The sequence below is a fragment of the Thrips palmi genome, unplaced genomic scaffold (genome assembly GCF_012932325.1).
Source record: "Thrips palmi isolate BJ-2018 unplaced genomic scaffold, TpBJ-2018v1 HiC_scaffold_8, whole genome shotgun sequence".
NCBI lineage: Eukaryota > Metazoa > Arthropoda > Insecta > Thysanoptera > Thripidae > Thrips > Thrips palmi.
In genome coordinates, this window is record NW_023144635.1 from 8,429,460 (window position 1) to 8,902,325 (window position 472,866).

Here is a 472,866-nt window from a genome sequence, read left to right on the forward strand (position 1 = left end):
GTTGCCTTATTTTTCAGCAGCATTGACTGCAAACAAGTTCCGACCACTTTTGCGTCAAAAAGTGTTCATCAGTAAAATTTCAAATTAAAAACAGTGTTATCTGTCCGCTTCACAGCGGAAGCACAAGCCGCCAGCGCCGTGTTTTGTTTAGCCCGGGGCCTCAACTTCCGACCACTGCTGCTGCCGCTGCTGCCGCTGCGTCGTTGTTTGTTTTCCCACGGCGGCGGCCACGTGGAGCTGACGGCCGGTGGCCGGGCGGCTCCCTGTCGCACTAACCTCTGCCAAAAAGTCCGGCGAGGGCTCGACTCGCTTCGCTCTCCGCTTGCCGACGTCCTGAATCGAAACCGGATGAGATTCCCAGTGAGCCGACTCGTGTTTTGTCTAACCCGGCCGCCCGGTTCTTCGTTTGGTGGTGTCACCTGGTCGTCAGAGCCTCCCTTACTTCTGCGCCGCCCTCCCCACCACGCCCCGCCTTGCCGCAAGGGAGGGGGCGTGCTGGCGCGCTGGCGGCGCGGCGTCCCCACCCCGCCGCCCCGCCTCAGTCAGGCCCCAGCCGCTACCCCGCTCGGACGTACGCCCCGCGCCGTCCACCACAGCGTCCTGCCACTGCGACCACGATATCGACTCGGCCGTGCGACGACGACGTGGCTGCGACTCCCTGCTAGCCTGCTGTCCTTGCTCCACCGCCTTCCCGACGAACGCCGCCGTGACGGTAGAGGCGGCCACCAGGACGCCGACGACGACGACGAGGCTCGGCGTGGAGGCGCCACGCGCGGAACGCGAAAAGCAACAAGTGCAGTGCTGGACGGCCGCGACACGGCGTCGCTCGACGAACTGAAGGTGAGTGAGGCCGCCGTCGTGTCCGAAAGAACGTCCAGTCCCCCGTGCTCCCTGCTCGTGGAGGCGTCCGAGTCCAAACGGCCCGAACGGCCGTGACGTCACGCGGGGCTTGCCGTCGACGTCCATTACCAAGCGTATCGCCTTTCGCCGGTATTCGCAAACACCGTGTGAGTGTGAGCCCCGCCGCCCTAAAGCAACATTCCGCTGAGTCTGTGCGTCTGTGTGAGTGAGGGGCGGCTCTGGGCGGCAGCCTGCAGCGCCGCCGCTCCCGGACGAGCCCACTAACTTGTGTTCAATTTGGATAACTGCCCGGGCGCTAGGCTACGCTAGGCTGCTCGTCGCGGCTAAGAGCTTTAGTCGCCGTACGTCTTGGCGGTAAATGGCGGCATGGCGTTCCGAGACTTGCACAGTTAATTGCAGGTTGTGCTGCCCGCCCCAACGCCGACAACGTCCTCTCCGTTGTTGCAAGCCGCGCGCGCGGCTCGTCCATCACGAGGACCTCCTCCACCTCCGCCACGTCAATATCGCATCTGCGGACGCCGTCCTGACGGTTTTACGATGCCGGCGTCCTCGTCCTGCTGCAGGACGCGGCCGAGGCGGCCCGACCGCGGCCCGGCCCGGCCCGCCGCCGAGGGGACGCGCGCTTTTTTCGGCACTCTAAAAGATTGCCTCTCCTCTGGATTGGACGCGTAGCGCGCGGCTTGTTGTATGCACCGCCAGACCTAACCAAACCGCATCGGCGCGGTGGTGCCTGGGTGGCGGGGCGGCGCCGCGGTGCAGTTGTCAGCACGCCGCGGCACTGCTGGCCGGCGAGTGCCTCTGATGTGGCGAGCTAACGAGACTGTGTGCGTGCGTGTGTGATGAGATTGTTTGCCGATGCGGGAATGGAACGGCCGGGGCGTGGGGATGCAATGACACGCGGCGCGGCATGTGCTTGGCTGTGCTCTCCGCACCCCCGTCCCGAACCACGTCCGCGAGGCCGCCGACAACACTGTCCGCCGGGAGGCGAGGAATCTCGCCCATCCGCGTCTCAACTGTCGCTCGGAGTTAGTCCAACTCGCCGGGCACCTTGTCGTCCCCGGCGCCGTGCCTTTGAATCGCCGCATCGCCGCGCACTGCCGTGTGCGCTGTCAGCCCGCGCGACGGGGCGTGGCGGGGCGGGGCGGGGCGTGGCGGGGGCGGTTGGTACACAGGCGCCGCTGGCGCGAGCCGTCGCGCCTGTCAGTGGCGTCATCGAGGCCCTGCAGGCCGTGCAGACCGTCGTGTTGCAGATTTGGCCAGTGTAAGTCGCTGCCATTGGCGTGGCGTGCATGGCGGCGTCTGGCGGCCCTTGATTTACCGCGTCGACAACAGCCAGCCCTGCCCTGCCGCCGCCAGCTCGGCCGGGGCGGCCCGGTGCAGCTGCAGGTGCGGATGCTCGCGACAGCCGAGAAGCCACCCCGGCCCGAATTTAGCGCGCGTCGTCGTCGGGGTGCCGGTATATTTGCTAGTCGAGTAGCGCCTGCCGCCTGCTGCAGCACGCCGAGTGCGAGTCCCAGGCCATCAATAATGTCGCCGTGTGCGACGCGGCACGGCGCGGCACGCTGCGGCAGTGGCAGCAGTCGTGTCCAATATTCAGCACGGCAGCATCAGGACGCCGACAGGGCCACGCCGGCGGCTGTCAGGCCAGGCCTGCAGACTGGTTCCGAGAAAGTGGTCTCTCTCTCGGACTCACAGGGCGCCCCTTTGGGGTGCGAGAGAGACAGGTGGGCGGGAACGGCCTCTCGGCATCAGCCCGCAAGCGGCGGCTCGGCAACTCCCACACCTGATGCTCCGTCCTCGGCGAGCCGCAGATGTCGTCGTCGTCGTTTTCCTCCTGCAGGGCCTCCGCTCGCTGGCCCTCTGGCCCTCTGGCCCTTTGGCCCTTTGGCCCTCTGGCCCTCTGGCCCTCTGGCCCTTTGGCCCTTTGGCCCTTTGGCCCTCTGGCCCTTTGGCCCTTTGGCCCTTTGGCCCTCTGGCCCTTTGGCCCGTCCTGCCGTCTGCGGGGCTTCGCCGAGGCGGCAGGGCACAGGGCGTCGCATTGTCGCCTCCCGGCTCATTGAGGTCCGAGACCTGGCGGAGTCCTGGCGGAGTGGGCCGGCCTGCTGGCTAACTATGTGACTTGAACCGTGACAGTTGGCACGCGTGACACCTTCTCACCCCCACCTGCGCCTATCGCGCTCACGCACCCAATTAGCGGTCCACTTGCCGTCAAGCTCCCAGCGCCCCACTAAATCTCCATAGCCCGGCGACGACAGCTCGCGACGCCCCGCCCCACCGCGCGGCCCGCGGCCTGCAGCCGGCCTAACCGCCATCCGTTGCATTATTAAAACTTTTTCGGCGACGAATTGGCCAAACATTATACGAAGATGATTCTCCTTATGCCGCGGCCCCGCCGCCCCGGCGCGCGCCGCCGATGCGAAACTGCCGTTTTACTGCCCCGGAGGTGCGGCGCCGAGGGCCCAGAGGGCGGTCTCATAGAATATTTGGCGACACTAATGAAATTCAGCCGTTAATAATAAACTCGCGGCACTTGGCTTCGGGTATCGAGGCGAGGCGAAGCGAGACGACGCGCGCGCCGCGTCCGCGAGGCGGCCCGCCACACGCTCCATGAACTCCCCTCCTCCCTCGGTGAGCAACTTTTCAACGAGCTTGTCGACTCCCAGGCCGGCCGCCGTTTTTATTTCGCTTCATTTTTTCTCGGCGAAGTGCGGCGGCGGCGTTTTTAAACATAAACAGTTATCCCGCGGGGAGCGCGGCTGTGCCAGGCCGATTCCGGACAGCGCTGGCTCCGTCTCTCTCGCGCCTGCGGAACGCTCCGAGTGCGAGGGAGACAGAGAAACTAGCGTTTGAGCGCTGCGGGGGCTGTGGGCGTATCATTCTCTGCAGTCCTGGACGTGTTGCTGGCGGCGTGGCGGCCCGCATGCCACTGTGCTGTGGCTGCTCTGGCTGCTTTGCCTCGCACTGTAAAAAAAAATCGCGAATCCTCAGGTCCTTGGGGTACGTTTTTTGTTCCGAAGGGTCTGATTTTTCACTACTTGAACCCGGGGTCAAACAAATTTTGACCCATGGGTCAGATCGTAATGGCCACGGACCCGAGATGGACCTTTTTCGCACCCACTTGATGCAACATTTTGTGTGCCGTGGACTCGGAATTGACAAACCCTTCATGTCGCTTTTTTCTACGGCCCATGACGCACCCTTGTCAAACCCATGTGAACTAAAACTCGGCCCCTAGGATCGTACAATTCGCGTGGCTCGTGGGTAGATAAATCACAGACCCCCTCCGCGCGGCTTCTCTGTGGCCCATCGCGGAGTTTTACAGACCCATGGGTCACAATCTTCCCTGTCGTGTAGGAGTGGGGGGAGGAGGGACGGAGCGGGAAGGGGCGGGGCGGGCGGCGGGCGGGGCCAGGTAGTCGGGCGCGGTCACTGCACTTATGCATCTTTTGTCCCTCCTCCAGACGCGCGCTCAAGTAGTCGAGTGGTAAGGCGATGGCACTGTGATCGGGGGGCCCGGGTTCAATTCCGGGTCGCTGCTGATGCAGGGGGACCGGAGCAAGTCACTCGGAGAAGGGGCAAGTGAAAGGCGACGGGAAAGGTGAGAGGAAGAAGGCAGCAACAGCCAAGCCGTGAAAATTAGGGGAGTGAATCGATCGCGCGGATCGAAAAATATTTTCGTTAATTTTGTCGTGCCGTTCAAGTTCTTTTTTTTTGACCCGCGGGTGAGCATTTTCCTAACTATTGGTCCTAATTATTGACAGACCCTTGCCCGTCCATCCGCCGACCCCGGCTCGGCGTATACCTGGCACACGCGGCAGGCTACTTCCCCCACCCCTCCCCGCTGCTCCTCCGGCGCGGCCGCACCGTTTTCAGAACCCATGGGTCTGAATCTTCCCCGGCGCGCGGAAGCAGAAGTGCCACCCAATGGGTCTCAATTTTGTCGACCCGTGCTTGGAAAGTGTGCTGCCAGACCCATGGGTCCGAGAATTGTTCGTCTTCTTTTTTACAGTGCGCCGGCTTGCCCGGCTTGCCACCGCGTAAATGTTTACACGCAGCTTTCGCCCGAGTCCATGTGCGAGTCTGCGAGTTCCTCTGGCCGCGCGAACGCCCAACGCCCCGCGGCAAGACGCGTCAAAAGAAGTAGCCCCATTCGACTGGGACGCCCGGCCCTCGGCCTGGCCCGACTGTTTTGCGTGCCTGGCTAGTATTTTCCTTTGGTCAACATGAGTTTACAACGCATCACGAGGGGGAAAAAATAGAGGATGCGAGGCTGGTATTTGAACCCGGAACCGCCGAGCCGCAGTCGGTACCGCAACCGTCTGCGCCACCGAGGTGGCCGACGTTTTGCAGTGGACTTGAAAGAGTGTGCAGGCGCTTGATCGGTGGGATGACCCGCGCACCCTCCTGCAGCCCTTCAAGGCCTTCAAGGCGCGGTCCTCCTGGGCGCCGCCCTTGTCGAGCTTCACCACCCGCCCCGCCCCGCCCCGCCCCGCCCCACCGCACCCCCTTCCCGACCGGACGACGGCCGGACTCTGCAAGGCTCGTCACGTTCAAAACGAATAAATACGTCAACAGTGAAACCCTTTTTTCTCTCTCCCTCGGCGAAGACGGTCGAGGAGCAGGAGAGAGGGAGAGAGACGGGCGGACAGTCTGAGACAGTCGGACGCAAACTCGGGGGAAGGGCTGTAAATCTCTCGCCTTCTAATGGAGTGCTGCTGGACAGCGTTTGCTTGCCTGGCTTGCCTGCAGGCTGGTTCCGAACAGCGGTTCCCTCATTCTGGCGTCTCTCTCGCACCCCTACGGGACCGGGCCGCCACACGAGTGCAAGAGAGACAGAGCGACCAAAGCGCGCCCTTCGGAATGAGTCTGTTGGGTATTGCTGGCTCTGGTGCATCCCAGTCGCGCCTCCGCTTCGGCCGCCCGGCCGTTCCTTCCGAGGGTAGTCGGGCGGGGCGGGGCGGGGCGGGCCGCTGGGAGCCATCAATCACTCGCGTCTTAATTCCGCGCCCGGATGTAAACCTGATTGCGTTCTCCGTCTGGTCTGGCCGCCCAAGCCAAGGCCCAAGCCACCCCTTCCGGGCGCACTCCGCCACTGTGATTCATTTTTACAGCCGTCCAAGAAACACGTAACGGGCCGCCCCTCCCTCGCCACTTGGAGCGCCCTGGGCCCGCCGCTCGGGGCGTGGACTGTCTAATTGGGTATCGCATTTCGGGAGTAACGATGTGCGCCTCGTGTGTGCCGTGTGGGGGGTGGTGGGGGGTGGGGTCGAAACCGCAGCAGGGTGTGCATGCGCGTCTGTGTGAGGGGGCGAGTGCGGGTGTGTGAGTGTGTTGTGTGTTGTGGTAAAGCGTGTCGATGGCCAGGTCAGCCTCACCCCGTGAGAAATTGGTGCGCCCGCCCCCACACAGACACACACACACACATACAATCACACAGACGTAGGCAGCGCGCCGACGTCCGCCCCCACACTCACACGTGCACCCACCCCGCCCCTCCCGAGAGTCTGTGTCTGTGTGTTTATTGCAAGAAGTAGAGTGTCTATTTTTGCGCGCGCTTTCTATTCAGCCGGCCGCTTCCCACTTTTCCGCGTCGAGGTGCGAGTGTGCCGGCCGGTGTCGGCGTGTGTGGGCGGCAGGTGACTGTCCTCCCCGGCCAGGCTGTTCCGTCCCTCTCGCTCTCACGGGGCGCGGGCCGGCCGGTCCTGGTGCGAGAGGGAGACAGAGCTCCGTTCGGAGGTAGGAATCAGCGCGCTGGCAGGCAGGCAGGCAGGTGGTGGCCGGGTGATTATCACCGTAGGTTGTCACTCGCGTTCCCCGGGGAAGTGCTTCTTAACTAGACCACATAGGATGTTGAAATTTGTTTTGAGCTCGCCCCTTGGGGTCCTTTACCACCCCCAATCTTGAGTTTTGAGCTGCCACTTCTGAATCGGCCTTAATAATATCGAGAAGTGGTCAAAAAGTGAACTCCGTCCACTTCCCCCGCACCAAGTCGATTTCGAAAAGTGGTGTTTAACAACCTCCTGCGAGATGAAAGCAGACTTTCTTCTGACCAACATGAAAGAAAAAGTATGTGGGGTCACATCATCGGCCACGGTGACTTTCTGAAAGCAACAAGCGTGAAACAGCACGTCATCAAAATTGTTCCCCCAGTTTTCATGTGAACTCCGTCCACAGTGCTTATTTAGGCACCAAAATCGCTAAAATAGCTTTAATAACACGACCCGACTCGGGAATTGTGCATCTTTCAGTTCTCCATCCGCCACCACCAAAATCAGCTGGCTGGTGTTGCGCGAAGGGAGTCCAAGTGGAATTTAGTCTTCGATTTCGCTGCGTATGTTTTTTAAAACGAACTCCGTCCACCCCCTTTTCTCGAAAACCAATGTTCCAAAAGTGCCCCGATTTCTTCAAAAGTTAGGTTTTAGTGGCCCCTTTGATAAGCGCTTGGTCGGAAGAATCGTATCTCAGCCTAGCGACCAGTGCGTGGCGAGATACAGTGGTTGTAAACGGTACAAGAAATGAACTCCGTCCACCCCTTTTCAAACTGCATATTTCAGCATAAAAATCAGGTTGTCCCGTAACAAGATTGATCAGAATGAATTGTGTCGTCACTTAAATGCACTTAATAGGCACCACAGTTCCTCAGACCTGCATTTAAATCGTTTTTTTTAAAAGGGGAAATGGCGAACATAACCTCAAATTGCCGTACGGCGCATGGCACCCATACACCTATGGTTGCCGGTTTGCCCGGCGCTTCTCTCTGTTCTGTTCAGCGCTGTGCTGTGCACTTAGCTGGGGATCATTTTACTTTCTTCCACTTCTGTTTTGACCACTCTTTGGCATAATCTACGACCGTTACCTAGCCTTAGAACTTGAAAAAAACAGCAATTTGAAATTTGATTATGAATTATTAATTTCTTCCAATCTTTTTTGGGCTGTCATTTCTAAACCCGTGGGCCGATTTCGCGGAGGCTTCGTATTTTTATCCTTCTAGTAGTCCCATATCGCCTCCGTGCAAAAAGAAATTTTTTCGGGAACCTTTTATTTCAAAAGTATCCTCGGGCTAAAATGACAACCTACGCTGATAATCACCCGGCCGGCACGTGTACCGCACCGCGGTGTTTACACTGGCGTCCCGCCGCGCCGCACGTCCGGCTGCCAGCCCCGTCTGCCCCGCCAGCCCCGCCAGCCCCGCCAGCCCCGCCAGCCCGCACTGCGGCACGCCCTCCCCCCCCCCCCTCCCCCTCCCCCGCTCCGGCCGCGGGTACTTGCCCCCTGGCGGAAAGAAGCTAGACGAGGGTGCTTGGCGCGCCGCTGGGCCGCCGCTGGAAGTCTGAGAAGGGTGTGTCCGCGTGCGGTGCGGGGCCCAGGGCCGTGTAACTACACTGCGGCCCGCCGCCCGCCGCATGGAAACCCGAGCCCCGTGCGGGGGCCTGGTGGCGGCGCTGGGCCCTGACAGTGCTCCGGGCTCGTGGGGGTCGTCACGGAGAGCACCCCGCCGCCACCAAGACCCCCGCCGCCACTAGCTCGCTGACACGTGAATGCCCTGCGCTGTCGGTAGGGAAGCAGGCAAGGACCGACGAACCATCGCCTCTTTTGAGTCTAGCAGCGCCCGAAAGGCAGACGATCATTTGTGGTCCAGCCATTAATCGCAATCGCAGGCGCCTGGCGGGTAGGCCACGCCGCGACAGCCGCGTCGTCGCGTTGCCTACCTCGCAGGCTGGAGCCACTGGAGCCGCGTCCAGTGCTTGCAGTGCTCCAGTCGCGCAGTCCGTCCGACACGCCGTTCAGTTTATCGACCCGCATAAGCGGCAGCGAGGGGCGTGTTTTTTATTTCCGTTAAAAATTCAGGGGCGCGAGTCGCGCTGCCGGCCGATAACGCGTTTATTGACGCCGTAAACAACACTCTTGAGGCGGCCAGCCTATCTCCCGCGCCGCGAATCATATGCAAATGCAAAGTGGCAAAGCGGCAGGGCGCGGAAATCGCCCACACGGCCACACGGCCACACGGCACTTCGCGGGGCCACCCGCCTAACGAAGCCCTTATTTGTTTGTTTGTTTTGGTTGTTGTTGTTGCTTTGCAGTGTAAACTAGCGCGGGAAATAATTACGAGTTGGCCCCGGGGACCCCTGCACTGGATAGTGGCGGCCCGGCGCGGCGCCCTGCAAGGCGAGCTGCTCGGGTGCCTCTCAAGTAGCAAACTCGGAACAAAACACACGCAAAAAAAAGGCCAAAAAAGGGGCAAGGAGGGATTTTACCTGGCGCTCTTTAATTATTTTAATGAGTGGGAACGCCTCGGAACGCCTCGGAACGCCTCGGAACGCCCTGGCGGTGAAGGAATCTGCCCGAGGCGGTGTCCTGGCGCCTCGTCCCTCGTTCCGTTCCGCCTGCAGTGTTGTTCTGCTGCTGTATAATTCCACGGTTCTACAAGGTTCGTGCCGTGGCGCGCCGCGCCGTGCCGCGCCGCGCCTTCACGGCTCCCCGGTGGCCATTCCCGAGTAGTTTAGAGGAATGCGGAAACAATTTTATTTGGTGTTGCCCAGCCCAGCCCATCCCGGCCGCGCCGTTCACTTGGGGCCGCGTTGGGAATTCGGCGGCGGGAAGGAGGAATGGATGACTGCTTTTTAAAAGCCGCATCCCTTGCCGCCAGTGGAATTATGCGTGTTTCTTGAAACAATTCTTGGTGCAGTGTTGGCGCTCGTTTTGCGCGGTGCTTCCTGGTGGCGGCCGTCACAGCACCGCGGAGTTGCCGGGTAATGGAGACCGTGTCGCGGTGTAGGCCCGCCCGGGGCCCAATCGAAGCTGACGAGACGGACGGCCGCGGCCGGGACGTCGGCGACGACGGCGGGGCGAAATCCGACCGCGCGAGTCACCGCCAGCACCGCCTTGTAGACATCTAATTATCTTCTCTTTGTCTTTTTCCGACACGGCCGCCGAGGACGGCGCGGAGATCCGGCCGCCCCGCCCCGAGCAGGCAGAGCCAGGCGCGCTGGAGGAGGAAGGGGTGGGGGAGGGGAGGGGAGGGGAGGGGAAAGAGCCCCGGGGTGGTTGCTCGCGGCATCTGTCGGACTCCCTTTGATATCCCGGGCACTGCCGGCACGGGGATGGCCCTCTTTGGTCGTGATGAAGGAGAGCAGCAGCGCGGCCACGGCCTCGGCCGCCGCGGTGCGCGCGGACAACGACGCCGTCAAGGAGGACAGGAGCTCCAAGCTTCGGGCGCAGCCAAGGAGGCCGCGACTTCGGCCAGGCGTCGCGCGGGGGATGAGCACCGCCAGGCCGGCTCGCGTGGCTCTATCGGCGCGGATGCGCTGTGTGTGTGTGTGCGTGTCGCGACTGTCCGTGTCCGTGAGCGCGCGTGTGTGGCCAGGCATGACGCTCGCGCCCCCCGTGTGTACGCCAGCAGAGAGGGATATGGAAGGGGTGCATTGCAAACCAAACGGCGAACCGAACCGCCACGAACGAGCGACATGTGCGCACAAGTCACCCCCACACACAGACACACACACACAAGCGCGGCCCCCTGATGGTAACTGAATAGGTTCGTAATGTCCGCGCCGCGCGCCCCCGCGCTGGACCCGGCACTGCTGCTGCTCGTGCCGCCAAAGGGGTTCCGCCCCGCCCCGCCCCGCCCCGCCCCGCCCCGCCCCGCCCCGAGGGGGACGCGCGGCCCCCGTGGGGCTCCACCAGGCTCCCCCGCAATAACAATGGCCGTAACGAGCGATTGCCGCTCATTGCGGGGGTGTGGCGGGGCGGGGCGGGGCGGGGCGGCCAGAAAGGCCCCTTGTTAGTGGGGCAGTTGGGGCTGTTAGCTGTTAGGAGCACGGCAATGCGTCGCCACTGGTCACCATTGCCTCGGCGGCGCGGTGTGACGGCCAAAGGCCAAAGGCCGAAGGGCGGTGCACTCGACAAGCCGGCCAGCAAATCGGTTTGTGTGTTTTACCGCCGAGGGCCGCCGTGCCGTGCCGCCGAGCCGAGGGCTTGCGGGTCCGAACGGCCGGCCCTGGAGGGGAAGGGGGAGGGGGAAGGCTCGCCTTTTGTGAGGATTCTAATGATGAGGCAAGGTTGTAGGTAAGGGCTGCGCAGCCCAGCCCAAGCCCAGGCCGAGCCGGGCCAGCCTCTCGGTGTGCTTTTGATTATTCGGATTCCGCTTCGGGACCCTCATCTCCCGGCGACGCGGCGACGCCGAGGCGTGGCGGGAATTCCTGCACCGCGGGGTGGAGTGGAGTGGAATGCCGTGAGTTTTTGTCGTTTTTGAGCCTTCTTTTTGGGCGAGGGCGCTCATGGACTGCAGTGCCTGCTGCCGGGATGGCGGTGGCATAGCAGCCCAATGAGTGCATTTCGCGCCTCGACGCCCTGACTGCAGTTCGGCCCGTCACATCTGCCGGACGCTGCCGCCATGTCCAGAACGAGGCCCTTCTGGTGCTTCTGGGCAGCGCGGCCCGCGTCGCGTGTAGTTTTGATGCCGCGCGAGTGCACCGCGGCGCCATGTGCGACAGCAGGCCGAGTCCGAAAGAGTGCTGCTTTCGTCGTGCGGCAGAGAGACAGAGTGAAGGAGTACGAGTGCAGAGTGCAGCGGAGTGGGTTCGGCTTCGCTGCTTTTCTTCGGCCCGCGGCGTTGCGACGCCCCGACGCGCCGCTTCGGCTTGCTTGTTGTGTCGCTTTCAATGCGGCGATATCTTTCCGATCGCGTCGCTATTTCGGTCCGGCCAGCGCCAGAGGGGCGGGGCCGGGTGCAGCGCGCAGCTAGACGGCCAGACACCGCCTCGGACTGACTTACGGTGTGCTGCAGGGGGATGCAGCCTGCAGCTGAAGGCTGACTTCGAGGCAAGCCAGCCCGCGCTCTGTCTCTCTCGCTCTCTTATGGCGTTGCTTGCCGGTGCGAGAGAGACAGAAAGCGACGATCTGCAGGCGGAGGCCGGTAGGCAGCGCCCCGCCGAGCCGTAACAGCCCGCTGGCGGCACATCCACACATTATGCCCCCGACTGTGCTGCCGACTCACCTCTAGCATGCATAATGCACTGAGCGAGCAGCTCACGCACACCACGCGGGCCCTGGCACGCGCTCTCACACACTGTTACAATCACGCACCACGCCGGGCCACGCCCCCCGCAAGATGCAGGCCGCCGGGGCGCGCGCTGCCCTGCCGCTGCAGACTTGGGCCCGCGCCAAAGAATGCCGTCATCCTCCACCCCGTCCTGCCCCTCGCCCCCCAGGACCGCCGCTGCCAGGGCCCCGCCAGGACCCCGTGCCATCCGCGCGTGACACGGCGACTGGTCAATCCATCCGACTTCACCTGGGCTGGCTGCCTGCCTGGCTGACTGCCTGCCTGCCTGGCCGCCTGGCCGCGCTGGCGGCTGACTGGTCTTCATCGCCGCGCGATTTCTCATACCGGCCGTACTCCGTCACCTTCCGCGCCATTTATAACGCGGTGACAATGAAGCACCCCTTTCATTTTTACTCTTTTTTTTTCGCCTTCCGGCCTTTTTGCGCGCGTATCCGCGTGTGCGGCGATGAGTCTGCGGGTTGCTTTATCTGCCGTGTGCGGGAAGTGTGTTATTGTGCGCGGCTGACGGGCATCGCTGGCATCGCCGCGGCCCGTCACGTGTCGGTGGGTAAATTGCGCGTGGGTCGCGCGACGCCATGCCATGCCATGCCACGGCCACGCCGCGTCCCCCGGGGGGACCCTGGCGCTGACGGACAGGGGGCGGGACGCGTCGGGTTGTCCCGGAGGTGAAGCCGGTGGAGCCGGTGAAAGTGGTGCCGTGTTGTTTGCTTTGACCGTAGAGAATCCCCGTGCGGCGACGGCTGATTGATTGCGAGATGCTTTGGGAAGATCCTCTGTCTCTGTCTATCTTACGCTGCACTTTTATTGCCGCTTTGTTGCTGTTGTTGATTTCAGGCTCGGACCCAAAAGGCCCCAGCGGATAAGACCGCAAAAGGCCCCCGATCGAGATTCGACCATTTTTTGACCAACTTGGTCGGAAAATCGTTGCGGTCAAAGCCAAAATCGTTGTGGTCAACGTCTTCCCGATACAGGGCATGAAAGAGTAGGGTCTTCAGAGTACGAGGACGTCGAGGGAGGCCTTTTACGGCGGCTAGATCGGACACAGTGGCCACCCAAAATCAGCAAAATCAGCAAATTTCCGAGATTCGACCACTTTTTGACCAACTTGGTCGGAAAATCGTTGCGGTCAAAGCCAAAATCGTTGTGGTCAACGTCTTCCCTATAAAGGGCATGAAAGAGTAGGGTCTTAAGAATACTAGGACGTCGAGGGAGGCCTTATACGGCGACTAGATTGGACACAGTGGCCACCCAAAGTCAGCAAAATCAGCAAATTTCCGAGATTCGACCACTTTTTGACCAACTTGGTGGGAAAATCGTTGCGGTCAAAGCCTAAATCGTTGTGGTCAACGTCTTCCCGATACAGGGTATGAAAGAGTAGGGTCTTAAGAGTACGAGGACGTCGAGGGAGGCCTTTTACGGCGACTAGATCGGACGCAGTGGCCGCCCAAAATCAGCGAAAACGGCTACTTTCGGAGATTTAGTCACTCTTTGACCAACTTTGTGACGTGACTGGTCCCAAACCCGAAGGCCCCGGCAGATTTTTCTGCCTGTCTGCTCTGCCCTGGCCAGCCCGAGCCTGGTTGATTTGCAGCCGCGAGGCCGAAACAAAACGAGGGTCGCGGCTCGGCCGCGCGGAAAATGATTGTTGCGCGGCATTGTTTGTCCGCTAACAACCAACCGGTCCGCCTATTTTTCGCGTCGGTGTTGCTGTCTCACTCTCTCTCCCTCTCTCTCTCTTTATCAGCGGACGATTGGGCCGCCGAAATGCGCGGCGCGTCCGACGACTGGTCGCGCTGCACGGCGTAAAGCGTTTAGGGAGGGAGGCATGCGAGGGGCGTTTCCCCACTCTGTCTCTCTCGCACTCATGGACCGCTCCGTGGCCGTTGTGGGGTGCGAGGAAGACGCAGTGATGATACTCCGTGTGGACTCCGTTGGCCTCCGCCGGCTTGGCCTAGAAGGCTCCCTGCTTGGCTACGCTTTCGCGCTTTGGCGGGTCTTTGTTTCCAGCCCGCAAACACACTGGAAACACACGGCCCGGCCCGGCCGCCTTGTTTGCCTGCTTGCCTCGCTGCAGTGCGTGTTCCTGCTCTTCCTCCCCGCCTGCGGCTCCGCGCTCCGCTTCCGCCGGCCGGCCGCGCGCCCGGCAAGCAGGCACCACGCCGACCTCCGCGCGCCGCGGGCGGGCCCGCCTCGCAGGCGCTCTCCAAGGCGTGCCGCGGGCCGCGCTTGCCCCACTCCAGGACAGGCAGCCGGGCCGGCCGGGCCGCAGGGAGCCTCGCGGGGTGGGGGTGTAAATTTAGACCTTTCCGTCTGGAAGGCGGCCACTGGGCAGGAGGGGAGGGCGAGGGGTGACCTTGGGGGAGCACCCTCCGAGTCCGTGTGTCCGGCTGTCCGCCGGGCGGGGCGCTGCGGACCAGAGCGCCGCGAGAACAAAGAGTTCGGTGCGAGGGAGACTCTCGGGCGCGGACGAGCTGGAACTCGAAGACAGATAGAGAGGAAGAGAGAGACGGCAGGGCGGAGGGGCGGGGCGGAGGTAAAGCCGGGAGGGAGTTAAGAGTTGGATAAGTTATTACCGCGAAGGCTGTAGGGCTGTAGGGCCGTAAAGCAGGCGGATTTACAGTGGGAGTCACGGCCAGGCTGTATGCCTTATGCCGCGGCGGGGCGGCGCGACGCGGCGCGACGCGCTGCGAGCAAATTCCTTGACGCGTGACTCAACTTATCGGCACCGAGGGGCGTGCGGCGGGGCGGGGAAAGACTTAGCCGCGCCGAGCATCCGGCTACAAATTAACACAAGCGGCCAACGGGGTGTGACAGCGGTTCCGCACCGGGCGGGTGGCCCGGAGGACGCCCTGGAGGACGCCCTGCACGCAGGCTCATTCCGAGCGGCGCTTCTGTCCCTCTCGCACCCCTACGGAAGGGCTGCGAGAGGGAGAGAGAGTGCTTCGGGTGGCGGGTCGGTGGGCGGGCCACCGCACACCACCACATGGGCCACGTCGCTGCAGCCCCCCCCCCCCCGGCCCCAGCGGGCTGCAGGACGAAAGCCAGAGCCAGACCCCGCCGGAGTCTGAAACTAAGCCGGTGGCTAAGCCGGTCCCGGCCCGTCCCCGGAGCGGCGGGTGGCGCGGCGGTCGCGGCTGAACGCGTCCACGCGACCCTCCTCCCCACCCCACCACTGCGGCCCCCTGGATTACCGCTATTCGTGCCAAGCAGAGCCCCGCACAGCCCCGCACAGCCCCCCACGCACGCGACAATTTGCACGGAGGGACGGTGTCTTTGGAACTCCGGACGGCGTCGCGAGACTCCCTCGCATCCGCACGGGACGGCCCCACTGGAAGATAAAAATTTTATTGGAGTTCATTTTGATTTATTGATTTTTCAGGGTTTACATGATAACGCTTAAACCGCCTCCACAGGAAAATCCTTCTTCTGGGACACTGTTGTTTATTTTTTCCCAAGTGACAGCGAGTCCGGAATAAAGCCGTGAGGCCGAAACAGATTTTCCGCCGATCAGGGAGTCTGAAGACACCGAGGTACCGAGGTGTAAGACACGCTGACCCTATTCCCCAATTAAACTCGGCGGCTCAGAGCGAGCGGCGCTGCGCAATCCCTTTAACGGAATCCCATTACACCGCTATCTGTGCCCCCCACCTGGCCGTCAGGCCGTCGGCGGGGAGGGGGGGGGGGGGGCGGCGCACCCGTTTTTGACGCCGCGCTCATTTGTCCGCTGATTTATGCATGTATTAGCATTAAAAGGGCCGAACGTGTTATCTTTTCGAGCACGGGGCCGGGCGGGGCTGGCCGGGCCGGCAGGCCAGTGCCTCGGGCCGAGGCCAGAGCGGCGAGGCGTGGCCGCGCGGCGTCATAGGTGGAGGGCACACCCTCGCGCCCTGCTCCCCCTGCTCCCTAAGCGATGTAATCACACACACACACACACACACACGCACGCACGCACACACACGCGCACACACACACGGCGTGCCGTGCCGTCGTCGTGTACACAAGCGCCCTATTTGCATATGGCGCGGCCTGCTGGAAATGCAACGAATGCAGCGAATGCAGTGAATGCCGCAACAAAAGCCGAGTCATTCCGCGCGGCGTGTTTGGCAATCGGACTCGCCAGCGAAGCCTCCCCCGGCCGCGCCGTGCCACGCCGTGCCGCGCCCCAGGGCCTTCGGCGAGCGGCTGGGGTTCGCTGTCTCGCTTCGCTTCCGCCGACGGGATGTGGCTGGGACTGGGACTGGGATCCACGCGGCGCTCTTTAGTCAATACATACCGTGTCTGTTCCGGAGCCGGCGGGGCGGGGCGGGCCCTGTTACGTGACCCGCGGCGCGCTGCTTAGCCCGGCCCTCGAGACCTTCCCCTTCCCCCTCCACCCGTCCCGGGCCCGGCCGTAAAACACGACGATCTCCATGAAGGGGACCTCAACGACGCCCCGACGCCCCGCTACTCCCACGTGCCGGCGTGTCCAACAGCCCCCAGGGGGCCCGGGGCCCTCATACGGCGCGCTCTCTTATTCAAAGACGGTGCGAGCACCGGGCCGCCGACCCCACCCGACCGGCCGGCCGGCCCGCTGCCGAGCTACTAGACGTACTCGCCCTGCGCCGTCAGCGTTGTTTGGAAGGTCAGCCCTTCTGTCTGAACGCGCTGATCCGTCCTGTTTGCGGCGGTGCGACCTGGTCTTTCGCCCAGAAGGTCACGCTGTCGCTGTCACGCGGCGATGACCGGCCTCTCGCTTCCACGGCTCCTTTCCCGCTTCACCCCTCCCTCCCTCCGCCAGGCACTGCATTAAGGTCTCATTGAGCGGGTCCGCCCATGCGTCGCCGTCGGGCCGTGGGGCCGTCACTCGCGACGCCGCCGCGCCGCCACGCCGCGCCGCTCCGTGATAACAGTGCCGGTAACGACGGCCTGACGACGCCGTGAACGTCATGAACGTCGCCACCATGAATATGTGATGGCAGCGCCGCCACCTCGTCCGCCACGGCGATGCGGCGATGCGATGGCACGGCGAATTACCGCCGACGGCGGCCTCGGCCTCCACGGCCTCCACGGCGCAGCGCAGCAGGCCGATTCGCGCGCACCCAATTTGCAGTCCTGTTCCGGCAGGCTGATCCCCAACAGCGCCCCGTCGCTGTCTCGCTCGCACCCACGGGACGCCCCACGAGTGCGAGAGAGACGGAGACTGGGCATCTGCCTGCAGCCTGCAGGTGGCGGGGGTCGAGCGCAAAGCCTTCGCCAACTTGGGAGGCCCCGCCTGGGGGCCGCCAGCCGTGCTGTGCTTCGCTTTGCTTTATGTCCTCGGGGATGGCGCGCGGCTTAGCGCCGTCCCCGGCCGTCCCCGCGCGGCCGTGACGACGCCGACGACGACATTGTCTTCGCCTCGCGCGCCTCCGCGCCTCGCGGGACGAGAATGGCGTCATCCGAAAATTAAATTCTGAGACTCACGCCGAACAGCCTCACCACAGTGGGTCTAAACGGTCGAAAGTGCGAGGAAAATGTTATTGTTGAAGTCGACTCAGTTGGGTTAAAAGATCACCAGCGTGACCTTACATTCTTCTGGCCAAGAGCATTTTCCCGCCGCAAGAGCATTTCTGCTAGCGTAGAGCATTTTCCGCCGCTGCTCCTGAACTTGGCCGGGCTTGTCGCTACACGGCGTGTGCGTGTTAACAGATTTGTTTAGACGCGCAGCGCAGCGCAACGCAGCGCAACCGGCGTAAACTAAGTTCGCGAGCGCGCGAGGCAAGGCGGGGCCGCAGATTTGACTTTTACAGTCCGGATGCAGAGGCGGGGCGGCCCCGCCACGCCTCACCCTGCCACGCCCCGCCTCGCCCCGCCAGGCCACGCCACGCAACGGATCCCCACGGCGGCGTTAACGGCGTGCTTCCCTCGACGAGGGGGGCCTCGTCGGCGACATGCCGCGCGCGCCCCGCTAAGCCTAGCATAGTGCGTGCCCGTGTACTGCAGGGCGCGCCGTGCCTGTGAGAGTGTGTGTGTGAGAGAGTGAAAGGGGAGGTCGCAGGGGAGGGTCAAGTGCTACACCGCCACCACGCCCTTCCGATGGCGCGTGACAGTCTCTCACCACCACCAGCCCTGGACAGTGTCCGCTGCGTGAGTGTGTGGGGGGTGGGGGTTGAAAAGCGAGAGGGCGTGGGCTTTTGGAAAGCTCTTAATCTTCCTTTTTTATGAGGACAACAACGGTGCTGCTTCACCCCGGGCGCGGCCTGGGGCCTCGCGGCCCCACCAGGCGCGGCCAGGCCCGGCCAGCACAACAACACCATCAAACAGCTCGTCGCCCTTCCAGCAGCAGCGCCCCGCCCGTGTCGCCCCGCCCCGCCCCGCCCCGCCCCGCCCCGCCTGCACGACATGAAGACACCGCCGCCCCCGCAGCCTGCACGTCATTAGCCATGTGCGCGTTGGCGCGGCGCGGCGCCTCGGTTGGCAGCCCTGCGCGGCGGTCCCGGCGGTCCCGGCCACCACGATTAATCAAGCACTAAGCATCCCCGCGCTCGTCCTGCTCGCCGTCGCCGTGGTGTGCCCGCCGTGCATGTGCCCTGGGGAACGCTCTCGCCTCGCCGCGGTGTCCGAGAGTCCTAGGCTGCTCCCGGTTCCTGGTTCGCGGCGAGCCACTGCCCCGCCGACCGCAGCGCCCACCGCGGCCACGCCGAGAAACAACAGTCATCACTCATTGCGGCCCCGCCGCGATTCGAGCGCGTTGTTGTTGGTTTTGTTGCTGTTGTTGGGAGTCGGCGAGGGAGTGCCAGGCTCGCCGGCACCACTGACCCACTGTCCGCCGGGCTGGGGGAAGAGAGGGACCGGCCGGCGATTCCGAACAGTCCGCTGCTGTCTCCGTCACACTCTCACGGCGTTCCGCATGGGTGCGAGAGAGACAGAGCGATGGAGCACTGTGCGCGCGGGGCCCGTGGAAAACACGAGGGAAAGCAAGAAGAGAATCAGGCTGGGCCCGGCCGGCTCGCCGTCGACTCATATCTTGGCAGCGCCGTTTTTCTCAATGAACAAGGAGGAAATCGTGCGTGCGGCGTAGTGGGAGAGGGGGGGGGGAGGGGAGTCGGGCAACCAGCGCTCATTCAATTTGGGTCATTTCACCCTTACTTCTTACTAGGGCCCGGGGCCAGCAGCGCTCAGTTGTTTCCCATCCTGGAGTTGAAGGGGCGCCCGCCCCGCCCCGCCCCGCCCCGCCCGCCGGGGGCCTCGGGTCCGCGCGCACCGCGCACGTCAGGACGCCCAAGTTGCCGGCGACGCGGGGTGGGTGGGTGCCGAGCGGGGACACCGTACTCGGAAGCGGGTACGGCTGATGGCGTTCGGCCGACTCGTTCGTCGGGGAGGCGGTGCAGCTTCGCGTGGCGGGGCGGAGCGCCAGTCCCGATGGGGCGCGCGTCTCCGGGCCGCCGGAATGCTGGTTATGCGGGGCGGGGCGGGGCGGGGCGGGGCGGGGCGTTCCCCGCAATAGCCGGCCTGGCCCCACCACTTGACTTCCGGCCTCATATCATCCAGCTGGGTCGGCCCGAGACGCGCGGCGACGACGGCGGGGCTGCGGCCGACGGCGTGGTGGTGGTGGTGGTGGTGGTGGCCTCGCAGTGCCGTGGCCGAGGCATCCATCAGCAGTAACGGCTTTATAACGCGAGATAGACAGCCGGAGTCCGGCCTGGCGGCGCCGCAGCAGGCCGAGCAGGCTCCAGGCGGCGGCGTCGGGCCCGTCAGCGAAATGGAAAACAATTTAGGACTCTGGCGGCAGGACGGAGGGCGCCACCATTAACCCTTCGGGCCTCGCCGGGCCTCGCCCTTTGCCCTTTGGCTTGCGGATTAATCCCCGCGGCACTGTGAAGCTAGATCCCCTCGCTGGCGGCGGGGCGCGGCGGCACAAGGGGGGCAACACCGGGGGCTGCCGTCGTGGGGCGACCGCGCGGCACGTTTAGAATTAGCCATCTTATTGGCAGGCCACGTCGAAGCTCCGCCGGGCCGTGGCGAGCCGGGCCGCCACGGCCGCACCTCTTTGACGCCTTGGTCCGCGGCCAACTAGACGGCGACGCGTACGGCCGTCAGCGGCGCGGCGCGCCAGGTGGTCCTGACGTCGTCCTGACGTCGTCCTGACGGGCAGCGGAAGGCCGAGCTGTTTTGGCGCGTCGAGGAGGAAGCGCTCATCGCGGGGCGGGAAGCACACCGTGTTTTGGTTTCAAGCCGCCCGGACGCTGGGCCGCCGAACGGACACGGACACCTTGGTGGGGACGCGGCGAGCCCGGGGTGGGGCGCGGGGCGCGGCCGCCAAGTTGGTGGTTGCCGTCTGCGGTCGGACTGCAGCTGTCTCTCTCGCACTCATTACGCGGTTATCCACAGAGTGCGAGAGGGAGAGAGAGAGAATGACGGAGTCCTGTGCAGAGCTGGTGTCGCCGTAATTGCTTGCCGACGGACGAGGCATCTCGCTCAGCGCCCGCCTCCTCCCCCTCGCGCTCCCCGACCCGGGTGTCGTCCCCTGGCAAATTAGCGCGTCACAGATTCATGTACTCGCTGATTGTGCGCGGTGGACGGGCGCCGCAGACCGATTCCGAGAGTCCTTTTCCTCGCTCTGTCTGTGTCGCACTCCCCGAGGTCTCCGCCATCCGCGCGAGAGAGAGACGGAGCGACGGAAACGGAGTCTCGGAATCAATCTCCTGTGTGGTCCCAGCAATTTTTCATCCCCTTTGGCGCGGAACGAGAGCAGAGGTTCCCTCGGTCTCTCACTGCGAGGTCCCGGCCTTGCCGCCTTGCCCTGGGTCCCGGGCCGTGCGGGGCGGGGCGGGGCGGGGCGGGGCGGGGCGGGCCGACTCCTCGAGCGTCCCCGTCCTATCCTTTCCTTTCTCCCGGTCCAACTTTCGTCCTGCGCTTCCACTTGGAAACACAGCCCGCCTCGCTCGGCTCAGCGCTGCAGGCGGCGGGGCCAAAGTTCGGCGCCGCTTTAAAAGTCAGTGAATGATAACCGAAGAAAGTGTACACACAATCTAATGGCCGCGAAACGGAACGAAATGAATTGAATTGAATTGCATAATGGCAGGGACGTCTCGCTTTGCATTCTGCTGCGGGTTCGCGTCCGCGGGTTTCTTGTTTCTTCGCACTGGGGCGGCGGCGGGGCGGCCGAGCATCGCCAGCCGTTTAGTGGGAGCCGAGGCAACCGGCCTGTGCCTGGCGGCCTCCGCCACGGGGGGCTTGTCCTGCTCGCAGGCGGGGCGCTGCTGCTGCAGGTTTAATTTGCCGGGTCGACGGTTCGGTCCTGCGGCCCTTCGTCCTGCGGTCTCGTTTCCGCAATTGCACCCCTTTTCTTCCCTTCCAAACAAACGCAAGGCCGGGAAGCGAAACGCACGCCGTTTTTGAAAGAGGCAGCGCCCCTCTCTCCCCTTCCTTCCTTCGTTCTTTTCCTCCTTTCCATTCGTTTTGTTATTGTTTTCGCGGTGGATGACGGACGGGCGGCGTGTTCTACCGGCCTCACTCGGCCAAGGCCGAGCCACCGCCGCCTGCCGCCGCCGAGACGCACTCGATGGGCTTGTCGGCCCGACAGCCTATTTATCTATGCGCGCCGCGCGCCGTCAGACGAAAATAATGCCCGATACTACAAGCAGACCGGCTGCCAGGCCGACTCGACCAGCGGCGATCCTAGACCAGCACATCGTAGACCGAGTCGCAGACCCCCTCCCTCCTTTCGAAATGAAAACGAAGTGGGTGATTCGCTCGCACGACCTACATCGTTTGACATCAGACAAAAGAGATGATGGGTGGTATCTGTTGACGTCGCTCCCACCGGGAGTCGAACCACGGGCTCAACGGTGATCTGCGTCTTAACCAACTGAGCTACCGCGACAGTAATGCGCTTGACGCGCCCCGAGGCCTGGGCTTGTTGTGTCTCGCCGGCATTCCGAGGGCCATCAATGCCTGCCGGGATGGCCGGGATTTAGAGCGCCGCGAACTCGATACGGCGGTAAGTGTCGCCCCGCGGGGGAAACAAATATTAAAAAATATAAAATAAAAAGAACGGAAGAAGGGGCTTGCCATTACGTGACAGCGAGCGATGTGCGGCGATGTGTCGGCGTGGCATTTACATGATATTGTCCCGGCAAGTCGGGCAGTGAGGCGTCGCCGGGGATTTACGAGCAGATAAAGGAGCTGTCATTGAAAACGTCTGGGCGGGGTGGGGTGGGGGTGGGGCGCCGTGGCGATCTCGTGCAAACGATAATCCCTCCAATGTCCCTTTCATAATTTAGGCGGCAACATGACTCTCTCGCCGCGGCCGGCGTCCGTCTCCGCCGAAGACGCATCGCGCTCCTCGCCGTTTCTCAACCGCCATTCGGCCATTCGGCGCACGCTACCTGCCCGTCCCTGCAGCGCCGCCAGCGCCGCGGCCGCCAGCAACGAATAAAACATGATTTGCGGAGAGCAGCGACGGTTTGCCTCTTTCTGACTGAAGCAATTTTCGCCTCCCTCACTGCATGATCGAGTGACGACGACGTGGCGCCGGGCTCCGAGCACGGCCACCGCGGGCCGCCCCGTGAGTGCGAGAGAGACAGCGCGCGCGCCTCGCGGCAGACGGCGTGACGCGCCGTGACGCGGCCCGTGACACGCGGCGTGACGGAGCGTGACAGCGGGGCGTGGCAGGGCTCGACTGCGTGTTCTCCTCGCCGCCTCGACGAAGTGCGTGCTGCCCTACACAGTGTTGCCCCCTTCCTGTTCCAGCTGAACGAGTTCTGCGACCGTGGCGCGCCCGGGCCCGGGCTGGCTATGAAGATGAGCAAGGTGGGCAACCAGACCAACTCGCAGGACCCGCAGGCCGTCAACTCGCGGGTCTTCGTGGGCAACCTCAACACCTTCCAGTGCTCCAAGGCCGAGGTGGAGCGCATGTTCCAGCGCTACGGCCGCATCGCAGGTAAGCGCGCCTCACTGTGCTGAGTGAAAGTGTCGAGTGTGAAACTGTCGTGGAGTAACCGAGCCGTCTGCCCGCAGGCATCTCCATGCACAAGGGCTACGCCTTCGTGCAGTTCGCCAACCCACTGGACGCCCGCAGCGCGTGCCTGGGCGAGGACAACCGCGTGGTGCTGGGACAGACTCTGGGTGAGCATTGCCGGCGTGGGGCCGCCGTCGTCCTTTTCAGTCTCTCTCTTTCTCTCTCTCTCTAAACACTTTTGCTTCTCCCCGCTGCCTGCCCTGCAGTCGCCGAACGAACCGCCAACTTGAATTATTTTTGTTTTCGAGTCCGCGTTGCGTTTCGTCCCGACGTGCCTTATCGGGCGGCAAGGCACCCAACAGGCGTTAGAGAAAGAGGGGCGGCGTCCACGCGGGGCGGGCGACCTGCAGTGCGTGCAGCGCGTTGTTCCCGCTTCGCCAGGCATCGCCGGGCATCGCCCACCGGGATATAAATACGGACAGGTACATTCCGCGGCCCCGTCCCGCCCTCCTGCACCAGACGCGACGCGCTGCCGGGGGAACGGCGTCGCGATCGCAGGGCCGCCGCTTTTGTTTTCACGTTTCATTTTTATTTATTTTTCACAACCAAAATGCCTTTTTTTTTCAATTTGGTTGTTTTGTGTACTATCATTTATTTTTATTTTCAATCTTCAAGTTTTTTTAATGTTTGGCACCATGTCAAACACCCTCCTCACCGCCGCGCCCCCCCGTGAGATGCGCGCGTCGTAGCGAAGGACCGGTTCACACACACACACACACACACTTACACACGCGAGCACGCGGTTCCACGCCGGCGGTGTCACGCGTCAGGCTCGTAGACAGGTGTGCGGAACAGGTGACGATCTGGGCGGGCGTCGCTGCAAAGCGCTGCAAAGCCGTGAAGCGCTCCGCAAAGCGCTCCGCAAAGCGCGGAATGCCGCCAATTTGGAAGCGCGAGACGCGGCGCCACTACACTGTGCGCTGCGTGCGCTGCGTCCCGCCGCGCGGCGAGGCGCTATTACAGCTTTACAACTGGGGCTTCCCCGGCTTAAGCCGGCCGGCGCGCTGCTGCTTTGCCGAGCGTTGCCGCTCCTTTCGGCTCTCGGCTCCTTTTCAGTCGGCCGTCGCTGCACTGCAACCACTTGCGCGGCTTCCGTCGGCTGCAGCGCCGGAGGAGAGGACGGGAAAGCTCAAAGCAAACTGCCCGCCGTTCTCGTGTTGTTTTTTCTCGGTTTCATCGGCCGCGCGGAAAGTGGATGGCGCGCGAAATTTGGCGCGGCTTGCCGGGCAGACCGAGCAGGCAGGCAGACAGGCGAGTCACGCCACCGCCGTCCCGCCGGGCCTTCCCTCCACCGCCCCGCCCTGCCCCGCCGAGCTGGCAGCCACGCGCCACGCTCTATTCATTTTCTCGGATGAGGTGTGCACGCCACGCCAGGCCAGGCTTCGGGCTACGCCCTTTTTTGTCCGTCAGCCTGCAGGTTACGGCACATAAATATCCGGGATGGCACCGAGGGAGCAGGGGGAGGGGGGGGGGGGGCGAAAGGGCGGCCGGGTCCCCGAGCGCCGCGAGCCCTCGGCGTCCTCGGCGTGCAGCGCAGGCTGGTTAAGAGCAGCGCGCTGTCCCTGTCGCACCCACACGCGACGCCGTCCAGCCCGTGAGTGCGAGCGAGAGAGTCAGCGCGACGAACGCGCCGCTCGGAAGCGGCCTGCCAGGCAGCCTAGAGTGCTCATCGCTCAGGGGACGCGGACGAACATCGCGGCGGATGACGGGACGACTCCGCGCCGTGTTCGTCCGTTTGTAGCTCGCGTAGCTCGCGGCCAAACAGCTTAGCGCGGCGGGGGCCACGGCCGCACCAATGCGTGCCGCTCGCGCACGAGTCCGACGAGGCCGTGGACGTCGTGGAGCAGGACGTCCGCTGTCCGCGTGCAGGCCGCCTGGACCGCCCCCAGGACGGGCACGCTTTTAAAGGAAACGGATGGACGTGACGCACGTCGCGCGCGGCCAGGGGCGGCCAGGAGTGGCCAGGGGTGCCGCGGGCGGGGCGCGCGAGATCCTGGACAGGTGCGCGTCGCGTAGTCCGCGCGGTGCAGTCCGAGTCCTCGGGGACCCGGTCGCTTTGTTCGACCCTCGTTTGTTCGACTTGGCCAAAATTCAGCTGCCCGCGAATCGGGGGAAAATTTTGTCCGACACCGCCCTGATTCTCGCGGATGCAGGCAGTGTCTTTCACCTGGTCTAGCCGGTCTGGCCTGGACTGGACCTGGACTAGCACTCCCGCAGGACGTCCAAACGTCCGCGGTGCGGTGGGGCCGGGCGGGGCGGAGGGGGCGGAGGGGTCACAGAGCACGGCGCCGCCTCTCGCAAATCCGAAGACCGATACTTGGCGCCTAATGGTCCGTGTTAATTAGAATTGTTAGGCGCTGGGCCGCCCCGCCCCTCCCCGCCCTCGGCGTGTAGAACACGGACTGCGCGACTTCACACGCCGTTCCCACAGAGATGTTCCTCGGGGCGGAAAGAGCTCGCCGAGGCAGAGGGTGGCGGGGGCACTGCCACGGCACTGCCACGGCAAGGACGCGCACACTAGTAACTGGTAATTTGGGGTCGCCAAGTTGACGGCGGGGCCCCGCGGGGGGCGGGACCCAAAATTGTGGGCACAGCCGAACCGCGGCGCTCGCGCGGAAAGGGGTTGCCGCCGCGCCGTGCCCTGCCAGGTCGCCGTCAGCCTGCCGGCCGAACCGCAATCCGGCGCCGATCTTGCGCAAACACTTCAAGTGTCTGGCCGCGGCGGGGCCTTCCCAGGCTTGGCCCACTTCAAGGACCACACCGGCCGGCCTGACGTGCTGCCCCGCGCTGCCGGGTGGATATTGGGGTAAACAGTGCAGGCGCGCCGCGGCGTGGACTCCGGACTGCAGGCGGCGTCGCTCTGTCTCCCTCGCACCCCCACGATACCCTGGGTACTGCGAGAGAGACAGAGCGATGAGGTGGTGCTGGCGGTGTAACCGGGACGCCGGGACCGGCCTGTCATCGGCGGAGTACCTGGTTGAGGCGGTGGGAGGGGGCGGCTGGCGGTCGCGCTGGCGGCGACAGGGACATGGCGGCCGCCCTGCCCCGCTCTGCAGCGTGTCGCTGCCAGCGCGCCGCCCGCCCCGCCGCGCCCCGACTATTTACTGGCCAAGTTTTTTGAAAGCGATCCAGCTCGGCCTGCCTGGCCTGCCTGGCCGGTGCGGCGGGAAGCTCGCGGCCCGAAAGGCCCGAAATGAGGGAAACAAGAAAACAGCTCCAAGACCATAACGGCCTAACGGGCCGGGTAGTCGGCGTCGCCCCGGCGAGGCGAGGCACTGATCCTCTGCCGCCCGGCTGGCGCGGCAGGGCCAGTGACGCCGTGTTAGTTTAGTGTCTTGGAAGAGACCGGCTCGGCGCGGCGGCGGGGTGCTCAGCCAAACCGATGGGGAAAACTTTGGCAGAAGAACTCGAAGCCAGTCGCTGCTCTGGAAGGCCCGGCCCGGCCGCTGGAGGCACTGGAAGGACTGGGCATATTCCGGCGGTTGACAAATCCGGGAGGCGCGGGGAAGCGCCGGCAGCTGCTGCACGGCCTGCAGCTGTCTCTCTCGCACTCGTGGGGCGCCCCGGAAAGACAAAAGCGAAGGTACGGGAGGCGGAATCAGTCTGCTGGGAGGGCGACGGCGGTGGCGCTGCGTGGCGGCGGTCGTAAACACTCGTCAGCGAGAACGCGAACACCATTACGGGGCTCTCTGCCTAATTACGGCCGGGCCTTCTGCTGACGGGGACGCGGCGCGACGCGGCGGACACGCCCTGCACGCCCTGCACGCGGGCAGCGCGCCGAGGTTGCCGCGTCCAAGGCGGGCCCGCATTGATCCCCTCGCTGCTACACTGCTACACCACGCGTGACCGGAAACCGGAAGTGAGCAGTCACGATTCTGGGGCGGCGGAAGGCGGAACTCCGCCGGCCGGAACTTTGCCGGGCGGCCTTGCTAAGTGTCGGAATCTTTCCAATCAGGGCCGGAAATGACGGAGGCTCCCTCCACCGCTCCGCCGCCTCTCCAGAGTTCGCACGCCGCCTTCATGAAGCGGCCCGCGCCCACCGCGCCCCGCAACCTGCAGCACGTGCAGAAGGCCGTCGAGAGGGTGGCGCGACCGGCCTCCGAACAACCTCACTTCAGTTTTGGTTTTTGTCGTTCCCGCTGTCTTCTTTTTGCCCCTCATGGTTCATGTCCGGATACCCCAGATTTTTTTGGCGGTCCCGGTCGGTGCTCTCACCTCGCCTCCACGGTTTGGTTTTGACTGAGACGACGAGGCACTCATTGTGTTGTGTGTGTTTCCAGACGTGAACATGGTTGCTGACCCCAAGCCTCATCAGACTGGTAGGAAAAGGCAAAATGTCGCCAAAACTGGAAATGACTGGTGAGTTGCCGTTTTGATTTTTGGCCATATTTTTTTTGTTTTGAATATGCACATACTGCATATTGTCTTTTTTTCTTGCCTGATGTGTTAATTTTTTGCACTTTTTTTTTGAAACCAGTCAGTTCCCTTCTATGTTTTTAGTGTAGTCGCTTTTTTCCTTGTGTCCTGTTGATTTTTTTCTGTCATGTTTCCCTGGACCAGTCGCGGCAGCGCAGTCCGACATTTTGCCAGACATTTTTCTCTGGTTGTCGACGCGCGGCCGCGGCTGCGTTTCGTCCTTTTTAAAACCCTTTTTAATTCTTGAGTCGCCCGTGTCAATGCGGTGCGACTGCCGCGATGACAAGGTGTGACTTTCTTGGACGAATCGGTCGAAATTTGAACCGATTTCGTTCACATTCTTTGCGCGCTGCAGCGCTCTTTTTTTTTCTTCAAGTGAGCGGCGGCTTGTTGCAAACCTTTGTGTCTCTCTCCGTGTTTGCATCGCGGCCGCCGCGACCCGAGACGTTTCCTTGATTTGGCCGTGTTGGTAGTAGTTACCATAATTTAGTGGCACACAGCACCCAGTGTACGTAGTACTAACTCGTCCACGATTGCACCACAGTTTCTTAAGTACTTTCTCTTTGCACTAACGCACTCCTCTGCATTTTGTTTGCACCTTGCACCACTTATCTTGTCCACAGTCTTCTTTTTTTTTCACGATAACAATTATCCCAAAGTTCCGGCATTTGATTACTGAATTCGTTACACTGTGAGCGGTATCCTTTTTTTCCTGTCTCCATAAATCTGCGGACGGGGAGTTAAATCCGCTCCGTCCCGCGTCGCCGCGTCGCCGGGCCGCCGCTCGGGGACCTCTTTTCCTCTTTTCCTCGTTCGCGTGCATCATCAGCGGTGCGTTCGGCTCTTCGGGGAGCTGTTCATACCCATTGCCGGCGAAGCGCGCCGCTTGAAAAGTTGCCGGAGCGGTTATAATTCAGCATTTCACAGTAACTCCGGCGCGCGCCCCACCCCACCCCACCGGGGGGAGAGGGGGTGGGGGACGCGTGCGGCGGCGCTAAGCGGGTCTGAGCCGCGCCGCGCCGCGCCGGGGCCCACCCCACCCACATGGAGCGGGCGACCCTTAGCAGCAGGTCGCCATGGATACCCCTAGGGGCCGCAGCGCCGCATCGCAGTGCACCAGAAGATCGGGGTTGGATAAGGGCCTTGGCGGACGGCCTCGGCGACGACTGGCTCGCGTTGCACGCCGCCAAGGCCCTCGCCGTCTCGGCCGTCTTCGCGGACGTGCCGGGAGGGCTGCTGCATGCTGCGCGCGGCTCCACGGCCGAATTCAAGGAACACTGGAGAAAACACTGCCGCCACACCGCCGTCGCGGCAGGCACGGCGAGCGCCCGGGCAGTAGGCAATCCCCGCGTCCGCGCGCACGGGTGTGTTGACGTTGCCTACGCTCCAGGCGCGCAGCCCGGGGGGCGACTCCCAAATCAAAGCGCTTCTACTTGAGCAGAGGCTGGAAAATGAATCGTCCTATGCCACCACCGTGGCCGAACGGTGTAGCGAGGCGTTCGTCTCGGCAGGCCGTCCTCCAAAACGCCGCCAAGTAGCTAAGGCGGCAGTAAGTGGGGGCCCTGGTGGTGCTCACCGGGGCGCGGCCGTCGGGGCCGTCGGGGCCGGCACCCCTCGGGGGCCCCAGGCGACCCCTTTGCCGCCCCGCGGGGGGCGTGCTGCCCCGTGCTGCCCCGTCCTTTATCCACCCCGATCGCCCTGCGACCCCTCCGTCCGGCCCGGCCGGCCGACTCCGAGCGGGAGGTTCCGTCAGCCTGTCTCTGTCGCACCCACACGGGACGCCCCACGAGTGCACGAGACAGAGACAGACTCGGAGTCCGTCTGCTCTGGCGCCGGCCGGGCCGTGCCGCCGGTCACTTCGTCCTCCCAGAGCCAGGGCCCCGCCGGCGCTGCCCCGAGCCAGCCAGCTGCCCGATTCCGACTGGTGCTGTCTCTCTCGCACCCGGACGGGCCTACGGGACGCGCCACGAGTGCGAGCGAGACAGGGCGACGACGCCGGCCCCCCAGGAGCGCGGCGCTCTCATTCTGCCCTAAGTGGATTATGGGACATCAATTTCCAGCGTCAACAAGGCCAGAATTACCTTGGCGTAATTGGCCAGACTTTATTTACCCGGCTGGCCGAGGCTGGCACTACACTGGGATGGGATGGGATTAGAATCGAGTTTACTAGACGCGCTCCTCTCGCGCTGTCTCCGTCTCCGGGGGCACCCGTGGCGGCAGCGACAACAACGCGTTGTTTTGACATGTTGTTGTTGTTTGGAACGGGCGTGATATGCTTTCCGCGGATGAGGGCGTTGTCCTGCGGGAGGATCACTGCTGCGCTTTTGTTGGGTCCCGGCTTTGTTTTTGCTGTTGTTGTTTTTTGGGCGTGACGACGCGCCAGCGCCGCTCGCTGACACAGGCGGAGCGTGCCGAAACGCGTTCTGCTGAAAGGGGGGGGGGTCAGCGGGGGCCTCGTTGGGGCGAAAAGGCGCGCGGACTCGGTCGTGATCCGGTTTCGGGTCGGCGCGCGTGGAGGTCTCAAACTCTGCCTCTGGGATGGAACGCCGGGCGGGGCGGGGCGGCTCGGAGAACACGCCATTAGAATCCATTAGTCCCGTACGTACGTGTACCGCCTGATCCAACGGGGGCAGCCTCACTCACACATGCACACACACACACACGCGCGCGCGCGCGCGGTGGAGGTAAACACCGACACGGCGCCACAAAATGGAGGCGCCAAAATAAAAGGCTCTCTCTGTCTCTCTCTCCGGGTGCTGCTGGGTGGCGGGGTGACAACAATGCGAGCGTCGTGCGTCCCGCTCTCTCTCTCTCTCTCTCTCTCTCTCTCTCTCTCTCTCTCTCTCTCTCTCTCTCTCTCTCTCTCTCTCTCTCTCTCTCTCTCTCTCTCTCTCTCTCGGAAGGTTGTTGCTTCGCGCCGTGCTTTCGCATCCATAGGCCGGGGAGAAGCGGAAGATAAATGCACGCCCGGTTCCTTCCGCTGACAGGGTCCTTTTTCCTGTTTTGGCGGGAAAATTAGCCGAGTGCAACAACCAGCGTCCAGACTCAGACTCCTCTTCGGTCTGCGGGCCCGTGGCTTGTTTCCTTTTCCTTCACGCTCGCCCTTCCATGCCCCTCCCTCTGGTCATGGCAGTGTCCCTACCGTGCCATTAATGACCGCCGCTCAGGCCGGGGCGGCGGGGCCACTGCGGAGTCACGGCGGGCAAGCGACGGCAAGCGATGAAGCGGCAGTGCCGGAGGTCGGCCCACTCGATATTCCACCCCCACCCCCTCTTTTTCATTTCGGCGTCACACACACACACACACACACGGCCGTCGACGCCGCTTAATCTTAACGCTGGCCGGCGTCCGGGGGGCGCGTGCTTTGGGTACGGCGCGGCCGCGGCGCGGGACTCACTCAGAAAAATGACGTCAATAATTAATTTAGTGCTTAATGACATGGCGCGTCGCACGGCGGGGACGCGGGTTCGCGCCGCGGCCGTGGCCGCGCTGCCGGACGGGACCGGACCGGACGGGAATATATAGTGCTTCATGACAGCGGCTAACAAGACTCGACTCCGCGCGCCGCCGGCGGCGTGATTGATCGCAGGCCGGGGAGTACTCGCCGAAAAAACAACAACAACAAGGGGAAGGCGGAAGGGACGCGCGATTTGGCGCCTCGCGTTTGTGCGCTCGCTTTCGCGCGATGAAAACAAAAACAAGGAAAATGGACCTGATTTTTTTTGTTTTGCACATCCCCACGGTGGCGGTAACGGTGCTATCCGGGAAGTGGGACGCCCCCGGCCGGCCGGGCAGACTGATTCCGAACGGTGGCGCCGTCTCTCTCCCACTCGCGGGGCGTCGCGGAGGGGCGAGAGAGACAGCGACGAAGACTGCCGGGCCCCGGTCGGGCCAGACCGCGTGCACCTGACACTGAGAAATTTCAGCGCCGCCCTGCCACTCCGCGCCGTGGCGTGCCGTGCCGTGCCGCCGGCAGTCGGCCGTTCCGCTTCGGCACTGCGCTCCGCTTCATGTGTCACTTGTGGCTGCACGCTGGTGGCCCGGGTGGGCCGCCTCCCCTCGGCGCCCCCGAGTTGAGCCCCGCCACGCCTCACCACGCCCGGCCACGCCCCGCCACGCCCCGCCACGCCCCGCGCGAGCGACAGCCGCGGCTATTCCCACGTCTAAGTTACGCCATGGAGACCTGGAAAGAATAAATGGCGAGAAAGGCCCGAGTCGATCTCTACTCCTGCGAGGCCTGCTGCCTGGCGGGGCTGGCGGGGCTGGCGGGGCGCCGCTCCTCGCCGAGGTGGTGGAAGTCCCGGGGGAGCCGTTGGCGGCCGTCGGCGTCGCAGTCAATAACGTCGCCGCGTCTGGAAACGCGCCGCCAGCAGCGTTAAGTATGCCTCTCAATTTAAAATAAAATTGAAATTTTCGCGAAATATTGACTGAGTTGTGCTGGGATGTGAGTGGTGCTTCCCGCGAGCAACATAAAATTATGAAGCTAGTTTCCTCGGACGACGTTTAGAAAACGACAGATGCACCGGGTATCGAACTCTAGTCTTCCAGTCTCAGTGACTGACGCCTCTACGCTCTCGGCCAAGGTGGCCTGGATCGGTGTTTTCGCCCGCCGGACCGTCGGCGCTGCGCTGGCGGGTCGTCTTTGCATTGTCGGGCTCCGATCGGGTGGCTCGGGCTCCTCCGTCCGCGCGGCTGCCCGGCTGGGCTGCCCCGCGCTGCGCCGCGCTCCATGAAGTGCACTCCGATGGCTCCGCTCCTCTCCGGGGGCAGCTCGAGCAGCTTGGAGTGGATCAAGTTGGCAGCAACAGCGGCAGCTGGTTTGCACGCCGCACGGCCCGTTGATCAGAAAACTGTTGGTGTGGAATGGAACTCGGGGCCCCCCTCCACGCTCCGCCCCTGAGCCCTTGGCTGGCGGCTCGGCTGCCAGCTCCCCGCCGAATTCAATGGCATAATCCTGGCGGAGGCCCTCCTTGAACGGCTGGGGGAGCCGCCGATATCGAGGAGCCGCAGGCAGGCAGCGCCAGACAGGCAGCGCCAGACAGGCAGCGCCAGACGGGGCTGGAGGAGGCACGAGGTATTTAAGACAGTCGCCGCCCCACCCGGCCCCACCCACTCACTCCCCGCCCCGCGCCCCCACACGGCGCCACCCGCATGGCCGCATGGCGTCCGTGGAATGTCCCACCCCAGCCTCCGGTCTTGCCTCCGGTCGCCCCGACGACGGCCACGTCCTCATCTCGATTCTCAAGGCGACCGCCGCCCCCACCCCGCCGACCGCGCGGCGTCGATGTGGGAGACACTGGCCAGCGGGGCCGCCGGTCTGTCTCTCTCGCACCCGCGCCTCGGTGCGACAGAGAGAACTCGGAATGATTCTGCAGCGCCGGGCCGCCGCCTCGCTGGAGCCCCTCTCGCGCCGCTTGTTGTTGGCGGTGGCGGCCCCTCCCCCTCCACGGCCTCGCCGCGGCATTCTGGGCACACTTTTCCGTCATATTCCGGCCGTGTGGTCGCGCCTGCGCGCCAGCGCGCCTCGCCCTTATTGTCCCAAAGCAATGCGGCGCACCCCGCCGGCGCAGCGGTTCCGACCCGAGAGTGCGAGAGAGACAGACGGAAGCCCCCGCCCGAGAGTGTGAGAGAGACGGACAGAAGCCCCGTTCGGAATCAGACAATGGCGGCGCGCTGCAGAGTCCGTCGTAGATGATTGAATAATAGAGGGCGTCCCCGGGGCTCCCCGAGCGCGCAGGTGCGCAACAGGCGGCCGGCCACCGCCGCGACGGCCTTGCCTGCCTTGACGGATGTGTGCCCCTCAATTTGGCTGCGGCTGTCACTCGTGTTGTGCTCCAGGGCCTGCTTGTGCTCCGCGCTGGCGACGGCGCGCTGGCCTGCGGCCCGGGGGTGGTGGGGCAAGCGGCGTGGCGGTGGCTGCTGGTCGCAGTTCCGCGTGGCTTTGCGTACGCAACAAGTGCCGTGCCGCTGCGTGGAGCGCCCCGGATTTGCATGGCCACGCCGCCACGCCTCGGGCAGCGGGGGAAAAGGAAACCGCCGAAGCTGTTTACAAGTTGCAGTTTTTAAGCGTCGGGTTTATTTGCCCCTGCCGTGGATTCCACACGCCGGTTACGGGTTAGTCCTGCCGGCGGTGATGGGGAAAAATGGCCTTCCGCTGGCTTGCTTGTCGCGGTGCTGCTGCCTGGTTCCGCACTGCGCCGTCGGCGCTCTGTCTCTCTCGCACTCGTGGGGCGTTCCGTTGGGGTGCGAGAGGGACCCCGCCCTTCGGAATCGCGCTGCCGCGGTGGAGACCGCGACCGTGTACTCCAATCGAGGCGACGCGTTTCGTCGCTCTGTCTCCCTAGTCTCGCACCTACACGGAGCGACCCGTGGGTGCGAGCGAGACAGAGCGGTTGCTCGGAATCAGCCCGCTGCCCGACTCGGCGGACTCGGCCCCGCTCGGCCCGGCCCCTCAGGAATAACTCTCGGGAGCGACGAGCTGCGAGGAGTCAGGTCTCCCCTTTATCTTCGCCCAACTCCACCCCCCCCCCCCCCCTTCTCCATCCCTTCCCCGCCCCTGCCGGTCCTGCCGGTCCGAATGTCAAGCATCGTGCCCATCCATCGCGTCAGGCAGAACGGCAGCACCGCGGCAGCACCGCGCCGTGCACATTAATTTCATTGAAAGCCGCGCCTCGCCGCACCCAGAGAGCCACTGGCTCTGGCTCTGGCGGCGCCTCGTCGCCGTGTCGTCCCGTCCCGTCCGCCTGACGTATTCGCGACGCCCCGGACGCCGCGCCTTGGCGCCTCCGGGATCCATTGAGCCGCGTCGTATTGATTCCCTCCTTTCTGCATCCTTCTGCGGTGGCGCTGAGCCCGCCACGCCACGCCCCGCCACGCCCCGCCACGCCACGGGGATTTCGCGGCCACCACTGAATAAGAGAAAGGCGGTAGGAAAGTGGGGAGGACGAGGGCCAGGTGGGAAATGAAAAAGGAGGAGGAGAAGGAGAGAGGGAAGGAGGCATTCCTCTGGGAGACGACGCGCGGCTCGCTGTGCGTGGCCAGGCGTAGCTGTGCGCAAGGCCGCGAGGGCGTGCGTACGTGCTGGCGAGGGGCAGGGCGGGCAGGGCGAGCAGTACGCGGTACGGCGCTGCACTCCGTCAGTGCTGTTCGTTCATCCGGCCTGATGCAGCCACCGCCTCGCGCTGCCTCCACCCTCGGGGCCTTGGGGGCAGTGGTGCGCCCTGTGCGAGTGTATTCTCCTGCTCAGCCCCACGGCCTCACGTCTTACTGCCACCGCCTCCACCATCCGCTGCCTTTGTGGGACTCTTCCTCGCACACCGGAACGGCAACGTGCGCCCGCGTGCGCCACACTCACTCACACACACACACACACACACACACACTTACGTCCGCACACAAACGTGGAAGTAGCGCGCCCCGGGCTGATGCCAGTTTTACGACCAGAGGCACTCGGATTTCAGATTTGCCGCGCGCCTTCACACGCGCCCCGCCCCGCCCCCACACTGTTCCATGAAATTATTCCACCTCCTTTCATGAGAGGCCCTGCTGCTGGCCCTGCTGCTGGTCCTACCGGTGTGGCGCCAGGCCGGCCGCCGCGCAGGCCTGCGACGCGCTGCGACGGGCTGCGACGCCACGCGGTGCCGGCGTTTTATCAGGCCGTTTTATGCAAGGCTTTTTACGGACGCCATATCCCGGCGTCGTCGCCGCGCCCCTCCTCGTCCGGGCGATGCGTGCGACACTCGTACTTAGCGACGGCCTCCTCGGCGTGCAGCAGCACCCCTGGCTTTACGCCCACGACGCCGTGATTGCCGCCATGACGGCCGTGACGGCCGCCCGGGCGACGCCGGGGCCACGGCGGCGGCGCATCACCTTTAGGGCCTTCAGGGCCGCGCCGGTCGCCACTCCGGCCGATTTGAAAGGTCGCCGCCGAGCCGCGCGCCTGGAAAGTAGGCAGCGTGCGCACGGCCGTGCGCTGGAGAAATCCGAAAAACCGAATCCTATTATCGGTGGCTGGGAAAATCGATTCCCATTGACCGTTGCGCCGTCGTCGGCCAGTGGCCCGGCGCGGAGGGCCGGGCAGACCGCGCCCTTTTGGCGCCCTTTGGTGTGGCCGGGCCGCGGGGCGGGCGGGGCGGGGCGGGGCGGGGCGCCCTTGAGGGCGGGGCCCAAGAGGCGCGGAGGCGCTGCAGTCGGCGGCGAACTTCACACCCGCGGGAATGCAGGGCCGCCGCGCCGCCGCGATGCTCCTCCGGAATGCGGGGGCTCCGCCCCGTCCTCGGCGTCCTCGGCGTCCCCATCCTCCTCGGCGTCCTCATCCGCCGCTGTCCAGGAATGCCGTGCGGTTGATGAGTCATTCCCCCCGCCGACGTGGCGCCGCGCTGCGCGGCAGGGGCGGGCAGGGGCGGGGGAGGGTCGCAAATGAGAAAACAAATGAAGGAGCGACGGGGCCTCGGCGCGGGGGCGTGTCGGGGCGTGGCGTGGCTGGGGCCGCCTCGGCCGCGGAATCAGGGCGCCGTCAACGCGATGCTCTCATAAATGGGATGGTTATTAACAACTCCGTCTCGCCTCGTTGTGTGCGTCGCGCTTGTAGGTTGGCGTGGTGGTAATGGTGCAGCCAGTGCGACGGCCACGCAGGCCTTGGAGGTCCGGAGGTTCAAACTGCCGCCCAGGCCCAGCGCCGCATATGTCGTCCCGACCTTGCATGAGAAAACTTTTTCCTTTGCCTTCTTTCTCGTCTTGCGAAAAATTCTTCCCCCTCTGCTTTCATTCTAGTTATTGGTTGTCACTAAACTGTGTTTCCTTGCAGCCGACGCGTTTCTCAATCCTCGACTAACTGAGTGTTTTCTTCTTTTCCAGGGAATACTACTACGATAGGTGAGTGTGCTTCCTTCCTTCCTCCCTCATGTCGTCCCTTACGGTGTCCCATCCCTTTGTCCCTCTGCAGCGCTCTGCACCCCCGTTTTGTTTTTACGAGAAAGATCGTCCTCCGGAAATGGGCAAAGTGCGTCTCCGTGCGCACCGCGCCGCGCACGCCGGCTTCGGCTCGCGCTAACATAGTGCCTCCGGATGGCACGGCCGGGCCACGGCCGCCCACTGCGCCCGCCGCCACCGCCCGCCGCGGAAATTAAATCACTTTTTCCCCTCTTCCTCTTCGAGTCCCTATTTCCGGTGGCGTTGTCTCTACGGCGCCGCGATCCGAGAATCCGAGAAGCCGACACCGCCGCGGGCAAGAGCACGACGAGCATGAGCGCGGCTGGAGACAATATTGAAACCGCGCGCGCCCTGCCGCCCTGCTGCAGGCTGATTCCGCACCGAGCTTTCTTTCGTCGCTCTGTCTGTGCCGCACGTCCGTCGGGGTGCGAGCGAGAGAGAGAGAGAGGTTACATGGAAGGACTCTCTGTCAGCCAGGCAGTCTCGCTCCTCTGCCAGTGTCCCGGCCGCGTCGCACACTTGACTTGGCGGCTCGAGCGCGGAAGCGCGGCGGGCAATCCGAGCAGCGAATCCGGATCCGAACCCGGAGGCGCGGGCTGCGCTACATGACCGGGCGGCGCTCAAATTCGCGCTCCTGTGTGTGTGTGCGCGCGCGTCTTAATCTGATTACGTGGCGCGATTCGTCGCTCGCTCGTCTCGCGGCACTTGGGCGTTCCGTACACCTGCGTGGCGCCGCGCTGCTGCGGCACCCCGCCCCGCCCCGCCCCGCCCCGGCCCGGCCGGGCCGCACTGCGTGTGGAAACTCATTACGCAACTTGTTGTGGCGCGCGGCGCTCTGGAGGCTCCAGCGGCTCCAGCGGGCGGCCTGCCTCGCCACTTAGGCCGGATCGCAGCTCATCCAATCATGGCGGAGCAGGGCGAGGCGGACGGGGAGGACGCTTCTTCTCCGCGGACCCGCTCGGCTCGGCTCGGCTCGGCGTGCTTCGTTCCGCGGCTCGGCCGCCAGGGGGCGCCACCGCCGCTCAATCCGCGTCGTCGGCGACGTCTTCGATGCGTGCGGTATCTGGCGGAAAACAGCCCCCTCCCCGCGGGACGTCCTTGACGCGTAATCAGCTCTCGGCAATTCCTTCCGGCCCGTCGCCTGGAAATTAATAAGCTCCCAACTTTGCCGTCTCCGTCTCCGTCTCGGCGATGCCGCGATGGCGATGCCTGGTGATGCTGACGCCGCGTCTCGCTGCCCCCCCCCCCCCAAAGGGAGCTAGGTGACGTACAGCGCAGGGATGTGCGACTGGCCGGGGCGCGCCTACAAGGCCAGGCACGGCATGGCGGGGCACGGCCCGATGGGAATCACGGAAGCCAGAAGGCGGGGCACTCCCCTATGCTATACAGCTCTCGTAAACAATAAAATTACTTCATCCCGCGCCCAAGACCCGGGGGAAGGGGCGGGCGGGGGGAGGATCACGACGGAACGACCCCCCTGCTCCCTCCCCTCTCGGGTGCCGCCCCTAGCGTGTGTGCACTGCACCGTGGCGGCCGCGCCACGCCGCGCCACCGCCCGGCGCATACGGCAGCGTGCTCTGCGTGTGTTGTGCACACAGTGTCAAACTTTGGCTAAAATTCCCCTGGAGATATGACACGCAAAACGACACTTGGTTAAGAGATAGGGGGCGGCGGAGCGAGGGGGTGGTGGGGCAGTGGGGCATTCCATTAGGCTGACAATGAGGAGGGGGCGACCCTGGCCGTGTGTGTGTGTGTGTGTGTGTGTCTGTGTGTTTACACGTTTGCGTGCGCGGTGTCTCGAAAATACGCGCCCTGTACGTACTCACACACACCACACACGCACACACACGCATCAACACGCCCGTGCGGCCGACGGGCACGTAAAGGGGGGCGACCGGCTGGCGTGTGTGCGTGCGTCCCTCCTAGGGAAGGGGCGCCGTCTTTGCACCGCGATGCCTCGGCCTTGCAAATAGCCGTGCTGCAGGGGGTGCGGACGCGTACGTGACAGGCGACAATTAACTGCGATGGGAGTAAAAGGGCGAAACGCAAGATTGTCTCTCCTTTCCCCGTCTGGCTCGGCCTGCCTGCCTGCCTGCTTGCCGGGGGTGCGACGGCGACGTGCATCAGACATGACAACGTACAAGGTGCACACAGGCCTGCTCGCTGCGCTGCCTGCCTTCGGCTGCCTTGCAGTCCCATCGTGATTTGTCAACATCAGTGGCACCGGGTCCTCCGTGTCTGCCCGCCTGTCTGTCTGTCTGCCCGCCCGTCCGTTCGCCCTTCTATTTTCTGGGATGACAGGGCCGCCTTTCACCTCCGGCGAGGCGGGCGAGGCGGGCGAAGGGGAGACGGATGACATTTGCGCGGCGAAATGCAGAAAACGCCGCGAGTAAAGTGTCGGCGTGGCGTGGCGTGGCGGCAGGGCGGGAATTTTTGTCTCGCTGATATGTGAGTGGCGTGACACGCTTTTTCTTCCCTTCTCTTTTCTTCCCTCCCGTCGTGCGAATCTGAACACGGAGCCGCGTGCAACACGGTGCCGGCCACATTTTACGTTTTCGGCGGGGAGGAAAAAGTCGACGCGCGCCTCAATTTTATTAGATTCCCATTGACGACCTTGTTGATGACCCGCGTGCCGGGAGTGCCGTTGTGGGCTGGGATGGAGGCGGTATTTTATTCCCCGTGTCCCCGCCAGGCCTCCCCCTCCCCTCCCCCAGAGTCGTGGCTCCCGACGGATGCCTGATGGAGTGCGTGGTTGCTTGCAGCTACTACTCCACCGCGCCCTTCGCCGCCGTGGCGCAGAGGCTGGCGCCGCCCCTCAAGAGGCCCAGGCTGATCGCGGCGCCCAGCAGATCGGCCAGCAAGAAGCAGGCGCAGCAGCAACAGCAGCAGCAACAACAACAACAGCAGCAGCAACAAACGGCGCAGCAGCAGCAGCAACAACAACAACAGGTGCAGCAGCAGGTCCAGCAAGCGCAGCAACAACAACATTCGCCGCAGCAACAGCCACCGACGACGACGACGCCGACCACCGTGAGCGCGGCTGACCTCTCGCAGCTCAAGACGTACAGTAAGTGGCCACAGTGGGCAATGCACGCAGAAAAGAGCTCGGGTTCTCTAAAAGACCGAAACGGCGTTTCTGCCGCCGAACGTTGACTTTGACTAACCTTCCCCCGTGTCTCGGCAGGCAACCCCGACGTGCTCATCTGCGGCAACTGCAGGGAGCTGTTCACCGACCTGGGCGAGTTGATCGAGCACCGGAAGTCGCACTGCAAGCTGAGGTTCGCGTGCAAGTGCAGGCCCATCGCGGCGCCCCAGAACGGTGAGCGGAGCGGAGCAGAGGAGAGCGGTCCGACAACTTGGCGCCAACTTAGTCCACTTTCAACTTGGAGCGGCCGGATTTGTTTTCCGCTGTAGAGGGAACACGAACGCTCTGCCCAGCCTTCGAACTGGGGGCTTGGCAGGGCAGTCGTTGTTAGGTTTCTCCTACTTTCGTTAAAAAAAGGAGAAGCTAAAGATTTCACGTGTGTTTGAGGTGGTGAACCAGCAGCCCGATCGTGTGCGCGTCTATGCTGTGTGTGTAATGCTCCTCTGCTGCCCCCATGCAGGCTGTGACGGCGGCTCGGCGGTGTCGCTACTGTGCGTGTCGTGCAAGGCGTCCTTCTCCTCGGCCTGGGACCTGATGGTGCACGTCCAGGCCGCGCACATGCTCAACATCTACGAGCTGGGCTCGCCCGACCTGCCCTCCGGCGCCGTCATGGGCGGCATGGCGTCGGCCAGCGTGCCTGGCGCCGCCTCGCCCGAGATGGGCGTGCAGGTGCAAGTGCAGGGCCACCACCACGTCGCCTTCTCGCACGCGCAGGTGAGGCTTTGCGCTTGATCCTTTTTCCAAGTAGTGTCTGCCGTTTGGCGTGACGGACACCCCGCGGCAGGAGGCGCCACCGCCCCCTTTTTCCTCTACTTTGCTTCACCTGTCGTCCCGACGCCGACGTCCCGACGGCCTGGCCCGGGCAGGCCGAGGCAGCCCGGGGCCCCGCCCTTAGGTTCCGGCTCGCGTGGCGGCCTCCCCCTCCGCCAACCCCCTGGCCCGCCCTGGCCCCGCCGCCGCGGGAATTGTTATTATCATCATGGAAGGCGGCGGAAGGACCGCCGTAATAGCTTCTCGTACCTCTTTGCCCTGACGTATTGCGGGACGGCGTCCATGGCGTTCGGCCCGGCTCGGCCGCGCCGCCCTCGTCATCGCCGTGATCCCTCCTGACGTGACAGACGGACGGCCCGCCAAGTTTCTAGCCGTGGCAGCTGACTGATGCCTCGACTGGCTGTGTCCCTGTGTCTGCAGGCGCTGGCTTCCTGTTCCGCCGTGCTGAGCGACGAGCACTCCGACGTGAGCGCGGCCGCCGTGCTGACCAACGGCTGGCACAAGGAGAACGGCACCCCCGCCATGGTGTGAGGGCCGCCGAGGACGCCGCCGAGGACGCCGTCGAGGACGCCGGAGGCTACCTTCGAGACTTCCCTCTACACCACCTCCACCGCGACACTCACTCTCGGGGCGCTGCTGACATACCATTGGCTACGTATTTATCATAACTTAGGGTACATATCAAGTAAGAACACGTCAAGTGTGACCACAAACGCCATATCATTCATTTAATTATGTTCCATACTTAGTGGAAGCATTGAGGATTATATTAATAATTAAAGTTTGTCTATATATATTTTTGTCAGAAATGTTATAGGTTTATTGCGTTGTAAATTCTTTGTTCTTCTTGGAAGAAAATGAAGACTTGTCGCCCTTGTTTTTAGTAAGGTATTCTTGTGTCATAAGGTGGCACACCTTAATCTTTTCTTTTGTTGATATGTAAAGTTCTCCGTTGTCTCAATATTATATATTTACTTGTTACTTCCATATTGTTTGCGTTATTGTTGGTAATTTTTCAAATTTTTGGGAATTTGCTGTGTTAGATTGTCCGGGCTGTAAGCCAGGCTTTGCGTTACGGACTTTACTCATTGTGCCTATATAGAATCGCATCTTGTATTGATCTAGAAAAATCAACTTTAGAGCCCATCGAATAGATGCTCACAACATTCATCCTTGTTTTCGGAGCGAACTGCTGAAGCGCAAACTTTGAGAATAGTTCCTTTGTCTAGTCATCAAACCACTTTTAACGAAGTAAAACGTGTGATATGTAGATTAAGCTGCACAATTTTCGTTACTAAAGTTCTACCAGGATAAAATTTTTAAATTATTTATAGCTTTATGATGTTGATATAGTTAAAATGTATTGTTTATGTTGCTTTCTTTTCTTTTTGCGTGAACACCTTTCATTTGTAAATGGAATCATGAAATACATAGAAAGTTTGTTAAATCTCGTTCGTTTTTGAACCGTGCGACCACCCTACTGTAAAACACAGGGGCTGGACGTTGCCGTGCCGTCGGGGTGCATGCACGCCAACAAAGACTCGGGCGGGACTCATCAGGCTGGGCATTGTGGGCCTTATCGGCTGCGGGCAGCACGGACGGGGCTGGCAGCCAGGCAGCCACAGGCAGCAGACTGTCCAAGTCAGGCAGGCCGAGGACGGCGAGGACGGGCATGAGGCAGGATCGCCCGCGGGGATAGTCTGCGCCGGTGAGGCGAGCGAGCGCATTGCACCTGCTGGCGAACAACAACAACAAAAACACCTACACTGGAGAACACCGCCCTGCGAGGAATTCCCGCTCGATCACAACATTTCCCTTCGAGCTGTAGTTGTTTTCGCCGTTTGGGGGACTTTCTTTCACAGTGTGCACCTACGCCGGGGGTTGAGAAGGGGCCGCGCTTTAGATAGAGTGAGGAGCTGGAAAAAGACTCGAGGGGAAAAGGAGAAAAGAAAAGAAGAGAGAAAGTGAGCCTTGGCGTACCACTAGTGGAGCGGACCTGTCCCGAGCCTGGCGCGGACAGGCCCCGTCCCCTCCCCCTCCCTTCGCCCCGCTCCACTTTGACAATTAGCCCCCCTCCCTCCTTCCGGCTTGGCCAGGCCGCCAGGCTTGGCTCCCCGCTGTGCTGTCAACCTTCGGCAGCGAAGGAGCCACGGCAAAGTTGCATCCAACTTGTAGCGGTGCAGCCACAATATTGTAAGAGACTTTGCAAGGCGCAAGGCCAGGCGGCGAAGAGGGTCCGAAGGGCCAGGCCGCCGAAACGCCATTACTGAGTTTGGCTCGTCGGAACGAGGAACGGAACGAGTCGAACGGCGCTGCGTGCTGCGCAGTGCTGCGCGCCACTGCCGGCTGGGCGGAGGGCCAACAAGAAGGGGATGGCCACGCCACCGCGCGCCGACTGCACCTCCAACCTGCGTGTTAATCCCCCCGTTAAAAGGCGCGTCGGCCGTGGGGGTCCCGCGCCCCGTCGGCTCGCCGTGGACTGGTGGAGTGCGGGGTCCCCTGGGAGGCTCCCAGCTGTTTGCCGGCGGCGGGGGCGTGCGGCGGCGCCTCCACGACGCCAACCCCTCACTGCGCCCCGCCCCGCCCCGCCCCGCGTTGCACCCCGTGCTCGTCGTCACGGCAAGCGGCAGTCAGTCAGCCGGCAGGCCGACGCTGATTCCGGGCAGTGCTTTCGTCGCTCTGTCTCTCTCGCACTCACGCGCCGTCCCGCGGGGGTGCGAGAGGGACAGAGCGACGGGGCACCGTTCGGAATCAGTCCGGCAGGCAGGCAGCCGGCCCCGCCCCCGCAGTTAGCGGGCAGCTCCCGGGCGGAAATAGGCGCATCGGGGAGGGCTGGAGGGAGGCACGCGAGGGCGCGGCGGGCACCCCGCAGGGGGGGGCACCTCCTCAGGGTCATTACACACCTGGATGAGTCACCGCCGTCAAAGACTATAGCCACTTTGCGCCCCCCTCACCGATTCAATACACCGAGGGAAGAAAGAAGTGAGATGAAGAATTGATACGGCAAGTAATTTCCCTCCCTCTCCCCGGCATTGCCGGCATTGTGTCCCCGAATTGGCCGTCCCATTGATAAGTCGCTCCCCCCCCCCCCTCCGCCTCGGTGGAGTGCAAACGGCAGCGATTAAGTCACTTTGCCGCGGAATTCGGGCAAAAAAGGCCAGTGCGTGGCGGCGGCGGCCTCTTTTTGCGTCGTTCCTCGTTCGCAGCCCATCAGCATAGGAGGCACGCCGGCACGGCACGGCCCGGCCTCGGCCGGACACGCGGGGCTGGGACGGCCGGGACGGAGGGGCGCCGGCCGCTCCATCATCGCCGCCTGACGGGCCGGCCTCGGCCACGCCAAGAAGTGCCTCTCCGCGACCACGCGGCCGTCGAAGACACTCTAATTTGTCGGAAAAGGTGTCGCCGGGGGCAAGGGGCCTCCAAGGGGCGAGGCGGGGGATTAGCAGAATTAATTATCAGTCAGGGTCCTCGAAGGGCGGGCGGAGTGGCACGGAGGGCCGCGCCGAGGGACTCGACGGCCTCATGCCGGAAGGTGGAGTCGTATTTGCCGAGCGGCTCGGCGGCCGCGTCGAGTTTACAGACCACAAGCACGGCGAAGCACGGCGAAGTACTGCCCCATTGTGCGCCCGGTCGGCACTTGAGCCAACCAAGACCGCGGCTGGGCAAACGCATCGGACCACCGCCCCGTGATGCCCGTCTTGAGCTCAGAAAGGGGGTCCGACCGCGTAGCCGAGCGGCATGGGCGTTGATTCACAACGCCGGAGTTCTGCGTTCGAGCCCCGACAACCCTTCCCTGTTTTTTCGTGCCGTCGGCGTCTTCGACGGGGACCTGGCCTGTCCGGCGGTGCGTACGGCTTTATTTCCCCAAGCACGCCCCTCGGCTGTCCCCGTCACTCCGTCTCCCTCGCACTGACAAGCGGGCCGCCCCGAGAGAGCGAGAGAGACCGCAACGGGACTGCAGACGTGCCTCGTTGCCGCGTTTGAGGCGCTCCACTGTAATGAGAGGGCTGCGGGTGACGCGAGGCTGAGTCCTTGGCTGAGGCTGAGGCCCTCGACGGCGTCGCGCGGCACCGCGCCGATTTGTTTGCTTCTGACCCTTCACTCTTCGCCCCAGCCCGTCGGCGTTTTGCGTGCCGTGCCGTGGCGAGCAGCGCGTCCCGGGTGGGTGGGTCCGCTCCAGTCCGCTCCGGCTCCCTCGTGGCGTGGCGGCGTGGCCGCGCGGCGCCGGCCGGACAGCCCGGACAGCGTGCGGACAGGGCGCGGACGCGCGGCGGTAAGTGCCTTGAGGGAAAACAGAGTGGAATTTTATTCATGAAGATATTCCCTCTTTCGCCGGCCGGGGTTGCAACACACTTCTTCATCTCGCACGCCGCCGTCCGAGGCCCCCCCCCCCTCCTTTCCGGTGAGGCGTCAGGGTGCTCGGCCGGCTCCACGGCCCGACCCACGCTCGCCTGCTCGCCCTGCCCTGTTCGGGCTGTTTCGCTGTTTGGATCACGTTCGCCGGCGTTACAAGATTGCTCCCAGGATTTTGTGGAGGCTGGCCGCCCCGCCCGCCGCCCCCCGCCCCGCCCCGCCCCGCCCCGCCCGCCCGCCCCCCCGCGGGCCGCCACTCCGCTGGGCCAGAGCAAGGCAGAGCCACTCCCTCGGCCCTGCCGGCCCCGCCCGGTACAAATCATGGACACAAACAATGAAAAGGGTGGCTGCAGAGCGATTCCGAAGACAGTCTTTGGACGCTCTGTCTCTCTCACCCCTATTCCCCTGCCTGTCCGGAGAGCGCGAGAGAGACAGAGCGACGTTCGGAACCAGCCCACTGGTGCTGGAGCCCGCCAGCGAAAACATAACACAAAATCCGGGAAAAGGAAAGCATACATAATTTCCAGCGGGCATAAAAATCAAAAATAAATGGAGCTTGCTCCGTGTCTTCGCCCTTGCACTCCGCAATTACTAAAAGAAGGGGGAGGCTGCGCCCGGCTTTGCCCGGCCGCTCCGTGTTCCGTGTTTCCGCGCGAACTCCAATTACTCCATTAGCCAATGAAGATGGATAATTAAAGAGCGGCATGCAAGATGCACGCCGCGGGTCTGTGGGCCGTCTTGGCTCGGCCAGTACTACCACTACACCGCTCTCCCTGCCGTAACAAAATTTCACGGTGCTTCTGCTGTTGTCGATAATTTTTTTTGTATAGGACCTATAGGATACTATAGGTTACGTTTCTATAACGTTTCCTTCTTTCGCGTTTCTCTGACATCTCTGATCTCTCTGCCCTGCTGCAGTGGCCCCGGACAAATCGGTTTACGTGTAAGGGACCCTCCTCTCCTCCCTCGCCGCTTGCGACGCCGCGACGGCGTGCTGCGCCGCCTCCGCCAAGCCTCCGCCCTCCAGGACCTCCACGAGGCTACACAAGTCACGACGTGATCATGGACCTGTTTACAAGGCGGTGATATCTGCGGCCTCTGGCTGCCTGTGGCGGCGCCCTGCCGAAGCCCCGAAGCAGCAGCAGCAAGCAGCCTGGCCTCGTAAATCACGCGATTCGCACGCTGCCGCCGCGCGGGCCCAGCCTGGCCCAGCCCGGCCGCTCTCCGGTGAGACCACTTGCTAAAAATTTGATAGGATAAGGGAAAGGGTGAAAAACGGTCGGGGCGCGAGCAAGTCGGGCCAGGCAGGGGAGGGGGAGGTGGCAGTGCAGGGCATTGTCGTGCCGGAGAAGGAGGGGAAGGGGAGGGGGCAAAAAAGAAATGCTTCCCAATTCATGACGTTGGAATCACTTTGGCCGTCTTCTGAAAGGGTTTCTGCGGCGAGGAGCCGGGCGGGGCGGGGCGGGGCGAGGTGCCCTAAGTGGCGCGGCCTTTCGCCTTGCCGTGTTTCGCTGCCAGGGTGGCCGGGGCTGCAGCCGGATTCCGCGAGGAGCGGTTTCGTCGCTCTGTCTCTCTCGCACGTCTGCGGGACACCCCATGAGAGCGAGAGAGACGGAGCGATGAACCCACTCTTCACGGAATCGGGCTGCTGCCGCCAACAATGCGCGGCCTCACTCTTTGATAAGGTGATTCAGGAGCGGGGCGAGGAGCGCGCGCGGCGCGGCTCGGGGCGAGGAGCGCGCGCGGCGCGGCTCGGGGCCAGGCCGCTCCGAGACCCCCGTGACTGCGCACGGTGCCGCGGAACGGCGCGGAGGGTAGCGGAGGGCCGCCCCGATACATGCCAGAAGTAATTCTCATTTAATAACTTTATATCCGACAAGACTAGAGACGGATAGCCGAGCCGCCTCGCGTGCCCGGTCCGAATCAAGGGGGCGGAAGGCGACATTTTTCCCCGATGAGTTTGGCGGGGCGGGGCGGCGTAACAGGGGCGGGGCACGCCACATCGGGACATGACCCGGGCCTTCGCCATCACTGCGTGGGCACCGCGCTCGCTGCGTCTTCACCGCGATGGATTCGCCGCGCAACCGCCACTCCTGCCGCCATCCGTTCGCCGCGACGACGTCAAGGGTTCATTTGTCGCGAGGCTGCCGCGGGGACGACGACGACGACGGGGCGGGGCGGGGCGGGGGGGCGGGGCGGGGCGGGGCGGGCGGGCGGCCGCGTCTGCAGCGCATCGCGTGCCTGGCGCCAACTTACCAGCAGCAGTAGCGATATTAAACGTCCCCCTTCCTCCCCCAGTAGGCCAGGCCGCCAGGCCGCCAGGCCCAGTAGTGCCTGGCGGGGCGAGGCGTGTCATTTTGTTACAGTCTTGCTGGCGTCTCCCATGGCAATGGCTGCGGAATTGCAGCCCGTTATGCTGAGAGCGCGGTTCATCGGATGTAAGTGAGTGCCTCCCGCCCCCACCCCGCCCCCACTCCGCCCCCGCCCCGCCCCGCCCCCGGGGGCCGGCAGGCCTGGCAACGTGAGGCAATTGGCGCGCGGGCGGCGCCACCTGCCTGGAAAACAACATTATTAGAAAGCTAACGCGTGGTGCATTTTCCCACGGCCTCGGCGCCGCCCCGCCCCGCCCCGCCCCGCCCCGGCCCGGCCCGGCGCACAGGAACGCCACGGTTAAACTTTACGCCGGTGCATCCCTCCCCGACTTGCCTCCTGCCACCTTAATTTTGTTTTTGTTTTTCACCTCCACCTGGAATCTTGTTTTTTCTGTCGGGACTTCGCGCCGCCTGTGTTTCTCTGGCCCGTTCCACTCAGTAATACACGTCGGAGTGAATTTATTTCGATTGTCTTTTCGTAGAGCTTCGCGCCACGCTTCTCCTCGGCCTGGAACGATACGGCCAGCGCGCTGAGACACACGCGGCACACGTGGCCAGAAGGGGGTCCACCCACGCACGCACTCACACACACACCTGCGGACTATGCCGCTGCCGTGCCAAAAGTTTTCCAATAGCAAAGAGCAGTAGAAGTTGCAAGGGCCACATAGAACTCTCTATATGATAATGCGTGGTACGGTGTACAGCCCGGGCCAGCGACCCGCAGTAAAAAGGGAGAACAGTTGACAGTCCAGGTGACACGGGCAAAGGATTTTTTCAGAGAATAGGGTGCGAAAAAAAAGTTGGTGAATTGGGATTTGAACCCACCATCAACGGCACGGGGTATCGGTGTGCGAACCAATTCTGCCACCGAGTCACGTATGATAAGGCATGATTGCTACCTGCGGGTACCAGCAGTTTGGTTTCCTTGGAACATTGGTTCAGTAAATAATTGGCTCCTTCTCGGCCTGTTGCTCGTTGCAGAGGGGCTGCGGGCTAGGTTAGGTTAGGTTAGGTGTTACCGCTCAAACTGGCCTCGCGCGCGGACGAGGTTCCGCGAGGAGTCGCCGCGAGATGGCGCTGCGCGCGCCGAGCCGCCGCACGCTCGCGGTGGCGACCTAGGTTAGCGTAGTAACTAGTTTGTAAGCAAGACTTTCTATGAACGCTTTCTGATCGCTACAGACTGTTATAGACTCGGGACGCCCCGTGAGTACGACAGAGATAGAACGAAGCGTCACGTATGACCGGCATGGTGCCGCACTGCTCGTTGTCGGTGATTACCCGGGACGAGGTGCCCGACGGCGGGGCAGACAGAAGTAGGCCGCGCTGTGCTGCGCTGAGCTTCACTCTTTACCGATCGGCGCCGCCATTTGTCTGTCTCTGTCGCGCTCGCTATCAGACAGATGCTGCACACGGTCGTTGCGGCCACTCTGTGGGGCGGCACGGCAGCGCGTTGCCGCGTGGCGCGTCTCTCGCGTGACGACGGAAATATAACGGGGGAGGGGCGAGGGGGGCACGGCGTGTTTTTGCGCGGGGGGCGGATGTCTCGAGGTAAGGCACGTGAAAGTCACTGCAGTCATGAATCATTCATCGGCCTCCCGCCACTCGGCGCCACGCCGCGCCACGCCACGCCCTGCGGACCCCCCGGGGTGCGCCGCGCTGCTGCCTGCCAGCATGGCGCAGCATGCCCCGGCAGGGGGCGAAGCGCGAAGCGGTACGACCAGCGCGCCGCGCCGCGCTGCGCCCTGGAAGCCAGCAAGCCAGGAAACAGATCGACTGTCCCTAATAGAGCGCCGCCCGAGCGGTAGTGGCTCGGCGTTTCGCTGAAACGAGCAAAAAAGTGCGAAAGAAGGAAGCGAGCCGCGGCCCGGAGTCCTCGAGAAAGAAGAAGCCATGCCGTCCTCGAGCTCAAGCTCTCTGCTCTCTGCGGATTTACTGGCGAGCTGTTCGCCCCCCTCTTCCGTCTCTCTCTCCCTCTCTTTCGGCACACGTGCGCGGAATCGCAGCGTGGCTGTTGTCGGCCGGGACGGGCGGGCGACCTCCTCGGCGGCGTCCTCGACGGCGTCCTCCTCGACGGCGTCCTCCTTGCCGGCGTCCACCTCGGCGGCGACCTCCTTCGCACACTCGTGTTCACCCTTATCTGTTTCCTGGAGACTAGGCAGCCCCTCGGCGCACCCTGCTGGCTCTGCCCAGCTGCATGTCCCTGTGAGGCCGTGCATCAGCCAATGAGGTGTGCTCAAAGCCCCTTGTTGCGGGGCGGCGTCGGGGGCGGCGGGGGCGGCGGGGGCACGCTGGCTGACCCTCGTCTTGCTGGTGGCCGATCGGGGCGTGGCCTTTATTGGCCCCCGAGGACGGCCAAAGGGGTGGCGTGGGTGGCGGGGGAGGGGAAGGGGGCGCCGCCGAAAACAGCGGCTAATCACTGCGATATGGCCCCATGCCGGCCATGGCCGCCTAGAGGAGCGTCGCCGCCGAGAAGGCAGCCTATTACGCCGGCAACCGGGCCCTTGGCGCCCTTGGCAGCGGTAGCCCTCGCCAGCCGTTTGATGTGGGTTTGGACTCGCAGAGGCCGCCGCTGACCAGCCCAGCCCAGCCCAGCCCAGCCCCCAGTGGGGCCCCCTGCCCACCCCACACACGACTGGAACGGAGCCCTGTGTGCGGTTGGCACGGGGTGCACGGGTCGGCAGGCCGCCGCTTGGCCGCCGGCAGGCAGACCCTTCGGATAAGGACACCAGCTGGTGCCCTGCTGGCCCTACTTGCCCCGGGCCAGCGAAACTCATTTACCGTGGCCGGGAATCGGCCGTAGAGAGGTATACGACGGGGGCCTCCTTCGTGGAGCCCGGGAAGGCGTCACATCGAACTCGCCATATCGACAATCGACGTGGTGTTTTTGCATGGTGTAGACGTGTATGTTTTGGAAGTAAACTGCCGCAAAGTCAAAGTCATTACTTTGACTTTGTTCGTCGCCACGCCGCGCTGCGAATACACACCGGCCATCCCCATCACAGCCGTCCGTCCGTCGCCCGGCCGAGCGAGTGCGCCTGCCTGGCTGCCTGGATGGCCTGGATGGACGAGCAGAGCGTGGCCGTGAACGCGTTCCGGGCCGCCGCGTTCCATTCGTTCCATCGGCGCCATCCGGGCCGCCTCATTGCGAGGCCCTCGCTCCGTCCTCGGCCACGGGGTGCGATGTGCGTTCGGCCCGAAAAACGCGCGCCGCTTTCGGTGCCGCTTTTGAGGGACGTCATTGCGGCTCCGGCGTCAAGGCAGTGGGAGCCCCTGCGGAGTCCGGGGTAGGCCGGCCCGTCGGGCACGGCCGCGCGGCGGCACGGCAGCGCCCGGACGCCGGGCGCTGGAGGCTGCTGGAGGCTGCTGGAGGCTGCTGGAGGCTGCTGGAGGCTGCTGGAGGCTGCTGGAGGCTGCTGGAGGCTGCTGGAGGCTGCTGGAGGCTGCTGGAGGCTGCTGGAGGCTGCTGGAGGCTGCTGGAGGCTGCTGGAGGCTGCTGGAGGCTGCTGGAGGCTGCTGGAGGCTGCTGGAGAGACTCCAGTCCGGCGGGCACGGCGCCGGAACGGCCTCGCATCGAATGAGCGCTCATCACCCCCACCCCTTCCCCCTCAACACGCTCGTTTTATGTGGGCCGGCGTCGCCCAGCACCGCGCGGTCCGGGAGGTCCGGGAGGTCGGGCCGCGACTTTATGGGATCATACATTTTTATGTTTTTAATGGACAGTGTCTGTCTCCCCGGTCGCCGCGGCACCGACCCCAACAAACACAGCAAGCTGCCGTTCGCAGAGATTCCCTGTTTCGTGTTTTAGTGTTGACTAATGTGTGGAATCAGCTGACAGTAAAAGGAGCGCCGTTTCGGCGCAGGGTGGAGCGAACGCCCTCTCCGTTCAGTAAGGCGCTGGTACCGCCAGCACGGCCCCGACGGCCCCGACGGCCCCGCCGCACACACCGAGGCACGCACGCACAGTGTGCACACACACAGAGGCACCGTGATGTTGTTTGCCGGAATCAATACTTAACAACATAAAGCCGATGGCGGATTGGAAAGTTTGCTGGTTCTGCCGGCGCGCGGCCGCCGCTACGACCACGGCAACCCTCCGCCCCGCCCCGCCGAAGAGGTTCCCGAGGTCCGCGGAGAAAAGCAAGTCAAGTGGCTGGTTTCCTCCCTTTCACCGCGCGGTCCCCGCGGACGACCCTTTGTGGGGCCACGGCCGGGCCCACACGCGAAAGTGAAGGCCGGGGGTGGGGGTAATGACGTATACAGGAGTCCATCTCCTGGAGTCCTGGAATCCGTCCTCTGGAGTCCAGGAGGCTGCCCTCTCCAGACGTAAAAAATATCTTCTCCCCCCCCTTGGAGTCGGCTTTGGCAGTACAGAACTGAAGGTATGGTCCTCCGAGGTCCCGGTGTGTGGCTTCTGGAGTCCAGAAATCTGGCCTCTCAAGTCCAGAAATCTGGCTGGGGCTGGGAGTCCTGCTACGGCTTGGCTCTGGCCGGAAAAAAAAACAGCAAACCGAGGCTGGCTGTTCTTTGGGGCGCGCTGCTGCAAGTTGCTGTAAATAGTAATGAAGTGGGGAGGCGGCGTGGCGTCGGCCCACTGGAAAACTGGGGAACATCTGGCGGATGGGAGTGCGGGCCGCGCCGCGCCGCGCCGTGCGGTGTGGCGTCCCGGGGGCCTCCCGCCGGCCACCTCGCCCTGCCGGCCTGCCGGGGCCCCGCCGGACGACAAAGCGTGCGGCCGGCTAGTGAACCAACCTCATGACCCTCATGGATATTTATTGCCCCGAGACTCCGAGACCGGGTACACACGCCGCTCCGGCTCGGCGCGGCGCGGCTCGGCTCGGGCCGGCTTACTGGTCGGCTCGGCTCGGTCTTGATCCCTGGAGGAGGCGGGCCCCGTGTCCAGTAGGTCCAGTGCTGCCACCTGTCGGAGGGATCGGAGCGACGGCAGCCAGAAGGCGGGGCGTGGGCCGCGAGGGCCGCGCTCGCTGACGTCATTCAAATGCTCGATCAGGTGGCGCGGGTAGGCGTGCAGGGGAGTCAGGAAGAGCACCGCGTCAGGCAGCAGCACCCGCAGGGACTCGGGGCTTCCCTCGCGGCGCGCACACTGGAGGCAGTGCTGCCATGCTGATCCACTGGGGCTGGCCCGCGGGGCCCGCGCTGCAAAAAGCACCTGCAGCTGTAGCGCTGTTTGCCGTGGCGTGGCGTAGCGGCCGCGGTGGCCAGGCGAATCTGTCGAGAGGGGCTTTGTCATAAAGCAGCCAGCAGAAAGACGGGCCAGATCAAACGCGGAGGAGCGAGCGAGACGCGAGACTGAAAGAGAAATCTTGCCTCTGTGATAGATCCATCCCTAACGGGGGCCTAAGCCCCTGGGGGCAGGGGGAGGGGGGCTGAGGCAAGGGAAGGGGAGAGGGGGGTGTTCTCTGAACTCTGACAGGGATGAGGTGCAGACAAAAGGAGTCGATTCCGACAAAAACATTCCCTGCAAAATATACAGCGGCAGCCCACGAGGAAACGGACGGTGCTGTGGAGGGAGGAGGGGGAGGGGGAAGTGAATTATTGTATTACTGTGTAGCCGGTCGCGGGGGATTTACCGGGCCAATTTCCACGGCAGAGGGAAACAAGAGGAAAATTGAAAAGAGGCAAAATCGGTATAGAAATGGTTTTTGATCAAAACACGCAGAAAATAAATCATGGGTAATTTCCGGGGCGCTGCGGGGAGCTGGGTGGCGGGAAGGTCGATGCCGTACCTCGATACGGGGAATGGCCGCTCCGAGAGCGGAGAGGACGGAGAGGACGAGGAGGAGGAAGGTGTGAGAAAGGGGTTGGGGGCGTTTGGCCGCGCGCCACGGCGGCACGACCAATCACATGACGAGGAGCCCACGGCCTGCAGGGCCTGCAGGGCCTCGACGGGGCGCTCGCTCTATGAGTGCGAGAGAGACGGAGCGACGCAAGCAGTGCTTGGAGTCAGTCCGCTGGCGCGGCGGCCGTCCTCCCGCCCTTCTTCAAGGCATGCAGAGGTAAGAGCCTCCCCACGTACGACTGGCCGCCGCCGCCGCCTCGATCCCGTAAGCGGATCGCCTTGGTCTCGCCGGCAGTGCAGCAGCCAGGCAGCAGCCCACCCTGTTGCTGCCGCCCACCGCCTCCGTCCCGAATCTCCTGAATCTCCGAAAGTAGCCGTTTTCGCTAATTTTGGGCGGCCACTGCGTCCGATCTAGTTGCGGCCAACGGCCTACCTCGACGCCCTAGTATTCTTAAGACCCTACTCTTTCATGCCCTGCATCGGGAAGACGTTGACCACAATGATTTTGGCTTTGACCGCAACGATTTTCCGACCAAGTTGGTCAAAAAGTGGCCGAATCTCGGAAATTTGCTGATTTTGCTGACTTTGGGTGGCCACTGTGTCCAATCTAGTCGCCGTAAAAGGCCTCCCTCGACGTCCTAGTATTCTTAAGACCCTATTCTTTCATGCCCTGTATCGGAAAGACGTTGACCACAACGATTTTGGCTTTGACCGCAACGATTTTCCGACCAAGTTGGTCAAAAAGTGGCCGAATCTCGGAAATTTGCTGATTTTGCTGACTTTGGGTGGCCACTGTGTCCAATCTAGTCGCCGTAAAAGGCCTCCCTCGACGTCCTAGTATTCTTAAGACCCTACTCTTTCATGCCCTGTATCGGAAAGACGTTGACCACAACGATTTTGGCTTTGACCGCAACGATTTTCCGACCAAGTTGGTCAAAAAGTGGCCGAATCTCGGAAATTTGCTGATTTTGCTGACTTTGGGCGCCCACTATGTCCAATGTAGTTGCCGTAAAAGGCTTCGCTCGACGCCCTAGCATTCTTAAGACCCTACTCTTTCATGCCCTGTATCGGAAAGGCTATTGACCGCAACTAGTTTGGGAGTGGTAGCCTCACAAAGTTGGTCATGAAGGGTGAAAACATGATGATGATCGGGGGCCTTTTGCGGTCTTATCCGCTGGGGCCTTTTTGGGGGCCAGTCCGAGCCTGCCGCAGATCAATCCTCGCCTCTGCAGTGTACCCGTTGTCCGTTCCGCTCCGCATTCGCCTCCGTCGACATAACTCAATCCCTGCCGACTTTGCTTACCGGTGCGTTATTGGTCCCGGGCCGCGCTGTGTTTGTGGCCAATAAGGCCCGCAACTTACCGCCATAACTAACGCCCCCCCCCCCAACTCGACGCGGTAAATCCGAATCCCGGCGCCGCCATCGATCACCCTTATTGACGCGGCTGGCACACTGCACGCGGCCGGTGCGCGACTTGTCGCCGACTTTGCCGCTTGTCCGCCTTTTCGTTTGTGTTCCGTTTCCGTTTTAGAGCGCGCAGGGTTCCTCTCGCAGGGCGGCCCCCTAGTTGCCGTTGCCGCCGCGCTCCGGTCAAGGATGGCGGTGGCGCTGCGGTCGCACCGCCTCGCCTCCACCGCGGCCGACCTAATCAGGTGAGTGAACCGGCTGGCGGCTTTGTGCTCGCAGGCCGACTCCGGACGCTGCTTTCGCCGCTCCGTCTCTCTCGCACTCAAGGGGCGTCTGGTGAAGGGGTGCGAGGGAGACGGAGCGACGGAGCACGGCTCGGCATCCACCCGCCGTGCTTGTAGTTGCCTCGAGATTCCCCCGACCGTGCGCCGCCGCTCCGCGCTCCGCCACCAGCGACACAATAAGCGCAAGTTGGTCCTCGCGAGGTGTCGAGGGTCTCGGATACAGGTGTAGCGGTGGCGGTGGCCCGACCCTTCCCGGCGGGCCGACCCCGGCAGGACTTCTTTCGCCGTGACACCCCGAGAGGCCACGGCCGCCCCGGCAGCCCCCAGTCCCAGGCAAATGGTCCCCGGGAATGCCTGCGAGCAGCGTCCTGCACTCTGCGGTCGCCCCCCCCCCCTCCTTTCCCCCGACCGACGGCCAACTCGGGCCACACGCTTCGTTTCGCCCAATCCCCTGTGTCTAGCAGCACTAAAGATCGTCCGAACCAGGAACCACCTGCCGGGGAATGGGGTGCAGCGCTACCGGCCCAAAGTCTCGCATCGGTTTTCGCGTTTTCGCACTCGGATTTACCGTGGTGATGGTTATTTCCTCTTTCCTGCCCCCCCCTTTCGACAGACATTTGTTTCTTTCCAGATGGCCGTTTGGCGACGGTCTATTTGCGTTCGGTTTGACTCGGTTGAAGTAATATCGCTGTTTGCTCCGACTGTCCTCTTTCTGTACCAAAAAAAAAGGGGGATAAAATTAAAAACTCGGTGAGGTGGGGAAAAAAGGCTTGCGGTTTATTGGCAGAAGTGTGGCACTGCCGCGGCCTCTCTAAATATGTTCCGTTGCGGTGCGTTCCACGAGACCGATCGGCTTCAAAGCTTCTTTTATTGTCACGTGGCGCGGAGTGGGGCGGGGCGGGGCGGGGCGGGGCGGCCCAGCGGGGCGTGCTCTGTGCAGGCCGGACATGCCGCCGGTAAGCAGAGGGGCGTGTCATGCCAGATTGGCGAGGGGCACGTCATCGAAGCGTGGCCGCGGGTCGAGAGAAAAAAAGACAACAAAAAAACATGGTTTCGTCGAGCCTGAAGCGCGTTTGGGCCGAATTAAAGGAGGTCCGCCAAATTGTTTGCACAGTGTCGCCAGCCATCGCGGCCGGGCAAACGGTCGAGTGGTGTGTCTATGTGTGTGAGTGAGGGTGTGTGAGTGTGTCCATTGCACGCGTGCACGTGCATAGGCTGGGCCGAGGGCTTGCTGCTGGAGTTGCAGAGTGTAGTCGTGCATGCGAGCAGGTGACCGGACCGAAATAAGGGGGAGGGGGAGTCCATGTGTGCGCTCCCTTCATCCTCCTCCCCCCCCCCCCCTCTCTCTCTCTCTCTCTCTCTCTCTCTCTCTAACAGCAGGCCGTGCCGGCACCCAGCTACATAATTTACTGAAATAACACGATACAAATGATGCGACTGCGCGCCGCTTCCAGCAAGCCAGCCAGCATCCCCGGCAATACAACAAACCGCACCACACCGTACACCGTGTGCTTGCTCTCGCCCCCTGGCGGCGTGGCGTGGCGTGTGGGGCGGGGCGTGGCAGGGCGTGGCGGGGCGAGGGCGAAATGAGTAATTGCAGAGGTGAGATCCACCCGATGTTCGCAGCAGCTTCCCCGCCGTATGCACTGTCGTACTTCCGTTCGGAAACAACCACGGCGTTCCCCTCTTGGTCCTCCTCCCTGCCGTTTTCCTGTTTGTTCTGTTTTTTTTTTTTTTTTTTTTCAGGGCAGTCGCTGAGGGAGTGGAGTCTTTCCCAGCCGAGAGGCAACGAGTTGTTTCTCTATTTCATGGTGGTATGACCCTCAGACGCTGAGTAGGATTCCGTATCAATGGTGGTCTAGCCCGTAATGGGAATGGTAATGTAGCTGTGCAGTCCCGCCGACAGGGCTGCACCGGGACTGCCTACCCTGCCTCCGCAAGGGGCCATAACGCCTGGCAGGTAGGCAGTGCCGGTGCAGCCCTGTCGGCGGGACTGCGCAGCTTCACGGCGTCCGTCGGCCCGCGAACACGAAAGAAAAATGTTGGAAAATAGATTTTCTCCGTTCCGTTTGCCGACAGAAAGAATGTGTTGTCCTCCCTCCCTCCGCAGCGATTCGGGGCGCTTCCATCCAGCGAGTGCGGAGCGGCGCGCGGAGCGGACTGGCACACTGCGTTCGGTGTTCGTTTGCGCCGCTTTGGCCCCGGGGCTGCTGGCTGCGCTGCCCAGCCACCCATGGCGTGGCGGGGCGCGGCGGCGCGTTGATTTGACCCCTCTCTGGCGGCAAAACGGGAAGTGTCCCCCGGGGCCGCGCCAAACGGACCCGCGCTATGAACGGACTCATTCTCCTTTTCACTGCGAGAGGCGGGGCTGGCGGGGCTGGCAGCCATCAGAGGGTGCGGGTTGATGGCCGCGCGGCTGGAAAACACCAAAACACCTTTCTCGACAGAATGACCGGAAGTCATCAACGGGCCGGAATGTGTCGCGCGATGTTATGCCCGGCTCGCCACGGCCCGGCTGGTCCCGGCTGGGCCGCGCGGACTTTCCATTTCCTGACCCGCTAGATGGCGCTGCTCTGCTGGTGCTGCTGCTGGAGGCTAAACTCGCTAACTCCGGAAAGGGTCTCCTCGCTCTGTCTCTCTCGCACTCGTGGGGCGCGCCGTAGGGGTGTGAGAGAGACAGAGCGACCGAACGCTGTTCGGAACGAGCCGTCTGCTCTTCATCCCGCCGCCGGCCGTGACGACTTGGCGTCGCGTAGCGCCGCGCGGTCCATGGCGAGCCACTTTGCACTTTGCATTCGCGCGGCGCGAAAATTGCGTCCCGGCTGCAGGGCTTTGGCTTGCGGTGGGCCTAGCCTGGCCTGGCGCAGCCTGGCGCCTCGGCACTGCCTGGAAAACGTAAACAAGGCCAACAAAAACACCTGGTGGTGGCGCAGCAGGGCGGAGACGGAGACTCTCTCTCTCTCCCTCCCCGTCACGTAACGAGCTGCCGCCGCGCCGCACTGCCGCGACGTTGTGTACCTCAGGCTCTTGCCTGCTCGTCCCGCGTCGTGCATGCGGAGATAGGGGCAGGCCAGGGTGGCGGCAGTGGCAGCCTCATTCCGAGCGGGAGGTCTCTCCTTCTCTCTCCAACTGAGAGGGCGTGCTGCTTCGGTGCGAGAGAGGCAGGCCGGCGGGACGCTCCACTCGGAATCAGCCTGCAGGGTGTCGCCCTTGTTTGGCCCCGGCAGGTTGGCGCCCCAGGGGCAGTCAGGGGGCGGTCAGGCCAGCAACAGTGGCACGGCAGCCACGGCAGCAGCAGGCTCCGGAGAGGCGTTTCGTCGCTCTGTCTCTGTCGCACTCATAGAGGCGCCGTGGTCGCGCGAGAGAGACAGCGACGAAACGACCCTCGGCGATCGCTCCGTAGCAGCAGCACAGCAGCACCCTCCTCATCTGAGAAACTCGAGCCCCCCGCCCCGCCATCCCCGAGGGCCTGGTCGGCGGGGCGGACCGGCGGGGTGACACTGTGTGGACACTGGACAGCTCAGCACACCGTATAAATTGATTCACGGACGCAAAACTCCGATGGGACGACCCTCAGCTAGGCCGGCGAGGGAAGAGAAAAGGCTGCTGGGAGGCGAGCGAGCGAGAGGGATGGGTACAGGGAGCTGGGCTGCGAGTGAGAGAGTGAGAGAGAGGCAGACAGGGGCCGTAGGAGGAAAGCGATAAGGGCGCAACTCCATCCGGTGGTCCGCACTGCAGCGCGCCGCGCCACCGCGCCACGCCGAGGGGGAGGGGGGGAGGCGGAAGGGGGTTGTTTGTGTTTGCTGTTGTGGCCCGGGACTTTGCGCGGCACCGCATCAAATTACCGTGCCAAAGGACACGGGGGCGGAGGGGGAGGGGGCCTTGGTCACCTCTAGCATGGAGCAGTCCAAAGAGCGAGCCACAAGCGGGGCAAGACTTTCTGGGCATTAGACAAGAGCCGTCTTCTCTTCTTCTGTGCATAGCGAGCTCTCCAGCAGGACGATTCCGCACTGTGATTCTTCCCACTCTCTCTCTCTCTCTCTCTCTCTCTCCCACACTGAAAGAGGCGAGAGAAGGAGAGCGCGAGTGAAAGCGCTGCTCGTAATCTTTCAGCCCTCAGGACCCCTCGATCTTTCTCCGGTTGCAAGTGGCATTCCCCCCCGGGGAAATAAATGTACTGCCCACTTTCCTGGCGTTCTGCTACATGCCCATTTTGGCTTGATGAACTCAATTCGACTCAATTCTCAGATGTCATGTAAGATTCGCTGCCCTGCATGAAAGCGTCATCTCGGTCGGCTTGTTTAATCTTTGGGAGAATGCTCATAGTAATGTGCAAGGTACTGTAATGAATAGAATGGGAGATTAAGAGACGTGCATTCATTAAGATTAAATAAGGATCATGATTTATTGCAGGAAAAAATATCAGATAAGATGAGAATCATTTTTGGAGTACAGGTATACATTCAAAAGGTACATTCAAAATGTCGATAAAATATACAAATCTATCTACAACTTCATAGAAAACAAAAACAACATAAAAGCAGGTCTACAGTGATGTACATTTTTTGACAAACTTTACATATTTGACAAAGTATATGAAATGTACAATAATTTCAAAACTAAAACTGAAATAAAATTTGATCACAGAATTTGCAAATTTTGATTTCAGACCCAATAGGCACAATAATCATAAGAGGAACCAAGTTGGTTGGTCACATAAATCCTTTGTATTTTAAAACTTAAATTATTTAAAAGAGCAACATACTTCACCACACAGATTCCTCAGTACTTTTACAACGGTTAAGACATCACAGCAAATGATAGCAAATTGAGAAACAACAGTTGAGGACATGCAGATAAAATTTATACACAAAATGCCTTTTTCCAGTCTCTTGTAAAGAAGCAGAAAAAGTAAGGTGACCCTGGGACACATTAACAAACATTCTACAAATGCTATTGCTGCATGCCCGATACTAAACAAGAAAGAACATAGGATCCATAAACACCGATGACAACAAGTGTTTGTGGAAGATTACAAATGAAACTCGTCCACCCAAAATATAATAGGTTACCAAATTCATAACCCAAGAATTGGACCCATAAAAGAACTTGTGATTTGATAACATCTAAAGCACTATTGTCAACAGGCAAGAAAAGGTGGATTTTGTCATTGAAAAAAAAGAAGAGTTTGTAACTCTCAATTCATGGATAAAATTTAAATTAAAATATTCACACAAAATGGAAGTATCAGAGGTACTGTTCATCCTTCATTCCACCAAATGGCACTTATCTTCATGAGTGAGATCACCAAGTAGTGCTGTTGTGGTAGCTCAATCAATGGTTGTTGCCGTTTGCATCAATCCCGCTAAGTAAGATGTCTCCATTCTCTTTCATTGTGCTGTTCCACTTGCGCTTGTGTTGATCCAGACCAAAGCCCTCATCATAATTTCCTTTAGAAATAAATAACTGCTTGAAGTGTGGAATACAATACAATTTCCCATTGTTCAACGTGTAGCTCTCCATTCTGAAACAGTAAGATGAGAGGAATAAACAAAATGAAACATATATTTATGTCACGAAAACAAGAGGCAGAAAAACAATAGTACCTCAAAATACAGCTACACTGCATACAACGGAAACATCCCTTGTGGAATAGTTTGCCGCCAGTTTCTACTTTCTCAAGAGGGTAGACCTTCTTCTCACAGGAGTCACAGAATTCAGCACATGATGTTTGGATTTCCTGCAAGAAAAAAATAAAAATATGATTCAGCACTAGAAACATAAAGGTTTTAATTCTGAAAAATATTTTATGCAGGATTGTTGCTCCTTAGTTTTATAATAGTATGTGGGAAAAGAGAAGGCTACACTTTTTTGACCCAAGGTGAAATGTGAGCTGTAAATTTTATTCAGTTGAGTAGTAGTGCTGGTACTAGTATTTTGAACTTGACATATGAGGTTGCAAGAGCTTGCAAATATTAAAAACGAATTCTGCCACAAATTATAACCAATTTAATACTATGGGAAATATGACAAATCAATTCATCCTTCTTTTGATTAAGAAGTGTAAGGAAAGTACAATCATCACAAACAGTAGCACAATAACAAAATCACATTGTTTAAGCAGTACATGTAACAGTAGCATGAAGAAGTTAGGCTGAAACATATGTAACACAAAATCATTGTCTCTAGACGAAGTGTGGAAAACCCACATCTACAAGAAGTAATTTACATCAGTTCCGATTTTTATCGAAGCAAAATGAAGTACTATGGTGTAGATAACTAGGGATAGCATGCTTTTAGCGATGGGCATGAACGTGACAAACTTGAAAAGCCTGCGAATTGGCACTAATCCTTGCTATCCCACAGTCAATGGTACAGAGGTGTCAAAGGTTTCTCTCTTCATGGAGTGACATTCAGATATCTAATACTGTGTTACAAGTACACATTTTACTTTTAGGGCCTTTCCACTCTTTACAAGAGCTAAATTTCTACAGTGAGCACTCAATCTATTGCTAGACCCAATTGCACTAGGGTATTTCCGCAGTGAATATGTAATTGAAATAGCATGTAGGCCCAGTTAATAACAGAATGACATGAGATAACACGAACTGCATATTACGGAGTTAATCTTACAGTTACAGATACATGTAGAGAAAAAAATCCAGTCCATATCCATAAATATAAGAATTTCTTACCACAATAATAGATTGAGTCTTTGACACATTGATTTAAAATAAAGCTCCTCTGATCTTCTACAGTTGCTAATAATCAATAAAATGAAATCCACCATGTGCACAGTAACCAGCAGGTACTGGGCTAAAATAACATGTCAACTGTATACAAGTTTTCAAGAAGTTAAAAGTACAGAAATAATTACAGGACACAAGTGACAAAACAAAAACATTTGCTAAAATTAAAGGATTATCAACATTAATAAATCATTGAAACAAAAATAATCTTCTAAGATATTCATGCAGACAGATGAATGAAGATTCAGATCTTCTTTATTTTGTCTGACATCACAATAAATATACTTCTGATGAATAAAATTCAGCTCCATTCACTGTAACACACAAAAGCACAATGGTTTTAGACAGGAAACACTTTTAGTCCTTAAGACAGAATTTTATGCTGAAGACACAGCAATATTGTAATTGTTAAAATGAGAACAAATTTAAAAACAATTAGAATGTCATGCACTTACCTAAGAAACAACTGAGTCAAGAAAATAAAAATTCATGCTGGAAACAATCTTCAAATCAACTCAAAATCATGCAGTTAAAATTGAATGTAATAAGTTTCTTAAGGCAGAACAAAACAAATCAAAACAAAACACTTTCAGACATGCTGTCACAAATCTAAGGGGACCTCGCCTGTCCAACCAAATGAATTCAGAACTTGTTAGCAGATTAAAGTAGGATTTTGACAGAACTGAACAAAATGGATAGTTGGCAAAACTTTTCAAAACAAAATGCAACAAAACCAAACAAAAATCATCAAGAAATAAAAAACACACACACTGGATCAAAATGGTGAGTAGAGAGCAAAGCAATGTCTACAGTATAAACACTAAGGAGCAACAATTGTTTGTAAGCTTGCACATCAAGGAGCTATGTGACGACAAATCCACTCACCACAAATCTGTTCACTTTTGGTCTTGGTTTTTCTTTTGGTGCTTCTGCTTCGTTTCGCAAGGACTCGAAACGGGCCCGGAGGGACTTAGTTGACTCAATACTTTCATGTTCAGATTCCAGGAGAGTTGGGTTGATATTTCCACCTCCAGAATTGATATTGTTTTCTTGTTCTTCCCAATGTTCAAATTTGGCACGTAAAGTCTTTGCTTTAGCAGCTGCCTTGGCCTAGGGTTACAAAATTAAGATGTAAGAAACAAAATTATTTGCGCAGGCAGCCTCTAAGTTCAAATGACTTACAGCTTGAAGGAATTCGTCCTCTGCCTTCACTGAAGAGCGAATAACTCCATCACTCTCATCCTCGTCTCCTTCCTCATCATCTTCGTCATCATCTTCATCCGAACGGTCATCTTCAGAACTGTCAGACTCTGGTTTGTAGTCTGGAGGTGGAGTAAAGCACTTAAGAGGCTTAGGACCTACAAAGAAGTAAAAACACAACAGATGTGAAAAGTTTTAACTCTGTGATAAATTAGTAATAGTGTACAGAAGAAATTATAACCCACCATCAGGAACATCGTCTCTTTGTGCTTTTTCTTCCATTTGACGGAAGATAGAAAGCATCTTTGATGTTGTCATACTGTGCTGGAGTTCATCTCCCTCAATTGAATCATCAGCACGAACCACATCTGGATCACGGTACACTTCTCGTTCGGGGGACTCGGTCTAAACAAGAAAACACAAAAATTCAGAACTGGGAAATCAAATTAAGAACAAAGCAAAGCTTTAAAACCATGTTTGCAAGTATAATAGCATTGAATGGAAAGATTTTAGGGTCACCAAAGCAAGGAGTGCAATGACACACACAAACATCAAAGTACAGTATATCCAAAATTGATCACAAATTTGGTACGCATCAGGAGAATTACAGGAAAGCAACACCACTGCTGTTTAAATTAGCCATATAGACAGGTAATGAAGCAATTATTTGAGGGTCAGTAGTGAAATGTCAAGTGCAAAGGGAAAATGTAAAACACTCGAGAGAGGTAGCCACAGAAAAGACACCACAACAAAAAAACACACACACAACAGTAATTGACCTTCACTTGGCCCTCTCGTGGTGGTGTGATTCGGAAAGCCTTTTTCTGTTTTTCTGGTGCTTTGTATGTTTCAAAGAACTTAAATTTGGAAGATATATCAGCAGTTTCAACCTGTACATCTTCAATTTTATCTGAAGCCTTAACAACTTCACTAGAACTTTGGTTTGTCAGAACCTGGGCGAGAAATAAACAATGAAATATTGTTTCCAAAATGCAAATTGAGTTTCTAAACCCCCAAGACTTGTAAAGATGTAGATGGTGGATCCTGTTCATACCTCTCTCTTCTTATTTCCATCTTTGGCAGCAGGTCGAGAGGGAGTGGTTTGCTGCGCTGTTTTGGCAGCGGATGCATCCAGTTCCATGAAATGAGACCTGGATTTTTTCGAAATACCTACAACAAGTTTTTGGAATTAAATACCATTCAAAAACGTAGAAAGTACCGATATCAAAAGGGACATTGTGTCAACTTACCAGCTTCAAACACACCGAGGTCTTCATCCTTGATCTTTCTATCACCATCTTCCCCTTCTTCCCCATCAGAGACCAAGGTTTCTCCACGCTCAAACTTCTCCTTGATGGATTTAGCCTTTTCTGAGCGCACTTCGGCTCCTCTTCGGGCGGCAGGCTGTTCACTTTCCTTCACAGCTTGTTCATACATCTCCTTCATCTTTCCTTGTTTTCCCTGCACAAAATTTTTTTTTTCAGACACTTTAAATTAAATAACACATTTCAGAGTTGAAAGTAATAACCTGATTTTCACAATTAGCATAAGCACAGTTCCGAAACACAGGGAAAAGGCATCGGATAAGCAGACGCCACATTACAATAAATTTAGAGTTTCAGACATTACTGAATTATTGTATAGTCATAACCATGGAAACATGGCAACAATGTGGACCACCCAACTGAACAACTTACCATAAACAAACGAGATCTGATGGTCTGAATTTCTTGTCTGCGTTCCTCCCTTCGTTCCTCTTTCTTTGCAGTAGAGCCAGTTTCCCAACGGCTTTTAACATCCTCCATTTTACTGAAGCTCATGGGCCTCTCCCTTGTAGCTCGTCTGGACTTGACAATGTCTCCATCTTCCTCCTCTGAAGTGGGCAAAGAAAAGATATTTTCAGTTTCTTCACTTTTACAGTGAGTAAGTGCATCCTGAACCCAATTACTGTTGGTGCTCATAATCATTACAAAACAATTAACAAGAAAACATAAAATTATGGTTAGACCTTCAAATAAAAACACAAAGTTAATTAATGATTAGTGAGAGATAGAATGCAGTGAACAAATGGCAAGTTAAAATGACAAGGAGGTTGAGTTTGTCAATACTGCACAATCGTAATACTGGTACGTCATGGGAAGCCCTAAATTATTTCAAGTTAAAAGCAAAAGCACACACTCACCACCCTCACCATCATCCTCCTCCTCTTCACTTGAAGTCGAGCTCTCTTCATAAGGAATACCATTTAGGGACTCATCTGTCACTCCAATATCCATACCTTTAGCCTGAAATCTAAAGTACAACATTTATTAAAAATAACAATCACTAAAAACATGCTTTACACAAGAAGTGCAAACCAAGATGAGTTAAAAATTTCCTTACTTGGCCAGCTTGCTCAATATGCTAGGCGAACGCTTGACATTTACATTGCTTGGAGATTTCTCCACTTCCAAAGACCTATCGTCTGTTTTCTCAAACACTTGGAAGCGAGACTTGACATTCAAGCTTGATAGTTCTTCTAGGCCGAGATCAGGCTTATCAGATGCTGCAAACAAAAAGATGGACTTAGAGACAGGTAAACAATGGATGTGGACGTATTAATTTACACATATGAAATCTTTTATAAAAACAGAACACTGCAGTATTTTCAAAGAGTTAGAGATTAAGCAACAACGAATATTTAAGAATAAAAACAGAGAATAGAGACTAAAAGACTGTTAGAGTTTGCACTCTAGCTTTATTCGGAAACTTGCATGGAAAGTGCAGACCAAAAGAAAGCTGAAGGACTAGCTCATGCATATTTATTAAGTTATTATCTGCAACGGATTCAGGGAGATGGCGTGAAATGTTAAGACAAGAAACAATTTTTTGCAGATTACAAAGTGAGGAATATGCTCTGAAATGTGGGAGTTAATTACAAGTCGAAAACTGAAGTGCACACAAATTTCAGTCCACACATGTAACATGTGGAAGATTTAAAACGGCTGCAAGCTGTGCCCAAGTTGAAGTTGCAATTAATTGTGCACACACAAGCCAATCTACCTCTGACAACATCTGGCGGCAGTTCCACAGGTTGATTTTCCCGGATGATAAGCTCAGGTTTTCTGCGTCGAACTAGACAACCACACAAGTGAGATGTCGACACCAAGTTCATTTATTTAATTTGTAGGACTACAAAATTTCCACTAATGCATAATAGTGATGACTTGTATTCTTTTGAAGAACACTGTGGCTCATGCATATAATAGTTCATTTCTAATCAACCTAGATAGAAACCTATATTTTTTTTTTAAGTCTTATACATAATGGCTACTTACTTGGCTCAGGACTATCTTCCACAACAGCCTTTGGCTTGAAGAGCTCACGGAAATGAGGTTTGCAGTAAATATCGCCTTCGTTGCTACTGTAGATGTCAACACTAGAGAAAAAGATCAAAGCAGTTTGAGGTGGGTGTTGACTGAACTAAAAACAATAAATGTGAAGAACGTCATGAGAAATATCCCTTACGTTAATTGCTTACTGCATTCTTTGCAACGGAAACAATTTTTGTGCCACACAGATTTCTCTGCTTTGATCTGTTCCATTACAAACACTTGCTTCCCACAAGCCTTGCAATTGGTTTGTGCTTCAGGAGATGTGCTGGATGCCTAAAACCGGAATAAAATGTATTTCAGTAACACTATGGGCTCTATAAAATTACCAGTTAACAGCAGAGTAAGTAATATACCTCATTAAATTGTTTCTGGACCTTAGAAGCATCCACTGATCGTACATGAAGCACTGTCTTTTTGCTCAGCTGGTCAAATTTGCTGAAGCTTGATTTCTGAAACACACAATTAGCCATCGATTAAAAATTAAGCTGATTCAGAAATAAAGAGTTAATGACTTGGTGTAATACAGAGTTTCTAAACTACTCTGAAAAGTTGCAAAACCTTGCAAAACTTCTTCATAAAAATAACAAAAAGATGCTTTAATTTAAAAAAATTATGGAAGAAAAGACTCTTAAGTACAGTACTAACACCAAGCACAGAGTTGCAAGAGAAATACTGTAGAACTTACCGGTAATTTGGAGCTACAGGAGTTACTTCATCATTAAAAATCTTTAAACTTACCAAAACCGGAGACAGCAAAATTTCAGAGTTGAAAAAACTTTGTCTACTGTCAGACACTGGTGGTTCGTTGAGGTTAATGAGACTGCAATAGCTCGCTCGCTGCATGCATAAAGCAAGCCACATGCCAAGTTAGGTTTTTGTCATAATTGAAGACCATGCCAGTTAGTTAGTATCAGACTTGTACAGAAAACTAGAACCAAGCAACTTAACAAAAAATACTTCAACTGACAAGACTTGCATAAGAAATCCCTTTCAAAGAAATTAACAATATCCACAAATAGTAAGTAAAAATAAAATATAGACATAGACCAAAGAATAAATATTACGAATTTCATGACAGATGTTCAGATGCACAATGACAGTGAGAAATACATACACATTGAAAATTTGAGGTGAAAAGAAACTTACCAATGCCTTAACAGAGACACCTGTGTGGATGGGTTTCCGTGAGCATGATGTATTGTTAATATCTGGTCGATATAGATCTCTTGAAAGACGTCGCAAATCACCAAGAGAGCGCGCTTTCTGCATGTGTGTATAACACGACATAAAAGAAAATGGCACACCAAGATACATATAAGCACAGCAAGAAAAAAACAGTCATGCTTAAAAAGGGAAAAACTGCCAAGATACATCAATAAGGAGAATATAAAACTGACAATTGTGAGTGAATATGCAACAGAATACAAACTTCTAAAAAGCAATTCCAATGATTTTTTTTTTAACAATTACACTTCTGGCTGAATTGATTTTGATCTTTTAGAGCCCAACAGTGAAGTGTTAAAAGGAAAATTATTTCAATGATTCCTTTCTTTTGGAACTTACAAGTTAAACTATGATATTTCAAATACTTTTGATAGTGATTTAGTGCATGTGCTTTAAAATAGTACATCAGTGGAATACTGCAATGAAGGAGGGTGCGTGCGAGACCACTTTTCAAAAGAGGTTTGAACTGAAGGACCAACAGATCATAACACATGCGGAGTTAAGGATAGTTCCACTTTCAATAAAGGATGCACACCAAAAGGTAGTGTAGTTCACATTATATTTAACATGCATTATAGGCTCAGTCATGCTCAATTTCTCAGAAAACAAGTCTTTGTAAAACTAATAATTTTAGTAAACATGCGCATGCAAATTTAAAAAAAAAAGTCTAAAGAAAATAAAATTGATAAAGACGGGAAGAATATCTTATGGTGAAAGACTTGTACAACCTGAAGGAGTGTAGACGGAGTGCTGAAGTGCTGGTGTTGATCGTAGTGTAGTGAGGGTCGCAAGCATACTTTAAGAACTATGAAATAAACACACTATAAGAATTCTCTTAACTTACCCCTTCACTGCTAATATCTTCCTCTGGCGTAAATTCAACTCCATTTTCAGAATTCTCACAATTCCTCAAATCTCCAAAACTGCGCCTCTGTTAGCATGCACATGGGAGCAAAAGCATTAGAGTTAGTTTTAGCTGTGATTGGTTTATCAAGAGTTAGACAAGGAAGGTTGCACAGTTACATAGATGTCCATAGAAAATTGTGATTGCAAGCAACACTACAAAACTACAACAAATATCATGCAAGGTTTGAAGTGCGTATGCAAATTAAAAAAAAAAAAAAAAAAAAACAAATAAAAATTTAAGAGTGCAATATTCAACAGTTAATTAAGGCTTAAAAGCAAAGTAGTGTTAATTTCAAGGCATGGCATTAAATGCTTGCACTTGATCATATAAAATTGAAGACTTAACATGAAAATGTAATGGCTGGGATCGTTAGTTGATAAAAGCATTCAATACGGGCTTCAATAGCCACCAGTGCTGAATACCAATCCCCTTACCAGATCCCTTATGGAGATGCCAGTTGCTATTGTCTCCTTTGTGTCAGGTGAGCGAGTACCATTACACTCTTTTATAGCCTCACTACAGTATGTCTGTTTCTGAATTCCCAAAAACAAAACACAAAAGGTTAACACAAATTGATTAGAGCAAAGAGCATGCTGTGATGTGATCTTTTTCTTCAAATGTAATGATATATAGAACTTAATAATACAAAATCAACACATAGTTGGGTGGCAAAAGCAGCATTAAAATTTTGTGAATGACTGTCTTTAATGAAAATTAGCTTTCAATCAGGAGACTACAGTGATCTCTTGTTTTAATGGGGAATGAAATTTAGCTGAAATAAATTGGTATCTTTTGTTGTTTTGTTGGTTCTTGCTTATTTAAAATGAAGGTTATTTTAAAGTTATACCAAGACTGCACTTTTACTTACAAGGTTCTTGATAGGTCCACAGTAAATGATGTCATGATCAATATCCTTAAGATCTTTTACCACATCTTTGGAGATCTCAGTTTTAGTAAGGCTCGCGTAAGCAGATTTCTACACAACATACCAATAACAACAGAATAAGTATATCGACTCAAAAGCAGTTTATTATGAAGCATTTACTGCATATTCTCAAACAAATATAGAAATTAAAACCAGATTAGCAAAGAGTATTACAATACAAAACTGGAAGATGAATTTAGATACAACCACAAAGAAGCAAACTATTATGTCTTATCTAAGTGCAAGCAGTACATGTCCGCACAACTTGACTTAATTAATAAAACAAACCAGAGACAAGGAAGGAACCCTTTTGGTAAAAATGACTTACTTGACTTCTTTGACAATCAGAAGTACTGGATTTTTTGATTTTTTGGAGCACTTTAAAGGTTACCCAGGATCCCATCAGTACCACAGCCAGGGCTGCATAGCTATTTAGTTTTCCCATTGAAGAAGGCAATAAATGTATTTATGTCCATTGATCAAATATTTTTAAAAAAATGAGTAGAATATGATTGATTTGTTCCACCCACCAACCATACTAGATTAGGATAGGCAGGTATGGCAGGACATATCTTAGAGATAAGATATGGAAAGTCTATGTTCCACACTGGATGCTGATAGATAAAATAACCCAGCCAGTCATGCAAAATTTTCCTTCTTTGCTAACATTAAGACCAAAGCTACCCAAATTTTCTAGCAGGGAGATAACTGGTGCAGTGGGACCAACTTCAGGTTTAAGAGGGTAGAAAATGTTAAAAATGCCCTACTGGTTTTTGAAAGTTTATGGAATCCCCCAGTTTACTTACCAAGTCCTTCACACACACATTTGACAAGTCATCTTCTACCACAGAATGATCAGCATAGCCATTGCTGTGGGGAATGATGGCACCATTTACGGTGCTCACCACCTCAAATTTATTGTCACTGTGTCCATTTAATCCATGCCCATTTGTAAGCTACACCAATCCCATAACACAGCAAATACGCACATGTAAAAGAGAGACAAAAAAAAACACTCAAATACCGCAGAAACCAGGGTAAAATTAAATAAAATACAAAACAATAAAAAAATCAAATGCATTATACTTCATGCGAACGAGGCAAAACAAAAACAGCAACACTTCCACCACTCACCTCAATTCTACAAAAGACACCAAAATATGGGAAATCTTCAACATGAAGGGAATTGCATATTGCAAGTGACTGTCAATTGTTCCATGCAATTTTATTATGGGTATAATTAACCCATCTTAGAAATCAGTATTAGGTGGTAGACTGAGAGTCACTTCCAAATGCCCCAACAAACATGAATGACCCATGAAGAGAAGATCAATTCAATTACTTACCACAGATATGTTTTCTTTTTCATCTGATTTCTTGCTCTTCCTGCTTTTCTTCTTGGTTGATTCAGTTCCATCTGTCTTTTTCTTCTTGGAAACCGTTTTCTTTTCAGAGGTCTCTGATACTGATTCAGTCTGTGAACAAAAAATACCAGAATGATTATAATTTTGTCACAAGAGGCAATACAAGATAGACATTTATCAGAAATATGGAAGTCATATTTATGTCATAGAAATTTGGAAGATAAATAAAGACTTTGCACTTTCAAAGACACCTGTTGCTCGGTAATCATGTGCAAGACAAAAATAAAATTAGAAGACTGGAATGATTGACGTAAAATTACATCAAGTCATTTGCTATCATTAAAATTAATCTAATATCTACCTTATCACAATAAAATTTAACAAAATGTCTTAAAGGTAAAACCCAATCTTTACAGCAAAGTTGTAAAATAAAGGAAACTGAAGATTTGGCATGCTTTAGACACCACACTTATGTTGCAGCTTTTTCAAAACCATGCAAACAGGAAAGGAATGCTCGTGACAATCTCACAAAAAGAAGCGATCAGAGCAAACGGTTCACTACATCAGTCCCAAAACACTGAGCTGTCAATGTCAGCTTGACGTCAGCGGCCGGTTTAGGTTAGGTCGTCTATAACAACAAAAAGGTTAAAACAAACTCACGTCCAGGTCAGGGCTGGCCCTGTTCTCGGGCTGAGGCGCTACCTCGTCCTGGACCTGGCCGTTGGTGCCGGCCGTGCCGGCGAGCAGGTCCGTGTCGTTGACGGCCTCCTCCACCGTGCTCCAGGTCTCGAAGCCCTCTTCGAAGCCAGCGGGGTCGGGGCCGGGGCCGGAGGGCACTGCACTCAACACACTGCTATCCATGCTGTTATCCTCGCTCAACACACTGGCGTCGCGGTTAGCGTCAACACACAGGTCGGGACTGGGGCTGGGGACGTGGTCGGGGCTCTCCAGGGGCTGCAGCAGCAGGCCGCCGTCGTCGTCCTGGAGCTTGGACTTGTCGGACTCCTCGGCGTCTTGTTGCTCCTGCTCCTGCGCGTGAGGCGGAGGCGCGGCGGTGGCGGCAGCTGACAGGCCGTCGCCCGAGCAGGGCGAACAAGGCCCGGGGGCGAGGAGGGAGCCGAGGGGAGTCGTGGAGCGTCCTTCCCCCTCCCGCGCTTCGCCCGCCTCGTCCTCGCCCGGCTGCTGCTCCGAGCTGGTGCCGGCGGTACCCGTACCGGCCGTACCCGTCGGCCCGGTGTCCGTGGGGCCGAGTACCAGTCCGACGCCGCTGCCGCTGCCGCCGCCGGCGGAGCCAGGGGCGGCACCAGGGCCGCAGCCCGGGGGGCTGTCGGGCCGCAGGGGGTCAAGGTCCAGCAGCGACCCGGTGCGCTCCTGGCTGCGGTCCGACGCCAGCGAGATGTCCTCGGCGAGCGTCGCCTCGTCGGCTTCCTCCTCGGTGTCCTGCTCAGCCTGCTCCAGCACAGCGTCGCCCAGGCCGGGCCGCGCAGCCTGGCCGTCGGGGACGTTGGCGGAGAAGTCACTGTCGGCGGGGCCGTCGCTGCCCAGCTCGCTGGCCATGTCCAGGTCGTCCAGCTCCTCCCCCTCGCCGCTGCACAGGGGCGCCGCGTTGCTGGACAGCGACTTGGACAGCGACAGGCTCTCGTCGCCGTCGGTCTCGGCGTGGGCGTTGTCGTTATCGTTGTCGTCGGTCAGGTCCGTGTGGCTGCGCTCCCGGTCCAGGAAGTCCGACACGAGGTTCCCGTTGACCACGCCGTTGACGCCGTTGACGCCGTTTACGTAATCGGGCCGCCTCTCCACGCTGTTGACCTCCTCCGACTCGTCGCCATCCTCGCTCAGGTCGAGCAGGAGGCCGTCCTGGTTGCTGTCGTTGGCCGCCTTGCCCGACGATATCCTCAGCGCCAGCTCGGAGTCGATGAGGTCCTGCAGGCTGAGGTCGTCCGAGGACGGGGTGGACGCAGGGTGGAGGCCAAGCAGGTCGTTATTTGTGTTAACCTCAGCGGAAAAGGAAAAGTTATCCACGACGCCGTTCAAGGGGTCGGGGTCCGAGCTAAAAGCGTCACACTGGTTGCTGTTGGCCGTGCTGCCGGTGGTGCCGTTGGGGCAGCTACTTACAACCTGCTGCACGCCCTTCACCACCCCGGCCATCTTGGAGCCGCCCGCCGAAGCCTGCAACAAGGAGGGAGGGAGTCAGACACTGGCAGAGCGGAGGAATGCGATGACCGGCGCGAAGAACAAACGCAGCTGCATATTGGAAGTAAAGAAGGCGTGCGGAAAAGGCACACCAACCAAGCAGCCCCCCCCCCCCCCCCCCCCAGCCCCGAACGGCCAAACTGCACGGCAGACGGCAGCACGTTTTCCCTTTCACTGCCATCCACCGCTACCGTTCTAATTAAAGGCAATTGAAAAAGCACCGCCTTTGCACAGAAACAATAGGCGCGCCTCCACGCTCAGACTCCAGCCCGCCAAGCCCGCAGCGCGACGTTTTTCCGGCAGACTGATTCCAAACGACGCCTCTCGCGCCTGCAGGGCTGCACGGGCGCGAGCGAGACGGAGCGACGAGAGCCCTCTCCGGAATCGGCCAGCCAGCAGACGACGGGCGCGAGCAAGCCGCTGACGAACCGCTGCACCGAGTCAGCCCAAGCCATTAGCGCCCTGCCAGGAGATTCCCAGTTGAGATGCGCCACTCGGAGCGCAGCGGCGGCAGCGCGGCGCGCCCAGGGCAGTGGAGTGGCAGAGCAGCGCCGCGTCGAGGCAATGGACAGCCTCCGCGTCCAGCTGCGCGTCCAGCGCGTCCTCAGTAACGGCACCGCCAAACGGCCACGCGACACGGCCTGCCAAATAACACGTTGTGCAACACGCATTCCGGGAGCGCGCTCCACGCCGCATTCCAGGACGAGGGACTACACTGTGTGCTGCGCGCGGCCACGCGGTGTCACTCACGGGACTTCCCCCTGCGAGCGGCAGAGCAGCAGACAGTCGCAACGCCAGGGCGGAGTAGGGGTCGGTCGCCCATCAGGTCATCAGAGCGATTCCGGACACTGTTAGGAGCGAGCCTCAAGCGGCACGCTGCTTCCTCAATTAGGCCCTCGGCGTCGAGGGGCGGGAGGGGCGGGAGGGGCGGAGGGCGAAACCACCGGGCCGCGCGAGTACGCGGAGCTCGTTCGGCCCGGAACCGCGACAGCCGCAGCTCCGCGGCCGCGCCAAGACGGTCGCGAGGCTCATGATCGCCGGAATGATCGCCACATGTCCCGGCGGCCCGCCGCGCCGCGGCCACGTGTGCGACACGTGAGGACAACGCGGAGAAAGGCCGCCGAACAGCATCCATCCAGACGAGCGGAGAAAAAACGGAGGGAAAAAGGATGAGGGGGGCGAGGTGAAACAGCAGCCTTGTGTGCAGTCCTCCTGGACACTCCAGGACGCAGACGCAACGCCAGCGGGACGCTCCGGGATCGCTGCAGCGGGGTCAATAAAACCAGCAACGAGAACGGGTTCCCTCTGGAAAGGTACGCGGATGCACATGGACACCACCACACCGGCAGGACCGGGAGGACGGCTTGCTTGGCTCGGCTCGGCTCTCGCCCGGAAAAATAAGGTACCGAAAGGGACGGAGAAGGTCCTGCTCCCTGCCAGCATCAAGAGATCACATCCGCGTGGACATGGCACCATTTTTCTTCTTCTTTTCCGCTTCCGAGAATTCAAAACATGTCACACCACCTCTCCCGATCCCGAGGGGCAAGGCGGGACCAGGCTGCCTCCGCGCACCCACTAAACATGTCCCCGCCGAAATTACTTTCTCCTCATGGCCCCTCGCCTCAACTTATCAAGTCCTGCGGCCCACGGCGCCCACCCCACCCCGCCCCGCCGCCGCGTTGACACCGCGCACCAAGCACCTCGACGACGAGAAAGCGGGCGCCGCGGCGGCATCCTGGTCGAGGTCCCCGTCAGCGCGGTCAACACCGTCAGCACAGCAGTCAACACGACACAAGCCCTGCCAAATACCGCCGACTGATTTTCCGCAACAATGGCAAGTGCTTGTGCTCGAAGGGTTGCCTAGGGTCCGGGCGCTGGCGCACCCAGCCGTGAGAAAAGGGAGGGGGGGACGACTTCACCACGGACACGGCGTGACACCGCCTAGAAGATGACGAGAGGCACGCGGGGCAAAGGATGGGGCATGTTTTGTTTCTCGCTGCCGCCTTGCCTCGAGGGCCTAAATGGAACGGGGCGACAACATTCTTCCTGATCGGCTCGTCGGGGCAGGGGAGGGGGGCGGGGCAGGGCAGGGCGCGCCACTCTGGCCACTAGATTAGCTGCCATCCTTCTTCTCGCACTCAGACAAGCGCCAGGCGCCCCGGGGGCGTGGCGGGGACGTCGGAGACCCCGGAGACACAGACACACGATGGCAGGTGGATCGGACCAGAACGCTATTTCCACACCCTTATCCCCGACGAAAACCGATCGCCGCGCGGCGACCCTTCCTTCCCTGTCGGCGCCTCCCACGACCCCCCCCCCCCTCGGTCCGCATTCCGTCAAATTCTCCCCGGCGTTGGTTGGAGCCCCGCCAAATAGAACATAATAAGTCTCAGGTCAGGTGACCCGGCACCCGGCGTGCCGCCGTGTGAATGCGGAATCAATCCACATCTTTCCCCCACGGCGGGGCCGCCGAACTCTCGCTCTGCGGCATCGGCGGCACCTCGCCCGGCACACGTTTTTCCTCGGTTTCTGCCGGTTTCTGCAACGATAGTCCGTCACAGTACCGTTCAGCGGCCGCCAGGCACGCAGGGCCCAGAGTGGGATCTCGCGTGTGTTGCTAAGTGGACAGATGGCCTACCCACCAGGCGTTTCAATCTGCTTCAGCTCGTTTCATTCCAGCCCCGCCCCCTCCCTCCCGGTCCGCGTGGCACTGCGTGGCACCCGGTGCCAGAGTGCCAGCCCGGCCCGGCGGCGCGGCGGCCGCTTGCTCTTGTTTTGCACGCCGCTGTGCATTCCTGGGGCGTGGGGCGCAAAGGCACGGCGGCCACGACGGCCCAAGTATTTTTAGTCGCGGCGCGCGCTGCCCGCTGCGCACCACCCTGCCGGCGCCGTGCCCCGCAGGCCGTTTCCGAACAGTCGCACTGACTCTCTCGCACCCCTAGAGACGAGCGGCCGACTGCGAGAGAGACGGAATCGCTCTGCCGCCGGCCGCGCCTGACTCACGCCGCTCCCGCCCCGAACATCATCACCCTGATGAAAATGAAGGATAACGTTTGGAGCCTGGAAGCTTGAACGAAGCGTGAGCTAAGCATGAACGAAGAGGTAGTGCTCCGCTTACGCTCCAATCTCTTCGTTTATGCTTCCTTCCTGGCAGGGGAAGCCTAAACGGAGGTGGTTTCTCCTTCGTTTACGCTCCGTGCCTGACCGCTTCGTTTCCTCTTCGATACCACTCCGTTCAAGCTTCCCTCCTGTCAGGGCAAGCTTAAACGAAGGTGGCGTTTTCTTCGTTTCCGCTCCGAGGCTGACATCTTCACTTACGCTCCGATACCACTCCGTTCATGCTTCCTTTCGACCGGGGAAGCTTAAACGAAGGGAGCGCTCTCCTTCGTTTACGCTTCGTGGGCTGACCTCTTCGTCAACTCTCCAATACCTCCTCGTTTACGCTTCCGGCGACACTTAGAGAAAATTGCAATGAGTTGGCTCTGAGGCTGAACCATGTTGCAGCCGTACCCCCTCCAGTGACCCCAGCCGGGGGTGGGCCCGGAGAACACTCTCGCTCAGATAGTCAGGTGCTGTGTAAGGCATGCTCCTCAGACATCCTCCGTGGCGCAGTTGGCAGCGTCTTCAGCTTTGAGGTGCACCGAGGCGGCGTCGTGGGTTCAAAACTTCTACAAGCATCACTTTCGGCGCTTCCCGCGCGTGGATGAGTCAAACGAGGCACCAGGCTCGGAGAATCATCAGGAGGTAGCCTCGCCGGTCTGTTCCCTTTTACCCATTGCCACTCCGGTTATGCTTCGTTCAAGCTTCGTTTATGCTCCGATGGTCTCGAAGCCTTATGCTTCGTTCAAGCTTCGTTTATGCTCCGATGGTCTCGAAGCCTTATCCTTCGTTTAAGCTCCGCCGAAACAAGCGTTTACTTTCGTCCTTCGTTTATGCTTCGTTTTACCTCCCCGTTCATCCTTCGTTTACGCTCCGTTTTCATCAGGGCAACTTCATTATAATCCCCGCCCGGCGGCCGGCCAGCGCGGCGGGGCTGCCCCGTCCCCGTCGTCCGCTGTGGCCGGCAGTGCCGCGGTACCTGAACGCGGGGGCGAGGGGCACGGACAGGTGAGAGCGGAAAGCCCGGCGGGGCGGCCGGTCACCACCCTCGCCGAGCTGGTGCACTCTACCACGGCCACGCCGCCACGCCCGTCGCGACACCCCAGCGTGCCCTGCAGCCTGCGGCGTCCGTTCTACGGCTGCAGAGTCGGTCGCCTGACGGACACCCGAGGAACACCCACCGCGCCGCCAAGAGACCTAAACGCATCCGCGTGCACTACGGGACGGAGCCAACGACAGCGCGCCCGAGCGTGCGTGCGTGACGGAGGCGCGGGCGGCGCGGCCACGGCGGCGCGCACCGCGGCGACAACAAGCAAGAAGCCCAGCAGGCCGCAGTAATGAGCAGGCCGCGCAAAAAAGAGGCAGCCCGGCCGGAAGGCCGAACGGAGCGACGGAACCGCAGACAGCGAATTTGCCTGCTTCCCGCGACGCCGCGGGGCCGCCTCGGGGGCCGCGCAGAAGAGCGACTGGACCGCTGCAGCGCTGCGCAGGAAATGGCAATTTGTCAAACAGGTCGGCGACCCCTCGAACCGAGCCGGGCTGGGTTGGGTTGGCCGGGGCCGGGCGCAACGCAACACGCAGCGCGGCTAGCGCGCCCTCTCGCACTCCGACCGCCACGGCCGGCCACGACGCGCCAAAGCAACAACAATCCGACCTAAGCACTAATGACGCACAGTGCGAGGTAGCAGTATCTTTCTCGTTTTATGCGGCTCATTTCTTTTCCACACACGGGGGGCGGGGCCCCGCGGGGGGACGGCGTCTTGGACGGCGTGGCCGTGAAAGCGTGTGAGTTATGGTGATGAATCAGGGGGCCGTCCGTCAGGCGTCTAGGCCCGACAAGGGGAGGAAGGACTGCCCGACGTGCCCAGTTGAACGTCCTGCGCGAATCCACCTCGTCCCAGCCGTCCAGCCCCATCGAAAAAAATGAAATCATAAAAAGAGAATCCCGCATTAATCTAATCCCCACGGACGGCTAATGTCCAACTATTTCCCTGCCGAGCGACACTGCAGCCCTGCCGTGCCGTGCCGCCACACCGCGACATAAAGTTGTCACTCTTTATTTACTGTTTTGAAAGCCAGTTTGGTTCTTAATGGCCGCCTCGCCCCGCCCCACCAGGTTGTTCACCCGAAACTTGTCCTAGTCCATCGCCGCGACGCGCCGCGACGCCTCGCGATGGCACCCAAACGACGCCGCCGGCCTCGTCAAGACGGCCGCCAAGACGCCCACAAGGCGCGCGCGACGCGGGAGCAGGCCGACGAGTGGTGGGCCTCCTCCTCCACGGGGATGGCGCCGACGCCGGCCGACGCCGACGACGAGGAAACGGCCCCATCGCATCTGTCCGCGGGGACGCCGGCGACGCACCCGACAGGCATCCGGCCGAGGGAGTAGTACACTGTAGGCTGTGGACGGCGGACGAGAACAAACCGCGGCGACGGCCAATCGCACTTCGGCGCTCTGATTGGCCCGCGCGGCCACGCCGGACGGCCTTTTGGAGGGCGCGGCCGCGGCCACTGCCACTTTCACTCATGACGTCACAGAGTGTGGCCGGCCGGCCGTGGCCCGAAGAAAGGGCGGGCTAATCACTAGGCCCTTCGCCGCGGGCGTGCGGGGCGTGCGGGGCGTGCGGGCCCTCCGCCGCGCCCGACGATCAATCGCTTCCAATAACTCCATCTTCGCCTGCCGCCTCGCGCGCCTCGCCTGGCGGTCTCATTCCAGACAGAGCTTTTGTCGCTCTGCCTCTCTCGCACTCCCAGGGCGCCCCCCAGGGGTGCGAGAGAGGCAGAGCGACAAAAGCTCCGATCGGAATCAGTCTTGAGAGTGACTCATCGGGATTGGGATTCACTGCGTCCGTCCCGGTCCGTCCCGGTCCGTCCCGGTCCGTCCCGGTCCGTCCCGGTCCGTCCCGGTGTCGATCCGCCCGCCAGTCTCCCCCCTGTCGCCGGCCGCCCACATCCGCCAACCACACTGCCTTATCGACTGGGTCATGGGAGGCAGATAGGCGGCCATCATCGCCGGCGTCGCCCACATTCCCAAAGGAAATGACGCCGCTATCGGTACGGCGAGGCGACAGATAGGTTTCCTCGACGACCGCGCGCCACGGTCAATACCCCACGCGGCGGAGTTTTTCCATCAGTGCGAAGAAAGGGGCCCGGCCGGTTACGATAACGATACTCCGCGCGCAAGGGAACGCATGCGGCAGAGTCACCTGGAAAGGGAGTATCGCCGCTGGGATCATTTTTTTTCGCGACTGATACGGGTCCGGTTTTGGCAGTCTCTGGCGCGCGGGGTAGCGCCGCGTCTTTCGCCGGTGGCCACTGGGCCGGGGCCTCTCTTCGCCTCTCCTCCGCGGCAAGCCAATGGCCCGCCTTTCACCGCCCTTCTCCCCCGGCCCCTCTCTCCCTCTCTCTCACACTCGAGCGTGAAGCCGCTTGTTAATTAGGCTGGCCGGCCGGCCGGCCGCCACTTGGTTTCAAAGTAAGTGAATGTGGACCGCGAGGCCGCGAGGCCCTTGCCCTTCGCACCGCCGGCCCGCCGGATCCAGCGTGGACTCGTGGGCCCTGGACTTCCCGCCGGGTCCACACGCTGATAGGGAGGCCCCACCTGGCTCGGCAAGGCGCGGCGGTGCACTGCCATGGCCCCGACAAGCCAACGGCAGCCAACGGTACACGGGAAACACGAAAAGAAATGAAAACGCGGCGCACACATTAGTAACTGTCTCAAGGGCGCCGCGCCGGCCGCGCCACGGAACGGAATGGGATGGAATGGGGGCTACACTGGGCTACACGGACAGAGCCGTTCGGAACAAGAGGAGCACAGCGGAAGAGGCAACCGGTTCCAGAATGGATGCTTCCGCCCGCAGAGGCAGCGCGGCAGCGCGGCGTCGCAGGGCATTCGTCGGCATTCGCGGGGCCCCGCCGGGATTATCAAATGAAAATATGGCGCTGCGCTGCAGCGCTGCGCGGTGGCGGACCGGCCGACGGACCCACCACGACGACGAGGCGGCCGGGCACCCCGAAAGGGATAAGTCGGGGCAGGGCCAGGCAGGGCCAGGCCGTGCCCTTTCGAAGCCCGGCGGCTCAGAGGGCCCAGAGGACCTCAAAGGACCCCAGAGGACCGGCAGGACGAGCCACGCGGCCCAAATCACGCTCGGGATGAGCTGCCTGCCGCGCGCTGCCTCTGGCCCGTAACTCGATACAGCCGCCGCGGTGCGGGCTGCGGCAATGGCTGCGGCCCTGCGGGGCCATTCTGAACAGTTCTTTCGTCTCTCCCGCGCCCCCGCGGAGCGCCCCAGGAGTGCGAGAGAGACAGAGCGACCGCTGTTCGGATAGGGCCGTCCGTCCGGCCCGTCGGGAGGTCCTCGAACCCTCACCGGGGACGCCCTGTGTCCTGCTGCACCCGTTCTACAAAAAGCGGCGGCGGGGCGTCAACCAACACCCCTTGACGGCGAGCCCCTCGACGAGGTGGCGAGCGCCATCGCGAGACAAAGACGGAACCGCCATCGACCCGAATGATGCACGGAGGCCGCGCCGCGCAGACAGGGCCCGCCGCAAAGGTTAGCGCGAGCAGACAGGCGGGCCGAGATGACGCCGAGGGCGGGGCGGGGCGGGGCGTGGTCAGCGGGCCGTGAATACAAATTCCATCTGGGGCGACGAAGGGCGGGCAGCGGCCGCTTCCTCGTCGCGGTGCCGCGACCAGCACCGCGACCATGACGGCGCTCTTCAAGTCGGGCTGCGTGACCCGACCTTGGTCAAGGCGTACGTGGGCCCCGCGGATGGCGCGCTGCCGCCACTGCCGTCCGGCTCGCTGCTCCAGACCTTGCCCGTCCCCGGCGGCACCGCATGGGGCACCATATCGGGAGGCATGACGCAGCCGTGACGCCACTCACTCGGCCAGGGCACCAGGGCGGCACCAGGGCGGCACCAGGGCGGCACCAGGGCGGCACCAGGGCGGCACCAGGGCGGCACCAGGGCGGCACCAGGGCGGCACCAGGGCGGCACCAGGGCGGCACCAGGGCGGCACCAGGGCGGCACCAGGGCGGCACCAGGGCGGCACCAGGGCGGCACCAGGGCGGCACCAGGGCGGCACCAGGGCGGCAGCAGCGCGGTGCAGCCAAATCGCGCATTATTCCCACATGCGGCGATAAGCGCTGCAGCGCGCAGTTTCCCTTTTCGGCAGGACTTTCACCGCGGGGGTGCGGGCGGGGCGGGGCGGGGCGGGGCGGACACGCTCTGCTTCAGCATCAATATCTACAAGCAGCCCGGCCCGGCTCGGCTCGGCCCGGTTGGAGATGCGCATTGTTTTTATTTCCCTGAGCGTAACCGCGAAATTCCGCCGCCGCTGCCTTTGTCAATTGTGCAAAGAGGCGGTCATAATGAGGGCGGGGCGACTTGCAGTGCCGATGATAACGCGTGCCGCCGGGAACGGCCGGCCTGCATCGGGCTGGCGGCTATTTCGGGTCTCCGTCATAGACAAGGCCGAGCCGTGAGGAAGGTCGGGGCGCGTCTGACCACCACACTGCCGCCACCACCGCCACCCCACACCCCGGCCCGACCTGACCACCATGTATACGCTTTAATTTTTAGAACTACATCTCATCACGTCAAGAACTTCACACCGAAAAATCATAATACACAGAAGGGCGTTCGGGGTCATCATCACACAAATAAACTTCGGAGGAAAACATTAGAATAGCGCTCTGTGCCCCTCGGCCAGTAACGCGCCGCCAGAATTTCAAACGAAAGGCACTACAACAACGGAATCGAAACAAACAGCATTATTAAGCTTTCCCCACCCGCCGCACAGCCGCGCCGTGCCTTGTGGGGCTCCTAGCCTTATTAACTTTCCGAGCAGGTGATATAACCCGGTTCACTTTTTCACCTTGGCGGTTATGGTTGGTGGCGCGGCCTAGCGGGCTGGAGGAAAAGCCGAGTGAAAGAAAGAAAGAAGCCCCCGAAAACGCATTATTCCCCGCAAGCTTCACGCCAGGCCGCGCAGGCCGCGGGGAGGGGGAGGGGGAAGGGGAGAGCACCACACCTCCACCGCGCGTCGCGGGAAGAGGCCGCGCTGGTAGCGCCGATCGGGGCGGACCGGCCAGCCAATCACAGTCGCTTCCAGGTCGACGCCGAAGGGGAGCGTCCTCGCCGTCCTCGGAAGGCAGCGGCCGTGCCGTCGGCGCCGAGGCGCGCCGAGGCGGCCCAGAGCCTTGCCCGGGGCGGTGTGGCGCGATGAACACCAAAACGGGCCGGACCGCCCGGGCCACTCACACACACACACACACTTTGCGTGGCATCGGCAAGCAGAAGAAAGCAGCACGGGTGAGCACACTGGCGTCAGAGCGTCCGCGAGCTGGGTGCTCCTCTCGGCCAGCCTCGCGTGCCGCCGCCCGCGCTAGCAAGGGACTTCCCTCTCAGAGGATGGCCGGCACCACGACAACGACCGCCACGTCGGGGAAGTCCCTCGGGGGAAGTCGCCATCCAGCCCTGCCGGCCGCCACGAGGCTGCCACCACCACGACGCGGTCCTCCGCCGCCTCCACCGCGACGACGAGGTCCTCGTCCTCCACCTGCCGGCAGGCCTCGCGCTCCATAAAGCCACACACTTTCATCGCGGCCAAAATGCCTGTAATTTGCCAGAGTAAGCGCGGCGCCAGGCCAGGCCATCACCCACAAGTGTGGCGGAGAAACCAAGCGGCCATTAGAGCGCCGCGGAGCCGCGCAGCGCGCAGCTTGCACACGCCGAGCGAGGCGGGATGACTCCAAAACGCCAAACGGATTAACTTTCGACGCATTTTTCCGCCCCGGACGGCGACGCCACATTGAATAATGGAGGACGGATGTGAGGCGGCCGTCCACTTTCGCGACGACAGGTGTGCGGTGGGTCTCGCTCGCACCCGAACCGCGCCACATCAGTGCGAGAGAGACACTGCGAATAGCCGCTGATCGGCCCCGCCCCGCCGCCATGCAGGGCGCCGGCTTGCCAAAACTGCGGTCAGGAGAGCGATCTGTCTCTCTCTCTCGCACTGCTGGGACGTACCGCAGGGTTGCGAGAGGGACAGCGAACCAGCTCGCAGGACAAAGCGGAGCCGGTGGGCCGCGGCCGCCAAGGGCGTAACGCGGCCTGGAGGGCCTGGAGGGTCCAGAGGCCAGCGCGGCATTCCCAGCGGTGCTGCTTACACCTTTCACTTCGGGATCATCAGCTTTCCTATTCGATAGCGGCCAAGACCGTGCCGACCGTACCGACCGCGGCGTGGCCGGGCGAAACAATACAGTCCCGTAGCGGCGACAAGCAGCCAGTAGTCTCATTCCGAACAGTGCCCCGTCGCTCCGGTCTCTCTCTCTTTCCAGCCGGGGCGGCCCGAGTGCGAGAGAGACAGAGCAGAATCAGAGTACGGAGCACCGGCAGCCCAAGCACCGCACCGAGGGGATTCATTACAAAAACATTCCCCCGCATGCCGGGCCATGGCGGGGCATGCCGACGTGCACCGGCCGGCCGCACCATCATGCACCGCGTAAAAGTCATAATTATCGCGTCAGCCAACAAAAGACGCGCCGCGCCACGCCGGGGAGGGCCGCCACCACACGCGTGATTAGCGGCAGCATTAGTTTCTCATACCGACAATCATCTCATTCCTCGCGGCGCCCCGCCCCGCCCCGCCCCGCGCGCATCGCGAACCAGGCCGCCGCCGTCTGCACAAGCCATCAAGCCGCCATCAAAGATGAGCCATGAAGCGATTAAATCGCGAGGCACACACAGGGAGTCGCATCGAGGAGTACACACACACACACATTCCTCATGACACACACACACACACACACACACACACACACACACACACACACACACACACACACACACACACACACACACACACACACACACACACACACACACACACACACACACACACACACACACACACACACACACACACACACACACACACACACACAAACAAACATCAAAGCGGCGGCAGCTGCGGTGCCACAGAAGAGCCACGCTTTCTCCATAAGCAATAAGACACATACTAATCGCTGGCCGGGCCTGGCGGGGCCTGGCGGGGCCTGGCTGGGCCCCGGACAGGACGACGGACAGCCAGGCGGCACCGCAGCCAGGCTGCCGCGGTCGCCACAAGTAGAGGCACTGCAAGGCACTCGGCCGACAAGCGGACAAGGACGCCCTGCAGCGCACCGGCGCGGCGGCGTGTCGCGGAAGGAAGCAGGCCGCCGACCGCCGCGAGCAGAGCAGGTGGAGGGAAGGCCGCGGACACGCCGCGGACACGGACGACATCGACCGGGCTGGACCACCAGATGGCGCCGCGCGCCGCCACCGTGTCGGGTGTGTCGGCCGTGCAGTGCAGCGCCAGCCTGCTTCCGAACAGAGCGGCTCTGTCTCTCTCGCACCCCTACGGGACGGGACGCCCAGCGAGCGCAAGAGAGACAGCGGCGACGTGACTGCTCGGAAGCAGCCTGCAGCAGCCTGTGGCCCGGGGCGCCAGTGGCCTCTACACTACAAGGATAAGCGCTGGGGATGGACATGTGCTGCTGGAACGCAGCCACGGTCGCGGCCACCACCGCGCCGTCGTCGTGGCCTCCCCTTATTAGAGTCGCGGATTAGCGAATAATTGGCGCGGCCCCGGCGCCTCCCATGGGAGAGCAACGGCAGGTCTCTTTCTCTCTCGCACTCATGGGGCGGGCCCTAGAGCCGGAGAGATGGCGCCCACAAAAACCGCCAGCCCGGGCCGCGTGGGAGCACCGGCAGTGAAGACGGCGAAGACGGTGAAGACCGCGGGGAACGAGCCGCGGCAGCGATTCGAACGGCGCGAGCGGAGCCGCGGGGCGGGGCGGGGCGGGGCGGGGCGGGGCGGACACTACCCCCGGCCAGTAACGGCGCGTCCTCATCACCATGCATGGCTGTACAGTGGAGTGCGTTATTAGCGGCAGTACAGCGCAATTGCAGCGTGGTGGACGCCGGCCCGGCCTGGGCCCGGGGCGCGGCGCGGCGGGCGCATCACTGTCGCGCGCCCCACCGCACCGCCCTGCCCGCCAGCAGCACTGCAGCAGCCAGCAAAAAGCCGCGGCCGGTATTCGAACGGAGGCGAAACGAACCCACCAGACCGCTAGACGAGTCAGTCACTGTGGTCCACGGTCCGCGGGGTCGAGTGTGCTATGCTGCTGTGCTGCCATGCACGCCTTGTTCCATACCCATCGCGGTCAAAGCCCCGCCGCGCCGCGCCGCTGGCTGCTGGCCCTGCTGGCATGCTGGGCTGGCGCTGGCGGCCAGGATGCATGCCAGGCGCCGGCCCGCCCGGCCCGTCCGGCCCGGACATCGCCATCCCATTCGGACCGATATTAGAGCCCAAACTACGTGACTCGATTCGCGGGGCGCACGCCGGCGCACGCGCTCCAGCAACACGGCCGGAGGCACGCCTCCGCCACGAAGCACCACGACGCCGGACGCGCGTGACTTCCAGAGGAGCCGACGCCGCCGTGCGGGCCGCGAGCCGCCAGGGCAGCCGACAGACTTCTCCTCGGTGAGTAGGCAAAAACGGAGCGGGCGATTCCCTGACCCCGCTCACCCCTGCAGGGCCTCGTCGGCCCGGGCATTCCTCCAGGCCCTCCTTCGCCTCCTCCAGCGCGCCCTGCTGCTGGCCGCCGCTAGCCGCTCCAGTGGCCGCGGCCGCGGGGCACGACCGCGCCAACACAAATCATTGCCTTGACGTGGAGCTTCCCTCACGCCAATCAGCGCGCGCGCACGCAGCACGCCGACGCCGTGCCCGCGTCCGCCGATGTCTGATGACGGCGCTCGAAATGTGGAAAGCCACGGCGTCGAAAAGCGAAGCGCGCGCCCCACCGGCCCGCTGGCCTCGGCCACGGCCACCACCGGGAGGGGAAGTCGCTACTGCCGCGCTCAGCAGACGGCCGGGGCGGATAAGCTGCCTCGGCGACAAAAGAAAGGTGCGTTTCGTGTTTATCATTTTTTTTCGTGGATCTGAAAAAGAGGCACACTACACCGCGCAGTGCGGGGCGCGGGACGCGGGTGGGACGGGCCACCATGGGGCCACCCGATACCCCGGCGAGACAATGGCGGCCCGGCCCTAACAGTGCACCTGCCCGCGGCCGCCGCGCCTAGGGTCGCACCTCAGGTGTGCTTTATAGTGGCAGTGTTGGCGAGCCGCGGCGAGGTGAGGCATGCAGCCGAAATTTGACACCCGCCGAGACTGCAGCGCCGCGCCCCGACGCCCCCCCCCCCTCCCCTCCCCGGCGTGCCGACCGCCCTGCCGGCCTGGGGACCCCGGGGGACGGGGACAGTCACAGCGACGCCGCCGGTCGGTTCAATTCATTTCGTGATGAGCAATGCGCAGTCACGGAGTCACGCCTCGGAAGAAACGGAACGGACCCTCCGGCCCGGCCTGGCCCCCGCGGTGCCCTGCCCTGCCCTGGGGTCGTCGTGCTCCCCGACGCGTCGCCATATCGCCGACTCGACCTCCTTCTTCTTCATCCGAGACTGCGAGACGGCGACGCCAACAAAAGGACTCGCCGTAAATCGCGCGCCCGGAGGATTCCGCGCGGCGAAGGCGAAACGCGTCAAACCCCGGCGACGCCAAGCGACGCCAGGAGGAGCATTCCTCGCGTTTCCTCGCCGCGTTGCTGCGCGCTACGCGTCGCTCTGCGCCGTACTGCCAGCGCGGCCGATTCAAAAGGGTACTTAGGGGCTCCAAGGCGGCGGGCGGAAAAACGCAAAGCCTCTTACCGCCGCCACGCCGCTGCCAGGGCTTGCTCCGCGTAGCTCCGCGCGGCGCGGTATTCTTAGACATCCGTATTGATACGGGAAAGCCGCCCACCCCACCCGGCCCCGCCCACCCGCCGCCGCGCGCACTCTTCCTACAAAGCCAAGACAAATAACAAATAACCAAACGAGAAAGTGAAAAAAGTTAAATGAAGAGACAGAGAGGGTAGCTGAACATGTGGCCAGCTAAAGTCTGTGCATCGTCAGCAGGGTGACACGCAGAGGCAACCCCGCGGCCAACAGTGAAAAATGACGTCATAATTTGGTGCTTCGTACAGCAGTGGCCTGACCAGACGGTCGTTTGGTTGTTACAGATGAGGCTTGTCACGGCGGCGCGGCGGGGCGGTGCTTCTTGGTGCTGCTGCGGAGCAACACGGCGGGCGAGCCTCTCCAGTCCACCGAGGGGGACTTCCCCTCACTAATAGACCACGGCCACCTTGGGGGCCGCCCGCCACAAGTCAAACACACAGTCACAGCGCAGAACTTACCTCTCACAACAAAAACAAATAATGAGATCCCAAACGTGCGCCAAGTCCAAAGGGGGCGGCCGAAGCAACTATCACTGGACGCACCACACAATTCTTGACGTGCACAACATCCACGGCGATCACTGCACTGCGCGCACTCACTACCGCACCACGACCACCACGACGGGGCTCTCGGAGACGTGCCGGAGCGTGGCGGCCTGGCGGGGCGCGGGACTCTGGGGGAACACACTTGCGCGCCGCTCCACACAACTGAACGCTACGCCGGCTGACAGCAGACTGTCAGACAGAGCCCGAGCCAGACCGAGCGAGCGAGCGGCGGCTGCGGGCTGCGGCAGCCAGGCGCAGCGCCAGCGCGGAGAGAGAAAGAGAGAGAGCACGGCCCAGAGGCTGCCAGAGGCCCAGCGCGGCGCGGCCGGCCAACGGAGCAAAGCCCGCCCGCAGCAGCACAGCGCAGCAGCACGTCGAGAGAAGTCCTTCTCCCTCGCACCGACGGCACTGTCGTCCTGCCGGCCCAGGCCCAGGACCAGGGGGCCGACCTGGCCGGGACCTGGCGGCAATGGGGAGCACCACCGCCGCGAAGAAAAGCGGCACAGGTGTCACCAAAGACACGCGCGTCCAAGAAGAGGCCTCCGTCGTGGATGCGCCCCGCGGGGTGCGGGATGCCGCCAGTGCCCCGGACGTCGGCGGCGGCGTCGCTTGCGCCTTGAGCTCCGCACCGAGGCCCCCCTCCCCCCGGCCGGGCAAAAGCCAGGCAAAGCAAGGCACCAAGCCAAGCGTGGAGCGGGCGGGCGTTGCGGGGCGGACGGCACGGCGAGTACGCCGGGGGCCGCAATGAACATGCCATTGAGGAGGGAGTAACGAAGCGACTTTCTTTGGGACGCCACTCCGCCGTCGTCGCCGTCGTCGCCGTCGCCGTCACCCTTGGCAGCGCGTGCCGGCCGGTCACGTCCACGGGGAGGATGTCGTCAATGAGAGCGCAGCGCAGCCCGCGGCATCCTCTCCGTACTGCCAGCACTGCCAGCACTGCCAGCCCCACTTCCGGCGGCCGCATCGGCCGCGTGGGGAGCTGGCCAAATCGCTGGCCAGATGGTGGTCGTCATGACCGGCATGACGGAGGGGAGGCCCGCCGAAGTGGAGCGGCGGCGGCCGGTCACCCCTTCGGCCGCGTCGCGGCTCCGCTGTGCTCTCCGCCTTTTGCGAAAGGAGGGCGAGGCGAGGCCAACAAGGCCCAGGCCAACGTGGCCGCGCCACCAGCGAACAGAGCCAAACAATGGGGTGTCTGAGGCCACTGCCTCGGCACGGGGGGCAGGGGTAGCACACCACCCCCCGCCCCACACCTGTGAAATATCCGCGCCCCTTCCGAGGTGCACCGTCTCGAGCCCCTGGCCGTTCGGCATTCCAACGGCTGGACTGAGTCCACGGCGCTCACGAAAATAGCACGTCAGGGGGAATGACCGTCGCCAAAGAGGCCGGGGCGACGCGCAGCGCGCAAGCCTGGCCCTCGGCCTGGCCGCTGCGGGGCTGCGGGCGTGGCGCCAGGGGTTGCATTCCCGGGTCGAACGGCCGAACGGCAGCGAGACAGCGAGGTCCGCCAACATCGTTGACCAGTGACGCCGATGATGGAGCTAGCTCAGTGGTTCTCAACCTTAGGGTCGCGACCCCAAGCGGGGTCGCGAAATTTTTTTAAGGGGTCGCGGCGATGCTGGGGTCGTGTTTTAGGCCGATTTTAAGCAGCCACTGCGTCTGATCCGAGGCGGGCATTTTGCTCCCTCAACGGGCAATCGGTCTTTGGACCTTCCTTTAGCATGCCTTTGTTACGGAGTGCAATTATCAGTCTTAGTTTGAGAGCAGTATTGTCTCAAAGTTGGCCGAAACGCTCAGAAATGTCTATGAAAAATCGTGTTTTGGGCCGATTTTAAGCAGCCACTGCGTCTGATCCGAGGCGGGCATTTTGCTCCCTCAACGGGCAGTTGGTCTTTGGACCTTCCTTTAGCATGCCTTTGTTACGGAGTGCAATTATCAGTCTTAGTTTGGGAGCAGTATTGTCTCAAAGTTGGCCGAAACGCTCAGAAATGTCTATGAAAAATCGTGTTTTAGGCCGATTTTAAGCAGCCACTGCGTCTGATCCGAGGCGGGCATTTTGCTCCCTCAACGGGCAATCGGTCTTTGGACCTTCCTTTAGCATGCCTTTGTTACGGAGTGCAATTATCAGTCTTAGTTTGGGAGCAGTATTGTCTCAAAGTTGGCCGAAACGCTCAGAAATGTCTATGAAAAATCGTGTTTGGGCCGATTTTAAGCAGCCACTGCGTCTGATCCGAGGCGGGCATTTTGCTCCCTCAACGGGCAATGGTCTTTGGACCTTCCTTTAGCATGCCTTGTTACGGAGTGCGATTGTCAGTCTTAGTTGGGAGCAGTATTGTCTCAAAGTCGATCAAAACGGTCGCAAGTGGCTCTTGAAAATCGTTGTGACTATTTTGGTCAACTTTGAGACAATACTGCTCCCAAACTAAGACTGATAATCGCACTCCGTAACAAAGGCATGCTAAAGGAAGGTCCAAAGACCAATTGCCCGTTGAGGGAGCAAAATGCCCGCCTCGGATCAGACGCAGTGGCTGCTTAAATTCGGCCCAAAACACGATTTTTCATAGACATTTCTGAGCGTTTCGGCCAACTTTGAGACAATACGGCTCTCAAACTAAGACTGATAATTGCACTCCGTAACAAAGGCATGCTAAAGGAAGGTCCAAAGACCAACTGCCCGTTGAGGGAGCAAAATGCCCGCCTCGGATCAGACGCAGTGGCTGCTTAAAATCGGCCTAAAACACGATTTTTCATAGACATTTCTGAGCGTTTCGGCCAACTTTGAGACAATACTGCTCTCAAACTAAGACTGATAATTGCACTCCGTAACAAAGGCATGCTAAAGGAAGGTCCAAAGACCAACTGCCCGTTGAGGGAGCAAAATGCCCGCCTCGGATCAGACGCAGTGGCTGCTTAAAATCGGCCCAAAACACGATTTTTCATAGACATTTCTGAGCGTTTCGGCCAACTTTGAGACAATACTGCTCTCAAACTAAGACTGATAATTGCACTCCGTAACAAAGGCATGCTAAAGGAAGGTCCAAAGACCAACTGCCCGTTGAGGGAGCAAAATGCCCGCCTCGGATCAGACGCAGTGGCTGCTTAAAATCAGCCCAAAACACGATTTTTCATAGACATTTCTGAGCGTTTTGGCCAACTTTGAGACAATACTGCTCCCAAACTAAGACTGATAATTGCAATCCGTAACAAAGGCATGCTAAAGGAAGGTCCAAAGACCAGTTGCCCGTTGAGGGAGCAAAATGCCCGCCTCGGATCAGACGCCGTGGTATGTTAAAGGAGGGGTCCCGTGGGGTCGCGAAATTTTTCCTGGGGGTCGCGGAAATTTTTGGCTTCAAATTTGGGGTCGCGAGCCGAGAAAGGTTGAGAACCGCTGAGCTAGCTGGAGTGCGCCGACCGAACCGCCGGGGCCGCGTCGACTGTTTTGCATTTGCATCGGCAAGGCCGGTGGCCGTCGCAGTGCGTCGCAGTCGCAGCGGGATGCGTCACCCGACAGCACTCACACACTGCTTGCCACGCCACCACTCAGACCGTATACGTGACTCGCGAAAAAAACGAAGGAACGAGCAGCCCAGTCTTGTTTACTTCCTTGGCCGCCTTGCGTGCGGTTTTGCGTGCGACCCTGCCCTACACTGCCCTACACGAAGTGCACGAAGCAGGACGGGCATCAGTGCGCATCAGAAAGCACTCCGTCTTCGTACATCATTCTGGCAATTATTCAAGGCGGCACGTTTCACCGGCAAGCCCCGCGAAGCAGCGGCGGCTCCCTCTCTCCCTTCCCCTTCTTTGTTTTCCTTTCTTCCTCCTCTCCTTCGTCCTCCCCGTGCCTCTGACGTCGTCCTCCCCACCCACAACACTCTGCACGCCGCACCGCTCGCCGGCCGTTTCAAAAATAGGCGACATGAGCTGGCCCTGGCCCGCTCGCCATAAAACTGTGGCATTTATTGCGAGGACGGAAAGGAGATAATATTTAAGAGCCATCGACAACCTCGGGCTGAGCTGAGGCCTCGGGATGCGGCGGCAGGGGCGGGCCGGCGCCATTGTTGGGCCCCGCTATGGGCCCCGTGGGCAAACTTTCCTGACGACGGCTGGCCGGCCGGCCGGCGGCGACGGCGCAGTCGGCCTGGACCAGCCCGCCGTCCAGGTCCTTCCAGGTCCTCCCAGGTCCTTCCAGGAGGCTTTGGTCCTGGAGAACTGGAACGGCGCGCCGTCACGCCGCGACAGGGCGCTGCGCTGCGGCCATCTCCACCGCGTCGTGTCACCGCCACGGTGCCTCGCCGCGCCGGTGCAGCACGCCGTGCACGCCATGCACGTCCCCGTCGTCAGGCTCGGCGGCGCAGCGCGCAGCTCGGCGGCTGCACCGTGACCCGGCCGCCACGGCACCGTCACGTCACGGGCACGTCACGAGTGCGTCACAGCCTGAGCGGCTCAGAGCCAAAACGCAGCCTCGTACTTCCCGGTGCGCTGGGCGTGCTGGGCGACCCCGAGCGCGCCGCTTTCTGGGGCCCGTCCAACGCGGCCGCGGCCAGCACGGAGGAGCTCGGCGAGCAAGGCGAGCACAACACGCTGCTGGCCGATTCGGGACAGCGCTTTCGTCGCTCTGTCTCTCTCGCACTGCCGTCGGAATGAGCCTGCCGCTGCAAATGCCAAGGCGCGGCGCCGCCTCGCCACCGGGCCCTCGCGACATTTGGGCATCGGGCGTGTCCCGCGAGTGTAGAGGCGGTGCCGGTGCCGCGCCGCCGCGCCCGCGAGACGCTAGAGAGGCTAGAGAGACTCCCGGCCGGGCAACATTAATAGGGGCCGCATTAGAATGCGGCAATCGCGGCGCGTGGGCAGACCGGGCAGACCAGGCAGGCGGGCCGCGAACAACGCCGCGGTGATCCTCGTTTTTTGGCACATGTTGGACGGGCTGCGTCGCGTCATCGCGTCACCGGCCGGAAACTAACCGAGAGGGAGAGAGAAAGGGCGCGACGCCGCGGCCGCCGATCGAGGTGGACAAAAGTCTTGCCGCGACGATCGCGCATCGCGCCTAAAAATAGCGCTTCTTCTTCTCCGTCGCGTGATGAGCAGGCGGCAGGGCGGCAGGGCGGCAGGCAGCGCCGAGGGGTGACGGAGACACACAAACAGATTTACGGCGAGCGGCCCATCCTCATCCTGGAGACAAATTGTCACTAACGAGGCGGAAGTGGAAGTGGGTTTCGAGACGGTATCGCCATCGCCGCATCGCCTGCAGGGCGCGAGAGCGAGCGGAGCGGCAGTGGCGGTGCAGGCCGGGACGCTCCGCTTCACCAAGGCCGTGCGGCAGGCAGGAGGGACAGGAGGCACCAGCAACCCGGCCACCGGTTCCCATTCCGTCCCCTACACCCGTCTTCCCTGACAGCGGCACAGCGGCACAGCGCACCGCGGCGGGGGTGTCGGGGTGCCTCTCTCGCAGGAAATTCGCGTCCGCCGCGCGGCCGTCGGCAAGGGCTTGCGCGCCGCGCGGTGCGGCGGGTGCGGGTGCGGCGGGGAGGTGCGTGTCAGACGATATGGCCGATGTGGGCCCAGCCCCGTCCCCCGCCCCGTTTTAAAATTAGCCCGCCGTGCTCGCGCGCTCGCGGCACCGCCGTGGCTCCGCTGCCCTCGGCGGGGCGGTGGCCATCGGCTAGCCAGCTAGCCAGCGGTATGCCGTTGCTGTGGCCGCCCCGAACGCCGAACCGGCCGCCCGCCCGCGCACCGCGCATGCCGAGTGCCGCGGGTACGTAGCCCAGATACACCGGCTGCCGTGCCAACGCGTCGCCGCCACCGGTCAGTCTGGCCCATGGCCGCCGATGGCAGCGCGCGGTGCCCCTCCGGTATCTCCTCTCCGGAGTCGGTGATGCAAACCGCGACCACAATGCTTCGGGCTTCGGGGATGCAGACTCGCCCATAGGCGATGACCTCATCGGGTGGCGGGAGGGGGCGCCGCCAGCACGCCGTCAAGCCGCGCACGTCCACGTCGATCCGCGCGTTGCAATAACGTCCGCAACGCGTTGCGGCGTGTAACGCTGTGTGTTGCATGTCCAGCAGTGTTTGGGCTGCCGGCCGGCCGCCGCTGCCGCGCGGAAAGTGTTTGTTTACAAACTGGCGATGCGCGCCATGCGCGGTGGCGATGCACATGCACGTCGAGGCGAAGGCTGCACGCCGCCGACGCTCCGCCACTCCGCCACCGCGGCTTGCGACCCCGGCCGGCCAGGAAGAAGGCCTTGCCGCCTTCACCTTCCCTCGCGGCGGAACGTGCTATGAGAAATTCGTGCGCCGCGCCGCTCGGGGGCTCAGCAGCAGGTCTCGGGCCCCGGAGCCGAGGGCCCCCGTGGGGTGGGTCATTTTTCGCGGCGCACGGTGGTGGCCTGGTGGTGGCGGCTGCTGGTGGCGGCGCTGGCCGTCACGATTTTTCGTCCCGCCGCGCGCCGTAATCGCTATCCATTACCGCCTTGCACATTCTGCAGGTAAAAGCGTTTTCGGGTGGAGGGGAGGGGGAAGGGGGAACAAGAGCGGAAGTGTCAGCGGCGGAAACGTGCAGCGTGCAGTGCGCGGGGCCAGGCGGGGCGCAGCACAGCAGCCTGGCGGGCCTGGCGGGCCTGGCGGGTCGGGCGCATTGTGTGTAAGTTTCTCTCCACCTGTAAGCGCGCTGCCGCGGCGCTGCCACCGTGTGTGGGAGGAGGAGGAGGCCGCCGTCGTGAAAGGTACGGGACCGCCGGCGGGATGCTGACGGCGCACGACGGCGGCCCGGTGCCCCGCGGAGCGGCGAGCGCCCCGCCGCGGTCCGCGCCGAAACGCGCTGCGTCTCGACGGCGGAGTCCCTACCGCAACGACAATGAAGACGTCCACGCCGCCGTCCTGCTTGTGCGGGTCGGGGCGGGGAAGTCTCGGGGACTCGGCCGCGGCGACACGCACAATTGGCGGCCACGACGGCAACCCCACCGCCGGGTCCTTATGAAACGGCCGCTTATCGGTTTCGCCTTCCCATTCAACCGCCACATTGCAGCGGCACAGCGGCGCTGGCGCGGCCCGGCTTGGCCCGGCACGCACGCTGACTCAACGGCTGTCACTTTCCTCACTGGCGGTATTGACGAATTTCTCATCCGCGGGCCCCCCAGCTCACCGGCCCCCGCGAGGTGCAGTCGGTCCTTGCGCTGCTGCCTCGACTCCTTCTCCTCCTCCTTCGTTTGCGGAGAAAGTCAAAACGCTTGCTATGCATACAGCGACGCATCGCGGCACCTCAGGTGGAACCGAACACAGACACACACACGCACACACACACACGAGCGCGAACTAAACTCGGAGGCGATGAATCGTCCGACCGTGGAGTAATCACGGGGAGATCATCTTGAACATGCAAGCGCGTGTACTTCGGGAACCTGCCGGGAGGGGCGCTTTAATCCGCATTACTAGACAGCGCTTGATCGGCACTCGGCAAAACAGCGAGCCTCGCCGTGGGCAGGGCGGGCAGGGCAGTGTTTAGCGGCCGTCAGGACCGTCGGGCAGCACAATGGCGGAGCAGCCAGCCAGCCTGCTCGCCTCCCGTATTAATACTGCGCCATGACCCTCACCCGATTGGCGTGCGAACGTCCACCGTCCCGAGGGAAGCGGGAAGCGAGACACCGAGACAGGTGAGGTGACTCGGACAGCGCCGCGCCGCGGCAAGCCAAGCCGCCGCCACCGGCATTGACACACTGACATCAACAGCCCCTTTAAACGTCGCCGCGCAGGTGTGAGTGTGCGCGTGTGTGTGAGTGTTTCCGTGTGCCCGAGGCGTGTGTGTGAGAGAGGGAGAGAGCAGCACCTCGTGAATACGGGGGTTGTCCGCTCTTCCTTGAGCCGGGCCCAACCCGGCCGGGCCGGGCCGGCTGGCCGACGGCTGGCCGGCCGGCCGTTGTGCGAAATGCACGCGGCCTTCGCTCATGCTCCGCTCTTCGCCGTTCCGTTCCCGTTTGAGGCGCCGGGCGGCAGCAGGGCGGCAGGCACAAAGGAGCAGTGCTTGCAGGTGTGTGAGTGTGTGTGTGGGACGGGTCGGGCCGCGCCACTCCCGCGCAAACGAAATGCTCCACGACCACCGCAGTGAAAGTGGAAGCTGCACGGTCCGCACATCCTCGGGAGGCCCGGGCCCCTAGCAGGGCCTAGGGGCGGGCCGATACAAAGAAAGCTGATTACGAGACGGTGGCGGCGGGGCGTGGCGGGACGGGGCGGGGCGGGGCGGGCGGGCTAAACACCTCTTGTCTGCGGTCAAACCAAACGACCGCGCCGTGCCTACCCGCCGAACAGTGTCTGGCGGCGGCCAGCTCGGGTAGCCGACGACGCATGCCGCCGGGTAGTCAAGCACTAGTCAAGCACGTCGCGGACAATCGCATTCCCGCGCCGACCTTGAGGCGCGACCCGCCCCCCGCCCCACGTGCACCCCGTTACGTCACGCTGCAATCGAGCCCCGCAGCGCAGCGAACGCGCAACGCACCGGCCGGTGTCGTCGCCGCTGCCTTGGCTGGCCACCTTGGCTTGGCTGGAGACGCCCGGCAGGTAGGCACGCCAGCGCGCCCCGACGCACGCCTGCGTTCGGGTTGCCTATGCCGCTCCGGTACGGCGCTCCGACGGTGGAAGGGCGCGGACGGCCTGCCTGACCCTAATCCCCCGTGGCCTGGCCAGCCCGGCCTGGTGCGTCGCGGGCCAGCCAGGGGCCGCAGTGCGTGGCGAGTGGCGCGTCGCCCCCGTGGCCCCGTCCCGACAGCCCCTACCAACCCCCACTGTGCCCGAGGCCTCGCTCCTCGCGCACCATCCCCAAAACTACTTTTACTCATTCACCATCTGATTGCCTCACTCATTCGCACCCACCCACCATCCCTCGCATTTCCTCGCTCACCTTCTCTTTACCTTGATCGGTGTGCCTTTCCCCTGCTTTACCTCATTTACCTCGCTCACCATCTCCCGCTGCCTCACTCGCCGTTCGTCACCGCTAAGCCCTCGCACAACGAAACGGTCGATAGAGCACGGCAACACAAGCTGACAGAAGCCATACTCAAAAGGCAGGGCCTAACCAGAGGGCTGCCACTCTGGGACTCTAGGCGTGGCATGTTCCTGTCTATCTGGCTCTCTGAGTGTGTCTGTGTGTGTGTTTTCCTGTCTATGTGTGCGCGTGTGCGTGTGTTGCCCCGATGCGATGCGTCTCTGTCTCCGTGACAGCGAGCAGGCGCGGTTGGTTTGAAATGGGGGAAACGCAGCGGATGCGGCGCGACGGCGCGGCGCGGCACGGCACGGCACGGCACGGCCCATTGGACTGCACCAACGAGCTCGACCCAGAGCCAAGTCGAGCCGACAACATGGTTATTCCGCGCGGTTCGATTCGACTCCGAGTCTCTTTGTTTTGGCACGTGACGGCCGAGCACCGGCGGTACATGGCCTCCGCCGGGGTGGCGCGGCGCGGCGGCGCGGTGCACCTGCACGACCAGGGAGGGTCACGGAGAAACAGGTGTCGCCGTGTACCTGGTGTCGCGGGCACGAAGCGAGCGCCGTCGCCGTGCACGTGCTGGCCGACCACAAAGCGTTTCCCCTCGAGTACTTAGCGTTCACCGGGGAAAAGCCAAGTGCAGGCCGGGCTACGCGGCTACGCCGTCGGCTGGGTGCGCTGTCGACGGCGAGGTGACACGGGCGGCGCTGCCCCTCGTTAAAGGGCGGCCGCGGTGCGGGAGGGTGGCGGCGGTGGAGGAGGGTGGGAGCGCGTCGCCTGGCTGGGGCGCGAGCCAACTGGGGCACGCAGGATGGGATGCGCAAGGCCTCTGTTGGCTGCCTGCTGCCTGCCTCGCCGCGCGCCCAGGTGCTCACCCACACCGCCGCCGCCCCCGCCGTCCCCGCGGCCCGAAGCAGTGCGAGGCCTAGGACAGCGCGCCCCGAGTCCTAGAGGACACTACCGGGTCGGCGACCTGCCCTATACCCCGGCAGAGCTAAAGCCAGTTAGAAATTCAGGAAGCCAGCGGATGGCGCCAAGCAGGCGCGCTTACCCCGCGGCGTTCGTTGCTCGGGGAGGTGCATGGCGCCGAGGAGTCCGAAATGCAACACGAACTCACTCCCCCACGTCGTAGACGCGGCGGGCGAACCAAAAAAAATTGTCTCTGATGACGGGAAATTGAGACCGCGGCTCACCGTCACTGCACTGCACGCGACATCTGCGTTCGCCCCCACGCCTCCCACCCTGTCCCCATCACTGTTTACCCATTTTTCCTGTCCCCCGCGCCGCTGTCTCCGCCGCAGTCTGCCAGTCCGCCAATTCAAACAGTGTCGGCGCGGCAGCCGCTTTAGCTTCCAGCGCTTTAGTCCTTGCTCCAGTGTCGGCCCGGCCTGGCCGGCCCCCTCTAGGCCCGCTAGCCCGGCATAATGACATCATCGCGCCTCCGTGAATCACTCTGCAGCGGGCTGATTCGGAACAGTGCTTCGTCGCGCTGTCTCCCTCGCACTCATGGTCCGTCCCGCGGGAGTGCGACAGCGACGAACACTGTTCGGAATCGCTCTGCAGGCCGTGGCAGCATGGCGCCGCCGAGCCAGCGCGCCACCAGCTCGCTCTGAAAGCTTTTTCCAAATTCGCCGCAGAAGCCGCCGGCCGCGGCCACGGCGCGCCGCGCAGATGACTGCTGTACGAGATGCAGGGCAGCAAGAGCTAGCCGCGGGCCTGCAAACACGGCCCGGCCGAGGCGGCTGCCCTCGCGGTCATGCTTGACCTCGTTGTGTACACGACCCAGGCAGTGAAAGGGGTGGCGCATTTCTCAAACACACACGCCGAGCGGAGGCCGTCGAGGCGGCCGAGGCTCGCCGGAGCAGCATCCTGGGGCAGATGGGCAGGCTGAAGGCTGCAGGCTGGGGCACACACGACCTGACCCGGCAAACATTGCACCAAGTTTTGACGTCCCGCGGCACGAAATGGGAAACTGCGGTCCACGTCGCATTTCGGTGGGTGGCCGTCTCCCAGTACCGCGGACGGGTCCACTATGGATGTTACCTCCAACCACCACGTACCGCGGCCGCCAGCCTCGCGCCAGCGAACGTTGACACCGCCACTATAAAGGTGAGAGGGGGGGGGGACCCTCTCTCCGCCACGCTCCGCCACGCAGTTCGCGGGATGCCGCACACAACACCCACTACACTACGCGGGCCACATTGCACGCCAGTAATACTGTACCGCGGCGCGGCGCGGCGTGGCCACCCAGCCGCGAGCCGCGAGCCCCGCCGGCCGGCCGGACGGGACGACCAGCGGAACTAATTATCATTACCGGAATGTGACACCGCGGGGCTGCGCGGGGCGGCGCGGGGCGAGGCAGGCGAAGGAGCGACGCGGCACGTGACGCCAAGCGCCGAGCACCAAGCGCCTCGGACGCCGCAAAGTTTCCTCAACCTGCCAAATGGCGGAGACTCTCATTTCCTGTCCGGGACACGCGCGGAACGCGACATGTCGCGACGACGCCAAAGGACACGGCCAGGTCAGGTCGGCCACGACGGCGACGCGCGCGCCGGTCGAGTTCCCACACCGAAAAGCACGCGTCGTCGCGTGTGGCGTCGTGTGTTGCGACACGCGGACAACGTCGGACAACCCCCTGCGGGCCGCTACCTGGTATGACAGAACCGCGTGGGGCTGCGTGGGGCTGCGCGAGGCAGCGAGGGGCCGTCCAGACGGCGGCCGGCCGGAGCCCCGTGTGAGTACACGCTAGAAAGCAGTGATACCGACACCTGCTGTCACAATGGAACTGGTTCCGATACACACGGCCCTAACTAGCACACACGACCACTTGTTCACGTGTCCGAGACAGAGAGAAAAGTGCCTCTAGTGGCTTTTATTGCCCGAACACATCGGGGCGCGGCGCGCACGCCGACCCAGAATGGAAATCCCATCCTTAACGCCTCAATGCTTTCCCACAATTCATTTCGCAAGTCGTGCAGAAAGGGCGCGGTACTCGGCGAGGCGCTCGGCGAGGCGCCTGCTCGAACAGCACCCACTGCCCCGGCCGCCCGGCACCCACACGCGACCGGGGGGTATTTCGTCCGGAAGAGGCTCAATTTTACAGAACATGGGCGATTTTGGCCGAGGGCTGTGAACGAAAAAAAATTCCAATTTTCCGATTAGCCGCCTTAGTTTGGGAGCGGTATTGCAGCAAAGTTTGTCGAAACGATGACAAATGTGTAGAAATCGTCGTTTGGGCTGACTTTAGGCAGCCACTGCATCTAATCTAAGGTGGCTAATCGTTCTCCCTCAACGGGTGGGTACTCTTTGGGACTTACTTTAGAACACCTTTGTTACGGGGTGCGATTATCCGACTTAGTTTGGGAGCGGTATTGCAGCAAAATTTGTCAAAACGATGACAAATGTGTAGAAATCGTCGTTTGGGCTGACTTTAGGCAGCCACTGCGTCTAATCTAAGGCGCGAAATCGTTCTCCCTCAACGGGTGGGTACTCTTTGGGACTTGCTTTAGAACACCTTTGTTACGGAGTGCGATTAGCCGCCTTAGTTTGGGAGCGGTATTGCAGCAAAGTTAAGAATGTAACGTTCGGCGGACCATTGTTAGATGCTGTTGTGAGGCTGAGTCAGTTGTTTGAGGCTTGGGTTCTGAGATCTCGGCTTCGTACGCGTCGGGCTACGCGACGCTCTGCACGCGTCCGACGCCAAGCCGAGTCCTGACGCCGCGTTGACGCTACGCTATTTCGGCCAGAGCCATAACTCATCCGCACGCGCCCACCGCCAGTGCCGCCAGTACGCCGTAGTTGGCCGTACCGCGAATCGGCAGCCAGAGCCACACACACACAGACACACACAGACACACACACGCACACCACTACGAAGGCACGCTACGTTAAACACAACGGGCGGCACATTATTATCTGTTCCGAGCAGGTGCATTTCCACGCGAGCCCGGCCTGGGGCCGCAAAACGGAAAACGGAACGCACCGCACACCGCAGCACGGCGACGTCGCGACGCCGCGACGCTGCAGTGAGTCACGCCAGTCACACCACCGGGGCACCCACTCCACCCACTCACTCACACCAGTGTCTCACACCAGTGTCTCACACCAGTGTCTCACACCAACGACGCACCAGCAAATGTGGGGCACGGCCGGCGCGGCAGGCACGCCAAATGCTTGACGTGCTTGACGACGAGCTGGGTGGACTCTGCACTGCACTGTAATGCACCCCGGCCGGGTGCCGGCAGACAGGCTCACCGACACGCTGCAAGGGCAAGCTGCCTTCCGTACCTGCCCGGATCTCTTCGGACGTCAACTCCGGGCCGGAACCTGCATCCACGTCTCCAGTATGAGAAACCGCGTCTGCAGGTGAGAGCATTTCGATGAAATATGACGCCAGTCTCTCATTCGCAGACTCGATTTCTCACACTGGATGCGACGACAGTTCCAGGTTCCCGGTCTGCAGGCCCTCGTAAAGGCCGTTTAAGAGTCCCACTTTTTTCCCTCGCGGAGTATCGCTCGCCGAGGTGGCCGGTCAGCCGCTTCCGCCACAAAACGCCGATTACGCGTCTCTTCAGGTCTTCGATGGTACCTGTGTCTGCGTCGGCGCGCCGAGGAGGCGCGCATGCAACAGGCATTTCCGCTGTGCTGCGACAACAGGGGGGAAAGAAGGGGGCAGGTACCAGCCGCGGCGGCACGGGGCGGTCAGCAGACTCGCCGAGCCGAAAGCTCAACCGCATCTGCTAAAGACGCGACGGGGATACAGGAGCGGAGCCGAGACCGGAGCCGAGACCGGAGACCAGGAGGCCTGCGGTCGCGGAGTCGCGGACCGGTGTGCGCGGAACGGCGAGAGTTGGAGAAAAGTCGGCAAAAAAATGTCACGCCGCGGACACCCATCACGCGGCGTTGTCCAATTCTATTTCGAATTGTGTTTTCTTTTTGTTTTCGCACAGGCGGGCCGTCGGCGTGGCGTGGCGCGTCCGCGGCGCAGAGCGATTAGTCATCAGGAGCCCCGCCGCGTCTCTGTTTCAATATTTTGGTCCTCCACTCTCTCGCTCTCTCCATCGCGCAGGCGAGCAGCGAAGAGGCAGAGGAGTGTGTAAAACGCAAAACGCAAAACCAAGACGCGTGCGGGACGTGACTCCCGCACCGTGCGACCCACCGAGGTTTTTAAGCGCCTCGGAAGGGATTTGGCGATGCATTGCTGCGACGGGGCGAAGCGAAGCCTATGACCAGCCTTAGCTGCGTTTGATTACCTCTGGTCTGCCTTTGGCCTGCCTTTGGCTTCCCTCGGCCGTTTCCACGTCTGCCGTGGCCCTGCCGTCGCCCTGCCTGGCGGCCGTCCATCCCGGCCGTCCCTCGACTCTGGTGGACTAATGGCCGCGAGTTGGACCGGATAATGGACCTCTTACTGCGATCGGCGGCACGGCGGCGTGGCGGCACGGCGTCGGCGTCGCACGGCGGCACCTCCTCCTCTCCCCCAAGACCCACGACCGAGCCGAGAGGGCCGTCGCCGTGGCGCAGTACATCATCGTGCTGCCAGTTCCGCACCACGCCCAGCCCGGCCCGGCGCAGAAGCGACGGCGACAACAACAACACGGCCCTTTCGCCGCGCGAGTAGGCCAGCGCGTAGGGCAGGGCGTAGGGCAGCCCGTCGGGCGCGGCGTAGGGCAGGGCGTAGGGCACGCTATGGCGTGGGGCACGGAGGGCACGGCGGCTGAGATGAAGATGATGCCGCGCAATCCCCAGGTGAAAGGTTCAGGGTGAATCGTGTGGGATAATGGCTTGCTTATTCAGCCCCCCCCCCTTTCTTTCCCCCTTTACCCGCCCCCACCGCACGCACCGCGCCGCGCATTACTCCGGGGGGCTTTACGACTTGGAGGAGCGCAGCGCGGCGCAGCGCGGAGTGCGGAGACTCCGGGAGCGGAGATTGCACCCAGAAGTAAAGTAGGCGCGGCAATCTAGCGGCGCGGGGACGCGTGCACCGCGTCGTGCTCCGCGCCATGACCGCCATGCCCGCGCCATGACGGCGAGGGGGCCGAGGGGGCGGCCCTAAAGGACGACGGCGTGCTCGAGGGGCTCTAGCCGAGGCCTGGCGGCGGCCGCGTCCTCCGTGTCCTGGGAACCCTCAGCCTCGCGCATGACGTGCAGGGGGTGTACGTCCCCGGAACGACGACGACCACCCTCGCCGTGCCTTTGACCCCACGCACGCCGCCAGCCCGACGAGCACCAGGAGGGTGCAGGGAGACGAGGCAGACGAGCCGCCGCCGTGCTGCGGTGCTGCAGTGCAGGCAGCAAGGCAGCGCCGCCCCCTCTTCCTCGTACGGCATAACGAGCTGCTTGTCGTGGCGCGGAGTGGCGCAAGTGCAGCAAGTGCAGTCACGGCACGGCCAGCACGCCGAGGCGCGGCGAGGAGATACTCAGGAGTATCGCATCACAGCGCCGGCGGCGGCGGCGTCAGGCAGCGGCGTGCTGCCAGGAATCTCACTCGAGCCTCAACGAGTCTCAAACGAGCCAACGAGCCCCGCCTGGCCGTGGCTACGCCGCTGGGCCGCTGCCCCGCTGCCGATGCGCGCGCCGGGATGGCACGGCGGCGCGGCCAGCGGCCCAGCGGCCCAGCGGCCACGGCGCGGTGGTGGAATGGGGGAATTTACATGAGCCAAGCCGTGCGGCCGGTGGGCCGGCACGTAGCGGCCTGGCCCCGCGCCCCGCGCCCCGCCCACCCCTCGGCGGACGGCCAGAAAACATTTTTCGAAACACTTTGCGACAGGGAGGGACGCGCAGCAAAACGACACCGAGTCACTCTGGCGGCGGAGTGGTGGAATGGCGCGATGGCGGCAGAGGAAAGCGAAAAAGCAGCAAAGCAGCCGCCTTTCCGCGGTCGATGGACATGGCCACGCCGGCCACGCCCCGCGCCCGCGGGACGCCATCAAGTCCCTGCAGCACGACGGCAGCCTGGGCAGCCTGGGCAGCCGCGGCGGACGGACAATGACGCTCTCGGATCGCGTCACTGCGGCGGCCCCGCGTCGGTAGCCGTGGGGCTGGAATCGGTGCGCAGGTCGCAAGCAAAATAAATGATTTACGAGTCGCGCGCCACTGAGCGTTACGCGTGCTTTCCCAGCTTGGAGACGGGCCAGCAGCAACAGCAGCAGGATTAGAAGCTGCACCGCCCCGCCCGCCTCGCCCCGCCCCCCGCGGCCATCAGGCGGGTACGGCGCGATGCAGGTGGCGGGGCGCGAAGGGGTGGCGCGCCGCGACGACGCTGTGGTGCCGACTACGGTGGCCACATCCCAGTCGCCCCGAAGGTAGGCAAAGGGGAACTTCCCTGCGCTTGAAACGCGTAGGCGTCGCCGCCATGGTCTCTGACGCCTTCAGGGCCTCATCCCTGGACCGTCTGCGCGATGCTGCGCCGCGGCGCTCGAATGGCTCGGCCGGCGTAGCCTATCCGCCATCGAGCAGAAAAAGACGGCGAAGCAGCGCCCCACCCCTTTCCCTCCTTTCTCCTCTTCCTCCCCGGGGCATGCCAGGGCAAGGAACACAGGGCCTCGCTGTTCCCGAATAGTTTGACCTTCTCGCTTTGAGTCGGAAAGCGCCAATCTTTGAACGTCGCGGGGCGATCGCTGGGAGCGTGTTGCACCGAGGCCGCGAAGCTGGCCGGCCTCGGCCACGGCTTGCTCGGCCGTCTGCGAAATGCAGAAGGCCAAGTCGGGGAGGGGCTGGGCGTTGACGCCCCGGCCGTGCAGGCCGTGCAGGCCGTGCACCGCTGGAACAGGTTGGACAGGTTCACACAAAGCGACAGAATTTAGTTTTTTACTTGGTTCGAGAGGACATGCAGCAGCAGGTTGCAAGGGCATGCAGCGCGGCGCGGCCAGTGTTTGGTCTGCGCGGCCGGGCCGGCTGCAGGCTGCCTCCGGGAGGACGGCGCGGAGGACGCGGGGGAAAACACCGCCAGCGAGATCGGAAAGCAAGCAGGCCGGCAGGCATTGGGCGCACGGCACTCATTCACACCCAGGACGAACACGCAGTGCAGTACAATGTTGCGAGAGCGGCTCGGCTCGGCACGGAGGCAGGGCGAGGCCAGCCGGGCACGTCCGCCGTCCAGGACGCCGTCCAGGACGGCAGACAGACATCGACGGCGCGGACGGCATCGCAGCGCTTCATGGAATACCGTATTCGCATCTGCAGATGGCGCGGGGACGGCGAGGACGGCGAGGACATCGACTGCAATGAGCAAGCAATGCAGCCCCGGGGACAGAGGACAGAGTGCGGGGAGGCGGGGCGGAGGTCCATCCGGTCGGTGCAACAATGCCGCCTTGCCCGCCGCCACACGCGATGCCGCGATGACGGGACGGGCGGACGCGACGCGAGGCACTGTAAGGGCAAGGTGGCAGGTTCGAACGACGGCAGCGCCGGTTCCGACCGAAGCCTTTGCGCGCTTTGCGGCGCGACGCGCATGCCTGAACCGGGGCGGGGCGGGCGGGGCCTCCAGGGAAGAGCAATGCAGCGGGCAGCAAGGCACAGGGCAGTGTCTCGTTACCGAACCGGAACAGCTGTTGAAGCGGGGCCACAGGCCACGAGGCCGGCTGTCCGGCATGGCCGCCTCGGACCACGCAGAGCGCGCAGTGCGCCAGTCGACATATCCTCACGTCTCCAATTCGCCGGCATACCGCGCGGAAAACTCATTACCCCGTTCAGGCTCCACGCAGTACTCCGTCTCTCTCCGGGACGCCCCGTGCGTGCGGGAGAGACAGAGTGACGAAAACCCTGTTCGAAATGAGCCGGCTGCCCAGCATCCCCCTGAACGGGATCATCCCGATCTGCATGAGTCATCTGCAGCGCGTCACGGTGGTCACGGTCGCCTCCCCGCTCAGCTGCGCTATGAAAGTGCACCGCGCCGCGCACCGCGCACCGCGGGCCGGCTGCTCAACCGCCAGAAAAAAGTGTGGTCATCCCGAAGGGGGCAGGCACCTCGCCGGGGTCACGAGCCCTACGCCGAGCCAGCCGAGCCCCAAGCCAACGCCCCCCCCCCTTTTTACAGACAGACAGACGGACAGAAAGGCGGACACGCACAGGGGTACTTGTAGCCGTCGAGGTGGCCGCGGGTACTCTTTGCACGCTGCATCCTCACATCGTTCCGTCTCTCTCGCACCGCCACGCTACGCCCCGTGAGTGCGAGGCGGACACAGCGACGAAAGCGCACCGTTCGGAGTCAGCCTGCGGGTACAGTAAATCACCGGCGCGGGATGAGTCTGGCCGGCATCGGGCCGTGGTGGCCGTGGTGGCCGTTGCCATTGCAGCTCCCATCGTCCGGCTGTCACTTTTCACGACCAGAGAGTCTCGCCAGCCCGCCAACACAGCCCGCCAGGCAACAGCGAGACCCGGCGAGACCGCAGCAGCCGCGCACTGCAGCGCTATGCAAAGTGAACGAACTGGGCAAACGCACGTGCGGCGTGGTCGGCGTGCGGCGAGGCTCGGGCGAGGTGGAAGTGGGTTTGGTGTTTGGTGCGGCGGCGAGCAGAGCCAGGCCATGCAGGGCCCAAGGCGGCCAAAGGTGTGAAGCTGGCTGGCATTGCTATCGACAGCACACAAGAAACGAAGATAAACAAGTCGGTGGCCGAGGCCGGCCGAAGCGCGGGGCACGCGCCAAAACAAAACCCCTAAAAAAGGGGAACCGCTTCGGGCGGCGTTTGAACCCGCGTGCTTTGCTTCCAGACTCAGTCGATCGGGATGAGAGCGGCACGTGGGGGGTGGCGGCGGGCGGCAGGGAGGAAGCACGATGGGGAGGGCCCTTTGCCCCCGCAGCCCCCGCAGCCCTAGGGCTCGGCCGCTCGGCCCTGCAGGAAAGGGAGGGCTGCAGGGCTGCTGGGAGGCCTGCTTCAGGCTGACTCCGAAGAGCCGCTTTGTCGCTCCGTCTCTGTCGCACTCACGGGGCGTCCCGTATGGACGCGAGAGAGACAGGGGACGAATCGCTCGGCGGGAGTGGCAGGAGGCAGGGGGTGGCGGCGGCGGTGCGGGGCCGAGCCGAGCCGCTCCCGAGGGCCATGCGCCATGCGCCATGCGCCATGCGTCGCGTCCCCTCGCCTCCCTCCGCGAGTCCCTCTGCGAAGCCCTTCCCTTTCACCCTCCGGCCCACTCGACTGCTCCAGCGTGCTGGCGTGCTCCAGCCCCAGCAGCCCGTCACACCAACACCCCATAGCCGCCTCCCCGCAGCCCCGCACCTAGCGGGCCTTGCAGGACTTGGGGGTGGCGGCGTCCATTCAATACTGTACCGCGCGGTGGGCTTGGGGCTCGCTTGCAGCCCCGCCCGCCCCGCCTCCCCCTCCGCACAAAGAAAGGCAGGATAGCGACCCCCTCTCCCTTCCCCTGCAAAGGTATTGGCAATTCCCCGACGGAAAAAAATTTGGGCAGTGTACAGCGGCGTCACCTGGACGAACGGCACCTGCACCCCGAGATGCAGATGATTACGGACGCAACCACGCCCCGATCGGAGCCGGAGTCGGCACGGGATGATCGGCGAGGTGATGACAGCCGACCGCCTCCCCTGGAACCGGGTGGCAGGGCTGCAGGGATCGGCGGCGGCGACGTTGCGAACTTACCTTTGTCTCGTGCGAGCAGGGGTTGCAGTGCAGGACTCTCGACTTCCCACAGACGACTCAAGCGAGGGCAAGTAGACACCTCTCCTGCAGCTGGGCCGGCAGCGGCTGCTCGACGTCCCGGACCCCTCGAAGGCGGCCCGACAGGGGCGGCTTGCTCCGCGGTGCCTCGCGGTGCCTCGCCGTCAGTCTCCTCCCTTTTCACTCGGCTGCGAAAGCCTGCCCGCGCGCCCAGCCCGCTCCGTCACGCCAGGATGTGCCAAAGCCGTCTGCTCCCTGCTCCTAGACGGGGCCCAAACACGAACACGTACTGCGCACGCACACGCCGACAGCACGCAGCACGCAGCACCAAAGCAGGACCAGAATGCCGCCCCTCTTCGGCTCGGCGCACCGGGCACCGGGCGAGCCGCGACACCGAGCCGGACGCCCCCACGCCCCCTCGCGGCGCGCCGGGGAAGCTCCAAGGAACGACCCGTTCTCGCGAGGCGCTTCGAGTTTCGCGCGGTGCGGCCGCGCGCTCGAGAGCACTCCGATAGCTCGACAATCCCTTTCGATGGTGCGACATTTCTCCCGCCTGCTGCAGCTGTAATCGGGGGTTAACCCTAGAGAGGTACGTTGTGTCTGTGTATTTTGAGCGCTATTGTCACATCTTTCATTCATTTGACAAACTGTTCTGGTTCGCTGGCAAGTTTAGCCTGGAATTTTCATTCCATTGATTGAACCCTCTGATAGTTCTTTGCCTTCTATTTGGGAGGCGACTCGCGATCGATAAAATCACGATAAAGTTCGGCCAATGCAGCAGTAGTTGGTCTCTCAGTGACGTGCGGACTGTGCTGTAGTCGTTAACGCCTTTTGTCACGCTGCAGGATAGACTTTGATACATTTTTATTGCTTTCGTTCTAAATCCATTTTGGTGTCCCTGTAGGTAAAGTGCCCAGCCACCGAGTTTTTTTTTGCCAACTCTGTAAATTTAATTTATCCACCGTGGAGGACCCGAAGATGGACAGGCGACGTCTCTCGTAAGTACAACCGGCCACCCATTCCCCTGTTTTCCAATAATCTAGTGTTTGCTTTCGCCCCTACTTGCGTGAAACATTCAACAACATATTGACCCATTGTCTGGTTCGTTAAGGTTAGTCCCAGTCGTCCAGGGGCGAGGGCCAGCATTTCTCTCCCTGTTCAATTTTTCAACTTTCTTTCAATGAATTCATCCTTTCTATCCATATTGATATTTATAATTGTTCTTGAGTGATCTTACTCATCTTAGCAATTGTTCCATGAATGATATTGCGTTTACCTGTATTCTTTCCCCTCCCTGTGACTGACATTTGAACTGTCATTTTGGAGCTGTCATTCAGTTTTTCCTGAGTTATGTTTACAGTTTTAGGGTTTTTCATTTGTTGTTGTTTTCTGATTAAAATTATTTATCATTTTAATGGTTGCCTGTGTGTGATTCAATGAAGTTAATGTTGTCATGCCCCATTATGTAATACCAAACCAATCCACTGGAAGTCTCTATTAAAATTGAGATTGTTGTAAGAATTCCTCTTTAATTATATCTTAATGTTGCGTTATGTATCACTCCATGCCATCTTTTAATGTTTTTAGGACGTCTGGAGACACTCTTTACCAAACTTTGGGTTTGACGAAAACAGCAACAACAGAAGATATAAAAAAGACTTATCGCCGATTGGCTCTGAAATACCACCCAGATAAAAATCCTAACAATCCTGATGCTGCAGAACGAGTAAGATTTTCCCTAGTAACTTCTGTTACATCTACTTTTACTGTCGCTATATAATAATCTTGTTTTTTAATTATTTTTTTTATGTTTTTTCCTCAATAGTTTAAAGAAGTTAATCGAGCCCACAGTATTCTCAGTGATCTGACCAAAAGAAATATTTATGACAACTATGGCTCTCTTGGTCTTTACATAGCAGAACAGTTTGGTGAAGAAAATGTAAATCCTTATTTCCTTGTCACTTCTGGCTGGTGTAAGGTTAGTGTCATTTTTCTTTACTAGGAGGTATTCTACCTGGCTCTCTGGTTGAACTATAATCAAACATATTTGGCTATAAATGGTTTCTTGTTTTCATTTTAGTTCCTTTTCATCTTCTGTGGTGTTATCACGGGATGTTATTGCTGCTGCTGCCTATGTTGTTGCTGCAACTTCTGTTGTGGCAAATGTAAACCACGACCACCTGAAGAATCTGGTGACTACCACACTCTTAATGTAAGTGACATGTACAAAAATGCTAATTTACCCCTGTTTTTTATTGGATCATGAGTGGATCATGTTTTCCTGGTAGCATGGTGACTGCAAATCTTCAATGTTTTTGTTTGTTTTGAGTAAATTTCTAACTAAAAGAAAATTAAGTTGAAAGTAACAGATCTCTTTACTGGTGAACTTAACTAATTTATTCAACCATCTGATTGTTACATTTTTTAAATAGCTAGGACTGAAGAGGTTCTTTTGCTCTTTTGCCTTTGCATTACTCTTTTCCATTGTCCCTGCCCATCTAGGCTGTCGTCAAGGTTTTGGAATAGCAGAGTTTGTTTTTTATTTCATAATCTCTGGTACCACCAGTACCTGTTAGCATAAATGTAATGCTTTAACTCCTCTTTATTCACCATTTAATCTGCAATGAATGATCAGTGGTTTAGTTTCATGTCCCTTCATAGTCTTGTAGCAATTATAAACTGATGTGACTATTTTCATCCCTTATCCTGTACAAGCTGTGTGACTAAATTTATGTACTGGTAGGTTTATTTTTGTGTGGAGACCAAGTTATGTTGTACTTCAGTGAGCCAATCTTTTATCCTAGATCATTTATTTCCTTACACTGGGGCAAAAGTTTCTCATGCGAGACCAAACTTTAGAGTAGTGTATCACTTATTTGTACCAAGTATCTTGGTCTAGTCTTTCATAACCATGTGCCTTGCATGCGTATGAAACAGTAGACTTTGCATGATGACATTCCAAGCATGCTTTATAGGCTTTCAATCTCTGATTCGTGCTTCTTTTTATTTGCTTTTCCTCTTTGACATTATAAGTGCTGTGCAAACCCTTGTAAATGTCATTATTTCAATCTATTGATAATGCTTTTAAAAGAATGAGATAAACTGTGAGTGTCAGTCTTTCGTCAGGTGACAACCCTTCCATAAATTTTCTTTTCTTGGGAAGCATCAACAAGAGTTGACGGTTTTATAACCTTTGACAGGAATAGAGCTGCTCCATGGTGTGCATTGAAATTACCTCTGGTGGTGTGGGGCTTGCACTCTCTTTATACTTTTGGGGAATGGTCACTGCAATCCAAATAGCAATTTAAGTGTGAGCTTGTCTCTTGGTAACAATCTGAGTCAGCTTGTGAAGCTATCTTCTTTTCTTTCCTGATTTTTCTCCCTTTTTAATTTGGTGACAATATCCTCAAGCTTTCTGTGGCCCTAAACTAGGGCATTAAACCTGCCTATTATCCTACATCTTTGGTGATGTTGGCTGCATGGGGTGCTTTGACACTGGAAAGAGGAAGTCTTCAGAAAATGCTTTTGGATGTGAAAATGGTATCTGATAAATTGGCTAAATCAGTGACAGCTGACATGTACACAAATATGGCTCACATGTAGTATATATGATAGTATTTCTTGCATCAGGCTAGGTTGGGTGGAAGGTGATCTGGTAAGATGGCCATAGGCCCTAGAGTAAATATAATTCAAAGCATTTGCAGGATTGAAGCATGTGTCAATCTGGCTAATATTATTTTCATGACAAAGTAAAAGGTTTGTACACTTAGTACAACACAGCTTGGTCTTCATAAGTATAAAATTACCTTTCAAGAGGGGTTTGCACAGCACCTTTCTTTTTTTATCTCACGCCAGCCCCCAACGTTTCTGCCCTTTTTCGTTAGCACTGAGTTGGCCTTTGGCTCTTTTTTGTAGAGAAACCAGAATGGCGCAGAAGGTGCTGTGATATCAGAGCAGCCACGCTCCAGGCGGAATCAGGTTGGTACCTAAGTGGGAATTAGCATTCACAACATGTTGTCACAAATTTCAATCAAAGGTATACTTTCAAGAAAATTATTATTGGCGCCTGGTAAGTATGTAAGAGCCTCAGCCCAACATTTAACAGTGGCCTTTTTTTGTTGATTGTTTTAAAAATATTTTCTTGAATATTTTATTAACAGTACACTTTTTTTTAACTCAACTATCAATTTTACATGCATATACTGTTTTTAAGTAACTTATCTTTTAGGTTTTCAACTTTTGCACTTATCCTAGTATGATTTGCTATTCTTGTATTTGTATTAGTAAATTATCTCCTAATCCACCAGTGTTACCATCTTCTTTTAGTTGCATGTTAGTTTGTCCTTGCACACACAACTGCATTGGACTTGCCAAGACACGTGGAATGTCTGTAGTTTACTTTACTACACTTAGTTCTCATTAGTACACCATTATATCAAAACTCCAATTTTATCTGCCATGCGTGGATGCATTCTTGACTGCCAAGATATGTCCATTTATTTGTTCACTTAAAATGTCAGTATCAGTGGCATAGTAAGCCTTTGGAGGAGAATTTGCCGCACTTTATGGCCTCCTTACATATGTTTGTTGTGGTGGTAGCTTAACTTCATGGAGGGTTTTACTCACACACAGCCCCTCTTCGCTACCTCACTGGTCAATATTATAACAGCCAAAATGTAACAACAACACACCTATTAGTTATGTTAATGTTATTTATTTTTGGCTCCTTTAGGAGGATGATGAAGACGATGCTGGTCCATCCTCTGTCTCGACGCAACCTACATCCATGGCCATGCCAATGCCCATGCCAATGCCAGCCCCAGGTGATCCGGCTCTATCCTCTGTCAACGAGAGCACGTCTCTCAACGTCGGCGATAAGAAAGTCTACACTCCAGGTATCCAATAACATTTTTCATTTATATTAGTGGTAGTATTAGTACAGCTGAAGCGTCTTGTAAACAATAAATTGACAAAGCATCAGGCTCTGATACTTGTTGAATGTTCACTGCATGTGTTACTCTTGAAACAGGAATGGGGGGAAGTTCAATTTATTCAGCAGGCACAAGCGACACCTCTTAAGTGGCAAAAAGAACTGCGCTGAAAAATTTCCCCTATCTCTTGGGGTGAGTTAATCTTCCCCTACCCCCCCTTCATAATCAATCTAAATCCACATTTTATTAAAGAGGCATGGAACTCCTTCTGCTATATGCCTTCTTCTTACATCCTCATGCAATTTCTTTTGGGAACTGGTCTTGCTTATGTCTGCTAACCTTTTCCAGCTTGACCAATGTTAATGCTTCCAGTGCGCACCTTTCTGCCAAGCATTTGCCTCTTTATTTTGTTCTTGTAATTTTGATAATTCTTTTTCGTTTGTTCTATAGGTTCAGTGGAATAAGAGCAGTGGTTTTGCGGAGCCAAACTTTCAGCAGAGGCCTTATGAGGAACGAATAAGGCGCTGGTTGACGTCATTATACCTTAGCTATCAATATTCAACTTTAGTTATTGAAATTGTAATCTTAAGAATTTGAGTTACAACAGGTAGAGTCAGTTTATGAAGCTGGTTTTCTCAACCATAAATATTTTTGATCCAACTATTCAATTGCCAGATGTCATACCAGATTTCTTGATGATACATATGTAACAATTATTCGTATAATTTTTATTAAAATTTCAATTTGTATGGGTGTAACTTTATGATATGAGCACATCATTGTTAGAGTGCCTTGAAGCACAAAGCAGGACAAGTGGATGCTGGATTCTAAAACTATTGTCTCAGCCGAATTTAATTGTAAATTTGTAACTCGCAATTGTTACTGAATCTTGTTCTGTGTCTGCAAAGTGCATACATTTATGTTCTGTCCAGTAAGATTACCTTCCTTTCCCTGTATATTGTTGAGCTGCTTCTACTGCATATGCCATTTAAAGTTGGATTATGCCTTTTTTACTGATATACATTGTTGCAGCAGTCCATGTGACACTTTACAAAGTTTAAAAAACCTGTTATCCACAACTTGTATATAAGACATTTCACACATGTGTCATACTTGTACATGTGCTTTCCCATGTATTAGTTTTTCTAGCTTTTTGATTACTCCCTTGTGGGAACCCAGTGCCGAGTGGCATAGCTTCGAAAGGTGATTCAGATCCCATTCCATTTGTAAGTGTTGATCCATCTTTATGACGGATTGGTTTTACCACATTGATTTTCCTCAATTTTACTTCAAGATGTACTAAGCTCAAGAGCCCCTCTTTTCAAATTTAGCTGAAATATTTTGTGTGTTTGAGAACATACTTATTTTATTGGCTTGTTTACTTCTATCTAAACATGTTATTTATGCCACTTCTTCCTCTCTGAAATTGCTTGAAGCATTCTAAGTTGTCACCACTTAATTGCCTACTTTGGAACATGCATAAATTTCCTCTTTTGCTTGACAAGTTGAGCTCAAGCATTTGTCCACAAATAAAGCCAGTGCCTTATTTCTTATGGTGTATTCACAGCATTGTTTTAAAATACTGTTTTGTCTGCTATTTGATGATTCTATTGACTTATAATCCTACTGTAAATTATTTGTTCATTAGTACCAAGACACCTGCGTTTGTGGCTCTGTATGTAGAGCATCTTTGCCTCGATCAGAATTATTTCACAACGTGACGACTCTATGAGAGAGCATCCCAATTTTGCAAATACTTCACTATCACATCCACAGTCATTTAAGTACACAGCTTTTGTTTACTAGTCATTGAAGTCATTGGGATATAATAAGTAACTTGATTTTATTTCCTTTTCCCAGTTTTGCTATTTATTTTGATGTCCAATTGAATTAGATTTGTTTTGTGTGTTCTCTACATCTACATTACATGGGTTAGTCAAATGTTTATGGTCTATAAAGTAAACTATTGCATCGAATTTAAGATTTAGGTGGGTGATGTACCTGATGAGGATAATTTTTAGTTATGTATGAACTTGAAGGGGACATTTTACTTCATGAAATGTGAAGCTATTTTACTTTTTGGAAATATTTTCAGTTCTGTAACTTTGGAGGAAAGTATGTGGATATTTCAGAAATTTCTTAAATGTCAATGTGAGATCTTTTACAATCATTCAATCAAAAAGTTTTATCTTGCACACCAAATGTGTGAAATTTGATGCACTTGGTGCAATTTTTCACTGAATCATTCCTGTGGCATTCTATTAATAAAACAGTTAACCATAATTTGGCCTATGCACTTCTTTCTTGCCCTGTGTTTGGTTCTTGTGAACATTTCGTTTTGTGGTAGTTAGGGTCTTCAAGACAAGTTATTTATACAGTTCAATGTGCTGAGTTCTTAGTTCATGTTCTGGACATTTTGAAGTGTCACTGTCCTTGAACTTTATTGTTTTGACTCTTCCTCTTCCCATGCTTAAATGCAACTCATTCTCATACTTAAGCATTCACCTGTGATAGTTCACTTGTTGTTTGTTTAACCTACAGCATTCAATTGAGTGAGGTAGATTGTTTTTATTATAGTTTTGTTGTGAAGAAAGTGTTAACAGTATTTTGAAAATGTTGGTGTTATTCATCCTTGTTGCATCATAGATTCTTGTTCTCCCTTTGTAAGCATATCTGAAAATGGTGTAGACCAGAGTGTTGGAATTCTTTGGGGTGTAGTCCAATTAGCCATGAAGTTGTAATCCATTTAAAATGGAGCCTCTATTTTCCTCACTAAATTGTTACTTGATGTATGTCATTCATTGTTTCTTGTTGTGGTGTGGAGTCTGATTTTGTGGTTCAGCTTTGCACTGAATATATGGACTGTTACATGAGGATAACTTGTTTTTAACCAATCAGATACATGAGGCATTTTGAAAAATTTATCTATGATGATGACCTGAAAACACAAGCCAACTCATTTCTCAATTGTTGTTTTTCAAACAAATCTCCTCTAAAATTATTCAAGAACATGGATTGAATGCAAGTCATAAATTCATTTGCATAAGGTCTTGTCGGTGTTCTTGAATACTGTGTATGGTACCCTCATATTTGTCTGTCATTCAACTTAGTCAGAAATAAATGTGCCATAAAACGACTGTTGAAGCTCAAGAATTTTAAAAACGAAAATATTATGTGTAATTGCTGCTGTAGTTAGATTAGACCCAGGATCCAGGCTAGATGAAGACCACTTCAAGTTAATTAACACCGCCTTAATGCAAATTAAGAAGAAAAGACAAATTTAAATATTTTGTATTTTTATGTGAATTTTGTTGAAATTGCACTAGCTTCTTAGGCCAACATGTCACTTTCCATACTGTTTCCATACAGAACAGACTATCTCGTGTGTTGTTTGCAAGGCTTATTAACACACTGTACCAAAAACTCTACTTGTATATTCAATTTCAACATCTTTGTGGGGAAAAGCACATTTGTCATTGAACTGTTTGATGAATAAACGGACTCTCTAAATACTGTTGCAATTTTTTTTTTTTTCACTTTTTTCCTCACCGCTTAGTCACATTGAATCCGCCAAGAACAGCAGCTAGTCGACCTCCTCGATGGTGGGGCCCTTGTCGTCCGAGCCCGAGCCTGACGGCCGCGCGCCCCCGCCGCCACCCTCGCCGAAGCGCTTGAAGAGGGGCTCGCACAGCTTCTGCAGCTGCCGGTGACGGCTGGCCAGAAAGCTGGGGTCCGGGTCGTTCGTGGACTCCATCCAGGAGATGGTCTCGTGGCACGACGCGGCGATGACGCTCAACTCGACGTCCGCGCACCCGGAGATCTCGTCCAGCATGGCGCGCACGGTGAAGCAGAAGGCCTCCAGGGCGTTCTTCGCCACCACCTTCTGGCGGTGCTGGTCGTCCTGGGGGAGGGGGCGAGTGTTACGAGCGAAGGACAAGGTGGGAGATGTGCTGCCGCAGAGACGCACACACCTGCTGACGGAACTTCTCCGACTCCCTGAGCATGCGCTCGATGTCCTGCTTGGAGAGCCTGCCCGTGTCGTTGGTGATGGTGATCTTGTTCTCCTTGCCGGACGACTTCTCCACGGCGGTGACGCTGAGGATGCCGTTGGCGTCCACGTCGAAGGTGACCTGGATCTGCGGCACGCCTCGCCCCATGGCGGGGATGTGCGACAGCTCGAACTTGCCCAGGAGGTTGTTGTCCTTCGTCATGGGCCGCTCCCCCTCGTAGACCTCCCAGGGGGGCAAAGTTAAATGGGGCCGGGGGCGTTGGACGCGCGCCCTTTGGAACAGGCTGGCGCTTTACCTGGATCAGGACCTTGGGCTGGTTGTCGGCGTACGTGCTGAAGACCTGCGTCTGGTGCGTCGGCACGGTGGTGCCCCTCTTGATGATGGGGTACATGACGCCGCCGGCCGTCTCGATGCCGAGCGACAGCGGCGTCACGTCGAGCAGCAGCAGGTCCTGCACGGCCTCGCTCTTGTCGCCCTGTGCGGCGCGGGACGCGACGATTAGGAACCCATGGCGTCGGTGGCTGGGTGAGATGGAACCAGGCCTACCTGCAGGATGGCGCACTGCACGGCAGCGCCGTACGCGACCGCCTCGTCCGGGTTGATGGACTGGTTGAGCTCCTTGCCGCCGAACAGGTCCTTGAGCATGCGCTGGATGCGCGGGATGCGCGTGGAGCCGCCCACCAGCACCACGTCGTGCACGCTCGTCTTGTCTGCAGTCAGCGAGTCACGACCAGGATGAGGTGGTGGTCACCATGATAGGAGAGCCCTTCCAGCGTGCCACCATGGTGCCACCACCCCTGACTGACCGATGCCTGCGTCCCGCAGGGCCGCCTCCACGGGCTCCAGGGTGGCCTTGAACAGGTCGGCGTTGAGCTCCTCGAAGCGCGCCCGCGTGATGGTGGTGTAGAGGTCAATGCCCTCGAACAGCGAGTCGACCTGCGCACGCCCACAGCCCCCGACAGTGCATCCTGTCCCCGTCGCGTCGGGGTGGAGCGCCTGCGAAGCGGTGCATCGGCAAGCCCGCAACGCACGCGCGCCGCGCGGCGGCCCACCCCGCAGGCGGCAAACGAACCTCGATGGTGGCCTGCGTGGAGGACGACAGCGTGCGTTTGGCGCGCTCGCAGGCCGTGCGCAGGCGGCGCAGGGCGCGCTTGTTGCCCGACATGTCCTTCTTGTACTTGCGCCGGAACTCGTTGCAGAAGTGCTCCACCATGCGCGAGTCGAAGTCCTCGCCGCCGAGGTGCGTGTGCCCCGACGTCGCCTTCACCTCGAAGATGCCCCCCGCGATGGTGAGCACCGACACGTCGAAGGTGCCGCCGCCCAGGTCGAAGATGAGCACGTTCCTCTCCTCGGGGCCCAACTGCGAGTGAGGCCGAGGGTCGCGGGTTCAAACACCTCAACACTATTGTTATGCTTGTTACGATTTTGGCTTTCGCTCGGCACTCGCCTTGTGGTCGAGGCCGTAGGCGATGGCGGCGGCCGTGGGCTCGTTGAGGATGCGCAGCACGTTGAGCGCCGCGATGCAGCCCGCGTCCTTGGTGGCCTGGCGCTGCGCGTCGCTGAAGTAGGCCGGCACCGTCACCACCGCGGCCTGCACGGGCTGGCCCAGGTAGTTGGACGCCGTCTCCTTCATCTTGGTCAGCACCATGGAGGACACCTCCTCGGGCGCGAACAGCCGCGTGTCGCCCTTGTACTGCACCTGTACTGCAACGCGCGCTGCCATGACACGCCCCGCCCCACCCCTAAGTCCCACCCCGCCCCGCCCCGGACCTTGATCTTGGGCTTGCCGCCGTCGTTGACCACGGAGAACGGCCACAGCTTGAGGTCGTCCTGCACGGCGGCCTCGTCGAAGCGCCGCCCGATCAGCCGCTTGGCGTCTGCATGTTTAAACACCGGGGGCGGAAACGAGCTTATTTATTTACTGCAGTGTACTCGACTCCGGCACGTCCGGCACGTGTGTCTCATCGACCGCTGCGAGTATCGACTTGGACTAGCAGAGTAGGCCGCACGAAGCGGCGGGCCGGCCTGCACACGGATTCATCGCCTCATCAAAAAGTGAGGGAGGGCGCGGGTGCGGCTGTCGGCCACTGCAAGGCTGACGCCGCAGTGAAGGGTGCCGCCGGCGGTGCGGCCTTGCAGCGGCCTTGGCCGTGACCCTGAGCGCTGCGCACGTGCAGGGGTGCGTCCCCGTCACCACCACCACCACGCACTCGACGGCGGAGAGAGCAAACGCCACGATCGCGTGCGGTGTGCGCTGGGGGTGGACGACGACGACGACGCGTCGACACCTGGGTGCGTGTGAGCGTACTGCACAGTGCGCACGCCACGAGGGTGTGGCCGCCGCGACGCGCGGTATGAATGTCTTGGCTCGTGGCGCGGCGCGGCGCGGCGTGCCTTGCCGTGCCTCACACGAGGACATCGCCCCATTGGAAATTAATCGAGGCCTCGTCAGGGAATCATGGACATGGCGTTGTTCGCTGTTGTGCCGCACACGCTACGCCGCTACGCCCCCAACTACGCCGTGGCCCCGACCCCGACCGCCAGGCCGCCAGGACAGGTCACCCCTTGATAAACAGTATCGCCGCCACTCGGGGAACCGAGGACGGGGGACTCGAAACGAACTGAATCATGAATGGGTGCCACCCCGCTCGGCGACGAACCGAAGATGGTGTTGCTGGGGTTCATGGCGCACTGGTTCTTGGCCGAGTCCCCGATGAGCCGCTCCGAGTCGGTGAACGCCACGTAGGACGGCGTCGTCCTGTTGCCCTGGTCGTTGGCGACGATCTCCACCTGCAGGGAGCGGAGCACGCCGTCAAGTAATGCATGGGGGAAGCCCGGGGGCACCAGCCGTCCTTCACTTTACAGTGCGTAGTACTCGCGGCCTCGGCCTTCGCCCCGGACATGAATTTGTGACTCGCACCGACCTTGCCGTGCTGGAAGACGCCGACGCAGGAGTAGGTGGTGCCCAGGTCAATGCCCACGGCGGGACCGCTGCCGTTGGCGCCGCCGCCGCCGCTCGGCCCGCGGGCACCGCCTCCCCCCGCCCCCCGCGGCGGCCCCCGCGCCGCACCGCGAGCCGCCGCTGCAGCGCTGCTCCGCGACGCGCTGCCGCCCTGCCTCATGTCCATGCTGCGGCGCGACGCGACGCGACGCAAGCGTTACCTCATTGATGCGCGGCGGGGCGCGACGCGGCCGCGAGACACATTTCTCCGACAAGACCACCACTGGCCTGTTGAGTCGAGTACCTGGTGCGTAGGCGCGTCCGGGGCGCGGTGCTGCCAGTGTCAGGGCGCGAACAGGTGGCTGTGGCGCGTCAGGACCGTCAGGACGAGCATGTCGTGCACCCAGCGCCGCTCCTCGTCCCCGCTGCCGCCGTGCACGACGTGTTACTGCATACGCGTTGCTGATTCCCTTTTCTCGTGTGTCAAAACGGTTTTGTGTTTTCCATTTTTTTGTGCTTTCTTTTCTTTTTGTGTGCTTTGGTGGGTCCTTGGGTGCGCCGATGCGCCGCCCGCTGGGACGGGGCGTGGCGTGGCGCGGCGCTGCCCGGCAACCCGGTGCACGCGAATTGTTGGCGCCGGACAGGAAGCACGGGGAAGCCCCAAGCCCGAGCCCAAGCCCCACTGCCGTAATGTCGCCCTGGGGACGTCAGCAAGCCCCTGGAGGCCGCCACGAACCCCCACGGGGCAGGCAGAGGAAGGCGCTTGTGGAGAGTTACTTGCCCCCCGGCCCGGGTACAAGACCCCTCCAGTGAGTTAATTCCGACGAGTTTCCGCTTTACAATCACTGGCGGGTACAAAAATGTATTGTGGCAAGAACAGGGGCTTCCGCTGCGGTCTACAGCACGGTGACCACGGAGGGCTCCGTGGTGTACTTGTGCGCCGCTGGAGTCTGGCTGGAGGACGCGGCCGGCGGCGGCGTCTTGGTGGACGCCCATGCTGCCGCCTGCCCCTTCTTGAGCACGGACTTGGAGGTAAGCAGCGGGCTCCAGCGCGCGAACAGCTCCTGCGACACGGCCCACGCGTCTCCTGCGGCACAGGGATACACTGTCAGACGTGCACTCAAGGACAAATGACAGGGAACCGCAGGGCACCGCGGCAAGTCCACCCACCCGACGGCTTGGTGGGGAAGTCCGCGCGGTCCAGGGTGAAGGGCTCCTCCACGTTGACGAAGATGTCGTGCGACACCGCGGTCTGGTTGAAGGCCCGTCCCTCCGCCAGCGCGCGGTCCAGCGCGTCCAGGAAGCGCTGCCAGCGCGGCCGGTAGTAGTGGCTCACCAGTCCTGGAACAGCAACGGCCGGGCCGCGGTTCGAATCCCGGTGTTTTTAATTTCGGCCGTTCGTGGCGGCGCCGCCTACCTGCCCACTGCTTGGCCGCGTAGTCCTTGATCTCTCCCCGCGGGCCCCACAGCGTCAGCTGGTTCCGCGCGTTCCACTCGTACACCGCCTCTTCCTGAAAGGAAAAGGAGCGAGTGGCCAGGATAATTAACGACCGCCAGCGATTTGATGCCACCTGCACTGTAGAGAGCCTCGCAGGCAACTCGGTGACATCAGCGCGCTCTCATTGGTCGGTTGAGCCCGGCGAGCGCTGTGATTGGCTCAGCCAATGCGTCTCGAATCGTCACCTCTCTCCCTGCGAGGCGCTGGCGGCCTTACCAGCTCGGTGGTGGCGCGCTGCCGGGCGTTCCGCAGCCACGGCCCCAACATGAAGAGCTGGTCGGTGGACAGCACGCGCTCCAAGTCGGAGAAGACCTCCATCATCTGCGCGGACCACTTCCTGCGCAGCGAGGACCACTCCGTCAACACCTTGGCGACGCCTTGGCGAGGCCGCTCGGTGACCGCCGACTCCAGCCAGTGACTCACCGGAGTGCGTCCAGGCGTCGCTTGTTGAACGCCATGACGGCCTGCTTGTACACGGCGGCGGCGGCCAGCTGCAGGCCCTGGCGCGCCAGGTCCACCACGTCGTGGCGGTAGTTGGCGTTGGCGCGCACGGCGCGCGCCGACCCCGCCGCCAGCAGCTTCTGCCACGCGTCGCGCACCGCCTCCACGCTGTACCACACCTGCAAGGACGGACGCAGTCGTCGGCGCTCGCCGGCAGGCGTTGCCTGGAGGGTGGCCGCCGTGCCCGCCGCCGTGCCCGCCGCCCTCACTCGGCGCGCAGGGCGTCAGGGTCACGGCCACCCCGCAGCACGCCGAGCGCGCCCACGCCGAGAACACGAAGCATGCGGCATGCGAGTGCAGTGCAGTGCCATTCCTCACCCTCGTGGCATTCCCTGGACAAGCATAAAAAGCGAGCCGAATAGCAGAGTGCATGGCAGTGAGTTTGAAACGGTGGAGAAAAGCCGTAACGCGCAACGCGCCGCAGCCCACCAACAACCCCCTGGCCGCAGCGCCGAGCCGCACTCGGCTAGAGAGACCCTAATTACTGTCTGGGAAATTAGAGAGGGAGAGAGAGAGAGAGTCATGCCAGCGGTCTGTTCGGAAGCAGGAAATGAGATTGCAGCGCAGTGCCGTGGTGTTGGTGCCCCCCCCCCTCCCCCGACATCGAGTGGCGCCCTCGCAGCCTTGCACCCTTGGCGGCGCTACCGCTGCAGGCTGCAGGTGATTCTTGGCTGATCGATACATGTCACGCCGTAGTCGTAGTGCCACGGAGTGCATGCAGCCGGCCCGCCCGGCCACGCCAGGGTCTGGCCGGCCTTCACCCCCTCCCTTCCTTTTGCCTTCTCGGCCCCAGTGCCCTGCACCGCCTGCAACGCAGTCGTGACACCCACCCCGGGGACGGGGACCTTAGGGTCCTTATGGCGTAGTTGCAATCCTTGCTGCTCAATTTCTCATGAGCGGCCCGCTCCGGATTGGATTGGCGACTGCCATTATCAGCACCCGTGGGCTGAGGTCACGCTCGCGGGCCCAGCAAATGTGTGTGTCTGTGTGTGTGTGCGCGCAGACACTGACATGTGAGTGGAAGGAAGCAGAAGAGGACAGGCGAGAGGGGCTGGCGGCTGGTGGGGCTGGTGGGGATTGAACCCGGGACAGCACGAGAGTACTTACGGGCTCCTCCAGGACGAGTGACGGCGCCAGCGTGAGGACGAAGCGGCCGTGGTGGCTGTAGAGAGGGTCCTCGTTGGAGTACACGCTGTCCTGCGAGACACGAGCCGAGCATGCGGACGGTACAGTCTACGCGCTTCTACACAACGCTTGCTCTACAACTACACACTCAAATGCAGCTCGCGGCGCGGTCGGCTCGGATCCTAGAGGTAGAAGCCCAACAACAAACACAATCAATCGATGTTTTCATGAAAAGATCAGCGTGCACGCGGTCCTACAGGTGCCTATGAGTGTTTGCGTGGCGGAAATTTGAGGAACATTGTCACTCCGTCTCTCTTGCATCCCTCCGGGGCGCCCCACGAGTGCGAGGGAGACGGAGAGACGAAAGCACGACCTCGCCTCGCGCCCGTTACCTAATCAATGTACCACGACCCCGAACAGCGAACAGCTACGCCCTCATGCGCCAAACGCATGCCACGTAAAGTCGGGGACAGTACCACTGGCTTGAGCCGCAGGGTGGGGTGCTTCACGACGATGTACTTGCCGTGGTTCTTCCACGTCTCGCGGAACGTGTACACGCTGTCCTGCAAAAGACTGGCACGAGTCAGAGCGAAATCGAAGGCACAGTAGTGTCCACGCACCAACCAGCAGGAGCCAGCCGATCAAAATTTTTTAAAAAATTAATTTTTTTGCGAGCGTCTTTCTGTAATTTACTAAGTGACTCTTGGCGTTCGAGCTCCTCGGACACTCGGGCGCGGATTGTCCCGAATCTTCCTTATCCGGCTGGCAGAATGGCAGATTAGCGTGACCCTGAGACGGTATAGAACTACCTTGAGCAGTTGCCAGCTCTCGTCGGCCGCGGCGTTGGACGCGCCGTACCGCCTGGTCGCGTAGCGGGAGAACCTGCAACCCAAATCCTGCTTTGTCAAGTCGCCCCACTAGGAAGCCGGCTCGTCAGGACGTCAGGGTGGGCGAGGCCGGCGGGCCGGGGCGGCCCCTCCTAGTCATCCTTTGGCTGTTTAATGAGTCACAGTGTTTGCCGCGTCGTCGCGGGTTATCAAATGTGTGGCTTATCGTGTGTCTCGTGACTCGTATCTGCAGTGCCGTGTGTGCGAGAGAGACCCTCGCGTCTCCCTTTCCTGTCAACGCGCGCCGAACCCCACCCGAGAAACCAGTGCTATCAGTGAGGCAAAGACTGGCCAGATGATACTCCCCGTCCCAGTGACTTTCAGAGCCACCCTTTCGCGCTGGCTCCGCGCGGGGTATTGGCAATTACTCATTTTGTCCTGGCACTCGGCACTCACCAGTCGGTGAGGTTGGCCGGCTCGGCGCGCCAGGCCAACTCGTTGGCGAAGTCGTACATGACGTAGTTCTGGCCGGTGCCCTCCATCGTCAGCCCCGTGCCCACCATGGTGCTGTTGGGCATGGCGCGGGCCTCGAACACGTTCTGGAACGAAATGGAGGAGGGACGGTATGGAACGAAAAACCAAGTGTGGCAGCAGCCTTGGCGCCTTGGCGCCTTGGCCCGCCCCGCGCCCGATAACGCCCCGGTGGGCTGACAAGGGCGTCGACGAGGACGGGCCGGCCGCTCTGTCTCTCTCGCACCCTCACGGGGCGCCACGTGAGTGCGAGAGAGGCAGCGGCGAAAGCGCTGTTCGGAGTAAGCCCACCGCTGCCGTGGCGGTGTGGCCGGATGTGTGCTGAGCTCACCCTGTTGACGTTGTTGACGGCGCCGTACAGCCCCAGGGTGCCGCCGAAGTTGTGCAGCATGCACCAGATGAAGGGCTGGCCGTAGTACGACTGCAAGCGCAAGTACTGGGGGTGCAGCTCGGCCATCAGGTCCAGCACCAGCATCCGGCCCTGCCAAACACGTCATTTCAATTTCGAATCACAGTTTGGCACGGCGAGAACCCCGTGCTCTTTCCGTCTCCGCGAGCTCACCGTCGGCACGGAGGTTAGCAGCGCCTTGGCCCTCGAGTCGGTCCAGAATGGAGCGTCGTGGACGAAGAGCCAGTTTTGGATCATCCTGGAACGCGGAGTATCAATAAGGGCTGCCCAAGTAGTCGCAGGTTCAAATCCTCGCTCGAATGTCATTTTACCACACGGCTTTGGGGTCGACCTCCACGAGGGAGTCGAAGATGGCCTTGCCGACCTGCGCCAGGTACTCGGGCCGGCCGTCCGCCGGCTGCATCTCGTTAAAGGTGTCGCTGTTGTAGACGTGGTCGGTGCCGAACTCGGCGATCAGCTGCAAACAAAGTTGCATCAGGCCTCGCCGCCACCGCGCCACCTCGCCAATTCGCACCTGGGAGGTGCCAAGCAGCCCAGAGCCAAGCAGCGGCTGTCTCTCTCGCACCCTTAAGGGACGCCCCGCGAGAGCGAGAGAGACACAGTGGGGCGGCGGTCGGCGTCCTCGTGTCGTGTCCTTCCCCAGGGCCGCAGAAGCCGCGTTGCAAACTAGTTACTCGAAAGGGGCAAAACTATCTTGGAAATTTCTATTTAGTTGAAAATACTAGCTGCCGATTGCAGCCGAGACTCACCTCCCGCATGAACAGCGTGCCCACCCTCTTGAAGACGGGGTCGGTGGGGTCCAGCAGGAGGGGGCTGCAGCAGAGCACCGCGTCAAGCAGATACAAATCACTTTGAGACAAGTTTCCAAGTTCCCAAGTGTGGCACGGCCGGGGCCAAGCCAAACTGGCCGCTTACCAGCAGTACTCGTCGGGGAAACGGTTCCACCTCTGCAGCGGGGTGGTGGACGAGTTGGGGAACAGCCTGGGCGAATGAAGCAAAGCCCGTGTTAGTTTTGGCGCGCGGTGCAGTTCGACCGGGTTCGACGCGATTTGGGACCCGGTTCGGGAAGCGGTAACCACTGACCTCTGGAAGCCCCGCGGGACGTGGCCGGCGAAGGCGGGCAGCACGGCCACCATGCCCAGCTCCCGCATGCGCGCCAGGATGCGGTGCTGCAGCACGCGCGAGTGCGAGTGCCAGGAGGGGCGCAGAGGCCCGGCCCATCCCCGCACGTTGCCCATCCGCTGCCTGCACAACAAGGCCCAGCTCAAAATCTGAAAAGGCGCACGACGAGACTCAAGAACTGCTGACGGCGGTACTCGAACCCGGACCATGCAAGGAAGGCGGGCCCCGTGAAGTGGCGGTCCACGTCGCCCTGGTCCAGGCCGAGCTGGAGGTAGACGCGCTCCCAGACGGCCTCCTGGCCGGTGAAGGCGAGCGCCATGTTGATGCCGTTGAGCGCCATCCAGTCCAGCTCGCGCTGCCAGCGCGCCCAGTCCCACCACACGAACGAGTAGCTGGTCGTGCACACATTCTGGTAGTAGCGGTACCTGCGCAGAGGAACAACGCCCTGGTCACCCTAGTCCAGGGTCGGCGGATTTCAAAGCCGGCCGAAGGACTGACGGACTGACTGACCTATCGACCGAGGTGACGGTGATGTTGACGTCGGGCAGCGGGTCTGGCAGGTTGAGCTGGTCGTAGTCCCACGACACCTGGCAGGCGCACACCTGCGTCAGGTAGTGGTGCAGCCCCCAGGCCGCCGCCACGCCGCTCGAGGCCGTGATGTTGACGCGCCCGGCCTGCTTCACCACCTGCAGCACCACCGCGCCGTTATTGCGTCGCTGGCTCCGGGCGACACACGGCAACACGCGGCCCGCCCATCCGTCCGGCGGACAAAACAGCCGCATTCGCCCGGGGAAATGGGAAAGCCAATGCTGTTTTGTTGTTTTTTGCCTGGCGGTGTATGTCGCCTTGTGACATTGAAGCGGGCCGTCGGCAATGTCAAAGGAAGAAAGAGTCGGGGATCGATCGGACAGGGTTGGGCCGTGGGGCCCGGCCGGTGGGGCCAGGCCGTCCCATGCATTATCCAGGGCGGGGCCGCGGGGCCGGCCGACTCGAGGGCTCGACCGGCCGCCTGCGGACAAGGAGAAGGCAACCCGCGCGGCGCGCGCGGCCGGCGGGCAGGCCTACCCACCCGGCTGGAGAGCCCCCCCCCCCTCCCCGCCCCGCCACGCCACGCGCCGTGACGCGGCTCCAGCAGGAAATAGGAACCCAAGAAAATTGGCAACCGTGCGGCTTATGGCTTATCGCGCCCGGGCCAGCTCGAACGCGATCTCCACTCTTCCTGCTTGCGTCGCGGCGTCCGGTTGAAGGTGCTTGGACCTGGCCGTGCTCCACGCCGACACCGAGACCCTCACCTTGAAGGTGTCGCGCAGCGGCGGCCCCAGGCCGGGCTGCACGTCCAGGGCGAAGAGGTGCCAGTGGGCGGGCAGCAGCCGCTGCAGCAGCGCGTTGACGGCGAGGCGCTGCTCGGAGGCGGAGGCCCGGCTGCGCGCCGCGTCGAACAGGTGGCGCGCGTGCGGCGGCGCGTGCTGCAGGTGGTCCTCGTCCTGCTCGGCGCGCTCCACGTGCGCTGCAACCAGAGGAGCGCGGATTGAGGCCGTGGCAGTGAAAGCCCATCACGCGCGTGCTCATCGCGGCGGGGAAGCGGCCTTCGAAGACGAAGACGAGACGAGGGCCGCCGCCACGCGTCTCATTGATTTACTCATTCGGCCGCCGCGCTCCGCTTCGCTTTCCGCTCCGCTTTTCCGCGAGTCCCGCGAGAGCGTGCGGCGGTTTGCGGTTCCCAGCCGCTCTGCCCGGCAGGCCGGCAGGCACTCGGTTCGGTCGGTATTCCCCGACGCAGTGCAACTGTCGCGCAAACGCGCGCCTGGCGTGTGTTCCGTGTGTTCGCTCGCAGCAGCCCGCTGGCGGTGTGCTCACGCCGAACTAAATGTAGCGCCGGTGGAAGCGGCTGGAAACGTGAGAGCGCTGAATGTTGTTGCATCTTCCGCATCGCCGCCGGGCAATGTATTCTAAAATCACGGGCAGCCGACTGACCATGGAAGCTAAATAATTGTCGCAGCGGGAACACGCGACGCGCGTGCAGCTGATGCGGGCAATAATCCGAATCGGAGCGTGCGCTGCGTGTGGTGGGAATGGTGGGAAGCGGGACGGCGCCACCATGGGGCCACCATGGGGCCACCATGGGGCCACCATGGGGCCACCATGGGGCCACGGCGCGGACGGGCTGGCTGACACGGACAATACTTTGGCCCGTAGGCCGATCTTCGGGGAAACGGCAACTGGATCGGAGTCCCGGTCTGCATCCGCGCCGCGGCGGTAATGCCCCACAACAAGGACAAGAACAAGGACAAGAAACAATAGGCCGCGCCATTCTCGCTGCCGGGCCATGCGGCCATGCGTGCCGCCGATAAGGGGTGCGAAATGACAGCGTTAGTCGCCGGGGGGGGACGAAAATAAACTGCTATTGCTTCCCCCGCCTCCCCCTCTAGGCCCTGCACGACCTTGCCCCTGACACCCCTGCGGCCCTGCGGCCCTGCGGCCCTGCGGCCCTTCGGGTAGCGTGGGCGGGGTGCGGCACATGCAAACCCAATTTCATTCCGACACGGCAGTGCCAGCGCCAGCGCCGCGATTTCGATTGCTTACTTTGGCCGCCCCGCTCGTCGCTTTTTTTTTGTTTTCGTCCTTCGTGCAGCGTGTCCTTCGTGTCCTTCGTCCTCGCGGCGACCGCGACTTGAATTTGCCGCCAAATCAATACCCCGCCGCCGTTCAAATTTAGCCTCCCCTCTCCCTGCCCCTTCCGCCGGGTCGCGTTTCCGGTTGGAGCAGGTCGCGGCTCGCAGTGCCGTGGCTGTGCCGTGGCTGTGCCGTGGCTGCACCTCGGCCCGCTGCAGTGCTGGCTTGCATGGCGTGCGCCGGGCCGAGGTTTATCTCTTATCGGCCGGTGTCGTGTGGAGCTTTGGAGGTGTGGAGCAGGGAGTTCCCTTCCCCGCCTGCGTCACCGCGTCGCCGCGTGGATGGGACGGGACGGGGATGGGCCGCTAGCCACCCCTCCGCCGTCAGGGCGAGCATCGCCTCCGCCGGCTCGAGTGCTGGGCTAACACGGCGAAGGGGGCGCGGATCTTGAAGGAGGCGGCGCCGCCGTGCTGGCGAGACTGCCGAGCGATCCCGAAGAATCGTTTCGTCGCTCTGTCTCTCTCGCACCCCTCGCCCAATGAGTGCGACAGAGACAGAGCGCGGGTTCAGTCTGCAGGTCGCTCACTGCCGCGCGTGGTGCGACGGTGCGACCTTCCTCTCGTCGCCGGGCTGGCTGGCTGGCTCGCTCGCTGGCTGGCCAGGCTTCGCGCTTCTCGCCGCGAAAAACCGCTCTCATCGGGTTGGCATCCGGCATCCAGCCGGTTTGACAACGCCGTGTCGCACCGCCTCGCGAGACACCGCGCCGCGCCGCGCCGTGTCGTGCCGGTACAGCACGTCGCTTGTGCTCGCGTTGCCACGCGAAATGTATTTCCGGAGATGAGCCGCCAAGCTCCGCTCCGCCCACGAGCGCAGCGTCGTGTTCCTCCGGCCGCTGCCTTGCCGCCTGCGAACCGCCGGGTAGGCAACACTGCACGACTCGCCGGTTCGACGGGCAGGCCTGACCGCCAGGCGTCTCGGTCCACGCTAAAGTAGCGCCGCGGAGCGGCCTGCTCGTCACTCGCCGGCCCGGTTTGCGGGTTCGAATCCCGGAGGCGGCGGTGGGACGCTCTTTTCCAGCGTGGGTATTGTTCAGCAGGGCCTCGTCTGTAAACACCGCGGTGCGCCTGCCCTGGCTGGCCCTGCCCTGCCCGCCCTGCCCTGCCCTGGCCCTGCCCTGGCCCTGCCCTGCCCTGGCCCTGCCCTGCCCTGGCCCTGCCCTGGCCTGGCCCTGCCAGCCGTGCTGGGACGCTATCGATCCTCGCGCGGCAGGCCGTGCAGGCCGTGGAGTGGAGGGCCCGGGGCAGGGCGCGGCAGGTGAGGGCAGGGCAGGGGGTGGCGCGCCGACCGAGCTGCCGCGCCGAGGGCTGAGGGCCGCGTGCTGGCCGTGCTGCCCGTCGGGCTGTGCGGGCGGCGTGGAGGAAAGCGTGGAAAGCCCGCCGACTGCATGCTCCTTACTACCGCCACCCAAATGGATTTGTATTTTCGTGACGGAATTGAGAGGTTCCGGGCCAGGCGGAGTCACGCAAGTGCTGGACGTCCGCTCCGGTGGGAAGACTCGGCATTTGAACCCACCGCACCTGCCGTGGACGCGGTCGCAGCTCGCAATCGCAGCCGCAGTCCGCGCCACTGCGAGTTAATGGGCTGCCCGCCCCGCCCCGCCCCGCCCCGCCCCGCCCCGCTCACTCCGGAAGCACAAGATCGATACGTCCATTGCCCATCCGCGGCCACGCGGCCGGCCGCGTCAGCGCGGCCAGCACTTTGACGCGGCGCCGCGTGTGGGCGTGCCGCGTGCAGCGCGTGCCACCGCGTGCCTCACTTGCAGGCGGGTCTGGCCGTCCCCGTCCCCACACAATGGGCTGCGTTTACGCGACCGTCGCGATTGTGCGCTGGGCCGCCGTCCACGTCCGCGGGGCGGGGCGGGGTGGCGGGTGGCGGCCCTCGAGGCGCGTGCCCTGGTCATGGTCATGCCTGCATGAATGCGGTACCGCGGTACCGCGGTACGGGTGCGGGCTGGGCTGCCCGGGGCTCGATGAGCTAGCGCGCCCAGCCAGGCAGCCAGGCCGGCGCGGAAGGCAGCGAAGGCCGCCCGGTCCGCCCCACCATGCTGCAGGCCCCACCCAGTACCGATCCCAGCGCGGCGAGGCGCGGCGTGGCCAATAAATAAAATGAGCGCGCGCGACGGCGGGTGCGGCCTGCGCGGCCCGGCCCGGCCGTCTAGCGCTCAAATGGGCTTGTGGCTCGGCTTGTGGCCTGGGCTCTCGGACGGCCAGCCCGCCGCGGCGCCCTGCCATAACAAGCCGGCCGTGCCCGGCACTCGACACGGCAGGCGCCACGCGGCGGGCACCTTGGCCGCCCTGTGACCCGGCCGACCAGTGGAGGCTGCACTGGAGCCCCGCGACGGGCCCCGCGACGGGCCCCGCTCCGTTTTGGGCGCTGAGTCACCGGGCCCGGCCCGGCCCATCCCGGCCCGGCGCGCAAATGGTCCAAGCCGTGCGTCGCGGGCATGGGCGCTGGGCGCGGCGGCGCGTGCTGCGACGGCGGTCTGCCCATAACGTCAGACCCGCAGCAAGTTGCCGCAGGGCCCTTGGGAATGGGTGGAGTGCACTTTCGTTTTCGTGCACCCGTGCTGCAGGCTGCACGGGGCCGACAGGTCCGCGCGCCGCGGCGGGCGCGCGACCAGGGGACGAGGGGAGGGGGGGGGAGGGGGGAACGACGGGAAGCCCTAGCGGGGGAGGTGGACGCCCTTGCCGCCCTTGCGCGCCCAGGCCACCCTCTCCGCACCGCCATGGCGCGCCACCCACCGCACTTTTTCCGCGCAGACGCCCCACGCCACCCTCGGCCGTGTTTACATCGCGGCCATGTGAGCGCGCGCTGCGGCGCCCAAGAGCACCGGGCTGTGGCGCTTGAAGCGCTTGAAGCGTCACACGTCCTTTAGGGTATTCGGCGATTGAGCAAGGGACGAAGGACGGCAGGGCGATGCCTTGTCGCGCCCTCATCAAAGATACAGCTCCACCAGGTCAACCACCTCACGAAGTAGGGGCTGTGGCGATGGGGTGGGGGTGAGGATCGTCGCGTAGGACTCTGGCGTGCATTTTGGCACGCCGTTCAACGGACACCGAGTATCCCCGGGCGGGGCTGCACTGCGTGGCCCACGCGGTCTGTGAAGTGGCGGTCACTTTGAAAATTCCCGCGCCGTCATTGGATCCTCGAGCCTCGCCCATGGCGCCTCAGCTGCCGGCAACTCGCGCCGATCAAAGGTCAACCAGATCCGGCATGCCGGCCTATGTCGGCCCATGCCGGCGCGGCCATGCCGGCCGGCCGTCCCCACATCGGCACCGCCATGGGGCCCAACGGCCCAACCATGTCTGCAGCACTCGTCTGCACTCGGCTCGCCACGGCCCGGCGCGGTCCCCGCTGCGGAGTGGAATTTAAAAACAGTGGACTGATTCCGATAGACGCTTTTCGCCGCTCTGTCTCTCTCGCACTCACGGGTGCGTCCCTCATAGGTGTAGGGGGGAGTGAGACAAGGCGACGAAAACGACTATCGGAATTAGTCTGCAGCCATTGGCGATGGCGGTGGCCATTCGGTTCGAGGGTTGCTGCTCTAAGCCCGGCCGGCCCAGCCGGATGCCACAGCTTGCGTCACCAGATAAGATTACAGTTGGCACAGTACCTACTTCAAATCAGCTTCGGCGGACAGGGCGCCGCTCAAGAGGCGAACCATCCGAGAGGATGACGACGTAACGCCTAGGGAGGGTACCTACCGCCCTGGAGTTCCGCGGCCGCCGCCGCCAGGAACGCGATGCAGATGACCGCGAGCACCGCCGGGCGCCGCCGACGGGCCCCGCCAACGAGGGCCATGTCGTCCTGGACACAGATCAAACTCCGGAAATGACAGTCATACGCGCACCGCTTACGCCCCTTCTCCACGTACCTTGGTCCGCAAGCAGGACGGGCCAGACACTGCACGGGCAGGGGAAAGGCAGGGCACTGAGCGGGACCAGGGAGGGACAGCCACAGCGCTGCAGCTCGGCAGCAGGCACACACCACTCCAGCAAACAAACTCAGACTCGGACCTCTCGACCTCACCCCAGGCCGGGCTGGCGGGAAGAGACGCCGCTGCTGGGGATGTGATGCTGTGCGCTGTGCGCCGCGACGGAGGCCCCGTGCGTGGTCAGCGGGGTCAGTGGGAGGGCACGGGGTGTGGGCCTCGGCGGCCACGGCGGCGGCCCCGCGGGCGGAGGGCGCGTCCTGCATGGCTCTGCACCGTGCGCAGCGTCCCTCAAGCTGGAGCCCATCGTGGTGTCGACGACCTCAGGCAGCAGGCACACTCTAGGTGCTTGTGCTTGGTGGTGCTGACCCCCGGGCACGGGTGGGTCTGTTGCAGGAAGACCCAGCTCCAGGCGATAGGCATTCGACTCCAGCCGATTGCAGTGCGGTGGCTTGCAAGGCTTGCAGACGGTCCCTGCCAGCCTCCCCCTCGGGCTAAAGCACTCTCACACGCTTGCGCGACACCTCCGCGAGAGCGACAGAGACGGCGCAGCGACCAAAAACGGTTCACTGATCCTAGATGCTCTCGGCCTTCACGCGCAGAGCTAGAGTGCCGTGGTGCGTGGGCGGCCGCGAGACGCACGAGGCGACGCGGTGCCGTTGCCGCTGCGGCGCGGCGTTTCGAAATCGCGCGCCACGGCCACGGCCCGGTCGCTGCCGGTCGCTGGGTGCCGCGCGAGGCGCGAGAGGGCGCTGCGAGCTTGTGGAACGGGCCCGCAGAGCACGTCTGCTGCTGCTGAGTAAACATCCATGTGGCAGTGAATTCGATCAAGTCTGCTATGGCAGTAATGGATTCCTCTATGTGACAAAATGGCAAACAAAACCCGTCGTATGCAAAGTGTACTTATTTCTCGTGTGTATTGTTTGAAAAAATAACGGTACTATATGTCAACCATCAACGAATATGCCAACAAAAGTGTCCAAAAAGGTCGCAGGGATGATAATAAGAAGTAGGAAGACAATACTAAAGGACGGAGTAATGACGGTGAGTTGTTGTTCTTTCTGGCCTCCTGCGTTGCTTTCATTAAGTTAGCACTTTACCTGGTTAGAGCTTTCTAGTGCGATGCAGTCCCTTGGCGTGGCACGAATTTTCCTAACCTAAGTTGTCGTGGTTGTGCGATAGGCGTTGTGTCTGCTTCCATGTTGACCAGAAGCCTATCGGCTGCAGTGTCCTTATCACTCTTAACTTGGCTTTATTTTCGTTTTACGCGTGTAAACTATGATGTCAGTGGTATTTACGTTGACAGATATTTTCTGGGGGCAGTGTATTGGTTACGCAGAGCTGTTTGTTTTGCTGCTAGGCCTTTCATCTGGGATGGTTTTGTGCCCCTGACCCCCCTGGTGGTGTGTGGGATTTTGTCCACATGTCAGTATTGATAACAGCAGCTCAAGTGCCCTTTCCTTTGGAACCGAGGCGTCCCTCTTGTCTTGAACAAACGCCCCGAAATTATAACATTGAATTTTGCTCTGCATTTGCGGGAATTGCTTTTATCATTGTCTTATTTTTCTGTGTCTGTGGGGGGTACAATGTATGACTCATCTCACTTCAGACTTTTGAATGTTTGTATAGAGATTATTCCATTTTATCCTAAAAGTGACTTGTTAACTTATGATATTGAATCTAATTGTTATAACAACAATTTTTGTACATTTCTCTACGGGTTCATTAATCACATAACCCCATATTGTACTTTTTATTTTTTCTTGGGCTTTAAACATATGCTGCAAAATACATTTTTATTTTTTGCCCAAAAAACATTTATTTTTTTTTTACTTGTGTTTGTGAGTCGTGTAAGTTGTGATAATTATTTAGGATTAATTAGGACTAATTTTTTGTACTGTACTTAATTAAATCTTTCTGTTCTGTTAAAAAAAAGTCAAATGTGCTCTTACAATTGTTCTAGTGGCACTAAACATTGGGTCTGTTCATAATTTTTTGTGTCTTTCTTTTTTCTCATTCAATAAAGGACGGCTCCTGAATTTTTGTTTGGTTAAAAATGGCAACTGCACTTATAATGTTACCGTGCTGACTGTGGTGCCTTTTGCCAGCGTGCCAAGCTTTCCAGAGCATGGTCCCAAGTTTACAAACACAAGACTCTTGGTGGGGGACAGGGCCGAGCCGTTTGCCAACAGCAGCCGAGTCTTCAAAAATAGCACCATTTGGCCTACCCCCCGTGGTGGTGGCGGGCAGAAGGTCTTGTATCAAAAATCTTTTTGGCACCTTCATCGCCCTTACGAGCCACCTGAACGCCCAGCGCTCTGCGAAGGTGTTCTTCCAAGCTGGGGCTAGCTGTGGGGATTTTTTCTTCCCCGCTTTGGGGTGAAGGTTTTCCCTCATCCCGCCTCGGCTACGCGGCCTAGAGGCCTAGAGCGGCCTAGAGGCCCGGCCCTGCCGCGGGCAGCTTACTTATCACCGGTCGCAGCGTCGCAGTCGTGTCCGGTCGCTGTTGTTTCGAGTGGCGTGGGCCCGCGCCCGCGGCGACCGCTTTCTTTGTCCCTCCCTCCCGCCACGCGCTACGCTGCGCTTCGCCGAGAGAGAGAGAAACAACGCGGGGCTTTACCCGGGCTGCATAGCTTCACCTTGTCCGTCCCCGTCCGTCCCGCGGCGCACGAAGAGTCTCGCTACGCCGTGGTCCGCCCACTGGGCGCCACCTGGACGCCACCTGGACACACATCGGATTGAACTTCGGAAAGGAAGAAAGATAAGCGAGGGCGTTTGTGAACGAAGAGCCCTTTGTTCGTGGCAGCGACTTGCCCTACTGCTACTCCGCCTGGCGTGCGTGCGGCGCGTGCGGCGCGTGCGGCGCGTGCGGCGCGTGCGGCGGTCACCCACTCGCACTTGGTGTGCTGCACGAGGGGGCGCGTAGAGGCGGCGCTGTCGGTCAAGCCATGTCAAGCCACTCTCTCACGCGACGCTCGGCGACGTCAGCCTTCCCCCTGCTGCCTCCGCGGCGGCCACGACCGCCACGGCGACGGCGTGACAGCCTCCGTCCCGTCCAAGTTCAAGTTCGTCGTTACGCGGCCGCCGGGGCGTTACGTCTGTCCGCGTCCCGTTTTTCTGGTCCGGTGAGGTGAGGCAGGCCGGGACGGCACGCCACGCCACGCCACAAGACGAGACAGCCGGCTTGACCACGCGGTGCCCTGCCTTGGCCGTCGCCGCCGGTCGCTGCCGCGACACTGGTCGCGGTCCTCGCAACGCAGTGTCACTGGCCGGCTCGCCGCCGTCACCACGCACCGGCCCTAGCCAGCGCCATCCGGACCAACGAGGCCCTGCCGCCTGCCGGCGACGCTTCCGCTGGACGAGGCCCTGGCGAGGCCGGCGAGGCCCCCGCCCCCGCCGAACTCTTTCGCGCCCTGGGCAGGCCCTGGCGAGGCCCTGGCCCTGTTCGGCGTGGCCCAGCTCCCCAGTCCCCAGTCGCCCCGGCCTTGGCCAGCGGATCGCATCGCATCGCGTGCTGTCAATCCCAATCCCCGCCCAGCCCGAGCGGCCCGAGCCCTTCCACGCCGTGCGCGTCGTGCGCAGCGAGCACCCATTCTCTCCCGCCGAGTCAGAGTCCGCCGAGGGCTCACGGCTGCTCGGCTGCCCGGCTGCCCGGCCCAACCTTTCCAAAATTACGCCCCATGGGCCGCGGGCCGCGCTGCGCCGCCGCGCTGTCTGGCGACGCGCCAAGTCGCCAAGTGAAGGGAGGGCACTGCTTCGCTTGCCGCGTGCTGCGCCTCTCCGCGCGGCGCGGCGCGTCGCTGCGTTGCGGTGCATCTGGCCGCGGGGACGCCGTCAGCCAGTCCGATTCCGAGGAGCGCGCTCTGTCTCGTGTCCCCACGGTGCGCCCCATGAGCGCGAGAGCGACGGAGCGACGATAGCACCACTCGCAATGGCTCCCCGTTCCACCGTGTTCCACTCCGCCGCGAGGTTCGCTCTTCGCTCGCAGCTTTGCCTTGATTGAAGCGCGGCGCTGCGTTCCGAGTTCCGTGCTCGTGGGCATGCCTCTGCCTCTGCCTTTTGCCTTGCCGGGGCTCGGCGGCGATGCGGCGATGCGGGCGATGCAAGGTGACGATTGGTCCGCGCCGCTCAAAATAACCGCAGCCGCAGCATATCGTTTGGGCCGGGCGGTAGGCCGCGGCCGCAGGGCCAGGGCCGCCGGGCCGGGCCGACTGATGAATGATTTGTGAAGCTTCCAACAGATCGGCGGGTAGCGGGGCGGGCGGCAGTTTGACCGCGTAACCCCTTTCTCCTTTCCCCTTTCCCCGCGCGGCGCGCAAGTCGGGCAAGCCGGGCCGCCGTGGCTCCACGCGGCACGCGGCAGCACGCAGCGTGTGCGTGGCCAGGACTTCCCCGCCGCACCGTGGCGGTCGCAGAGGATGAGGATTGAGGATTCCCCTCGCCTAATGACGTCGTTCGTTCAACCACTTGATTCTTTTCTGGGGGAGGGTAGGTTAGGCGGGCCGGCCGACGAGTGGCCTGCAGCCTGCAGCTGCCTGCAGTCGGCGGCGTGCTGCCGTGCTGCATCCGTGCCCTTGACCTCTGCGGCCCCTCACGCCTACAGGGCGTTGCGCGGCGCGGCGCGGCGTTGCGTTTTGTTGTGTTGGCCGGCGTAGGGCCGCTCTCGTCCTTTTGCTTGATGTGTGGATGCCAGTGAATGTCTTCCTGTAATGGGAACCAGTCTGTTGACTACACATTGGCGTGGAGGGGGGCATAGCGGGGCGAAGGGGAAGGAGAGCGGCGCAGTGGGGGGGGGGGGGGGGAGGGGGAGGAGGAGGGGGGCGTTGTGTGTGCCCGACGCCCGACTCGACCGGCTAGCGGCTGCTAGACTCAAAGCGCTCAGTTTGTTGGACTCGCTCGGCAACTCGGCACGGTCTGGCCGGTCTTGAGGGCGCACGCCTTGGCGCTCGCCTTGCCGCTGGTCGCGATCCTGGCTGCCTTTGCCGATCTGGCGCAGGCGTCGTCGTGCCTGGTCTTGCCCGCCGCGCTTGGATGGGCGGAGTGATGCCTGCACGGGGCTTGGCAGTGTGTGATTCATGTACCTAGGGTGCTGGCCGTGCTGGCGTGAGGGGAAGACGCCCGAGAAACAGTGATGGTGATGTGTGTCCAGTGCAACCAGAATATCATCGGCAGTATGTGGTGTTGTGTGCGCCAGTGTAGTGTTTCATGACTGTGATAAAAGACTTAAGTGAAATCTTCATTCCTGAAATAACAACACTTCGGTTATGGACTGTGCATTATGACTAATGTGGAACTGAGTACGATTAGTTTAGAAGTTACAAGTAGTACAAGCCCCTGTCAAGATGACATCGAGTCAAATCAATTTACTAGTCTCACACCCTCAAGTGTCCTTGCGAATGAAGCGGCTGTTGCATCGTCATCGGAAGCGCCTGAAAATGAGGACAGCCCATCATCCAGGCGTACAAGCAGTACCTTCACTAGTACAGTATGCAGCATACAGGCCGGTGTACAACTGGGCGTTACTGAGGGCTTACCTAATTCAAACTTCGAGAGCAGTCACCACACACCCCGTCAACAAATTGCTGTTCCGAGTACCACGGCAAAACCTCAAGATAAAAAGCAACGCAACACATGCCAACGAATATGGAAGCATCTCAAGGTTCATGTCCAATGGGAAATAAGAGGGGAAAATGGAAGGAAAAGGGGTGGGAAAGCAAAACTTACTTGTGTTGAAATAATTTAACACTAATGAAAATTTTGGTTTTGGACAAGGTCTATTTGTGAATTTGCTGTGTTCGTGTAAGGAACGCCATAGGACTGCGTCTGGTTAGATGTAAGGCTCTAACTAATAATTTCACTGCTCTTTACAAACATAGACGCTTTTCAGTCTTTTGCATGTGAGAGTAAAATTTAATGACATCACCCAATAGATATATGCGCTCTTAGGACCAAGTTGTCTGCATTTAATAGCTTGTCCTCAGTCAGGTATGTCAATGGCGAAATCTGGTGGAACATAAGATGAGACCTTTCCAACAAGAAGTTCTTTCATATTGCATGTTATGTAGCTGTTGTAACCCTTTTGCTTCTTATAGATATTTTTTTGACATAGTTCATTCAATACTGAATAATATGAGCTATGGTGCTTTTTGATGGGTGCTCTGTTGTTTTGTTGATCTGGCTGTACCACTAGTTTTGAGAGGAAGTTAGCTTGCAATAAGTTGACTTAAGTTTTGTTTTTATCATTTACCTTTAAATTGTGTAATGTAGATTATTTCTTGGAGAACAATTGATGTTCATAGTAATCTTACATTATTTGCCTCAAAAATTAATGAAACGTGAAGTGTTAGTTGATTGTTTTTCAATCTTTAACTTATTTTTAAATTGCTTGTTCACAGACCTCAGGTATCGGGGAGCCCAGCGTGTACCACGCCTTGGTTGTCATTTTCTTGGAATTCTTTGCATGGGGCCTTCTAACTATGCCCGTTATTTCGGTAAGATGAGATTCTGTTCTGAACCAGTCAAAAAAGTAACGGATTATATTGGTTTCTGGATAATTAATTCCTTTCATTTCATAGGTGCTGAAAGAGACATTCCCAGAACATACATTCTTGATGAATGGTCTCATCATGGGCATAAAGGTTTGTTTGTTTCTTTGATTTCTTCAAGGTTTAGATTCAGATACTTCTTTTGACATTTTAATGTTGACAGTGCCTTTTTACAAAGGGTGTTCTGTAACTGCTTTTGTTTTGTTTTCAGGGTATATTATCCTTCCTAAGTGCACCACTGATTGGGGCCTTATCAGATGTGTGGGGACGCAAGTTCTTTCTTCTAGTCACAGTGTTCTTTACATGTGTACCAATTCCACTTATGTCCATTAATCATTGGTAAGCAGCATTTCATTTTAAAGTCAAGAGTTTTTTGTCTTGTGCAGAATACATGATTGTAATACAAATCTTTTAAACCATTACAACCTTTGCTTGCTCATTTCCATTATGATGTTTAACAATATCTATTTGTGTTTAAGGTGGTTTTTTGCCATGATCAGCATTTCTGGAGTATTTGCTGTTACCTTCTCAGTTGTATTTGCCTATGTCGCTGATGTCACTGAAGAAAATGAGCGAAGTTTAGCATATGGCTTGGTAAATTATGATTCTTTCATATTAATTGTACGCTATTTTCATTGAAACAAAACAAGGAACTATTTTTAATTTGTGTTGTTTACTTTAGGTATCTGCAACATTTGCCGCGAGCTTGGTCATAAGCCCTGCTCTTGGGGCATACATGATGAATGCCTATGGCGAGAATCTTGTTGTAGCTGTTGCCACGGCAATTGCCTTGCTTGATGTTTTCATCATTCTTGTGGCTGTACCAGAATCTTTACCAGAAAAAGTGCGCCCATCATCTTGGGGAGCACCAATATCTTGGGAACAAGCGGATCCTTTTGCTGTAAGTTAAATTTACATCTTTTGTCATCATCAAATTTATATTCAAGTGTTTTACTTTGTTTTTTTCTCTGTTTTCTATTTTTTGCCTTGTATTTTAGGCACTACGCAAAGTTGGAAAGGACCACACAATTCTTATGTTGTGCACTACTGTCTTCTTATCTTATCTACCTGAAGCCGGACAGTACTCCTGTATTTTCGTGTATTTAAAATTGGTATGCTATAATTTTTTTTTGTTTCAATTCAAAATTAATTGATACCTTATTTCATCGACTTTTTAACAAAATGATATCATACTAAACAAATTCTTACCTCCCTAGGTTATGGATTTCAATGAGGTCATGGTGGCTGTGTTCATTGCAACCATTGGTTTGCTCTCTGTTGGTGCTCAAATGATTTTAGGAGTTCTCATGAAACAGCTCGGCTCCAAGCATACCATCATGGTTGGACTGCTGTTTGAAATGCTACAATTAATGTGGTTTGGATTTGGGTCTCAAATGTGGTAAGTTTTTCTTTAGGCATAAATTTGATTTATGTTCTTGCCAATGCCTTGCATCCTCCATGTACATTTACAATTTTGCATTTGTCTCTTCTCTACAGGATGATGTGGGCTGCTGGCGTTCTGGCCTCAGTTTCCAGCATAACTTACCCTGCCATTAGCGCCTTCGTGTCTATGCACTCAGATGCTGACAATCAAGGTATTGTTCATATTCCTGTCAAGTTCCTTTAAAATCCAAGCAAATACCAAAGACATTTAAATGACGCTTGATTTCAGGTTTGGTCCAAGGGATGGTGACTGGAATGCGTGGTCTTTGCAATGGTCTAGGCCCTGCCATGTTTGGTGTAATATTTTACCTCTTCCACGTTGACCTTAATGATGATGGGAAGCACCGTGATGAATCTAGGACCACTCATATTCTTGACAATGCCACTGCTGGTCATGCAGATAACTTTCCTCAGGTAATTACTGTTCTTCATGTAAGGACTGTCCTTTATCTAACTTTATTTTTAAATAGTCTTCCTTGGCTGTTCTCTTGCTTTGGGGTAATATGTGTCAGGAGATTAAGTTTTCGTATGAAAAAGTCATGTCTCAATTTTTCTGTTGTTGCTTCCGTATCAGGAGCCTGTGTGGGCTATCATTAGTCAGGTAGGTGGTTTCATTGACAATAGGACTCTTATTTCTTTTGTTATATCGAATGTCATTCATTTTTATACCTGAGTAATTTGTTCAACCCCATACCAATATTTTGCAATACTGATACTGTAAAGTCTCCTTGTTTCTTTTCCTTCTGTTTCTCAGGTATTCTATATGCTAGGTACACTTTCTTGTTTGTGCGTATTGTAAACATTTTTAATGAAATTTTATCTGTTGTAGTTGATCCCTGGGCCTCCTTTCGTGTTTGGTGCTCTACTTGTCATTTGTGCGCTTTTGGTTGCGGCTTTTATACCTGAGAGTGGCAGTGTGGCAAACAATTTCCGCTCCGGCTCTCGGAGACAGTCTGGTATGTATCTCGTTATACACTTTTTTTCTTTTTGGTGTTTATTTATTTTAGTGAACTCATTGCTATGTTGTGAACTTATTCTCCCAGGGCTTTCCATGGAAGTCCATTATGAAGTGGAACGCAGCAAGAGGCACAATGGTCTCAGTCCTCTTTCTCCACTTGTTGACAACTCTGCACTCCATTGTGCCCTTTAAAGTGGGAATCGTTTTGCTAGTTTGTCTCTAGCCAACTGAAACCCAGGAGGGTCGTCATGCTTTATTTGGGAACTTTAAATCACAATTATGTGGCTATGCAGCAGTCAAAGTGAATATTTGTTCTAGGGCCTACTGCACTATAAGCATACAAAATTATCTGCAGTTCAAGAGTGGAGACTGTCCAAATTGCCTTCTCCTTATCCTCAAGTGGCTCAACATCAAGATACCAAATTTAATTTCCACCTCACCGTAATTATCAAGGTGCCTGACTAATAAATTACTAAAAGTTTCTTTAACCAAATGTTAAGTAGTTGTTATGGTTTTCTGTTGTTATTAATGTAGAAGCATTCCACCCAAATCATACTATTGCATGTGAAATCAGACATTGGAGGACGTGTGGAAAATATCATCTCCCTTTACCGTTATTTTAAAATTTATAATTCGTTTGGTTTTTTGTAATAGAAGAGACTTATTCTGATTACTATTCATATATTTACTGCTCTTGGTCAGTTTGATATATTGATGTTTAATGTTGCTGTGTTAGGTGTGAGCTTGTGTGTTTTAGTCATGTGGATGCACATCTCAAACCTACTTGCCATTGTAAGAAGTCAACCAGTCCTTTGAGAACTCGTGGCTGATCTCCGTCCTGCTGCGTTTCTCAGGTTAATTTCAACTGTGCCTTTCATCATTGCACGTTGTTGTATTTTGTAGTGTGAGGTCTAGTACTGTAATTGATTTGACCCACAATTGTAATTTAAGCTGGCTTTCGTGTGAGAGGAAGTATGTTAATAATATTTAATATAATCTATTATCTGTTAAAAGGTTGGTCTGTGATTTGATTTGTCTTATATTCTAGTGTATGTTTTGATGTAAAGCTTCTTTTGTTTCTTAGAAGAATCACACAGGGATACAAAGACACTATGGATTGTCTATCCTAGGCTTCATAATTCCTGTATGTTGACTTTATATTCTCCCGCCTTAACTTAACTGTATTTCTAGATATTCTTATTAATGTCTAAGATTCAAAAGGAAAAAAAAAGTACTACAGGCTTTTCTTTTAGAGCAAAGCATTGCTTGAATTTAGGTCTTTGTGAAAGTGTCAAATTGTTAAAATCTTGGTGTATTTAGTAGTGTCTAGACTATGAAATGTGTGAATGTGATGTGTGTCTGTATGTGTGTTTGAACAACATGCTGTAGCTCATATATTCAGCAAGATTAATGATTAGAAATGACACGGTGTTATTTCATTTCTTATATTGATATTAGTTCAGTGCCTATTTATTTTAATCATGTTGATATCAGTAGCTCTCAAATAGTTTCAATTCCAACAGGCTTGGCTTTTTTAAGAAACAAAATTGTGTATGGTGGGCTTTGACACTGTGTACAATTTCACTTTTGACTGAAACTACCTCTTTATTGTTTAGAAGCCTTTTCCATTGATGGTAGCTTTTCTTGGATAATCACACAATGCATAGCTGCAGCATCTGTACAGACTGATGACCTAAATTTCTTTGTGAACGCTCATTGCCCGGTGATCTCGTATAGCTTACTTGTTCCAGTTCAGTCTGCTTTAGTCTACCACAGTTCTTGGAGTTTTCAGAGTAATGAGTTCCATCTAAGGCCTGATTTGCTTTTCTCTAATGTAGTCTTTGTGAGGTCACTGTAGCGTTTAACAATTTTATTTTGTGATGAAGTTAAGCTGATAACTGGTTCAGTTTTTGTGTCCATCATAACAGTGAGAGTTTTAAATTCATTTAATGGCCCCTTCTTATCTAAATGACGATTAGGTGGTGATTGCACCTATATTGACACCTATTGGTGCAGTGTCATGTTTAAAATCATCCCTACCTCTCTTTTCTATTATTGTTTCTAGTTCATGGTCAAAAATACTTGCTTTTGCTCTCTAGATTATGAATTGGAAAAGCGTGAGTTGCTTTCCTAAGGGACCACATCACTAAAGTTATCATTATTTCAGTGGTGGAGCTCATACAGTTTTCTCAAGGCAAACCTAACTTAACTACAGTGGACTTGGTCTTTTGAAAATCTCTGATGAAGGAAGTTTCTCTCTTTTTTCTTTTTGCCTGTGCCCATGACAAGATTTGAGGAGATATGGAAAAGGATTCCACCTTACTCCCTCTTTCTCTCCATTAAACTGTCTCACACCTAAAAACAATGTTTCTGTTTCAATTACTGTCTTTTGTGGATTTTCCAAAATGTCACTGAATCAATATGTGGTTGCTTGCATTGCACCTTTATGTGAAAACTGTGTTATATTTTGGTGTTTGTGTGTGTGTTTGTGAGCCTGCCTGTGTGTGTGAGTGTGTGTGTCTGTTGAGAGCACATCATTTTGTCTTGACAGTTCTCATTGACTGAAACTATTCTAAGATTTTTATCTTCTGACTCCCTGATGTATGAGCAATCCCAAATATAACGAGTTTATGTAATTCTTACCTCCTCTTATTTCCTTTTGAAGTTTTTATTTATTGAGGGTATCTTTTAAATGCCAAAGAGTGATAATCAGATTGAACTACTGCTGATCAGAGGATGTGTAACTTCACTATATTATAACCTCAACAAATTTCTGGGCCTGATTGTGCACTAATGTGGTATCTATCTTGATTCTTTTGTTTTGTGGTTATTAATAAATTTGACATTCATAAAAATGAGATGTTACATTTTGGTTGGGGTGGGACTATCCCTGGCCTAGGCTTTTGGTTTTTAAGTCTGACTCTTGTCTCTTTAAATGTATCTGCATACAAACTTCATCGTCAAATGTCAAGGTTAAGAGAGTTTGTTCATGGATGGTCTAGGTCTCCCCCCACCCCAATTTTTTTCTTCTTTAGAACTTGTACTGTCCCTCTCTTTCATTTGAGTACATGATTTTACATCGTCTCATATTGTGAATGCACTTTTACTGGCACGTAAGTGCTCCTTTGTGTACGTGTGTGCGTGTGTGTGCAAGTGGACATGTAGGTAGGTCTGTACTGTGAATATTGTTAAATATGTGAATGTCTCTGTTGTATATTGTGCTGTGGAGGATGGCTTCTTCTTGGAAGCGTTGTGATTTTGTCATTCTTGTAGTGATATGTTTGTGATTCCCTTCCTTGTCATTGTCATTTGGGCAGCCCTTAAAAAAATATTCAAATTTGTCATTTTGCAAAAGTATAAAAAATTAACCTATTATTCTGTCTACTTCAAAATGAGTTAACTTTCCAGTCTTTTATGAAAGAGGGTCTGTATAAAAAAGGAGTAAAGAGAGTTCTAAAGGAGTCTAGTGGAAGCAATTTGAATTTGGAATACTGTGTGTGTCTGTGTGTGAGTGTGTGTATGTTTATTAAAATGTGCACAACTAGATCAGCTGTAGATAAAAATGCATTTGGACTTTGTATAAAAATTATTGTCTTTTCAATATCAGAGGAAAAACAAATTTCTCCAAGCATGAAAACTGGCTTTGAAATTTTACTGCATGGACATTCCAATTTCATTTTTTTTTTAAACTGTTGATTTATCCTTTTTACAAGGTCATATTTCTAGAATTTTGGCATTGTAAAGTTGTCTGATCACTCAGTGTTTTTGCTTTTGTTCATACTGTTTGCTATTTTAGTTTTCTTACTGTTAACATTTCCAGTGAGCGAGTTCATTCTAAATAGGAGCAATTCAATTGTAACTGCCATATCTTTTTGTTGTCCCAATGTCCTCTTAGGCTGAAAATTATTTTGGTGTGCTACAGGCATGAATTTTCCTCGTAAATAGTTTTACAACTGTACAGTAAATTAAAAATGCTGGTTTGGTAAAGAAAGTTGTTTTAACGTGATATCAAGAAGAAAGTTTCTTTGGTACATCAGGCGAGGAGTATTGCTTCAAAGTGTTACAATTACTTACATTATGGAACAGTATTTATTTGAATAGGTGGCTTTAAACATGTTTTAGTGGAGAAATTAGATGTAATTAGAACAGTCAACAAACACTTATTGCAAACATGTTTGTTGCCTTTCTTCCGATTGTTTGATTACATATAGAGTATTAAGAGGCCTTTAACATTTGGAAGCATTTTCTTTGCTGTCTTTATTTTTGTATACTGAGTGCGGCCCAAATAAACAAGTTGTTCTCGTAATGGCTTTTTCTTCTAGCAGCTGATGCATCATAAGATGCAAGCGTGGTTTGTGCGGATACTGTTATTTAGTAATGTGTAGGTCAGTATGTAAATAGGAAAAAAGTAAATGTGATAGATGTTGTTTTCTTCTCTGTTGGTTAGGTTAACTTACGGAACTGAATATCTTGGATCAGCTGTTCTCTATCTTATCAAAATTTTGCCCATTCCTCTCTAATTTAATTTTTCTGTGTCCATATCTGGAGCATCTAATTATGTCATTGTCAATTTACAGACCTCTTAATGTACTTCTTGAAAAACAGTCAATACTCGTTAGCAATTTTCGTCTCAATCCTAGTTACATCCCTTTTTTGTTAAATCATGATTGTAAATATGTCTTGACAAGTAAATATTTTGGGTCACATGTATGTTTTCCTTGTGTGTGTTTTATTATTAAGTAACTGGCATTAATGAAGTACTCTTTGGCGGTCGCACTGTGCTGGTTTGACCTTTCTCATAGAGTTCTTTTTCTGTTTCATTTCCTTTTTTTTCTTTTTTTTTTGGGGGGGGGGAGGGGAAGAGAAAGAGAAGTAAACTTATTATTTGGGCCCTGTTTCAACAACTCTTTGTTAATCCAAGTAATTGTTACTGCTGTGTACATCAGTGCATGACACAAATCCATTTGAGCATGATGTGCCTAATAATCACTGCCACAGCAATTATTTAACAAAATGCTAGGCTTGATTAAAATGTGCACAATCATATCTCACAGCTTTGTTGTGATAGTATTATCTTGTTAAAATCAGGAAAGTATTTGTTTCCCATCTTTATTTCATTATTTTTACAATTGTTGTGACAAAAATAGGTAACTATGGAGTAGAAACTACTGTTGCATTTAATGGCAGAAAAGGATAGGAAAATGGTTTGTGCGGAAAGTGAGATCAGCGTTGGGGAAGTTCTTTTGTATTTTTCGGTCCTTTACAAACATATTTTTCTGCCACTGTACAAAGTACATAATGTTGCTGTGAACTAGTGTTGAGTTGTGACGAGAGTAAAGACACTTTATTTGTGAATTGGATTTGAAGTTTTTCTCCTCCTCCTTTCTGCGCCTCCCTGAAAGAAACATTAACTAGGACTTGTTAGGGGTTAAGTAGGCCTCTAGTCAGGATTGATTAGTTGTTAATTGAAATACGTCTCATGAGCCCAGTTGCCAACCTTTCTGAGCGCTCTAGTCCAAGAATGTGGATTGCTTGAGGCAGGCAGAATAGGGCGCCAAGCGCTAAGTGCTTAGACAGTTGGTTAAGACGTAAATTTCAATGCTTGAAAAAAAAAATCGTTTGTGAGGTCCTTTATGCAGCAGATTACACAGGCTGACGTCTTTACGCTCTCAGCTGCAGTTTGTAGCAGGTGAAGCAGAAGCAGTTCAAACAATACCGACCGGTTGAGACATGTCAGGCAATTGCAGTAGGTTTGTAAGGAAAATGAAAACATAGGTATACAAAAGTTAAAATTTATTTCTTGCCTGACAAGCTTAATTGCAGTATTTCCACTATCACATTTACACATAAAATATAAATCCAAATTCCATGTTTCTCTAGGATTATTTATGATTACATGATTACAAATGCTACAGGTATGTACAACTGACTTTCCATAAAAGTACATGACAAAACAAAGTTGACTTAAAGTTGGTTTTCTTGTTTGTTTAAATCAGTCAAGTCTTTCACAATGGGTCTGCTCAAATCTGAGACCATTTTCAATTAAGTACAATAATCAGTGCATAAATTGATTGCTGCATTCTTGACACAACACAAGGTCAGTTAATTTCATATATTATTACAAATTTATTATTACTGTAGTTATTTACTAACAAAGCTGAAACAAAGACTTTGGAAACACAGCAGTATATTTAAATATATATATTTTTTTAAAATGTATTTACATATACAGTATCTATGTACAATTTGCACATGTATCCACAAATGTCAGGCAGAAATATCTAAGTTGATTGATCAGAACAAATATGCATACATTTTCATAAGAGAACTAGGGAAAACACAAACTAAGAAACCCTGACTTCTTTTGTCATCTTAAAACTAAGTGGGAGCATTTACAATGAAATGATGCAGCACAGAACTGAATCAAGTATTTAATTAAGTCAATGATAGGATGATCCACAGCACAGGGACCAAGAATCTAGGATTTAGAATTCTACAGGATTCCTTTAGAAGCAGGCAGGAATAAAATCTTTACAGTCAAATATCGGTTGTATCAAGAAAACAGAATAGTTTTCTTAGGTTCACTTGTGGCTTTAAAGGTGCACTGTGCACTCACGCTCTATGATGCCTTAGAGACGAAGCGCAGTGAGCCGAATCAGGACGCAACTAACAAGGCCTCTCGTCCAATCAGAGGCCATTCTTTTGATGCCTTCGTCTGCTTCTGATGCGTCCGGTCCGGATCCGACCCACTAGGCTACGCCACCTGGGCATCAACGAGCTTGAATGCACCTACAGTGAAAAGGCATCAGAAATGATTAGCAACAGCTCACACAAATTAATTGCAATAATTGAAGTGATTTCCCGTATAAAATGAGAGAAACAAGCTCTATGAAAACATGAAAACAAGTATAAGGATTCAGAATCAAACAAAACATAAACAAAGTAAAATTGTAGATCATTCCAAATCTTAAAAGAAGAAAACAAGCAAAGGTGCCTAAGCAGTATATACATATTAACATATACAGAACTGGAGCAAAAAGTAATTATTATAGTTTTTTTTAAATGTGTAAAAAGACAATGAAGAAAAAAAAAACTAATTGATACCTACTTTGAAAATTGTACAATAGAATATTAGGCTAAATCACAGATCAAGCATAATCTTCACCCAGACAGAATTTGAACTGGATAAGGTACCCACATGCATTGTCCTGCATTTTGGTTTCTTTCTCAAATCACACTCCAACTTAAGAGAACACTTTCATGACTTATAACACATCACTCACAGTAAAGTGAGCAAGAAATTGCAAATCTTTGTTTAAAAACAAAATAATCTATAAGCTTCATAAAAAAAAGACATTGCAATAAAGACAAGGTTTAAAAGCATGGCATTGCAAGTCCTTCCCTATCATTGCGGAAACAGGTATGAACAATGACTCTACAGGGTATTGATTTTGTGTATGGAGTTTAAGTGAAAACAATGAAGGACTGGTAACAAATCTATCTGGCATCATCACAAAACAAAAACAAAGATTAAATTGGAATTGATTCAAATGTTTGAAGCAAAGGAGTAAAACTGGGTTTCAAAAAACACCAATATACAATCAATGACTGTAGCAATTCTCACTTTAAAGACGAGCAAAATGCTAGAAAAAATAAGAAATGTCTGACAAAACAAATAGTCAGAATACAACTTGAAGTATACTTTCTGAAACACTTCCAACTGCACATATTTTTGGCCACCACTAAAAGAAATCTAAAACCATAAATCTCCTTCTTCAGCTTCATCCACTTCTTTAGGCTCTTGAACATAACGAGATTCTTCATGGTTATCATCATCTGATTCACTCACAGCCAAATCATCGTGGATTTCTGTCGGTATTTGTTCGCAAGAAACTCCTGGGTCCCTCAAGTCCAAATGTAAGTCATCTACAGGAACTGGTACAGCAGCTGGTGCTCTTCCCAACGATAAGAATTCTGATGGGTCGTAGTTGGGGTCCAAATCCAACCCTTCTTCTAGAAAAACACAGTGTACAGTTGAGAAGACGGTATCTTTCAGGAAAAAGCAAGGCAAACACAGTATTTCAGAGATTTTCATTTTACATACCTTGATCATGATGAGTTAGTTGGTGAATCTTAAATGCATCCATTCCATCGCCTTCAACACTTCCATCGGGGACGTTTTCAGGTGGATAGTAACCCATTGTTCCAAGTTGAACCATTGCCTCTGCTACTTGTTGGCTGTCATCATCCAACTCATTCACAACATGAGAGTCTAAGTGATTGGCATTGGTTAGTTCAACATATTCCATTTCTTCTTCTTCAGATGAGAAATGAAGATCTGCAACACAAATTATATTAATGCACTGGTAAACTAAAATTATAACAAAATAGAAGCAGACTAAGCATACCTTCTTCAAGAAGTTCTTTCTTAGTGACTCTAGGTGCACCAGTTTCTTCACCATCTACGTCTACATACTCAAATTCATCCAACTCATGTTTGACAGAGGAGTTGGCTTGACTCTGAAAATAAAAAGGTTAAAAATAAAAACTTTGAAAGCAGAGAAAATTTTTTACTCTCATAATTTTAAATAATGAAAAATCCATACCTCAGAAAGATGATGGTCAATGGTATAATTTTCATCAGGATGTTCAAGATCATTTTCAGTATCCTGCTCATGATCACCAGGCCAAGTTCCCACAGAATCTACATCTGCTTGTTCCAAAGCACGTTCTTGAACCAAACTTATATTTTTTTCCAGCTGGTCCAGATGATCTCCATAGTCATTTAGTTGAGAAACAACAGTATTATATATTGCCTCTGCCTTTTTAGTATAAACTGATTCTTTTCCATTGTACGTAACACAGTTCTGCAGTATCTGTTCAATATCTTTCTGAAAGTCTAGTCTGTTATGATATTTTTGGGCTAGGGAAACAAAAAAAAATTTGAATTATAATGTGATTTCCAGCTTAAACTAAAAAATGTACATTTATGGTGAACATACCAGCAACTTTTTTACTGATTTGTTCAAGGTCCATGGGATTCTTTATTTTGTTGTAGTAGTCTTTAACCTGTTTTTTGTTTACAGGTTTCAAGAATGGCCAAGATTCTGACATTGACTTAATTTTGTCATTCAGAATACTGTTCAAAATAAATGTCAATGCGACCTAGAACAAACAAAATATTAAACAAACCCAATAAATTAGAAATAGTGAGCAATGATGAAAATGGAAAATGCAATGTAATACTCACTTGGTCATTATCATCCAGTAGAGGGTTAATAGCTTTTTCGAGCCTCATCAGTCTTTCCTCTTTTTCTCCTATCCGTTCAACACACAAGGCCATCATCCGCTTTGCAGCAATAGTTAATGAGCTCTTTGCACCTGGAAGTTTTATAAAAATATAACAATAATCCTCTTGAATGAAGAATAGAAATTACCAAATATGTAAACAATGCCATTACCATTATAAATACTACAATTTTCGACTATTTGATTGACATCTGCCAAGAACTCTTCTCTACTTTGGTACTTTTTAGCACGCAAATTTTCTCGAATAGTTTGCAGATCCATGGGGCGATTCACAATTGCAAGATAATCAGGAACATTCTGAAATAGTAAATGAAAGTTAAGAATGTTACATAAAAAAATCACCTTTTTCATTCTCTTTAACAGCCCAGTTTGTCAACCAAACATTTGGTCACACCTAGAAATACAGAAAATTCTAAGGCTAAAAATTCTTAGGCTATAACGCTAATTTACAACGCAAAAAGACTCTCCTAAAACATAGCAAATTGAAAAATGGTATGAACTGACCTTTGTATTAACAGGGAAAATAAAAGGCTGAACATCAGGGAGATCACGCATTTCATTCAGAATTTCCTCCAGAATAGTGGAAAGAGTCACAACAGGGTCAGTGCGTGCCCGATTTGCTGGTCTTTGGTGTTTCTTCAAGTAATCACAGTGGAGCTCTCCACCAGCTCTCTTGCGCTTTCTGTTAACAGCATCTTTGGGTACCTTTAGAACTAGAGAGCGTCTCTTGATCTCCTCTGCGTGCTAAAGTTGTGAACAAAAAACTTATCTTTTAGTAAACGAATGGTAAGAAGAACTCCGTGACAATAACATTTTTAAAAGCATGTATGAAACTCATACATCCAGAGCACTGACCTTAATCAGTTTCCCACTGAGTTTCAGTTTTGTGCCTTCAACATTAACTAAATCTTGGTCATCTGCACTGAACTGACGCTCAAATTCTTCATCTTCTTGTTCCTCTGTCAAAGCCACATTGAGGGAAGTTGGTCCACCAAGACCCGATGAAGAGTACAGGGGACATGCTTTGTTAGTGCGCATGTGACCGACCTAAGAAAAAGAGACCCAACCTAAATTACAATCCAAGGAAAAATTATAACAGTTTTACAAGACAAGAAGAGAATCTACCTTTCCACAGGCACCACACTTCAGCTTCAAGTCGGGTTTAAGCCGAGGCTGCTTCTTCCTCTTTGGTGAAATGTGATCCCCGAAGGGACGTTTGTGTCGATCCCGATCCCGGTCTCTGTCACGCTCCAGTCGATTCCTGATCCGGTCCATGTCGGGGTGGTAGTCTCGGTCCCGCTCACGACTGCGGTCCCGCTCCTTCTCGAGCCTATCCCTATCCCTGTCCCTATCTCTGTCTCTGTCTCGCTCCATGTCCCTGCCACGCTCACGTTCGATATCCATGCTCATGCGGCGAGGCGACGGCGGAGAAAGCGTGTGCATTTTACTGAATCCCATGGCACTGAGAGATGTGTCAGAGCCACCACCAGCTGAAAACAATGTGCAAGTAATAATCGAATTAAAACTCGGTACAGCGAACAACAAAATAAACATGTCCCAATCAAAGCTTAAAACTCACCGAGTAATTTCTCTCTCTCTTGATTCCTTTTAATTCTTCTCAGTTGCTCTTGAATTCTACGTTTCTCTCTTTTCATTTCTTCCTTCTGAGCTTCGTCTAACGTAGCAAACTGTTTGATGAAAGCTTCGTCCTTAGTCTCTCTAATTTTCAGATAGGTATCAATTACCTGAGATTTACGGACAAATTCAACCCTTGAGTATTCTTTCCCATCTGCATCCCGGAAGGTGCGGTTAATCTTTAAAACTCGGCCTATAATCAAATGCAAGTAAATTAATCAACCTAAGAAAAAGATTTACAAAAAACAGGCAACAAAAACAAAAAACAAAAATTACCAGGTTGAGACCCGAAGTTAGATAAGGAGTGACTATCATCATCATCTTTTTTCTTGTCTTTGCCTTTTCGAGGATCCTGACTGTCTGCCTCCATAATCATCTTTCTCAACTCTTGTCGCTCCTGTTCTTCACGCTCCAAAGATAGCTGATAGAAATGATTAAAAACATTCCCATCAGAAAATGGAATAATAACGACACTAATTTTATTTTCTTGAGCAAAATGCTGCTAAGGAAAATTGAAATTTACCTGGGTAGATGTTTTTTTATTGGAAAGAAGGTTTTCCAAGTTTTTACCCATTTCTTCCACATCAGAGCTGTCCTCATCAGAACTTTCACCTTCATCAGTGGAAAGGATTTCACTTGATGCGAGTACTCTATTTTGAAGTTCAAATATTCTCTGGCATTCTTCTTTGTACCTGTAAAGACAAATATTATTTTTTTTTTATTTCCATACAGGACTTAGGAGGCCCAATACAACACTTCAGAACTGATTAATGCACCTTTCTTGATGTTCAGCTATTGAAAATCTATTTCCTCGGGAAAACTTATCCATTCCTTCTTCTCCAGCTTTGGCTTTCTCAGTAGACAATGTTCTTACCACATCAATAACTTCCCATCGAGACAATTTTTTGATCTAAATCACCCAAAACATGGCTTATTAGGACAGAACAAAAATGAAAAGAGTTCAACAAAATTAGTTTGAAACATACTTCATCTTCAGGAACACCAAATTTTCTTAGCAAAGCTTTGGCATTGTTCAGGGACAATCTACGTAAATCAGCATCTGTTCCGGTGACTGTTCGTTTGGGTTGCGATTCTTGTTCCTCTTTACTTTGCTGCGAATGAAAAAAAAAATTTACAATGATTAGCTTTTGAAAAGTCTACAAACTGAAGTAAATGAAGAAATACTTACTGTGGGCTTGTTCGGAACCCGAACATAAGAGAATCCTTCACCACAACCTGTCGGATCAGCAGGTCCTGTCAACTGCAGCAAGCACTTTCCCTTCATGGCCTGAATGTAAGCACGGGTAGTATTCCATGGGGCAACTTTGATCTCATCATCCATTTTGAGCTGCATTTCCTCATCATCATCATCTTGTTGAACAAAGATAGACTTCTCACCATATCCAGCATCCTTAATGAAGACAAGACAATATTTGAGTTTAATAATTAACCAGTACCAAAATAGACAGCTGTCTGTTGAAAATATCAACCCACCTTCAGACGCTGCTCTGCGGCTATCATGCTGAAGTAAGCACAACACTGTTCAGGTGACACCATAGCTCTAATTTCTTCTTCAGTTGGTAGACGGAAATCTGGTTTGATTACCCACCAGTTTGAATCCATTCCTACATTTAAACAATTGAAGCCAATGAGTTGAAATTCAATGCTTATACTCAGTAAATTAATTAAAATAAAAGAAAACTTCAAGAAATTTGCAATTGAAACAGACCTGTTCTTTTAAAATCTGCACATAATTTTAAACGTTTCCGTATGCTACTTTCTGAATGAGATGGGAATGCCTTTTTAATATCATCCATTTTGATACGGCGTAAAGGATCTCTACTTTTCCAGAATAATCTATAGATGAATACCTGTAAAATCCCAAAATCAAAAGTGGTTCTATGGTGCACAACAAGACAATTTTAACATGACGTCCAAATGTGAATAAATACCTGAAGGAAATCTCTTATAAAATTATTTGCTCTCTTGGAGTTGGGACCAGGAACTTCATAAAGGGGACATTCTTGTCCAGCAGTAAACAGTGCTTCAGCTTCTCGTATGTAATAGCTATGCCTTGTTCTGATGACTAAAAAGTCACACTCGGGCACTTTGTGTTCATAAATTGGAGCACGATACAGATTGTTTTCTACTACTTGAACACATTGTCCAGGAGAAAGTATACCCAAGAAGGGAGAAGTGTGAGCATATGCTATTTCACCATACCGGAATGGAGGAGGTCCTTGGTCTTTTCCTGCTTTTCGCTTGTAATAGTTCTTTATTTTTGTACACATGCCAACCTAAAAGCAACAAAACATCATATGCTTGGATAATTACCCAAAAATGATACTACGCTGGAATACAAATGCAGCTTTCAAACAAACAAAAATGATAATTTTGTAAAATAAATACTGAACTTACCTGATTGGTAAGTGGTGGATGCTCTTCACAAAATTCAACCAGTATCAATTGCCCATCCTTGCCAGAGAGGTCTTCTGGTGTGCGCATGAAGAAGACATCACCACCACCAGAAGCAATACGCTCTTGCTCCCTTTGCTGAATAGGGACAAAAAATTACACAATTACAAGTTTTGGTCAATGAACATTCAGATAGTCAAATACCAGAAAATAACTACCTTGGCCTTCTTCTTGATGATCTTAGCCAAAGGATGAACTGGATGGCGGATAGGTTGGGACAATGGTCCACGAGAATAACGCTTCATAGGGGGCCGGTGGAAATTTCTCAGTTTAACTTCACCCATAAACGTTTGGACAAATGGCACACGTAATTCAACCACAGGAATAGAATGCTGGATTAATTTCCCACCAACAGGTTTCAGGCGTACTATAGATTCTGATGATTTGGCCATATAGTAACTAATAATTAAGAAAAGTACACTCATTAGTGTAAGAGAAAACAGTTTGAATTCATTTTCTGTGATGTTCAGGGGCATAATGTGACGTACCTATCATTGGACACATTGAAAGGATCTCGGTCAGGAGACTTTGGTGGAGGTGCTGGTGAATCTTCTTCCATAACATTTATAATTCCTGCTTTACCCAACAAAATCTTTGAATTCTTAACATGGGGATGTGGAATTTTGACTTTCACAGGAGTTGCAGAATTAGCCCGCTGCTGAGCTGGATCAACATCCTCCGGTATACCCAAAATTATGTTTTCATCATTAGGATCAAGCGTGACAATTTTTGGTTTTGGAATCTTGGTCATATTCTCTGCATCCCAAATAATCTGAAATCCAAAAATTAAAAAAAAAAAATTATCAAGAGAAAGAAAATGCTTGCTTTTCCTTACTCAACTCTTCAAAAGGAGGATGGGACAAAACTTGTTACCAATCTTCAAAGATTACCTCATCTTCCCACGTGCCATAAACTAGTTCATCATTTTCCACAGGGAAAATAGAATACCAAGTGTCATCTTGAGGATCATCTTGTCTTTGTGGTGTAACTGGCCCCTGTACACCAGGCTTTCCAGCTCTAATTAAGGCAGGAAAGCAAATGAGTAAGTAAATCTCAAAACCATATTATGTTTTTAATTTTTTTTAAGCACAAGAGTTTTAACTGCAAGGGGTGATATTTACCCAGGTTTAGCTGATTTTGCACCCATTTGGGTGGGATGGCGACTGGGAGCACCCATGATTGGAGTAACACCCTTTCCTGGTTGACTAAACGCTTGAGCAGCTGTGCGATTGCCGCCACTTGGCAACCAACCAGCAGCAACATTTTTGGAGTTCAGCTTCTGTGTGACCTACAGAGAAAGGTTGTTAAAAAGTATTGCAAAAATTATTAATAAATTAAATTAAGAAATTACCTTATGTTTTATGTCATCACCATTCCATACAACATCATCTTCCCAATGCAACTGTGAGACCATTAGAAATGAGTCATCAGGAAATGGATTTTCTTTCTTGTCTTCATTATCATTCTGCGAAGGTAGATACAAGATAATTAAGGCTGCTTTATACCACTGATGCAAACAAATTTTTTGAAGGAGAACATTACCTTCTCCATGAGACGAAAGCCATAGTTGAAACCTTCTCCTGTTTCAGGGACATCCAACATGTCATACCAAAAATTAGCAGGACCAAACCTCCAGTCGGCGACACGTGGACCCATGTCATTGTTTTCCCCTTGCTCTTGTTTGCCTTCTTGCGTATCATCTTGAACAGGCTTCAACAATTTCTCCTATGTAGACAGAGGATTGCATAAATATATCAAAACTATTGCAACAAAATAATAAGCATTTTCTATTGAATTTCTTTTTGTATGTTATTAACGACAATAAAAGGTAACCAAATATGTACCTCATCATCAGAACGACATTGACTAGGATCTGGTTCTGGTGCATAATTGAAGTCCCATCCCGACTTCTGACGAGGTCTCTCAGAATCAGAACCTGAGTCTGAATGATCCACATGGTCTCGTTTATGTTTCTTTTTTCGTCGCCGCTTGCGAACACTTCTCCATATTTGGGGTAAACTACTTGGCTTGCCAGGGCCAAAAAGGCGAGAAAATCTCAGAACCTGATGGAATGAAAAAATAAATGATCAGTGTTTTAACAAAGTCAAGGAATGCATAAAATTTTGAATTTTTGTATCGTGCTGTGGTGCTAACCTTGTCTATTCTAAAATCTGGAAATATCTCTGTTACATTGATACCAGCATATTTTGAAGGCAGCATTGATGCCAGAGGGGTCTCTCGCTTTTTTGCCAATGTTTCTTCACTTTCATCTTCACCATCTGACTTCTTCTCACTAGGTATGGGAGGTGGAGGCATTAGGTCATTGTCTTCTCTCGCACCAGTTCCTTCATCATCAGCATCATAATCTAATGCAGCTGGTTTATCCTTTTTATCACCACTTTCAGGGAGGTTGGGGACCGTGGGTAGGTTCGAGAGGTCTGGGGCATCAGGGGCATCGGAGGTTTTGGTGGCATTGGGGGTTTTGGGGGCATCTGAGGCATTGGAGGTATCGGGGACATTGGAGACATCAGAGGTATTGGTGGTATTGGGGATATTGGAGGTATTGGGCACATCGGAGACATCGGAAGTATTGGTGGTATTGGGAACATCGGAGGCATTGGGGATATTGGGGACATCGGAGGCACTGGGGGCATTGGGGACATCGGAGGCATTGGGGATATTGGGGACGTCGGGGGATTTTGAGGCATCGGGCATGTTGGGGGCATCAGGGGAATTTGAGGCATTGGGAACATCAGACACATCCATTTCAGCAGATTCTGAAGGTGGAGTGGGGTGTTTGAAGTCTGCGTCTTCATTTTCACCAATAATAGGCTTTTTATCAGTTTCTATAGGAACAAGGGGAGCATATGTTGGTGAATGACCAGGTGAAGAGTCTTCAGCACTATCATTCTTGATGTCCAAAACTGGTGCTGGAGTAGCACCAGGAGACAAAACCGATGGAGGGGTAATGGGAGCTGCAGAAAGTGCAGAATCTGGATCTTCTTTAGGTGATGATGAAATGGGATCAGGTGTTTCTGGGACCATTGGATCAACAGGAAACGCTGATGATGCCTCCTCTTTCACCAACTCTGAATCCTGAGGAAGAGGGTGATTCAGGGGAACGTCGTTAGAGGAACAGCCGATTGGCAATGCAGCGTCTGGCACAACAGGCTCCACAGTCTCTCCTAGGGTTGGCTCTCCCTCTTCTTTCACAGTTGGTGCTAGATTCTCAGTAACCACTGGATTATTATGTTCAACTGAGGGGGACTTTGCCGTATCTCCTTGAACATTTAGAGGTGCTGTTGTTGCCTCAGAAGGCGTAGAGTCGTTTTCATCATTTTCATTAATTTCTTGAGTAGCTAAGTTAGAATTGCTGGGGCTTGAGGCATTAAGGGAGCTAGTATGGGAAGAAACTCCATTTGTATCACCATTGATAGGAAAATGTTCTTCATCAGCGACTTCATTCATATCAGAAAAGTCCAGAGCACTTGGTGATTTTATATTGTAGTCCGCTAAATCAAATAAAACAATGTTTCAAAAATAAAGTTTGAATGAAGTATTTACATAAACCAAAAGACGTTCAAAACTTACTACTATCCTGAGCTGATGACCGTCTTCTCGAATTAATTCTACCCGGTGAATGAATACTACTACTATCAGAGTCGTCATCACTTCTGGCATATCTACTGCTATTAGCATCTTCTGGAGTTTTATTTGAATCATCATCTTCCAGTAAGCCAGACAGTTGAGATTGAAGACATAGTTGACTGAGGGATGCAAGGTGTTGCTTTTCATCATTGCTGAAGATACCATCTTCCAACTCTCCAGATTCATCTATGTTTCCAAACAGTGCTCCGACAAGGAGAGAGCTTGGCCCACTATGTCCGCCATCTCTGTCATCGTCACTGTCTGCCATGTTTACCTGCACAAGGAAGATGTTCAAAGTTGTATACACTGTGTCGAAATGAGCACACTATTTTAAAGCACACATCACATACACAACTGTGAAAAAGATTACAAGGCTCCTTCCTTTTTTTAATTGTAGCTATAGCGAACTATAGTTACGACAGAAAACTATACACAACTACTGACTTTTGCAAACAAGTAACGTACAATGAAAATAAACAACAGAATGTAGAATTCAACAACAAGGAATCGAAAAAGCCTTTGGTAAAATAGGTAAATACATGAAATAAAAGGAGGCTGAGACAAGGAGCAAGGACAAAAATACATAATATAACCTATAACCAAATCTTCAGTAACCTTTACCCCTTTCCCTCCAAGGAAGTTGATACAAATTTATAAAAACCTGCATAGACGGATTTATGCGAGTTTGAACCACACTGAGAGAAAATATGGTTGTAATTAATCCACACTTTACAACAACTTAATAGTTTCATTATTTATCATATCAATAAGCAGTAGAATTAGTTGCTGTTTGAATAAACAATCACTAAAATCAAGTACAGAGAGACAAGTTTACTCACTGACTTGCTACCGCCGTTCCAGGAAATAAAAGTACATATTTAAAGAGAATTGAAGATAAAGCAGAACATATAAATCTCTTTCAAATTGGTGAAATGTCAATCAAAACACGGCGGAGCCGCTCGCCAACAGCCAGTCAGAAACCATATCGGATACGCTGCCCGGGGGAAATAGGGAAGCATGATGACGTCATAGATTGAAACACCAACTTAGATATGTTGACATCCTCCGTCTGTCTCTTTCGTTTTCAACTGAACGGAGAAAGATAAAAGCGAAGGACCAGATGAAAATTTATCTTATTGTGGAGTGAAAAGTTAACTCACTGTTTGTTTCCAAAGGAAACGGTAGGCTGATGACGCATGACAGTGGCCTTGATCTAGGGACATAAACGTTTGTCTGGTTGCATGCTTGGACCTTCAGACCTGCGGTTTGAAAGGAAAACCGGTACCAGGGTCAGTCCGTCTTGCAGCAGCTATTTAATTTTCTTTCTGTGTGCTGCTGGTCTCAAATAGAGATCGTCCAGTGAGATTCGACTCATAGGTAATGTTATGCATGTTCTGAAAACTTCCAGTGCAAGGGTACCGTTCGACTTTGTTTACATTCATTCTTCCTTCTCAGGTCCCCCGGCCTTTGTGGCAACGGTTAGAGATGATTCTTTTATTACCATTTAGACATTTTATGTCTTACATTTCCTTTTTTTGATTTCGCTATTGTGACTCCCATTTAACACTGACCTCATAAATGCCTCGTTTTCGGTTGCTAGTTTTGCCATTCACATTGTCAAAATGTCATTTGCAGACCACTTATGACTGCTGATGTTTTTGTTACAGGCATTATTTCCTGTGAATCATGATCCGCGGCAGTGGCAAGGAGAACAAAGCCGTGTTGCCGTCCCAACAACGACCTAAACAGGTCCATGTCATCAAGAGGTAAGTGTTGCAGCGAAGCTCAAGTTATGTTCCATGTTGGTTACAACTGATGATTTCGTGTTTGTTTTAGTTCGGGTTTCATTGCTGCCTCCAAAATTCCAGCTACTAAGCCTAAAGCATCTGTTCCAACTTCTAAACCTGAATCAAAGCAATTGCCTGGGACAGAGAAGGTCCAAATGAAACCAACTCAACCGGTAGCAAAGCCAGTGTCTTCTATTTCAACTGGTTCAACTCACAAGACAGCTACTGGGCTAGTTTCTTCTCAACAGCAAGCGAAAGGATATCAGATTACAACTCAAGCTCCTGCTCATATAAATGTTCAAAGTTCTAATAGTGGTCAAAGTTCCTGTCTGAAGACAGATGTAGTCTCTTCGTCTTCTTCTGGAAAAGCCACAGACCCTAAGCAAGAAGTGCCTTCTCTCCAAGAGTGAGCAATGCTAATTCAATTTGTTAGACCTTTTATCATTGAGCATAATTATTGTGTACGACTCAGGTTTGTTAATTTTGCAGGGGCGAAAGCAAGGCATCAAAATCATGTGGACAGAAAGATATGCCTGACAACAAGAAATCTGGCCAGAAGAATGACAAGCAGTAAGTTATTTTACCCTTCTTTTGGTATATTTTCATTGTCAACACAATGCTTTCATTTATTTTGTGATTTTAGGCGGACTTTCACACTCTCAGATTTTGACATTGGCAAAGCCCTGGGCAAAGGAAAGTTTGGCAACGTCTATCTAGCACGAGAAAAAACTTCCAAGTTTATTATAGCCTTGAAGGTTCTTTTTAAGTCACAATTGCAGAAGGCAAATGTTGAGCACCAGTTGCGCAGAGAAATAGAAATTCAATCACATCTAAGGTAAATCTTCTGTAATTGATGATTTATCACATACATTATGCAGATATTCATAGTATATATTTTGGTCTGCACATCTCTAACTGTTTTACCTTTGCAGGCATCCTAATATCTTACGTTTATATGGTTATTTCCATGACGAACAGAGAGTTTATCTTATCCTGGAATATGCTCCGAATGGGGAGCTTTTCAGAGCCCTGCAGACACAGCCTTTGAAAAGATTTGATGAGTTGAGGTAATTGTTGCTGTGAGAACATGGATGTCTGATTCTTAGGTATATATTCATTCTCTTAATGCACTTAAATTTTCAGAGCTGCTGCTTACATTCAACAGCTAGCTGACGCTTTGCACTACTGCCATAGCAAAAAGGTTATTCATCGTGATATCAAACCAGAAAACCTTCTTCTAGGTGCAAAGGGTGAACTAAAGATTGCAGATTTTGGGTGGTCTGTTCATGCTCCCAGCTCAAGGTTGGTTGTTAACTGATAGTCTTTTTAGGTGACCTCACATCTTCCTGTTGGAAGTTGTAATAAATTGTGTCTGTTTTGTTCAGGAGAGACACTCTATGTGGTACGTTGGACTACTTGCCTCCAGAAATGGTACAGGGTCGTCCACATGATCACAAAGTTGACTTATGGAGCTTGGGTGTTCTTTGTTACGAATTCCTTGTTGGCAAGCCACCATTTGAGGCAGAAACCTATGAGGAAACCTATGCACGAATCTCCAGAGCCCAGTACTCATTCCCTGATCATGTTTCCAGCAGTGCCAGAGATTTAATTACAAAGGTGAGACTCTTCATTCATCCTGCATTGTTTATGCCATTCGCGTTCTATTATGTTTACCAGTAAATTTTATAAACATCTTTTCATTTTTTTTACAGCTTTTGCAGCTAAATCCAAACAATAGATTATCTCTTGAAGGGGTTTTAGACCATCCTTGGATCAAGGAAAGTGCAAGTCTTCGCAAAAAGATACAAGAAAGCAACTGCCAATCTAAGGGTCAGCCCAATGGGAATGGGAAGCCAATTGCAGCTAAACCAGAACCAGCTGTTTCCAATTAACTCCTCATTAAGTCCTAGTGTAACTTTATAATGGAAGTATTTTACCCTTTCCTTTTGTTAAGGGCTCATGTTGTTTTTTATATATGAAATTGTTTTTGACTTGACATCATGTTGCCATTGTTTTTTCTCTCAAATAGAGAAGCTTGATGTGATGTTGTATTATTTTTCAATGTGTATTTTGTATGTACACATTGTGCTCAGATCGGGAGAAGTTTGGTGATTTCTATTTTTAACATGCTTTTGAAAAAGAGAGAATGTTAGTTTAATCACTGCCAAGTTACATGTAGTTATGTAAATATTAATTTCCAACTTTAGCGATCATGGATGATCCATGCAGTTTCAAATAGATCATCTCCCTTTTTTTACAAACCCCTATTGTATGTAGAAAGCTGATGAAACTTTGTTGTGCAGTTGTCCACACAAATTTAATGTTTTAAAATAACTGTCTTGAAAATGAGTATCTGTGTTATAGTAAAACCTTTTAATTAACTTTGAATGTGTGTAAATTGTAAAAAAAGAATGGAAAATGCTAATGTACTGAGTTGAGTTCATAGACCACAGATTAAAAACAAAAAATGCAATAATTCATTTTTATTAACATTTTATTAAAATATATAATCAAGCACACAACAAAGGTAATAAGCAACATGTTAATTTAAAGCTCTAAAAGTTCATACTTACAGGAGTCATTGTACCATACAAGTACTACAATCCTTAACGCCACGCATTGATCAATTCTTAGTATAATAGTACATAGTCATGGCAAGAATGGAATGAAGCAAATGAAATAAATGTCTTAGGGCAATAGACCCGAGGCTCATTACATCAAGGTTAACATGAATGCAATGCATCCATTCAAAAATACTGATTTTGTCAAGTACTGAAAAGACAGGCTCAGTAGCTGCCTGCCACACATGTTGCCTCTTTGGCATACTAAATAAAGAGAAGGCAGTTGCACCAAGAAAGTGCACACATGAGAAAACTTAACCATATAACAAACAAACAGAAATAAAACATTTAAAAGAGAGTGTTATGTAAACAACAACAAAGACTTTTGTCATAGAAAGGAAACTTGAATGGAATTCAATGCAAAAGAAACAAAATAGTAAAAAACGAGGAAGGTTTCCAGCCCTATAAATGCATTTCCCACAGAGCAAACTGGTGTCCGTATGGTTAACAGTTGAAACATGCGTAGAGATCATAATAATTGATCTGACTTAATATTAACTGTGAACTTATGTCCAGAGTGAGGTTGGCATCATTCCAGTGACAGTACTTGGATTTGGTGTTAGAACCTCATTAGCTAAAAACTCAAGTGGCAATTTTACAAGATGCCCCTGCAAATTAAAAAAAATTAAGATGAAAGTTCATTTTACTAACAAATTCAGTCCACTAGAGGTTCCTTACATACCTTGATTCCTTCAAGTTTCTTCATAGCTGCTACTGGATCAGAGTGGGAAAGAGGTATTTCTTCTTGATATTTCTTCAATGATGCAAAGCTATTAGCTTGATTTGATGGAATACAATGGAATACCTGCAAATTAAAGATATTTTAAATTAAAATACATGGTTTCTTCAACTCTACCCCAGCAGCACTCAACATTGAAACGTGCTTGAAAGGTAATGCATTTTGTGCGCATTTTATGTTGCTTTTAATGCACATTGCGCTCATAATGTGCGCCCAAAAAGCATTACCTTTTACTTGCATTTCAATGCAAAACACTACTGGGGAGGTACAAAATGAAGTTGTAACATTTATTACCTCCTCATAGATGGCAGTATTTTCAACAGCAGTCTGCAGCCAAACCTCACGGTAGAAGAAATCACTTGCAGGATCACTTATATTTACATTTCTATCCGAATCCAGCAACCCAAGGTGTTCACTGAACAAATGACGTCGCAATGATCCTGCATAGCGCCCAGAAACATAATCTTCATGGGCCATAGTACATGGATCAAAGTCTCTATCCTTTAAGAGATAAAAATAATTACTAAAAAAACATATATGACTGCAGTTTGGGAATACACTTGAGTTGCAACAAACCTGAATGTAAACAGCGATTTCTGAGTCCCTTTTCCCAACTAAACTACGATCATTGATGTTTGCGGATCCACAAATTACAATTGCATCATCAGCTATCAAAAGCTTTGAATGAACATAAATAAGTTCAGTTACCTGGAAAACAGTTTTTCGTCACTTTTTATTAAGATTTCATCAAGATGAAGGAGTGCGTTTTTACCAGTTGGCTGGATGGTTATGGGCCAGGAGTACTTACCATACCACCTTGCAAAATGGAATGGTTTCGTAGCCCAAAGAATGAGATATACTCTTCAGTGTCTCTTATACCAGCATCCTTCAGCCGTTGCACCAATGAGTCCTTTCCTCTAATGCACACAAAAAGCATGATAAAAAAGTGAAAATATATTGAAAAAAAAGCAAAAGGACTATGGTAGTTACCTGCAGATAGAGGAGTAATTCCAATGTGTGATAGCATGAAGAGCAGTTCCAGTGCTCTGGCCCACCTCCCCTTCAAATCCAGGAAGAAGAGGCATAACAACAAACACACGAAAAATGCTTCCTTCTCTGATAAAAATAAAAAATAAAAATATGGATGTGTCAGGAACATTGAATTTTTGTTTTTCTACACCAGAACAGACATTTCACTTACTTATAAGCCCTTAGAATCCTTTTGAACAGGGCATCACCCACTTGATTTCGCACAACAGATGCAGCATTGGTACCCTGAGTTATAAAAAATTGATTTTCTATATAAACATAGTGCTTTGCTTTGTTTATGACATCTACATATGCTTCATGAATGCTCTGCTCAACTAGCTCAGAGTCCAAAAATCCTGCACTCCAGCTGCTCACACTTCGAAGAACCTAGAAAACAATACAATGAGTTGCCAAATTTTGAGGACACAACAAGAAGAAGTTGCCAGTGGTTCTGACAATTACCTGGCAATCAACATTATATAATGAAGATCCATCAAAAGGCTTCACATGTGGATTCAATCTCAAATCTTGATATGATTTTGGAAGCAGACAGGGATACATGTGGTTTAGCTTTGCTTTCTCCGTCTGAAATACATTGGGCTAAAAAATGTGCCTTTGACAAAATTAAGTTGGCCACTTGTCACCCTACTTACCTTAACTGCATTCCACCTTTGAATAAAATGCCTCGCAACATCTCTGGCAGCTGCACCTAGCACAAGGGCACCAATGTCATGCCATGGCATTCGAGGTGTGGTTGATCGATCAATAAAGTCTACAAAAAACACAAAAAAAAAAAAGTTTGCACATATTACATAACTGATGTAGGATTACAAAAATCAAGAAATTTATAGAATGTACCTTGATAGGGTAGATCCAAATTGTTAAAATCCTTAACTATAAAGTTTACATAATCTTTTCCAATCCATAATTTTGCTGATCCGCTCAGTCCATCAATAAAAGAATTACCATTGGTCTTCGTTTTTATTCCTTTCTTTTTTTCAGGTCTGAAAAGGAAGTTGAAATGGAATCTTTTCTCATCACCAAGACTTAATCAATTTCAATCTTTAATTGTATTACAACAATTCAGAACTTACTGAGGTTCAACATACACTGGTTTTTCAGCACCTATAAAATCTGAATTAAAGTTTACATTAGTCTGCTTTTGGATGCCATGAGTGTAAGATACTGAATGATCATTTGAATTTGTAGCTAGGTCTGTACTAGCAGTAAATCCTGCATTGTCATCACCAACATGAAACTTATTTAAAATGTCTTTTCCACGAGTTTTCATCTGCAAAATTACATTGTTATGGATGACTTCATGCATTTCACATTATTATCAAATGAGAAAAATTGCCTCACCTTTACTAAGATATTCTTTCTTTGCATCTCCGGGGTGTTTCTTTTTATGTTTTCAGGAACTTGAGAGGCCATAACAAGGTCCTCTTCTGTAAGAATTGGCATCTGTTGCTCTTGTTGCGGTAAAACATCTGGATTAGAATATCCATCATCTGCTTTATTGCTTGGGAACATAAAGTGACAATTTTCAATAAGAAAATGGCTGGACTTCATTTTTAAATTATTTCATACTGTATTTTTGTTATCAGAGCATACTTAGCAGTGGCATTGATTAAGCCAGCACCCACAGCATTTGCAGACGCAGCCAGAGACATAAGGGGTTGAACATTTCCACTGGGTCTGCTTGATGTTTGGCTGCTTCGAAACCCACAACTATTTCTTGAATTTTGTGATATGCTTCCCAAATCAACCAGTCTGGTAAAAAGACAAGATGTGAGTTAAATAAAAATACAATCATAAGGAACTGCAGAACATATCCAGATAGACTACCATTAAAGAAGATTAAATTGCAAGGGATAAAACATTTTTCGTAGGGTGGAGAAGAGATGCAGAAGTAGCATATGCACTCACGGATGCATTGTTTAAAATTGACTTACACATTAAAACAATATACAAGGTAATGATAGGTTGAATTCTGTGCAGGTGGGGATATACGGTGGTTAAGCTGATATTACACTTACCACACATCTCTGTACAGTCCCAATATAAGGAATGTGTGCTTTCCAGAAAAAGAGAGACATTATTGTAGAGAGGCTTTCATTTGAAATTCATGTCAGTATGTGTTTTCCTTAAAATTTTCCCAAACATATAAATATGTTTTCATCTTGCACTGATTTAGTTCAGTTTACATAGCAAATGTATATCATGTTTAAGTTGAATTGCACTCAAAGAGTTTAAATGTTCAAATTAAATAGAAGAGAGATGAGAGACACAACCACAGAAGGTCTCAGTAAGAAGAGCCTTGGAAGCATGGTGACACTTTGCTTTGACTGCAGCCATGCTTACCTATGGTGATGATCATCCCATCTTCCATAGCACAGATCTATGCCTCCAACAAAGGCATATGTTTGGTCAACCACTACAATCTTCTCATGATGAGCCCACAAAAATACCCCAGCTTTAGCATGATCAGGATGTCTGAGAACCTGTGGGAATAATAAACATTATAGTGATCATCATTAAAGTCATCTTAGCTTTTAGTTTAATACATGAGCAGAACTTTGACAACCTTGATGTTTTCAGAATGCCCTTTGACAAGGCACTGTTTGCTGTAGTAACTATTGATACCAAGGGCATATTGTACCTCTTTGTACAACAATACAAAAATTTTCACCCCTTGAGCCTAAACAAAATACACATCAAAAACAAATTAAAACTAATTTAAAAAAAAAAACTTGGATTACAGATGCAGAATTTCAATGTATATTTACTGCTTTACGCTGAATAATTTTATCCAATCTCCAGTGTTCTCCATCAATAGCTGGTCTTTTCATATATATTTCTGGACTTAGCCACCAATCAGCAATGAAGATTTCCTCTTTAGCACTTTCCATTGCATCAGCAACAGCTGCCATGTAAGAGGATCCATCAACAAACCATGAGGCTTGAGTGTCCATACGCACAGGGGCAAAGGAACCCATTCGATTCCGTTGGATGAACTCATGAGCTGTTGCAGTTCATGCAAATAAAGAAAATACAATAAACAATAAAAGGAAGGCATAGTTGAAAAAATATATTGTTAATTGTTTGCACACCTTGGTTGTAAGAAATGTCTCGAAGAAAGGCCATCCATTCCTTACTTTCTCTCCTTGTATCACATTTAATAGCAACTTGTCTGAAACATAAGAAAAAACTAGTTTTAAAAAAAGGTCAAATGATTAAGTTTGCAGGTGAGGAAGCACAAGTATACCTGCTATGTGTAATGACAACCAATCCTCGGTGAAGTCCTGAGGTATATACCCCGGACGAAACTTCAAAACCAGAGTCAATGAGAATAACAGATCGTACTCTACCATCTTTAGGACTGATATAACATAAAAAAGTATCCTTGCATACCAACCAACGGTTCCGCCACCTCCCACAAATATCAGTACACAAGTAACTGCACCTGTTGGGCAAAATGCAAGCATTTACAGAAATTTATGCAAAATAGCTTGGGTGAAGAAAACAATTATCTTGAACAAATTGTTACCTGACACAAATGACAGAATCAAGCAGCCCACAGCAGTTGCATCCTGCTCTTCCTGGTTGGGTACTACCTGTCCTTTTCTTGATCAGTGATTCTTTACCTTTAACACCCAACTCTTTAACAAATGAGAGAGAACTCACCTCCAAAAAGTTAGCCTAAAATATTTCAAAAAATAAAATTTTAAAAATGTTATTTAGAACTGCAACACAAAGAAGAAAAAAATATTTTGGTTTTACTGTTTCATGGTGATTACGATAGATATTGATTCTGAGAAGGTTCCGTAAGTACTCGGTGAGCTCAGATATTCTTCTCTCAACTTGGTCATATCTCAGCAAAGCATCTGGCTTGCTAGGGAACCTATAGAAGGAAATTGTTACACAGATAGACTTGATTTACGTCGGAACAATTTATTAAATGTGAAAGTGAAATGTGTATAACACAGTTTACCTTGGCAGAGAGCTTTTAGATTTTCCCCTATTTCGCCCTTGGTAATCATGTTTGAAACTTGCTCTTCTCTCTTTGTGAGTTTTAGAAGGAAAGGGAATTTTCAAAGAAGTCCTAGACAGAAAAAAAATTAGATTACAAAACCCATATGCTTTCAGATAAGAACTTGATTGATTAATTGTAAACAAACCTGAAAATTTTTAACTGATTATGTAAGTGATGGAAATGCTTATACCGCTTTTGAACAGTCCAAGTAAAATCACCATGTTGAAATTGTATGGTATACCTAAAAATGAGATTCCAGTAATTTTTTGAGAAGTTCAAAAATTGAGCAGGTGATTGAGGAAGTGAGGAAACTTACAAGTTGGGATTTAAAAGATGTGTCGTCACAGTTCTTTCATTATTGATAATATCCACAGCTATTTCCTTGCCAGGAATGAAAACCATTCGCTGAGGTGACTTAAATTTCAATGGAGTGTCATACAAAGACTGAAAAGGCAAAGCCTGCAAAGCTAAAATTTGAACTGATTTATGATTTCATGTCCCCAATGATGTACGAGGAAATTGCGGGATAGCTGTTAGAACTTACAAGAACTTGTGTCAACTCCATCAGATGCTGTAACTGTCACTTCACCTCCATCAGGTGATGTCATCAACGATTCCTCAGGTATGGCCAAATCCTCATCGTAGTCAGAATCGCCATCCCCTTCACCCTTACGTTCAGTCGGTTCTTCCATTCCAGTCTATACAACAGATAAAATTACCACCACAATTTACAAAACAAATTTAATGGTGATTAATTTGGTTTCCAAGTCACGGCTGAATTTATCAACCATTGCATGGAACAACCTGTTGCAGTGCTTGTCTTGTTAAGATAAAAAAAAAACAAAAAAAAACCCTTGTTCAACCTTAGAGCGCACACACCATTAATAGACGTGAGAAAAGTTTCCCTTTGCCGCAAATGCAGCACACCTTGACTCTCTTTATTTGCGGCAAAAATAGAACACCATGGCCTTAATAAGGCATGATCTCATCAGCTGAGCTCATCTCCATTGAAATTTTTCCTTCCAAATTTCCCTGCGAAATTACTTGAAATAAATTTATACGAACATCCTTATCACTGACACTAAGATAACACAGGTGAATCATTCTGACATGGAAGTCATATTTGACAACAATTGTGAACCTTAAACATAGCATTCCTCTAATGAGATAAAGAAAATGCTTACTTGGCAAGAACGTCGCCTTGGAACTACCTAGTGACAATGCTCATCAAAAGGTTGAAAACGAAACGGCTAGGTAAACGGTGACAAGTTGACGTACCCTTCTAAAATGTTCAACAAGTTCTTCTCGAGGGTTTTGTGTCGGATTGTACACGCGCCAGACGCGCCCCACTTCCACCTCCACATCCCCCGCCCCCCGCCCCGCTCTTCCCCTCCCTCCAACCCCCACCCTCCCCCTTCCCCTACGACCTGATTGATTGTTTCAAAGAATCGAGAAGGCAGTGTGTTTGGCCTTGGCAGATTTGTTCAAAAAGTGTGGACGAATAATACCGCGAAGCGAAGGCCAAAAGTGTGGACGAATAATACCGCGAAGCGAAGGCCAAAGTGCCGATCCCGGAATCAAAAATGCGAGCAGTGATTCCATGGGCGGAGGGTGAACTGCAAACGTTGGCGGCTGATCCTCATTCAAGAGTATTTTCAGACCTGAGGAAAATAACAGTCGTGCTGCAGCCATTTCATCTTCAAGATTTGAAGACCGCCGTTCGGGATCTGTTGAATGCGAGCGTGAATTGTTACGACAAGTCGTAAGTGTCTCTTGAAGTTACCCTTTAACATGCCACCAATCGTAGCCTTGGCGTTGGCCAATTATTTACTATAATTTATATTTCTGCTGGGTTTTCTGTGTTCGTAATACTTGATGTGGCAACCAATGTAAGAGGTTAGGTTTCCCATTGTGCACCACGTTTCTTCATGTTTATACCACTCTTCCAGCATATCAAAACTTGAATGCCACCCTGCTGCTTGCCCATTTTCGGATACATATATATTATGTATTTGAGCAAAGCGTATGCCATTTGTCTTTGAGAGGAGAATTATGGCTTTAAAGGGTTTGTCAAGGAGACGTCATATACGAATACTCTCGAGGCTCCTTTCGTTATTTTTTTCATGATAGCTGCAAGCTATCAAGCTAATGTCAGCTGTTTAGGTGTCAGATACTAAAATTTCGCCAAAAACTATTTTTATGTATCACCCTTATGTTGTATGTTGACCAGATCACTGTTCTCAAGGAAGAGGAGCCGCTCATTTTGTTTGAGTAGTATCAAAAACTGTACTGTCTTTTACTTTTGTTAACAGGTTGGATGGCATCTTTTTGGGCTATGACAAGTTGAAAGTTCTTAGCAAATCAGCCTCCGTTTCTGCTGAAAGCAGTGGGGTTGCCATTGAAATTCAAGCAAACTTCTATTCTTTTCGTCCTGAAATTGGCTGTGTTTTGAAAGGTGCGTGTGGCAGTTCTTGAAGTTGCAGTACTTTTGTTACATGTTTATTGAAGTTTCACATTCTTTTGCAGGCATAGTTAACAAAATCAGCAATGACCATGTTGGTATTTTAGTTTACCAGCGGTTCAACATTTCATGCCCCCGACCAGGATCAGATGCTAAATCAGCAAAGTGGATTGGTAACAAAGTTGTAATGCACCAAGAAGTCATCTTTAAACTGAAAGAGAAGAATTTCAGCGGTAAACTTCCTTTCTTTAAAGGAAAAATAATGGATATCGGGTAAGTTTTGAGTTGTTGGCTTTTCCACTGATTCATCTGCTTATGTGTTAAGCATTAATGTAAAGTGTGGGTTTACTTTTCAGGAATGTTGTCACTGGATTGAATGAGCAAGACAAAAAACCTAAGAAGAAGTCGAAGGAAATTGTACCTGATGAATCTAATTCAACTGAAACTTCTAGTCAAGTTACTAAGAAGAGCCGCAAGCACAAGCTGGATCAGTCAAATGAAAATATAGAAGTAAAAGCTAAAAAATCCAAAAAGGAGGTCGAGACTTTGAAAAGACCGGTAGAGAAGGATGCTGATGTTTCTGTTGCTGCATCAGAGTTATCTTCATCTAAAAAGAAAAAGAAGAAGGTTAGCATAGGCTCAGTAGATGAAACAGATTTCATTCCAAGATTTTCATTAGATGTCAGCCAATTGCCTGAGGATTTGCCTCCCCCAAATGCAGATTCTACTCATTTTGATTTAACTAAGAACCTTTCTGTAAGCTTGAAACAGGACAAAAAGAAGAAAAAAGCTAAAAGTTCTGATTTAACAGCAATCGGAGAGGAATCAGCCGATGGATCTAAAGTTAATTCTAAACTTACTGATAAGAGTCAACAACCAAGTGAAGAAAAGCCCAAGAAGAAATCGAAGACCAGCATTCAAGAACCTAGTCCTTCTGCTAGTGAAGATGCTCATTCAGTTAAGACACCCAAGAAAAAGAACTTAAAAGAGACAGTTGAATTGAATTTACTGCCCTCTAGTTCTAAGAAAATTTCCAAGCAAGCAGAGGCTACTGCTAAAATTGTTGAGTCCCCTTCTGTGAAAGATAAAAAATCCAAAACAGCAAAAAGTGTTAACGATTCTCAGCTGAGTGCTGTACCTCAAAATGATACCCACCATAGCAAAGGAAGCATTAGTATTGAAGTAAAGAACCCACTTTCACCATTGAAAGACAAGAAAAAGTCTAAAGAGGATAAAACTTCACCAACCAAGGAAAAGAAGTCAAAAAGAGAGAAGTCTCCTAGTAAAGAAAAGATGAAGGAAATTTCAAGTTGTAGCCTGACATCAGAAGACCTTTTTCCTCCTGGGCAGAGGTCATTTAGAGCATCACCCAAGAAACAATTTTCTCCCCGTAAAGATAGCATAGCTCATTCTCCGGAACTTGAATACTTTTCTGTGAGTAGGAGTATGATGGACTCTGAGCTAGGTACTAGAAGTAGTGGGGGACAGGTTCGTTTGATGTTTGGAAGTCTGGAAGGCAAGATTCCTGGTCCTCCTGAAAGCCCCATCAAGTCCTCAGCTGCCAAGAAGGTGGATAGTGACAGTGATTCAGACCCCCCACCACCCAAAAAGTTGGCCAGCCCCATCAAGTCCTCAGCTCCCAAGAAGGTAGAAAGTGACAGTGATTCAGACCCCCCACCACCCAAAAAGTTGACCAGCCCCATCAAGTCCTCAGCTGCCAAGAAGGTGGATAGTGACAGTGATTCAGATTCTACACCTCCCAAAAAGTTGGTTATTTCATCAAAATCTAAAGACTCCAGTGATTCGTCTGATGCAGAAAATGGGCTGGCTGCTGTTCGAGCGAAGATGGCGCCACGGAAACTGTCTGAAGATGATTCTGATAACAGTGATTTTGAGACTGCGGTCCAAAACAGACTTCTTCTGTCTATGGGTGTTATGCAATCCCCTTTCAAAACTGCCACACCAATTGTGAATCATGGCTCTTCTGAATCAGAAAGTGATGGGAGTTCAGATGAAGACAGGTTGCCTCGCAAGGTCGCAAATATGAATAGTGCTAAAACTGAGCATGTTCCTAAAGGTACACAGAATCAAACCAAAGGACAAGAAAGTGATAGTGATGATGATTTGGATGCAATAAGAGCTGCCATGCTGAAAGTAGCAGAAAACAAACAGACTAAGAACAAACCCAGTAAAAGCAAGCCATCCAAGTTGGCTCCTAATGCTGCCTGTTCTAAAATGTCCAGTCCTGAGAAAAAATCAATATTGAAGAAAAGTGAGAATGTTTCTCAGAAGAATTCCAAACCAAATGATGAAAGTGACAGTGACATAGATGTTATCAAATCTGCTATGGTGAAGGTTAAGGAGATGGCATCAAGTGAGTCCTCTCTTCCCAAAGCCACACGGGGGAAGAAGTTAAAATCTGAGAATCAGGATGTGCCAGCCAAAAAGTCCAAGGCTGCTTCTGCAGAGAAATCCAAGTTGAAGCTTGATAATAAGATTTCAACAAATGTTTCCCAGGAATCTTCCAAAGATCTGAAGAACAAACCTGACACTGATGATTCAGACAACGATGAGGTACTGAAGACTGCCATGCAAACCTTGGCTCCAGTTAGCAAAAAGGAGAAATCGAAGGCAACCCCTGTCAAGAAATCTCAACTGAAGTCTAGTGAAAGTATTTTAACAAGTGTTTTCAAAGTGAACACACCTGACTCAGATGATTCTGATGATGGCGAAAATGAAATAATGAAGGCTGCTGTCCAGGCAGCGCTTAAAACCAAACTTGATCAAAAGTCCAAACGTGAAAATGCGAATGCTTTAATTAAGAAGACTAAGGCAGCTCCTGCTGAAAAAACTAAGCCGAAGCATAGTACTAAGACTGATTTGAAGAACATACCTGACAAAGATGATTCAGATGATAAAGTTAAAAATCAGGCATTGAAGGCAGCTATACAAAGCTTGTCTCCAGATCGCAAAAAGGAGAAATTAAAGGTATCCCCTGTCAAGAAATCTCAACTGAAGTCGTGTGAAAGCATTTCAACAAGTGTTTCCAAAGTGACTTCTAAGGGTCCGAAGATCACACCCGACTCAGATGATTCTGATGACGGCGAAAATGAAATAATGAAGGCTGCCATCCAGGCAGCACTTAAAGCCAAACTCGAGCAAAAGTCCAAACGTGAAAATGCAAATGCTTTAATTAAGAAGACTAAGGCAGCTCCTGCTGAGAAAACTAAACTGAAGCATAGTTCTAAGACTGACTCTAAGAACATACCTGACAATGATGATTCAGATGATGATGCTGAAAATCAGGTGTTGAAGGCTGCCATGCAAAATTTGACTTCAGTTAAGAAGGGGAAAGATAAGACTGCGAAAGGAAAGAAGATACTTAACAAGAGTGAACCTGAGCCTTCTGAAAAATCAAGTTTGCCTCGTGTTTCAAATATTAGTGGCATATCCGATGATTCTGACTCTGGCCCAGATGATGTTAACACTACACGCAGTATTGAGGAAATGAGGCAGAGACAATCTGCAGCCAAAGCAGTGAAACCAGCCAAGAACCGGAAGAATTCTGACGGTGAAAAGTCATTGATGGTCAACAGTTCAAAATCTAGTTCAAAGAAGAACAAACCAAATGATAAGTCAGCTTTGGCTGACATGCAAAGTGATTCTAAAAAAGGCAAAACTTCTAAAGGAAATACTAGTAAAAGGATACCTAATAGTGAAAAGAATCAGAAACCTAGGGGTAAGAAAAAAGCAGGATCAGATGATGAAATATCCAATGTGATGCAAAGATTATTGAAAAAAGCTCAATTGGGCAAGTTGTAGACGACTTACCCCTCCAGCTTGAATTCCCTTCCGCCCCCTCCCCAAATCACTATTTTACTGAATTTTTGAGTACAAATATTTCAAGTGAGTAGAGAATTTTATTTTTGACGCGTATGTTGAATATCATTGGTGTGTTTTTCATTGCAAATCCAGTAATTGTTATTTTTGTGCATAAGGTTACATCTTCTGTTAAAGTGTCATATTGTTGTGTTACATTTGGAGACAACTATGCATCTCCAATTTTTTTTTTAAATATATTTTTGTAATGAAGTGCAATATACTGTGTCATTTATGTTATGTATTATATGTTTTGTTTGTTTTGCCTTCTTGCATTGTGACAAATTGCACAGATAGATTCATCAATTTTATTGCTAAGTTCATGGTATTGTTGACTGACTAATTAGGTTTTATGTTCTATGGTTTGGGAGATCTCAGATTGCTACGAAATGAATTCCTGCTGTTTCATGGCACACACGCAAATTGTATTTTTCGTGATTGTTCTTTATGAAAATGTTCAAATGTAAAGGAAGTAAAGAGCAGCGTGCACTTTAATTATATTCTTTCTTTGATTTTTTTCTGCTTTCCTACAAAAAACAGCCGCCCTCAAACATTTTAGAATCTTTCCCACTAGCATGAGAGGTTGTAGGGCAACAGGGTATTAGAAGACAACTCAGGGACTTAAACCCATTGAAAGAATGTACATATTTTAATTAAATGAGCAAAGCAATGAAAAAAAAAACAGACTTTGAACCACATTACTTCGTGTTCCTAGGAATGGAATGCAGTTTATTGGAACTGGCTGCACTTGGCAAGTCTTGGGTCGAGTCGACGCGCTGGACCTCATGGGAGGGGCCAGGGTAGACCGGAGAAGTCGACTGGTCCGCCCAGCCCCGCGTCGGCCTCCAGGAGGCTCATGATGACGGCCATGGCCGCCTCGTCGTTGCCGTCGTTGGACGCGCCCTGGCCCGGGGACTCTGGCATGACGGGGCCCATCATCTCCAGCATGTCGTCCTCGTTGGCGAGGCCGGACAAGCCTAAAACACACACACAGCCTTCTACCGAGCGTCACGGGCTGCTGCTGGACTTGGGGTGGTTGGGGCCCGGTTGGGGCTAGGCCCGACTCGAGCCCTCGTTTCTTTCCGGGTATCTGACGGGCTTTAAAACCAAGGTTGGTCACGGCCAAGGCCATGAAAGGTGGGGTGGTTGTGTTCGATTGCTACGTACCTGGGTCGGGCGTGGCGAGGCTGGACAGCGTCACGTTGTTCCTGATGGAGGAGTAGGCCGACGGGTCCACGGTGCTCGCCGAGTGCGCGATGTTGACACCGTGCTGCCGCACGTCGTGCCGCACGTCGTGCCGCATGGCCGTCTCCGTGGTCGCGTCCTGGCCGCTGGTGCTGCCGTTGCTGCCGGCCGGGAGGGAGGGGCTGACCTGGCTGGCGGGGCTGGCCGGCAGGGGCAGCGGGGACTGCAACGCAGTGCAACCGACACGGTGTAAGTGAGGCCAGTGACGTCAGGCACCCCACGACCCCTCGCGGGTCAACTGCAAAGCCCTGCAAAGCCCACCTGTAGCGTCTTGATGTCCTTGGCTTCGTGCTGGGGGCTGGCGAGAGGGTCCTGCCCTGAGCCGGGCCCCGGGCCGGAGCCAGGCGGCCGCCCGGTGTCGGACGCCATGCTCGGGGACTGCTTGCTCTGCAACAGCGGGCGGCGGGGCGGGGCGTGCATGAGAGCGACGTGAGACGCGAGCACCGTGGTGCCGTCCTTGGCCTTGCCGAGCCTTACCTCCGCGGGGCTGCACTCCTGGTGCGCGGGCGACGGCGTGCTGTTGGACGACGAGTCCCCGTTGCCGCGGAGTCGCTGCGAGTCGAGCGCGTCGTCCGCGATCTTGCGCCCGATCTTGCTGGCCTCCACGTGCGACGAGATGATCCTCTGGATGTCTCGCTGCAGGTTCACGTCCCTGACGCCGGCTGTGGGGGCACGAACCAGGCGAAGCTCTGAGTGTGTTTCGTCGTTCTGTCCCTCTCTCGCCGATAGGAAACGCCCCATGAGTGCGAGAGAGACAGAGGAACGGCAGCATAAGCAACACCCTGCACGTTAGGCAACCCGATCGTCTCGAGGGCGAAGCGGGCTTGCCTACCCTGCGCAAAGCAGGCGCTCAACGCGACTTAAGTGACGCACGCGGCAGTGACAGTGACGCACGGCGGAGCAATGTACCACACACACACACACTTACGCTGCGAGAATAAATCGTAGCCCGCCTGGAAGCGCGACGTGCCGCTGAGTTTGTGCCTGGACGCCGTCATGTCCATGTGCCTGCCGTCCGTCCTGCGGTCACGTCGAAGAGAGCGTCATTAGTGCCTCGGCTCGTCTCGATTTGCCACACGGCAAAAGAAAAACCAAAAAGAGAAACAGTGCGGGTGTACTCACATGATCACAGAATTTTTTGCTATTAAATACTCTACATCTTTGGTCCACGGGTTTTTAAACGCCTTCCACTCACTTTGTATGCTAATGTAGGATCCTTCCTTACTTCTAAACCAGTACACCTGCGCGCAGGGAAACATCCATGAGACAACCGGCCAAAAGTGAAGATCTGAGTGGACATTTGGGACGGCGGGCGGTACCTTGGTGGTGACCACGTCGGTGGCGTTGAGCGCCGCCTTGTGGGACTCGGCCAGGTGCGGCACGTCCTCGGGGTGGTAGTACTCGTACATGGAGGTGCCCAGCAGCTCCTGCGGCAGGAAGCCCAGCGCCAGCGTGGCCCTGCAAGCAAGCAGCACGCCGTTGAGCGGTAGGGCGGCAGGGTCGGCAGGACGACGTCAAGCGCAGCCTACTCACCGCTGGTCCACGAAGAGGAACTTGCCGTCCATGGCGTGGCGCGAGGTGAACTGCAGCGGCCGGGTGTTGGGCGGCCTGCGCCCGGGCCGCGGCCTCGGGGGCGGCGAGAGGATGGGCTGCAGGCGGCCCACCGCCACGAGGCACGACAGGCACGCGCCGCCCGCCCCCGCGCCGCCCTCGCCCTCCACCAGCTCGGACTCCTCCAGGCCCATCTTCTCCGGGGCCCACGACTTGAGGTAGCCGGTGCACTGGATCACGCTGTACTTGCGCTCTGGGAAAGAAAAGGCGGCACGTCAGGGGTGAGGGCGCTTGGGTGCTTCTGAAAGGAACTGGCGCCGAGAAGGCAGTGTCCGCCGACCTGCGCTGTGAGGCTTCTTCCTCCGGGAGCACGACGTGGTGTCGGCCTCCTCCTTGACGTGCGTGGGCAGCTTGCGCTTCATGCGGCAGAAGAAGGAGCGGCGCGCGCCGGGGCACAGCCGCGACCCCACGGCGGGCATGTCCGTGCGCACCGGCAGCATCGCTGCGAGGCAAGGCCAGGCCGGCCAGCGGTCAGTCGGAGGGAGACAGACAAACAACCTCAGCTCCACGCCACTGTCACTTACTTTTGGCGTCGATGAGTCTCTCCCTGGGACTGAGGTCCGAGGCCGACAGCTGCTCCTTCACCTTGGCCACATCCTTGGGGTGCAGGATGTCGAACCAGCTCTGGCCGAGGAGGTCGCCCTGTAACCGGCCAGACAGTGAGGGCTAGCTGCGCGTGCGGGCCGGAGCGCGGAGCACCGCATGGGGTCCGAGAGCCTGCACGGCTGCACCCACCTGTGAGAAGTTGAGCACCTGCGAGACGGACTCGGAGACGAAGAGGATCCTGCCGCGGTCACATCCCACTACAAAGAGAAAGCCTTCAGCTGTCTGGAACAGAGCGCACAGCGTGGTCATAGGGCCCCATTCCCTGCCGGCATGCCCAGGGTTGCCCAGGGTTGCCCAGGGTTGCCCAGGGTTGCCCAGGGTTGCCCAGGGTTGCCGGGCCAGGTTGTGGCTACTGCATGTGGCCATTCCGAGCCGACGCGACGGCAGCGCTTATTTTGGTATACTCAGCAAAGGATACATAAAGCGAACCCCGTCCCGAGAATAACCCTGTTGAGCAGCACCCGGGACGGGGGGAGAGGGGAAGGGGTGGAGTGGATATCCACCACCCCTTTGTCTCTGCTTGTTATGTTCATCTGCGAGTCCGCGAGGCCAAGTAGGGCGAAATAATAGAGTTTCTGGGAACTGAAGCACGCGAAGCACGCCCTGCCCCTGAGCCCCCGTTCCCTCCCCAGCACAACGACATGGCTTCGTCCGCTTTAAGTTTTTGACTTTGGTTTGCTTTTGGGGTGGCGTACCTGCAGGATGAGGTGCTTGAGCTCCTGGTCCGACAGGAAGGCGGGCTTGTAGTGGCCCTCCGTGTACGAGTGCACGGCGCCGCGGATGGTCTTGAGGTGCTGCACGGCCATGCGCAGCACGGTCAGCTTGTCCAGCTTGCGCGACATGGCGTGGCACATGGGCACCATGGCGGACAGCTCGGTGATGTACGTGTTCATCTTGTCTCGCCGCCGCTTCTCGATCTCGCTGTGGTTCTGCCTGCAAGTCAGACGCACCCGTCAAGTTGCAGTGTCGCTCGCTTCCGCAGTGCCGGCCTTGGGCAGGGCAGGGCCTTGGGCAGGGGGTTGATCGGGGCGGCCGGGAGGGAGGCCGCGGTGCGGCCGTGGGGTGGGGCGGGGAAGGGGTTGATTTAAGAGCCGGGCGACCACGCCGAGGCCGACAGGCCGACACCAGGAAGGCGGCGTCGGGTCGGCGTGGCAGGGCGAGGCCTTGGGGTGTAGGGCTTCCCTGCCCGGCCTGCCAGCCTGCCAGTGACGTCACCAGGTGAGCGGGCTAGCACTGCCAGCCGCAGAGCCGCGCATACTCACTTCTTGTCGTCCGTCCGACACGACTTGCCGTCCTCCGTGTCGTCATCGAAGTCGCTGCCGTCGCTGTCAACAAGAACGCCACAATTACAGCACTCTGCCTGCCTAGCCGGCCCGGCGGCCTGGCCGTGTCATCCCTTTGTGTCGTAACGCAGCAGCGCGGGCAGAGAGAGGGAGCACAGACAAATAGGGGCCGCGGACAGCCGCGGACAGCGGGAACAGTGAGGGAAAGAGAGAGAGAATGGGGGAAGAATGGCGGCGCGGCAGGGCGCGGCAGGGCGGCAGGGCGGCCGGAGCGGCCGAGCCCCTGCAGCGTAGGCAACGCGTCTGCCAGCAGCACTCGGCTGTGCGCGCGCGGCCTACCCTGCAAGGCGCCATGCCCCAGCGCACGCCGCCCGCCAGCGCCTGTAGTCCTCTCTCTCTCCAGCTGGTGCCGCCAGAACGGCCAGGATACTCACTGGTACGACCCCTTGCGCTTCTTGGACAGGTTCCGCGTCGAGTCCACCTGGGGCGGCAGCTCCATGGCGTGGTCCATGACGTGGTCCATGCCCGCCTGGTGCGGCCCGCACTGACCCAGGGCGCCCAGGCTGGGCCCGGGGCCCGGACCGAGGCCGTCCAGGTCGTCGTCGAGGCCGCTGCCGCAGCCGCCGCCAGTCCGGGGGCCCCCCAGGTACATGGAGGTGTGGGCGGAGCACGAACTTCTGGAACATAACACAACATATGCAGCGTGGCGTCTGCGGCGCGGGGAGGGGGAGGGGAGGGAGGAGGGCTGGTAGCGCGTAGCGCCTCGGAACCGTTTTGTCCCTGCTGCTTGAATATGGAGAGCGAGGCGAGGGCCGGCCGACGAGACACGCCGCGACGTTGTCGGGTTCCTTGCGTTTAAATCTCTGGCAGCATCGGGCCGGGGGCGGCGGGGAAGGCAGCCTACGCCGCCTCGCTGCAGCCCGCCGCTGCCCGCTGCACTCTGCATGCACGGGCCACGCGGCAGGTATGGGGGCGCTGAGGGTCACAGCGGGCTGGCCGATAAGCCAAGCCGACGTGGAGGCCCCGAGGACGGGTGCCCTGCGACATTGCTCGGCGTTCGGCGCACAAGCGGACCCAGTCCCAGGTCCACTTACTCGTTGGCCACGCTGGAGGTGGCCTCCACGTTGGTGGCGGTGGTGGTGAGCTCGTAGTACACATTGTGCTGCGGCTGGAGCTGCTGCAACTGCTGCAGCTGCTGGAGGTGCGCCGGCTTGAGCTGCTCCAGCGGCAGGTACTCGTCGCGGTCGTCCTCCAGCTCCAGCAGCTCCGAGTAGCCGCCGTCGTCCTGGGAGTGGCCGGCGTCGCCGACGTGCGACATGTGCCCTCCGTGGCCGCCCTGCGAGGGCGCCGTGTTGCCGAAGTTGCGCGCCACCATGACGGACACGGTCTAGCAGCGCGCGCCCCGCGCACGGCCCACGCACACGCCTAACGCACGGCGCGGTCCTCGGAGGCCGCTAGCGCCACCGCCTCCCCGGCGCCGCCGCCGCGACGTGAGCGCATCGCCGAGCTGAGCAGAAAGGCCCGGGTGATGCGAGGACGCCGACGGACGGCGCTGTTTTTGGGGAGGGTCACCCCTCCCCCCCCCCCTCTTTGCGTCTAGCCCGCCGCCCCTGCCAGCGCCAGCGCCATGACTACATGGGTTACGTAAGGCCCTCAAAGGCTTGCTCAAAGGGCCGGTCTGCCGGTCTCGGAACCCCGCGGCCGGCAAGGGACCAAGGGGACGGGGTGGCTGTGCCGCTGTGCCAGGGGCGGCCTGGGCGCGCGGGGGTGGCGCGGCGGCGGTCTGGACCAGGACCTGGGTCTTGTTGGCGATGATGCGCGCCGCCAGGGCGTGGCGTGGGGGCGTGGGAGCTCAGAAAAAGTGGAGAGACCGAAACCGACTCCCTCAACCCAAACTTGCGCGCGGTGCGCCCCCGCCGAGTCCCCTGGCCCAGCTGGCGTTATCAGCGAAATGGGATCCGGGCCATTCTGGCCACACCGACGGGGAGCATCGCGAGGAGAGCGGCGGGAACGTTATGTATTTCCCGAGCAGCACCGCGACGCCTAAAGCGTATTGCGTAACTAACGAGTCAGGCCGAACGGGGCAGCCAGGAGCAGCATGGAGCGAGTTTTATTACGAACACTTGTTATAGAAAGACAACAAAAGTGACCTTCCTCTGCCCTGCCACGCGCAAAAACGCACCCCCACGAGGTCCCTGGGAACTAACTGGCTGCTGGGTAAGGACCGGCACGCACGCAGTTCGCACTGAGAGACCCAAGAGTCAAGAGACCGGGCAATTCAGTTTTCCCTGCAGGCCTGCAGGCCCATCACAATACTGAACCACCAGGGCCAAAAAAAAACAAACCGCGGTGCTCCGCGGGACTACACGGAACTAACTATCCAGCGCTACGCGGTGCCAGCGCGACCAGCTTTATGTACATGTTGAATGCGCGGGTGTTGCGCGTGGGCCGCGGAGTGCGCCGCCAAACCGAACCCAACCGGCTGGGAATCGAACCCGCGGCCCGCCGCTGGCCGCGTACGAGGCTCAAGGGGTGCACGGGGTGGGTCGCGCGTCGCGAGGCGCTGGGCTTGGCGGCCCGACTGGCGGAGCGGTGTGACCACCTGAGGAGCCACAGCAAGGGACTCTGCGCCCGTCCGCCCGCCCGACCCCGCCCCGCCCCGCCCCCCAGCCCCCAGCGCCGCCTCCCCTGCGCGTGCGCGCGCGCCGGCCGGGCAAAGGCGGCAAAGGGGTGCCGACGGCGAGGCGGTGCCGCGGCGAGGCTGCACAGGTGCACTGGAGGCACACTGGCGTGCCGACTGGAAGAAACCTAATTAGGTTCCATTAGCTCGCCACCGTTTCCCCGCAGAAACCTCAAATCTCACCCCGACTCCCGCCGCTGTGGATGCGGGCTTCCCCTAGTGGCCTCCGAGCCTCTCGGGTTCGCGTTCCTCACCACTTCTAGTGGACAGGAGCGCGAAGTTGCCCCGCGGTTCACGCCCTGGACACGGCCCCGCTGGACTGCCCATCTCTACCCCGTCGTCAAGGTGCAAAAGGACGTCGCGGTGTTCGTATTTCCGCTTCCCAGAATCGTCACCGCCTCCGCCAAAGCCGAAGCCGAAGCCTCGGCGCGGTGCTCGGCGGGGCCTTGCCGCCTGCCGCTGGGGCCGCGGGGCGAAACGCGAGACGGGGCCGCCCGTGACGCAAGGCGGCGAGGCGGCGAGGCGGCGGAGGCGGCCCGGGTCCAGGACAACCAGGACCAGGACGACGAACAGCGAGTACTTACACTGCTCCGCGGCCGTTGCAGCTCCAGGCGTCGCTGCTGCTGGAAGGTCGGCCCCGTCGGCGTCCAGAGTCCCCGGAGTCCCCGGAGTCCCCCGAGTCGCTCGAGTGCCCCGACGACGCGGCCCCCCGTCCGCGGCCCGCAGGCCCCGCGGCCATGCCGGGGCCGGGCTGGCCGGGCGCGGCGCCGGACGGGGACTCGCCGCAGCACTGCAACAGAGGCATCTTCGTCGATTGGCCCGGATACACGGACAACTCCAAAGGGAGTGTTTGCTGAGGGAACGGCTTCGCGCCGTCAGCAAACCATTCCCTCATTCCGAAAAAAAGAACAACAACAACGACATAAAAACAACAGAGAAACAATGTCGTCGATGTGCTCAGAAATGATGAGATAAGGAGGGATGGTGCAGCTACTTCCTCGAAATAATTTGCACGTCGAAATAAACCGGGGCACAAATGAGGGAAAAACAGACGACGGCGCGACGGGGATGGCCAGGGACGGCAGAGGCGGGGTGCGGCGGGGCGCGGCGTAATGAGATCGGTGATTGGGTGCAACCTGATCTGTGATTGGCCGCCTCGCCGCCAGGCAGCGCCACGCGGAGCCGAGCGGAGCGGAGCGCCAGCGTCGGAAGAGCAACACGACCTTTGAGAAGGGCAATGGCAATCCCCCTCCTCCTAGACTCCCACCTGCACCTCCTGGAGCGGCTCGTCTGTCGCATGTGTTACAACGCATTAGCTCGACAGGCGAGTTGTGGTTGGTCATCAACTGCAGTACCCGAAAAGTAAGAACAACGCGAGAGACGCGGCGGCAGCGCGGCAGCTCCATGCTGATAAGCAGCGCCGAGTGCAATGAGCGGTGGCCAGCCGGCCGGCCGGTGGTGGTGGTGGTGGAGGCAGTGGTGGTGGAGGCGGTGGTAGTGGCGCACGACCCGGGGCGCGGCAAGAGAGGTGAGAGAGGCGAGAGAGGCTAGAGCGCTTCTTCAAGGCCGCCGTCGTCTTCCCACAAGTCGGGATTCCCCTGGATTCCCCTGGATTCCCCTCGCGTCCCCCGCGTTCACGTGTGTCGCGCGATTTGCCACCGCAGTTTGTTGTCCACGACGGATTGACACGAAGCGAGCCGGCGCGCAGTCACGGCCAGCTCGTCCAAGTCACGAGACCAGCTCTTCGCCTTCGCGGCTTCGCCTCGCTGAGGCGTTCGGCCCCGAGTCCAGAAGTTGATTGGGAGGGGAGGGGGAGGGGGGTGCGTCTGGACCAACCCCTGCCTTACGTCACGGCGCAAACAGACGGCGTGGCGCCGCATGGAGCCCAGTTTCCAAGTGTTTGCGACTGCCGGTGTGCCGTGCGCACGGGGTGCGCTGTGGTCTGCCGACGGGCAAGGAGGATGTGTTGCGGACGCTCGGCCTCAGCCGTGCATCCCCTCCACGCCACGCTCGCGTTTCACCCCCCAATGGTTTGCGTTGGCTCTGTTTTCATCCCCGCGTGCGGCCCCATTCTGATTCTGACATTCGCACGATCCACCCCACAGCAAAAAAAAAAGGGTCAGCTCATAAGCATGAAAGCAGATGATACGTTTCATTTCATACGGTGTCCGTCACGTTAATTTTCATCTAGCCAAAAATTATTCCTTAGAAAGAGGATCTGAAAAATACTCTGAGGTGCTCTGTGGAATACCAAAAATATAACCTAACATCAAAAGCAGTCTGCACGACATCAAAAACACTCCACGAGACATCACATGCCGTGTAGTGGTGCGGGCAGGGTGCGGGCCTGCGGCTTGCCGGGACTAACCTCATGGGGCCGCCTGGGCGTCAGGTTTAAAGTTGCCACCACAATTTTGGCGGCGGCGTTGCGGAGAGGCGGCCCTGGTGGCTGCCCTCTGCCGCGGTGTCTTGGCGCTGGTACGCCGGCTGCACGAGAAGCAGACCCCTCGGGCCGAGGGGGGAGGCGCGCGGCGAGGCGCGTGGCGACGATCGAGTCGTCAGCCGGTGTGCAGCGAGGGCTGGTGGCTCTCCTCCCGCGGCACGCGTCGCACGCTTGGCGGGCAGCAGGGCGGGACGGCCAGGGCGGCACACCGTGAGGACGTCATCGCCCACGGCAACCTGGCGAGGACAAATCAGAACGGAGTGGCGTTAGTCAAGCAGGCCCGCTGTCGCTAGAGCAGGCAGGTGGCCTTGCGGGCCGCCACCAGCACACTGATTGCTGTCGGCACCTTGTCTCTCTCGCACTCGTGGGGCACTAGACAGAGGGACCGAACGCTGTGCGGAATCAGTCTGCAGGGAGTCTTGTTATGCTGATGAGGTGCCTAATGATCGCGGGGACGCAGGCAGGCAGGCAGGCTGGCAGGCAGGCAGCGGGGCGAAAAGCGCGCGAAAAAGAAAGAGATAGACGCGGATCGCCTCCTGGGCCCCGCCACGTCCCGCCACGCCCCGCCATTGATCGGAGGCTTCCCGTCCAGCTGGTAGGGACCCTACTGCTCGACCCTATTCCCTTTTCTCCAGCGATTTATGAAGCAAGCCCTTTGTGTTTGCACTCCCCGTGCAGCCCTTGCCGGCCCTCACCGGGCCTCACCTGGAGCCCTTAACTCACGCTCCGTTTGCCCGCCACATGCGGCCCCGGCCCTGCCCGGCCCTGCCCGTCCAGGCTGACGGGTACGACGGGGTGGCGCAGGCGGCGGCCGAGCGGTCCCCGACGGGGCCTCGGGCCTCGGCGCTAATGAGAGAAACTGTAATGGGTAAGAAGCCATACCGAGTCCATTCGGCGCTCGAGCCGTCGTGGCTTTGCGTGGCTTGGCTGGCTTGGCTGGCTTGGTGGAGCGGACCGCCCCTCCGTCGCTTTGCCGCTACGACGTCGCCGCCGTGGAGGCGGGGAGATTTTACGAGAACGTTAAATACGTGGGCGACAGGGCGCCGCGTAGTCCCGCCGAAGAAGAGGGAAGGGCTGCGGACCGGCCCGGTGGCGCTCGGAGGCAGCGCTGTCCCGGTCTGCTGGACGAGTGCGGAGCGCTGCTCTTGTCCTCCTCGGCCGGAATGCACCAGAACGTCATGCGAAAGCATGGGGAAGCGGCGTCGGCGGACGGAAGCGAGATTACCGAAAGTCTTTGACAAACACGCGCACCACGACCACGCCGCGCCACGCCACGCCACGCCCAGTTGCAGCGTCGCAGCAGCAGCGGCCCCAGGCCCCACTGAGACGCATCGGAAAGATCCCGAACGGAGCATCTCGGGCAGTCGGCCACGGCGAGGGGCAACAGGGGCGGCCTGGGGAGCGGACGCGGCGCGGCGTGCACACCCCGTGCAGCGCGTCGTGTGCAGACTGCAGGCACACTGCTGGCAGACTCGCGTGCCGCCCGGCTTCGTCCATTGCCCTGCCGGCCTGCCGGCCTATCGCACCCATACGGACGCATAAACACGTACACACTCTCACACTCGCGTGCACACAAACGCGCTCGCTCACGCACACACATACAGGGCAGTCGTCATTCAACAGTTCGCTTACACGCGTCCATTTTCGGAGCTGGCCTGCATATCATTAGGCGAGGTAGGGACCTTCTCGTTGGCGCCTGTGACCCGGCCCGGCCCGGCCGCCCTGCCCGGCTGTCTGCCCGCGCGTCTGTTTGTCCGCTGCTCGGCGCCTTCACGGAACGCACCAGAACTCTCTCCGTCTTTCTCCTCCTCCGCGTGGACGACGCGGCCTGCGGCACGCACGCACCGCGCCGGCCGCCCCGCCCTGTGCCGCGGGTGGCCTACCCGCCCCGTCTGTTGTTCGCACAGTTCGCCCTGGGCTGCCCTGGACGCTGTTGGGCAACCGGTGTCACTCTGACTCCACGCCCTGGCGGCCCGGGCGCATTTGTTGTAGTCCGCGCGTTTTCGCTGATTCCTCGTCACGGTTCGTCACAATGCGGCCAAACGTTGCCCCGGGTGGCGCTGATAAGCGTCACGGCCGACGACCCTCAATGATCAAAGAAGCCAGCCGGTTACGTAATGGCACTGCGAACGGCTGTCCCCATGGGGGCCACGCCGCCCCCATGTCACCGCTCTGTCACCCTCGCGCTCGTTGGGCGTCCCGTATCGGTGCGAGAGAGACCGATTTGAAGATGCGTCGTGGGTTGGCGACGCCACTGGATTGCCTGCCCGGGGCTCCGCGCGGCCCCGCTTGCAGCGCGTTGTGGCGGGCGCCGCCTTTTCAAGGTTAGGTTAGGTTACCTCCACGCAATTTGGGGTCGAAATTCGAGCGAGTCCTTCCGATAAGCCCCCCAGGCGGCTCCCCCGACCCGCGAGGCTGAGATGCCGACTGGCGCCTGGCTGTGAGTGCGAGAGGGAGAAACTCCCGCCCGACGTCAGTCTGCCGCCCAGCACGAGGTCCTCGGCGTGCTCGTCTCGTTGTCATGCACCGGCAGCGTTATCGGCCGTCTCCATCGAGGGACTCTCAGTCAGCGTGGAAACCCCACCGTCAATACCCCGCGCGCAAGTCAAGGAGGTGCGCGAAGGCCGAAGGGTTAGCTTGGAGAGCGGCCCTCGCGCGGGGAGTAGCGACGGCGCCACTTTCTTGCGAAGCCAATCACAAGTAACGCCCCGCATTTAGCTTTTAATGAGCTGGCCAAATGAGGCGGTACAGGCCGCGCCCAAATTGAGATTTCGGCCACGTTACGCAAGGCGGCGTGGCGTGCTTCTGGCCGGAGCTGTACTGGGGCCTGGGGCTTTGGAAGGCTACTGGAAAATTCCAGGCGGCCCGTCCTATGGCATGGGTGCAGGATGTCTAGTTGCCGGCCGAACCAGGCCGAACCAGTCGGCCGGCCGGCGGATCGGCGGCACACTGCTGCGCTGCGTGGCCGACTGGACCGACTCGACGGAGGCGGCTAGAGTCTGGCAGAATCGCCTGGAAGCGGTCAACGGCAGCGCGAGCAGCGAGCTAGCAGCGAGCTAGCAGCGGGGTGGACGAGGAAGGCATGATGGATGCTGAGGCCCGGGGCCCGGGGCTTGGGGCCCGTGGCTTGGGGCGTGGGGCTTGGGGCTTGGCCCGGGACAGATCGGATCGGCCATCGGCCGCGGGTCTCGGTCGAGCCGCTTGACTTTCATGTTCATGCTGGCTTCGGCGTCATCCACCCGGCAGCCGTCTGAATCCGAACACTGCTTCGTCGCTCTGTCTCTCTCGCACCCCTACGGACCGCCCCTGCGAGAGAGACAAAGCGACGAAAGCAGTGCTCGGAATCAGACGGTAGGTCGAATCCGAACAGTGTCATCGCCGCTCTGTCTCTCCCGCACTCACGCGACGTCTCTCAGTGGTGTGTGAGAGAGACAGGGCGACCAAGCGCAGTTCGGAATCAAACTGCCGTTGACGTCATGGCGCTGGGGTGCCAAGGGCTGAAGGGAAGGGCAGGGCGCGGAAGGGAGGGGGAAGGGAGAACACGGCGCAGCACGGCGCCTCGGTGCAGTGACCCAGAGAAACGCAGTGCTCACCGAGTCTGAGTGTCAGCCATTGCGACTGAGTCGCGAGCGTCGCGCGCCGCGCACCGCGGCCACACTAGGCCAAACTGGAATGCCGCCATGTTTTTATTCCGATTCCGCTGGCCCGGCAAGTTTGGGACCGGTCGCGTGGCGCGGCGCGGCAGCGTGGCGCGGTGCTGCGCGGTGCCTCGCGGGCCTCGCACCTCGTCGGCCCGGCACCGCGGACTTGCACCGAGCGTGTGGCGCGGCGCGGCGGCGCGGCGTGCGACAGCCTTGTCGGTGCTCCGCGAGCGGCGAGTCGCCATGAGAGCCATGAGAGTCGCCATGAGTCGCCCGGAAGCTCGGTCTGCGCGGCTAGAGCGGCTAGGACGGCGAGAGCGCGGCGCGCGGGCACAGAGAGGGGGAAGCACCACCACGTTGGTGGCTGCCGGCCTGGCTGCCGGCCTGGCTGCCGGCCTGGCTGTCCGGCCGCTGCCTGCCAGCTCCGGCGGGGCGTTATCTGGCGGCTGATCGTGGCTGCTTCGTGTTACGCAATCGGCTGACGCGCTGACGCGGCCGTGTCATGCGCTGCCGATGTCGCTGATGGCGGTGGCCGCCCCGTCCTGGGCCGCCCTGGGCCCTGCGCTGCACGTCGAGCTGCCCCAGTACGACAACGACGTCAGCGAGGTGCGCGCGGCCGAGCGGGCGTCCGCTGAAAGCAACGGAAGGCTATCAACCGCCAGAGCTAGGTGTCGCTCTGTCTTTGTCGCACCACCTACCCGAGGCAGCCTTTTAGTGCGAGAGAGACAGAGTGACGGCAGCGGTGACGGAATCAGTCGGCAGGACTTCCCTCCCTCCTTCCCCCCTCCCCGTCAGTGCAAAACCTTCCACTTCCCACAGCCGTTGACCCTAGCGTTGACGATACACACCAGCACACAGTGCGCCTTGTTTGATCCGCAAACTTTGAAGTGCGACACACACACACACACACACTCACGCGCGTCCGTGCGACACACTCACGCGCGTCCGTGCGAGTGTGTGCTGGTGCGGGGCCGCACGCACTATCGCGCCGGTTGGACCGGTGAGGCAGGAAGCGCGGGGAAAACCGTCGTCCAAACTGATGTGATCTTAGGAAGCCACTTTGGCGAGGAGCTTACGCGCGGCCCGCGGGGCTTTGATAGGCCATGTTTGGGTCGTTGTTTTGCACGGGTGCCGAGCGGTGCCGAGCGAGGCGTGAGGACAATCATGGAATAATCCGAGCATTTCGGCATTTAGCGGCGCGGCGGCGCGGCGGCGTCACGTGCACGCCGAGAAAGATCCCGTGACCATGGACTTCCTGGGAACTAGTTTCTCACGTGACCCGCCACACTGCCCAAATAAGTCCTTTACAAATAAAAAGTAAAACGGGGGGGGGGGGGGGGGAATATTTTCGAGCAATTGAATCACAAGGTCAAGACGTTTAAAAGAGTAGGAAAGCGGACGACTCAAACACCAATTTGCTGTGGTGCTGGGCGGCTCTTAGATACGGCGGGCGCGGGGTCGAAGTCGAGGCCTCAATGAGCCATACAACAACACGCCAAGGTACCGAGACAAGCGGGACCGGCGGGGACCGGTGGGGACCCCACCCCAGGCTGGCCGCCGCGGCGCCGGGCCGTCCTCGCCCCCAGCGTGGAGCATTATCATTCCCTGTCCGAACCGGTGAGGCTGACGACGCTGACGAGGCTGATGGAGATGATGGGGCGAGCCGCCAGCCTCCGATATCAAACAAAACGGCGTGCGCGGCGTGCGGCCCGTGCTCCGCCAGGTACGCGTCAACAACACATCGGCGTGGACTTCCCCGGTCTGTTTGCCCATCGCCTCCCCGCAGTGCTTTACGTGCAGGCAGGGGCAGCGCCAGGCAGCGCAGACAATGCCTCGCAGCTGGATGAGCGCACCGCTAACGACAACACGTCCTCGTTGTTTGTCCTGGCCCTTCCCGGCCACGCCAGGTAAATACCGCCAAACCGCCGCGCCGGACAGAAAGAGCGCCAAAACTGCATCCCGGGGCGCTGCTGCTGCTGCTCGAAACTCGCCGCTTCGATGCTCACTGCGGTTTCGGTCGTTTTTCCGCTCCGTTCCCAGGCGTGTTGTGAGGCAGAGACGATGGTGCTCCCATCCGTTGCATCACGGCCGGCCCGGCTAGATAAGCCAGATTCCCGTAAGCGCGGCCAGGCGCGCGCATCGCTCCGGACAAACATTGATTTGCAAATAACGCGCTCCACTATCCCGCCATTTAGCTCCAATTGACTTTGGCCTTTTGAAGCGCTGAGACTGTGTGTGTGTGTATGTGTGTTAACAAGACAATAACCGGGTGGCTCGGCGCACACGGAGGCGCGGCCCATGGCCCGGCCGGCGCCTTGCAAGTTGCAACCAAATGCGGCCTCGTTTCCTCACAATTCTAGTGAACCATCCCGTAACCATCCCGTGGCGGGAGTTCCCTCCTTAACGTCGAGATTCGATCGCTCTGAGAGTCGTCAAGGACAAGGTCGGACAGCACTCGAGGCTCGCCCTGGCTCGCCCATCCTCAGCCTCCCAAAGCTCGCTCCCCACTGTACTAGAGCTTGGCGGAGTGCCAGTGCCAGACCTACACCGGTCGACAGAGCGTCAGAGCGAGGAAGAGGAGACTCCAGGCGCGCCTCCGGGCCCAGCCCTGCCTTCCACACTCGAAACTCCGTACCAGTTGTGTTTATCTTTGTGAAGTCACTTTCCGATAGCGTTCTGGCGATGCAGGTCGTGCGACCCATCCCAAGAAGAAGCCCCGTGCCGTGCCGTGCCGGGTCAGGTAGTCGAGTCGGGGAAAGGAAAGGACTGTTATGTAAAGCGGGGCTGTCATTCCCTCATTCCCCGGACCTTATCAAGCGGCCGGCCGGGCCCTTGCTGCGCGTAGCTGCGCCCTCTTCTTCCAGTGGTATGCCTGTCTGCCAGGCGGGGGGCGGGGGCGTCACTCCCCTAAAGAAATGCAAAAAGTAGAACTTCGCCTCTAAATAGTAGGCAACTTTGCCACATCGCCTTTCTGAACTCGTCTCTGGTTCCGCCCTTGCTGTTGACTGGGCCAGAGCCCTTGCCACACTGGGCCACCGTGCAACGCCGAGGCGGCCGGAGGGACAGAGGCCGAGGGAGGGGAGTTAAGCCCGCTATTCAGGTTTCACCTGGGCGTGTTCGGGCCGCCTAGGTCCGCCCAGCCCAGGGCTGCCCAGGGCCCCTCTCTTCCCTTCCACTCACTGCCACTGCTGGCACACTGTACCACACTGGCCACATCCAACTGGACGCCGAGGGTCTTGGACCGCTCGGGACCCGCCGCCGGGCCCCGCCGTAGCGCTGGCTCCTCTTGGAGGGCCAGGCGGCGGCCCCGTGCGGCCGAGACGAGCAGCGCAGCACTGCCAATGCCATTGGACAGTCCGACGACACTGACAAGCACTGCGATGAATAACGAAGCTAGGGCCCCATCCCAGCGACCACCAAATGGGGCCCGGCTAGACAGCCGCGTTAACGTGCCGTCTAGCTGCAGCACTCTCGCGCCGCGAACCACTAGAACTTCCCTCCGCGGCTAGTGGAAGTCTACCTCCCCTCCCCACTGATTCCCCACACCACTGTAGTCGCTGTCTCTTTCGCACTTAGGAGGGCGTCCCATGCAGGTGCGAGAGAGACAGAGAGACGATGCGCTGTGCGGAATCAGTGTACTTGGCGACTTGCTTACCAGCTGTGCGGATGACGGTCACCGCGCTGTTGATGCTCGATGTGGTAATCCCAAAAGTGTGTCCACTCGACGTCAAGCGCACTGCACTGCGACTCACTCACTACCTTCTCACTGCACTTCACCGGCAGCGCCGGCAATGCCCGCGGCTGGGCTGTCACCGTCAGTCACCGCATTCCCGAGGCGCCGACCATGCCGACGCTCTTGGTCGCGTCGTCCGCGGCCCGCGCGGCCTTGTGGCTGGTGGCGCGCCAAGCCTGGCGAAGCCGCGAAGCCGCGCAGTCAGCGTTTGGCGGTTCGAAACGCGGCAGGACGCAGGACGCGGCGCGGGCCGCTGGTCAGTACAGAACACGACACACGACACTCGATTGGCGTGACGGGGAGCGCGGCAGCGGCAGCGCGCCGGCGGATTCACGAGACTGCCTCTGGCGCGGGCTGCGCGGGCATGCCGCCACTTCGACAGCAGAAGATACCACTGACTGACGGGGAACCAGCTGGGAACCCGGTGCCCGTCGTAGAGCCCGCCGGCCCGGGCCTGCTGCCTGCTGACTACGAGGAGGCGCCGTAGTAGAGGCCCGGGCCCCACGCCGCGCCGCGCCACGCCGCGGCCACGGCGACGAGCTAGGCGACGGGCGGGGAAGGGCGCGGCGGCAGCGGGGCAAACACACACACACACACTCACACTCAGTCGGCTTCGAGGCCGCGTCCGAGACCGTGGCGCGGTCTTCGTCTATCACACGGCGGCTAGACAAGGGGCGTCGGCCGCGTGGTTGCGACGCGGAGCTCCCCCGAAACCAGCTTGGCTAATAGCTAGGCCTAGGCCTGCAAGTCCAAGTCGAGCCGGTCGGGCCGGGCCGGGCCTCGTAGTCGTGGAGGCCGCCGTGGCACGGCGCGCTCTGGCTCTGCTCGCAGTGTGGCGAGGCGAGGCGAGACACCAGCGACAGCCGAGAGGCTTAGGCCGACCCGGAGCGCTGCCGTGTGCAAGGGGTTGCCGCCCTCGCCCCTGAGCCCTGGCCACCCTGGCTGCCCTGGCTGCCCTGGCTGGTCGGCCGGACTGCAACTTCAACGCCCCGTGCGGGCTTCCCTTCCCACTTCCCCTCCCCGCGCGTAAGCTGTTGTTAATTTCGACAGACAGCACAGCCACTAGTTCTGCTATTTTCTTTTGTGAGGCACTTATAGAGTGCTTCCGAAAAAGTGATGCTTCTAGCCTTCTATTCTGCCAGCTACTTTCTTGACATCCTTCCCTCTGGGTAGAGCCGACAAGAAAATCATTGTATAGAGGTAGGGCAGGGAATGTTTTCTTAATGTAAGCTACAACACTAGATCTAATGATATATATTATTTTAAAGTCTTAAGTTGATTATAAATATTGCATGAATTTACTTTATTTAGACATGATAAAAAAAGGAATTGAGTCCTAGGCTTGCAGTACTGGTCTGTTGTGCTTTGCATCGAGTTCTTCATTGGTTGTAGAGTAGCCTGTACCACCCTAGAAAGTAAAAAAGAAAACATCTAGTTAAGAACACTGAGAATAAATACTGCAGAGAAACAAAACATTATAGAAGCAAACTGAGTTTGGCATACTTACTCTTTGGAGTGGAATTATGTCTTTCTCTGTTAACTTTTCACTGGTGAGTGGGTGAATCCAATCTTTCTTAATGATCTTTTCGACACATTCCATTGTCACTACATCTCCCCTTGGAAAATAATTCACAAGTAAGCAGAAAGTAGATTTAAATGAAAAGATGAAAAAGAAGCAAGAGTTAGATGTACTTACGTAGTTCGGAGTACAGCACATGGAACAGAGTTGCTAAGAATGTCATGAGTAACAGCACACATGTAACGGTTTTCTTTCACAATTAATGATTTCTTATCATCTGGGTCTTTTACTTCAGTAAACTTGACATCGATTAAATCTTTTATCTTGAGTGGCTTATTACTCATTGGACAGTAAATTGTCTTGTCCTAAAAAGGAAAAACATGGTTTAGTCAAAGAATATAATGGCAACAATTTCCCTTCTGAATTGAATCAGACTTACTGGTTTGGGAAGAGCTGATTTTTTACTATGTGGCGTCATTGAAGGAATCCAAAAGCTAGGAAGTTGCTTGGAGCGGCCATCAGCCATGTTAGACACAGATGGCTTGTCTGTTGTAGCTGTTGTTAAAATAAATTGATGAAATATTCCATAGGAAACTGAAAGATGAAAAATAGCAAAGCAGAGGACAAGAACTTTGAACTTACTGGGCTTAAATGCGTTGATAGGTGTGCTGACAATATTTTTCTCAGTTTTCAAGAATTTGTGCAATTGCGACGACTTTTCAGCAGCAGCAAGCTCTGCTAGCTCATTCTGGAAATACATACAGTAATTAGTGAAGGGTTTTATGATACATTTATTCAAAGTAATGGAAGGTAATGGTACTTTAAAAATAGTTACCTCTTCCTTCCTCTTCTGTTTCTCATACTCTTTCATTTTGCGGCTTACTTCATTTTTCTTAGTTATAACGTATTCCAAGATAGCTTCTTTGTCAAACAAGTAGCCTTCTTGCCTATGTTCAAAAGAAATAGTATGAATAAGTTACAGTGGAAAGAATTAATTTGACACGTACGAAACCAAATGTAAGGAATGAAACACTAACGAAATGACAGGATTTCTGCAAGGTTGAAGGGTTAGGCAACAGCAGTCAAAGCTTTTAATGGAATCCTTGCCCAGTCGCTGTCGCTCCGTTCCGTAACCTGACGCCTCAGCATCCTTCTTTTTCTCATGATAAGTGTAAACTGCTCCAGCAGTGCAGTTACGAGCGTGTCGTGTCATTTTTTGATGTTTCGAACTAGGACACTCGCATTTGCAGAAACAAACAAAATCAAAACACAAACAAAAACATGCATGCGCCTTCTCGATTAGTGTGTAGGATGACCAACCTTCTGAATTCGTAACCCGTGGCGCCATCTTCAGGCCCCTCGAGTCTCTTAAAGGCTGCAGAACTTACTCGCAAGCCCCGAAGATGGCGCCACGGGTGCGGTTATTCCCTGTCACAGCCAACATAACACCACGGCGCCCTTAAAATCATTGTTGTTGGTAAAACTTATGCTATTTGGAGCGGTGAAAAATTTTCTTTTCTTTGACAGCCTTCAGAAGTGCTTTAGGCAAATTTAAATGATTACCTCAGTCATTTTTTGGAACCGTTACAACAAAATGATTGCTCGTGAAGTTGGCAGCGGGCTGGGCTATGATCGGTGGAAGCTCTAATACAAATATTTTAGCGCGACAACGAGCAGAACAGATGGACAGCGACTCAGATAGTTGGTGGTGCGGCATCAAGGCATGTGCGCCACAGCGAGCCCCCGTGCTGGGTAGGCAGGCCCGCACGGCGCACGGCGCGCTGCAGGACCAGGAAGACGTGGTCTTGCCGCCCAGCCCCGTTCACCCTGGTTCGCCCCATTCCCTCGGGGCTGCGGCTGGACCTGTTATGGAAATCGGACTCGGCCCGGGGGTGCAAGTCCAAGTCCAGGCCCCGGACCCCCGGCCCGGACTCGCTGGGCGCGAGGCGGCGAGGCGGCGAGGCGGCGCAAGGGAAGGGCGGGTCGGTCTGGCCGCTTCTTGGCGCCTCTTGGTCTTAGTGCTGGGTCCGCCCGGAAACTGCACCTTTCTGTCTTTGGGATGGTGGGGCGGCCGGGTCTTTGCGGCCGGGCGACCCAACTAGGAGCGCGCTGCCGGGCTGCCGGGCTGCCAGGTGGGGGCGGAAGGCGCAAAGTAGGCTGACCAGACCACGGCCATGGCCATGCCAGGGCCCGGCCGGCGCCTTGGACCTTGCTGGGCTTTGGTGGGCTGCGGAGTGCGGTCGCGGTTGGTCCCGTTGGGAGGCGGGGCGGGCGGGGCGCTGTGGCCACCGCGTAGCGAGAGGTAAAGTGGCCGACGGCAGCCACTTCCCCAGCAAGCCCAGCAAGCTTGCGGGGCTTCTTGAGGGCCTCGTTGGCCGGGATTGCCTCGGCGGCAGCATTGTCGCGCGCGGCACGGATCCGCCATGGCTCCGCGGGGAGCGTGGCGACGGACTTGATGTCAGCGAAAGAAGCCAGCAGGCTGTTACGGTCACCCCAGCCGTGCCAGGCCGTGCCAGGCCGGGGCTAATGGGGCGCACCTTACTTTGTAATTTGGCCTCACAGCGCCTCAGTCTCGCAGGACAAAGGGGCCCCGGAGAGTCGGCCAGCGGCGCCAGCGGCGCCAGCACTGGCAAGTGAACCCCGGCCGCAGTCCGCCCCAGGTCCGCCCCCGGCAGCGCCGCCACTCCGCCACCGTCGTCCGCCCCGCCAGGCGCCGTCAGGGAAGCCGTCAGGCAGGGCGGAAGAGCGAGGCGGCCTTCATAAACACCAAGGCCACACCGCGGCCGCGCGACAGGGCCTTGCTGTTGCCGCGGCCGCAGCGCGCCGTCGTGTTGTCTGCATCCCGGAGCTGATGATCCTCTCCTCTCGACCCGCGTAACGCTCCACCCCGCCCCGCCCCGCCTTCAGCCCCGCCGGCAGCCACACGTTATTAAATTCCGCACCCCTGCCTCGCCGTGCCTCCCCCTCCCCTCGCGTCGCTGCAGGACTCGATTGGGGCCACCGCATCGCCGCATCGCCGCATCGGCATACCGAGTACGCCAGTGCTGGTGCGAAGGCTGGCCAAGGCTGGCTTGGAATGTGGAGCCGCCTAATCACGCCGGGCTATATGAGCACTGAGCGGCAGCGAGCCATCGCCGCGCGGTCAGACGGACTTCCTTCTTCGGGCTCCGGACTGCGGACTTGGACTGCGGACTATGCGCTTCGGGCACACACTGGCACACACGCGCGGACCCTGAATGCGGGACGGGCTGCCTCGCCCTCGCCACCACCGCATACTTCACCCCGCCCGCCTCTCCACGCGCCACGCGCACGACGGCGTGAATGCGGCGGCCATGGCATGGCACGGCACGGCACGGCACGGCACGGCAGCCCATCCCGGGGCGGCGAGGCGTCGCGGCCGAGGCGCGCGTGGCGCGTGGTAGAGGCAAAGGCACGCAAAGTTGTGGGATTGTTGGCCAAGTTCTTTGTTGCTCTCGTTTAATACGGTCACTTGGCTTGTTGCGAAACTCCATCAAATGGCTGAGCCGAGTCGTGGTGGGGGCGCGGGACGCGCGGGGCGCAGGGGAGCTAGGTCAGTGCGAGGCCCTGGCAGGCTGATGCCGGTCTCTCTCACTCGTGAGAGAGACAGAGAGAGAGAGAACTTTTCGGAAGGGAGCTCCGGGCAGGCCGGCCCGGCATCCGTTTCATCGCACTGCGAAGGGAGAGGCGCGCACCGTCCTCTCCTCTAGCAGAGCAAGCGGCGAAGCGCTGCCAATGAGTAACAAGGTCTATTGGCTGCGATGGTCCTGGAACCGTTTCCGGCAGACTGCCCCCGGGCCTCCGCGCTGCCGGCCTTGAGCACGCCTCAAACATGCCTCCATCACTTCATCGAGTCTCCAGGGAGAGCGAAAAAAGGGACTTGTTCTTTCAGCGCAATCTCAATTCTCAGAATGCTAAGGTTGCTCTATGATCACAGTGTTCCTCGAGCCACCCTCCAGGGTTCTTCCAGCAGCCTCCAGCGAGCCCTCCAGCCTTCCAGCATCGGCAGTTTGCGGGCCGGCGGGGCGTTTTCACTGCTCTTCGCGGCTCTTCGTTCCGGCCACCGCCTTGCGATCAAAAAATAACGACCTCCATCAACATTCTCCTCCTTTTCCATAAAGTCGGTCACCGCCGCCGCCATCCCGCTTCATCTCGAAGCAGTATAAGCACCACTACCACGGGGGCTGGGACTGCTGGGCGCTGGCCAGCACCCACACTGTGCTTTCGTCGCTGTCTCCGTCGCACTCATGGGGCGAGCCACACGAAGCGCTTTGGGGGTCACTCCGCGGGGTAAAAAGAGGAATAGGTTGAACCCGCGCTCACATCCGGTGTGGCCACACGAATTGGCGAGCTTTTCCACGACGCACTCGTGTTGAAACGGGTTGCGACCGCTGCCTGCCCACTAGGCAATGCCACGGCGGTGCTCGCGAGGTTGCCTAGGAGGCAGACATCCTTGCTCACGTATCCGCGTGCTCGCTGGCGCCGACAAGACAAGGGTGGCGACGCACTGGAGGACGTGGGAGAGCAACGGAGAGCAACAGATGCGGAGAGGCGCGCCGAATCACTCGGCGAAGTGCCCCACGGGCCGTGCTGGCCGTGCTGGCCGTGCTGGCGGCGCCGGCCGTGCGCCCCACGGCAGGACAAGACCAGGTAGAAACAGGTGTGGCGACGGGGAGGAGGGAAGAAGGGGGGAGAGGCAGCAGGAAATTACGGGCCGTCGTGTCGGAAATGACTGCAGCAGTATTTGTAGGGGCGGGGAGAGAAAGGGGGGGGGGAGGGGCTGAGGTGAGAGAAGGCGATGAAGACCGCGAGGATGGCGAGGCGATGGCACTCTCGTGGGAAAGGCCAGGAGCTTTGAATATGAGGACAGACGGTATTTGGTTCCTTTACTGGATTTCATACTGATCTACTTAGAGGTGTTTCCACTGTGGAGGTACCACCGCGTGGCCCCCATGCTCGCACACCGGTACACCGAGTCCCACGCCGCGCTGGGACTGGTTCGGACTTCGATCCTGGCAACGTGGGTCTGTAGTCTGGTAACGAGAGCGGACTGGCGGGGTGCGGGGCGGGGCGGGGCGGGGCGGGGCGGTCCCTCGCAGGGTCATTTGAATCCCCGCGCGCCGCGTCCACGGCGAGGGCTTCCGGTGGGGCTGCTCTGGGGCCGCGGGTGCGCCGAGTCGTGGCTTTGCGGGGGGCGGGGGAAGGGAGTGAGGAGTGAGGACCGAACGCATGGCGGCATGGCGGCGGCTGCGGGCAGGCCTGCCTTTACCCACGGTAAATCTGTGGACTTTGCAGGCGGCGGTGGCGGCCCGGTGCGGTGCGGCGGAGCGATGTGGTGTGGGGTCCCGAGGGATGCACGCCCTGCGGCCCCAACGGCCCCCACGGCCCCGCAACAACCGGCAACCACAGGGGCCGCGGCGGGCCGTGGCGGTGGCGGCGCGGACTCTCTTGAGCAAGTGCAAGTGTCCGCTGAAGCGAGTGAAGCTGCACCTTTCCGCTAGCTGTCGAGTGAGTCGCCCCCTCCGCCCCGCCCCCTGCCGCCCCCGCCGCCCCCGCCGCCCCCAGCAAGAATGAATAAACTTACCGCCGTAAACAATGAAGTCTCGCGCTCTAAACGTGTTTCCGTGTTTCGCGGTTTTCCACGGCGTCGACGGATCGCCGCGCGTATAACTTTACCACCGACGAGTGTATGGAGCCAGTCGTCAGCGCAGCGCGGCGGCGAGGAGAGGAGGGCCGAGAAAGCCGGGAAAGTGGAGCGGCCCTTGGAAATTAATTTGGATGAGTTAAAACTGCGGGAAAGCCCTGGAGCACCGCCGTTGGCTCTTCGGTACTCTTCGGTCCTCCCTCCTCTCGGCCTCCACGCCGTCCAGCGGTCGTGGCGGGTGCGTTCGGATTGCTATCGGTAGCTGGCGGCGCCGGCGGCCGGCCGGCTGTGGCTGTGCAAGTCGTGTGTCGTGTCCGGTAATTGGACCCGCTTCGTTTCGCAGAAGGCCTGGAGCTGCTTCCGTCACGGCCCTGCGGTGTGGCCGCTGCCTTTGATGTGAGCGAGCTCGTCCTGCCGGCCTGACCACGGGACATCGGGAGGGGAGCTTCCGCCGTCTTGAAGCCCAACGTTGTTAACTTGGCGTCCACTCAATAGGCTGTCCCGCTGGTTCCGCTGGCTCGGAAAGAGGGGCCGTGCGCACTTCCGGCCCCGGCCTGCAGGTGGACGTAACTAGTCGTAACTTCCGCTGCCCCTGTTCCCCGCAGGCTGGACCGCAGGCCGGGGGACGGAAGTTGTGCACTTCCTCTTTCCCAAGCCGCGGAGTGGCCCATTCACCGACCAATCCACGCGGTGAAAACTTTGCCTTGTCGCCGTGGTTGCACGCATGACGTCATTCAAAACAGAAACGCACGCCGAGAGGACTTTCACTGAACAAAATGCTCGCGGATTTCTCTCTGGTCGAAAGTCGGGATCATTCCGTCGGCCCGATCAGCCGAAGCCAGTCCCCACCCTGCTTTATAGCGGGCTAGCCCCCCCCTCCCTCTTTCCCTTTTCACCCCGTTTCCCGATTTGGTTCGTGCTGTCGAAATCACCCCCGGCCGCGCACCACGCAACCCGCCCGGCCCTGCCCGGCGTATCTACACATCTACAGATCTCCATCTTACAACTCTTAATACTCTCCCCCCTTTTTTCACCTCGCCGCGTTCCACTTTTTTTTTCTCCCTCTCCCTTCGATTACGTTGTCCAACACGTGCTTTCCATTCCGGAAAGGAAATGGAGGTCGGGCCGGAGGGGGCTGTGCCCAGGCCGAGCCCAGGCCTTGCGCGCCAGGAAATGGATTAACCTTCCCGTCGAGGCAGTGCTGGACCACGCACTGGTTGTCCTGCCAGGAGCGAGGCCCACACAAAGGGCGGGCCAATGGACGCACGCCCGGCCCCGCACTGGGTCACCTTGGCCCCCTTGATAATCAGCCCCCCGCGGGGCCCCCGCCGCCCCCACCCCAGGGCCCCAGGGCCCCAGGGCCGCAGGGCCCCAGGCCGCGCAAACAGAAAAGACTCATCTTTTTGGTTTCGCCGCTGTGTGCTGCGTATTTTTGCCAACATTCGCGAGAGGGGTCGAGAGATGACCCCGAAGATGCCACGGCTTTTTCCTGTTTGCCGGGTAAACAGCGAAACCTTGAGTTTTTGTCCCATGCGCGGCCAGGCACGGCCAGGCACGGCCAGCACCCAGGCTGGTCCACAATTAAAGGAGTTTAATGAGGAGTGTTTCTTCTCGTGTGCTGTTGTTTGTCTGTTCGTTTGTGTTTGTTTGTTTTTTAATTTCTCTTTCATGTCCCCTTTTCCAACTAGCTCCTCTTCGCCATCACCCTTTTTTTCCGACTTGCTTTTCGCGCGAGCGCGTTTTTTCAACTTTTGAAGCAGGTTTCCTTGTGAATGGAGAGGCTATTTCAATCAAACACGATGGTGCGCTCAATGTCCTAAGATTTATTTCTGACTAGAATGCTTCAAAATTTTGTACACTGTAAATATTCTCTGATAGATCAATCTTATTATAGTAAGTTTAGTAGTTTCCTAAAAACCAGTATCACAATGTGTTATGTACAAAGACGAATACCCCAGCTTCGCTTAAGATAAAATGACACAAAACTCTTGGTCCATTATCTGATATTAAATTTTAATCCGTTGAACGCGGCGGGCGTTCTGCTTGAATCGTTACACACATATTTATTGAAGAAAGGAATGCCTACCAAAACAAAGACGCGGTGGGGCCGCTCGTCACCAAGTTAGCAAAAGTTTGTGCGTGACCTACACTGGAACAATGGTGATCGATCAAAACCCCAACAGGCACGCCGAAATCCTGCTCTTGTGTTCTTCTAAACTAGAATAGAAAAAGAAAGCTAATGCAAGCAGTAATTCCAACAGATGCATGATATGCAATTTTTCACAGAATTGTGAACATGGCCTATGAAGTTATCGGTTGTCTAGTTAAATGCTCTCAAACTGCAAGCCAAGGGAGTGAAACAGTAGCACACAATTGGAATCGGGAAAGCCTAGAAAACTCTGATGACACAACACAGGTAGGAAACAAACAGGCAAACTGAAAGATTTTGAGTAGCCTTCGCTATTTCTCTTGCCATTAAATGTCATATTTACAGCGCGTTATTCAATTAGGAAAAATACACTTAAATTTCTATCACTCACTATATTGTGAACGTTTCGACCACAAATAAAATCTTTAAAAATTTTTCTGCGTCTTTCCTTTTGCTCAAAACTGCTAACAAAACAAAGCCTAATTCAATTCAAATTATCATGGAAATATTGAAAAGTTCACGAACGACACTCAACTAGTTGCACACATAATAATCAAAATAAACACTTTTCCAGCGACCGAAGGACCGAGTCTCGCTCTTCGGCTCCACTGACACACTGACAGTCTGAGATCCTGGGTGGGCCTGCACTGCATGGCGCCATTCACGACACGGTAGTCCTGTGGACGCGGTGCAGGATGCGTATCCTGGCGATGCCCTTGGTGGTGGTCTCGGGGTGCGCGGCGCACGGGCTGCACTCGCACTTGGTGATCCACTGCACGGCGAAGGTGGCCGTGGTCTTGGCGCGCGGGTGCTTGGTGTGGTGGCGCTTGCGCGGCGGGCTGAACACGCTCCAGAGGCGGCCCTGGCTGCCCTTGGAGAAGCGGTGGCCCTCCTCGTTCTCGCCCTCCACGTCCTCCTCCTCGTCCACGTCCTGGTCCAGGTCCTGGTCGTCGTCCTCGGCCTCCTCGTCCGGGTCCTGGACACAGAAACGCCGTCAGAACGATCCTTTCGCACTGCGTTGCTCACCTTCGAACTGCGCTGCTCACCGCGTCCACGAGGTTGTCTCGCACCAGCACGGTGCTGGCGGGGTGCGGCGTGGTGACGGCGGTGTTCTCCTCCACCCACATGTCGACGCCCAGCTCGGCGACGGCCTCCGGGTCCGCCGGGGCCTCGCCGTCACACTCGAACTCCACCTGGGGGATTGAAACTAGTGAGCACGGCGCCGCAGAGGGCGATTCCGCGTCGCCTCCAACTTGGCGGCTTGGCGGCGCCACGGCAGCCGAAGCAGCCACGGCAGCCACGGCCAGACGCCGCCCGCGGAACGGGCGCAGGCAGCCTGCCGCGCACGCGTGCGGCCGGCTTGCCCACCCTGCTTCTCGCAGGCGCTATGCCCGTGCTGGCCGGGCCTGCACACTGCACCTGTACCGTACCTTGATGCTGGACGACAGCCTGGGCGCGCAGCACAGCCCGCGCTCCTGGCACGCCCCGCAGTGCTTGGGGTGGAAGCGCCGCTTGGAGAGGCAGCGGCCGAGCCGCAGGCGCACGGGCCTGGGGGCGCGCAGCGTCGCCTTGCAGTTGTGGCCCCGCTGCGGAACGGAGAACGGAGGAGCGGTTAGCCGTTAGCCACTGCCGGCTGATTCCGAACAGAGCTCTGTCGCTCCGTCTCTCTCGCGGCCCTGCAGGCCCCGCGAGTGCGAGAGAGACGGAGCATGCAGTACGTACCCGGATCTTGGCGTGCGGCGGGCGCCGCTCTTCCTGGGGCTGCACGCACGGCCGCAGCTGGCACGGCCGCGTCTGGTTCAGTGGCGCGCAGCCCGGGTTCTGGTTGGACACGCGCACGGACAGCCCCGTGCCGCACGTCCGGGAGCACGGCGACCACGCCAGCGCCAGGTGGGGGCACTGCGGGGGCCGCTCCACTGCAAAACGATACAGACAGACATTGGCAAAAGATGGACACACGGGGAAAGCCGCGAGGCTGGTAGTCGAACCCACGAACCTGCGTCGCTGTCGCACATCCACTCGCGGCAGCACTGGCCGGGCAGCTCCACGAGGCGTGGGTGCGGGCACGAGAAGCCCCGCGGCGAGATGCTCTCCTGGGGGCACAGGCTGGCGCACGCGTAGGTGCCGTTCTGGAAAGGAGGAGCAGAAGCAGGGCGTTCAGACAGGCTGCCGCTACACTTTTAATTAACAGGCCTGACCCTTTCTCCCCCGTCAAAGTATCTCCTCGCTGTTGGCCTCGCCGTCACTGCCGCCCCGCACTTCCCGTCCAAACTTTGGCCCGCCGCGCCGCCACCGCCACCACCACGCCGCCCCGACGACGCGACAGGACTGGTTTGCGGCCGCGGTGTCGGTGCATTCCTCGGGGCGCGGATTAAGATTAAAGACGTCATGTCGCTGTCATCTCGAACTAAGCCGTCCCCCACCCCCTCCGCGCCACTCAAGGCGGGGCGAATCCGCAGATCCACCCTCCCACCAGGCCGGGCCAGGCCAGGCCAGCCAAAAGCCCAAAGGCGCGCCAGCCCTGCGGCGCAGCGCGCACCGCCCCAATGGCCGCCATTTGTCTCGCTGGGCCGGATGTTTATTAGCAGGCGGGGCGGGGTGGGGTGGGGCGGGGTGGGGCGGGGCGGGGTGGGATTGAGAGGCCGCCAGAGTGATGGAGGAAAGGTCCAAAGGTCAACGCAGACCGTGTTCTCGCCTCGACTGGGAGCGCTGCGTGTGTGCGTGTGTGAGCGCGCGCAGACGCCTGCTCATGTGTGCGTGTGTGTGTGTGTGTGCGTGGCGGTGGGGGCCGTGAGCGGGACGTGATACATGGAGTAGCAACTCTGCGGGGCTTCACACACGCCACCCAGGGCAAGGCCGTTGCGGCCGTTGGCGGCGTGTTCACGTGCCGTGTCCGTGCCGTGTCCGTGGCGTGTCCGTGGCGTGTCCCTGTCCGTGCCGTGCCGTGCGGCGTGTTCAGGTCTCATCCCTCTGACATCTGGTAAACGCTGTGTTCGTCGACACGCGCGCCGCCGCCGCGCCACTGGGTCGCTTTAGAGCGGTGCTGCACGTCAGGTGGGGCGAGGGCAAGTAGTTGCACCCGCCCCGCCCAGCCCCACTCCACCCGGTTCAATTTGCCATTCACCACAGGGCACGACGGGCACCGCAGGGCCGCGACGCAGCGAGAGCCCTGCTCCAGCTCGTCTAGTACCTACCCGTCGGGGCCAATTATGTAATTACGGATCTCAGACTGGAGCGCCCTTTCCGCTGCCCGCCCCGCCCCGCCCCGCCCCGCCCCGCCTTGCCGCTGGTCCGGCCCTAATCACCCCGTGCTGCTTTGCAAATTCATCTCGGCGCGCGACCTCGTCCTCGTCTCCGACTGTATAATTCATAAACAACAAGGGTGGCTGCCGAGGAGAAAAAGAAAAACAAAAACAAGAAGAAAACGAGGCGAGGAAGACGACGGCCCATATGAATGGCGGCTGAGCAGCAGGGCCCGGCCGGAGCGGAGTGACTTTCTGGCCGGCCGAGCCAGCCGGAAGTTAAACTGCCACACATACACACACAGAGGAAGACGCGCAACGGCACTGGAGGAGAGGCACTGGAGAGGCACTGCATGCGTGACGCAGTCCAGCAGCCAGTCCGGCCTGTCCGGCCTGAGAGAGGTGCGGCGCCCCCTCCCTCCGTGCGACACGCCCCTGGACCGGCCGGCCAGGCCCGCAACGCCACTCAGCTCGCTGATGGCGGGGCGGCCGACTAAATAAAATATCAGAGGCAGAGTGGCCGACAGTTTTGTTCAGTTTGCTCTGAATCCTCCGAATCCTCGAGCTCTCTGGGGCCATTAACGAGTGTGGTGGGGAAGCTATGGCAGTGGCGTGGCAAGGGCAAGCGTGGGCGTAAGTCGCGCCGCGTCACGGTCCCAGAATAGACACGCCAGCCGCCCGGTTCCACGAATCCGACAGCCTTCTCTCTCGCACTCGGGGGCGGCGGGACTCACCTGACACGTGCATTGAGTGCGGCAGTCCAGCATGAAGGTCTCGCCATTGTCGTAGGTCTCGTTCTCCACGTAGCAGGGCCTGCCCTTGATGGCTGCAACAGACGAAGAAACCACAGGGCAGTCAGCACCTTTACAGGACTCACAGCGCGCCAAGTGCCAAGTCACACCGAAGCCGGCACGGCTGCGTCTCTGTGCGTCTACCTCGGTGTACCTGGCCCGCTCCCCTTTGGCCGACTTTGAGGCGACTCTCGCCCCGACAGCCGGGCCGCCGAGCCGCCAGGCCCCTTCCCGCGCACTCCCAGCCCCAGCCGGTCCCAAAGCCCCAGGAGGGGCCCACTTCATTGTCATGGGGGTCTTCCTGCACCCCCCCCCCCGGCCTTTAGATGTGCGCCCCTTCCCCTTCCCTGCTGGTGGTGATCGGGTGATCAGGGCTCTGATTCATGGCTCGTCACGGCCGGGCGGCACTGTCCCACACTGTACGTCCTGCCGTGGCCCCGCCAAGGCCCCGCCGCCGACGTCGCCTTCCCCGGCGTCCCGGCCCCTTTGGGCCAGCGCTGCAGGCCGAGGACGCCGAGGCCGCCCCGCGCCCCGCCCCAGGCCTGATCCCCTATTCATGATGCACCGTGCCTCGTGCCGTGGTTGGGGGCCGCCAGGGCCGCCAGGCCGCTCTCCAGGTTAAGAAGGCATTTAGGCCCTACGAGCGGCAGCCCCGCGGCAGCCCCGTCGGGACCGCCAAAGGGTTGCCGCGTCCTTGAGGGGACTCTTCAAGGAACAACTCGACGACCGTGCGCGGCGGCCCAACCCCAACCCCAACCCCAACCAACCCCAACCCAACCCTAACCCCAACGCGTCGCCGGGCAGGGCCTGGCAGGGCCCGTCCGACATGTGTACCAATTTCTCACACTCCGTCTCTCTATACGGATGGATGCGGCTCTTGGGGACCTGGGACTCCAGGCCGGAGGGCCCGGGGAGCGCCGCGCCACGCCACCTCGGGATGAAAAATACATGAAGCGACGGTCATGGCGCCACGCCGCGCCGCTGCGGCTTGCAAAGTTTCCCGGAGAACGAGACCCGAGACGCTTTGGCCACAAATATATTGATTCCGTTTCGAAAGGGGGGACGTCCTGACCAGGCTTATGCTCTTTGACGGGCGGCCCGCTGGGGACCGCCGCCTCCACTCGGGAAATTACATTGCGGGGTCGTCGCTGCAGCCGGCGGCAGTGGCAGCAGTGGCGCGGTAGCGGTGCGACTTGTCATACGAGCCATATCTGCCTCCAGTGTGTTTTGCCTCGGCGCTGCCGGAATGCGAGTGGCGGGGCGGGGCGGGGCGGGCGGGGCGGGGCGGGGCGGGGCGGGGCGGGGCGGGGCGGGGCGGGGCGCTCTGACGGCGCTGACCAGACGGCGCCCCGGTTCTTCTCATTCTCCACGACCCGGGCGGGCCGGGCCGCCCAGCGCCACCGCAACCACTTTGTCAGGCATGCCAGGCGTGTTTCTTCTTGTTCCAGAGGCCGCCCCGCCGCCCCCGGAGTCGCCCGGAGCGCGCGCCAGTCTGGCGGGGCGGCAGCGCGGTGGAGCACACAGGCCACCAGCCACCGCCTGCTCGCCAAAGTGGAAACCCCGCCGCCACGCCGCCACGCCGCCACCTAGGCTAGCCTGCGGCCGCTCCGGCCAAGCCAGTGTCGAAACGAGACGGCGAGGAGGGGCGCCGGAAATATGGCAACACACGTCCACGTAATGAAATTCGCGGGGATAAATGAAAGGAACTTGGAGGGGTGGGTGCCGCCGTGCTGCAGTGCTCCATCATTCGGCTAATAGCGGCTATAATGCCACAGGTTGGCTGGGCCACATCTAAGAGGCCGTGCCGTGCCGGGCCGCGGCGCGCGGGCCTTCCCCCCCTCCCCCTCCCCCGCCACGGCAAACTGCCACGCATTCCTCACGCTGGGGCAATTAATAACCGGCAGGCAGGCGGGCAGGGCAGGCATCGGCCGCGGCCCGCGTCGCAAAGCCTTTTCAATTAGTTGTCGCGTCTGGCGAACGGAGCCCCGGACTGCGGGCTCTGTCGTCTCTCTTTCTCTGGACTCGAGCGGCGTTGCGTTGCGGAGGGGCGCGAGAGAGAAAGGAAGCCGCCGGTCGGGCTGGAGCGTCGGCCCGTCCGGTTGCGGTCGCCATTAGCAAACGTCCAAACACGGTCTGTTGTCTCACTCGCACCCACGGCCCGGCCCGGCCCGGCGGCCTACAGTGTGGCGCACGCACCGCGTGGGCTGACAAGGCCCGCCGAGCAGGGCAGCAGGGCGCTGCACGGGTCGCTCTGTCTCACTCGCACTCACGTGACGCCCCACTCCGTCGACAGAGGCAGCGCGACGAAAGCGCTGTCCGGAATCAGACTACAGGGAGGCCGTGTCTCGACGAGCTGCAGGACCAGCATAACCGCCAGAAGATCAATAGGCCCAAGATAAGGCGGGTAAAAAAAATACGGCAGGGCGTGTCCGCGTGGGAATGGCGCAGAGGGAGAGTAGAAAAAGGAAAAGAAACTCTGCGACATTCATCCATCCAGCCAGCCAGCCTTATCTGTCGAGGAATTAAGGTGGACCTGAGCCGAGGGAGGCGACGACCTTAATTCACGTTCGTTCCTTATGAAACACGGCGACGGCCACCAAAGTGGGCAGAGGGAGAGAGACAGCGAGAGGGGGGAGGGGGCGGAGGAAAAGACTGATGGTTTGTCCGTACGAGGCGAGAGCAAACGAAATGGGGGAGGGACACGGTACAGAAAGAGGGGCTTCATGAGCCGCTCCGCTGCTGCGCCAGCGTCGCCACAGTCCGTACCGGCGGACAGACGCGGCGGCGGGGCCAGGGCGGGGCGGCGCGGCGGGCAGCGCAAGCCCCTATTTGCGGTAAACATACACAGTGTATTGACTCTCTGGCGAGGCCGAATGGTAAATACCTTCCTCCCCGCCGCCGTGCTCGCGGCTGCCGATGGCGGTACACTGCCAAGCGGCGGAGCGGCGGAACGGCACGCAGCCTCCTGGCTCGCTTGGAGGCGGGGAAGATGCGACGCGGTGCGCGGCCAATGCACTGCAGCGCACAAAGGGGGCAATCGTTCACCCCCCCCCCCACACACACACACACAGGCCGCGCCACTTCACGCCCCGCCGAGCGTGGAAGAGACTTATGAGGACCGCAAGTCAACAGGGGACCGGGGGACAGGGGCACCGCCCCGCCGGCCCAGTCTGGCCCGGCCTCGCCCGGCCCCACAGCGACCCGAAGGGCCGAAGAGGGGTCTGAGCCACTGCACACCGCGTACCCACCGCACTCGTACAAACGAAGACGCGCACACACGCTCATGCATCACACACACGCACACACACTGGCACAGAGTCGCATTCACACACCCCCATGCCGCATATGTACTCCGGGCTCGAGATTTTCCGGGCGGATGGCGGAAAAAAAATTAATTACTTTTCTTTGATGTCGCTCGCGGATATGGGAATGATGCCGGCGCGTCGTAAAAATAATAAATGCTCCGCCCTGCGCCACGCCACGCCGCACCGCGCCACATCTGTGCCGCCAGGCCCGCGGCTGTATGAATGTCCCGCACACAGATACAGCGTACAGCGGGCAGCACGCAGCGCCACGACAGACGTACACATGGCACTTCGTTTCTTTTATTAGACTCACAGTGCGGTGGCGGCGGGCTGGGAGCGTCCCGGCCTCGGTCCCGGCCGTCCCCGCGGCGCGACTGTCGGCGATATGGGCCTCCGCGGACTGCACAGTAGAGACCTAGAGACTGACGGAGAAGCGCGGGCGCCGTCGCGCGCTGGCGGCCATTTTGTCTGGCCCGGCCCAGAGGGGAGCGGGGAGGGGACAGGGAGCGGAGCGGAGAGCGGTGCGGTAAGGTGGGGCGAGGCGGAGCGCAGCAGACAACCGGAACAGTTTTTCGGCCACAGCTCGAAAACCGTTCAAGTTAGAGTGGTACAGTAAGCGAGCCGATTGTAGCTTGTACAGAGACCTACAATCGGCTCGCTTACTATACCCCTCTATCTAGAACGGTTTGGAAGCTGTGACCGAAAAACCTTCTCTAGCCGTTAAGTGCGTGCGCCGCCATTTTGTCTGGAATATGAGACAGCTCTCCGGCCGCGCGCGAGGAGTATGAGAAACTGTTGGTGCGCTTATCGGCGCCCGCGCTTCTCCGTCAGTCTCTAGGTCTCTACTGCACAGCGCGCGCCGCCCGGCACGCCGCCCGGCACGCCGCCCGGCACGCCGCCCGGCACGCCGCCCGGCACGCCGCCCGGCACGCCGCCCGGCACGCCGCCCGGCACGCCGCCCGGCACGCCGCCCGGCACGCCGCCCGGCACGCCGCCCGGCACGCCGCCCGGCACGCCGCCCGGCACGCCGCCCGGCACGCCGCCCGGCACGCCGCCCGGCACGCCGCCCGGCACGCCGCCCGGCACGCCGCCCGGCACGCCGCCCGGCACGCCGCCCGGCACGCCGCCCGGCACGCCGCCCGGCACGCCGCCCGGCACGCCGCCCGGCACGCCGCCCGGCACGCCGCCCGGCACGCCGCCCGGCACGCCGCCCGGCACGCCGCCCGGCACGCCGCCGGCACGCCGCACGCCGCCCGGCACGCCGCCCGGCACGCCGCCCGGCACGCCGCCCGGCACGCCGCCCGGCACGCCGCCGCACGCCGCCCGGCACGCCGCCCGGCACGCCGCCCGGCACGCCGCCCGGCACGCCGCCCGGCACGCCGCCCGGCACGCCGCCCGGCACGCCGCCCGGCACGCCGCCCGGCACGCCGCCCGGCACGCCGCCCGGCACGCCCGCCGCCACGCCGCCCGGCACGCCGCCCCGGCCCGCACGCCGCCCGGCACGCCGCCCGGCACGCCGCCCGGCACGCCGCCCGGCACGCCGCCCGGCACGCCGCCCGGCCGCCGCCCGGCACGCCGCCCGGCACGCCGCCCCGGCACGCCGCCCGGCACGCCGCCCGGCCACGCCGCCCGGCACGCCGCCCGGCACGCCGCCCGCCGCCACGCCGCCCGGCACGCCGCCCGGCACGCCGCCCGGCACGCCGCCCGGCACGCCGCCCGGCACGCCGCCCGGCACCCGCGCCCACGCCGCCCGGCACGCCGCCCGGCACGCCGCCCGGCACGCCGCCCGGCACGCCGCCCGGCACGCCGCCCGGCACGCCGCCCGGCACGCCGCCCGCACGCCGCCCGGCACGCCGCCCGGCACGCCGCCCGGCACGCCGCCCGGCACGCCGCCCGGCACGCCGCCCGGCACGCCGCCCGGCACGCCGCCCGGCACGCCGCCCGCACGCCGCCCGGCACGCCGCCCGGCACGCCGCCCGGCACGCGCCGGCCCGGGGACGCCGCCCGGCACGCCGCCCGGCACGCCGCCCGGCACGCCGCCCGGCACGCCGCCCGGCACGCCGCCCGGCACGCCGCCCGGCACGCCGCCCGGCACGCCGCCCGGCACGCCGCCCGGCACGCCGCCCGGCACGCCGCCCGGCACGCCGCCCGGCACGCCGCCCGGCACGCCGCCCGGCACGCCGCCCGGCACGCCGCCCGGCACGCCGCCCGGCACGCCGCCCGGCACGCCGCCCGGCACGCCGCCCGGCACGCCGCCCGGCACGCCGCCCGGCACGCCGCCCGGCACGCCGCCCGGCACGCCGCCCGGCACGCCGCCCGGCACGCCGCCCGGCACGCCGCCCGGCACGCCGCCCGGCACGCCGCCCGGCACGCCGCCCGGCACGCCGCCCGGCACGCCGCCCGGCACGCCGCCCGGCACGCCGCCCGGCACGCCGCCCGGCCCCCACGCCGCCCGGCACGCCGCCCGGCACGCCGCCCGGCACGCCGCCCGGCACCCGCCACGCCGCCCGGCACGCCGCCCGGCACGCCGCCCGGCACGCCGCCCGGCACGCCCCCCGCCGCCGCCGCACGCCGCCCGGCACGCCGCCCGGCACGCCGCCCGGCACGCCGCCCGGCACGCCGCCCGGCACGCCGCCCGGCACGCCGCCCGGCACGCCGCCCGGCACGCCGGCCCCGGGCACGCCGCCCGGCACGCCGCCCGGCACGCCGCCCGGCACGCCGCCCGGCACGCCGCCCGGCACGCCGCCCGGCACGCCGCCCGGCACGCCGCCCGGCACGCCGCCCGGCACGCCGCCCGGCACGCCGCCCGGCACGCCGCCCGGCACGCCGCCCGGCACGGCGTCTTGCTGGCCCCGGCTTTATCCCGAAATGAGGGGCTGCGGGTGACGCGGCGCGGCGCGGCCGTGGGAAAGCAAGGCCCCGGGCGGCTCGGCGGCCGACTGCCCGCTCCGCCCGCTCTGCATAAAACGCCGCTCCTCGGCCGCGCCGTCCCGGCAGTGCCGGCAGTGCCGCCCGCCCGTTCGTTTTATTCGCGTTGTTGTGTATGCGTGGACGCATCCATCCAATATGCACGAGGCCTGGACGGCCCGGACGGCCTGCCCGGCATCTCGGCGTTATTTTCGCTCCGCCGAAAAGCGCTTCATCAGCGCGGACGGCGGACGTCGGATCGGGGCTCCACTCCCAGAGGTCGATGGTCCGGGCCGTCGCGGCGACGCGGCTTTTTAATTGGCTAAGTTTGGCGGCACGGAGCCCGGCCATGGCCCGGCGGAACCGCGCTGACAGAATTGGAAAGTCTTTGAGACGTCCGGGGCGGCCAGGGCGGCCAGGTCAGGGCAGGGCCAGGTGGGGGGCCGCCTCTGCACCGACCTGGACGCGGCGGGGCGGGCGGCAAGCGCGGGGCACTGCGCTGCGCAGCTGGACCAGAGTGCAGGCTTTCAATCCCCTCCGAGAACTGCTTAGCCGAAATCGATAGCCATGCCGAAAAATTATTCATGGTAAGGTAAGAAAATGGGTCAAAAAACATCTCGCGGTTTTCATAATTCGCACTCCTCCTGCGTGTACCGCGGGCTCTTGGCAGAGTTCTCCGCGCGCCAGTTCAGTTCCAACAACAGCAACATCAGCAGCATCAACAGAGGCAGCACACGTGCGTAAGCTGCAATAGCAATATTCGTTTATATGAGCCGGAGATACAGCCCGGGGGCGCCATGCATGCAGATGAAGCGGGGCGGGGCGGGGCGGGGCGGGGCGTACCCTCAGCGACACGCCGGCCGCCCTGGGCTGCGCGCTGCGCGATATGAGTCCGCTCGCTGAGTGATACGCCGCCAGGTGGCCCCTCCGCCTCGCCCCGCCGTGCGGCAGGCCGGCAGGTCGAGCAATTAAAGTCCCCGTCAAACAGAAGCCGTCCAACAACACGACGCCGCACCTGCGAGGCGCCCTGCACCGGGGCAAGGCATTCGGCCGACGCGTGACGGTGAGCCCCTTCGGCCTAAAGTGTTTCAATTGGAGTCTGGAGCCCCCCGCCCCGGAGTGCCCCGGAGGGCCCCAGGCATATGCAAATACGATGCGCGGCTGGCTGCCACTTCGCCGGCAAGCATGGCAATTCACTTTTTCCCGCTCCTTCCTTCGGAGGGCCCCGCGGCGCCGAGACGCGCCGCGCGACGTGAGCGAAGCACGCGGAGCGAAAGCGTAGCGCGGCAAGTTAAACAGTGGCGCTGCAACAGGTGCACTGCACTGCAATACCTGCGGGCGCGGCGCGGCTCGCGGTGTGTCGGCGGCAACCCCTCACTCCGCTTTCACTCCGTCGAGGCAAAGCCGGTAAAGCCAGCGCCGCGCCACTACACACTACAGGGACCACGGCGCGACAACGGAGGGTGTATCGCTTGTCCGTGGCTGACCCACTGCCAGTACCCGCACACAACCTGGTCCACCGACCCTGCTGGACAGAACGGAGGTCGTACAACAAAACAGTTCAGACAAAAGAAGTGAAGAAATTATTTTTCGGCCGATGAAATTTGGCCCGGTCGGCGCGCGGTGCGCGGCGAGCGCCCGACGACGAGGCGATGCCTGCCCGCCGGACAGCGCTGCGCGGCGCGTGGCCTACCCCGGCGCTGTCGGGCGCTCGCCGCTCGCCGTCAGTCTCAGCGAGGGCTGCGCTTGCTGCCGTGCCGCCTCACAATGTCCCTGTCATCGGGAACAGAACCCCGATTCGACTCAAGGCGGTTTGCCGACGGCCAGTGCGTTTCGCGGAGGGCATGCGGGCGAGGAAGGGAGGAGGCGGGGAGGCCGCCGCTGTCCGTCCGGCCGCGTGTCCGCAGCAACGCCAGCGACCGACCAATTGCACGCAAGATGGATGGAGTGGCCTGTGGCGCCACTGCGCAGTGGACAGATGAACAGCCGGCGGGCGGACAGCAGACAGACAGACAGACCGGCTCGATGAAAAACGGACAGCAGGCAGAGCAGCAAGCAGTGGCCGCCAGGCCGCCTGGCCCTATGTTGATTCCGAACAGTGCCCGCCTTCTGTCTCTCTCGCACCAGGGCGCACCACGCAAGGCCGCGAGAGAGACAGAGCGACGGGGCCACCGTTCGCGATCGGCCTGCCTTCGCCCCGCGGCCCTTCGGCTGTCCGGTGGAAGTGAACTCGATTGATGAATAGCCGCGTCCTCTCGATGGAAAAATTTAGCGCAGTAGTCGCGTCTCAAGGCCGTGGTGTGGCAGTCAGCGGACTGCAAGGCGAGGGGGCAGGGAGAGGGGCAGGGAGAGGGGCTGACAAGAAAGGATGGGCCGGCGTAGCGCCAGTAAACCCTGCCGGGACCACCAGGACGGCGGCGAGGCGAGGCGAGGCGAGGCGAGGCGAGGCGAGGCGAGCCCCAGGCCCCCGAGTCCAGACTCTCCAGACGGCACGTAGCCTCGTAGCCTCTAGCCTCGTCTCGCTGCAGTTTGGCACGGTGACAGAGAGAGGCTTACTCCCCGTTTGTGCGATACAGCCCCTCCGCCACCCCGACCAATCCGGAACCCGCCCCGCCCAGCCCCGCCGCGCCCGGATTTACGACGCAATCCCTGTCAAAATTGGTTTTCCTTATCGAGAAGTGCTGCAGGGCGGACCTGAGCAACGCACCGGCGACGCGCAGGCCTATGTGTGCCTCTCAGGACAGTCAACAGGCAAAAAACTAAGACAAGTTGCACAAGTTTTTTTCTAAGCCAGAGTCTGCTTTTCTGACGAAACTTTAAAAAGTTTGGGTCATAAAAAGGGGGGTGGGGGTGGCTGCGCTGCAATTCAACAAAAACTAAGCTGACTGAAAAATAAATTTTAAAAATCGTGTGGGATTAAGAAACCAGTACGGATTTCGCAGCACTAGTGCCGCCTGGTTGCCTGCATCGCTGGCGGCCTGCCCAACAGGAACAGGCCGCAGGGGGCAGGGGGCGCGCAGACGCCGAGTGCTCGCGATCCGCGTGGACGGGGCGCTGCCGGCTGACTCCGAAAGAGTGGCGCTCTGTCTCTCCCGCACTCACAGGGCGTCCCGTCGGAGTGCGAGAGAGACAGAGCGACTGCGTAAGTTACTCACCTCTGCAGGTGCCGGTGGGCGCGCTGCCGGCGTACTGGCACACCACGCCGCGGGCCTCGTCGCAGAGCCGGGCGCCGTCGCAGGGGTCGCCGCGCTGGCCCGCACACAGCAGGCAGCAGCCGCAGCCGTCGCGCACCAGCCCCACGCCGGGCCGGCAGGCGGGCGGCTCCGGGGGGCAGCGGCACGGGTACGCGCAGTGGGCGCGCAGCTGCAGCAGAGGGAGAGAGAGAGAGCACTTGAAGCAGCGGAAACAAAAGCAACAACAGGGTAGAGAGACCAAATGAGCGGACACTGCTGTCGGCGGCTTTCGGCATGTGTTGCGAGCCGAAGCATTTTTCGGCTGCCGAAGATACCCGAACTCGTCACCGAACGCTCGTTGAAACCTCTGTTTCCGGATCGACACCCGCTTTTTTCGGAAGCAGTCCAATAGAGACCCCCGCCTCACCCCTCGCCCAGCAGCTGTCACAAACCATCCCGACAGGTGCTGCCCTCTGGTAGTCAAAGGTTCAATCTAGCGGCTGTCGTTCGGCTCCGAGCGACCCGTCGGCCGCTCTTCGGGTCGCTTCGGCGTCCGAGCCTGGCGAGCTTTGCCGTGTCCGCCCGCCCGGCTCGGCACGAAACGGAGCCGAACGAGCCGAAGCTCGCACCTTCGTTTGTTTCCGGACAAACGGACAGCCAAGTCCGCTCGTTTGGTCTCTCTACAACAGGGTAAACATCAACAAGGACGCACTCGCAAGACTTTGCTCTCGCCGCAAGCCCCGCAAGCCAGCCGTGCGACTCGGCGTCACTCGCCCACCCCACACTACCCCACACGGGGCCCGAGGCCGCCCGAGGCCGCCCGAGGCGCACTATATTTTCTGTTCTTCCTTTTCTTTGCTTTGCCCGCCCCGCGCCGCGCCGTGTGCTTGTCGATGGCAAAGTACACCGGCCTGGACGCACCGCGCGGCCTGCTCAGTGCTCGCGAGGTGGGTCGGGTGGCGGCGTTTGTGCCTGTTGTGAGCACGGCTCCCTCTTCAGGGCCGGCTCTCCAGGGCCGGCTCTCCACCGATCGAGAGATAAGGGGCCGAGAAAGAAGCGAGCCGGGCCGGGCCGGGCCGGGCCCCTCCCCGGCCTCGGGCAGCTACTCAATAATATTCATGAGCCAGCAAGTATCGTTTGGAAGCCGTGCTGCGCCGTGCTGCCTCCTTGTCCGCTTGGCCGGCATTGTCGGTCCTCCGCGCCGCCGCCTCCTCCCACGAAGTCAGCCTCACGGACGGGCCCTCGACTCGACCCGCGCCCAATCGGGAATCGGGACGCCACCAATACGTCATCGACGACATCGTCGTGCTCTCCAAGCTTCTCGTCAGGGTGGCGGCGCGACGGGGCGCTGGCGGCCGCGTCGTCGACGACACATCATTTAGCGATTGCCCATTGTTTGGTCCCGTCTGGCCTAACGAGGTCGGCGCTCCTTGGCCGCGCCTGTCTGTGTGTGTGCTTTAGTGTGTGTGTGTTTGTGTTTGTGTGTGTTTGCGCGGGTCGCCGTGCCGCGTGTCTGCTGCCAGGGACAAGGAAAGGCGATAAAGGCTGGCAGGCGCTGCCCGGCGCTGCCAGGTGAACGGCGAGGCCCGGAGGCCCGGCCCACGGTCCGCGGACCTCCCCTCCGCCACGCCCGGTCCAGCAGACTGAGTGGGGGCGGTGTCTCCCTCGCACCCACGTCGCGTCCGGGTGCGAGCGAGACAGGCTGGCACACTGTGGCACAGGTGCGCCCCGTCTCGGCCGTCCCGACTCGAGGCACGGACGCCGCTCCCAATGGGGCGGATCCAGTTCAGCGGGGTGAGGGGTGAGGGGGGGGGGTCGCTTTAGCGTCATTACACAGACGTTCGTCCTATTGGCGATCTGATGGCCGCCATCAGCAGCAAGATTACACGTGAACGGAAGGCACGCCACGGTACGCTACGGCACGGCACGGCGCGGCACGGCATAGCACGGCAGCCACCATTTGGCCCGGGCCGCATTCGCATTACCGTCATCCCACTAGCCCAGCGGTTCTCAACCTTTTTCCAAAATACGGCAATCAAAAAACCGTATACGGCAAACAAAAAACAAAAAAAAAAAACTGTATACGGCAAACAAAAAACCGTATGCGGCAAATCAAAAACCGGACGAGGCAGACCAAAAGCCGTATAGGGCAAACAAAAAACCGTATGCGGCAAATCAAAAACCGGACGAGGCAGACCAAAAGCCGTATAGGGCAAACAAAAAACCGTATGCGGCAAATCAAAAACCGGACGAGGCAGACCAAAAGCCGTATACGGCAAACAAAAAACCGTATGCGGCAAATCAAAAACCGGACGAGGCAGACCAAAAGCCGTATACGGCAAACAAAAAACCGTATGCGGCAAATCAAAAACCGGACGAGGCAGACCAAAAGCCGTATAGGGCAAACAAGAAACCGTATGCGGCAAATCAAAAACCGGACGAGGCAGACCAAAAGCCGTATAGGGCAAACAAAAAACCGTATGCGGCAAATCAAAAACCGGACGAGGCAGACCAAAAGCCGTATAGGGCAAACAAAAAACCGTATGCGGCAAATCAAAAACCGGACGAGGCAGACCAAAAGCCGTATAGGGCAAACAAAAAACCGTATGCGGCAAATCAAAAACCGGACGAGGCAGACCAAAAGCCGTATAGGGCAAACAAAAAACCGTATGCGGCAAATCAAAAACCGGACGAGGCAGACCAAAAGCCGTATAGGGCAAACAAAAAACCGTATGCGGCAAATCAAAAACCGGACGAGGCAGACCAAAAGCCGTATAGGGCAAACAAAAAACCGTATGCGGCAAATCAAAAACCGGACGAGGCAGACCAAAAGCCGTATAGGGCAAACAAAAAACCGTATGCGGCAAATCAAAAACCGGACGAGGCAGACCAAAAGCCGTATAGGGCAAACAAAAAACCGTATGCGGCAAATCAAAAACCGGACGAGGCAGACCAAAAGCCGTATAGGGCAAACAAAAAACCGTATGCGGCAAATCAAAAACCGGACGAGGCAGACCAAAAGCCGTATAGGGCAAACAAAAAACCGTATGAAGCAAATCAAAAACTGGACGAGGCAGACCAAAAGCCGTATAGGGCAAACAAAAAACCGTATGCGGCAAATCAAAAACCGGACGAGGCAGACCAAAAGCCGTATACGGCAAACAAAAAACCGTATGCGGCAAATCAAAAACCGGACGAGGCAGACCAAAAGCCGTATAGGGCAAACAAAAAACCGTATGCGGCAAATCAAAAACCGGACGAGGCAGACCAAAAGCCGTATAGGGCAAACAAAAAACCGTATGCGGCAAATCAAAAACCGGACGAGGCAGACCAAAAGCCGTATAGGGCAAACAAAAAACCGTATGCGGCAAATCAAAAACCGGACGAGGCAGACCAAAAGCCGTATAGGGCAAACAAAAAACCGTATGCGGCAAATCAAAAACCGGACGAGGCAGACCAAAAGCCGTATACGGCAAACAAAAAACCGTATGCGGCAAATCAAAAACCGGACGAGGCAGACCAAAAGCCGTATACGGCAAACAAAAAACCGTATGCGGCAAATCAAAAACCGGACGAGGCAGACCAAAAGCCGTATAGGGCAAACAAAAAACCGTATGCGGCAAATCAAAAACCGGACGAGGCAGACCAAAAGCCGTATAGGGCAAACAAAAAACCGTATGCGGCAAATCAAAAACCGGACGAGGCAGACCAAAAGCCGTATGGGGCAAACACAAAACCGTATGCGGCAAATCAAAAACCGGACGAGGCAGACCAAAAGCCGTATAGGGCAAACAAAAAACCGTATGCGGCAAATCAAAAACCGGACGAGGCAGACCAAAAGCCGTATAGGGCAAACAAAAAACCGTATGCGGCAAATCAAAAACCGGACGAGGCAGACCAAAAGCCGTATAGGGCAAACAAAAAACCGTATGCGGCAAATCAAAAACCGGACGAGGCAGACCAAAAGCCGTATACGGCAAACAAGAAACCGTATGCGGCAAATCAAAAACCGGACGAGGCAGACCAAAAGCCGTATAGGGCAAACAAAAAACCGTATGCGGCAAATCAAAAACCGGACGAGGCAGACCAAAAGCCGTATAGGGCAAACAAAAAACCGTATGCGGCAAATCAAAAACCGGACGAGGCAGACCAAAAGCCGTATAGGGCAAACAAAAAACCGTATGCGGCAAATCAAAAACCGGACGAGGCAGACCAAAAGCCGTATAGGGCAAACAAAAAACCGTATGCGGCAAATCAAAAACCGGACGAGGCAGACCAAAAGCCGTATAGGGCAAACAAAAAACCGTATGCGGCAAATCAAAAACCGGACGAGGCAGACCAAAAGCCGTATAGGGCAAACAAAAAACCGTATGCGGCAAATCAAAAACCGGACGAGGCAGACCAAAAGCCGTATAGGGCAAACAAAAAACCGTATGCGGCAAATCAAAAACCGGACGAGGCAGACCAAAAGCCGTATAGGGCAAACAAAAAACCGTATGCGGCAAATCAAAAACCGGACGAGGCAGACCAAAAGCCGTATAGGGCAAACAAAAAACCGTATGCGGCAAATCAAAAACCGGACGAGGCAGACCAAAAGCCGTATAGGGCAAACAAAAAACCGTATGCGGCAAATCAAAAACCGGACGAGGCAGACCAAAAGCCGTATACGGCAAACAAAAAACCGTATGCGGTAAATCAAAAACCGGACGAGGCAGACCAAAAGCCGTATAGGGCAAACAAAAAACCGTATGCGGCAAATCAAAAACCGGACGAGGCAGACCAAAAGCCGTATAGGGCAAACAAAAAACCGTATGCGGCAAATCAAAAACCGGACGAGGCAGACCAAAAGCCGTATAGGGCAAACAAAAAACCGTATGCGGCAAATCAAAAACCGTATACGGCAAACTAAAAACCGTATACGGCAAATCAAAAACCGTATACGGCAAAGTGACAAGCCGTCGTGGCGGGGCCGCATGTTTAGAACATAATGCTGCTCTCGGCTGCTCTGCTCTGAACTAGAGTGTGTGCGTGTGATTGGTCCTGCAGTACCCCCTCCGCCTCCCCTTCCCAGCCCCCGGCAGCATGGTGGCCGCGCGGCGGCCTGGTGAAAAGGAACAACAGTTTCACAACTCGGCGGCCGGATCCCGCGGCCCCAAATTGGTTCCACGCCGCGCCAGCACGCCGGTCCCGAGCAGTGCTTTAGCATGCTTTAGTCGCTCAGTGTCTCTCGCGTCCCCGCGGCATGGCCTGCGAGTGCGAGAGAGACAGCCTGCTGCGTATCAAACTGCCGTTGCGCGCCGTTATTCTGCGTGAAAAATTGCAATAAATCACCATAATTGTGCGAAAGTTTCGTGTTTGGGCGATGCTGCTGCCGGCGGCGGCGGCATTCCCTCGGGGCGCTCCGCCCACCCCGCCCCGCCCCGCCCCGCCCAGGTCGTCATCGAAGCGTCGGATTAATAATGACGACAGCCGATAACGACAGGGCCTCATCGGCCTGGTCGGACTGCCGGACCCGCGGCCCCCAAATTGTTCCCCGCCGCGCCCAGCAGGGCCTCCCGGCCCTGAACATGCCTTGCCCCGCTCCCGGCCCTCTGGGCGTCCCGCGGCATGGCAATGCGAGTGCTGCCGCCGCTGCGTCTCTACCACTCCCGGGTTGCGCCGCCGCTGCGTGAGGAAATGGGCAATCCTGTCCTTTGTCGGAAATTTGGGTGTTTGGGCGGTTTGGCGCTGCTTGGCGGCGGCGGGCTTGCCTCTTGGGGGGCTTGGCCTGCTTGCGCGGCCGCCCTTGGCGTCATCGGCGCGGCTTGATACTGCTTGGCCGCTTGGCGCTGGGCCGCTTGGCCTGGGGGCTGCTTGGCGCCGGCCCCTGCCGCTCTTGGCGCAAACTTGGCGCGGCTGGCGCGTTGCGCCTTTCGCCTTGGCCTGCTTGGCGCTGCTTGGCGCGCTTGGCCTGCTTGGCGCTCTCGGCGCGCGGCGCGGCTTGGCCTGCGCCTGCTGCGCGCTTCGCTCTTGGCGCTGCTTGGCGCGCGGCGCGGCTTCGCTGCCTTGGCCGGCCCCTTGCCGGCTTGCGCTTGGCGCTGCTTGGCGCTGCTTGGCGCTGCTTGGCGCGGCTTGGCGCGGCTGGCGCGCCTTGGCGCTGCTTGGCGCTGCTTCGCGGCTTGGCGCTGCTTGGCGCGGCTTGGCGCGGCTTGGCGCGGCTTGGCGCTGCTTGGCGCTGCGGCGCGTTTGGGCGGGTTTGGGCGCGGCTTGCGCGGCTTGGCGCTGCTTGGCGCGGCTTGGCGCGCTTGGCGCGGCTTGGCGCGGCTTGGCGCGGCCGAGGAGAGGCCGGACCAGCTGCGTCCGGCCGCCTCGACTCAACTTGGGGCGACAGGACCAGACAGGAAGACCAACTGGCGCTGCGGCGCGCTGCGGGCTGCGACTGCCTCTCTCGCTCGCCCGCCTCAGGACTGCAAGGAGGTGTGGCTCACTGTTTGGGCCGAGGCAGAGGCCGGCCGGTCAAAACAGCTCCAGACGAGTCGACGTCTTCAACAAGACTTCGGCGGCAGCATCGCCACTCGTCCCAACAGGCACGAGTCAGACTAGCGCTTCAAACCCCAAGTCCCCTGTCCTCCACGGCGCGGCGCAGCGGGAAGGCGTGCAAACAGAGGCCCTCGAAGCGGAAGCGACCCGCCCTGTGTGTTCAGAACACTCCAATGTGCAAAGGTAGCCCCGGCGGAAACGTTTCTGCGTGCGGAGACATTTTTTATTTTTTCGTGTAGGAGGCGCCTTTCCTTTCCATTCTCTTTGACGTGTAGCCAAATATTCCCCCCGGTGCGCGCGGGCCGTCCCCGTCCTGCCGTCCTGCCCGGCCATCTCGTTACCCCGGCCTCGGCAAGCCCTGGCCGAGCCCGCCGAGCCCCGCCGAGCCCCGGCCCTGCATTCATCCCATTCAAGGGCTCGGACTTTGGGACTTTATTTCTCCCCTTCGTCGTCCGGGCCCCGGCCCCCGGCCGGCCGGCCCCTTTGTGTGTCGTAACAGCTGCGTCAGGATAACCCTTGCCAGCCCGGATTGGTGGTCTTCACCGTTCGTACGCCCCTGTCCCAAAAAACACATGTCCCAGGGCGCGTCGCCCAGGCGGGCCGGGCCGGGTGGATATTGAAGGCGACAAGCAGGAGCGCCATGGCGGCGAAGGCCCCGCCGCCCCGCCGCCGCCCCGCGCCCCGCAGAGGAACAAAAACGTCATTACCGCGATCGCCTTTCGAGTCTTTTCTTTATTTTTATTTCCTCTCCAGAATTCCGCTACGCTCGGCGCAGCCTCTTCGCCGACACTCCGCTGCTGGCAACGGAGAGCCCCCTTCCCCTCCCCGTCGCCGTGCTACGCCAATAATAATTGCGGCCAGCCTATTGGCTGCGCGGCTGGCTGGCTGCTGGCTGGCTGGCTGGCTGGCTGGCTGGTGGCGGGGCTCCAATTCGCGGTCCTTGTACTGATCATTTCACGGGTCGCTGAGATTAATTGGCGGCCGCCGCTCCACTAGAAGCGCAAAGTACCCCAGGACGGAGGCCACGCGGCGTGCGGACCGTGCAGACGCTGCAGCTCAGCGGCTCAGCAGCTCTCGATGGCCCGGTCTGGCCCAGCCCAGCCCGGTCCGAGGCCTGGTCAAGACGTTTGGAGCAGTTTGGCGGCGGTGGTCCGGACGGCCTCGGGCACGGCCTCGAGCACGGCCTCAAGAACAACCTCAACGAGCCGCCGCCTGCCCGGTGCTGCCCCACAACTGGAGCGGAGGCAGTTACGGGGAAAGGGGAGGGGGCAGGAGCGCTTGGAGGACGCAGGACAGAGTTGGAAATAGGGAGGAAACACACACTCACACAGGCACATGCACGCGGTACGCTCACCTACACAAAAGCGCAGGGGGCGCGTGCACACACACACACACACGCAGTCGGAACATGTGTCGGCGCTCGCAGGACATGAGCGTTTGGGGAGCCAACTGAGCGGGGTGTGCGGCCTGGGAGGGAGAATGTAGATTCATAGAGGGCCCCCTGCCAGTGAAACTAAAAAAAGGAAAGAAATAAGAGAGGGACGCTTTTCCGAGTCCGAGTGAGGGCTCTCTCTCACGCACACGATTAAATTCCAGTTTGAGCTTCGGACGGGGAATAAAACGAGCTGCCGGTGGGAATGAGCCGCGGCACCGCCTACACTGCCAGGAACTGCTAGGAGCCCAAAGACTCCACTTTTGTCGTCCTTTTTTTTTCTGTTTTCTAGAACAGCGCGGCAAGGGTGTCGTATATTCGCGGCGCCCAGAAACGGCAGCGGACTGGCGACGACTGTCACTGCGTCGCCCTAACAAGGAAACGGCCACGAGATAATAACGACGCTCTGGTTTCGATGCCGCCCGCGCCCCGCGCCCCGAGCCCCGAGCGGAGCCCCAGGCCGCACCACACCGCCAGCGGCCCTCCAGGCGCCGCCCACGCCCAGCAAGACAGATTCGGCGGCAACTTTTCGAGCGTCCTTCTGTCTGTCTGTCTGTCTGTCTGTCTGTCTGTCTATCTGTCTGTCTGTCTGTCTGCCTGCCTGTCTGTCTGTCGGCCCGTCCGTCTGTCTGTCTGTCTGTCTGCCTGCTGCCCGTCCGTGTGTGGCGCACAGCATGGCGTTGATGAGGTGCGCGGGGAGTACTGCGGCTTTTACGGCGAGTGTGCCTAAGTGCGGCACAATGCAAGAGGCGCTCCGCGAGCTCGGCTCGCTCGGCGTGCTCGGCGTTTAGAGTGCGTGGCGCTTAAAGTACGCCGCGCTAGAGCAGCGCTAGAGCAGCGCGCACCGCCAAGTGCTGGACCGCGCAGTCCAATTCTCTGGAGTAAGGCGCTCTCCCTCTCTCTCGCTCTTCCACGCGCGAGCGCCAACCACGCACCACGCGCCATCAGCGGGGAGGCCGCTCTCACTCCGCATACACACACGCACCTTCGCCGTCCGACGGGCAGACAGGCGGACAGACAGACAGACAGACAGACAGACAGACAGACAGACAGACAGACAGACAGACAGACAGACAGACAGACAGACAGACAGACAGACAGACAGACAGACAGACAGACAGACACCGCGTCCCTTATCGGCATGCCGAGGTGGCACACGTGTGATTTCACGCGCACATGCTCATCTCCGCGTCGCTCCTTCTGGCCGCGCCGAGTGCGCGGTCTGGTGCGCGGGGCGCGCAGTGCGCGGCCCAGTGAGCCGCGGCCGCCGCGTTTCCGCCTTTCCGCGGCTGAACCGCCGGCGGGGCGGGGAACCGGGGAATGCTGGCCTGGCGCGGCCTGGCGCGGACCTAGCGGGGAATGCCCGCCCCGCTCCGCCCCGCCCCGAGCACGGAAGGCACGGAGGGGCGGCCGGAGGACTCATTTGTCACCACAAATCACACGCGGGCTGACGCGAGCCGCCGCGTGTCCGAGGCTGCGTCCAGGGCGCCCCCCCCCCCCTCACATACACACACACACGCCGGCCGCCACGATGAGATAAATATTGCGCCGTCGGGGTGGAGCCCGGTGCGCGGGTCGCCGTCCGTCCGTCTGCCGAGCCGCGCGCGTTAAAATGTGGACGACGGCGTCGTCGCGTTCGGTCCGCCCCGCCCCGCCGGGGACGGCGCCGTGCCAGCGGTCGCAATGCGTCGCCCTTGGCAGCGCTGCGGAGGACTGCGAGGACTGCAAGGCGACGCGAATTATTGACGATGGTCAGGGACCGCGATGAATGATTGACGGCTCCAAGTTCAGGGAGAGGGTGGCCCCGGCCCCCCGGCGTCTGGCGTGCGTCACGCGCTCGGTGGGGGGGACGGGCGCGACGGTGCCTGACGAATGACTGCGCTATGGCTGCGCATTGCGGCGGGAGGACCAGGCCGGCAGCAGTGCGCAATCGATGAGCACCGAGCACTCCGCTTACGAGGGGACGGCGTCGGCGACGTCCTCCAGGTCCGCGCCGCACGGCCCAACGGCTGCACCGAGCGCGCGTCCCGGCCGCCCCGGCCCCGGCGCCGGCCCAATCTTTTCGGGGGGCTATTCTTCACCGTTCGGGGCGACGGACAACTTTTAATGACACCCAAGTTGCTCTCGGGAGAGAGGAGCGGCGCCGGGAAGGGACGGAGGCGAGTGCATTTCGGCGCGCGGACGCCGCTGCCGCTTCGAATCTGCATGCAATCACTTGGAATCGGGAGGTCGCGGCTCGGGCCGCCCCGCCCGGACCGTCCGGGCCGAGCAGCCACCAGGACCAGGCTGATTCCAAACGCAGGGTCCCGCCCCCGAATCCCCAATCCCCATCCTTTGCACTGTCTTTCTCGCGTCCATCGGCGAGCTCCATGAGTGCGAGAGAGAAATACTCCGTTCAGAATCTTCAGAATTGACTGGCGCATCACTGTCAACTTGTGTACACGCTGACGCGCGCTGACGCTGGAATCGGGGCGGCGGCGGTGCAGGGCTACCACCATTACGCATAAACGCAGCGCCCGGCGCAGAATGCATTGTTCGGTAACGACCCCCACCCCCTTCCGCCTTCCCACTGGACTTCCTTACTCCCCGCATCCACACCCCTACTGCCGCAGCAGGGAGCTACTGCTTCATCACTGTCTTATCGTCCGCGTGGGTTTCGATTTCCCCTCCGCCGGCCCTCCTTTTCCCGATAGCTCATTCGCCTCGTTTCCCCCTTCTGCTGCTACTTACCTCGGGCTGGGAGTGCAGCGCCTCCTCGAGGTTGGCGTCGTCCGGACCCTGGGGCTGGCCGAGCCCCGCCAGGCCACGGCTCAGCAGCAGGAGCATCAGCGGCCCCAGCACCATCCTGCGGACAAGGAGAACGGCCGTGTAGCGGAGTGGCCATAAGCCCATGCCTGTGTGTGTGTGTGTGCGCGCGTTCGCGTGTGTGTGTGTGGCGGTGAAGGGCGGAGCGGAGTGGGGAGGCAGGGCTGCCAACAGACGCGCGGCCGGCAGCACTACAACGCCACAATTGTCATCGCGGCGACACGCGGGCTGCGCAAGCGGCGGGATTAACGCGGCATGCGACCTGTCAGCGAATGTTGGCGAATATGATTGAGGCGGTAATTCGCTCGGCACGGCTGGCAAACAGAGCGGCGAAGCGGCGAAGCACAGCACAGTGGCACAGCATTTGCATTCATAGTGGCATTCGCGTTCTTGACGGGCGAGCCGCCGAGCCGGCAGCCCTTCGAGAGGCGATTGGGTAATGCGGATGGAAGGACCGGGCGGCGCTCACCCACTCACCCACTCACTCACTCTCACTCACACACACTGACTCTCACTCACACACACGCGCGACAGGCGCGCGCACAGAGACAGTCCCGCTTTCACACAGCGCGCCCGTCAATGTCATTCCAAAGAAATCTCGTTTTCCCCGTTGTTTTTTTCTGTTTTATTTGCCGCGCTTTCGCTCCGCCGTGCTTATTCATCCATTTTCTGCACGCATTAATGACCCGTCACGCCGAGCGCGCCGAGCACGCGGCGACAGTGTAGCGACGGGAAAGAAAAAACAATTGAAAGGATCGTGGCTGATGGCATGCGACGCCACCGCGGTGCCACCCCGCCCCACCGCGCCTCCGCCGTTTCGGCGCTCGGATGCAGAACAGAGCGACGACCTACTTCACTTCACCCCGCCCGGCCCCGCCCCGCCGCGACGCGCTGCTTCCACTCTGTTTTGCATCGCGGGTGCAGTTTGCGCGCAGTGTCGCCACCCCAGCCCGCACACGCGACGTGGCTTTGGCGACTGCATTTGCTCCAAGTCGGTTGGCGACACTGCCGCCGGAGTCCGGGCCGGGCGAAGGAAGAGTGCCCCCGCCCCGCCCCGCCCCGCCCCCCTGGGCCCGGCGCCCGGCCCGGCATGGCCCTGGCGGCGCCCCTCGCCTCGCAGGGCCGGGGCGCCAGCATGCGGTGCGCGGTACGCAAATCGCTGGAGCACTGTAGGACTGGAGGCCACAGGGAGCCGTTGGCGGCCCGGAGATGCTGCTGGAGTCTGTACTGGAGGACGCACCTCGGGACGAGGCGGAAACAAAAGACTGCGTGGAGTCAACGGGCCGACGTCTCCAGCGCCATTTCTCTCTCTATCTGCTACGGGGCGCTCCGAGAGAGAGAGAGAGAGACAGAGCGGAAACAGGCTGCAGAGCAAGACAACGGAGGCCTCGCCGCATTTCCGGCGCCCCAAGTCTCGGTGCGCGACACGACGGCGCGCCTGCGGGAGACGGCCTCCGCGAGACAGTACACTGCATTGCGGCGGGGCGGGGCGGGGCGGGGCGGGGCGGGGCGACATTGGACGTCGCGCCGCTGGCGGGCTGGGCTGCCTGCCTGTCGTTCCGCAGATTGTTTGGCCTCCGCAAATATATTCCCGCGGTGCCGGGCTGCGGCGCTGCGGCGCTGCGGCGGGGGGAAGCCTTGTGTGGAGTGCCGGAGTGCTCGGCGGCGAGGGCCTCCTCCACCTGGCGGGCCGGCCAGCCAGCCAGCCCGCCCGTGTGGCCAACAAGACAAATTTCCGCTTCGAAAAGGAGATTGCTCCCACTGCAGGCCGACGGGGCCGACAGGGCGGACAGGGCTGCCCGAGGGGCTGCCACTGGCACAGCTGCCGCTTTCTTCGAGCTCGGAAAAAAGGACGCGCGGAAGACGGGCCGGCCCGTTTGGCGGTGTACTGTACAGTCGTGTCGTGCACACGCAGCCGAGACACGCCCCCGCCGCCCTCGCTGCCCCCGGGGTGCCTCTCGCTCAGCCAATTCGATTAGGCCGGCCTGGCCACGCCGAGGCCCACGCGGGCGGGCAGGGCGAGGCCAGGGCGAGGCCGCCACGCCCGTTAAGTGGGCCGTGCAGATGAGTCGGCCCCTCCACCACCACCTCGGGGGCCTCGCCGGCCTCCTCGCCGGCCTGCACGTGGACCGTCTGCTGGACATCGACAGGACACAGCGATACCATCGTGAAGCCGATGCCTCCTGACTGTTTGGGACACTCGGCTATCCGGCCCCACGACCTGAAAGGATGCCCCTCTGGGCCGAGACGGGTGCTTGAGCCATTCCCGCAGAGGTTCCGAAAGCGGGGAGCCTCTCCAGGACATTGCTGTGGGCAGGGTGTCAGGGCCTTCAAGAGGCGTTCAGAGGTTCATTACGAGGGGCGGTGAACTAGCGTGGGGCCGCCTCGTACGTTTGGGGAGGGGAGGGGGAGGCGGTGGCATCGTCTGGCCTACTCTGTAGTTTGCCGCTAATTGGCTGTCTGCTTGTCGGCCCGACTCGGCCGCACCCAGGGCGCCCTGGCACTGCGCGCACTGGGCTGCTGTCACACACGACGCCACGGTCATGAGTGTCCCGCGCCTGCTGGGCCTGCTGGGCCTGCTGGGCCTGCTCGGCCGTGGTCACGAGATAATGGCAATGAAGCGGCAACCCTTCGGGCCTTCGGCTCGGCCACCTCTTGCCCGGTAGAACGGCAACGCGGCAACGTAGCGTCGCTGTTTCGCAGCAAAATAAACATCGCCTCTCTCTTTGCCCCCGAGGCAAGGTGCCCCGAGGCCTCGAGACCCTCGCCGAGCCCCACGGCGCCTGGCTGACTCGCGCGGATTCTTGCGGTGACCGCCCCGCCGCCTCCCCCGGGGTGGCTGGCTGGCTGGCTGTGCTGCCCGTTGAGCGAGAAAACTGGCCACATAATTGAGTTTTTGCCGGCGACTTGCCCGCCTTGTCGGAGATGGCGTCCGCTGCCCCACCCGTTACCTCCATTTCCAGCCGGGGCTTCTCCCCCCCCCCTTTCCCAATTTCCCGAGGAAGCCTTCCTCCGCTTGCCGTTCGTTCTCCGAAATCCAAGTCGCCGCTCGGGGCCATCCAATCCAAAACGTGCCGTAACGACACCCAGTCCGTCTTTTTGCGACAGACTCTTGAGAGAAGCGGGCCCGGTCGCCGAGGCGCGGAGACGCGCGGCAGAGACAGGCCACAACAAATGTTTAACCGAGGGGGCGGTGCGTTGAGTGACGCGGGGCATGCTGCTGGGAGCGTGCTGGAAGGCGGCGGCGCGCCGCTCGCTGGGAGCCCGTCGGACAGCTGCTTGCGCGCTTGCGGCCGCAGTAAACTTTCCGGGTGCAACAAACGGCCATCTCGGCGGCACGCGGCGCCACGCGGCGCCACGTCCTTGTCCTCTCTGTTGATCGTCCCCGTCCTGCTCCTCGCTGCCAACTTCCGGCCACATTTTGGAGCACGGCTTTGTGGGGCCGGAGGGGCGGCAGTGGTCGCCAGTCGCCACAAAGGGCACAGTGTACTCGCGACGGGCCGCGTCGTGGTGACACCGGTCGGTGGGTCCTTCCCACACTCACGAAGTGCCGCGTGTGTGCGAGAGAGACAGAGCGACGATACACTGTGCGGATCGCTTTGCAGCGCGCCGCGATCGAAACGTTTACTAAATGAAGGGACGAGGGGATTGCGAGGAAAATGAAAGAAACGGAGCACGCCGGAGCAGCGCGTGTCTGACTCTGCCTCTTTCTCTCTTCCCCACCCCCTCTTCCCTCTCGGACTGCACCGCTCAGCGCGGCTCAGCGTGGCCAAGGAAAACGAAGCCAATGCGGCGATGCAGAAAAGAAGCCCGAACGCGTGGCGCTGGCGCGCTGCGAGGGTCCAGGACGGCATCGGCACGCCCGCGAGGACACCCTCCCTCTCCAATTCCCCTATCCGCACACGCCCCAGCAGCCAATGGGGTCGCGCGCTGCTCGGGCCGCGCCGCCGACCGGGCTTGATTGAAAATCTTTCTCTAATCAGTCTGGCGCCGTCTTCCTTGATGAGGTTCTGGTGTTCTCCGCCAGGCTCCACTTTTCAGTCCTCGGGGACCAGTCTAGGGTCGGCACCGTGGCCGGGCGGTGCGGCCGTGCAGTGGCGTGACTAGGACAGCCGCAGGCGCCGCCTTGGCCGAGGCCGCGCCAGGGGTTCGGGTTCGCGACCCGGCCGCGGCGGATGATAAAGCAGTGCCAACTGCCAACTTATCGCACCTCGGGGCCCCGCCTCGCCTGGGCCCTGCGGCCGCATCCGCCGCCCGCGTCACCCGACAGCCGAGACTGCCTGATAAAATATCCAGCGGCCGATGGAGCGACCGTTAAACGGACGCTAAACGGCGCTCGACGGCGCTAGACGGCCGGGGAACGGCCGGATAACGGGTGGGCGGGGCCCAGGCGGGGCAGACGGGCTGGCGGGGACCGAGGACCCCCCGGGCCACTTGCTATTCAGGCGGAGTAGGGCCGAGTGAAAACGGGAAACAAAACCCCGCCAGCCGAGCCGCCGAGCCAGCCATACCGAGGCCGAGACCGTGGACGCCCTGCCCCGCCCCGCCCCGCCGCGTAATTGCATAATTGCAGGCCTCGCCGGCTTGCCGGGTCACGATTGCACGATTGCGGCATTGCCGCCGTTTGACGGGGCAACGGGACAACGGGACGCCGCCTCCGTACGCGGCCCAGCAGCGGTCGCGGCAGACTGGCACGTTCAGACCGCAAGTCCTAAATTGAACATAAAACACATGGGTATGGCCGGATTCCTCGTTCCAAGGGGGATCCGCAGTGGGACCATCACATGGCTCGGTCTCTCTCGCTCACGCAGGTACAGGTAAGCCAAGAGGTGCGAGAGCGACGAAATGAACAGGTTTGAATTGGCCCCGTGTACACTGAGGTGCTACGCTCGCCGCGCTGCAGAACGGAAGGCAGAACAAGAAGGCCGTTATTGGCGTCACTCAGGGCTATCCTATCCTGTCCTATCCTATCCGGGGGTGGCGGTGAGCAATGGTCGCGACGTGCGCCAAATCCTCCACGCCGAGCGACGCAGCGCGGGGCAGCGCGACCAGTCGAAATTGCCCCACCCCCTCCTCGCCCTGCTGACCAGGCTTATTGCGCTGCGGAGGTACTCCCCTCCCCCTCCCCCTCACCCACGCGTTGTTTCGATGCAGATTCGGCCAACTTACAGGGGACGCGCATCAGCGCGTGCCGCGGGGAAGACGCGCTGCTCCTTCTTGTTGCGGACCAGCGCGCATTGCCGCCAGCGGGCCAGCAGGTGGGGCGGGGCGGGGCGGAGCGATAGCAACTTTACGAGAGGTGTGCCGGAGAGCGAGATGCACTTGGACCCTACCGGGGCCGTGCACAAACTCCGTACCCATCAGTGTTGCCACCTCAGTAGGCACCTCGCGAGTCGGAATAGGGTTGCCAACCTCAGCGCCCTCGCTACACTAGCCAAATTCAAGTTGTCCAGTGGGCAGACTGCGCGCGGACCGGGCGGACTGATAGCTTGGCTGGCGGCCAGCCCCTTTCCACGCCACGGCGTCGCGGGAGTCTTTGCCTGCTTATGTGGCGACACTGAAACCAATCCCAGCGGGCGGCCCCCGGCCCCGTCCTCGAGGCCCTCATGGCGAGCCCCAAGGTCAGCCAGGACACGAGGAGATTGCGGGGGGCCTGGCCCGGCCCGGCCCGGCCTCGCGGTCTCGGATGGGCACGCAGTTCATTTGACGACCCCCGATGCAGCGGCGCGGGAGGCCGACGGAGACGAAGGACTTGAAGAGGGAGCCAGTAAATCTCAGTGCCAACTTGCCGGACAGGAGTCTTCGCCGAGTTGGCGGAACAGCACGCGGACGGGCGGGGCTTACTCGCGCGCCTTGCGCGGCCTTGCGCGCCTTGCGCCACCCCGTGGTCCGTGGTATGAGGGAGTGAGATCAAATTGGTTTTCAGGTCAGAGCGCTCCGCCCTCCATTCCGCCCCGCCCGCTCCATCCCACGGCATCCGTTAATAGCTCAGCCCTATATCTGCAGCGGCCCGGCCCGGCCTCGGCATCATCCAGCAGGATTCAATTCGGTTCGATTTGGTTCCTGGATGGGCAGCCCGGCAACCGCGAGGGCCGACGCCGGCCGATGGCTCGGCGCCGCGCCAGGCCTGCGCCAGGCCACGCCAAGCAGCCCGTCAAAGTGCCCGGCCCGGACAAGACTTTGCTTTTAGGTAGCCGCTCGCTTAGCTAGGCACACCACCTCAGCCCCGCCCTGCCCGCCCCGCCCCGGCGCGGATCTGGAATCGAGTGGCCGTGCGGGGCGCGGGGCTGACAGGCGGGGCAGTGCAGGGACAAGTCGGTGCGGTGGAGTGGAGGGCCTCGCAGAGACAACCGCCACTCTGTTCGCAGTGCCCCACGAAGAGGGCTTCCCTGCAGGGCGGCCTTCCCGGCTCCACCCGGTGTGGGGCCCGGGGCGCCAGGGCGGCGTTCGGAGCATTCCGTTCCGGCTGCCGAGACGGCGGCGGGTCAGGGGTCACGCCGTCAGGCCGTCAGGCCGGAGGGGCCGGCCATCCGTTCCGCCGCCGAGTGCATCGCCGGGGCGCCTTGCCTCTCGCTCGCACGCGCGCCGACGGAGACAGATGGAGGATCGGGGCCGTACCGGGCCGTACCGGGCCGTACCGGGCCAGCGCTCCAGCAGCCCCCTCGGGGCCCCTGGGGGAAAGGAAGGGGAGGGGGGAAGAGCGGGCATTTTGCGGCCCAATCGACCACCATCGTCGCGGTTCGCTGCAGCCGATACTAGCGCCGCGCGGTGTGGCGGGGCGGGGCGGGGCGGGGCGGGGCGTGCTCGATGAGGAAGCGCCGGGACCGTAAATGCGATTGTGGCAGCACCACCGATAGATCTTGCTTCAGGCCGTCCCCAGTCCGGCGTGGACCCTCTCCGAGTCCGGCGCGGCGCGGCGCGGCCGGCGGAGTTCGTGGCTCGGAGCGCCAAGCGCCGTGCGAGGTAGGCCGGCCCGCCACTCGGCCGCGCCCGCGCGTTGCCTACCCGGCAGTCCGCAGGCTGACGCCACTGCGCCACTGCGAGGCTTTCGCTGCGCTACGCCGGCACGCAAATATTTCTCTTAAGCGCCAAGATGAATCGTCACCATTTCTCACATTAAAATAAGAAGTGCGGGCCGTGGAGCGTCGCGGCCAGACCGCCCAGACCGAGCAGGCGGCCGTGCCACGCCACGCCGCGCCACGCCACGCCGCGAGAAATGGAGAGGAAAGACGGCGCTAAATGAAATTCAGGGGATTGCCCCGCCCGGCCATGGCCTGGCCCCGCTGGCCCGCACGCCGTCGCTGTATGTACTTATGTAATTTCTTATTTGCAGAGCCGGGCGGGCCCAGGCCCAGGCAGCCAGCCCACCCAGCCTAGCCCAGCCCGGGGCAATACGTTGCCGAATTAAGCGAATATAAAACGGCGGCTGCCGGGGGAGCGCGGGGGCGGCGGGGGGCTTTTATGACCGCTTTTTGCTATCTGTTGCCCTGCAGCGTCTCAGGATGGGATTACACCGCCGGATGCGCGCATGCGCCGCGGCCCGAGTGGTGTGCATGCGAGGCGAGCGCGTGTCGAGTTTGATCCTGCTGCTGCCGGTATGTTTGTGTGTGTGTGCGTGTGTGTTTGATTGCTGTAAAAGCAGTGCGCGAAATCTGGGCGGCCGATATATTCGCCCGCTCGCGGATCAAAGCCCAACGCGAACGAAACGCCACGGCCAACCACGGGAAGCGCGAATGTGCTGGGAAACCAATTTCAGCACCGGCCGGGGCCGCACTACGGCGTGTAGGTGTGTGTGTGGTGTGAGTGTGGTTTTTGTGATGTATGCATCAGGTTAGGGGCGCAGCGCACTGCAGCCTTCCCGCCGTGCAATCGACGCACGCCGCTGTCCGTCATTTCAATGCTGATCATCGCGCACCAGGACCGCGCACTCGTTGTAGGCGGCGAGATGTATTCCGCGGCCCACAAACCGCCACACACCGCAACACACCGGCAGGCACGCGGCGACCGAACGCCAGGAACGCAACCAATTCTCCTCCCGGTCGGTTTTACAGCGCGCGCGTGACGCCGGCCGCGCCGTGGAGGCCGAGGCCGTGACGCTGGCCAGACCTCGTTACATTCCCCGGCCGGACGTGCGGCCCGGTGCGGCCGGCTGCCACTGGCCAAGAAGGGGGCGGGGTCGTCGCCGGGGTCGCCGGGGGCAGTCTAGCTGGGGGCGGCCAAGCCGGGGGCCGTGGAGTGTTATTATCAGGCCTGCAGGGGATCGGCGAGAGCACGGCGCCGCATGGCCGCAATGATGTACAGAATAATCTGGTTTGTGCCCCCACCCTGTGGCGCACGCACACACAGACAGACAGACAGACACACACACACACACACACACACAACACGCACGCACACACACACACACACACACACGCAGAGACGGCCGACCCATCGGGACGTCCCCCATTTCTGGCGCCGGGACAGCTTATTGCTGCCGCCGAGGCGCGCTGAGGGAGGGGCAGTATGTATATGCGGCTCGGGGTCCAAAGGCGGGGCCGACCGAGCAGCCAGCCAGCCAGCCAGCCTGCCGCGGGGGCCTCCAGGCACGGCCGGGCTGTGCGGCTGTGCAAGGGTCATAAGTCTAGACTGTCGCAGCTCATGATGTGGCGGATGGGAGCGCCGCCGCCATGGGCACTCCGAGCCGCTCCAGGCCGCGCCGCGCCACGCCACGCCGCGCTAGGCCGCTGGGGCGGAAAGGATGCCATCTGCGGGGAGTGGGGGTAATCACCTGTCAGGGTAATGGTATCGTCAAGGTGGGCGCGGGCGGGGCCGGCCGTAAATCGCCATTATTGGAGACGCACACGTGACACGGGCCGGACACGCGCACGACACTTGGGGACGCAATTATCACTGACACGCTGTCGGCTGCCATTGCTGCCAACATTGACAGCGACCCACCCCACCCACAGTGGCCTGCACTCCGTGTGGACGTTCCTTTGGCAAGCCTTTGCTAACTAAGAGAGAGAGAGAGCGATTTCACGCCTTCGTTTGGGAGCAGTATTGCCGCAAAGTTGGTCGCAGAGCAGAGAATGTTGGGTTCTGTGGTATTTGGCTTAGCATTGTGTCTGTCGTTTGCTACCAACTTCTGTGCTTTAAATCGGTGTCAATGATTCAAAGCGTGTCAGCGGTCTTCAAACGAATGGCAAGTGACGTGTCCTTCCTGCCTTACCTCGGTCACCTTGCCATACGGTGGTCAGCGGCTCCTGCAACAACAGAAAAGGCCACAGTTTACGTTTACGATCTGCTGTTCTCGGGCAGTGGCCGCACCGACCGCACTACCCGCCTGAGAGCCTGCGTGACTTAGAGAGCAGGAGCAGGAGGAGGGGGGGGGACGGGGGGCATCCCCAGGACGCTCCATGTCTCAACTCCTCTATCCTCTTTCCCCCTAACGACGTCCTGACTGTTTGGCGGGCGCAAAGAGCACCTCACCCCAGCTCGACGGCCCGTCCCCGCCCCGCCCGCCCCGCCCCGCCCCGCCCCGCCCCGCCCCGCCCCGCCCCGCCCCGCCCTGCCGCGCGCCTTTCAGCATAATGTACCAACTTGATTCCGGCGCCGCGTACGTGGCGGGGCTGGTGGGGCTGGCGGGACAACAATCTCTTAAGCGGTCCTCCAGGATGAGGACATGCAAAATGTACGCCACCATCACACGCGAGTGCACTGCGCGCATTCTGATTCCGAGGGGGTGGGGGTGGGGGTGTAAGTTCCGCCGCCAGCCCCGCCAGCTAGTTACGGCGCTAACGAGCTCACCGCTGTCTCGAGCTCAGTCCGGAGACGGCGAGGCGGCCGCTTTAAAAATGCACCTTCTTCGCGCGCCCCGCTGTGCCGTGCCGCGCCGTGCCGCGCCGTGGCGGCGCCGACCGGGTTCCAGGCGGGCCCGAGGGGTGGCGCCAGCGCCGCGCGCCGTCAAGACCCTCCGGGCCCTCGCCCTGCCCTGGCCTGCCCTCAAGACGCGCGGCAGAGCAAGCGAGCAGGCAAGAGCCGGACGGGCAACTTTATGAAGCTGGGGAGTGAAACGTCGCTGAGATGGTTTGTGCAGCGGGAAATGGAGAATAACACGGCCCTGCTGGATTCAGGTTCTGGGTCGGGTGGCTCTCCGTCGCCAGGCCCCTCGGGCCCCCGGGCCCCGGGGACGCGGGGACGCGGGGTCAAGGATGTGGCCCTCGGTGCGGGTGTACGGCCGGCCGGAGAGAGGCTGAAAATCATCCTCGTAAACCTCTCAATCTCGTCAGCTCCCTCCCGTCCCACCTATAACTCCCCCCGCCCCCTCCCCCTAGCCGGCAGCCAGCACGCCAGCGTCCCCCAATTCTTTGCCAGCCTTGCCAGCGCATCCGTCCCGTTGTTTCCGCCCTCGCCCAGCTTTATCGATATCCCCCCCTCCCTCTCCGCTGCAGCCTCCGCGGTTTCCCCGCCTTTATCTCCTGGCATTAATAAATACCGATAAAATAATGATTCCATTTTCGCAGCGATCGCCCCGCCCGGCCGGCGAGCTCTATTGTGGCGCTTGGTGGCCTTGCTGGCCTTGCCCGCCCCGAGGCCCGCCCCTCGCCAGGATGCACTCTCCTGGCCCCGCGCGCCGAGCTCTGCGGGCTGAATCCGGACAGTCAGTTGCTTTCGTCGCGCTGTCTCTCTCGCGCTCGTGGGGCGTGTGTGAGGGTGCGAGAGAGGCAGCGCGACGAGGCTGTCGAAACAAACGCGGTGCCCGCGCTTCAATCCCTTAATGGGCCCATTACGCGGCTCTCCATGCCGTGCCACGCCGTGCCACGCCGTGCAACGCCGTGCCAGCCGGGCGAATAAATCCCAGGAATACGTGCGCGGCTGCGCGGTGCAGGCCGTGCACATTCCACGTAACACGCCATTCAGCCGCCAGGCCGCCACTGCGCGCGTTCGCGTGGCGCAGCATACGAATTGGCTGCCCCGGCCCGAACAGCGCTACGTAACAGGTGAGGCTAGGCCTGGCGAGGCGGGCGGACAGGCGGGCAGACAGACCGGCCGGACGAGCAGTAAAGCCGCGGCCGTATTTATAGCGACTCAACAAGGGATTCGTCCGGCCGGCCCGGCGCGCATTACAGTGCAGGGCCGCGCATTATCGCGTGGCCACTGCCAAACGCGTGCACGTCCCCGTCGACCGGTGCGCGGCGGGGACGCTGAGGACGGCGAGGACGGCGAGGACGTGCGCGACGTGCTATCGCTCGCCCACCGCGGTGCCCGGCGCGCTGCTGGCCATGGGGGGTGGAGGGGCGGGGCCGCGAACCAGCTGCATTTCCATATGAATGACCTCGAACAATAGTTGACCGGCAGCGCTGGCGCGGGGCGTGGCCGGGCGGCGTTGCGGGCGGCGAGGGGCGCACACGAGGCGAACGACGGCGAACGCGACCGGGCCGGACTGGCCGGACTTGGCTCCAGCGCGGCCTTGGCTTGGCTCACGCTCGGCCGGGCCATGCCCGTGGCCGGGCTGGACGGGGGAAATTATTTTTCTCTCCGCTGCGCGGCTGCGCTCTGCGCGAGGCGTGGAGTGCCACGGACGCGAACACCGGGGGCTGTACCGCACCGCAGGCCGGGGGAGGGGGAGAGGTGGGGGGCGTTTCATGGCTGGAGTGTGGGGCTTTGTGTGACCCCGCCAACACCAGCCGGCACGGCGTGGCACGGCGTGGCACGGCGCGGCATGGCGACAAGGGCAAGGACACAAGGGCGGCGCTACTATTGGCAGAGAGTTTGATGTGGCCGATCTCTGCTCCGGCGTGATGGTCCCGCTCCCGCTCCCCTCCCCACCCCGGGCAGGGGCAGGCCAACGAGTCCGAGATACGCGCGGAGGCCACAGCGGTTTACGGTTCGTCCTCAGAGAGGACCTTCCCCGCCTTCCGAGCGGCGCGGCGCGTTTGTTCCACACGCGGCCTTCTGTATCCTCCATGTTCCGGGGGTGGGGCCCGGCCGTGGCGCCCCTGCACATCATAAGGGCAGGCGGAAAGAAAAGGGAGAAAGAAACCACAGGGTGGCCCGAGTGGATACGAACCACAGTGGTGGGCGATACAATCTTGCCGAGCACACACACGCACGCTCACACACACACCGACACGCCGAGCTCCCCTCCGTTGGCAGCGCTGTGTGGGCGTGGGCGCACCACCCGCAGCCCCGCGCGACTTTGACGCGAGAAAGTTTGGCGCGCCGTAAAGGGACCAAATTACGGTATTGCGTTCGGTCGGAATCGGAATGACGCGCTGCTTCGGATGTTCCGCGGCCCCTCGCCGCGGACGCGTACAAGGAGAGGCGCCAGCAGCGTCAGCAGCGGCAGCAGTCGGCCCGGAGCTGTCGCGCGAGACACCCGAGTGACAGCGCCGTGTCGGGCTTTGACAGCACGTGACACTGGCGTGACGGCCGAGTGACGCGGCCTGACGGCGCGACAGCGGCGGGGCTCGGCCTCAGGGCCTCAGCTGCAGTCGATGCGCATGCCGTGGGGGCCTCGGTGGGGCCCTTGGTGGGCCCGTGGGGGGAATGAGGGTGCCAGGCCGGGTCGGCGGGTCTGATCCAGTCGCGTCACCGCCGGTTTATTCTCTGATTTCCCGTTGACGTCTCCGCGGCGGCGGCACCCGGGTCCCGGACAGGCTTGGCTTGTACTCCCAACCGTAGCGTGGAATCTTGAGACGCCAAAGTTTTCAAAAGGTAGAAAAAGACCACGCGTCGAAATAACGGCGATTGTGAAGCTTTTGCGCTGCAGCCTGTTTCGTCATTTCCGCTTGTTACCGCTCCGCCCCGCCCTCTGGCAGGTGGTGTGGAGCGCTATCCTGGCTGGCAATATTTCTCCCATTCTTTTCCCTGGCAAAGCCGAAGCCGCGCCAGACAACAGGTGCGGCCCGTAAACGGGAGCGTTTGGCGTTGGCGCTTGGCGTTTGGCGCGGTTCGCGGCGTGGCGTGGTGCGGCATGGCGTGGCGCCTCGGACATAACACGCGTGCACGCGCGCACGGCCGACGCGGCCGCGCCTAGCCCCGCCCACACGTGCTTGGCCGCAGAAGCCGCAGCCACTCCAGCCAGGTCCCTGCAGACCGATTCCGAGCGGGAGGCCTTCTCTCTGTCTCTCTCGCACTCAAGGGGCGCACCACCTGGCTGCGAGAGAGACAGGCCCCCGCTGAGAATCAGCCTCTGGCAGGGATTACTGCCTGCCATTAGTCCGACCGGGTCCGGCCCTGCTGCTGCTGCGTGGTGTGGATGTAATCGATTTTTTTTTTGCGGACAAAGTCGTCGTGGATAATTTGTACTCCCCTGGCCCTCCCCTAGCACTCTCCCGGCCGCCTCGCCCCGGCACTCCAGGCTCCACGCCGTGCTCTCCATGCGCGCCTAGCCGCACGGTTGGCAGCCGACGCCACGCACTTTTGCACACGTCTACCTCACCTCCACACCACTTTGGCAGTGGGGGGAACGGGAGGGACGGTAAGTGCAATGCATTATGTATGGCCGTAAGCAGGGGCCGTGGCGCCAAGTTCTCGCCGCTGATACAGTCCACTCGTCATGCCCCGCACCACGCCGCCACCGCGCCGCCACCGCGGCGGGCCTCCCCGACAAGCACGGAACACGCAGCAAAGGCTTCTGCTTGGGTGCCTGCACTGCCTGCAGCCGCGCGACAGGGCGTGGAGCTGAACGTAGACGCCAGACTTCGGAACCGGAGTATTGAACCGGGAACTTGAAGCCAGGAATGTAGAACCTCAAACTTGAAACCTCCTATGAAAAATACTTGGCGCGACTTACTCAAACCTGAAGCCTGGCCGAAATCAAGTATTGGATCTGGAGGGCTCGAACCTGGTCATTTGAGACTGTCGCGGCGTAGTTGAGCCTGGAGTTCTCCAGTACTCCCGCCTGGGTGCTGGAGTCTGGAACCGGAGCCCGGAGGGGCCGGCAAAAACCTGTCCACTCGGCGTCACGTTTCAAGTGCGGCGGAAAAGAGGAGGGGACGAGGAGGGGACGGTGTAGGGCGGCGGTTCATTAAGGACTCGCGTTGCGTCGGGGCGACCGGGCTGGGCCGGCTGGGCTGCACGGCGGGGCGGCCGCCGAAAACGCGCTCAACGGAAGCGCGAGAGCCCAAAAGCCGCAAGCCCAAAAAGCCCAAAGCCTCGCTGAAAGCCCATTGAAAGCCGTTTGGTGAAAGTACCACCAACATCATCAGAGCCCCGTGCCGACCAACTCGCGGTTTGACGCCGCGGTCGACGAGAGTGTGCCAGGGTGCGGGTCGCGGAAGTAACGGGTCGGCGGCGCCATCCGCACCCTGGCCCTGACTTCTTGACGGTACGGCGCCGTGCCCGCTGCCCACCAAGCAGTGCCGCAGCGAGACGGAAACCCTCTTGGCTGCGGCCCTCCCCTCCCCTCCCCTCCTCGCACTCGAGCAGCGGGGGAGGCAGTCGCCATGCACTGGCATGCACTTCTACTTGGCGCGCTCGCCGAAGGCCCCAAAGGCCCGTCAAGGCGGCCGCCTCGGCCACTGTCATGCGGGTGCTGCAGCAGCTCGCCGCCCTCGACGAGGAGTCGCGAGTCGTGCCGTGGGCGGCCGCTGCTCCCCGTCGTCCCGGCCGTGGCGCGGTCGGGCCGGCAACGGAATCGGATGTCTCACTCGGCGGCCACTCGGGGACCGCGGGGGACCGCCGCCAAACGGCGCTTGCCGCTACACCGCGAGTGTTTGCCGGAATTCGATTCGCCCTGGAATTCGATTCCAGTTGTTCTTGTCCAGGCGGGTGGAGGTGTGGGTGGGGCAGCCACCGCCACGAGGTGCGGATTACTTAACGCCCCATGGCTTATGCCCCCATGGCTGCGGTCTCGAATGCAGACGTCCTCGGGGCGGTATGGGGGTGGGGGTGGGCGGGTCCCGGAGGCGGGCGGGGAAAGAGTGGCGACGACTGGCAGCAGCGCAATGCGACCCTCGTTACTTACCACCGCCTTGCCTCGGCCTTGGACGGAGGGGTGGGGCAGTCCGCAGCAAGTTAACCACGAGTTAGCAGCCCGCCTCGACTTGACGCCACCGGTCCAAATAAAGAACCGGAAATGCTGGTTTCTGCTCCGGCCGGCCTCAGACGGCCTCGACTCTCGGCATGCCGCGGCACCGGCTGCCTTTCCCTCTTCCCGCCGGCCCTGCCAGCGCGCGCCACTCCACCTTGAGGAGGGCGAGGCGAAGACAAAAGGGCTGCAGGGAGGAAAGGGCTTCGGGGAGGATGAGGGAGGGCCGCAGGGCCGCAGGGCCTCGCCACGGGCCGGGCGTCCCTTCCCACGCGCGTGCCGAGCCAGCTAGCCAGGACAGCCAGGCCTGCCCCACTGGCCTGGACTGGAGCAGGCCCACGGACGGGCCGGACGGGCCGGACGGGCTGCTGGCTGCGCGGAGGAAATGTAGTGGAATAACTGAAAGGCAGCCAGCCGCCCTTCCCGCCTCCCCCGGACGCCGCGCCACGCCGCGCCACACCATCGGTGAGGCCGGGCCGGGCGGCGTGCTTCACAGCCATCTGGGATATCGGCTAGTGCAGATGGGTCCAGCTGTCAGCGCGGCACGGCGCGCGGCGCGGAGGTCAGGTCCCCGATTTCGGATTTCGGTCGCCGGCAGTGACAGTTTAATCGCGGGCCCGGCTGCCCCCCCCCCCTTTTCTCCCTTCCCAGGGCGCCCCACATCGGCGCGCGGCGGGTCCGTTGTTTGCATAGCCAGGATATCGGAATTCCAGATTATTTTTTTGCCCTTTCTGTTCATCCCCCTTTTCGTCGCTGTGGAGCGCCGCGCGGTGTGAGGCGGCGGCGAGGAACCTGCGAAACGCGTGGCCACGCGCTTCCACCCTTCGCAAAGTGGCGGCGGAGTCTTGCAGCCCTGTAGCCCTGCACTGCAGCCACTAGCATCGGCCAGGTCGACCTCGCCGTCGAGGCCGTCGAGGCCCCCGGGGCCGCCGCGCAACTCGTTGCCGTGGAAGGCGCGCACGTCGGCCCGATTGATGGGAGCGAGGTGGTGTGCCACGCCCCGCCCCACCCCGCCGAGGCCGAAGGGCAGCCGTCCGTCGGAGCAGCACTAGCAGCAGTCTGGCGGGCTGGCGGCCCTGACAGCCCGTCCGTAAGCCTTCCCGGCCGGAGCGGCAACCCGCAGCCACGTGAGCCCGCCACGCCACTCCACCACACTGGCGGAATAAAGTCCCGCGCTATACCGCGAACGCCGCCGCAAATTAGCCCGGCCGTCAGCAGTGCGACTGTCCGTCCGCCGCAGCCCCGCAGCGCCGCAGTGCCGCACATATATCTCTCACTTTACGCCCACACGCCCCTCGGCCCCACCCCCTCCCCGACCCTCGTTCGGGGCAAGGCCAATTACCGCCATCGACAGACCTCATTTCCGGGCCCACGCGGGGACACCTCGCTTGCTCGCCTGCTTGCGCCGCCACTACAAGACCGAGGCCGGCAGCACCGGCAGGACCGCCACCGCCCCGGGCGACCTGCCCTGCCGCATCCTCGCGAACGGCGGACGGGGCCGGGCCGGGCTGCCCAAGGCGGGGCTCCAGAGTCCACCACCAGGGGGCAGCACTGCCCCCCCCCCTCATCTTTTTCTCGACCGCCTCGCCGAGGACAGAAGTAGATTAACGATATTAAATTTGCTGAGGGAAAAGCGCGGGATTGCTCGGCGAGATAGCAGCGCTGCGGCCCGCGGACGCCGTCCTGGCGACCTGTCACGGACACTGTCCGAAACCAAAACCAGCCGTGTCTCTCTCGCACTCGTAAAGTCCCGAGTGTCTCTCGCGCACGCATAAGAGTCGCGCCTTGAGTGCAAGAGAGAGAGAGAGAGAGAGAGAGAGAGAGAGAGAGAGAGAGAGAGAGAGAGAGAGAGAGAGAGAGAGAGAGAGAGAGAGAGAGAGAGAAAGAGAGAGCTCTGCCGCCTCGGTCCTCGGCGGCGTGCCTTGTCGCCTTGCCTCCTCCCGCTTAGCAAGCCGTCTCTGCGTCTCGGACACCTCGCTCCGCCGACTTCCGCCCCCCCCCCTCCCCCCTCCGGGCGTCCCCGCTTCCCCGCTTTCCCGGCGGCCACATGTAGTTTACGGGGAATCGGGGCACTCAGCCGACGGCTGATTATCGCGCTTAGACATCGGCGCTGCTGCTGCTGATAGACTCCCCTCGCGCCCCTCGCCCGCCTTCGCCTTCCTCGAGGCCCCGGCGTCGTCGTCGACGTCGTCGCACGCACCCCGTTGAATTGGCTGAGCGACGACAGGGATCGAGCAGCCGCCGAGGAGCCCCTAGAGGGTGGCGGTGGGGAGAGGGGAGGGGCAAAGGGCGCCATTACGGTCCCCACTCAATCACGTCGCCGGCCAAGGGGGCCTGCTTCGCCTGCCTCGCCCGCCTCGGGGCGAGTGAATGCCGCCGGTCGCCCTCAGGTGGCCGAAGTGCCCGTGAAAGCGGCATTGACGTGTTCGCCGTGCGCGCGCGCGTGCGTGTGTGTGTAGGTGAGTGTGCTGGCGCTGGCGTGATGTGAAACTTACATGACGAAAACTTGGTCCGCTCGCTGCCGGCGACGAGCCTGGCGGCGCCGGGCATCTCCTGCAACAGAAAGGCGCCGTGTTGGAAAGCCAGCCTCGAACCTTGAACCTTGTCGAGTCCGCCACACCGCACGGCCATGGCCACACGCAGCGCGCGGCGCAACACCCGCGGGTCAGCATGCAGGACGACGAGGGAGCACTCTCGTTGAATATCATGTCCGGTCATTTTCTTGTTTTCTTTTTTTCGCGTTAACACCAACACTTTGGAGCGCGCCGTTTGCTCTCCACGCGCTATATCGCACTGTTTGACTGCCTGATTGTGCCCGACATGGACGGGCCCAACTGCGCACAAGCACACACACACACACCAAGGCACACAGAGCAATGGCATGGCACAATCAGGCCGCCGTGTGTTCGATTCATTTGCGAGTGGCCGTCGTCGACAAAACACGCGGCCCGTCCCCCCTTGGGGCCGGGGGCGGCCGGGGGCGGCCGGGGGCGGCCGGGGGCGGCCGGGGGCGGCGTTGTGCATTGTGGCCACCGGAGTGGTCCCCCCTCCCCCTTCCCGATGGGGGTCGCGGCGTACAAACACGGAATCAAATCGGCTGATGGAATGACTCGCATCACGCCACGGCTATTTAAAAGCTCCAGCGGCAGGGGCGCCACCTGCTGGTCAACGAGGAATAACGCCCCACCCCGCCACCCCCACCCCGCCCGCCGCGCGGACCACCGCACTATTTACCTTCGAGAATGGGTTCGGACAGGTCTATATCCGCGTCTCGCTCCGCGCCGCACCGATGTTTGGCTTGGCTCTGCTCGACCAAATCCATGCCGTGGCCTACATGTGCACGTTTGCACGCCGCTCCAGGTCTCCAAAAAGGGACGGGGAGGGGGGGGGGGGTCTGCAGCGGATCGAAATGTATATTTGTGAAGTTGCTGCAGGCTGCATCGTCGTGGTTGACGGACGCCCGGCGGACGCCAAAAGCCGTGCCAAGGCAGGGCGACGTGAAGCGGAGAAAGCGGTGAAGCGGAGAAAGCGGTGAAGCGGAGAAAGCGGTGAAGCGGAGAAAGCGGTGAAGCGGAGAAAGCGGTGAAGCGGTGAAAGCGGTGAAGCGGAGAAAGCGGTGAAGCGGAGAAAGCGGTGAAGCGGAGAAAGCGGTGAAGCGGAGAAAGCGGTGAAGCGGTGAAGCGGCGCGGCGAATGAGCCCCACTCGCCACTTCACACAACTTCGGTGCCACTCCGTGTGTGGCGCGCACTGACGTAGCCGCCGAGCGCGCTGTATGCCGCTATACAAATGAAGAACGTGCGGGAAAAAAGAAAAAAAAGGAGGGAGAGGAAAAAAAAGAAGGTTGGCACTTGCCGTGGAAAATATGTCCTTGGAGTTGTGCGTGCCAACATAATTCACACTCCTTTATTATATATTCACATGCATTGCACACACATGCTTTCGGTGGCACTTTTTTTTTTGCGGGCAGTTGTTGTGGGTAAGCTTATAGAAGTGTGTGGGTCTGAAAATCGAGAAATAATTCCCCCGGCGAGGGAATGGCTGTCAAATCAGAGTGGGCCTTGCAGGCGCGGCGAGTGGGCACGTGCCCAGAAACAGAAATACAATCTTCATTCGTCCTGGCCGGCCCGGCGCCTGGTCAGGCTGAGAACAACGGGGCATTCTCCCGTTGGATGGAATCCATCAGCAACTGCGGCCCTCTGCAGTGCCCCCCCCCCTCCCCCTCTCTGCACGAGCCAATTCAGCCGTTTGAATGGCCGCCCCGCAGCGGCGCTTCAGGCGCAGAATGAAAATCTTTCCGAAACGTCAAGTGTCCCTTTTATTTCACGGCAGAGAAACTCAATCTCCACCTGGCGAGCAGTGGGGCGGCGTGGCGTGGCGTGGCGGCCGGCTCATCAACTTCTATAAAACGTCCCTTTCCAAACAGGGAAAATATTGTTATTGCGTCCGCCGCGTGCCTCCGCGCGACGACGGCGCGTTTACGACCCATTGTACCTGCAGACTGATACCGAAGGGCCGCTCTGTCGCCCTGTCTCTGTCGCACCCACAGAGCGTCCCGCGGGGGTGCGAGAGAGACTCTCTGGGGCGCGCCCTTCGGCAGGCTCCGCGAGGTGCCGCAGCACGGCGATGGCGTTGGCGGCCTGCAGGGCCTGCAGGGCCTGCACGCTCTAACGAGCAAATGCGAGGCGGGGCCGCGGCCAGGGTGCCGAGGCTCGGCCAGCGCGGCCAACGCAAACACCGAGCACGCCGAACCTGGCCGAACGCGCCGCTAACTGGCGGGCTGGCGGGCTGGCGGGCCCTCCTCCGGCGTCCCCGGGGACGTCCCAGGGGCTGCGCTGAGCTGGACAAGCCACCGGGGTGCCGGCCCGTCTGCTCGCCTCCGCCTGCCCGCCGCTCGCTCGGCCACAGGTGCGGCTCGGGGAACGGCAATCGGCAAAATCCGTCCCGCAGGTGCGCCAAACCCGCCAAACTCGCCAAACCCGAAGTGAGGGCGGCGCTCCGACCTTTTTGCCGACGGCTCGCTCTGAAACGCCAATCAGCGCGCAGCGGGGAGGGGAGAGAAGGTGGTCCCATTGTCGGTGTCCATACCGCGTGAACGACCAGCCTGACGGGGGCCACGCTCGGAATGATAAAATCACGATTTCGAATTTAGACGCGGAGTCGAAACGGAGTGGGCTCATGCGTCAAGACTGTAACGCTCTCCGTTTACATTTTTTGTTGTGTTTTTGTTGTTGTTTGGCGGTTTTACTGTTGGTCCGTCCAGCCATCAATGACACAGCGCGCCTGCCAACGGCCGCGTAGGCACTCCGCGCGCACCCGTGCGCCCGCGCTGCCTACCCCGCATTACCATTGCCATTAAGGGCTAGACCACACATGATCGTATGCCCAAGCCGGGCGTCCCGCGGGAATCTACACTCTGGCTGGGCCGAAGGGAGTCATCATTTTCCTTGCTTCGGCTTGAGGCATGAACGGTGGAGGGGTCAAAGCCTGGTCGAGTGGAAAGGGGGGGAGGGGGGGGCACGCAGCATGTTGGCAAACAAACACGCAAGTGGCGTGCGCGTGACGCCGCGTGACGCGCTGCCCGTTCCGCCCCTTTCCAGGCTTTCCAGGCACACAACGGGATAAAGCCCTTTTTTCGCGAGGCGGGGCGGGCCACGCCCGGTCCGGTCCAACCCGGCTGTCCAAACAGCGGCCAGGGCACGGGGTGGTCCAGCACATTGCAATTTGTGAAATGGCTGTGTAAATAGAGCATCAATTTCTCTGTTTTTTTTTTTATATTGAACGCCGCGCTTTTATGAGGCTTTTCCTCCGCCCGCAGGCACGCGCGAATGTGTGAGAGAGCGAGAGAGAGAAAGAGAGCGGGGCGAATGGGCAACAAACATTTGGTATGTGTAACGAATTTCGAGTTAATTGTTATTTATGTCGGTAACTCGTCGCGCTGGCGGATGCGTATATCCGCTTGTTTGATGACTTGTTTCGTTCGTCACTCCGTGAAAGGAGAAGGGGTAGCGGAGCGCTAGGTCCATCACTGCTACTCGGGTCCCGCCCCGCAGCCAGAGCTGACACGTCCCAAGTCCCTTCGGATCGGTGTCCGTCGGTCCGTCGGTGTCGGGGAGTGAATCGAATCCTACTTGTCCTCCACAGCCGCAGGGCGGCAGGCTCTGGCAGCACACCGCATCTCCATCGTCCTAATTACGCCCCCTCGGTGCACCGAGACCGACCGAGACCGAGGGGGACTAGGGAGCGTTGTCGAACCGCCGAGTGGACTGGCGGGGCCCTCCGCCCACCCCGCCCCACCCCGCCCCACCCCGCCCCACCCCGCCCCACCCCGCCCCACCCCGCCCCACCCCGCCTCGCCGCAGGACTGCGCCGGGCGACCGGCCCGACAAACCCGCCACGTTATAGAGTCCGCAGGATGACGCAGACGAGGCCCTCCCGCACACACACACACACACTCTCACACTCACACACACACTCACTCACACACACTCACACACACACACACACACACACACACGAGCGCACCCCGTCGTCCTTCAGATGTGGTGCGGCGAGCTGGAAGCCACCGCCAGGATACTTCCCGGCACGGCCATGGCACGGCCAGGCGGGGCCAGGCAGGGCGCGCCACGCCGCGTCTACCTCCGATGAATACAGCCAGTGGCAACAGACACTGTACAGACACTGTACAGACGGCAGCTCCCTCGCCCCACTTTCTGCCTCCCTTTATCTTCAGTCGTCTCCCTCGCACTGCAATACGTCCGCGGCGGGGTAATGATGCCGCCAAACCGCCGCCGCCGCCTCCCTTCTCTCTCTCTCCCACGTGCACTCCACGCCACGCACTCCCCACTCCACGCACTCATTTCCTCTCGTGCCGCCGACACGCAACTTTGCGACTCTTCCTCTCGAAACAGGGAAATCCGGCCGGTCGGGGGGAAGGACCTGAGCCAAAAGAGAGGGTCGACGAGCTCCAATTCGCCCTAAATGTGATTGATCACAGCGACAAAGTGACGGGGGGGCGGTTTTCGGGTTGCCGAATCAGCTTTGACGAATCACGTGACACCTCGCAAAATGATTCGAACCGACTCCTCAAATGGTGTGGGGTGGGGCGCTAATTTGTTTATCTTGATAGCAACATCATGTGGGGATGGGGGTTGGTTCATTGATAAGAGAGGGTGGATAATTCGCTCGTTTTAATTTGAGCGCCACCGATTCGGCGAATCGCGCGCATAATTTGTTGCCCCGCTGGAAAGGCCGCGGCGGCCCTTCCCTTCCCACTCGGCGGTGCAGGTGAGCGGGCCGCGCGCTCCAGCCAATCGGCCAATCCGAGCGACGCTGGCGGTGACCGCGCGGCCCGGCCGCCAAGCCCCAGGCGGGGCAGCACACTGGTTCCGAGAGTCGCTCCTCCCTCCCGCACCTTTCTGCACGCGTCGTGAGTGCGAGGGAGACAGAGCGACGAAAGTGACTCTCGGAAGCAGTCCGCTGCTCTGCAGGGCAGGGCAGGGCAGCCCGCCGAGATTAAAGCGGGGCGAGGAGCACTGCGAGCTGGCCGTGCTGGCCGGCCAGAAGGACGGAGGACGGCCTGGACTGGAATGCTCAACTGGTAGGATTTAGACGTAGTTGGGCTTGTGGCGAGGAATGCAATGATGTGGAGCCCTCCCCCTTCCCCTCCTGGTTCCGCCGCGGCCCTGGGGATGTGGGCCAGGCCAAGCCAGGCCAGGGCCAAGCCAGGCGGCGCGACGCGACCGAGCGCGCCCTTCGAACAACACCGCGCCACCGCGCCCTCTCGACCGAACTCCTCGGAAGTCCTCCCTCCCTCCCTGCTCCCCGTGCATCCTCTTCAATTATTCCGTCTGCATCCCCACCCCCTCCCCCGACGCCTTCCTCGGCGCGCCCCGCCGCGTCGTCACCGCGGAGGGCGTCGAGCCCGGCCGGCACGTACCGCCGGGGCACCGCCGGGGCACGCCTCACTTACTTGACCTAAAGGGCAAAAAACGTCGCTGCCTCCCCCACCCACCCGCCATGTCGCCCGTTTATTACGTCCGGGTTTTTTCCAGCGCTTTTCATCCTAGAGTCCAGGCGGCCATGGCGGGGCGGCGCAGCGAACGTCCCCGGCAGACAGATTCCGAACTGTGCCTCGTCGCTCCGTCTCTCTCGCACTCCTCACAGGGCGTCCCATGAGGGCGACAGAGACATCGACGTAGCACTGTGCCAGATCACGCTCCGCAGCGCCGTCCTGGAAATCCCTGGAGGTCTTCCGCTCCAGGGGGCTTCTGGAGGGGCTAATAGGGGGCGATAAGGCGGGGGAGTGACGGTGGCGATCGGGAAGGTGGCAACCCTAGCCGTCGTCGCGGCCGAGGAGGCGAGGTGGCAACCCTAGCCGACGTCGCGGCGGTCGCGGCCACGACGGCCTGATGCTGCAGGCGGCGCGTAAAGTTTGCGCCGAGAGTGTACATGCAGCGCGTCAGCACGTCCAGCCGCGGAGGCGAGGCGGCGAGGCGAGAGCGGAGAGCGCGGCCTTCGCTGTCTGACGCGAAGCTGGCGAAGCGCTCGCGGCGCAACGGGAAACGCGAAATTCAAACTCCCGGTGGTGTAACAACAACAGCAGCGACGGGATGGTGGGGCGGGGCGGGGCGCGGCCACACAGAGAGCGACACAGCGACACGCCGAAAGCGAGGCTGACGTACCCCTTTCATGCGATTTTCGTTTGTCTTTCCCCTTAGCCTGCCCGCATAACACCTCTAATGTGTTTGCTTGGCGTTTGCGCGCGGCCGTGTGAGTGTGTGTGTGTGTGGGGGGGGGGGGCATCGCGGTGTGTGTAGAGGTGAGTGTGCATGAGTGTGTGTTTGCGGGCGTGCACTGTTGCGCGAGTGTGTGAGAGAGAGTGCGCGTTCGTGGCAGTGCGCATGCGCGAGTTTGAGCGCTGAAGCCGTTTGCTCTTTTCCATCGCTGCCCCCGCGGCGGGGCCCTGGCGGGGCCCACGCGTGCGATCCCGGAGGGAATTCGAATTTCGAGTGACTGCTGGTGCTGGACTTGGGGGAGCCGCGCGCAGAACGCGCCAAACCGAAGGAGTGCTGTCCGCAGATCATAGCCCGCATCGGCACGAAATACCTCGAGAAGAACCGAAGCGACTGAAGCGCTCCGCGGTCCCCGATGGACGCCACGGATGCCGCGACCCGAAAGTCCCGGAAGCAGCGGCGGCAGCGGCCCCGACTAGCACGCTGGCCCTGGCCTTCCTCGTGATTTACAAATTTGGAGCAGCTTTTTATTCATCCGCCCGCCTCCCCTTGCCCGGCCTGCCCGGCTCGCCTCCCCGAGTGGCCGGATGGCCGCCATGCCGATTACCCATTTAATTGGCCGGCAGCGGGGCGGGGTGGGGCTGCACAGTCGTTAGCCGCGTCAGCGGGCCTCTCACTCGCACTCGCAGGGCACAGGGCTTCGCGTAAGCGAGCGAGGGAAACAGAGCGCTCGGAACGGCAACCGGGCGGTCCGAGGGCCGCGGGGGCCTCTGGCTGGACTCTGGAGGCACCTGCCTGGCCTGCCTGCGAGCGGCCGGCCGGGACCACGCCAAGCACCGACCGAAGTGTCATGGTGCCGCGGTTTCCATCACAACGCCAAACAAACAAAAACGAAAAAAACGAAAGCAAAGACGGCGGCAGCGGAGGAAAAACCGCCACCCTCATTTCGCCCCTTAAGATGAATGTTTATTCCAGCAGGGTCGAACATAAGAAAAGGAGGGGGAGGTAATTCGAGTGCGCTACAAATGATGCCCCCCGCCATTTGGGCGGCCGTCTCTCTCCCTCTCTCTCCGTCCCTTTCCCCTTTCCCTCGCCACGCGCTCGTCAGCAGTCCGTTGGTGCCCACATGGACCCCAAATAAAAATGAATACGTCAGGGAGACGGCGGCAACCCAGCCCGCCCACCCCGGCCCACGCCCCGGCCGCTCCGGCGCTGTCGCGGACGTGATGTTTAATGCACGGGAATGCAGACCGCCAGCACGGCCAGAGCAGCGCGGTCAAGACTTTGTCGCGCTTCTTGAGGAGGGTCGGCCAGCGCGAAAACGGCGTGTCCGATCAACAACAGTTTTGTTCCGGCGTCCCCACCTCACAAAAAAGTCTTTCATATGTGGGGCGATGGTGCGGTGGCGGTGAGATAATAAAAAAGTGCCTTTTTGAGCATGCCGCTCGCTGTCTCTCATGCACTCCTGGAGGATCAGCCGGCTGCCGCGCGCCGACCAGAGACGAGGCATGGTGAGGAGGGAGGCACGCCGGATCCAGCGACGGATGGCACAAATATTGTTTTTCTCTTTCCTGCCTTCTGTCGTTCAGCTTCCAATGCCATGCACTGCGTGTGTGTGTGTGTGTGTGCGTGTACGCAGTGCAGGGCGTTTCTGTGTGTAGGGATGTGTGTGTGTGTGTGTGTGTGCGTGCGTGTGTGTGTGTTTGCGTACGCCCGAGGTGCGTGTCGTCCTCACGCCACCACACGTTTAGATTTTCATTGCGAGATATCGTTGTGTCGATACCTCCTAGCAACAGACACGTACTTCGGAGACGCTTCTCAAAACTCACGTACTTTCAGCAGCTTGTGCAACAAACACGCAGTTTCGCCATTTCTAGTCAAAAAGCACGCAGTTTGCGCATTTTCGTCCTCGGGGGCACGGAAATACATTTTGGGTAACTTTCATGGTTGTGCTAGTGAGGTGCAGTCACTAAGTCACCATTGATAACCTGGAAACGGTTTCAGGAACGATCTGTCGTTAAATATAGGCCCACCTTTAACCTCCAAACTTCCTGTAATATTTCAATGCAGATCACTCCTGAAACCGTTTTGAGGTTATTAATGGTGACTTAGTGACTGTACCTCACTAGCCCAACCATGAAAAATACCTAAAATGCATTTCCGTGCCCGCCAGGACGAAAATGCGGAAACTGCGTGCTTTTTGACTAGAAATGGCGAAACTGCGTGTTTGTTGCACAAGCTGCCGAAAGTACGTGAGTTTTGAGAAGCGTGCCCGAATTACGTGTCTGTTGCTAGGAGGTATCGGTGTACCCCCTGCGGTCCTGCGGTGCACGCGAAGTGGAGATCACGGCGGCGTCGCCATCTCTCCCCCCCCCCCCTCTCCATGTCGCTGTCCGCGTTCCACGTTCGTCCCTGCCTCTGTTCTTCCCCTTCGGCACTTTTATTTATTCCCCTTCCCCGGCCTTGCCTCCGCCATGCCTGCGGCTGCCCCCGCAGACTGATTCCGAGAGTCGTTTTCGTCGCTCTGTCTCTCTCACGCTCAATGGGCGTGCTGTGCAGGTGCGAGAGAGACAGAGCGACGAGAACGGCTCTCGGAATCAGTCTGGCGGCCGCCCCGGGCCTCGCCGCCGCCACTCTCATTGACGTCAGGGAGAGTCACAAAGCCCCCGCAGCATGCGCATCCCGAGCGCTCTCTCTCGCACTCGCGGGGGTGCTCCGCGCTGCTCCGCGGGGTCGCGAGAGAGACAGCGACGCCGCGCCGTTTTCCGAATTCGCCCGCGGAGGTTCGCGCGCCGCGCCACCGCGTCTCGCAACGCTCGGCAAACACAGAAAAAAGGGATCGAGGCGGGGAGGAGGGACGCGGTGACAGGTCGGCACGCCTGGGGTCGCGGGGCCGTCGCGGACTTAGAGAGTTGGGGGATGTGACGCGGTTACGGCGCCACCCGCACCGCGACCCCGAGCCACCCCGAGCCGCTCCAAGACAACGACACACATGCAATCCCTGGCGACGCCCCACCGACGCCCCACCGACGCCCCACCCCAGCCCACAAAGCCTTTTGGCGGCAACAGTGTTGACGCTCCCCGGGCGCCGCCGTGTCCGCGCCTCAAACAAACGCACACACCTACACACACACGCACGCACGCGCGCACACACGCACACACACACACACTTTTCCACACGCGGTGGCGCCAAGAATAGACGTGTTCGACGCGGTGTTGATCGCGACCTGCATACGTCTCGTCGGCGTCCTGGCTCTGCCTACGCTGCCTGACGCTGCCTGACACATGCCACACGGCGCCCTCGGCGGCCCCAGCCCTCCAAGCCGCCAGCCCGCCAAGCCGCCTAGGGACGCGGAACAGGGGCTGTGGGGTGGGGGGTGGGGGAGCTGGGAGTCTCCAACAGAGGCCTATCAACTCTCGACACCTGCCATGACCCGAGCCAGGAGCAGGTGCACCGGGGCCGCCACGCCGCACCGCAACGCGCCTGCCTGCCGGCGAACCGGTCGATGGCTGACGTGCCGTGACGTGCCGTGACGCGCCGTGACGAGCCGTGACGAGCAGCGTAGTGACGTGGCCATGCCATGCCCAGGCCGTGATGAAAGCGGCCGGATTAGCTGGCAAATACCGGAAGCGGATTGCGCGCCAAATTCAAACGACTGCGTTTAACGCGCCCCGTTTGCGGGCGGGGCGGGGCGGGGCGGTGCATCACTGCGGGGCTGCGGCGGTAGTTATGCGATCCCATTCAGCGGGCCTATCGTGCCGTGAGACACGGCGCACAAAGGAGTGCCTGATGAAAGCAGAGTCATCACCAGCCCTCCCCTGCCCTCCCCTCCGTCGTGCGGCTTCCCAACAGGCGGCCGCCACGCTGCTAGGGAAACCCTTTTCGGTGGGCGCAGAGGCCGGCGGCACGGCGACTCGGAGCGGCTAGAGCCCTGGCGGGCCGAGCAGCCCCAGAAGGCTGGGGTCGAAACCAGTTGACATACCAGTTGACGTACCCCTATTACTCCAGGAAAATTGATAGAAATATCACAAGTATTCTTCATGAAAACTCCGTTTTGACCCGGTTAGCTGCTAATATTTCCATGAAATTTCTATGAAAAATTTTCGCACAGAAATATGGGCCGGTCAGCTGCGAGGCAGGACAACTCCGGGTCAACTGATTCACCCCGCATGGCAGCCGCATGGCAGCCGCATGGCAGCCGGCCCAGAAGAGCGGTGATCCCTTTGCCACTAGCAGCCCTAAAAGTGGGGGAGGGGAAACGCGTGAGTGGCGGGGAAAGCGGGAAAGCGAGCAGGCCTCGCAAAGTGGGTCACGTCAAAGTTGCATTCGCGTAGGCCTCGGCGATGCAACTGCGGCGATGCAGTTTTAACGCGAGCAGGAACTTGCTTTCTGTGGCCTCCATAATCCATGATGCGGCCGGCAATGCCGGCAATGCTGGCAAGAACGGGAGGCGGGGCACACGGTCTGCATCAATTTGCTCGGGGAGCCCGCACCACCGGACCCGGGTTAAACCGTCGCCGGGAAACGTTCTGTGGATCTGCAAGTGCTAGTGATCCTTGCGCTCCTGGCCCCATTCCGTCTGCAGAGGAAAGATTACGTCGACTTTGCGCTGCTCTGCGTCCCATGCTGTCCTCGGCGTCCTCGGCGTCCAGACCCTGGGCCGAAATGGCGGTCGCCAAGCGCGTGCCGCGCGCACAAGCCCGGCCTGGAGCCCCAGCAGCACCGCCACCCCACCGGTAAGGAAAAACGTCCCCAAAAGAAAAACAGCGCCTTTTCATAATTGATTGGTGCTGTGCGGCGCGAAATACGAACGCCCTGATGACGCCGCCTTCTTTTTTGGAACACAGTTTCGAGTTTTCTCCTTCTCCCCCCTGTTCTCGCCCTCCGCTGCAAAGTTGGGCGGCGAGTTTGGTGGATGAGTAAATGAATGGGCAGTGAACCCAACGTGTCGAGAGTATTCTGTCTTCCCTGCCGCTCGCGGCGGTGGCGAGGGGAGGGGTGGGGGAGGGGGTTAAAAACGCGCGTCCGCGTCCTGGCCGCGGCGTCTGCGCTGCGCTGTCCCCGGAACCATTAAGGGGCGTGGCGGACAAGCCGGAAGTGGCCGGAGGCGGTGGGGGCGGCAGGCCGCTTTTTGCCTAGCCACTAATTAGTCCGCGGATTAGAACGGTTCCGGGCGCGGCGCCGCGACGCTGTCCAGACCAAGGTCCAGACCGTCCAGACCGTCCAGACAGACGGCCTCCTCTGCCTCCGCCTCCGGACTCCGGACCCGTCGAGCCGTGCCGAGCCGTGCCGAGCCGTGCCGAGCCGGACCGGGCCGTTTTTGCCGCGCCGCGCTACAAACACGACGGTCGCTGTTAGCAAAGTGCCTCGGGCAGCACGCGGACCCCCCTCCCCCTCTCCTTGACCACCGTCCGGACCAGGCTGCTGGAGGCTGCGGGAGGCTGCTGGAGGCCGCGGCCACACAACGGGAACTGCAGCGACATGGCAGCAAGCAGCTCGCGGCTGTTTTGTCAGTGTGTTTAGTGCGGGGCAAGAATAACGCGCACTTCCGGAGAGGGGGGGGGGACTTCCGGCGAGATTTCGACATCAAAGGCAGCACAGTGTTCTTGTGCACGTCCGTCGCAAGGAACCCGCTCGCCCGCAGTGTACACAGCGTTCGCCGGCGTCTCGTCCCCTGCTGGCAGTGTAGCGGGCCGGGCCGGGCCGGGCGAGTAAGACAATCACAGGCGCCTCATAAAAGGACGCGGCGCGTTCTCATCCCCTTGAAATCCTCTTTACACCCCGCCTCCCTTCCCCTCCCTTCCCCTCCGCCACAAACAAGGTTGCCCCCTCCCTTTCCACTCCCTTTCTCCGCCCCCGCCCCATTATTGCCTCGCGTCACCGTCATTAGGCGTGAAAATACAACTTCCAATCTTATCCCGGGTCGGGCCGTGCCGTGACGAGCCCTGCCGTGCCGTGCCGTGCCGCGCCCTGTTTGGCCTGCCTTCGCCCAGTCACGGCATCTATCGTGATGAAAGCTGATCGAAACTTGTTCGAGCAGAAAAGGAGGCCGAACAAGTTGACGGGGAGTGCAATATCGCAGCGGCCAGACAATGGCTGTGATTGATTACACTAACCGCGACGCTATCCGGATTTTTTGTCGTTGTTTCTTTTTTGTCAATTTATTTCCCCGACTAATGGCGAAACAAATTCCCCTCGTGATAAGCAGCGTCATCATATCTGCGGCCATGAGTCTGCCGGGCGCTGCCGGGCGGTGAGGGACGGCCCGCAAGTTTCGCGTCCGGGCTGGATTGGCTGGATCCTCTCCAAGAAGGTCTCGATAAGCCACTTTATGGAGTTTGCCGTCGGGCCGAGGAGGCCGATGCCGCCAGCGCGGCCTCGCCGGCCTCACAGCCCCGCACTGCCCTCGCTCGCCTCGGAAGCAAATGAAGCAGAGACACTACATCAGGCGGCCCAATAAATTGGAGGTTAGCAGGTTTACGTTTCCGGGGAAGGAAAATATAGCAACGGCACGGCGGGGCTAGGCGGGGCGGGCCTGCGTAACTCAGCGGCGGCGACACGCTGAGTCCGGCACATCTCGGACGACGACCGCTTTGCGTGTGTGTGTTTTTTTTTCTTCTGCGCAAAGGGCCAGAAGGAAAACAAATAGTGGCCATGGAAGTCGTTGGAAAAAAACAAACCTTTCCCATCAAAACGTTTGAAAATTGCGGTCTTTTTAATTCACTTCAAAAGTCAAGCAGAAACGGTTGTACCGACTCCACGCCCTGAAAGCACGCAGCCAAAGGAACACCACGCGCAATGATTAAAAACTGTTTGGGACTGGCTGCTGCCGATAACGAGGGCAGGAGTGACAGAGAATGCGGGGAGCCGGGGAGCGGAAAGGCACGCGGATGTGTTTTGTAGTCGAACTGAAAGTTGCCTCTGCAGCGCCTTTGAAGCTTTGAAGCCCGCCAACTTTGGCCGGGTGAGCGAGTGAGTGAGGGAGCTGCGAGGGCAGGGGCCGCAGGGGAAACTCGCCGTCGGCTTTCCGATGATGCGTGCAGGCGGCGATGCCGTTTCGCAGAGTGCTGCACGTACGCGGTGCGTCCCGGTGTTCAACTTCGAACCTCGCCACTGTCGGCTCCAAAACCAAAGCCCCCTCCTGGTCGGATGGCTGGCACGCCGGCTGCGTCGGACGAGGGGATGTCAGTCAGGCCGTCTGTTTGTCTGTCCGTCCGGCCGCGCGAAAGGCGAATGGTGTAACAAGCCGATGTTATAGCAGCAGCTTTGCACTGCTGTGTCGTGTCGCCGACTATCACTGCCACAGTTGTGGGCGCGGCGCGGGGAGGGGGAGGGGGCGGTATTGTTCTCCCTGCCCTGCCCGCCCTGCCCCGCATCGGAATGGCAAAGTTTGGCCGCTGGAGTTCCCGGCTCCCAGCAGCAGCAGCACAGCGGCTGCACAACAGCAGCACACAGCGAGCCACCGGCACCGACGTCGCCACACGACCACCTCACGCCTCGGGAGGCCCTTCCGGCCGCCTGCTGGGCTGCCAGCATGGCCTGGCCGGCCCTGCCCTGGTCACGAAATGACGGCGCAGCGGCGCAGCCCGCCCGCCAGCCACCCCGAAATTGCGCTGCCTTGGCTGCCTCGGCGTGTTTCGCATCGCGCCATCCCCACCATCCCGCTCGGACGCGCGGCCACCACCGGCCGGACAAACAACAAGAAACAACTCCTGTTCCCCCCACCCCTCCCCTCCCCCTGCCTTCGATACCAGCTCATTACTCCTCGTATGGCCGGCCGGCCGGCGGGCAGACGAATGAGCCCGGAATGGCCCGGGGTCCGACCGCGCCGCGTTTGGCGGGGCACATAACTGCAGTCACAAATTCCCGGCCCGGCCCGCCCCTTCCGCAATATCATCAACAGCAACAACAACAACAACAACAACAACAACAACAACAAGCGCAACGGCAGAGCGCGAATCGCGGCGCCGTTTCTGCGCCATTAGTGTCGCAGGCAACGAATTAATCTGAAGCGAAACACGGTAAACGAATTTCCCGGATTCCGAATCGCCCGACAATGTCGATTTCTCTCGGGAAGAGGCGACGACTCGAACTCGGTGCGCGAACGCCGACGACAGCCGTGTGGCGACTCGGTCTCGACAGCCGCGAGTGACGCGGCCTCACGCCACCTGGGCAGTGGCTGGCAGTCTAGCAGTGGCCCGCCGTCCCGTTGGGCGGGGCCCGGGGCGAGGCGCAGTCCTTTGAACACTTGGAAATGAGAGAACTTGGCGCGGCCCTGCTTGGCTAGGCGCGGCGCGCTGCGCTGCGAGACTGCGAGGCGCGCTCCCTCGACGGCAGGCAGGCAGAGGACAGCGCGACGCGACGCGACGCGACGCCCGCCTTTGGATCAAGTTTCGCGTCCCCGCCACGCCACGCCACGCCCCACGATCGGGCCGCCGTCGTCGCCGGCAGCTTTAGTGCCCTGCGCGCCCTGCCCCGAGAGGAGGTTACTGGTGCATCGAATTTCAGCCGCTCCCCGAAGTGAACCGCCACCGAGGCCGCCTCCGCCGTGCCCTCCACGGCCGCCTGCATTCGCAGAAAGACGCGGGGTACACTGATACTGTTGAACGGCCCGCGGCACCGCTCGGCGTCCAGACGGATCGGCGGAACGGGTACCTCTCACCTCGCGCCACGAGTGGAAATGGGAGCAGCCCCATTTGACATCCTTACAAGTCGGTGGAGAAATGCAAACACGGGTTTCTCGGGTGAGTACGCAACGAAGGCATCGTTTTGTCACCGCTCAAACTGGCCTCGCGCGCGGACGAGGTTCCGCGAGTCGCCGCGAGATGGCGCTGCGCGCGCCGAGCCGCCACACGCTCGCGGTGGCGACCTAGGTTAGCGTAGTAAGTAGTTTGTAGGCAAGTTATTGAAAAGGTGATGTCTATACTTCTAGTTGCATAAGCCCTGATTACCTATGATAGTACAGATCGATCGCCTGCATCAGCATTTTGGCTGACTTATCGGATCTCGGCGAGCGTCTACACGGCTGTGCCCTCTCATTGGCACGGAACCCTAGGGTTCAGTTTAGAAGGGTAGCTTTCGGCTCTTGGAAGTCTGTCTATCTCCATCTCTGTTTGTCTGTCTATCCCATTTGGCGCCCCGCTGCCGAGGTTATCTTTAATCAGTGCACCAGTTCCAGCAGTGCCTCGGCGCGCAGTGCCTTCGCAGTGCCGATCCACGGCCGGCCCCTTGCCGACGTCGTTCCCGACGGTCGGAAGTCGAAAGGCGCACCATGCTGTTGTGCAGACTCATTTGCTGGAAACAATGAGGACGGCGATGGGTTCCTGGAGTCGTTTTGGCATGGTGGCGCGGGGCCCGGCGGGGCGGCAGCGACCGGCAAGCAGCAGCGCAGCAGCGAGCCCCTTGACTCCGACAATTAGCCGATTGCGGTGCCGTGATGCCGTGATCGCAGCCAGGCACAGCCCGCCCGTGCCGTTCCATTAATAACAATTATTATTCGCCAGTTAAATGGGCTCCCGTGCCGCTGCTTGCCTCGCTCATTCCGAACGGCGCTTCCGCCGCTCTGCGCTCCATCTCTCTCGCTCTGCTGGGCCGTCCCGACGGGCCGTCCCGACGGGCCGCGGGGGTGCGAGAGAGACAGACAGACCGCTGGGCCGGGTCACTTCGCCCGCTTCGCCTGCTCCGCCTCGACACCGCGGCCCTTTCGTGCGTCCCCGACAAATAACTAATGTTCCTCCGGGAAAAAAAGGGAACAAGAGTTATTCCGCTCTCTATTTCTCTCTCTCTCCCTCTCTCTCTCTCTATCTCCCGGCCGGCCCCGATTCTATCCTCTTGTTGGACGCGGAGGATTGAAGCACTCCGCGATTGGGACCGACATAAATTCATGTTTCCGAGATAGCGCGGCCAGAAAGCCTATCGCTCCGTCTCTCTCGCACCGCCACGGCACGCCCCTCGAGTGTGAGAGAGACGCAATGACTGTCGCTGCAGGCTCTCCATGGCCGTCGACGTGGCGTCCTCGGGAGCCTCGGCTCGCCTCCAGCTTTGGCTTGACGTATTTTACGCTGTCCCCGTTTTCCCTCTGCCATCTCCCCAGGCAGATCGCGCGCGCCACATTCCAGGTGGACCCGTCGCACAGTGGGCCAGAAGACCGGTGGAGGCGGCCAAAACTCGAGACGCGTTTTGAGCTCCAGAGTCGCTAAATGGGACTCGAACAGAATGTGTGATCCCATCAATGCAGGCTCGGACTGGCCCCCAAAAGGCCCCGGCAGATAAGACCGCAAAAGGCCCCCGATCATCATTGTTTTTACCCTTCATGACCAACTTTGTGAGGCTACCGCTCCCACACTAGTTGCGGTCAATAGCCTTCCCGTACAGGACATGAAAGACTAGGGTCTTAAGAATACTAGGACGTTGAGGGAGGCCTTTTATGGCAACTAGATTGGACACAGTGGCCACCCAAAGTCAGCAAAATCAGCAAATTTCCGATATTCGACTACTTTTTGACCAACTTGGTCGGAAAATCATTGCGGTCAAAGGCAAAATCGTTGTGGTCAACGTCTTCCCTATACAGGACATGAAAGACTAGGGTCTTAAGAATACTAGGACGTTGAGGGAGGCCTTTTACGGCAACTAGATTGGACACAGTGGCCGCCCAAAGTCAGCAAAATCAGCAAATTTCCGAGATTCGACCACTTTTTGACCAACTTTGGTCCCAAAATCGTTGCGGTCAAAGGCAAAATCGTTGTGGTCAACGTCTTCCCGATACAGGGCATGAAAGAGTAGGGTCTTAAGAATACTAGGACGTCGAGGGAGGCCTTTTACGGCAACTAGATTGGACACAGTGGCCACCCAAAGTCAGCAAAATCAGCAAATTTCCGATATTCGACTACTTTTTGACCAACTTGGTCGGAAAATCATTGCGGTCAAAGGCAAAATCGTTGTGGTCAACGTCTTCCCTATACAGGGCATGAAAGAGTAGGGTCTTGAGAATACTAGGACGTTGAGGGAGGCCTTTTACGGCAACTAGATTGGACACAGTGGCCGCCCAAAGTCAGCAAAATCAGCAAATTTCCGAGATTCGACCACTTTTTGACCAACTTTGGTCCCAAAATCGTTGCGGTCAAAGGCAAAATCGTTGTGGTCAACGTCTTCCCGATACAGGGCATGAAAGAGTAGGGTCTTAAGAATACTAGGACGTCGAGGGAGGCCTTTTACGGCAACTAGATTGGACACAGTGGCCACCCAAAGTCCGCAAAATCAGCAAAGTTCCGAGGTTCGACCACTGTTTGACCAACTTTGGTCCCAAAATCGTTGCGGTCAAAGGCAAAATCGTTGTGGTCAACGTCTTCCCGATACAGGGCATGAAAGAGTAGGGTCTTAAGAATACTAGTGCGTCGAGGGAGGCCGTTGGCCGCAACTAGATCGAAGCAGTGGCCGCTCAAATTCAGCGAAAACGGCTACTTTCGGAGATTTAATCACTTTTTGACCAACTTCGTGACGTTACTGGTCACAAATCCAAAGGCCCCGGCAGATTTTTCTGCCTGTCTGCCCTGGCCAGTCCGAGCCTGCATCAATGGGTTCCTCGTTCAAAGAGCAATCCATTGGTGGGGTCACACATTCGTTTCGAGTCCCATTTAGCGACGCTGGAGCTCGAAACGCGTCTCCAATTTTGGCCGTTTCTACGGTCTTCTGGCCCACCATGCGTCGTGCCGTGTAGCAGTGCCGTGCCGCCGTGCCCCGCGGTGCTGCCGACGCTTCGCCGCGTCGCCGCGTCCCCGTCGTCCCTCACCATCACGGCCTCCGCGGAGGCGGCGGTGGCGGCCAATGGCGGCGGGGCCGCGCGAGGAGCGCCAGGCGCGAATCGAGGCGCGGGGCCACTTTGCGAAGCTGTGCGAATGTCGGGGTGATGGACGGTGTGGGCGCGAACAAGGCGAGAAGGTTCCCAGGTGTGTCTGTCTGTGTGTGTGTGTCTGTGGGCGTGAGGGCGTACGGGCGTGTCGTTTGTGTAGGCGCACGTGTGTGCGTGGTGGTGTGTGTGACTCGCCATAACGAGAAAGTGAAAGCGAAGATCACAGAGCCAAGGTGGGCGGGGGGTGGGGGGCTGAGGCCGTGGCTGCCATTATTGCTGCGGCAGGCTGATTCCAAACAGTGCCTTCTCGACGCTCCGTCTCTCTTTCGCACTCGAGGAACGTACTCATGGGGATGAGAGAGAGAGAGAGAGAGAGAGAGAGAGAGAGAGAGAGAGAGAGACGGAGCGTCGAAGTGTTGAGACCGACTGCTTGGCCCTGCCTCGGAGTGTGTTTGAAGGAGGCTGCCTGCGCGCCACGCCGCGTCATTAGGTTGTTATCAGTCTCCCTTCCCCTTCCACTTCCGCAAGTAGTTGGTGGCTGTACCGACAGCCAAAGGAGCGCGAAGCAAAAAGAGACAACAAAAACAGAAATATACGCCACCCCCACCGTCGCTAGTGACGCGTGCGCGGGATGCAAGTCCGTTTCATGGTTGGCGACCGCGCAGTGGAGGTTGAAGGGACTGCAAGGGACTGCAAGGGACTGCAAGGGACGCCGAGGAAAGGCAAAAAGAAACATGAAGACGTCCGAGGAAGGGGCATACTACTAACAGGCTGGTTGGGACAGAGACGCACACACTTGCACGCGCACGCGCGCACACACACACACACCTCGAGGCAGGCCTTCAGGGGCTGCTCCGCCTAATTAGTCCACACTTTAGCCGGATTACGAATTCTTGCTCGGAGTGCAACTCGAGCACACACGCCCTTACACACACAGGCACACCCAAGTCTTCCGTGTGTGTGTGAGCGTGTGTGTGGCAGGGGGTTGTTACAGCGACGGACGTGGGCGGCAGGTGAGCCGGGCCCGGCACGGCAGGCACGGCGGGCACGGTGTAGTGCCGCGGCCAGCCCGACGTGCTTCGTGACGTGCGCTGCAGCGCGCCGCCAGCAAGCTTCACACGATCCCCCAGGATCCAGCTTCCTCCAGCCGCTCCAGCGTGGGAGAGAGAGGGATGCCGCGGTCGTGCATGGTGACGGTGTGGGTGGGGCGTTGTGCAGCGCGAACATGGCAGTTACCGGGCCGGAGCGGCATTCCATCATCCGTCGAGCCAAGGCAGTGCACCAGCCAGCGAGGCGCCTCGCACCGCGAGGATAGGCAAGCCACGCGCAGCCACGCACAGCCCTGCCCCGCGGGATGCCTACCCGCCGCTTCGCGGGCGCCGAGGCCGCCGAGGTGGCCGCCGAGGTGGAGGCGTGAAGGCCTCACTCGTCCGGCCAGGTGGGCGTGGCCGGGCAACGGGGAGGGGGAGGCTTTTAAATAGGCGTTAAATTAAGACGCGGCCGTGAAGAATGGAGGCCGGGAGCGCGGCCTTGAGCCCGGCCTTGAGCGCGGCGCGGGGGAACTAGCGGAAACGGAAAACTCGTTCATCCGGCAAGTTGTCCCGCGGCTCGGTATGAAAGGCACACAGCCCCGGGGCTGGTAATTACACCTTGCTCCCCCCTCCCCCAACCCCTGGAGGCTCGCGGAGCCCCCCAGCCACATCCGTAGTTCTGACTCCAAACAAACTTGCCCTCCGATTTGCCCCCTGACCGGGCAGCCCTCGGGGCAGCCCGAGCACCGCGACGGCCGAGCACCTCGGCTCGGCCCGCGGGCTGAGCGTCTCCCTCGCACTCGTGCGGCGCTGCGGCGAGTGCGAGAGAGACAAGGCGACCGTTCGGATTCAGGCTGCAGGACGGCCACGCCATGATCGATCGAGTTGCGGGAGTCCCGCGCGGTCCCGCGTCGTGCACTCGCAGTGCCCCGCCGTTACCTCCGTCGGGAAGAAAGAAACACACACGGCTGGGAGGCGCACCGCACCGCGCGGCACCGTGGCGGCGGCACCGGAAGGGTGGGGGGAACAATATTGGGCGCCGGGCAGCGTGTCCGGCGTGCCCGGCTGATCCCTTTTCAGCCCGTAATGGCGTCTAATGGATTGCCGGGCCTTGCGGTGCTCGCCGGGCCTGCCAGACTCATTCCGAGAGTCCTTCCCCTCGCGTTGTCTCTCTCGCACCCATGGGGCGTGCCGGAAAGGGTCGAGAGAGGCAGAGTGACTCTCGGAATCGGTCTGCAGGGCTCTGCGGTCACGGCGCGGCCAGGGCGACGACCCAGGAGGGAGGGTGACAAGGAGGTAGTCGGGTACTCCGGGAGATGAGGAAAGAGGGGGTCGCCGACAAGGTGGTTTGCGGGTCCGCCACCAAAATCGCGGCGGGGAAATCTCGGTCCACAAAGAAGGTTAGTTCAGGTAGTTTCAAAATATGTCCGCAGGTCACAACGACGGGGGTCGCCGAGGAGTGGCGCTGCGATCGCGGAGGACGAAGTGTCGTCCGCTATTGATGCGGCGATGCGGCGATGCTGCGAGGAAGGAATAACGCCCCGCTGATAAGGCGCCGCCTCGGGCACCGCACCGCGCCACGCCGCGCCACGCCGCGCGCAGAGGACGCCAGAAGGAACGGGAAAAAGTAGTGCTCGTCTGTCGCCACGTCCGCGGGGCTCGGCGGGGCTCGGCGATACGACGAGTGGCGAGGAGGCGGGATGGGATAGGATGGGATGGGGCCGCGATAAAGACGTTGTCTCTTTTTTTGCCCCCTTCTTTCTTTTGTGTCCTTCCTCCCTGAGAAGAAGCAGTATAGTGCAAATGCAGCACGACAAGAGGGGCGGCGCGAGGCGAGCAAGGCGGCGTGCAGGTAGGCGCGTCCTGCACGTCCTCCGGGTGGACGGCTTCCACGCGATGACGGTCCGGCTCCAGCACGGCCTCCAGCACGGCCTCCAGCACGGCCTCCAGCACGGCCTCCAGCACGGCCTCTGGGCGAACCCTTCCGCAGGGCTGCCGAATTGGTGCCCATTCCCCAGGCGTTCCATCATGCCGGGCCGCCGGGTCGGGCCGCCATTCAACGAGACTGCCCCTGCCGGCGAATCCGTGCGGCCGTTGCGTTGAGGTGTGGGCTGCCGGCGTGCCTACCTGAGCCCGCCCCGCCCCGCCCCGGGCGCATCATGGTCTTTGCGGGGCGGCGCCCTTTGAGCCCCCGCCCCTTCCGCCAGCCCGATGCAACTCTTATCGTCGGGCCGCTGAAAGGAAGGGGTGCACCAAGTCGTAATCAAAGAGCGGCGCGCGCACTGCCGCCACGACTTGGCCGCCGCTTCGGCTCCGCTTCGGCCCCGCTTCGGCCCCGCTTCGGCCCCGCTGCATACTCGCCATATTTTACCCCGACAAAGGTGCGAACCGACAGGCGCGCCGTTTTGTTTTTGTTGGCGGGGAAGCGGGAAGCAGTAGTCGATGAATCACCGGCCGCGGCGCGCTCACGCCAAGGACGCGGCCGTCCTCGCTCGCTAGGTAATCAGACCTCTCCGGGCCCTTCCTGGGCCCTTCGCAGCAGCAGGGACAGTGTGGACCTTTCCCTTCGCAGGGCCCTTCGTTTTACCTTGGTCCAATTAGCATCTCGCCGCCCTGCCGCGCCCTGCCGCGCCCTGCCGGCTGAGCGGCCTCGGCCCTTAAGTCCGCCGGGGCCTGGCCCGCCTGGCCGGGACGCTGCAGCAATGGGTGGAGGTGCCACCCCGACAGACTGACGCCCTGACGCCCAGCACGGCCTGCTCGGCCCACACAGGCCGCGCAGCCAGAGGCAGGTCCAGAGGCAGGTCCACTGGGAGCCTGACGATTTGCCTGCAGGGCTACAGTGGCACTCCTTTCCGCCTGCCCTCGGGCGGGCTTGTCTAAGGGCCCACGGCTGGAGCTGGGCCCTTTTCCCGCCGCACCTCGCCCCCCCCCCCTCTGGATCCGCCCCTCTACCGCGCCGTGCCGCCTGCTCTGATTTTTCCCTGCCGCTGCTCAAATATTCCCCATCCGGCCGAATCTACGAATCTCTCTCCAACTCGACAACTTGCTCCGAGGACTCGCGCTTGTTCTCGACGTCTTCCTCCGCGCGAGAGCCCCAAGAGCCTCCCCCTGCCGACGCGGCGACGCCCCCCTCGCCGCCAAACTAAGACAGCCGCCATTACCGTGAAACCTGAATAATTGTCTGCTAGCGGTGCGGCTCGGCACGTCGCGACGCGCCACGCCACTGCGTGTTAGGCTGCAGCGTGTGCGTGCCTCCTCCAGGCCGCTCCAGCCCGCTCCAGCCCGCTCAGGCGTATCGGGTGCCGCCACCTGCCGGCTCCGCCGCCGTTCTCCGCGTCGCTTCCACACGACCAAAAATAAACCCGTTGTTCGTCTTCACTTCGGCGGGCAAGTGCTTTCAGAAAACGATAATAGGGTTAGAGGCAATTCTTCTTCCTTTCTTCATTTCTTTTCTTTTCGTCAAGTTTTTAAAGCAGATTTTGTTTATGTTTACTTCGTTCCAACCTCTGAACCTTTTGATTGAGTTTCTTGGTCGTGCGCACAAGTTTATTCCGACGCCAGCGGAGCGCGCCGCACGAAATGTCGCGCGCGACAAGTCGAACTTTTCCATCGGTCAGCGCGTTTCGTAAAAATACGGGAGCCGTACGGGCTGCTGCGATTCGGTTCACCCCATCGATCTGGCCGCGTCTCCTCACAGGTCCAAAGTGATTAACGGCGAGGCCGGCCGGGCCGTCTCCTCGGCCTGCCTCGGCCGGCGGCAAAGCCCGGAGTTAAAATGCAACTAAGCGCGGTGCGACCCGCAAGGTGTTCCATAATCCACAGCGCCGCCCCGTCCTCTCCCTCTTCCAACTTTAAAGGGCAGCGGCAAGCAGTCCCGGGCCCCCCGGGCCGGCCGCGCTAGTGGCGACCATTAAAACGATTAAAGCGGGAACAAACAGCGATGGAATAAGAAAACAGGAGGGTCTTGGGCTTGGCGCGGCGCGGCGGCGGGGCAGGGCGGGGCGGCAAGTGGCGGGCGCGTCCGAGAGAGGGCGCCACTGTCGCCGCCGCCCGGAATCGTTCCACGTTCCTCGTTCCTCGTTCCTAGTTCCTCCTCCTTCGTCTTCGTTCCCGCTCCTCCCGCGCGCAAGTTTGATCCCTGTCGTTCTTCGGCACAGGAGCGGGCCGCCGCCGGGGCCTGTTGCGCCGGTGCGATTCCCGAACCCCGAACCTCTATCTTTCTCTCTCCCTCTCTCTCGCTCCCTCGACACCTTGATGTACGGCCTGCGCCCAGGCTAGCCCCGGCCCGCCCAGCTAGCCCAGCCTGGTGGCCGAGTAGAGCACTACTTGCTAATCGCTCCGTCGGCTTCAGCGTGCTTCAGCGCCTCTGCCATGGCCTGGGCTGGGCGAGTCGCGCAGTTACCCGCCTCTGTCCGGTCCGGCCGTCGAGCGCAGCGACGCAGCGAGGCAACGCAGCGCACGGAATCCGCTAGATGGGTGTTCGTGTTCTCGCTTTCCAAGCACCAGTTTCGCGCCAGCAGAAAGCCCGCCTCGTGCGCGCGTGTGTGTGACGCTGTGTCTGTGAGTGTGCGCGCTGGCGGCTCACCGGGTAATCCTCACTGCGTGGGCGTCGCGCAGTTTCCCCGCCATGGCCGAGACCCTGGCCGCTAGCACCGCTAGTCGGGTCCCCGTCATGTCAAGGGCTGAGCTGACTCTGCTCAGGGAGTCCAAACTTTGCGCAGGGCCGCGTCCCCCGGGTCGGGGCGGCCCGGCGGACACCGGAGTCCTTTATCGCGGGGAGTATCTCCGTGCGGGTGGGCTGGCTGGCTGGGCGGCTTGCTGGCCGGCTGGCTGGCTCATCGGGTGAGCCATGTGATTGATGAGCCACGCCTGCAGGTCGGTTCCGAAAAGTACTTTGGTTGCTCTGTCTCGCGCGCACCCCGTGAGTGCGAGAGAGACGGCGGCTCGTTCGGACTCGGCCCGGACCCACGCCCGCGGGGAGCGCGGTGGCGCGACCTGAGATTCTTCACGCGAGACGACAAAAGACTCGCCCCCAATTTCAGTCGATACGTTCGGACGTGCCGGGCGGGCAGAAGGCCTCCGAGCGGTGCGGTTCCGTCGCTCCGTCTCTCTCGCACCCGTGGCGGGGTTGCGAGGGAGGGAGCGCGACGAACGCGCCGCTCGGAGTCGGCCTGCAGGCCGTCACGAGATCAAGAAGATTCCCGCGTCCTTTCGGTGGAAAGGGAAAAGTAGAATTCCCGGCGCCTTGCCGCGCCGGAGATGGCGCGAGCGAGTCGCCTGATTGTCAGAGCCAATATGGACAGGGAGTGTCGAAAGCGAGGCGGGCGCCCTGATTGTGCCTGATGCCGTCCGGGAAATTTAAATCAGGACGGACGCCCTGGCCGCCCTGGCCGTCCAGGGGGTCTGCGTCACCACGGCGTCACCACGCCCGACCACGCCACTGCCGCCACCACTGGCCCGAGGTGCCCGAGGGGGCGAGTTCCATCTCTGCAGCCATCTCTCTGAAAATATTTGGCGAGACGTTTACAAAGGGCGAGTTTGCGGGAAGGCGGAGGGGTCGGCCGCTGGTGCTCGCCTCGCCGTGCGCCGTGCGCGCGGACGGACACTATGGCTGGCAGCAACTCAAACAACTACTGAATTTCTCATAACGCTGTCGCCTGCCGAGCGGTTCGCCCCGCCGCTCCGTCTCTGTCGCACTCACGGGGCGTGCCGCAGTGTGCCGCAGCGTCGCGCGGGCCCCGTGGGGGTGCGAGAGAGACAGAGCGTCGCGCTGGTCGCGGCAGGTGCGCGTCGCTGTCACTGTCGCCGCCTCGGCCGGCAGCGGGCGGTAACGGAGGACGCGGAGCCCAGACATGCAGTGACGTGGCGGCCTCGCCTGCCTCGCCCATCGACCCATCATCGAGGGCAGCCGAGCGCTTCAGAAGAGTCGTTTGGTCGCTCTCTCTCTCTCTCGCACTCACGGAGCGTCCACTGGCGGAGCGAGAGAGGCAGGGCGACGGAGCTCTTGTTCGGCGATCGCGATAAGCAGCCAGCACGCTCGGCCGACACGGCATTGTGCTGGAAGTGATTTTCGGCCCAAGCGAAGAAAAATGGAGCTCGCGTCGCGGAGCCCAAAAACATAAAAAAATACATTTTTTTAAATTTTGACTTACGGAGGGTTAATAACAGAAAGCAATCATGTCGCTATGAAACTCCAGTTCCTGACAAAGAGCGCGCTGATTCGGCTCTTGACGAGAAATTTTAAGTCGCAGACTTCTTTTATGATTCCTCTTCAAAATGGAAGTGACAGCGAAAACGGCCCTTTTGCCTAGAGCGTTCTCAGTCGTTTAAAACTGGACGGCCTCCTTCCCGCCTGCCTCGCCCGCCTCGCGTGCCTCGACGGACTGCACACTGTACAATGGACGCGGCACAAAGGAGGCGTGACCGGCGGGGTGGCCGAACGGAGGGAAGCGGGAGTGGGCAGCGCCGGCAGCGGACTGTTTGAGGAAAAAACTGGCGCTCTGTCAATGCTGTCAATTTGTTTGGCGGGCGGGCCCAAGGGCTGGCCCAAAAGCTGGCCCAAGGGCTGGCCCAAGGGCTGGCCCAAGGGCTGGCCCAAGGGCTGGCCCAAGGGCTGGCCCAAGGGCTGGCCCAAGGGCTGGCCGTGCCGCCGCGCGCTCGCTGCCTGGCGCGTCCTGCCGCTGCCTCACTCACCTGCCGACCCGCCGCTCCCTTTCTCGACTTTCAAACTTGGCCGTCCGTCTATGCCGCGCCGCCGCGCCGCCGCGCCACACAGGCCTCTCTGATCTCGGCAAACTTCTTGTCCGGGGCGGGCCGGGGCAGGCCGGGGTCGAGGGGCGTCTGTGATAATGGCAATCGGGGCGGAACGAGCCGAACCAGACGAACCAGAGGTGAGGCGGAGCCAAGTTGGCCAATCGCACGACGAAAAACAGAGCCAAGTTGGAGAGGAATACCACCCCGGCCCGGCCCGGCCCGGTCGGCAGGCCATTCCCAGTCAAGGTCACTTAATCTTTTCAATCAGCAAGCGAGCGACCGCGCGGCAACAAAAGAGCAGCCAGAGATAGGGGAAATTATTTGCACACGATTGCGCGCGAGGGAGAGAGAGAGCCGCTGCCCCTAAACAAGTACGGCAGCACCGCCCGCCGGCCCGGCCGGCTCGGCGACCGCGACGCCCCGCACACCTCCTGCACCTGTCCGTCGACGGCATGAAAGAGGCATGAGGCAATTTTCCAGACGGCCATCTCGTCCCTCAGGACCACCCACCCCGCCCCACCCCGCCCCCGTAACCGACAAGTTAGGCCGCTTGCCGCGCGAGGTTGCTTCCTCAAGCAGCAGGGGCGGCTGGGGGCGCCTCGTCAAATAATTCGGCGCCAAAAATGCATGAGGCTGACGCGCGAGGCTGCCTGCCTGCCTGCCTGCCTGCCTGGCGCGCATCCTCGACCGGTCTCGGACAAAAAGCGCGTTTTGCATACTGTGTTTGCCGGCGTGTTGTTGCACCGGGCCCGGCCGCATCAGCATATGTAAACCCCGCGAGGCCCGGCAGGGAGGCCCGGCAGACTGATTTCGCCCAAGCGTTACTTCGCTCCGTCTCTCTCGCGCCGAGACGGAGCGCCCCGTGAGAGCGAGAGAGAGAGAGAGCCCCCGACGCGGCGCTGGCGCTCCGGGTTTGCTCTGCGACAACTGCATCGCCCTGCTCCGCGCCGCCGAGGCCCAGACAGCCCGGCCCAGACGCCCAGACTTGGCGCGCGCGACTAACTTTCGGCTCGGCATCGAGACGCCGAGACGCGTAAGTGACAAAGTCCGAAGTTAGCATGAGCGAACTTCGGCGAACAATGTCTTTGCTTCGCTCCCACAAAAGGCATCATCCCGCGCGCATTGTCCGACTGACAAGCGCGGCGTCCGCGTGCGTGCGCGTGCGTCGCAGTGGCGTGACTTAAGGCCGTGCGCGCGCGTGTGCGTGCGGTGCGGCCCGACTAGGCCGTGTCTAAATAGGGAAAGTTTGGAGCGGGAGTCTGGCAAGCCTGGCAAGCCTGGCGGGGCACACGCGGTCGGTGCGGATAGTCCACATACTACGTGTTTCGTACCTCCGTCCTCGTCGCTCCTTACGGACTGCCAGTGAGAGCGAGAGAGACGGGAGGCTAATGCGGACGCTTACGTGCGCCCACGCCGTGACTCCGCCGACATGAGCTATTGCCGTAACCCGCGGTAAGGCCCGGCCAAAGGGACGAGCTAAACGGGCCTTTTTGTCTGTCAAAGCGCAGCGCCGCCTACCGATTTTAAACTCATTTTTATTTGTTTGTTTTAGTTTGTGTGATGTGAAGAATACAAATGGCGGTAAGGGAATTCTTAAACAAATTTATGACTCCACCAATACTTCTTTTGTAAAACTTATGAAGTGGAAGTTTTAGTATAAAACCGCCAGTCTAGATCATTTATTCTCGATTAAAGGAATGCCCGACCTGGCGCCTAACCCTGATTTACTGTTTTATCGAACCGCCACAGGTACTGTTATTTTTTTGGAGAGGGTGTGTGTACACTGCACAGGCCGTGGCCCGTCCGACTGGACCTGTTTGTCTGCGAAGGCGGATTGTAAACCGATGAATGATTCATGTCCGGGGGACTGGCAGCCCGGGCTGGACAGAAGGGAGGAGCGAATGGATGGCAGGGCGGGCGGGGCAGGGAGGCCAAGGCAGTGCTGCGTAAGCATGGAGGCTGGATGCGTGAGCCTCGGACAAATGGCGCGTGAGGGAAAAGGTGGAGGGCCAGGGCAGGCGGGCCAGGCAGGGCAGGCAGGCCAGGGGATACAGTGTAGTAGCCGGACACGGTGCGCCCGCACCGCGGTGCTCGGCAGGCCCAGCCGGCAGCGGCACGAACCTTTCGACATTTCGATTGTTTCGCCGATTGTTCTCTCTTCCCCCTCTTTTCCCAGTGTAGCCCGGCCAGGCCCGGCACACGCGCAGCCGCCATGCTGCCGCCAACCACCCACTGCCCCTTTCGCTTCCTAACTTTCGCCGCGCGTCGGCGAAACACAAAACTCTTTCGAAACGGAAGGTTCGTGGAGCAGCCGCCCGTCGCGGCTCGGCGGCGCGGCTCGGCTCGGCCTGACAATGAGGGATTGTTACATGCATAATGTGGTACCTTATTGGGCGGGCCGCCCTCCACTCGGGAACTCCTGGCGTCGAGAAAAAGACCGACGGGCCGCCGCAGGTGGTGTTCGAACCCAGGACTTGGCGGTGCCAGTCCGTTTTTGTTCTCCTGGCCGTCGGGCTGCGCGGCGCTGCGAGGGTAGTGGAGAACGGAGCCATTGTAGTGTAGCGGCAGCAACGGTCAGGCCTGCCAGGGCCTGCCGTGCCGCCCTGGGCGTACTTCGGCCTCCGGGCCTTCGGGATGTTGCGGCCCAAGGCCGACTCCCGCTCGCCCCGGCCGCAGCGCTAAGCAGACTAACAAGTAGCCCGACAGGCCTAATTTCAAGAGACCATTGTTCTTCCACAATGGGAGGGGAGGGTGTGGGGGCGGCGCAGGTGGCCAGCGCGGCGCACTGGCCGGGCGGCCGGCCCCGCCTCCCTGGAGGCCCCGATCAACAGCCCGATACAGCGCTACAGCGGGGTGCTGCGGTGCTGCGGTGCCGCGCTGCGGGCTGCCAGTGCAACAAATCGCGCGCCTGGAAGAGGCCGGCGACGTTTCGTTCCGGTTCCGGTGCGGCCGGGCCACCGGAACCGGAGAGGGGGTGGAGGAGCCCTGGGAATGCGGGGCCCTGGAGGCTCCCCGCCAGCCCTCTAGCCCGCACCAGCCGCCGTCGCTCAAGCCCAATCCTCTTGCACGCCCCCTACCCCCTGCCCCTCTCTTGTTGCTCCTGACGCCGCCGCCGCGCCCAGCGCGGCCCAGGCAGGCAGGCAGGCAGGCAGGCACACTCAGGCACAGCCAGGCAGGCAGGCACAGCGCCGTCAATACCCTCTCTTCCATTCTATTTCGCGAAAGCAATTTACATCTGCTTTCCAGGGCGCTCTTTTCCAGGGGATCTCGCAATTCAGCGCCTAGAGGAAGAGCGAAGCCTGCCTGCCTGACTGCCTGCCGCTCTGCCAATCGCATTAGACGGCGCGCTGCAGCAGGGCCGGCCGGGCCGGGCAGCGTTAGGCTGGGCCGACGCACGACCGCGGGCAGCCGCACGTTGCCCGCTGTAGCGGTGTGGGAGAGACAGCACGACGGACGCGTGCCAGTGCAGCCACCTCGGAGCGTCTTGTCCGCTTCAAGCACAAAAAATCCCTTCGCCGGCCAAGAAGTGCCCGGCAGCCACCGCGCCGATGCATCGGACCGATCAGAGGGCCGTTTGCAGTCGAGGCGTTTGCATCACAAAGGCCGTGCCGTGCCAGGGTAACGTGTTGCTTATGCAGCCCCGGCGGCCCTGGCCCAGTGGCCCGGCCTACCGCTCCAATCCCGGCCCTCCCCTCCCCTCCCCTCCCCGCCCCGCCCCGCCCTTTACGCTAGACGGCGTGGCGCGTCTTCCCCGCTTGAATGAGTTATAAGGCCCCGCCTGGCTCCACCAGCTCCGCCGTGCCGGGACGGGATTGTGTTCACATCCCGAAATGAAATTAGGCCATTGAATTGGCGAGGGGGTGGGGTGGGGCGGCCGCCACGCCCGCCTTCAGTCCGCGCCGTCCCGTGTCACTGTTAATTTATTTGTCCGCGCCACTCGGCGTCACGCCGCGCGCGGGGGGAGGGGGGAGGCTAAGTGACAGTGACGACGACGATGACGCCGTTCCCGCCGCGGGGATTGGCGGCGTGCTGTGGCGGTCAGAGTTTGCCACGCTCGGTGCGCAAAGTGATTTCCCGCCCGAGACATTCGCGACCGATCGTGGGGATTTCCGCCCACGTCGTGTGGCAACTCTGCGTTCCAGGACGAGGTGGCCGAGCGCCTGCGATACACTGGCTAGGCCATCCGGCGGCGTGCGTGCGGAGCGGGCTGCCTACCCGCCGCGCCGCAGGCGGCGTCGCCGGGCAGAGCGGCAGAGCGGCAGAGCGAGCCCTGCTTGAAGCGAGAGCGGAGTCGGGCCGCCTGCTTTCATCAAGTCTTAAGCCGAGGGCCGAGGGGCGAGGGCGCGGCCAGCCGGCTCACCTCGGTGCAGGCCGAAAGCAGGCCGAGGCTGCGGAGGCTAGGCCGGAGGGTCAGCAGCGGCGATGGGGCGCCGAAAGCCGCAGGGGAGGGGGCAGGCGGCGGGGGCTTCGAAATCCGCTGGCTTAGGTGTCCGACCACGGGGTAGTACAAGGCTAATCCTTTTCAGCTTACTTCACCCGCAACTGCGGCCCGAAGGCCCGAGCCCCGGACGGACCGCCAGCCCCGGCCAACCCGACGACGGCGTGCCTGAGGGCGCTCCTCCGCGATGACGGGCCGCTGAAGCGTTCTTCGCGCTGTCTCGCTCGCACTCACGGCCCGTTCCGCGGCGGTGCGAGAGAGACAGCGCGATGAATGAGTCCACTGGCAGTGCTTTTCAGACGCGGGCTCCGCATTGCTCCGCATTGCTCCGCATTTGGCGCTGCTCCGGCATTGAGCACGGCGCGTGCGGACTGTCGCCTCGCCTCGACGCCGGGACGGCCTTCGTGACGCTCTCGGCCCTCGGCCCCAGCACGCACGCCAGAGTCCCCTCTTTTCATGCCGTTTTTCCTGAACCAACAAATATTTTCTGCGAGCCCGGGAAGCGCCCCCGGTCTCACCGCCTTCCTCTTAAAAAAAAAAAAGAATATGGAAATATCTTGAGTCCATAAACATTGTTTCCCCAATCGCAAGAATCGAGCGGAATCAAGTAAGGATCGAGACTTTCCCCGGGTGTGCGTCCCAGATAATTGTCGCGGCATGCAGCTAGCTCTGCTCGCTCCGCCTGCTCGTCCGGGCGATTAAATTTCCCTAACAAAGACCAAGACCGCCACGGTGTGTGCCGTAAGCTCGCAAAGTTGTGTAAGTGCATCTCTGGCGCTGCGCTGCGCCGCGCTGCAGACCGGTTTCGCGCTTGCCTCTGCAATGCGGCCCGCCCCGCACTCGGCCCCGCAGCCCCGCCACGCCGGCCCTCCCGCGAATTCTCTGAATGGATTCCTTCGTCTGCATTACTCATTTGAAAAGCACTGCCGGGCGTACACTCGTACAGGCCCGGCTAAAGAGTCCCACCCGGCCCGCGCTCACGCTTTTTGTGCTCTATCTCTCTCCGCCCCGCGCGCCCCGCGCCAACAGCGTTTTTCACGGTTTTTCACACAGCATGGCTTCTTCGCACGGATGGCTCTCAGCGAAATGCACAGTGGGGGAAAACCCGCGTCCCCGCGTCGGCAGGCGCGTTGGCGGGCACTCAGTTTTACTAGAGATGGCGCCGCGCCCGGAGGGAGGGGGAGGGGGGCGCGCTCCGCGACTCGTGACATGTTTGGAGAGAGCATTTACGGAGCGGCGGCGGCGGCCGGATGCATCGGCAGGGACGCCGCCTTGCCGCGACCTCCGAAAAACCGCCGTCGGCCGTGATGTTTTTTTTTACCGCCTTATCAAGAAAACGGCAAAGGGCACCGCTACTCCGCGCGCGCGTACTTCTTCGCCCGGGCAAACATGAAGGGCAGCAGGGCCGCCAGGGCTGGCTTTGTGCCTGTCAGTCTGTCGACTCCAATTAATTTATATTCCTTTGCAAGGACAGGGCGGTCTTTGCTTGCAGCAAATGACGAAAAAAAGGCGCGGGGACAGACCGTGCTCCCGACTGCTGCACACTGCAAGGCTGCCAAGGGGGAGGGGGAGGGGGCGTCGAGTGGGAGGGGCGGTCCGTGGCGCGCCGGGCCGCGACGCTGTGGCGAGGGAGATAAGGTGGAGATGCAAGTGAGGGGGAGGGGCCGACCAGGGAAATCCTCTGAATGTCACGTCTTTTAGGCCACTCGAAAAAAAATGATTTGAATAAGAGTAAGTGCTGTCTGGAGAGCGGCGGCGGCGCCTCGGTCGTCTCGGCCGCCGCGTGCTGCCGTGCTGAATGGGACGCGGCCGTGGATGCGGCCCGGCTCGGCCCGCCTCGGCCCGCGCGCTCGAAAGCGTGTCCTGTTTGGGATTAGCGCCACCAGGCCGCGCCACGCTGCCAGGCAAATACAGAGAATAAATAAATTATGGGCGTGACACTCCACCGTGGCAGCAAGGCGGCAAGACAGCGGCACTGGTGGCGGCGGCGGGGGATCCTACATTCCACCTGTGCGAAATAATGTGCCGGAAATGAATACCTGGAGGCACCTTGGGGGGGGGGGGGCCTCACTCCGGCTGAGCCAGCGCGCCGGGGAGACGGTCGAGGCGGTCGAGACACCCGGCGAGGTCTCTTCGCCCCGCCACCGCCACAGCCACCGCCACAGCCACTGGGCGCGGGCACGGACAGTGCGGACGGTACGGACGGTACCCAATTCCAGCTTACAGCGTGCTGGCGGTGCTGGCATTCCCTCCGCGAGACCGGGCGAGCAGGGTGAGCAGGCTCCGCAGGCTGCCCTTTGTTCGAGTCGTGGGTATCGCAGCGCCAGTGCTTCATCTCCCCCCCCCCTTCCCCTTTCCAACCCCTCCCTCTTTTCCTCCGCCGTCACGCCCAATCTGGATGTAGATCTCCATGCGTGTGGCGCTGGAGGACTGGATCATGAGCCACTAATGTGCCCTCCGCCTCCTCCTCCCGGATGTTGAAAAGTTTAAGAGCTCGGTGGAAGCGCGCGGCAACTGCTAAACTAGTCTACCAGTCTCGTCCGCGTCCTCCACGTCCTCGACGTCCTCCCCGAGACCTGCCGAGACGGCACCGCGGATGGTGCGCACCAACGCCGCTTCGACACTAATCAGTACTCCAGGAACTCTGGCCGGTGTACACGGGCAAAGCGCGCGCGCACACACACACACACTCACTCGTGAATGTGCGAGGCAAAATAAGTGACCCGTCAGCGCTCCGCACGCGAGAGACCCCCTCGACGCCAAGCCCCGCCAGGCCCCGCCGACGGGCGAGAGCGGCGAGAGGCACCGACCATTCCCGATGGCCCCCATTATATCCGCCGCAACCGGTAAGCCGGTAAGCCCGTATGGGGAGGCGATCGACCCAAAACCGATATTGACGTCGATTCGACGTCAACCGGTTTTCATCCCTCGCACCGGAGTGGATGGGGAGGAGGCGGTCCGGTGCTGATTAATATACACTGCAAAGAAGGGGTCTAAATGGTTTCCATTTTTTGGAAAGTTATGTTTTGGCGTGACTGGTCCGTCCACCGTTGAATGGCCGTCTGGGGGAGGCCTCGCCGGCGGCAAGACGGGCAAGGCGAGAGCGAAGGCCGTGGAGCGGCCAGCCGGCCAGCCGGCGGCCCAAGGAGCGATTCAGTTAACAGCATTAGGGGCGGCGATGAATCGAACCAAACTACTCTGCCGACTCAGGCTGAGGACCGGTCGACGAGGGCGTGGCGGGGCGTGGCGGGGCGGGGCGCGGCGCGGATGGGTGCTCTGGGTCGCCGCTTTATCTGGAGAGCCATAACTAACTACGCCTCGGGGACGCCCTGGTGCCCTGGGACACCCTGGGACGCCAGGCCTGGCGATGGAGGGGCGCGGCGAGGGCGCGGCGAGGACGCGTGGGGCCGGCCGACGGGGTGCTCGTCCGCGACGCGGGAACCGGACTTACTCCCAAAACTAGGTTTTAAAAAAATGAAAAAGGGGAGAGAAGAAGAAATTCCGGCAGTATTCGAACCCAGGACGCCGGCCGGAGCTGTGAGGAAATGAGGCGGTGACCATCATGACGCCGGGGCAATGCCGGGGCCAGTCCCAGTGCGGTGCAGTGCCTGCTTTCAAAGGCAGCAGTGGGCTGGACGCCTGGACCGCGGCATTGTGTGGCAGGGCAGGGGAGGGGAGGGGTGGCTACAGACAAGTGCATTATCTGGCCTCTGCACCCTCGCCTCGCTACGCCTCGCCCCCGCCGTCACGGGTCTCCCCGCCCCCGTGCCGCTGCCGCCGTGCCCCTCGCTGGCCTCACGCCAGCCCGCCAGCCCCAGACATGCTGCAGCAACGCCTCGGCAACGCCACACCAGGCCGGCGATGATGTCCTCGGAGTCTGAGTGTCTGCGGTATCGCGGTTCGAAACAGGGCGAGGGAGGCAAGCCGGCCCGGCGGGGGCGGGACGGGGAAGACCAGGCCGACGCGTCGGTGACCTGTGAGCAGCTGCGAGGCAGTCGGCGCTACAAGACAACACCCGCAAAGCGGCACGGTTGGGGCACAAGCCAATGACAACGACTATCCTAGCTTGCTGAGACTGGCGGGCCAGTTGCCGATGACACATGCAGTGACTCCGCTGAGATCATCACTCGATTCCGAGTCCATCCGGATGGAGCCTGGCTGTCCCGGTCTGTCTGTCACCGCTGTCCAGGCCGTCGTCCTTCGTCCTCCACTCACCCGGTGGCTGTCCCGAGTGCGACGGTGCCTACGGCGGTCCTGGAGGAGCGTGCCTCGCCGGGCGTGCAGCCGGCGTCGTGGTGGAGATCGCGGCGCAGCGCAGCCCCGCGGGGGGTGGCGGCCCGTCGCTACGTCGCAACGTCGGCGCGGTGAGCGAGTCGCGGCGGTCGGGTCGGGTCGGGCGTGCGCCGGGCTGGCTCGTCCTGCTGAGCGGCTGCGTCGGCGCGGACTGCGGAACCAGCCGCACTGGCACGGCAGCACGGCACGGGGGCTGGGGCTCCGGTCGGGGCGCCGCGCAGCGCGCAGCCAGGCTGGTTGCGGGTTGAGGCGCCGCGCGGCAGGGGGCGCCACGCGCTCCGGGCTGGCGACGCCGAAGCGAGCGTAGCGACGCGCGGAGCATGTCTTTCTTCTGGTCTCTCTGGCTGCCTCGAGAACGAGAACCACCCGTCACTCTTTTGGCTGGACGTACGACGTACGTGGCTGTAGGATGTAGCGCCCGCCAACAGACAGCGAACGCGAGGCACGCGTGTTCGGCGGGCCGGCCTACCTCTGACTTGACGGGCGCCAGACCCGCGGCCGTAGGCGGCCAGGCCCGGTAAGGCCAAGGGAAGTGCCCGGGAGGAGGCCGGGCGAGCGGCTGGTAGGACTCAACGAACCGGGTTCAATCAAAATGCCATTCGTCTCTTACAAAACGAAATGAGGAAAGCAGAATGTTCTCAATGATTAAATCGCATCTTTTATTGTAATCCAAAATAAATTCATTTTAAAAACAAAGGCAGAGAAGAAACTTAACAAAAACAACAACATTGTATTATGCAATGCAATACCATGTTCCATTGTAACAAATGTAGTACTTGAGCGCTTAAGACAGAAGTGGTGCTCCATGACCATTTGAGCAGTGTAAATACTATCTCAAAGCAAGGGAAGAAACCCATGGGAAACAGTGATGTGGTTGTATGTGAATGAGCAAGCTTAAAACTACTCAGACTGTGGACTCTTTTGCCATAAAAACGAATAAATACAAAAATATATCGTTAATACTAGGGCAATCACAATATTTCAAACAGACTTGGAAAGTCTTTACACAATTTGTTTAAAAATAATAAATGTGACTTATTCGTGTTTTAATTGAACAAATCTACATAGAGGTCATGATTTCTTGCTTCTTTGATAATAAAAATAAAATAAAAATAGTATTTTCTGTTATCTGACAAAATACAATGAAGAGGTCTAATGGACGAACTTTTGTACTGTGGCAAAATTGCCTTTGCCAAATCCTTGTAAAACACGCAGATACAGATGAAGTAAACGGTATTTGAACCAATCAGACCTACAGGAGCATGAGAAATATTAATTATGGTAAAATAGTTTTTGGTACAGTATTTGGTTTTTGGTAAGATTTTATGTTTTTATTTCTTACCATAAGCGTATTTCAAAGTATGTCCGGTCTTTCAGAGCCCTGACACTTCCAATGAAACCTTGGCCAGCAAATGCACCTTTAGTGGCACTTCTTGCCATTAAGGTGTACCGGTCTACAGGATCACCATGGTCTTTGGTGATAGCTCGGATGGTATTAATATTCCTGGAAATTGAAAACAAAAACAACTGTTATGTAAATGTGTGCTGCAGAAGACAAGAACATATAAATGTGGATTTATACATTGTCTCAAATTTTCAGATAAATATTTACAATTTTTTTTTTTTTTTTTAAGTAACTACATTTGGCCTATGCATGTTCTTCAGATTGTTCTAATGTAATGTAATATACCATGGGGTGCATACCATGCAGATTTTTTTCACACAGAAAGTTGTTAAAAATTTTGTCTCAGTAACACACCTGATCACAAGCAGTAGAGTGGATGGCATCTGCCGCAATGCAACTATAACTTTGTCAAATCTTTCCTGTGCCATTCGCGCCATGTACTGCATGTCCTCCGAGCTCAAGCTAGTCTTAATAGCGTATTTGTGCAATTTCAGAGGTCTTTGTGTGAGAATCTCAGCAAACATTTCATGGTCTGTGAAACATTTGCACAAGTAAGGTCATTTTTTAAGTCAAGAAGTTCTTTTACCATTTTGGAAACATAGGGTTGGTTAGAACTATAAAACCAGTTCCTAACTCATTGGTGTGGAGTGGCAATGATAGAAAAACAGTGTTGTACTTGTGCAAATTAAAGTATTGAACAATACTAGTGCTTCTACGGTATGTTAGGTGATTATGAATGAGCGCAAACAAAAATTAGTAATATCTCTACTTGAGCACTTTAGAACCCACTATATGTGCACAAGCAAAGGCAGACAAACTTTTACTCAAAACATGCATTTAAATACAGTCAGATAATTTTTTTAAATACCTAATGGTTAAAATGAGACGAGGAGGGAAATTATGAAAAGTATTCAATGCAGCATCATGAACCAACTCCATGTTCTTCAATATCTTCTGCTTCTCATCTTCGCTCATTTTAGACAAGGCTTGAATAGCTTTCTGGTGACCCTCGAATTGGTTAATAAAATTAAATGATTCATATTCTTCCTCCCCTTCTGGTTCCACAAACCGCCCACATATCGCCATGCAGAAGAGGCGGTAATGTTCTGAAATCATTGACCCATTACCCTTTGACTTAGACACCACCCATAAGAGAAAAATACCAACCCTATATATACCAGAATGGCACAAGAACTTGATTAAATAATTAACACTGAGCAAGTCAGATGTAGTTTGAAAAAAAATAGACAATTCTTACCATGGACACCTAACTCATGTGAGTACTTCCTCATATCTTTGTGGTTGCAGAGTACAATTGCTTTCCATAGATGGGAAAGATTTGTTCGTACATTTGTTGGCAGCTTTTCATACAAACCATGATCTAACAGAACAAGCTCCGCATTCTTATTTTTAGACCACCTAACAAGAACTGAAAAATATAAATTAAGAATAACATTCTGTATATACCTAGTACAGGGGATTTAAAAAGTGACCAATCAAGGCGCATTTCATACCATTGCCTGGATGCGGGTCAGCATGAATGAAACCTGTGTGAAATATTTGTTCTGCAAAGGCAGATATCAATTTTTGATCAATGTCAGCTAATGAAAATCCGTTTTCTTTCAAGGCTTTCACATCACTGACTTTGATTCCATCAATAAATTCAGTAACAAGGATCCTCTAAACAAAAAAAAAAGAAGATAATTTGATAAAATATTTTTAAAGTGATACTACTGACATTTTAATACACTAAAAGACAACAGGTGCCTCACCTTTGTAGTCAGATCCCACTCTACTTTAGGCACATACACATACGAAAACTTGCCAAGTTCCTGAGCGCACCTCTCTGCATTTTTGGCCTCATTGATAAAATCCAGTTCCTGTTCCAAAGTTTCTTGAATTTCCTATAGACAGAGAGAAATATGTGCATAGTTGGCTTCTGATTAATGTTTTAAGTATCAGCAATTCACTGACCTGTAGGACCCAATGAAAATTAAATTTGGGATGCATCCATGCAGCAAATGCAAGAAGGAGGTCAACTGTGGCAAGATCTCCTGAAAATCTATCTTGTAGATCAATGTACTGAGCTTTCACTGCTACATTTTTGCCATCTTTGGTCGTAGCTTTAAAAACCTGGGCACAAGTAGAAAATTTGTGAAAGAAAAAGACAAAGAGGAGGTCCCTTTGTGAAAATTTTTAAGAGATTTACTTGCCTGAGCAAGACTGGCAGCTGCTATTGGTTCTGCTTCAAAGGTTTCAAACACCTCTTCAGGACTAACTCCATATTCCTCTTGAAAGAGGTCATCAATTTCATTTTTCTTTCTCTTAAGACACTGGTCTTGTAGCACCTAAAATTATTATTTATGATTATAATTAACTTAACATAAAATGATGAATTGGACTCCAGAAAGCTATTGTTTTCTGGCATACTTTTAAGGTCTCCAAGTATTCAGGGGGCAGAATATGATTGAGAGACACCAGACCCTGGCCAGCCTTGATGTATAAGCCTCCATTTTTCAAACAGCCATGCAAGATGCTGTTTGCTGCACGCTGATGAGCAGCACTCATTGCCAACTCATATTCCATTGTCCCATCTTCCAGCCCAAGCAAGGACCACCAATAATCAAGAGAGACCTGAATGCCTATCCTGGATGTCCTGAGTATTGTCATAAAAAGATAATGAGACATCTAACTTTCAAACATAAGCCGTGAAGTGAGATTTTAGTCGGGTTACCTTATGAAGCGTCCAATACCACCAATTGACACCTGAACAAGACGTTTTTCTCTAGGATTCAGAGTTGAGTAATAGGCACCACAGCCAGCAGCAGTGATGCCTACGAACAAGAGAGCTCCTCGTTTCCTACCTCGTGGAGGTATTTGTTGTTGAATTGTTTCTTTGGTATGTTGGGAGTGTGCTCTCAAACACTGCCATGAAGGTGAGGTTGTTCTTGAACTCCAAGTTTTCCCACGAGTCAAAACTAAATGACGCAAGCGGGACATTGTGACCTTTGGCCTGAAATCAAAGAGATGAAAATGTGCAGAACACAGAACGGTCTAATTAGCCGATGAGTAAATAGAACAGCTGTTGGATGTTCCAAAACCTTAATGGAGAGGTCTTTAACTTTCCCTCCAGGAATGTAAACAGAGAAGGGAGGTTAGGACAATTTCGTCAGTTGCTCAAAATAAAGGGATCTCAGTTCTCAATGATACACGAACCTGCCTCGAACGTCAGTGGAATACGAAAGTAGCTCTCTCTCCCCAGACGTAAAATAGCAACAAAGTCATTCGCATAAACTTACTTCAACAAACCGTACTTCACTTCAATGACATAACAATTACTTTCTGCTTTGACAGCCGGAAAGTATGACAAATTTCGAGGTAGGGCCTTAAAAGAAATGGAAAAGTGGAGGGGGAAAGCCAAACTTGACTAGTCACATGAATTAACTTCATAACTTCGTATTCCGCTTTTATTTATTGAAGCTCTGGTCTCATCTAAAGCTGAATAAATCTTTGAAGCTAGTGGTGGAAAACGAGAACATTGGCGTTGGCACTTCCCTTGGCTGCAGGGAGAAACCCCCGGAACCAGTGACGTTTTCTCCCTGCAGTTAAACCCAGCCAAAGTCCCCCTCCCCCTCCCCGCCGCCCCCCTTCCCCTTCCCTCGCATTGGAGCAGAGCAGTAGCTTTTTCGTCAGTAACCACCAGGCTGCTGGCTGTAAACAGGACCTATATTTAATTTGAGTTTCAAGTAGCTCAGCTCTGAACCTCCTTAGTTTGTTTCAATTTGTATATCCTTGTAGCAACATTTTCATCCCCTTAAGCTATGAAGCGAGTTATTTTGTTCAAAAATGGCACGGATACGGATGGAAAGGTAATTCATGTAACACATATTTCAATGATTATTTGTCTAATTTTAAGCTTAAGAGAAATAAGTAATTATATTGCATGGTCAAAACATTATTTCATTGATGGGAGCATTTTCAATAATAACTTATGTGCTCACTATATCTTATCTAGGTTAGAATTTGTCTCAAGATTACCTCATATTACAAGTAAAGGAATTACCAGAAACATGAATTCTGCTGTGACCTTTCTAAGAAAACTTGACACTGTTCTGTTTTTGCATATTTATTACACTCTTTTTCTTTGTACTGTTGCAGACATTGATTGTGTTTGTTTTTTATTTATTTCTATCCCATCTGATCCTTTTTTTTTTCTTCAGGTATTCCTTGTTACACACTCTTTGGAAGAACTGCTCACAGCTGCAAGTCAAAAGTTTAATATGAACGCCAAGCGTTTGTTTACCCCTCAAGGTGGGGAGTTGGATGACCTAAAGCTTATAAGGTAATTTGTTCTTGAACATTCGTCCTTTAGAGGGGTTGGTGTCAAGTGCAAACAAAACATTTAAATAATCGATTGTCTGAATTTTCAGAGATGATGATGTATTATATGTGTCTGCTGGAGAGAGGTTTATTCCTGTTGAACCATCTGCAAGTGCCAGAAAGGCAGGGGCTGTGGTTCCAGTTGGGTCCTCTAGCACAGCTTCATCCTCAAAGGATTGGGTTACTCTTAATGTGGGTGGCAAATATTTCACCACATCAAGGAGCACTCTCATAGCAAAGGAGCCTCTTAGTATGCTTGCAAGGTACCCCCTTCAAATTTATATATGGTTTGTCTATTTACATTCAAGACTTCTTCACTAACACTTCCAATTTTGTCTTGTGATATCCTAGGATGTTCGCTGAAGGTGAAAATGGATATCTGATGACCCCAAGTAATGTTGACCATAAAGGAGCCTATTTGATTGACCGAAGCCCCACCTACTTTGAGCCCATCCTTAATTATCTAAGAAATGGGCGGCTAATTTTTGATACCTATGTTAACCCTGAAGGTGGGTTTCTCATGTAAATTGCTTTTGATCGAAATTAGCTTGCCAAATCTAAACCAAAAACAATTGTATTTTTCAGGAGTACTGGAAGAAGCACGTTTTTTTGGCTTGGAGTCATTAGTACCCCAACTTGAAGCTATGATTGCAACCAACCAACGGTCAAGAGACACGTTGCCTTTAAGTCGCAGGGATGTTATCAATGCTCTTGTTTGCACTCCTGTGACAGCAGAATTACGATTCCAAGGAGTAAATTTGGCTGGATCTGATCTTTCACGGCTGGACCTTAGATACATAAATTTTAAGGTACACTCATTGAGTCTTTCTGTATATTTTCTGTATATGTGTTCTTTCTCATCAAATTTTTATTATATAATCATTTGATTTTTTTTTTGATTTTTTTTTACAGTTTGCATGTTTACATGGATGCCGCTTGGTGGGCACAAACTTAAGCTGGTGCTGTTTAGAACGAGCCGATCTTTCACATTGTCAACTAGAGGGTGCCCATCTTGTGGGTGTTAAAATGTTATGTGCTAATTTGGAAGGTGCAAATCTACGTGGGTGCAATTTTGAGGATCCCTCTGGGGGCCGTGCAAACATGGAAGGTAAAACTTTGTTATTTATATACCTCTGTGTTATTATTTGCCAATAAAACTGGTTGCTTGAATTCAAACATTTTTTTGTAGGTGTGAACCTTAAAGGTGCCAACCTAGAAGGCAGTAATATGGCTGGTGTAAACCTCAGGGTTGCCACTTTAAAGAATGCCAATTTGCAAAACTGTGATTTAAGAGCTGCAGTTCTTGCTGGGGCTGATCTTGAGGTGAGTAAGGATTGAAACTGTGGTAAATTTTGATATTTTATGAGAATAAATTCATCAAGTTTATTAAACTGTCTGTGATTTCAGAATTGTGATTTATCTGGAAGTGATTTAAATGAAGCAAATCTTAGAGGAGCAAATTTGAAAGGAGCCGCCTTTGAACTTATGCTCACTCCACTGCATATGTCACAGGCAATACGTTAAAGTTTTTGCTAACTCTATCTTAATGATGGAGCTTAAGATGGACTGATCAAAGCACATGGCTCACTTCCTTTTCTCATTCTTTCTGTCATGAACTGGTTCATCCAAGCTTTCAGCACACACAAATTGTTATGAACTAATTATTTACATTTACTGTCTGTGCAAAGGAAGCTCAGAGGTAATTTTTGTAAAAATGATCATAACAGTTTTCATTTTTTATGCTTTTTGCTGTAAGACAATGTTAGTATTGGAGTGTATAGTCTTGCTTGTTTTGAGCTGCTAATGTCATCCATAGTGTGGCTCAGCAAAATGTGTTTGATGTAGTGAAATGTTCATATCAACGGATGATGGCACATGTAATGTGTACTGAAGGGGAGGTATATTGGAGATAAACTTCATCAGTATGTTCATATGCACCACCATGGCCAAATATATATTTTCAGGAAAGCTAGAATTTGCTTGTTTTTAACTGCTTTCTCATGTTTACTTTATCAACTTTTCTTTTAGTCTAATTTTTGAATGTTACTAGAAGGACAGTTCTGTGTTACATAATCCAGGCTTACATCAGTGTGCTGCTGTAGTGTTACTTTATCTTTCAGACATGCAATTAGTATGACTTCTACTATGCGTAGACATTTATGATTTCTCTTTAGGTTACCCACATAGTACCTTTTATACATACATTTTCTTAGCTTTTGTTCTTATCATTTGAACTGTTGATAGATTTTTTTGTGAAAGTATTGTGCCAAGCTTGCGTGACTGTATTGTTTATATCATCTTTTAAGTATTACATTACCACTTTAGGTGGGCTAAACTACTACTTTATGGTCTATTTTGAAGCAGCTTTTATTGCGTGATTTGTGTGAATTGACTTCCTCTAATGACACCAGAGGGTGCTAGATTGAGAATATTGTCTTATTTTTTAAGGGATCTGTGATTTTTTGGGATGGGTGTTCTATGATGTGCAAATACATTCATAACCAATGTAGAACCATGAGACTGTTAGCAGTACTGGCATAGAAAAAGAAAAATTAGAGAATATAATACCATGATCTGGCAGTTCGTTCAGTGTAGCTGGAACCATGTCCTGTTAGAGAATGTACTACCATCATCTAGCAGGAGGTTTTAGGGAAGTACGAACCACTTCTTGTTAGAAGTCTACTCAAAGTGGATTTTTTGCTTCATTCTCTATCATTTATCTACTTTTTTGTGCTGTCCAGCATAGGATTTTCAGCTGAAGATTTATGAGCAATATTTCTATATCAACTAACTACTGCTGTGATGTTCTGCTTGAGGCTAACTGCTTTACTCCTTGTATTTCTTGTAAATTAGAGAACCTTGTTGTAGACGTTCTTGTGCTTTGAAAAGAACTGCAGTTTTATTGCTGTGCGGCTTGTAAGCACAACTCGAGTTGCCTCAAAACACACAATTAACATAATTAAGTTCTTATGAAATTTTAGCATAATACATCTAGTTGTACCTCTGACTCTGAAGACATTTCAGGCCTTTATTAGCGTGTACTTTATGTGAGCTCCTTAAGAACTAGTGTATGTTTTTATTTCCCATTCATTACTGCTTTGAGTCTTCCAACTACTTTGCTTTGAACATTCCCATGTGGTCTCTAGCATTCCTTCCATGTTCTGAGGATACCTGTGGCTAACGTCTTCTAGCTCATCGAGCGCTCTATTAAAGAAATGTACAGGAATTTTGTTATTCTTTTGTACACCAGCAAGTGTGGTAAATTACAGGAGGAGCAGACAGAATTTTTGTGCATTAGCAGAGAGGTCGCAGGTATGGCCAGCCTTAACAGAGACTTAAATTTTGATAGGTAATATTATTCAACTTAGTCTGATTATCATGTTACATGAATATGCATTCATTCTATATATATATATATATATTAGATGTTATAATAGTTGTATGTTTATTTTTCCTGTTTTTTTATTACTATTCTACAGGGTTTATTGTTGCGATTTTTTGTTTTTTTCTAAGATGATCAAGTTTAAAACTCAATCTCAAATTCTGAATTTATTAAAAATGTGTTAATACTGCCGTTGTTTTGTGACTTCATTTGTGACATGCACGTGTCTGGGTGAAAAATGTCCAGCAAGAAAAAAATACAACCTATGAATAACATAAAGTAGGTTTATTCTGACACTGAGTGTGAAAATATATTCAGATGAGAACAGCTTAGATGAATTAATTGAGATTTGTACATTGGATTCTATCAAATTCCAGATTTACACAAGCATTGCTTAATCAAAGTATGTACAACACAGAAAAGTACTATATTCCAGTTCAAGCCAAACAAACATCTTTCAGGGACTCTTGCTTGTATTTTTCACTGTTCAAAATGGAACACAGAAAGGGTTAACTTGGGTCAACTTGAACAGATAAGTTATTAAGTAATACAAGACTGTATTTGGAGTAAGTTACTACGTTGGGAAGTCAGTAGTTCCCTTGGCCAAAACCATAAGTGTACCATCAGAGAAATCTACTAAATCATTTAGGGCACATAAAACCTGATTGAAGCCATGGAAACAGTAATTTCATGAGAAGTAACCATCGCTCTGAGTCTTAGAGCAATTATCTGGAGTACTAAGCAAAGACAAAACCAGGGAAAGGGGAAGAGAGGGGAGGGGGGTCAGAACATGAAAATAAGCCAATAAGTCATTTATGGAGATAACTATGGTCACTAACATATCATTAAACTGAATACATCAGTACAAACTTTACAGCAAATCAGGTACAACACACACCAGCAAAAAGAAAAGCTTCTCAAAGAATTGGCTTATGACCCAACATGATAACTTTATGACCATTCAAGCTTTAAACAAGTTTGTTTATTTGGGGAAAGAAGAAGGCAGAGGACCTACCAAGGGTCTAAGTTGCAAGTGTCTGACTTAAATTAAAACATAAAACATTGTGGATACAAGGAAAAGTCTGGACGAGCCCCTTCCTTTCAAAAGTAAACTTAAACCAAAATGCACACTCCAAAGAGTAAGAATTTTGTGCTGAAATGAGTCCGGACAAACACCTGCTAACAGTGTACGGTAATGACAATTTTAAAAAGAAAGGGAGAGTGAGTAAATTGTCAACCAACTGCATCAGTATAACTTGATGGGACCCTAAACCAGACTCTGCAAATCTAAAACTTATTAAAACTGCATACAGCCAACTTTTAAACTGAAAATACGGGATTGACCGTGGGCTTCAGCATTGAGCACCACATTTGAAAAATTAATAAATTAAAGCATGATAGGGAATTGAGAAAAAATTTCTCTATACAGTAAACATTGACATTTTGTTCAAAAATGGTGGCAAAAATGTCACTTCAGAATAATGAGGCACATATTGCATATTCAAAATAAGATCTTCTTGTACAGTAGCTGTATACACGTCAGGATGATGTTTGAAACATTTAACAATACTGATGCACAAAAATACAGGGAAACCAGGAAACCGGTTTCAAATTTTAACACATGCTACTAATTTAATTAGGAAAACAACAATTAACATTGGTAACACCTACATACATAGTTGATAAATAATTCTCCTGTATATGCACTGTGATACATGAACAGGTTCATACCTTGTAAATGATGTGACATATTTTAAGGACACTTGACAACAAGATGACAGCTAGAGTCACAATTCAGCTAGAAGGTATTACAAATTTATCATTGTATTTGGATTATTGACATATGCATGATTGTCACTTGAATTTAATGTCAAATGTCAAATGTAAGCCCCAATCAAAAGGGCAAAGTTAGTAGTAGACAAAAAAAGAATTGCAGGTAGATAGATTAATTACTCTGCATTTACTATGCTTCCTTTTAAGATCGCCATATCACAGTGATTTACTCTAACAATGACCTTCAAATAACAGGAATTTATTAAAAAACATAAAAACTTCAAAGGGTTGTAACAACTCTTAACATACAGAGTTTACTGCACAAATTAATGTAAACTTAAGATTCTCTTTCAAAATGATAAGACAAGCAATTGTTGAGAGCTTTCTTCAGCAAATTGAAACCACGAATGCTCTGAGGATAAGCAAAAGTGGAATAAAATTAAGAAATGAAGGTGAGACATACCTAGGTTTATATTGCATTCATTAGTTACACACTGAAAAATAAGAGAACAGTGCTCAATTTTAACATAGCAAAATACAAGCACAAGGATAACCTGAAAGCATAATAAATGAGTGCAAAAATGGCACTCTAGCTTTCAAACTAAGGTAGAATCTTGACTAAAACATAGCTAGGAAATCTAGTGAATTAAAATGCACTACATGAAGAGGAAAATGAAACGATAACGACTGTATTACATACAAATTCTTATTACTATCACAGGGCTTCTCTGCTCACCTATACAAAGTTATAGGTATGAGAATCAGGTATGAAAAAAAAATAATTAACCTTCAGATTGAGTGTTAACTGTCACAGGAAGAGAGTTACACTATAAACGCCAAATTAGGCAAAATTCAATGTCAATTTACCCATACAATCTGCATCAATCCATTGTCATGTTATCCACAGAGCAAGACAGTTGAGGCACAGGGAAGTAGATGATAACAACAATACAAATGGAAATCCTTAATGTTTCATCCATAAGTGTCCGCATGTCCTGGGTTGTCCATGGGAAAATGATGATGATTCCTGCACCAACATATCCACAGAGAACACATTTAACAGAAAAAGATGGAGAAATATAGAAAGGAAGAAAGAATTGATGAGACTGTCTTCAGGTGTTAGCCTGAGTGAAATGATGACCTGAGTCAATTATGGTTCACTCCAGAGAGGTACTAGGACCCACTTGATTACGCTCCTTGCGAAGAGAGCGTAGTAAGGAGCGGCGCTGTGGTTCTGGAACATCTTCGAAGACCGTGTGTATTCTACGGCAATGCTCACAGCCACCACAGGCCGCAAGGTCATGCTACAATTCCATTTCAAGCACTGACCAAAGGGCTAAAGGGAGCCCTGTATGTTTTTTTTTTTCATTACGCACCTCATTAGCAAAGACATCATGACGCTCAGTCTTCTTCCATAGATAGTAAAATTGGACTAACTCTCCAACCGAACGAGTGCGCACTTTGTTCTGTTGGATCATATGAAAGTCTTTTCCATAAGTGCGTAGACCATTTTCAAAGTTGCGGCACTCTTCATCGGACCAAAGGCTCATAGTATCAGTGGCAGCAACAACATTCATTTGGCGTCTTCTTAAGGCTTCCTCAACATTAAAACCACACTGGAGGAGGAGGAAGAGGGCCTGTTCATCATCACGGGTTATTTGGCTGTTTGAACCACCACCCACTCCCGGTACCTTTTTCAGAAAGGTCACAACTGCATCTTCTGATAAAGCATTAGGCTCCCATAAAATCTTATCCTCATTTTCATAAGGAAGGGCATCATCATAGCGGCACAGGCCTTCTGGAATAAGTGCTTGATAATCTGAGCCAATCATGATGGTCTTCCTCCATTCATCTTCCTCCGGCTGGTAATCATGATCATCCCCATCTTTGTCTTGTAGCCTAGGATATCTTAGTAATCTTGCTGTAGTTCCAGGTTTTTCACCTTCCTCATCTGAAGCAAACACAATGTAGTTAGAATACAGCATACATTAGAGTACAGGCTAAAGAAGTCAGTGGGAAATGCTGCTGCAGAGTACTTACTTCGTTGAGGAGCTTCAACCTCCGCTGGTATTTCACTGTAAAGTTGATTAAGTTCAGAATCCTCCGGAGATTCATCATCCTCATCCTCTTCAAAGTCTTCCTCCTCTTCTTCAACAGAATCAGGTCTTTTCCCATTGTCACCGTATCCATACATTTTCATTAATTCCTCGATGGGCATCTCACTCTCTCGTTGCAGCTCTGACACTTCATTCTGAGTGTCAGCAGCCTGTTCCAAGGCTTCCTCCTCATCCAAGGTCCTCTCATCATCGAAGTCATTAACCATCATATCAACTGGAGGATCAAATTCTTCATCTCGACTTCGGTCCACCTCAGAGGAGGGTCCATCTTCTGTGAGTTGAGCATCCATTTTAAGTCACCTGAAATTACATAATTGTGATCAATGCAACACATGTATGGTTTCCAACAATACCAACTTAGTCCAATAAATTATACAACTTGATAAGACAGAAAACTTTGTTAAATTTCCACTGAAGATCCGATGGATACAATTTAGGATTTAGGATTCCCAGAAGACAAAGCAATGATCGAAACCCACTTACTTCAAGAATTTAGAGGGGATATTCCACTATCAAATAAGAACAAAATTGAATCAAAACAAATAAGGTTGTTGAATGAAAACAAGCCGAGAATAATATTTAGGCTATGTCTACTAAGTCGCCTAGTCTCTGTTGTTTGAACTTACCAACTTATTTAGTGGTTTTCGACCATAGTCCAAAATAAGAAATTGCCTCAAAATAAAATCACCCGAGCTCGAGGCATAGATAGCAGAATTTGGGAGCAATTACGGCAAAAAGTAGCAAACTTGAAAAGGGACGCTGAACGAGACCCGACGCCAAAAGCTAGCCAAAGCAAAACAGGTTCGCCGTCGAATGTTTTCTTCAAAATGGCGGAGGACTCGAGTAATCGATGACCCGCGTTTCCGGGCGCGTTTTGAAATGACTCGGTGGTTGAACAAGAACGCAAAGGTGCCAGGAATGCGTGGCATTTCGGAACAGTCACTGGATTTGCGAGATCACCCGAAGCATGTAGAAACATTTTTTTCTTTTTCCTTTTAAAGACCGTGAGGTTGATGGTTGCTGGTCCGCCGTGTGGTGCTTTTCTGTGGTGGCACGCGAAGCGCGATGTGCTCCAAATGTTGTATCTCGCTACTTGGCCAGCACAAACAATAAAGTTCAATCATTGCATAAAGTAAACAAATATTTTTATTTTTTAGGATCCAGTTTAACAATTAAATTTTGATGAAGTAATGTCAGGAAGGGACAAACCCTATTCGTCAGCCAAGAGTCAGCAGTGGAAGTTTTTCTTCCTCCTTTTATAAAAACTCTGATTTATTGAGAGACAGAATCACTTTTATAAAGGTAGAATTACACATGGCAGTGTTGACCACTCCGCCCAGTAAAAGAAAAACACATACATTTTACAAAAATTATGTAACAAAAACAAACTGAGTCTACAATACTGATTAAATTAATTAATTCATCTCTTATCACCTCCTCCCCTTGGCCTCGGTCCTCCTCGTCCTCGAGCGTTTCCTTTCACAGGTGATTTTCTTCCACTTGATTCAGTTGAGCTTGCTGTAAATCGAGCCCCAGATTTAGATGGTTGAGACGAATTTTGAGTTGTTGTCGCTGGTGCGTGTGCAGATGTTGATGCGCCACCCGAATTTCTGCCTAAAGGAGGGCCATTATTTGAGTTATTTACACCATTATTTACTCCAGACCCCGAATTTTTGTTCAAATTTTGATTTTGAGCAGCTATTTGAGCTGCTAGCGTTGGATTTGGTTCACTCATGTTTGGCTGTTCACTAAATAACATACAGTACTCTCCAATTTTTTGTATGTCACCAGCTTTACTGCAGTACAAAGTCAAACAGGACCGCCACATTGATGCATAACCTTTAGTGAGCCTGATAATGTCTCCAGGCTGAACATACTGCCCTGGCTCATCCCAAACAGATATGTTTACACATCCAGTTGGGTCTGCTACTTTGCACGAACGAACTTCTCTGTTTTCTTTGGTTGTTGTTGGAGGCCCTACTTCTAACACAATTAATGTCATGTTCAAATTCTTCAAGCCATGACGTAAATCTTTAATTTGCTGTTCTTTTTTGTCCTTCATGAGCTGTTGGTCCATGTTGTTCGTTTAAGAAGGTATTGTCTTCTCACAAGTTGTGTTGCAGTCTAAATTGTAGTTGGCATGTTCCTGGCAGAAACATGAAGCCTGTAAAGTTAATAGAACATATTTAATTCGTTCGACTAGGCTAAAATCATACAGGAAGACAGGCCATTTGGCAATAGAAACTTTCTCTTCTCCCCACACTCACAGTAGTACCGGCCCCTAACCTCAAAAAGTAGGTGTTTCCCGCATCATACGTGTCTAACAAACCAAAATATCTGTGCCTTACCTTGTCGTATGATTGGTGAACTAAACTAGCATTTAATTAAGAGTTATCAGGTATTCCTGAATTCAGACACTACAATTGTCTTTCAAAATATTTGTTCTAATCGAGCTAAGGCTGAGGTGTTGACAGTACTTAAGATGGTACACCTGTTCCGTCGTGCCGTTCCGTCCGTTCAAGTTCGAACAAAACTTGCACTGTCACAACCTTGCACACAAAAAGCTGAAAAAAACGCTATTTTATTTTATTTTATTTTATTTTATTTTATTTTATTTCAAACGGACAATTTTTCAACGTTCAGTCAAATCTTTGAATTATTTGTTATTGCCGATAAATTTTCGTCATATTGGCACCAGTGCAGAGAAGGGGGGGTGGGGAAGGAGGAAACGAAGGGAAGGGAAGGGCAGGGAAGGGGGATCAAAACAAATATATACCCCATTTTCCCTTATTCCCATTTTGTGAACACGTGCTTCGTGATGGTACAGTGCCTCCCAGTTTTGCTTCAACTTTGACTTGGGTCGTCCACTTCCAAAATGCCCGGCGCAATGGTATGTTTTGCTTCTCATATCCCCAGTTTAGGATTTCCCCTGTTATTACCTATTATGTCTCTTACAGAAGAGGCAGTTGCCTTTTCCTGGCAAAAATGAAGCTAGTAATCAAGACAAAGATTTTTCATCGTCAGTTAAGAAGAAAAATCATAGCACTCCTACAAGAAAGACAGCAAATGATGTATCTTGTAGAACTCGTCGTTTCAAGAATGGCACTAAAGCTTTAAGGGAGATAAGATCATTGCAGAGGTCTACCCGTCTTCTTATACCAAAAGCAAGTTTTTCCAGACTTGTACGTGAAATCATCAATCAGTTTTCTTGTCAAGGTCTCAGGTATGATGACTATTCTAAACATTTCTTTTGGCTGTTCAACTGTAACTAATCAACTAATTTTGAAAAATTATTTTTTGATTTAGGATCCAGCCTCAAGCTTTAGAAGCTCTGCAGGAAGCTGCTGAAATGTACATGGTTCAATTTTTTGAAGATTCACTTCTCTGCACTCTGCACGCTAAACGAGTGACTCTACGGGTACAGGATTGCCATCTCATGCGGCGTCTAAGGGGCCCCTCTGAAGTCGGAAACTTGTAACCAACTCATGATTATTCCTTAAGTTGTAATTAAACTGTGATACTAATTACATTTGTGTTCCTTCATAGATTTTGTTATAATAATAATTTAGTGTTGGTTGTTGGATTTGTAATTGTTTGTTTATTTCAGTTTTAGATCTTGTCAATGTTTGTTTTCCAATAAAAGATTGTCTATCACCATCACAGTCTGGATTTTGGACATCCCGCTGTTTGACCTTAATGCCCCCTCCCCTCTCTCCCTTTTCCCTCACGTCCTCTCTTCCCTTCCCTTCCCCTCCCCTCCCCTTCTCCTCTGCTCCTCTGCTATCCTGCCTAAACCTGAACCCACCCCAACCTTCAGCCTCGCCAGCATATGTTTCAGCCCCGACCCCGTTCCTATTCATTTCACTGTCACATTCAACGGCATTGAACAGTCTCTTTTCACTACAGGTAATTGTTTCTACTATATCTCCTCTGGATATGGTTTCCCGTACCCAGGGCAGAAATTTTCTCACGGACTTGTGAAAGCAACTTGCTTCCAAGTCTAACCTCAATTTTGTACGAAAAAGGACATGAATTTTATCCAACCAAACGTTCTTATTTTAAACATTAAAGTGTTATAGCCCCTTTAATGTCTGGTCGTCAGATATAATTTCTTTATCATCTAAACTTTTTATTGCAACCCCCAATTACTATGATGATATATTTGTGAAGAATTGTTTCAGTTTATCAAATAATCATTTATTGTGAATCCAGTTGAAGCCCTTTCTTTATTTGGATGTGTTCAAGTAATTAATTTATGTCTTCTTAAAATTCTAGAGCCATGGACCACAGCCACCATAGTCACTCCGACCATATGGAGGATCACTCAGGACATCACGTTCATGCGGATACCCCAATGGCCGATGCTGCCATTAATGATCATAGTGCTCACTTTTCCATGGGTGGTCACAGTATGACATTCCACTTTGGATATCAGGAAAAAATTTTGTTCGACTGCTGGCAAACCACCAGCCCTACTACTCTGTTCGCCTCTTGCCTGGGTATTGTTATCCTATCTGCACTGTATGAAGGTCTGAAATACTTTCGTGAATATTTGTTTTGGAAAAGCTACAACAATAATGTTCAGTACCGAGCTGTGGAAATCCCTGCTGGTAACAAAAATGTTGTTAGGGATGATCAGGTTGTAACCATGGTGGGTGAAGTGATAACGAAACAACCTATGAGTATGTTCAGTCGAATGCATGCATTACAAACTCTTCTTCATATCATTCAACTTACAATCTCATACCTATTGATGCTTGTGTTTATGACTTTCAATGTTTGGTTGTGTCTATCTGTAGTGTTCGGTGCTGCTTTGGGATATTTTATGTTCGGCTGGAAGAAACCTGTTGTTGTGGATGTCACAGAGCACTGTCATTAATTTTCAAATTAAGTTGTAATTTAGAGGGGGAGTTGCTCAGATTCTGGCATTCCAAGAATCATGTGAGTTCTTTGAGAAAAATTTCCAGGCCATCAAGTAGTGTGTTTTTGTGCATGCTTAGCACTGTATGTTTGAGAAATCTGAAGTGAATAATTTCTGCCACCATGACTAAACACCGAGGTGCGCATCTTTATTTTCTCTTGTGAATATGATTTGATCATGAGTTATTGAGCTAGAGTGTAAAGGATTCCAAATGTGAATATGCTATTTTCTCATGGCTCATCATCCATAAAATTCTTGTTGCTCTCTCAAGTTATGTTCTCCATTACAGTGCCAACAATCAGTGCTCCAAAAAGCACAAATGCTGAAAACAAGAGGCTGAAGATCTGAGAAACTTAGTAGTTTGGTCAAATATGATCTGTGTATTTCCATGTATTCAGTATTTTAAGTTCCATGTATCTTATCAAATTTTATCTCATATATTAAATTATTTTCTGTGTGTACCACTGTCAAATTGGTCATTATCAACTTTTTGGTATAGCTTTAATTACTGTACTGTTAGAAGCTTTCATTTTGTGGTTCTGAGTCTCTTTTCTTGTGATTTTAATGCAATTTGTTGATTAGGTGTTGAACACTGAACCTAAAATTGCAAAATCTTAATGATGTATTTCTGTTGCCATGACTAACCACATCAGGTATACTTCTTTTTTTCCTGTTGAAGATCACAAATTTAGTTTTCCAAATTCTATGGGGTTGTGGAATATAAACTGAATGAAATGTAGTTACCATTATTCTAAAAAGTAAGTAAGAAATATGTCTGTAGACACTGTTTGTACGTAATAAGTTGTAGAAGCCGAAAAAATTCGGTCTCTACTGAATCTGGTAAGATGTATTTTGTTCAAAAGGAAAACAGGGGCATTTGTGTGAAAGTGCAACAGCTTTTTCATTTAAATTCCTGTTTTCTGTTTCTTTAGGTTATTGTGGGGCCAACATATCATTTATGCTCTTATTGGAGTAAAATATCTTACAGGGTAATCTTTGTTATTAGATTAAAATGATTATGCTCTGTTATGTACATTTAGGACAAAAGGAAAGCTGTGGTTGGTGTGGAAGTTTTAAAATTAATAAATGAGCCTTTTTGATCATTTGTTTTTGTTTGTAAAGTGCACTGTTTTTGATGATGATGATGATCATTATTATTATTATTATTATTTGGAAACACTGCCTGCCACAGATCTTCCTTTGGTGTTACATATGTAAAATGAGTCTTTTATGCCACAAATGACATGTTATATGATAAGCTGTCTGATGGCTTAGAAATGCAACTGGTATTTGTGATTGACTTCTTTCAAATACTATCGCTTTTTATATTCCTTCTAAGTGGTTTTTATGGTGCTTCATTCTTTAAGAGTAAGAGTACGTAGTTTTAGAATTTCTCTAACTGGGCCATCAATTGATATCCACTGTCCTGTCCACATGATTTTGCTCTTTGTAAGTTGAATATGTCTTTCTTTACTTTGAGGCCAATATAAAGACAATATCTTTCCTCTTCTGTCCACAAAAAGAGTTCATTATATTTTTGCCTCTTGATCTGATATGTATTGCGTTACATCAAATACAGAAAATAAAATATTTTCTTCCATTTCTGTTTTGTGTTTCTTTTTGATGTACCTGTTAGCTTTAACTTGACAAAATTCAGGGATTTGGAAGAGTGGTGTAAGAGGTGTGGGGAAGGTAGTCATCACAAGAAGAGAATCTCAGTAAAATGCGCGGTTCAAGTTCGATTGAACCGCCAAATTAAACTGGCCGGCTTTGTTCTCGCTTGGCGTGCGCCGCGCTTCGCACCGCACCCACGGTCCCAGCCCTCCGCGCCCCCCGCAGCCCCGCGCAGCGCCGCGCCGCCGCAACGGCAGGGGACGGGACGCGAGGGAGCGGGCTTCGAGGGGGGACGGCGTGGACCTGGGGCGGGGCAGGTGGGCAGGGCGGGCGGTGCCGTGCCGGGTCGCTCCCGTTCTGCTCGGACTCTTGCCACTGACAGTCCAAGTCGAGTGCGTGGACCAGAGCGGACGCGGTCCAAGGCAGACGCGAGGCGCGGGTCAAGCCAGCGAATCGAGAGGCGAGCTCGTCGAGCGCAAGCGGAGAAGCCCTGCCAGACAAGTGTCAGGGGTCTCCTTTGCGGCGTGTACTCACTCGCAGTCTCCGTGACGAAGACGAAGCCCCCGCGAACAGCCCAAAGCTCCCCGCCAGCCCGGAGAGCAGTGCTGGAGGCTGGTCCTCGGTCCTTCCCCGGCGCGGCGCTGCTGCTGCTATGTTGCGAGTTGGCGAGGCTCTGCTGACACATCGCGCGCGTGCGGCTCGCTCTTCATCGACTCCAGCAGGATCGGCCTGGACTGCCGTCGGCTGGCCGTCTCGTTAAGGGCGACCCGGCGCCACCCTACCCGGCCCGCCAGCACGGCCAGCACCCCCAGTCCAGGTGAGTAGCGTGCGGCGGCGGCCCGGCCCTGCACTGGTTGCTCGCCGGTTCAGGAGTAGTCAGCCTCAAAAGGAGTGACTCCGTGCGCCCGAGCACTGACTTTGTCCACCACGAAAAACGCATTGAGAGCATCTTGTGACCGATGAGTACAAGCGATCCGGAATCGCGGCGGGAGGGAATGGGGGACTCGCGGTGACTCACGGACAACAATGCGAACGACACTCGGCCGCCGAACGACAAAAGAGCATCGCGTAGAGGGTGAAGCGGGGCGAAGCAGGGCGAAGCTAGGGTGAAGTGGGGTGAAGCATGGCGAAGCTAGGGTGAAGTGGGGCGAAGCATGGTGAAGCTGAATCTGGACGAAGCCAAGCCCGCCAAGCCGGTTCAGCCTCAGCCCTCGGCCGGTGTAGCAGGAAGCGCAGGCGGGAATCCCCATGTGCAGGACTTGCTTTTGTTGCAGTCCGCCGCCTGGCTGCGGCTGCGCCGGGCTGCGCGCTGCGCCTGGCATGACAGTGAGGTCACTGCATCCCCGTGGTGCTGCTCGCTCGCACGGCTCGCACTCCAACAGGCTCATTCCGAGCGCCGATCTCGCCGCTCTGTCCCTCTCGCACTCACGGGGCCAAGAGAGCGAGAGAGACTGCGACGAGACGAAAGCAGTGCTCGGCTTCGGCCAGCCGATGCCTGACCAGTGCCAAACCAGTGCAGACAACTTTTTGCCCATCCTTATCCCACTGCTACACTGGCATGCGCAGTCTCCCTTGCTTCTGTACGTGATTATTTGTTTGGCGTCTGTGCACAGTGAAGGAGTGTACAGTTATGAAAATTGTAGGCTGTAGGGGTGGGAGTGCCTCCTGGACCTCTAAAACAGCGCCGGTTTCGAACCGAAATGATAGTAGGGTGGGCGAAAGTAGTCACCTTATCTGGCTGGCCGGCAACCAGCACTAAATGTTTCGCAGTGAGATTGAGTCCCTTCGGCTAGATTAGCGAGAGCAAAAAGCTTTCCTGTTTACTAATAACAACACCGCCAAAAGGTCAAAACCTCATCTCATCATGCAAACGATCGCCGGACTCGCTGTTCTACGCGACTCTGACTGATGATGTGTGACTTGATGTCTTGAAGCGGGCCCGGTGCATTCCGGACTCCATGCTGGTAGATGTGCATCTTGAAGCGGGCCCGGTAACCGCATTCATGGGTTGATGAGGTGCTGCACTGGGATGGGCGAGTGAGACGGATGAGAAAGACAACTTGATTCGTTAATTGTACGAGCTGGTCGCATAGTGCCTGCGCATAGTGCCTGCGCATAGTGCCTGCGCAGTGCCGCCGCTCGGCCTTCGTGTCCTTGGCCTGCCTAGGCCCGTCTGATCCAAGGACGAGGCTGGACCCTCAAGGTCCGAGGAAGTGGATGGCAGCAGACAGGGCCTCGCCTCGCGGGGGAAGGACCTGCACCTGGAGCGACCGCCGCGCGTCCATCCACGGGATTACCTAACATGCGCACACACACGCACAAACACACACACGCGCGCGCGCGCGCGCGCAAGAATGCATCGCTGGCTACAGTGGCGGAGCAAGGACCGCGTGAAGGGATCGAGAGGGAGCGAGAGGGAGGTGCACACGGCGAGAGTGGAAAAACCCCGGCACACAACCAGACGGGGCTTCCTCGACGAGGCGATGATGATGATGATGCGCGTCGGCGACGGTCGGCGACGCGGTGGTGACCCGCAGGTGAAGCCCCCGCCACCGAGCCAGCCACGCCGCGCCACGCCGCCGCGCAGCAGCCAGGCTCTGCACGCGCTCTGTCTGCTGTCTCTCTCGCAGAAACCACTGTTGTGAATCCGTCGGCTGCTTATTGCGGTTCGCCATCATGACCGTCATGACCGTCATGATGGCGGTGATGGCGTCGTTAAGGCGACGCTCGTCACTCCGCGGCAGCGCGCTCCACCAGCTCCGCCGTGGCGGCCTGCATCCTCGGGGGGTGCAGGACTCGCAGGACGCGTCGGCGTCAGCGGCGGCGTGGCGTTTCCTCGTGGCCTTCGCCTTGCCGCTCGCCGCCCAAGTCCCGCACCCCGCACCTCGCGAATGCGAGTGTGACATCACCCCAGCCGACCCCAGCGGGCCACAGCGGCCATAGCGGGGCCATCGGCGTGGACGCGGACGCGCGATTGGTGCCATTGGCGGACCGCTTGGTCGTTTCGGGGCGGTGTGCGGCCCGGCCGAAACTCCACCGCGGTTTGGTGTGCCGCCTCTGCCTGGCGGCCTGGCGGTCCACTGCCTGCTGCCGCTGGCCCTGATCTTGCCGCCCGGTCGGTGTGTCGCCGCGTCGCCGCGTCGCCGCGTCGCCGCGTCCTTGTGACCGCGGCCCCCGTCGCAATCTGGCGTCCGTCCCGCTGTTCGGCGACCGGCTTTGGTCCCCGTATGAGACAACTGATTCCGGGCAACGTGTCGCCGCTGTCTCTCTCGCACCCCCGCGGGGCAGGACACGCCATGGGTGCGCGAGAGAGACAGGGCGCTGGGCCGAATGGGCCGAATGGGCCGAATGGCAGACAGGGGCGGCCACGCGTCCGCACTGCGCACACCTCGTGGCGCCCGGCGCGCCTTGCTTCGCCTTGCTTGGTGCTTTGTCTGTCGGAGTCGAAACCGGTCCGAGTCCAGCGGTCCGGCGGCCCAGCTCGTCCCTCGAGATTCGAGTCGCCGAGGGAGTACCTTCTCCGCAATGTGCGGGGCGTACCTGTTGTTGCTGTGGGCCCAAACATGCCCCGAAAAAAGAGGGGGGGCAGAGTAACAGTAATTTGTTGATGGGGGCGGGCAAGAGGCGCGAATTTGGCCTGCCGGCCTGACGGCCTGCCGGGCGTCGCGCTCTGGGTTGGTCTTGTAGATCCGTTCTCTGGGGGCCCTTGGGGGCGTGTTGGAGCCCTCCGCCGAGCCCTGCCCTAGCGCCTGCGAAGTGCTGGATGCCGCTCCGCACGACAGCTCCGCGTTGCGGGCGGGCCTACCCCAACATCCGCAGGCGCTCGCTCCTCGCTCCGGTCCCCACTAGAGAGACCAAATGAGCGGACACTGCTGTCGGCGGCTTTCGGCATGTGTTGCGAGCCGAAGCATTTTTCGGCTGCCGAAGATACCCGAACTCGTCACCGAACGCTCGTTGAAACCTCTGTTTCCGGATCGACACCCGCTTTTTTCGGAAGCAGTCCAATAGAGACCCCCGCCTCACCCCTCGCCCAGCAGCTGTCACAAACCATCCCGACAGGTGCTGCCCTCTGGTAGTCAAAGGTTCAATCTAGCGGCTGTCGTTCGGCTCCGAGCGACCCGTCGGCCGCTCTTCGGGTCGCTTCGGCGTCCGAGCCTGGCGAGCTTTGCCGTGTCCGCCCGCCCGGCTCGGCACGAAACGGAGCCGAACGAGCCGAAGCTCGCACCTTCGTTTGTTTCCGGACAAACGGACAGCCAAGTCCGCTCGTTTGGTCTCTCTAGTCCCCACCAAGACCCTCTCCTCCCCGCGACGCGTCGTTGTTTTGTTGGGAGATTCTTCTATCGGACCAGACGCGGACCAGACCACCGCCAGGTGCAAAGGTCTCATGAGAAAGTGCGAGTCGCGGTGCGAGGTCACTGGAACATTCGCGTGGAATATGCCCGCGGCCTGGTGTGTTTACCAGTCGCGCTGGTTCGCTGGTTTGCGCCGGTTTGTTGTTTTGGCGGTTAGGCCGTGTCGGGCTCGGTCACTGAAGGGAGAAGACCACTCCTGCTTCGGAAACAGCCTCAGCCATAATAAGCCGTATTAACGTTGCGTATTCTAGTATTTTCGACATCAACAACAACAACGCTCGTTTATTTTTATCCCGCTCGCAAGAAGACGCGTCCTTTTTTCTTCTTTTCTTCTTTCCTTCTTTCTAGGCCCTCATCAAAAGTTTCTGTACGATTCCATCCCAATTATGCGCACCGAAATTATTCTACCTTCGGGAGCACACGCTCGAAATGGCACGTTTTCGTTTTCACTGAGAGGCCAGCTCCCCAAAGATGAGCCTCTTCCTCGCCGTGTTCCGGGTTTCGCTCCAAGTCAAACACAGTCCCGGAATAATTAGTAAGGGAAGCAAACGATGTACTCTCAAGAGCGCGTGAGACACACTCGCGGACAGTGCGCCGTGCCATTCGGCGGGTTCGGTATGTTTTCCGTGTGGTCCTGTCCACGCGACAAGACACTTGGCGCGGCCGGTTCCGAGGCGAGGCATCCGACGCGATGACGGAGTATCGAGTCCAAGCAACAAACCGCCACAAAGTTGCACGCGCGTTCCTCTCCGCCAGCTCCGCTTTGCTCTTATAATTCACCTGCCATCCCGGCGTCCCGGGTTAACCGGTAGCGGCAGATTGATTGCGCTCCGCGCCTCGTTCGCCGACGTGTCTCTCTCGCACTGGTGTGGCGTTGCGGAGGGGTGCGAGAGGGACAGAGCGAGGCGAACCGCCGATTCGGGAGCGGCCCGCTGATGGTGGGCCCCTGTAGTGCGCGAAACCCACAGCATTTTGCTCGGCGCCACGGTGCCCGTCCCGCCCACGCTGCATCTAAATGGCGCAGCCTGCCTGCCTGCCTGCCTGCCTGCCTGCCTGCCTGCCTGCCTGCCTGCCTGCCCTGCCTGCCTGCCTGCCTGGCTGCGGTCACCGCGAGCACCAGAAGGTGACGGGACGGCTTCCTGCGCAGCGGGCCAGAACGGCAGACCGGCCGTCGCCTGGAGTTTTGTTGTCGCCCGGCGGGTGTCCTCCACTCCTTCCGCGCGATTCCAGACAATCTTTGCTTGGGCCTGAAAAGCAGACGAGGAGTATCGCCGAAGCGTTCCAGCACTGGCACACTGGCAGCCCGGAAGCGACAACGGCAACGGCCGAGGGAGAAGACCAGTGAACCACCTTCGGGCCAAGCCTTGCGAAGCCTGGCAGAGCCAAGCCCAGCCCGATGGCGGCCGATGGCGGCCACGGGGACCATCGCGATCTGCGGGCAGCGCCGGGCAGCGCCGGGCAGCGCACCGCGCAATTGCTTTTCTCATTGCCGGCCAGAGTCTCCGCTCGCGGTTTCGTCTTCCAGTTGGCTGCCGTTCGCGTCCTGCTGAGTGAGAAAGATGTCCTGCCATATCGGTCGCGCACTCTGTCGCACTAGACATGAGGTAATTAGGTGGCGGTTGTAAAGCTTGAGCACACCGTCGTCGCTCCGTCTCCCTCGCACTCGTGCGGCGGCCCGTAGAGGTGCGAGAGAGACGGCGTGCGGGATCGGAAAGGCCGGCGTGTAATTGGCGCGTGCTCGGCGGGAAATCGCGTGTCTCTGTCGCGCCGTCGCATCGCGGACCAATCATCGCGCAGCGGCAGGCCCATTCCGCACGGCGCGTCGTCACTGCGTCTCCCTCGCTCCTCTGCGGGACACCCCACCCCACTGCGAGTGCGAAAGAGACAGAGCGCCGACAGCAAATGTGCGGAATCAGCGAGCAGTGCGACAACGAGCTGCCGCATAGCCACGGAGTCTCGGCGGTCTCGGCGGTCTCGGCCCTCGCCGGCTTCACTTACTTCACCTCCTGCCTCCCGTCTCCTCGTCACTGCAAAACAATTGTCGCTACTCCCCCCCCCTCCCACCTCCTCCTCCCAGTCTCAGACCAATTAGCCGCGGCTTCCAGGAGGTAGGCAGCCATTCAAGCAATCGCTCCTCCTCTGTTTTCACGCGATAACTAGGCTGGGCTGGGTGTGTTGTGGGTGGTCTGACGCAGTCTCAAATGGCCGCGTGGATTGCGGAACGGGAGCGATCCCTTACCAAGAGGCCGAAGGCGCGTTTCCGAACAAATATAGCCCGCTGCCAAGTTTGTGTTCCAATCATGCCAGACAGAGAGAGACAGACAGAGAGAAGAGGAAATGGCGCGGACCATTGGCCGCTCCGCGGCGCGGCGGTGTGATGTGGAGCAGGGAAGTGGTACAGGCCTGCTGCTGAGCTGCTGGACGCTGGCTGGACGCTGCAGGGCGAGGTGGGGGAAGGGAGGGAAGGTTCTACAACCGGACCGAAACCGGCAGGCCGGCAGGGCCCCGAGCACCAAGCACCATGCCCCTTCCCTTCACCGGCAACCCGCCTGCCTCGGCCTGCCGCAACACTGCGCGGGTGGGTCGGTGTGGAGCAGTCGAAAACGTGGGTCCTCTGCGTCGCCGTGCTCGGCCTCCTCCGCGGGGCGCAGCGTTGCGCGGCATCACGCTGCTGTTGCTGCTGAAAAAAAAAACGGCGCGGCTGTTTCGCGGAGGCGCCGCGCCAAAGTCGGACGGCGCAGCCTTCGCCGCCTTCGCACAGTGGGCCAGAAGATTCGCACAGTGGGCCAGAAGACCGCAGGATGCGGCCAAAACCCCAAAACTCTAGACGCGTTTTGAGCTCCAGATTCGCTGAATGGGGCTCGAACCGAACGTGTGACCCCACCAATGGATTGCTCGTTCGGAGAGCAATCTATTGGTGGGGTCACACGCTCGATTCGAGTCCTAGTTAGCGACTCTGGAGCTCAAAACGAGCCTAGAATTTTGGCCGCCTCCACCGGTCTTCTGGCCCACTGTGCTTCGCCGCGGGCTGGTCCAGGACGCGGACGCCGGGGCAGCGGGCGCGGGCAGCGGGCCCCTCCTTCCTCCCGAGAGTCCGTGAGTCCGCGGGCACTCGGCGCGTGTTGACATCAATGTATCTGGTGCGGTGGCGGTGGCGCAAGCCGCTGGATGGGCTCTGTCTGTCTTTCTCACACTCATTGAGCGCCGCCCCCCGCCCCCTCCCAGCGCCTCGCCTTCCAGCCGGGCGGGCCGGCAGGCCGGTAGCTGGTTCCCCCGGCTGTCCGATTCCGAGCACCGCTTTCGTCGCTGTCTCTCTCGCGCCCTTACGGGCCGTTCCGGGCCGCCCCACGAGTGCGAGAGAGACAGCGAGAGCGCAGCTCGGAATCGGCCTGCTGGTTCCTCCGCGCCACCGCCGCCGCGCATGCCGCTCAGCTGGACCGCGGACAGCGCATCAGCGTCAGCGCGGCCTCTCTGGACAGCTCTGGGCGCGGCCGCGGCCTGAAGCTGATTCCGAGTTGGAGGTCTCTCTCTCTCTCGCACTCATGGGGCGCTCCATACCGGTGGGAGAGAGATAGACCGACGGGCACACTGTGCGGAATCAGGCCTGCCTTCGGCACCTTCGGCCTGCCTGCAGGGCGGTTGCCGGCGGTTGCGCAACGCGCCACCCCCACGCCGCTGCGGCGCTGCACGCGGAGGGCGTATGGCGTATGCAGCGGGACAATACGCGACACCGACACACACCGACACGCACACATATTCACGTTCGAAAATTGGGTCAGGCCGCTGGCGGGCTGGGGCTGGTTCGCAACGACGGGCTGAGTCCACCGGCGCGGTTCCTGATGGCTACCGGCAACCTTGAGGCGCTGCGGGGCGGGGCGGGGCGGGGCGGGGCGGGGCGGGCAGAGGGTGGACTTGACACCGGAGGCTGCGCGGTGCTGCGCGGTGCTGCGCGGTGTGGTGCAGCCCTCGGCCGTTGCGGCAACAAACCGCGCCGCGATGCCGCGATTCGGAAAGCGCTCCCACCCAGCGTACCAGACGGCCCCAAGAACACGGCGTGGTCCGAGACCTCGGCCCCGTCCGCGTCCCGGATGCGGCGAGGCGGCGGCCAGCCAAACCACGACCAAGATATTCGGTCAACTCGCTTGTCTGCGGACAAGTCATGACTTCTCGCCTCACCACCTCGACTTTGCCGCAGGCTTCACCATGGCCGTGGACGACATCGATACGGTGGACCCCTGGAGTCCAGGCTACGTCACCCCGGCGTCGACGCCGTCGCCCAGCGGCTCGTGGTCGCGGGGTAGTCCCGGCGGCCCCGGCGGCGCGCGCCTCGGCGATGACGGCAAGGAGGCCGTGCTCATGTTCCCGATGGGCGCCGTGGCGCGTGCGGGCGCCGACGTGGCCGTCAGCGTGCGCCAGGGCCACCACACCTACGTCAACTACAGCCTCAACGACATTCTCACCGGCAAGCCGTCGTCGCACCAAGTGCTCAGCGACTTCAACATGACGGTGCGCCAGGGCAGCATGTGAGTACTTCAAAGGGCAGCATGTGAGTACTTCAAAGGGCAACTTGAATCCCCTACTCCGCACAACCCACGCCCTGACCGTCGGATGGGACTATGTCCGGGTGAATCATCCGGTTTGTCTGCCAGTGGCACGTCGCGGACACACCACTAAATCGGCCTGACGATGCGGACCTGAGGGGGAAAACCCAGTGTGAGAGGCTTGGGTGTCCTGTTAGTTGTCCTCCTTTATCTCAGCACGTGGATGGCCAGGTGTCTGCAACGTGCCCGTGACTTGAAGCTTCAAAATGAACTAGTCAATTAGTCAAGATGAGACAGCTGAGACAGTCTGGGGCAGCGGTTCTCAACCTTTCTCGGCTCGCGACCCCAAATTTGTAGCCAAAAATTTCCGCGACCCCCAGGAAAAGTTTCACGACCCCACGGGACCCCTCCTTTAGCATGCCACTGCGTCTGATCCGGCGGGCATTTTGCTCCCTCAACGGGCAATTGGTCTTTGGACTTTCCTTTAGCATGCCTCTGTTACGGAGTGCGATTATCAGTCTTAGTTTGGGGGCAGTATTGTCTCAAAGTTGGCCAAAACGCTCAAAAATGTCTTTGAAAAATCATGTTTTGGGTCGATTTTAAGCAGCCACTGCGTCTGATCCGAGCCGGGCATTTTGCTCCCTCAACGGGCAAATGGTCTTTGGACTTTCCTTTAGCATGCCTCTGTTACGGAGTGCGATTATCAGTCTTAGTTTGGGGGCAGTATTGTCTCAAAGTTGGCCAAAACGCTCAAAAATGTCTTTGAAAAATCATGTTTTGGGTCGATTTTAAGCAGCCACTGCGTCTGATCCGAGCCGGGCATTTTGCTCCCTCAACGGGCAATTGTTCTTTGGACCTTCCTTTAGCATGCCTCTGTTACGGAATGCGATTATCAGTCTTAGTTTGGGAGCAGTATTGTCTCAAAGTTGACCAAAACAGTCACAACGGTTTTTCAAAGACATTTCTGAGCGTTTCGGCCAACTTTGAGACAATACTGCTCCCAAACTAAGACTGATAATCACACTCCGTAACAAAGGCATGCTAAAGGAAGGTCCAAAGACCAATTGCCCGTTGAAGGAGGACGAAATACCGCCTCGGGTCAGACGCAGTGGCTGCTTAAAATCGGCCCAAAACACGATCTTTCAAAGACATTTCTGACCGTTTTGGTAAACTTTGAGACAATACTGCTCCCAAACTAAGACTGATAATCACACTCCGTAACAAAGGCATGCTAAAGGAAGGTTCAAAGACCAATTGCCCGTTGAGGGAGCAAAATGCCCGCCTCGGATCAGACGCAGTGGCTGCTTAAAATCGGCCCAAAACACGACCCCAGCTACCTCGCCGCGACCCCTTAAAATTTTTTCGCGACCCCACTTGGGGTCGCGACCCTAAGGTTGAGAACCACTGGTCTGGGGGCCCATACACACTATGGGAAGGGTGAAAAATACATTCACTCTGTAGTTTTCGGAACGACTGTCAATATTTGCATAGACTATCAAAACTTTCTTTCTCTTTCTCTTCTTATTTCTCCGCGCGGATTGTTTTTTTTTATCTCCGGTGTGGTAAACACCGCAGTTGGCAAGCAACTCACGAAAGAAATCAAACACGACGACCAAATCATTGGCTTATGCGGAAACTTAGCGATCCGCCTGTCTGGGCTCACATTTAAAACACGACAACAATAAACGGGAGACAAAACGGTTCCAGTACGGTCGCCGGCCAGCATTTATCCTCGGAAGGGAAATGCCATCTGAATGACTTGCAACCTTTGACCCGCGCGATGTGCATCGCAGATACGCGCTGCTGGGCGCGAGCGGCTGCGGCAAGACCACCGTGCTGCGCGCCATGGTGGGCCAGCACAAGCTCACCTCCGGCTCGGTGAGCGTGTTCGGCAAGGAGCCGCGCACGCCGGGCATCGGCATCCCCGGGCCCTCCCTCGGCTACATGCCCCAGGTAAGCCACCCGGCGGCCTGGCCGTCCTGGCGGACCGGACCCCAAGGTCACGACCATTCGGATTCCGTGTCAACTTTCTGACGCCGGCAGCCCAGCCGCCACTATGGTTGCTTCACCGCCTGTCTGAATGAATTGCCGCAGGAACTCGCTGTGCCCGACGGCTTCACCATCCGAGAGACGCTCAACTACTTCGGCTGGCTGGCCGGGATGTCCAACGCCAGCATCGAGAAGCAGAGGGCCATTCTGCTCAAGCTGCTCGACCTGCCCAGCGAGCACCGGCTGGTGTGCAACCTGAGGTGCGCCCAGCCCCGCCCCGCCCCGCCAGCCTCACGTCTCGAGCCCCATGAGTGCTCGGCCGTTCGGCGCAGGCGTTCCCACGCGCCCCGCTCCTGACTCATTTTCGCAAATGCCTCGGTGTTTTTCCTTTCCAGTGGCGGTCAGCAGAGGCGCGTCTCCCTGGCCGTGGCGCTGCTCCACCAACCACCTCTGCTCATCCTGGACGAGCCTACCGTCGGCGTGGACTCCATCGTCCGACAGAGGTTGGTCCCCGAGGGCGTTCCCCTAGCGGCCGTTCGCATCGGTAAAGATCGGTGACAATCATTTTATTTTGATTGGCTGATCGGGCTTGGTGTTTTCATTTCTCTCACACATTTTGAATTCATCGAAGCGAAAACCTGCTCCTCATTCGATTGCGGACATGCGGGTGTTCGGTTTGGGCATTGCCGGCATTTCCAGCACCTACCTGACCTTTTGCCTTTGGCCTTCGGCAGCATTTGGGACCACCTCCTGCACCTGACGGCGTGCGGTCGGACCACCGTCATCATCACCACGCACTACATCGAGGAGGCGCGGCAGGCGCACGTGGTGAGTTGAGCGCGCGAGAGGCGGCCGAGCGCCTGTCCCTGCAACCTGCCCGTCGCGCCGGGCCCGGCCGCCGAAGCCAGGCCGCCGCCCGCAGGCGCTGTGGGGCAACCCGCCGCGCAGAGCGCAGCGCGGAGCAACGGCCGTGGGGGCCGTGGGGGCTCTGGGCCGCCTTCGCGCAGCACGGCGGGTTGCTTCACGACCGGCAGCCCAGGGCCCCGGCTGCCCTGGCTCTGGTGCAACGCGAGTGTAGCGCGCCGTTCGAACAGTAGCCAGGCGTAAAACAGTATGCCTCTGGAAAAAAGTTTGGTCGCGTTTATACGAGCCCTCTCAGCCACGGCGTACACGTGAACACTCTGCCCACAGGTGGGGCTGATGCGGCGCGGGGCGCTGCTGGCCGAGGACACGCCCGACCACCTCCTGGCCGCCCTGTCCTGCTCCACCCTGGAGGACGTGCTGCTCAAGCTGTGCCTCGCCCAGGACTCCAACGACCCCGACGGCGACCATTTCCAGAGGGTGAGTGCGGGGCTGAAGCGACGCGCGTCCAGCGATGCAATTATCATTCAAATCCAAAAGCTGGCGCCAACTACTTTTTTGTTTTGACAAGCAACTTTTCTCGTACTGACGGCTCGCTCCCGACAGGCACTCAAGGCCAGCGGCACGCGCATGGCGCACGAGGTGGACGCCCCCAGGGACGGCTCCGAGGACGACCCCAAGGCCGCGAAGGACGGCGCGGCGCAGGACGCGGAGGAGGGCATCAGGGCCGCCAAGGTGGAGATGCGGACGTCCCGGAGCGGCAGCAGGATGAAGGCCTTGCTGTGGAAGAACGTGATGTGGTTGTGGCGGCACAAAATGTGAGTCCTGCTGCGGTGGTGTGTCGTGCTCCCTTCTTTGAAGCGCCCGCTGACCTCGCCTCGCTCCTCTGCTCTGCAGCATCGCGCTCGCATTCACCTTCCTGCCGGCCTTCATCGCCCTGGTGTACAACGGCGGCGTGGGCGGCACTCCGCGCGACCTGCACCTGGCCGTCGTGAACCACGAGGTGGACTGCGGGGCCTGGCCGGGGCTGAGCCGCTTGAACTGCAGCGCGCCCAGGGGGCTGAGCTGCATCTTCGTGGACGAGATGAAGGCGTCGTCCTTGCGGCCGGTGAGTCCCCCGCCTCCCCGCCCCGCCCGTGTCCGCCAGTCGGCACGCCAGTCCTCGCGCGCCTCGCGCTTTTCCGGGTCCCGTCATTTCACGCGACGCGCGACGCGTGGCTCTTGATTCCAATTTCACCTTGAACCAGGTCGTGTTCCCCGAGGAGGACGCAGCCGCCAGCGCCGTGGTCAAGGGCCGCATGTGGGGCGTGGTGCACTTCGCCAGCAACTTCTCGGACTCGTTGGTGGAGCGCGCGGCCATGACCATCAACTTGGAGAACACTCCGGACATGGCGGAGCTCGCGCGCGTCAACAGCATCCTGGAGGCCTCTGCGCTCAACGTCAAGCTGGACATGTCACGTGAGTCAATGCCGGAACATGCGTACTAATAGTCATTCAACGGTGGTCCTAAAAACATTCCATTTCTGTAACAGTTCAAACGATTGGGCACCTGCTGCAGCAGAGGCTGAGCTCCGTCACCGCGAAGGCCCTCGAGGCGTTCAACAACCAGTGCAACCTCAACGCCCACATGATCCGGCCGCCCCTGCAGGTAAAGGCCCAAGGCTACCACGGCCATGAGCGACGCTCCGTTCCTCGGACCTACAAACCGAAAATCTCGCTCCAAATGTCAGCCACTCCTCCGACTAATAGGCGTTCCTTTTCCCTCCCTTCCCTAGTTCCACAACGAGCTGCGCGTCACGGACGAAGACCCCACGTTCCTGGACACCTCGCTGTCCGGGCTCATTCTCAGGTGAGTCGCGAGTCTACGATCTCGCTTCGGCTTGGCTTGGCTCTGACATGAACCTTCACTGGTCCGACACGCGGACTCGCCCTCCTGTCGTGTTGCAGCATCGTGTTCATGTTCGGCTTCACGACCACCATGTCCGCCCTGCTGCCGGAGAAGACGGACAAGCTGCTGGAGCGGTCGCTGGTTTACGGTACAGTCCCCCGGATTATTCAAATCCCGCTCGGAAGAGGCCGACGCGACGCACCCGTTGGTAACCGAATTTGGCTCGCTTCGTGTTGCAGGCGTCCACATGGGCGAGGTGCTGCTGGCGCAGTTCGCGGCACAGCTCCTCATGATAGCCGCACAGATCACCCTCGTGCTGGTCGTGTGCTTCGCCCTGTTCGCCAACCCCCTGATGGGGCCCGCCCTGACCTACGCGCTGCTGTGCCTGGCGCAGGGCGTTTGCGGCATGTGGTACGGTGAGTAGCTGCACCAATCAGGCGGGGCGCCTACCGGGTAGGCAACCCACGTGGCCCGTGGCCGAGTGGCAGAAGGGTTGCCTGCCCACAGGCGCCTCGCAGATCACGAAGCCTCGACTTCCGTGCCGTGCTCACGTTTTGACTGTAACTTTCCTCCACCTTTTCTTTTAGGTCTGCTGACGGCCGTCATTTTCGACTCCACCACAGCCGCCTCTTTAATGGGTGTGGGCACATACTTCACATTGATGTTTTTGAGCAGTAAGTTGTGTGTATAAAAGTTTCTTCCCACAAAGTCCTCTTCCAGGCTTCCAGTCTCAGTTTTCTCACTGTTACTTTTCCATAGGTATGCTGTGGCCTCTGGAGGGGATGTACCTACTGCTGAAACCCATTGCAACTATTTTGCCCATGACCACCGCAACGTTGTCCTTGCGGAACATAGCTTTAAGAGCGTGGGGTCTGTATCACCCCGGTGTTTATATAGGCTTCCTCGCCACCATTTCCTGGACATTAGTATTTATACTTTTAACATTTATTACAATAAAAGTAAGATTTTAAATGTAAATAAAGGCTTTTTCCTGTTATGCATTTGAAATATGTAAAAAAAGGCTGAGGATCATCACAACTGAGAACACACTAGCAATTTATATTAAATGATGAATTTAATTTTTATAAATATTTCAACTCCCACTCACAAACAAACAATCAATAGATATAACATTAATTCTTTTAGCTTGCTTGGTGAGTTTTAGACACATCACAATGTGGTAAAAGAACAAGGCAACAAGCTTCCCAAAAAACAGAATAAACTATAGACATACCTGACCACAAGTATCACAGTAAACTCATCAAGCAAACCAAACCGATTGATTGTACAATTAACAGCATTAAAAGACAGCATCTGAAAGTTAGATTCTTGCATCTTTGCAAATCAGTCAAATACAACTTTTAAAAATGATTATGAAGATAAAAATAGTTAGCTTGATTAAAGGAAGATCAATCTCTTTTACACTCAACAGAAGGACTGTCAGTTCGACGAGGTGCTTTGAAGTCTTGACGCAAGGACCGCCGAGGTTGATTAATGAATATAGGTGATATTGGAACAGAATCTCCATATCTCTCAAGACTGGCCAACCTTCTTTCAACAGCTGGTGAAAGGATATTGCTAGCAGACGGACTTTTTAGCTGTTCTTCCATTGATAACTTGCGCTGGCCTTGAACAGATACTAAGGAAGAGTTTTCATTTGGTGCATTTACTTTGACACCATTTCTTTCAACTAATTTTGAGACTGATGATTTCGAGTCAGGAGTTTTAGAGCCAGCTGCAGGAGACATCTTTCGAGAAAGTAAGTCATCAAGTTTATCTTCACACTCTTGGCAGAAAGTTTTCAAATCCTGCAAGAGATTAAAAAATAATAATTTGATATCATGATAAATATGAATGCTGATAATGATGGAAAAGCACACATACAGCTGACACAGAGCAACGCAATTCTTGTTGAGCAGTTTTCAAATATTGCTGTTTAGGATTTGTTGTGAAAAAAGACAGTTCACTTGCATACACACAAGGGACAGCTTTCACAAAAGGGTTTCCTCTGCGTTGCAAATTGGAAGCAGCAATAAATGAACGACACACTATCAGATCGTCCATTCCAAATTCCTAAGAAAACAAACCAAAATAAGCATTATGGATATTCAGTAAAATTAGCCCACAAACAATGGCATTACACATACCTTCATACCCCCCCAAAACATAATTCCAACAATATTCTGGTGACTGTCACTGAGATAAGCTGTTTGAAAATGGGAAGGGTTTTCTGCAGTTTGAGGGGCAGGACTGATTCTGATGACAATACCAACAATATCAACTTCTCCAAAGCGGGGTACAAAGCCATGTAATGACAATGATGTAAAAGGAGTCACACATCGAATTAGATTGGAATTGATTTCTGCAGTGTTATCAAAATTATAGCGAGTTGATCTGTTTGCAGATAGCTGCAACTCTCCACACCTGAACAGTAATGAAAAGAAATGAATTAAACCTATTCTAAAACACTCAACACAAAGAAATAGTTACATTACAGTACCTCACACCATTTGCAACAGCACTAAAAATAGACAATTTATGTCCTTCTTTAAACATTGAAGTCATATCTTCAGAGGGCCTCCAGACAGAAAGAATAGCACCACTTTGATTGCCATTGACTTCATCAAAAAGACGCACCTATGGAAAAGCATGATAGGTAAACTATGTTTCTCTACACCCAAAAAATATAATTTCTTTAAGAGGGACTTTACCTTTAAAATGGGAGTAACTTGTCTCTCTTGGTTGGCATCGTCAGATAGCCGTGAACGGACTCGTGACTCCAACTCGCCACGCAATTCATCTTGCCTGGCCCTTTGGTAGTTAGATAGAATTTGCTTTTGCTCCTCTGTTAATAGACTCTAAAATTTATGTAAAATGTAAAAAACAAGAAGGAACAAGAAATTATTTGATTTGTCATCTTTGATGACAACGATTGTCTGTGGTAATGGTGCATTGAAAATTTTACCTGAACACTAAGAGGGTCGGATGCATTTTCTAAAATATCAGACAAGTCTTCACCAGATGTGAGGGTTGCAACATGTTTCAATGCAAATTTCTTAGCAGAACATTTCTGTTTAGTCTGCTCTTGCTGCAGTTCAGCTTGCACCTGGCTGTAAACTTTATCTGCCAACTGCTCTCGTTTCTTATCACATTTAGCCACTTCTTTTGATTCAGCACGCTGGGACCTCACAACTGCCAAAAATTTAATGAAGTTTAGAAAAACTATGACTTTGTTGCTACTGCTTTACAAGAAGAATCATAAAATCTAAAAAGTTCATACCAGTTTTCTCTGCTGTTTTCTCCATAAAGACAAGAGGATAAACTCTAGCAACATAAACTGTAACACAGCTCACTAGACCACCTGAGCTGAGAATAGAACCTAAAGGCACATTGATTGGACCTGGATTATGTTGAAAGCCCAACTTGGCATACCAACGAGCCCGTCTTGTAGAATTACTACATAGTTTCAGTCTAACATCATCTCGTACCTGAAAATGAGAGCACGGTAAATTTATTAGAGTATTTTATCATGTGTACTTTTTCACATAAAAATACCAAAGAAGAAAATGTCTTCATTACCTGGAGAGGAAAACATCCTTCGGAGCAGTTCATAAGTTCTGCATTGTGCATTATGAGCTTGGTACCAATTTTAATTGTACCTTTCTTCACTCTGTACTGCATATCCTGATCAACTGATGCTATAACACTATACCATCCATCTGTAAGCTCTAATTCTAGCCCGGAAGATGCATCATCCCTCTAATAAAAGACAATATTTTTAATAATTAGAACTGATTTTGAACTACCTCAAAAGACACACCAAGCAAATAATAAAATGAAACAGAACATACGTTCAATATTTGAGAAACACACAACACCATACGCTTAGCTGCAGAGTCATCATGCTCAAAAATACGTCGCAGAGCAGGCCTTTCACAGCGGTCAATCTCTCTATCATAGCGATATTTTAACTGCAGCATCAGAACATCAGGAGAAAAGCACCTGCAGTGACAGAGAGGTAAAAGAAACAAGTCAGGTACAGTAAATCCATTGTCTAAACAAACACAGTAACAATTTGCTCAGCTTACTGTCGTCCAAGTTGGTCAGGAAAGTGACACTCTAAAGATGCCAACTTCCAAACAAGCCAACGATAATGGTTCTTAAACCATCCAGATGGCACTAAAGAAGGATCGACTCCCGGACTGGCAAGGAAAGCCCGTTGGAATTCCTCTAAACCCATGAAACCTTGAGCATCAAGTACAAGAAGGGCTCCATCTCCGACAGGAATGCCAGCTACATTTTCTCGGCACACATCTTCACTGCACAAACCAGAAAGAATGTTTGTGAAAACAAAGAAGAGTGAATTGATCTCCTATCTCTAACTGTTATAAAATGTATTGGGGCAATACCTGTAATACTCCCATGCGGAAAAACGAAAACTTGCAGCATTGGCAGGTGTGATATATATTGATGAAGACCTGACTCCAGCTGACAATAACTGTAAATAATAATTTAATAAGAAGCATAAAATCCATGATGCCTTACTAATTGTAACAGAAATTTTTTGAGCAGGAGCAATACACTTACCTCACTGTGAGAACAACTAGCAGGGGTTCCCATTGCAGACATTTTCATTAACTTCCTGCAGGATTTCTCATTAATTTTCCGAGACAACCAGCCTCCTATACAAGGTCGGAGAAGTTCACCTTTGTGCTCGGCATAATTGTCTACAACCTGCTTCTGCTCCTCTGCAGCTCGTCTTCGCATTTCAGCAACTTCTGGTCGCAGGTCTCTGGGATTTGATTTTTCTTGTCCAGGTGTAGACAAGAACACATGGGAAATATAAAGATTTGTTGATGGCTTCATTCGCTTTGCCTCTGGAGGGTTCTGCAATGGGCTGGATGGAGATCGTTTTGTTTGCTCTTTGCTGTCATTTTTATAGGGAGTCTTGAATCCCGATGATTGGGTGGTAAGACTCTTTGTCAAGGCTTTCCTTATCAATGGATTTTGATGAGATGGTCTTGAAAGAGGAGTAGATCTTTGATCAGGTGTTACACTAGAAGACTCATTACATTCAATATGAGATGGCACATTAGAATTGATCTTAGCATTGGGGGTGTTGAGTTTGGCTGGAGACAGATCAGACTCAGAAGAAAACAATTTGCGAGATGGTGGCAATTTGGAACTTAATTTGATGTCATTTGTATTTGCCTCGCCAGTTGCATTGTTAAAACTGGACCTATCTAAAACTTTTGAACTTTCAACAACAGCATCAGGAGTAGGACACAGTGATGCTAAGCTACTTGAAGAGACTGTGGATGGAAGAGATAAACGAGTTCTATGATGATCCTGTGACGATGCAGACAGATTTCCCAGGTTGGTGATGTTCTTGAGCTGGTGTTAGTGGAGAGGCTAAGTCTGCCTCTTCGACATCTTTTACGGGATCCATTATTACTCCTACTTAAAATGGGACTTGATGGTTCACTTGCATTGCGTTTATTTTCAGGAACTGAGGAAACAATAGGTTTCAAACCACTTGAACGGTCAGTTACCATTGAAGGACTTGTGCTTATTGAGGGCCTGGAAAATTCAGATACATCAACACACCGAGTCAAATCAAAGCCGTCATCAGCCAAAATAGCAGCGGTGCTTTCAGTTATTTCCTGGGTAAGACTGGGTTTTTGCATTTCATGGTAAACTGGGTTGTTTTTTGAAATAGAAGAGTGGAGGAAATTGTTTTCCTTATTAGCACTTTCTCCTGAGGTTGAACTACCTGCCACTGGCTTTTTAGCAGAACTGGATTTTGCACTGGTTTCAAAAGACTCAGAAGGCAGGTCATCGAACAAATTTCTTGCTCTATTTAGGGCCTCTTTTGATATCTGAACTGCCTGTCCTCCTGCTGTTGAAAACCCTGCCATATCAACTGATAGCTTCTTGGCAGTGCTCGATTTTACATCACTGTTGGGAGGCTCAGATGGTAGGTCATCAAATAAGTTCCTTGCTTTATTTAGAGCCGCCTTAGATATTTGGATTGCACTTCCTCCTGCTGTAGAGAAACCTGCCATGTCAACAGATGACTTCTTAGTGGTACTTAGTTTTGCATCATCACTTGAAGACTCAGAAGGCAGGTCATCAAAGAAGTTCTTTGCTTTATTTAAAGCTTCTTCAGATATTTGAACTGCCTTTCCTCCTGCTGTTGAAAACCCTGCCATTTTAACCATTGGCTTTTCAGAAGCATGGGATTTTGCATCAATGGCTAAAGACTCAGATGGAAGGTCATCAAATAAATTTCTTGCTCTATTTAAGGCCTCACTTGATACCTGAACTGCTCGTCCTCCTGCTGTTGAAAAACCAGCCATATCAGCAGATGACCTTTTAGTAACACTGGCATTTGCATCAGTAACTAAAGACTCAGAGGGTACGTCATCAAATAAGTTCTTTGCTCTATTTAAAGCCTCCTTCGATATCTGGACTGCACTTCCTCCTGCTGTGGAGAAACCTGTCATTTCAACAGATGGAGTCTTGGCAATATTAGATTTTGCGCCTCTGCTTGAAGGCTCAGCAGGCAGATCATCAAACAAGGTCTTAGCTTTATTTAAAGCCTCCTCAGATATCTGGACCGCACTTCCTCCGGCCGTAGAGAAACCTGTCATTGCAACACATGGATTCTTAGCAGTTTTAGATTTTGCGCCTCTGCTTGAAGGTTCAGAAGGCAGATCATCAAACAAGGTCCTTGCTTTAGTTAAAGCTTCCTTAGATATCTGGACTGCACTTCCTCCGGCTGTATAGAAACCTGGCATGTCTACAGGGGAGTCACTAGCAGTACTAGGTTTTGGGTCATTGCTTGAGGACTCAGAGGGCAGGTCATCAAACAAATTTCTGGCTTTATTCAAAGCTTCTTCTGAAACCCGGAGAGTCTTCCCTCCCGCTGTTGAGAAACCTACCAAATCAATCGATGACCTCTTGACCATGACATTATTGCTTGAAGACGCGGAAGGAAGGACAGGGATCAATTCATTTGAAATATCTTCAAAAATATTTTTTACTGTTTTCATTGCCTCTTCTGACACTGCTTTTCCACTTGCTTTTGAGAAACCTCCATTTTCTGTCTCTATGTCCATATTGGGAAGAACAGGTGTTTGGGCCTTACTTGTTGGTATTACTCCATGCTTGCTAACACTTCCCAGAGATCTTCGTACTTTGCGCACACCTGCTTTTGACTGTAATCCTGTAGGATTCCTTGGAATGGCATCATACATATTTTTCACTTTACTCAGCTCTTCATGGGAAGATGAGGCTGATTTACTACCTGCAGCAGCAACAGGTGTTTGGGCCTTATTTGTTGATTGAGCACTGGGCTTGCTAAAACTTCCAAGGGATCTACGTTGTTTAGGCGCACAGGTTCTTAATTCTAGTTTTGAATCAGCCTCTGATAAATCGTCAAACAGATTCTTTGCCTGCTCCATAGCCTTTTCTGTTACATCAACCTTTTTCCCAGAAGCTGTTGAAAAACCATAAGCTGTTGTCAATTCCTCCACAGTATGGCCAGAAACATTTTCTGGCTGGTTTACATCATTGTGTGGTACAGTTGAATCAGTTTTGCTAGGAAAACTAATTTTTATATCTTTGTTGGCAAGAGAACTTTTTAAACCATTTGTAGAAAATTCCACTGAACTTTTTTTACAAGATTCTGTCTCAAAGTCAGCAGGAAGATTATCAAACAGGTTCTTCACCTTATCCAGAGCATTTTTAGAAACATTTATTGTCCCCCCAGATGCTGTAGAAAATCCCATTTCAGATCTATTCATGAAGGGAGGATCTTTTGGTTTAGAAGAATTGAATATCAAGTTATTCACAACATTCATTGCTTCTTGGGATATATTCACTAATGGTTTATCAATAGTTTCAGTCTTAGCCTCACTCACACAGGGAAAATCTTCTTGAAACTTATTGCTGGGTAGTAAATTGTTTGTGTTCTGATTAGAAGAGGAAGGAGAGTCAGCAATGCCCAGACAGGATTTCTTCATGGGAACAATGAAACTGCCTATGTTAGGAACTTTCTCAAAACGCCTCTTTCTACTAATGGAAACATCATTAGTACTTTGGATCCTATGTATCTCCTCATTTTGTTCGCATTGGCCTTCACTTTTATCAAAATGCTCATTGCACTTTTCACCCACTGGATTTTTGTTGGACATCAAATTTTCATCAGAGCTGGTAGAGGCTGATTCAGGTGCTAATAGCAACTTCTCAGCCCGGGCAAGGTTTTCATCTGACACATAAATGTTTTTGCCACCAGCAGTTGAAAATCCTTCTCTCTCTTGTATTGGGCTGTTCTGAGACTTCTTGGAACTTGTAGGACAGATGAGGCTATCCTTCTTTGAGGACTTTGGAGAGGATATGGTCTCTGTATCATGCCATGGGTTAAAGTCTTCTCCATCACTGACTAACTGTAAGAGCTGTTTGATTTCTTCTGCAGCCACATCATCACTAAGATTGGTCTCAGTAGATTGCGCTTTACTAGCTTCAGGGACATTTGAAGTGATGGGTGATGTTTTAGGAGCATTGATCTTATCTGTTGGTCTGGTGTCCACAGCCTCCATGCAATCCTTTAATAGACTTAATCCTTTAGAGAGGGCTTCCTCAGACAGTTCGACCTGCTTTCCACTTCCTGTCTGAAACCCTTGGCAAGGTGAAAGTATTGAAGTCATGACTGATGGGGGTCCATTTTCTTCCAATGCAGGTACGGAGGACTCATTTCCCTCAATTCCAATGGAGCCTTCCTGAAGATCTTTGCTTATTTCCTCTTGCAGTTGAGAGAATACTACTAGATCTCCACTTGCCTTCACAGATTTAGATTTGACTGTCACTGCAGCAGTAGTCTCAAGTACAATGACTGAGTTCAGGATTTCCTTCATTAGTGTCTTGGGTTCACTTGTATTCAAAGCTTCAACTATTTTATGTCCAACATTTTGGTCAGCAGAATAACAAAACTTTTTCATTTTAGAGACTGATGTTTTGATTGACTGCACTTTTGTGATAGGCTGTAAATTATCTGAAAATATTGAGGTGTTCATTGCAGCCAAATGTTCCATGAATGAGTCATCTGGGATACAATGACCATTATCATTGTCCTTCTCCTGGTTAGAGCTTTGATCCTTTTCTTTGAGTTTAGCTTCTGGAATCTTAAATGTTCCTGTACAATGATTTGTATCACTTAAGTTCGATGAAAATAAAAGACGTTTTCTTTTGGTCTCAGACTGTTTTTCAGGAGTGGAGGGAGGAGCCTGGTCAATCAGCTCCTGGGCTTGACATACTTTTTCTAATGCAGTGACAGAAATATCTTGAAGAAACGATTCACCATTATTGAGGTCATGTTTATGAGGAGTCACTAAATTATTAAGTTCATCAGCATGCGTCTCTTTCTTGTGTCCTGCATGTGGGGTTGATTCAGCAATTTTAGAATCCTGCGCTTTGCCAGCAGGCAACATGTCAACGAGACATTCCTCTTCGTTCTCGAATAAATCTTCTTCCTCTTTCTCATCCCGTGAAGATTTGGAAAATTCACTACTGCCTGAGAGAATGGGTGATCCTGCTACTTCTTCCAGGCAGATTTTTCGAGGTTTGTGGTCAGGAGTGGCGTAACAGCTGTCCTCAGCAGCAATACTTGTTGCAAGAGGACTCTCTACAGGCACAGAAGATACCAGAGAATTTTTTCTTCTCCTGTAATTGGGTGTTTCACTAGCCATCTGTCCTTTCAAGGCAACAAAGCCTTCTGCATCCGAGCTCATATTCCATGAATCTGCAGTATCATTCGCGTCAGGTAAAAACAATGCTCGGGGTTTGACCTACAGCAAAAAATTATTTGTAGAATACAAAGAGGAAACAAATTTAGCCAAACAAAAGCAACTGAATGAAATGAAAAAATCTACTAACAATGAAATCATCACTAGGTAATAAAACCTTGCGTTCCTCAGTATTTAGATTGGACCACGAAGTGTTGCTTGCTTGGTTTGCTGAAGGCGTTACCATGGACCAAGATAAATCTGAGTGTTCAGGCCCATTAAATAGCGCATTTAGAGCACTGGGGTTAATTCCTTGCTCATCGCAGGTTGGCGAAGCAAAAATGTCATCATCTGATTGAGCATCATTGAAAGGAGAGATGCTCTTAAAAGGTATGCAAACAGGTACTGGTGTTTTTGGTGCAACAAAGTCAGACTGAAAGTCTTGAGAAAGCAACAGACTTTCAACTGGTGTACATGGCGGCACTCTGTGAGAAAAAAAAGATAATTATTCAAAATGAACATGGCAAAATGACACTTACTTAATTGAAACAAACAAACTTACTTCCAACTCTCTACAGAAGGATCAAGAGGTATGGACAAGTGGTCTTTTTGGAAGGTTGATCCAGATCTTCCTGAAATTATATCTATGCTGTAGATAAAAGACACGATGAAAGAACGAAAAAAAAACAAATTTGAGCATACTTACGTATTCTACCTTTGCGGCGTCCAGCTTGACTGGAATTAACACCAGAACTTGAGCAGCTAAGAATGGGGCTGGTTTGGTTCTCTCTGAATCTATTCTCGGCATCTACACTACAACTCTGAACCTCCTGTGTGCCAACTCCATTGGAATCTTCATCATCCAAAAACGGGTCTATATCCTCTTCCATTTTTTCCCATAAATGATTCAGCTAAAACAGGACAGGTAAAGTTGGAGATCATCTCAACAAGTGGAAACTGTGGAAACATGTGTTGTGGTCACTGAACAGTCCCAAAAACCAAGAGTAACGGTAAGTGGTAATAATAAATAATTTCCGAAAGATTAAAAAAGAAGGAAATGGAAATGAAATTTACTTGTTATGTCATGTACAGAGATGACACAAAAGGCAAGTGGAAAATATATCGAGTTAGCTTCTTTAACCTGCACACAAGTCGGTACATTCTTTGAAATACGTACAGATCATAGGTTTAGAAGAAAACATAATTAAAAAATCAAAGAAAACAGTCGCACACGGATAACAATCAGCACACGGATCGACAATCATGCCAGCGAAAACATACCTAATTTGATGGAAGGAAATGTAGAAAATGTAGCATTGTTTTCGCTGGGAATTTTTCGTACTGGCGCCAACTTGAATTACACAACAGCAGCGCCCTCTGGATTGTTGTTGTTGTTGTTATTATTGGTTGTTTTCATCAACATCAACATCAAGAGTGCCGGTTTCCCGGCTCAATTTGACTTTAGATCATTCTTCACTCGTCTTCTGTGGTTTAAGTCCAACCTTAAGCAGCCCTGCAGGGAAAACGATAGAGTTTCTTCATTTTCCTCCGAAAATATGACGTCAGTAACGACAAATCCCTCTACTCTTCTGCCATTGGGTATGTGTGTGCATGTTTGCCTTTCGTTAAACCACGTTTCAAATCACGCAAAGATGCAATCTATTTTTTGACATTGTATCATATGTCATCTTTATTCCTCTGTAATTTTCTTCGCTCAACATTCCACTCTTGTCCTAGTGCTCCTTTATTCCATAGTTCCTCCTAACCTCTTCTGTGGTCCTTGTCATGTGTTTTGTATACTGTGAATGACTCGTCTTTAAACTTTATTTACCTTTTCAGAGTTGGTGGATAAGTGTATTGGATCTCGCATTCACATCATTATGAAGAATGATAAAGAAATCGTGGGAACACTTCTGGGATTCGACGACTTTGTTAATATGCTTTTAGAGGACGTAACAGAGTATGAAGCAACCCCGGAGGGAAGAAGAATAACAAAGTTAGATAACATCCTTCTAAATGGCAACAATATTACCATGGTATGTTTGGGTTGACTAGTTCATCTAAGTTTTATTTTGCTTAGAGTATCTATCTGAATTCTTTTCTTTTTCAGCTTGTGCCAGGTGGAGAAATGCCAGATTCATAACTTTTTTTCTTCAACTGAGATATCTGGTCAATTTTTTTTCCTGTACAGTAATTCAAGATAAGGTTTTGTTCACTTTTGGGAAGTTGTCCTGCTGGCAATTCAATTTGATCCTTAGTTTCAATAAACTTTTTCTGGTCAAAGTTGATGTTTTGGACAATGAATACCACTTTGTAACAGTTATAAAATTTATTGCTTGATATTTTAAATGAAGTAAATTAAATCAGTCTGACAAAATAAAAGTGCATTGGCAGTGACATTATCATAGACAATACAAGTAAAATTTTTCTTTGTTCCTAATTCATTTGCTAGTTATGTACAGATATTTCATTACACTATCCCTACAGAATATGATGTGACTAGTGAGTTAAACATTATTGAAGTATCACAGAATAATTTTACTTAAGACAAACTTTCAATCTATCTTGAAAAAGGCAAAGCGCACTTACACAACCCATGAATGCTCTGGCTTACCATTAGTGTATTCAAGATGCAACTCGTTTGTTACCTCCTCAATTGTTGGACGACATTCTGCAGACTGTGACCAACATCTCTTAACTAGGGAGAGATATCGCCCATCTTCAGGACAGAGGATTTCAGGTAGTTCAGGACGATATTCGGCAGCAACAACCTGAAGGAACCGTAAAATGGGATGCATTTTGTTCCCAGTGCATGAAAATTAACATAAGGTAACACGCAGTATCAATGAATCTACCTTGTAGATGACAGTATGACCCCGCAACTCTTTGTAGGGAGTTTCTCCGGACATAAGTTGCCACATGGTTATCCCCAGAGAGTAGACATCTGCAGCTGCTGTGGGTTTGTTTCCTTGTAATATTTCAGGTGCAACATAGCCTACTGTTCCCTAAACACACAGAAAAAGGAAAGATCCAGTACAAGAAACAATAGTAAAAGCATGATGATGAAGATAGTAATTAAATGATGTTCTCACCTGCAGAGAGAATTCCACCTTTTCAAACGTGGAAGAGCAGCCAAAATCACATAATTTGCAAGTGTCCGTGAAGATATCAACTAGAACATTTTGGGGCTTCACATCAAGGTGCAGTATTCTTTGCTTGTGGCAGTAGGCAAGAGCAGTACCTATTTGCATACTATACCTAAAATTCAACATAAAGCAAAAAGACTACATACATGCCGCAAAAAAGTAACAATTTTGACTGTTTACCTGTCCTACTGTTTACCATAAGTTTCATTCCCAATGCAACACTGAAACTTATGACAAATTAAAGAAGTTAATTTTAACTTACCTAAACCTCAGGTTGACCTTATCTCTTAAGTAACCAAGATCTACAAACTTTTGAAGGGAGTACCCACAAATTCTCTCCATGATGACTATTCCAGCAATCTTATCTTCAGATGGAGTCACTTTCAAAACGGATACAATATTTGGGTGATGAAAAGTTAGGCAATTCATCTCATTTTTAACTTGCCTACATGCCTCTGGAGTTGATGGAACAATTTTGACTGCCACTTTCTGACCTGCGCAGGGAAAAATTAGATAAGCAACCTCAAATTGGAGTGTCATAATGTGGATAGGCTTGTTCAGAACACACCTTTGTACTTTGCTTCCAATACGGTACCAAAAGTACCTTTCCCCAAGATGTGCAAGCCACTTCGTTTCTGGCTGAAAATTTTGATCAATTCAGCTCTATCAGGAGTGTCAGCGGATGGTTCAAAGTGGCAACATTTATCCACTCGACTGACAGGGGAAACAATGAGCTGGACAGAATCTATAAAGTGATCACTCTCAAAGGGTGAAGGGCTACTTCCTCCATCACTCCATGGTAGTTTCCGAGCACTCTTGCTTTTTCTTGATACAGAAGAGGCATATGCTGGGCGAGGTTTGCTAAAGCACAAATCAGAAATTGCAGGTATCCCAAGACCGATTAACATTCAAATAAGTAAAGAGTACAAACCTAGTGTTAGAGTACGGTGATAGAACATTGCTGACATTGCTCACGAAAGGACTCAGAGAATTCTTCTTAGGCACAGAAGCAACTGAGTGGGGACTCCAGTCAAGATCGCCTTTAATAGCTGCATTTAAAGCACGATTGACCTTTGGAGATTTAAAGGCACTGCCTAGGTTCCTCGGGCTGACAACTTTCCTCATTGACGCTGAAGCCATGCTTGACATTTTCTCTCCTCAACACCTGTTTCGATCGGACCACCGTCGTGAGGTGCGCTCAGCTGAGGAATGACATTTGAATGATTGGGGGGAGGGGGGGTTACCAGACTTTGGAAAGATAGAACCGGAAGTGCAGCGGTGGCTTGAAAAGTATGACAAATTTTGCGCTCAAAGATTGCCTGCGATGACATACATTTCTTTGGCTAATCTTTTGTTTGTATTCATTACTAATTATGATTGAACCGACCAGCTGGAATTTTGGTCTTAATTAGCTATGGTCCTGCTGCTCACTTTCTTGCTGAGCTGAGTATATCGATATATCGACATTCATAGTCGATGTCAACATTCGATAGTCTCCTTATGTTTATTTTTTAAGGTACTTGCTTTACCTTTGAAATTAACATTTTCCTCACTCTTCTTGTCTTGGTCGCAACATAATACGACTTTTTGACCTTTGACAACCGTTATTGCCGTAAGTGCTTGAAAATTCACTTAATTTCGTAAAAAATCCATCACACTTTTCATTGAACATAGTTTTTTCCTGGATCTTAGGTTAAAAGCACCTACTGTCTTGTCAGTTGAAGTTTAAGGCAACTATCCTCAGAAGCTTGTTTTTGGTCTTTATTTCTTCATTGACTTTTCTCTTTATTTTCTCACAGGCTGAAGACCAATTCAAATTCACTACCAAAACAATATTTTCCTTATGTTTCAATGATTTTTTGCAGGCCTTCACAATGGGCAGCAGCAGTGCCAGTGAACTGTCTGAATTGAGACGTGATGTGATGCTTCTTGAGGTATGTTGGAGACCAATTTTTCGGCCCTTCTTGAAAGTATCTGATCTGCACAAGTAGTCATTCTCGTTCTTGCATCCAGGTTGAAAAGCTATTGTATGAAACTGAGAAGTTGAAGGAAGAACGAGACAACATGAGGCAGGAAAAAGAAATGCTGGAGCTGGAGCATCAAGTTCTACTGCGTGAGAGGGAGAGACTGGAGAAAGAAATAGCCAAGCAGAATCTCAGCGGAGGTGGATCTGCAACTCGTCCTTCTACATCCGACCGAGGCCCATAAATTATTCAGTTCCGACATGTTTCATTATTTTGTCTGTGATTTTTAACATTTAGTTATAATGCCTGTATTAGATTTCGACAGGATTATTCCAATTTTCTGCTCAAAACTTGAAGCTTTTTCTCCCTATACCCTTTATGACTGATTCTTGGAGACTCAATTTGCTTCAAAACCTCAGCGCTTCACATCACTACATAACAAACTTGAACATTTGCTTTATGGAAACATTCCTTTATTCAGTATGTTTCCTGTTATGTGGTGATGTGATGTGATTCAAGGTAGAGGCATTCATTATTTCAAAGTTGCTTTTGATCCTTGTGGGCCTTGGTTTCTTATTGCTTACAGATTAATCAAATAAGAATCATTCTGAGAAGTTTCTTTTTCTGAGCAGTAATGTGGTGTCATTGTAATTTCTCAAACAATTTCATTTTAAATTAATAATTTGTTCTCTCTTTGCTGAGAGATGTGTTATTGTTTATGACTGGGTAATGATGTGCTACCTTTCCCTTTTGTGTTCCTTCAATGGTAAACTGGTTACAGTGAATAACGTGAAATATTAATTTTGAACGTGGGTCACAAATTTATAATTTTTGTGGACACCTATAGTACTAACATTCTTAGATGTTCAGAGGAAGGCTATTCAGTTATCTGATTGAAAGTCCTGCATTGTCCATCTTTATTTTAACATCAATGTCATCACACTAAAATGTTTCCTTTATTGTTGTATCTTGTATATGAGTTGGATGATAAAAACCTCGTGTGGATCTTCTCCTTTTTTTATTTAGCCTCTGTCACACCAAATCTAGCCAAAGTTTCTTCCTCAAAAGAAGGCTTTGTTTCACTGTTGTTTTCCAATAGAAAGATAGGGGATAGTTACAAGAAAAAGCAATTATTTGGCTTGTACAGTAATTTTTTTTTTTTAAGAGTCAAGAACACATTCATCTCAAGAAATGCCTTTCTAGTATAAATTAATAATTTTTCCATTTAGGTCTAATTGTCATGTCCATCTTGAAAACAGTGTTACTAAGTAGCCTAGTATTTTACATATTTACAACTGATTTCTATCTGGCCACAGGTAAAATTATGTTTGGCCATTTTCCACCTCTTTTCATTCTTTGTCACAACCATAACATGTAACAGTCACACCTTCCAATGAATTTTCTCATGTCAAGCGTTTCCTTCCTATTTACTCTCATGTTTATGTATACATATCATTTTCTAGACTAACTAAAACATAAATTGAGACTTACCATCCTCGGTATTATGGTTTGTACATATCACACTACTTAAGAAAACAAATGGTCAGTAAATTAAAATACTGTTCCTTCCATCGGTTAAAAATTTAGTGCCACTTCACCTGAATCCATGGGTTTTTGCCCCTCAATTCTAGTTTATTGCAGTCTCAATCTGGGTCTAGCTTAAGACAAATTAAAATTTACAACCAAAGATATCACACATATACTTGTACCTAAAATTAAGGGATTCATATATGATATTCTAGGCTACAGAGCTTCAAGCTCTGAATAAATACAATTGATGATCCACCTTAAATAGTTTTAGCCTTAAAATATACTGACTATAGTGCCAAGGCTTTAATTCAGCCATGATTCAAAGCTTACTTGCAAATATCATGTAAGACTGGTTGTGACTCACAGCTAACAATTTCCAAAGATTTGACAACTTTTCAATACAGTAAAAAATCTATCTATGAACTAGTTGATGCCATGTGGAAACAATTTATTTCAACATGTCTTGGTCTGAAGATTCTTACTGACTATGTGAATGAATTGAGCAGTTTCATGTGAGCTTACCTACTTACGGTATTTTAGAATTATCATACACAAAGTTATAAGTGCTGCTGCCCATACTGCGGTCACGAGAAAGCCTACATAAACCTCTGGTTTACTCAGACTCCATCCTCTGAGCATAATGTTTCGGAGTGATGTGGTTGACAATGTTGTTGGGAGGAATAGAGCAACCCAGCGAAGGAGAAGTGGCATTCCTTCTATGGGCCAAATGACACCTAGAAATAGTTTCAATTAGGACACTTGCTAATTTTCCATGAGTCATAACATAGCCTTACTACAAGAAAAGTTACACTTACCACTCAATAGAATGATTGGGTAGAAACTACCAAGAGACATGAAATTGGCACTTGTCACCGTTTCACACGACACAGATACAAAAAATCCTGTTGAAGAAGATCCATTTTATTATTTTCTCAACAAATCAATTTTATAACTATAAGAGGCATATACATACCGAAGCACATTCCCGTCATCCCCGTGAGGAAGGTGAGGGATATAACGTCGCCCATGTAGCCTACACAGGGCACCTTGAACACGAGGAACATCATGATGAGCGCCAGGGCGGCCTGGATGCCCATGAGCACCCCCTGCGTCACCACGTGGGCCAAAAGCGACTCCCAAGCCGTCACACCTGCAAGTCACAGACAGACTGGTCAGGAGAGGCGCAAAATACAAGTGGACGCGCCAATTGCGTTGGTGACAATACTGGCAATGTCCTCACCTGCCACCAGGCTCCTATCCCAGAGGCCCTCCTGCCGCTCTGTGATCATCACCGTTGCGGTAAGGCCGGTCGTCAAGAAGAATATCATTCTGAAATTCAGTAGAAAAGGGGTGCGTGACTGAAAAGCGAACGTACTTACTTCAGAAGACTTAAGGCGAATATGGGGTGGGTCCTCATCCGCGGTGGGATGTAGCGCCTGTGAAATGCGAGGTAGGCCAGCCCGCCATACAGCTAGCCTCGCGTGGTGGCCTACCCGGCGCCGTGCCAGCTCGCCGCCTGCGGGACGCAGGGTAGGCCAGCCCGCCAGACAGCTAGCCTCGCGTGGTGGCCTACCCCGCCTCCATCAGGCGCTCTTCTTACGTGAGAATGATGCCGGGGGCGGCGAACACGGCGAAGTTGGGGTTGTCCACGCCGTATACAGGATCTTCGAAGTGCACAGGGATCTCCCCTATCTTGGGGTTGGCGTGGCAGCGTCCCAGCAGGTCCCTGGAGAAGGCGTGATACGAGTCCACGATGCTCTTGGTCATGATGGTGCCCAGCTGGCGGTTGGACATGTCCAGCCAAATGGGGATCTCGCCCTGCTCCACCTCGTCCTCCGACAGCTCCGAGCCGTACAGGCGTCGCGCCTCCAGGTACTCGGTGAAGTTGGGGCTGAAGTAGAGCACGCCAATCGAGTCGCCGGCCTTGGTCGCGCTCAGCGCCTCTTCCCTCTCCTTGTAGTACACCTGGAAGGGTGGAGGGATCGCAAAGAGGTCAAGAGGTAACGCTTGGGACTCGGAAGCTCCGCGCGCTGTGCGCCACCAACCTGGTTGGCCATGTTGTGGTCGAGGTAGTCGAGGAACGCGCACGACAGCATGCGCACCGAGCAGTTGCCCACGGGCTGGCCGTAGTCGTCGTCCGTGCCGCCACTGTACGTCGAGCCCGGGGCGCCAAACGCCGCGCGGTACTGGTCGCAGCTGGTCAGGTTCATGGCGTACAGCTCCTCGTTCACGACGCTCAGCTGCAGGCCCTGGGGGTCGCCGCCGATGGCCGTGAAGAACACGCCCACCTCCAGCACCGGGAAGATGAAGATGAAGCCCAGGGCGCTGCAAACAGACGCGAGTTTTCGTGCGGTCACGCAATTGAACATTTGAACGACGGCGAGGCTACTCCTTGTCGGAGTCGGCCACTCACCCCAGATGTCTGAGGATGCGCAGGAAACTCTTGACGAGCAGGGCCTTGACGTGGCCCTTGAACATGGCGGAGAAAGGCGGACTCGGTCGGACGGGCACGTCGTGGACGCCGCCGAGGCCGCCGCCGTTGCAGGCGGCCGACTTGCCCTGGAACACGAGCCAACAAGCGGTAAATTGCGCGCGACAACGCAGTGCCGAAATGAAGTGACCAGCGGTGCGGTGCTTACGTTGGCGCGGAGCTTCTGCAGGGCGAGCGCGTCGTGGCCGTTGGGCGACGAGTTGAGGTCGCCGTTGGAGCCGTGGGCCTGGTGCAGCGCCTCCGTCGAGCTGGCCGACAGCGGCAGCGTGCCGGCGCCCTGGTCCACCGAGAGCGTCTCCACCGAGCCCTGGTCCACGGTGCCCGGGTCATCGTGGCCCTGGTCGACCGGCCCTTGGTTCGAGCTGAGGATGAGGAACACCTCCTCGAGCGTCTCGGAGCCGTAGCGGCCCAGCAGCCGGCTGGGGGAGTCCTCGGCCAGCAGGCGGCCCGCGCGCATCAGTCCTATCTGCAAGGGAGAGCTTGTGAGTCACGGCCTGTGAGGCGACGGTGGGGCGTTCCAAGCTTCCGCACCACGCCCTGGACTCTGCACGCCTCACCGTGTGCGCCTGCTTGGCCTCCTCGATGTAGTGCGTGGTGATGATGACGGTCTTGTGGTCGTCGCGGGTGATGGTGACGAGGTAATCCCAGATACTGCGGAGGGAACAATGACTGGTGAGCTGACGGCGAGGTGAAAAGACAACTGCAGGCACTGCGTGCACTGCGTGCGTGACGGGGATACTTACGCCTGGCGCAGGATGGGGTCCAGGCCCACGGTCGGCTCGTCCAGGATCAGGAGCTCCGGGTCGTGCACCAGGGCGGCGGCGAAGGACACCCGCCTCTGTTGGCCACCACTGCGTAAAGCCGAAAGGAACGTCAAACGCCAGACCGGAGCGAGGGTGGCAGACACGTTGTTGGGGCGCGGCAGTGCGGCGGGCCTACCTGAGCAGCTTGACGAACTTGTTCAAGGGCGGCAGGTCGAGCAGCTGCTGCAGGAACACGATGCGCTCCCCGATGGCGTCGTCGCTCATGCCGAACAGCCAGCCGAAGTAGAGCAGCGTCTCGCGGACGGTGAGCTCGCCGACCAGGGCCACGTCCTGGGGCATGTAGCCGATGCGGGGGCCGGGCACGCCACTGCCGGGCTCGCCCGGACGGCCGCCCAGCACCCACACGGAGCCGGCGTCCAGGCGCCGGCGCCCCACCGTGCAGGACAGCAGCGTCGTCTTGCCGCAGCCCGACGCGCCCAGGAGCCCGTAGCTGCGGACACAAGAAGACTGTCACCACACTCCGTGGAAATGGAACACTATTCTTAAAGGAGGGAGCATTTTTCTCGATCCTCATCCATCTTTTCCGGTCCTTCCGATTCCTCTAAAGTCCCAAGCGCGGCACAACCTTACTAGTCCCGAAACTTGAATTCACCGGTAAAGCCCGGATAGAAACAGATACAAATAAAAATAGAAATAGGTCTAGGGACGAGGGGCTTGGCGGGCGCGCAAACTCCGCTTGGCCAACCACGGCAAGGTGCGGGCAGGCTCAGCCAAGGCTCGCATCCTTGGACGCGCTTGGCGTGACTTGGCTGCCGGATCATCGGAGGTGCTCGCTTTGAGTCTGTGTCTGTGTGTCTACGTGCGTGCCTGTGAGTGTGTGTGTGTGTGGGGGGGGGGGTCGCTGTTTGGGATCGCGCACCACGTGCCGAGATGCAGTGGTATTGGTATTGTAGGTCTGAAGAAAGAGGCGCAGTTACCTCACACAGCCATGCAGCCATGCACCTGGAAGCTGAATCCCACCGCCGCCAGTCGCAACTCCCCCCCCCCCTCCTCTCGCCACGAGTGACACAGTTGCAACAGCCGCCGCTCCTTTCCCAAGAAACTGACTCCTCGGTTGTTAGTCAAACTTTATATTTTTCGCTGGGGGTTTGATTTGAACAGAGGAGCCTCTGCGAAGCACACAAAGCACTGTAAGAGGAAAAGGGGGGAGGGGGTGGGGGCGGTTAGCCGAAGTGAGACGCACGCACGCCCTGGGGAGCGTTTCCTTGGAAACAGACCGCCAAAAAGGCGAAGCGGCAAAGCGGCGTTCGCCCGCCTGGCGACATCGCGAGACTGCGCGACGCGAGGCGACGCGACGCGGCGTGCCCTTCTGGAGGCAGAGGCCCGCCATTCCATTCCGACTCGCATTTCGATGTTTCGGGAAACGTCTCGGCCGGTGACGCAAGCCGATTGGCCGCGTGAGACACCAAGCCGCGCATTGTTCGGCGGTCCCATTCCGAACGGAGACTTCGTCGCGATGTCTCTCTCGCACCCCGAGGGAAGGGCGGACGAGTGCGAGAGAGAAACATCGCGACGAAAACGCCGTTCGGAACAATCCTGCCAACGCGTAATCGGGCGTAATAGTGGTCGCGCAGCCTTGGCTTGCCTATGGCTTGCCTTCGGACGGCTTACCTCGGCCTCGGCGCATCTCGCTCGGCCGGGACACGGCGGGACGCACGCCACGAAGTGCACGAAGTGACGCCAAGTGCTCTGTTCAGACCAAGTCCGACAGTTGGCGGCGACCATCTCCTATTACATTGCGTCCACCACGTGCCGACCCCACCCTGCCCCGCCCCGCCCCGCCCCACCCCGCCACCAGGTAATAAGGCTTTACAGGCGCAAAGGCGCACTCCATCCACTGCGCGTCATCCAGGTGCGGCGCGGGGAGCGGAGAGGGACGGGGTGGGGGGACTGAGAGTGAAAGTAACCCGTCCGCTCCGCGCTCCGCGGGGGACGGGGCCTGGCGGGGCCCTGGCCGGCCCGGACACCTCCACGCCCAGTGCCTGCCCGACCCAGACCCTCCAGTCCAGGTCCTTGCGTGGCCACCGTGGCCGCCGTGGCCGCCCGCCCTGCAGCCCGTGGCCGTGGCGACTCCCGGGACTCCAGGGCACTCCAGGCCCGACACATGCTCCAGCGCGTCCAGGCTCTCGAAAATATCACCTTGAAAGAGCACCTGTTCTACGATAGCATTTAGCGTGCCGTCTGCTCGCGCATGTGTCAGCGATCAAAAAACAAGCCAATCATCCAAATGCATTTGCATCCCACCTTCGACCCAACTAGGAGTCGTTTGCAGATCGCATCATTGCCCAACAGCTGCCGAAGCCTTTGCTGCAACTATTTATCGGCCGCGTTACAAGATGGCTTTTTGCCATCGCGGCGCATCGTGGTCTCTGTCCCACCCGCAGCCGGTGCGGTATTGTAGTGGGAGGGCAACTTTCGTTCGCAGTCGCGGATTCGATTCCCCCTCCCTCTCTTTTCGCGGCTGGCACGCGGCCTGGACTGCGTCACTGTCATCTGCCGGCCGGGGCGCGCGGCGCGGGGCGCGGGGGCAGCGGGGCAGCGGGGCACCCGCGTGACGTAAGGGCCTCTGCCTGGAGGAAGACAAGACTGTCACTTGCTAACCCCGCGTCCCCGCGACGGCGTGACGCCCGACAGTGTGCGTTCGCTGCGCAGCGCGCATCGGGAGCGGCAGTTCACAGTGCACAGGCAAAAGCGTGAGCCGACACTGCAGTCACTGTAAAAAAAAAACAATTCTGAAGGTGTGACGCATGCCCATTTTGCAAATTCCAAGCATTTGCTTATCTAAAGATAGCCTGCCTAATGGCTGTTCGGTCTCCTGGACTGCCGATTCTGCCTCGCTGCCACCTGTTTTCGCGCTCATCCGCTCATTGCTTTCAAAATTTAAATTCAACTGCAGGCGGGAAAGAGTAATTGTTCCGCGGCTGAATGGCTGGAAGGCCTGGAAGGCGGCCCGCGCAAACAGCCCGCGATTAAATTCGACAAGCGTGAGAGAGTTTTTTGCGCTAAACTGTTTAACGCGAAGCCACGCGTCTGACAGTCCGCCACAAGTATTTTTTTCGGCTCCACTCTGCTGGATAATGCACTGCCAGAAAAACTTCGCGACTATGGCCTTGTAGAGATTTTATTCTGGTTTCCCGGCTTAAATATATGTACTACTTGTAGTATCACATTATTGTGCCAAAAATTATTGTTACTTTCAGCAACATTGATAACCGATACAATAGCAAACTATGACGACCACAGTTATAATTCCCGAGTTACTTACATGGATCCCTTCTGCACCGTCATGTCCAGGCGCTCCAGCACGTTGAGGACCTTCTTGCCGCTGCCATACGCCTTGCTCGCGCCCCGCACGCACACGGCGTAGCTAGGGCTCATGGACTCCATGGCTGCCAAGCTGCGAAAGACAAAGGAATAACGTCACCGACCGCTCCACAGAGGACAAAAGAAGACACGAGTCCTTACCAAAGCCCACCCACCCAGTCGTCTCTAGGGCCAACGGCGCTTGGCTTCAAACGCGAGCCGTCCGTGCATTTAAAATCATCGCGAGAAAATCAACAAAAAGAACGACACTCTTTGTCGACGACGTTCAGGCCGCAGATTGGACTGACAATCGCATATTATTTGCGGCCATATTTGGAGAAGCAATAAATTGCATTGTAAGGAGGTAGAAAGGCTTTTCCACCTTCCCACTGGGTCTCCACACCACCACACTGTACCGCTCGAAGCGGTGACAATTCGCAGCGCAAGCAGCAGCAGCAGCGACTTCGCGAAGAGCAGCGAGACGGGGACGGGGGTGCCAAATTCTGCGTAGAGTTGGCGATCGGTTCTCAATGACGCACTGCGGCACCTCAAGGAACCTCAAGGCACCTCAAGGCACGTCCTGAGGGAGTGTGTCTCGTTAAGTAGGTGGGCACACTCCGGGCCGAGGGCAGCTAGAGGACGGCAAGCCACGCCACGCCACGCCACGCCACGCCACGCCACGCCACGCCAGTCGATGTGCCACATTTGTCTATCTCATTTCCGCACCGCCTCAAACCAAACCCAGAGTACATGGCGTGTGTTTTCGGAAGCGCGACTTGGTCTTGGGGCCGTTTTCAGAGTCCACGACCATGACGTTGGCAAGTTTCTACACCCCCTAGCCCTCCCCCCCCCCCCCCCCCCGGCCCGCTCGGCAGCATTTCTGTGGTTTTCGGCCCACTTTGGTGTGGTCATCGCGCGGAATACAGCAACTCCGCGGGACGGGGAGGGGGAATCATTTTCTCTCTGCGTCGCACGCTTATAATCTCACCAAGTATTTTGAGCGTATGTAAGGTTATCTATTTAAGGCCAAATATTAGGTTTTCAGAGTGCGGTGCAATCTAACACCATCATTTTCGTTTCCAGCATGCAATAAGGGTTTTCGGAGGAGGGCGAAATTTGTACGCCCCAACAAACGCGAAAAGCGCACGGTGGTGTCACTTCGATGTGATTGTGACCATCAATCAAGGTCAAAACCGAGTCAGTTCGTAGCAACTCGTTTGAACGTCACGGACTGTCATTATTGACCATTTTGTGACCTCCCTCGTGGTAGGCACCATCCTTGAATCTAAAGCCACGCAAGTGTCCCGGCGTTCGCTGCATGAGCGCGCGCTGCCCGCCCTGCCCGCCCCCTTTCGGACCGTCGGGACAGTTCGGACAGCTGTATGGGTTGCACGCGACCACCGCTGCAACTCGGCCCGAGCTCGAAATAGCAGCATTAAGCCGCGACCGCCAGGCCGCCAGGCCGCCAGGCCATTCGGAGGAAATTTGGCTCGTCGCGACGGTCGTCGCTGTGGCTCGCGACCCCGCGCTCGCGCACAGCGGCAGTGCTGCCCGCGCAGCGCGCACGCACGCGACAGCCCGGTAGCGCGGCCAGGTCGCCGTCAGCTCGCTCTGTCGCTGGCAGTCCTTCGGCACTTTCCGGCAGCGCGAGGGAGACAGAGCGTGGAATCCCTCGGCAGAAGGTCCCCGATGATCCCCGATTGTCCCCGATGGTGCCCGTGAGCGTGAGGTCGACGCGAAGGGCGTTTTCGGCAGCGCCGAGGAGCCCCAGGGCCGCTTCGCTTGCTTCGCTTGCTTCGCTCGCGCTCCCACAACGTCTTGAGGCTCCCACGGCCGCGCTGCCGCCTCCATACTGCCGCGTACTGCCGCGGTGCCCCGGGCTTGGCCCCGGGTGCCGGTAAGGGACCGGTCGCGTGGCGCCTGGCTGCCAGTGGCTGGAGAAGGCAGGAAACAACACCAAAGACAGCAAAAACAACAGAAACGCGTCTTCGCTTCAGCGGCCCGACCTGGCCCGGGCCGCCTGCTTGAGGTTCAGCACACGCCTCGCGTGTTTCGCCTTGCATTGCCCTGGCAATGCCTGGCGTTGCCTCGCTGTGACTTTGGCACGAGGTCTAGCCGGTCTAGCTGGTGCTGGCTCGCTCCTCTGCCTCACTTTGGACGCGCCATTTTGCGCAAACGACCTAGCGTTCCATCACTCCTTTCCGCGACGTTTTCGCCCAAGAATTTTTCGTCCTTCGACCAGCTGTGTTTCTACCTGCTGCCATGCACTTCGATATCTCGTTGTTTTCATTTTCGGAAAGCTCACCCAAGCCGTGGCCGTGCGCTTCGGCACCGCCTGCTGGCGCTGCTGGCGCTGCTGGCCAGACGGCCCACTCGCTAAAGAGGAGTGCAAACCGACGAGTATGACCGTTACTGGACAATGTGCAAATACGTGTCCGTGTGTGCGTGTGTCAGTGTGAGCGCGCGCGAATGTGTTGTATGCGCCGGCTATTCCTGAGTACTCAGCTTTGGCATGGCACATCACTCCTTCTCTGTAAACCCAAGCCAATGCATTCGTAAAGATTAAAGCTCCTCCAGCAGCGGCGCGTACACTGCCTTCTCATCGCCGCGTCTTCGTGCCGCCAAATTTAAGCGCCTTTCAAAGTCAACAGGTTGTAATCTATTCTCTGCGACCGCGCCTTCTTCAGGCGGAAAAAGGCTGCTCCGCTCCGCCGTGGCCCCGCACGGCCCCGCACGGCCCCGCACGGCCATTGCGCGGCATTGTGCAGTGGCGCGGCGCGTCGGCGTGGCGGCCGCCTCATCTTTTTCTATTTCTCTTGGAAGTGAGATCCACGCTCTGCTCCTGCCGCCCCGGCGGTTTGCGCGCCACAGCCGTCAAAATTAAGTATTACTTTGTCGACTCGCGACGCGTGCCGCTGCCGCGCTGCCGGCACTCCAGCCTCTCCAAGCCTCCAAGTCGCTTCGGCTGCTACGGCGGGGGAGGCTCCGTCACTCCGGGCGGCGCCGTCCGCGTCCTCGTCGGCGGCGTCCTCATCACGACGCTGCGTATCGTCCTCGTCGACCCCGGCCCGGCCGCCACACTCAGGCGGGGCTCTGGAGCTGGAGGCGTCACGACGGGGCCGCCCTCCGCCAGAGGTCGCCAAGGGCAGGCAGGCCTAGCAAGTCTGTCTCTCTCGCACTCATAGGGCGCCCCGCCGGGGTGCGAGAGAGACAGAGCGACGAAGCGGAGGCCTCCTCATCCCGGCCGTGCTTTCAACCCGTAATCACCCAGGCTCGCCCAGGGCCCACCGAGCAAAGCGCAGGGCGACGCAGGGCGAGGGCGGGCACGCCGAAGAGGACCAACCTTCCCGGAATGTCGCCTCCAGCTTGCGCACGGCGCACACCTAGCCGCACCTAGCGCTGCGCAGCGCCTTCGGCCATCGCTTCTACGACGTTTGAAACCGATCCACTATCCAGCGCCGAGTAGTCGCGTTTAGCAGGCGTCCAAGCCAGTTCTACGCTTCCGCGGACCAGTGTGGACCAGTTTACTACGGTACCCGCGGGTCACCTTCCAGGCCGACGCCGGGCTCTGGACGCCCCCCCCCCCTTCTTTCTCTCTCTTTCGTTTCTTCCAGCATGTTAAATGCGAAGGCCCGCTCAAAGCTCTCCGACCGGAAGTTGAACGCCAAAGACAGCCAAGGTGTGTTTGAGGAGCCGCACATCCCAGCGAGAGGGAGGGAGGGAGAGAAAGAAAGAAGGGGGAGGGGGGAAGACGAGCCAGTCCAACCAGCGGCGCGCAAACACTACTCAGAGTCAACGCCGTCCACGCGGCCGGCGCGGACCTCTTTTTATTTTGGCGCGGTCACGGACTCGCGGACCGGCGGACCGCGGAGACGGAGGCGCCCCGCCCTGCCCTGCCCTCACTGCCAGCCTCGTGGTTACCTCGCGGCGGCCCGGCGCGCTGTGTCAACCGACAGCCAAAAGCCCGCCGCTCCGGCATAACCATTCATTTGGACGCCCCTCCCCCCTCCCCTTTCCATCCCGCTGCCATCGAGGCAGTGGAGGCAGCGGGCCGTTCAACTCCGGACTGGATTACAACCTAGCCGCGTGGTGGGCCCGTTCGCAAGAGGCCTCTGCCAGTTTCGTTTAAAATCGCAACTCCCGAAAGACGGCGAGCAAAATGTTGTCCAAAGGCTTTGGCGACAAAATTGAGGCCGGCCATGCCGAAGTCATACTACAGTCACAGGCAACCCCAAAAGTTTTAAGAAAATCGCCGCCCTAACCTCGCGGTTCGACGCCATGAGAACCTCACGGGCACACGAAAGGTAAAGTGCCCCGGCGCCCTTGGCGGAGAGCAGAGGGAAGTCCCGCTCGCTCCTCACCGCCGCTTCCCGCGACGACACGCGAGGAGCAAGACTTAGTTCGGTGGTTCGGCTGTGGCGGCGATAAACCATCTCCGTTCTCACGACTGCCATGCCGGTCCCGGGGCGAGGCTGGGCAAGGCCCCGGGCCGACTTGAAGCGAGGCGCGGTGAGGCGAGGCGACAAGAAGCGCACTCAGAGCAGAGCCTCAGTACCGCGGAAGCATGGAAACACGCGCGTCGTGCGAGGCCGCTCTATTTTCTGCCTGTTTCTGCCCTTTGCGGCGTCATGGCTGCACTGCACACGACTTGCCGCGCGCGGCGCAGTTTTCGGTCCGGGGATTCGGAGTGCGACCGCAAAGAAAATGCAATCTAGTCGGACTCCCCAAGCCGCAAGCGGCCGCAAGCCACTTGGCGAGCTCGGGCAGCTCAGCTTGGGGTGCATAGTGCACGTCGCAGTCGTTTTCTTCGTCGCTCTGTCCCTCTCGCACTCACGGGGTGTTCCGTATATGTGCGAGAGAGACAGACCCACTAAAACGACTTGTTGGCTTGCTGACTGGACCGTGATGCGCTTCTTGTTGTCGCCGTGCTCAAGGTTCTCGTCGTTCTCGCGGTGCTGCCATTGGGCTGCCGCCCGCCCGGACGCGAGTCGCGGAGAAAGCAGCTGCCATAACACGTGTCAACGCGTGTCGCGCCTTGCCCCCCCTCTTTTTACCAGCGACCAATTCTGTCGGAATGACTCCGTGGTGTGTGCGCGGAAAAGAATTGCACGGCGATGCAGTGCAGTGCGCGTGCACGGGTCGCGGCGGGGGGCGCAAGTGCAGCGTGTGGGGCGCGCGAAAGTCAGACCCCCCCCCCCTTTCCTCCCCTGGTCTTCCCCTCCCCTCCCCTCCCGCCGCGCACAGCTTTCTCCGCCACTGATAAGCCCACTGGCCGTCGGCCGCTGACGGCGCGCAGCGTCCTGGTCGGTCCTGGTGCACGGCGTCGGGGACGTCAAGGACCGCGAGCAGGTGGCAGCCGGTCGCGCCGCGCCGTCCGCGGCCTCGGTTCAAGTTCATCCCCCGCGCGCCGCGGCGGCCCTAGGCCTCGGTCTGGACCCCGGCAGTGCTGGGCAGGACTCACACCAGCCTCTGTTTGCCGCCGGGCTCACCTTCACAACGTCGCCGTCCTTTCAGGTGATCCTGGTGGTGCTCGCCCTGCAGCTCCCGCGGCGCAGGACGTGGTTCGACGACGGTGGCGCGGTGGCGCGTTGCGGTCCGGGCCGCCAACTGTTGGGAAAGCCTGCGCGGCTTCCTGTTACCGCATCGTTTCGCCGGCCAGTCTGCAGTGTGCCAGTCTGGCAGGCCCGCCGTCTGCTGGACGTATCCTGGGCGTATCCTGTGTGGCCCTGTCGCACCTCTCGCACCTCGCACTCACTGGCCGCGCACACAGGGGTCGGCTGCTGTCACTGGCACTGTCACTGGCTCTGGCTGCGCGTGGGCGTCGCGTCCGGGACCACGACGACGCCGGCCTCTGGCGGCGTGCTCGCGGCTGCGTAGGGCAGGGCGCGGGGCGACGCGGGGCGACGCGGCACTGCGGACACTTTGGAGAACTGGACGCGGCGCTGCGCGACGCGACGCGGGCTCCGCTAAGCTCCGCGGAGTGGTGCGGTGTGGCCGCGGTGGCGTGGTCGCCGCGCCTCGGGGGGCTCGCGGGGCTCCGGGAAGGGGGCTGGCCAGGCAGCTACACTGCGAGGCGCGGCGGGGCGCGGCGGGGCGCGGCGGGGCGTTCCTCTACTCCTTCTCCGAGTCTTCGGTCGGAGGTTCGGCGTCCGCCGGAGAGGAGCGATACGGGGGTATAGCCCCTGCCCCCCCCTCCCTGAAGCAACCCTTCCCCTTCCTCGGCCGCGCGCGGCGTGGCGCGGCGTGGCGCGGAGAGAGGGGGAAAGAGAGAGTCGTCAAAACAAGGAGCCGCTTTAGCGCAGCTGCAGGTGCGGGGTATCACCGTCGTCAAATAAAAGCGTCACTTTTCCACTCGGCCATCTGTCAAGACTGTGGGAACGGAGAGCGGGGGCATAGCGTGGCGGTGCGACTCGGTGATCGCGTGCCGCTTCATCAGGCCTCAACCACGGGGCATGGAGCTGGGAGCCGTCGGGGAGCGAACCGATGTCCTGCGTGTCTTGAGGCAGAGGCATTGGCAACGAGGACCCTTGTACTTCCCTCGTTGTGACAGCGCGGCGCACGGTTCGCCTCGGCCCGGCCAGGCCTGGGCCTGCCTGGGCCAGGCACGGCGAGACTCCTTGGCTTCTCTCGGTGCCCGCGTGACGTAACGCCGTAACGGCGCCGTCCTGGAGGGGAGGCAGACGCACGGGCAAACAGGCGGCGAGACGGACCGACGCGGACCGACGGACAGAGAGACAGGCGGACACGCACGGAATGCTGGGCGATGCAGGGCGATCCGGTCCACCGGGGACCTGGTGCGCGCTGTGCGCGCTGTGCGCCTGCACGGCCTGCACGGCCGAAGATGTCGATGTCACACACCAACAGGGAGGCATGCCCGCCATGCGGCGGACTGACGGACGGGCTCGCACGGCTCGGCCGCCACTTGTTTCCGTTCCGCTGGTTTCGCAGCTCCTTCAAATTGGGACCAATAGCACAGCCGCACGCGATGTGAAGTGAAGTGATCCACTTTGACTCGGTGCAATTGCATAACCGGCTCGCTGGGCCTGGCGGCGCCTGGCGGCCTGGTGCCGCCTGTACCACTGCAGACCGTCCATGTCCAGGACATTGTCCATCCACCGTCGATGGTCTCGGATTCGACGGCCCCGTCCACGGGCTGGACTGTCCTCCGCTCTACCAACTCCACCACGCCGTTTAACCGGGCAGGCAGCGTCCTTCCGGTGACAAACACCTGCATCCCGCCCCCCTCTTCGCCGTCCCGGATCCGATCTTCGTGGTTCGGAGTGGCTCACCGCACAAAGCGCACTACACGCCAGGACGGACGAAAAGCGCAGGCGCGGGACTCGAGTGTGTTCAAGGAGATGAGGACGTGCTCACGGCCGTTCCGCGCCTTGCGCAGCGAAGCAGCGTGGCGCGCACGGGGTGTTTCGGCACGCCGCCGTGACGCCGCGCCAGTCCGGTCCGCCCAGCCCAGCCCGCCCCGATCGCCACTTTCATTCTGCCGGCCCCCTCCCCCTCCCCTTCCTTTCCCATATCCTTGCCGCGGCCCGTGCGAGCACCGAGGCGAGCTGGGCGGGAACGGCAAAAGGCGCTCCTAATCACTCTCCCTTTCAAAACAAAGCGGTGCGGTGCTGGCCGGCTGGCCGCCTCCGCCGAGGTCCCCGCCGTGTCCATCCACGTCGCCCTCCAACATAAACATGAACCAGGGGAGTCGTCGGCATGCCGCCGTGGTGCGGGGCACTGCGGGGGCGGGGAAACCCAGTGCACAGCGTGCCGGCTCGTGTCGCATAGCAACGCACCACTCCAGGAGAGTGATTCCGAACAGAGCTCTGTCTCTCTCGCGTCCCTACGGCATGGCTGCCCCATGAGGGCGACAGAGACGGGACGACGGCGGCACGAAGCCAAACCAGAAGGTGCCCGCCCTCCGCGGCTGGCTTGGCATGGCTCCACGGCAGGCACGGCCAGTGCACTGTCAGGAGTCTGGCTGCACTGTTTCGCTTCGCCCTGCTTCGCTTTGGCCGTGCCGCGGGCGCGCCGTGCCCCTGCCAGACTGGCGAGGGAGCAGGAAGCTGAAGCTGGCAGCCGGACCAGCTGGACAAGACTAAACGCCTGGGCTCGTCCGACCCGTCCAGTGTCCAGAGGAAAAGGGCAGAAAGGACTCGGGATTTCAGCGCTGACTTTACGGACTCCGCGATGACTTGGCGTTTTTTGATTCCGGAAAGTGGCTTCATCGCTGTGTTTCATACATGCGGCATGTATTCAGCGATTCATCGCAGTCGTTCGGCAAGGGGGGCATCACTTGTTGGAGCACTACGCCATAGCGCCTGTCAAGTCGAGGGTAGGCCAACCCGCCGCACACATGGGTTTGGCGGGGTGCCTACCTCCACCACCATTACCATTACGGGCTAGACCACAACTGACCGTATGCCGTTTCGGGCCCGACACACACAGGTCACTGAAATTGATGCTCTTTCGGCTCTTTGATTTGCGGTGGGGTCACGCTACCTGTCTCCAGGACAGCATCATGCTGATTTTATTCCCTGTCCAAAAAATAAAGTAATTTTAACAAATACAAATTTCATATATTTCAAAACTATAACATAACACGATAGAAAAGAAATGCTCAATGAGACAGTATCACAAATTTTAAAGCAAGGGATTATCACTATCTAATGAATAGTGACACTTTGGTTGGTCAGATAGTACAGAGGGTAAAAAGAGAAAATGAAGAGAAGAGGCGTAAAACAGTCCAGAAATGGTGGAAGGTTTGCCTTACGCTGTGTCTTTGACAATAGACAAAGAGCGAATGGAACCAAGCTTTTCAAAGATAATAGACCGAAACTGAGGTTCTGGAATGAGGGACGGAGACACTTGACGAGAGGTATTTTCTGGTTCACATAATTTTCCACTCTTGCTGTATGATACTCCAGGGCCACTTGGAACCAAAAAAGTAAAACAACGAGTCGTATTCCCATGGTAATCAACCTGTGCCCTTACTAAAGCCTGCAAAGAGTAGGTCATAAAATTGTCAGAGTATGTTTATGCATCTGCACAACCAAATATACAAGATATTGATAACACCACCTGCAAGGTAGGCTGAATATAATCTATTCTTTTGTCATAAAAAACAGGAAACTCTTCCATAATTTTTTTGTGACTTGTAGATATTTCTTTAATGGCAGCAGCCAGGTTTTGTTTCTCTCTTTCAAGTTTTACAATGGTGTTAGGCATTTTATCACCTCGTTCTTCCAGTTTCTTTACCTATGAAAGTATATCACCTCTTATTATTAATCACACCAAAAATTAAAAACTAAGCACTGCAAACAGATACACCATCAAACATACACACCCTTGCTGCAATATTTTTCCATTCTTGTATTAATCTTTCATGAGCATGGAGTGTGTTTGCTAGACCACAAAACTCATCACCAAATTTCTTAAGAGGTTCCAAAAATGTTCGTTGGGTTACACGAGACAATTCAGCTGTTCCATCACTTTGCTGAAACAGGTATTGAAATGATCATCACATGTTTATTGAATTTGGAGAAAAATTAAGAAATTTACTCATACCTTTACTGTAACACTATGGTAGTCTTCTACAAGTTTACGAAGGTCTGCGTTTTCATGACATAGTGAACTGGAACTCAAATCTGATGTCAGTTTCATCTCAGCTTTGTCAGCATTTGACACAGCCTCTAGGTATTTCTTCATAAATTTTTGGAGCTGACGGGTGCTATCTTCCACACTGTAAGAGGCCACAACAAAAACAGGGATTAATGGATGAACCAAACAAGGCTTCGTACAAACAAACTTTGTTTGTTCACCTTTGCAAATAACGACACAATATATCCAGGTTCCTGTCATCTTCTTGTGTTATAGCAGGATAAGCTGAAGAAGGACGGGTATTCAGGTGTGTCTTCTTCAAAGGATTCCTGAAAGGTTGAAATAGGGACAGATTACATGGTGAAATTGGTGGGTGTTCCCTGCTCTGTGTCAGGATGTTATAAACATAACCTTATCTTACCAGGTCATTGTATTAACGTGGAGATACTGATTAATAGCAGTAGCAATGTTACGGTAAGAAAAAAATTGATTCTACCGATACACTCCGGACGTAATTGGCTTCATTAGAGTTTTTTTTTTGGAACAAAAGGCTCATTAGTTTTTGACAGTTGACAAGTCGAGGTCGCTGCTTGGCTGCTTCCTGTCATCTGGAGTGGAGTCGCGCGCCTAGAGTCGCGAGAGCGAGAAAGCCCGCTCTGCTCTGATTGGCCGGGCCGACCAAGTTGTCCCACCCGGTTGCCTATGCGCTAGGCCGCACCTTCTCTCGTCTCGTTCAGCGTGGTTCAGGGTTTGAGCCACTGTATAATGATGCACGTAATCATTCTGTATGATTACATGCAGATTACACTGTGATCACGGCAGATCGAGAAAATGCTGCCTACTTGGCAAGAATTATACCTCGGAAAACTTGCGAAGTGAGGAAGTTGGCAGCTTTGCTTTGAGCATGCCTCCAGTAAAGTATGAAAATATTATGTTGAAAATCCAATTTTCTTGGCGTTTTCTTCTTACGCTTTCTTGACTTTTAAGCAATCGACGAGGGTTTAACAGGAAAATGAAGTGATTTATCAGCATACGAATGAGTGATAAAAGGTTGACAGTACTTGCGTAGCGAAATCAACTATGCTACAATATCGGGTCATCTCTACCAGACTTCTCACGCCAAAAACAACAAGAACAAGACTCGGTTGCGAACAAAAACAAAAACAGTAGCGAGCGAGTCTAAACATGTTTTGAACAGAACGGTTGCTCCTAAGGCTCTTAACTTGTGTGTAGTCATCGCTTATGAACATACTGCAAAGTGCTATCGAATTGTGTTAGTTAGAATAAATCTCTTACTCTTCCTGCTAGGAAATCCGTTTGACCGCGATAGAAGCGAGACATACCTTGGTTACACACCTTTGCCCTTATGGTTCCTTGTATCAAACTTCTAGCTATTTGTTGAATTCATTAAATCTTTTTGCAGAAAATCATTTATATTTGCTTTAATACTTTGATGCACCTTCACATGACACTCTTTTTCATGTGAATTATCTGGCCACTTATTCAATCCTTCTTGTCTTTAAACCGTTGTTACCTACTTCTGTTTCTTTTAGTCTTGGTTGTTCCATAATTGAACCAGGATGAGAGCTTATTTTGACTGGTCAAAGTCAGATTTTTCATCGTCAGTTCTGACGTTTTACCAGGAATCGGGATCCTAGTGAGATCGTTCGAAGGCTCATAACTGTCTGTTGTGGTTATATTCTTAGAATTTTCGTTGTGCCGTAACATGGTTTGAAAGTTGTCTAATGGTTGAAGACACTTATCCGCCCCTCTAACAACTTTTGTGAATGTATGTTTCAGAACTATGCCGTCTCAAGAGTTTCACATGAGCACCTTTTCGCTGCTGGTACTTGTTGCTCTGTGCTCCTGTCGGCCTGTTGTTGGTTCTTCACTCCTAGAATGGATGGGTATCAGCAGCTGGTCAAACCCTAATGAAAAGGAAGTAGCTGTTCAGGATGGTGTTCCACTTCTGAAAGTCCCATTTGAGGAAGCTACACCAGAAGATAAATTTTTGAGAGAAGCAGAAAAGTTGGTTGGCCTCAAAACATCGGCGCTTGACACTTGCCAACACAAGGTACCTTATTGTTCCTAAAGTGTTGTATTTGATAAAGTAAGTGAATTAAATTTGCATCATTTTCTTTTGGGTTAGGTTGTTATGAAAATTCAGTCATCATGCGCCTCTATATCTGAAGAGGAACTTGCCAAACTAAGTGTTAACCTATTAAATTGTCAGTCAGCTGTTGAAGGAAGGCAACAGTTCCCATGTACTGAGAAAATGGTAAAGCTCTTGCATCGTAAATATATCTTACATCTTTTTGTCTCATCATCTCATTAACTAAGTTGCTTTGTATCTCTTCAGTCATTGCGTGACTGTACAAATAAGATGGACTCAGATATGTGGAATACATATCACTTGATGAATAATCGTGCCCGGGCAGTCTGTTATGCAGCCAGACATCAACAGTTTCGAGCCCTCTCAGAAATGACAGTAAACAGGCTTATGAGGACTGCAAATGAGCAGCTTCACACAATGGATTTGTTAAGAGTAAGTTTTTGTATTGCTATTATGCTATTGTATAATTGCTGTTGTTTTCTGTCTTTCCTCTCAAGTTATGTTTTGTTTTTCAGGATGGTCAAACCAAACTTGAAACTCTCACTTCTGGTACATTAGAATCAGTGTCCAAGGGCCATCAAACATTGCTTGCAGAGCAAGAAAAACTTAAAACTTCTCAGCAGAGTGTTCATGATTTTGTTGCTCTAAACCTTCGAGAGTTGACAAAAGAAAAAGCACTAATTGCTGCTGGCCATAGAGAATTGTCTCTCATGACAAAAGAGGTGAAATCCAAGCTAGGTCAGTTTAACACTAATTAAATTTCAATCAACAAAGCTGCTAATTTTGACTGACATGTAGAAAAATCGCAGGATATGTAATGTATGGTGTTTCTTAATTTATAGATGAAGCGAGCAGTCAGCTCTCTACTCAAGCTAATGCAAATCAGAAAAATCATTTGCAAGTTTTAGCTGATTTGGAAAACCTACAGCGGAAGGCATTTGACATTTGGGATCAAGTTGATGCCAGCACAAAGAAAATTCTGGACCAACATGCTGAAGCGGCTGATGACTTTGAAAAAATGCTCCAAAACATAGCTAAAATAAATGCTTCTGTTGAGTACTTGATGAAAACAGTTGACAGAACTCGTTCTGAAATAGATGAGAGGCTTGGTTGGATTATCAAGTTTATCACTGAATCAGGTAATTTTAAATGAGAGCTGTCATTTTCAATCTTCTTTTAATGCAGGACCTGTTCCAAAATCTTGCCAATTCTGTATTGTTATTGTAGGAGACCAGCTAGAATGGATTCAGCAGTGCTTGGCCCATGGATTGTATCTTGTTCTGGGAATGATTGCAACTTCTTTCATTCAAGCTCCACCTGCTGTTCGTTGTGCTCTGATTCTCATTGTTCCTCTAAATCTTGCTTTGACATCTCAAGAAGGTGCCAAAGGAGCCCTTGATTTTCCAGGAATTACCCTCTTACTAATTTTGTTTACTGGAGGTAAGAAAATTAAGTCCATTATTTATTAGATCATACCTTGGAAAGAATTGCAGGTATTTTGCAAAGTAATAGCAGGTGAATACTAATATGACTCTTCTTGTTTGTCCAGTAAATTGGTTCCTTACTTCACTCCATGAGTGGTTTGTTCTGGAAGGTTACATTTCAAGACGTACTCCTGTAATGTACCATCCCTCTCTTCCAAACGGTGTTGGAGTAAATGCACCAGTAAATGGTCAAGCAGTGACTCCTGAGGCTGGAAGTACAAATATTGCAAGTTCTCCTGATTTTCTATCGACTTGCTGGTCAAGTCTTGGGATTTTCTACAATTATTCTAAACGTATGTGTTGTATTCATGAAGACCTTGCCTGTTTTATGGCATGGACAGTGTGATTTTAAAAATATAATTTGTAATTTTTAGGGAAAGTATCTGAGAGTACTGGAAAAGTAATGTCACTATTTAGCCTCTCTGGTGGGCAGGTCCCAGCAGGTGAACAGACAAATGTCCGTAATGCTTCCAAGGATGAAGTCGATGATGGGAACAATAGTGAGGATGAAGGCTCAGTTGAACAAGAAATAAGAATTTCGGTGAGAAACTATATTTAAGTTAATACATGCATGTCTGAAAAACAACTACAATGTAATTTTTTCTTTAACTTAAATTTTTGAATAATTTTAGGCTCAGAGATTGCTTTCAAATCCTCCAAGAATGTACAACGCGTCTGTGCTAAGATCAGATACACCAGTCAGTAGCCGCAGTTCTCTCAGGTAAGGAACTTGATAACCTAGTTTGCACAATGTGTACTAAAATTCATTATTTTGAAAATTTTTCAAAATTCTATCTTTTTACAGTCAAACACCTTCTAGGTCTGGTACTCCAAGAAATCCATGTATTGGGTACACCAGAGATGGGCGACCATGCCGTAATTCAGCTATGCCAGATTCTCAAACATGTCGGCTTCATCTGTCATCTCCAGCCAGAGGCTGAGATGTGATTTTTAACTGGATGTTACAGGCAGTTTCTTCTTTCTCTAGAAAACCTCTGTCACTATGTCTACCTTACATCATACTTCGTTCAAAAACCTATTTTGGTGCTGAAAACCTTTCTTTTTTATCAATTTATGAAAGGATAACTGTATATAATAATTTTAAGCTGATATGCATTGGTTTGTATCTTAAGTCTTGTGATTTAAACCTGTTTGTTTTTATTGTTAATCTAATCAGGGGCGCTGCGCCCTCTTACTTTTAACGTGGTGTATGTTTTAACTTAATACTTCTCAGGTTGTAGGTGTTGTGTGGTGATTTTATTAGTAGTGGGCATTTAACTTAAGAGGGTTTCTGTTGTCATAAACTGTGTTTGCTATTTTTGTGTAGAATTCTATTTTTATGACTTCATGGAAGTGCAATTTCACTTATTAACAACTTGTGGTTAACTGTAAGATTTTTTAATTTATATTTTGTATGTACTGTAAGATCCTGTAGAATGGTGTTTCAAACTCGTGCCTTTTGATCCTAAGCTCTCTTTAGTGTAGGGAAGTGTTGGGTCAGTTTCTCATGTTATTTGGATGACGTCAAGTGTCTATTCCTTTGCATGTTTTCTAGTCACAATTTTGTTTTGAGAGTTGGACCCATCAAAGCGTCATGGGCTGAAACTTCAAATTTTCTGGATTATAAATAACTGAAAGCAATTTTAAAGGTACAGTAGTTCTTTTCATTTATGTTATTAATTCTACAGAAAAACATAACTACTTTAGATATGTAAAATGAATGTTGCTGTGACAATTTATTCTTGTGCTATCTTTTGATGCTGGCATTTAAATTTGGCACATATTGCCTTATTTCTGTATCTTGCGCTGCATTATGAATGTTTGAAACAACATTTTGATGATGACATGCATACTGCCTCAACTCTACCGCATGTTTGAAATCATTTGTTGAATTTTTTATTTATGCCTCCTCTTCCTCCCCTGCTTTTCTTGTTGATTTTCTGCTTGCTTAAAGGCGCGCCTTGTTTGACAGTTTTATACACATCTTTTCAGAGTGGAGTAGAGTTTGTTGCTAATGAACTTATTTATTTTTGGTAATTGTTATCAGTGAATCCCTTTGTGCATTTTTTTAAGTACCCCCTCTTATGAACATTTACCTTGTTAGTTACCTGTAGGAGACATGAAGTGGTTTCAGCTATTATGACTTTTACTTAGTTTTTAGTACGTATGCTGAAGCAATGTTAGTGGAAAAGATATTTCAAAAACAGTGCTATGTGACAACTCCGTTACCTCTCCTGTTTTATTTATACTTTAGAATGATGTGGCATCATTTGGTTGTTCCTTTTCATCATCTCTCAATAGATCTCATCTACCAAGTTTGCTACAAACATTTTGAATAATTTTGTATGGAGTTTATTTTAAGACAACGACCAGGACCTAGCCAGTTGTTGTAAGTACTTTGAAGGAGTTTATTTCAAGACAACCACCAGGACTTTACCAGTTGTATGTTACCTAAGAGTCACAAACTATGCTCCATTATTTATCACAATTGTACAAACCCTCAAATTCAATGAGACTAGAATAAAAAATTCAAAATAAAGAAATTCCCAATCAATCAACTGTTTATGCTTTCCCCATTAAATTTTCTTCCTTTCTATTCTTTCTCATCCAGGAGCTAGGGGGTAACCGGAAGAGTGAGGGTAGACCATCCATACGGCTTTGAGTTGGCGAGTGGTCAAGTACATTGTTCAACATGTTGTTTTAACAATTTCTCTTGCGTCAAAAATTTAATTTGGGTTGGTGGAGGATGGGCAGCTCCATCTGCAAGCATGAGAACCTCTGCTTGAACCCAAAGCCAAGCCTGTGTGATGTGTAGTGGTCCTTTGGGACATGATGCACAAAAAAATATTGAGGATAGAAGATTTGTATATCACATCCAACATGTAACAACACATGTTTTTATTTAGAACGTTGATATCCTTACAACGGATAATGCGTTTTTTTGTACATATGTAGCAATATACATTACAGCACAGAGTGTGGGTGACTTGATGTGGTTGTATTTATAAGAACGTAACATGAAAGCCACTTCATGTCATTACTAATCTTTTGTTACCAATGGAAAAAATCCCAAATAATGATGCAGAAAGGGGAAAAACACAAGTCAGATCGTAATAATGAGGATGAATAATGAGCTGGAAGGCTTTCCTAATGAACAATGAACATTTTTACTTGGGTCTTTGTATTAACTGTGTCAAATGTCTGAGAATTACAACAAAATAACAAATAGCCTTGAAATACGCTTTTACGTGACAAAATTATCCATTCATAATTTTCAATAAATGAGGAAAATAGTATTTTATACACCTTTCTTTATAATTTCATAATCTAACATTAGCTTTTCAATAATCTTTTTTTACAAAATAGTGGCTCTGAGTGCCAACAACAAATATATTTCTTCTATGATTTATACAAAGCTATTTTAAGAGTCACTGGAAAATAGACATAATGAATGAGTCGTTAATCCGGCAAACGGTTCATTCGAACTTTACATCTCTATATAACAGCCTAATCATACACTTGGGTTTGGCAGTGAACACAATGAAATTTAAGTAAACTTTAGTACCATTAAGAGCATAGAGTCTGTAGTACTAGCAGCCATGAGACTAGTAGTACTACAGCCACCACATAAAAACTACATCCACACATTTGCTTTCTATACATTATTAAATAGCCTTCAAAACGAAATTGTAACAGTAGTACAGCCTCTTTGAAACAAGAACAGCTACAAGTGAATAAAAAGAAAATTAGTTTCATCAATTTTACATAAAACTACAATCGTAATTCGTTGGAGCTTCTTAGGCAAAACATGTGATCCATTCCTGGGTCCTTCACAGCGCTCATTTGTACTGGTTCCTTGTGTGCGCAAGGGTCTATGCCCTCAGTACAAAACTCAAACCTAATAATACAAATCTCAGTTTTCCCGCTAAGCTACATTCTTGAGCATTGAGAGTAGGAGTAGCACCCCTACCTATCCTCCACTTCACACATCACAACATTTCAAAAATACTACAAAAAAAAAATCAACAAAAAAATACAACAGCCTCAACTCCATGCTCATAAGGCCAATCTGGTCCATCAGGTCAAAACACTCCAAAAACTCCAAAAGAGAAACTTTCAAAAGTGGCAGTAGTGACATCATTACTGTAAACCATAAAAGAGGCCGTCTCACAAATTATGGACAAAGGGGGAAAAATTTGCAAGAAATCAGCCATTGCGCAATGTTTATGGAAGTTATAACGGTGATTTGACTTAACCAGTGCTCAATATGTGAGGAAAAAACTTATATAGCCAATAATATCAGTTGTACTTCAAGTCACTCAAGCTGAGATGCTGAGTCTGCATCAACACATCATAGTCATGTCCTGGTCATAATGTGGAAGAAACACAATGAATACAATATGTACAGTGTGGGTTCTGGGACTATCACAACGCCCAACCGGCTGGTAACACATGTAAGCACACCACAAGCAAAAGTTTGATCCCTCCTGCTCTCCTTTTGTGATGTGTATACACAACACCTCTACGCTATAGTACATTGCAGGGATAAACAATGTAGCTCCAACACTCTTGTGTTGCTCTACAAAACTATACATCTTTTAGTATTTAATTCCATCACCATGCCCAATTTTGTTCTATAAGAAGTTAACTACAATAACAAAAATAGACAAGTTAGCTCTTCATATATGTTTCAGATACATTAGTCAAGGAAGATTCCCGCACCCGCACCGGCACACGGCAGCAACTCTTGAGGGAAATGATAGAAAAAGCCAAAATCAAGCAAAAGAATGGAATGTAAAAAAGAAAAAATAAATAAAATTTCTGAATGACTGAATTTTGAAGACTATAAAGGAAGCATGAGAAAAGCAAAAAATGCAGCTACATACAAGACAATATTAAAAAATTAAATTAACTATTATGAATAGGAGTGTCCTGAAAATGTTTGGTAAACAAGCATCAAGCACCCCTAAAATTACACAATGTGAGGTACACACAGGGCATACAGTATGTACAGACTGTACATCAAATTGTACACCATAAGTGTGCGGGACGGTCGCCGGAATGTGTAGGTACAACACAAAATGTGCCAAAATTAATTAACAATAATAACATGAAGTGAAGAAGTGAACCGTCCTGAGGTAGTAACGCCTACCATCTCTTTCCAGTTTTGTACTTTTTTGAAGGCAACTAGTTCTCTCAATATAAAGAATTACAGGATCTAGAAGGTATTCGATTTATATTCATAAAAAAATAAAACAAATATATATTATTGAGTAACTTAAACCAGTATTCAATCCTCTATCAACAAAAATATTGGTCACTCTTCTTAAATTTCAACATGATTTTTACAGAGGTATTTCACAAGACATGGACACAACCAACTGACTAATGAAGGTAATAACAGCTTCAGCAACAAAAACAAACCAATAAATAGAAATTTTTCTGTGTTGTCAACTCCACTTAACAAATAGGACGTCATACCAATCTATTTTAAACATATTGCACATAATCCATAGCTTTTCTTAAATAGCTTAATAACTTGTTCCTTTGGGAAGAAAAGAAAAAAAAAACACAACAGAAAACATGCCTTAATAATTTTACAATATTTCACAGTAAGTGCAAGGATAATGTATAGATATCTTTTTACAAAATAGAATAATATACTAATTTATTTATATTATGCACTATGATAAGCTGTACAGAGGTAACAAACATGCGTGGGCCAGGAGCCGCACTGTGTTAGGTACATTGGCAACGTCCAAAACTGTTTCAAGGACGCATACGTGATGTTTACACGAAGACAGCACATGCCATACACCATGGATCGGAGATCACTTCATTTATAAAAATAAAACAATAAAAACATTCCCAAGATATTGCTAGACCATCCTGAATGTGTGGTGGTTTTTTTCTTCAAATTGATGACTTCTTGACACTTCTTGACGGGGTGGAAAGTAGTCGACTTCGGTGTTGGTGACACGGTCAATATGCTCCTCTCTCCTTGGTGTTGGGGTTGAGAAGTGTGGCAGGATTGGAGGGCCCAGCCCTCACAAGCTCATGCCACTACGACTCTATCAAACAAAAGACAAAAACAAACCAGAAACAATATTAGGAAAGATATTGGGAGACTGGTAAAAGTTCAACCTCAATTTTTGGTGCACATCAAGGCCTTACCATGGCAGTGCACTCTCTTCTCACGCTGGGTGGGCAAATGGTAACATTTGGTGCTACTTGCGCTTTGCATGCAGCATTTCCATCAATAGAGTTTGAGTAGGTGCTCCTCCTGAACAGTGCTTTTGATAGAGGTGATCTTCTCCTCGGGCAGCCATCTCATGAATATCGGGCAGGAGCATGAGCAGTCTGTTGAATTTATCCTGCACACACACATAAAACAAAATCAATCCACTACCCTAGAGAAAAAATTAATTAACCATGAGCTCATCAAATGACACTTTTTTTTGTTGCCTCAAAAATGTTTCTTTACCATAGAGGCTTAGGTAAGTAAAACAAAAGGAAGGAAAAGCCACTAGTTTCTCAATGCCTTCAATTGAGTACATATTCAAAATGTAAAAGCTCTGCGGCCTGAACCAGCTTCATTTTGACCAGCTCCTAGATGGTCAAAGACCATACCCAAGTAAGAACAAGAACCTTTCCAGCAGAGATCTTTGTAGCGAAGAAGCCAAATGTTATTTTAACATTCAATACTCACAGTTTATGCGAATCTTCCAAGACGGCATTATTTTTTAAGAGAAAAAAAAAAAATTCAAGGCACCTTGCACATCTTAAAATATTCATTTTGAAACTTTACCTCAACAAGAGCTCAATGAATCAAAGATAGAAGAATAGATACAGACACTGAAGTGTAAGGTACTATTTTACCCGCCCTTCAAAAGGAAAAAAAAAGGATCAAACCAAAAAGTCTGTCTCTACATACTGGCTTTTGCATCTAATTAAAAAAGATAGGATATTTTCCTGGTATGAGGTGCTTAAATATGAATTAGAAGAGGGGAAGAGGAAATGAAAATTTGTGTGTGGAAGGGAAAAAATTCCAAGTTTAAAAAAAATGATAGAGGAGATGATGTGCATGGACACTCCCTGGAGAACGATATCTCCCAAGAGGGAGAGCGGCAACGGCAGGTAAGCAGTACGCAGGGTCTCAGTGCGAGACTGGACACACGTGCGAACCTGCAAACACAGCCAAGCACAACATACCACAGAAGCACAAGCAATTACTCCCAATCACATTAGATTTGTAGCATTTCAGAACAGACCAAACTGTAAACACTCATAAGTTAAATTGGATTCTGTACACAGAAATCGATCTCAATACTTGTGTAGACAGTTGGACATGTTTTTCAAGTCATTATACTACATTTTTATGAAGTACAAAGAATTATGGATAATGCACACTCTTAAGATAAGTTCGGTTTGGATACAGTCAAATGCTTGGAAATTTACTTTGATGAATTGAGACACATGTTCAACTTCATTAATATTGCATAATAAAACTATCCATAGTCCAGCATATTTAATAGCTCACAAACAGTTCTAATAATGTGAACAATATTCTTCTGAAATAATACTATTGTTTTGGCTGTGTGAAAATGCAATATGCCAAAGCTGACTGAGTTATTGGAGAAACTAATGGTTTATGCTGGGAAAGGAATTGAAATGTATTTGTCTCCTAGGAGACAACATAGGGTATAATACTGTAAGAGCACTCCAGACTAAATTTATGGTCACACTAATTTTAAAAGCTCAACAAGAATTTGTTAGTCAAACTAATTTATTTTTGCAGGAGTCAAGATGCAGAGGAGGGGGTCTCTAAAATCTAATACTTGTTCTTGCAGAATGAATGATATGATAAATGGATGACCAGAGATAAATGAAAATGAGTGAAGAAAGTAATTGAAAAAAGTTTCAAAATGCAGTTTATCTCACCAGTGTAAGTATGGTAAGCATCATTCATGGAACGCCATGAAATCTAGTCAGCAATGGCAGAGATTTTGAACCTCAAAAGTTTCTGACTAAAAAAAGTAGGTCTAACTAAAAATCAATAGCTATTTTCCCCTCAAACACAAACAAAATCTACAGAGTAAATCCTAAATTTTAACATGATATAAATGTGCAGCACATAGTTTGAAAAACTAGTGTCACCAATACAGACCTGGATTTGTGGATAATTCAGGGAAGTGTAGTCGTGCAGTGCAGTTTTCACCTGGTTGTGGCCTTCCTGCACGTGCTTTCGATTCATTATTCCCCTGACATCTGTTACGACACAATAAGAAATCATATGAATTGGAATGTAAAAAAGGAATATTGCTGTTTTAATTTTCCATGATGCTGCGTATCTAATGAATCCAAGAGGACATGAACCACATGCAACACCAATACAAATTGGGTCGGGCTCAGACTGCCCAGATGCAGACACAGACGCAGACGAAAGAGTCGACATGTCCAGTACCAGGATTGAGCAGCAGCAGGAACTTGAGACAGATGTAATCCGAGACATCGAATTTGAGGAGTGCGAACTGATGGGCCAACGCTCCGAACTGGTCGGCGAGGGATGCGACACCCAACAGGCCTAGGCACAGCAGGTCGAACTTTTGTCCGTTGGGGAGCGTCGTCTCATCTGGCAGCTGGTTGTGAAGCCGTTGGTGTAGATGATCTAGTACCAGCATATCCGACCACGAGTATTGGAGGAGCTTCATCTGATCGTCCACCTGCGATAAGAGAATTCCAAAATGAACTTGCCTGCTTGCACCATGTCACATTAAGAAGCAGAAGGAGCGCGTGGAAAGTAAAATTAAGTCAAATTTTTCTCTTAGCAACTATACATATAACGTCATCCCTGTCAAAGTGACATAGCATTGGACATGAGTACATTTCTTTCGACCCTCCGTGCCCTCCAATGCGCACATTTCGAGTAGCCGTGCGCGACGCTGGCGTTCTCCCCGCGGGCCAAGCTGGCCCCTCCCCCTCCTGGCAGGCTTTCGGGCCGAACCGGGCCGAACCGACTGCAGCGCAGCGTAGCGCAGCGCGCCTCCATTGCGCGGTGTTACGATGTTACGCCCGGCCGTGACCCACTTTGGTCCTGGCGGTGCTGGCGGCGCTGGCGTGGGCCGTCCGATGCGATGCGCGTGGCGCGGCGTGGCGCGGCGTGGCGCAGCGAGGCGTGGCGCAGCACCATGGCGCCACGTTGTTTGTCCGCCTCCCCCACCGGAATCGCACCCACCCCACCGCGGCCACCCCAAGGGCCCCTCGCTGGACGCGCAGGGGGTGGGGGCGAGGCGAGGCAGCACTTTCGCTCTCGTTGAAACGACCGTCACAGCGCGGAAGGCGGGCAGAGCGGCAGAGCAGGGGCATTGGGGGAGGCCCGCTGCGACCTTGGCAACCGCCCCCTAGCGCCCCGCCCCCGGCGCCCCGCCCTGCGTGTGCCACAGTGTGCCACCCCCCGCCTCGGCCCCACCCACACCGCCCCCCGCCCCCAAGGTCACACGCCCCCCCGCAGGGACGGCCAGCACAGCCCGCAGGCCCGGCCCTCGCCTGCCCGGCGCGGCCCTGCGCGGCCCTGCGCCCTAGAAAACGGCCTAGGCAAGCCCCAGGCAACCCTAGAGGGAGGGGGAGGGGCGGCGCCAGGCCAGCAGTCTGATTCGTCGCTCTCTTTCCGTGATGCCCCATGAGTGTGAGAGAGGTCGAGCGTGAACCAGGCCCGTCCCAGCCGCGCCAATCTTGAAGCGCGCGTCAGACCGAGCCCTTGAGGAAAGCCCTGCCCGGAATCCGAGCGCCTTGGACTCCGCACCGTCGCCCAATCGAGTAATCGGAAAATCGAGGCCGACAAAGTCGAGGCAGTGACAAATAATGGAACAACGACTCGCGTAGTACTCAGGAGGAAAACGGGTCGCGCGGCGAGGCAGGCAAGGCAAGCAAGGCGCGCCAAGGCAACACCGCGGAGGCAGGCCGGGCAGGCCGGGCAGGGCAGGTGGAAAGGAGGTCGCGGAGGAGGGGAGGAGGCGGTGAGGCAATGCCGAGTAATATTCGCTGCTGCCCCCTCCCCTCCCCTCCCTCCGCGGACCGTGCCGCAACGCGTTCTCTGGGCCCCATGGCCCCATGGCGAGGGAGGGGGCACTTTCGCTCTCCGTCCGCGGCGTCCGCGGCGTCCTAGACCTAGGCCGCGTTCCCCGTCCCCCTCCCCTCGCGGTTTCCTTCCCTTGCCTCTCTTCCCCGCGCGGAGCAGCGAGGCAGCGGAGCAGCGTGGCGCGAATCCGGCCGTGTCGCGTCGCGTCTGAGGCGCGGGGGACACGACCACAGTGCCCCACAGTGTCCCAGAGTGTCCCACACTGTTCCACAGTGAATCGATAGCGCGACGCGGCGTGGCGAGGAGCAGCCGCCCACTGTCCGGTGGAAATGCAAATGTAGGGCGGAGCTTGGCCGAGCTGGGCCCAGCACACTGATTCCGAGAGTCGCTTTCGTCGCTCTGGCTCTCTCGCACGAGAATGACAGAGCGTGGCCCAGTGTAGTGGTTTTCTCAGAACAATGTCCTGAGCCTCCAGGCCTGCCCTCCGGGACCGCCTGCCACAGTCCATCCTCCTTTGACGCCTGGAGGCAGGCAACACGCTTGCCACGCGCGCGTACACACCCCGCGTTCGGCAGGCGCTTCGCTCCACTGCGCCCCGCCCCGCCCCACCAGCGTTGCGACAGGTTTGTATGTACAATGCGGACTCGCCGCTCCGCGCGCAGCCGCCCGCTTCGTTCGCATGGACTTACCACTTACCTGGCAAGTACCCTACAAAAAATAGAGACACAAGGAAAAGAGAGCCATGTCACTCTGACGGGATGACGCTTTATTTTGCAACCCTGCGAAGCCAAGCCGCGCGGCTTGGCGTGGCCGCAGCCGCAGCCCCCAGCAGCCCCCTGCCCCCACTTCACTTGACGTTACTCGCACAGCTTGACTCGGAGAACTTGGCGCACTCGGAGGAACACAACACTGTGGTGCATACCTTGAGGTCCTTGAAGAAGCACGAATTTCTCGCCCAGTCTACTTGCGAGAAGAGGTTCTGGTCCAACACTTTGCACATGAGTTCAAATAAGTCCACCTCGCACTGGTTGTACGTCTGGTTCTGCAGCAGCCCGAACAGTGAGTTCTGCCACTCCCGGTCATCCACCGACTGCACCAGGTCCCTCATCATGGGCGTCATCTTGCTGGTGGTCGGCGACGTGGAGCCCATAAGCCCGTCCAGCAGGTCTCTTGAGGGCGTGCCGCCGCCGCCGCCGCCTCCGCCACCGCCTCCGCCCGTGCCGCCCCCCGTGCTCCCGCCCCACAACTTGTGGTCCGAGTTGGCCGCCAGGTTGGTGGCCGTGGAGGCGGGGGTGGAGGAGGGGGCGGTGGTGGGGGCGGCGAGCTGCAGGCCGGGAGGGCCCGAGACGCCGCCGGACGCCGAGGCCGACGCCTGGCCCAGCGCCACGGCGATGGGGCTGGGCGACGAGTCGGGCGACGAGGTGAGGGACGACACTTGGGGGATCTGGATCTCCTGCTTGATGTGCAGCGACGCGAAGGACTGCGCCGCCGACTGGCTCGGGTAGGGCAGCTCGGACAGCCCCTGGCTGCTCTGGCCGCTCTGGCTGAGGTTGCTGTGGCCGCTGTGCGCGCTGTGGCCGCTGTGGCCGCGGATGGTCTGCACCGCGATCTGCCGCTGTCGCATCATCTGCAGCTTCCTCGCCCGGTCCCGCTTGTACATGGGGCCGAACTTGTTCCTGCCGCCGCGCATCCGGTCCGCCCGCACCGCTGCAACACACAAAGACAGGCACGTTAGTCGAGGCGTCCAACGCGTCCAACGGGGCGGTCCAGGAACCACATCGCTTCTCCTTTTCAAGGGTCCGTTAGATCCCGAGTGGCCACGACGTGGTTTGAGGACCACCGAACATGGTTCATATCCCCAGTCCAGTCCGGGTCACAAAACACAAAGCGCGCTGACGACGGCGCCGGAACAAGAGATTGCACGGAAATAAAAATGGGAAATAATAAAAGGGGCGAGGGAACGGCCGGGAACATGAATCAAGTGGGTAATTGGGGAGGGCGGGGCGCCAGCAGTAGGCCACCAGCCCCGCCCGGGCCGCGGGCCGCCGGGCCGCGTGACCTTGGCGGCACGCGGCGGGCCTTGGCGCCACCCCCACCCCGCGTCCTTGGGGGCCCCGGGGGCCTCGGGGGCGTGCCCAGTCAGCGTCCCCGCCGCCGCCACCACCACCACCCCGCCGCAGTGGAGACGAGCAGCAAATAAAGAAGGGCGGTTGGGCCGCCATCTCTTCCGCCCCCTTCGCCCTGACGACCACCCCGACGGCCACCCCGACGTCCCGCGCGGCCTCAGGACCAGGGCGCGCCACGTCGCCATGCCTCGGCCCTGGGCCCACGCCGGCCTCAAGATCCGCCTTCCGAAGACAGCGAGATTGCGATTCTACTCCCGCTTCCGCATTAACCCCCGCCCCCTGCCCCAGCGGCCCCACGCGGCCCCAGTGGCGTGGGGCGGGGGTGTGCGGCGGCCAGCCCGGCGCCACCGCAGCGCCGGCTATCCCTTCCAGGGTGGAGGCAGCCAGCCAGGCAGGCAGCCAGCCGGGCACCCGCCCCCGCGAGGCTCGCAGCAGACTGCGAGGAACATGGCCTTCTCCTCCACCACCGAGGGGCGCGAGGGGCGCGAGGGGCGCGAGGGGCGCGGCAGCGGGGCGTGGTCCTGACGGCGCCCGGTCCATTCCATTCCGCTCCATTCCCCATCCCTCGGCCTACCCCAGCCAGCGAGCCAGCACTACCAACTTCCTGCTGCTGCGAGCCACTCGCCACTCAGCGCTCCCCGCCGAGTCACTAGTTGTGGTGGAGCCGGACGCCCGTAAGTCCATGCCCCTCTCCCCGGAAAATAAAAAGAGCCGAAAACAGTACAGGGCAAGTCACTATAAAAGTCCGTTCATTGTAGCGTCGCACTCTGTTCGGACGGCTCGGACCGACGGCGCGGTGCGGCTCGGCGCGGACAGGTGTGCTGCTACGCCCGGCCACGGCACAGCCACAGCGCTAGCGCACGCTAACGCCGCGCCGCGTGGACCACAGTCACTTCTCAAGGCCACGCTGCTCTGCCCCCTCTCTTTCTAGGAGCGCCCCGCCCCACCCCGCCCCGCCGCGCCTCGTCTAGGCCCGGCGAGTGAGTCAACATTCTGCGTTGCCGACTTGCCGACGCACGAAGCGGCCGGCCGGGCGGAGCCTTTTCAATGGAAGGGGCACAATTGGGCTCGAGAAGAAAAGCAGACGCAACTATTTTGGTTGTGTAGTGTGCCTCGCATTGCCATTTCGGCAGGCAGTGCCACTGCTAGTGCTGAGCGTGTCTCCAGCCCTTGAGTCCCCAACGCAGGACGCTAGGTGGCCGGGCGGGTCGCGGCCGGCTGCCTTGGAGGCTGCCGGCTTGAGGCTTCGTGGCTTTGCGGCTGGGCGCTGCCTGGGCGCTGCCGGCCCCGTGTTCGTTAGCCAATGCCGGGCTGACCCGGGCGCACCCTGTCAAAGCCTCCGCCAAGCACAGGGCCCTGACGGTGTGGACGGCAACGGCCGATCGGAGTGGCGGAGTGGCCCTTGATGAACAGGCCTCATCAAGCCAAGAGCCCAGAGAGATTCCGGACGGCGTGACGACGCTGTCCCTCTCTCTCTCTCTCTCTCTCTCTCTCTCTCTCTCTCTCTCTCTCTCTCTCTCTCTCTCTCTCTCTCTCTCTCTCTCTCTCTCTCTCTCTCTCTCTCTCTCTCTCTCTCTCTCTCTCCCTCGCAACCCCACGGCGCGCCGCATGAGTGAGCGAGAAGGCGACCGCTGCGTTCGGACTCGCCCACTGCCCCCTCGTTGTGCTGGCTCTCCATGGACACGGCGCTGTGCTGTGTTGGCTCGGCGCTCCGCCACCAATCTCAGAGTACTCTAGTTCAAAGTTCCGCGCGCCACGTTTCGGCGGTGTGGTGCGGACTTGCTGACCGCTCCTCCTGGCTCCGCGCTCTTGTCCGCGCTCCGCAGCGCCGCCTACCTGCGCGTGGCGGCCGGCCAAGGAACCTCGCCGCCGCGTACCGCGTAGTACCGGCTTGTTTTGATCCTCTCGCGGAAACGAAACGGGTGAACGAACGACGCCGCGGCGTGCTCGGCTCGGCTGGCTCGGGCCGCGGAGCGAGGAGCGAGGAGCGCGAATCACGCCATGCAGGAGGAGGAAGCAGAAGCCGTGGCAGACGCGCCAAAATAGACGAAACAGTCCGGCCGCTCGGAGCGGCTCGGAGCGGCGCGGAGCCGGGGACCCAAAATGAACAAAAATGCGCCGCCGCCGCTCCCGGCTCCTCACTCCCCCTTTCCACCACGACTCGCCCGATGAGTTTTTGTTCTTCCCACGTCACGGCCGTGACGCGGCGGCGCGGCGGCACGGCGGCACGGCGCGCCCGAGCGTGCTGGGACTGCTGGGCTGCGGGGCCGCGCCGTGGGGGAGCGCGGCGAGGGGGCGGGGGATAAAGTTGCTGGTCATTAAATCGTGCCTGCGCACCGCGCCGCACCGCGCCGCACCGACTGCGCCGATGGCTCCGCTCGCTCGCCGCGCAGGACATGACGCTCTAGTCCGACTTGGACACGCGCAGAAGTAGACGCAAACGGGGGACGCGTTTGATTACGCGGACCATCGCAACAACAAACTAACTGGCCACGGGGAAGGGGGGGGGGAGGAGGAGGCTTGGAACTAATCAAAAGCCGCGCCAGGGCCCCGCGGCCCCCCTCCACCCCGTCCCTCCCCTGCCGGCCCTGCCCTACGTGAGTCCCGCGGGCCCCGCCGCGTACCCCGCCGCGTAGGCCGCCGACCGGGACGACGGGCAGGGAAGGGCCCCTGGGCGGACGGGACGGAGGGCCCGCGGCCCAAACAAGGATAAAAGTCGTCTACAATTACGCGTGAAGCGAGGTGCCCCCTCCCCCTTTCTCCACGGGACTGCTATTACGGCCTCCAAATTGACGGACGGCACAATGAGCGCGCCGAGATGAATCTCCCCGAACCCCGGGCCGAACTCCGAACCCCAAACCTCGAACCTCGACGCGGCGTCAGAATAACGACCGGGGAAACGACGCCAACGCCAGTGCTGCGCTGCTGGCTGCTCGAATCACAGTGGAGGGGCGGACTTGACGGCGAGTGGCTCCGCAGTGTCGGGGCCGGAGTCCGTGTGGGAGGGGAGCCACTGGAGCCGGCGGCCGGCGTGCGCAACGAGACGTGGCGCGGTGAGAGTGTGGCGGTGCGGCGGCCATCAGATACAGATGCACTTTGCACTTGATCTTGATTACTTTCTTCCGGTGCCGCCCCCCTCTCTCCAGGCCGGGCCGCGAGGCCTGGATGATTCCCGATGCCTCACCGCACTGCCACACTGCCGCACCGAGCACCGGACTCATCGAAGCGGATGCACCGCGGCGATCCCGAACCGGGACGGGAGCCGCGCCGGCCGCGCCTCCACTGTCAGCCCGGCTGTCAGCCACTCCAGCCCGCCGAGCTGGAGCCTCCAGTGGGGCGGACGCGACGCGCTTCTCCTGAACCCAGGGTACTTGAAACGGCCACTGCCATGCCTGAGCGCTCTAGTACACTGCAAACTGTCCACCGTTGGACGTGTTGCCCACCCGCCAGGGGCTTTACGTAAGGGCCTCCTGCAGGGGGGTCTCCCGGACCATCCCGGACGCCCGCCGTGTGACAGCGTGACAGTGTGGCGGCGCGCATGACGGCCGGACGCGGCCGGACAGTCCGTTTGTCACGTCCGTGCGTGCCTTTTGCATACGCTCAGCGTTACCTAACCGCCGCTGTGGCCGCTACGGTCGCCGCGCGGGACGGCCGGGACGGGTGCAGCGGGCAGCACTGCGTGCGGGCCGTGCTCCACCGAGTCCCTGCGCGAGCACGCGCGGCAGTAGGGCTGCACGACGGACTGTCTGTCTCTGTCGCACCCCACCGGGGCTCGCCTTGAGTGCGAGTGAGACAGAGCGACGACACTGCCGCCGGGCACGTGTCGCCGGGCCGGCCGGCCGGGCTGGAGCTGGAAGGGCCCGCGGCAGCCAGGGGCAGCCCGGGGCTCGTCTTGGCTCGCCTTGGCTCGCCTTGCCTTGCTCCGCGGAGCCGGTCGGCCGACCCAGTCCCCAGTCCGCCTAGCCTACATCACGCCTTACATCACCACCGCCGCGCCGCTGGAGAGAGCGGCCGCGAGTCCTTGACCTTCCTTCCCTTCCACCCCGCGCGGCCTGCGAGTAGTACCTGTTCTAGGCCCGCGGCGCGGCGGCGTGGCGCGGCGTCGGGGAGGGGGAGGCGGCGGTGCATCCGGCGCATCGCCTGGCCGGCCTGGCCGCCTTCGTGACGAGGCGGCGCGGTGAGGCACGCGGCGGGCAAGGCAGCAAGGAAGCCAAGGGGCGAAGGGACGGCGCTGGAAATGGGAAAATGACGTCCCAGGCGACACTCCCAAACACAGCGACGGAAAGAGGACGTGCCGGTCTTGCGGCGTTTGTCCAGCGATTCCGCTGCATGCTCTCTCTCTCTCTCGCACTCATGAAGTTGCCGTGGGCGCGCGAGAGAGACAGGCGGGGCGTTCCACGTCAAACCATCATGGTCCAAAACGTACTTGCTCAGATCCGGCCCCCAATTTTTTATCTGGTAGTGTACCACCCAAGGACCACTCTCACAAATTTTTTTGAAAAAAAAATCAAAACTTTGGCCACAGTGATTTTTTGAAACTTCAAAAAAAAAAAATTTTTTTTTTTTTCAGTTTTTTAAAAATTGTGTATCTAGGCGCTCAAATGGGTTGAAAACAGTAAAGAGCAACATAAAATAGTGAAAAAAAAAATTGGGACCCCCAGCCTTTACCAGAAACAAAGTTTACGATAAAAAAAAACACGGTTTCTTGAATTCCCAAAATACGCCGTCTCACTTTTGGACCATATTGGCATCAAAGAACCCCTATGAGGTACTCTAACTGTCACCAAAAAATTAGGGACGGCAATCCATAAACACCAGAGATATTGTCAAAAAACTCTCAAAGTTATCGAAGGTTATCGAAGATTTTTCCCCCAAAATTGTCAAAATGGGACCTATATTGGTTCCGCTGAGGCACTGTGCATTGAAATACTATCCAATTGTCTGTCCTAACACCATGGAAGATGTGAGAGAGGTGAAGGTCAGCATTACAAGAGTTTTGGAAACACACAGCAATAAGTTTTGTCAATTATAATTGCCAAACATTGTAATTTTGCTTATTTGGTTGACTATGCTTTGAATGTTGGCGCCCTATGGCACTGTAGTTGACCAACATTATTTGGGTTGGTAATACTGCTTATGTTGTTGTTGTTGTTGTTGTTGTTTGTTGTTTATGTGTTGGCCAGGTTATGGTTCTACTATCAACAAGTTGTAGAGAGGTGCTGAGCTAAAATGTGTTCCATTGGTGAATTCTTTGGAGGAGAGTGTGCAGATGACTTGAAACGTATTGCTGATTTCACCCCAGAAGAAGTCAAGCTTCTGAAACTTAGAAGTGGATCCAAAAGAATCAAGAGTGTATGTGCCAACCATGAGATAGTTTTGCTAAAACTTTATGAGAAGAAACATACAAAATGCTGCAACCCTTTACCCAATAAACATTTATCTGGGCCTGTGCAAGGCACTGTTGTAATTAGTCTCTCCCTGTATCGAAAGGCCAAAGGAACTTTTACCCTAATCCCAGGAAAGAAGCTCTGCAAATCGTGCAACACACTTATTTTGCAAGTTGTGAGTGAGAACGATGAAAATGTTACTCCAGAGTCATCTCAAAGTGCTTCTGTACCAGAAGTGGATGAAGTTGTGAATCCAACTCAATCTGCTCCTGTTCAACAAGATGTTCTCCAGGGAGCGGCAGGTGGCAGTCTTCCAAAGTTGCGTCCCCGTCCCATTCAGCAGCCTGCTGGGGGAGCTGGTCAACAAGAGAGTGATAGCCCCACTAGTAGCCAAGGTGCGGATCCTGCTGAAGGCTCTGTTAATTCAGCAGGTTACATGCCACCTGCTCGTGTTAGTGCAGCGCTTTCTAAAGTACCTCCTAACTTTGATATACTGAACAATGCATTAACAGCCATGGGAGCCGCACCTATTGAAAGGAAAAAACTACTATTTCAAGCAAATTATGGCAGAGACAAGTTAAATGAAATAAGAAATTTCATAAAAGACTTATTGATGGAATGTGCCCCATCATCAATCCCCAGTCTTTCTAGAGTTCCAGTTGAAGACTGTGTCGAAGTTGTGAATGATTTTAATTCTATGATAAACCAGCTAAAAGAAAAATTTCGGTTCCTCGAGAAGAGCAGTGAGAGGGTTGTATTACTTTCAGTTTTGCCACCGACATGGTCTGTACAGAAAATTGAAACAGAGTTTGGAGAACTAGGAGCATCCAATTTTATTATAAGGAAAACCAAAGATCTTGTGAAGTCAAAGGGGATTTTAGTCAGCCCCAACCCAAAACTAGGAAAGTCCCTTCCACTGGACACAGTGCTGAAAGTAAAGAATTTTATGAATTAGATGAAATATCCAGCAAGCAGATGCCTGGCTGTAAGGATTATGTCACTGTTAAGATTGACAATGTCAAGCAACAAGTGCAGAAGAGACTTTTATTAGATGACTTGTCTACATTGTATTCTGAGTACTTAAAAATGCATGGAGAAAGTAATCCTGTATCATTTTCAAAGTTTGCTGAACTTCGCCCCAAACATTGTGTTTTGGCTGGCTCTGCTGGCACCCATAGTGTTTGCGTGTGCATATACCATGAAAATGTTAACCTCATGGTAGAAGGAATTGGCCTCAAAAAATTGTCAAACGGTATGTTATCCCTTTATAAAACATGTTAATTTGCATACATTTTCTTTCAATAATTTTTTTTTCTTTTTTGTTTACCCATGTAGGTACTTTGTCCGACTTCAAGGATTGTTTCCGAGAGATGCTTTGTAAAGTTCCAGAGGGGGAAGATTGGAAAGACTGCTGCTATTTACTGGAATGTGATCACTGCCCAAAGAAAGATTTTATTCTTAGAAAGCTACGCCGCCTTTTGGATGAAGCTCTGATAGATACTGTAACATACAACAGCTGGATGAAGGTTGAGGGCCGCTTCTATCTACAGACCCTTGTGAAACCAGCGGAAGAGTTTCTTGAAGTTTTTGTCAAAGCTCTCACTGACTTGCTTCCTCACCACCTGGTCACTAAGAGGCAATCTCACCATTTTCAGAAAGTGAAGAACAATCTAAAGCCAGGTGAGGTGTGCGTTATTTCTGACTTTGCTGAGAATTATTCTTGTATCATGCAGAATGAAATTCAAGGCTACCACTGGAACAACGAGCAAGTAACTCTACACCCATTTGTGGCTTATTACAAACCAGAAGAGGGTGACCCAAAAGTTATCAGTTATGTTGCTCTATCTGACCATTTAAAGCATTCCACAGCTACTTTCTATGCATACCAGACCAAATTTATAAAACATTTAAAAGAAGAGTTGAGCAAACAGGGCATCACACTGACAAAAATTCATTACTTTTCTGATGGTGCCCGGTCCCAGTACAAGAATAAGTTCAATCTGAAAAATATGCTTCATCATGCAGAAGATTTTGGTGTCAAAATTGAATGGCACTATTTTGCCAGCTGTCATGGCAAAGGTGCTTGTGATGGTGTTGGAGGGTTAGTGAAAAGATGTGCAGCGAAGGCAAGCCTTCAAGGTAAACTGATTCGGAATGCTGAAGAAATGCACAAGTGGGCATCTGATAAAATGACTACTATTGTTACTGAACTCTCAACCAAAGAAGGAAGTAGAAAGTGTTATTGTACAGCAACAAACCCGCTTCAAACAGGCCCAAGCACTGCCAGGAATATCCCTGATTCATGCAGTTTTGCCACAATCTACTTCAAGTGCATTGGTTAAACGCTTTTCATTGTCCGATTCAGCAACTTTGAAAACCTTTGACATCCAGCCAAGTACCAGAGAAAAAGTTCCCTGGGAAACTTTGTTGGGATATGTTACAGTTGCAAGAAGTGACTCTGACAAATGGTGGCTTGCAAAGATTGATTCAAAAAATGAAGAATGTAAAACTCTAGACATCACCTTCCTCCACCCAGCTGGCAGGGCCAGATCCTACCGATTCCAACAGGTGCCCGACAAAGGAGTTATTCCATGGAATGATGCGCTTACCAATGTGGTACCCACAATCAAGAAAGTTCATACACTGTCACAGCAAGAGAAAATTCTTGCAGATAAGGAACTAAAATTGTACAAAAGTAAGGATATTTTTCTGTCTTATTTTTCATGTTACTTTCTTTTAATGTCTTTAGCTCACTCTTAATATTTTTGTTATAGATGTTGACCTTGCAACTGCTGGAGACATAGAAGAAGAAAATGAAGATGATCCGGATGAAGTCCCCACCAATGAATGAGCTTTTGGTTATTTTTTGCATTTGGTTATTATTATTAAAAAACTTATTGCTGTGTATTTCCAAAACTCTTGTAATGCTGACCTTCACCTCTCTCACATCTTCCATGGTGTTAGGACAGACAATTGGATAGTATTTCAATGCACAGTGCCTCAGCGGAACCAATATAGGTCCCATTTTGACAATTTTGGGGGAAAAATCTTCGATAACCTTCGATAACTTTGAGAGTTTTTTGACAATATCTCTGGTGTTTATGGATTGCCGTCCCTAATTTTTTGGTGACAGTTAGAGTACCTCATAGGGGTTCTTTGATGCCAATATGGTCCAAAAGTGAGACGGCGTATTTTGGGAATTCAAGAAACCGTGTTTTTTTTTATCGTAAACTTTGTTTCTGGTAAAGGCTGGGGGTCCCAATTTTTTTTTTCACTATTTTATGTTGCTCTTTACTGTTTTCAACCCATTTGAGCGCCTAGATACACAATTTTTAAAAAACTGAAAAAAAAAAAAAATTTTTTTTTTTGAAGTTTCAAAAAATCACTGTGGCCAAAGTTTTGATTTTTTTTTCAAAAAAATTTGTGAGAGTGGTCCTTGGGTGGTACACTACCAGATAAAAATGGGGCGGATCTGAGCAAGTACGTTTTGGACCATGATGTTTGACGTGGAACGCCCCAGGCCGAGAATCGCCGGCAGGCCCAGGCTCCAGGCCCGCCCTAGCCGCCTAGCCTCGCCGTGCCTGGCCGTGCCGCGTGTTTCCAGAAACAATTAGCCTAATGGAGGCGCCGGGCGGGGCGGGGCCACGGCCAAGACCAGGCAGGCCGAGGGGGGCGAAAGGGAACGGCTCCGGAGCCGCTCCGGGGCCCCGGCTCCAGGCGCTCCTAGGACTCGTGACGACGCCAGGCTGGGCTTCCAGAGGGCTCTACGGGCATTACATCCGCGGCGCCGCGACCTTGGCGTGCCTCTTTATCGGGGAGAAAGTTTCGAGGGGAGAGGGAGCCGCCGCCGCCGAGCCGCCGAGCCGCGCCACCCTCAACCCGGCTGGAATGCCGCCGCCCCGCCGCGCCGCCGGCCGGGTGGCTGCGCAACCCAGCCCACCCCATCCGCCAGCGCCCCCTCGCCACCGCGGGGAGCCCTTGCAATGAAACAAGCCCTCGGGCAGACTGGGAACCGAGCACTGTACTGTAGTGTACTGTGCAAGTTGTGCGGGAAAGGCCGACTCGGAGTGCTTCCGCTGCGACGCGCGAAGTTCCGTTCGCCGTCATGCTGGCCATGGCGATGGCGGCGGCGGTGCACTGCTGCATTTCCTCGCAGCGCGAATCGTCGCCCTGCGTGGCGGTGATCTCCGCGGCGTGGCGTGGCGTGGCGAAACACGGGCCGCGGCTTGGCTTGCGACACGGCGGGCCCTTGCCTCATCGCAGCCAGAGTGCGGCCAGTGCGGCCAGTGCGGGTGGGACCCCAGTGGGACGGGCCGGAACGAGTTTGGCAGAGCACACACAGTGGGCCCGGCAGGCAGCTCTGCAGTGCAGACTGATCCCGAACTTCTTTCTCTACCGCACTCGCGAGTGGCGTTCCATGCGGGTGCGAGCGAGAGGGACCGCCGAGCCGCGGCGACACGCGCCGACGGAGTAATCTAAGTTTGCGCGCCAAATTCCGAGGCGAGGCGGCGGATTGAAAGCAGCACGACCGAATGGCCGAGTGGCCGAATACAGTGCACAAGGCGGACAGGAGTACAGGAGTACACTATCTTATCGACCGCGTGAATAAATGGCACAGCCGGGCACAGCGGCCGCCGATAAGCAGATGCAGGCGGGCGGGGCGGGGCGGGGCGGGGCTGGGCAGGGCGGGGCCCTTCAAGGCCGATTCCCGGAAAAATACGCGAGAATACGCGCTGACAACCTGGCAGAAGCAGCTACGGCAAAAACAGCTCGCACAGTCGCTCTGTCTCTCTCGCGCCTATACGCGACGCGCCGTGAGTGCGAGAGGGACAGAGCGACGGAGGCGACTCTCGCAATCAGTCTGCAGGGGGACAGTCGAAGCCAAGCGGAGCGGAACGCAATAGAGGACTTTTGGACGGGTACCGGAGCGAGAGGCCCTGCACCGCCTGCACCGCACAGGGCTCAAAGGGTCGCCGTAACCGCTTTCTAAAAGCCCTGCACGGCCCTGCACGGCCACGCCCCGGCCTCGACGGGGACCTGGACAGGGACCGGCAAAGGGCTTCGGGCTGGGCTGGCTAACGGCCGTCCGAACACTCGGACTGTGGAGCCAGCCCAAGCCAGCCCGGCCCGAGCGGCATGAATGAGAGTCATCAGGATGGGTAAACACCGCCCGGGACCAAAAAGAAGAGCATCACACAAGCTTCTCTGGGCCTGGAGCCTGGCTGGAGCCTGGCTGGAGCCTGGCTGGAGCCTGGACGCGGCTGGAGAAAGCCGGGACGACCGGGCCAGCGCGGCCAGCACCGACGAAAAACGCCTGGAGGGTAGGCAACGCCGATGCACGTCTGCGCTGCGGGTCTGCCTGCCTTCCAGGCGCTCAGTCTCTCTCGCACCCAAGCGGAGCGTCCCATGAGTGCAAGCGAGACAGAGTGAGCGCAGTTCGGAGTCGCTCTGCAGCGGATCGCGTGGCGAGCAGGCCGGTCCCGCACAACCGCGTCGTCGCTCTGTCTCTCTCGCACCCGTGCGACCTCCCAAATCGGAGCGAGAGACGCAGCGCCAGCAGGCTCGGTGTCACGCCGGCCTTATCACAGAATTAGACCGCACGCAGTGTGGCGGCGCGGCGCGGCGGCCAGGAATACGCGCCCCCTCCACCGCGTACCTGAGGCCCCGCCGCGCGCCGCCACCGCGGCCCCGCTCCGTGCAGAACCCGCCGCGCCTCGCCGCGCGCCGCGGAGCACCTCAACCAGGTCACTGTCAAGGCTATTGCGTAATGTGCCGCGGCGTGCAGCGCCGCCGCGCCCCGCTGGATCCATAGACTTGTAACACAACTCCCCCCCCCCTCGCCATTGCAACCCTAGCGTGCAATGTGCCCCCCTCCTCGCCCCGCCATTTCTCTCTCCTTTCTCCTCCTCGTTCTCGCGATAGGGACGCGACGTCGCCGCACGCGAGGGGCCGAGGAGGGGGCAGGCAGCCAGTAGTGCACGGCGGCAGCGTCGCGCGCAGCGCGCAGCGCGTCGCCGTGGCGATAAAAACTCTCATCATTTCGGTCGCGGTCTTTTCCTTGTTGGCGCTGTGGTTGATGGCGGTGGCGTCTACACTCGCACGCTGTTGTTGTTGTTTGTGGTGTTTTTGTTCCCGCCGGCTGGTGCCTCGCCGCCCATACCGAGGCACGTCGTTTTACAATAATTTTCAGCTCGACGACTGGCGGGGCGGGGCGGCTCGCCACGGCCCGGGCGGCCGGCTAATAAATAACGGAATCCGAATTGGCGCGTTTTGTGTTTTACGTCCGCCTCGCTCGCGCTGTGCTCGCGCTTCCCGCTCCTCGCCTCGTCTGTCTTTGTCTTCTCGTTCCCCGCCCGGACGGCGGTCTGGTCCCGGTCTGGTCCGCACCGCGCGCTCCAAGTCGCTGAAAGGCCTCAGCGTCCCCGACGCACGCGCCGCTCGGCCGTTCGGCGGCAAGAGAGACAGAGCGACTCGTTGACGGCGAGCCCACATGGTTTTGCCCACATAAAAAGGCGAGCCGGGCCGGGCCGTCAACACGCAACGCCCCGCCACGGCTACGCGGCTACGCTAACGCCGCACCGGCCACACATTACAGGTTTCGATACAGGCGGGCCGGGCGGGCCGGGCCCGGCGCACAATGGCAACACTTGGCGCCAGACTTGGCGGCGCCGGCCGGAGCCAGCACAAGCAGAACAAGGGGCACAAGCAGCACAACACAGTGCGACCAGAACGGCCCCCTGAGAGGCTTGAGCGGCGCCGAAGCCTCGCAACCGCGACCGTCGCTGAATCGCTTCTGTTTCGAGCATTGGCCAACAGTCCGCCGTGGCGCCCCACCGTAAATATAATATGGCCAGCGCGACGTCACGTGACTGTACGATGCGGGACTAGTTCGTTTTCCATGCGATATGCAGCCGATATCGTTTTGTGATACCCATCAGTCGATGCCGTGCGGTCCTTGTGGACAGGCGCATCTGTCTTTGAAACCCCTGGTAGCCTGCCTCCCAGGGCGGTGCCTGAGGCTGCCTTAGACATGTCCAGGCCGGGGCGGTCTGGGGCGGCGAGCCGCTTTGGCCGGCCGATGCAGCCGGCAGAGAGGCCTGCGCTCGACTGGCCGTGGTGGCCGTCGGCCCGGCTGGCTGACTCGCTGCAGGCCGCGCCGGGCTCGCGGGCTGCCGGGACGGCGGGGCGGCCGGCGACGCGAAGTAGGGCGAGGTCGCGCTGACAGGGGGCGAGGCGGGGCGAGGGATGGGAGGGGCGAGGCGGTGATATGGGACGGGGGCAGGGGCAGGAGAGGGGCCGCGTGGAGAACGTTGGTGGGCCGCCAGGGGCTGAGGGAAATACAGTGTGTACATGTGTGCGTGTGTGCAGCGAGGGAAGGACTCGGCCACAAAGTGTGTGTGGGCCGCGCCAGTGTATATGCTTGGAGGGCACACACACAAACACAGGCCGACACACAGACACACAGACCATGCGCACCAAAGCAACACATCCTTTCCAACATCCCCGCAGATGCACCGGCGCACTGTAGGGCGGCCCGGGGCTTCGGCGTGTCCACCACGGGCATGTCGTGCGATTTGGGTCAACGGTCCGAGCGCCCGCCGCGCGCAGAACGGCCTTTAGTAACCCTGCCCCTCTCGCACTCAGGAGGCGGGCGCTCCGCGCATGGGTGCGAGAGAGACAGAGCGACGGGCCGCACGGGGTATTCTCGGCCCGGTCATTCATTGATAATTGTCAGGGCGCCGAGCGCGAGCCGCATTCGGCGCGTGCATTCGCCAGCGGCACCGCGGCCACGACGGACATCGAGGCGGCAGGCGCGTTCGTCGATACACAGCGCAGGCCGCTTGCATCCCTCAAGTTCTTATTTTTAACCAAAGGCCGTGGCCCCTGGCCGCCTGGCCGCCGCCGGGGAGCACGCAATGACAGTCCTGTGTCCGCGGCCGGAGCGCGGAGCGCGGTGCGCGGCCAGAGCGCGGACTTGCCCGTCCGGCTCGGCGGGCAGCAGGCAGGCAAGCCCGTCCGTCCCGTCCCGTCCGGCCGCTCCGGCGGAATTCCTTTCCGTTTCGTTTGGCACGTCACCGCTTGCAAGTTGTTAGCTCACCGCGCGGCGTGGCGGCGTGGCGGCGCGGGCCGGAGCAGTCAGGCAGGCAACCTCCTCGCAACCGGCTCCCCGCCCCGCCGGCCGTGCCCCACGCCGCCGCGCCGCCCCCTCCACGCCGCCTCGCCTCGCCTCGCCTCGCCGCCACGCCGGTCCGCACGCACATCGCGGTGGCCATTCAAGACTCAAGGGCGGTGCTACTACGGCGGCACGGGGTTCGAGCCTCGGCACTGCACTCGATTCCGCCGCAGCCTCTCTCTCTCTCCCTCTCGCTCGCACCCGTGCGCAACGCTCTGTGGGTGCGACGGAGGCAGCATGCTGCCCAGCTGAGCTCGCTCATTATGACGACCAAGACGGATGAACCCGCTCGCGCCAAAACGACGCGCCGCCTGCCGCCGCCGCCGGCGTGTCAGAGGGCGCCACCAGCGCGGCGCCGACGTGCACGCCGCAGCAAGCCGCGGCTATTCTTAGCCGTCAGCTCGCCAAGAAGCTAAATTGCCACGCACGGCTGATTTCAATAGATCGGCGGCGTGGCCGGCCGGTCCAGCTCACAGTGTAGTGTGCCCACACTCCTACACGCTCACACACACTCACACACGCACGAACAGGAACAGGTTCTCGTTCCTATCGACGCGGCCGCACCGCCGCGCCACACAATCAGGCGGGCGCTATCCTCGTCATTATTACGGGCAGTGAGTCGCCGTTTCGTTGCTCTTTCTCTGTCTGTCTGCATGCCCATCCGTTTGTCTCTCTCTCGCCGGGCCGGACCGCCCGGCGCGCGGACGCCGCGACGTTGACTGCCGCAACTTTCTTGCCAAAATTTATGCCCACGCTGCGCGACTCCGCGGGGCTACCACAAGCGGACCCGCGATAAGCCTTAAGATAACGCCGCGATAGCCTGGGACACACGCACACACACAAACACACACAGAAAGACGCAAATACACCATCGCGCGCGCGCAGGTGTTTATTCTAGAGTACACGCTTACTACATTGAGTGGGCGGCCCGTAAAAAATAAAATTATAACACGAGCAGGCCCGTTGCTGCCTTATCGGGCTGTAAGTAAGTAGACAGCGCGGGGCGGCGCGGCGCGTCACGGCACGGACCCACATTAGCACAACCGGACCGCCGCGCCGTGCCACGCTGTGGCGCGTCACGTGCGCGTTGACGTTTAGGACAGTGATGTAACGCCAGGGCGGCTGTCCTGCGGCTGGGGCTGGGGCTGAGGCGTCCGGTTGCAGACTTCCCTGCGCCAGCCCCGCCAGCCCCGCCAGCCCCGACTCCTCCAGCACAGCGCCCTGCCGCCGCGCACTGGGTCACCGTGCCAGCCCGGCCCGGACCATGGCCGAGGCCAGGCCGTGGCCAGGCCCACGCCGGACACCCGACACCGCCCGCCGGAGGACCGCGACGGCGGCACGGCGGCCGACGCAAAACGACGACGATGACGCCGTGCTCCGCGGCGGGGGCGGGGACCACCAAAGGGCCGGGTGAAGGGGACAGCCGGCAACGCCGCCGGGGGCAGCAGACTAAGAGTCGCTTTCTTCGCTCTGTCTTTCTCGCACTCGTGCGACGGAGAGAGCGCGCGCGACGAACACGGCTCGGAGTCAGTGTGCTGGGGGCCCGTCTGCGGCCCGTCTCTGCAGTACACAACACAACACAGGCGGGCCCCCAAGCCCTGCCCTGCCGGGCCCTGCCCAGCGAGAACGCAGTGCAGGGAGCTGAGCGCACGTCGGAGTGGCCGCCGAGTCCTTGATACGGCGACACTCGATTCCAAAGTTGCACGCCGACGGCGACCCAACCAACCGGTGCCAATGGCAACATCGGGAAACGTCGGTCAGCGAGTCCCCGTGGCCTAGGCGAGCCTAGGCTGGCTGGTAGTGCAGGACTCGGGCGCCAGTCCTATTACCGTGGCGCCCCACCCCGCCACGCCCCGCCACGCCGCGCCACGCCGGCCGCCCTACTCGCTGTCGCTGCCAGGCTCGACGCGACCTTGCCCTCGTAACGGAATGGGGCCGCGACGTAAGGGCCGCGCGCCGCGCCTGGCCGCGTAGCCGCGCCGGGCGGACACTCTCGACGAGCACGGCGCGCGCCGGGGCGTGGCGGGGCAGCCTCGCCGGCATGTCCGGTGCATCCTCTCGGTGTAGGGTGTCCACTCGTCCTCCACCTGCCCCCCCTGGGGCCCTGGGCCTGGGCAGACGGCGCGTCGTGACTCCGTGACTCAGTGTCTGACTCACGTCGGCGACGACGACGCCGCAGTCTGATCCAGCGCGACGCGCTGCCCCGCCGGCCGGCCGGCCGATCAGGAGTCTTCTCAAGGAGGACGATACGACCTGGAAGCACGGCCACGGCACGGCACAGCCGCCGAAACCTGGCTCATCGTTTGTCTCCGAATTCGCATCCGCCTTTCTCCGGGACTCCGGGACGGAGAGCCGAGCGCACAATCGCAGAGGGGAGCCGAGGCGTAAGGCGCAAGCGGCGCAAGGCTGGGGTTGAGCCCCAGGTCCCCGTTGGGCCGCCGGGCCGCCGGGCCGCCCGCTCAGAACCGGACCTTCTCGGAAAGTATAAGGTATTGTTAGCCCGGGCCGGGCGAGCCAGCAGGCCGATTCCAAACAGAATGCCCTCTCTCTCTGTCTCTCTCTCGCTCGCTCACGGGCCGTCCTGTAGGCGGTGCGAGAGAGACAGCGAAGGAGCGAGCACAGAGAGGCCGCGGATTGCCGCGCGTGACGGTCGGACGTTTGTATCCCTACGTCCGTCGCGTCCGCTTAGCCCTTATCGAGCGAGGCACGGCGTTCAGAGTCCTCGGCCCTCGGCGACGCGGGGCCGGGCATGCATGCGCAAGACGCGTCGCACGCCGCACGCCCTGGACGACGTGCGGCAGCGAGCGGCGGCAGTGGGCCAGCGCCGAGGACCGCCTGCAAATGGGCAACATCCGGACTAGACGGCCTGGGCCACAGGGCCTGGGCCACAGGGCCTGGGCTGGGCCTGCTGGGCCTCCCCGCCGTCGCGTGCGCCAAGTCGCGTGCGCTGCGTCCGCGGCGTCCAGGCCGTCCAGGGCACCGGCGTGATGCGTGCGGCGGACAGGCCGACGGACGGACGGAGCCCAGGCACGTCCAAGTTCGCGGAACCGAAACAGAGATGACATCGCCGGCTAACGTACAGTGGAGTGGAGCGAGCCTGCAGTGGCTGCACCGGGACCTGGGGCCCAGTGCCTGAGGTACCACACGGAGATTCTGGCCCGACCGGCCTGCTCGGCGGCCGAGGGCCCAACAGAGTGCTGTGCATGTTGCATCGCTCCATGAGTGCGGCACGACACGGCACGACGCGGCACGACACGGCGCTTGAACCCACGACAGGCTGAGCGCGCCAAGCGCCATGTTCGCACCGAGGCAATCATCATCCTGGGAATAATTTGAGCGCCGCTCTGGCGATGGATGTGACAGCAGCAGCTCATTCCCCGAGCCGAGCCAAACCGCGCAGCCCCAGCAGCCAGCCAGCCAGCACATGCCGCGGACTTGCAGTGCGGCGGCGCCAGCGCGCCAGCATCGCGTCATTTGCAGTTTGCACGCCCACGATGACGCCGCCACGCCGCGCCACTCCAGCAACGCCAGCAACGCCGAGACCTTCAACCCCCTCCCCGTGGAGCCCCTCCCCGAGGAGCCCCTGCCCCTGCCGCTCACCTCCCACTGCTGCCCCCTCCTGTTTCGACACCGCCGAGCAGACAGAGCAGACAGCCGGCCAGACGGTTGCTCGCCCGGTCCTTTTGCTTCTTGCCTTCTTTGCAACTCGTTTCGGTTTCGATTTCGTTATACGGTCATGTCGTTTTCCTTTTTTCCCTTTCATCCTCCTCCTCCTCCTTCTTCTTCGTTTGCCGTTTTATTTATTTTTTTATTTTTCTGCGCGCCTCCTCGCCGTAGTTATTGCTGGTTCGGGGACTTGGACTCGGTCCTCGCTATACGTCCCGTTTCTGTTCGTGGAGTTTTTTGCGTCTGGCCGCGGCACAAACACACACACACACGCGCGCGCGCGCGCGCTGGCTCACGCACGTGGCGGCCCGCGTTTCGCACCCTTTGAGGGCCCCTGCGGACCACTTTCGGAGGCCCTCGTGGGGTCGCTTTGGGGGCCGTTCGGGGGCCCTTCTGCGTCGCGGGGGATGCGAGTGATGCGAGCGATGAGGCCATTCGAGGGCCAGACGGGCCGGACGGGGAAACGGCCTCTCGCCGTCTCTCTCGCACCCACGGGACGCCTCATGAGTGCGACGGAGACAGGAGACGGAGTGACGGCATGGGTGCACGCCACGCGTCGCCGCCATAAGCAATGCCGGTGGGAACGCGGCGACAATGCCGTCGCCGTCGTCACCGAGTCCGAGTCCCCGCCGGCGAGTACGGCGGCGAGGTACGGCGGCGAGGCCCACTGGCGGCACTTGGACTGCGGCGGCGCTTTCACCCAAACCGGCGACAACGGGGGGCTCTGTGGCACTCCGGGGCCACACGCCCCCACGCCGGCCCCCTCGGTACGGCGCCCACACACACGGCGACGGCGCGACAACCAAATTACGAGCATCGAACGTAAATAACCCCATCCGAGACAAATGGGATTGGGATCGCACGGCGCGCCACGGCGGCGCTGCTTGCACCCCGCCGCCCGGCGCCGCGCCGTGTCGGGAGTCACGCGAACGCCCAAAAATGCGGAATTTGATTACGGCCGCCGCGTGCGCCGCGTGCCACATTTGCAGAGAGGCGGTGCCGCTCCGCCGCTCCGCCGCAACTCGGCCCCAGTATTTGCAAACGGCAGACTTGCAGGCGGCCGGGCCGGTCGGGCGGTGCGCGCTGCGGGAACCACCCAAAATCCGACCCAGTTTTCGGGAGGTTCGGCTCGGCCGAGCCCGTGGCGGCGTGGCGGCGTGGCGGCGGGGCGCTGTTGCGTTTGTCCGTCTGCCTGCCTCTGTGTGAGTGTGTGCTGAATGATGCACGTGATGCGCGCGCTTACCGTGACGAGGCACTGCAGCGGACGAGTGTGTGCACACACACACACTCACACACACACACGCGCGCGCGCGAATATCCCACACTCACACAGACGAACGCGGACGAGGGAAGGGGTACGAACATAAACACAAAAATGTACTCGTATACAGCCAAACCTACAAACCAGCCCTGCCAGCCAGTTGCGCGCGCGCACACACAGACAGGCAGACAGACGGACCCACACACACAGAGCCGCGCGTCGCCGTCCGCAACGCGAATTGACACGCGAGTCCCGCTTACGCTGTGCAACACAGTCCCATACTAGTACAGCCAGGCCGCCTCAGGCCGCCTCTGGCTGCCTCGCCCAACACAGTAACACAGTCCGTGGGATTCGGCGATAACTTTGTGTACTTGGCCGCGCACACACACAGACGCGCCGATTGCACACACAGGCCGACAGACACACTCACACACGCTCGACGCGGAGCGGTCAAGACAGTCGCACGCAGAACGCAGCCCTTTTCCACACTGGTGCGATATGGCAGTGGCGCTGCATAGGCTGATTCCGACCGGCGTCTTCCTCGCTGTCTCTCTCGCACTCAGGGCTGTCGCGAGCGCGAGAGAGACGGGTCGAGAATCAGCCTGTACACTGTACTGTGCCACGCGTCGCCCTCCTGGTGCCGCCCTTCCCCGCGGCGCCCCTGCAGGACGAAGGACCGAAGGACCGAAGGGCCGGTGGGTCCGGAAGCACACAAAGAGGCGCGATCTGGTGAGGCGGGGCGGCGGGGCGAGGGGGTGGTGAAGGGAGAAGGGCCGGCGAAGGGGCGGCGACGCAGGCCCAGCGAAGGGCGGTGGCGGCGCGCGGCGACGCGAGGGGCTCCGTCGGGGAGCTGCGGCCTGTCAGGCCAGGCCCGTCCTGTCGGCGTGCCGCGGGCTTGCTGGGCGCCGGTCGGTCAGCTCCACGCGCTCCCCGCCCTGCCCATTGTCACGTCGTGTTGGAACGAGTCCGCGGACCGGCACACTGGCACCGGACCGGCGGCGTGGCGGCGGCGCCACCTGTCCAAACACTCTGCCCCGGCAGCAGCGACCTTGACATGTGCCGAATTCTCCAAAGACGCGCGGCCGCGGCCCGCAGCGACGCCCCGCCGCGACGCCGCCCTGCCACGCCCCGCCACGCCCCGCCACTCCGGCGCCAGACAGCGATATAACAATCAGCGCATGTGGCGCCGCGCTCGCACACACACATGGAGAATGTAATGACTTGGCGAACTTGATTGAGAACTACTCCGCGACACTCGCAGGCGGCGAGGCGGCCCCCCCCGGCCTGCCCCCCGTCCTGCCCCCCGTCCTGCCCCCCGGCCTGCCCCCGGGCCTGCCCCCCGGCCTGCCCCCCGGCTTGCGCTCGGCGCGATGCGACGCCCACTCGCGACGGATAAGCCGGACGCGGCAAGGCGGCACGCTCGGCGCGGCGCGGCGCAGCGCGTGGAGTGCGAGAGTTGGCGGAGTTGGCAGAGTTGCTGGAGTTCCCCGTCCGCCAAACGCTGGAACGGTCTGGAGCGGCCGGCGAGCGCGTGGCGTGGCGCGCAGTGCCAACACAACACCAACAATAACTGGGAGCCGTCATGATGACGGGTACGGCAAGCAGTCCGCGGCGACGCGACAGTGCTGCCACCTGCCCGTCATGGTCATGAGGGGCGACGACGGCGACGTCAGTGAGCAGGGCGACGTCGTCGTCTCGGTCGAGGGCAGCCCTGCTCGCCGCGCAGAGCGCGGTGACGACTGCGACTCACGCACCGGCACAAGCTAGGCCCCAGCGAGAACAGCCGCAGCCTGGTGCATCCGAGGCCGGCGCCATGGAGTGGAGCAGGGAGCAGCCTGGCCGCGTAAACAACCCGCGAGCCTGCGCCACGCCTGCGCCAAGCCTTCGCCTCGCCTGCGTCAAGCCTGCGCCCAAGTGCGCCTCCGCCGCCCACCCCATCCCCATCCCAGCCCGGCCGGCCAGGCCAACTACGCCGCAGAACTACCCCTTCTGGGCCCCCGCCTCGGCGGGCACGCGAGGCGACGCGAGGCGCCGGGGGTGTGGGCACTGTGTGGGCACTGTGTGGGCCCGTGCGCCCCGTGCGCCCTGCACTGTATTACTGGGGGCTGGCACTGACGGAACCGTCGCCCCCATTCGAGAGAGATTCACAGTGTCTCTAAATCTCTCGACTCGCATCCGGGCGCTCGGACTTCCCCCGCGAGACTCGAGTGGACGGTCAAGACACGCACACTCACACACACACTCACTCACACACAGGAGCGTCGAAACGTTACGATATTTCTGTTTATGGATGCCGTATCTTAGCATCTGAGCGGGACTTGCAGAGTCTCACGCACACTTTGAAAATACTATCACACTGTTTATTAGTACGAATGGAACTTTAAACTTGAGTCTCTCGCCGTTCGGGGCGCGCTAAATGGGCACGGAAATATCGTAACGTGACGCCCCAACACGGCCAGGCCCTGCGGAAACAGGGACCGCGGCATTGGATATCCGGCTCGAAGCGCTCCAAGCGGAGCTTCGAGCCAGCGCCCCGGCATGCCCTGGCCCAGTGGCGTGGTGGCCCAGTGGCGCGGTGGCCACGGCGCTGAGCGCGCTGAGGCCCGAGTTGGGGTCCGGCCCTCCTTCCCGCCGCGCCACCTACCTTTAGCGAACGCGGTAATCCACAGGGCGTTGCTCATAAATTTGGCGCGTGCGGCAAGGGCGGGTTGAACCCCAATCCGGGGCCGGGCAGGGCAAGCACGGGGGCGTGTGGCCACGTGTGGCACGACCAGCACTCACACACGGGTGATTCCGTACGTAGGGGCCGTTTTAGCCACCTTAGAAAGTCACGTAATCAATCTTGCTTGTTCGGCCTGAATTTTGCCTAGATGGCGTCAACAGGACACCAGGACGACACTCTAAACGTGGGCGAGCTACAAGTTGACTTTCGTTTTCTCCCCCTATAAAATATGACGAAATTTACTGAAAATATGACGGAAATTACGCTCGATGGAAATTACAAACAGATGTTTCTACCTCACTACAAATGCCCATCGCCTCAGAAATATGCTATAAGTTTGGCACACTAGTCCGACGTCAAGACACGCCTTTTTACGTGTAGTATGACTTTCTAAACCCAATAGGAGAGGGGCGAGAGGGGCATACGGAAATTACATCAATTGTTACAACCCACCGTTTTCGCACACAACTTCCACTCGCACACTCACCCCCCTTACTTTTTCGCCACCGGGATTCGTTCATAGGGTAAACAGACCGTGCTGATTCTAAATACGGCGGTGGTTTTCAGCAGGGAGCACTCCTAGTAGTTTTTATGGTGGTTACTTTGAAACTACTAAGTCAAAAGTCGGAGTACGGTGGACATTTTGTACGCGTTCTGAAAGGACACTTCCAATCAATATACGATCTTAAAATTCAAGCAAGATAGTCACTATACGTTAGAGATTTGATGGGTGTGTGTGAAATTCGAGGATTAGAGTGGAACAAATGGTTACAGAGCCGCAAAGTTGGTGCAAGGTGCGAATGGACATGACGGAACTTACAAAATCGACCCTTTTGGCCCCCCTCCCGCGTCACATGTTGGCTTTGAAAGTCCATATACAAAGGGAACAAGCTAGTCTGGTGCCAAACAAGATTCTTAAGTGCATAAATGGGCTGCACTCGAATAAATTTGCCCTGGGGAGGGTGTGGACACGAAAACGCCCTCTTCGCGCGGAATCACCCACACGCACACACTCTCACAGACACACTGACCGATCTCGAGTCAGCCCGGCCGACTGTACACTGTCGGCTGCACAGGCAAGTACACAAGCACACAACACCATGGATGAACACTACACTGTAAGTACACTGCGTTGGAGGGCTGGTGGCGTGGAGACGGCGCGAGGTAGCTTCTTCCCACGGGTACATACCCCAGTCCTTCGTCCTTCCAGCGGGACAAAAACAAAAAGCATTCCCCCAGATCAGTTTCTTTGGCGCATGTGGCCTTCCCTCGCACGGCGTCGCAATTCCAACGGCCCCCTCTTTTTTTGGGAGGTTGGTACCGCCTCACGGCCCCTTCGAACGCACTCGCTCGCTCCCCCTTTCTTGTCCGCGTCCGCAAAACACATTAAAAACGCCAAACACGGGGAAAGAAAAAGGGGGCGTGACCGCGGCGCGAAAACAACAACAACGAGAAGGAAGGACGTGAGCCCCGGAGACTAAACACCCAGGACCCCGAGGTACCCGCCGGCCGGTGCCGTGCCCACCACGGTGCCCTCCACGGTGCCCACCAGCCCCGGGCCACGTGGGCCAAGGCGTGGTGGCCGGGCCGTGGTGGCCGGGCCCACACCAGCCCACTCACAACCACCGACCCGACCCGACCCGTGGCCCGGCGTGTGTGTGCGTGCCTGCATGTGACTACAGTCTGTCTCAGGTCGGAACGAGCCTGGCGAGGTTCACTTGCCTCCTCAGCAACTGCAGCAACACCTCTGAAATGAAAAGGGACAGACCCTTCGCAGCGGGGGTTCGGCACAGGCCGCTGCCACCCTCAATAGCAGGTAGCCGCACTACCGCTGCAACGACGCGACCGTCTCCAGGCTCGTTCCGACCTGAGACAGACTGTACATGCGTCCACGTGTGTGTGTGTGTGTACGAGTGTGTGTGTGTTTGAGTGTGTACAGTACACCGGGCAGGCCGGGCAGCAGGGCCGAGCGGAGCACAGATGTGCCCCAGTTCTCAAATCTGATGAGTTGCACGCATTGCGCGCTGTTATGCCGGCCGGCGCGCACGGCCTGAGTACACACACACACACGCGCGCACTCTAGACCTCGTGATACTGACCAGGCCCACGGGGGTCTCGCGGTGGAAAGGGCACAAAGGCCGATTTAAACTTGGCGGATCACCAAGGACTAGCAACGCGCGGGGTATTGACGGAAATGTGAGGCGGTAGGCGCGTGGTACCTCGAGCCGAGCCGAGCCGAGCCGAGCCGAGCCGGCCTGCCTGATAGCTGCACCCTTATCGCCGTCCTGGGCGTCCCTCGGCGTCCCTCGGCGTCCCTGGCCGCCCCGCCGAAAGCCTCCCTCCCCTTCCCCGCCGTCTCCACGCCCAGCCAGGCCAGCCAGGCCGTTTGGTGTTTGGTTCTGGACTCGACTTACCTTCGAGCTTCATGCCGACCTCGAGGCACTTCTGGAAGCGGCAGAACGGGCAGCGCTTCCGCTGCGTCTTGTCGATGTGGCACGACCGGTCCGCCACGCACGTGTACACCTTCTTGTTCTGCACGGTGCGCTTGAAGAAGCCCTTGCACGACTCGCAAGTGAGCAGGCCGTAGTGGTAGCCAGACACCTTGTCCCCGCACACCGGGCACAGCTCCTCGATGCCCTCCTTGGTGTCGGGCAGGTCGGGCCGCACGGCGCTGGCCGGGTAGTCTGCGCCGGGGAACAGACAGGCGTCCAGGTTACTCATGAGCATGGAGCCGTGGCCCTGGTGGTGCTGCTGGTGGTGCTGCTGCTGCTGGTGGTGCTGCTGCTGCTGCTGGTGCTGCTGCTGGGGCTGCGTCTGCCAGCCGGTCAGCGGCGGCGACCCGTACAGCGACGGCGGCGCCAGGCTGGACGGCGTGAGCGCGGCGGTCACCCCGGACCCGCCGCCCCCGCCGCCGCCACCGCCACCGCCCTGGGTGCCGCCTCCGCCGGCACCGGGGCTGAGGTTGAACGGGCTCATGTTGAGGGAGAGCAGGGCACTATGGTGCTCCATGTCTAATAACATAGTTCCACACGGGGAGGGGTGAGCACTGCTTTGGGGAGGTTGTCAAGTGGCTCAGGTCGTGGACTTTGGACTGAGGAACCTAGAGCCAGGTACGGGGTGCGCCGTGACGCGGGGCATGGCGTCGCCGGGGACGGCCGGGGGGACGGGCCGGGGGGTCGCACTGCACTGCACTGCACTGGCACGGCGAGTAATCCAGAGTAATCCAGAGTAATCCACACAGTAATCCAGAGGCGTCGCACTGCACACACTCAATGCACTACACTGTTATCCCTTGCTCTCTCCGAGCACGCCGTGCACTCGCGGGTCCGGTCGCGGCGGTGGGTGTCGCATGTTAATCCAGAGAGTTAATCCAGAGTGGCTCGGAGGGTGGCACGGGGTGGCGCGGCCGGCGCCGGCACTGACACCAGGGCGACACGACACTAGACACTAGCGCACCGCGCACACAGCCGCGGCGACGCGACGCGACGCGACGCGGCACACGAGACGCGACGAGACGACGAGCCGCAGCGAGACGACGTGCTGCAGCGGGACGCACGACGTACGACGTGCCGACGTGCCGCTGTGGGCTGAGGTACACTAGCTACTGAGCGCGGCCGCGCGGCCAGCCCGCCGGAGCGCGAGGGGGAGGGGGAGTGGGGGCCGCGGCGCGGGGGGCGGCGCGGGGGGCGGGGTGGGGCGGCAGGTCCTGCGGCGCGGTGGGGGCGCGGTGGGCGCGCGGCGAGGGAGGGGCGGCGGAGGGCCCGGCCGCGGGGAAGGGGGGAAGGCCTAACTTCACACACACATACCCACGAAAAAATACTCGCCCGAAAGGAAAAAAGTACCCCACGGGTCCCATAGAACTGAGTAATAGTTGAGGCAACGTGGGCAGCGGGGCGTGGAGGGGAGTAGTGGGGGCACCCGCCCCCTCCCCCGCCCCCCCCGTCGCGGCGCGCGTGGAGTGAGGGAGAGAGGGGGCACGGCGAGAGAAGGGGGGCCCGAACGCAGCCGAACGCAGCCGAACGGAGCCGAGCGCACCCGAAGCTGTGATACAATGGAAAATGATTAGAACGATGTAATAAGTGAAAGTGAGCGGCGCGCCGCCAGCCCGGGCCGGGCGGCCGGGCGGCCGATGGAAAAGGGGCAGGGGCAGGCAGGGGCGTACCTGGCTTGGATCTACCTGGGCCTGCCGAGGCTGGGGCGCTGCGGCCGCAGAGGCCCAAAGCCGGCCAACGCGACGGATAGGCTAACAGCGGCAACCGGGCACCGGCAGGGCCTAGCGGGGGCTGCGGGGGCACCGCGCCTTGGCGGGGCGTGGCGGGGCGTGGCGGGGCGTGGCGGCGGTCCATCATAGACACCGCTGCTGCGTTGCCAGTCAACCCTATCGGATACCGGCCGTTCCGGCGCTGTCCCGGCCATGGAGGCGCGACAGCCCGTGGCAGCCCTTGTCCATGGAGGCCCTGCGCGTCCAGCGGCCCTGCGTCCAGCACGCGTTGCGCCAGGGGGCCGTTTTGCCACCAAGGTCACCGCGACGTCCTCCTGCAGGCAACTCCAGGCAACTCCAGGCGGCCTAGCGGAGGGCCGCAAGTTCAAAGCTCAGGTCGGCGTCGGTGTCGGCGGCGGGTCAGGGGGCTTTTGACGCGATTGCGGCAGCTGCGTCATCTGTGGCAGCTGTCGGGCGGCCAGCTGTGCGACGCCGGGCGTGCGGCGTGCCGCGTGCGGCGCCCACCTCGGCGAATCGGATCGGATCACCTCGGATCGGTGGCTGACTGCCTGACCCACTTTCCCACAACACAAACCAGGTCTATGTTAGAGTCACACGAGCACACCGGCCCGGGCCCGGGCGGTTCGGCCGTCCTTTGGGCCGTCCCTGCTGGCCCCGCCGGCCCGCACGGGGCTCATGGCGTCGGCCAGCCGCGGCGGCGTTGGCGGTGTTGGCGTCGGCTTCCCCAGCGCAGCCCCGCGCTGCAGCGCCTTGCAGCCACGCATGTCGGCTAGTCGTGGTGGCCACCCCCTTCGCCGCACCCTCGGCGACGCCCAGACGGCGTGCTGGCGCAGGGCGCGCAGGGCCTCCAGGGGCCCCGCGGGGGGCGGGGTGAGGCGGGCGGGGGAAGGGGTTCCCGAGGGTGCAGCAGGGCGGGGAGGGGCCCCGCGGGGGGCTGCCTGCCTTGCCTGCCTTGCCTCGTGGCCGCACCGCACCGCCTAGGACTGCCTCACTCCTGGGACCCGCGCCGTGCCGTGGCGAGTCGCAAGCGAGAGTGGTCCAAGGGAGGGGGAAGGGAGGGGGGCGGTGGCGCGGCGGCGGCGGGTGGGGGAGCGGCGGCGCGGGCGCGGGGCGGGGAGCGGCGGCAGGGCGCCCCGTCCTACTGACCCACTTAGACACTATTCAATCCCAACGAATGGTCGCCTGTCTGTCTATCTGTCGACCGGGCCGTCTGTCCGTTCGCCCGTCCGGCCGGCGTGTCTGTCCGTCCGTGCTGGCCGTGGTGCCGAGGCAGCAAGGCTGGCCGGGGCGGCCGGCCGGTGCCGTAACGTTGCGTCGCGTTATGCTCCGCGTTACACCGCGTTGCCTCGCGTTGCCACGGCGTTGCCGGATCGCAGCCTTTCTCCGGCATGCAAAGCCAAGCGAGCCAAGCCATCGGCTGCCATTGGCTGCCATGCCAACCGCGCAAACGCAAACAGTGGAGGCGGAGCGGGGCGGAGCGACAATCCCGATTCGCGACTCGCGGACCGAGCGACCGAGCCCCGGGCCTGCCCCAGTCCAAACGCCCGTCCAGTGTAGTCCTGTGATTTGTGCAGGGATAATCAAAACAAAAGCAAATATACGCAGACCTGTAAGCAAAAATAAATAAAATGAACACACATAAAATGAAGCTTAAACAATTTCTGTAAATTTAATGCAAAATTTTCAAGTAAAATGACAGCAGGAACGTAGCATCAGGCGTGGCTGAAACAAAAATAATAAATCACGGAGAAGACAAATAACGAATAAAAATCACTCGAGCTGGAAACGCGGACAAGGCGTCACAGCAACCCTTCATCGCACAGTGAGGCAACAAGGGGGCTGTTGATAGCACAATCCGTCCGTCCCTGGTGCACATCGGTGCCAGCCCTGTTGTTGTTGTTGCTCCTGTTGTTGCTGCTGCTGTTTTAGTTGGATGATTTACGACAGAAAGCTTCTCCTTTGACACGAAAAAGAAGCAGTGCACTCCGTGCCTGCACCCTGGGCGCTGGAAACAGCGCGATAGATGTCGTCGTGCCCCCTCTCTTTCTTTCTCTCCCCGCGGCAATCCGCTTTGCCCCCCTGAGCCCTGAGCCCCCTGGCGTCCAGACCGAACGCTGGACACACGGCGCGTGGGACGTCGAGGCGAAAATCCCCGTCAACGACGCAGAAGACGATCGTCGCCCACTGTGTCCAACCAACTCAAGATTTTCATGTACACTGATTATATTTAGAGTATGATAACATGTGATTTCTTTTGATTATTTTATTATTTATCACTGATTATAGGAGGTTATTATGTTGATTATTGGGAAATATTGGGGATTATTTGAGCGCCGACCTCGGAAAGCTGTTAAAGTGTCGGAAATTCTATATTGGTGACTTTGGGCAGCCACTGCGTCAAATTTAGTTGCGGTCATAGGCCTTCCTCGACGCCTTACTGTTCTAAGGACCCTACTCTTTCACGCCCCGCCTCGGGAAGGCTTTGACCGCTGATAGTTTGGGAGCAGTGGTCTCGCAAAATGGTCAAAAAGTGAATGAATTTCAGAAAATCACCGTTTTTGCTGACTTTGAGCGGTCACTGCATCCAATTTAGTTGCGGTCAAAGGCCTCCCTCGACGCCTTACTGTTCTGAAGACCCTACTCTTTTATGCCCCGCCTCGTGAAGGCTTTGACCGCTGATAGTTTGGGAGCAGTGGTCTCGCAAAATGGTCAAAAAGTGAATGAATTTCAGAAAATCACCGTTTTTGCTGACTTTGAGCGGTCACTGCATCCAATTTAGTTGCGGTCAAAGGCCTCCCTCGACGCCTTACTGTTCTGAAGACCCTACTCTTTTATGCCCCGCCTCGGGAAGGCTTTGACCGCTGATAGTTTGGGAGCAGTGGTCTCGCAAAAATGGTCAAAAGTGATTGAATCCCCGAAAGTATGATTCATTGGATGATGTTGATTATTTCACTGATTATCTTGAGTTGGGTACCCCTTGAATGTGTCCCTCTCTCTCTCTCTCTCTCTCTCTCTCTCTCTCTCTCTCTCTCTCTCTCTCTCTCGCACTCACAGGGGCGTCCCGCAGAGAGAGAGAGAGAGAGAGACGGGCAGGACTAACGGGACGCGCGCAAAATGCTTCACTTCGTCATAAAGGCACCGCCAAAAAGAGAGCAGCGAGCGATCTGCATTTTATTTTCGGCACGGCGAAACAAAACCAAAACATTCCCGGGGCGAGACTAATCTGCAGCGCTTGTCGCAGCGCTGCATTGTTTGCACACACGCGGCGGGGACACACTGCGGGGACGGCTTGCCGGACGGCGGGGCAAAGGCTCCTTTTATGTCCAGAAAACTTTGGACGCGCTGCTGTGCTGCTCCACTGACCGGACGGACAATGTCGAGGCGCATGCCTACCGTCGTCTACCTGCACCACTCCGCAGCAGAGCGCAGCAGAGCGGCGAGCAGCCCCCGATAACGGTGTAGTAGTGACACAGTGCAAGTGGATGCAGTTGTCCAGTCAATTAGCCAAAGCCGACGACGCGTCGCGTCGCCCCGCGTCGCCCTTCCCCCGAATCCGCCCCGTTTTCCCCCGAATGCACAACTCGTAAATTGCGGTTCGAGTGCGCGAGCGACGCGCGGGGCTCCGCGGCGCGGACGCGAGTGCCAAGTCCCGCACGTCGTTTCGTTCGATGTCCGACCGCCAGCCCCGGCCCGCCGTTGGTGTTATGTGTCTTTATAATTTACCGTCACACACCGAGAGGCGGTAACAGTGCAGTGGCGCGGCGGCCCACGTGCCCCTAAAGAACGCGTTGTCGTTCCTGCGACGCGGCGACGCGGCGACGACGCCCTTTGCGTCAGGGACGGTGTCACCGCGTCACGCTACAGCTTCCCGCCCGATCGGGGTCCGGGGCCGGCGTCTTGGAGTTTGGCTGGCCAGCGCCGCCAGCGCGCTTCCCTCTCAAACGAGACGAACCCAAAGCGAGGGACGGCAAAGGGAGAGAGAGGCCAAAGGCTCGGCCGGCAGGGCGAGGCAGAACGGCAGGGGCGAGGCAGAACGGCAAAGGGACGATACTGTACAAAACTGTGCTGACCCAGATACCACGGTCCAGCCCAAGTGAGCCAGAGGGCCCCAAAGGGCCCCGAAAGCCCCGACCGAAGGGACCGAAGGGACGCGTGCATTGTAATGCACTTTACAGGTATGAAATACGGCGCGTGTCGTAAAAGAGACTGCCCGACGGAAATGAGAAAGGAGAGGCAAAGGTGAGCCCCCACGCCCCCTCCTCCTCGCTGCCTCCTTTTCTTTTGTCTCATTTTGACTTTTTTTTTTTCGAGTACCCCCCGAAGTACCCGTAGCGGTCGTAAGGAACCGCGTCAGTCGCCAAAATAAACGCACCGCCTTTTCATGACGCACATCGCGAGGGATAGTAGTGGGCCGGTAATAACTAACTCGATTTTCTAGTTGGCTTTTATTGTGTCGCCGCGGAGTGTTTGGCCGGCAGCTGGCGCGAAGCACGGCGAGATGCGTGGGCCCAACGTCCCGACGGCCCAGCCAGCCAACGACGCGCGACGTACATGGCGCGGCGGCAAGGCGGCGACTCCCGTGCAGCATGCGGTGCAGCGGTGTCGAAACCAAAACAAATAACAACAAGGCGCTCCAGGGAAACGAAAACGAGCCTCGCATGACGACGCGCGACGCGGGACGCGGCGGTGGGCGGCTGGCTGGACTGAGGAGTGTCGACTTGCCGAAATCCGATTCGAGGTTTTCGCAAACGCGGAGCTCCGCCTCGACACCGAGCGCAGGGCCATCCTGCACGTGGCGGCGTGGCCAACGCCCGCCGTCTGGGGCTGGAAATGGGGTGTCTGATAATCCCCCCCCCCCCCACGCGCCCCGGATGACTGGATGACGCCTGCATAATCGGAGATGGACGTACTGCTTTCTCCGGCGTGTCACCGCGGGCAGGCCGAGCGCGCCACGCCACTGCCACCGCCCAATGGGAAATGGGAAATACACGCAGGCACGCCTGGAATGGTCGCGCTCAGCACGCCACTGCCGCACTGCGACGCACTGCACTGCGCGCGCCGTCCAGTGTGGTCGCGTTGCGGATGTCGTCCCTCGCGTCTCGCGCTGATATCACCACCAAGGCGACCTCCCCCCCTCCCCCTCCCCGCACCGCCCCTCGAGTTTCCGCGTCGCTGCACTTCTCATCTTTCGCCGCGTACCCCAGAATAACAACAGCAGCAGCAGCGGCGCGCCCTACACGTGTGCGCCGCGTCACTTTCTCCCGCGCGACACACACACACACACACACACACACACACACACACACACACACACACACACACACACGTGTCACTCACGCGTGACATCACCGGGATAACCATACCCGAGGCCCCGAAAAAGCGCGTGCGAGGTCCGGCCGCCGAGGCCGGGGTATACCTATATCAGGTCCGTGATGTGACACGTATCGCACGCCGTCACGCCACACCGGCGCGCGTGGCGTGTCACGCATGACGGCGCTCGTCACGCGGCGCGTCACGCACACGTCACGTGATGAAAGACTTTCGGCGGAGAGGACGGGCAAGATTAATGGGCGCGTTAATCCGCGGGGGCTGTGCCTGGCTCTGGGTTCGCGCTGCTTGTTCGAAGGGTGGGGTTTGAAATGAGGCGGGTCGTGTCGGGGAAGAATGTGAGGGCCGAACCAGGGGCTGACCGGGCTGGCTGGCATGCCGGGCCGGGGTGTTGCATGTCCAATTTCTCATCCCCCACCGCCGCCACGGCTCGGCCACGGCGCCGCGGTTATGGCCTTTACGGCCCGGGCGCACGAAATTCAGCGGCCCTCGGCCACGCCGCCGGGCTGAACGAAGGCTGACGCCAAGGCTGGAGTGCCCGAAGGCCCGAAGCGGGTCGTAGCGCCCCACCCCGGCGAGGCGAGGCGTGCACCTGAGGGCTGCCCTGCCCGGCGTCGCCACGGCGTCGCGCAGACGGCCACCTTATCTGCCGTTATCGGCCTGTCGGGGCGGCGGGGCCGGGGCGGGGCCAGGCCGGGGTGGCGGGGACACCGCCATCACTCCCAGCAGGCCGTCCGGAGCTATCGGCGCACCCTGACGCCCTGCACGCCCTGCACGCCCTGCACCCTCTGGGCCTGGGCCCGCCGGCTTGTCGCGGCACGGCCCGGCCCGTCTGGCTGCGTGGCGCAGCGCAGCACGCATCATCATACACTTCCAGGCTTCACTCCCCAACTCGACGATTAGAAATGAAAGAAATGCAAGCGGCAGAGGCGCGGCGTCCGCGCAAGCCCCATACACTGCAAGCTGCTTGTCCCCGCGCGACGCGGCCAGCCCGGCCAGCCCCGGCCGCAATGCCGTATTGTATGTATCTGGGTCAACGTTTAATCGCAAAGGCCGGCCAGCCTTACTGTACCGCTGTAGATGGGAACAAGAGATTCCCATACGCCCCCGCCCCGCGCCACCCCGCTCCGCCCGCACCCCTAGGCCCGGCGAGGGGTTGCTGCAGGTCAGGGATGAGGGGGTGGGTGGGCCGCCCCGCGCCGCCCCCGCCGCCCCGTCTGACCTACTTCGGTAATTGCCCAAGGTTGGCTGATGTGTGGGACGACGGTACGATTCCCACAGTATACGATTCGGGAACCCTATCATTTTTTCGGCCGCTTTCGCCACGTGGGGGTTGAAGAGGGCCGAAAGGAAAATGGGGATGCATTTCGCGGCACGGCTCTGTCTCTCTCGCACTCATGGGGCATCCCTGCGGACGAGAGTGAGCCTGCTGTGCTGCTGTCCGACGAATAGCCAAATGAAGAGTGACAGTACGCGGCATGACATGGCGAGGCCGCATTCAGATCGCCTCTTTTTCCCTTTTCCCTCCCCGCACTTCGCTCTTCCTCTCTCTCTCTCTCTCTCCACTCCCCCTGCTCCATCGCTTTCCCCCAAATACGTAGGGCGGATACAGGTCACCAGACCGAAAAGAGAGAGTGAGAATGACAATGCGCTCAAAAAGTGAGTTGAAAATAAAATAAAATTGGAGACAGAAGTGCAAGGAGAGCAAACCGACACAAAAAAGCGAATGAAATGGCCGATGTCTTGGCGCAGTCATGACTGTGTCATGACTCATGCGAGACTCTTTTCTTTTCGGGGCCTTGCTGCTGGATTGGCTGGATTGGCTAGCGGGCTCGGCGTAGCGCGCGTCGCGCCGCGCAAACGCCGAATCTACATTGCAAAACCCAAATACAGTGCAGAGCAGCGCGGCGGAGGGGGAGGGCCACCGTCTCAAATATGCCAAATGTGACCTGAAAAGCCGAGGGACGCCTCAGGTCGACAGACAGACGGACGGACGGACAGAGAGACGCGCAGACACTCGGGCAACGGTGCCGAGCGGCTCACCACCCGAAAGCCTTGACTTGAGGGCTGGCTGGGTTTATGGTTTTGGCAATGCAGCATCCGCGGACAGAGTGCCCCCTCCCCCCCCCCCTCGCCCCCGCCGGCCCACGGCACCCACGGCCGGCCCGCTAGACGGCGATCTTATTTACTGCTTACTTTGTGCCTGACGAGACAGCCGCCTCCCCCTCCCCCCGCTTTTACCTTTGCCAGTCGCCGCCCCGTCAAAATTATACACAGCAGCCGAAAACGGTGCAGAGCGGTGGCCGTCTTCCTATCTATTTACAGTATACACACCGGTGCTCCGCGCTCCGTTGTCGTCGTCGTCCCTTCACTCCCATATACAGTAATACGGTATAATTGGTGACCCACAAAAACTATCATGAATAATCCGATTCCCGAGCGAAGCACAGCGCAGCGCGTCGGCAGGCAGAGCGAACGGCTACACTGCCGATTGTTGTTGATTATCCATACGGGTCAGTTGCCAATCGGCGTGTCGCAATATTCAGATCAATTTCACGGGAGACTTGTCCTTTACTGAACGGGAACTTTAATTTTGATATTCAATTTATTTTAATTTTTAACGCCGTAATTAACAGAGAGATGCACTCCGCCTTCTGAAAATCGGCCGTTTCTTGTAAGACACGCGGACCGAATTCTTCCGCTCGTGTAAACGAAAACTGTCCGGTGGTATCTGTGAACCCTTCCCGACCGGAGAGCCTTGGCGATAAGGCAGGGGTGCAGTTGGGCGGCGCTGCTCACTGCCGTGTTCCCCGTAAAAGCGGACCATTTCCTGGAAACGGTTCTGCTGCAGCGGCTTGCGTCGGGGAAGGACCGAGGCAAAAACCGACGGTAGCTGAACCCAAACAACAAATCCAATCCGCCCACCGGCCCGACCGACACCACACACGGTGTGCTTCTTCTTGCCAATGACGAACGCCAACAAACCGAAACCGGAGATATACGTACCGGAAAAACGGAGAAGAAACGTAATCAAACCCGTAGTGCCTACACCTCATCGCAAATTTTACCAGGAATTTCGAAAAATGACTCCGTTGGGTCGAAAAGTTTTAAAAAGTGACCGAAAGCGGTGCCATAAACATTCCAGAACTCCGAGGTGCAATCACAGCAATAACCATAAGGGGCGTGCCCAACGCCGCGACAGTGTACTAACGGGGCTGCGACCGTGTAACAGGTGGGGGTTTATTGGGTATTCCAGACCGTTTACTGGCATTTTTTTTCTCGGCCAGAATCATCGGTGCCCAGCCCCGCGGGCAATCGGAAATCAAATTCGGAAGCGTTCTTGCCCGCGCCTCTCTCCACCGCGGCGCGTGGAGCGTGGAGGCCCAGCCAGTGCTGGCCAGCACTGCCCAGCCAGCGCGCCGAGACCAAGACGGGGTGCCGCGGCCGTCAGCAGGCCGTCAGCGCCGCGTCAGCAAACCGCCATTTCGGTCACGCAGTGTCACGCACGCACGCAGCCAGCGCCATCGGGCATCATCGGGGATCATCGGGAATCGCCGGAAAGGCTCCCACGTGGCTCTCCAAGCCCTCACAGCTCAGAGGCCAACTCACGCAACTCATCCAAACCGACTGCTGGCCCATTTGACGCTGTAAGTTTGGGGAAGAATCGCACAAACAATCATAGAATCACCAGTCAGCAACTCAAACGGAGGAATTTCCGTCCACATTTTGAACCAATTTTCACCGACACGACGCTTAGTACTCGCCCACAATGAGACTACATGAAATGAGAGCGGGCGGTGGCGGGCCACACAACCCACGGCGGTACCCTGGTGCAGTCCGACCGTGATGCAACCCGATTCGTGGAAACGGGACGTCGTGCTGGTCCTTGTCAGGCGGGGCACAGTGGGCCAGAAGGCCGGTGGAGGCGGCCAAAACTCCAGACGCAGAGTCGCTAAACAGGCCTCGAGCCGAACGTGTGACCCCACCAATGGATTCCTCGTTCGGAGAGCAATCCACTGGTGGGGTCACATGTTCGGTTCGAGACCCATTTAGCGACTCTGGAGCTCAAAGCGCGTCTAGGTTTTGTCCGCCTCCTCCGGCCTTCTGGCCCACTGTGCGGGGCGAAGGGCCTGGCCGCGCGGACGAGATTATGCCGGAGAGAATTTCGAAGCATCTTTAAATACAAGGTATGTATTCGAACGGTCAGTACGTATGGCCGCGTCATGGTGGGGCCGGAGATCATATCATCCCGTCGGGTCCAGTACCGGAGGGAAAAGAGGGGGGGGGGGGGGCGAAACGCTCGGAACGGTATACTATACTGTAAGGTCTCATCGTCCTGGACACGGAATGGACACCTCGCCGGGCACAGCGAGGGCCTGTCCTGTTCGTGAACGTACAGCAAGGCAACAACACAAGCTTCCTAACAGCTGGAACAACAGGGCGCCGGGGCTGAAAACAAATAGGGTACACATGCCGTTCAAATTAACAGCGACCACCGCAAAACCACACAGAGCACTATATTTAAATCTAGCAGCTGTGAAAGGACAAACAAACACAATAAAAAACAAGGACGCGCCTGGCGCTTTTTGTAACCGGGGAAGGACCGCACCCCAAATGCATGTACAGTATACACACCTTGATTAGACTGCGTCCCCGCATCGCTCTCGGAAAACTCTGCAACAAAAACAAAAGATGAACTAGTGGGGCTTATTTGGCGGCGCTGGAGGGGCTGGAAGGGCTGGAAGGGCGTAACGAAGAGGCGCAACAGGCTGATTGGCAGCTCAAAAGTAAAATATAATTAGCCGAGGCGACGCACAAGAGTAAAAGAAGCCCTTCGAAGGGAGGCCAGAGATAAATCAGAGGAGAGAGTCTCTCCACGTGGAGGCATCCGGCCCGGGGGAGGGGAAAGGGGGGGGGGGCTGCGGTCGTCCGCTCCAGGCCCACCGAAGCCCTGCTCCGCGGGGCCCTTCCAGGACCCCTTCCAGGACCCCTCGGAAAAAAGAAGGGACGTGCTCCAAACGGTCCAAAGGGCCGGCGGGGCGGGCTGCGTCCAGGGCCGCGTCCAGGGCCGCGTCCGAGAACAAGGGAACGGGAACGAAAACCGTTTGAGGGAGGAGGCGAGGCGGACTTTCTCCGGGATGACCGCCTCCAGAGAGGTCCCAGAGGGCCCCAAGCATTTCCCCGAGTGCGTTCGGTCACGGCTAGGCTTTCCGCCGATGGAAACGTCAGGGGGTGAGGCCCGGCTTTGATTAGACTCAGTCTGAGAGGCCGCCAAAAGTCAGCAAAAAACACGATTTCTACTTATTTGTCACAGTTTTAATCAATTTTAATATACCACAATTTTTTATACCACAAATTCGGACGTTTCACTAGTTTTTGGCCTAATGAGTGATGCCAGTAGTATTCCAGGCATTCCAAAATATTCATATTCTCTGTACACAAAAATAGCGATTACTCCCTGGGGCGGCCAGTGAGACCAGCAAAGCCCGTACTAAACGTGAACGCCTTGCTCCCACGGCCCTGCACGCGGCGGACCAGGCAGCCATCCTTGTCCATCTCCTCGCCCCTCGCTCCTACACCGGCAGTAAAAGCACCGCCGTCGAAATGAGGTCACCGGGGGTAAAAAATTCAAAACTTAAAACACCAAAGTAAGAGCAGGGCGCGCGGCGGAGGCGCGCGGGGCGGGGGTGTGCGTCCGCTGCCTGGCTGGCGGGTCCCTTGGCGGCGCCCAGATGCGCCCATGCGAACCTGGTCGCGGAGGGCGGTCTCGGCGTGCGGGCGCGCAGCTACACGCTGGGCGTGCTGCGGTGTACCAGCGTCCGGTTATCACACATCTGTCAACCGGACGAGCGCACGGCCGCAGCGCGCCGAGCTGACTGCGCTAGCTGCGGCAGCAGCGGCAGCTTTCTCTGCGTTGCACCCAAATCCAATCCAGCAGCCACCCAATTTTCGGAATTGAAGTCCGAGTGGCGTCGGGGAATAATTACAGTGTCATTGAAATGAAACGGACGCACAGCAGGTTGGGCTCTTTCCCCACGGCCGCGCGCCTCGACGCGGAGAGCGTGCTGAGGTGCCGAGCGTGGCACGGCGAGCGTGACGCCCGCGGAGCCGCGGCGGAGCCTACACTCTAAATGTAGGGTGTCCAGAAACTGGGCGCCTTTGTCGCCTGCCCCACTTTTTAGGGTGCCAAATGTCGGCCAGTTTCTGGGCACCTTTGTCGCCTAGTCTCGGGGTGGACAAACCATTAAGGAACCTGCCTTCACCCATGGCTCAGCAGCGACTAAGGTACCAAAGGTGCCCAGAATCTGGGCACCTTAGTCGCCCAGGAACTAGACACCTGTGCATGCTCTACCATGGGAGAGGGCCGGTTACTGCATGATTAGTCCACCCCGAGACTGGGCGACAAAGGTGCCCAGAAACTGGGCGACATTTGGCACCCTGAAAAGTGGGGCAGGCGACAAAGGCACCCAGTTTCTGGGCACCCCATAATTAGAGTGTATCCAGGCCCATTCAGCCGGCTCTTCGCCTGTCAATGCGCACAATCCGCGGGACCATCACGATGCGTGAGCCAAGCGGCGAAGCAGCGCTGTATGTGTGTGCAACACCTGGTTGCGCGCGGTTCGCGGTTCGATCCCCGCCAGCCCGCCACCGTTTTCGCGCGCTCGGCGGCGAGCAGCGAGTCGAGCAGCCCCGCGGGACTCGGCCGCCCTTCACCACCCTTCACGCCGCTTCACGCGTCCTCGCCGCAGCCTAGCTCACCGGCCAGCACTCCGTGCCGTGCCGTGCCGTGCCACGCCGTGCCCACCGCGCCGCGGCCGGGCCGCCTGCATTCCAGGCTAGGTGCTGCGCAGTGCCGCGTCCATCTTTGTATCCCAGCCGGACTAGCCGGGCAGCCGGGCCCGGCAGGTAATGCTGGTAATTTGACTGTGGCTGTGAGTTGCCATGGAGGCTGCCATGGAGGCTGCCACGCCAGTCCTTACTCATGGCTGAGGCTCCCCCGGGCCTCAGCCTCAGTGGCCGCGTGGATGCTCCGGACCGAAAGCACGGCAGGATCACCGGACGCCATGCTGCACCCCGCCATGTCCATCAACAAGGCACACTATCGGATGGCTGCGGTCTGAGAGTTCTAGAGCTTAGTGGGCTAGAGCTGGTGGCCAGAGGGTACCCGGAGCCCGCACCGTCCACCGCACTGCTGGAAGAGCTCCAGCTCCAGGATGAGAGGCCTGCCCTGCCGCCCACCGCCCCTCTGCAGCACTGCGTTGGCAATCGTCACTGGAACCGCTGGAACACGAAGCTCGGCAGCTCGGCGGGCTCCGCGCCCGAAGACCGCCGAAGAGCCGAAACGCACGCACACAGAGGCGCACAGACAGTCACAGACAGTCACACACGACGGGGCGGGGCGGCGGGGCGCGCCCGGCGGTGGCGGAGGCACAGAGCACTTTCTCTTGTTTCCCAACCCGGTCGGACACATGTGACGGCGAAGAGCGGCCAAGAGCACACACACTCAGAGGCCATCCGTGTGCACCACACACACACACACACACGCACACACACGCATACGGCACGCGTGAGCACTATAAGCACTAAGAAAGGACACGCGTGACAAAGGGCCCCACCCCAGCCATTCGGAGGACACACATACGCGGGCACTTGCACACACACTTACGCAGGGAGGCGTTTGCCCGCCGCGGGTCCCGCGCGGGGACAGGTGAACAGAACATCGCACTCACTCGGCGCGCGTCTGTCTGTCTGTCTGTCTGTCTGTCTGTCTGTCTGTCTGTCTGTCTGTCCGTCCGTCCGTCGGTCTGCCTGTTTGTTCGTGTGTCGCACCGCGCGGTGGTGACTTGGCATTTCGAAGCGATTCCAGCCATCGCGACACTCCATCTGATTGGCCGACGAATAATCCCAGCGCGGATCAAGGACTTGCGTGCTGGGCTGGGCTGTGTTCCGAACAGCATGTCGCTCTGTCTCTCTCGCACCGTTACGGCACTTGCCACGAGTGCGAGAGAGACGGCGCTCGCTGGCGCCAATTAGGCGGCCGCGGAGACGAATCCTTGACCCCCGCGGTCCGGACCTAGGCCGTCCGGACCCAGGCCGTCTGGGCCGCGAGTGCGAGAGAGACGGAAACACGGGGCGCGCTGTTTCTCTCTGGTTGGGCAATGCGCCCCAGCCGAGGCCCCAGCCGCCCCGCACTCATGGCGTTATTTACACTACGGCGATTTAACGAACCGCAATCGCCGCCCAATCGCCTCGCCATTCAGCGCGTTTCCATCTAGCTTCGGCACAGCGCGGTGGGGGGGGGGGGGGGGAAGGGGACAAGGTAGGCAAAAAGCCGCACACTGTAGGCAGAAAGTGCCACTTTGCCCCCTTTCTCCTCTCGCTTATTCGGACCGGGTCTGGATCCGCCACTGGGCATGTGTGAGTAATGTATGCAGGTTTGCTCGCGCGCGCGCGTCTGTGTGTGTGCGCGCGTGTGTGTGTTCGTGTTCGCCGGTGGGATGCAACGCTTAGCAGTGGAGGCCGCGGGCCTCAAAGCATTGCGACGTGTCGCAACAACCCTCCCACCCCCACCGGTCCTGGCTCCTGGAGCCCCCCCTTCCCCTCGCTCCGCCAACTGGACAGTCAAGGTCGCAACGCTGGGTGCCGCGCGGCGAGGCGGCGGCAAGAAAAACACCAAACGAAAGAAAAGAAAGCAAAGAAAGATTTCATTTTGTACGCAAAGGATTTTAAGCGGATATTTTTTCTGAAATCGTGGCGCTTGCGCGCGCGACGCGGGGCGTGTGTGTTTTTGCACTCGCCCAGTGCAGGCGTCGAAAGGAAAGAGGCAAAAGCGGAGGAAAATGGCGAGGACTGCGTGACTGCAGCACTGCAAACACCGCAAGCAGACGACACAAGTCGTGCCTGTGTGCACTCAACGAGGCGGGCAGGCAAGCGGGGCAGGCGCCCCTCCGCAGGTGCAGCAGCGCCAGCAGCGCCGCGTGCGGACAACACGCGTGCGCTTTGGAAATGTCACGACGCGACGCCATTCATCTCTCTCTCTCTCTCTCTCTCTGAAGGCGCGCGGGGGTGCACTTGCCATTATTTGCCGATGGCGGCGTGGTTTGACTCTTTGACTAGCTAAGGAGCCCCACAGCTGCGCCAGGCTGCGCCAATAGCCTCGTACAGCCCGGCACAGCGAATAACGCGCACACACGACACTACACTGCTGACGGCAAAAAAACAAAAACAGAGGAAAGGCCGACTTGGACCGTACGAAACCAAAACAAGCCCGCGGGCACTGTACTATACTCGCGACGGAGGCGCCCATGCAAATAAACACCCAGATTTGCGGGGCGTAAAAAAAAAAATTAAACAGTGACGGTATTCGAACCGCGAACCACGCCCTCGTGCGGGCCCGCCGTAAATCACGGCGCGTTTTTACTATCGGAATGAAAACGGCGAGCAACGCCCTCGCCACGCCACGCCCGGTGCGGTCAGCCCTGTGTGTGCGCGTGAGTGTGCGTGAGTGTGCGTGCGCACCTCAATCCTGGCGCGGCCGCACCGGTTCGCAAGTGGGCTAACAACAAACGGCAAAAGCAACAATGGCTGTGACAGTATGAATGGCCCATGGTGGGCCCATGGCGTCCATGGCGATGGCGGCACTGCACTGGCAGGGCACTGCACTGCAGCATTGCCGCAGCGAGCAGCCGCGCGTTGCAGCAGACGACGCACGGCGCCGCCCTGCCCGGTCCACCGCACTGAATGTGTGCGTGTGTGTGATTGGCCGCGTGGAGCCGCTAATAGAGAGCTCTGTCGGTGACACCGCCCCGCCACGCCCCATTCGGCAGACTGGAGGACGCGACGCACCCGAGCGCCGCCCACGCACAGTGCACACACACTGCACACACAGCCGGCGGGGTGCGGCGGTGGACCAAATAAACAAATCAGCGACGGTCTGCTCCGCGCACGCAGCGAGGCGGCCGGCACGCACCGCGACACACGCAGTGTTATCAATAAGCGGTCCGCGTGTGCCGTGCGGGGCGGGGCGGGGCGGGGCGGGGCGGGGCGGGGCGGGGCGGGGCGGGGCGAGGTGCGGCGGGCTCCCCGCGCTGCTCCGGGCACGCAGTCCTGGTTGTGAAAGGCCCCCCAACCCCCCACTGCGCCAGGCTGCGCCAGGCTGCGCCACACTCAGCCAAACATTTGGCCAGGACTTGCAGGGATTGCAGCGAGTCGGGCGGCTGGAGAAGGGGGGGGGGGGGCATGTGCTCGAACAACTCATGACAACGGCTGAAACGGCTCGCGGACAACAATGGCCCGGGCAGGCGTGACGCCGGCGTCGGGCCGTAAGGGATCCTGGCATGGCACAGCCAAGCCGTGGCACGGCGAGCCGACGTGTCCTTGGGCCGCGCCGCCGCGCCGCCGCGCCGCCGCGCTCCAAGAAGGGCCTGCCGTGGCGCCTGGAGCCTCGACAGCCTGAAGGTGTCCGAAAAGGAAAAGGGAACGTGGAGCCCCGGAGGGTGGCAGCCCGTGCCACCCCCAAACCCCCACCCTCCAGCACACTGCCGCCGCCCCGTCTTGATAAACAAAGCAAAGCCCTGAAACTCATTAACAGCGAGGCAAGGTGTGTATAGTTACTTGGGGCAGTTCGCCCCACTCCGTCCCCTCCGCCTCTGCAAATCGGCGCCAGAGCATTCCGAGGCCCCGAACGCACTGAACGACCACACCAGCCAACGCGCGCAGCGGCAAAGCAGCGCGCAAAAGGGGAGGACGGGACGGGACAAGTCCGAGAAGAACATGCGTGACCGACCGGCGCGCTCTCGCCGTGTGCCGCGCCGGCTGGGCCCCGCAGTTTGCTCAGCCAGTTACTGCCCGTTACGCAACAATAAGGTCGGCGTGTATAATTGCAATCGCCGCTTGGCTGCCTGGCACACTGGCACTGCCTGGCTGCTCGGCACCGTTCTCATATCGCCACGCCGTGCCACGCCGTGCCACGTCGCTTTGTTCGGCCGTTCGCTCTTTCGGCTTCGGCCCGCCAGGACCGCCAGATCGGCCGCGTGTCTCCCGCGTCCCGCGCACGCAATGCCGCCGTCAGCCGCGTCGCTCCGTCTCTCTCGCTCCCCTGCGGGACGCCCCGCGAGTGCGACAGAGACACGAGGAGATTACTTTCGGAACGCGTTCTCGGAGACTTCAAGCATGGTGCCTGCGTGCCCGCCTGGGCCCGGCCTCACAAAGTTCAAATGAGTTGGCGCCGCGCGGCAGTCTCAGCGACTCCAGACTCTACAATGTTCGCGACAAGCGCGACGACGACGACGACGTGACGTGCCACATTTCCTCTTTATCAAAAAGAAGGCATTGAAAATCAAAACAATTTTAATTCGACGCGACGTCGCAGCCCGAAACTTGGCAGGGAGGGGGGGGGGACGTGAATGTCACAACAGCGTCGCGAGAGGAGTGGGGGAAGGGGGTGGGCGGGCCCCTTCGCTGCGCCGCGGCCTGGGTCGGGCTACCAGTCTCCAGGTTGGCACATGACCAGGACTAACGAGATTTCTCAGTTTGGGTAAATATGGGGTGGTGGGTGGTTTGGGCGGCCATAAATTCAGAAGATTGGAGAAGTTGGAAAACTGTCTCCCTAACGCAAAACAAAAACATAGAAAACCGTAAAAATTACCCGTGAACCCGCGCGCGCGCCGTAGCAAATTTTTCTTTTGTTACCAGGGCGGCCCCGTCGCGCCAAGGGGCGGCTGCAGGGGGTGACTTTGCGTGACTCAAGTGTTGCCACTGCTCAATGCTCCTGACCTGGATGACAACAATCTGGTGCCGCGACGGCGCTGTGCCGCGCGGGGCGGCGGGGCGCAACCTTGAGCCCCTCTCCATCGCGATCATTACCAGCATGACCAGCTCGGCCGGCACTCCCCCGCCCCGCCCCGCCCCGCCACAGGCACGCGAGGTGGGGGTCAGGAAGGGGAGGAAGGAGGAGAGCCGCCGTGGCCGCGCCGCGACTCACTCCATGTTTGCAAAGGAGCTCAAGTGCAGTGGGTTTGTGGGTCAGGGAGACGCGACAGCGGGGCGGGGCGGGGCGGGCAAGTCGGCGGGCAAGCGTAACGCCATGTAACGCGACGGTTACTCGTCGGAAACGCGGCGGCAGTATGACGTGGCGACGTGGTGTCTGCGATTTTTTCGTCACGGCGCATTGGACTATGTTTGCTCCACGCACCGTTTCGTCGCACCCTTGTTTCTGTCGCAGCCGCACGGAACGCCCCACAAGTAGTGCGACAAGGGTAAAAGCGGCGAGACCACCTCCGGATTATTTTTCGGCAGAAATATCCAAATTAATAAACAACGACAAGAACAACAAAGACGAAAACCCTTGGCCCCGCCCCCAGCCACCCCACCCCCCACCCGAGAGCAGCGCGCACCCCGGCAGCCTCGGGCAGCGCGAAGGGAGGGGGAGGGGGTTGTTTGCGGTGCACTAGCTCGAGTGCCTGCTCCACCTGCTCCTTGACCCGGCCGCGCCCTGCCCGTCGCCCCGCCGCCCCGCCGTCGCGCTGCCCATTTTCTGCTCCACTTGGCAGTGTAGCAGCCTCGGCTCGGCCACTCGGCGGCGATTCATGAGGAAATGCGCCTTGCCTTCCGAAAGGTTTCAAAACGGACAAAACGACGTCGGCCCACGGCGGGCTGGCCGGGCCAGGGAGAAGGAGAGGGCGTAGCCGAGAAAGGGCTTCCCTCGCCTCGATCCCCCCCCTCCCCCCTCCCCCATGCGTCACGGATCGTAATAAAGCGTTACTAAGGCGAGTGGACGCCACCGGTATAATGGCGTCCGCATCACTCCACCACACAGTAACGCCGCCACACTGTAACGCCGCCACGCCGTGACGCCGTGACGAGCGGCGCCACACTGTGGCCTGGTGCGACGCGGCACCACGGCCCGGCCGCCCCGACTTCGAAATCGCGCGACAAACGGAAAGATACCCACCGCGCGGCAAGATTCTGGGACTCTATGGGCGGTTCGGAGAGGCGATGCAGCGGCGGCAGCACCGTCGACGTCCTCGACGCGTCGCTGTCGCCTCTCTTCCAGTGCACCGCTTGTCTAATCTCGCCGCGCGTCACCGCCCCACTTGCATTATTGCCACCCATTGAGTAGGGCGATGTGGGTTCGGTGGTTCGATACCCCGCCGCGCCGCGGGCGATAAGCTTTTTGGCGCTGTCATACAGTCTGTCATACGGCCTGTCATGCCGCACCGCCGGCCGGCCGGAGCGAAAGTGTCGCATTACACGCGCGGCTCCGGAGCCCGGCCGGCTTGGGTGGCACGGCGTGGCGTGGCGTGGCGCTGCACTGTAGGTACGTATACGAGCGCGACGGACGGTGACGCAAGTTTATAGATTTGAGCCGAGTTCCACCACTCTGATGACACGGGTGCCCGATGGAGCCCGGCGGTGCCCGTGGTGCCCATGGTGGCCGACGATGGGTACCAGGGCTACCCGGGCCACTTTCACTCTCCACCCCAAAGCCCTGCGCCGAGCGCGCCGTGCGGTCGGAGGGCATTCTTTCCCATGTGTCATGCCGACCAGGCCGGCCAGGCCAGCCGGGAGTACACTGTCAAGCTGTCAGAGCGAGCGCTTGTGAGTGTGTGTGTGCCCACGGTCTAGCTCGCGACGACGGGCATCGTGGGCAGGCCGTCCCGGATGAAGCACGCTGATTCAGTAGCCGTTGCGCTGTCTCTCTCGCGCGCAAACGTGATGCCCTGTGAGTGCGAGAGAGACAGAGCGACTGTGTGCGGGACTGCCTGCCCACAAGGCGCGCGCCTCCCCCATGACCACCCCGTCGACGAAGTCGCTCTCATTGTTCACTGGGCGGGCTTTCACGCAGCACAGCCGCCCGGTGCCCCGAAAGTGCGTTAGTTCGCACCGCGGGCAGCAAAGTGTGACACACTTCGCTTGGGGCGTGTATGGTTACGCCCATGTGGCGAAAGCCTCTTGGCCGGGTCGGCTGATACAAACTCTCTTTCTGCCGCATGCGAAAACCGACCGGCCGTCCGGAATACGCCCGCTTCGCCGCCGAACTGCAGTTGGATAGTTCTAAAAGCGATGCCAACAGCCAAACCAACGGACGGACGGACAAACCTAAAACCAACTGACTGAGGTGGGGCAGTTGCTCGACCGTCCTAATCTCGCCCAGCACTTCGTGCAGGACTTCCTCCGGGACCATCCGGTCCGGGAAAGACTATCCAGGGATCCAGGGCCGCCCCTTTCACTCCGCGACCTTGTAGTTGCGGTGAAACAAGAAACAAAAACACCAAAAAACTCGGTTAGTCTCTTCTTTTTGTTTCCGTCAAGGCCGCGGCGGCGCGGCGAGCCTGCGCGCGGATTGCGGCTGCGTCCGTCATTTCACCGCTCTGTCTCTCTCGCTCCCGCACGGAGCGCCCCATGCGTGCGAGAGAGACAGCGCGACACGGCGTGGGCGGGACGAGCTCGGCGACGAGCCCATTTGCATCCCAAAGTTGGCCACACTGCCACTTTGTCTGGCGGCGCCGCGGGGCCTGCACTGTGACTGCATGCCCACTGGCATGCCCACTGGCCGTTGGCCGGCCGGCGACAAGCACGCCGATTACGCCAGAGGCCGGCGGCACCGCGGACACGTTCGGCACGCCGGCCGAATTCGGACCGGCACGGCACGGCGGACTCCCACCGGAATACACGGCGCTCAATGGGACAATCGAAAGCCTTCCCCGCCCCCCGCCCGGCCCCTCGCAGTGAGACGAGTTCAAGTGCCACGGGACGGGGCGACGGCTGCAGCAGGTGCACTGCGCATAACCAACGACCCAGCGGACCGCGCTCACCGCGTTGTTCGTTGTTGCCGCGCTTGCCCGGGGCAGAGGGCGTGGCCGCGTGGCCGCGTGGCGGGGTTTACATTTTGCAAGAGCGGCCGCCGGCCCTACGCAACGCGCCGGCCGGACTAAGGCCCGGCCCAGCCCGCCCAGCCCGCCTGCCGGATGACACCGTCCGTCCGGGGCACGGCGGGCACGGCGCGGGGCAGCGCGGTCCCTCTCGCACACCGACGGGACGCCACCGCGGTCCACGAGTGCGAGAGAGACACTCGCACTCGGCATCAGAGAGCCAGCAGGCCACCCGGACACCCCCGCCCCGTGGGCCCGTGGGCACGTCGCCGACAGGCAACGCAACACCGTCTGGAAGCCGCCGGCTGGCTGCGGAGCGTGGACAAGCTGCCCGTCATCCCGGACCGCGTTTTGTTTCCCCGAAAGAGAGCCTGGGTCGGGCTTGAACCCGGGGCCCTTCCGTGCGCCGCATTGGCCCGCGCTGGCCCTTGGGGCACGCAGCAGCAGCACGCAGGTCGGGGGGAGTTCCCTGCCCGCTGATGAATCATTCATCCCCGGCGTCGTGAGCGCCATGCTAAAGGTCTGCGTCGCTCTGTCTCTCTCGCGCTCGTGGGCGTTCCACGGCGTTCCGCGGCGTCCCGCGCGGGGGTGCGAGAGAGACAGCGCGCGGAGCACGAATGTTGTTCAGCTTGCTGCCCTCTTGCGGCCGAATCAGGCGCCAGCCATGCGCCCGCGCCGTGACGTTCGAAGTTCGAACTGCGATCTGGAAATGTCGAGACGCCGGGACGCCAAATGTGCCGGGACGCCAAATGTGAGCGAGGGCGCGAGCGGCGAGAGCGTTGCACTGCGGGCAGCGCGCACTTACAGCGTAATGACACAAAACATGCCACATTACCCCGCGGGCGATGGGAACGGTGTGTGCTTGGGAAAGGGCGGATGGGGCGGCGCGCAGCGCAGTGGGTATCGCATTCGCCTTTGGGGAGGCAGGTCGCGGGTTCGAATCCCCCCAAAGGGAGCGTCGCTAAGCTGTAAGCGGCAAGCCAGGAGCCTTACCGGAGTCCACAATGAGCTCCAGGACGCGGTCGTCCCCGAGGTCCACGTCGACGTCCGCCAGGTCGCCCTGGTCGTGCTCGGCCTGGCTGTGGTCGCCTGCAACAAACACAGAGGGTCACGTCCGTGGAAACCCTCGTGATGCTGGCGGTGGTCGCGGAGGCCACGGCGGCGCACCCCGGCGCCCACAGGGGCGCCACCACGGCACCAACCAGGGTGCACGACGCACACGCAGGGCGGCGCACCGCGCGCACCGCAGCCCAAAAGCGCAGCGAACCGCACGCGCACAAACCGCAGTGGCGAGGCGCCGTTGCGACACCTTGTCGGCCCGCGCACTCATTCCGAGAGTCGTTTGCGTCGCTCTGTCTCTCTCGCACTCACGGACGCCCGGTAAATCATGCATTTCGATTGGTTGTTTCGATCGCGTCCCTCTCGTCAAGTCACTTCCAGTCAATCTCAGTCACTCCCAGTCACTCCCAGTCACGATGTCCGTCAATAATTAGCGACGTGATGACACGCGCGATGACACGGCACGCAACGCCGGCCGAGGGGCCACACGCGTTGCACAACCCGGGCCGCCCCGCCCCGCCCCCCGCGAGGCGACGACGCGCCCGAACCGCGCCAGACGCGCGCTGTTTTAATTGGCAGCCCTCGTCACCTCGCCTCCATTGGCGGACCGGGTCGGGCAACCTTGTTGCGGTACATGTAGTTTGCCTAAGCCACACACCGCGGGGCGGGGCGGCGCGGGCATGCCGGCCAGTTCATTAGGTTCCAGTTTGAGCGCGGATTGGAAATAGCCTTTACACGACCATTTCTTTCTCGCGCGCCCCTGGAGTGGCACTGATGGCTTCTCGTGGGCGCGCGACAGAGACGGGCCGACGACGCCCGGATCGGAGACCAGCCCTCCCCGACGAAACTTGGCCGGGCGGTCCCCGCGGGCCGTGCACAGTGGCGCGGGGGCGGGGGCTATCGCGCGCACTGACTGCGAGCCCCGCGGGGGGTGCTGAGAGGAAGGGAGGGGGCGACCCTATCCGAACATTTACTGGAAATAGTTCAAGGACCAAGCAGCAGTAGTGGCAGTACTAGTGGACACGAGTTCCCACATGCTGGCCGCTAGCTGCCGACACACACACACACACACACACGCCGCGCCCACCGCGCCTTGCTTCTCCGCGCAGCTAGTTGTTTATGGTGGCAATACAAAGTGATGCCACATTGTTCTGGCGCTGGGTCGTGAGACACGCCCGCCGCCCCGCCCCGCCCCGCCCCGCCCCGCCACGTCATGCCGATCCGAGTTGACTATGGCCCGAAGCGCCGCCATTTGTAAACGCCATTGATCAAGTGGCCGCTATGCACATGAGCCGTTGCACATGCACGCGCGAACACACACACACACACACTCACAAACACACACACACACACACACACACACACACACGCAAAAATAGCGTTAGATCGCGTCCAAAGCGAACGGCAAAGGGTCGGTGCGCCTGTAAGTGAGCCGAACGAAGCGAGAGTGTCCTCGGCGTGTCAAAGGATAAGGTTTGCCCCCGGTCGTCTGGTCGTTTTCCAGTTGTTGGACTCCGTGGTGCCGGCCGTGGTGCGGCGCTGCTGGCGCTGCGGGCGCGGCGGCGCGCCGTCCTTGACTCGTATTCCCCAACGGTGCGGCACGCCGCAGCGGGCTGGGGCGGCCGGGGCGGCCGGGGCGGGGAAGGCACCTGGACAAAGTATCTAAAGGGGGACTGGCTGCGAGGGCTGTCTCAGCGTGCCGAGGCCCGACTGCATGCACCATTGTCAATGGCCCGCCCGACCCTTCTCAAGACGAGCCTGACACAGGTCCGACCAATCGGCTCTACTTCGGCTCCGGTTCGGGCGTCTTCGGGTCCGACCGCTCCAGGCAGCCGCCGACCGCGTGGCCGAAGGAGCCTCCGAAGGCGAGACAGGCGACCCCGAAGACGCCTTCGGGTCGGACCATCTATCCATCTATCTGGCGGCGGCGTGGATGGCACATTTATGGTAGGGTCGACCCTCCGAGGCTTGCCTCGCTGAAACACAACCAAACCTTACCGCGCTTCCAGTCCCCCTTTAGATAATTTGTCCAGGGGAAGGCACGCCGCGGAGCCGCAGACTCCAGCCACTCCAGGCTCGCTACACTGCCGCACGTCAAGTCTCGAATCGGACACTCCGGCCAGACACTGCCGGACACAACTGTCAGACTTGAATTCACCCTCAATCAGACTCTGACTTAAGCCTTCAGAGCACTGCCGGACACAACTGTCAGACTTGAATTCACCCTCAATCAGACTCTGACTGAAGCCTTCAGAGCACTGCCGGACTCCAGTTGGAATGCAGCGAGGACTTGCGCCCACACTGCCACACTCGTAGTTTGTTCTTCTCAAAGCACAGCGACCCGAGTCTCGAACCAAAGTGCGGTGCGCGTTGCGCTTGCCGGCCAGGCCAGCCAGCCAGGCGGGCAGACGGGGCGCTTCTCCAAATGTATGTAAAATAACGTTCATCTCGCGCTGAAAGCTGTAAGCACCCCATGAACCACGCTCCAGCGCACGGCGCGGCACGACACGGCGTGGCACGACACGGCACGGCCAGGGCACGGTGCGGCACGGCACGGTGCGGCACGACTGCTCCTCATTATCATACAACCCCCAAGGTCGACCGAGCGGCGCGGCGAGGCACCGTGGGAGATTTCAAAGCGACGCCGCGAGCCGCGACGCGCCCTGGCCGTGCTCGAACCCTTTTCCCCCCTCCCCCTTCCCCCTGGCGCTCAAAATGCAATTACAAATTGCAAAGCGGCGCCACCTTTACATCGGGGCACCGATGGGGCGCCGCCTGGGCTGAAGCGGGGGGCGATTATGCAGCCATCAGGTGATTGGTGCGTTTTGTTGTTGTTGTTGTTGTTGTTGTTGTTGTTTTGTTAATGATGATGATGTTGATGACGATGATGTTATAGCTGACATTCGCTGGTGTTGAGTTACTTTTCTAGCTCTCCGAAATATTCGTAGATATTCATTCTCTGTTTCTTCATTTTCTCAAAATGAACACCGTCGTCTCGGGTACCTCCTCTCGCCTGCCCCCCTGGGTACTGGGTACCCCGCGCAACCGGTGCGCCGTCTCGGCCGCCGTGCCGGTGATCATTTGTCTTCATTTCGCCCCGGTGGAGCTGGCTGGCCGCCTGGCTGGCCGGCCCGACAGACACCTCAACATCAACGCCACGTTTTTCGACACAGCGTCGCGTTTCGGGGCGGGCTGGGCTGGCTGACCGGGCCGGCCGCTTGTCCGGGCCGGCCTGCTGGCGCTGCCTTTGCTCTGCCTTCCCCTGGATCTGGAAGGCGCGGCCGGTGGGGGCGGCGATGACGGGGACGCGGGGGGAGCAACAATACCCGTATCTGGCCCACATCTCGCCAGATCTGACGAGCGCCCCACTCCTTCAAGGCCACGGCGCTGTCGGGCCTCCGCTTCCAACAGTGAGCGTGCAGCGTTCCAGGCGGGCTCCAGGCGGGCTCCAGGTTGGACTGAGATTCAATCCCCTCCCCCTTCCCCCCGTCAAAGTGAGTGCATTGAATAGGAACGGCCCCGGCGCTGGAACCTGCCAGACCCTCCTGGAGTCCGCTGAACATCTCCGGAGCGTTCCGCGAGCGTTTCCCAAGGTCACGATGAGGCCGGCGATGAACAAACGTGCGGCGGTGACGAAACGGGCGAAAGGCCGAGAGGGGCGGCACGAAACGGCCAAACGGCGGCGGAGATGGAGAGATGACGAGATGATGATGAAGACCGAGGCGAAGAGGAGAGCGAGGAGAGAGAGGAGAGAGGAGAGGCGGCCAGTCGACGCTGGCAGCCAGCCTGCAGTGATGTGGCAATGGCGCGCCCCGCCTGGCCCCGCCGAGGGCAGCGAAGCGCGGCGCTGCGTTTAGTACGCACGGAATACGATCCGTTTGATTGGGTGAGGTGAGGGGGGGAGGGGGGAGGCACGGGCTAGCGCCCCCGCCCCCCACCACGCGACAACAATGCGAGCCGCGCGGCCTCGCCGAAGCGACAAATGAATGCAAACCAATGAGATTTTGGCGCGCAGCACTGCGCAGCACGCACTTCCCTCGGCCCTCCGCGCGCTCCGCGCTCCGCGCCCTCGGTGCTCGGTGCATATGCATTGCACCAGGCGGCCAGGCGTAAGCGTTGCCGGGCGGCCTATCATGACATGAGCAGCGCGGCGCCATGATCGCACCGGCTCCATGACTCCATGGCGGGCTGGCTGGCCCGGCTCGCCACGGCCCGGTCGGCCACCGCCACGCCGCGCCACGCCGCGGGATGAAATCTCCTCCCCCCTCCTCTCCCGCGCCCCGCCGCGCCCCCACCGCGCCTGTACGCTCTGTGAGCAAGTGGCACAAGGTGAGAGAAATCGCCTGAGGCAACGAGAGGCCCCACCGAGCCCCCCCGCCCCCTGCCCCGGTGCCCCCCACCACGGCGGGCCGACGGGCCGCACGGCACCCCGCAGCCCCGCGGCCCCGCAGCTGCAGCAGGAGCACACAAGGTCTCTGACAAGTTTATGTGCGCTTATGCAATCCCGGGCTGGAGAGGATGATGATACTCTGGGAGTGGGGCGCGCACCGCACCGCGGCCGTGCACCGGGGGGTTGGTGGCGGCGACCTGGCCGTCGACGCTTCTCGGGTGTGGCCGACGGAGACTTGCACGCGCGGCGCATCCTGGCGGTGCAGCGAGTGCATCGCGCAGCGCGTCCCAGGCCAAGCTGGCCGCGGTCCTGGCGGTGCAGCGAGTGCATCGCGCACGCGTCCCAGGCCAAGCTGGCCGCGGTCCTGGCGGGGCGCGACGAGGCCTCCAAGTCCCGGGCGCGGCGGCACGACGACGAAGGCACGACGCGCGGGATGAAAAACTAATTGGCACCTGCCACACTGTCGGCGGGGAAGGGTCCGCGGGTTAATGCAACACTCATGGCGGCCCTGCGACATGTCAACACGCGCATTCGCATTCGCGCAACGAGGCGGCCCGGGGCTTCGCCTTCGGGAGCTCTCGCGCTGAGCCGTCGCTTCTTCGCACCTCGCCGTCGGCCGGGCCGCGGTTTGCCTGGTTGCCGCCCACGCGGCGGGAATCCCCAATCCCAGCGGAGAGATCCGAAAGCCACCCCGCCACCCCGCACTGCAGTGAGACGGCCTCTTCGGGGGCCGCGGCGGCCGCTTTGGGTTCGGTCGAACCAGTCCAACCACCGGGTTGCGGCGATGACGTGAGCTTCTTCGCTCAAAGGGAGGGCCCCCGAGCTCAGCGGCGCCGTTGGGTGGGCAGCCCCGCGCACAGGCTGGGCAGGCTTGCGGACGGATTGCCAATGTGTCCTGGAACAGGATCAATGCAGGTCCGGCCTGCCCGCGGAATCAAAGCCAAACGCAAAGCGAGTGCGTGGCACGGCCGCGGTGAATCAGACGCCGCTGGTGGGGGCGGCAATCCCCTCCCCCCTCCCCTTTTCCTTTGCGGTCAGACGCCTCTCTTGTGAGTCCGAGCGTCGCTCTACACTCCGCTCTGCATCGCTGCGCTTGAAAGCCCCCCCCCCCCCCGCCGCGCTCGCAGGTTGTGCAATGTTTCGCACGAAAGGGGGAGGGGGGCGGCGGGTCCCCCCCGCGCCATGCAGCAGGATGACCCCTGCCCCCTCCCCCCTTTTTCTCCCCGCGTCGGAATGATTGCTGATCCTCGGACTGTTCGGGGCCCGAGAGGTGTTGCTCATATTAGCACTTGGCGAACGAAATAAAACCCCGCCGAGACGGCCGGGGCAGCCGCGGGCTGATGCCGACTGCGTCACCCTTTCTCTGTCGCACTCGCGGGGAGAGGGAGAGAGAGACTCTCGAGGATCAGCCTGCACATTGGAGCGCGACGGCGTGGCCCCCGTGGCCCCGCGAGGTAGTTAGTGACGCTGCTAACGGTGTAGCGTTATCTCTGCACAGCCAGGCAAGGCACAGCAAGGCACAGCCCACGCCGGTCCAGCCGGTGTAGCGTTACAGGCGATTCGATCCGCCTCCGCGGGCCGCGGGGCGAAGGCAGTACGGGGCGAAGGCAGGGCGCCGAGCGAGCAGGGCGCCAAGCCGAATCCGCCAACGAGCCGTGCCGTGTTACTCCCACAAATTTTCCCATTTCGAAGGCTTGTGAAACGATACGCTGTTGGAGCGGGACGCATGGCGGTGACGACGATGACGACGATGACGATGGTGCTGACGGCCATGATGATGATGCTGACGATGATGTGCGAAGCCGAGCCTCTTTGCGTGTGCCCATCTGCCCCCCGCTGGGCGACGCCATGGCGACGCCGACAAAGTCGCTCCTCCGCCGGGGGAGGGGCGCGAACCACGAACCACGAACCCTCCACTCGGTGGTCATTATGTTTACAGCGCCGGTGCGTCATTCTCACTATGACACTCCCGAACCGACTTGTGGCCTGTTCACTCCGCATCGTTTTTGGCCCGTCCGTGTGTTCGTGCGTGCGTGTGCGTGCGTGGTGTGGAACGCAAAGGTCAGCGATTGCGTTACTGCGTGACCGCAGCATCGGGTCGAGTCTGCCTGGGATTACCAACCGTGTGTGTGTTTGTGAGCGTGTGTCGGTGTGCGTGCGTCCGCGCGCGCGTGATCGCGTGTGTGTGTTCGAACGCTTCGCAATATCGGCGTTTTCGGCCGAGCTTCTGCCCTGCCCCGCGCCTGTTCTTGTTGTTTTTTCAGTTGACGGTAAGACACCGTTTTTGGCGGCGTTGTTTTTCCTTTTTTCGCGGGTCCTTTTTTTTCTCCGTCCCCTTCTCCATTCGCTTCGTTTTCCGAGCATGATGGAAGAGACGACCGGAGTGCGACGGCGCGGTGGAGGGGCGTGGGGGGCGTGGAGGGGGCAGCGTTGCGCACTCGGCGGCGAACCTTGACACACTGAGAGAGGCAGCATGGCGGCGCGGCGTGGCGGCAGGTACCGAGCAAGCACTCTCACTCTCGATTCAGCGCCCCCCCCCTTTCCCCCCGGCCCCTCTTCCATTCCTTCTCTGCCATTTTCTCCGCGTCCTCCTTGTCCTCCTCGTCCTCCGCCGCGTTTGGAAAGACTTCTGTCCTCGTCGCCTCGTCGGCCGGCGAGCCGTGTTGAAACCCGGGCGAGCGAGCGAGCGAGACGGCGACGCTTTTCGAGCGCGGCCCGCCGAGTACAACGCTTACAGTGTCCGTCCCAGCGGCCCAGCGGCCCTGCGGCCGGCCACAGCCCGCTACTCCCACGACGCAGGCCCGGTGGCAAATCGCCCGCCGAAACGAAAGCAAAAACCAAAAAACCCAAATGGCACGCACAGGACCGCGGGGGGCCTTCCCCGGCGAGCCGCAAGCGCACGACCCGGCGCCCCAATTGCAAAACAAACCCTCGACGAACACCCAAACCCAGCGCAGCGGGCGGCAGCGGGCACGAGTAAGGTGTAAGGCGGCCTTGGCGTGGCCAGGAGTCGCGCAGCCCAGCCCAGCCCAGCCCAGCCCGGCCAAGCCCGGCCCAGCCAAGCCCGGGCCGGAGCGGGCCGGCAGTTTCCCAATGACAAGATCGAGCCGAGTGTCGAGTAAAGCCCCGGCCGCCTCCCCTCCCCTCCTCTCCCCTCCCCTCCCCTCCCCTCCCCGGCTGGTTGGAGCGCCTGGAGCGGCTGGAGCGGAGCGCGGCGGCGCGGCCGGGCACGCGGACGAGGAGCGCCGTGCAGGTAGGCAAGCCGCTGGGCCGGCGAGCGGAGCGCGGTGCTAGCACCCCAGGGGCTCCGCTCCGACTCCAACGGCCCGACTCGACCACGCGGAGCCACGCCGGCCAACGAGACTGCTCCGAAACGAGGTGCAAACACTGAGCCACGTGTACACTGCGCGTCAAATGGAGAAATTGGTTGGGCACATGGCTGATGTTTCCGATTTGCCGTGCTTGAAGTGGTTCCCCCTGGCTGGCTGCATCAACCCTCCGGGGATTCCAATCCGGCGGCAAAAGAAGGCTGTGCTTTCGTCACTCCGTCTCTCTCAGGCCAAGGGGCGCTCCGGAGGGCGCTAGAGAGACAGCGCGACGAAGCGCAGTTCGGCATCACTCCGGAGGCCGACGCGCACGTCTCGCTCGCCGTGCCGCTCCCGGCGCCAGCCTCAAGGACGCCGTCGTCCTGGGCCGCGCCACGCCGCGCCACGCCGCACCGCGGGACCTTTTTGCCCCGCCGCGTCGTGGCGGACAGATCCGATTAAGCCCCTCATTTTCTTGAGTACGGCACGACGCGCGGCAACGGCGGCACGGCGCAAAGCGGCAAGAGCAGAACGGAGGAGAAGGAGAGGAGGATGGGAGAAATAAGGCGCCGGCCGGTTCATTATGATGTGCTTTCTTCTATCAGCCTCTCTCTCTAGGAAATGTCTTTGAAAAATCGTGTTTTGGGCCGACTTTAAGCAGCCACTGCGTCTAATCCGAGGCGGTATTTCGTCCTCCCTCAACGGGCAATTGGTCTTTGGGCCTTCCTTTAGCATGCCTTTGTTACGGAGTGCGATTATCTGCCTTAGTTTGGGAGCAGTATTGCCGCAAAGTTGATCAAAACGTTCACAAATGTCTTTGAAAAATCGTGTTTTGGGCCGACTTTAAGCAGCCACTGCGTCTAATCCGAGGCGGTATTTCGTCCTCCCTCAACGGGCAATTGGTCTTTGGACCTTCCTTTAGCATGCGTTTGTTACGGAGTGCGATTATCTGACTTAGTTTGGGAGCAGTATTGCCGCAAAGTTGATCAATACACGATTTTTCAGACATTTGTGACCGTTTTGATCAACTTTGCGGCAATACTGCTCCCAAACCAAGGCAGATAATCGCACTCCGTAACAAAGGCATGCTAAAGAAAGGTCTAAAGACCAATTGCCCATTGAGGGAGGACGAAATACCGCCTCGGATCAGACGCAGTGGATGCCTAAAGTCGGCCCAAAACACGATTTTTCAAAGACATTTGTGACCGTTTTGATCAACTTAAAAGTTGTTCCCGCCAGTGCTCGGCGTGTGGGCCAGCTGTGAAACCGCCGCCACCCCAAGCGACCCCTCGAAATTTTTTCGCGACCCCATCGGGGGTCGCGACTTCAAGGTTGAGAACCGCTGGCCTATACTCTACATGGCTCCGCCGCCACCGCCACCACAGCAGCGTCGCCGTGCGGGCCGCGCCGAGCCGGCTATACTACACTCGGCGATTTTGGATTTAGATTAGTCTAAATGCCCCTGGATGTTTACGAAAGAGGTGCCCGCCCGTGGTGTATACTGCGGCCGAGGCGCACCAACACTCACACACACTCTCCTAAATACTCTCTCTCTCTCTCTCTCTCTCTTCTCTTTCTCTCTCACACACATAAACACACTCGCACGCACACACACAGGTCTACATTTACTACTCCAAACGCGACAACGCGCAATCAGCACCACTGCTGTGAATGGGCCAAGCCACGCATACGCGCGCGCGCGCGCACACACACACTCGGACTGAGTAGGAGAGAGTGCGAAATATTAATCATGCCGGTGGCGTCAAGTGCAGCAGCTGCTCGTCGCTGATTGGCCATTCCGCAGGCCCTCCACGTGGCGCTCCACGTTGTCCAGGCCGCCGTCCAGGCTCGTTGCGATTCGCCTCGCAACACTCGCGACTCTAATTAGCGCTGTTCTTATTGGCCTATTGGGCGGCGGCTGCATCGAACGGCGCGGAGGCGGGGCGGGGTGGGGCGAGGCGGGGCGGGGCGGGGCGGGGCGGGCCAAGTCTCGGATTTGGTTGTGGGCCTCCGGCGCGGTGGTGCAACACGCCGTCGACGGCGAGGCGCGGCGCGGCGAAGGGGGTCGCTGGGATTCGGAGGCCACGAGGCCGAACGCAATTTTGTCCGCGGCTGGTCGTCGCCGTCCCCAGCCTGCAGGCCCTGCAGCACTATGCAACTGGAGCCGGCCGGGCCGAGGATCGCAGCCCATCGCAACGCAGCGAGTCCCGCCGGCCTGCCCGGCCTGCCCCTGCACTCCGCCGGCAGCCGCCGTCCGGTTCCAAAAAGGTCCTTCGGGGGCCTGGCCTGGTCCGGCGGCCCGGCCCGCTTCGTCAGACTGTACTCCGGTTTCGCAACCGACGGGGGCAGCGTCTGCAGCGACGCAGCGACGCACGACGGCCAGGCCGCATTAGTGGATCCGATGATGCCTTCGGGTCGCGGAGTCGGGGGCTGTGCAGGCATCCGCTGGAACTGCGTCCTGGACGTCCTGGAGACGAACTTACTTCACGCTCAGCTCGGTCTCGTGTCTCTCGAACAACGTGACTCGAACAGCCAAGAAGTTCAAAATTTGAACAAAGTGTTGAAATCCGATTTCTGTCTTCATTGAGCACTTTGCTTTTCTGTCCATGATAGACCGCATTGCAGCAAAGAACCAAAGAGGATGATTTTAAACTGTGCCGTCACGAGTACTTTTACCCATCACGTCCAGAAAAATGGTAAGATTATGATGGCAAAGGAAACGAAGAAAACGCGAAATGAATGCAATGAAGGCGACCTTTGCCACCAAAATGCCGCGACCACGACAACACGGCGTGGCGCCCGGGCGCGCCCGTTTGCTTAAGAGTGCGTTAATGCAACGTTCGTTAGGCTAGGGCTGCCAAAGCTCGTCGCGGCGTCCCGACTAGAGCTGTGCAAGCCACTTCGCGCCGCGCCGAGTCGAGCCGAGCCACCACGCCGCTAATGTGGGTCAGGCCATGACGTCATTTCGCGTCGGGCCCGAGCCGCGCCGAGCCGAGCCGCGTCGAGTTGAGCCGAGCCGAGCCGAGCCGCGTCGAGCCGAAACGAGTCGGGCTTCTGACGCAATCGCTGTAACAGCAGCCATTGTATACTGCCGCTGCCGCGGCTGCAGCTGCAACGTTCCCCGGCGCGGCTGCTGCAGCGGCTGCAGCTGCCGCCAGATCGCGGCGGAGGCGATATAGTGCTGTGAGAACGTGTGCACGGGCGGCGCGCGCACGACCCACTCGTCGTCGGCGAGATGCACGCCGTGCAGCGGATCGATTCCGATTCACCTGCGGCGTGCCCTGCATGGCGTGGCGCGGCGCGGCCTATCTTATCACGCGGCAGCCGGCCGCCGCGGCCCCGGCGCGCACGTCGCCGTCCTGGCGTCCTGACCCCGCCAAGGCACCGCCGTGCCGCCGTGCCGCCGTCCGTCCGACACACGTCACGCGTCGCGAAAACGCAACGCAAGCGACGCGGCGACGCGGGGAGGGGATCGAAAAGTGTGTCTAGTGTAGTAGGCAAGTAGGTCAGGGCCAACCAATGTGGGACGACCTTGGCGGCCCCACGCTGCGCGTGGCGCGGCGCGGCCTGGCGCGACGAGGCGCGCGGTGCGGACCATGCGGAGCGTTTTGCAGCGTTACGCGGCAAAACGGCGCGTTGGTCGAGGCGGCGGCGTCGCGGTGCAGCAGCACCACGGCGACCACCACGGCGGCGACCACCACGGCGGAGACCCGCGGCCCGCGGCCGATAACGGCGGCCCTTGGCGTTGCCGCGCGTTGCCTGGCATCGCCTGGCGTTGGCCTAGGTCAGCGTCGGCGCGCCCGCGGGTCGGGCCGGCGGAACGCAGCGGAACGCAGCGGAACGAGGAGAGGCAAGGCATGCAGGTGGCGGCGCGAGGCGCGAGGCGCGAGTCCGCGAGGTGAGGCACCGCGGCACCGGGCACGCGCGGCGTGTTGACGGAAGAGAAAAAGGCTGCACGATCAAAGCCTTCTTCGTGGCGTGCACCGCGCCGTGCCCGCCGCGTCAGAGACCGTCACGTCGTGGCCGTCGTCGGCCAGCTGACGGAGCAGCTTACGGCACGGTCAGCTCGCGTCAGCTTTGGGCCGCGTGTGTCGGCGTCAGGCCGGCGTCAGCGCGTCAGCGTCACCGTCGCTCCCTGCCCAATTTCGACGGCGCCCTTCAGGCCGCCGCCCCGCCCCAGCGACGTGCCCCCGGGGCCCCGGGGGGTCTAGAGGTCTATAATATAATCCGGGCCCCTCACGGAGCGCCCCCGGGCCCCGGGGAGGACGCGCGTCGCCGCCAGCACCACCGGCCCGTCGGGGCCAGGACACCATGCCCGCCCCCGGCGCCCCCGACGCGCTGTACGCTGTAACGCTGTACGCTCAGCCCCGGGCAACGCGCCTGTCGACACGGTGGGGGCGGCGAGGGGCGGCGGGGCGCGCCAATATTTGCTGTCGGCCTTTTCGCGGGGCGCTAGTTATTCCTGGACTTGCCTCGCAACGGCCAAACCGCACCAAACGCACCACGCTTATTGTCTAAACAGTTTGGCCGCCGAAAGGAGGGGGGGGGGAGGAGCGGCCGGCACAACAATGTCGTAATATACAACATCCCTCGCTAATACATCTCACCGCAACCGGTGCGCAAACACAGACGCAGCAAAACACACGCACACACGCACAGCCGTTACTCGTCTGCTCGAGTTTGGGTTGAGGCGGCAGAGAAAGCGAGTGGGACGGACGCGTTGCATTGTGTGCGGAGACAAACACACACACACCACACACACACACACACACACACACACACACACGCAGAGACAGTCACGCTCACACACACACATGCACACACACAGACGCGCGCGCTGAGTGGGCGATAACTTCCCCCACAAGCGGCGCGACATGTAGGCCAGTGTCAGGTATTCGGAAGCGGACGGACTGCGAGACGGACTGGTGCACTGCAGGCGTGCGCGGCAGCAGGGCCGACCCGGCAGACACGGCAGCGCGGCGGGACGGCCTACCCAGCACGGCGCCCCGCCTGCAGCAACCGGCACGCAAACACGGCGCCCGTCGCTCCGTCTCTCTCGCACCCTTACGGGCAGCCCCATGGGTGCGAGAGAGACGGAGCAACGACAAGGCGCCGGCCAGGTAATTTTCCGGCGGCGCCGCTGCTTGTTGATTCGGATGCGAGAGGCCCCGGCCCCCTTCGGCTCCCTTCGGCCGGTCGGGCGGCCAGCCCGGGGGGGACCTTTATCAGCCCCAGGAGCCCCCGGAGCGCGGCGCGCCGCCTCGGGCTCAAGGCTCAAGGCCACAGCAACCAGGCCGGAACCGCGCGGCTAGGGCCGAGAGGGCCGAGAGCAAGCAGCGCACACTTCTGCCGTCCGGAGTCCGGAGCGAGAACTTCGGATCCGTTCTTGGCTGGAACTCCTGGCTGCAAGCCCCGACACCCACCATGGAGTGGAGCAGCACGGGGGAGGCGCGTACCTGCAACACACAAAAATAAATCAGTCCGGACGCACAAAAAAAAAGACAGCTGGCGGGGCGGAGTTTCGAACCCCCGACCCACACCACCGAAACGCACCCACTTGACGAGCACGGCTACACAGCCGCTGTCACAGTGGAACGGGTGACAGAGCGGCAGGTGTTGCGCAAGCCACTGTTCCCACGGCCGCCGATAAAACAAGTCCATCTCCGCACGCGGCTGCGGGCGGCTGCGGTAGGCTGCGGCAGAGGCCCCGCCGCCGAGCCAAGCCGAGCCAAGCGCAGTGTTTTTGGACGATGCGCTTGATGTAGGTCAGTGTGCCACGCCGCCAGCCCGGCGGCCCGGCCGACGGGGCAGGGGTGCGATAAAGAGAAAAAGACAGCCTGCTGCCAGTGTGTGAGTGCGAGTGAGCGCGCGCGCCGAGAGCGCGCGGCATAAAAGTTAAATAAAAATGATTAACCGTTTAACAATCAGTGAGAAAGTCGGCCAAGGCCATGCTATCTGTGTCGGTCGAGCCGTCAAGCAGCGCGCCGCTCATCGCGCCCGATTACCCGTCCAATCGGCGTGATTTCGAACCAGCGGCCGGCGCGGCCGGCGCGGCCAGCGTGCTTTGATTGGACTTGCTTTGCCGGGAACACGCAGCCCGCCGAGTCGAAGCGGTGCGCGGGGTGACTTAGGCCGCGAAGCGGCGCGCAAAACGCGCACCAAAAGCAGGAGAGCGGGCATGACAGAAAGGGACAGAAAGGGGAGAGGAAAGGAGCGAAAAAACAGATTTGCATAGAGAAGAGAGAGAGAGAAAGAGGGACTACGGCGGGTTCCCGCCAGTGACGATGACCTTGGACTCATTCGACAGAGCAGCCGCAACGCGTCGGCAAGGAGCGCGGTGGAGGGGGAAGGGGCGGGGGGTGGACAATGCCGGTGGCATGCAAAAACAGGCCCATTTCCCCGCCGAAAAGAAAAGACGCCGCACGCCGCCGCGGGGCCTGGGTTCGAACCCCGGCCGGGGCGCGGCGGCGCGAGGCGCGAGGCGCGCGGGACTGACTTGGCAGGAGGAACGCCGCGCCGAGCCGCACGACTTTTGTGTGTCAAGGTTGGCTGCAGCGCGGAGCGCGGCCGGCACGGTGCAGCGCCGGCACGGCGTCGCGGGCCTTACGTCCACACTGCAAGTACCATGGCGGTGGATATCCTGGCAGTGCGACGCGCGGCGCCACAACGGGGCGCGGCTTGGACAGGACCGGGACCAGCGGGGCCATCTGCAGCGCGGTCCATTTGGGCGCGCCTGGCCCACCGCGCCCGCCAGGCCCGCCAGGCCCGCCAGGCCCGCCAGGCCCGCCCAGCCGGACCCGGTTCCAACGCACACTCACACACACGCACACACACACGCGCGTGACGCCATATGTCACGGGCCGCGAACAATGGTGCGCCCCTCCTTTCCCAATGCCGGTGTGTGGCGCGGTGGCGCGGTGGGGGGCCGAAAGCAGCCGAAAGCAGCCGCAAGCGGTACCGACCACCAGGTACCGACCAAGCGGGCCAACGGGAAAAACCGAGGCAGCTCCACCGGCCCCCTCGCCCGCCACCCGCCAATTTCACCCAATTTCAAATTTACAGAGATGGCGGCGGTCGCGTCGTCGCCGCGATGCGCTCCAAATGCGAGGCGCGCGCTGCAGCCTTTCGCGCGCCACCCTCGGCCCCTCGGCCTGTATTTTTAGATCTTGTTATTCGCCATATTTAGCACCCCTTCCCCCTGCCCCTCCCCCGCCGGCCTTTTGGCTGCCTGGCCGCTTGGCGGGAACAGGAATGGCCGCGGGGAGAGGGAGAGAGGGAGAGAGGGAGAGAGGGGGGCTGGCGACCCTGACACCGTTCCTCGGGTGCAGGCAGCCAGGCAGGCAGCCAGGCAGGCAGCCAGGCAGGCAGCCAGGCAGGCAGCCACTTCCACTGCCCCTCTGTCTTGCGACGCTACAAAACATTTCCACAGCCTTTACTCACGGACTAGAACAAGTCGCAGAAAAAAGGCAGAAAAATATCGCGGAGGGATACCCCTCAATAATAAACTGGCACAAAAAGGAGCGGCACAACGGCGGCCAGCGAGAAGAATGGAAGAGAACGAGGCGACGCCGTAAGGATTCCATTTGGCCCAGTGAGAACACTGCACGCAGGTGCCTCCAGTAAAAAGTAACCCGACCCAATTTTTGCAATTTACGTTTGTTTACGATGACGAAATCGTGGCAGTGGCGTTGTTCGCTCCGCCACTGCTTTGCCCCAACCACGGCACTGCAGTAAAGCATCGGCCCGACCTGGGCTAGAAGTCGCGGCGTGGCGGCCGGGCCCAGCGACGCACCTCACCTATGCGCCTCGCCACGCGCCTCTACATCCGTCAATACGGTGGGGGCATGATGGCGGGGCGGGGCGGGGCGGGGCAGGGCGGGGCGGCGATGCGCGCAGCTGGATGTGGGCGAAACCGAAAGTGGACGGATGGGGTAACCGTGTGTTTTCACTTTCTTTGGGCGATCCGTCTGGGCCTCGGCTGCCTCGGCCGCCTCGCCGGACTGGAGGGGGAGCGGCGGGGCGTTTCGCAGGTCGGCGCGGCGGGCGTGGCGCAGCGGCGCTGCCAGACGGACGTCCCCGTCCCCGTCCCCGTCCCCGTCCCCGTCCCCGTCCCCGTCCCCGTCCCCTCCGCCTGCCCCCTCTTCCTCTCCGTCCCAGGCCCACGGCGAGGCGGGTCCCGTGGTCCCGTGGGATGGCCGCTGGAAGCGTATGCCTGCACGGCCTGCACGGCCTGCACGGCGCACCGCGACGCGACCGAGCCGCCGAAACAGTTCGATATTGCGCGCCTCTCTCGGCGCCGCCCGCCTTTTTCACGCACATTGTTGCCGCCCTTGCGCAACCGCAAACACGCGGCATTATCGGCGGAAGGGCGGATGCCACTTTCCAAAAACCCAACGACGCCGGGCCTCCAGGACGAAGGGCCGCCAAGGGCCCCGCCCCCGCCCTCCCCGCGCCGCCAGCAGGTCGTCGCTCCGTCTCTCTCGCTCTCGTCGGGCGTCGCGGGGGTGCGAGAGAGACGGAGCGGCCCGACCCGCTGGCCGGCGTCGCGGCGTCGTCCGGCACAATGTCACGGCGGCCACCTCGCATGCAAAGAAGGCGAAGGGCCGAGCGACGCGGGGCGGGGCGGAGCAGGCCGTCGAGGGGCTAGCAGTGTGGCGGTGAGGCCGGCCGCGCGCAGCCCCGCACGCCGATAACAGAGCCGGCTGACGCGCTGCCCGACGCGCTGAGGCGCTGAAGCGGGGGTGCGCAGGCTGGTGCGCGCGATAGAGACGGAAAGTAGTGCCACTGTCAGTAGGGAAGTGGGTTAGCGGGTCACCGGCCCGCCCCGGCCCGCCCCGGCCCGCCACCACTCTCGCTCTCGAGCATCACACGCGTCATCTCCGTCGCACCTTCCCTATCAGTCGAGCGCTCTGTCTCTGCCTACGCTATCTCCCCCCCCCCTTCCCCTTTTCCACCACACACACACACACACATCCGGCAAAGTGGGTCACGTATGGGGACAAGGTCGGCTGCAGCTGCACACGGTGTGAGTGTGTGTGTATGTGTGCGTGAGTGCCACCTGCAGAATGCCAAATGCAGCCGGTCCTCCAGTCAGCCCCATTCGCTGCCGGGGAGAATGAGCCCCCCTGGGCCCCCCTGGGCCCCACCAGCGTACCGGTACTACCAGTGCAGGCGCAGGGTGGACGGCGCGCAAAACAAATGACAAAGGCCTGCGAACACAACGGCTTAGTTTCCGTTGCCAAAAACAAAAACAACACACACACACACACACACACACACACACACACTCACACACGGCGCTTGCGCCACGCACATCGGCGCCGCGGCAGCCTTGCGGGCCAGGCCAGACTGCGGAGGAAATCGCCCATAAATGAAAATAAATGTATTTTTTAACGGGCGCCCCGGGGAGGATATCTTGGCGTTGCGTCGGCCTGCCTGCCTGGCGGCCTGCATTGCATGCGAGGGCATTGTAACACTTGATACCGCCGCGTCGCCGCGACGGCCATCCTCCGCTGCAGGCGCCTTGCTGTGCCGTGCCGCGCCGTGCCCCGCCACGCCGCGGATTGACTGATGGACCTTGACACACTTCGTCGCCTGCCGAATGATCTGCTTTCGCGAATGCAGCAGAGATCCGCGCGCTGCCGAACGACGACTTCATCGTCCTCATCGCCGTGGTGCCGAGTCCAGCAGCAGTCCGCCGGCAGTGAATTAGCGCCGCCAGGATGGCGATGACGGCGGCAGTCGCCGCGCGTGCGAGTGAGAAAATCCGAGAGGGTTGCGGGGCCGCGCGGCGGGGAGGGGTGGGGGTGCTTCGACGGCCCGACATTGACCCACATCTTTCCCGATCATTTATAGAGGGCCCCTATAACTGCGCAGCCAGGCCCGCCAGGCACCGAGCGCCGCCCCCGCGCCGCTCGGCGCCGCCCCCGCGCCGCCCCCGCGCCGCCCCCGCCGCCCCCATCTGCACCCCTTCGGCCCTTCGGCGGGCGCGCGGCCCCGCGGGGCCGCAGGGCCAGGCCTGCAGGCACGTGGCATCGCAGGGGAGGGGGAGGGTGGCTGGTGTGCCCAACACTGTTCGGGCCTATGATAGCCGCGAAAGCAGGTCGCAGGGGCTGGGGGCGGGTGGCCGGGGGTGGGAGGGGCGGCCGGGGGCGGCCGGGGGCGGTTGGCGCGCGGCTCGTGGCAGGATGCGCCGTGGCGAGTGCGGACTGCGGGACGACTGCGCACTGCGGGAGTCGCTTTCAAACGTTCGTCAAACATTCCCGCCAAGTTGGCCTCGCGCAGCGCGCAGCCAGCGCAGCGCCTGCTCCAATTTCGGGCTGTGAATAACTAAACAATTATTCCATTCCCACAGGGCGGCCCACAGCCCCACCCCCGGGCCGCTGGCGTTCGACTGGCGTGTTGATGAGGCCGGGGTGCCCTGGGACTCACCCTGGGCCTCGCCCTGCGCCCCCCGGGGGCCTAGGGCCTAAAGGGCCTGGGGGCCACGGCGGCGTCGCCAGCACCGCCCGCGGTCCGGATCCACTGTCCTCTAATCGAGCGTCTGCAAACCACTTCTACATGCGAGCATCCCCTGTCCGCTCTACGCTCTGCCGCTCTGCTCACGCGCCGCCGAAATTGGATTCTCGGAATCCAGAGGCTGGGAGGCGGCCGCGAGGCCGGGCAGCCGGGCCCACGACGACCGCCACCCCCTTCCCCTCCCCCCTTCCCCCGCCCCCCCCCCCGGAGCGGCTACTTTTCAAGGACGGGTCCAGCCTTGAGTGGCGGACAGAGGGTGGCGCCGCGCCGCGCCCTCCGGACTTTTATTCGCTGCCTCCTCAAAGACCCTCAAGACCCTCTTGCTCCGCTACGACGCAATGGGACACGACGGCGACTGCCAAAAACGCGGCGGCCACGGGGCGCTGCGTGCGGGGCCACTGCAATGCGACAATGCCAGGCGCGCTGCGTGGGGAAGAGCTGGAAGGGTGGAAGGCTTGGCCACACTCGACTTGAAGTGGCGAAGGACCAACAATGATGGCCCGCCTTTCGGCGCCGCACTAAACTCGCGGCCAAAGGCAGGCAAAGGCGGGCGAAGGGCCGCCAGGGACGCGGAACCGCGCGGAAGGGAAGGCAGGAAGGCAGCGAGCCCTTAGCAACAGGCCCGGCCCAGGGCCCCGCGCCCCGCCCAGCGCGCATGCCCCGGCCCCACCCCGCGAGCCCAGCCAGCCCAGCCAGCCCAGCCCCGGCCAGCCGACCTCTGCGTGTCCTTGTGTCCCTCCACAGCCCGCCCCGGCCCGGCTCCATGGCCCTGGCGCCCTGGCCCAGCCCCGCCCCGCCCGGCCTTCCAAATTCTTCCCATAGTCCGGCATAGGCCGCCATAGGCAGCGAGCGAAATAATAGTTGTGTGAGTGTGTGTTCGCGGCAAGCCGTACAAGGAGCCGAGCTGGGGCGGGGCTGGAAGCTGGAGCTGGAGCGTGGTCCACGTACACACACACACACTCACACACATTCGCACGACACACAAACACGCCCACACCAGCACACGCGCGAGAGGGAGAACAAGGTTGTTCCATTTTTCCCTTCGCGGAAAAGGCCCCATCCCCGGCCGCGCGTCGACAGTTTCGGTGTAGTGTGTTTGAATGTATGTATGTATGCATAGGTGTGTGCATGTGCGAGTGTGTCGGTGTGGAAGGGGAGAGCGTCCGGAGCCGCCGCGACACGCTCTCCGCGTGGCGCTTTGAAAGCCTAAAGCTCGCGGAAGCTCGCGAAAGCGGCCCTAACTCCACTGGCATCCCCTCCGCTGCCGAAATGCCCGACAGGCCGACAGGGCCGACACCAGCAGGCTTGATTCCGAACGGCGCTCCCCTTCGTCGCTCCGTCTCTCTCGCATCCGAACGGGACGCCGCAAGCGTGCGAGAGAGACGGAGCGACGAAGCGAAGGAACTGTTCGGAATGCAGCCAGACACATTTCAACATTTCACGCGTCAACGAGGAAAAGCGCGAGCACGAACAAAGGCGCTGCGGCTGTCCAGCGGTTTTCGTGGGGGGGGGCGGAGGAGGGACCTACATTCAAGGCACGAACCGGCTCATCCCGGCGCTGCCCCTCCATACTACTTTGCGGACCAGCCCCGTCCCCCTCCCCCACCCCACACTCGGGCCAGCCCCAACCCCTCCGCCGCGCCGCACAAGAAGTAGTCACCTACCCTCGCGCCGTGCCGGCGTGCCGTGCCGCCACACTGCACTGCGCCCCGCGGCCCCTCTCGGTAACAACTTCGGCGGCCCTCTGCCCCTCCACCCACTAAGCAGCGCGCCCTTCGTACGTTATTCATGCCGAGCTTGCCGGGAAGAGAACCCGAGGGATTTCGGTTAATCCAAGTTCAACTTATCTCAAACAAGCAGGCCGGCGCGGCGCCCGCGGCAGTCGGTGTGGTGAACGCGGTGAACGCGGTGGAGCAGTGCAGTGGAGCCGAAGGAGGATAACGTGTTGGAGCAGCCATTAGGCAAGGGATGCTGATGAATCCCGACGACGGCGGTTCAGCCCCGGCTCTGGCATCCTGCACGCCAGCAGGGGGGGCTTGGTGGCGGTGGCACTCCGCGGGCCGTGGGGACGGCGTGTCCGGGAGCCGGGGCCGCAAGTTCGCTCCATTCCAGCTGCCCGGCCCGGCCAGCCCGGCCAGCCCGGCCAGCCCGGCCACCCCAAGGTCGCCAGATAAATTCGCCAGAAACAAAGTCCGCGCCACTCCGGCACTTCTTGGCTTACTTCTTGTTCCCCAGCGACGCCGCCGCGCGGCCGCCACCTCGGCGGGGAGCACGCGGCCGCCTCATATCAATTTCGCGAGTATTCCTTCTCCTCTTTTTGGCCGCCGTCGTCGTGACCCACTTGACAATGCAATCCATTTGCCTCCCAGACAGCAGCGCCCTCGCCAACCGCAATTTAAATTGCCGGCACGAGCGGCTCGGGGGCGGGGCGGGGCGGGGCGCACCCTGCACGCCATGGCCCGCACCCCTCGCGGGCCTGCAACCCTGTTGGCGCCCCTCGCCGCCCCACTTGGCGTGACCTACTTGAGGGAGTAAACCTACCCCAAGGCGCGGCGAGGCGAGGCACAATGAGAACACACCCGCTCGAGCCGCCCCCGCCGCCCCCACTGGCCCCACCCCCGGCCGCTCCAGACGCCACCGGATACACGTATTTTTACCGCCACTCGTCGGGGCGGCCCGGGCGGCCCGCCGGCCACGCCCGGGGCTCTGACAGCCCGTCCGACGCACGCCATTCCGAGCTCAAACAATAGCCGCCCGGAGCACGGCCCCTCCAAGGGCCCCTCCAAGGGCCCCTCCAAGGGCCCCTCGGCCCCCGGGGCTTCCAGCGAAGGACGCGGCGCGGCGTCTCCAAACACCCCAAACGTGATACATTCCACCCTTCAGGCCTCCGGGCCTTCGGGGCTCGGCCACGGGGCCAGCCAGGCAGCCCTGTCAAACAACGGGGCCTCCAAGCACGCCTAGCACGGACAGCTGGCATTCAAGGACACAGGCCTGGAAGTGGCGCCTAGCCTCGCGCCGAGCCTCGCGCCGAGCCTTAGGGCCGCTGCTCGCTGCCGCTCCCTGGGATCGAACCGCCCCCATCCCCCCCCCCCCCCCCGCTCGCTGCCCCGCCCCCACCCCCGCCCTCCTTCCGCGCCGCCCCCACGGCCTTCCGCCACCACTCTCACTCTCTAACCAGCTGGGTGCGATCAATACCGCGGTTTGGGGGCGGCGCGTCCGCGTGCCTACTGCCCCCGCCCCGCCCCCGCCCCCGGGCCCTTCGGGGGGCGGCATGACGTGGCGAGCCGGCCGAGGGTGGCCCCGTGGGCCCTTGCGGTAGGCAGGCCGAGGGCAGGGCCAAGGGCCAAGCCTACCCTAACTGACCCAGGCGGGGCGGCGGGGGCGGCGGGGGTGGCGGGGGCGGCGGAGGGGCGGCGCGGCCAGGCCGAGCTGGCGTCGCCGCGCACCCCGCATTTTGCTGGGCAGCTGCAGCCTGCGGGGGAAGCGACGACAACGCTGTGCCTATTTTACATGCATTTATATGTACATGTTTAATACTCTCTGAAATAAAATAAAAGTGTGTGGGACACGTCGAGTGAGCGTGGCGAGCGGACACAGGGATCGAAACGCTGCGCCGAGTAGGTCCGCTAGCGGAGCTCCCCGCCCACGAATTAACGCGAAATTAATTAAGTCCACTTTGGCGGAGGAAAGGCGGAGCGCCAGGCCGCCACACCTCGGGCAGCGGCAGGGCCTCGTCAAGCGCTTCGCTTCGTTACCAAAGGACTCATTTCCCGCGACTCGTCGGCCGGCCGGCCACGCGGAGCGCGGAGCGACGCGGAGGGAGGCCTTTTGCGGGGCCTGGCGTGCTTCCCTCCTTTTGATTTCCAGGCCCTCCCGCCTTCTGTTGGCGATTCACATGACGAACCAGCTTCACGCGGCGCGGCACGTGACCTTCGCCAGCGCGGCGCGGCACGGCGCGGCGCGGCACGGCCCCGCGGCCTGCCTGGCCAGCCTCACGCAGGAGCCCGGACTCGGACGGATGGCGTGGACAGGGTGATTCCCCCAAGTAAGAAAGAAATGAAAATCTGGGCCTGGCGGCCTGGCGGCCTGGCGGCCTGGCGAGTGGGGATGTGGGACTGTGGGACGGAGACGGGGAGCACCGACGGGGCGGGGGTTCGCGAGGCGGTCCGTTTCCACGCCCGGATGGACGACGGACCGCGCGGAAACACTTCGGTCCCTCGGCGACCTTGGAGCCGTGCTTTCCGTACCGGCCACTGAATTTGATTCGGCATGTTTTACAGCAGGGCCGCCCTCCGGGAACAATAAAGGACCCAATACACACACCAACACACACACACACACACACACACACACACAGCATGGCGTCGACGTCGCGCCGCGGCGCTGTTCAGCCCTTCCGCCCACACTTTCTTATTTCGTGTCCTTGAAGGGCGTCGCGGGGCGGGGCGGGGCGGGGCCGGAACCTCGTATCGCTACCCTCACAGGGAGGCGGCGAGGCGGCGCTACAGTGTCCCCGCTGCCGCTCCGTCAGCTCCGCCTCCATTCGCGTCACCAGGCTGTTTGGAAGCAACCTTCTAGAATTTCCTCCAGGATTGGCTTTTGGTGGCGCAGCCCGTCGTGGATTTTTCAAATTTTCTACACGATTTGACGGAGACTTTGCAACCCGCCTCTGTGGCGACCAGTGGCCTTTGTTCCTTATGAGCCGCTGCGGCTCCGGCGGCTTCTTCGGCCCCGCGGGGACGAAGACGACCATGACGACGACGGACGGCGAGGGGGCGTGGTCGACAAAGATTCAGGAGGCAAATACAAGAAGGATGTAGGGCACAACGCCACCAGCACGGGGTGGAAAGGGAGGGAGGGGTAGGCCCCTCGCATGGCGCCCTCTGACCTGGTTCCGTATCGACCAGGCCCGAGCGCGGCGCGGTGGGGCGAGGCGTGGCGGGGCGGGGCGGGGCGCGGCGGGGGGTCGGTGAGGAAGGCCGCATTACCCCAACAAGTGGTGCCTTAGGGCGGCCGCCCCGCCCCGCCCCGCCCCGCCCCGCCAAGGGCAAGTGTCCAGACGGGCGCGCTGCATGTCTGCTGCACGTTCTCGGCGCCCCGAAGCAGGGCGTCGCGCTGCCCGCCGGCCCGTCGGCGCCATCGGGGCTGTCTTCGCTGGACGAGTCCATGACACCCAGCGTCAGCGACTCGGGGGCAGCGACGTGGCGGTGCCTGCCTGCACCCGCACTGATAGTCGGTCGTGTGGAAGATGCGGATAACCCTTCCAGTGTCGTTAGGTTCGGTAAGCTCAGGCGGGATCGTCCGCCCCATCCGTCCACCAGCTGGACTTGAAACAGTCGCGTCTGGCAATGCTCGTGCGGCAGGCGGCACGCGGCGACAGTCCCGAAACAACAGCCAAACAAGCACTTCTAAAAAGTTGACTCGGACTCGACTGAACTTTGGTTCATTTACTCATCATTCTGACCATAGGAGAGTGCTGAATCAAGATTTCGACCCCTCCTAAGGATGGTCTGCAGCGAGTGAGGATTGTTTCCTAGCGCCCAGGCGAGTAAGGATGGTTTTCTTAGGAGGTGTCGATTTGGTCAGAGGAATCAATCGAATCAATCGACTCTACTTATTTTTTTAGTGACACCATGGGTGTTGGCCGCGCGTTCCGTGGTCAGGGCTGCACGGCCTGCACGGCCTGCATGTAGTCTAACCGCGCCGCTGCCGGGACGCGCGGCGCCGGGCTGACGGGGCCGCGCGTGGGACTCCTCCCTCTGCGCAGTAGCGGAGATGGGGATGGGGGCTGCAGGGCGGGGGCGGGCGGGGATGAGGGCAGTTCCGGGCCGAAAGGGGGCGGTAGAGGGGCTGCACGCGCGCGGCCCGCGAGGCACGGCAGGCACGGCCGGCACGGCGTGGATTAAGGCGAGCTGGGATGGGGATGATGGATGGGGCCGGGGCGAACAAACACCCCTCCGCGGGTACCGCATGCCTGACGGCGTGCCTGACGGCCTGGCGGTGACGTGCCCGGGGTACCCGTCAACGCGCCGCCGTCTTGAGTGGCGCCGCGCGAGATCGGTCTCGCAGTCACGCGGCGACATCCTGTTCGTCGCGGTCCGGGGGACGTGGCACGCCATGTCGCTGCGACGCTAGGCGACCACGTGCAGGGTGGTGCCGCCCCAGCCCCGCCGCCCCGACGTTTGCTCGGCCCACTGGCCCACTGCCCTTGATGGAGGCGAGGTGGACACATGTTGGCCCCGGCGCCCCGGCGTAAGCACGCGCATAGCCTCATCCGGGGGAGCCACGCCGAGCCACGCCGCAGAGTCCGGCGCTGTGGTCGCACGGGGCCTGAGGGTGGCGTGTGCCGTGAGCACGATGCGGCGGGGGCGCCAAGGGGTGGCTGCCTGCCTGCCGCCGTGGCCGCGGAGGGGGGCGTCCTACTAACCCGCTTTTACAATGTCGGTACCGCCCGGGCCTGCCGCGGCCCCGTCGCGACCCGGAGCGGAGGCCCCCGCAGCGTCGCGCAGCCCCAGGCAGCCCCAGCCCCGATCCCGTGCAGTGGCGTGGCATGCCACTCGGCCGTTGAGCCACATTTACCGCGCTGCCGTTTGGTTCCAGTGGTTCCGGCGTTCGGGCCTTCCAGCGTGCTTCCAGCGTGCTTCCAGCGCCCGGTTCCGAGCGGGCGGTTCTGCGCGGCCTCCACCACCAGCCCTTCGCCTCGCCCCACCGCCCCGCCGCGCCCTTCCCAGCGTCCTTCGTTCTTCGTCACGGCTGTCGATGGCGGCCGCGACTTACGGCCAAAGTCCTTCCGCTGACGGGGCCGGGGCGGGGCTGCAGCTCGCCGAGGTGCGACTTCGGCGGCGGAGCGACTTCGGCGCGGAACGGAGGAAGACGCATTGGTGCACTGCCACGCGGCGCGCCAACTTGAGGGCAAAGTCGGCCGGGAAACCACCACCGCGGCCACGGCCAGCACGGCCAGCCAGCTGGAGTCCACATTGCGACCGCGCAGCGGCACTCCGCAAACAACCCCGTGTGCTGCATCAACACTAAAATATATCAAACAACAAAAACTCATAGGAGTAGGATATTCCCTTCGCTTCCTGGATCAGACGGTGGCTCGGCTGGTGGAGCCGTGGAGCCTTTCGGCCTTCGGCCTCGCTTTCGGCCGGACGCTGCTTTCGCCAGCGACGCGACCCCGAGCTGGCCACGTCGCACGCACCCGCCCCGCCCCGCCCCGCCCCCGGGCCGGACGGGGGCCGACGGGGACGTGCGCCGAATGGAGATGGCGTCCCCGCCGCGGCCCATACCCAGGACACGTGTTCTTCCCACCCCTTCGAATGAATCGCCGCCCCAAGGCCGCGGCAAGGCCGGAGGGGGGGGGGGATTTCGGAAGGAAAGCCTAGCCATGGAGCGTGCGCGCGAGCGCGTTCCCTCGCTCCGAAGTCAAGCAGAAATGAAAGAAATAATATTCGGCCAGCCTCGCCTCAAGGTGATGGAAAAATAAGGCACAGAAAAAAAACGGAAGGAGGAAAATAAGCTGGGGAAACTCGAATAACGTAATAGAAACCGCGACAGGCTCCGCCGCGCGCCTACTTATACGGGTTTTGTCCGGGACACCATGAAGGGCGTCGGCGAACTTCAGCTCCACCGCCTTGCTGGGCGGCGGCGGCGACTGTAGCGGGGGAAACGACAAACTCGGGGTGTGTTCCAGTCCACCCACGTATTTGTCCAGCTTCGACATTTTCTTTCTTATTTTCCACTTTATTCTTTTCATACTTCTGTTCAAACAATTTTAAGCACATCAGTGGGCCAACCGGCCACATCGGCGGCCTAAAAGCGGTGGCGCCGCATCGGGGTGCTTGTTTCAGAGTCCGACTGGCCGACTGGCTCGGCGACGTAATGACCCGAGGCCGTGTCGTGGCCACAGAGTGGTGGCGGCTGGCGGCCCGGCCCGGCCCGGCCCCATCAGCACGCCGACGACGCCTCCCCCTCCCCGCTCCACCCCGTGGACCTGACCTGGAAACTTCATGTGTATTGACCGCAGTGCGCTTCGCGGGGGCTTGGCGGGGCTTCGCGAAGGCTTGGCGGCGTGGCAAGGGCGGCGCAGCTTGCGATGTTCGTCGAGACGGCGCCGACGCGGCGGGCGCCCGGACATGGGACTTCCCCCGTCCGTCCCGTCCGTCCGGCGGACTGGCACCCGCAACACGCCGGTGGCGCCCTCCCCCCTTCCCTTCGCCTGGCAGTGCATGCTAGAGGCTCCACCCTGGCGCATCGGCGGCCCCGGGACGGAGAGCGCCGGGGGCTCCGTCGGGGGTTGCTGTGGCCGCCGCCAGGCTACCAGGCCGCCGCCAGGCTACCAGGCCACCGCCAGACCACCGCCGGCCAAGTTGGTGCGTCCGGCAGACTCTGGCCGCGTCCCTTCGCCGGCCCTTCCGCCACCCTTCCCAGGCCCTGCCGCCCCGCCCTCGGGCGCGCGCTCGCCAGCCGCGTGCACTCCGGCCAAATAAATACCCCCTCCTTGTCACTCATCTCGTCTCCGCGACGCGATGCGACGCGCCCCTCAAGGACGGCCGCGCCGGCGGGGCCAGGCGGGGCCAGGCGGGGCCAGGCGGGGCCAGGCGGGGCCAGGCGGGGCCAGGCGGGGCCTCCCTCGGTGGCACGTCCCCCCCCCCCACCTCCCCCCCCTCGGGGCCTCGCCGCCACGCCCCTCGCGGCACGTGGCGCTACCAGGCCGCCGTCCCGGGGCCGCGGGGGGGGGGGGGGGGGGGGGAGGGGAGGGCGGTAGCGCCACAACCCCTTCCTTCCCCGCCCTTAGATGAGCCCCAGTAGAACCCCATTCAAACCGCGCCGCCCGCAGACCCAGCAGACAAAACGCGCCGCCCTTGGCGTCCCTTCGGCCCTGCTTGGCCCTGCCAAGCCCCAAGGCCCACCCCGGCCCGACATCACAAGTGGCCTGTTTCCCTCCGAAACTGGGCGACCACACCACGGCGCGCACCGCCCCGCCACGCCGAGCTCCTTTCCCGAGTTAACAATCACTCTCGTTAGCCTGGGCTGCCGCCGGGGTGGCCACCCACCCGCCCCCTCCCCCTCCCCCTCCCACCCGGAGACGACCCTTTGTCTTGCGCGCTGGCCGCCCTGGCCGCCCTGGCTGGCGCCGTCATCGCCCACGCCCCCAAGGAGCAGGCCGGGCAGGCCTCGCCTCCGCCCTGCCTGCTCGCCCTCCGCCCCGAAAAGGGAAAAACAAGCGCGCATCAAACGCGATCCAATCAATTACGCAAGCTCCCCACTTCTCTGTCTCTCTCTCTCTCTCTCTCTCTCTCTCTCTCTCTCTCTCTCTCTCTCTCTCTCTCTCTCTCTCTCTCTCCCCTCTCTCCCTCCCTCCCTCCCTCTCTCTCTCTCTCTCTCTCTCGGGCTGGCCCCGCTGGAGCGCGAAATTAATGGAATATTTGGTGTGGCTTAGCAGAGCAAACAGGCCGGCTGGCGCCCCGCTAACAGGTAATACTACGCATTTTCCTGGGGGAGAGGGGAGAAGTGGGGCCTGTTCGCGAATACCCTATCAAACCAGCCGTAGATTTACATGTTCGAAATGGCGTCGGTTCCACCGACCCATTTAATTTAGTATTTAAACTTCCATATCTTTAGTATAGTGTCTTTTTTGCAGTGCTCACGAAACAAAACCATTTTTGCCAGAGGTGCGACGTACACTCACTGTAAACAGCGTTCGTCGTTTACATCGGCAAACAGGCCGTGTTTCGCGTGCGGCCCCACCATATCGCGATCGATACAATTCACGCACTTCCGGCCGACCCACACAAAACTCGGCCGGAAATTAGAAGCAAGCCCCATACCTCCGCGTCCCCCTCCCCTCCCCCTTCGCCCGGAGCCACGCCCGGAGCATGCGAGCCTCGATGCGAGCAGGCAGCAGCGGGCCGGAGGCAGCCGGAGGCGCCGGCCAAGGCCTTCTGGAGAGGCAGCTCTAGAGGCCCTAGCTGGCTAGATGCTGCTGCTGGACCGGGCGCCCGGGGAACATTCAACACAAAGATAGAAAAAATAATGCAAAAATGAAAAAAGGCTAAAAAACACTTTTCTTGTTTATCATTATTTATTAAAATTTTTGGGTCGCTTACGTAACATCTCACGGCCCAGCAATCCAGACACCTCTGCGTCACCACTAGACTAGCGCCACCACGCCGACGACGACGACGACGACGTCAGTACCTGGAAAACAAGAGCAAATAAAAAACATATCGATACGCGTTGTGTTTGTCCGGTCCGCGTCCAGGCTGCCGCGTCACGAGGGCCGCACCGTGTTGAGCCCTTAGCCCTTGGGCTTGATCGCCCCCCCCCCCCCTCCGCGCTTTCCGACGGACACTTAACGCGTTTACCGCGCGGGAAGCCCTGGCGGCTCTCGCGGTGTAGGCCCCGTAGGCCCCGCCGCACTTGCGGGCCTTCGCCTGCATGCACGTGTTGCAGTGTCGCAGCACCGACAGGCGCCACGCATTCAAACCCACGCAGGTTTAAGGTTGGACGCTCAACGAACGGCTCTGTCAAGCATGAGCCTCTCGGCGTTTCCAGGAAAAGAGGAAAAGAGCTGTCGGATAGCCTCGCCGAATAAAAGCGAGGCGGGGAACGTTTCCAGCGACTTCCAGCGGGCAGGCGGTGAGGAGCCGCGGAAGCAGAGTGTATAGACACTGGGGAATGCCACCCGCGTTTCAGACTGTCCGCCATTGGCGCTACCGAAGCCTAATTTAACATTAGGGCGCTATTTGAACTTTCCCCACCCCCCGCCAGCCAGCCTAGCCAGCCCGGCTAGCACGGCCCGGCGGCACGGCACGGCACGGCACTCCGCTCTCGGTACAGCCTTGGCACCATTACACTGCGGCTACACCGCCAGGAACGCCACGGCGCGCCGCAGCTGCCGCAGCCAGTGTAGTGCACCGCCAGTGTAGTGCACCGGAGAAAGGCGCCACTTAGTTCCTCTCGGTGTTCGGCGCTTCGAACCTCCAATCCGACGGGAAAACCGAAACGGCCTCGCCGCCACATCGATCAGGAGAGGCCGCGCCGTGGCCGCGCCGCCCCGAAGCTCGGCCCGAACAGTATAGCTCTTTCTCTCTCCCGCTCTCATGGAGCGTTCCAGTGGGTTCCAGCGTTCCACAAGGGTTGCGAGAGAGGAAGAGCTCTGTCCGGATCGGGAAGGAACGCGGGAAGGGGCGTGTGTAGGCCACCCGAACAGGTGAACGGGGTGGGGTGAAGTGCTTGCATTTACGCGCGCGCTCACACACACACACACGCGCGCGCACGCACACACACACACACACACACAGAGGTACAAAACCACCCGAGCCTTGGCACCATTGCTTTAGCCTAGGCCCGAATCCCAATGAAGCGACCGGTAAATTTAGCACCGCTTGAACGCCGCGCCCCTGCTGCCCCCCCCCTCTCTTGCACACACACGCGTGCGCGACCTCACCAACATGCATCCTCACTGGCTCACACCAGCCCCGTCCGCACAGGCCTACGGTGTAGGGGCCAGCACGGCCGGCAGGGCAGTAATGGAAAAAGAAAAGCAAAAGGAAGACGCCACACCGTAAGTCGTCTCGAACGCGCGCAGCGTGAAGCAAGAAAAATTCCCTCCCCCTTCCCTCCCCCCCCCTCCCCAAAACGCTGGGACCGTCTCGTCGTGTCTGGCCCGTCTACCGTGACGCCTGCAACAACGGGGCATTGTTGGACTTGCACCGGACATGACAATTACCGACGTGCCGTGCGTTGCCGTGCCGCGTCGTGCCGTGCCAGAGGGGGGGGGGGAATCCGATGCCCGTCGTGGTCGCCCATCCGTCCGCGCGTTGTTCTCCGTTCTCCGCAGTTCGATTGATAATGGCCCGAAAATGGAATAGTCGATCGGAGCAAGGGATGCTTCCGAACACACGACCCTCCCCCCCCCCCTTTTCCACCGTACCCCCTTCGAGCGCACGCAGCGTGGCCATCACCCACTTGGACGGGAGCCATCAAGCAGCATCAAGCTACACCGCAAGTGTGTGTGTGTGTGTGTGTGTGTGTGTGTGTGTGTGTCGCCAAGGCTGCTCAAGCCGATGAGTCTTGTCCGCCAAAGGGTGCTGCGAGACGCGAAAGGGAGCCCTTGCCCGGAGCGACAACAATACGATTCAAAAACGGTAAAATTGGCGCCTGCTTATGGGCTATGGCCCAATCTGCGCCCGATCTACGGCGGTTGTCCCAGCGGTTCTCAACCTTTTTCGGCACGCACACACACACGCACGCGCGGAGCCACAAGACTTGCTCCCTTTTGCGAGGGGCCGGCCACGCCCTGGACGCCCTGGACGCGAGGACGAAGTGCATAGCGCCGCCCGCCGAGCCGTCGCCGGTCGCGCACGATAAATCCGTCGGCCGCCCCGCCCCGCCCCGCGACCCCAATGGCGGGATAATTTTTGCCGCGCGAGTGCGCCGCGCCCCCGTTGTACCCGCTGCCAAAAATCAGGGCGACTCTTCGGACTAACAAAGAGGACTCTCCGCGCAGCGCGCAGCAGAGAGGGGCCGGTCGGTACCCCTGCTGCAGCGCGCACCCCGAGCGCCCCGCCCCGCCATGCACCCCGCCATGCACCCCGCCCCGCCCCGCCCCGCGGCCGTCTTCAAGTAGGGCGCCACAAAAAGACGCCACAAAAAGGCGCCGGGCCACGCCGCGCCACGCCACGCTAAAGCGGGGCGGCCAGAGCGAGCGGCGCCCCGACTCGCCGCCATTTCCATTCGCCGGGCCGCCATGCTGCGGCCATGCTGCTGCACTCCATCATGTGCGCGGCGACGTTACAAAGCCGGACAGCAGCACAGCGGGGCGCGGAGCGTTTGTTAATTCCGCCCATTCCACCCCGCGCGCTCCGCGGTCTGGGGCACTGTGGGTCGCGCGGGCCGGGGTAGTTCGCACGGGCCGTGCCGTGCCGCCAGGGCCGGGCCTCCCTCAAAACCGCCTCGAACCTCTCAAGCTCGAAACGAGCGGCAAAGAACAAAGGAAGAATCGCGGTGGCGGCTGGAACTTTGAAATTGGCAGCCTAATGACACTTTTATCAGAGTTGGGCTTCGCTCGCAAAGCGTCGCTGGAGGGGAGGGAGGACCGCGGTGACGTTTTCATCGTTTTCATCCCCCCGCTAGCGGTGTGCAGTGTACCCACCCCCAAGGCGTTAGGCCGGGCGTTCTATGCTCTTCCACGCGCCTGCGTGCGTCGGCCAGCCTAACGCGGCCTAACCCCAACCGGGGCTTGGTCGGATGCACCACTGTGCCCCACACAGTGTGCACCACACAGTGTGCACCACACAGTGTGCACCACACTGTGCACCACCGCGACCCCGCGGCGCCGGGGAAGTGGCAAACAGAAGCAGGTCAGGTCAGCGGGTCAGTGGTGGCAATGTCAGGGCGAGCCGCCTTGCGACGCCTTGCTGTGCCTTCGGCCTAGTACCAGTGTGTCGCGCCTGCTACCCCGTGCAGACCCCCCTCCCCGTCATCATGTCCATCATGTCCACCTCGAGGCCGACAGCAGCTGCACCCGCCATGTTGCACTGCTGGTGAAGTTGGAATAAACCCAGCCTGGGGTTTTCTGCCCCGCATGGCTGCTCTAAGGGCAGCAGAAGAAGTGCTCCGAGGCACTCTGAGGGATAAATGCAGTGCAGTGGCTTCAAGGCCCTTCATTATTTCGTCCTGGCCCGCCTTCATTTTTCTTAATTACTTCTTCCGTCACTGACCTTATGAATCTGGATGCGTTTGGACACGACTACGACGCCAGCGGCGCGCTCGCCCACCGGAACATCTTCTGGGGAAGCGCAGCGATGCAGCGCGATGCAGCGGGGGAGGGGGGGCGTGGGACGCGGACCGAAACACGCCGGGCCCTTTAACGGTGCGGTCAGTAAAGGATGCTTTTCGTTTATTTGGGTTATGTTCCTTTTTGTTTCAGGCTTCACAGCAGAGACTGAGTACAAGTCCAGGCAAAGTGGGGAGGTGGTGCAAGGGGTTATCAACTCAAGATTTTCATGAACATTGATTACTAAATTGTTAAAATTATCTAGTTTTACCAGTGTATTGATTACATTGATTACATTTGATTATTATGAATATCACTGATTGCGGGAAATTATGAACGACTTTGATGATTATTAGGGACAACTAGAGATTATTTGGGCGGACTAAGTTGGTCAAAAAGAGATTGAATCTCCGAAAGTAGTCGGTCTGGTGTGTCAAACCAGCAAGCGACATCAACAAATCGCCTCGCCTCGCCTCGGCACACGTCCGTCCGCGGGTACGAATATGACCAGCAGAGACCATCCATTGGGCTGACCGTGCCGTGCCGTGCCGGGGCCAGTGAGTCAGTCGGACAAAGAGGGAACTCGCGGACGGATGCGGACGGACGAAATGCCCCAGTTACACGGGCCGAACAAATCTGGGAAAGAAAGAGCATGCAGCCGTCCGGCCGGCCGGCCAGCACCCCGATTAGCTGCAGCGGCTGCAGCGGCCACCGGAGATGCGCTCCGCTGCGCTCCGTGCCTGTCAGTGAGTCTGTGTGTGTGTGTCAGTGTGCCGCGGCGCCGCGGTGGGGGGTATCGCCGCGTCGCCGCGGGTGGCGGCGCTACTCCCGGCGCGAGAGACGCCACGCCACGGCCGGACAGGCAGCGCCCCCTTCACTCTGCGGTGGATCCTCGCGACGTCATCGCCCACGGCCGCGTCCGGGACGACACCCTTCGGACGCCACGCTGTCGCGGGGCCCGCGGTGTCCGCGGCGCATGCGCGAGGCACTGCGCGAGGCTCTACGCGAGCCCCGCCAACACGCGCAGCGAGCAGCCTGCAGCCTGCGCCGAGCCATCTCTCTCTCTCTAAAAACTCTCTCTCTCTCTCTCTCTCTCTCTCTCTCTCTCTCTCTCTCTCTCTCTCTCTCTCTCTCTCTCTCTCCAGCAGTGCGACGAGAAGAGCGGGTGCGGCCCCCATGGCAGGCAATGCCAGCCAGGATGGGCCACAGACACACGCCCGCAGCGCGTAGCCCGCACTACGCGGTGCCGCCCGGGCAGCTTGTCTGGCGGCCTGTCTATTCGGCCGCAGCTCTGGGAACAGCTCCTCTTCCCGCGTCTTCCGCCGCCAAGTGCAAGTCCGCCGCCTCCCTCGACAACTGCAGTAAAGCCCCAGCGTGCCATGCGCCACGCCCGACAGCAAGGGCCCCAACGCCCCTCCCCGCCGCGGCGCCCGGGCCGTGCCGAGCCGCGCCGACGCATCCGTCGCCCTTAGGCCCCACGCAGGCACGCAGGCAGCCGGACCCGCGGGGGGAGCGCTGCAGCGCGGGGGCAACCACGGGCGAGGCGCGCAGGGCAGGGACCAACAGCCAGGCCCCCTCCACCCGAAGGGCCGCCGCAGCCAAGGGCACGCAGCGTAGGGCCGCAACGTAGGGCGCGAGCCGAGGGCAGGCCGAGGGCCGCGCTGGTGTGGCGCTGCCGGTGTCGTGCCACCGATGGACCGTTTGGAGAAGTGTACCTGGGGCAGGGCGGCCAAGACGAAGGGCAGCGCCCCGGCCAGCGCGGCACCCCGATAAGCCAAGCGCCAAGCCGGCAAGGGGTGACGACGCGACGACGACGCGGCCTGTTTCATCTGCTCGAGAGTCAGGAATCCGGGACGAGAAGGGCGTGGTGGACAGCAGCAACGTCGCTCCGGCCCGCCGTGCCGTCGTCCTGACGTCCGCCCCATCCCCCTCCTCGTGGTTCCTTCCGTACCAGGGTATGCCAGGGTCTCCGGGCGCGGCGGGGCGCGGCGCTACCCCCCGCGGCATCGCCAGCGCCGCCAGCGCCGCGGGACAGGGAAAGACAGACAAGGAAACGGAGGTGGAATCGAAATGCCCGCCGTGCCACACCGCCCCACCCCTAGCATCGAACATTCCGCCTCGACGCGCGCGCACCCCGCCCCGCCCCGCCCCGACGAGGCGCTTCGACCTCCACAGATTGACAGCGACACCCCCGCGGGGGGAGGGGGAGGGGGCAGCGTGGGAACTCGCGAGGCACGAGGCGCGGTCGATAGGAATCGGACGACGTTACTTTGGATCGAACGGTGGCATGCGATGAGCGGACGGCACGCAAAGCACGCACACTCACACACACGGAATGATGCGACCAGAGCGATACAAAAATAAAATGAGCCGGCCCGAAAACGCTAACCTACTTTCGGTTTGGCCCGGCCGAGATGGGGTTGCGAGCTGCGGCCAGTGAGATCATTATTTCTGAGACGCCCCGCCAACCCTCCGCCGCTCCGCCCCCGGCCAGTGGGTATTCCTGTGCGCGTTATGCTGCGGCTGTCGCGACCACAACATAAACAAAAACAAAAACAAGAGCAGGAATGGCAGGAATAAGATTCATCGGGGGGCCGGGCAGGGGCCCGGGGTGTCCTTGAAACAGGTGCGAGTGTGTGAGTGTGTGTGTGAGAGATGACGGTGGGGCCGTGCCAAAGGGGTGCAGCAGCCGCCTTTGTCTTGGCAGGTCACCAGCACACACACGCACACACACCACGCAGCAGTCAAAATGAAGGTGGAGATGCATTGCGGGACGACGTGGAGACGCTGCGCGTGCACACACACACTTACTACTATTACACTTCTATTTACACGCACACATACACACCCTCGCGCGCTATTAGTCTGTTATGCCCGTCTTCATTTCCTATCCTATTTTCTGCGGGACCTTGGAGAGGTGATGCCGCTCAGGGTGCATCCTGTTCAGACCCCGCGTCCACACACTCACACACACACGCACAAATTTAGCCGCACTGCAATGCAAGGTCCCGCGCCGCCACCGCGGCCCGCGATTCCTGGGCGGCGTGCCCGCGTGCCCGTGGCCCGGGCGAGCCACCGGGGTGCCGACGCGACGCGCGGGTTCAAGGAGGGGTGTAGAGCCACGCTTTCAGCGCTGGTCTACATATAGTTAGTTAGCGAGATGCGTAGACGATTCAAGTTTGCCGCGCCGGCCACGCCGCAGGGTGGCCAACGAAGAGGGCGCGTTGGCAGCATTGTAGCGCTGCCAGGTAGGAGGCCGCGGCTGCCATTGTGAGTGCAGCGCGGCGAGCCGATGCAGACGACACCCACGCCAAGGGGAATCACACATGATTTCGGCCGATCTCGATTCGGGTCAGCCGAAGTCACCCGAAGGGCCTGGCCGAACGGTCAAGGGCCCGGCGAGCCCGGCGAGCCGCCGAGACCGGCGAGCCGCCGAGGCCGGAGGGGTGCGTCGCAAAGGTATAAATTAAACCGCATCTCTGCTCCAGGATCATTCGGGGACTCACGAGTCTCCAGGGCTGACCACCCGAACCCAGGCAGGAATAAAAGCCAGGACTCTGAAAGTGTGTTCTCTCTCCAAACGCTCAGACCCTACCGGAGCTCCGGAGCCAGCCTAAAAGCCACGGTGAGACTAGCCGGCCAAGGCCAGCCTGCGCGGTAGGATAAAGCCATAGTGCCACGGACCCTCGGTCCGAGAGCGTGTTGGCGATCCTGCGCTAGGCCAACCTAAGGCCCAAGCCTCGCCAGTGGATGGGGCGAACTCCGCTGCAAAGGACACGCTAAAACTAGTACAGCAAGGTAGGCCTACGAGCTGCGGACGCATGTCCAGCAGGCCAGGGCCAGCCTAAGCGCGTGACCCCGGAAAACGGGTGCCGAGGGTTGAAGGTGGAGTGAACCAACGCAACCGACGCCGGAACGCCACAGACGGAGGCCATCCTGAGCCTGAGGTCCCTGTTGGCACGTCATTATTTCCGCTTGATTCGAGCAGGCCCGTCTCCGTGTTCTTCCCTCATTCTGGAGTCCCACTGCCGCTCCTCGAGGCCGTGACGCAGTGACGTCGGCCGATCGGGGCGTCATCGCGTCATCGCCTACCTCGGTGGGGCCGCGGGCCGCGGGGCGCGCGCGCCCTGACACGAGCGCGCGCGGCGCAGCGCACCGGAAGGGGGTCAAGACCAGGTCGAAGCGCGTCCAAGCGCGTCCAAGCGCGTCCAAGCGGTGCGCCAGCGCGGCCAGGCCGCCAGCACTGCACGCCACTGCAGGCCGAGGAGTGCACCACCACGCCACGGAGCGTGTTGTGACAACGCCACGGCGAGGCACGCGTGTCCAGGAGACTGTCCGCTGCAGCACGCAGTCGTCTCTCTCGCACTCGAGGGGCGTGCCGGCGCGCCGCGGGGGTGCGACAAGGACGGCGCGACGAAGCGCCGAGACAAAAGGGCGAGGCGTGCGCGCCTTTTCGTGGAAGTGGCGGCCAAATAATGGGAACAGTGGCGGAAAGAGCCGGGACGCGTGAGTCACCGACTGGACGCGGACGCCCGCCATAAAGACGGCATTTGCACCGCGAAAGCATTCTGGAGACTTTCAGACGACGGTCTCAAATTTGGCACATTGCATGCAGGGACCACGGAGCGCCTTTCAAAAATGACCACAAATTTCTGCCCCGCATGTGAATAAATTATGCATGGACATTAACATTCCCACTCTGGCCGTTTTCCAGAAAACAGCTGGGAGAGATGCTAATGCTGGCCGGGTCGGCCGGGCCACAGCCGGCTTACTTCTAATCGACGGCAGATGCACTGCAGCTGCAGGTGCGGCCCGGACGGGGGGAGGGGGAAAGGGGGGGGGGGGGGGAGTGGGAGTCGAACCCGCAGCCGCGGCGTGCGAAGGCGTCGGCGGCGTCGTTTCGGCCAATAAACGAGTGGCCGTAAGTTTTCGCCATTTTGCAATCCCGCGCTTGTACACTGTTTCTTCCGCTCCGTCTCTCTCGCACCCGCAGGCCCGCAGGGAGCGACGTGAGCTTCGTTCGGAATGAGTCTGCTGTTCGGAACACTTGTTCTCTCTGGCGTCGGCGTGTGTCCGTGGGGGTGGAGGATGACCGCACCGATAACCCGTGGCGTCACTGGGGGCTATCGGCGGCAGCGCTTCGCTGTCGCTGTCTCTCTCGCACTCAGGGGGCGGACCGGAGGACCGAAGGGGTGCGAGAGAGACAGACGCGGACCGCCGCCACGCTATCCAACGTCACGTTCGGACTTTCGGAAAATCTCTACAGCAAATTCCAGTCCAAACTCTTTCCAAATACGTCGTCCAAAAAAAAACACGAGAAAATCGGATGCAGGGTTCCCGGTCGGCTCGCGCGGGTCGCGCGACTCCGCAACCAATCGCACCACCAAAACTAAGGCAGTGGGATGAATGAGGCGGGCGAACACAATGCCATATTTTCCGAGAAAGTTGGGTCGGGTTCACGGGGATGGAAGCCCGACGAGGAGCGTGGCGAATGCAAGCACACTGTGCGTCCTTGAGCCAGATAAATAAAGTGCGCCTCAATGCAGACAGCGTTTGACCCACATCAAGGCGGAGAGCGTGGCAGTGTGGCCCGTCCAGCCAAAACAGTGGCAGGCCGGCCGGCCGCGTGGACTCCATGCGCGCGTAATTTGTGTTGTTGATAGTCGCGCTGGCCGGCAGCCGCGCTGTCTCTCTCTCGCTCGCGGGCGTCGCGTAGGGGTGCGAGAGAGACAGAGCGGCGGAGTCAATCCGCAGGCGAGGCGGCATGGCGAGTCGCGATTAGAACCTCGCCCGCCGATTAGCGCCACGAGGAGCAGGCAGCAGACTGGCGGGGTCTCTCTCTCTCTCTCGCACTCACGGGGCGGCCCGTCAGGGTGCGAGGGAGACAGACCGACGAGAGCACTGTTGAGAACCACGCACTGCTTTTGAGGCCCGCCGCCATGCCATCCATGGCCATGCCCGCCGTGCCGCGTCTCCGCGAGCGCGGCGTGCCCGCCGTGCCGCGTCTCCGCGAGCGCGGCGTGCGCACCGGACCGTGCCGCCCCGTCCGCGGACCGCGGCGGACCGGGGGGGATCCAGGATGCAAGTGAATGCACCGCCGCTGCAGCAAGCTCCCGGTGCAGCATGCAGCTCCCCAAGGCCCCGCCGGACTACGCCGGACGGGGTGTTCCTCCGCGCCGCCAAGGTTGCTGCCGTGCTGCCCATCACAATGCATCCCCTTTGTCCGGCACGTCGAGTCCGGTGTGCGAGCGCGGCCCCCCCCCCACCCACCCTGCACAGTGTAGTGGAGTAAAGTGCGGTTCCCCGAAGGCCGAGGGCGCTGCTCGCGCGCTGCTCGGGTTGTGTTGTATTATATTCGCAAAAGGCAAGTGCGTTGCCCCCGGTTTCCACGGACTGACGGTATTTCGTCGCTCTGTCAGCCTCGCGCCCTCGCGCCCCGTGAGTGCGAGAGAGCTAGATTTGACAACGTACCAGAGTTCTCCCGGCAGGCGGCGACGCAGCTCCGGTACGTTGTCAAATCTAGCCGTGGGGACCTGTTGCTGCGTGCCGCGTGGCCGCGTGCACCGCGAGCGGCGACAGTGGCGCTGCAGTGGGGTGACCGCGCCGCCGACCCGGAGACTCACTCCGAGAGTCGTTTTCGTCGTTGTGTCTCGCTCGCACCGATACGGAGCGCCCCATGAGTGCGACAGAGACAGCCGGGAAGCGCCAGGAAGCCGCGTGGCCTTTGCCTACGCGGAGATGCTCACGTCGATCCGATCCAATGTGATGGAATACATTTGGGCCGGCCGGGCCGAGCCGGCCCTGGCCCAGTGGGTCACCGGGTGAGTGTTATGGAAAACGAAAGCAGACAAAGCAGGGCAGCAGGTCTGACTCACTGCCACAGTGTAGGCCCACAGAGTGGCCACGCACCCCGATTGGACGCGCACACTTTTTGCGTCAATTCTCATCGCCTCTTTCAGTCTTTCGCACGCCCATGCAGACAAAGACGGGCACGCGACGCCCGGCTGCTTCCGACAGGCGCCCTGTCTCTCTCGCACTCACGGGCTTCACCGCAGGGGTGCGAGAGAGACAGGGCGCCCGGCCTGCAGCGGGCCACCCCCACACGCCGCTGTGGGCAAACACTACCTGTCACGGTCCCCGTTGTTGTTGTTGCTGTGCGTGTCCACTGTTGTCCACTGCGTGCCCTGCATCCTCGACACAATAAGATTTGCCGGACCGGCCGGCCCGCCCCGGCCCGCCCTGCCCGCCCCGGCCCGCCCTGCCCGCCCCCTGCAGTGACAGCTTGACCTGGTTCCAGCGCACAATGGCCCGGTGCCCCAGAGCAGTGCAGCCAGCCGATGACAGGAGCACCAACAAACAAATAAACCCAACCCCTGTCGAAAAGTTAAAGTCGCCACAAAAACTCCCGGTGCCGTGTCCCGAAACGAGAAAGGGATGCCGCACCGCGTCCCAGTTCCGCCAGACTCTCCTTGACTCGCTCGTCAAACGCGTCAAACCAGGGCGCGGGGACTGCAGTGACTACAGTGTGACAGCGCCGCCGATTCATCCCATTTATTGCATACTGCATTAGTGTATTTGGGCCGCGCGGGGCACCGATCGGCACCGTGTGGGGGTGTGTTAGAGTGTGTGGCGCTGCCACCAGCCGGCGCCCTCCGCCCCCTCGGCCGGGATTAAGACCGATTGAGGGAAGGGGGCTCGCCGCCTGTGCCGCCCGTCCTGCCGCCCGTCCTGCCGCACGCCGAGCTGGCTGACTCCTAGGACGGCGGGCCCCGTCCAAGTCGCGGAGTCGCACGCCGACCGACCCCCGGGCAGGTCCCGGCGGCAGCAGCCAGCGGCCAGCGGCCCCAGCACGGGCCTGACCACGGCTAGCCGTGCGACTGGCTTAGCGTAGCCTAGCCGGGCCTAGCCGGGCCTAGCCGCCGTCCGCGGCCCGGCCGGTGGGGCACGGCGGCGCGGCTAGGCTCCGCGGCGTCGCTTCGCAGGTTATGTCACCTGCCAGCGCCAGCGCACCGTGACGCCCCGCGCACCTCCGCGGCCGCCTGGAGGAAGAGGGGGGGGGGCTCCATCGGGCCTACCTGCCCTTGCCCTCCGCAACCCTGCACCCACCTGCCCGGCCCACCTGCCCGCAACCCCGTCGCCATCGCCCGCGGCTGGCACGGTTCGTCCTGGACGCCAACAAGGTTCTGAGCGCCGCGGTCGGCACCTCACCTGAGTTGCTGCACGACGAGAAGGCCACCTGCAGCTCCACGGCGTCCACGGCCTCCACGGCGTCAGCTGGGTCGGGCTCGAGCTCTGGGTCGAGCGGGGAGGCGGCGGCGGCCGCGGCAGCTGAGCTCATGCTGCTGCTGCGGTAGCTGCTGCGGTAGCGGCGGCTGTCAGCAGTGGCGTCTTCATGCATGTCTCCCGACAGGCCCACGGCAGGACCACGCAGCTCGACGCGCTGTTCCTTCGCGTCCTGCACGCGCCAACATCGACGCACTTTCGCACACGTCCTCGGAAACTCGTCAACGCCGCAGGTCCTTCCTTACGCAATACAAATTTGAACGATTGGATTATGTAGGTCTGTAGGCCACTTCACTTACACTTCGCATTCAGACGCGACTCCCGAGTCAAGTCGACGACTGAAATTTATGACTTGTAAACAGAGCGCTGGCGTGACGCGAAAGGGTTGCCCACTCGTTTTACAGTGGACACGGGCCTCGGAGCACCGGGGAAAATTGGGGAAAATCCGGAGACGTCCTTGGACTCGTTTTGCGAAAAGTCGCAGCGCGCTGACAAAAAGTAGGTCATCCGATAAAAACGAAAAGGTATTACGAATTACCGAATCTGAGGCTGGGGATGCTTCCTATAAATTAGAAGTGACTAGAAACTATTTCTACGAGGGTTGTCATGCTTCCTAAAGGCTGAAAAACTATTATTCCGTGCTTAAAGACTTTTGACCAGTGTGGTAGCACGGGGCAGGTTAGAGCAGTGGCGCCATCTCTCGGCCGCGCTTGGTACTACGTCAGCGCCGACCGGATGCTCCACGAGCGCGCAGCGCGCCAAACTCAACCAAGCCAAACATCTTTCACTCGAGGTTTGTCATTCAGAGTAACTTATTTCTGATAATTTCAGAAGAAGGTTACTTTACCTAACCTTGCACGTTTTTTAACATTTTAGAAAGAGTTGCCCTGGAGTCGGCGGTGGTGGAAAGTCAAAGAGCGGCGTCGTGGGCGTGACCAATCCGCAGAGGATGTCCCCCCGCGGCTCTGCCGTCGGACAATGCCAGTGTTTGTGTGCGACACGGCGACACGGCAACATGCCACCCGGCTCCTGTTTGGCCCGCAGCGCGGTGGTCCCTCGACGGGCAGTCCAAAAGGGAATCGAAACGAATTAGTTCAGGTTCGAGCGTGGCGACGAATTTGGCTGTTTACTTTTACTTTTGCCGACGTTATCATTTCAACCGTGCTTTTCGGGTCACCCACTTTATTTGTGTGACCTAGATTCTGTGCTCCAAATATTTATCTCGCAGGATTTTGGTGGATGTCGTTGCGGGGATACTCCATGCCGCGGGTCCGCCACGCCAAGTCGCCGGCAGTGGCGCCCCCTACCAGGCGGCGGCGGAACCTCGCGCGGGGAGTAGCGACGGAGCGCTCTGCGCGCGCCGCCCGCTACCGCCCGGCCCGGCGCCCGCCGAGGTAGGTACTGTAGGTGGAGGGACTGTACAAGTTTGTCGTGTTTCAAGTTTTATTAGCAACAATGTGAGCATTTGCAACAATCTTGTCTTCTGGCGAAGCGCTCAGCGACGTCCTGCTGCCTTGCAGAGGCACGGCCTGCAGGGAGACGGGACCGAGTTCCTCCTGGATGTTGAGATTTCCTGCAATTGAAATAATCATACACAAAAATGATGCAAACAAATGCACAAGTTCTAAAGTTCGTGCGGCACCGGGCCCTGGATGACACCCCGTGTGATGGTCCTGCTTACTTACGTTTCCTTTTGTGATTGTAGTCAGGATGGTTCCAGGGCTGCTCCTTTCCCGAACCCAGCCAGGTGTAGAGCATGAGGACAGTGAGGAGCACTGTCGCCTGGGCCCAGAACACTATCCTCCACTGCGTTATGTCCGTCTAAAACAGTGGACACAAAGAACATTTTTTTTGTTGGGACAATTGTTGAACCAAACATCAGCAACCACGGCAGTCTATAAATAAAAGATAAGAAGTTGGCATGCAAAGGTGCTCCCGGCCCGTCAGCTCACCACGTCGGACACGATGAGCCCCACGACCTGCGGGCCGAGCACGCCGAGCACGGCCGCCATCATGTTGCCCACGGAGTAGATGGGCCCCGTGTGCAGCGGCGCCAGGTCCAGGTAGTTGGCCTGCACGCCCACGAAGCTGGGCCCGTAGAAGCCCATCGACAGGCAGATGAGGGCCACGGACGCCGCCTTGGAGCTCACGTAGGCCGTCGCCACCACGCACACGGAGATGGGCACGTTGGCTGAGACAGGCGGAGGTGAGGAGAGCGGAGGCACTTCCCTCAAGGAGGCATTGGCGCCCTAGGGTTTGTCCGAATGCAAACAGTTTTACTTTGCTCACCCATGGCGTTGAAGAGCTTCCTGCTGTTGGTCGTGCTAAGCAGCTTGCGGTCGCGAATCCAGTTGGCCATCCAGGTGAAGAAGAAGGACGACAGGAAGCCGGTGAGGTAGGGCAGCGACGTGAGCAGGCCGTTCTGGTGGACACGCCGGAAAGTACATAGAGCCGTCCTGCAGTCGAATGGGGCGCGTCGGCAACCGAAGTGGCGTCGAATGGGTTGCCTACTCCGCAGGCGGCATGGGTGTCGCCGAGGTGGCGTCCATTGGGTTGCCGGCCCTGCGGGCGGTGCAACACCGCCACGGCGCCGAAAGGGTTGCCTACCGCGCAGACCGGCTTTGCCGCTTTGGCGGCTTGACTCACCTCCTCGAGGCTGAAGCCCAGCACGCCGTTGAGGTAGGTCGGGATGCTGGTGAGGAAGGTGAAGAAGACCATCGCCTGCACCGACAGGGACAGCCACAGGACCCAGACGCACGGCGACGAGATGACGGCCAGCCAGGGCGTCCGCGGCTGCATCTGCTCGGGGTCAACAAGAGCATCATCTCCCGGTTCAGCCCTTTGCGGCGGCTTGGCGGGAGGGGGGGGAGGGGCCTTGCCTTGGGCGCCTCGCCGTCGTTGATGCACGACTCGATGTAGGCCAGCTCCTCGGCGGAGATCCTGGAGTGTTTGGACGGCCTGTCCGCGCCCAGGGACAGCAGCAGGACGCCGGTGGCCAGCCCCAGGACGCCGAACGAGTAGAAGATGGAGGGCCAGCCCCAGCGCGCCGCGATGACCCCGCACAGGGGCGAGGCCAGCATGGGGCCCAGCAGCTGGCCTGCCGAGGCAAAGACAACAGACAGTCAGCGTCAAGACCGTCCAGCCCGTCTTAGTTTCTGGCGCGGTTTGTAGTTCGTACTTCCGAGAACGACCGTCGTGAAGATCTCCCTCTCGTGCGGAGGCACCCAGACGCCGAGCAGGGTGTACACGGACGGGTAGACGGGGCCCTGCGACAGCGAGAAAGCAGGGTGTGTTATCTCGGGTAAATTGGGTCCAGAGGGCGAGGGCGGTGGCAAGACGGAGAGAGAAGGACCTGCGTGAAGCCCTGCAGCACGCGGTTGGCGAACACGGCCTTCCAGCCGCCCTGCAGCGCGCACACCGGCAGCAGCAGCGTGCACAGCGAGGTGGTGATGAGGGCCCCGGCCAGGAGGCGCGACCCGCCGAGCTGCTGCGACAGGATGCCGCCCGGCACCTGGCTGATCATGTAGCCCCAGAAGAAGGCGCTCAGCAGCCCGCCGCGCACCTTCTCGTCCCAGTCGAACATCTGCCGGCAGCCGACGAGTTTTCAGTTCCCCGCCACCGTTTGCAACCCTCCCACCGGGGAGCCGCAACTTGCCGATTTCGGCGTCAGGGACTCGATCTCGAAAATAGCAATCGACCTCGCGTGTTGTCCCTGCCCGGGAACTCGGACAAGTTGCAGCCCCCGCTCTGCGTTGCACTGTGTCTGCTTACCATGTCGTCGGCCTCCACGTCGCCGCCCATACCTTCGCCAGCCAGGCCGACGACGCTGCCGTTCAGGAGGCTGGTCTCGTTGAGGAGGGCCGCGGCGAGGGCCGTCTGGTTGCGCGGCCTGGTCCGCACCATGGCGACCACGGCGACGCTGAGGTTGGCGCGCAGCGCGTACGCCACGAAGGACACGAGGGCCATGAGGCAGGCCTGGAGGTGGCGCACGCCGAGCCGCTTCCCTGGGTCGATGACGGGAATGGTCATGGTCATGGCGCCGGGGCTCGAACAATCCTCTCGCTCGTCACACTCCTCTCGCTCGGAGACGTCCCCACTGGAAGGCCTTCTCCGCGACTCACTTGGCGGGCTGATGCGGACGTGGGCATTGGAGGGTTGGGGCATGGCCGTGCGGGGTGGTGCGGGGTGCTAGTGGTTCGGCCGGGCTGACCTGGACGGACTTGGATGGACCAGGTGAACGCAGCACCGGGTGTCAACTGCCACGCTCTCTCTTGGCGAGAGCGCTCCCTCTCGCCTCGCGCCCCGGCAGATAACTTTGGTTGCACACCTAGAGAGTGATACCCACGCACACTCCCACACGCCCACACCGCCCACACGTGCAGCGCGGGCCACCTTCGCCCAGGCACGTGTGGGGTAGGCAGCCCACTCGGCCCCAGCAGGGCCAGCAGGCCGTCGCGGAGAGCGGGCCGTTCAGGTTCCCAGACGCCCCGCCGAGGCCTTCTGCATTCCCAAGGCCTACCGATCTGACTTAGACCGGGCGATAAGGCTTAACAAAGTCAGGGATGTGTTTAGACTGTGTCAACGCGGCGCGACGCGGCGCCGCAGATAACGCCACCCCGGCCCGCGGATTGCGTCGCTCTGTCTCCGTCGCACCCACGGGGCGCACGGCATGCCCGCGGCGTGCGAGAGAGACGGAGCGACGTAACGACTCTCGGCGGTGGCGAGGGTCCTTCCTTCGCTCTCATTGGCGGAAAAAATGGGTGGGTCTCCGCGAGGCTTTGCGGCACGTGCACGGCGACGGGGGAGTCGCCTGCGTTTTGGCCGCCTACGCCGGTCCTCTGGCCCACTGTGCGTGGCCATCGTCTCACACACAGGGTCCGACTGCATGGATTCCTCCCCCTTTTTTTCACGCGCCCATCCTTGTCGCCGATCGCCGAACCCGTTGTGATTGTATGCGATGCCACATCAATGAATTAAACGCCCCCTCCCTGTCGCCCTGTCGCGGCCCTTTCAAGGTCCCGCTTGCTTGCCGTCGAAGGACCAGCCCGCCGTGGCTGCCAGTGGCTGCCGTGCCCCGGCGTGCCTAGCTGTCTCCACGCCGCCGCTACCCCTCGCTATCTTGCAGCCTGGCGCCTGGCGCGCGGGGTATGGACGCCGCAGCTCGCGGCACGTGCTGCCCCTACACTGCCTCGCTCCGCCCCGCCAGCGTGTTCCGCGACTCGGATACCCGCGCCACCCGCGCCCGCGTCTTTGTTGCTGAACGGCGAGGGCGAGGCGAGGCGCCGGCGCGGCGGAGGGCCGAGCTGGGCCGAGCTGGGCCGAGCACGGCGTCGATGAGACATCATGCAGCGACACGGGCAGCAGGGACACGCGCCGAGAAATCACGCCACGCTACGCCACGCCACGACACGAAACGCCACGTCTCGCCGAATCCAAATCAGGCGACAACAACCGATCCGTAGAATCAGACCGAGTTCTACGACTTCCCACGTACGTCGGCGACGACGTCGCGCTGGCGGCGCCCTTGTCGGCCCGCGAGGAGGCGGTCCAAGCGGCTACAGCGGAGGGCGGGCGGCGCGCTGTCGAATCCGGTAGAACGCCCTGCTCTGACGGCGGAACCCGCCGCTGGCGCTAAGTCCGCCTTTGACAAGTTGGCGAGTCGTCGATCCGAGTGGCGGCGCGCAGGGCTGCAGCAGGCCGCCGTCGCCGTCTTGCCGACCCGCGCGTCGTCGACCCTCCCCGTTCCCGCCGCTGCCGCCCCTCGAGCGCGGGGCCTCGACGGGGGCCTGGGACCTTCCACGCCGCCCCGGTCGCGACACTGCATAATGTCGGCCATGGCGGGAAGCCTTCGCCGTGAAGGCGGTCCCCGCGGTCCCCGTGATCTTGACACTGAGTCTCGTGCGGGGAACGCGCGCTCTCTCTGCCTGCCTGGCCGCGCCCGCGCCCCGCCGCTTCCTCGTCGCGCCCGCGGCACGCCGTCCACGCCGCCCTGTGTCTGTTTGGCGCCCGGTCGGCGCCGGCTACCGCCACGCCGCCACGCTGTAGTTAGCACATGAATGGCGTCTGCAGTCTGCAGCTCCTCCTCCAGCTGGCTCGCCGGGCTTCTGCACACTGCCATTCGTGTCGTTGTACACACGGACACGACGCGCCGGTCGAAACGACAACGACGCTGGTGACAAAGTGGCGAGGCGCAGACGGTCCTGAGAGTTGCAGTTTTTGGCGGAGGAGCGACGACAGCGACGCGAATCTCGGTGGAATGCGTTATGCGCATTCTGCAGAGGCATCTCGAGAGCTCTTTGTAGGCGGCGCCGCTCGCATCCCGGTGGCGCAGCGGTCCCGCGCCTCTCGGGGGGAGGCTTCGCGTCTCGCATTTCATCTATTTTATCTCGTGGAATGGGACTCGAACCAAACGTACGGCGGATGGTACGTTCCAAGGGATTCAAGTCATCCAAACCTAACTTTATCTGAGGAGGAATTTGCAGAAAGCACGTGTTCGAGTCCTAAAAAGCCTCGTTCGGGTTGGCCAAGGGTTCGCTTCTCACTCAGCCCGGCGTGCGCCGTGCGCCCTCAACGGCCTCTTGCTCCAGGTTGTGTCGCAGCCCCACCGCAGTCCACGACAGCGAGGTAGGGTAATCGCCGAGGCCAGGGCCTCGTCGGTCGACGGCCTTGGCGCCTTGGCGGCCTTGACGGCCATCCCCGTCGCCGACCTTGATACTTTTTACGACCATGTTGACGGTCGGGGTGGGGCAAGGACTCGTGCGTGACAGTGTGTGTCGCTGGTACTGATTAGAACGCCAACAAGTGCCCCACGGTGCTACACCCTCCCCCACCCTCCGCGCTCGGGGTGCGGGGCCGGCGGGGCCGGGCCCTGGGGCGGGCTAGGCAGGCCAGGCGCTGGGGTGCACACAGACCTGCCCTAACCTCCGCATAGTGCGCGTTATGAAAAGAGTACCATCACCTCGCGGCCCGGGGAGGGGAGGGGAGGGGAGGGGGGCGGAGCGCGTAGCGTGGCGCAAGCAGCAAGCAGCAAGCTCGGCGGCGACGCGACGCCCATCACGTTCCTAGGCGGCATCGCGACGGCCAGTCCCTGCAAAGCGACGCGCCGCCGCGGCCACCAAGAGTGCCTCTTCTAGGCCTAGACCGCCACGCCACGCCGACATGGTGGGCACCGTGACGGCGGACCCCAAGGAGCAGCAGCAGCAGCCCGTCGCCATGCACATCATCAAGGGCGAGGGCGAGCAGGACAAGCACGCCGACGGCGAGGCCAACGGCGAGGCCAACGGCGTCGCCAACGGTGACCTCAAGCACCAGGATGGCGGCAGCCGGACGAGCGCCGACGACGAGGACGACGAGGAGAGCGCGTGCGAGGAGGAGGCGGAGAAGCGCGACGAGCTGGGCATCCTGATGGAGGGCAAGAAGCAGATCCAGCTGCACAGCGGCGAGGTGCTGGAGGTGGGCAGGGACCCGCAGCCGCCGGACGGTAAGTGAAGGGAGGGGCCGAGAGGGCCGTCGGAAGAATGAATGCGACCCGGGTTCAAATCCCCCCACGTCCAGAGACCTTTTTACTGGAGCGGCACGTGTGTGACCGCGGGAAGCATGCCGTCGGAACATTCCGGCTTGCCCGGGACTTCCGGCCGATGCAACGACGCCATTGAGAGTAGGCCGCCGCGGGCCGCGCGCAGAATTGGCCGTTTGGGCGGGAGGGAGGGAGGGCGGGCAGGAGCAGAGCGCGGAGCCGCCCCCGCTCTGCCACCCCCGCGTTCCGCGTCCAAAGTCTCATTCCTAGTTAGGCGCGCACTCCACACGTGCCGTGCCGTGCCACGCCGTGCTACCGTCGCCCTATCTTCCGCACTCACTGCAAACAGCGCGTGATTTACCGCGAAGTCAAGGCATCGCATCCCGCTACGCCTCGAGGTTGCACCGCCGCGGCCCGCCCGGCGAATTCCACACACCGCCGGATTTGGAGACCTCGCGTCTTGCGTCTCGCCTCGCGTGGGGCGTTATCGCAGACAGTGTGTGTGCTTGGGGTCGCGCGGCGGGGCGGGGCGGGGCGGGGCGGCGTCGCAACGCTGCTACACTTAATCCCGACGCCGTTCGATTTCGCTCCGACGCGGCGCTGCCTGGCGCTGCCTGCTCACGAGTGTCAAGGTTTACGAGCACGTTATGGATGAGCGGCAGTAACGCCGCGGAACGCAGCCTCCTGTCGTCTGCGCTCGGCTGTGCCGCCGTGCAGCAAGGAGCGACGTCCTGGCGGCGTCCGCCTCCGAGTCCCGCTCTCTCCCTGGCGGGCAGGCACTCCCGCGGCGCACCCGTGTCGTCGGGAAGCCTCGGCCCTCGGCGCCCCATTACCATTACCATTAAGGGCTAGACCACATATGATCGTATGCCATTTCGGGCCCGACACATGCCCGCCTGCACTGCAAAACGGGACATGGTCGTCCTTACTAGGGGAGAACTTTACCTCGGCGGGGAAGAACCTCAAGCGGCTACATGCCCCTGGCTCGCAGAGTGCCTTCCCCGCGGGTTAGTGACAGGCCTTTCCCGTGAGGGTTGTGCCGTCCCTACCCTGGGCCAGCCTCTTTTGAGCTTGACCGAGTCCGGAACCCGCCTGCTTCGTCCCTTATTCTCGGGAACAGTTGCACCTTCGGTGTCTTCTTCTCTTCTTTCTTGACGCGTCTTGGCAATTGTTACTTTGCTTCACCCCTACCCTTTTCTTGATGTGACCTCTCGGCTGGAACAGGACTCTAACCCAAGGCATTACGCCCACCCCATACTCGTGTTCGGCCGCCACGGCGTCCGTCGGTGTGAGGCCTGGAGCCCTTCCCCGCGATGCTCCTCTGTGTCGCTCTGCATGCTGTTGTAGGCCTGCGACTACGAGAGAGAGGGCATGTGCCCCGTCTCCTCCGTGCAACACAACATGCAACGACTGGTTAGGTGCGAGGCTGGTGTTCTTCGGTCACAAGGGTCGTGGGGGCTGGAGGGGCGTTGCGCTGTATCCGCTCTCGGGGTGTGGGACAGCGCGTTGCTCTCGGGCCCCGGCTGGCCGGCCGGTCTGTCTGCTGAGCGCCAATCCGCGGCCCATGCTGGCAGCCGGCCGCGCCATGCGGACGGGGTTTGTCGTGCTCCCGATGGGAGCGCCCGATAGGTAGGCAACCCCTTGGAGCCCACCGTTGTTGGTGCTGCCTACACGCCGGGCGCGTAGGTGGTTGGCGCCGCATCGCCGCTGTGACCGCGACCTCGGCAGGCCGTGCGTCCCCTGTTGACTGCAGCGGTGGCGGCGACGGCGGGGAGGGGGTGACCGCCCGGTCAGCCAACCGCAGAGAGGTGGACACCAAAACCAACCCACAACCAGCCCAAGAACCATAACCAAAGTTAAAATCGGCACTCATCCATAGGTGTAGGTGTCTGTCTCCTTCCTTATGACTCCACGGCGTGATGTTATCCTGGTGCGCCCCTCCGGGTGCGCAGTAGTTTGTCTGGTGTCTAGGAATGTGGCAACACGGGACGTTGTCGCGCTGACCTGGCAATCTGCATTGCCTGCCACTGCACTGCATCTGGTCGGCGCCGTCGGTGCGAGTCGAGCTGTCCGAGCCTAGCCGAGCCCCAGGAGACGCGGTCGGTGTGCCGAGCCGGGTAATCCCCAATCCTCCGGCAGGTCCCTGCTCGGCATGGCCCGGCGGGCCAGCCGGTCCACTCCGGACACCGCCTCGTCGCGCCGTCCCTCTCGCTCCCCTTGGGGGAACCCACGAGTGCGAGAGAGACGCAGCAACAAAGGCACACCCCGGACTCAGCCTGCAGGCGGTGCGCTGCACGTGCGCCGCCGTGCGCGCGCTCGCTCGCACAATGATGGCGACTTTTCCCGTCCGCTACAGGGCCCCGCCGAGAAATTTCCCGCGCAGTGAATGCTTCTCTGATCGCCTTGTTGAACACGGGTGAACGGCACATCGGGTCAGCATGGCAGGTAGGGGGGCGACGCAGGGGACACACAACCGCTGCACTGGTGGATCCATGGCCGGGCCGCTTGCACAACGGACGCAACGGACTGGGTGTTGCACTGAACACCGCACTGAACACTGCACTGAACACTGCACTGAACACTGAACACTGGGCACTGCGCGGACACCGATTGGGGCACTGGCTGCTGGTTTTTCGCGGTACGTCAGCCCTGCGACCGGCAGGTCGGTGGACACGGTCGCCGCTGTAGTGGCCTGGCTGGACGGACGCTGCCTTGTAAACAAGGCGCCAAAAACTAATTTGCACAGAACTCGGACACTGTTGCACCGATCACCGCGACACTTCGAGCCTCGACGCACGGCGTCCACACGGACCGACTGGTACCACGTTCGACCCGGAAAACCGACTTTGTACCACCGAAAATCAAGGACAAACACGGAGCGACGTGACCCGCGTTGAGTCGACTCGAGCCCAACATGGCGACCCCCGCCTACCCTGCCGTTCGCAGGCGGACTCGGCCAGAGCTGCGCCTCTCTCGCGTCGCGTAGCGGCGCGAGAGAGGCAGAACGACCAAGCGACTCTCGGGAGCCACTCGCCAAAAGGAGCGCATACTCACCCCGTCTCGTTCCACCCGGTCAAGGCCTGCATCCAGGACGCGTCGCGCGGCGCGGGCAGCCCCGTGCAGTCCAGGGTGTCATCCTTGCAGTGGCACGGCGGACAGGGGGCGCCGTCTTCGCGGAGGGAACCCCCCGGAGTCGGCGGGGCTGCGGGGGCCGCGGGGGCGAGCAGGGCCGCGAGGGCCAGCAACACGCCGACCTGGGCCTCCATGAGACAACACCGTTGCATAAATAGCAGAAGCACACAAACAGCGGCACTCACACACAGGCACACCGAAACGCTCAGACACACGGGCCAGAAGCGAGCACGTCTCGTGCCCGGCTCGGCCGATGTGCGACGTGCACGTGACTCCCTCGGCGCCCCGGAACCGATCGGACGAGACGACGCCGACGACGCCGACGACGCGCACGTGCGGCGCGCCGCCGTGCTGTGCGGTGCACTGTACGACCTGCAGCAGCGGTGGCGGGGGCGGAGGAGAAATGACGCCTCAATGGGACACCAAACGCGCCGACACACCGCTAGTGGGGAGTCGGAGAGTCCCCCCGCGCGGGCGAGCAGAGCGGCACAAATTATACGGCAAGGGGTTCCGACCTTCAACCACACCGTAACTTACGACCATGTTTTCCAATCAAGTTTCCCGAAATTTCTAGTTTAAAAACGACAATGCCGTCATGCACGTGCCTTTGCCCGAACGGCATCCGCCATGAATTTTTCGGGGCGCGGGGATGAACGGGTGGATGGGGCGGTGGGGCTTTGATGGAATCACGAATGGCAGCAATTATGCGGAGCCAGCCGGAAAAGGGTAAATCGAAAGAGAGGGATAGTGAAGGTCGTATGGCGGCGTGCGGGGGGAGGGGGGGAGGGGGTGTGCTTCGCCGCCGCTGCGTGCGTGGGTGGGTGGGTGCATGTGTGCATGAGCAATTGGATTTAGCGGCGGCGGCTCTGTTGGCGATGTGTCGGTGTGAGTGCATGAGAGCCCCCCCTCCCCCCCGGCCAGCATTTCGCTGCGGTTGAGGGTGGCGCGGCGGGCGGGGCGGGGCTTCATACGAGGAAGGCAGCACGGCACACTGCATGGGGTGTGCGGGGCGTTCGGGGCCGCCGCGGAACGGCAGCAAGTTGCGGGGACAAATTGTGTTGGCCCAACTGCTCTTGTGGCTCCCTGACCCTCGACACCGCACGGCCGGTACGGGACGGGCGGTGCGGGCCGCACGACGACAAGGACCAGCACTCAGGCCGCGCCACCAACGTGTACGTCGACGCCTTTTTTTTCATTTGCCACGTTTCATTTTCGCGGAGCGGCACAAAGTATAGCACAGTTTCACCATGAAAGAAAACGCCATGGAAAATTCGTTTACTCTGAAATTTCGCGCATTACGTACTCTGAACCAGAAAAGTTGGAAAACAGGCCGCGTTTGTGACTGATTTCCAAACGTGTTGGCACCACTCCATTCCCTCCGCGCTCTCTATCGGCCAGTTCGAGAACTAACTCTCTACCGCGCCGAGGCGCCGAGGCGAGAATCACTCCATCGAGTGGCACTTCAGCTTCAGCTTCAGCAGCCTGCCCTACCTGCGCCGTCCCTGCCGGGGCAGCACTCCTGGAGAACGCTCTTCTTGGCCATGTTCCCCACAGGGCTGGTCAGGGCCGCACGGGGGCCTGCTGTCCGTTGAGCCGGTGCTGCAGGACTGTGGTTTCGCGTTCGATGACTTGGTCTCGGGCGAGAGCCCCGCCCCGCCCCGCCCACCGACGCCGCCCCCGCCAGGATCGCCGTGTCCGTCGACGGCGGACGGCAGTCCTGACCCCTCCGGCTCCCTACCTCGGAACACGAGACGCCGGCCGTCTCGGGTGACGCAGTGGCGCATTGGCACTCGGCCGGAGGCAGCACGGCACAGCCAGGAGGGGCCGAAGCCCTGATCCTGATCGCCTGTACCGTGCCGTGCCGCGCTGGGCTTAGGCTGGTCGCCACTCGCCGGGTTCGGCTTCTCAACTAGGGTCTCACGGGTACCTGGCAGGGGGGCGCCAAGTCGAGGTGAAAATCGTTGCCCCCCCCCCCATTCCAACTGATGTTATCAGGCCCTTGGCCAATATCCTCTTGTGTTTCAAATCCCCACAGCCACAGCATCGGCCTCTTAATTTGATCGGGTTCGGTTCAGAGGGCAAGGGATGAGGAGAGGAGGAGTTCCCCCGGCGTGGGTGCGGTGCAGCGCGTTAGCCGGTTCCTCTCTCTCTCTCTCTCTCTCGCACTCACGCGGCGCTGCAAGGGGTGCGAGAGAGACAGAACGACGGTGCTGTCCAGAATCGCCGCGCGGTGGCGGTTAACCGAGCGAGGCCCGGAGCGGCGTGCGCTGAGCAGCGCTGAGGTCGCTGAGGTTGGCAGCCTGGGCACTGCACTGCACGGTGGACAGGCTGGGCCTACAAAGCTGTCAAAGCAGCCGCCGAAGCCAAGCCGGCGTCACGCCGCTCGCAGCGCGCCCAGCCCGGCCGCCGGACGTAAACACAACACACGCCGGTCCCGTCCCGTCCGGCTCGCCGCCGTCCTCCAAGCCTACACCGCGGCCTGGGCCTCCACGTCCTCCTTGTCCGCGTCGTCGAAGAACTCGCACCATGGGGCTCGTGAAGCCGCCGGAGGAGACGCCGCTGCTGCCGGACGCCCGGCGCCGTCGCAAGCGTGAGTGCCGTGTCGTGCCGTGCCGTGCCCCGCCGCCGTGCCCTCACGCGTAGCTCGCGGGCCTCGCGGGTCGGCGTCGTGTTCCTCGCGCACACACGCGGCCGCCATTAGGGGTCGTTTTGGAGTTTGCGGTAAACAGCCCGGCGAGGGGCTGCTAGGGGGTGGGGGTGGGAGGGCGGTTCGGAGGGCGTGCCCTCTGGAGGCCGGGGACCGGTCATAAACAACGCGGCGTGGCGGCGTACCCAGCAGAGTGCATCATGTCGGCGTTGTTGTTGTGCTCCAGGGGCCAAGTGGGGCGTGCGCCATGTCCAGGCGCTGCTGCTGTTTCTGTGCACCTCGACGGCGTACTCGCTGCGCGTCAACCTCAGCGTCGCCATCGTGGCCATGGTCAACCAGACCGCCAGCGGCAACAAGGACTTCCCCGTGAGTTGCGCGCCTCGCTAACGTGTTTTCCAAACATTTTACCAATGGAAGTCAGATAAAAATTTCGCATGGAGTGTTGTTGTTTGAACAGGTCGAATGTACAAAAAGGTGGACGTTATTTTTTGAAAATGTTTGCAGGTGTTCGACTGGAAGAAGAAGACCCAGAGCGTGGTGCTGTCGTCCTTCTTCTGGGGGTACTTGGTGATGCAGATCCCCGCCTCGCAGTTGGCGCAGCGCTTCGGCGCCCGCTTCTTCCTGGCCGGCGCCATGGTGGGCACGGGGCTGTTCACCATGCTGCTGCCCGTGGCCGCCATCTTCGGCGACTGGCCGGCGGTGGCGGTGACGCGCGCCGCGTCGGGTCTGTGTCAGGTGAGCACCGCGTCGACCGCCAGTGCATTCCGCTGCGTCGAGGCCGGTCGGGCAGGTCGGTTTTCCCTAGTGACTGTCCGTCGGAAAAAAAGAAGAAAATTGTTTCTCGCAGACAGAGCACTCGTCCGCGCCGCTCTGGCAGCTGCCCTTTCGAGTCGAGCAGTTTTATCGAGTTTTATATTTATCATCTAATCTGGACTCGGATCATAAATTTTTCATACCGCATGGATGGAGGCGCGGGTAACGGCCTGGCTCAGGGGTTGAGGGGTGCAGCAGCATGGCAGCGTAGTGGCGACCCCCTCCCCCTCCCCCTTCCCCGCCATTTCTCCGGTTGACTGGCTCCAGCGCCGGTCGCGGCCAGGACCTCTCTCGCCCCTGGAGCCTGAAGCGCGGGGCCTGGAGCCAGCCTGGAGCCAGGGCGGGGCCCGGCGCCCGGACCTAACCAACCTTTTGTTGTCCGTTTGCTCGCAGGGCTTTGTGTTTCCGGCGTGCTACGTTCTGCTCGGGAAGTGGGCGCCGCCTTTGGAGCGGGGCAGATTCACCGCCTTCGTCATCGGAGGTAAGTTCAAGGCCGGCGGGGGCGGGGCGGGGCGCGGAGCAGGCGCCCTCGCCTCGCCTCGCTGGAGTCATCCGCGCGGAAAACGGTTCACGCATTGTGTGTATTCTCTTGGCGCCCGCCTGGAAGTTTCCACGTGTTTCAACTTTTTTTTTTTTTTTTTTGGAATTTCAGCCCAGCTGCTGGGGCCGGTGGTGATGCTGCCGGTGACGGGGGTCTTGTCCTCGTCGGCGGGCGGCTGGCCCAGCGTGTTCTACGCGTCCGGGGCGCTGGGGCTGCTCGTCGGCGTGCTCGTGTTCATCTTCGTGGCTGACTCGCCCGCCGAGCACAAGCACATCTCCGAGGTGGAGCGCGACTACATCCAGCGGTCCATCGGCGGCAGCATGCGCAACCAGCTCAAGGTAGCCAAGCGGCTCGACGTCGAGCCTGGCCGCGGAGGCTGTCCTCTGAAGGGCGGATGTCCTCATCGGCGTGCTTTGTGTTGCAGAGGACCCGCACGCCCTGGCTGTCCATCATCACGTGCGTGCCGCTCTGGGCCACCATGATCTCGCACGCCGGCCAGTCCTGGGGCTTCCTGACCTTCATCACGGAGGTGCCCACCTACATGAGCTCCGTGCTCAAGTTCGACATAAAGAAGGTACGTCTGATCGGTGCAGTTTGTGGAGTCGGAATGCCTGTCCCACGTGGATCATTCTTCTCCGTTTTGGCAGAACGGCTTGCTGTCGGCGCTGCCCTACCTCACCACGTGGTTCGCCAGCTTCGCCTTCTCGTGGCTGTCGGACTTCATCACGGAGAGGAAGATGCTGACCCTGACTGCGTCGCGCAAAATCTTCAACACCATCGGTGCGCGAAATGAACTTGAAGCCGAGTGTTCGAACCCGCAGACTGTGACTCGGCGTGTGTTGCAGGCATGTGGGGCCCGGGGCTGACGATGCTGGGCGTGGGCTACATCAGCGACTCGCCGCCGCTGGCCGTGACGCTGCTCACGGTGGCGCTGGGGCTCAAGGCGGGCTGCTACGTCGGCTTCCAAGTCAACTACGTCGACCTGGCGCCGCAGTTCTCCGGGACGTCCTTCAGCCTCGGCAACTTCCTCGCCAACTCGTGCTCCACCCTGGCGCCGATCGCCGTCGGGCTCATCGTCACGGACCAGGTAAAGCCGAGGCGCGAGCGGCGCGAGCCGCGGGTTCGACTACCATCAACTTTTTTTTTCGCGCTGTCTGTTGGGGTTGTTGCGTTAACGGGGATGGAGAGGCCCCCGCCCGGCCAGGGATTGGCTCATCATTTGCCGCCAAATTACGGCCGCTCCGATTTTCGGCGCGAAACGCGCACACGCGCGCACACTGTAAACGGCCAATGACTGAGCACTGCGTTCGTTCCCTGTTGCAGACGTCCATCGAGCAGTGGAGGTACGTGTTCTTCGTGACCTGCGCCATGTTCTTCCTGGGCAACCTCGTCTTCATCTGCTTCGGGTCCGCCGAAGTGCAGCCCTGGAACGGGTCCAGGAAGGCCTCCATGTACCTGAGCAAAGGTGTGTTTCCCGGTCAGCCACCGGCTAGGCGAGTTGGACCCGTCGTGGAGGGTCTCTCTCTCGCGCGCGGGGTAGCGACACTCCGATTCTGCCAACTTACCACTGTAACACAAGTTGAGCCGTCGCTACTCCGCGTGCGAGGGACTCGCTTTGCTGGCCCCCGCTGATGGGGTATCGACGGGCCAATCATCCCTCTCCCTCCTTTGCGTTCTGCATTCTGAGCCGTCTGTCCCCTCTGCCTGCAGACTCCATCGCCTCGCAAGACTTGGAGCGGTTGCGGGCGGCGGCGGCGACGTGAGCACGCGACGACTGCTCTGCGTGCAACTCGACGTCGACTCGACCAGCTCCTTTCCTCCGTGAGGAACAACAGTGGTGCGACGGGTGCGTGAAGGCTCCGTCTGGTTCTGGGCAGCGGGAACGACAGTGGTTCCCTCGGAACTGGCGCGGAGGAGACTTCCCTGTTCCTGCCGCCCTCCGCGGCGCGTGCACGCCGCACAGCCGCGGACTGGAGGTGCCACAGTCACTGTGGCAATTTTAAACGCCTCAGGGTCGTCCGAACGCTAGATCAATTAGATGAATGGGCGGAGGAGTGATGTATTTTAATATGATTTTTGTATGACATGAATTGGTGGTGCTACATGTTTTACATTGTGTTTTAGATTGTGTTGTTATATAATGTTTTGATGTTGTATTCCAAGCTCAAAGTAAGTTATTGTAAATAATTTTACGTCTATGAACAAAATTAGTTAGTGTTTAGTTTGCTTACTCTTAGCAGCCGATGGCTGAGAAGGTCGTTGTTGTTTTATGTTTATCAACTCTAAGTAATAAAATATTTTATTCCATAGAGGTAACATTTTCTTTTGCGGCCAGTGGCTACAGGAACATACAGCTACGTCATAAAAATATCACAATAAGACACCTAAAACCCACGATGTGTATAATACAAGAATGGAAAGGCGAAATACGAATCAGTCACCCACGGTAGAGCGGTAAACTGACACTCGATGTCGAAAGATTGCGGCGCCTGATATCAGGTCTCTGAGTTCGTCAATACTCCGTGCCAGTAGAGACACTGCTTGGGGCAGGTAGATCGGGTCCTTGGCGGCGAGGGGTATCGTCACACGGGAGGTGGTTGCGGTGACGGGGCGGCCGGCGGCGACGGCGGTGACGGCGCGGCCGGCGGTGGCGGCATGGGCACTTTGACCTGCTCCTTGTCGTCCTTGTCCTTGGCGTCCTTGGCGAGGGACGCGAGTGCCTTTTCGGCGTGCAGCCTGTTGTACTTCCGGGGGATGGCCATGGCGGCGACGAGGCCCAGGGCGAGCAGTCCGCATAGGAAGTAGTTGGCGGCGTCCGCGCCGAGGTCCTCGAAGAGCTGCGAGTACGCCAGCGTGGTGCTGAGCGCGAAGGGCTGCAGGTGCACACAGGGGGTTAGCTCGTTTGTCGGAGTTCAAGGAAAGATAACGGCTGAGTGAGTCCGAGGGACTCCCTGGCGGCCACGGCCTGTTACAGGCCCGCTCTTACCTGGAACATCCAGTTGATGAAGGAGGTGGGGTTGCCCTCTGGCTCCGGGTAGGTCAGCTCCGCGGCCATCTCGAAGCCCGCCACGAAGAAGCCCGACATGAAGGCCCTGGAGCGCAAACTTCCGCTTAAAACGCAGACAACCCACCCCAATTCTCGCCACCCCACTGTGATTTTGCTACACGGCGACCGGGGAAAAAGGAAGGAAGGAGGGAGGACACTTACCCCATGGCGGCGGACACCCAGTACACGGCGTGCATGGAGCCCTTGCTCAGCGTGACGGTGTACAGAACGCAGGTCGCCAGCGACCCGGCGTACAGGGCCACGGACAGCTCCCTGCGCACACGAAGAAGGCCGTCACCTAATTGCAAAATAACATCAAGAAATGGCAAACACCGAGGCCTTTGAGTCTTACTTGAACCACTTGGTGCGGTCCAGCGCGGTGGAGACGACGACGATGCCGCCCATGCCGGTGAGGGTCATGAGCGTGGCCAGGAAGCCGGCGTCCGCGCTGGCGTCCTGCAGCACAACATGGAGGGTGTGAAGGCGAGTGTCGCTCAACGTGTGAATAAGGTTCAGACTACAAGGATTAAAAGAAGGCGCGAACCTTGAAGAAGTGCGTGACGAATCTGTTGAGCAGCGTGTTGACGGCGATGAACACGGACACGATGAGGGTGTAGGAGACGAGCAGCACCATGAAGTGCATGTTGCTGCAGATGCGGCGCATGGAGGCCACGAACTCGGACGAGGTGGAGGCCGTGAGGGGCTGGTCCGAGGCCTGCGTCTGCGTCGAGGCCAGCGACTGCGCCGACGCCTTGGCCGCGGCCTCGGCGGCGGCTTTGGCGGCGGCCTGCGCGGGCGAGGGCGGCAGCGGCGGCGCGTCCTGGAACACTGCGCCGAGGACGTCAACGAGGGCTCGGGGTTGGACAGCTGGACCAGCCCGGACCTCGCCGACGCCCGGCCTCCGAGTCGCCAAAGAGCGGCCCGTGGAATTTGAATTTAAATTGGGTCATATACATGAGCATGTTTATGCCCGCGCTCGAGCGGCCTGGCCGGCTTGGGCCCTGCCGAGTCTCGGCGTCTCGGCCGTTTTGTTCGCAAAGTGCATGCATAAACAGCGAGGGCGGCGTGCAAGTGCGCCGAGTGTGGCAACTTGGGCCGGATAAAGTGTAGTGGCGGCATCGGTGTTTGCGGCGCGGCGAAAAGGGGGGGGGGGGAGGAGCACAGGCTGGCCAGGGAATTATGGCAAGGACTGGAAGGACGGCCCGACAGGAGTCGGCGAAAGTGCACGAACAAAAGTATTGGCAGCTCCGCTGTGTGTCCGAGTGACGGGGGAAGCAAACTCCGGCCGAGGGGAAACCAAGGTCATCCAGATAGGGAGGGGCGGCAGCGCAAGAAGGGTTGGCTATTCCACTCACGGCAGATGACGGCCAGCAGCAGCAGCGTGCCCACCACGGCGAGGCTCAGGTTGAGGCGCATGAAGCCCCAGAAGATGTCTTCGTCCGACCAGTCCGCCCTGGCCGTGAGCGGCGCCAGCGCGCAGCCCAGGGAGATGCCGCCCTGCGGACAGAGGGAGAGAGATGCAAAGGTGCCTTCAGGAACGAGGAAGCGCCCACTGTGTGCCGAGTGCGCAACGCGCGCGTCGGGTACCGGGCAAGGGAGGAGCAAACTTGGCGAGCGCTGTGACAGGGTTGCAGCAGAGTGCGCTGCTGGAAACAATTAGCCCATCGGCCAGCGCCCCGCACGCACCGACGACGCGTACCGTAAGCGAGGCGCCGACCCCCATCACGTTCGACCCACCCCGCCCCGCCCCGCCCCGCGCCGCTTGGCTGCCCCACTTCGGCCGCGATTACACGCCGATCACCGCGGCAGCCAAGCTGGCCCTGCTCCTGGAGTCCTGCCGAGTGATTCCGAAGAACCGTTTCGTCGCTCGCTGTCTCTCTTGCACCCCCACGCAGCGATGGGGCTCCCAGGGAGAGCGGCAGAGACAGAGCGACTGTTGCGAATCAGCCTTTCCGGCTTCCGGGGCGGCGGGGCGCGGCCAGGTGCTTCCCCTCGCGTTTGGCCGCCGTCCAAACGGTCCGAGCGGCGAGGGACCGCGGTGCCAAAAAAGCAGCGGTTGGCGCGGCAGGTCGTTCGAACGCGGGGCGGCAGCGCGGGGCACCGCGGCGCAACAAGTGCGGGGTAGTGGCGGTAAGCACGGCGGTAAGCACGTCTAAATTTTTAATCCCGACGGCGGCTGAGCAGACACCAGGCCGCAGCGTCGCCACTTCCAGTGCCGTGACCTGACCCTGGTCCTGGCCTCCTCCATGATGCAAAGCTTAGCTGCCCTTTGGGGAATCTCGACGGAGCCGCCTTTAGCGCGCGCGGCGTCTTGACTACGCTATCTATTATTATAGTCAACAGTAGAAAGGGCATCTACGCTGCGGGCAGGGTGCGAGCACCTTGCCGCCTCGAAGCACTCGAAGCAGGGCCCTAGCGTGGATGACGCCCTGCAGTTCGAGCGGTTCGTCTTCCTGTCTCTCTCCCTCGCGTTCATGGGGCGTCACGGAGGGGTGTGCGAGAGAGACAGCGACGAGGGCACTGCTCGGAGTCGAGCTGCTGCGTGACGTCACTCGGAGCGCCGCGTCCGCGCGCCTTCTAATTCAGTGAAAGAGAGAGAGAGAGAGGGAGTCTGATTCATCTGCTGTCAGAGATGATACTCGGCGAAGTTGGCGCCGGCAGCACACTGATTCCGAGCGGGGGTCCTCTCTCTCGCACTCATGGGCCGCCCCGTGTGGGTGCGAGAGAGACAGATCGGCGGGACTCCCGCGCGGAATCAGCCTGCAAGGCCGCGGCAGGCACGGGAAGAACTTCTCCAGCGGGGCGGCGCGCGGCGGGGTGGTGACAGACAAGTTGCTGAGAAGGGGAGGGGGAGGGGGAAGCGGTGAAACGCGGCTTGTGGAGATTGAGCGCGGAGCCGGCCAGTCCCGGGGAGTCCCGAAGGTGGCGACCAACTTGGAGCCCCATTAGCACCAGCCCGACCGGCCCCGTCGAGGGCCCCGCGCCACGGCGACGACGGCGACGACGACCGGGAGCAAGAGTGCTTGCCGGAGAACTCAGTTTGCTGGGAATGGGGGGCCTGTCGAAAGGTGTCGCGGCGTGCGGGGTGTGAGCTAGTTAGTCTCTCGGCGGGAGCGAGCGCCGTGCAGGTAGGCAGCAACCACTGCGCGACGCACGGCTGCCGGCGCGCGGCCTACCCGCCGGGCGCTCCAACGCAGTACCATTACCATTACGGGAGCACCGCGTCGCCTCCACCAGTACTCGGTACTCACCATCTGGCCGAACAGGCCGGCGCCCAGCGCCGTGGAGACCTCGTTGGCGGGGAACCAGACGGCCGCGAAGCGCGCGGGCGAGGAGATGACGAAGTTGGTGGAGGCGGACACGACGACCTGGCCCAGCAGCGTGATCCAGTAGCCGCCCTGCCAGCAGCCCGCCACCTTGAGCCACATGCCCAGCGCGGTGCCGCCCGCGCCGATCAGCAAGTTGCGGCGCAGGCCCTGCGGCAGAAAGGGAACGGCTGTTTACGCTCACTCGTCGCCCCGCCGATGAAGTACGCCAGCTAGGCGAGCTGCCATCCCTCGACCCTCGCCTCATCACTCAGGCATCCTGGCCCGTCTCGTGTCTGCACCGCCCGCCCCTCGGCCTGCCCACCCGGCCGCCCGAAGCAAGTCGCTTCGTCGATACGTCACGCCGTGACTGCAAAAGACCACCCGGACAGCCATCGCAGTCACCCCGACACTTATCAGTGTGGGTCCACGTCCACTCCATTCGTTTTGCAGTGATGGTGCGTCGGGCATGCGAGCGCCGGCGCGGGGCGCGACAGCGCGGCGCCCCGCAATCGGAATCGCACATCGATATCAGAACCAGGTCCGATAAATGAGTTGCCGAGTCGCCATGCGGCACGCGGCGCACGCGGCACGTCGGCAACAATGCGAACAACGGGGCGGCCGAGGCACGGCGCGGCAGGCTGCGCTGGCTGCGGTAATTTGCTCCACTTCTCCACGGGCTGCGAGCAAGGCTGCGAGTGATAATGTGATTCCCAGTGCCGGGCCGGCAGCGCCGAGGGCAGTGCCGTGGCACTCTGGCCCGACCCGCCCGGCCCGCCCCAACCATTCCAACTTCGGCTGTCTCTCGAACGGCCAGCGTCGCGACCGTCGTCGCGCTCAAAGGGACCGACTTCAAAATCCCGTTTCCGATTTTTGTTATTGCGCAACGCGCCAGCAGCGCTTAAAACGGCGAGTGAGTCTGCGCGGCCTGGTTCGGCCGCGGCCACCGCCGCCAAGGACTGAAGGGAGACGACGCCATAATGGTCATCAATAACGAAGGCGGTGGGAAAGGGTTTTCCTGTCCTGTCCTGGACGCCCGGACGGCCCGGACTGCACAGGGACTCGCTGAACCTGGATGGCGGACTGCATTATTTCGTTATTTCTCCCCGGCAGCGAACGGCAGTGGGGGGCGTGGCGTGTCGGACTGGCGGCGAAGGTTGTTTTCGAATCCGCGGCGACGAGGCTGGATTACCCACAAGGGAGGCGTAGGAACCTGCACGCTAAGCCTCCAGCACGCGTAGTTCTCGATTTTAATCACAACTTTCTGAACAAAATAAGAGAAGAAGCTACCTTTTCCAAAAAACTCGTAAAACCGTTTTTTCCTCCCAGTTCATTCTTGGTTACTCACGTATTGGTCAAGCAGCCAGGCGGCGGGGAAGGCGAGCAGCATGGCGGTGACGTTGAACACCAGGCTGGTCCACTCCACCATGGTGCCGGACACGCCGTAGTAGGCCGTGGTCACGTCCTCGATGACGCAGTACTGCAGCCAGGGCGCCGCGTTGAGGCCGATCACGGCCACGAACAGGGCCAGCAGCAGCCACCGCCGCCGGTACACCTTCACGAGGGGCTCGGCCTGCTGCGGCGCCGCGGCCGGCACGGTCGACGGCGGGGGCTGGGCCGCCATCTTGGGCCCCCTCGAGGCGGACGTCCGCACTGCGGGAGAGAAGGGGGCTGTTCAAGTTCAAGAGGCCTTTCATCGTCTCTGCGGAGGAGAGTCTGTGGAGAGCGCAGGGCAAATAGGAAAGGAAAATCGCTCCCTTTCCGCCAAAGTCGCGAAGGGAATCCCGGCGTCCGAACTTGATCGATCGTGTTTGTGACAAACAAGATTTACGTCACATTGTTGAACCCTGGTGACCGCACCGCACGCATGGGCAGCGCGGCCGGTCAGACGGACTGGCGTGGCGGGCAGACAGTCCGGCGGCGGCCGGCCGCGCGTCGCAGTCTGGCCAACCGGATGGAGTGAGGCGACCGGTTGGCGAACGGGCAACCCGACAAATCGGATGGATCCCATCCGATTCCGCCACCGCCTCCTTCCGATGCGCCTTGGACGGGTCTTCGAGGCGCGCGCGACGCTTTCCGGGCAAGGTCATCGTTTCTCTATAATTAGCCCTGTCCGCACGCTCGCCCCCACAGCAGCACCGACAATCTCGTCGCCAATCGGACGATACGGAGGCAAAGAGAAAAAGAGGGAAACGCATTCTACTCGGTTCTGTCGTTCTGTCGCGACGGGACAGCCAGCGGCCGGCCGGGGCCCGCGCCTCAACACTGTCGCCGCGAGTCGCGACGCGAGCCGCGACTCCACGGCGGTGCGTCAGCCTTTCCGGTGTGCTGGCAATCCGGCTGTTGTTGTCGTCCGCACCGGGCGGTTGCAACCCTTGCCGTGCTCGCGGGGCATGAATGTCGTCGTCGCTTAGTGGCGGTCCCCGGGCGGCCTCGATCAAAGGGTGCACAACACACTGCAGCTTCCAGGAACGGAGATAAGCCTTCCTCCACGGAGACGACGGGATCTTCCTTCCGGCGTGTCGACATGCTGCCGAATGCGGCCAAGTGCTCGACTCGTCGGCGGATTTCGGCCGTCACCACGTCTCGACAACCGGCCCTCCTACACTGCGTCCAAATTCATTACTGCGTTAACATGTTCTAATACCACGGTGTTCGTCCCGGAAACCGATGGGTGGGAGTACGCGGTGCCATCGACGCGGCCCGCGGCCCGCGGGGGGAGAGGGGGGGGGGGGGCGCTAGCGGTGCCGACCGCTGAGTGCGCACGTTAGTTTTCTTTGCGCGAGCATGTCGGCAAACAGCGCCCGGCCGGCCGGCCGATCCGGCCAACAAACTCCGGTTCATCATCGGGAGCGTGGCGCCGTGGTGCGGCCTTGCCTCGCCATTTCATGCAGTGCCGTGCCCGCCTGAAGCCGCGTCCGACGGCCGTCCATCCATCCATCCATCCATCCATCCATCTCGCAGCAGGTCCAGCAGGTCCAGCAGGTCAGCGGGCGGCCCCCAGTATGCCCGGGCCGTCCGCCAGGGGGCGCGCGGCGCCTAATGAGGCCGCGTCGTGCCTCGGATGGACCGCCCAGCTCGACGATGCCGTGCAGTGGCGTCGTCGCTCTGTCTCTCTCGCACCCACGGGGCGTGCCATATTGGTGCGAGAGAGACAGAGCGACGAAGCACCGAATTGAGGTGGGGCTGAGTGTGGCTTTCCGAGCGAGGCCGCGTGTCATCCCCCCCCCCCCGCGCCCGATACACTCACGTGCGTGCGCGCGATCACAAAAGGTTACTGCCAGCCACTGTCGCAAGGCGCAATTTAGCCATCATTTCGCTGGCCCGCTGGCTGGCCCGCTGGGCCCATGGGCGCGACGGCGCCACACGGCAGGCAAAGCAGGCAAATAATGGTTTGAACGGCCGCGCGGTGGACTCGTTATTTTTGCAGTGGCGGTTCGCGAGTGGGGGAATCGAAAACGGCCGTCATCGCCGAGCAAGGCAACACGAATGGCGAATTCATTCTCAAGCTCGTGTGTTAGAGATCGTGGAAGTACTCACCGCGGGCTGGGAGGAGTCAGGTGGTCCCAGCAAGCGTGCGGACCGCCACCCACACCATGCTGGGGTCCGTGGCTGCTCCAGGGGCTGCGCCGCGCGCGGGGCGGGGCGGGGCGGGGCGGTCGGGGGTCACCTGCCGACAGCGCAAGACAGATGAGCATCGGCACTTCTCGGTACAGCGAGCGTCAATGTGCTCCGCAGCAGCTGATCATCAAGGTCGAAGTTTCAATTTGCATAGAAAAACATTTCGGGAAAAGCACGTCTGCCCCTCCCGGATAACGATTCAAACAGCTGTCGATGGGCAGGTCAGTCCATTTGCGAGTGCATCGGGGCAACTGTCCACTTCCTGCCGCCAAGACGCAAAACGGCCTCGTCAGCGCCAAGGCGCGTGCAGTGCGCCGTGCGCGATACATGTCACCAGCGAGTGGCAGCCAGCGCGGAGGAAATGCACTCTTATCGAAGAGGTCACCGGCACAAGTTGCGTAAACGGCATTGTAGAACCCGATCCACGCGGCCGGGCGCCGCCAGCCCAGCCAGCCGCCAGCCAGCCGCCAGGCCGCGAACTGCAGAGGATAACACAGAAAAGAGAGAAAGAAAAAAAAAGTCCGGAGGTGATTTAAAGTTGAAAGGTGGCGACGGCAGGGCCCGGCAAGGCCCCTTCCCATGTCGACACCGTCGGTGGCGTTGCGACGCGTTGCGACGCGTTGCGACGCGTTGCGAGTGCCGTGACATAACGCGCCCAGGGTGGAGCACCATCTTTGCGGGGTCACTTTCGTCCAGGGACCCGCTGCGGATTCTAGAAATACGTCGTATAAATCGGAACGACCTGAGCCGGGTTACTGCACGCGAATCAGCGGCGACGTGTTCGAGGGGCCTTCCCCGCCTGGGCCTGTGTCTGGGTCCGTGCGGCCTGCCCGGATGGCGAGGCGGAGGCTGTGACGCCTCCTTTCCGATTGCCACCATTTCTTCCCAGAAATTATTTATCTTGCAGGGAGGAAGCTTATATTGCCCCTACACCGGATATTGCAAGAGCAAGTTGATGCGACAGAGACCGAAAGACACTTGAGCACTCAAATCATGCCTAAATAGATGCTAGCGGCAAGAAATTTCCTAATTGTGGAGAATCTAGATCTGACAGCGCGTCTAGAGTCATGTCCTCCTGAACAGCTTCTGGCCCACGACGCGAGCTTTATGATTACTTTATCTCCGAGGTGATCTTTTGCGCCGCACCACCAATAATAATTCCCACCTGTCCCATGTCGCACTCCGTCGCGCTCTGTCGCACGGCCGGCGGCTCACGGTTCGCGCCTCGGTGCCGCGCCGCTCCCACGACACGCTAATGACGCGGCCCGCCAATTTCTGGAGCATCATTACCGGAGGCGCGAGGCGGAGGCAGGTAGCGCGATAGCTAAGCAGGTGCTCAAGACCCGTGCACTGTTAAAATTAAATTGGGAAACCGCGAGAAAAGTTCTGATGCTCCGGAGGATTCGGTTTTTCACACAGGTAAAATTTGAACTATACTTGCCGGACGCTAAAAAAAAATAAAGACACTGAACTTTTTATAATTTTATGAAGATTACAGGCTTTTTGTTCTTGAAAAGTTTCTTTGTTGAGTTTCTAAGGCTTGCTTTTTCCTCGAATAACATAAACCCAAACAAAACGTGTGTTGTGATTAGGACACAGAACTCACATAGTGCTAGTTTCACCCGTAACTGGGCAAAAATCGAGTACATTCTAGCTCGTTTGACTTTCATTTTTTTGGTGGGGACCAGCGTCCGTATGTACAGACCGACCACGCGGTGCTCAGACGGAAACCCGCGCGCGGCAGCACTGTGAGTTATGTTTCGTTTTGACTTTAAGAATAGCAGCGCCTGCTCGGCCCAGGAACACGAATTAATCACCCGAGCTACATGAAGCACTACAACTCCGCGAGGCTCTTCGCCGACACGGTTTTACTGCTGCTAAAGCGTCGGCCCGGCGGCCACTGCACGCGTGGCGTATGTCGCCCGCCTCGGCGCTCCCATACCAGCAGCGGTCCCGCCGCCACCGTCGCCGGTCTAGTGTAACTGCCAGCGGCGGCGACGCCAGATGCCGGTATTTGCTGCCGAACTGGATCCGCGAGATGCATCATTCTCCCACGGGCGGCCGGACACACCGTGAGAGTGGTTGGGCACGGGGCCGCGGGCCGCGGGCCGCAGGACGGACGCGGAGACAAAGTTTTGGGCCCTGCCACGCTCCGCCACGCTCCGCCTTGCCACGACGTCACGCTCAGCGGACTCGGCGGGCGGCATGGCAAAGTCAACAACTACATGACCAAAAACGAAAAATGGAAGAGAGAGAAAGATACGAGAGTACCCACCGAATGGCTGAACCAATTGAACGTACTCGTGCACAGTTCGTTTATGAGTTGAACAGAAACAGTGTGCCCCTGTCACGTTTCAGGAGGGAAAAGATTTGCAAATTTCCATCTAGGTACGACTCGTCGATGCAGACAAATACCTACTGCTAAGTGGGCCAAGAGCGGTTCAAAGAAACTGAAAAACAGATAAACCGAAAAACCAAAGAACAGAGAGACAGAAAAACAGCGAAACCTACAACGCGGCCGGCACTTAGGCCCGGCCCTGGGCGGCCGGTCGGGCCTTATCAAGCACATGCCGCACGGCGCGGCGCTGAGGCCGCTTCGGCCGGCCGGACGGCGGCCTCGTCCGCGACGCCGCCCTGTGCACTCACTCACTCACCGGCCGGAAAGCCTGGGGGGCCTGGGGGGCCTGGGGGGCCTGGGGGGACGACGCGGTCGAGGGCAGGTGGTGCCGACCGTGGCGGAGAACGAGCAGCCTAGTGGCCCAGAGCGTCGTGTGTGTGGGCCAGCGTCCCTACACCGTCGCGCGGCGGGCATCGGCGTCCACGCGGCGTCCGCGGCGTTTGCATACTGCGCGAACACCGCGTCTCGCCCCGCCCCGCCGCCCCGCCGCGCTGACGCGGGATTGCTGACGGCGGCACGCGACACACTTTACGGGCAACTGGCCGTGCTGCATTGTCCTAGGTTTGGCCGTTTGGCCGCGCCGAAAGAAAGGCACTAAAACAGGTGTTGGCTTACTCGTTGGCGGTGACTGGACGTCGCTGTGCTGTTGCTGTCGCCGCGGCCCGCCGGCCGTCGTGTAGTACACTAGCGTGCTGCCCGTCTGGCTCGGCGGGCTGGGTGCGCCTGGCCGCCGTCGGTCAAGCCCCTCCTCCGGCGTGGCCAAACCTCTATGCTCAAATACACGCCACAGGGCCGGCCGCGTCGTTAAATAGTGGTCGCGGCCACGTCCCAACGTCCTGGCGCTCCCGTGGGTTTCGCGAGCTCGCGGCAGCTCGCGGCACCGGCCGCCGCGGGCGCGTCCAAGTCGCCGAAGACGTCGAAGAAGCAGCCGCACTG

General features: G+C 57.8%; 31 protein-coding genes and 2 long non-coding RNA genes across 82 annotated transcripts; 14 read left to right on the forward strand and 19 right to left on the reverse strand.

Annotated features, from left to right (window-relative positions):
• Positions 1-554: 554 nt before the first annotated feature.
• LOC117653706 (heterogeneous nuclear ribonucleoprotein C-like) lies at positions 555-41,614 on the forward strand. Its single transcript, XM_034399551.1, has 9 exons — positions 555-840; positions 22,637-22,826; positions 22,904-23,011; positions 27,185-27,263; positions 36,177-36,194; positions 39,014-39,318; positions 39,436-39,541; positions 40,066-40,110; positions 40,588-41,614. Exons 2-9 carry the CDS (start codon positions 22,682-22,684, stop codon positions 40,613-40,615), a joined length of 834 nt encoding a protein of 277 aa, XP_034255442.1. The 5' UTR covers positions 555-840; positions 22,637-22,681; the 3' UTR covers positions 40,616-41,614.
• Positions 41,615-58,761: 17,147 nt separating this feature from the next.
• Positions 58,762-106,679, reverse strand: LOC117653241 (F-actin-monooxygenase MICAL3). 20 transcript variants are annotated; one of them, XM_034398771.1, is made up of 24 exons: positions 106,334-106,679; positions 70,785-72,290; positions 70,107-70,235; positions 69,567-69,716; positions 68,704-68,811; positions 68,270-68,368; positions 67,773-67,859; positions 66,851-66,967; positions 66,443-66,541; positions 66,058-66,153; positions 65,838-65,977; positions 65,648-65,748; positions 65,373-65,444; positions 64,713-64,875; positions 64,513-64,622; positions 64,028-64,203; positions 63,581-63,791; positions 63,385-63,500; positions 63,095-63,283; positions 62,576-62,735; positions 62,313-62,488; positions 62,016-62,240; positions 59,988-60,121; positions 58,762-59,905 (listed from the first exon to the last, which is right to left on the reverse strand). In XM_034398771.1, the coding sequence occupies exons 2-24, from the start codon at positions 72,267-72,269 to the stop codon at positions 59,716-59,718; spliced, it is 4,533 nt and encodes a 1,510-aa protein (XP_034254662.1). In that variant the 5' UTR covers positions 72,270-72,290; positions 106,334-106,679; the 3' UTR covers positions 58,762-59,715. The 20 variants fall into 20 exon arrangements, with proteins under 20 accessions (XP_034254662.1, XP_034254681.1, XP_034254665.1 ...); XM_034398790.1 differs by having other exon boundaries at positions 72,237-72,290; positions 106,334-106,478; XM_034398774.1 differs by lacking the exon at positions 106,334-106,679 and adding an exon at positions 86,687-86,974 and having other exon boundaries at positions 63,110-63,283; positions 64,522-64,622.
• A 123-nt stretch (positions 106,680-106,802) lies between these two features.
• LOC117653246 (dnaJ homolog subfamily C member 5) lies at positions 106,803-113,565 on the forward strand. Of its 6 annotated transcripts, none has more exons than XM_034398800.1 (9): positions 106,803-106,940; positions 107,256-107,349; positions 107,939-108,077; positions 108,177-108,329; positions 108,432-108,563; positions 110,267-110,329; positions 111,084-111,246; positions 111,381-111,474; positions 111,733-113,565. In XM_034398800.1, the coding sequence occupies exons 2-8, from the start codon at positions 107,330-107,332 to the stop codon at positions 111,428-111,430; spliced, it is 720 nt and encodes a 239-aa protein (XP_034254691.1). In that variant the 5' UTR covers positions 106,803-106,940; positions 107,256-107,329; the 3' UTR covers positions 111,431-111,474; positions 111,733-113,565. The 6 variants fall into 6 exon arrangements, with proteins under 6 accessions (XP_034254691.1, XP_034254696.1, XP_034254695.1 ...); XM_034398802.1 differs by lacking the exon at positions 106,803-106,940 and adding an exon at positions 106,942-107,014; XM_034398803.1 differs by lacking the exon at positions 106,803-106,940 and adding an exon at positions 106,970-107,006.
• Positions 113,566-113,873: 308 nt separating this feature from the next.
• LOC117653245 (heat shock 70 kDa protein-like) lies at positions 113,874-118,288 on the reverse strand. 3 transcript variants are annotated; one of them, XM_034398798.1, is made up of 10 exons: positions 118,217-118,288; positions 117,953-118,082; positions 117,063-117,169; positions 116,740-116,991; positions 116,365-116,652; positions 116,099-116,228; positions 115,839-116,002; positions 115,588-115,767; positions 115,254-115,514; positions 113,874-115,183 (listed from the first exon to the last, which is right to left on the reverse strand). In XM_034398798.1, the coding sequence occupies exons 2-10, from the start codon at positions 117,975-117,977 to the stop codon at positions 114,866-114,868; spliced, it is 1,725 nt and encodes a 574-aa protein (XP_034254689.1). In that variant the 5' UTR covers positions 117,978-118,082; positions 118,217-118,288; the 3' UTR covers positions 113,874-114,865. The 3 variants fall into 3 exon arrangements, with proteins under 3 accessions (XP_034254689.1, XP_034254687.1, XP_034254688.1); XM_034398796.1 differs by having other exon boundaries at positions 115,254-115,767; XM_034398797.1 differs by having other exon boundaries at positions 115,254-115,767; positions 116,740-116,996; positions 117,063-118,255.
• Positions 118,289-119,068: 780 nt separating this feature from the next.
• Positions 119,069-125,662, reverse strand: LOC117653243 (alpha-N-acetylglucosaminidase). 4 transcript variants are annotated; one of them, XM_034398792.1, is made up of 18 exons: positions 124,757-124,892; positions 124,453-124,671; positions 124,208-124,369; positions 124,040-124,105; positions 123,874-123,937; positions 123,436-123,581; positions 123,278-123,362; positions 123,047-123,196; positions 122,641-122,783; positions 122,167-122,239; positions 121,834-121,930; positions 121,340-121,429; positions 120,551-120,564; positions 120,155-120,351; positions 119,948-120,068; positions 119,651-119,744; positions 119,404-119,574; positions 119,069-119,320 (listed from the first exon to the last, which is right to left on the reverse strand). In XM_034398792.1, exons 2-18 carry the CDS (start codon positions 124,584-124,586, stop codon positions 119,130-119,132), a joined length of 1,998 nt encoding a protein of 665 aa, XP_034254683.1. In that variant the 5' UTR covers positions 124,587-124,671; positions 124,757-124,892; the 3' UTR covers positions 119,069-119,129. The 4 variants fall into 4 exon arrangements, with proteins under 4 accessions (XP_034254683.1, XP_034254686.1, XP_034254684.1 ...); XM_034398795.1 differs by lacking the exons at positions 120,551-120,564; positions 121,834-121,930 and adding an exon at positions 125,539-125,662 and having other exon boundaries at positions 124,757-124,932; XM_034398793.1 differs by lacking the exon at positions 120,551-120,564 and having other exon boundaries at positions 121,834-121,920.
• A 5,982-nt stretch (positions 125,663-131,644) lies between these two features.
• Positions 131,645-145,151, forward strand: LOC117653632 (hippocampus abundant transcript 1 protein). 4 transcript variants are annotated; one of them, XM_034399435.1, is made up of 13 exons: positions 131,645-131,894; positions 137,246-137,341; positions 137,426-137,488; positions 137,607-137,734; positions 137,875-137,989; positions 138,078-138,296; positions 138,394-138,507; positions 138,613-138,794; positions 138,893-138,990; positions 139,068-139,252; positions 139,413-139,439; positions 139,668-139,794; positions 139,882-145,151. In XM_034399435.1, exons 1-13 carry the CDS (start codon positions 131,814-131,816, stop codon positions 139,986-139,988), a joined length of 1,542 nt encoding a protein of 513 aa, XP_034255326.1. In that variant the 5' UTR covers positions 131,645-131,813; the 3' UTR covers positions 139,989-145,151. The 4 variants fall into 4 exon arrangements, with proteins under 4 accessions (XP_034255326.1, XP_034255327.1, XP_034255323.1 ...); XM_034399432.1 differs by lacking the exon at positions 131,645-131,894 and adding an exon at positions 135,721-136,509; XM_034399436.1 differs by lacking the exon at positions 139,413-139,439 and having other exon boundaries at positions 131,646-131,894.
• Positions 145,152-145,574: 423 nt separating this feature from the next.
• Positions 145,575-157,858, reverse strand: LOC117653628 (transcription initiation factor TFIID subunit 1-like). The gene is made up of 30 exons (XM_034399427.1): positions 157,703-157,858; positions 156,807-157,137; positions 155,370-156,727; positions 155,060-155,278; positions 154,758-154,940; positions 154,567-154,680; positions 154,337-154,503; positions 154,106-154,232; positions 153,704-153,987; positions 153,374-153,614; positions 153,159-153,293; positions 152,693-153,037; positions 152,470-152,611; positions 152,235-152,365; positions 151,930-152,151; positions 151,727-151,852; positions 151,517-151,650; positions 151,264-151,432; positions 151,017-151,161; positions 150,685-150,933; positions 150,231-150,595; positions 149,961-150,152; positions 149,610-149,849; positions 149,258-149,402; positions 149,047-149,177; positions 148,799-148,961; positions 148,403-148,719; positions 148,205-148,316; positions 147,901-148,134; positions 145,575-147,809 (listed from the first exon to the last, which is right to left on the reverse strand). The coding sequence occupies exons 2-30, from the start codon at positions 157,129-157,131 to the stop codon at positions 147,550-147,552; spliced, it is 6,975 nt and encodes a 2,324-aa protein (XP_034255318.1). The 5' UTR covers positions 157,132-157,137; positions 157,703-157,858; the 3' UTR covers positions 145,575-147,549.
• Positions 157,859-158,004: 146 nt separating this feature from the next.
• LOC117653633 (aurora kinase C) lies at positions 158,005-161,130 on the forward strand. 2 transcript variants are annotated; one of them, XM_034399437.1, is made up of 9 exons: positions 158,005-158,240; positions 158,531-158,629; positions 158,700-159,056; positions 159,140-159,220; positions 159,294-159,485; positions 159,583-159,717; positions 159,794-159,952; positions 160,036-160,267; positions 160,363-161,130. In XM_034399437.1, the coding sequence occupies exons 2-9, from the start codon at positions 158,550-158,552 to the stop codon at positions 160,540-160,542; spliced, it is 1,416 nt and encodes a 471-aa protein (XP_034255328.1). In that variant the 5' UTR covers positions 158,005-158,240; positions 158,531-158,549; the 3' UTR covers positions 160,543-161,130. The 2 variants fall into 2 exon arrangements, with proteins under 2 accessions (XP_034255328.1, XP_034255329.1); XM_034399438.1 differs by lacking the exon at positions 158,005-158,240 and adding an exon at positions 158,323-158,341.
• Positions 161,119-168,437, reverse strand: LOC117653629 (phospholipase D1). 3 transcript variants are annotated; one of them, XM_034399429.1, is made up of 26 exons: positions 168,260-168,422; positions 167,955-168,107; positions 167,620-167,773; positions 167,392-167,542; positions 167,221-167,316; positions 167,034-167,144; positions 166,823-166,943; positions 166,590-166,741; positions 166,308-166,505; positions 166,153-166,232; positions 165,829-166,064; positions 165,627-165,740; positions 165,404-165,543; positions 164,654-164,812; positions 164,402-164,561; positions 164,134-164,330; positions 163,898-164,043; positions 163,693-163,811; positions 163,502-163,624; positions 163,212-163,426; positions 163,001-163,126; positions 162,819-162,927; positions 162,587-162,718; positions 162,305-162,511; positions 161,954-162,076; positions 161,119-161,879 (listed from the first exon to the last, which is right to left on the reverse strand). In XM_034399429.1, the coding sequence occupies exons 2-26, from the start codon at positions 167,955-167,957 to the stop codon at positions 161,778-161,780; spliced, it is 3,474 nt and encodes a 1,157-aa protein (XP_034255320.1). In that variant the 5' UTR covers positions 167,958-168,107; positions 168,260-168,422; the 3' UTR covers positions 161,119-161,777. The 3 variants fall into 3 exon arrangements, with proteins under 3 accessions (XP_034255320.1, XP_034255322.1, XP_034255321.1); XM_034399431.1 differs by lacking the exon at positions 167,955-168,107 and having other exon boundaries at positions 168,354-168,437; XM_034399430.1 differs by lacking the exon at positions 167,955-168,107.
• Positions 168,438-168,512: 75 nt separating this feature from the next.
• Positions 168,513-173,915, forward strand: LOC117653177 (nucleolar protein dao-5-like). The gene is made up of 5 exons (XM_034398643.1): positions 168,513-168,595; positions 168,632-168,837; positions 169,388-169,530; positions 169,602-169,809; positions 169,893-173,915. Exons 2-5 carry the CDS (start codon positions 168,659-168,661, stop codon positions 173,356-173,358), a joined length of 3,996 nt encoding a protein of 1,331 aa, XP_034254534.1. The 5' UTR covers positions 168,513-168,595; positions 168,632-168,658; the 3' UTR covers positions 173,359-173,915.
• A 121-nt stretch (positions 173,916-174,036) lies between these two features.
• Positions 174,037-179,527, reverse strand: LOC117653178 (protein cycle). 4 transcript variants are annotated; one of them, XM_034398648.1, is made up of 15 exons: positions 179,255-179,527; positions 178,595-178,837; positions 178,140-178,202; positions 177,573-177,810; positions 177,007-177,099; positions 176,796-176,913; positions 176,552-176,713; positions 176,194-176,464; positions 175,980-176,118; positions 175,783-175,901; positions 175,589-175,680; positions 175,138-175,322; positions 174,922-175,047; positions 174,583-174,823; positions 174,037-174,392 (listed from the first exon to the last, which is right to left on the reverse strand). In XM_034398648.1, the coding sequence occupies exons 1-15, from the start codon at positions 179,476-179,478 to the stop codon at positions 174,199-174,201; spliced, it is 2,508 nt and encodes an 835-aa protein (XP_034254539.1). In that variant the 5' UTR covers positions 179,479-179,527; the 3' UTR covers positions 174,037-174,198. The 4 variants fall into 4 exon arrangements, with proteins under 4 accessions (XP_034254539.1, XP_034254535.1, XP_034254536.1 ...); XM_034398644.1 differs by having other exon boundaries at positions 174,037-174,413; XM_034398645.1 differs by having other exon boundaries at positions 174,199-174,410.
• A 2,053-nt stretch (positions 179,528-181,580) lies between these two features.
• Positions 181,581-191,112, reverse strand: LOC117653179. Its single transcript, XR_004588209.1, has 3 exons — positions 190,580-191,112; positions 183,209-183,519; positions 181,581-181,630 (listed from the first exon to the last, which is right to left on the reverse strand). It is a non-coding gene; the product is annotated as an uncharacterized LOC117653179 (long non-coding RNA).
• An 820-nt stretch (positions 191,113-191,932) lies between these two features.
• Positions 191,933-193,476, reverse strand: LOC117653357 (nitric oxide synthase-interacting protein homolog). The gene is made up of 7 exons (XM_034398985.1): positions 193,214-193,476; positions 193,012-193,123; positions 192,819-192,924; positions 192,616-192,731; positions 192,354-192,541; positions 192,165-192,273; positions 191,933-192,065 (listed from the first exon to the last, which is right to left on the reverse strand). The coding sequence occupies exons 1-7, from the start codon at positions 193,387-193,389 to the stop codon at positions 191,994-191,996; spliced, it is 879 nt and encodes a 292-aa protein (XP_034254876.1). The 5' UTR covers positions 193,390-193,476; the 3' UTR covers positions 191,933-191,993.
• Positions 193,477-199,641: 6,165 nt separating this feature from the next.
• Positions 199,642-276,295, reverse strand: LOC117653063 (CCN family member 1). Its single transcript, XM_034398425.1, has 11 exons — positions 276,197-276,295; positions 241,673-241,730; positions 233,373-233,406; positions 224,087-224,201; positions 213,388-213,595; positions 203,964-204,055; positions 201,984-202,116; positions 201,710-201,903; positions 201,418-201,573; positions 201,034-201,180; positions 199,642-200,963 (listed from the first exon to the last, which is right to left on the reverse strand). Exons 4-11 carry the CDS (start codon positions 224,198-224,200, stop codon positions 200,649-200,651), a joined length of 1,359 nt encoding a protein of 452 aa, XP_034254316.1. The 5' UTR covers position 224,201; positions 233,373-233,406; positions 241,673-241,730; positions 276,197-276,295; the 3' UTR covers positions 199,642-200,648.
• LOC117653060 (ABC transporter G family member 20-like) lies at positions 256,577-310,542 on the forward strand. 3 transcript variants are annotated; one of them, XM_034398417.1, is made up of 16 exons: positions 256,577-256,655; positions 304,414-304,741; positions 306,553-306,712; positions 306,854-307,008; positions 307,144-307,251; positions 307,483-307,576; positions 307,940-308,089; positions 308,216-308,427; positions 308,507-308,717; positions 308,857-309,067; positions 309,142-309,257; positions 309,385-309,458; positions 309,557-309,645; positions 309,737-309,913; positions 310,085-310,171; positions 310,257-310,468. In XM_034398417.1, the coding sequence occupies exons 1-16, from the start codon at positions 256,592-256,594 to the stop codon at positions 310,466-310,468; spliced, it is 2,448 nt and encodes an 815-aa protein (XP_034254308.1). In that variant the 5' UTR covers positions 256,577-256,591. The 3 variants fall into 3 exon arrangements, with proteins under 3 accessions (XP_034254308.1, XP_034254311.1, XP_034254309.1); XM_034398420.1 differs by lacking the exon at positions 256,577-256,655 and adding an exon at positions 296,222-296,683; XM_034398418.1 differs by lacking the exon at positions 256,577-256,655 and adding an exon at positions 300,408-300,753 and having other exon boundaries at positions 310,257-310,542.
• LOC117653062 (uncharacterized aarF domain-containing protein kinase 5) lies at positions 276,910-281,135 on the reverse strand. Of its 3 annotated transcripts, none has more exons than XM_034398424.1 (11): positions 280,979-281,135; positions 280,414-280,692; positions 280,110-280,335; positions 279,893-280,027; positions 279,654-279,812; positions 279,452-279,583; positions 279,194-279,359; positions 278,938-279,108; positions 278,034-278,211; positions 277,617-277,778; positions 276,910-277,526 (listed from the first exon to the last, which is right to left on the reverse strand). In XM_034398424.1, the coding sequence occupies exons 2-11, from the start codon at positions 280,677-280,679 to the stop codon at positions 277,427-277,429; spliced, it is 1,695 nt and encodes a 564-aa protein (XP_034254315.1). In that variant the 5' UTR covers positions 280,680-280,692; positions 280,979-281,135; the 3' UTR covers positions 276,910-277,426. The 3 variants fall into 3 exon arrangements, with proteins under 3 accessions (XP_034254315.1, XP_034254313.1, XP_034254314.1); XM_034398422.1 differs by lacking the exon at positions 278,034-278,211 and adding an exon at positions 278,548-278,785; XM_034398423.1 differs by lacking the exon at positions 278,034-278,211 and adding an exon at positions 278,548-278,785 and having other exon boundaries at positions 280,896-281,055.
• On the forward strand, positions 281,333-285,633 carry LOC117653065 (BTB/POZ domain-containing protein KCTD9). Its single transcript, XM_034398427.1, has 8 exons — positions 281,333-281,548; positions 281,900-282,021; positions 282,110-282,322; positions 282,411-282,568; positions 282,645-282,868; positions 282,972-283,167; positions 283,249-283,382; positions 283,467-285,633. Exons 1-8 carry the CDS (start codon positions 281,501-281,503, stop codon positions 283,581-283,583), a joined length of 1,212 nt encoding a protein of 403 aa, XP_034254318.1. The 5' UTR covers positions 281,333-281,500; the 3' UTR covers positions 283,584-285,633.
• LOC117653066 (mesoderm induction early response protein 1-like) lies at positions 286,251-290,124 on the reverse strand. 2 transcript variants are annotated; one of them, XM_034398430.1, is made up of 4 exons: positions 289,958-290,124; positions 289,255-289,631; positions 288,591-289,165; positions 286,251-288,241 (listed from the first exon to the last, which is right to left on the reverse strand). In XM_034398430.1, the coding sequence occupies exons 2-4, from the start codon at positions 289,619-289,621 to the stop codon at positions 288,179-288,181; spliced, it is 1,005 nt and encodes a 334-aa protein (XP_034254321.1). In that variant the 5' UTR covers positions 289,622-289,631; positions 289,958-290,124; the 3' UTR covers positions 286,251-288,178. The 2 variants fall into 2 exon arrangements, with proteins under 2 accessions (XP_034254321.1, XP_034254320.1); XM_034398429.1 differs by having other exon boundaries at positions 286,251-289,165.
• Positions 290,567-291,836, reverse strand: LOC117653067 (SOSS complex subunit B1-B). Its single transcript, XM_034398431.1, has 2 exons — positions 291,680-291,836; positions 290,567-291,495 (listed from the first exon to the last, which is right to left on the reverse strand). Exon 2 carries the CDS (start codon positions 291,406-291,408, stop codon positions 290,752-290,754), a length of 657 nt encoding a protein of 218 aa, XP_034254322.1. The 5' UTR covers positions 291,409-291,495; positions 291,680-291,836; the 3' UTR covers positions 290,567-290,751.
• Positions 292,067-292,858, forward strand: LOC117653071 (histone H3.3-like). The gene is made up of 3 exons (XM_034398434.1): positions 292,067-292,221; positions 292,289-292,554; positions 292,638-292,858. Exons 1-3 carry the CDS (start codon positions 292,207-292,209, stop codon positions 292,807-292,809), a joined length of 453 nt encoding a protein of 150 aa, XP_034254325.1. The 5' UTR covers positions 292,067-292,206; the 3' UTR covers positions 292,810-292,858.
• LOC117653068 (high affinity copper uptake protein 1) lies at positions 293,082-294,724 on the forward strand. Its single transcript, XM_034398432.1, has 2 exons — positions 293,082-293,237; positions 293,607-294,724. Exon 2 carries the CDS (start codon positions 293,611-293,613, stop codon positions 294,208-294,210), a length of 600 nt encoding a protein of 199 aa, XP_034254323.1. The 5' UTR covers positions 293,082-293,237; positions 293,607-293,610; the 3' UTR covers positions 294,211-294,724.
• Positions 310,543-310,553: 11 nt separating the features above from the next.
• LOC117653059 (breast cancer type 2 susceptibility protein homolog) lies at positions 310,554-320,713 on the reverse strand. The gene is given in 17 exon segments (XM_034398416.1): positions 310,554-311,305; positions 311,382-311,570; positions 311,645-311,921; positions 311,998-312,134; positions 312,209-312,355; positions 312,463-312,689; positions 312,778-312,985; positions 313,077-313,256; positions 313,349-313,499; positions 313,586-313,816; positions 313,907-313,995; positions 314,085-314,858; positions 314,861-319,345; positions 319,434-319,767; positions 319,845-319,914; positions 319,989-320,193; positions 320,564-320,713. Coding segments are annotated over 16 exon segments (8,082 nt in total). The 5' UTR covers positions 320,173-320,193; positions 320,564-320,713; the 3' UTR covers positions 310,554-310,906.
• LOC117653070 (U6 snRNA-associated Sm-like protein LSm5) lies at positions 320,664-321,568 on the forward strand. Its single transcript, XM_034398433.1, has 3 exons — positions 320,664-320,881; positions 321,122-321,318; positions 321,393-321,568. Exons 1-3 carry the CDS (start codon positions 320,839-320,841, stop codon positions 321,423-321,425), a joined length of 273 nt encoding a protein of 90 aa, XP_034254324.1. The 5' UTR covers positions 320,664-320,838; the 3' UTR covers positions 321,426-321,568.
• Positions 321,569-321,596: 28 nt separating this feature from the next.
• LOC117653064 (serine/threonine-protein kinase mos) lies at positions 321,597-323,659 on the reverse strand. Its single transcript, XM_034398426.1, has 6 exons — positions 323,360-323,659; positions 322,997-323,289; positions 322,691-322,922; positions 322,375-322,540; positions 322,138-322,287; positions 321,597-322,053 (listed from the first exon to the last, which is right to left on the reverse strand). Exons 1-6 carry the CDS (start codon positions 323,575-323,577, stop codon positions 321,868-321,870), a joined length of 1,245 nt encoding a protein of 414 aa, XP_034254317.1. The 5' UTR covers positions 323,578-323,659; the 3' UTR covers positions 321,597-321,867.
• A 66-nt stretch (positions 323,660-323,725) lies between these two features.
• Positions 323,726-325,399, forward strand: LOC117653072. 2 transcript variants are annotated; one of them, XM_034398437.1, is made up of 3 exons: positions 323,726-323,944; positions 324,294-324,362; positions 324,442-325,399. In XM_034398437.1, exons 2-3 carry the CDS (start codon positions 324,303-324,305, stop codon positions 324,634-324,636), a joined length of 255 nt encoding a protein of 84 aa, XP_034254328.1. In that variant the 5' UTR covers positions 323,726-323,944; positions 324,294-324,302; the 3' UTR covers positions 324,637-325,399. The 2 variants fall into 2 exon arrangements, with proteins under 2 accessions (XP_034254328.1, XP_034254326.1); XM_034398435.1 differs by having other exon boundaries at positions 323,728-324,040.
• A 153-nt stretch (positions 325,400-325,552) lies between these two features.
• LOC117653061 (ABC transporter G family member 20-like) lies at positions 325,553-338,414 on the reverse strand. The gene is made up of 13 exons (XM_034398421.1): positions 338,030-338,414; positions 332,503-332,634; positions 329,353-329,667; positions 329,157-329,264; positions 328,971-329,064; positions 328,562-328,879; positions 328,336-328,481; positions 327,968-328,247; positions 327,523-327,887; positions 327,163-327,251; positions 326,896-327,072; positions 326,738-326,824; positions 325,553-326,656 (listed from the first exon to the last, which is right to left on the reverse strand). Exons 2-13 carry the CDS (start codon positions 332,622-332,624, stop codon positions 326,445-326,447), a joined length of 2,313 nt encoding a protein of 770 aa, XP_034254312.1. The 5' UTR covers positions 332,625-332,634; positions 338,030-338,414; the 3' UTR covers positions 325,553-326,444.
• Positions 338,415-341,097: 2,683 nt separating this feature from the next.
• LOC117653873 (bridging integrator 3-like) lies at positions 341,098-342,755 on the reverse strand. Its single transcript, XM_034399855.1, has 6 exons — positions 342,562-342,755; positions 342,362-342,469; positions 342,108-342,282; positions 341,887-342,036; positions 341,622-341,798; positions 341,098-341,540 (listed from the first exon to the last, which is right to left on the reverse strand). Exons 1-6 carry the CDS (start codon positions 342,567-342,569, stop codon positions 341,310-341,312), a joined length of 849 nt encoding a protein of 282 aa, XP_034255746.1. The 5' UTR covers positions 342,570-342,755; the 3' UTR covers positions 341,098-341,309.
• A 290-nt stretch (positions 342,756-343,045) lies between these two features.
• On the forward strand, positions 343,046-348,291 carry LOC117653871 (protein brambleberry-like). 3 transcript variants are annotated; one of them, XM_034399850.1, is made up of 11 exons: positions 343,046-343,190; positions 343,941-344,214; positions 344,290-344,418; positions 344,500-344,685; positions 344,769-344,991; positions 345,096-345,392; positions 345,481-345,693; positions 345,803-346,030; positions 346,112-346,278; positions 346,370-346,458; positions 346,543-348,291. In XM_034399850.1, exons 1-11 carry the CDS (start codon positions 343,177-343,179, stop codon positions 346,676-346,678), a joined length of 1,956 nt encoding a protein of 651 aa, XP_034255741.1. In that variant the 5' UTR covers positions 343,046-343,176; the 3' UTR covers positions 346,679-348,291. The 3 variants fall into 3 exon arrangements, with proteins under 3 accessions (XP_034255741.1, XP_034255742.1, XP_034255743.1); XM_034399851.1 differs by lacking the exon at positions 343,046-343,190 and adding an exon at positions 343,198-343,413; XM_034399852.1 differs by lacking the exon at positions 343,046-343,190 and adding an exon at positions 343,198-343,365.
• Positions 348,292-348,593: 302 nt separating this feature from the next.
• LOC117653872 (nuclear hormone receptor FTZ-F1) lies at positions 348,594-445,259 on the reverse strand. Of its 2 annotated transcripts, XM_034399853.1 has the most exons (9): positions 444,837-445,259; positions 404,567-404,662; positions 393,336-393,374; positions 381,565-381,834; positions 356,738-357,522; positions 354,202-354,460; positions 353,905-354,005; positions 351,912-352,111; positions 348,594-351,808 (listed from the first exon to the last, which is right to left on the reverse strand). In XM_034399853.1, the coding sequence occupies exons 1-8, from the start codon at positions 445,024-445,026 to the stop codon at positions 351,965-351,967; spliced, it is 1,887 nt and encodes a 628-aa protein (XP_034255744.1). In that variant the 5' UTR covers positions 445,027-445,259; the 3' UTR covers positions 348,594-351,808; positions 351,912-351,964. The 2 variants fall into 2 exon arrangements, with proteins under 2 accessions (XP_034255744.1, XP_034255745.1); XM_034399854.1 differs by lacking the exon at positions 404,567-404,662 and having other exon boundaries at positions 444,837-445,258.
• LOC117653875 lies at positions 445,016-446,220 on the forward strand. Of its 2 annotated transcripts, none has more exons than XR_004588265.1 (4): positions 445,016-445,188; positions 445,274-445,704; positions 445,788-446,009; positions 446,140-446,220. It is a non-coding gene; the product is annotated as an uncharacterized LOC117653875 (long non-coding RNA). The 2 variants fall into 2 exon arrangements; XR_004588264.1 differs by having other exon boundaries at positions 445,316-445,704.
• A 122-nt stretch (positions 446,221-446,342) lies between these two features.
• Positions 446,343-449,347, reverse strand: LOC117653316 (putative inorganic phosphate cotransporter). The gene is made up of 10 exons (XM_034398921.1): positions 449,033-449,347; positions 448,683-448,915; positions 448,264-448,494; positions 448,090-448,177; positions 447,791-448,008; positions 447,558-447,710; positions 447,201-447,333; positions 446,864-447,102; positions 446,597-446,732; positions 446,343-446,484 (listed from the first exon to the last, which is right to left on the reverse strand). Exons 1-10 carry the CDS (start codon positions 449,073-449,075, stop codon positions 446,348-446,350), a joined length of 1,611 nt encoding a protein of 536 aa, XP_034254812.1. The 5' UTR covers positions 449,076-449,347; the 3' UTR covers positions 446,343-446,347.
• A 2,626-nt stretch (positions 449,348-451,973) lies between these two features.
• Positions 451,974-461,833, forward strand: LOC117653453 (putative inorganic phosphate cotransporter). Of its 2 annotated transcripts, none has more exons than XM_034399123.1 (10): positions 451,974-452,391; positions 458,433-458,572; positions 458,711-458,941; positions 459,413-459,500; positions 459,672-459,898; positions 459,985-460,134; positions 460,208-460,340; positions 460,406-460,647; positions 460,884-461,025; positions 461,271-461,833. In XM_034399123.1, the coding sequence occupies exons 1-10, from the start codon at positions 452,070-452,072 to the stop codon at positions 461,321-461,323; spliced, it is 1,728 nt and encodes a 575-aa protein (XP_034255014.1). In that variant the 5' UTR covers positions 451,974-452,069; the 3' UTR covers positions 461,324-461,833. The 2 variants fall into 2 exon arrangements, with proteins under 2 accessions (XP_034255014.1, XP_034255015.1); XM_034399124.1 differs by lacking the exon at positions 451,974-452,391 and adding an exon at positions 457,894-458,149.
• A 10-nt stretch (positions 461,834-461,843) lies between these two features.
• Positions 461,844-469,576, reverse strand: LOC117653455 (feline leukemia virus subgroup C receptor-related protein 2-like). The gene is made up of 9 exons (XM_034399125.1): positions 469,452-469,576; positions 467,260-467,564; positions 465,858-466,082; positions 463,962-464,103; positions 463,151-463,434; positions 462,959-463,062; positions 462,769-462,879; positions 462,547-462,652; positions 461,844-462,433 (listed from the first exon to the last, which is right to left on the reverse strand). Exons 2-9 carry the CDS (start codon positions 467,533-467,535, stop codon positions 462,143-462,145), a joined length of 1,539 nt encoding a protein of 512 aa, XP_034255016.1. The 5' UTR covers positions 467,536-467,564; positions 469,452-469,576; the 3' UTR covers positions 461,844-462,142.
• Positions 469,577-472,866: the final 3,290 nt, after the last annotated feature.

What these genes read in the sequence shown, in the direction of transcription:
- LOC117653706 (XM_034399551.1), top strand. Translation starts at nt 22,682, where the DNA reads ATGAAGATGAGCAAGGTGGGCAACCAGACCAACTCGCAGGACCCGCAG. An exon ending in GGTGCTGGGACAGACTCTGG is followed by an intron (nt 23,012 to 27,184) that starts GTGAGCATTGCC and finishes GTGTGTTTCCAG; the next exon opens with ACGTGAACATGGTTGCTGAC. An exon ending in CTCGCAGCTCAAGACGTACA is followed by an intron (nt 39,319 to 39,435) that starts GTAAGTGGCCAC and finishes GTGTCTCGGCAG; the next exon opens with GCAACCCCGACGTGCTCATC.
- LOC117653241 (XM_034398771.1), bottom strand. Translation starts at nt 72,269, where the DNA reads ATGGCCGGGGTGGTGAAGGGCGTGCAGCAGGTTGTAAGTAGCTGCCCC. An exon ending in GCATCTCCATAAGGGATCTG is followed by an intron (nt 67,860 to 68,269) that starts GTAAGGGGATTG and finishes GCATGCTAACAG; the next exon opens with AGGCGCAGTTTTGGAGATTT. An exon ending in TTTTGCTGTCTCCGGTTTTG is followed by an intron (nt 66,154 to 66,442) that starts GTAAGTTTAAAG and finishes TGTGTGTTTCAG; the next exon opens with AAATCAAGCTTCAGCAAATT.
- LOC117653246 (XM_034398800.1), top strand. Translation starts at nt 107,330, where the DNA reads ATGGACAGGCGACGTCTCTC. An exon ending in ATGGACAGGCGACGTCTCTC is followed by an intron (nt 107,350 to 107,938) that starts GTAAGTACAACC and finishes TAATGTTTTTAG; the next exon opens with GACGTCTGGAGACACTCTTT. An exon ending in GTGACTACCACACTCTTAAT is followed by an intron (nt 108,564 to 110,266) that starts GTAAGTGACATG and finishes TCTTTTTTGTAG; the next exon opens with AGAAACCAGAATGGCGCAGA.
- LOC117653245 (XM_034398796.1), bottom strand. Translation starts at nt 117,977, where the DNA reads ATGAACCCCAGCAACACCATCTTCG. An exon ending in GCGGCAAGCCCAAGATCAAG is followed by an intron (nt 116,992 to 117,062) that starts GTCCGGGGCGGG and finishes GTTGCAGTACAG; the next exon opens with GTGCAGTACAAGGGCGACAC. An exon ending in TGCAGTGCGCCATCCTGCAG is followed by an intron (nt 115,768 to 115,838) that starts GTAGGCCTGGTT and finishes CGCGCCGCACAG; the next exon opens with GGCGACAAGAGCGAGGCCGT.
- LOC117653243 (XM_034398792.1), bottom strand. Translation starts at nt 124,586, where the DNA reads ATGGCGCTCAACGGCATCAACATGGCGCTCGCCTTCACCGGCCAGGAG. An exon ending in GTCCCGCGGGGCTTCCAGAG is followed by an intron (nt 124,106 to 124,207) that starts GTCAGTGGTTAC and finishes TCATTCGCCCAG; the next exon opens with GCTGTTCCCCAACTCGTCCA. An exon ending in CCGGCCAACCTCACCGACTG is followed by an intron (nt 122,240 to 122,640) that starts GTGAGTGCCGAG and finishes TTTGGGTTGCAG; the next exon opens with GTTCTCCCGCTACGCGACCA.
- LOC117653632 (XM_034399432.1), top strand. Translation starts at nt 136,129, where the DNA reads ATGACTAATGTGGAACTGAGTACGATTAGTTTAGAAGTTACAAGTAGT. An exon ending in GGATTTGGGTCTCAAATGTG is followed by an intron (nt 138,795 to 138,892) that starts GTAAGTTTTTCT and finishes TCTTCTCTACAG; the next exon opens with GATGATGTGGGCTGCTGGCG. An exon ending in TGTGGGCTATCATTAGTCAG is followed by an intron (nt 139,440 to 139,667) that starts GTAGGTGGTTTC and finishes TATCTGTTGTAG; the next exon opens with TTGATCCCTGGGCCTCCTTT.
- LOC117653628 (XM_034399427.1), bottom strand. Translation starts at nt 157,131, where the DNA reads ATGGCAGACAGTGACGATGACAGAGATGGCGGACATAGTGGGCCAAGC. An exon ending in AGAGAGAGAGAAATTACTCG is followed by an intron (nt 150,596 to 150,684) that starts GTGAGTTTTAAG and finishes CATTGTTTTCAG; the next exon opens with CTGGTGGTGGCTCTGACACA. An exon ending in GAAAGAACTTCTTGAAGAAG is followed by an intron (nt 148,135 to 148,204) that starts GTATGCTTAGTC and finishes TTTGTGTTGCAG; the next exon opens with ATCTTCATTTCTCATCTGAA.
- LOC117653633 (XM_034399437.1), top strand. Translation starts at nt 158,550, where the DNA reads ATGATCCGCGGCAGTGGCAAGGAGAACAAAGCCGTGTTGCCGTCCCAA. An exon ending in GAAATTCAATCACATCTAAG is followed by an intron (nt 159,486 to 159,582) that starts GTAAATCTTCTG and finishes TTACCTTTGCAG; the next exon opens with GCATCCTAATATCTTACGTT. An exon ending in CCAGAGATTTAATTACAAAG is followed by an intron (nt 160,268 to 160,362) that starts GTGAGACTCTTC and finishes TTTTTTTTACAG; the next exon opens with CTTTTGCAGCTAAATCCAAA.
- LOC117653629 (XM_034399429.1), bottom strand. An exon ending in TTAATCAATGCCACTGCTAA is followed by an intron (nt 164,562 to 164,653) that starts GTATGCTCTGAT and finishes TATGTTCCCAAG; the next exon opens with CAATAAAGCAGATGATGGAT. An exon ending in AGAAACTTGAAGGAATCAAG is followed by an intron (nt 161,880 to 161,953) that starts GTATGTAAGGAA and finishes TTTAATTTGCAG; the next exon opens with GGGCATCTTGTAAAATTGCC.
- LOC117653177 (XM_034398643.1), top strand. Translation starts at nt 168,659, where the DNA reads ATGCGAGCAGTGATTCCATGGGCGGAGGGTGAACTGCAAACGTTGGCG. An exon ending in GTGAATTGTTACGACAAGTC is followed by an intron (nt 168,838 to 169,387) that starts GTAAGTGTCTCT and finishes TTTTGTTAACAG; the next exon opens with GTTGGATGGCATCTTTTTGG. An exon ending in AATTGGCTGTGTTTTGAAAG is followed by an intron (nt 169,531 to 169,601) that starts GTGCGTGTGGCA and finishes ATTCTTTTGCAG; the next exon opens with GCATAGTTAACAAAATCAGC.
- LOC117653178 (XM_034398644.1), bottom strand. Translation starts at nt 179,478, where the DNA reads ATGTCGCACGTCGGCGACGCCGGCCACTCCCAGGACGACGGCGGCTAC. An exon ending in TCAAGCACCTCATCCTGCAG is followed by an intron (nt 177,100 to 177,572) that starts GTACGCCACCCC and finishes GCTCTGTTCCAG; the next exon opens with ACAGCTGAAGGCTTTCTCTT. An exon ending in CCGACGTGGTCACCACCAAG is followed by an intron (nt 175,902 to 175,979) that starts GTACCGCCCGCC and finishes CCCTGCGCGCAG; the next exon opens with GTGTACTGGTTTAGAAGTAA.
- LOC117653357 (XM_034398985.1), bottom strand. Translation starts at nt 193,389, where the DNA reads ATGACACGACACGCTCGTAACTGCACTGCTGGAGCAGTTTACACTTAT. An exon ending in AATCAGCTCTTCCCAAACCA is followed by an intron (nt 192,542 to 192,615) that starts GTAAGTCTGATT and finishes TTTCCTTTTTAG; the next exon opens with GACAAGACAATTTACTGTCC. An exon ending in TGTGCTGTACTCCGAACTAC is followed by an intron (nt 192,274 to 192,353) that starts GTAAGTACATCT and finishes TTATTTTCCAAG; the next exon opens with GGGAGATGTAGTGACAATGG.
- LOC117653063 (XM_034398425.1), bottom strand. Translation starts at nt 224,200, where the DNA reads ATGGTGCTGGGGCCGCTGATGCTCCTGCTGCTGAGCCGTGGCCTGGCG. An exon ending in GATGTGCGACAGCGACGCAG is followed by an intron (nt 201,904 to 201,983) that starts GTTCGTGGGTTC and finishes ATCGTTTTGCAG; the next exon opens with TGGAGCGGCCCCCGCAGTGC. An exon ending in CGCCGCACGCCAAGATCCGG is followed by an intron (nt 201,574 to 201,709) that starts GTACGTACTGCA and finishes TCCGTTCCGCAG; the next exon opens with CGGGGCCACAACTGCAAGGC.
- LOC117653060 (XM_034398417.1), top strand. Translation starts at nt 256,592, where the DNA reads ATGGGAGCAGCCCCATTTGACATCCTTACAAGTCGGTGGAGAAATGCA. An exon ending in CGTCAAGCTGGACATGTCAC is followed by an intron (nt 309,068 to 309,141) that starts GTGAGTCAATGC and finishes TTTCTGTAACAG; the next exon opens with TTCAAACGATTGGGCACCTG. An exon ending in CACATTGATGTTTTTGAGCA is followed by an intron (nt 310,172 to 310,256) that starts GTAAGTTGTGTG and finishes ACTTTTCCATAG; the next exon opens with GTATGCTGTGGCCTCTGGAG.
- LOC117653062 (XM_034398422.1), bottom strand. Translation starts at nt 280,679, where the DNA reads ATGTCCCGCTTGCGTCATTTAGTTTTGACTCGTGGGAAAACTTGGAGT. An exon ending in TGACCCGCATCCAGGCAATG is followed by an intron (nt 279,109 to 279,193) that starts GTATGAAATGCG and finishes TATATTTTTCAG; the next exon opens with TTCTTGTTAGGTGGTCTAAA. An exon ending in TACTTTGAAATACGCTTATG is followed by an intron (nt 277,527 to 277,616) that starts GTAAGAAATAAA and finishes ATGCTCCTGTAG; the next exon opens with GTCTGATTGGTTCAAATACC.
- LOC117653065 (XM_034398427.1), top strand. Translation starts at nt 281,501, where the DNA reads ATGAAGCGAGTTATTTTGTTCAAAAATGGCACGGATACGGATGGAAAG. An exon ending in GATGACCTAAAGCTTATAAG is followed by an intron (nt 282,022 to 282,109) that starts GTAATTTGTTCT and finishes CTGAATTTTCAG; the next exon opens with AGATGATGATGTATTATATG. An exon ending in TTAGATACATAAATTTTAAG is followed by an intron (nt 282,869 to 282,971) that starts GTACACTCATTG and finishes TTTTTTTTACAG; the next exon opens with TTTGCATGTTTACATGGATG.
- LOC117653066 (XM_034398429.1), bottom strand. Translation starts at nt 289,621, where the DNA reads ATGGATGCTCAACTCACAGAAGATGGACCCTCCTCTGAGGTGGACCGA. An exon ending in GGTTGAAGCTCCTCAACGAA is followed by an intron (nt 289,166 to 289,254) that starts GTAAGTACTCTG and finishes TGTTTGCTTCAG; the next exon opens with ATGAGGAAGGTGAAAAACCT.
- LOC117653067 (XM_034398431.1), bottom strand. Translation starts at nt 291,408, where the DNA reads ATGGACCAACAGCTCATGAAGGACAAAAAAGAACAGCAAATTAAAGAT.
- LOC117653071 (XM_034398434.1), top strand. An exon ending in TTTTCTTGTCAAGGTCTCAG is followed by an intron (nt 292,555 to 292,637) that starts GTATGATGACTA and finishes TTTTTGATTTAG; the next exon opens with GATCCAGCCTCAAGCTTTAG.
- LOC117653068 (XM_034398432.1), top strand. Translation starts at nt 293,611, where the DNA reads ATGGACCACAGCCACCATAGTCACTCCGACCATATGGAGGATCACTCA.
- LOC117653070 (XM_034398433.1), top strand. Translation starts at nt 320,839, where the DNA reads ATGACGTCAGTAACGACAAATCCCTCTACTCTTCTGCCATTGG. An exon ending in CTCTACTCTTCTGCCATTGG is followed by an intron (nt 320,882 to 321,121) that starts GTATGTGTGTGC and finishes TTACCTTTTCAG; the next exon opens with AGTTGGTGGATAAGTGTATT. An exon ending in ATGGCAACAATATTACCATG is followed by an intron (nt 321,319 to 321,392) that starts GTATGTTTGGGT and finishes TTTCTTTTTCAG; the next exon opens with CTTGTGCCAGGTGGAGAAAT.
- LOC117653064 (XM_034398426.1), bottom strand. Translation starts at nt 323,577, where the DNA reads ATGTCAAGCATGGCTTCAGCGTCAATGAGGAAAGTTGTCAGCCCGAGG. An exon ending in ATTGGAAGCAAAGTACAAAG is followed by an intron (nt 322,923 to 322,996) that starts GTGTGTTCTGAA and finishes TTCCCTGCGCAG; the next exon opens with GTCAGAAAGTGGCAGTCAAA. An exon ending in AGGTGGAATTCTCTCTGCAG is followed by an intron (nt 322,288 to 322,374) that starts GTGAGAACATCA and finishes CTGTGTGTTTAG; the next exon opens with GGAACAGTAGGCTATGTTGC.
- LOC117653072 (XM_034398437.1), top strand. Translation starts at nt 324,303, where the DNA reads ATGGGCAGCAGCAGTGCCAGTGAACTGTCTGAATTGAGACGTGATGTG. An exon ending in GTGATGTGATGCTTCTTGAG is followed by an intron (nt 324,363 to 324,441) that starts GTATGTTGGAGA and finishes TCTTGCATCCAG; the next exon opens with GTTGAAAAGCTATTGTATGA.
- LOC117653061 (XM_034398421.1), bottom strand. Translation starts at nt 332,624, where the DNA reads ATGGAGTCCATGAGCCCTAGCTACGCCGTGTGCGTGCGGGGCGCGAGC. An exon ending in ACGGTGCAGAAGGGATCCAT is followed by an intron (nt 329,668 to 332,502) that starts GTAAGTAACTCG and finishes TTGTGTCCGCAG; the next exon opens with CTACGGGCTCCTGGGCGCGT. An exon ending in CGCATCCTCAGACATCTGGG is followed by an intron (nt 328,248 to 328,335) that starts GTGAGTGGCCGA and finishes GTCTGTTTGCAG; the next exon opens with CGCCCTGGGCTTCATCTTCA.
- LOC117653873 (XM_034399855.1), bottom strand. An exon ending in TTGTGTCGTTATTTGCAAAG is followed by an intron (nt 342,283 to 342,361) that starts GTGAACAAACAA and finishes GGCCTCTTACAG; the next exon opens with TGTGGAAGATAGCACCCGTC. An exon ending in GGAAAAATATTGCAGCAAGG is followed by an intron (nt 341,799 to 341,886) that starts GTGTGTATGTTT and finishes ATACTTTCATAG; the next exon opens with GTAAAGAAACTGGAAGAACG.
- LOC117653871 (XM_034399850.1), top strand. An exon ending in AGAGGTGAAATCCAAGCTAG is followed by an intron (nt 344,992 to 345,095) that starts GTCAGTTTAACA and finishes CTTAATTTATAG; the next exon opens with ATGAAGCGAGCAGTCAGCTC. An exon ending in AACAAGAAATAAGAATTTCG is followed by an intron (nt 346,279 to 346,369) that starts GTGAGAAACTAT and finishes GAATAATTTTAG; the next exon opens with GCTCAGAGATTGCTTTCAAA.
- LOC117653872 (XM_034399853.1), bottom strand. Translation starts at nt 445,026, where the DNA reads ATGCATGAAGACGCCACTGCTGACAGCCGCCGCTACCGCAGCAGCTAC. An exon ending in CTCGTCGTGCAGCAACTCAG is followed by an intron (nt 404,663 to 444,836) that starts GTGAGGTGCCGA and finishes TGTTTGTTGCAG; the next exon opens with GCGACCACAGCCAGGCCGAG. An exon ending in GGTCGGCATGAAGCTCGAAG is followed by an intron (nt 357,523 to 381,564) that starts GTAAGTCGAGTC and finishes TGTGTGTTGCAG; the next exon opens with CGGTGCGGGCGGACCGGATG.
- LOC117653316 (XM_034398921.1), bottom strand. Translation starts at nt 449,075, where the DNA reads ATGCCCCAACCCTCCAATGCCCACGTCCGCATCAGCCCGCCAA. An exon ending in TGGGCTTCAGCCTCGAGGAG is followed by an intron (nt 447,334 to 447,557) that starts GTGAGTCAAGCC and finishes CGTGTCCACCAG; the next exon opens with AACGGCCTGCTCACGTCGCT. An exon ending in CTACAATCACAAAAGGAAAC is followed by an intron (nt 446,485 to 446,596) that starts GTAAGTAAGCAG and finishes TTTCAATTGCAG; the next exon opens with GAAATCTCAACATCCAGGAG.
- LOC117653453 (XM_034399123.1), top strand. Translation starts at nt 452,070, where the DNA reads ATGGTGGGCACCGTGACGGCGGACCCCAAGGAGCAGCAGCAGCAGCCC. An exon ending in GGACCCGCAGCCGCCGGACG is followed by an intron (nt 452,392 to 458,432) that starts GTAAGTGAAGGG and finishes GTTGTGCTCCAG; the next exon opens with GGGCCAAGTGGGGCGTGCGC. An exon ending in GGCTCATCGTCACGGACCAG is followed by an intron (nt 460,648 to 460,883) that starts GTAAAGCCGAGG and finishes TCCCTGTTGCAG; the next exon opens with ACGTCCATCGAGCAGTGGAG.
- LOC117653455 (XM_034399125.1), bottom strand. Translation starts at nt 467,535, where the DNA reads ATGGCGGCCCAGCCCCCGCCGTCGACCGTGCCGGCCGCGGCGCCGCAG. An exon ending in CCGGCCTGTTCGGCCAGATG is followed by an intron (nt 464,104 to 465,857) that starts GTGAGTACCGAG and finishes CTCTGTCCGCAG; the next exon opens with GGCGGCATCTCCCTGGGCTG. An exon ending in TCGTCACGCACTTCTTCAAG is followed by an intron (nt 463,063 to 463,150) that starts GTTCGCGCCTTC and finishes GTTGTGCTGCAG; the next exon opens with GACGCCAGCGCGGACGCCGG.